The sequence below is a fragment of the Canis aureus genome, chromosome 10 (assembly GCF_053574225.1).
Source record: "Canis aureus isolate CA01 chromosome 10, VMU_Caureus_v.1.0, whole genome shotgun sequence".
NCBI classification, from domain to species: Eukaryota; Metazoa; Chordata; class Mammalia; order Carnivora; family Canidae; genus Canis; species Canis aureus.
Window position 1 is genome coordinate 55964165 of NC_135620.1, and position 576523 is coordinate 56540687.

The 576523-nt window shown below is 45.7% G+C and overlaps 6 protein-coding genes, 6 long non-coding RNA genes, 1 other non-coding gene and 3 pseudogenes across 33 annotated transcripts; 10 read left to right on the forward strand and 6 right to left on the reverse strand.

Annotated features, from left to right (window-relative positions):
- Positions 1–1932: 1932 nt before the first annotated feature.
- LOC144322484 (uncharacterized) lies at positions 1933–6182 on the reverse strand. 2 transcript variants are annotated; one of them, XR_013388116.1, is made up of 4 exons: positions 6085–6182; positions 5006–5929; positions 3891–4053; positions 1933–2629 (listed from the first exon to the last, which is right to left on the reverse strand). It is a non-coding gene; the product is annotated as an uncharacterized LOC144322484 (long non-coding RNA). The 2 variants fall into 2 exon arrangements; XR_013388117.1 differs by lacking the exon at positions 6085–6182 and having other exon boundaries at positions 5644–5793.
- On the forward strand, positions 5111–47455 carry DCAF10 (DDB1 and CUL4 associated factor 10). Of its 2 annotated transcripts, XR_013388112.1 has the most exons (8): positions 5111–5732; positions 14793–14906; positions 25897–26094; positions 35667–35869; positions 37953–38066; positions 40941–41086; positions 41195–41342; positions 42251–42388. XR_013388112.1 is itself a non-coding variant. In XM_077912597.1 (7 exons), the coding sequence occupies exons 1-7, from the start codon at positions 5182–5184 to the stop codon at positions 42617–42619; spliced, it is 1695 nt and encodes a 564-aa protein (XP_077768723.1). In that variant the 5' UTR covers positions 5116–5181; the 3' UTR covers positions 42620–47455. The 2 variants fall into 2 exon arrangements, 1 of the variants encoding a protein (XP_077768723.1); XM_077912597.1 differs by lacking the exon at positions 41195–41342 and having other exon boundaries at positions 5116–5732; positions 42251–47455.
- On the forward strand, positions 29454–29938 carry LOC144322483 (ATP synthase F(0) complex subunit j, mitochondrial pseudogene; annotated as a pseudogene).
- Positions 47456–55778: 8323 nt separating the features above from the next.
- Positions 55779–73396, reverse strand: SLC25A51 (solute carrier family 25 member 51). 9 transcript variants are annotated; one of them, XM_077912600.1, is made up of 4 exons: positions 73259–73372; positions 69847–69930; positions 61902–62070; positions 55779–59362 (listed from the first exon to the last, which is right to left on the reverse strand). In XM_077912600.1, the coding sequence occupies exon 4, from the start codon at positions 59319–59321 to the stop codon at positions 58428–58430; it is 894 nt and encodes a 297-aa protein (XP_077768726.1). In that variant the 5' UTR covers positions 59322–59362; positions 61902–62070; positions 69847–69930; positions 73259–73372; the 3' UTR covers positions 55779–58427. The 9 variants fall into 9 exon arrangements, with proteins under 9 accessions (XP_077768726.1, XP_077768727.1, XP_077768729.1 ...); XM_077912601.1 differs by lacking the exon at positions 73259–73372 and adding an exon at positions 72731–72919; XM_077912603.1 differs by lacking the exon at positions 73259–73372 and adding an exon at positions 70399–70415.
- On the forward strand, positions 71547–71593 carry LOC144322842 (small nucleolar RNA SNORD42). The gene has a single exon (XR_013388457.1). It is a non-coding gene; the product is annotated as a small nucleolar RNA SNORD42 (small nucleolar RNA).
- LOC144322485 (uncharacterized) lies at positions 73360–85021 on the forward strand. Of its 8 annotated transcripts, none has more exons than XR_013388120.1 (4): positions 73360–73439; positions 77336–77484; positions 82136–82211; positions 83296–85021. It is a non-coding gene; the product is annotated as an uncharacterized LOC144322485 (long non-coding RNA). The 8 variants fall into 8 exon arrangements; XR_013388123.1 differs by having other exon boundaries at positions 73376–73439; positions 77333–77484; XR_013388125.1 differs by lacking the exon at positions 73360–73439 and adding an exon at positions 73475–73628 and having other exon boundaries at positions 77333–77484.
- Positions 85022–87206: 2185 nt separating this feature from the next.
- On the reverse strand, positions 87207–227248 carry SHB (SH2 domain containing adaptor protein B). 2 transcript variants are annotated; one of them, XM_077912598.1, is made up of 6 exons: positions 225911–227245; positions 175774–175894; positions 136986–137201; positions 119344–119515; positions 113353–113472; positions 87207–88051 (listed from the first exon to the last, which is right to left on the reverse strand). In XM_077912598.1, exons 1-6 carry the CDS (start codon positions 226622–226624, stop codon positions 87868–87870), a joined length of 1527 nt encoding a protein of 508 aa, XP_077768724.1. In that variant the 5' UTR covers positions 226625–227245; the 3' UTR covers positions 87207–87867. The 2 variants fall into 2 exon arrangements, with proteins under 2 accessions (XP_077768724.1, XP_077768725.1); XM_077912599.1 differs by lacking the exon at positions 87207–88051 and adding an exon at positions 104522–104712 and having other exon boundaries at positions 225911–227248.
- On the forward strand, positions 181867–197686 carry LOC144322486 (uncharacterized). The gene is made up of 4 exons (XR_013388127.1): positions 181867–182674; positions 185253–185371; positions 188055–188137; positions 195968–197686. It is a non-coding gene; the product is annotated as an uncharacterized LOC144322486 (long non-coding RNA).
- Positions 227249–227588: 340 nt separating the features above from the next.
- LOC144321753 (uncharacterized) lies at positions 227589–302571 on the forward strand. The gene is made up of 3 exons (XR_013387281.1): positions 227589–228239; positions 300045–300139; positions 302096–302571. It is a non-coding gene; the product is annotated as an uncharacterized LOC144321753 (long non-coding RNA).
- Positions 302572–323626: 21055 nt separating this feature from the next.
- Positions 323627–324117, reverse strand: LOC144321754 (large ribosomal subunit protein uL11 pseudogene; annotated as a pseudogene).
- Positions 324118–330385: 6268 nt separating this feature from the next.
- Positions 330386–334248, forward strand: LOC144321755 (uncharacterized). The gene is made up of 4 exons (XR_013387282.1): positions 330386–330524; positions 330968–331074; positions 333869–334124; positions 334229–334248. It is a non-coding gene; the product is annotated as an uncharacterized LOC144321755 (long non-coding RNA).
- Positions 334249–381086: 46838 nt separating this feature from the next.
- On the reverse strand, positions 381087–390904 carry LOC144321539 (small ribosomal subunit protein uS11 pseudogene; annotated as a pseudogene).
- An 84388-nt stretch (positions 390905–475292) lies between these two features.
- ALDH1B1 (aldehyde dehydrogenase 1 family member B1) lies at positions 475293–480236 on the forward strand. Of its 3 annotated transcripts, XM_077912610.1 has the most exons (3): positions 475331–475388; positions 475955–476052; positions 477580–480236. In XM_077912610.1, exon 3 carries the CDS (start codon positions 477590–477592, stop codon positions 479150–479152), a length of 1563 nt encoding a protein of 520 aa, XP_077768736.1. In that variant the 5' UTR covers positions 475331–475388; positions 475955–476052; positions 477580–477589; the 3' UTR covers positions 479153–480236. The 3 variants fall into 3 exon arrangements, with proteins under 3 accessions (XP_077768737.1, XP_077768736.1, XP_077768735.1); XM_077912611.1 differs by lacking the exon at positions 475955–476052 and having other exon boundaries at positions 475293–475388; XM_077912609.1 differs by lacking the exons at positions 475331–475388; positions 475955–476052 and adding an exon at positions 475485–475912.
- A 1871-nt stretch (positions 480237–482107) lies between these two features.
- LOC144322489 (uncharacterized) lies at positions 482108–489527 on the forward strand. The gene is made up of 3 exons (XR_013388129.1): positions 482108–482479; positions 483300–483522; positions 488587–489527. It is a non-coding gene; the product is annotated as an uncharacterized LOC144322489 (long non-coding RNA).
- IGFBPL1 (insulin like growth factor binding protein like 1) lies at positions 486811–504300 on the reverse strand. Its single transcript, XM_077912612.1, has 5 exons — positions 503856–504300; positions 495052–495161; positions 494270–494386; positions 491579–491737; positions 486811–489105 (listed from the first exon to the last, which is right to left on the reverse strand). The coding sequence occupies exons 1-4, from the start codon at positions 504298–504300 to the stop codon at positions 491588–491590; spliced, it is 822 nt and encodes a 273-aa protein (XP_077768738.1). The 3' UTR covers positions 486811–489105; positions 491579–491587.
- An 11171-nt stretch (positions 504301–515471) lies between these two features.
- LOC144322490 (stimulated by retinoic acid gene 6 protein-like) lies at positions 515472–564581 on the forward strand. The gene is made up of 18 exons (XM_077912613.1): positions 515472–515784; positions 528743–528818; positions 530660–530760; positions 533041–533171; positions 538404–538524; positions 540349–540394; positions 543384–543512; positions 543849–543919; positions 545279–545390; positions 548861–549014; positions 554903–554978; positions 558570–558651; positions 558970–559018; positions 559478–559595; positions 561148–561267; positions 562487–562650; positions 563431–563577; positions 564220–564581. The coding sequence occupies exons 1-18, from the start codon at positions 515603–515605 to the stop codon at positions 564357–564359; spliced, it is 2019 nt and encodes a 672-aa protein (XP_077768739.1). The 5' UTR covers positions 515472–515602; the 3' UTR covers positions 564360–564581.
- The last annotated feature ends 11942 nt before the right edge of the window (positions 564582–576523 follow it).

The following is a 576523-nucleotide window of genomic DNA, read 5'->3' on the forward strand; positions in this document are numbered from 1 at the left end:
TAAGTGAAGGGGTAGGTGAGAAGGTGGGCAAATCTGTTGCTAAAATATGGCTGATCCAGGCAGCCCTGGTGGCTCGGCAGTGTGGTGCTGCCTTCGGCCCAGGGCATGAGCCTGGAGACCTGGGATTGGGTCCCACATCGGGCTCCCTGCATGGAGCCTGCTTCTCCCTCTGCCTGTGTCTGTCTGTCTGTCTGTCTCTCTTTGTCTCTCATGAATAAATAAATAAAACCTTTAAAAAATATGGCTGAACCTGTCTAGGTTCTTCTGACCTGATATCCAAGGCTTATGGACAGGTCCTCTCCCCTCCCTTCCTAAGCCACCTTATCTGAGTTGACAAGGAACTCATCATTGTAGTTGACCAGCCTGGCCAACAGGTGCCCATACAGCATGGTTGTCCACAGTACCTGGTACAGGGTCTACTCGAAGAACCCAGTGTTCTCTGACCAGGCTGGTGTCCATGTCCCTTCCCTGTGCCAGTTTCAGGGCATCTTCATATCTAAGGAAAAGGAAAGGTCCATGCCACTATGTGGTGCAGGGAACACCTGCTTCTCCCCAAGCCCCCCACCCCTGAGCTCTTCCCATTGCTTGAGTTCCCTTCCAGTCTCATCACTGTGTCCAACTGCTTCTTTCTTTGTGTACATGATGTTTGGGACTAGGGGTTAGCTGAGCCCCAGGTTTGTGGCAGACCTGATCCTGGATACCTGACAGACCTCTCAAATGCATACAGCTTCCTTTCCAAGTTGAGCCTTATTATAACCATTTTATCCTTGACGTTCAGTGCTGTCACTTAACATGGAGCATGCAACTAGAATATGACAGTCCAGGATCCCTGGGTGGCGCAGCGGTTTGGCGCCTGCCTTTGGCCCAGGGCGCGATCCTGGAGACCCGGAATCGAATCCCACATCGGGCTACCGGTGCATGGAGCCTGCTTCTCCCTCTGCCTGTGTCTCTGCCTCTCTCTCTCTGTGACTATCATAAATAAATAAAAATTTTAAAAAATTGTAGAATATGACAGTCCATTTTCAAAGCTTGCACTGTTTCTGTTACATTATATTGTTTGCATTTGCCAGTGTGAATTTAGCCACTAATTATTCCTCATGGGCCCAAACCAGTTTCTTAGGTTTTCTTTTATTTCTTGCTGCTGGCCCCAAGGTGTACCTGTCTGCCTCTCATTTCTAGAACTGCCTCCATCTTATCTTTCCCACCAAGAGGGGTTGTGAAATGGGTCTCACTCCCCCAGCCAACAACTTACTATCTCCTTCATCCAAAGCCAGGCCCTTGGGTGTCAGAGGTCATGCTAATTCTTCACAGAGAAATGAACTAAGGGTAAAGACACAGCAAACATGGGTTTGTCACCACCAAACTTAAAAAGTCCTGATCCCTATGCTGAAATTCCTGATCCTCTGGGCCAGGGAACAGAAACATCAGTTCTCTGCATTTATTCCTGAGGTCGAGGGTCATCAGTCTTCCCACCCCCCAGCTTACCATCCTGAGCCCACCTGAGTGGAGACCTTGTAAACTGTTCCTAAAGGGCTTCAGGTGCCAGCCTGAAGATAATTTTGGGATGGGTACATCCTCTCCCCCTTTGCTGTGCTGAGAACCTCCTGTCTACTTGCCAGACCTTTGTTCATCCAAGATCATTGCTTCTCTGGTGGCCATAGTGTGGGCTGTCATACCATGGTTTGCTGAACTATTCTATTTTTAGGTGTTTGGTGGTTTTCAGCATTTTTCTTGAGCAAGGGTAATGATTATAAATAAAATCTTTGGAATCAAATACAGTTAGAGTCAGTTCCCAGCTCTGCCTCTTTCCAACTCTATGACCTTGGGGAAGTCACTTGACCTCTCTGAGCTTTAGTTTCTTTGCCAATAAAATGGGGACAATAATAAAAATACTACTTCCTAGGATTTTTGTAAGCAATAACAAAATGAATATGAAGCATTGAGCACATTCTTATTAGCACATAGTAATTGCTAAGTGTTAGCTATTAATTTTACATATATTATGTCTTGTGTGGGATTAATTGGGGACAAAGGGATCTGAGCTTCACTTTACTCATAAGAAAAAGTTTGGATTCGGAGTCTTTATGTACTTAGAGTCTCTGAGTCTTGGTTCTGAGAGTTTTGGTGCCATGAGTATTTAGAGGAGCTTGTAGCTGAGTGAGCAAAGAAGACTTCTTTGCAGAGGTGGGGTTGAGCCAGAGTTTCAGGTTTGCATCACACTGGAAAGTTTATTTTGTCCTGACTTTGCCCCTTTATTCTAACCTTGGGTCTTTTCATTTTGTTAGGCCTTTTGTTTTCTCGGCTGTATTGTGATGAACAGAGATTCTGCTTTTGACCGTGTGTTTTCTTGCAGGTCTGCGTGAAGTGGAGAAAGTCTAACCTCTCTGCTCGGGCAAAGGCAATGCTGGAGTTTGTACTTCTTATTTCCCAAGCTGATGATGTAATAGATGACCATTTCAAAAAGCTCGAGATGCATGGCTTCAATCGGGAAAATGCCTGGGATATCGCTGCCATTTCAGCCTTTTTTTTGCCTTGTCCATCTGCCTTGCTCATTTTGTCAATCTTGTTCCCAATAAAGAATGATGTCAAAGACATCAGGAGTGAATCTGCTGCTCCCAAAGTATAAAGCCTAAACAGAAAGACCAGCGTTATTTCAGGCACATGATATTATAAGGCATCACTTAGGAAGTAATTTTTTAAAAACATCTAGTCAGTAGATAGGGAAGAGAGTAAATGAATTGGCTTTCTGTCTGCTCAATGAGATAGATCCTAAGTGTTGGGAGTATCCAGGGACATGTGATACTGGGCTTAGGGGAAACATTTGCCAATTGCTTCCTTGTGTTGTGATCTGAAAGGAACATCAAGGGAAAGAAATTCAGAGGATGCTTAGGCATTTCTGATGAACTGATATCTGTGAAGCTGAGCTGTTGAAGTTGAAAGTTTTTTAGTACTCAGAAATAGTGTTACATAGAAATTGGTCTGTATAAACTGTGATTTGCAGTCATTCCTGTTGACATGGTTGTGTTTGAAGGCTCTCAAAGGCAGTGGGTAAATAGCAGTCACAGAAAGTTTACTTTAGTGCCTTCTCAATTAACTTCTAGTAAATTTTTTTTAACTGATGGGTTGTAAAATCATGGTCATCTCAATAGAATTTTAGTCCTTAAATAATTTATTATTTTAGGTTTTAGCAAAAAATATTTGATAAGTGAGGACTCACATTTTAAATAGAAGCATAAGAAAGAAAGAAAACAAAACCTTTAGCATTACTGAATGACTTGTTTTGTGTTACAGCTGCTACTGCCCCCCCCCTTTTTTTTTTTGGTTAGCATCTCAAGAATCATTCTTATTTTCTAGCTGATAGCGGTACATGCAAACCTACAAAATTTTTTCTTCCCATTTGGCTTCTCTAGATTCTCTAAATTGTTAGTGAATATTTCTTAACCACTTTTACTACTATTACCACTATACTGTGTTAATTTTGAATTGCCTGAACTGTGAAATCTGTTACCTTGAGGCAGCACAAACTTTCATTGCAGAGCTTGTATTTTTCTGTTGGAACTATATTATAAATACTTCGGAATATGTATGTAACTTTTAAAATTGTTTTACTTAACCTATTAAAAAATAGTATTGGTAAATGGTCACCATAAAATTTTAGCCATTGGCCATAATTTAGAGGCCAAACAGGGGGCCTCTATTAAGCAGCCAGAAGTTGGGGGTCATTAAGGGACATTATTTAATTACAAAATAGACTTCTACACCGTCTACATTGTGGAGCAACATGGAGAGCATCTCCAGAGGAATGGATGCCTGATCTCTGAATTCAAGATGCTTGGTTTTTGCCTTTTTTTTCAATCAGCTCATGGACAATAGCTGAAGAACTAACTTACCTGATGGGAGGACCTGCTGAATGTTCAGCCCTTTCTGAATCTCATTCTTACTGTAGAGATCCTTCAGATCTGTCCTCACAGGATAGCTCTTCTACAAAGATCCTCCAGGTTCCTCCTCAGTCATCACATGTGAGCCTTCTACAACATAGCTCTTGATCAAGGCCTAGAAGAGTTGTCAGTTCTTATATCCACCTTTCCCTTGTACCTCAAGCCTTGCTTTATTGTAGACTCTCCTTCCCTTCCCAAGACACACATCAGTTCCCATTAACTCTTTTACAAATGAGTTCTGTATATTGATCTCTAACAGCCCTGGTGAAGGGCCTTGCACCCGTCATGCCGTCCGTGCCCTGCCTGAAACATGTAAGCAGGATTTGACCTGGGGCTCTGTTGCTTGTAAGGTTGATTTGATTTAGGTCTCCAGCTCCACTCAGTGACTCCTGCTGGATATATGCTCCTTCCTGAGGAGAGGAAGACTTCGGCCTTGATAAAATCTTGACCTTACTGGGCAGTAGCTGGGAGTTGGGCAAATATTCAGAGCACTGATAGACACCATTTTCCAGGCTCTGTATAGACCTGGACTTCTTTTTTTTTTTTTTTTTTTTTAATTTACTTGAGAAAGAGAGCAGGGGAAAGGGGCAGAGAGAGGAGGAGCGAGAGAATCTCAAGCAGACTCCCACTGAGCTGGGGTACCCTAGAAGGGCTCCATCTCACAACCCTGAGATAATGACCTCAGCTGAAATCAAGAGCTCCACACTTGACTCATTGATTGAACCACCGAGACGCCACAGATCTGGGCTTTTAGGGCAACGGTGAACTTGAGTCCTAGACTCCCAGTCTGAGTAGGCAATATACCGTGCCACTTACTATGTGGGACCTGCACATAATATGGAAGTTTTTTCCCCTTGTGACCTTAGAGTAAATTGGGGATAAGGATATAATCTTGGTCCACCACTTTGACTATTCAGGCCCACGCATCCCCAGACACACAGTCACGATGACTGACAACTACAGACTGTCGCAGGGGTGCCCTGATGCTAACACTGCCCTGTGCAGCCCGAGCCCTGAGTTCTCCCAGTTACGCTCAGACACAGCTGGTCGCCCCCGGTATAAAGCACCTGCCATGGGCGGTGTCCCCGCTTTCGCGGTCCCCAACGGATGGCGGTCGCGGCGGCGCGCGTTTCCCAGCCGGCGGGGTTAGGCGGTCGCACGCCGGAAGTGGCGGCTGGAGCGGGAGCGCTGAGGTGTCTGCCGGCGGGGCAGCGGCCGGGAGCGGGGGGCGGGTGCGTCGGTCATGTTTCCCTTCGGGCCCGGTAGTCCCGGAGAGGATGGGACGGCCGGAGCCGGGGCCGAGGAGCCGGCACCCCGCGCGGGGCAGGCGGCAGCCGGCGGGCCGCTCCCTTCCCCGCCCGCTCCGCCGCAGCCCGGGGCTGACGCAGCCCCTCCCCCGTCGCCCTCCCGGAGCCCTCGCCGCCCCGGCGCCCCCTCGCTGCCCCTGGCCGCGCGCGTCGGGGAGCTTGGGCCGCCCGGAGCCCTGGACTCCTCAGCCGCTTCCGCCCAGGGAGAGCCGTCACCGCCCTCCCCGCCGCGTCGGCGACCCGGGCCAGACTGCAGGGCCGGGAGCCGGGGCCGCCACGGCCTCGGCGTCGGCCTGGGCGGCCCCGGCGCCCGGCTGTTCGGGTGGCTGAGAGAGCGCAGCCTGGGCCGCGGGCTGTTCGTGGACCCGGCGCGGGACAATTTCCGCACCATGACTAACCTCTATGGTTCCATCCATCCCGCGGACTCGGTGTACCTCAGCACCCGCACCCACGGCGCCGTCTTCAACCTCGAGTACTCGCCCGACGGGTAAGCGCGGCCCCTCGGAGGGCGGGTGCCCGCCTCCGCCTGCCTCTGCTGCCCGTGGGCGGCGGCCCGCTCGGGGGCCGCCGGCCTGCAGGCCCCCCGACACTCTCTGAAGCGCTCTGTGGCTGTTGGAGGTCCCGGCCCGGCCCTTGGAGGTAGGCAGGCCCGGGACTCGTTTGTGCGCCTCGGGACGCGGAGCTCTGTGAAGCAGAAATGCGTGGGGCCCGTCACCCCGCGGGTCTGCCAGAGCCAGGCCCGAGCTAGGGTTCTCTGGTACACAGTACAGGCCTAGCAAACTACGCGCTGAGGAGATGCTCATTCTTTCCCTGTCATCCCAGGCTTGCGCTTTTCTCACCGAAGCTTCTGGCAAGGGTAGGGAGCCTGCAGATTCCATGTACTCTGTGCCTGACCTGCCGTGAGGGGACAAGTGTGCGTGTTCCTTTGCTCCTGGAGGATACTAAGACGCGGCAGCGGGGTGTCCTGGGATGCGGGGCATTTGTGAACTTCCCCAGCCAGGACGACGTGCTTCTGCCTCCTGGCAGATTAAATATTTCCTATTCGGTCTCGGTTTACTCTGCGTTAATGAGGAATTTTCAAAATAATATGTATTTTTTTAAAACTTTGGTGAATACACGAACAAGTTCAACAACAAAGGAAGAAAACTACACACAGCCCCACCCTGAGAGGAGATAGTTAATATAATAACTCCGACCTAATCAAGGCCTCTGGATTCTAGTCATTTGCGTAGCTGTCCACTTATTCATTCCCTCATTCAATAAATACTTGTTGAGCACTTGCTATGTTCTAGATGCAGAAGTTGCAGTGGTGAGCCAAACCAGCTAATGGCACCACCAGTCTTACTAAACTTGGGACTTACTGGTTCAACTACATGCCAAATAACCGTACTAAAAATTTCATAATGTGTATTTGTAAATCGAGATAAAGGCTTGAAGGAACCGACTGTACACACCAGGGTGTTTGAGGTTTTGCTGTAAAAGTGACATTTAACCAAAAAAACAGAAAAAAATGAGTAGAAGATGAATTCACCAAGATAGGGTGGGGGAGGAGATAGAAGTAGTCCAGATGGAGGAATTGGTATGTCAAAGGACTTATGGTTGGAGGGCCAGTATGTCATGTTAGAGAAGCTGAAAGATGATGGCTTAACAAGGCAAAATGTTTTGCTTAAGAAAAAACTAAAATGTGCTAGGAAGGAGAAAAGTAGCAGAATTTGGAATCACAGTGAGGAGGTACACCATATTCCACTTCATTGATGCATTTGCTTCTTCCTAATTATACTTGGTACTAGGATCTCTGGGGTTTCTACTTATAGCAGTTGGGTGGAACCTGTAGCAATGAATGTGCTGAATACAGGTAAGGAGGAGGAACTACTAAAGTTTATTCATGTAACCTTCCTTCCCTAGTGCTCTCTCCAACAAAGCCCTATTCCTAAAGCTCCTCCCAAAATAGGAAGAATCTCTCCCTCATAAACATTCAGTTCTTTTCTTCTCCATACCCCAACTCCTCTCACCCTCCTATCTGTTCTGTCAGGCTTTCAGAAATAGCTGTTTTTACTCTTTGGAAGTGAGATTTTAGGTACATGATGAGAGGGGTAGAATGAGTTATGAAGAGGAAATTCCCATTGCCAGTGCTATTAGAATGAGGAATATATTACTGATAGTTTTGTTTGAACCAGGACAACATAGTCCCGTACAAACATTTTTGTAAAAAGTATTTAGGCACTCTGGTACTTAAATAATTTAATAATGTTTAATTTGCAATTGATATATACTCATTCTAGAAAATCTAGGCAATAAATGAACAGAAAGAAGTTAAACATCACTTATAATCCCAGAGCTTAAAAGGCTGTCCAAGGAATTTTGTGTGTGTGTGTGTTGTTTATATTTTAAAGGTATTTATTTAAGTAATCTCTACACCCAATGTAGAACTCGAACTCATGACCCGGAGATGGAGTCACATGCTCTTCAACTGAGCCAGCCAGGTGCCCCTGCGTATGTTTATTTTAATATAAACATGGAATCATGTTATTTTGTTGCCTGTTCTTTTTTATGCAATATATGGTGAATTACCTATGTTAATATATTTTTACATTATTTAACATTTTTCATTAGTTTAAGTAAAACCTCTAGAAACATTTTTAGGTTTATATCCTCATGATAATTCTCTAGAATGGGTGTAAGTTATGAAGATTTTGGAGACCTATTATTAAATTCCCCTATGTGAAGATTTTGCTAATTCTCATTCTATCACACACACATGAAAGTGCCCGTCTCCCCATACTTTTGCCAATATTACACATTGCCATTCTTTTTCATCTGTGTCAAGGTGATAGATGAAAATAGTTAAATGTTATAATTTTTTAGTATTCTTACTACGTCTAATATGCTTCAGATTTTTATAGGACTTAATTTTATAGAAAAATGACACCTGTGTTATATGAGATAATTTCTTATATCCTTCAGTTATATGGGTTAAATCAGCTTACTGGGTACCATTATCACTGTTATTTATAAGGACTTCTCAGTACAGAGAAGAAGTGACACAGAAGGTTAGAATTAAAATTAGGAATTTAATAGAGACCAGACTGGAAAAATTTGACACTAAAAAAGAAATGAAAGGATACCTGGAGTAGAGGTAATTTCTAAAGAATTCTAAAAATGTTTTTACAGTAACAATATAATCAAAAGAAGTATCACTTCCTAAGAGGACATTTTATAAAATGAAATTTGATGTTAATAGATTAGAGAATAATATGTGGAAATTTGTCAGGCTTTCTTTTATGAAAACACATCAGGCACTGCTATAGAGAGTAGTATTGGAAAATAGAAATGAAGAAATTATCTAGACTGGAGGCCAGAATGATGCAGAGATTGGAAATATGAAGGAGGTTTAGTGACATGGCGCATAGACAAAAAAGGCATACTATATATTTGGTCAGCTCCTGAAGAAAATGAGATAATGGGAAAAATAACAACAACAACAAAAAAAAAACAATTTGAAGAGATAATAGCTGGGAACTTGAAGAACTTAAGAAAGTCACAACATCATGATTTAAGATGCCCAATAGACCCCAAGCAGGAATCCTTTCTAGGCATACAGTGACTCTAAAACAAATATTAAAATCTTAAAAGCTAGAGAAAAAAGACCTTCAAAGGAGTACTTAATGAGAGTGATAATTTAAAAAGATGGAACTAAAATTGAAGAAAATAATAAATTTTGAAGGGGTGTTCTAAATTTCTTATTTTCTTCAGGAAGAATTTGACATATTAACTGTAGTTTTTAATGTTTGCATATTAAAGTTTGCAAGATTGCAAGACCAAAAGATAAGAAAAGATATATTATTTCCAGACTACTCGAGGAAAAAATAGTGCAATGAGAAAAAAATATTCCAAGAGAAGACAAGAAAGGGAAAGAAAAAAAGTAGAAAAGGTATAATAAATAAAAAACCAAAGAATGGCCAAAAATAAGTCTAAATATTGCTAATTACAGTAAATATAATAGTACTAGATGTTCAGTAGGATAGACGAGAATATATCAAACGCACTCTAAAGCTGGTGAGCTATATTACTATACAAACTAGGATTTAAGGCCAAATTACTAGAGATAGGAGATCACATCATGTTCACGAAAGTTCAATTCACGAGAAAGATAAACAGTTTTGAAATGAATGAGTCTTTTAAATTGAAAATCTATGAATCAAAAATTGGTAACTTAAGGAGAAAATGGACAAATTTATCATAGAGGAAGATTTTAATGTACATTATAGTATACCTCAGTCAGGTAGACACAAAACATATGATAAACACCACCGCTTAATAAAATCTTGCTCTGACCAGCAGTATACTGCATTCAGACCTGATACTCAGCTAGTACACATTGTTTCAGCTGTACCAGTTGTTAAAGTATTGATATATGTCCGTAGTGGTTAAATAGTTAACTGCCCCAAGATCACTGAATGTCTTCCATGGAACCTCCCAGAGCAACCCATTATATACCAACTACAGAATTAAGAGCTGGCACTGCAAGCTGCCAACAAACATCTCACTTGAGAGCTATAACATCAGTTCTAATTGCTCTTTATCCATGCTAGATACACTCCCCACCACAAAAAATCTTTAAGATAATACCCAGTGACCATTTGGCTTCCCTAAGTGTGGGGCTGCCTGCCTTTCACAGGCAATCTCAGAGTCATTCTCACATAGTCATTTGTGAGAACTGCAGCCTCTGGGGAGTTCCAGAGAGATGAACAGGGCAATCAGATGAAAGTAACACTATTGTAGGCAGTATCCAAACATACTCTTGGTATAATGTGTACTCCCATGACAGATTTCAATCCACAGCAGTTGAGTGGGGCCTATGGGGATGATTTATGTCAGTACTCCTGGGATACAGATCCCTAATTTTATCATTCCTATTGAATTTCACCATTATTTAGTGGGATCGTTTTGCTAAAACCCACTGAATACCTGCCCATCATGGGTGTCAGTAATACTCATTTTATTAATGAAAATGACCACCAACATAAATCTCAGTACCAGGAATATTTAATTGAGGAAACAAAAGCAGGAAGGTCATTCTGGCTTATGCTTTTAACCGCTGTATTATATTACTTCTCATCTGGGCTGAAGGATTAGGTCTGGTACAATTAAACATGACAATCAACAGATTGTTTTGTGGCATAGTTATTAATATAATTGAATACATATTTAATGTACAAAATAGCAAGTGTTAAAAAATTGTTAATATACTTCAGAAAAGCTAAAAAGAATATTTAGCCCCATGAATAGTTCTGTTAATGTTAAATAATTTTTTTACTTACAAAGATGACAGCTAAATTTTTTTTTTTAAGATTTTATTTATTTATGTGACAGAGAGTGTGAGCACAAGTAGGGGGAGCAGCCAGCAGAGGGAAAGGGAGAGGGGAAAAACAGGCTCCCCTCAGAGCAGGGAATCTGATGTGGGGCTTGATCCCAGGACCCCAAGATCATGACCTGAGCCCAAGGCAGACACTCAACTGACTGAGCCACCCAAGTGCCCCCACTACAAATTAATTAATGTGGACATTCTTGGAGGGGCTTTATGCAATTTCCTACATCCATTCATGGTGCAGACAAGAGTCATCTGGGTCAAAGAAAAGATTATGGCAACAATTTCCAAAAATTGATAAATAATGGAAATTACTAGAATACTTTGATGAGCAACTTAATTAGAACTTCACTTGGCACACATTTTTATAATCTATAGGTTAGTTTATTTTGAAGATGTTTTAAATTTTTTATTCATAGGTTAACTTATATTGCTATTGAATGTCAAACATCTATTTTTTTCAAACATTTTTTTAAAAAGATTTATTTATTCATGAGAGACAGAGAGAGAGAGGCAAAGACACAGGAAGAGAGAGAAGCAGGGCTCCATGCAGGGAGCCTGATGTGGGACTCGATTCCGGGACCCCAGGATCACGTACCAGGCCAAAGGCAGGCGCTGAACCGCTGAGCCACCCAGGGATCCCCTTTTTCAAACATTTTAAAATCTCATACTTGACTATATGTAACAGCTATCTCCTGCTTGCTTTTTTTTTTTCAAACACATGTTAGATTTATAAAATTTTCACTGATAAGGCCACATTTCAAAAGATTATCATAGAAGGGACGCCTGGGTGGCTCAGCGGTTGAGCTTCTGCCTTCAGCCCAGGGCGTGACCTTGGAGACCCAGGATCAAGTCCCACGTTGGGCTCCCTGCATGGAGCCTGCTTCTCCCTCTGCCTGTGTCTCTGCTTCTCTCTCTCTCTCTCTCTCTCTCTGTCTCTCATTAATAAATAAATAAAATCTTAAAAAAAAAAAAAGATTATCATAGAATTAGAGTTTCTCAACACAATGTAATCATTAGAAATGAATAACAAAAAAGATAACCAGAAAAACCTCATGTGTTTTCAAGTTAAGAAAACATTTATAAATAACATATGGGCCAAATAAATGATAATGGAAATTAGAAATATTTAGCACTAAGTGATCATGAAAGTACCATATGTCTAAAAACTTGTAAGTAGGGATCCCTGGGTGGCGCCTCGGTTTGGCGCCTGCCTTTGGCCCAGGGCGCGATCCTGGAGACCCGGGATCGAATCCCACATCGGGCTTTCGGTGCATGGAGCCTGCTTCTCCCTCTGCCTATGTCTCTGCCTCTCTCTCTCTGTGACTATCATAAATAAATAAAAATTAAAAAAAAAACTTGTAAGTAAAACTGTACTTAGTAGGAAAATTACAATCATTAATAAACTGGAAAGGAAGACAAGGAAAATTAATGAGCTAAGTATCCATCTGAAATAGGGAATAGTGAAGTTATCTGCAAATAATAGCAAAGTAAGTTTGAAGAAAGCAGAGGAAGGAAATATAGTAACAGTAGAATTTCAATACAAATACTCAACAGAGAAAATCTTGTCTTTGAAAAGACAAATAAAAATGAAAAACACTCATATTGATGAAGTGAATCCCCTGGGCATCAGAGTGACTCTTGATTTCGGCTCAGGTCACAAACTCGGGTGTGTGAATGGAGCCACACCTCAGGCTCTTGGTGCTGAATCTGCTTGTCCCTCTTCCTGCTCTCACAGGCACTCTCTCAAAATCTTAAAAAAAAAAAAAAAAAAAAATCCCCAGGGACACCTGGGTGGCTCAGCAGTTGAGTGGCTGCCTTTGGCTCAGGGCATCGTGATCCTGGAGTTCTGGGATTGAGTCCTACATCAGGTTCCTTGCATGGAGTCTGCTTCTCCCTCTGCCTGTGTCTGCCTCTCTCATTGTCTCTCATGAATAAATAAATGAAATCCTTAAAAAAAAATCCCCAAGTAAATCATATTCAGAGTAAAAGGGGACATAATTTCAGATGCAAGAGATAGAGATTGTAGCTTTCCAGAAATAGAGTAGGTGGTTTGGACCAACCTTTCAACAGAGAATAATTAGAAAAGCTAGAAGAAATATAAAATATTTAATGTAAGGTATAAAAAGATTATGTTTGAAGAGATTGGAAAATTAAGGCAATAGGTAAATTTCAGGACCAAGATCTACAAAAGGAGGGAAGCCAGAAATTGAGCCCACCATTTTAGCCAACTGAATTAAGCAGTATGGTAGAAATGAAAAGTATAGAAAATAAAATAATGTAAATCACTACACTAACATATTGAAGGAAAAATCTAGGGTAATTTCAATAAATGTTGGAAACCATTTTATACAACTGAAAATATATTAATGGAAAAACAGCAAATTTGAGTAGAACTTCCTTAATCCAATAATAGGAATCTACTCCCAAAAAAGAAAAGAAACTCTACAGCAAACATTGTACTTTAATGATGAAACGGTGAATGTATTCTTAAAAAAACAGGAATGAGAGGAGTGCCTATTACATTCACATTTGCATTTAACATTGTACTGAAAGTCTTAGCCAGTGCAGCAATGAAATAAGTATTAAACAAGAACAGAGCATTTGTTTATAGATGTATGATTATCAACAAAACCTAAAGTATAAAACTTACAGATAAAGTATTAAAATAGCAAGATTGATGGATAAATAATTTTAAAAATCCATTGCATTTCCGTACACCAATAACAAAATTTTAAAAGAACATTTACTAGGGACGCCTGGGTGTCCCAGTCGGTTGAGCGTCTGCCTTCGGCTCAGGGTGTGATCCTGGGATCCAGGATCAAGTCCCACATCGGGCTCCTTGCAGGGAGCCTGCTTCTCCCTCTGCCTATGTCTCTGCCTGTCTCATTAATATATAAATAAAATCTTAAAAAAAAAAGGAAAGGTCTGAAATGAGACAGTACTAAATATCATAAAGGAAAAATTAAGTTTGACTATATCTAACTGGTTTGGTAGGATATATGCCAAACCTTTTGCAGTACATTTTAATAGATATTGATACAGAAATATATAATTTTGCTATATATGACTTTTTTTTTCTAAGTTGCCTCATCTATGCATGTTTTTTCTACAACCAACTCTTTTATTTAAAAATGTTTTGGGGGCAGCCTGGGTGGCTCAGCGGTTTAGCGCCGCCTTCGGCCCCAGGCCTGATCCTGGAGACCTGGGATCAAGTCCTGCATGGGGCTCCCTGCATGAAGCCTCCTTCTCCCTCTGCCTGTTTCTCTGCCTCTCTCTCTCTCTCTCTCTCATGAATAAATAAATAAATATTTTTAAAAAATGATTTGGAAGCACCAGGGTAGGTCGGTGGATTAGGTGTCTAATTCTTGATTTCTGCTCAGGGGCATGAGATTGAGCCCTGCATTGGGATTCTCTCTCTCCGTCTTCCTCCGCTTCTCCCCAACTTCACTCCTTAGCTCTCTCTCAGGAGCATGCTCTCTCTCTCTCAAAAAATATATATGTTTTGGAGTTCTTTCATATCCATATGAAACTATCCCTTTCCTTTTAAATGTTGCACCATAGGGGCACTTCAGTGGCTCAGTAATTGAGCAGTCTGCCTCCGGGTCAGGTCATGTCCCCAGTGTCCTGGGATCGAGTCCCATATCGCCGGGACCCTGCTTCTCCCTCTATGTGTCTGTCATTCTCTCTGTGTCTCTCATGAATAAATAGATCTTTTAAAAAATAAAATAAAAATAAATGTTGCATCATATTGCAAAGTATTACATATCATGGCTATATAATCAATCATTCCTCCTTTCATGTACATTTAGGTTACTTTCAGTTCCTCATTATGGTGAAATATATCTTTATATATGCTTCTTTGTATTTATAAATGATTATTTCTTTAGATTAAGTTCCCATAAAAAATTGCTCAGTCAAAAAGTACACACATTAAAAAAAGTTTGATACATCAGGTACTCTCCAAACCTAAGCTGTACCAGTTTATGCTCCACTATAATGTTTGAGAGTACCATTTCCTACTATTGCCAAGAGCAGATAGTTTCAGTTTTTGAGATATTTGCTTCTAACATGAGCAAAAAGAAGTTATTTATTATAGTTTGTGTAATTATAAATAAGTGAATATCAGTAATAAGAGAGTGCTAGAAAACTAAAGAAAAATGTGTCCTTTGCTTTCAGGTCAGTGCTGACTGTTGCTTGTGAACAGACTGAAGTTCTGCTTTTTGACCCTATATCTTCAAAGCACATAAAAACACTTTCTGAAGCTCATGAAGACTGTGTAAATAATATCAGGTTAGTGTTATAGTGAAATTTACAGTGTGACACAAAATATTCTATTTTGAAAGTTAATGAAACTTTGTAATGTTTTGCCCAGCAGTGCTAGATATACATTTGTGAATTGTGAATTTTATCCCTTGTGAAATATATCCCTTTAATTACAAAACTTACTGTTAACCATTTTGGATTAGAATCTTTCTGACATGCATTTTTACTCCCATATGATTTTACCTTTTCTCTTCATATGTCAGGGTCATCATTATGAACCTCAACCATGTACTATGACAATTCTGCAATGTCTTTGGGCTAGTGATCTGTATAGAATTATGACAGTCCCATCACTAGGCTTCTCTCACCCCTAACCCCAAATCCAAACTTTTGAGAGGAAAAAACACATATGCACAGAGAACTTCTTTCTAAAAGCATGTTGGAAACTCCTTAAATTCTCAATAATCTGGGAAGTAAATAACAATTGAACAGCTTGGTGGATTAATATGCAGTCATTAAAATGATGGTCACAGGAACTACATAACAACATGGACAAATGCTTGGGACAATATAGGTTAAAATCATGATAAAAATCGTTAAAAATATGACATGAAGCAGAAGATAAGGAAGTATTTTTCAGTGCTAACATGGGATGGTTTAGAATGAATGGATAATGAATAATTTTCTGTTTTCTAAAGTATGTAATAAGATTATATTCCTTTTATAATGATTACTTATAATGTTCAAAAAAAAGAAATGTGGAAATTACTTCTAGTCACGGTGACACCCTGAATTTTGATGTACCTCTATGCTCCAAACACATAGAACAATAGATTAAATAGCACAAAAGATATAGCCAGGCTCTGAAACAACATAAACATTTTTGTGGGCCAGAAGTGGAACACAGACACAAGCTGTTACAGGGCTGAAACCACAAGGCCACTGGGTTTTGAGTCTGGTACTGAAGTGTAGTAGTTTTAGTTCCTGTCAAGAATCAAAAGTACTAAAGTGCTTCATGTGAGGCAGGAACCAGAGCCCTAATTACTACCAAAGCCATGCATTTGGCTAGAATACCTGTCCCATTTGTGAAAGGCCAAAAAAAAGGAAAACAACTATTCACTACCTGAGGCCATGGGTTTTGGCTGATAAGATACAACCTCATGGCCAGGAAATGAATAAAGTTATTACTGAGTCAGTGATTGAATGTATATGTATGATAGCTCCAATATCAGTATAAAACTGGAGGCCTTAATGTCATTATAAGGTCCAATTGTGGATTAGGGGTTTAGAAATTCAAGTGGGGGCAGTTATAAAATCATTAAATAGGAAAGAGAGGAAAAAATAATTAAAAACCTTTCTTACTTTAAAATAAGCCTATAACCAAAATTCTAAAACTCATGAAGACATTTAATATTAATATAAAAATCAACTAAAACAAGCATTTTTTCTGGATGAAATTAATTTTATGGAGTAGTCCAACAAAAACTTTATTTTTAAAAATAAATTATTTATTTTTTTTTGACTAGGTAATACATGCACGTGGTACAAAATTCAAAGGTACAAAAGGGTAAACAGTGAAAAGTAAGTCTGTCTCCCACCTCTGTCCCCTAGCCACCCAGTTCCCCTCCCCAGAGGCAACCACTATTACCAATTTCTTGCTATCCTTTTTGAGATAGTCTCTGCATGTACAAGCATATACACCCACACATACATACACTTTTATATAAATGGTAGCATTCTACATACACAATTATATACCTTGGCTTTTCCCTTTATAACATATTTAGAAATCATTCCATGTTAGTGCCAATGGGATGATCTTATTCTTTTTAACGGCTGCATAGTATTCCATTGATTGGAAGAAACCTTAAAGCATTTTTAGGATGCTCAAAGAAATAAGTTAACTGATACTTTCCATTTAAAGATAACTCAAAATTATGAAACAAAAGAATTGAAACAAGAAACAGGTTAATGTGGAAAAGAAGCAACTACAATTCCTAGAAATTAAAAATGTACTTAGTATAAAAAAATTAAAAGATAGGATAAATTTTATCCTTTATGCCATTGATGAAGGAATTAATGGGTTCAAAAATACTAAGAGTACTTAACTTAAAAGACATTGAGAATTAATTGAGAGATTCCAATGTATATATTTAAGAATTACAGAAAAAGAAGATGCAGAGATTGGTGGAGAGGCAGAGAATTTTAAACATTGAAGAAGTTCCTGAATCTTTGCATCAAAAGTAAACTCTAGAGTGTCAAGTAGGTTAAATAAAGATAAATTTATCTACATTTAGACAGGTTGTAGTAAAACTCTAGAATATCCAAGATAAGTAGAAAATCTTAAAAGCCACTTAAGTTAGAAGCCAGATTACCTACAGAGGTATAACTTAGCATTATAACAGAAGGCTTCTCATCAGCAACAGTTGATGCTAGGAGATTATGTAGTACCATCTTAAATACTAAGGGAAAATAATGCCCAATGCCTATCATATCCAGGTAAACTATTATCCCATAATGAAGAATTTAATTAGGTGAAATGACAAATGTTATTAATTATTAATAGCAGAAAGATAATAATTTAGGTTTTTGGGGGAAGCATATTTAAAACAAAGTTTAAACTAGAAGTCTAGGTTTATTTTCTACTAGTCAATTAAAAAGAAAAAAACATGAAATTAATTTTTAGTAATGTTTACCCTCGTAGGACTAAAATATTATCATTTCAACATGTGATCATTATAAAATTTTTTGAGATATTTTAGTTTCATTTTTTAATGTAAAATTTTCAAAATCTAGTGTTTTATACTTAGAGTACAACCCAGTTCAGACTGGCCACATATCAAGGACTGAAAAGCCACATGTGGCTGATGGCTACTGAACTGGACAGTATAGCTTTAGATGGTAACAACAAATAGGTTGTGTGTAATATTGTAAGGTTCATGTCATGTTTAGGAAGAAGATAGAAATATTAAGTAATTTTAGACTCTTTCAGAACAATATATAATTAAATATATACAATGAAAAAAACTAAATTAAAGGTAAGTAAAATAGCAGACATACAGTATGTAGCTAGCTTCCAAAGCAGTAGAAGTGGGGGGACAGGGAATACTGAAAGCTTGATTAGTTTTCAGTGGAAGATAGGAAAGCTTAAAAAAGTAAGTAAGTAAGTAAGTAAATAAATAAATAAATAAATAAATAAATAAATAAATAAAACAAAGGAAAGGAAAGGAATGATAAGTAGAAAACAAGAAATAGAAATAGACCCAGTATATGAGTAGTTCATAGTAAGTATAAATGGATTGACTTCTTTATTAAAAGACACAGAAACAGCAATTTGAACAAAAACAGGAATCATCTGTATATTCCTTAGAGAGATACCACACTAAAAAAACTAATGTAGATTATCCTTATTGGACAGATGGAAGACCAAAGATTTTAATAAGGATAAAGTGTAACAGTACACATTAATAAACGGAAAAATCAACTAAGAACATATAATAATTATGAACTTCTGTATACAACTTGAAATTTGTATATTTCAAAAAACAACAAACCCAAAACAAAGCAGATAAGGAATTACAAGTTTAAATCATAATAAGAGAGAAATTTTAATACATTTCCATCCCAAACTAGTAAATCAAATAGATAAAAATTAAGCTATAAAAGTTTTTTAAATATCTTAGACAACCTTTCTACTAAAAATATAAATGAGGGATAAGATTTTTTTTAATATATTTTTTAATGTAAAGTTGAGCTGATAAGAAAGGAATCCTAGAGACAAAAATGAAGTAGAAGCCAGAATGCAAAGAAATAAACAGGTTCAGCTGGCTTTTACCCTGGCTTTTATCTGCCAAATGCAGGTGACCTTGAGCTTCTCCTTCTGATATGTATAAGGAGTTATAGTGGACAGGAGAGTTAATTCTATGGCCAGTTGAAGATGAGGAGTCTAATAGAAAATTGTACTCCTAAGGGCTATTCTTAACAGCGTAACAGTGATCTAGAAACATACCACTTTGTTCATGTAGATCATGACATTGGTAGAGAAGTGTCAGAAAATTTCCTCAGTAAATGTCTAACCACAAGTCAGCATTCATGCATGTGTGGGGCCCAAATTCATACTACCATATGTTCCAAAACCATCTAGCCAGCAATTTAAAATTGGATCTAGGCTGGTAGTACTGCCAGGTACCTGCAAAAACAAATGCAAGTCTTCTCTGAGGAAGAAAACGCAGTAACATAAAGAAGTCAATTCTTTCCAAATTAGTCTATACATTTAGTGCAGTTCTAATCAAAATACCCACCTTTTTTTTTTTTTAACTTGACTTAAAAATTCATATTGAACAGGGAAGTGCCAAGAATATCTTAGACAGTTTTGAAGGAGACTAAATTGGCAGTCTTCCAGATACCAAACAGTCTTAGGACAGGGAGAGATTAAGTGCCTAAAGAAATGGGGTAGAACTTCCAGAAACAGACCCATGCATATAGGGAAATTTAATATATGACTGCAGGGGGATTACAAATTGGGGGAGGGGAGGAAAAAAGAGAATTAGTTCTATATATATGAAATAACTACGAGTTAAAGACCTATTTATAAAAGCAAACCTTTAAAGCTTTAGAAGAGATATAGAATATATTTACATTCTAAGTATGAGAAAGGATTTTTTAAGAAAAAAAAAAAAACATAGATTAAAGGATTGCTAAATTCACCTGCATTAAAATTTAAAACTTCATTCTAACCAAAGACATAAATAACAGTGTGAAAAGATAAGCTATAAGCTGGTGGGAGAAGATATTTTCAATGCACATAGCCACAGAAGGATTAGTATGCAGAATATATATGACAATTACCCTGGAGCAAAACAGGCAGAGAATCATAGAAGCTAAAATGAGCAATAAATTTGGAAACATTTTCAAACTTCCTAGTTATGAAAATGCAAATAAGAATAAACAATGAAGAAATACTAAGTATTGGCAAAAATGTTGAGAAGTAGAAACTCTAAGACATTGTTGATGGAGTATAATTGGTAAAATTCTTTTGAAGAGCAATTCAGCAATATCTGGCAAAATTGAGGATCAAACAGATTTTTAAGAGATTAAAGCATGCGTAAACAAGGAGCTGTGTAAAGAAGGTTTGTTATAGCATCATTAGTAATACAAGTTGGAAACAAATCTCCATCAAAAGGAAGATAAATTCCAGTATACTCCTACAATGGAATACTATACATCAGTTAAAATAAATGAACTGGAAGCATCAGCATTTGAGATACCTCTCAGAAATTCAAAGTTGAGTCAGAAAAGCAAATTGTAAAGTGAGCTGAACAGTGCGATACCATTTATATAAAGTTTGAAAATATACAAACATAAGTTTGATGAGGGCATGTATTTGTCTGTTCTCTGCTCCCAAGCACCTAGAACTGTGCCTAGCACATAGTGGGTGCTAATTAAATATTTACAGAATAAATTGAATGCAAAACAAAACTATACATTGTTTATGGATACATACTTAGGAACTCATGGTATTAAAAACTTGCATGGGGAGTGACAAATTTTGGATAGTGGTTCCCTCTGGAGAGGGAGGGAGGGGAATGGGATTGGGGAGGGATATTCAGGGTGCTTCAGTTGTGTTTGTAATGTTCAAAAAAATCTGAAAGATAACAATGTTAAATTGAGAAAGCTGGGTGGTGGGTATCACAGGTTTTGTTATATTCTTCATAATTTTCTATATGTTTTTAATATTTTATAACTTAAAATTTTCTATCTCAAAAAAGAAAAGATGTGCTGTTGCCCCTACTCAGAATGATCTCTGACTAATCTGCTATTAGAATTTGTTCTTTATCAATGTCAGCTCTCATTTGCTGCTATCAGTGTATCTGCTTTAGTACTCCACACCTGCAAATTTGAATTCACTTATCTGTTGGTTAGAAAAACGATTTTAAAGCTTTTTTAGAAGGACATATAACTTAAGAGTTTTGCATGAGGATCTGAGGGGTCCTCTGGCAGGAACTTAAGTGTGCATTACTTACTAATAATACTAATTTTAATTTTTTTGAGTGCCTACCATGTGCCAAACCTTTTGTGAAGCACTTTTCATGCAATATTAATTCTCACAGTATCCTGATATTGTACCCATTTTAAGGAATAAAAAATTGAAGCTTAGAGATTTGTCCAACATGGTTAATATGTAGCAAGTGGTGGAGCTGGAATTCATGTTCAGTTCAGTTAGACCACCTCACTGAACTGTTCAGAAATATGGGGATACATTTCCTCCACAGTGATTTTACACATACTTAGTAATGTCTTCTAGTTCATTTCTTAGTTTTTAAGATTTGCTTATCTTGTAAACTAAAAAAAATTCATAGTTGTGAAGAATATTTTCTTTGCTTCATACGGGGAAAATGTGTAATTTAAATTCTTAAGCCCATTACATAGGTTTACTTCTCATTCATGAAGGCTCTGTATGTGGATTTGAGAGTCCATTTAATGATCAAGCCTCCGTCCATTTAATGATCAAGCCTCCAACCTTCAGTTATACATTACAAGGGTAGTTGAGGTTATCATAATATTCACTTTGTGGTATGGCAGTTAAAAAATAGTGCCTATTTAAATATTCCAAGATCTGCTTTTCCCTCCCACTGTCTTTGTTGGTCTTTTCCTGATTGGTATATTTCAAACACTATAATATAAATGCAGTGCTCAACACTGGGAACATGAAATTTCTTATCTTGCAAAGGATTTCACAAAACTCTGAGAGTGACATTAGAAAACTAATCAATGACATGTAAAATCATTGGCAAATGATAGACTAGTTACCAATTAAAGAAAAGGAAAGGACAGAAATGAGGACATGATAGATAGTTCAGAGAATTATATGAATATTTCATGGGACTAAGGAAACGCCCTTGAAATGGATAAAGCCCTTGAAGGTTATATAGAAATGATTCTTTTTAAATTATAGTATAAAACTCAAAGGTGTTATATTTTGCTATCATAATTTCATTGGAAAGATTATGGAGAAAAACTCAAACATTTAATTTTTCTTATTCTAAGAATTTGCATTTAGTTAAATAAATGTAAGGTAAATGTTAAAATTTTTTTATGACTTTTAGTTTTTAAATAAAAACAACACTTTCTTTCCCTTGTATAATGACATGTTGGTACCTGTTTTAAGGAAATTCTATTTCAATTGCTGTTCACCAAGTCTCCTCTGATAATGAAGACCTCAGTTTATTCAGATGTCCAGTTTATCCAGAACTGTTAATAGTTATATGTTGGGGTTTGATGGGAACATATGAAGCAGTTTTATATTTCATAAACTCATAGGCTTCAGTGTTTAGAGTGTCTCCTATTTATAAGAGACTATGGAGTTAAAAACACTTTACAGTTATTAACTTACTAGGCTAGACTGAGTTTTAATTTGAGAAGATTAAGCCACATCTCCAAGAATTTGTCTAACACTTTACATTCTCTACATCTGCTTGCTTTAAGATAAGAATTGTTAGTATGTTAACTGGTGTCCTAATCTACATTCTTAATTTTCTATAATTTATCTATTCTCTTCACCAATGATTCTTTAACACCAAGATTTTTAACAGGTAAAAATTTGAGGCAAAATGAGAAAACTAAAGTCAAAGTGTTGAATTTTTCATTAAGGTAAATTTATTCAATTTGAATTATTAGCTTTTGTTCCGAGATTATATTCTTTATACATCATTGGTATTAAAATATTTTTCGTTCAACAATGGTAATTTTTCAGTGGCCCAATGATAACAATTTTAAAACTGATCCTCTACTTCATTTTATTTTATTTTTTAAAAGATTTTATTTATTTATTTGTTTGACAGAGTTAGAGAGCACAAGCAGGGGGAGCGGCAGGCAGAGGGAGAGGGAGAAGCAGGCCCCTTCCCGCTGCACAAGGAGCCTGACATTGGGCTCAATCTCAGGACCCCAGGATCATGACCTGAGCCAAAGGTAGATGCTTAACCAACTGAGGCATCCAGGCACCCATTTTATTTTTTATGAAAATCCAAGAGTTTTGGAAACTGCCTACCTCAGAGATCTTTCTGAAACTCTAATCAAGTCATTCTCTTGCCTAAAGCCTTCAAGGCAGACCACTGTGGCCTAAGGCAGTATAATGCCACCAGGGTTTTGAATCCATATGTGCATTTTAAGTATTTTCTGTAGACTAAATAAAATATCTTATTTTTTTCCCTAAATTTTTAATATGTATGAAGATGCTCTATGATGACTATCAGTTTATTTTAAAAGTTTGACTTTCCAGTAGTAGTCTTTTGTCATTGCATATATTTTTTAATCATATAATTCCTGTCAGGAAGTCATTAAAATATATTTATTTTAAAAAGCCTAAAAGTCGGGCAGCCTGGGTGGCTCAGCAGTTTAGTACCGCCTTCAGCCCAGGGTGTGATCCTGGGGACCTGGGGTCGAGTCCCACGTCGGGCTCCCTGCATGGAGCCTGCTTCTCCCTCTCCGTGTCTCTGCCTCTCTCTCTCTCTCTCTCTCTCTATCTCATGAATAAATAAATAAAATCTTAAAAAAAAAATCTGTGTGACAGGGCTTAGAGAAATGGGACACTCCTAACTATTGGTGGAACTACATATTGGTGTGTTCTTTTGAGGACAGTTTGGCTGTATGTATCAAAAGCCTTATATTTTTTTAAATCCCTTTTTAGCAAAACATTTTTATGGGAATATACTTAGAAAAATAACTAGGGATGTGATGAATATTTAGCTGTTTTTTTTAGTGTAAACTTTTTTACACTAAATAAAGCTATTTTCTAGTTTTTAGTATAAACCGTAGTAAAAAATTGGAAGCAGTATAAACACCCAACACTTGCTTGTTATTTTAAAAAAAGAGAAAAGATTACGGTTCATTCAGTAAATCTGTTCAGCCATTAAGAATCATTTTGTCAATAAATCGTTAACATGGCAAAATATTTATGACATGATATTAGGCTTGAAATAGAAGAATGAGGCTATCAATAACAGTGGTTATTTTTATGGTAGATTTTTTTTCCATTAAAAAATATTTTCCGGGCAGCCCTGGTGGCGCAGCAGTTTAGCGCCGCCTACAGCCCAGGGTGTGATCCTGGATACCCTGGATTGAGTCCCACGTTGGGCTTTCTGCATGGAGCCTGCTTCTCCCTCTGCCTGTGTCTCTGCCTCTCATTCTCTCTCTGTGTCTCTATTAATTAATAAATAAAATATTTAAAAAAATATTTTCAATGGGCATGTATTTATAATTAAGAAATAGTTACTGGGTGGGAGGGTACCTGAATGGCTCAGTTGGTTAAGAGTCTGCCTTCAGCTCAGGTCATGATCCCAGGGTCCTGGGATCGAGCCCGGAGTTGGGCTCCCTGCTCAGTGGGGAGTCTCCTTTTCCCTCCCCCTACTTTGTTCTCTCTCTTGCTCACTCTCTAAAATAAAACCTTAAAAAGAAAAAGCAAAGATCTTTAAAAAAAGTAGTGATTCAGAATCACTAGAGAATAAATCCATGATGTATTTTCCTCTTATCTCTACTTTTCCACACATAGTACTCTTAACTACTGTTGCCTCTCAGAGTATACCATCCCTCTACATGCCTCTGTACCTTTGCTTATCCCTTGGCCACTTAGTGAGTGCTTGCTTCATCTTTTAAAGTCAGTTCAAATGACACCATTATGAAGTCTTTCCTGACCACCTTTTTCTTTGCTTATTCCACACATTTATTTTGCACAATTATGTATTTACAATTTCTTCTCCACTAGGCAGTAAACTGTCTCACTCTTGCATAATATTTTTAAGTGCTTATTATGTGCCTACCACTGTGTGTGTTGGGTACTACAGATCTAACAATGAACTATGTAGACAGTTCCCGTCTTCAAGGAGTTTATAGCCTTATAAAGTTATTCCTTACACTGTTTATTAATTGTTGTGACAGAAGTGTAGTGTACTTTGGGAGATTAGAAGATTCATAAATCTACCCCAGGGTGGTTAGAGAGGGAAGGCTTCCTGAAGGGGATGATAGCTGAATAATAAAAAGAAAACAAGTGTTAGTTAGGTCAAAGGGTAGGAGAAAGGTGGTTTCAAGTAGCAGAAACAGTTTGTATAAAAGCCTGGAATTTTAAAACTGTGTTAAGTTTTAGGAAGATTGTTGGTATTTGTGGATACTGAGGGTGGTTTCTGATAAATAATTCTATTTAATTTTATCTTGGAGGAAGTTCTAGAATTCATTTCTCTCTGCAAGAGATTAGGAAGTAATGTATAACAGTGTATGTTAGAGAAAGCATCCTAATGTTGAATTAGGCAGAAATTCAAGTGTGGAAAAAAATTTTTTTAATTCAAGTGTGATTAGTCTATTATAAAAAATAATAGTATTTGTATAAAATATATTCTAAGGATTGAGAAATAAGTTTAAAATTAAAAGTTTGAATGATAAGAGTATTTTATTGGTGTATCTTGTAATCTTAACTGGTCTTAATAAAATACTGCTAAGTATGATTATTTGGGGGAATGCCTTTGAATTAATAGATTAAAAATATGGCATTTTATTAGCAAATTTTATATGTAAATGCCTTCTAAATAGAAAGACATTACTTGTAGCAAAGTAAATATTTCTCATAATTATGAACCCTTTCTGCTTAACATATCTTCCTCTACAATCAAGTCTTCAAAATCTCCTGTCTCCTATTAAATTCTCTTACCATTTGTGTTTCCTATATAGATTTTTCTTCTTTCTTTCTAGCACTGTTCTCCAAACATCTACCCCTATTTTTAGTTCCAAATAAAAATCAATAATATAAAGCAGTTGGATAAAATTACATTGTGGTCCTCATTAAAACATAGTATCCTTCCCTGTGATTATGTGAATTATGCTTACTGTTTATTGATATCCATATCATTGGGTTTATATAGTTAGTTTGTGGTGCTTTTTGTTCGTTTTCTTGATTAGGTAATACAGAGACTTTCTCAAGTTTTCTTTAACAAGAGATTAAATAAACCAGTTTTTCTTTTCTACTTTGTAGATTTCTTGATAACCGGCTGTTTGCTACCTGCTCTGATGACACTACAATAGCACTATGGGATCTGAGAAAACTCAACACCAAAGTATGCACTTTACACGGTCACACTAGCTGGGTGAAGAACATCGAATATGATACTAATACAAGACTCTTAGTAACATCAGGATTTGATGGAAATGTCATTATTTGGGACACCAACAGGTTTGTGAATAGGAGACCATGTTAGGATTGTCAACAACAACAAAATTTTTTTAAAGATTTATTTATTTGACAGAGAGACTGAGTGAGCATGTGGAGAGGTGAAGCAGAGGGAGAGGAGAGAGAGAATCTCAAGCAGACTCTCCATTTAGCACAGAATCCAGTGTGGGACTCAGTCTTATAACCCCCAGAGATCATGACCTGAGCTGAAATTGAAATCAAGAGTTGGACATTTAACTGACTGAGCCACCCAGGTGCCCCCCAAAAATGTTTAAGATGGGGTAAACAAAGTCAGTGTTTTGTCCTAGCTTTCATATCTCTTTAGGAGAAAGAACCTAACTTTGAGGAAAACAATCAAAAAATGATTCCATTTTTTATTACTTGCACTTAGTCATATAATAAAACTAAAAAATTTGGAGAAAATTATATGGTAAAGAGACCAAGTAGTATTGTTAATGATGAAAACTGGTTTATACATGAGTTTCCTGAATTTAAGGGAAAATATTTTTATTTCTTCTGTGGAACTGAAATATTTTTTATTCCTCAACCTTTCATTTCTAAACCTATTTATTTTGTAATTTTTGTACTCTTATTCATGCATTAAAATAATAGTTTCTCAGGTGGAATGGTACTGATCTATAGGGAAACGTTTGGAAATAATGTGTGGTGCAGTTTTGACACTATTGGGAGAAGAAAGGATTTCTAGCATTTTACAACAGGGATCAGAGTTTGTAAACATCCTGTATGGGACAGTTTGCACAGTAGACTAGTCCCATCTAAAATGTCAGTAATGCCTCTGTTGTGAAACACTTCAATGAAATGTCTCCTGTAGAGAAATTGATTATTTAAAGAGTTAAAGTTTGGGACACCTGGATGGCTCACTTGGTTAAGTGTCTCTTGATCTCAGCTCAGGTCTTTTTTTTTTTTTTTTTTTTTTTCCAGCTCAGGTCTTGATCTCAGGGTGGTTAGTTCAAGCCCTACATTGGGCTCTATGCTGGGTGTGGTGACTACATTAAAAAAAAAAAAAAAAAAAAAATCAAGAAAAAGAGTTGAAGTTTGAGAAATATTGAAAATATACCTGTTGCTAGCTATGGTGAAATGGCAATACAATAATACACCAGGCCTACTTCTGAAATACTCTTTTCAGAGGTCATATATTAAAAGAAAGGGATATTCTTAAAGATTTCTAACTAACTATACATACTGTTTGAGCAGAGGATATGTGGATCTCTTTAGACTAAGACAAGTATATCTGTTAAAATTTAGAAGTTTATTTTTTAAATTTAGAAATGAAATTTGAATAGGAATATGAATGGTAACTTCCAAATTAGTCCACAAAAACTAGTAAAACATGATCAATCCAATAGAGGCAGAGAAGGGGGAAAATCATTTTTAAAAAAGAGATAAATCAGGAAGCACAAAAATATGGAGGCATAAAATCCAAATATCAATAATTACAGTAAATACATATTTACTAAAGATAGACAGGATTAGATTGGATTAAAAAAGGAATCCAAACTATGTTCTTTGTAAGGAACACACATCTAAAACATGCAAATGAGAAAGTCTGAAAGTAAAAAGATGGAGAAAAAATAACAGGCAAATGCAAATCAAAGAAAAACAGTTATATATACGTTAATAGCAGACAAAATAGAGTTTAGGGCATAAAGCATTATTAGTGATAAAAAGGTATTTTATATTAAAAGGTTTATTTCACTAGAACATAAAAGAATTCTTATATGCACTTAATAACATAGCTTCAAACCATAAAAAGCAAAATGGACAGAATTAGAAGAAAAAAGTGAGACTCCCCATCTTAGTGGAAAATGTTAACACCATTCTCTAATTTACTAATAGATAAAATAGACCAAAAAATTATTAAGACCATAGATTTTACTGTAATAAACTTTTTATTAGGCATATTTACAATTCTCGCAGCAAATGGTAAATACATCTTCTGAAGCTAGCTTAGAATATGTACAAAAATAGAGCATATACTAGACTACAAAGTGAGTTGCAACCAATATCAAAGATTTGTTATCACAAAAATGGTTTTTCCTCACCTCAGTATAGTTTAACATAGCTAACTAAAAATTCCCATGTTTGGAGACTTATAAACTAAATAATTCGTGGATTGAAGAAATCATAGGGAAATCAGTAGGCTAAAAATTAGTGAACTAATAAGCATTTTGCTAAAAAAAAAACAACTGGAAAAAGATAAAAAAGAGTAAACCCAATGAAAGATATGGAACAATAAACATAAAAGCAGAAGTTAATGAAATTGAAAATGAAAATACAATAAAGTTTTTTTAAAAGCCTGCTTTTTGAAAAAGCTAATTGAATATGCAATTATCTAGGAAGATTCATCCAGAGAAATAAGACAAAGGATAATCTTAATAAAAAAAGGAAACAACAACAAAAAAATATACAGTAAAGTAATAAGATCACCTTTATGCCAGTATACTTGAAAACTTTGGTGAAATAGTTTATTCAAAAAACACACCTTAGCAAAACTTGATCGAGAGAAATAGAAAATTTGAAATGCACCTATTACCTGGACTGATATTTAACCAGTATGCACTGATTTAGCTGAAGTCATGGTTAAAATATTAAACTAATACTTTTGTAGTTAATGTGGTAACTGTAGTTAAATGATAAATAGCCAGTATCCTAAATCATCCCCAGGTAGTTGTATCCTGGCACCCTGTGGTTACCTGGGCCCCTCTTTTAGGGATACCTCCCTCAAGATCTCCCTATGATCTAGTAGCTAAAGTCCCCCTTAAACTACCCTCACCTAAAAAAAACAAACAAAAAACTACCTTCACCTTCCCCCTCTTTTTTTTTTTTTGGTTGTTCAGCATCTCATTTAATTCTGAGAACAGCCTCAGGAGTTAGTTAACTATTTTCCCATTTTAGAGCTAAAGAGATCAAGGTCAGAGAGGTTGGGTAACATGCCCACATGACTGTCAATAAGACAGTAAAATATGAGCCAAGAGTCAAACCCTGGTTTATAGACAGCCAAGATGTACCCTTTGCTTATGGGAGTTTTAAAATTTTAGAGTGATTCTAGGACCCAGTTCCAACACTGTCAATTGCATCAATTCTGACTGCTAGTTTTCATGCATTGCTTTCTGGTTACTTAAATATTCTAAATATTGCCTCTGCCATAGCCATTAAAGAAATGGAAAATATCAATTAAAATTTATTTACTAAGAAAACAGTAGGCTTGTTAGTTTTACAGGTGACTTCTACAAGATAGTACAAGAAGCAGAACATTTCAATTTTATTAAGTGTTCAGATTCCAGAAGTAAGGAGAATTCTCCTTCATGTATGAAGCTAGTATAACCTATACATAAAATCAAGCTTTTCTGAGTCCATAGCGGTAGTGTCGCGGCCGCCTGAGCCAGGGGTGTCGTGTCAAGATGCTTCAAAACCTTGTTAAAAATGTTTGGGTCCCCATGAAGCCCTACTATACCCAAGCTTACCAGGAGATTTGGTTAGGAATGGGGTTGATGAGTGCCATCATTTATAAAATCAGGAGTGCTGATAAAAGAAGTAAAGCTTTGAAAGCCTCGAGTCCTGCCCCTGCTCATGGCCATCATTAACCAGCGCGGGGAACACATGAGATGGAACATCAGTCTGGCTGTAAATCTCTGCATGCTCTGCTAGTTGGGAACATGGAGCCCCGACGTACACGTGTACACATGTCGTGTCTGCTGCGGCGTGAATAAATGTAACTGTGAGGTGAAAAAAAAATCAAGAAAGATAACTAAGAAAAAAATTGAAATGTCTTTCTGTAATATGAATATAGATGCAAATATTGTAAATAAAAGGAAACTGAATCCTGTATGGCCAAGTTAGGTTTATGCAAGGAATGAAAGAATGATATATCTGTGGCCCTGGCTAGCTCAGTAGGAAAAGCATGTGAATCTTGATCTTGGGGTCCTGAGTTCGATCCCCACGTTGGGTGTAGAGATTATTTAAAATCTTAAAAAAGATATATCAATAAAAGTTCTATTAATATAATTTATCACATGAACAAGTCCATATGATTGTTTAAATCAAGGAGTAAAATTCAGTATTTGATCATAATTAAAAACAAAAGAAGGGACATTGTTACCAGTATTATAGAGATTAGAAAGATTATAAAGGGATACGTGAAACAACTTTATAGCAACAAATTAGACAACTTAGATAAATACCTAGAAAGTGACAAATTACTTAAACTGATTGAAGAACATATAGAAAATCTATAGACCTACATACCTAAAACAAGTAAAAAACTGAACTGGTAATTTAAAAATCTTTCCACCGTGAAAAGCCCAGATCCAAAAGTCTTCACTGATGAATTTTACAAAACATTTATAAAATAAGTAATACTAATCTTTCACAAACTCTTCCAGAAAATAGAGGAGGAAAGAACACTTCCCAACTCATTTTATGAGTCTGGTATTATTACTCTGATAACAAACCAGACAAGCATAAGAACAGAAAACTACAGACTAATATTCCTCAAAAACAAAAAGAAGAATAGATACAAAAAATCTTCAACAAAATATTAGCAAACCAAACCTGGCATCATGTAAAAAAAAGTCTATATCATAATAGAATTTATCCCAGGAATATAGGGTTGGTTTAATATCCCAAAATCAATTACTATAATAACAGTATATTAATAAAAGTCAAAACCCATATATAGGATAATCTCAAGAAAGGCAGAAAAGCCCTTGACAAAATCCAACATGCATTTGTAATGAAACTGGGAATAATAGGGAACTTTTATTCCCAGACATCTGATAAAGGACATCTATGAGGAAATTTGTGGCTAAAATTTTTTTAAAGATTTTATTTATTTATTAGAGATCATACAAGCTGAAAGTAGGGACAGTGGGAGAGGAACAAGCAGACTCCCCACTGAACAGAGAGCCTGATGATGTGGGGCTCTATCCCAGGACCCTGAGATCATGACCTGAACCAAAGAAGGTGTGTAACTAACTGAGCCATTCAGGCGCGCGCCCCTGGCTAAAATCATCTTAATGTTGAAAGACTGAATACATTCCCCCTAAGACTGGGAACAAGTCAAGGATGTCTGCTCCACCACTTTTATTCAATATTGAAGGTACGATTGCACTGGAAGTGCATCCAGGCAAGAAAAAGAAATAACAGGCATCCAGATTGGAAAAGTAGTAGTAAAACTGTCTTAATATGGAGATATGATCTTATATAGAGAAAATCTTAAGGATTCCACATAAATACTAGAATTAGTAAACAAGTTATACAAGATTAATATACACAAATCAATTGTACTTCTAAGTAATGAACAATCTAAAAATGAAGAAAATTCCATTCATAATAGACTCTAAAGAAATAAAGTACTTAGGAATGGATTTAACAAAAGTAGTACAAGATTTGTACTCTGAAAACTATAAAAACATTGCTGAAATAAATGTAAGAAGATGTAAATGAATGGAGAGACATTTCATCCTCATGGATTGTAAGATTTAGGATCAGTAAGATGGTAATTCTTGGGGTGCCTGGCTGACTCAGGACTCTGATCTCAGGATTGTGAGTTCAAGCTCACATTGGGTGTAGAGCTTACTTAAAAAATAAATAAGGTTACAGAGGACAAACCACTTAAATTTTTTTTAAAGATGGCAGTTCTCTCCAAATTAATCTATAGATTCAATGCAATCCCTACCAAGATTCCAGCTGCCTTTTTTGGACCAATTATCAAGCTGATTCTAAGATTTATATGGAAATACAAATAACCCAGAATAGTCCAAACAATCTTGAAGAAAAAGTTGAAAGACGCACATTTTGAATTCCAGAACTTACTACAAAACCACTGTAATTAAGACTGTGTTTGCTGGCATGGGATAGGCGTATAAATCAAAGGAACAGAATTTTGAGAGTCAAGAAATAAAACCTTGCATTTATGATCAGTTGATTTTCAACAAAGGTGCCAAGCTAATTCAGTGCTTCAGGAAAAGATAGTCTTTCTGATAAATGATACCTGAGCAACTGGATAGTCACAGGCAAAAAGATGAATTTATAGACCCTTATATCAAAAAAAAGGAACTCAAAATGGATTTGTACCTGAATGTAAAAGCTAAAATTACGTATAATTCATAGAAGAAAACATGGGAGTAAATCTTCATGCAAACCAAAGCACAAGTGATTTTTTAAAAACTGATAAAATGGACTTGATTAAAATTAAAAACTTTTGTGTATCAGATGATACCATTAAGAAAGTGAAAAGAAAAACTACAAAATGAGAGAGAATATTTGTAAATTATATCTGATAAAGGATTTGTGCCCAAAATATATAAAGAACTCACTTTTTATAAACATAATTATATATACACAACCCAATTTAAAAATGGGCAAAATATCTGCATAGACATTCCACCAAGGAAGAGAATAGAAATGATTAATAGGCATGTGAACAGGTTCAACATAATTAGTCATAAGGAAAATATAAGTCAAAACCAAAATGAGAAACCACTTCACATCCACTAAGATGGCTGTAATTTAAAAAGACAGTAACAAGTATTGGCAAAAATGTGGAGAAACTGGACCCTTACACATTGCTTATAGGGATGTAAAATGGTTCTGCCACTTTAGAAAAGTTTGGTAGTTTCTTAAAATGTTAAACATAAAAAATTTTTAAAAAGTTAAACATAGAGCTATCATCTGACCAGCCATTCCACTCCTAGGTATCTGTCCAAGAGAAATGAACAACTATCACCACACAAAGATTTGTACATGAATGCTTATAACAGAATAATGCTTATATTATTCATAATATACCCCAAATGGAACCAGTACGAATATCCATTGGTAAATGAATAAACAAAATGTGGTTGTATCTATACAATAGAATACTATTTGGTAATGAAAGGAACAGAGTACTAATATGTGCTACACATAGATGAACCTTTAAAAAAAAGTACACTAAGTGAAAAAAGCCAAACCAAAAGACCACTTGTATGATTCTATTTATATTAAATGTCCACAATAAGCAGGTCTATAGAGACAAGTAGATTAGTGGCTCTGTGTGACTGGCAGTAGGAACAGAGAGAGACTGCTAGTGGGCAGGAAGGATTTTTTTAAGATTGTGATTGTATTTATCTGAGAGACGGCACAAGCAGTGGGGAGGAGGCAGAGAGGGAGAAGCAAACGCTGAGCAGGGAGCCTGATGTGGGGCTTGAGCCCAGGACATTGAGATCATGACCTGAGCCCAAGGTAGACACTTAACTGACAGTCACCAAAGCACCCCAGCAGGAAGCATTTTTTTAGGATGATGAAAATGTTCTAAAGTTGGGTTGACTGGTGGCTTAGCGGTTTAGTACCGCTTGCAGCCTGGGGTGATCCTGGAGACCCGGGATCGAGTCCCACATCGGGCTCCCTGCATGGAGCCTGCTTCTCCCTCTGCCTGTGTCTCTGCCTCTCTCTCTCTCTGTGCCTCTATAAAATAAATAAATAAAATCTTTAAAAATAAAAAAATAAAGTTGGGTTGATGATTGCACAACTCCATAAATTTACTAAATATCACTTAATTGTAAACTTTAAGTGAATTTTATGATATGTAAATTATATCTCAAAGCTGTTAAACTTAAAAATAGAAGAAAACTCATCAAAGGATACACTAAAACCTTTTTAAATGGTGAAACTTTTAGAAGTTTTCTCTATAGGAGTGCCTGGCTGGCACAGTTGGCTGATCTTGAGGTTGTGAGTTCAAGTCCCATGATCGTAGAGCTTACTTTAAAAAAGAAAAAAGTTTTCTCTATAAAATTAGGAAGGGAGGGACGCCTGGGTGGCTCAGCAGTTGAGTGTCTGCCTTCAGCCCAGGGCGTGATCCTGGATCCTGGAATCAAGTCCCATCAGACTCCCTGCATGGAGCCTGCTTCTCCCTCTGCTTGTGTCTCTGCTTCTTTCTCTCTGTGTCTCTCATGAATAAATAAATATTTTTTAAAAAAACAAAAATAGGAAGTGAAAACATGGCTGCTATTACTACTACTGTTTACCATTGTTTTGGAGTGGGAGAAGGCAGGGTCCTAGTTGGTGCAGTAAAATAAATATATAAGGATTGGAAAGGAAAAAATGAGAAAATCGCATTCACAGATGATATATGATTGTATGAAGGGTTGAAAATTTTTCTGTAAAGAACTGTGTAATACTTTAGTGTGCTGTATAGTCTCTGAGCAGCCATAGACACTTCACAAATGCTGTGTTCCAACTAACTTTCTATATAAAAACAGGGAATAGTCCAGACTTGGCCCATAGAGCAGTTTTCTGAATGGTCTACATAGAAAACCATAGAAATTTTGCTGACAAATTATCAAAATTCTTAAGAGTTCATCAAGATTGCTTGACAGATCAAAATGTAAAAATCAGTAGTGTTCCTGTTTATCACAACAAATAATTTAAAAATTTTAAAGTATATAGTTTTTAGTAATTAAAAATAATTTTTAAAAACCAGAATAGGTCAAGTAGCAGATTAGACACAACTTTAAAAAATAGATTATCTATATTGTAACAGAAATGAAGAGATAGGGGGGATCCCCGGGTGGCGCAGCGGTTTAGCGCCTGCCTCTGGCCCAGGGCGCAATCCTGGAGACCGGGATCGAATCCCACGTCGGGCTCCCGGTGCATGGAGCCTGCTTCTCCCTCTGCCTATGTCTCTGCCTCTCTCTCTCTCTCTCTCTGTGTGTGTGTGACTATCATAAATAAATAAAAATAAAAGAAATGAAGAGATAGGATACATGAAATAGCAGCTATGAGACAGGGAGAGTCAAATATGAAGGTTTCAAACATCTATTTGGAGCTCCAAGAGAATAAAGAAAATAGGTGAGAGACAATATTGGAAAAATGATGGAGATTTCCCCAGAATATGTGAATAATATGAATCTTAAGATTTTTTAAAAGATTTTATTTATTTATTCATGAGAGACACAGAGGCAGAGACATAGGCAGAGGGAGAAGCAGGCTCCATGCAGGGAACCCAATTCGGGACTCAATCCAACAACCCTGGGATCACACCCTGAGCTAAAGGCAGATGCTCAACCACTGAGCCACTCAGGGGTCTTGGATCTTAAGATTTAGAAAGTTAAATTAATCCCAATAAAGTAAAAAATCCAAATTTAAACATATCAGAGTGAAACTGCAAGTACTCCAAAGAAAGATCAGCCAAAGGAAAAAAAAATAAAAAATTGTCCAAAGTAACAATTGTACTATTAGCAGACTTAAAAATAGCCAGGGTTCAATAGAATATGTATCCCCAATATTTGGAAAGATATAACAATTAACCTGAAGTTACATGCTCAGCTAAAAATCTTTAATCAAAGAAAGATTTTCAGAACATAAGGGGACAGTTTACCTCATTGAAATCTTATTTAAAAATATTTAATTGCAGAAAGAAAGAATAAAACAAAGTTGGAGATGAATTAAGGATGATGAGGAAAAAAATTATCATGTATATAAGGTTAAGCATACTTTGTAAATTCTAGTTTGAAAATATAACTATCACCAAATCGTGTATTTATGATAATTCTAGGTTTTGATTTCTTCTGTAGGTGTACAGAAGATGGGTGTCCACATAAGAAGTTCTTTCACACACGTTTTCTTATGCGAATGAGATTAACACCAGATTGTTCCAAAATGTTAATCTCAACGTCCTCTGGATATCTCTTGATTTTGCATGATCTTGACTTAACCAAGTCCTTAGAAGTAGGCAGCTATCCTATTTTGAGAGCAAGAAGAACTACATCAAATTCAGGTAAGCTTTTCTTTTTTAATTAAACAGAGTTTTCCAGAGAGTCTCACACAAAAGGATGGTATATGCTTCCATTCTGAGAAAGACAGCAGGAAGAAGGGAAGGAAATCAGAAGATATTTTTGGAAAGCTCAGTCGGACCTTTTTTCCTAAGGAAGTATGAACTGTTTGAATCTCTGACATAGCATTAATTTGTGCTTCTGTATCACCAATGATTTAGGAGAAACTGCTCACTATAAAAATATTTTCTTTTAGTTCTTTCTGCTATCCAAAAATCATCAGTATTTCTAAATCATTGCTATCTCAAAAATTAGTGGTGGCTCAAGGTAGGATCAATCTTTAAGTGCTTCTGAAACCCAGCAGAGCTTTTATTTTATCTTAATCTTATTTTGTCTTATTTTATCTTATCTTACTTTATTTCACGGCCCTGAGAGCAAGACCTGAGCTGAGGTCGAGTCACAGATGCTTTACTGACTGAGCCACCTAGGCACCCCACCTAGCATGGCTTTTAAGATATATTCAGTATAGAGCTTTAAGTCTATATTACATCCTAGACTTCCAGATGTCTATACTCAGGTATAGACATTGGGGCGGGGAATCCAATGCAGGGCTTGATCTCTCTCAGGACCCTGAGATTATGACCCCAGCTGAAACCAAGAATTGGCCACGTAGCCAACGGAGCCACCCAGGCGCCCCTAAAGTGGTAGTAATCTTTTTCCTGTTGCTGATTCCATTAGACTTCAGTGAAATTGGAGCTCAGGAAAACTTAGGCACTATAATTTATATTATGTGATAGAGATTATATTTCATCACCTTGGGAAAAGGAGGGCTGTTCCAGGAATATACCTATTGTTTATAATTTTGCATTTTATGAACAGGAACCCAGAAAAAAAAAAGACTTAAGCATGCAAAATATATAATATGTATAAATTGCTATTTAAAATCAGCTTCAGATGGTTAGACACTCTCCTGTAAGCATAGGGCAGGGCCACTTCTGAAGACTCTTTTGGGAAAGTGCAGGCTCCATTGTACTGCATTTGCCCAATTTCACTGCTAAAAGTAGAAATTTAAGTTTTACCAACTTACTTGCAAAGCAAGAGATTTCATAAATATGTGAGTATAATCCTTTTACATTCAGAAATTTATTTTTAGGTTCAACATTAATAACTTTAGCTTAGTAAGAAGTAGTGATTTAGAAGATCTGGTTGGCATTTTTTTTATTCAGAAACGAAGAACATTTCTTCTAAGGGTAATTCTGATAATAAATCAAAGGGAATTAGATGAAGACATCATAAAAGTTTGGGGCCACTAGAAGAGTAGGATAAAATAGAGATTGCTATTTGGAATAATACATCAAACCCAACTATCTGATACTCATTTTGTTTTAATGATATTCATTTTAGATCAGTATAAAATTGGTATTGCATTTCAAAGATAGTATTCACATAATTTCATGAATGATAACAATTGTTTGGCATGCTCAAGAAGGATCATTTAATGCTCTCAGTAATGGAGCTGGTATTTGGACCCTATTCTAGGATTAAAAGGGCTGATGAACAACAAGCTCAGTTTTCATATTTACTGAATTTTCTTGTTCCATTTTACTACGTAAGTGATGGGGAAACCCAAAGATGTTCCTGTTTTAGTTTGTCATATTTCACTTAAGTCATTGGGAGAAGAGATTTTAGAAAGGGCCCAGGCCATAGATAGAACACTTCAAAGAGCTGCCCTGCTTACCTTGGTCTTAGTTATCAGCAAGCTTTTTTTTTTTTTAAAGATTATATTTATTTATTCATGAGAGACATGGGGAGAGAGAGAGAGGCAGAGACATAGGCAGAGAGAGAAGCAGGCTCCATGTAGGGGGCCCAGTGTGGGACTGGATCCTGGATTCCAGGATTACACCCTGGGCCAAAGGCAGATGCTCAACCACTGAACCACCCAGGCGTCCTATAAGGAAGCTTTAAGGGGGCATGTACTTGCCATGTTTCAGATGGATTTTAACAATATGCTTCAACTAGATGATTAAAAAGTTAAGAGACACTACTAGAGTTTTGCTGAGTTTGTCAGAATTTTTTTGTATTTTCAAGATCTGACCACTTCATCAAGTTCATCTGGTCCTCGAGTTTCTGGTTCACCTTGTCATCATAGTGATTCTAATTCATCTTCTGAGAAACACATGTCACGAGCTACACAAAGAGAAGGTAGGTTAAAAGTGGGATTTTATAATCTTGCAACAACAGGGTCTACCAAAGAGCTTTCTCTGATTTAGTTTTAATCCATACAAATAAAAGCCAATAAAGAAGAGGTTATTCTTTGCCCCTCAGTCATTCATTTTCAGAAGATAACCAGAGTCTCTAGGGTTGAATATCTTGGGCTTAAATCTTTGTTGGAATTTGAGCTTTGGTTTTATTTATTGAACTTAGTTTGGTCTAGATCGGAGAAAAAGTAGTTAGGACATGTAGATCCCAATCAAGATTGTTAAGGAAATTAAATAAGATATGCATGTGATGGTGTTGTATACGTGATGAGTTTGTTAGGTACTTGTGAAAGTCACCTGGTTCCAGCCCAGTAGCTTTTTGCTCTGCCGTTTCTTTATCTGAGCAACACCTGACAGCCTTGGAGGGGTTGTGGGATAAAGTAGACTATAACCTGGCCTTATTTTGCTTTTGCCCATTTTTCCCCACCACTCTGGCAGAACTAGCTGTTTAGCTTATTCTTTCCACTCCCTAAATGAAATGCTTTCTACGTATGCAAATCCATACCAGTTTCACATCTAAGCATTTTTGGTTTGTCTTCCCCTTTGTGGACTGATGGCCAGATGTGGGTTTTTTTGTTTTTGTTTTTTTTATTTGTAATTTTGGGTCACCTTTGGAGATGCACATGGCTCCTACCTAGATCTTTAGGGGAGGGACTATCCATTAGACTTCTAATTGTGTTTTTCCTGGGTGTCCTCACCTGGTAAGTGTTTGATAATTGCATACTTGATGAATGGTTTGAGAGCCCTTCCTAAACCTACAACCTATCTACTTTCCTCTGGATGTTCAAGACTATGAGACTATGACATGTAAGGTTAAAAATTCCTCCTGATAAATTTAGAGATTTATGCCCAGATATGTAACATTTTTCCTTTGATTTGTAGCATAAACTTCTTTTATAGATTCTGTTTTTCTACTTTGGCTACAGAAAACAAGCCAAGGCTCTTAATAATCATTGAGAAAAACCTTTATTGAACTAAACCATTCATGAGGGAAAAAAAAAAAAAGAGTAGTTGACTGCTTGTTGCAGTGGTAAACCCAAAAATCAAACTACACAGCAGTTTCATGATATAGAGTTGGGAATGGGAGAAGAAATGATGTATGGAGAACCTAGGCAGAATATGGAGAAGAAAGTGGGGCTCATACATAAAGTTGTTCTGAATGTTGGCAATCTTGGGTCTTCAGGGTGTCAGAATATGTTAGCACCATAGTTTGACAGATACAGTATTGTATAGAGCTGAGGCTCTCAAACTCCTTTAGGATTAGAACTTTAAGTGATCTCTACACCCAAAGTGGGGCTTGAACTCCAGAGCTTGAGATCAAGAGTCAGATGCTCTACCAACTGAGCCAGCCAGGTGCCCCTAGAACTCCATTTTTGACATGAAATCTGTGGATTATATTATAGCACAGATAAAGTACAAAAACTGATTCAAGTGAAATTAAAGCATTCCTTGACCAGTCTTTCCTAGCCCATCCCTATGTGGTTCCCTCCTTTTGCCAGCACTAAAGGAACTTTCAAGGAGCACAGCTCAAAAACCACTACTTACTTAATGGGTTTCTTTTCTGCTTCTGTTCCAAGTTTCAGAATTAATTCTGGAAATAGCTGTTTGTTTTTCTCTAAAATTATTATTAAACTTCAGTCACATGTGAAATCATTATTTAGGTATAGTTTGGTTATAACAATGTAATTTAGAGCTTCACAGGTTTCCATCAATGCTATAGTAATCTAAAGGGAAACTTTAAAAGAAGATAACATCTATTTGAGAAACAGTTCACAAAGGGTCTGACAGAAGGAGCTCAATCTTCACAGCATTTCCTTCCACAGGTAGAGAAGTGTTGAAATATTTCTCTTGATACTAAATTTCTAAACTGCTTCTTTATAATGTCTGTGAAAGTGGTTCTCCGCATACCTGAGGGATAGGATGTAACTCCCAGTAGTAACAGCTTGCTGTAGCAGTCACTTTCATGGGGGGCTAGGAAGAAGGACATGATGAGCCCTAACAGAGTACCAGTCATATGTATGATTGGTAATGTCTCCCTTGTTTTAACATACTGGTATGTGAAATATTCTCCTTTGCCTCCAAAATCATAGATCTGTTTGGTTATTTATAGTACTGCCCTTGGGGTCCGTAAGTCCTGCTCCTTGCACACATGATATCCTTTTATTTTTTTTTATAAGATTTTATTTATTAATGAGACACACAGAGAGAGAGGGGGAGAGAGAGACAGAGACAAAGAGGCAGAGACACAGGCAGAGGGATAAGCAGGCTCCATGCAGGGAGCCCAACATGGGACATGGGACTCAATCCTGGGTCTCCAGGATCACTTCCTGAGCTGAAGGTGGCGCTAAACCGCTGAGCCACCCAGGCTGCCTGATAGCCTTTTATTTATACAAAGGCAGTCTGCATGGCTTCCACATATTTCCTTCTCTAGAGAATACAGGTCCTCTGAGATGAGAATTATCTTTTACTTTTCTACATTCATGTCACATAACTTTGATTCTTAAAAGTTTTCTGAGTTGTAAATCTTAATCAAAAGGATCCCTAGTCCACTTTAATGCCTTAGTCTTAGGTTACTGGGATTCCCGCTACAAGAACTTGGATTCTTTAGTCCTAGTCATAACCTTTCCCCATACCCCCACCCCCAAAGACCACCCAAGCACCCCCATAGTTTTCTGTTTTTTGTTTTTTACATGTGGTAGCACAAGAGGCTGACAGTGGAATGAAGGCTGGGGGCAGTGTGGCTGTCAGAAATGAAAGCTTTGATGAGCTGCCTTAGTCCTTTGATAATACAAATCTCATACCCTAATTTTCTTATCAGGAGTATCACCACGAAATAGTCTTGAAGTCTTAACCCCTGAAGTTCCTGGTGAGAGAGACCGTGGAAACTGCATCACGTCCTTACAGCTGCACCCAAAAGGCTGGGCCACTCTGCTTCGGTGCTCAAGCAACACTGATGATCAGGAGGTAGGAGTAGCAGCACTCCACCTTTAAAGCAGTTAACTTAAAAAATAGCCATTGCTGTATGTGCTCACCGAATCTTTATCCCTTGAACCTCTCCTTCTTCCTTTGCAGCCTCCTCTCCAGTGTGGCACACTGGGAAATACTTTAAACCAGTATCAGCTCAGATTGTGCCCAGCTTAATTCTTGCCTCCTTCATCTCACCACACACCTGTTATATAATAAACTTTAGATGGAGATGCTTCAGCCAAACTGGCTAAATGTAAGGTTTTGCTAAGCCAATTGAGTACTGGAATTTGCTCTTTTTAAAATCTGGGGAAGGGGGCAGCCCTGGTGGCTCAGTGGTTTAGCGCCACCTTCAGCCCAGGGCATGATCTTGGAGACCCAGGATTGAGTCCCACGTCGGGCTCCCTGTATGGAGCCTGCTTCTCCCTCTGCCTGTGTCTCTCATGAATAAATAAAATCCTTATCAATCAATCAATCCAGGGAAGGGGCTCCCAGGTGGCTCAGATGGTTAAGCATCTGCCTTCAGCTCAGGTCAGGATCTCTGTGTTCTGAGATCAAGCCTGGCATCGGGCTCCCTGCTCAGTGGGGAGCCGGCTTCTCCCTCTCCCTCTCCCCACTGTTCATGCTCTTTCTCAATAAATAAATATAAAATCTTTAAAATAAATAAATAAAACCAGGGGGAAACTGGAAAAGGCTAAACTGATGACTAGGGAAAAGGGCCTTATATGACCTCATGAATCTTGTCACTCTGGTAAGCAGGAGTCTTGAGGATCTCACTAGCTCTAGAAGTCACAACTGAAAAGAGAGAAGAGCCTTTGAAATATGTAGGAAGAGAGATATTTTAGGGCTTAGATGTCTGAACTCTAGAATTTTGTAAATATCAAGGCTGTTACTTTCACAAAAGGGAATTATTACCATAGAAGTCACAGCAGCCTGAGGGAATAAAGGCTTGAACACATCATAGTACACAGAATAACCTTGGCTTTTTGAAGATAAGGTTTGGGGCCTGCAGATTTTAGTAGTTGGGAGAAGGGCAGTGGTAGTCATTTGATTTCTTGCAACAATTCTGTGGCTTTGGCAGTCTGTTGAGCTTTTTACAAAAAGAAGTATCTAGCATTACTTGGGGCTCTTTAACTTTGGTTTGTCTCTCTTCTCTCCCCTTAGTGGACTTGTGTCTATGAATTCCAAGAAGGAGCTCCCGTGCGACCTGTCTCACCTCGTTGTTCTCTACGATTAACTCATTACATTGAAGAAGCCAATGTAGGCAGGGGTTATATCAAAGAACTCTGCTTCAGCCCTGATGGGCGAATGATCTCTTCCCCACACGGCTACGGGATTCGCTTGTTGGGATTTGACAAACAGTGCAGTGAACTAATAGACTGTTTGCCCAAAGAAGCCAGTCCCCTGCGGGTGATCCGTTCTCTGTACTCTCACAATGATGTGGTACTGACAACAAAATTCTCTCCAACACATTGTCAGATTGCCTCAGGGTGCCTTAGTGGACGGGTTTCTTTGTATCAGCCAAAGTTTTAGGCACAACTTACATCAAATAAGGAACTTTTCTGGTGTTTGACTTATAAATTACTTCAATTTAGGTGAAGTATTTTCTTTTTAGAAGATCTTAAAAGTTTGGGTCAAGATCCCAGTTCTTATGGGTCCATGAACACACCTGTGACCTGAGGACTTGGCCGTCCGGCATCGTAGGGGCCTCACCAAGTTAGACTCTACGCAGCAGCAGCTTTTGCCGCATTCCTCTGCTCCTGCTCATCTGTGCCACCTGAACTTCGGTTCTTCTGGTTATTTTGCATGGTAGCTCTTGTCAAGTTTCTTTATATCTTGTTTTTTGATTACGGTGTGAATTTTGTGAACATCTGGCAGGAGTTGTGGCTGGGTTAGGAGAAACCCATGACACTAGTATTGAATAAAACCCGGAAGTTTGATGTCAGCATACTGGTCATTGAAAAAGAAATTTCATCTTCACTTATCAGCATACTTGGCCTTTTAAAGTTGCTGTTATGTTTCTCTATAATGAGCACAGATAATGGCATTATTCTCATAACTGTTAGATCTTACAACAAAAATGTCTTCTAAGTTTCCTGTTAAAATTATACATATTTTTTTTTTCACCGTGAGGGGAATTCTGTTGTAAAACTCTAGAAAAACTACCGCCTCTCTTTGTAATTTACTTGTATGAATTTAAAAATCTCTAGCATGTGTCCTTATGTGGTATTTTGTTCCTTTTAACAGCATTTAGAAAGGAAAAGAGGAGAAGGAATGGGCTTTGGTCATTTCTCTTATATAGAAGAGAAGTCATTAAGTTAGTGTACTGTCTGGTCACAGAGTGATAAGAACAATGTGGCTTAGAGTTTGTTTTCTCTGCCAGACTGACTCACACAGGGTCACATGTTATGATACTAGGGTGGAGAGGGCAGTGAGAGTAAAGAGGTTGTGTTTTCCTCATCTTTACTCCTTGAGCCAGGTGGCACAGGCTCAACCCCCTTAGCATTAGGAAGGGGAGAACTGCAGCCCTCTTCAAGCCGTGACCTAACTACAGTAGTCAGCCACTTGGTTGTCAAGACAAAGAGCTGACGTGAAGACCTGTTGTATTTTGTTATGGAACACAGCAAGTAAAAAACATGAAGCGAGGGTCAATCACAGGGCTGTCTGCTCTGTTGAAGCAAGCAGCTTTCTTCTAGTCTCCACTTGGAATGGTATTATATTTAGGAGGGATCCACCAGAGGCTGGAGTAATTTTAAGCCGCAAGCTAGCTCTTTCCTTCTCAGATCATGTTCACTTAGGCCAGTGGTTCTCAAACATGAGGGTGCATTACAATCATTGACAAACTTGTGAAAAACACAGAAACCTGGCTCTCACCTTAGGAGGTTCTGATTCAGCCAGGGAGAGGACAGGATCTGTATTTTTAATAGGAACCTCAAGTAATCTTTATTCAGGTGGTCCCTGGATCAGAGTTCGAAAAACACTACCTTAAACATCAGTAAGTACTTCTGTACCTATCAGGTGCTTAACTCCCAGAAGGCATTTTGATTATTTAAAAAAGTAGTAAATGAAATCCACTTTAGAGGTAGAAAATGTAATCAATCTCATTATTTAATGAATGAGAAAAGTTAAGTGACTTGCCTAAAGTTATCTTACAAAATTAATGGCAGAGCCAGAACTTGTCTCCTAATTCCTTGCTCAGGGCAATTTCTACTGTATTATGCTGGCTGTTAAAACAATGATTTATGAACACTTTATCTTGTTTTTAAGTTGTATTATTGGGACTATCCTTAAACTGGCCAATAGATTGAAAAAGGCATGGGAGTAGATGCTGAGAATTCCAGCCCTAAGAAAAGAATCTTAAATCTTATAGAAATGTTGAGCATTTAAGTGAGCTAAGCAACCCAAACACATAAATAAAAATGACATTTTGTTGTAGACCCTACCAGACAGCCATTCATTCACACACATGTGTAGAGGCTATGTCTTGCTTGGAACAATCCTTGGCGCTAGGACAAATTTTAAAAATTAGATCATTTTTACCAATGTTGTTAAAAAATTGGATTTTTTTTTAGCCATTAAGAAAATCACCACAAAGTATAATGAAAACACAAGTTTGCCATAAACTTTTCAAAAAACCCCACATATTTAAAGGAAAGTAATGTTTTGGAGGCTAACACACCCAATGTTAACATTAAAAATAAGCTACTAAGTACAATAATTATATTGGTAAAAAAAGTTCCACATATTGCATCCCTTTTGGAGAGTTGCATGTCCACATGTCACCCAACTCTGAATTTCAGTCCATGATTCTTCGACCATTATAGAGTTTCTATGGTGTCATATAATCTACACACTTGATTGCTAACCTTCACTCAAAATACCTTGCAAGGTAGGTGACATGAGCACCAACTTTGGAGGAAATGGAGGATGCAAAAGGTTAAGTGATTTGCTGAAAGTCTCAGAGCTGGCACTGGAGGAGCAATATGGATTCAAACCCAGCTGTTTTAGTCTAAAGCCTGTGCTTAGAACTCAACCACTTTGCCCTTTTTTTTTTTTTTTTTTACAAAGGATGGGAAGCTGGCATGTACTGGCTTACCTTCCACACCATCCAATGGAACCGGTGAGAAGACTGAAAATGTCCATGAAAATGAGCACCATAAACCACAGGGCACACAGACTATTCATTCCTAACTGAAAGACTTCAAGCAGGAGAAGTAGCTGTAAAATAAAGAAAAATGTGGGATAAATAGTCTTGTATAAAAATAGAGCCAAACAGATGAGAATTAAAAATAAGCCAGCAAACTCAACAAAACCAATTTTGTCCTCTTTGAGGTACAGTCATGATCAAAAAATTCATGAGGGGGATATTAATCCAGGAATTACAGGGCATCAAGAATGCTAGACTCTTGAAGGAAACTGCATCTCAATTTCAAGGTCTCATTTCACTTAACAGCATAAAATCTGTTTTTTTTTACTATAAATTTTGTTAATCATTTTTATTCATGATAATTGGTGAATGTATTATAAATGATAATGTGGTATAATTGTTGGTAAATGTAGTATAAATTATACTTGTTTGAAAAAGCTTTCTACAGGGGTGTCTGGCTGGCTCAGTCAGTAGAGGATACAACTCTTGATCTTGGGGTCATGAGTTCATGCCTCACCTTGAGGGGTAGGTTGTACTTAAAAAGAATCTTGAAAAAACTTTCTAAAGAAATGTTATATTAAGTTTAGGAACATAAAATATATTTAGTAGTTCCTTATCTTTAATTGTGAAAATGAAGTGGCTAAAGTAGACAAGACCTCTATCTTTTGAAAATGTATGTGATCCTTTTTTCTCAGAAGCCCAGAGAACATGTATATTTTGTTATTTCTCCTTGTTATATCTAAGATGAGGCTATACCAAAAATTTTAGGGAAACAAGCAAGGATAAGGTTCCCCTCTCCTTTCTAGAACCACAAGCACATATCATGGTTAAAGTTTTGTTTTCCAGAAAGTGCAATATAGGAAAACCACTCTGAGAATCTTTTAGAAGCCTAATGTTTCCCATATAAGTCAATATATGGTACTGGCATCCATAAGTATCTGTTAAAGCTTGTGTTTAGCAGGAAAAATAGAAAATAGTCTGATAACACTGATGACAATCATCCCCATTTAATGACCAGTGGCCACGAAGAGCTATGAAAATTCATGCAGTAATACCCTGTGTTGGTCATGAAAGAAAGCATATATGTGAATTTTTAGATAACTAATACATATCTCTTAAGTGCCAAAATTTTAAACCTGTAATTTTTGATGCAAGTGTTTCAGATATGTTAGTATACCTCCCTGCCTTCTTAAACAGCATGCTCGGTATAATTCACTTTTTCATGATGAAAAGTAAGTTATATTCATGTGTTATTACAAATACCCAATGAGCTCTGATGTATGTAAAATACTTCATAAAATGTAAAGGGCTATATAACAAACATGAGTTAATATCAATTATTGTAAAATAATTCCCCCAGCCCTGAGGTCTATATGATCATTTGCCTCAGGTTGCTGGGATTTGGGAGTTTTTTATTTAAAAATTTTTCTATCTGCTAGGTAGTTTGTTCTGTCTCCTACCACAGTATCCACCTGCCTGCCTCTAACAGGCTCTTTGTCATATGTGCTGTGTTCATCTGTTACAAGCTGGGACAAGCAATAACCAAGCCCGCTCGGTGTCTAAAGAGCTACACGAGCCCCATGTGCACAGTCTTTGAGACCGCTCTTTTGGTTGCTCACCAGCTTTCTGACCAGTTCACAATAACCTTCTGGATAATAGAAGTACCCAGGTAAGGCCTAGGCTAGTGATTTTTTCAGTTGCCACCAAGTAAAATACTACAGACTAAGGATGCTGCTACATTAAGGAATAAACAGCAACGCACCAAAGTATAGCCAAGTAACAACAAAGGCTCTGTATTTGCACGTGGATCGTTCATGCTTTAAAAAAATAAGGAGAATCAGTGGAGGGAAGGGGAACAATGAAAATTAAATCCAGATAGACTTGAGTATTTTTGATGCCATTAAACTTGGTCAATAGCCATTAAAATACATGTTTAAATTATCACACATTGTTACAGAGAGTTTTAGTTTGTACCAAAATTTATACCCTAAAGATTCCTCAGAATTTCTCCCATTCAAATGACAATAGAAATTATCAAAAGGAAAGTCTCAAATTTACCTGTATGCTGCTGCTTTAGTTGTAAATGAATGGAAATATAGGTTTTATCAAAAGCTCCAAGGAACACATCTCACATATGCACACCTCGTGTATGTATGTGTATATGAATGTCACTATAAATGAAAATGTCACCCAGAGACAATAAAATCATTTTAAAATTTAAATCTTGTTTATAGTATTTAAAATAGAATCTTCAGCTTTCCTAAGTTTCTTATTTCAGTTTCATGGTGTCTACGTTACAGTTTGGAAATTTGATTTTCTTTTAAATTTCACTGCATCTTCCATTTCGAAAATGTGCTTTCTGGTAAATTTTAGACTCCTATTTTTAGGAAAGTTGAGAATATTCTGGATAATATCCTAGATACTGGAAAGTCTTCTCACTCGGCTCTGAGGTATTGTTAAGTTCTTATGCTAGACTGTAAGCTCCTTGCGGGCAGGGACTCTCACTTTTCTGCTATCCCCAGTGCCCAGTCCAGAATCTGACAGAGTAATTGTTCAATAAATTATTTGTTGTATGAATCAAATGAACTTTTTAGACATACGTGGCCTTGAATTTCCATGAGGCCAGAATGTGATGTGCAAATAGAGAAATCATCATAGTAAGATTTTTTTTCTGGTCATAGATCAGAAAAACTTTCTCATTGCTTTGGAAAACTAAAAAACTCCATTTTTCATTCAAGAAACATTTGAGGGCAGCCCGGGTGGCTTAGCGGTTTAGCAACGCCTTCAGCCCAGGGCATGATCCTGGAGACCTGGGATCGAGTCCCACCGTTGGGCTCCCTGCGAGGAGCCTGCTTCTCCCTTCTGCCTGTGTCTGCCTCTCTCTCTCTCTCTCTCGGTCTCTCATGAACAAATAAAATCTTAAAAAAAAAAAAAAAAAGAAAGAAAAAAAGCAACATCTGAATCCCTACTATATGGCTTGTCCAGTACTATGGACTCAAGGACAAAGGTAACTAGGGTTGTAGCGTTGCCTTCATGAGTGTGTGGCCAGTGCAGTCATATAAGGCCCTGCAGTGAGAAAATCCCCACATTTGGTGTAAGGTTCTGCTGAAGCCATCGTAAAATTCTTAATTTTTTGAATAAGGGGCCCATATTTCTTTTGCACTGGGCTTCCAAATTATATAGCTGGTCCTGCTTCAATATTACCATGTTGACATGGTGGGAACAGTAAATATCTACTGTCCAGTAAAGATACTCACATTCATTGAAAACTAGCCATAAAGTGACTTAGTAAAATAACTTCTAAAACCTAAAATCAAGACTCTTTCCCTCCCACAAACTTTTTCACATATCTTCATTTCAGAATTAGGAAAGCTTTCTAAATCTATATTTGGCTTTTACTGCTTCAATTGAATGGTCTTGAATTCATGATGAATGTGGAGTTGTAGGTGATTTTATCTACGTACATACATACCTACATGCAATTTGAAGGTTTCAGTAAAACTTTAATATATGCACTGAGTGTTTTGGTGGAAGTCTACCTCAAGGTGCTTCTAAAAAATAAATGCTACTTTAAAACATTTGACACACTTTTTGTGTGGTTAACCTATTTGAAAGGTTGATAGGAAGCTTGCATTTAGCAGTACTTTCAAATTTTTACTTAAATTGCTTAGGTGTTATGCTCGCTTCAGCAGCACATATACTAAAATTAAATTGCTTAGGTGTTTATTTTCAGATCAGAATTAAGCATAATGCTGTGATACGGGCAGTGGCTTGGTGACTCATAGTGGTTTTCTAAACTTTTTCAATCCTATAACCCCCATCCGAAAAAAAAATGAAGAACATACACTCCAAATTTTGATTGTTATATATAATACTGTAGTGGTCTATTACGTAAACTATAAAACATGTACGGAAAAAAGAGGAAAATTTAAAAGGACAGCATTTTTAAGAATCAAAGTTCTACATTACCTCCTGCAGGATCACCTGATGCTTCTAGGATCAGGATGCTTCCACTGGCATCTCCACTTTGTGAAGGCCACCATTCTAAGACATAGAATTGGCATTTTACACTGAAAACACATTTACTAAGATCTGATTCATTCACATCTGCTCACCAACGTTTTGGATAGTTACACGTTTACTCAATATGAATCATGTTTTGTAGAGTTTTATAAATTAGTTCTTTATTCAGTGAAAATTATATTCGCATCAATAAGCAGAGTGGATAAATTTTTGTAAAGCTATACACAGTGATTTGTTTTCATATAGGTGCCCTTAGAACAGTGTATATGTATGTCATCCCTTAAATGACATTATCTTATAAATAGTTAACAGTGTGATGTTCATTTTACCACACTATTTTAATTCACTAGGAAAATGACAATCACATTTGGGACACTCGTTTTTTAAAGTTAAGTCACTGAAGAGAAAACAGTGAACACCGTTGTATTCAGATTATCTTGTGAAATTTAGATAAACTGATTTAGCTAAAAACCCAAAGCACTAATTACCACGATTTGTTATTCCTCTGACAGATGTTTTGGGGTATTTAAAAAGTTTTGTTTTTTTTTAAGGAAACAATTATTTGGCGTGCTTTAATGCCAGTGGATTAATGATTTATATTAGTTTCCTATTACTGATGTAATAACAGAACTACCTACCACAAATTTAGTGGTTAAAAACAAATTTGGGGTGCCTGTCTGGCTCAGTTGATACAGCATGTGACTCTCAATTTCCAGATTGTAGTTCAAGCCTCATGTTGGACACAGAGCTTACTTAAAAAATAAAACACAAATTCATGTCCACTGAGTTTTCCTCCAGGCCCTACCTCCCTTGTGGCAGAAGACATGAAAAATGGTCTCCTAACTCCATAATGCTCTGGAATCACCTGGAAGGCCTGTTCAAACACAGATTGCTGGTTCTACACCCAGAGTTTCTGATTTCAGAGGTCTGGGGTGGGAGCCCTTATTTTGCACTTCTAACCAGTTCCCAGTTGATGCTGTACATCTGGACACAACTGGAGACCTATGAACACAGAGAACTGCAGCCAGGGGGCGCCCGGGGGCTCAGCTGAGTGGCTGCCTCTTGGTTCCATGGTTCCAGGTTACTCAGGGAAGCACTGTGGAGCCTGCTTGGGACTCTCTCTCCCCCTCCCCCCAACCATGCACACGTGCACACATACTCTGGCTTTACCAAAAAAAAAAAAAAAAAATGCAGTTAGAGTTTAATTTTTCATGGATGACACATCCCAGGGATCTCTCTGTAGATGGAGGAAGCCAGTTTAGTGACACTTTTTTAAGAGAACATCTTAACTTTGGAGGTTACTACAGATGGACAACAGTTCGTCCCGTCAGTCCGCCATTCTCCGTAGTCCTGGTCAGGGTGGCACTCCATCACTGAGAGCTGAGGCTGCCCCGATTTAGCACAACATGTAAGTCAGTGGGCAGTAGGTTAAATAAGACCATCTTACCTTCTCAGGGACAGACCTGGTGCTGTGTGGCTTATCTTCTAGCTCAAAAAGAGGCGCACTGCCACACGAACATGCTGGTGTGAGCTGTACAGAGCTCCAACTCTTGCTAACAATAAATTCAGAAAAGGAACACCTGAAACCTTAACCAGGACACACACTCAGAACATTTTTTTAAACCTTTCCTGGGGACATAGTGCTCTCCACTGAAAACCATTTATTTATTTATTTATATATATATTTTTAAACCATTTAAATTATGGGTAGGCGGGACTGCTGCATTGACATTGATTCGCAGAAACCCTTAACTATTAATAAAAGATTACTTTTTGGGTAAAATGAAGGATCCAAATTTCATTGTGAAAGGATTACTTCTTAAAAGTTAAATAAATAAAGTATCTATTGGATCTGTTCTGAAAACACTGTATGTTCTTTAGGCAGTTATGACCTAGTCTTTTATGTGTGTGTACAGACGTGCCAGCACTTAATGACTGTATGTAATTAAAAGAAGGATTTCCTGACATTTACCAAAAGTTGCAGTGTACTGGCAGGAAAATCACGATCCATTCCCCCCCCCCCTTTCAAGGGGCAAGTGGACCCCTTGCCACTGGGCAATCTTAGGAAGCAGCAAGTGGATGTGCCCTGTCACAGTCTGGGGCGGTGGAGGAGGTGGAGGCCATACTTTCTGATGGGTGGGAGGGCCGCAGGCTGGTGTTCCCGCCTAGCAAGGATGGCTGTGGCATCCGGGCACTTCATGGAAGTTTAAGAGGAATACACACACTGAAAGAATTAAACTAAAAAATCAATACAGTGCAGACAGCAGATACCATGATAAACTCCCTAATGATTTCTCTCAGCATTTTATTATGAAAATGTTCAACATAGAGCAAAGTTCAAAGAATTTTACAGTGAACATCTGTTGACCATGATTGGACCATTAAGTTTTTCCTAATTATCACAAATCTAATACTCTATCCATCCATCAATCCATTTTAATCTTTTATGTATTTTGAATAAACTGCAGATACCTGTACCCATCCTCCTAAAAATCCTCAGCAATACATGATCATTAAAATTCAGTATCTTTGCTTTAAATTTTCCACACAATGAGGTGTGTATTAATGGTATGTCTGCGAAGTTCAGACAAATATACACACCTGTGTTGCCCAAACCTGTATCAAGACAGAGAGTACTACCATCATCCCCAGAATGTTCCTTCATACCCCTTCCACTCTCCTTGCCCTCCCTCCCGGAGGCAACCACTGTCTACCCCCACCTCTAGCACAGGTTTGCCTTTTCTAGAAATTCAATATAAATAGAATCATATAGAAGATTTTAAAAAGACATTCCTAAGAAATTCAAAGTTATCTCTGAAACAGAATAATTAATAATAGTTCCCAGAGAACATCTGGGATCAGAGTAGGATTTATTCGTTGAATAGATATTTACTATGAGAACCTCTCTCGTCTAAGGATACGGAGATCAGAGTCCCTGCCCTCAGAGAGATCACACTGTCTTGAAGGATACAGCACAAACCGCGGAGAGCGCACCAGGGTTGAAAGTCACCATACGCCACAGGAGCAGACCTCATCCAGCCCGGGAGCCAGTAGGGAATCAAGGGAACTTTACATTTTTACTTTGGCATTTGTCTCAGGCAGCCAACGCTCTCCATGTTTTCCACAAGTCTGGAATTTTCTAATTTAAAATTATTGTCCTTAATAGGGCAGCTTTCTAGTACTAAGCAGATGGATATATGGGAAATTTGCTGAACAAAGGAAACCAGAAAAAAAAAACTGTAAAAGGCACAAACTGAAATTATTAGCTATTCTGTTTTTCTGTAGCTTGAGTTAACATAAACTCAGATACATGTAGTACTGCCCTCAAACACAAAAACAATATGCTTTTCTGTTTCTGGCCTACAAGTAGCAGCAGCTTTGAAGGGCTCCAAACATCAAAGGCAAACCTCTGATCTTGGATGTCACCTCTGCTTTCTCAAGGCCTATCAATCCTAGGACACCTGCCAGCTTTTTACTCTCCACCTTCATCATTTACATACAGATTACAAATGAAAAGTACTTGGATCCCATACATACCCACTTTTTCCTACTATCTGACCTCAAAACTCTGGCCATTTTTTACTGGGGAGTGAGGAGCCCAGGAGAACCTGGCAATTTCTTGTTCAATTACTCCTTTCCCAGATAAGTATGAGAGAAGGTCCAAAGCTGCTCTTTCCCCATGGGAAGGGAGAAGGCTCTATATCAGGAGCCACTTAGCAAGTGTAGGTATAGCGACCCCTGAAAGAGACATGGGTTTCATTGTCCTAGTGTCGCAGGAAACACAAAGGTAGCCTTCTCCACGGAACTCAACGCATTCCCCATTTTTTGGTGTGCTTCAGATCAGGAGGTCACTACTTTACCCACAACGAACTGCTGACTAGTCATGACCAGTTCCCCAGAATGCCTGAACCGAAACTTCTATTCCTGTTGGCAGTGAAGGGATCAGTGATGACAGAAGTGGTCTGCTCTTAAGTCACTGCCTTCATGGCACTTCTACAGTAACAAAGCAGCAGTCAACACTATTTAAGATGATCGTTAGGCTCTTCAGTCATTTAGGCTCATACACGTTATGGACTGAATGTTTGTATCGCCTCCAAATGTTGAAGGCCTAACCCCAGTATGATGGGATGTGGAGGTGGGGCCTTTGGAAGGTGAGGAGGTTTAGATGAGGTCACGAGGTTTTTTCTGCCATGTGGGGACACGGTGAGAAGTCTGTCCACCAAGGAGAGGCCTCTCACCAGGAACCAAGTCTGCTGGCACCCTCATCTTGGTCTCCCTAGCTTCCAGAACTGTGTGAGAAATCAGTGTTTGTCGGTTAAGCCACTTAGTCTACGGTATTTCACCATGGCAGCCCAAGCCAGGTAAAAGTTGTTTCCTTACGGAACCCCCAGGACCCATCAAGGAATGAAGGTCAGACAGGATATTCCAGAATGCCATGATCCTGAATATTCACCTGTCCTTTCATTCTCTTGACTGATTCTTTTTTACCAGATCTCTACCGGTGTCAGACACAGGGCCAGGCACTTGAGCAGAGATGTGACAGCAGAGCCCCAGCCTTATGGAGCTGGCACTCAAAGGGGCAGGAAACATCGAATAATCAGTCCAATTAAAACAGGCGGGTGGTGGCATAAGAACATACAAGAAGGGAACTGGAGTCCTGAAAGTGTGAGCTGGCTTCCCTGAGATAGTGACATTTGAGCAGAGATCGGAAGGCCTCAACAGGACTTAAATGAATGGGGAGGAGTGCTGAGCTGGGGGGTGGGGGGTACGGGACACAGGGCGGGGACAAGAGTATCCTGTGGCTGAGGGCGGGGACTGAGCAGGGCCTGGATCAGCCCTTGGAAAGGTTCCTCTTACTGCTATGTGCAGAATGGCTCGAAGGCACAGAGTATAGCGAAGTCCTATTTTATCCTCAATTTCTACTTCAAAATCAGATATGCTCACTGGAAAAAAGATCCCCCTTGGAAACCCCTGAAGCTCAATGGATTAAGCTGTGCACCCGCCTCTTGGCGATCCGGAGCAGCCCGCAGCTTGCCGGGGTCTCCCCGGCCCACTCCCAGTCATACCCGGGGGAGCACACCACTCGCTCCCCTCACCCTGCACCCCCGGCGGCTGTGGCAGGCTAAAATGATGCATCAGACGATGTGGACAACACCCCTATCATCAATTCTAAAGTTCAGGATATTCACTTTTATGATGAATTCCAACCCTGAACTGGAGTTTTAGAAGCCCTATGGTGGCAACTGCTCCCTTCCCTAGTGGTCCTCATCAGACCACCTCTACCGTCCTGGAGACAGGGAGCACCTCAAAATCCGAAGTGTACACAACAGTATATAGCTAGTATAATTTCACCATCTCCTAACAGGAGTAGCTGTGAAGTCAAAAGGAGATATTAGAAAACTCAAAAAGCACAAACATCCAGATCATTTAGCTTGGGGTAACTGTGACCCTGAAAGTATACTACACCACAGAAATTACTGATAAGCTGAATATGCTAAGTTTATACTCAGTAGGTAAAAGTTTATTTTATTTAGGAAAAACCATATGCTTTGCAGTTAAGCTATCTGGAAAATTAACTTTTTAAAAGATTTTGAGACAGAGAGTACAAGGAGGGGGAGTGGGAGAGGGTGAAGCAGAAGCAGACTCCCCATCAAGCAAGGAGAGCCCAATCCCCAAACTATCTGAGCCGAGGGCAGATGTCCAATTGACTGAACCCAGGCGCCCCTGGAAAATTAACTTATCTGGCACTCCTCTTGACCAAGTAAGATGGATAAATGAAGGACTGTCTTACCTACAAATTATCAGGTGGAGTTGCTGAAGAGTCAAAGTAGTAGGCTAAATGTTTTCTCTCAACAAAAAGACTTCACCACAAAAAAGTGCTAGTAACTCTAATTCAACCACAAGAGAAGATCAAATAGAACAGACTTTAAAAAACCCCACTTTATTCCAAACGTAATTACCAAAAGAAAGTTAACTGACACACTTAATAAATTTCATTTAAACTCAGTCTCAAAACTAAAAAATATTAAAGAAAAACAGCTTTGTGTGCTTAACCACTTTTAATAATGAAACTTAAAAAAACCCCAAACATGTAGAGACTCCTCCACGATTTGGGAGCCATTTAGGCAAGCAAATACCATTAAGCAAAAAGACAACATTAAAAATGAAAAAAAAAATCCTCAAATTGAAGAGGAATGCCTGTTAAGTCTTTGATACGCATTTATACGCATATGAGAAACCAGAGGGTATTTTAATTTAAAGGAGGTCAAGTCCGAACGCTCACCCTTCCCTCACATGTGCTCTCTGGTCTTGCCTTCACTTTGACCGCTCTTGTCTCCCTACAGAACTTCATCCACAATGACCTGCCATTTCCCACAGTGCAGTAAGCTGACCCAGAAGCATTCCCAGTCCCATTCCAAACACATCCTCTCTGCCGCCGATTCCCTTATATGTTTGCACAGCATGAGAACGGAGTATTACCACTGTAATCGAGCTAGGAAATTTCAGGTCTCCAAAGAGGACTCTAGGTACACAATTCTGTTTTATTGCACAGTTTACAATATATAGCAAGTGATTACATAACCAACCATAAGGTAAGGTGAGTATTGAGACAAAAACATCAACTGTCTCCAACCACAAATGAAACAAAGACACAAATCTGCCACCATAGAGAGGTTGTGTTTGCTCTGTGATGCAGTCCGGAGGGCTCATACTACCCCAAGCGTTCTAAATATAGAATCCATAACATCTCTGGTGGCATCAGAGATGAAGTATGGGAGGCAGGACCAGGGTGCCTGTGCTCATAAACTGTCTGTGCCACATATGTAACAGAAAGGCCACTTTTAAAGCTCTTCAGATAAAGTTATTCGATCAGGTTTGCCTTTTCAAAATTACTAGTTCACACTGAAAGTAAAAACAAGTAGTTAGAATCTCTTATTAATAACACATTTTGACTTCTTTTAAGGTTCAGACAAAGCTGTTGGCTACCACAAGCAAGTTTATTTTTTATCAAATTTAAGAAGTCTATAGGACAAGACAAACCCATCCCTGGTAATGTATTTACAGTTTGGTCTTCAAAAGCTGTAAAAAGTGACAAAGAAATCCAAATCTATTAGGAGTTAAAATCGATCTTCAAAATGTTTTTAAACGCCACAAGTTTGAGATTGCAGAAACCAAAGTATCCCCTTTCAAATTCTCACTTCATCTGTATTTCACAAAGTGCTCTAGAACTTCAGTATCCGTCACCTCACAGGAGTGTATAGACAAAAGGAAGCCCATCCCCTAACTCACCCGCCACCCACTGAGCATCACCAAGACACACCACTGATGCTCAGACCAGGTGCCTTCATCTCCCGATTCAAAGCCAGACTCAATTCAGTAAGCCAAAGGATGCTACTCACGTTTATTTGGTGTCAAATCCTTTTCTGAAATCCTCACCTCTGTATCTTGGTTTCCAAAGAAAACTGCCATTTCCAACACATTTTGAGGGACTGTTGTAAAGCTACTGAGGCTCATTACTGCCTGGCAAGTGCTTGATAATGCTTCTCAATCCTTTATGTTGGAAGGATGCTTATTCGACCAGCCATATTGCATTTAGAGGTAAACATCTCTTTTGGGACTATCTGCCCAGAAATGGAGTAAACTACCAACTGAGACCCTGATTTTATTTTGGTCAGTGTATGCACATATTCATATGCAATTACCCAGAATGATGAAAAACTAATAGTAAGAAATCTAACAGCCATATCAGATGCTGGCAAGCAATCTTAACTACTTATTTACAGATGTGGATTTTTAAAAGGTTGATAAATTACTTTTCTAGGATGTTCCATATTTTATTAGTTAATCAATTGGTAGAGGCATTTTGCTTCATCTGGAAAAAATATTTTAAAATCTAATTCCTTTGACAAGTAAGTTTTTCTCTGTCATGTAAGGGATGAGTATGCTACCCAGCTATTATGAACTAGCAGCATTTAAAATTAATCCTTTAAATATCTTTATTTAGATCTTATCATCTCAAACTGTCTTACGGTTTTAATGATAAAATGGTAAAACTGGGTTCCCAAAATGTAAAAATCCTAATGGAAGTCTCTATTTCCAAGAGTCAAATAAAAAAGCTAACACCCTGGGATGAAAGCTATCTTGAGGTTTTTCCCTTCTGTAATGCTTACAAACCAGGGGAGAGAAATCTAGAATCCCATTAATAGACTTCCAAAATACAATTTTATGGAAGTGTTAATTTTTTTTTTTTAAAGGAGAGCTTTAAGAGAACAAGATACTTCAATATGACAAACTATGACTCAAAAAACACTCCCCAAACTCCCAAAGCTCTTAAGTTGGCAACAATTAATCAAAGAAACGGATTTAACCAGAGTTTGCAATTAATATAAAATTTCTTCACAGGAGGAAACACCAGTAACGAAATCTAGGCCTCCTCATGTTTTGGCAATGAAATAAGTGAAATTAACATTAGGACATCTGGGAGGGGTTAAGGTCATATTCAGAACTAAACACAAAACTCTCCAACCTAGCAAAATGGGAGCTTTGACTAGCTGCTTGGGTCGGCCACACCACGTCTGAATAGTCTGTAAGGACTATCCCAATAGGTACTTAGTTTCAAAACTAATATAAGCAATTTATCATAAAAAGCCTACATCTAATAAGCTGTTTTCCTCTGTCCTTTGTCCTACAAGTATATGCTTATGTTTAATGAAGACTACCCTTTGCAACTCCTCCTAAGAGCAGAGAAGCAAGAAATGGAGTAAGAGAAGGAAGCCTGAGAATTCACAGGGCTCTCTCTAGGAGCCTTTTCTCTGGCTGGTCATGGCCACTGACATTTCAATACAGAAGATTTAAAGACTTGGAAAAAAGAATCATACCTTGGCTACTAGTTTTCCTTGTCAAAAGCAGTCAGATAGACAGCTATTAACCAGGCAATTAGCCCAAAGTTCTCAGATAATGATAAAAAACAAAACCAAAAACCCCTTATATTTTCCTATTAGAACCTTTTATTCTGAATTTGTTGGTGCTTCAAGAAAACAGCTTTGCCCATAATTCACTGTGCCCTGAACTAATGACACCAACGTATATTTGGCCAATTAGGAGCAATGCCAAACCACATTCTTCTTAGATCTATTCAGTTAATAAATGGCACTTAACTGATAGTTTCTTTCATATAATCTTTAACAAGAACTCATAAGTTGCATTGATTATGCCCCAAGAGATGAGGGATCGATGGTAATTCAGATGAGCACCTCTGAAAAGATTTGTCAGCTTCCTGTCCCGCTCTAGCCAGATTTTCTGGAAAACCTTGGGAAAAGACTGAAATTCCCCACCAATCTGAGACTGCATGCGAGTTTTCACAACATTAACTGGGAAAAACAAGATTCCCAACATGGCACCCAACAGACCTCCACAGATAAAATCATTGACCAAATGGGCGCTGTGAGTTTTGGCGGTAGGCAGATGCTCCTTAATGGGACCTCGAAGGCCAAAGAAAAGGACATTGCTGAATCCATTGCGGAAAAGAACAGGTACCAAGCCTCGATAATACTCTCTAATTCCATGGCATTTGAGTGCCTTGAAAGCCTGGTAAGTGTTTGTAAATTTGTCATGATGCTTATGGTCTTGAAGCAATGTCTGAACTCTTTCCAATGGAGTGAAAATCGCTTCTGTTGTGCCTGCAAGTACTGCTGCCACACTACGGGTTGCAAACTCAGGGGTACTGATATGCTTCCGGAGAAGGCAAGATAAGTCCTCGTACAGACCAAACATAAGTGCCAGTGTAGTTGTCTTCTGCATCAGTGGGGGAAGGATTCCGCGGTACAAGTTTCGAAAGCCATCCCTCCTCAACTGAAGCACTGCATCCCGGGTTTTGATTCCATACAGCTGCTGCCTAAAGAGCACCTTCTGAATGGGAAATGTGATTGCTACATTGTTGAAAGCTGCACAGCAGCCACACAAGTAATGCTTCATTTCACCAACATTTGCAATGTGAGGTGACAGATCTTGTTTTGAAGATGTTAGGATGGGCGGTCTCTTTTCATGAGCTTCTGAATCCACCATGTTGCTTAAGATCTTTCTTCTTCATGAAGGATATTTTTAACCTACGAATAACAAAATGACAACAGTTAAGCCATTATATACAGGGCTAAACAAGTGGAATTTTTCCTTCCTTAACCCTTTAATTTTTGGACACTATCACATTTTCCCTTTTAAGATTACAGCAGTAGTTTTTTCAGTATTTTCAGAGGGCCCCTGGGGGTCCCTGACACCCTTGTAGGGGTCCAGGAAGTCCTTCCTTTTCCAGCCACATATTTGTGTGAAGCTGGATTTTCTCTATGTACTTTAACCATAACAACTTCTCCTCACAGACACAATGCAGAAGCAGATAGGAAGCTCCACCTACCTTTTATGCCAGACATTACACAGACCTGCAAAACTGGAAAACATACTTTTCTCATTAATTTTTTGGAAAATAGTTATTTTTCATGAAAATGTGTTGTCTATGCTAATGTGTGATTTTAAAGTGAATCAGAGGCGCCTGGTGTCTCAGTCAGTTGAGTGGGTTGAGCGACCAACTCTTGATTTTTGGATTGGGTCATGATCTCAGAGTTGTAGAATCAGACCCTGAATCCAGCTCTGCATTCAGGGTGGAACCTGCTTGTCCCTCTCCCTCCCCTTGCTGCCTCTCATCCTTCCTCCTACTCTTGCAATTTATCTTTAAAATAAATAAAGTGAATTAATTTTAAAACTTTGATTTCTAAGACCATAAACACTAATCCACCTAAATAAAGGCTCTTTAGGGTCACAATAATTTTTAAGTGTAAAGGGGTCCTGAGGGACGCGTGGGTGGCTCAGCGGTTGAGCGTCTGCCTTTGGCTCAGGGTGTAATCCCGGAGTCCCAGGATCGAGTCCCACATCAGGCTCCCCGCACGAAGCCTGCTTCTCTCTCTGCCTGTGTCTTGGTCTCTCTGTCTCTCATGAATAAATGAAATCTTTAAAAAGGGGGGGAGGGAATCCTGAGACCAAAAAATTTGAGACTACAGGACTACTTCATACGTACTATACAAGACAGTATATATGATTATCCTTCCACAAAAAGACTTAAAGTCCTCTGCTGAGAACTTAAAACAGCAAAACATACATTCATTCATTGTTCACTAACACTTAGTGTCTACTCTGGACTAGGCCCTCTGCCAAATGCTAGAGATTCAAAAGCAAGGAACTCACAATTTATAGGAGACTGCCAAGGTAAACAAACACACCACAATGTAAATACTTTGTATGATAAATATGAGCTGTGGATAAGGGACTCTAAGCATGCATTTTGGGAGGCAGAAGTTGGAATAAGGTCATGGAAGGCCTGCAAGTATGTACTATACTGTATTTTCACATATTTAATTCTCAAAACAACTGCATCAAATAAACATTATTTTCCCAGTTTTACCAATGAAAAAAACAATACTCTCCTTTGTTCGAGGTACAGAAAGTAACTGGTGGAACTGGCATGGTGTGTCTGACTGCAGGGTGCATGTTCCTGCTATCATACCAAAGGATGGGGAGGCTGCCCTGAACAAAGTGGCTGTATATCAGACTGCTGAAGATTTGAAGCCCAGCAGCCTGGGTAGCTCAGTGGTTTAACGCCACCTTCAGCCCAGGGTGTGATCCTGGAGACCTGGGATGGAGTCCCAAGTCGGGCTCCCTGCGTGGAGCCTGCTTCTCCCTCTGCCTGTGTGTCTCTGCCTCTCTCTCCCTGTCTCTCAGGAATAAATAAAATCTTTAAAAAAATAAAAATAAAAAACCAAAAAACAAGAGTTGGTAGAGATGTGGAGAAGTAGAGTCCCTGGTGAGAATGCAAAATGACGCAGCCACTAAAACAGAACTACAAACAACTACCATAGGATTCAGCAGTCCCATTTCTAGGTATGTATCTGTTAAGGACTGAAAGCAGAGTCTCAAGAGGTATGTGACACCCCATCCACAGCAGTAGTACTCACAACAGCCAATAGGTGGAAGCAACAGAAATGTCCACTGATGGATGAGTGGATAAACAAGACTTGGTGTATACACATACAGTGAAATGCCATGTGGCCTTAAAAAGGGAGGAAACCCCATCACATGCTATCAGACATGGATGAACACTGAGAACATGAAGTGAAACAAGTCATAAAAGGACAAGTACTGTATGACTTCGCTTATATAAAGTACATAAAACAGTCAAATTAATAGAGACAGAAAGGGGAATGGGAGTTACAGGGGCTTGGAGAAAGGGCAACAGGGAGTTACTGCTTAATGGGTATAGTTTCACACATGCTGCTATCAACTGTGGAGCATTCATGACAGATTTTAAAATGCAATTACTGTGAAGTGCAGTGCAGAGTTGAAACATAGAAAAGAATCAGAACCAGTTCCTGGGGAGCTTATAGCTACAGGAGCCACAGAAATTTAACATCAAACATAGAACACACATCCACAACCATCACCTCCCCTCTAGGAGTACAGCCTAGGGAAATAGTTATTCATACAAGAGGTACACAAAGCTTCAACTACAAGACGGTCACAACAATGCTCTTTAGAGAAATACTGAATAAAAATTAAACGCTCAACAATTCATGCCCAATTAATAAATGAAAATGTAGCCACCTGACAGGATGTCATATGGATGTTAAAAATAAGAGTAGGGGATCCCTGGGTGGCTCAGCGGTTTGGCGCCTGCCTTTGGCCCAGGGCGCGATCCTGGAGTCCCGGGATCGAGTCCCGCGTCGGGCTCCCAGCATGGAGCCTGCTTCTCCCTCCTCCTGTGTCTCTGCCTCTATCATAAATAAATAAATAAATAAATCTTTAAAAAAATAAAAATAAGAGTATTTTAGGTTCAGTAGTTTGAATTTTTAAAAATGTTAATGAAATTTTAGGTAGCAGTTGAATCTTTTGATCAGTAAATGGTATAAAAAGATTACTTTTTACTGACATGTGACAATGCTATTTTTTTATCTATGTAAAAAAAACCAGCAGGTCATATTTTCTCAATTTCATAATAATGCTGTTTTCCTTTTCTGTATTTTTTTAAGTTAACAGGAGATAAAGATAATGAAGGTCTAATGAGGATGACAAAAAGGCGACACTGACAGACCAATTAAGACAGTTTGCTGGGGATCCCTGGGTGGCGCAGCGGTTTGGCGCCTGCCTTTGGCCCAGGGCGTGATCCTGGAGACCCCGGATCGAGTCCCACGTCGGGCTCCCGGTACGGAGCCTGCTTCTCCCTCCTCCTGTGTCTCTGCCTCTCTCTCTCTCTCTATGTCTATCATAAATAAATAAATAAGTAAATCTTTAAAAAAAAAAAAAAAAAAAAGACAGTTTGCTGTACCTCTCTGAGGCTCAGCTTCCACACTTAGTACCAAGGCAGATGCCATCTACTCTGCACAACCAAAGTGAAAGTCAGCTAAAGAGTCTTAACACCAATGAGGGGAGGGGAGGGGTGGTACAGGGAGCAAGGCATCAGCCTTCCCAGTGGTGTCCTTCCTCCTTAAGTTTTTAATAAAAAATGCTTTTTCTGGAGTGCCTGGGTGGCTCAGTCGGTTAAGCATCTGTCTTTGGCTCTGGTCCTGATGTCTGGGTCCTAGGATCAAGCCCCATGTCAAGCTCCCTGCTCAGCCGGGAGTCTGGCTTCTCCCTCTACCCCTACCCCCTACTCATGCTCTCTTCCTTCTGTCTCAAGAAACTAAATAAAATCTTAAGAAAAAAAAGTTTTTTCAGTTTCATTCAGACTTACAGGATAACACTGTCAAGATTTTCATTTATTTTTGTTGGGGATTTCTTCTGCTGCTCTTACACTGGTCTCTTAGCATACTAAGAAAATTAAATTCACCCAACTATTCAAAGGCACTGCCCTGTGTATCCGAGATTAGAGATAAACAAGAACCCTGGCCTTGGGAGAGATAAGACATGCAAATAACTAGACTACAGTGTGATAAATGAAAGTAGAGAAATATACGCACAAAGTGTATAAAGGCCCCACATTAACAAGCTATCTAGAGACAGTGACAGGACAGGACAGTGGGAAACCAGGGTAAAGCACACTCAGCTAAAGGTGGCGGCACAGATGAAGGTGTAGGTCTTGTGTCAAAGGAGCTGCAGTGTCGTGTTCTTGAAGAACTTTTCAAATACGTTCTGCTGGAGCATAATGTGGGTGGAAAAATGGTGAGTGGGCAGAGGAGGATGGGGAAGCAGCCTTGGACCAGCTTTAGGAGACCCTCAGGAAGATCCCAAGACCTGCTGACACTACTGGGCACTATATTTTTCCTTTCTCATGTGAAGCAAATGAAACAAGCTATTTTCATTAAGTGTGTCACACCAGGGTCTGTGCGTCCTCTTCCTACAAGATAGACTAAGAAGAAAATGAAACACTGAACACTTTGGCCTAAAGTCTCTTTGTTTTGGAGTTCCAGTTGGCTTGCTCCATGTCTCTATTAGAAAACCTAAACTCCTCAGCTGAGAAAAACTGTTACTGGAAACCACTGCAGGCCCAAACTCTGCCCGAAGGAAGGTCCTGAAAGGGGTCAGGAAACTTTCCTGGGCACCAAGCCCCCTACTTACAGCATCCATCCCCAAAAGCAGGAGAGCCACACCACCTCTGCGCACCAGAACACTTTGTTCATGAAGAACATGCTCTCCCCTTTGGCAGAGTGCTGAAAGCAGCGACTTACATCTGAATGCTCCTCAGCGCTAGTGTGAATCGATTTAAAGGGGCAGTAGGATCCCTGGGTGGCGCAGCGGTTTGGCGCCTGCCTTTGGCCCAGGGCGCGATCCTGGAGACCCGGGATCGAATCCCACATCGGGCTCTCGGTGCATGGAGCCTGCTTCTCCCTCTGCCTGTGTCTCTGCCTCTCTCTCTCTCTCTCTGTGTGACTATCATAAATAAATAAAAATTAAAAAAAAAAATTTTAAAAAAATAAAAAATAAAGGGGCAGTAAAAATTGTTCCTCTGCAGTGTAAATAATCAAAGGCCTGGCTCAGGGACAGGAATTATTTCTAATTTTAGCAGGTATTAAAACTGTTAAATAATGACTTATGCTTGACTCAGAGATGCCAGATTCCTTGGAGTTGGGCTGCTTACAGATCCAAAAAAACAAATGAGTCATTTAAATGAAAATGCACAAAAGAAATATATTACTGTTTTAGGAAAAAAATTTACACGTTAAACATTATGAAAAGATTTTTTTTTTAAGAGAAAATAAAGTTGTTATAAATCAGTTACATATACAGATATCTCCCCCCTTTAAGCTCATTGCCCTGGCTCAGGGCTGCGTCCAGCCTGACTAGTGGAAAAGCCTCTTTACCAATCAGCTCACTGCTAGTGACACCCACATTTCACAATAAGATTTTCTAGTAAGAGCATGGAGATATCCCCGTATTTTGAATGATTGTATATATAAAATTCTAATAATTAGATGTATTATATATAATTTATTCTGTCTCCTATTTTGGTCCGTTTTTAAGTTTGTTTTTTTCCCTTATTTCTTTTAAAGAATGCTGCATTGGGATCCCTGGGTGGTGCAGCGGTTTGGCGCCTGCCTTTGGCCCAGGGCGCGATCCTGGAGACCCGGGATCGAATCCCACATCGGGCTCCCTGCATGGAGCCTGCTTCTCCCTCTGCCTGTGTCTCTGCCTCTCTCTCTCTCTCTGTGTGACTATCATGAATAAATAAATAAAATCTTTAAAAAAAAAAAAAAAAAAAAGAATGCTGCATTGGACAACCTTGTACCTACACCTTACCTGGGTGAACTCTTGCAAGTTTACTTGTAGGATAAATCTTTAGAATGGCATTACTGGCTCAGAGTGATACGTTTTGATAGCTACTCCAAATTGCCCCCAGAAAATAGGATGATTTATACTTCCATTACATGTATGCCAGTCAATACCAGTTCCCCATCATTTCCAGCACCAGGTATTAAACTGTAATTTCTAACCCTCTGATGTGTAAAAAATCTTTGTCATTTAAAATTTTCGATTAGGGGATCCCTGGGTGGCGCAGTGGTTTGGCACCTGCCTTTGGCCCAGGGCATGATCCTGGAGACCCGGGATCGAATCCCATGTCGGGCTCCCAGTGCATGGAGCCTACTTCTCCCTCTGCCTGCCTCTCTCTCTGTGACTATCATAAATAAAAAAATAAAAATATAATAAAAAATAAAATAAAATAAAATAAAATTTTCGATTAAACTACAGCACTTTTCATTTTGACCATATGAGTTTTTTACTAAATTTCACATTTCTAATGTGAAAACTTCATACCCACATTTCTAATACGTAGAAAAAAACTTTTCTGGTTTGTAAAATCTTCATATATGAAGAAAATTATTCCTAGTTCTATTAATCAAATCGTGGCAAATATTTTCCCTACTTTATTATTTTTGTGATACTGAAGTTCTTAATTTTGATATTAAATCTATGATCTTGGGGCAGCCCCGGTGGCTCAGCAGTTTAGCGCCACCTTCAGCCCAGGGCCTGATCCTGGAGACCCGGGATCGAGTCCCACATCAGGCTCCCTGCATGGAGCCTGCTTCTCCCTCTGCCTGTGTCTCTGCCTCTCTCTTTCTCTGTGTGTCTCTCATGAATAAATAAAATCTTTAAAAATAAATAAATAAATCTATGCTCTTTGTCTCTAGGCTTTACAACATCCTCAGAAGACCTTCATCACTCTAATATTATGAACAAGTAATCAATCCATGCTTCACTCTATAACTTTCATAGTTTCACTTATGAACCATACTGTAATCTCTGGAATTTCAGCGTAAGGAGGCAAAGAGAAGAGATTGCCTATGGAAGTGATCAGTGCCCATGAACATGTGTGCATATGTCTGCACTTGCTCTGCGAGTAGCCCAGCACTTCTCTAGCACCAACCTGTTCTGACCCACTAAGATAGTAGGATGCTTGTCACCATCTGGTAGTGCTTCCCCATACTCTTTTCAGAATTAGCGGTTTTCCTGGCTTTCACACTTTTCCTGGTAAACTTTAGTGTATCTTTGTTATATTCCTCCCAAAAATCTTGTTGACATCTTACAGAGAAAGCAACTTCATAGATAAATTTAAAGACCTGTCACTCTTCCAAAATTAAACTGTCCTTTACAGGAATATGAGGTCTTCTTTTTTGTGTCTTTTTACAAACTTTAGTAGCATTTATAAAAATTTTCATAGAGATCTTGAATATTTCTTTTATTCTTTAAAGATTTGAGAGAGAGAGCATGTGCACTCACACAGCACGAATAAGAGGAACAGGGGGAGAGGGAGAAGAGAAGCAGACTCCCTTCTGAGCAAGGAGCTCAATGCGGGGCTGGATCCTAGGACCCTAAAATCATGACCTGAGCCAAAATCAAGTTGGAGGCTTAGCCAACTTAGCCACTCAGGTGCCCCTAGATTGTGAATTTTTTTTTTATGATTATTTATTTTATTGTATTTATTTGAGAGAGATAGTGACAGAGATGGTGAGTGGGGAGGAGAGGGAGAAGCAGGCTCCTCGCTGAGCAGGGAGCTCAACACAGGACTCAACCCCAGCACCCCGGGATCATGACTGGAGCCAAAGGCAGATGCTTAACTGACTAAGCCACCCAAGTGCCCTCTTGAGTATTTCTTATGTCTAGTATTTTACCTTTTTAGTTGCTCTCACAAATGGGCTGTTTCCTTCCAATTAATTTTTGAACTGGTTTTCATCTGCCTATGGAAAACAACTACCAATTCCTGCGTATTAAGGTTAGAACCAGCCAACTTACCATATCCTCTTGCTATTTTCCCAATTTTTTGGACTGGATTTGCTTCAGCTTCCACTATAAAGTACCACAAAAAATTTTGACTTCTCTATAATATGTATCTTTCTTCTGGCTTATTAGATTGGCAAATACTTCCTGAACAAAATTAAATTATACTAATACTGGATACCCTTATATTTTTCTTGATATCTATGGTAACTTTGCTAGGAATTACTGTTAAGCATGACACTGGCTTTTGGTGTGAGAAACAGGAAGTTGTCATAAAGTATTTATAATCCAAGTCCTAGTAGTTTCAAGTTTATACAGGGAAACAGATTACCATGACACAAAAATGTTTACTGATCAACTGGCCCCAATAAAATCTGTACCCACTCAAATAACCTTCCTGGTTCAGCATCTATTCCTACGCACCTTTAGGACTATGCTGCAAATACAAAGCAAAACATATTTTTCTAGAGCTATCACATAATTTCATCAGATAAATTACATTAAAAACCCCAAAACTGGGGACGCCTGGGTGGCTCAGCAGTTTGACATCTGCCTTTGGCTCAGGTCATGATCCCAGGGTCCTTGGACCAAGTCCCATATCAGGTCCCTTCAGGGAGCCTGCTTCTCCCTCTGTCTCTCATGAATGCGTAAATAAAATCTTTAAAAAATAAATAAAAATAAAAACCCCAAAACTTCATTCTGCACTCATCCTTAGTGTATATTTGTATTTTTATTTAAAGATTTTATTAAAAAAAAATAAATAAAGATTTTATTTATTTATTCATGAGACACACAGACAGAGAAAGAGAGAGGCAGAAACATAGGCAGAGGGAGAAGCAGGCTCCATGCAGGGAACCTGATGTGGGACTCGATCTCGGGACTCCAGGATCACGCCCTGGGCCAAAGGCAGGCGCTAAACCGTTGAGCCACCCAAGGATTCCTAGTGGATCTTTTTAATGTAAGCCTCTTTCTTCCACTATTTACTACAAAATTGTTTCCCATTAAAACTGGATTCCATTTTTCTAGTACTAATAATCAACCAATAAGGGCTTAGTTTTCAAATGTGGAAGGGAATACACATTTATTCCCATTTATTCCTGTTTTACTGAAATTTAACCACTTTCAAGCCTTCCCACCACTACCAAATCAGAAATTTTGGTCAAATGCTTTTAGGGAGCTACTGAGATGATCGTATGAATACTGGAGACAGAACTAGTGCAACATTTGTGAGTTGTAGCTAACAGCCTTGGTTCAAATCCTGGCTCTGCCACATATCAATGTGTGAGCTTCATTAAGTTCCTCAATGGCTCCATAGCTTAATTTCCTCGTTTATAAAATAAGGATGTTACCTACCTCATAGGTTGGCTCACTTACTTGAGTTACTACACATAAAGCATCCAAGAGCATAGTCGAGCACTAGAAGTAGTCAACAAGGATGACTTATTCTTCTCCTCTAATGTATTTGTCTATACATTACCATTATTTCTTATTAATTCCTTGCCCTTATAAAATGGTATGAATCCTCCTTGGCCATGGTGAAATATTTTTTTAATGTATCACTGGATACCATTTGCTAGTATTTTATTTTAAAATTTCACATCACTAGAACATATCAAATTTCCAATTTTAGTACCATCTTCATGCCAAGATCAAGTGTCAATGTTCCATTGGCTTTATAAAAACAATCTGTCACTTTTTCCTCCTTATGCTGGTCAACAATTTAAACCTTATCAAAATTACCTATTTTAGTATTTTTTAGTTTTTATTTTTTTATTTTTATTTTTTATTTATGATAGTCACAGAGAGAGAGAGAGAGAGAGAGAGGCAGAGACATAGGCAGAGGGAGAAGCAGGCTCCATGCACCGGGAGCCCAACATGGGATTCGATCCCGGGTCTCCAGGATCGCGCCCTGGGCCAAAGGCAGGCGCTAAACCGCTGCGCCACCCAGGGATCCCCTATTTTTTAGTTTTTAAAGCTGTTTTTCCTCTTTATCTCTTTTGTTTTGTCTAGGTTTACTGTATTCTAATTTCTTCAGCCAGATGCTTATTTTTATTTATTCTTCATTTCATAATTTGAGTGTTCCAGGAGATGCATTTTCCTTTGAACAAAACTTTTTTTTATTTTTAAAGATTTGAGGGGGGTGGAGAGCAGAGAGGGAAAGAGAGAAGCAGACTCCCCACTGAAAAGAGAGCCTAACATGGGGCTTGACCTCAGGACCCTGAGATCATGATCTGAGCCAAAGGCAGATATTTAACTGACTGAGCCACCCAGGAGCCCTTGAGCAAAACTTTTTTTTTTTTTTTTTATGATAGTCACAGAGGGAGAAGCAGGCTCCATGCAGGGGGCCCGATGTGGGATTCGATCCGGGGTCTCCCAGATCGCGCCCTGGGCCAAAGGCAGGCGCCAAACCACTGCGCCACCCAGGGATCCCAAAACTTTTTAATATTACTCTTTAAGATACTCTGTGGAGAATTTTGGTCTAATTGATGGTTGCCTCATCATTTGCATCATTTCCTGTTTCTTCAACATAGTGGCATTGATTTCGAATTTGATTGTGCCCAACTCCAGAATCCAACCCTGCTTTGGCTTTGTGTGTCTTATCATATCCTTTGTTTATGCTTGGAGAAGAGCATCTTCCTAGTGGCCCACAGAAGGATCATACAAGGGTGGATCCTAATATTTGGCAACCATCGTCCAATCTCAAAAGATTTGATGATTAATTCACCCTGAAGCTGACCTTTATTAGTGGGAGAATAAAGCAGCAGCAGTAAGCTGAGTACACCAAGTCCATTACTAAGTTTTTGACCACAACAGAACAATGTAAGAGATACATACAAACCTGAAATATCCAGGCTCCATGACAGTCTTGCCACAGAAAGAAAAATAAAGTAACCAATGGTAGCCATCTTTCTGCTAGATCATGCTGAAATGCAGGTGCAGGGGTGGGGGAGAAAGAAACAAAAAACTTAAAATGGACAAAGAAATGTTCTCTAAAATTCCCTGTTTTGTCCTGAAATTTTAGTTCATTCTGGATAAACAGGATCTTGTAGCACAGATATGAGAAGCCTTAGTTGTGATATCTAGCTATAGCCTCCTTAATTTGCTGACTGCATTGTTTTGATTTGCTTTTCTGGAAAAGCATTCTTGCTAAAAGCCATACAGACTTCCTCCTTCCTAGGTAACAGTACTTCAGTAATTTATATAGTATAGATTGTGCCATGCAGCATTTGATGACTCCATTTTTTTTTTAAGATTTTTTTTTTCCAGCAATCTCTACACCCAACATGAGGTCAAACCCACAACCCCAAGATGAAGAGTAGCATGCACCACTTACTGAGTCAGCCAGGCACCCTGAAAACTCAATTTTTAAAACTGTTAACCTGTTGCTTACTTTATTATGCTAATTCCTGTTTCAACAGCTGTTGCCTTTAATTCAGGATACATTTCTTGTGTAGGACAGCACTTCTTCCTCCATCATTTTTATGCATATCTTATTTATCTGACTTGGGGAGAACCGAAAAAAAAAAAAAAAAAAAACCCACACCCACAGCTTTTTAAGTTTGCTTAAAACATACCTTCCTCCTGTTACATTTTGTGCTCCTAACCAGTTAAGGAAACCAATGGCACCCCCCCCCCCCAATGGGATTTCTAGTTTAAAAAAAAAAAGTCTAAAGATGCTTAAAAAGTAGTTAGGGTAGAATCTGATAATTATTAATCACTTAGTCTTCTACATCCTCACTTTTTACTGTTTTAGCTGACACACACTTGCCAATCTAAGATTAACCAACATTTTAAAAACAACTGAGCATTTTAAAAACAAATGCTTTATATCGATGTAATGCTGTGTTCTTCAGCATCTCAGGACTAAAGAATAATAAGGTCTGCAAGAATACTCAGATTATATACCATATTGTGACAATTTACAAATGTAAGAAATTTCGTTTACATACTGAATACATAACGATGCATTTTAAATTCTAAAGCCACCACCTGCAAACTGTTTAACAATCTATTGCTCCTTGATAATACAAACTAAGTTATTTGTACACACGACCAACCAAATTTTGTCCATGTTCACTTTTAATTTTTACTGGAATGATTTAGTTTTCAAAATTTTGCAAATTAAATTCATCTAGTTTGTCATGGTTCTTTGTAACAATGGAGACTTATTAAACAGAAAACTGTGGCTAGCAGAAGTTAGCCGTTTACTGACCCTTGTATATAATTGCTTTAAGATATTTTAAAAACATCACCGTAGGGCAGCCCCAGTGGCGCAGCGGTTTAGCGTCGCCTGCCGCCCAGGGCCTGATCCTGGAGACCTGGGATCAAGCCCTACGTCGGGCTCCCTGCATGGAGCCTGCTTCTCCCTCTGCCTGTGTCTCTGCGCCTCTCTCTCTGTGTCTCTATGAATAAATAAATAAAATATTTTTTAAAAAATCACTACATTTAGAGCCTCAAATTTAAAAAAATAGGCCTGGGCATAGAAAAAGCAAGGTAACGAAACCCTCCTAGAGTTCACAGATTTAAAACTTTCCCTCTAAATTTTAATCTCCTGAGACTTGTGATGTCTTCAAAGAAACCACCAATGCCTGTGTGAAAAGAAGTTTTCCTTCTAGTTTCATGCTATGCACCAGGAGGGTATAAGCAGATTTTTAATTTGGTAACAGAAGCAAGGACAGTGTGCACAGTATTCTGTGGCAATGGAGTTTAGAGTTTATACTGTTTATACTGTGAACACAGCTAAATTTCTTTACTAAACTGATCTCCATATTTAAATTCCTTAACATGGGTCATTCTTCGCAATTTCCTGTAAAACTAATTTACCATAATCTCATACTGTTTGCTCCCTAAAACACTTGAGCTATCTGAATAGAAGTACAGTTAATACGGACTTTCAAGCAACTACAAGTGTCAAAATTTTGTGGCATAATTACAGTGTAAAGTCTAACCGCTCGCTGAAATTTACAGCCCACACGTATAAGCAAGGCCCAGATGTGATCCTAGCACAAAGGTCTTTGTGCAAAAACGGGGGGGGGGGGGGGGGGGGGACAAGTGTAATTCTCAAAGGATGCGAACTCCCACCAGTCAGCAAGTCTGAGTCAGCAACCAGAACAAGATCAGTCTGGGTTCCAATCCGAGTTGTCACACTACCTTGCTACAATATTCAAAGCAATGTCCCTACTTTAAAAATCCAATTCTCCAACCCAACTCTTTAATCTATCAAAGGAGAAACCAGAGATCTCCACTCAGGGGGGTAGCCGCTTATGATTTTTTTTTTTCTTTAGATGCAATAAGGGTGACTCCAGATCCGAAGTGCCTAACCTGTGGTCTGGAACCACGAGCGGACCGGACCGGTTCTGGTTCCTTTTGATTTCACTGAATCCTTTCCGAGGAAGGGTGGAAGGAGGCTCAAACTGGCAAGTTCACTACCCTAACCCTGCCACTACAGGGCTTTCTGTTACAGGTAGAGCGAGTAGAGGCTCTACTCTACTTAAGACCAGCTGTGCAGAGCTGACCCGGCAAAGTAAAGGTTATGCCCAAAGGGTAAATAGAACTGAGGCATCGACACGCTCGATCTAACTGCGCTCGGCGCTAACCAGTACAGAGGTTTAACATGAGCAAACCGCCCGCCCCCCGACAGCCCCGTTCAACGGAGTTTTTCCCACAACGCGATGCAACATGGTGTCGCCGCAGATGCCCTGACCGGCTGCGGCTGGACTTACCGCCCTCCGGGCGTCCATTTCCCCCAAGTGCGATGAGAGAGGAGCGGGGGCTGGGCACACCCCGAGGCCCCCGCCGTCTCCGACAGTGAGCCGGCTCGGGGGGCCCAGAACCCCGCACCCGGGCGGGCAGGGAGGGGGCAGGGACCCTTCCGCCGCCCAACGCCGCCCGCCCCGGGGCGAAAGCAAAGCCCGGCCCTCCCCGCCCTGCGGCTCGTGGGCCGCGGGAGGCACCTCCCCGCAGGGGCGCGTCCGCCGGAGCGCACAGCCTCCTCGCCGGAAGGGCTCGTTCCCGCAGCCGCCCCGCGAAACCCCGCGAAACCCCGCGAAACCCCGCAAAGCCCGGCGGGAGCCGCGAGGGCGCGGGGCCGAGCCTGGGCGGGCGCTCGCCTCCTCCAGCGCCGGCGGCGAGGGCCCGGCCCGGGAGGGCGCGCGGGGGCGGCGGGCGGCCTCTCCACACGCTCCTCCGCGCCCCACTGCCCCCGCGCCCCGCCCGGCGCACACCCCGTGCCGCCAGCCCGCCGCACTCACCCATCGCCGCGGGCGCCCCGTACCGCCAGCCCGCAGGTCCGCGAGCCGGCGAGCAGCGGCCGCGCAGGCGCAGACCTTGACCGACCCGGGCGCGGGGCGTAGCGTGACGCGCTCGACGCCGCCCGGGCCCGGTCACGTGAGGCGACGCCGGCGCGCCGGCCCTCGGGACCCGCAGAGTCAGGTGACCCCGCCCGAGTGCGCCGGCCGCGGCGGGGCAGGTGTGGGGCCCTGGCGACACCTGCCGGGAGGCACCGGGGCGCCTCGGCCGGAGCAGCGGTCCCTCGGCGCCGTACGGGGCCCTCGCCGTGCAGCCGGCGGCCGACGGTCCTCCAGCGGGCCCCTGCGGGAGTGGCAGTGGGCGTCGGCCGTTGTGCGTGGCCCGCGCTGAAAACCTGGGAGTGCCCCGCCTCGCCGCCCTTTGTAGCCGCGGGTTAGGTTTCGTCAAACGCTCAGAGTGGCCTTTTGTCAGCTACCGATAGGCCACGGAGGAACACCTGTGTGTGCGTCAGGACGGACGCGTCGCCTTAAAGGGTCTTTCCTTGGGGCCCCTGGGTGGCCCAGTGGTTGAGCATCTGCCTCTGGCTCAGGCCCGATCCCCGGCGTCCTGGGATCGGGATCGAGTCCCCCAGGGGGCGCCCCGGGGGGGGGGGGGGACCCTGCGTCTCCCTCTGCCCATGTCTCTGCCTCTCATCAATAAATAAAACCTTTATATGTTTTTTTTTAAGGTTTTATTTTTAAGTCCTCTCTGTGCCCACCATGGGGCAAATAAAACCTTTAAAAATAAAGTCGCCTTCCTTTCAACCTCAGGCAACTTACAGGTCTTGGGCTCAACTGCACTGGGAAATGGAAGGCTTAGGTGAAGTAATAGCTCTGACACTTCTGACAGGTCCCTGGCTCCTAAGCCCCAAATCCCTGTCCAAACCCCTATCTGGCACCAACCCTTTGGCCGTTGTAAGCATCACTAGGAATAATGGCTCTAACTTGTAAACTGAGGCACACAAGAGGTGTGAGGGGTTGAAGGAAACGGAAAGGTCAGTCTGGAGAGGAGAAAGTCTTCAGGAGACTCCTGAAATGTGTGTGAAGAATAAGCACTTTACATGGGGTTAGTCCCAAGAGGCAACTTCCACTGGAGCCAAATATTAGTCATGGGTTAGCCCTGGGTGGGTGGCTTTCCCTGGACAGCACTTTATAGATATCATCTCTGAGATTTTGTCTGGTCTGCTTGAACCAGCCTGCTGCTCGGCTGCTTGGGGTGCAGGAGACCAATGCTACCTAATTTCAGCAGACTCTCCCGAGGTACCTGCTGTGTGTCCTTGTTCATGCCCCAGCTCCCCTGGGGGATCTCAAAGTCTAATGTTTATATATAAAAACAAAGGACTGAAAATTCAGAAGCATGAGGGGCCTTTCCCCTTGAGATGGAATCACCACGGATAGCTTCATAGGGCAGGAGGTGTTTGAACTGGGCCTCAGTTGAATGACTTGGAATTTGGACTAGTGGAGAAAGTCATAGTAGCAGGAGATAAGATTGTAAAAGGTCAGGTGGTGGGGTCTGATAGTCCAAATATTGCCTGTCAGAGGCACTTGGCATCTAATTAGTGTTCAGGGATAGATTCGGGGCCCCAAGGATAATGACAAGGCCACACTGGTTTGCAATGATAAACCAGGCAATAGTTGGGGAAGGGCATTCACTTCAAAATTATGTTTTCCCTGTCTTGTGTGAATTCCTATTCAGTTGTATTATTCGAAATATAAATAAATCAGACTGGCATCCAGAGTGTTTAAACACATAAATAATTCATTCCAGATTAGAATGGACTTAGTCTCCTGTGGTAAAACCGGAAGAAAGGGGAAAGATTCAAGTTAAATATGCAGTTAGGGCACAACAGACTCAAAGGAACTCCCAGGCCAACAGGAACCCCGTGCTGCAGGCCGCAGTGCAGACCTCTGCCCCTCCCGCTCTTACTTCCTGGTCAGAGACACCCCAGGCCCTTAACTGGCTCTTCTTGGACCTATGAAGGTTGGAACTCAAAACCCTTCTATTTTCTGATTCAGGATTCATCAGAGTTAGCCTTTCATTTTTCTGGCCTCATCTTCCAATTCTTCCATTCTCTAGCCTACACATCAGCTGTCAGATTAGATCCTAGAGGATATTAGAACTACCTGTGATCATCTCACTCCTCAGGTTAAAAACCTCCAATGGGTCCCTCTCGCCTCCCCCAATCAATTCAGACCTCTTAACTTGGCGTGAGGGCAGATCTGGACTCCTGGTCCCTCTGCCTGTTTGTCCACCTCATGCACCATGACATTCTGTGCTTCAGCCATGTGCAGTCTCTCAGTGTTTTGCAAATCCTTGGTTCCTTAAGCCTCTTCCCCCCTTTTACCATCGACTCTTCACCCATTTATTTTTTTTTTAAGATTTTATTTATTTATTCATGAGATACACAGAGACAAAAGTAGAGGGAGTAGCAGGCTCCATGCAGGGATCTTGGTGTGGGACTTGATCCTGGGTCTCCCTCAGCTAAAGGTGGTGCTAAACCACTGAGCCACCTGGGCTACCTGACTCTTCACCCATTTTTTAAAAGAATTATTTATTTTAGAGAGAGAGAGAGGGCAGGGAGGGGCAGAGGAAGATGGAAAGAGAGAATCTTTTTTTTTTTTGGAAATCGAGAATCTTAAGCAGGCTCCTTGCTCAGTGCAGAGCTCAAAACAGGGCTTGATCTCATGGCCCTGAGACCAGGACCTGAGCTGATGCTTAACCAACTGAGCCATACCGGGGCCCAACTCTTTACCAGTTAAAAAGGTTAACCCTTTAAGTCTCTTTGCCTTCTTGGAAAAGCCTCTGACCAACCCAGGCAAAATTGGCTCTTTCCTTTGCCTTCCCATAGCACCAAGTTTGGGGCAGCTCCAAGCTCCTGCCTTATGTTATAGTCATTTGCGAGGGTGAATCTCATTCCCACTACCAGCTCCCTAGGGTAAAGCTGTTTGCCTTGTTTCTGGAAATTCCAACTCAGTGCTTGGCAGAAAAAGGGTGTTTGCCCAAGAGGGCCTGGGATCTTAGGAGAAGGGACTTAGGAGTGTTGCTGATGGATCTTTGCTGAAGCACCCTTTATTCCCCTACTCCTGCCAAATGCTTTCTAGAAAGTTGTCTAGTGCCCTCAGGCTACTACATGGGCCCTTATGTCTACAAAAAAAAAAGCTTTACACAATCTATCAGTGGCGTCTGGGCTACTGTGAGCCAAGATAAAGTCACCTGTGTGGTTATTCCCTAGCAAGGGGTCAGTGACCTTCCTTTCTCTTCAGCTCACATTCCCCAGGTCCCTGCAATCATCTGGGCCTATCTCTGCCACTCCCCTTCACACCCCCAGGCTCCAGATACAAGGCCAACCGCCGTTGGTTCCCTTCCCTGAACCTGTGGTGATCTTTTACACACCTCCAAACTGCATACATTGAGTCCTCTGTGCTTGGAAGGCCCTGCCTGCTTCATGACATAGTCCTGTTAACTCTTCATTGCTCAGCTTATACAGAGGCTTCTTGCTATTTCCCCCACTGTGCTGTCAGACCCAGGCTGGTGGTGGTGGGTGGGGGGAGCCAAGGTGTCCTTGAATTCTTTGTCTGTCTGTCCCCATGGCTTGTCTGTGAACTCCGGGACATGCTCACGTCCCCACTCATTTTCAAACCCACGTTGCTCTAGCAACTCACATGATCTGTATATACAGTGCACGTAATCGAGTCAAAAGTCCTAGCCCACAAGCCCATGGGATGGTCTATTCTATTACATTTGTTCGTTAATGTATTTCCATACTAGTGGGGGACCCATGAAATCCGTGAGTCTCAACATCTGATTATTCAAAATTTTAAAAACTAAACCAAAAAATCTCAGTGATTTTTTTTTTTTTTAAACCTCAGTGATTCTGATTTAAATTGGTCTGTAGTAGGATCTGGGCCTTAGTATAGTTTGGGGTTTTTAAAGTTTTTTGTGTTTTGCTTTGTTTGGTTTTTTTGGACCTTAGTATGTTTTAAAAGCTACCCAAGTGTGCTGAGGTTGAGAATAGCACCAAATCCTGGCTTCTCCAGCAGGCCTAAAGATAAGAGTCACCTGAACTTGGCGAAGCCACCTGTGATCTTGGATCTGCAGCAATCGACATCACCTCCGGGGTCTTGCTGGAAATTACTCTTCCTGCCCTGCCCCAGACCTAGGACACAAGGATCTGCGTTACTGAGACCAGGTGATTTGTATGCACTTTACAGATCGAAAAGCTAGATTCTAGGTCCTGGACGGTTGGTAAATAGATCCCCAGTCCCATGTCAGACCTACTACAAAATGAGAATTTTGAGGGGAGAGAACAGTTTGGCCTGCGTACATTTAACACAAGTCCCAGGTGATTCTTCTCAGGCAATTTGGGGAGCAACAGTTTTGCATTGATAGCCTGACCCATAATAGTCACCTAAAGTTCAAAACACAGGAGTCTGCAGGGCTCAAGAAGGTATGAGTGAAAGAGCATAGAGCTCAGAGGGGTAACTGGGGTCCAGCCCTAAGGAGAGACCCTTAGTACTTGAGACAGGCACATACCAAGATCTATGAATATCCATAGGAGAACAAAAATGCAATAGATGCAATCAGGGAAGGCTACCTGGGAGAGGTGACTTACAATTCAAGACTAGAATTTAAACAAAGTAGCCTCCAGAATAAACAGAGGATGGGAAAGAGTGTGTAAGGAAGGAGACACCAGGCCTCTCATTCTCCCTGACCTTGTTCCTATCCTCCAACGTTGCCTTTGTCCCAGGCACACCTGCGGGCAGGGCTTAGGCCCCCTGGTAGCTTTCAGGGCTCAGAACAGTTGCTGACCTCTGGGTGGGATCATGGGACACCTTACTTGGCATTTAAGTGACACATACTTGTGAAATACAAACACATTTTTATCTAGCAAGGGCTGAATCAATAAAATAACATCAAACATTTGCACAATACTCCGTGGGCTTTCCAAGCAGTTACATGATAGTTATTTCCTCTAATTTTTACATAATTTGTGTGCTCACAGAAGCCCTGTGACTTGCTTGAGTTCAGAACCTAGTGAAAGGTGAGCTGGGACCCTACCGTGTCCACCATTTTTTTTTTAAAGATTTTATTTATTTATTAGTTCATGAGAGACAGGCAGAGAGAGAGAGGCAGAGACATAGGCAGAGGGAGAAGCAGGCTCCACACAGGGAGCCAGATGCAGGATTTGATCCTAGGACATTGGGATCACTACTTGAGCCAAAGGCAGATGCTCAACCACTGAGCCACCGAGGCATCCCTACCATTTTCAAGAACAGACACAGTTGAGCAGTTGGTGCTTAGCACTTGGGAAAAAGATTTATGGATGAAGACAGGCAGACTGGCCCTTTACCCAAGACTCTCTGATCATATGATTTCCCTGAGGAACTTGTTACCAATATAGGTTTCTGGAGCCCACCCAAGACCTACTAAATCAAAACTTCCAAGAGGAAGGTCTTAGGAATTGTATTTTACAAGAGATGCTGCATGTTGCAAGGTCTGCATACTAGACCCAACACTTTCTGGTTGTGTACCTGGGGCAAAACTCTCCCCCTATCTGAGCCTTCAGATCCCCATCTTCAAATGAAGCCATATCCCTGGCTTGTGCCCACCTTCTGAGTCCCTGAGAAGGGACTCCCCAGGATGGCAGATCCAGAATGATAGAGGCTCATTCTCCTTCACGGAGTGGGTATGGAGTGGACAATGGAGCTCAGGAACTAGATCACCCAAAGCTCTAAATGTCACCCTCCTCCCTCCTCTCTTGCTCCTGAGAAGGGACTATGTACTTCCGTCTACATCCTGCTCACTGGGGGTTGTGACCCTCAGTGGGGTGTGAGGTACAAAGTATGAGAGCCCTGGGAAGCCATTGCTAAATCGAATTTCTACTTTTCCTCGTGGTCCCTCCACTTTCTGAGCTTCTGTGTGTCACCTGTACAGCAGGGCTTTCCCAATGTGTGCACAATGTGAAGGGCACACAGAGTGAGCCCATCATCAATGAGGACTTTTGTCATCATTATATCACTTAACGAATACTTATTAAGGGGTGCCTGGATGGTTCAGGGGTTGAGCATCTGCTTTTGGCTAAGGTCATGATCCTGGGGTCCGTAGTCCTGAGAGTCCTACGTCGGGCTGCCCTTCAGGCAGCCTGCTTCTCCCTCTGATTATGTCTGTCTTTCTTTGTGTATCTCATGAATAAATAAATAAAATCTGAAAAAAACACACACAAAAAAAAAAACCCAAAAAACCCCAAATACTTATTAAGCACCTACTGTTTTCCAGGAACTCTCTCAGACACCTGCTTGTGTCAAGTCTACATTCTAGGTACGATCTAGTGGGTGCAGAGAACAGATAATGAACACCATACAAGTTTAATATTTAAACAGTAAAGACATTGCATAGATTTGATTTTGATTTTTTTATTTTTTAAAAATTTTATTTATTTATTCATGAGAGACACCGAGGGAGAGGTAGAGACATAGACAGAGGCAGGCTTTCTGAGGGGAGCCTGATGCAGGACTCACCCCAGGACCCCAGGATCACACCCTGAGCTGAAGGCAGATGCTCAACCACTGAGCCACCCAGGTGCTCCTAGATTTGATATTTAAATAAGAAAGACAATAAATAGGTTTAATATTGAAGCAAACAACAAATGTGTTTTTATATAGTCAACACAACAGATGCTTGCTATTTAAATTATAACTAGAGAGTGTTAGCATTAATTTAAATAATAAAGAATGTATGGTGGAAGATGCCCAGGTAGGGGAATGGCCAGAGCCACCCAGGGCTTCAAGCTGGAGAGGAAAAGGATCTTAAACTCTGTCCCTTACTTCTCAAGATGTTTAGTAGAGCCATGGCATTTTTAATTTGTAAAATGGAATCCCTTCTCATCTCATAAAGAAGGTCCTCCTAGAACTCCAGATCCTCTTTCCTGTGAAAAACCGTGGCTGTAATGGCCCCTGCCTTTCCTATTTAAAATTCACCCGGTCTAGCTGACATTACCTGAAGGTTGATGGAGCTAAGGCATGCTTAGGGCATTCATCCAACACCATAATCTCTGCAATAACCCCAGGAGGTCACTTCTCAAGCTGTTTTACAGTGGAGGAAATGGAAGCTTTTGGGCCTTGCTGGTCACACAGCTGGAAAAAGATGGAGTTAGGATGTGAGCCTGCCCCCTCCCCCACCTCCTCAACCCCTGCCCTAGTGCTGCTCCCCTAGGAGTGGCAGCTTTTCCTCTCGTCATCTGCCTCTCAAACCCCAGGAGGGCAGGGCTCCTTCTCAGCCTCTCCGGACCCCTATCTACCGCTCCCAACCCAGGATGTCACCCTCATAGGGTAGAGGGCAAGGGGCTTGCTGAGAGTCATGCCAGGAGGTGCTAGAGATGGTGATCAACTATTTCCGTTGGCCTGGGACCATCCCAGTTTGGGCACTGAGAGTCCAGCATCCTGGAGAGTTTCAGAGTCCTGGGCAGATGCGGATGATTGGTCACCTATAAGCAGATCCCAGGCAGCCTCCTGTCCTGCCCTGATGGCCCCCATGCCCAGACTCAGACTGCCTTTGATGAAAGGAAACTGCTTAGCTCATGCCTCACATTTTTTTAAAAAAATATTTTATTTATTTATTCATGAGAGACACAGAAGCAGAGAGGCAGAGACACAGGCAGAGGGAGAAGCAGGCTCCATGCAGGGAACCTGATGTGGGACTCGATCCCAGGTCTCCAGGATCACACCCTGGGCTGAAGGCGGCGCTAAACTGCTGAGCCACCTGGGCTGCCCTCATGCCTCACATTGGAGGCCAAGTCTAAGCTGCTGAAAGTTCTCTGATGTAACCAAACCACTCTACTCTGGGGGGACTTCCAGACATAGCAGTGGAATATAAACTTGTCTTTCTGGGAGACTAGAAGCCTTAACGATGTTCCTAGCCTCTGACCAGGAATGCCACTTCTACGAATTTCTCCTGAGGAAAAAAAAAAAACAAAAAACAAAAAACAAAAAACAAAAAACAAAAAACAAAAAAACAGAAATATGGACAGTGATTTCTTTTTCTTTCTTTCCTTTTTTTCCCCTTTGGCAGTGATTTCCAAACAAAGATATTCCCTGCAGAGCTGCTTATACAAAAACTTGAATGAGTTAAAGTAGAATATTATGCAGCTAAGAAAAAAAGCATATCACAGATTTAATAACATGAAGGCACTATTTGAAGTAGAAAATGAAATATAAAACTATAGAAATACAGCACGAGCCCAAGTTTATTTACGGGACACCTGGCTGGCTCAGTCGAAATAGCATGCAAATTTTTATCTTGGGGTCATGAGTTCCAGCCCCATGTTGAGTGTAAAGGGTACTTAAATGAACAACAACAAAAACTTAAAAAAAAAAATGTACACAACCTAACTTTAGATTTAGTGCTTTCCTTTGAGTTTAAGGTAGTTTTCAATTTTTTCCTTACATTTTCCTGAAATAGTAATCTTGTTCAGTGAGTAAATATTAATTTTATCATCAGAAAGTAATTTTAAAAAATACCACATAAAATTGTTCTGTGCTGAGCTGTTCTAATGCTGCCTACCTTTCTCAGGTGGCATGAATGAGGGGGGCTTTAGAGTAGAAGGCAGTTGAGGACAGCAGTGGATTGAAGTCGGAGGAAGCCTCCCTTCCTGCCCCTGCCTCCTCCCCACTCCTCTCCTTGGGATGTCCCTGCTCCCTGCATGCAAAGCCTGATTCAGTTGTCGCTTCCTCTGCGGGCCATACCTCTGCTGTAGCTCCCATCACCGCCACTCTGCCGGCCTCCTGTTTACCTACATGCCTGCCTATTCCTTTTCTGGGCCTGTTTTTCTCTTTCCTTAACAGGCCAAGGACTCGGAGCTGCCCCAGGGCCTGGCTGCAACGCCGAAGGCAACCACACGAGGGCGCCAGAACCACACTGGTGAGCCTGCTTCCCGCTCAGACCAAGGTCCCTTCAAAATCGTCCCCCAGAGCCAGAGAGAGGACACCAACCACTGCAGGCCTGGGATGCTCCCACTCAGGAGGAAGCCAGGGAGACAAAATTGGATTCTAAACTCTGTCCGAGAAGAATCCCCACCCTTACCCCAGTCTTCCCAGAGCTACACTGGCCAAGGTGACCCTCTGAATGGGTGGCTCCCCCTCAAGCACCTGTGGCATGTTGAGATGGAATTGCTGTGTGGCCTTGAGCAAGCCTCCGTCCCTCTCTGGGCCTCAGTCCCGGTCTCTGTGCAGAGATGCCGTGGGGCAGGCATCTGGCTGCTCACTGACCACTTCCTGTGGCTATGGTTGAAGATGTTTCCTGTGCTCAGCTTCCTGCTCCAGGTCACCAGTTTGTCACAGGCCTTTGCTCTTTGTTAAATTGAACTGAAACAGAAAACTCTCCCTAGAACGTAAAACAGGAGTTTAGAGGTGACCACCAGAAATATTTCCTCCTTACCCTTCAGGAAATTCCTGGTGGCAGAGTACTGGCTTTGACCTTGGCCCACTCCTGGGTGTGTGTGTGTGCACATGCTTGCGTGCACGCTGTGGTGTGGTTGTGGCATGGGGCATTGGGAATTGGAAGAGTGGATTGGGGGTCAATGGAATATGGGGGAGTGAGGGAGGAAGGGGCCTGCTGAGGAGGCAGAAGGTCATGTCCTTGGGAGAGAGGGGTCAGGAGAAGCAGGAGTTCCTTCCTACATGATGAGGTGAGGGTCAGGGGCCTCTCCACAGCAGGCTTCCTGGAGTGCTGGGGGACCCTGTGTGAACTCAGGTGCCCATCTGTATTGGGTGGGCTTGGGCTGCAGAACCTCCCTTGCCCTTCCTACTTCAGACTGCATGATGATGTCATCATGATGCTAGTGTAAGGGCAAGCCATGGGAGACCCTGTGCCTGCCTCTCCTTTGGCAATCACCCTCTCCAGAAAAGAGGAGGCCATTCCCTCCTAAGTCTTCAGGGAATTGCTTCCTGCTTGGAGAAGATGAACGGCCCTGCCCTTGCCCTGCTCCATTCTTTTGCCTCCACAGGATGAAGCCCTCAGAGACCCAGTAGCCCGGTCATTTCCTGCTGCTGCAGGTTGTACCACGCCAGGTCCGGTTTACTCTCCCTGAGATGAGTAAATGCTCCCAGCACCTGTTACTCTGCCTGGAACACCCAGCCCTCAGCCTTCAAAGCCCTTTTCCTGAACGTCGCAGGCAGATTCAATTCCCCCACCTGGTTCCTCTCAGCTCCGGGCCCCACCCAATAACACCCTGCATTGGAAACTTCCTGAGGGTTCTCTCCTGTGTATCCACCAGGTCCGAGGACCAGTAGGCACATAACAAATGTTTGCTGAACAAATTAATTTGTTTTCATCTAACGAGCTCATTAGGGCTCTATCTTCCTCTTAATTAGGAAGCAGGAGGTTCTGCTTTTCCTGTAACAATTCACCTTTGGGGGATGATAGCAGACCTTAGCCTCTGCAGGCAGAAGGCAATCAAACTAGATTTCTGGGGCACACAGTTGCATTATAAAGAAATAACACACGTATGCTCAATGAGGTCCATTTAAACAAGACGACTGTATGTTAAAAGCTTCACATTAAATATACACTATTATACAGCTTATCACACAGAACTCGAGCTTTACAGGACACTTTTTTAGCGGTAGGTGGCTGGCACAGGCTCTTGGCAGCAACACACAGCCCTGAAGAGAGGGGAAGGATAGGCTGCAGGCTGTCACCCGTGCTCGGGGGGCACCTGAGTGGGTCTCCGTGGGGTTCTGGAAGGTGCTCCTACAGTGAAGGCTCTGGGCTGTGCTGGCTCCTTCTGGATAACTTGGTCCATTTGGTCTTTGCCGGTAACTGAGTCTGGAAGGGCAGAGAGACAGACGTGTCAGCTTGCTGGACGGCCGCCTGATCCAGCCAGGATGCTTCATGGGCATCGACGGGCCAACTCCGAGTGCCAGCCTTCCCCGTCTGCCGGGTTTTTGCACGCACCATCCCTGGGGCCTGTGAGAGCAAATGGTAAGCCTGGCCGTCTGTCTCTGCTAGGCCCTTGGACAAGTGACATCAACTACTTCTGAGAGTGTCCTGGGGAGCTGGCCAGAGCTTGCGGTTAAAATCTTAGGAAAGGGAATCTCCAGGTCCCGTGACCCTAGCATAAGCAGAATGCCTGGCAAGGGCTCTACCTGTTGAATATGAGGCCCTTGCTGGAAGCCAGACAAGGATTTCCCTTTGCTCACTCACTGGCCACAGAGGGCCACCAGCCCTGAGATGCCCTAGGAGGACACATGTAGCTCAGCTCCAATTGGCCCAGCCTTCCTGAAACCCAGAGCCTTTTCACCATTTCCCTTAGAAAGGCTGCTCCATGAACCTCTCTCCTGACAGGCAGGTGGGCCCTCTCTCCCCACAAAGCCTCCTTTCTTTCTGTGGCCACCATCTTGCTGGGCAGGGGAGGGGTGGTGGTGCCAAAAAGGCCCTTGACTCTTCAGTGCTCAAGGATAGAGCTGCTGAAGTGGTCGGGGCATTATGGTCAATAATGAGGCCGGCAAAGAAGGGAAAGAAAGGAAAAAAACAAAACAAAACAAAAAACCCAGTCCTGTGGCTCTGAGAAGCCCGTTAGTGGCTGGAGGTTGTGTTCTGAGACAAAATGCTGAGGGCGAGATATTGTGTGGCAGGGAGCTTTTTTTTTCCCCCTCAAAGAAATCCAGCTCATTTTTTCCATTAATTGGCAGCAGATGAAAAAAAAAAAAAAAGCCAAAACAAAAACCAAACCAATGCCAGTAACCTGAATGTGAGTGTTTCTGAAAGGGAAAAGCCGTTTCAATTGTTAGATATCCAAGAAAACATGAATACACAGCGACAGAGGAAATGGTCACAATTAGAGGAAGAAGAGGGAGAGGTTCGTAAAATTAAGGCAAAAATTCCTTTTAGCAGCTCCCATCCTGTAAGCTGGCTCCTCTGCCGGCCTCTGTCCCTAAGGACAGCTGGAGGTTGGGCCTCCCAGGGAAATTTCAGGAAGATGCAGGCGCGAGTTGGGGGTGGGGGTCTGGGGAAGAAGTGAGGGCCCAGGAATCCCTTGAAAGAGCAAAGTCAACAGCAAAGCACCCCAGCTCCTTCTCAGACAACAGGCACAGAGCCTTTCCTGATGAGGAATCTGTTGTGGAACATCTACTGAGAAGGTTCACACAGCTCCTGTAGTGCCCCAGCCTGCAGCCTTAGAAGTGACCCGTGGGCATCTGGGCCTGTTGGGTGGGGGAGAAAGCTATTTCAGGCCCACCCCCCCACCCCCAGCTTGAGGGGCTGCTCCCACCAACCCAACCTCTAAGTGGATCCTTGGAATCCAGTCTCCTTTGGCACTTCTGTTTGGACAAGTGCCAATTCCTCACTCATTTTCTCAAACACGTAAAAAGAGAGAGAGAGAGAGAGAAATGTGTATCACTCCAGGTACTTTCTGGCTTCAAAGGACATTTTGGAAAATGCAAAACAGACAAAAGGTCAGAATGGAGTTTTTGGAGACCAGACTCAGGCTCTGGCCTATGTGGTCATTATGAGGCAGCTTGGCATGTGAGGATCTGCAGGTGGGAGGGGTACCAGGATCCAGAGACAGCCAGGGAGGACCAGGGAGGATGGCCCAAGGTGTGGACTGGGCAGAAAGACCGGTTGCCAAGGAAACAGCTTTGGCCACAAACCTTGGAAGTTCACGGCAACCCCCTAAGGGGGCACGGCATTTAGTCCTGCTCTGCCTGGCTTCCCAGGCAGCTGCATCAAGTCGTTTCTCTTCCCTGGGCCTCTGAGACCGCATTGGAACAGCGTGCCTGAAGCACCTCTGAAGCCTGGGCAGCGCTGCATATCCAGAACTGCTGGTGATGTTCCAACTCAGCCCCTCCATTCCCTGCAGACCAGCTGGGCGGGTAGGAAGACGTGTGTGCTTGATCAAGAACCCTGAAACTCCTGCCGTATCTGCATCCCTTGTGCCTCTGTCAGTAGATGGAAGCCTATGTCATGCTGCTGGGTGGGGTTCTTCTATTTCTCGCTCTTTTTAAAAAGATTTTATTTACTTGAGAGACAGCACGCAGCTGCGAGGGGAGGAGCAGAGGGGCTGAGCGCGGAGCCTCATGCATGGCTTGATCCCGTGACCCTGAGCTGAAATCAAGTCAGACGCTTAACTGACTGAGCCACACAGGCACCTGGATTCTTCTATTTCTTCCACCAGCATTTAACCACAGCGCAGTGGTGGAGTGGGAGGGGAAAGAGGGGAACGTAAGAGCAACCTCACAGCCTTAGGAGGGTCTGCAGGTGTGGGAAGGTGTGTGGGAAGAATCTCTGCTCCAGTCTAGGACAGAGGAAAGGTAGAGGTGGAATGCGGGAATGTGTATTTTTATTTGTGGGCAAGCAGTGCGGATGACCAAGAGAACCCCATGTCCCCCGAGAGGTTGGGACTTGTCTTCCCCCAGGAGCAGAGTGACATCAAGGCTCTGTAGAGCCAAGGCACTGGCCATGGAGCCTGCCAACCTGGGATTGAGAGCCTCTTCTGCTTATGAGCTACGTGACCTAGTATAGGTTCCTCTTCTCTGTGCCACTCTTTCCCCCTGTTAAATGCCTCACAGGGTGGCACTGACCAGATGATGGGAGAGCCCTCTGCGGATTGCTGGGTGCTGTGCAGACTTGCCATCACTAGGCTGCTGTAGGCAGAGGGGAGGGCTTGGTTGTTGGGGCAGCACCTAAAGCTACCATTGCTGGGCCTGGCGGTGCCTTCCTGAAGGTTGGCTCCCAGGAGGCGAGGATGACCCCTCCGCTCCACTGATTGCTCAGCTTTGAGCTGGGGGCCCTGCCTCCCCAAGTCCTGTCATGCCGCACGTGCCCAGACACCTTGCTCTGGGAACGAACCCAGCGCTGCCCCCCTCAGAAGACCTTCTGTGGTGTATAAAAAGAAAAATAATAAAAAGGATAAGAATATATATTAAATGACTATTTTATTTACACACCCTATTCATAAATAATTGAATCCTCTTTGTGACTGCACAATGATTCCTTGAAGATCTCCTAATGATTACACGGAGGGGCTAAAAGTGGATTGGTGGACTTACATTTGTGTGTGACCATGTTCTCTCACGTATGTGCTTACACTCACACATACACACACACCAGAGGGGAGGCAGGACTACTGGGGTCTTCTGGGGTCTTGGAGAACCCGCATTTGTCTCCCAGCACTGGAAGAGGACCCGTGGGAAACTGTGCCCCCTCCCACAGGTGTGAATTTGTGACCGCTGGAGAACAAAGAGCGCAGCCCAGGGAGCTCCCGCCCCGCCCCTCGCCCCTCTGGAGCTGCTCTCCTTTGTTCATCCTGGAAGGCATCTCTTTGGATTTGCAAATATTTTAATTCACAGAAACTCAAGGAGGGGGTGGGGGTGGGGGCTGGGGTGGTGCGTTGGCTGTCCTTCTGTCTTTCTCCAGGCTTTCTCCAGCCCCCATGAGTGGCAACAGCATTCTAGAGACATGCAGTGGTGTGCTAGTACCATACACACGACAAATTGGCCGCGGCACGCAACAGTGGCCGGCGCTGGTGGGCGCCCTCCAAGTCTGGGCCCTGTCACAGAGCAGCGTGGGGCTGGTTCATTCAGAGGGTCCGCACAGCCACCGGGTAGAGGAGGGACAAGTGCTCAGCTCCTTTGATGGGCAGCTTTCTGGTGGTATAGTAGTGGATGACTTCTGGGACACTGTCGAACGGGGGGCTGTTCTGACCCAGAACATACTTCTCTTTGGTTTTGGCCAGTTTCATGTGCATAAAGCCCTGGTTGCTCCTGCAAACAAAATACAGAGGTTATTAGGATCTGCAGACTGACAAAGGCTGAAACAGGCAGGCCGCTCAGGACCAAATGAAATGCAGCTGCACCTCAGAGCTCCCCCAAGCCCAGCATGGACTAGGAACCAGCAACAAACACTGCTGTCGGAGAGTCTTCTGGACCTTGAGAGCTTCTGGAGGCTTCTTCAGGAAAACAAACCCTTAGACTTGGCTCCTTTTCTTATTGCTGATGCAGACAAGTATTTAAGCCTTACATGGCAGGTACAAAGTATGTTTAAGTCCCCAATTGCCTGACAAGTGTGCAGGACAGGTCATCACCCCCACTTTACAGATGACCAAATAGTGTGGCAGGGATGATAGGAGGGCTATTTTCCAAAATCTGTTGCTCCCCCTCATAGTATTCTAGGAAGGGGTATCACTGTCACTAGGAAGGGGTTGCCCAGCCAGGGACTACATTTCCCAGTCTCCCCTGCAGCCACTGTAGACATGTGACTAGATTTAGCCAATGGAATGTGTCGAGAACATGTGCTCTTCCTCAGCTCTGCCCCTCCACAGGCACTCTTGGTGCTTCCTCCCTCTGTTCACTGAACTCCTCCAAGGTCCAACCTGAATGTTTCGTCTGCCAGGTCTTCCAGGCTTCCACAAACAGGGCTCCTTCCTTCCTCTGACCACACTGAGCATACTCATTCCTCCCCCAGTACTTGCTTTGTTGAACTGCAATTACTTGTCTTCCCAATTCCCCCGAGAGCTTCACAGAGCAGGGCCCAGTCCCTGTGCCCACTATGCAATGGCATTTCCTGAATAGGGCAGTTCCTCGGGAGATCAGAGCAGAGCCCTATGCCCTGTGCCCCATGCAGCCTGCCAGCTACTTCTCGGATAGCAATGGTCACGCTGCCACCCGGCCCTAGCAGACCCCTCCCTCCTCCCACCCAGGTCTCTGGCCACATCGGATCACTCACTCCTGTCACAATCTGCCTTTGTCAGAGTCGCCTTTTTCTTGCCCACTCAGCTCCAAGCCTTTTGCTGCCTGCCACACCTGTAGAAGCTTGGTTTCCAAAACATAGTCTAATTTACCTTATGTTTGTCACTTAGTGAGAAAGCTGGTTCTCTGACCTCCTGCTGCCTTCTCTTGGCACTGAGAACTTGTGACCAGCCCTAGGGGCCTCGATTTCGGGACAAGGCCCAGCCCCCAGCAAGGCTGAACTCCAGCTCTCTTGCTCCAGCAGCTCCCAGAGGGGCACTGGAGGGCTTACACACATCTCTTCCAGTCAGGAGCGGGCTCCCCACGTTCGCCAGCGCCTACTCTATTAATGCATCAATTTGGACTCCAGGACCATTTTCAAATGGCAGAGCAAATGCTTAATGAAGTGCGGGCACTGAGCAATACATCTGCTCATAATAATGTATTTAGAGATGTCACCCTCAGTTTAAAGGAAATCGTTTGGAGAGCAATTATGTTTCAAGAGAGAATAATTCCTGTAAAGAACTAAAATTTAAATCAAGATTTTTTAAGGCTGACAATGTTCTAATTACAGAGCCTGTGGCAAGTTCTGCTCCTCAGTGAAGGGTCATTTCATTAGAGAATTGCCTCGACACATCTGAGAAGCAGGAGGCGCACGTGCTTCAGCTGTTAGAAAGGAAACGGTGTGCATTAAATGAAAAATGTATAGCCCCACTTAAGCGCAGACTAGCTACCCACCACACTGGAGAGATCACGGATATGTGCCTGTCTGGAAAGGATGTAATTGCTTGAACGAAGTGCTGAAAGTGTGTGGCGAAGGGAACTGGGACTAGTTACAAAGCTCTATACTCTTGTTGGAGACCACCTGCTCAGCTCCTCACCCAGAGGAGGGGGGCAAGGGGGCAGAGTGCAGGCTGGAGCTGCAGGTGAGTGACGGAGTGGGGTTGGGGGAGGGTGGGTTTGGCCTTGCACATCCATGTCTCTCTTTGTGAGCGGGTTGAGCAGGGTGGCGTTTTGGGTGCCAGACCACTGGGCTTTAATGTCTGTCACAGATCTATGGCTGGGTGCAAAGCATAGGATGTGTACGACGGGCTCACAGCAGCCAGCTGTGGGCCGAGTCAGAACGTGGCAGCTGTGCCGACAACGCAGGTATGCAGGAGGACCTGCAGGAGGAAGCTGCAGGAGGACCTCATTTCATTTTTAAGGTTAGGGAAAGAAACTTAATATGGTTTAATGGGACGTTTTTACAGTGGTTGTTCTTTTATTTTTAAGATTTTATTTATTAAAAAAAAAAAAAGATTTTATTCATGAGAGACACAGAGAGGCAAAGACACAGGCAGAGAGAGAAGCAGGCTCCTCACCGGGCGCCTGATGCGGAATTTGATCCCAGGACCCTGGGATCACGCCGTGAGCCAAAGGCAGATGCTCAACTGCTGAGCCACCCAGGCATCTCTACAGTGGTTGTTCTTAAAACATCCAGCAAGGGAAGTGGGCAGGGATGGTGAGAGGAGCTGATGGAGCCAGAGGCAGAAGCCAAAGCTGCTCTATTCCCAGGCCATGGGCTCAGAATGGCCACCAGGTTATTAGAAACTCCACGTTGAGGTCTCCCCATCAACAGACCTGGGCAGGGTAGAGCAGCCATTAGCACTTCCCTGAAGTGACTCTAGCTCTTGTATTTCTATACACACAGGTTTGTAACTCTGAGCTAGGCTGTGCTGAGGGGGCAGCCAGTCACAAAGTCCAGGGACTGTGGCAGAGGACTCCTCCCAGTCCATGGCATGACCATTCCCCAGCAGAGTTTGGATAAAGGCCCACGAGCTGGCTCTCACATGAGGAGCTCCCTGAAGGACTGGCCCTGCCTCCTGGGCTCAGGCACTCTACCCCATGGTTTGCTGGACCCGAGGCAGTCGGGTGGTGCTAGGCTCTGTCTCTGCCTCCACTGGATCTGTGGGGGAGGATAACTGGATGACTTCTGAGGGTGCTTGCTTCTGGACCTAAGGTCCTGGATTCCGTGTATAAAGTGTAAGCTGTTGCCCACTCCATGCTGGCTCCTTGTGGGAAGTGGCCTAGAGGAGGGGTCACGCCCCATTTGTACTGCTGCCCATGGTCCCCAGTCTTATTTTCACAGGGCACTGGCCCTAATGGTCTTCACAGCCAATGTTTCTTGAGCACTTCCTGAGATCCAGGCTGTGGGCTGGGCTCTGACGCTCAGGCAGGTGGTGGCCAACCCAGGCTCACACAGCCATCAGCAGCAGTCCTGCTTCCCTCCTTGGTGGGCCTTTCCCAGGGTCCATGCTCCTGAACTCAGTACCATTCAGCTCCAAGAGAGAATCCTACTTAGTCCTCAATACTCCACAGGAGGCCAGGCCAGGTGATCGGGGAGAGATATTAGACCCTGCACAAGTGACTTCTCGACTCTGGCCTCAGTCCTCAGGTGCTGACTGCACAGGGTTGATGGAGGGCCACAGAAAGCACAGGGCGGCACGGAATGGTCATCCAGGCATTGGGGATGGCCTGTCTTGACGGGTGAAGCCCCCAGCTATGGAGACAGGGTGGTGACCCATCACATGGGGTTGGCAGACTCTGAGAAGTGAGCAGGCTTGCTTTTTGAGACAATCTGTCAAACTCCGACTCATAAAAAGATCAGCTAAAACCTTGTCAACACACAGTCAAGAGATGTGTTGTAATAATACACCCTGATCAGTAGGTCACAAGGTCCCCGTGAGTGGGATGTTACCTAATGACAGCTAAAGATTTAAAAACAGCTGCAGGATGGCTTTAATGACTCCCAACTCAATACAGAAGACATCTAGCATAAGAAGAGAAAAAATTGGAATTTCTAGGGAGAACATACGGTGCTCCAGATAACCAGCATGCCCAGGGGCGCTATGGCTGCTCTGGATAGACCTTCTGGAGCTAAAAGCCGCCCGGGGACCATCTCCTCTCAACCTCTTGGGGAACTTTAGAGGATATTGAGCTTGGGAAGGGCAACATCCTGCCCAAGGCACACAGCAAGGTGGGGTGTAGTTGCCGCCAGAACCTGGAGCCCTTGCATCCAGGCCCAGGTGGGCCAGGTCCCAGGCCACGCTACCTCCCTGTCATCACTTCGGGAGGGCAGTGATCCCCGGGGAGCTTGGACAGGCCTCTGCCGCCTACCAGGCTCCTGCGTCAGTCCTGCCTCCTTTGATAGGACATCTTCCGAGAGCGAAGTCACAATTAAGGGTGTCTCCGGTGGCTGACCTGTCTAATGAGTCATGTAAGGCTGGGGGAGGCTGGGGGTGCTGGGGCTGTCACCGCTTTTAGATCACACATTAACATCACAAAAAGCACCTCCTCATCACCAGGATTATCAAACGTGCCTGGTGTGCCGGGGCCTAATAACAGGCCCCACCTCGTCTCATAATCACGGGCTTTAATAAAACATCACTCAGCCCGCAGCTGCCGGCCCGAGCAGGGTACAAGGCCTCACCTCTCGCTTTTAGACCTAATTGCTTGATGCATATTTCATGAAGAATCCTGAGTAATAGTTATGTTAAATCGTTTCTTTTCATGATGAAATGACTTAAAAATACTTGCATATAATATTTATGCAGAAGGCAAGGAAATTGCCTTTTGGGACCAGCATGTAGGACCTGGTTACAGGAATCCACACACAGTGAGGATCTTTGGTTCCCCTCTTCTGAAAGGTGGTTGGGAACTGCTCCCTTGACAGAGATGCCCCATAACAGCGGTCCTCAGCTCAGAGCCACCCTGGCTCCCCAAGGCACAATGAACAACACCCGTACTGCTGAAACCCCCAATGTGCGGTAGGCATGGAGCTGAGCTGTTGCTATATGTTATCTCATGTAGGCCCACAGTGATGCTGTTAACTTGGTATAACTACCACTGTATACATATGGGAAAACTGATGCTGGGGGAGGTTGTGTGCCAAGTCCCACAGGACCTGGTAGGGCTAGCTCTAAAGTCTATGTTCTCTCCTTAGCCTGAGGGAAGCATTCAGGAATCTGAAGCTACCACTGCAGGCAATCTCATTTTTCCCTGCACAGCCACCAATCCAGATGGATCCAGGTGTTAGGTGGGCCTTCGGACTTTTTCTGCTTGGAGACGTGGCTTCCCTGTAGCTCTGAGAGCTCCTAAGATCAAGAATCCTGTCTGCTCATTGTGACATTTCTCAGCAGGCCATGTCTCACTTACTTCTGGGCCCTCAGCACCTGCCTGGCTCATAGCTGGGCACGTGGTCCATCTGTATATTGTCTATCTATCTGTCCATCCATCCATCCATCCATCCATCCATCCATCCATCCATCCATCAGTTATTTAGTTGAGGGTCTGCCCTGAGCCACCAACAAGGCCCCATATATCCTCCCCTCTGGACTGTAAGCTCTTGAGGGCAGGCTGGTGGCAGTTCCACCTCATCTGTCAGTGTGGCCCAGCTAAAGTAGGAACTACTTCCCTCAAGGCCAGATAAAGTAGCTGTTTTGTCTGGGTAGCACTGGTCTTAGGACATCCAGTGAGGACCAGCTGAGCAAGTTTAGTGAGAGGGGCAGAGCCATGAGGAGCACCCAGAGGTTTACCCCTTTAGGGGGTCTAAAGTCATGCACCTCTCATGTCAGAAACAGAAGTCTCGCCTGAGGGAGGTCACAAGGAAGAATGGGTCAGGCCCCTCTTTCCTCCAATCCTTCCTGGGGTGACTAAGCCAGCCAGGGCTCCCTGCCCAGGCCTAAAACCAAACACAAATATGAGACAAGTTCTCTCCTAAAGCCATAGTCTACCTGGGCATTTGAAACACCCTCCACACATGTCGTAGTTCCCCTGCCCTCTGTGAGCACAATGCCACCTAGTGCTCACCCTCAGAGCCCAAGCCTCTGTTGAGGTGGAGATAGACACAGATGTTCATGCTGAATCTGGGGGGGGGGGGGGGGGGGGGTGCGGTTCTAAGCCCCACCCTTACACTGGTCCATTGTGACCCGTTGTGACCCTCGTTGTGACCCTCCGTGAGGGAGCTGGCCTGGAGGGTGATCATGAGTGAGATACCTCCTACAATTGTGGGTACCTAGCTAGGGTCCTGCAAAATGCTTGTTCCTGACATAACTCCCCCCCACAGTTGGCAATGCTGCCTCTGCAAGCAGATGGCTCTGTGATTCAGAAGGTCTGCTCCCCTCCTAACTTCTCTCTGACCTCCAGCAAGATGGGATCTTTTCCTGAGTATGCCTATAGAGACATTCTTATCACTATATCTGTGAGCAGTATGTAGCCACTCCAGAAACAATCCTGAGTGCCTGAAGAGAAGCATGCTGTAGGAGACCTGGGCCTGCTCTGGGACAGAAATATTCAAAACTCAAGTGCTGGGGGCCCTCAGGGGACAGGTACCTAGTTGCCATCTCCTGAGGGCCTACTGTGTGCAGGCGCTATAGCACCCGCAGATGCTGTGAACCTCGAGCAAAGGGCTCAGAGCCTGGCACACAAAGATGTACGACAATGTTAGTAGTCACCCTTGGTCCACAATTGGATCAACCTGTGGCCTCATGAAGACACTGGGAGGGTTGGGATTATCTGCAAGACATCCACGGCACAGCTGAAAAGACCAAGGGCCAGCGGGAGAAGCAACTTGCCCGGGTCACAGTGAGAGGACATCAGGGTGTTCCAAGCTAGAGGGCCAGGAAGTCAGTCGTTCTAGCTGTATGATGGGGTTTTCCAACTGCAATGCAGGAGTCAGAGGAGTCAGAGGAACGGAGGCTCCCTCCAGCTGAGATGGCTTAGGAGTCAAGGGAGCTCGGGGAAGGGGCTTCAAAGGTCACACGGCAAATACCTGCATGCCACCCACTGCCTTCCAAAATAGCCTTCACAGTGACAAGCCTAAGATGCACATGCCAAGTTATTGCGAATAAACGTTTAAATGTAAATGCTGCTGAGCCAAACGACTTGATTTATAACCAAATAATTAGACTTTCAATAAACGCATCAGCAGCAATTAGCCTTCCCGAGCAGCCCGGGCATTTCTCAAGCTCTAAGTTGGCGGCCCAGGGTGAGGGCCTTCAGTAAATCATGACAAAAAGCCAGCTCCAGGCAGAAGGAAAGCTGGCAGATGCCTCTCCCAGCAAACATGGAGAGGCATAAGGTTTGTTTTGTGCCACACAAAGCAGCAGGTAGGCAAAATGAATCCATTTTGGGCAATTTTCTCAGGAGAAGACTAACAAAGTTTTAGACAGGAGGATTTTAAGGATCAGGGCTGACAACAGAGAGGGCCTCCCATTTCTGGAGGTGTGAAAGCAGGAGGGTAATGAGGTGAAAGGCTGGGTAACTTTCACAGTCCCCTCATTTGGTACTCCTATAGGTCCTCAGGCTCAGCCAAGTATACATGAAAACTGCAAGAGGAGGGGTGGAGGTTGGGGTGAGGGTGACATGTGAAATGTCAGTGCTTTGGGAAGGGGCGAGAGGGTTTGCGTGTTTTGTTTCCCTCTTTACTTCTAATTGAGGACTTTACTTTCTTTTTTCTTTTCTTTTTTTTTAAAGATTTTATTTATTTATTCATGAGAGACAGAGAGAGGTAGAGACATAGGCAGAGGGAGAAAGAGGCCTCCTGCATGGAGCCCGATGTGGGACCCGCTCCTAGGACCCTGGGATCACGACCTGAGCCAAAGGCAGATGCTTTACCACTGAGCCACCCATGTGCCCTAGTTGAGGACTTTTCTAGGAACGTGAACATGTTTTTGTGTTTGGAACAGGTGGAGGTTGGCAGTGGTGGCTGGACGGGGTCAGATGCCTGAGTTCAAACTCTGATCCCACTGATGTCATTGGCTAGGCAAGTCCCTTCTCCCTGGGTTTCAGTGTCCCCATTTGGAAATGGTGGAGGAGGTCCCTTCAGCAATAAAGTTTTCAATGAGGGACATCTTGAGGTGGGTAAGGGCCACCCCAGCAGCAGCCAGGACTAGGATAAGACAGGATGGCTACACTCAATGCAGGAAGACAGACAAGTAGAGCACTGGGCACAGCAGATCCCCAGGCTTAGGGATGGGGATGACAAATGAAAAAAGCAATCCTAACACCTATGCCAACAGATGGACAGAACGTATTCACACCCAGAGCGGTGTCCATCTACTAGGACAGGTCCTTCCCAGCCCACAGTCTCCTTGGAGCAGTGGTTCTCCACTGAGGTGAGTTTATCCCTTCTGGAGAGTATTTGTCAACACCTAGAAACTCAGGTGCTGCTAGCATCTAAGTGGAAGCTCAGGGTGCTGCTAAAAAGCCTACAATGCATAGGACAGCCCCACAACAAAGAACAATCCAGCCCCAAATTCCAACAGCACTGAGGTTAAAGCCACATGCTATTTTCCAGTGCCGAAAAATCTGCATCTATGAAATAGGGATAGTGAATAGTGAGTGTTCACCCTCACAGTAGTTGTGAGAACGTCCTTGTGAATGAGTGCAAATGCTTGATATGTGTTAGCTCACCCAGTTCCATATTTAAGGGCTTGAGACACAGCACGGAATCTACCCAACAGCTTGGCTGCAAAGGGCTCCAGGCTGTTTCCAAGGACCAATCTCCCATCCTCCCCACAACCAGCAGATTGGCGGACATGCCACACTGAAGGAAGCTCCAGCACAGGGACCAGGCAGATGGTGGGCAAAGGCAGCTGTGGCAATGAGCACCAGTGGCTGAGGAGAGGACTCTGAGGGGCACAATAGTACCTAGAGGAGCTGAGCTGGAAACCTGGGGTGATCCAGGCGAGGCTAAGACACAAGGGGACACGGCACACCTGGGCGAGGAACGCAGGACAGCTCCCAAAGGAAGCACCACCTGTGGACTCCGGGTCCCCTAGACCTGGGTCTGAGACCCTGCCCTGCCCCTTTGGGCTGTGGTGCCCTTGGCCTCAGCTTCCTCATCTGCAAAATGGAGCTTGTACTCACCTCACCTGCAAGGGCCATCTGAAGTCTGAGCTGGGCAGTGCATGAGCAAGTCTGGCAGGTGCCGCAGCTCAGAGTTCTGACATGGCTTTGTTTCCACCCGCTCTGCAGGAGCCTGCATACAAGTTGCTGCCCATCTGGTTTGTCTTGCTGGCTCCATGCAGTCTGGGCTGAGCAGTGAACGTGTCTTCCCGTCTGTCTGGTCTATCATTCACACCCATGTTGGCAGCCTAGAAGCCATGGATGGCTAGGCAGACTCTGGCTGTGGGACCACCTCCTCCACCTGGGTACCCACCTGGCTGGGGTGGGAGGCCTAAGCTCTGGCCCAGCTCTGTCACCAGGTGACACTGGGAAGGGTGTTTACTTCCCTGACATCAATTTCCCTGAACATCAAGGGGTATTTCACAGCACTCTCAAAAGCACATTGTTACACACAGGGGTCCACATGAAAATGCAATAGGAAGGATGAGGAAAGAAGCTTCTGTGCTTAAAAAGTACCAGTCAGGGGCACCTGGGTGGCTCAGTGGGTTAAGTGTCTGCCTTCAGCTCAGGTCATGATCCTGGGGTTCTGGGATTGAGCCCCACATCGGGCTCCCTGCTGAGCAAGGAGTCTGCTTCTCTCTCTCTCTCTCTCAAAATCGTTTTTTTTTTTTAAATATTTTATTTATTTGTTCATGAGACACACACACACACACACAGAGGCAGAGACACAGGCAGAGGGAGAAACAGGCCTCATGCAGGGAGCCCGACATGGGACTCGATCCCAGGTCTCCAGGATCACGCCCTGGACTGAAGGTGGCACTAAACCGCTGAGCCACCCAGGCTGCCCTCTCTCTCAAAATCTTAAAAAAATACTGGTCATGTATGATCTATGGTATTTATTAAATACCTATGATGTGTATTGCTCTGTATTCACCATTTATTTCTGAGGCAGACGAGACAGCTAGCAGAGGCTTTTGAGACTACTTGGTTCCCTGCCCTCGTTTTACAGGTGCCTTCGAGGCCCAGAGAGGGGTGAAGGTTTGCTTCCCTTCACCCAGTGAATCAGGGGCTGGAATACCTCTATACCCATCCCTCTGCCAGATGTAGGGGATGCTTGGCCACTACCAGTAGCCTTTATATGCTCTTGTCAGCAAGGATGGGGTATGACAAGGTGGAGGCTGGGGACGGGGGAAGGGTGCAGACAGGAGCAGGATGCATCATCTCCCACACCCCGAATCTCATCCTCTTCCTTAAATTGTGGGGCTTGGCCCACTCTTCTCCCAGCCCACCTCCTGTCCTGGTGGGGGCCTCCTGTGCTAACTGACTGAGGGCATCCATTAGCATAGCAAGGAGGAGACTTGCCCACAAAGCACCTGATCCAACTTACAGTTTTGCTTCAAAAAAGAGAAAAAAAAAAGTAAAGAAAGAAAATCCAGGAGGGTCTTTAAAGACTAAAAGTTAAAACAGATCTATCTGCTCAGTGACCCTGTACCTAACTCGAGGGTATTTCATCCTCTTTGGCATCTCAGAGGGACACAGTTAACTAAGCCACCCAAACACCGTGGCCAAGGGCCTCTGCAAATCATATGAATGACAGTGGTTCTCAGTGGAGAAATTCTCAACAGTCCTTGGGATCTGGGCCTCAGTTTCTTCATCTATGAAATGGGGAATAGTTTCCAATGTTCCCTGAGGTCCACTGAAGGCAAGTGAAAAGAGCTCTGCACTGCATATTAGCTACCTGGTCCTGGCCCCAGCTCCTGCCCTCTCAGGCCTCAGTTTCCCCATCTATCCAATGAAGGGACAGGACTGGAGGACCCCCAAGGTCCCATAAACCTGTAAACCTTTGAAGCTTGGCACATGGGAGATGCTCACACCACATGAGGAGGAAAGAATGACTACTTGGATATCAAACAAGAGGATTTACCTTCCTTACAGAAGGCCCAGAGTCCCAGGGTTGGAAGAAGAGTGCAAGTTTCTCAAAAATAGTTTCTTTAGGTATGCCTAAGAATGCCCACCTCACAGTCCCTCGACATTTGTTAAACCTGGAGCTCCCTGGGCCTCTTGGAATCAGAACTGCCTTTTGTTGTTTTTAAAGATTTATTTAATTATTTGGGGGGGGGGGGGGGCAAAGGGAGAGAGAATTTTTTTTGTTTGTTTTTTTGATGTTCAATTTGCCAACATATAGTATAACATCCAGTGCTCATCCCATCAAGTGCCCCCCTCAGTGCCCATCAACCAGTCACCCCATCCCCCCCGCCCACCTCCCCTTCTACTACCCCTTGTTCGTTTCCCAGAGTTAGGAGTAGAGAGGGAATCTTTGCTAAACTCTTTTCTAGTGTCTGCTGACCTCCTGAGGCCACCTCCTCCCACGTTCCAAAGGATAGGATCTCATGGATGTGCAAGTGTCATCGGGTGCAGATAACATTCACTTCCGGACCAAAACCAAAAGGGGTACCAGGTCCAAGAACATTAAGAAACAAAGGCCACTGGTTCTGGCTATACTTGGAAAGTTTGCAAATGCAATTTTGAAAGGTCAGTCAACCCTTAGTAATCTGGGCTCTGGAGGGCGAGTCCTCTCGTGTTGGGCACTCGTTCTGGCAGCTTCTTGACAACGTCTGTCCACAGGGTGGAGAATTTTCTCGAAATTAAATCTCCAGCTCTTTGCTCCCTAATGAAATTGATTTCTGCCTTGATACACAACAAAGCTTTCATTTTATTATTTGGCCAGGATTTGACCACATTAATTATAGTTTTTTTTTTAGCATGGCTGCAAGTAATTGGGTTCCAAAAAGTTACTTACTATGGAACTGATTGCTTTTTAAAATCACAACTCCTACAAAAGTAAAATAGTCAACCCTCGTTTCTTCATAGAATGCTTTAGTTCAGATTAGAACAATTCAAGATAGATAAAGTATTTTTCTGGCCTGAAAAATATGAACTCCAAGTGGGATTAAGCTAACATTTGAAGACTGTGGCTCTGAAATCTGGGTGTGCCCAGATCACTCAATCTCATGCATATGCCGCCTCAATGGTTTTATCCTTGCTTGTGTCAGAATTCCTACGCTTCCCCACATTTTCAATCAACATTACTGGTATAATTCTGCTTGCCTTGGAGGACACTCTGCAGAGGCCTGTTTCAACCAATTTCTCCTAGGTACCTGCGACTGCAAAGAGCCTATTGGGCACTGTGTAAACACATTTCTTACTGGGATGCTATGTCCCGTGTGGGTGGGGTATACACCTTTAGTGTCAAGTGGAGATGGCGGGTACACGGCCTGCCCTTTGGCAAAGCAGGAGATCAAAAGAATGAAGAACTGGGAAGGTGGAGCACTGGCATGGCCACAGGTAAGTCCCATGTCTTGTGAGTTCTTTTCCTTGAGGGCAAAGTGTGGATGCTGTAAAGAGCCAGAGAGAGCTGACTGGGACTTCACAGTTTTTTATAAGGCATATGTCTATCCATCTGGTCACCTGGGCCAGGGTTGGGGGGTGGGCAGGATGATGTGATCGGGACAACTGAAAACTACTTGGGACCATAGGACGAAGGGATGCTGCAGAGACTTCTCTTCTAATCCCAAATCTAAGTAACCATCCTTCTACTTTGCTGATAACTTCTCAATAAGTTTTCATCTTCCACAGTCCTGATCAAATGCCACCTCCTCCAGGAAGCCTTCCAAGATGCCCTGGCCAAACTTAACTTTCTTCCTCCTTCACTTATTCTCTGCCACATCTCCCTATAATATCATAGTACTCCCCTCCTGCTTGTCTCCTTGCCCAGACTACCAGTTTAGAGTCTAACATGTCTTTGTCTTCCTGTCCAGTTAAAGGCCTAGTGCAGAGTAGGAACACAGCAGTGATAATCACACTGCTGACTTGTTTGTTGGCCCTGCCCTGGAAATCTGTGGAGAATGTGGCTGGCTGGTTCCCACGCTGGTTGAGACCATGAACAGCGTGTGGATGTTCAAAAGGAAAATAGGGGAAAAAAAAAAAAAGTTCTAATTAAAGCATTTCTAATAAGCTGGCTTTGCCAAACCAATTGTTTCTGATATTCCTCTTGGGTGAAGTAATCTTAAAGAGAGAGAGAGAGAGAGCATTAAAAGTGGCAGAAATCACCCCTGGCTGGAAAGGAGATGGTGACTGCTCACTAGGGAAGCTGCCCAGGAAAAAGCAGGTTTGAGGCACTAAGGACCAGAATGGGGAGGCCTCCGTCCCAGCAAATTGAAGGGTGTGCATGTGTATGAATGTGACACAACACACGCTCAAGCATAGCAAAACATCCATTTTTATAGTTTTAGCATTTGAACTGTGGGAGCAAAGATAAGAGCTATAAAATCTGACATCTGATTTTATAAATCTGCCTCAAATACCAAGAATGTTTATGCAGAAAATGGGAGAAGAAAATACAGTGCTGTGGGGCTTAGAGGGTGACAGCACCCGGCCTCTGTCAGTGATTTGCCATAGGACTCCGGGGAGGTCTTTTTCCCCCATCCCAAAGCCAGGGACTTGACCCGGATGATTCAAGACCTTTCTGATTCTAAGGCCCTGACGGTATCAGGAACAACAACCCTCCATTTTGGGATTTTACTGTATGAAGCTATTTGCTTCAAGCCCTGCCAAATGCCTCTAGGTAGGAGCTAATCGTATTTCCTCTGGGGGCCTTGGAGTTATTTACCTAGTTAGAAGCAAAGTAAGACCACAATACTTTCCTGGGGCAAGCACTGAGGCTCTGCAAATAACCCCACCTGCATTAGCACAGCCTCTAAGTTTACAGTCCGTTTTCCTTCCTTCTACTGTGTTCCTGAGCCTCAGGGCTCAGGAGGCTCAGAGCTGTGAAGCCACCTGCTGGGTGACCCTCATGCAGCTCATGCAGGTGGAAACAGTAAGATTCAGGCCCTGGTCCTCTGGCCCCCTGGCTGCATCCTTCTCCATGTTGCTGCCCCTTCGCTGATGGCAGATATGGGATCTGTATCTGTTACCATGGCTGGTCCCTGCAGCACCCATATGCCCTCCCCAAGTCCCCAACCAACCCATTCCCAGATGGCTTTTGCAAAAATATTATTAAATAAGTCATATTAACAAGATGTTAGAAATGTAATTGGAAAGAAATGTTTTTCTCATTTGGAGAGACCACCTAGTGGCTCAGAAGAGAAGCTGTCCTGGGGCACGAGAGGGTTCCTGGCGACAGACGGGCAGTTGGAATGCCTCCCCTGGCGGGTGAGCCACACAGGCAGATTTACGCGGGCTGATATGAGATAATTAAAAACCAGCTGGAAATGTAATCGGGGTGGCTCAGATGCTGGAGGGGACCTGGGAGCTCTCAGGGGAGCAAAAACTGCATGCTTGGCTGGGAGGGGAGATGTGGCAGGTCAGAAAGGGAAACCCTAGCCTGTCTGTGGGCAGGCTTGGCACTGGTAAGCCAGCAGGGGCTCTGGAGAATGGGCTGGCAGTGTGAATGCAGGTGCCTCTTGCCTCTGGGTTCTGAACAGCAGTGGAAAGAGGGCAGCTGGGCTAGGGAGAGCATGTTTTCCTGCTTTTTAAAACTGACCGTTTCAGATCCATGTTGCAGCTGGCGATACCACCACGCACCAGTCATTCAGAAATCTGGATGAGGTCCTGACTCCTCCCTGCCTTTTTAAAAAATATTTTATTTGACAAAGAGAGAGAAAGAGAGAGAGAACACAAGCAGGGGGAGCAGCAGAGGGAAAGGGAGAAACAGGCTACCCTCTGAGCAGGGAGCCCAGATGAGGGGCTGGATCCCAGGACCCCAGGATCATGACCTGAGCTAAAGGCACTTAACCGACTGACTCCTCCCTCTTTCTCACGGTCATCAGTTACACCACAACAGGTCTTCCTTTCTACTCCCTCAGCCCTAGTCCCCCTCAGCAGCCAGCCTGCACTCCTGATCCGCCTTCCAGACACATCCATGGTCAGATGGGGCTTCTGTAAATCTGTCTTGCCAGCTACGGAGACCACCGTTGTCTCTTGTGAGCTTGCCTCAACCTCCTTCTCTGCCACCAGATCCCCAGATGCTCCCAGCTTCTGCTGCTTGAGAGTTGGACCCAAAGAAGAAACTGAACTCCACAGCTAAGTCATGTATCCTAACACTGTCACTTCAGAGCCAGAAAACCCCCAATGTATTCAGGCTCCCACCAGCTGAGGGAAGTAGCCTTAGGATCTCTGGCCTTCTACATGTCACCTTGGGGAAGATGCCTGGCAATGGGCTTGTGACCCAGGTCTTGCTCAGTAACTCCGGCTATGGTCCTAGGGCTACAGACACCTGCCTGGGCCCTGGCTGGGCTTCTTGGGCCCAGCTGGAGGGGAAGGCTTGGGGGTGTTTCTGCTCAGAGAGGGTCCACAGGGCAGAAAGCGGGCACTGGGCTGCACTAAAGTCCAACTCTTCACTCACTTGCAGTGACAGAGTGAGCCTGCTGCTGCATGTGTAAGACAAAGTTAATCCTTCCTGCCCTTCTAACCACATGCTAACTACCACGGTGGGATGGCTTGATATTTTTAAGTATCAGGTGCCCTGGCATGTATCACCTCACTTTAGCATTTCCACAACCCAAACCTAGGCCCCACAGTGCTGAAAACGTCAACTGCAACAGGGCATCCACTCAAGAAAGAAAGGAGTTTATGACTCATCTGGTGTCCCACAGCTAGACAGCACCTGGGCCAAGATTTGAACTTGGGTTTCCTGGGCCTGAGCCAGAATCACCAAAGCATCATGTGTAGAATGAAGGAGAGGTGCCCATTTTAAGGGCAGCATCCTTGAAACTGTGTTATCACTGGCAGGGCATATTTTCCCAATAATGTTGAATACACGGAAACCTCTACTATCCCTCCCCCAGTGCCTTTCGATGTATGTCCTTTCATCCTGCGAGGTATCTGCACTCTGAGGTTCACTGTTGTCAGTTCATCTCCTGCAAAAAGCGTTTGAGGTACCTCTGTTTTGCCTACAGCAGCAGCTCCTAACTGGCATTTCCTTTAAACTTTCTGGAAGGAGAAAGTACACTGCACACTAATTGAGCAGAAAGTTCTTTTTTCCTCCATCAGCCTGGAAAGGATGTGAAATCCTCCATATAGTGAGAGCAAGGCACAGACCTCCCCCAACTCTAGCCCTGTCCCTGCTGCCCTCTGTCTCAGCCTGACTCAAATGCTGCCAGAAAACAGGGCCTGGCCAGGAAGCCAAGAGATGGGCAAGTTCCTTTATCTCTCTGGGCCCCAGTTTTTTCTGTATAGGGCACCAAGCCAGGCGATCTAAAAGAGCTCCTTTTGGGGCCACCCGGATAGCTCAGTTGGTTGGGTGTCTGACTTTTGGTTTTGGCTCATGGTCTCAGGTCGTGAAATCATGCCTGTGTGGGCCTGCATGCTCAGTGTGTGTGTGTGTGTGTGGGGGGTCTGCTTAAGATTTCCTTCCTCTGCCCCCCACTCTTCATTCGTGCATGCTCTCTCTAAAATAAATAAATACATCTAAGAGGGGAAAAAAGATCTCTGTTCTGTAAATCCCAATATTTCTGCTTAGTGTACTCAGTGCAGAGCTGCTGCCCTGGCTTGCCACAAAAATGCTTCTCCATGAGAAAATGAGGAAATGCTTGTTTTTTTTTTTTTTTTTGAAGATTTTATTTATTTATTCATAGACACACAGAGAGAGGCAGAGACACAGGCAGAGGGAGAAGCAGGCTCCATGCAGGGAGCCAGATGTGGGACTCGATCCCAGGTCTCCAGGATCACACCCCAGGCTGCAGGCGGTGCCAAACCGCTGCGCCACCAGGGCTGCCCCAGGAAATGCTTGTTGAGGTGTCCATCATCTTCAGCTGGGAGATCAAAGAGGTTGAGTGACTTACACAAGGTCACACAGCCAGGAAGAGGGCACCATGAATTTGACTCTAGCTCTGTGTGATTTGAAGTCTCAGTCATAATAATGCAGGGTTTTGAGTTACAGCCTGCATAAACTCTAAAATCCCACCCTAACAAAGAGGAGGGGGTGTGGGGGTGGACAGAGACTTCTAGGCCAGACCCAGATAATCCATAAGGCTTTGGACAACCTGAGCTCTTTCCTCAACTTGTAGTCTCTCTAACAAAGACTGCAAGTTACCACTTACTAACTGAGCACTTACTGCATGCTGGGCACATAGAAGTGCCTCACACATATTATTTTTTCACTAATGTATCTATAAAACCCATTTTACAGATGAGAAAATGGAGGCTCAGAGATGTTAAGATTCTCATGCCCGAGACCACCTTGCTATTAAGAAGGCAGAGCTGGTGGGGCGCCTGGGTGGCTCAGTTGCTTAAGCATCTGATATGATCTCAGCTCAGGTCTTGATCTCAGGGTCGTGAGTTCAAGCCCTGTGGTGGGCTCTACGCTGAGTGTGCAACCTGGGGTGGGGGGGGAGGTTCAAGAGGCGTGTCTTCTGCTGCACAGAGAGCTGCCTCTCTTGGGGGCAAGAGAGGATGCTGGTGATGCGATATATTTAGTAACTGTGGATTGGAAAGTAGGAAGCTTTTCCTCCTGTGCTGTTTCCCCAGCATGGGTAGCACCTAACCCTGCCCACTCACAGCTACCTGAATCCTCCTTGGACCATGTCAAAGCCTCTCTTCCCTTCAACCCTCAAACACCACCGTCACGTTCTGGCTGACCCTCAGCTCTTTCTTCTGCACGCCCCTCCTCCTCCAGCCTCAGAGGGCCCCTCTCATTAGAGCCAGGCAGGCCTGTATGACCCTGCCCTCCTTTAGGCCTTGCTGTCAGGAACAGGGCTGGGGAAAGGACCACTGATGAAGGAAGTCCAGGCATTCTGGAGCTGGGGTCATGCAGTGCAGAGAGCTCCACAAGCATGGGGAGGCCCTGGTGTGGCCGGGGGGACTGTTCTGGGGCTCACCCCTGGGAGCAGACAGCTACCCTGAAGTACTGGGAGCCTCAGATGTTGACCCAAGGAGGGGTGCTTCCACGGTAGAGGGAAATGAAGTCTGTGCTCCTCGCTGAAGGCCAAAGAGTGAGCAGCCTTTCCTCACCCTCCACCCCCTCCTCACCCTGCAAACCTTTATTATTTCTTGCTCCTGGCTGTCAGCAGCAACAAACTAAGATTAATCACTCGCCTGCCTGCCCAGACCCAGACATGCCTACCGTTTGAAAACTCTCTCTCCTTTACTATATAAATCAATGGAGAGAAAAAAGAAAAACAACTCTAACAGCAATGTGCCCCCAACACCCCTGGAATGCAACCTATCTGCTCCTCCTGGCCAGGCTACACCTACTGCCCTCCGCTGGAGCCCCAGGAAGCATTTGTTGATGGAGACTGGCTGCCCAGCAGGCAGCACAAACCTGCAGCTCAGAGCAGGAACCAGCCTGGTATCCTTAAGCAATTTAAGCAATCAGAGCAGGAGGCATGTTCTTGATAGATTGTCCCACCTCCTTCTCCTCTATTTGGGGGAGGTGATGTGGCCCAAGTCTTCCCACCATCTTTGGAACCTAGGGGAAAGACACCTCACCCTAACTGTGTGAAGCCCTTAACCTGGAAGTGAATTTACTAATCAAATCCCAGACCTTTATTCTGTGGATGCAGGGGACAGACATTCACCCAAGCATCCAGGAGCAGATACGCCAGGACATGTCCCCAGGGCTTCTGACCTAGCACAGCACTCTGTCCTCCAATGTCTAAAAGCTCTGGGAAAATGGAGGAACAGAGACGGGCATTATACTGAGCATCTGCTGTGGGCTGTGCATTGGGGGAACCTGCAGAGCCACGTTACTTCTTGCAACAGCTCTATGAGAGTGGTCTATGTGGTTTTCCAGGCAATGATCAGGGAATTAAAGACACTTGCCTAGCATCACACAGCAGGTAAAAGATGGAGCCAGGATTCAAACCCAGGAATCTCTGACTGCAGAGTCCATGATCCTCCTTTTACATCTTGAACAGGGCTGCCCTGGATCCCCCGCCCCTGGGATGCCTGCCTCCCAGCCTCTTGGGACTACACTAGCCTGAGTGGAGTGTTTGTGGGCACGTGGAGGCAAAGAGGGGTTCGGGAGGGCAGAGGGAGACACAAGTGGTGGTCTTTCCTTGATAATACTCACCTGGTTCACTAATGGCTCTAGAACACACCTCAGAAGACATGGCTGTATCTTGCTCAAATCCTCAAGAACATCCCCTACCTTAGAGCTAGAACCCCAATTCCTCAGCCTGGAGACCAGCATCCTATGAAGTGTTATTTGTTGTTCTTACACAAATCTGCACTTCCCTGCCCATCTATAGAATGTCCTGTTCACCCTCCAAATGCCCCCCCCCCCCCCTCGGGTGCCTTCCTCTTTCATAGTCCCGAGCCTTTTCTTTCTTTCTTTCTTTCTTTCTTTCTTTCTTTTTTTTTTTTTTTTTTAAGATTTATTTATTTATTCAGAAAGAGAGAGAGGCAGAGACATAGGCAGAGGGAGAAGCAGGCTCCATGCAGGGAGCCCGACATGGGACTCGATCCTAGATCTACGGGATCACACCCCAGGCTGCAGGCGGCGCCAAACCGCTGCGCCACCAGGGCTGCCCAGTCCCGAGCCTCTTCTATCTTGGGTAGGCCTAAGCAGTCCTGTTAGTATGAGTTCCAGATATTCCTCTCCTCTCAGGCTATGAATTCCTAGAGGGCTAGAGTCCAGTCTAGAACTGATACTGAATGGGGCAGAGCTTATGGGGTGGAGGGGTGGGGTGGGGTGAGGAAGACCCCTGAATGATCAAGTTTGAGTTGCAACCTGATGGAAACAGGCCAGACCCCAGAAGCATCTCTTAAGGTCAGAAACTGGGCTGCATTTGCAAAGGTGCTGTGAAGTTTGCCTCCAGGGATCTGAAAGCTGAAGGCCCCTTTGTGGGGGTTCCTTGGGGCCATGTCTCCCACTGGGGTTGGGATTCTCACTGCCTAAAGAAAGCTGGGGCTGGGCTCTTGTCAAAGGAATAGTGGTGTCCCCATGAGGACTTTTTTTTTTTAAGATTTTATTTATTTATTCATGAGAGACCCAGAGAGAGAGAGAGAGACAGACAGGGCAGAGACATAGGCAGAAGGAGAAGTAGGCTCCTCGCAGAGAGCCTGATGCAGGACTCGATCCTGGACCCAGATGTTCCACTACTGAGCCACCCAGGCGTCCCAAGGACTTTTTTTTTTTTTAAGAGAGAGAGGGTGGAGAGGGGCAGAAGGATAGAGAGAATCTTTTTTTTTTCTTTCTTTTTTTTAAAAGATTTTGTTTATTTATTCATGACAGACATAAAGGGAGAAAGAGGCAGAGACACAGGCAGAGGGAGAAGCAGGCTCCATGCAGGGAGCCTGATGTGGGACTTGATCCCGGGACTCCAGGATCGCGACCTGGGCCAAAGGCAGGCGCTAAACCGCTGAGCCACCCAGGGATCCCCAAAATCTTAAGAAGCCTCCACGCCTAGCATGGAGCCCAACACGAGGCTCAATCTCACGATCCTGAGATCACGATCTGAGCCGAAATCAAGAGTCAGACGCTTAACCAACTGAGCCACCTCGTGCCCCTGAGAGGCCTTAAGTGCCTCTGTCTGTCCGTTCCCAGGGATAGGCATCTGAAAAGGGGAGCCCTGGCACTACCCTGCCTCCCTGCCCCCAACAGCTGCAAACCCTGGTCTTTGAAGTCCTATTTCCCTCATCTTGTCCAGAGTCCTTTGCAAAAACTCATGAAAGCGGAACTTGCAAAAAGTCATTCGTAGTCCAAAGTGCCTGAAGAACCCTTTTAATTTGATTTTTCAAGACTTTTTATCCCTTTCCCCGCCTGCCTTTCCAGACAGGAAGCTGTTAGAGTGTGGTGTTTTCTTGCCAATATGTAAAGGCTCAACCCCTTGCTTCCCAGAGGCTGGCGTGAGTGTTCTGAAGGCCAATGTGTCTGTTAGCAGCTGAGAGGGAGCCTAGGGGCATGCTATCCCCCCAGTCAGGCTGGAGAACAGGGGAAGAGATAGAGAGTTCTGTAAGGAGGAGGGGATAAGGGCAGCATTCCAAATCAGCTAGACAGACACATCCACAGGCGGAGGTGTCTGCCAAGGAGGGGATCTAGGGCAGTGGGGTGGGCAGCACAGGTGCCATCTTGGATTGCAATGAGTGCAGGAAGCTTGTGGTGACAGATGACTGGCAGCCTAGGCCCTTCCCCCCATAGTGGGAAGCAGTCACCATCTCTTGTCAGTGTGATCAATGGTCAGCTAGGTAGCCTGAGGTCAATCATGAATCCCCTCTAGGTTGCAGTCTCCCCATCCATGAAGCAAACAATGGACTAGATGGGCCCCTACGGTTGCCTGATCGGATTGGGAGTCTGTGGCCTCTACTGTAGTCTTGGAAGTTCATTCAGCTGCCTTTTCCCTAAAATGAAGAGGATGGGGCCCTCTGTCCTAGCCACCCGGTGGGGTTGTCGTAGGGCAAACACACAGGCCTTCTAAAACGTAAGGTGCTGTGGATATGCAGGGAGATGGGGTCAGGAAGGTGGATCCCTGAGAGCGGATCCTGCACTTTAGTGGCTCCATCACTAAAAATTGACTCCCCACTCCTTTGTGAGGCACAAGACCCACCAATGGCTTTTCTGTATCTCCAGGGTTTTGCCTGGGCTGTCCCCTCCACTTGAGGTCCCCCCAGGCATCCCCGTCTGGAAACCACTTATCCTCTCTTTAAGGCTCAAGTGCATCAGCAGCTTCTCCTAACCTAACCCTCTGTGGCAGGGACTGCCCACTCCTGTGCCAACTCTGTGCAGACCTGCATGTGACAAGACCAGGCTGAAGGGGCCAGGCTGTGAGCTCCTGAGACCTCCTCCTGTGACCCGAGCTGAGCTGTTCTCGTTTCAGCTCTGTGCTGCCCTGCCCAGTGCCTGGTACAGGGGGCTCTGAGAAAAGGAGAGAAAGGGTGGAGGGCCTGTTTTCTAGGCCAGATTCCCCCAAATCCTTCCTCTACTCTAGAACATCCTCATGGCAAGACCCAACGTTCACATGAAAACATAGCTGGAATTCCAGTGTCAATTCGCACCATGCTCCTGACAACACCATGCAAAGAGAATGTCAATCCTACCCTGCCCCCACTACACAGACCTTGAGGATCTGAGAGACTTTGCACCTCACACTGTGGCTGGCAAAGCTGCCGTTGGCCCCAAGGAGCCGTGACGTTCAGTACCAGGGTCATTCCATTTGTGGTCAAGGTGATTAATGTCAGGTATCACAGGTGCCCTAGCTGGCACCTGGACTGGTCATCATGAACTACAGCCACTCTGAGAAGCAAGCTCACCTCCCCCTAACAGGCTGCCTTGCCCAGCCACAGGATGGCCTAGCCCATCTCCTCAATTCTGGGCTTCTTCAAGGGAAATCTGACCACGTGAGACCACTTACCTGGCTTTTGGGATCTCATGGCTCTAGAGAAGCATGTAAAACTAAACCATAGCATATGTGGACAGAACCTAGTCATCTACACTCAGGCCTAATGGCAGTATTCTTATCTGGGGTCCTGGCACAGGGCACTGGTCCTCAATCTTCTCCACCTGCTCCCTGGCCTGTGAGGTGTAGGGGATCTGGCCAGAGTGCTCCGCAGACAAAGGGAGGCTGAATCCATGGACACAGGAAATCCAGGGAGTTAGAGACACCTTGATGTCAGAGGTAGAGGATCTTTAGCAGCCATCAAAGTCCCACTGAACAGATGTGGATGCTGAGACCCAGAAGGACGGAACTTGGCCCAAGGTCACACAGTAAGCAGTGATTGATAGTCAGGACTCCTGTCGAGAACTCCGGAAATAGGTCCTCCTCTCTGCTGCCCTTAAAAATAGCCTTTAATGAAACCACAGGGGCAATCTGGGGCAGGGTGGGAATAACAGAAGATAATGTTTACACTGCACTGGCTGAGCTAGAGAGGCTTTCTCTCTGTAAGAAGAGCATCCTGTGCACAGAAAGAGCTCAGAAAAGTGCTGTGCCTGCAGGGTTGTAAGGCCATGGAGTGGGGAGGCCTGTCCCTTGCTTTCTCCATTGCATGCATCCCTGAACCCTGGACTCCAAGCCTGTTACCATGAAAACAGAATCATGCTGCTGTCCATCCTTCAAGTCCTACTACCCAGGGAATGGTGTACACTGGGGATGAAAAGGAATTGTGCTCTTGAGGCTGTGATGGAAATATTCTTCTACAAATCCATCTGAGAAGTGAATTTTAGGCTTGTTTGCATCACAGAGGGCATGTTTTACAGGAGACTGGGAAATGGATGCTGTAGTATCATGGTCTGGCTACTTCGGCAACTGGCTTGAGAATTCCTTATAGGGTCCCATGTTGCTGCCTCAACTGTGACATATCCTGGGTACTCAGGAGGTCACAGTTCCCTTGCAGGCAGAGCTGTGTCGGGGTCACCACTGGGCCCCAGGGTCCAGTGGGGCCTGCCTGGTGCAAAGGCTCAGCCGTTGCCCAGTGAATAAACAGGAAGCTTGATGGGGCCTGGGCCCTCATGGAGAATTACTGGGCCTGGTTTGGAGTGCTCCATTCCCCCCTTCCTGGGGGAACCAATTAGTCATTTTGGGAACATTCCTCTGGCCAGGCCCCAAACAATGGGATTCCAGGAGAAAAGAGAGTCACAGAGGAACTCAGAGTGTGAGCATGAGGAGTACTGCACTGAGGAAGCCCAGGGAGTGATGAGCAAGCTGCCTTGGTCAGCATGGAAGGGCAGCACGGAATCCCATCTCTGATGTTATCTGCTGCCTTTACCTCTTCCAACCCTGAACAGCACCATTCACTTTAAGGTGGGAAGGTGAAACTCTGAAACAATCACTGAAGAACACCTAGTTTGCTAGGTTACCTTGGACAGTGAGCTAGGAGTAGTAGCTGAGGACCTGCTGGTCCCTGTCAATGTGGCCAGTGGTGTGCACCTGTCCCCCACGGCCACCCTCTCCTCCGTCCATGATGGGCCTCTAACTTTGGTCACTCCCAGCCCAGCCTCTCAGCCCAGTTCAGTATTGAATTTTTCTCAGCTGAGATAACCAGACTGACTCTAATAAAGCCAACGGGTCTGACAGTGGACAAAGAAGTACAGGTGCTATTTGTCCTGAGTGCCCTCCCAGCTGCTTAGAAATCCCCTCCATGTTCTCCCTAATGGCGGTCATCCAGCCCTAGTTGCACACCTCCAGTGGTGAGACACTACCTCTTGAGACAGCTTCGGATGGATCTAATTCTTGATCAGTTCTGCCAGAATTCTAACTTTCGCTCTCACTGAGCTGGAATCTGCCCGCCCTTAACTCCCATCTGGGGGTTCCCAACCACATCTGTTCCTTCTGCCCTGACAGTCCTTGAGAGATTCGCGGTTCCCACCATATTTCCACACATCCTCTCTTCTCCAGGCAGACCTCTAGTACCTCTCCTTGCTGCCCATGCACTGTAGCTTGTCATGGTCCCTCTCGGAGCAGAGCCCAGAGGACAGGGTGGGGTCAGTCCTGAGCAGAGAGTGCAGGCCAGACCCTCCCTCCTTGGCTGCACTGCTGCTACCATCTACATGGCTGACAGTCACCCCACAGCAGGCTTTTCTCTATCACATGGCCTCTAAGAACAGCAGGTAGAGCAGAGAGAAGCCAGGCAGAGGGCCTCACTGTTCCTGGTGGTCTGTGCTGGTAAAGAGTCTGGGTTTCTTAAACTCCAATTCTGACACTAACTCTGGGTCCTTGGGAAATCTCTCCTCTCTCAAGGCCTCAGTCTTCCCATCTGTAAAATGGGTTTTAGACCATTTGTTGGGTCCCATTTGGTAACAGCAATGAATGATGAAGCTCTCAAGCAAAAAAACCCTTTTCTTATTTCAGGGCTATCTATCTCAACAGTGATGTTTCATGGGTCAGAAACCCAACTGTTTACAAAGCAGCCACAGATGATAACACCAGCAGGATTCTTCCTGGCTCTCCCAGCACTCCTCAGACCCTCTGCAATACACACAGAAATCAAATCTGCCCAAACAACAGCCTGAACACAGAGAAAGGCTGCCATTCCCACAGTGGCAGAGGGGCCCCGTGGAGAGTCCAACAGCTGGTCCTGAATCCTGGTCCTGCCCCTTGAGCCTGCCAAATCCCCCCTCTGAGCCTCAGTTTCCTCATTTGCAAAACGGGGACATTATGTTTCTCATCAAAGGACTGTTGTAGGGTTTACAAGAGGGATGAGGTACACTCAGAGCTTCATTCGTTTCCTGCCTCACGGCAGATATGAAAGCTATTCTTGGGTATTTAATATTAAATCCTAGGAAAAAGTCCCTTCTCTTCTGGGGCAGAGAACATTAAAAACTCGTCTGTCTCCCAGGAGAATAAGATCAAATCGAAGAATCGAGGCTTGAAATAACTCATGCTGGCATGTTTCTGGTGGCAGTGGTGGGGGGGAAAGCACAACACTGGCGAGTCTTTTTGCCACAGACACAAGGGCCGGGCAGTGCTTTACTTGAGGCTGCCAAGGAGGGTTAAGAGGGTGAACGAGGCTGTACTTACTTCAAAGAGAGGGAATAGTCGTGCTTGCTGGTCTGGCTGTTCCGGACAAGGTAGCTGCACTCCTTGCAGAGCCGCAGAAGGTTCTCAGCATCTCCTCTGCTGATGGCTCCGTGATACCAGCTGGGGAGAAAGGAGAGGGTCAGAACCCAGCAAGGACATGACTCCCACAGCTGACATCCTTGCAAACTCTCAGCCCCCTGAGGGCAGCTGGCACATCCCAGCCTCCTCATCAAGAGGCAGGGGCACGTGTGTGCATGTATTCAGTTATTCAGTACAGAACTACCGAGTGTCTATTGCATGCTCAATCTTAGGGAGAGAATGGTGAACAAACCCGCAGCCTCCTCCCTCACAGGGCTTATGTTCCAGGGTAGGTGCTATGGAGGAGACGAAGTGAGGTTGTGTAGTTTGGAGCTATTTGAAGCACTAGCCAGGGAAGCCTTCTGGAGATTGACATTTTAGTGTGGACCTGAAGGAAGTGAAGGAGAAGCCACAAAGGACAGTGGCTGGGAAAGCGTTTCTGGCACAGGGAGGGGCAGCGAAGGCAAAGGCCCAAGGCAGGAGTGCCTGATGTGCTTGGGAAACAGCAAGGAGGCCAGCATGGCTGCAGTGAGCCCAAGGGGAGGAGTGGGCAGGGCCAGGGCAGCGTGCCTTGTGCTCAAGGAGAAGACCCTTTCTCCATCTGAGTGACACAGAGGCCATCAGAGGGTGCGGACAGGAGGGACACTGCTGCTTCTCTGTGGCATCTGTGGGACAAGTGAGAGGTGCTCATCACTCAGGAAAGCAGACAGTTGTGTGGGGTGGCCACACCAATGCTCCCATCAAGCACACATGGCACTGGCTGGGCACGTGGGAAGCCCGGCATCACTGCTTCCAGATACCGCGTGATGAGTGACAGAATCAGGAAGGCGGGTGCAGTGGCAGATGACCTGATGGAGGCCCCTGGCTGCAGGACAAAAGAAGAACACTTGATTTTCGAAACTGGGAGAGTTGGGGTAGAATTTCAGAGGAGGAGTAATGATCACAAGACACTAGTCAGTGGGTCTACTCAAAATGCATTCCTGTTTACATTACAGTCACTAAGGAGCAGAGGCAGTGGGAAGGTGGCAAGATGGGGCCAGGAAGAGAACCATAGGTGCTGGATGGCCACAGAGGCACAGACCCTCCTGCCACTCGCCACCTGGACAGTCAGGGGCAAGCAGCAGAACCTGGCTGCACCTTGGTTCTCTATCAAGTTAGGGTCACTCCACCCCCATTTTAGGGTGGGAAGATTAAATAGGATGATGCAGAGCAGGGCTTATACAGAGCCGGATGGGAGAGTTTTAACAAAAGGCAGCTCCAAGCATCAATAAAAAATGAGTGAATTTGCAGATGGCCATGGGCAACTCCCCCAACTATCATTACTCAGGCTGCTGTTCACCCGTAGGCTGCATTTCAAAAATTCCCAGGTGTAAGCAGAGATGTTGCTGCTGCCTCCTGGTCCTGGCCCAGGAGTGCCCTGCAGATAGTACCTCTGAGAGTTCTGTTACAGACATTCTACATGGGGAGAAACATGGCACTGCCTTACACTGTACACTTTCTACCATTTATAAGACAGTGTTCTGAACAGTTAGCAGGAGTGGTGATGACATAATTATAACCTCAGAAACCAACCTGCTTCAGGAAAGCAAACACTGGAGAGTAGAGGTGAGTGTCCATGTCCACTGAGCATGTGAGTAAGTCGCTGACCGCCCAGGAGGTGACCACTCACAGCGTATCAGCCCTGGGGCTGGGCATTTCGCCAAGGGAAAGGGTAGGAGGAAGGTAGACCTGCTTTCCTTTCTAAACATACATAGAAATGAAGAGGAATATGAAGTTAGGGAATGTATGGGCTCCCATAGTGAAAGCACTTCCAGAAATGTGAGGGCTGAAGTCATATGTTAGAATGTATACACGACTGGAGTTTGGAGAAACAGCTAGACAAGGATGGAATGGACTTTAGAATAAAGTTAACAGATTTGGCAAGGTTGTTTTCCGGGAAATTTCACCTGTGTTAACACACCCCAGTGAGCAGATAAACATGCTGTTTTATTAGGAAAACAAGTTCCAGCCATTTGAAGCAAAGTCATCCTTAGGGAAAGGCCTAGAAGAGGTCTCCAGAGAAGTGCTGCTCACCCTCTGCCTCTCCCTGAGCACAGGAGCTGAGCTGGTGGCAGATGGGCCTCTGGAGGCTTAGGATCCTGGCTGAAGTGAACAGGATAAACTGCTGGCTCCTTCCCTCCTGCCCCAGCTAGTGCACACAGAGAAAAAATCAGGGACTTAAGTAGAGATTCTAAGGAGACTCAGGCTAGCTGGGGAGAAAAGAGCCAAAGGACATGATTGCAGGGGCTGGGGCCAGCCACTGGCTAGCCTGTTAGCATGGGGTTGGCCATCAGGAGACAGGGTAGGCCTGGGTGGTCCTGGACGGGGCTGAGGGCCAATTGCTGTGCCCAAGCAGACTCTGCCTAGACTGAAAACAGAATCTAAGCAGGAGGCTGTTTGGGGATGTGCTGGACTGTGGAACTGGCCAGTCAGGCCAGAATTATGGGGATTAAGAAGACCCAACCTATGCAGTACCCATTAGCTCATCCAGTATTTACTCACCTCTTACTATATCCTTGATCCTGTGGGGCTGATGCAGGGAAGAGGGAGAGTCAAACAGATTCAGGACACAATTTCGGAAAGTGACAACTGCTATGTAGGAATCCTGAGTTTGTGATAGGCAGTGACTAGGGCAGGGAAAGTGCCTATGTTAAAATGAACACACAGGGGAGGCCCCCAAGGAGATGCCATTTGACCTGAGAATCTGTACCATGAGAAGAAGCCAATCATATAAAGAGCCAAAGAAAACATGTTCTCTGCAGAGGAACCAGCAAGTGCAAAGGTCCTGAAGTAGGATGCACTTGGGGTGTTCACAGAGCAGAAAGGCAGCAAGAATGGTCCAGCTCTGTGAACATGGGGAGTGGTACAGGGTGAGGGAACGGGAGGCAGAGCCTGATCCCCAAGGCCTTGTGAGCAAGGGAAGAAGTCCAATTTCATTCTAAGCATAGCAGAGGGCAAAGAGTTTTAAAAAGAGGATGTTACTTGCTCTGGATGGTCTTACAAAAGGCCAACCAGGTTATCCCGAAGAGGGGCCAGAGAGGAATGAAGTGGGAGATAAGGCAGGGGCTTCTGTAGTGGTCTAGATGGGAGGTGGCTCTGAGACAAGAGGAACAGATGGATTCAGCCCATATTCTGGGTGGAAAACTAGCAGAAGTCACTAGTTTAGATGCATTAAATGCTAGTGTAAGGAAAAAAAAAAAAAAAAAAGGGTATCACAAGGACTCCAGATTGGCGGCTTGACCAAGTAGGCAGATGTGATGCCGTTTACAGAGATGGGGAAGCTGGGGGAGGAGCGAGTGTCCGGAGAAGATCAGGAGCCCAGTTTTAAACACACTAAATTTGAGATGCCCATTTGTCAGCCAAGTGCAGATGCCAAGACAGCAGCTGGATGTAGGAGTTGGGGGATTCTAGGAGAGGTATGGGCAGGGGATGCACACTGGTGACTCACTGCCAGGATCCTGAGACTACCCAGGGATAGCATGCAGCTGGAACCCGAGCCCCAGACAGTCCAAGCTTTGGGTAAAGCTGGGGTGAGGAGACAGTAGGGGAGACAGAAGAGGCAGCCAGGGAGGCAGGAGAAAAACCACGAGCAGAGTATATCTCCAAAGGAGGGAGCTGTCTACTGTGCTGAGTGAGAAAGAATGGGAGGTGATGGAGGGAGAGAGACAATGTTGACAGCTCTCTGGGGACTTCATCCATTCCCTGGACAGCCGTTTTCTTGAACACCTATTATGTGCCAGGCACTGTACTAAAGCACTGAGGCTGAAGCGATGACCCAGAGGGGGATATCGGGTGGATATGGTCAGTATGCACGCTGTGTCCAGCCATCTCTGTATCGTGTTTTGTTTGTTGATTAAAAAGGACACAGTGATCAGAAATAAGCAAAACCTACCACCCAATCTAGGTGGCTGTGACAGACAGTTAGCAAAGAAGCCTGCTGGGAGTGCTTTCTCCATGCACTCAGTACAGCAGGCATGGGGTGTCACAAAGGAGACTGCGGCCCCCCCAGATGATAGCACATGCTGAACAGGGGGCACCCAGTACATGACATCATTCGGAAAACCCTGCATCCTGCTCACCGAGTGAGCATTTCCTGTGAGGGATGCACTGCCGGCTATGCTGAAGCCAGAACTCCCCACTAGAGATTAATACAGTACACGACACACACGGGACAGTCGCATGAGGGATCGGCTTGCTGTCAGCTCATTTCCTGTGTGAAGGGGGGTGATAAGAGTGTGTATGAGGAGAGGGGAGAAAGAGGAGGTGTGGGATCAAGTCATAGGACTGGAGTTCTAATCCTGCCTCTGCACTGTGACATCCTAGCCAAGGCTTTGTGTCTCTTGGAGTCTTGACTTCTCATCTATGTGACAGGGTTGATAACCCCATTTATCACACATTTGCTTGTTAAGAGGATGGTATACCTGAAAGCACAGCACAAGATCTAGGACCTGCTTCATCCAGTATCTGGATTAGCTTGCTGCAGTCCAGGTATACAGAATGGTGAGAAACTGAAAAAGCAGTCTGGGGGCAACTCATAGAGTGAGCGGCAGGCTAAGGAAATGAGACTTTACCCTGGAGGTGATGGGGGTGCGGGGGGGGTGGGGTGGTCACTGAAGGTTTCAGAGCTGAGTGGGGACCTGCACACACTTAGAAGGGAGGTGATCATCATGGTCAAGGGGAAGGGTAGCTAAGGGCCTAACAGTGCTAGGGAGGAGCAGAGAGGGAAAGGGAAGCAGGGATGGAACTGGGCCACCGACTGGAGGTGGGAAATCTCAGGGGAAAGGGACTGAGAAAACTCAAGTCAAGGGTGTCAAAGCCAGGGGCGCCTAGGTGGCTTAGTCGGTTAAGTGGCTGCCTTCAGCTCAGGTCATGACTCAGGGTCCTGGGATTGAGTCCCCAGTCGGGCTTCCTGCTCAACAGGGAGTCTGCTTCTTCCTCTACCCCTCTCTCCTGCTTGTGTGTGCGCACGCGCGCGGTCTCTCTCTCTCTCTCAAATAAATAAAATCTTTTTTAAAAAATATTTTATTTATTTATTCATGAGAGACACAGAGACACAGGCAGAGGGAGAAGCAGGCTCCATGCAGGGAGCCCGATGTGGGACTCTTTCCTAAGACCCCGGGATCATGTCCTGGGCCGAAGGCAGATACTCAACCACTGAACCACCCAGGCGCCCCTCAAATAAATAAAATCTTAAAAAAAAAAAGTGTCTAAGCCTTGGGGCACCTGGGTGACATAGATGGTTAAGTGCCCAACTCTTGGTTTTGGCTCAGCGCATGATTTCAGGGTCATGAGACAGAGCTCCATACTGGGCTCCATGCTTAGTGTAGTCTGCTTAAGACTCTCTCTCTCTCTCTCCCTTTGCCCCTCTACTTCTCTCAAATAAATAAATCTTAAAAAAAAAAAAAAAAAAAGTCAAAGCCTTGCTCAGCAAATACCAAGCAGATATAAGGCAAAACTCTCACTATAGCTAACAAATAATTTAATTTATAAACAAAAGTAAGGGCAACAATACAGCATAGAATGAGAAAGCCTAGGGTTACAAATCAGGAGACTGTTCTAATCCTGTTAGCCACTGACTGAATTAATGGTGGCCTTGACCTTCTCTCAGCCTTAACAGAGACTGTATAGTTGAGTGGAGGCTGGGCCTTGCTCCCTTAGAATTTACATTTGGTAGGGACGCCTGGGTGGCTCAGTGGTTGTGCATCTGCCTTTGGGTCAGGGTGTGATCCCAGGATCCTGGGATCAAGTCCCACATCAGGCTTCCCATGGGGAGTCTGCTTCTCCCTCTGTCTGTGTCTCTGCCTATCTCTGTGTGTCTCTTATGAACAAATAAATAAAATCTTAAACAAACAAACAAACAAACAAAAAACTTACATTTGCTTTTCCAGCGGGACAGCAGGATCCACTCTTTCTCCCAAGATCCCACAGAACTCAGGGCTCCCATGCTTAATGGGCTTGAAGCCCCCTCCAGGAGCTCGAAGCTGGCGCCGCCGGTCCCGGGAAGGAGAGGGGGATGATTGCCGTTTCTCGTTGCCATTAAACTGGGCTGTGGTGGAGAGAGAAAGTGCACGGTCACCAAGGGATTACTGGGTGGGGCATGGTGGGGTAACAGTCAATTGCTCCCCTTGGGGCTTTACAATTCTCAGGGGAAGAGTTCCAGGCAATTAATGAACATGGCTCAAAAGGCTCGAGTTTCCTACAGCAGGTGCTGTCAGAGCCAGATGGTGCATTCAAGGGGCTGGTTGAGTCTCCCTCCAGAGACCACTGAACTAGCCTTATCCCCAAAGGATGCCCTCTGCAATCACCACCAAGAGGGGCTCAGCATTCCCATAGGGGTTCAGCCCCCTGGACTGTTCTCAGGGAGGCAGCTGTTCCCTATTCTCTGCCTCCAACTGGCTCCCCTCCTCCCATTCTCTCATCCCCCACAGGGTATACTGGCCACATCTGCTCCCTTTCTCCTGGGACAACCCCACAGAGTTCCAATCAAGAGTCATGCCGTGTCCCCCATGTCTGCTCCTCTTCATTCAGTGCCCTCTGTATTGGCCCCACATTCAGCGAGCCCTGTCTGGGACCCAGCACCCAGGTGAGGTTGAAGCAGTGCACAGCACAGCGTGCAGGCCCTGCTACATACCTCCTCCTGGCCCCGGGCCTGTGACAGCATCATTCACCACCACGGGCTTGGGGAGGGTGCCTCTCGAGGGCAGGAGCCCAAGATAACCCATAAAGAGCAGAAAATACGGGGATCCTTGGGTGGCTCAGCATTTTAGCGCCTGCCTTCGGCCCAGGGTGTGATCCTGGAGTCCTGGGATTGAGTCCCATGTTGGGCTCCCTGCATGGAGTCTGCTTCTCCCTCTGCCTGTGTCTCTGCCTCTCTCTCTGTGTCTTTCATGAATAAATAAAATCATTTAAAAAAAAAAAAAAGCAGAAAATACTGAGCTGAACCTAGAGTTTCCAGAAGCATTCCTACAGACCAATTAGTCCACCTTGCAAGTTATCTCTCTGGTCTTTGGTTTCCTCCTCTGCAAGGGATGATGACCGTACCCACCTCATGGGGCTGTTACAAGGATTCGATTAGGTGATGTCACCGAGATCTTACCAGAGTGCCTAGCATGTAGTCACTACTCAATCAATGTTATTATAAACATTTATTTTCATTATTCTTGTGTCTGTTCAATGCGGATGCGGTACTAGTTACTTCACATAAGCTTCTGAACCAACCCAAGTTCCTCTTCCAAGCTTGCCAGTCATTAGCTGGTTGCCTTGGCTAAGTTCCTCAATGTCTCAGAGGCTCCATTTCCTCCCTCATCCTGTTACCTCGAAGATCAGATGAGAGAACACATGCGAAGGGCCCAGCACACAGACTGCTGAGTGAATGGGCCAGGCCCTGCAGAACAAGGCTTCCAAAGCCAGGTCTGGGTGCAGGCTGACAGACACACAATGGCAGAAATCTCCTCTCCAAAGAGCAAACACGGATGTGGCGAGCTGTCCTCTACCCTGGCCAGACACACGGAAATCAACCCCACACTGACGGAAGCTGGGAAGCTGGCAGAAGGTGGTGGTGGTGGTTGGAGGGAGTGGGGAACCTCACCGGCTGTGCTATATGCTGTCTGCAGGGGTTAAGGAATGTGGATGAATTTGTTCTGGGTCCCAGCCGCTGAGCGAGATCATCCATCAGGACTACAAAGCATTTCCATCCCTCTGATACACTCTTCTCCATTAACCACTATTGGAAGGCAATGGGAAGGGAGGTTCCTGCCAGTGGAAGGCTCTAGACACTCTGGACCCACATGTGTGCACTCACTCTCATAACTGCAGCAGAGGCCGGCAGCCTGTCCATCCACCTGCCCCACTCCCCAACACTCACTCACATGTGCCAGGCAAGTTCAGGGCTGGAGAAACAGCAGTGAGCAACACAGAAATCCCTGCTTATGAAGCCCAGAGTCTGAGTGGGGAGAAACACAATAAATGAGGTACGTCAGAGCTACAGCACACCATCTGCAGTAACTGCCGTGGAGAATGGGAAGCACATTCCAGGCAGAGGGAAGAGGGCCCTAAGGTGGGAAAGTGCCTCAAGTGACAGAAACAACACAGCCTGGGGTAATGGAGGGTAGTGGGAGGAAACGGTGCCAGATCATCGGGTGTTGCATTTTAAAAGGACTTTGACTTTGTTCTGAGCCATTCTGATGTCCTGATGGGGAGGGTTTTGACTTGGCACTTCTGAACAGGATTGCTGTGCTGAAAAGAGATGGGAGGACAGGGGCACATGGGAACTCCCTATACTTCCCACTCAATTTCGTTGTGAACCTAAAACTGTTCTTAAAAGTTTAATTGAGAGAGAGAGAGAGAGAGAGAGAGAGAGAGAGAGAGAGATGCACATGGAGAGCAGTGAGGTCTGCAGACCCTATCTGTGCATTCACAGTGGAATGTGTGGGAAAGAGGATCCAGAGGCTATAGGCCTTTGGCCTGAGCACTGGAGGGATGGAACTGGCATTCCCTAGGAGGTGAAGATTCACAGAAAACTATAATTAAAATTCATGAGGAAGCAGGATGAAGGCCAAACTCCAACCTAGAGACACCCCCAGCCTGTGAGGCCAGGACTGGCAGTGTGGAGCAGGGACAGAGTGAGGACTCGGTGGGGGCTCTGTCTCCTTTCAGGCTACAGCTCTGTCCTGTGTCCCAACCACAGGGACAGACTGCAATGACAAGGCCCTTCTAAGGTACAGATCCTGGGTTTGTGTGTCTGAGAGAACCCTCTTCCATCTGGTCAATAACCTGGGCTTGCACAGTGGTAGTGAGAGGGTGAAGCACACAACTGGGGCCCAGGCACCCCCGTCACCATGCTCCCTGCCTGGCTTCCTAGCAATGGGCTTTCCCACCAGGGCTCTGGCTGAACCACATCAGCCCTCATGCCAACTAGTCAAATGGCGCATATGTTCTTGGGCCGAGGGATTAGGAAGGGGTGAGCCATTTGCCTTGCAGAGTCCTAGATGGGTGACCTTGGGCAGGGGTGAGCACTGGCATCAGATAGATAGGTAAGGTCACATAGCCCTTTCCTAAAGATCTGGGTCTTGACCCTAAGGTTGGGGCAATCAGGGAATGCCATTCTCAGATTGGGTTTTAGAGATGTCTCTATTGATGGAGATGAGATGTGGGGGGCTACCAAGCAGGCAGGGAGACCAGTCAGGGAAGGTAATGGAGGCTGAATCTCTCAATGATGGGAGCGATGGAAGAGGTGACTCCAACAGGACTTGACTAGCCACGGGCTGAGCCAGGTGACCCCTGTATGATGCTCCATTGAGAAGAGATGCAAGGTGGAGCAGGAGAGGGGGGCCAGGGACATGGGACCAGGGTGTACTTTTCCACAGTCCCTCCCTCTAATTTCCTGTTAGGAAGGGACAGGAGGCCATAGAGCAGGCCTCTGGTCCTGAGGGCTAAGGGTACGGAGGTGGGCAGTGAAATAGTGACATGGGAAGAAGGGGCTGGGGGGGAGATGAGGTTCTAGGCTTAGTTTTGCCACCAGCTAGGGAAAAGGAGAGACCAAATGAATTGTTAAGGCATGTTCACCTCTGACTAAAATTAGAATTTGGGGATTTCTACCAATGGAAAATCCTACCACACACCTCTTGCCACAGAGGCAGGAGCATGGAACACTGACTGCAGAAGAAACTCTTTAGCATAACCAATGACCTGGCTGCCTGGACAGCCTGAGGCCTCACCATGAGCACTTATGGGACAGGTCTTCAGCCTGAAATACCACCACCCCATCCACAGTCTCTCTACCTAACTAACTCCATTTGCCCTTCAAGGGTCAGCCATCTCTTTTAGGAAGGCTGCTCTAACCTCACCTCCTCCCCAGACTCACCTTGATCTCAGTCTATGGCATCCTAATGGCCAGTTTCCTGGTTGGGTGCCCCACGAGTCCCTCAAAAGCAGGGGCTATACCACATGTGCCTTTGTGTCCCATGCCTAGCACATGCCTGCAACCTAACAGGCACCTAATGAATGACTGAAGAAAATTAATGAGCTGTTGTTTCACTTTATTGGGAAAAAATATCGGTTTTCATACCAGATAAACTCGATAAAACCTAGTAACATCCCAGTCAACACTGTAATTCCCCACTGAACTAATTTATACATTCGCTTGCAAGCTTAATAATATAGCCATATATTTCAGAGGGGACAGGTGGTGATGAATGACAGACTTAATTAGGCAAATCATCTCACCTAAAATAAAATATACAAACTCCAAGTGCAGTGATTCAGCAGCAAAAGAAAAAAAAAAACAAAAAAAAACAACACTGTTAGGAACAAAAGCTCCAAACACAACTGCTTTCATTCCTTCTAATTAAGTTTCTCTTTAATCTGCAATTTAAAATGGCAATTCTTTTAATTTAGTGATTTTCTGCAAAAGATAAAGACACAAACCCTCAAAAGAATATCTGCATTTAGAGAAAAAAATATGCCACCCCTGTGAGTCATTAGAATGACAGAACCTAATTAATTGCACCTATAGGCAATTACAAATGGAATCAGAGTTGTGCAGGAGGGAGGGGAGGCTCAGGTGGGAAGGACCAGGCCCTGGGAGGCAGTGGGAGACATGGCCCCACTGATGCTCCGCCAGCCTCTGTCCAGGGCAGGTGAGGAGGCCAGGCCCCTTCTCGATGCCCCAGATGTCTTTCCAAAAATTCTGGTCTAACGACAAGCCTCAGCCTTTAAGGGCCCAGCTTGGGTGCCCCCACGACTGCCCTTCCGAGCGAGGCCTTTTCTCCATCCATGTTATTAGTCTCCAACTCGGGCAGTCCCCTTCCTACTCTTATTATAGGTTTTATACCAATCGGTTCTGAAGTTTAGTCACTGCCAGTAACAGATGACAGTATCCCAGGTGCCCACGTTGGCTCTGACTCTCACAATAGCTCTGGCCCCTGTGGATGATGAGTGACGGATGGGGACTCAGAGGTGAGAAAGAACTCACCTCAAAGGGTCTCAAAGCTAAGGGGTGGGATAGGGGCAGGGGAGGCAAGGCCTGAGCTCAGGCCTGTGGGTCACTGGGGTCACCTTCCCCTCTGCCCCCCTCAGGTCCTTCCTTCCCTATGGTCAGGCAGGGGCTGTGCCTTCCTCACTCAACTCAGTCTGTGGTGCGCTTCCCACCTCTAGGCCTGGAATGACCACCCTCCTGCTCCATCCACATGATGTCTAGAATCTTCCAAGACCTGGCAAAAAGCCACCCCTTCACAAAGCCTCCCCGTTTACCGCCTGCTGAGAGCCCCTTCCTCCTCAGAAGCACTTGGCACTTCTCTTGAGGCTCCATGGGCACCCCTTCTCTCTCTTCCCCAGTCAGCCTGGGTGTTCTGTGGGGGCAGTGCCCGGGATTTATTTTCTTTCTTTTCCCTCTCCAATCTCTTGTTTGCCCCTAAGCCTAATGCAGTGCTTGTTATGGAGACGGGTGTTTAGTAAATGTTTGCTTAGATGAAATAAATGTGCTCCTTCAGGGTCCAGTTCCTTCTTGTTTATTAATCAGGGCTGGCCAGAGAAAACAAGTTCCAAAAAGCCAACGGGCCTCTAAAGCACAGCTCAGCTGGGCTCAAAACCCTTGCTGACTCCCAACTTCCCCTGGGTGGAGGGCAAACTCCTTGCTCTAGTGTTCAGGATCTTCAGTGACCTGGCACCAACCCAACCTACTGGATCCATCTTCCCCTAGAAAACCCCTCTGGGGTCCCTACCCAGCCCTTGGCTCCAGGCACAAAGAATGGCCAGGCCCTAAATCCACCATCTGCCCCTAGGGCTTTGCTTTGCCTGCCCTCTCGAATCCCCTTCTTCACTATCTTTGGATGCACAAATCCTTGCTATTCTTTAAAGTTCGGCTCCAATGCTACCACCCAGGGAAGGTTTTACCCTACACCCCAGGCAGAATTCCTTTCTCTTCTGTGCCCTGCATCCCGGGGTCTATGCCACTGTCTGATCCCACCCCAGTCTCTGGTAGTGTGGTAGGTAGGTGTCCTTCCAGAACCGGATGGAGATGGGCCTCGTACCTCAGCCTCCACTGAACCTCTGCATGGCCATGCAGCTGACTTGAAAGAATGGCCTAGGGGCACATGGGTGGCTCAGTCGTGATCCTGGGGTCCTGGGGTCAAGTCCCACATCAGGATCCCGGCAGGGAGCCTGCTTCTCCCTCTGCCTGTGTCTCTACCTCTCTGTGTCTGATGAATAAATAAAATCTTTAAAAAAAAAAAAAAAGGAAAAAAGGAACGGCCTATGAGCTGCAATAGGCCAGAAAACGGAGGAACCACAGCAGCTTGGCATCATGGAAAGGATATGGACTCTGGACTTAGAAGGACACATTTTGCGTCCTGCCTCTGCCATTACTGTGTGACTTTGGGCAAGTTTCTAAATCTCTCTGAACCCTAGCTACCTCTTTTGTAGAACAGGGTCGACTATACCTACAAAGGATTGTAGAGGTAGTTAGTAATAGATTGCGTACCAAAGTCCTGTTAGGCAGGCCCCTGTAAGTGGTGACCCCCTCCCCACAGTCACACCCACACTCTGAACACTCCTCTCTCATACACTGAAGACAATAAAGTGCCTTGCATAAGAAAGGTACCTTCTTTTTCCCTAGCCTCTACTGGAGTTCCTAAGCTGGAAGGTCCAAAAGGCACAACATATTCTGCTTTGTTCAGAGCTAAATCCCCAATGCCGAGAACAGTGCCTGATGTATAGTAGATAATATCTACTGAGTGAATAAATCTCCACCTGGGTCAGCAGGACCATAAAACCTCCATGCATCAATCAAGATAGGAAAAGGGAGCTGGATTACCTCCTCAAATTATTTTAAAACATTTTGAAGATGGCCTAACCTTTACTGCTTGCTTCCTCTGCATGGGGAGGCATACATGAGACCTGATGGGACCTTCTGCTCTGACCCCCCCACATAAGCCTAGGAGAGATCAGGGCACTTTGTCCAGGTTTTTTACAAACAAGGCCTGGTATAGGTAAGCAACCTGGCCATGGTGATAGGAGCAGGCTGCCACATCAGGCAGCCAGCCTCAGCCCCTACTCCCCCAACTTCTGCTCTGGGATTTAAACCCTGGAATGCCTCCTCTCACCTGGGGGTGGGTAGGAGTACCTTTCCCTGGGGAATGGTGGGGAGAGAAATCAGTGGCCTGGCAAACATTTTCCAGTCTTCCCTACTGACCAAGGGTGTGGACAGCGGCTGCATAGGACAGGGACCATTTAAAGCCAGCTGGGAGTTAAGGAGGCCCAGGGACCTTGACGTGTTCCAAGCTCAGTGGCTATAGCTTTCTGGCTGGCTTGGAGTCTCTGACCCACCAGTTATCCACACAGGACAGGGTCCTTTAAGCAGAGGCAATGAGGATTAGACAATTGAAAACAGGACACTTGTAAGGAGCTCTCAGCCCACTGAAGAGGCTTCTTTAGGCCTTCTGTGGGTGAGGCCAAAATGAATATGGGTTGTCTCTGCAAACCACATGGAGCTCATGGGAGGGGCCTGCCCTATAGTCCAAGAACACGAGGGCACAGAGAACAGAACGAAGGTGTCAGAGGCACCCCTTCCACAGAGGTGCTGATCCCTCCATTCTGCCTACAGCCAGGCCTCGACTCTGGCGTGTGTTTGTGTGTGTGTGTGTGTGTGTGTGTGTGTAAGGCAGTGGGGAGGGCTCGGGTGGACAGGCACACAAGGGGCTGCTGCCCAGGCAGTTCTCAGCCCCCAAGAGAGGGGCAAGGAGGGAGATAGCATAGTGGTCTGGGGAGCTGGGTGGACCACATGATCCCTGGAGTCTCTGCAAACACCACAGACTTTCACGACAATGTGTAAACACTTGCCACTGCCTGAAACTGTTTCCATGACAACAGCTTTGCTGCTTCGACTTTCTAGATACACATTCTGAGTTACCTCATCTGCTCCTCAGAACAAGATCAGTATTAGAATTCCCATTTTACAGATGGAGAAACTGAAGCCCAGGGAGGTGAGGCCCCTTTCCCTTCCGGTCCAAGAGCAGGCCTCACCCTCCACCTCCCCCGCCTGTCCTGTGCATGAGAGCTGCACCTCCAGGGATTTTAAAACAACAGGCAGCTCAGCAAATGTTTGGTCTGTGTTTCAGGACTGCCAACAAGAGGCCTCTGTGTTCACCTCCCAGACACATGCAAGCCCCAGGGCACCACGCTGCCACATCTCGTGGGCAGTGCCTGAAAACAGAGATCTCCATTGTGAAGGGAGGCAGTGGTGACTCCCCGAGAAGGAGGGCATTGGACAGGTTGTGAGGCAGGCGCCGGGATGCTGCTTGGGTTGCAGGAATGCCATCCGGATTCCAGGAACGCTGTCCGTGCATGTACACCCAAGCCAGGGCTAGGGAAGGAGGGCCTGGAACAGGGTGGAGTATGTCTTCATCCCCTTATCCTGCAACCCTCACAGGAAAAAGACACCTCTGTCTGGTGCAAAGACCCCACCCCAAGGGCTGCTGCTTGGCTATGGGAAATATAAGGATAAATCCTGATGAAAATGATGAAATGATCCAAATGCAGAGATCTTTACAGCTGCTGAAGCAAGCCATCTTTACTGTCATAACTCATCTTATAGATGAGAATTGGACGGCTGGAAATGGGACTGATTTGTCCCAAGTCAACAGCTGGATTTGAACTTGGACTGCAACCCAAGTCTCCAGAGGCCTTTAACAAGTACAGCACGAATCCTGTCTATAATGTAATACATTCTCAAAAAGCAGTAGTTAACAACGACAGAGATACCAAAAGTCGGTGTCCACTGAGCACTCACTGTGTCCTGACTCTCAGCACCAATTACTACTTCCTTTTAAGATGTGGAAACAGAGGCAATTGGCCCCAAGTCACCCTGTTAGCAAGTGGCAGCACGGGGCTTTAAATCCAGACCCTGTGGCTTTGGCATCTGAGTTCATGTGCACTCTGCGAATTCTGGGCCAGGCTCACCTGTCAGATGGAAAATGCCTGCTTGTGTCTGATGCAGACTGTTTCCTGATGCTTATACCTGCAGATATCCACAGACAATCACTTAGAATCCTAGGGCCAGGCAAACAGACTCTTCCCCATCCACAAGCCTCAGAGAACCTGCACAGTGGGCATCTTTGGAAATGGGTCTCCACATCTAGGAGCCCCAAAGCCCCAGCCAAGTTGTTTATAGGTTTCTGATGGCATCCCCCTGCAGATGGCAGTGAGGGAAAGGAAGAGCGAGAGGATGGGACAAGCCAGGTGCATGGCTCTCAGGGGGCTGGCATGCCACCCACTAGCACACCACTCTCTCCACCTACAATGTGGCATCTGGAAGCCTGGGCCACTCCTCAGACAGGTGGGGACACACTCTCGACTTCTTCCCAAGAATTCAGACCAGAGGTGGCAATCACGGCAGTTAACAGCTGTGCAAAAATGGCCCTCCAGGTGTAGGCCCCTTGCCTCGTTTGGAGAGAAGACAGGCATATGGCATGAAAGAGTGATATGAAAATAAACTATTTCTGGGTGAGCAGTCTGCATCATTACCTCAGAATTCTAGTGTCCTGAAGAAATCAAGGGGTTGGTTTTCCAGAGACATGATTTATTCAATAATTTAACACCTATCTGCATGTTCATCATGTGCCAGGCATGGATCTATGTAAGGGCCCAGGTGTGAACAAGGCAGGCAGAGGCTCTGACCTCACAGAGCTTAAACAGTCTCGAGCCACATGAGGATTTCTGCCCTGCCAAACAGAAGAGCAAGATTCCAGCAAATCTTTGTGTTTTTTTTTTTTCACTGAGGAGACAAAAGACACAAGGAACATTTCTATCAATCAATATAATTAGTAGATCAGCCAAAGCTATTAAACACTAGTGTTTTCCTTTCTCTTTTCTTCTTCTTCTTTTTTTTTTTTTTTGGCTACTAAATGAATACATTCATATGTCAAGTAGAAAAGCTAACTGGAAAAACCTGTCCCTCGGTAACATATTAGCCCACAGGAAGTGAGCGATCCTGGTTCTCTTCATAGTCATTTAAACCCCCCTTTTCTCTGCAGACCTGCTGTTCGTATGTGTTAAACATTAATTACAACTGTTACTCATTACATAGCGAAAAGCTCCCCATACAAACAAAATTGTTAATTTCCTTGCAGACCCAAGGCATTCTGGGAAGCTCTCTAAGGGGCAGAGAGCATCACAGGAGCCCCGTGGGGGTCAATAGTGAGGAGGAGGTGGCATGGGTCTGGGTGTGCCAGGTGATGGTGGCAGGTCTAAGACTCCCTGAGGAACCTTCTGCAGAGGCTGAACCTATTTGTTCTGAGTGTCTGAGGATGTCAATCACAGGGCTTGGTGGGAACAGCAAGCCCAGGGGAAGTGTCTTATGCACAGAACATCAGCGTCCCCAACTCCAGAGCATTTGTGTTTGACAGTGAAAAGTCACAAGGTCAGCACAGAGTGGGCGCAACTGCTTCTGCCTCAATAGTGACCAAAGGCACATGGCACCAACACAAAGTAAAGGCAATGTTATGACATGTACCTTCCACACTTGAGATGTCAACGCAGCAGTGGAAAGAGTAAAGACTGCAGTCAGACTGACCTGGGTTCATTAGCTGTGTGACTATGGACAAGCTGCTCATCCTCTGAGAGCCTGAGTACTGTCATCTGTACAATGACAATGAAATCACACCCACCTTGCAGGGCTTCATAAGTGGTGCTCACTAAATGTTGATTTCCTGTCCTTCCTCCATTTCCCCCCTTACCTTAATAGGATTATTTTAAATTAGCCAATTGAGCTGGTTTGGAGATGACTCACAATTGTTTATGAAATAGACATACCTAGGACCTTACTTGCCCTCTCTCTGCCCTTTCGGCCTACTTGATGAGGCCAGGAAGGTGTCAAGACTTAAGAAGGTCCCTGGGTAAGGGGTGATCGACATAGCATTAGCACCTGCCCTGTAAGTGTATATCTGGCTGTTCAGAATAAACTGACATACCTCCTATACAGGGTGAGGTAGGAGCACAGAGAGGTCCCAGCCCAACCTGGGATGAGGGTGAGGAAGGGACTGCACATGTCCAGGAAGGCCTTTCTGGAGGAGGTGTTGTTGCTACTACTGAACTGAGTTGTGACATCCCCTAATACCCCCTGACCCCAACACCTAACACATAATATGTACAAGGTACATTGGAGATTCTCAAAGTGAAGTGCTCAGATCAGCAGCATCAGCAGTTCTTGGGACCCTGTTAAAAATGCAAATTCTCATGCCTCATCCCTGAAACCTACCATATGAGGAACTCTGAGGACCCAACAATCTGTTTAATGCTTCCTCTTGGTGATTCCCCTACTTGCTCTGGCCAAGCCAACCAATTCACAAGTGTGTCATGGCTAGAATGAGGAGGGGACAGAGGGGAGAAAAAGCAGTGGGGACCTTCTCACACCCAGGAATCAATGGCCCAATCCTTGGGAAGAACTGAATAAAGAATGGAAGGACTGGGTAGCTCACTGTTAAAACTACTGCTGGAATGCAGACAAGGATTTCCTATGTAAGTACTGCTTTCCACACCATCCATGCTTCTCAGGGCCAGGCCTAATTAGGAATGAGCTCTGTAAGTGAGGCCTCTGTGCCTTCCAAGTACCTCTTCATGGAGTACATTTTAATATTAAATTAAATTTTATTTAATACAATTAAACCTCCCCTGAATACCAACAACCATTCTTTCAAGTGTGACCCTTTACAGCATGCAAAAATCTTTTCATCCAGATCTTTCAGATCTTTTCTCTTGAGCATTAGAGATCCTGTTTGACAAGGGTTTTGAGTATTCCCACTTTATGGATGGGAAAACTAAGGTTCAGGGAAACTGAACAGTAAGTCTGAGGTCTCACAGCTGGTGAGTGGTGGAGTTGGCATGTGAACTTAGGATTGCCTGACTCCTTCTACTGCCCCATTGACTCCCGACATGCAAAACACTGCCCTGAGCTTTTGAGGGCAGAGCAACTCATGGAGGAGCTAATGGGGGAAGGCCGACAAAGTACCTGAAGTAACTATGTTCAGCACTGAGTCGTATGTCAGTTTTCTATCTTTGCTGGGAGGCAGACCTGTCACTAGCTAAACCCAGGGCATCACCTGATAAGTGGATTCAATGGAGACATATCTTCAGTGAGTGGAAAATGAAAAAAGTGAAATGATTTTGTTCCTTTAAAAGATTTCAAGGGTGCCCTTCACACACTCCCTGCCACCCAGCTCCCTGAGCAAGCACTCGGATCATTTGCTTCTCAGAGGCAATTATAAATCATTAAAGATATGGCTGGTAACTCTACTCATTGGATTAGAAGGCAATGTTGATCTATCCTGTGTGTGGCCTGATCAGCTCTGCTACGAGGTCTCTGGCAGTTCTCTCCTCTCAGGGCCTTGTTTCCCCAGCTAGACAAGGGGGAGTGGGATGGCTCTGGTCAACCTCCACCCCCATGTAGGTATGAACTTCAGGAACTTGGGGCTCCTACTGGATCCTCTGCTGGAACCATTCTAGGTGGAGAAACCAAGTCAAGTATCCTATGAGCTGCACACATGGCAGAAATCTGTATCAGGGCAATGAAAGGCACATGACATTTCCTGTGGGCTCTAACCATATTTTATGCAGCATCTCTGACGGCAGCAGGGAGCCCAGGCAGCCCCTTGGGTTAGGGCTTGGATCTGGAACTGGACTCCACAAGTTCAAATCCTGGCTCTGTGGCTGACTAGCTATGGGCCTCTTCTCTTTGGACCTCAGTCCTTTTTAGCAGTAAAATGAGGAAACTCATCTCCCAGAGGAGAGCTGTGAGGATTCAGTGAGAGTGCAGGCAAAAAGTGCTCAGGAAATGGCCAGCACTTTCATGATGTGGTGTCCCTTAAACCTCACAGGGATCCTCTGCAGCGGACACATCTCCCAGGTGAGAAAATGGAGGCTTCTACGACAGGTTGGATTTCTGTCCTCCCCGTGGCTCCTTGCAGATTAGTGAAGACACTAATCCTGAGCCCATGTCTGATTCTCTAGTCGTGCTCCCAGCTCCTCTGCTCTTGCTCTTCCCTATGTGGCTATGTCCTATGCAGGTTCCATTTGTCAATGTAACAGTCCCTGCCACAAGGCCCAGGGCTGATGAGACCCTCTATACCAACCCATGCTTCCCCAAGACAGTGTGGAATTACCCCAGGCTGCTCTTCCTGCCCCACACCAGGCAGGGAGTTCCTCTAAGTCTCTGTATGGGCCCAGAGCTGCATCTGGGGGTTTAGGGCCACTTCTAGACCCATTTGCCACCTTGCAATTTGTGGCTGTCAAGGCCCCCAGGGGGTGAGTCAAAGCAGGCCAGGAACTAAAACCATCAGCCCTGAAGGCAGGTGTCTCTGCCAGGAGTGAAGGGAGTTGACAGCTTGATGGAAGCCATATCACTTCTCCGTGCATGGTGGGCTGCAGCCTGTCTGTTCCTTATAGTTGGCAGTGCAAGAAACCTGACCAGGCACCTGTCCTGGGGCTGTGTGGGAAGGGACTCCAGTGCCAGGCAGGTGGAGGTTCTGGCTGAGACCAGGCAGCTTCCTGGAGGAAGAGTAGGCCATGAAGGCCCAAGGCTTTTTGGATACCTTGTGGTATTTCTCACTTACCTGGCCACAGAATTCCAGGAGGTGGGAGGATTTTCATTCCCAAGAAGACAAGACTACCTCACACCTTGCAATAGTTGTTCTCAGGACAACTTGGTAGTGATAATCGAGGCTTCCTGAGGCAGCAGCCCTCAGAGCCTCAGTCAATGGCTGAGCTGGGAAGGGCTCTTTCTATCGAGAATGCCAGAAGCATGCCTTTGAGAAATGCCTCATGCCATGAATGCGATATAAGACAACGCTTTGAAAGGCAGAAAGCACTTTTGCTTCATAGACTGAATCATGGAGATAATTCAGAGGCCTTCCCTTCTCCTGGTCTCTGATCAGCATGGTGGGGTGCTGAAACATGAAGCAGTGCTAGAGGTGACAGGCCAACCCTCCACTGCCAGGCAAAGCCTCTATCAGCAATCCTGTCTCAACTGAGCTTCTGCTTCCAAATTCCCAGTGAGGGGAAGCTCATTATATATTTCCAAGTATATATCAGATTCTTACCACTCACCTGGACCCTAAATCCCTCTATTCCTTTGGGTAGGCCCAGCTTTGGGCTTTAGGGGTCCCTCAAAATTCACACCCTTTGGAAATTTGAAGATGCTACCCAGCTTCCAGGCTAAAAATGCAGAACCAGAGAACACAAGTGGTGGGAAGAGATGGTAATGATTTTGCCCAGCCAACTTTATCCCATACAGTCACTCCCCAGCTGCAGATCCTGCACCCTGGGCTCCCACGGCCCATCAGAGAGTTCCTGAAAGTCTAGAAAAACCATGTGGGACATTTTATACAGGTATCATAAGGAGGACAGGGCCTAGCCAAGCACTGCCTTGCTTCCTGACAGCACTCATGACTTGCTAAAGCATGTGCATATGGACATACCCATGCATGTGCACAAATACTGTTGACTCATGTGGGAAAACTGTCCTTCATTCCTGGGCAGCCACATGTCTAGGTTTACAAATGGGACCATGGCAGTGCTTGAGCTATCTAATCGAGCCATTTCAACTCATCCTCCTTACCTGGAAGGTGGCCCATCCACCCCTCACTCCATCTTCACTCTAGGCTAGGATATTGAAGGGTGCTCCTCATCTACCAACACTACACCAACAGGCTCCACAGACCTGGGGAGACATCTGGTTATGACTAAAGACTCATGCTTACAGCATCCCTCCAGCCTGAGGGAAAGAGCTTCCTTCTCTGCCCCAGAAATCAGAACTAAGCCAAAAGCTTCTTGGGAAGAGGATAGCCAGTATACACTTGGAGCAGGCCATACAGAGACAAGTGACTTGATGAGACATAGACGGAGATCTGATCCTGAGTCTGTCTTCTATTGGTAGCCAAAGAAGTAGACCTGTAATGACATTTGTGATGGCAACTCACTGACATATGGCCAAGTCCAGAATGGATACTTGTGGCCCAGAAACTTATAAGGAGAGACAGTTCTTTTTTTTTTTTTTCTAGATATTTATTGGTTTATTCATGAGAGACACAGAGAGAGAGGCAGACACACAGGCAAAGGGAGAAGCAGGCAGCTTGATGCGGGACTCGATCCCAGAACCCCAGGATCACAACCTGAGCTGAAGGCAGATGTTCAACCACTGAGCCACTCAGGTGCCCCAAGGAGACGATTCTAACTGAGACATTGTGATCCTTTGCAAAGAATGTACAGGAGTTCCAAAACCCTCTCTGGGCAGAAGTGAGCCTTTTGGTCCAAGAGACTTTTGAACAGTTAAAGTTTTATAGGTTAAGTGCTTTTGACTCTAACATGCATTTGAATCACCTGGGGGTCTTGTTATTTTTTTTTTTTTAAGATTTTATTTATTTATTCATGAGACACAGAGAGAGACAGACAGACACAGGTAGAGAGAGAAGCAGGCTCCATGCAGGGAGCCTGACGCGGGACTTAATCCGGGGTCTCCAGGATCAGGCCCTGGGTTGAAGGTGGTGCTAAACCGCTGAGCCACCCGGGCTGCCCTATTTTTTTTTAAAGATTTATTTATTTATTTATTTATTTATTTATTTATTTATTTATTTATTCATTCAGAGAGAGAGAGAGAGAGAGAGAGAGACAGAGAGGCAGAGACACAGGCAGAGGGAGAAGCAGGCTCCATGCAGGGAGCCCGATGTGGGACTTGATCCCGGGTCTCCAGGATCATACCCCAGGCTGCAGGTGGCGCTAAACCGCTGCGCCACCAGGGCTGCACTGGGGGTCTTGTTTTTTTTTTTTTTTTTTTAAAGGTAGTCACTAATTTAGTCAAAGTGCCTAATTTTTTTTATTTTAATTTTTATTTATTTATGATAGTCACAGAGAGAGAGAGACAGAGACACAGGCAGAGGGAGAAGCAGGCTCCATGCACTGGGAGCCTGATGTGGGATTCGATCCCGGGTCTCCAGGATCACGCCATGGGCCAAAGGCAGGCGCCAAACCGCTGCGCCACCCAGGGATCCCTGGGGGTCTTGTTAAAACAGATTCTGACTCCATAGGTCTGGGGTGGGGCCTGAGACCCTGCAATTCTCACCAGCTCCTAGGTGATGCAATGCTGCTGGTCTAGGGATCACATTCTGAGCAGCACAGCACCAGACCAGACTAAGCATCAAAGGTGACACCACAGTTAAGTGACCTGCAGGTGATCAGTCCAGAAGAGTGTGAGACCCCATACTTGTCTGCAGTGTTATCTCATGCCACGGGCCCTAGATGTCTGGGAGAGTGGCCACACTAGCCCTTTAATCAAACTAGTGTTTGCAGAGTAAGTTCTCAGATGGCACTGGCCCCATTCCAGCTCCTCTCATGCCCAGGAGGAGCACAGCCTCTTACCAACCATGCCAGGAAACAGGAACAGTCCCTCTCCTTCTGCAGTTCTCCCTGTGTGCATGCTCTCTCTCAATAAGTAAATAAAATCTTAATAAAATAAAAACTCCCCCTTATGGACCTTCAATGAGGCAAAAACTAAATGAGTCATTCAATGTCTCTTTGCATATGCCTAAACTCTTAGATACAGAAGAAATTTTTTTGCATCTGGTTTTTCACCTCTTAACATTAAACATAAGTATTTCCCTCAGTTGTTATAAACTCTTTGTCAATATCACCTGTTAAGTGGCTGTACACAGTATTCCCTTTAACCAATCCCTATCTGCTCAACATGCAGGTTGTTCCCCACCTTTCATGATCATAAACAATGCCTTTTCTGAATTTTAGATCGTAACCCTGGCACGGATCCTAAAGGCTGGGCTTAGAATCAAAGAGTGTGCGCATAAGCTTAAGACCTGTGACACATGTGGCAGGCAACTTTCCAAAAGGTTGGGAGAGGGGTTTTAGTGCTGTGACAGATATCCAGATTCAGGAGAACCAGTCTCAGAGTGAGGTGGAGGGAGGCGCCTGAGTCATTCTCAGCCAGGGCAAGAGCCAGCTTGAGGTCAGGATGCACCCATGCCTATGCTCCATGAATGGCTTTGTGCTGGAGCTGGGACAGGAAACACAGTGGCCCTGGGTATATGCAGGCTTCTGGCAGCCATACAGCTAGGAGGAAGCACTGGGCTCCCTCAGGCCCAGTAGGAGCCACTTCGCAGGTTGGTCTTCTTGTAGGTATGTAAGAAAATTCCTTCTGAAATCTTGGCTTCGGTGAATTAGAACATTACCAACAGGACCAAGAGAAAGTCAGGTCTTCTGGGAAGACTAGAGGGATCAGAACCAAGGCCCTAACGGCTCGGCCTAGGATTTCTACCTGGCTTGACCAGGCCTACCTTCCCTCCAGGACCCTCATCATCTTTGAGTGGCTCAGCTAGATTAAAAGAGAAGACCGCCCAACAGGATCATCAAATGAAGCCCTGTGGTTTGCCTGAGCATGAGGGATTGGTACACTTACACCCTTTACCAAAGGTGAGTGTCGAGGGTGGGTGGGCCCCCTCCGAATGGGGCTCCTGGCTCCTTACCTGCCAGAGCTGGGATGGTGACCCGGTTCCACTCCCATGGCTGGTCGTACTCGTCGGCGGGCCTGTCATCGTCCTGGGGCAGCTTGCTCTCCCGCAGTCGGGGGCTGACCGTGCTCTCTGAGTCTGAGTCGACACTTTGGCCCTCAGGTTCGTAAGGGGTGTCATATAATTGGATGCCTTTGTGCTGGGACCGGACACTTTCTTGCCTCTGAAATTCTGTAGGCAAAAAGGAAGGAAGCAGAGATGTAACGGATGCACAGTATGTACTTCCTCACCTGGGATCTGTCAGGTGACATTCACAGGAATTTAGTCACCAGCCAAAGAGCTGAGAACTGCACAGGAATGGGCCCCTGCGTCTGTGCTTAACTGTCCCTCCCCACCCTGAAGGCAGCGTCTCTGCTCTCACAGGGCGAGGTTTCCTCACAAAGATCTCAGGCTCTTGGACCCAATGACAGAACCAGAGGCTTACCGCTGCCATCAGAGGCTTACCACTGCCATCTGCTCAGTCACTATCGTCTGCAAGGGCTGGGCCCAGATATGTACATGATGTTTCAGGTGTGCTTTGACAGCAGCCTGAAACAGAAAGAGCCCCACCCCTTTGCTCTACACATGAGTAGGATCTTGCCCACTAGGACTGTTCCCCATCCTCTGGACTTTCATTCCCTACCTGAAAAATGAAATTAGGCTAAATGATCCTCGTGTTTGCCCTCAGCTAACAAGTCAAGAGCCTCCCTGGGTCACTCTTTCCTCTCCTACAAATCTGCATGAGCAACCCCTTCCCTGCATTTCTGCCTGTCCCACAGCCTGCCTGTCTTCTGACACACTGAGCACATCCAAGGGACATGGGAACAGATGTCCAGTTTCACCTCTGAATAATGGGGGGGGAAACTCTTAATCCTCTGGAGAGGATGCCATGGCGGGGCCCTATGTGGGCTGAGGGGTGACTGCCTGTCTAGACCAGACCCCAGACAGGGGGCCTCCATGTCAGCTGCTGCTCATTTCTGAGAGGCCAGGCCAGTGGTGGCTTGAGGATGGATCCCAGGATGCTAGAATCAGGTGTTTCTGAGTCAAACAGTGACAGTTTACCTGCTTTGATCCTTCCTAAACACCCTCTGTGTGAAGGGGCCCTCATGAGACATGTGGAAGGGTGGGTTTGCTGTAGAGGCTGCTCTCAGGAAGCCCAGTGCTTCCAGAAGAGGTAGAGCATACACCTAAATCACCATAATTCCTGAGGCAGAGGGGCTCGGGTGCAGGGGCTGTAAGGGACCAGGGAGGGGGAGAGACATGACACGTGAATTGATGCTCTGACAAGTGAAAACAGGAGGGGTCAGCATTCCTTGTGGCAGGATGGAGGTGGGCGCCAAGGCAGTGTGGCTGGAGGGGATAGATGGGTTCACTGCCTTTCTGTTTCACTGTGGTAAGACTTACACATCATATAACTTTGTCATTTTAACCATTTTTAATTATACAGTTCAATGGCATTAAGTACATTCGCATTGTTATGCAGCCATCGTGATGACCTATCCTCAGACCTTTTTCATCGTCCCAAACTTAAACCTTGTAACTGTTAAATGCTGACCACCCCCCACCTCTCCCTCTCCAGCCCCTGGCAGCACCTTTCTGCTTCTGTCTCTAATAATATGACTCTCCTGGAGACCTCATCTAAAGGGATCATACAGTTCTTGTCCTTCCAAGACGGGCTTATTTCACTTAGCATAATGTTTATAAGCTTTTTGTAGCATGTGTCAGAATTTCGTTTCTTTTTGAGGTGGAATAAAATTGTTTGCCTATTCACTGTCCACTTTTGCTGGAGCACTGGGTTCAAGGAGGTGAGCAGTAAGGTTTGACACCGAAGGGGTGAGGGTCATTGAGAGGGAGCTGTTGAAAAGGACTCTTGAGGCATTCTCCAAATCAGGGTAGAAGCCCACAGGGACTTCTATGCCTTGAAGAGCAGCTGACAGTACACATGATGACGTCAGCCCTTCTGAGCAAGAGCATTGTTTTTAGGCTGGGCTTCACGGTCCAGGGCCAGCTCGTGGGGATGACAAAAATCCCCATGCACACGCCCCGATACAACAGAAGCCAACTGATTCTGTGCCAGTGCTGCTAGTGTTGATGTTAAATAACATTATGGTAGTGTTTCCCAGACCTCGTTAAGTCACACACCAACTTCACGATTTCGCTGTTTTCAAGTACTGCCTGGGGTTATTATTTTCTATTTTTACTCATGTTGCCTCACTTTTTAGAGTTAATAAATTTACAACCAAAATTTTGTATTACCATCCATAAGACATTATCCTTTACTAAAAACAGCTGATAAACATAAAAAGAATGATGAGAACAAAACCAAGCAGGTAGGTACTATTGCCTGCTGGGCAGCCAGCATCTGGCTTGCTTTCCAAACTGCTGAAAAGGGACACAAGGGCAAGTGCGAGCGAGCCCATGGGGTGCAAGCAGCACGCAGATACTGTCTTTGGCAAACAGTCACTTTTTCTTTTTAGAAAGAGAGCGGAACAAAATGGAAAAAACCTCACTATGTGGTTCTCAGGCCCCCTAAAATCCTGTCTCCTCTGAGAAGATGTCCCATACTTTGGCAGAACACGGCTTTACTGGGTCCCATGAGTAACCTGGGATCATTTATTAGTTTTAAGGATGATGTTTCCCTTCTTAGGGAAAGAGGAAAAGAGAAGAGCTATAAAAGATAGGAGTTGGCCACTTCAAAGTGAACACTGACTGTAAGACACGATAGACAACTCTGGAAGTCACTAAACCTACCAAACCATCTAATCTATTCTGTGGGCTTGTTGTCATCCACATCAGCCTCATGGGTTCTAAGGAGTGCAGTCTAGCCTCCTGACCCAGGACGATCACCTTCCTCTTCACCCTACTTTACAACAGGACCAGCAATCATTAATGCACTCTACGGTTTAGAAAGCACTTTGCCTGAGAATCGCCACTGAATCTTGGGTACCACAAAGCAACACACAGATACATATCTGGGCACCAATAATCAAGTGTGCCCTTGCTCTCTCACAGAACCAGGCTGTAAGCAGACAGTCAGTGAGTGGGGGTGGGGTAAATGAACGACAATTGACAACCAGAAACCACTCCTTACCCCAAATTCCCGTTAATTTATGGAAGTCCCTGACAGCAGTGATAAAGTAGCTGGAGCAATATGCCAAATGCATCTAGTTTAGTATTACACAATATGTAGAAGAGATGGATATTCGGCATAAAAGGAAAACATGTGCAGTGAACAGATTAGCTATTAAATCAGAGGGACTTGTGCATACACCTCTCATATAGAATTTATTGTTCCAAAAGCATCTGTGCCTTCCTAAAGCTGGGTTAGTAATGGCATGCAGTTAGGGCAGAGGATGTTATAATGGTAATCATTAAAACGAGCTTCCCCCTGTAGTACATGGTGAATTCAAATTTTCATTAAGGCTGCAACAATAGGGAACAGTTAAGTAAATTATGGCACACTAACTGGATGGAATATTAAGCAGCCATTAAAATGATAAATTTGAAGATTATGTAGGTACATGGGAAAGCGTGCATAAAATTATGGTAAGTTAAAAAGTAAAATACAAGATTGTTTATGTGTTGAGTAAACTGCATAATGTGGGCTTTCTAAACAAGTCCTGGCCGATGTGAATGAGGCCCCAAAGGGAATTCTACTCCTTGCTAAGAATTGCTGAACACTGTCATCACACACTTTTGCCCACAATACCCAGACTCTGATGACAGCAATGTTGTCAGTACAGCTACATGTAAATAAAGGATCGAAAACCTGATAGAGGAAGGTAACCAGCTACTGTGCAGAGAGGAAGGAATTATTGCATAATTATTTCTGAAAGTTGTTTTAAATAATGAGTTAGGATGTCGGTAAAGAAAAAGTGTAATTAAGACAGGAGAACATGAAAGTAGATATGGTTTGAAGCAAGACTGGGCTTACAGGAGCTATGTGCATTTTGGAAGCAGCTGCCCTTTCCTGAGAAAATGTTCATTTAGAGAGCATCTTCTCTCCCAGGAGAGGATTGCCAGGGGCCCCAGGAAGTCAAGGGCCACTGCACTGGGCCAGTCACCAGACGACACTGTCTTCTGCCTAATGACTGGGCCCACCCTCCTTATTACCCAGACTGCGATCTGTGAGGGTCGAGAGACTAATCTAATAGGGGGGCTGATGACCATATGTTTTAAGTCACACATTATCTGGACATCACCATCTACAAATTCATGGAAAATGACCTTTAATATTGGTGGCAGGCTATGATTTCATGCCTCTCAGTGAGCAGAAACATGAAATTGACAAGGTGGAGATTTCTGTTGACCTCTGGAATAGAAAGGTTTTCAAGTGGAACTACATAAAGAGAAAGAGAAAAAAAAAAAAATCAATCAGCACTTCTCTAGAATCAGAGAATGTTAGACCTGAGCACTCACCAAAGGCACAGAGCCAGGAGGGCGAGGCAGGTGTGCTGACCAAGGGCTGAGGCTGTGGAGAGACGAGGGCCAGGGGATTATCTGAGCTAGCGGCCCAGGACAGAGCTTGGTGCAAACCAGAAGTCTCCTGAGTGGATCTGATGAGTGTTTACAGTTCCCCAAGTCCACAAGCAATAAAGGTACACTTTGCTCCGGGGCTCGCCAGCTCTGTGCCACTTCCCTCCCATCCTCCTTTTCTTTGCTTTGGCTGCCAGGAAGCTCAGAGTTAATTTTGATGCTTAACTTCACTGAGTGTTGTCTTAGATATTGTATAGATTCTACTTTGATTTCTACTATGATGGCCTCCTTATAGACATTATTTAAAATGATGGACAACCTCAAATCTGTATTTTGAAAGCAGGTGGGTATACATCTAAATGAAAAATTGTGTAACACACTTCATGGTAAATATTTTTCACTAGTAAAAAGACTAAAAGAAAAGAAATCTTTCCTTTACCTCTTTATCTTCCCTTCAGGAGGAGGAAATCTCTGAGGGACCGAGGCCAAGGAAATCATGAGCATCGCCATGTGCACTTAGCTTCCTCTAGTAGCACTGGCAACCCCCCCTCGCCCCCCGCAATCACACCCAGCCAGGCATCTACCAAATGCCTGACACAAGAGCCAGATGGAGACACAATCCTGGTCTTCAAGAAACCCTTGGTGAGGGATGGCCAGAGCCTCCAGTACAGAAATGGCTCAGGATCCTCAATAGGGAAGAGATGTGACTCAGTTGGGGGGAGCCTGGGAGGGCTTTAAGGAATCTGGACATGAGGTCAGAGCACAGTGGTTCAGCAGGGCAAGTGGATGTGTGATGGGGGGAGGACCAAAGCAAAGGCAGAGGGGCCAGAAGCACAAGGTGTATGTGGAGCAGGAGGGCTGTACAGGGGGCCTGGTGGGAGAGGAAGCCAGAGGCAGGTGGGAGTGGGTTCTGAATGCTATGGGATGGCACCCCTAAGAGTATCTAAGGAGAGGTGCCTTAGACCCTAGGGCAGGGTGGAGCTGGGCGGGGAGAGGCTGGTACAGACGTGTAGAAGCCTTGCTGGAAATGATAGACGCTGACCTGCAGGCCCCTCACCTCTAATTTTCCCAGCTGGGCTTGTCTGGGAATCCACACTAGATCCCAAATCATAGGGCAGTAGAGCTCAGAAGGGATGGATGTGTGGCCCACGAGGCCTCCATTCCTGTGCTAAGAAACCTCTACTCAGCCCACAGTAGGGTGCCTAGCTGTGCCAGCAGACCTCTCCCACATCTCGGATTGGAAGTCATGAGCACCCATGCCTGAGATGCCAGGGATGGGGGCAGACTAGACTCACAAGTTCAGGGCTGCACTACTCAAATGATGAACCCTCCATGGCCATCCACCTGGAGGGAGACAAAGCCCCAGGTCCAGGGGAGTGACACATTCAGCAGCACCATGCTATGGCTGAAAACACAAAGTCTGCCAGGCTACTGGGGCCTGAAGCCTGGCTCAAGCAGAGGCTCAAGCAGAGGGGAAGTCGCTCCTGTTTCTGCATCTCTGGACATCATTTCCCAATGATGGTAATCACCTTGGATTCATGTTACGAGAGTTAAATGAATTCACATGCATTCAAGGTCTGGAACAGTGCCTGGTGCACAAAAAAAAAAAAAAAAGCACACTGGGACGTCACTGTCATTCTAGTTATCACAACTGGGCTTCCTTGGAACACAAGCCCAACACCCCTCCTCCTTGGCTATTGCCCTTCATGTCCCAGAGCCACAGAAGGTGGGCTTCCTGAAATCTGACAGGCCAATCCTGCCCTCAAAATGGAAGGGTTTTAACACCAACCTTTAAGCCTACTTCCATTTCTGGATCCCAAACTTCTGATTTTCGCTGCTGCTTTGGCAATCCCATGCCTCCATGTGGGAGCCCTACTCCGGATCAGCTGTTGTGCATCACGTGAAACACAGAGGGGAGGACTCAACGATCAGCAGTGTAACTACTACATTTTGTAGATTGGGAAACTGAGAGCTGGCGACAGGAAAAAAGTAGCAGGGATGAGGCCAGAGGTCCTCTAACTCCTGGACCAGGACTTCTCCTGCTGCCTTTCCCAGACACTTCCTGACATCTCTTTTATCAGACTGTCTAGTTCTTAAATCTTCTGGAGGCAGGGGCATCTATTTTAGTCGGGTCTGAGGTGTTAAAATCATACCCAGCACCACAGACTGAGTGAGGAGCTGCACAGGAGTGGCGGGTGGCTGTTCCTAATTAGGCATGCAGTTGAAAATCAGCCAAGTTCCAGGGCACCACATCAAAGGGAAGACGGGGGATGTTCATCCCCATCTGAACTGTTAAAACAGTTTCTGGAGAAAGGCCCGACTCCTGGCCGAGGTAATCCAACAGATGTCTGAATTCAGGTATCCCTTAGAGGCCGAGGTGGCGGTCTGGGGCAGCAGGAGTCTTCCTGGGTGGATGCTGCAGGCCAGCAAGGGCAGGGCAGGGAGGTTTGGTGATGAATCCTGGAGATAAACCCGACACAACACAAGCAGGAGGCCCCACCTCCTTCCTCCTCTTCTATCTAGTCTGGTTTCCGGAGCTGTCTAGAAGCCAGGAGACTGACTAATTGGAGTTCTCTTACCATCTTTTCCAGGCGTGCACAGAAACACCCAAGAAACGGAGGGTGAGCTTTGCGGAAGCAGGGGGTGTGGTACAAGAACAATGGTCAGGGAGCAGAGAGGGCCTGTCACTGCCCGGTAGAACCTGTACCACTTGCTCTTTTATGCTAGGCCCAAGGGTGAGGGAAAGGCCCAGGTGTGAGTCAGGGAGCCCAGTGTGCTCCCATCCCTGGTCATCTGCAGTGCTGGGGTCTTCCCTTGAGGACCCCTGTTCTGGGGCACCAGAGCGAGGATAAGCTCACGCACCTGGTGACACCACATTTGCTTCCCTCGTGATTTAAAAAGCCATGTGGGACCTCTTTGCAGAGCTCACAGGCCCTCTCTGCAATTACAGCTGGGTCCTTCAGCCCTGCCTGTCACTGTACTCTTCAAGGGACTACTGTAGCGGGCTGAGACCTCTGAGAGGCTACAGGCCAGAGTTCTGTCGCCATCCCCCGTGGAGACTCACTGAGGCGAACTTGCTGCTCCAGGATCTTGGCTGCTCTCAGGCTCAAAGCAGTGCATAAATGAATCTCCATTTAGAGTTGCAACTTTCTCAAGAGACAGCTTTCTGACTCCATGTCAACTGCAAGACCCCAATTCAAAGGCAATCAAGGAAGCTGCCTGCTTTTCTTTCTCTAGCATCCACTGGGCCCTTACTGTGTATTAAGGGGGCCCCCAGGCCAAACGTTGAGCTCTCATGTGGTGTTAGACAAGGCTCCTGCCCCCACTCCCCACCCCAGGACCTCTTGGTTTCCCAGGACAGTTCAGATGCCAACATCCATAAGCACGGAGTTATTTTTTTTTTAATTTTTATTTATTTATGATAGTCACACACACACACAGAGAGAGAGAGAGGCATAGACATAGGCAGAGGGAGAAGCAGGCTCCATGCACCGGGAGCCCGACGTGGGATTCGATCCCAGGTCTCCAGGATTGCGCCCTGGGCCAAAGGCAGGCGCCAAACCGCTGCGCCACCCAGGGATCCCAAGCATGGAGTTATTAACAGTTAGAGGAGTTACTGGCTGTGCCACCAAACCTCTCCCACATCGCAGTTTAGAAGGTTTAGAGGCCCAGCTGGGACAAATCCAGTCCTGACTGGCCTCAAGTACCCTAAGCTAGTTCAGATGGCGGCAGCTCCTGGAGACAGAAAGCAAATGCTGTCCCAAGGACTTCGAAAATCTTCAGGGAGATGGCATTTCACAGAATCTCCAGTCCTTGTGCAAGGAAGGACCTCAAGGGTCAGGGACCTGTGTGATATCACATACAGTGAATGGCAAGCCATTGCCAGTCACAGAACGGACAGAAAGGTAAAGATGAGGGGCACCAAAAGGGCAACCCAGGCAGGTCAAGCACCAGCAAAGTTGTGGCTAGAGGAAAGCATGAGGGGTTCTGAGGTAGAACCTCATACTGTGAGCTGCTTTGGGGTGCTTATGAGGAACAGGGGGTGGGGAGGTGCTAAATGAGGAGCCCTGGAGCTGGGCTCCAGAGGGCCCCAAATGCCAGGGGGAGTGCAGACGTGAAAGGGCAGGAAAGTGGGAAAAGTGGATCAGGAGCCCTGCTCAGGTTTGCGCTTTTACCCAAAAAGTCTTTTTCCGAACTGGCGGAAACACCAGGATGTGGCAATCAGCTGCCGATGATCTGAGGGTCTGACCCTGCAACAGTTTGGGCTCCACCCTTTCAAGAAGTGGACAGAGGATGCCCAGTACTCCGGAAAGACAGACACACTTCTACAAACAACCCAAGTGCAAGCATTTCCACTGGGCTGAGGGGCAGAGGTCAGGGTGGCAGCAGCCATTCTCAAGTTGATCCTGAGAGGGGCAGGTTTCCCTTGACCTCTGTGCTGCAGACAGAGGCCAGGGGCTTGAATGCACCATCTGGGGCCTCAGCAAATGGAGGCAGATGCAAGCCCCATCTTGGGTCCTCTGAGTATTGATGGACAGTACTTATAAAGAGGGCCAGTTGCCACCTCACCACCACCACCCCCAATGGTGCAATCTTCCAGTCTGCTGGGCACGGTGAGGTCCCAGCTTCCACAGAGGCCTCTGGCCACACACTAATGTGCTAAAGCCACAGGGGACACACTTTCATGCCAGACAGCCCTCACCGAGCAGTGTCACCAGCCCATTTCCATGGAACCCCAAAGAGCAAGCCCTTGTAAGGGCTGTGAACAAACCCAAGCCCCCTCCCCACCTGACTGATAAGAACTCTGCAGGTCAGGCAAGCTGCCTGGTTCAGCCACGGTCTCAAAGGCTCCACTCTTTATAAGTTGGGGGGAGAGGGAGTGTGCATACTGTGTGTGTGTGGAAGGGAGGTGCTTGCTGTGCTAGGTGTACTGCATCTGGCTCCTCGTTTAATTCCCACAATGGCTGTACTAGGGGTGCTGCCGACATCACCACCTAAGGCAATCACACATCAAGCCAGCGACAGAGGCAGTCTGGCTCCAAAACCCACGTTCGTTCGTTCGTTCGTTCATTCATTCTTTCATTCATTCATTCATTCATTGCCCACGTTTTTGTTTTTTGTTTTTTTAATTTTTTTATTTATTTATGATAGTCACAGAGAGAGAGAGAGAGGCGCAGAGACACAGGCAGAGGGAGAAGCGGGCTCCATGCACCGGGAGCCCGATGTGGGATTCGATCCCGGGTCTCCAGGATCGTGCCCTGGGCCAAAGGCAGGCGCCAAACCGCTGTGCCACCCAGGGATCCCTATTGCCCACGTTCTTAACTGTGCAGCCGACTACACTGCTTTTTCACCCCAGGCTGGTGCTCCCTGCGATCCTCTGGGTCTACAGCTGGATAGATGAGTTCAGGTCAGCAAGGGAAGCAAGTAGCATTAAGAGCAGAGTCCTGGCTCCTTTGTGCCAAGTGCTTCCAGAAGGTCACTTCCTCCCTCTGGTCATCGGTTTGCTCATTAGGAAGGGTAACTCAGGTCAGCTTAGGGTTTATCGGACTAGCACCACACACAGGTCCCTAAAGTCATCATTGTGGTCAGGCACTTTGGGCAGAAAGCATAAGGAGGGGGTGCCTGGGTGGCTCAGACAGTTAAGTGCCTACCTTCTGCTCAGGTCATGATCCTGGGGTCCTGGGATCGAGCCCCACATTGGGCTCCCTGCTTAGTGGGAAGCCTTCTTCTCCCTCTTCCATTGTAAACCACCCCCTCCATTCTCTACTCCTGCTTGCTCTCTCTCTCAAATAAATAAAATCTTGAAAGAAAGAAAGAAAGAAAGAAAGAAAGAAAGAAAGAAAGAAAGAAAGAGAAAGAAAGCAAGCACAAGGCGGTTTCATGAGGAAGAGGAATGCCCATTAAAGAGGCATTCAAGCACATCTTCATCTTCAGAGGGATGGCCAACACATGCTGCCAGCCTCCCAGGGCAGAGCCAGGGACTTCTTCCTGGCACAACCCTTCCCTCCACCTTTACCTGACAGTCCCCCCTTGCCACATGTCAGGTTTGCAGGCAAATTGGTCAAACCTTACCCATACCCATATGGTGGTAGTGGCAGCCCTGAAGCCAGTCATGGGGTCACTGCCTCATGCTGAGGGGTGTTGCTGGCATTGTGCCCTGTGCCCAGTGCAGCTGCCTGGCCGGAAGCAACTTGCTGAGATCTGGCAAGCTCTCTGCCCTAGCCTTCCTCAATCTGGAACTGCTTGAAGAGGAACTAATCCCCCTGGGGACTTGTAGACAACCTCAGCCTTCTGGATGGTGATGATGAGGCAGGCAGCCAAGGACCAGCCTGGCCTCCACTCACCAGCTGTGTGACCCCGGCCAGCTGCCTGAGCCATGGGGGCTTAGATTCCTACAGGTGAGGCGGAAGCGGGTGAAGCAGAGATCCCGGAGGCCTCTCTGGCTCCAGAGTCCCTCAATCTTTTTCTGTAAGAGTGAATGTTCACACATGCTTCTTATTCCAGTGCTATGGCTTCGACATGCAAACAAGGGGACATAAACGAGAGTGCCCATTCTACCCAGCGTGTGAGGTCCCTGACCTTGGCATCCTAACTAACTTCCAGCAAACTCCTCCAAAATTCAACCACAATATGCAGGGAGAATCCTGCCACCACGAGACCAGGAATTTTGGCAGGGATCCCTATCTGGCCCAGGAGTCAAACCAAATTCAATTTAAAAAACTCCAATAGCAACACTCCCTCCTTTCATATAGCACTTTCTGGTCATCAAAGCCCTTTATTATTTGGTTCTTATAACCACAGGACTGCCAACAGATCCTGGTAGGCAGAGCTGACACCTCCATTTAACAGGGCAAATGGCAGACCCAGGATGGAAAGGACTTGCCAAAGTCAGAGAGAGAAATCAGGACAATTCCCACCTGACTGGTCTTTCCAACTTTCCCGTCATGTCTTGTATTTTTTGGTGTCAAAGTGCTAAAAACCCAAAGAAGTGTTTTTTTGTTTTGCCTGAATGAAAAGTGAGGCAGGAGAAGGTGTATAGGTGCTTCTACACACAAAAATTGGAACCTGAAAACCACCACTGTTCAGAATTATTTTCGAGCAGTGATTTCCCATGAGCAGCTACTACAAATTACACCATCTATACAACCATCCCAAGGAGCATTTGGAAAGAAACATCTGCAGGATGAATGTTTTTGTGCTGGGAAACACAAGAACAGCCTCTCTTCAGGACCCTAAAAAGGTGTCTAAAGAGACTCCATGCTGTGTTCACACCAGCTCCATCAAGGCTGAGAACACAAGAGCAAAGGCACCTTGAGATTCTTGGTGGAGACAGCTGCTTCACCACTGATGCTTCTTCCTCCTGGCTCCTTCCAGGGTGCCCACGCCTGCAACTGCTGCCTCAGAGTCCCAGGTATCTGCTCAGTTTGGGGAGTTAGGTACTGAACCCCCTCACCATGTGAGTGGCAATGCAGCAGCTAAAACATGAACCCAACACTCTCACTAACACTTCCCTTCAAGCAGCCAGAGGGTGTCCCTGACATTTCTTACCACTCCCTAGCCCATGCCTCCCCCCATCCTCAATGTTAGCAGTCAGCTTCGGGACCCTGGGACTCCCTACTGCGGTTTCTAGCTATGTGCATGCTCAGCTTCCATGCCCACCCCAGCTTGAGGGCCAAGTTCAACTCCAATCCATCTAGACACATCCCCTGCAATTCCTAGCACAGAATATGGCTCCACAGATGCTCTGTAAATACTGGTTGAAGGAACAGAAACAAAGAGCCTTTTGCAAATTCAGAATTCAGCACAGAAAAAAAATTTTTTTAAATATTTGTCTACCTGAGGCAGGGAACATTATTCATAGACTGGCAGAGGGAGAAGAAACTGGAAATGGCCTTCTCAGAGAGAAAACTGGTGGACCTAACAAAAATTATTCTATGGCTTGAAGTTCCACTTCTGGAAATCAATCCTGCGGAAATATCCAGACCCTCATGCAGAAGTATATATAAATGGGTGTTTACTTCAGAATGAAAGGAAAAAAAAAAAACTGCAGGTAAAAGTCTGCAAATAGGGGAATGACGGAAATACACCGTACCACAGTCATAGTAGAGAAGCACTCAAAAGAACAGAGGACCTCGTGGGGCGCCTGGGTGGCACAGTCAGTTGGGCATCTCTTGGTTTCAGCTCAGGTTGTGATCTCAGGGTAGTGAGATCGAGCCCTGAGTCTGGGTCCACACTTAGCATGGCATCTGCTTGAGATTCTCTCCCCCTCTCCTGTGCCCCTTCTGCTCATGTTTTCTCTCCCCACCTCTTTCTCTTTCTAAAATAAGCAAATAAATATTTTAAAAAGGCCAGATGACCTTGGACAAGGTCTGTGATATAGAACAACGCTTAACAGGAGAGCGATTATATAGACAACATGCTTGTAACGAGTGGAGATGTGTAGTTCTGCAAGCGAATAGGCAAAGGCTGAATGAGCACATGAGTTGTTAACAATAATCCTTGTCTCTAGAGAGAGACTTCACCTTTTACTTCCTCTATGCCTAGTATGTTGAATCTTCTCACACAGAGCACATATTTTTTAATGTAATAAAATTTTAAAAAGAAGTTTCATATGCAGATGGCACACAGACCATCCTCTTTATTATTATTGTTAGTGGTGGTGGTGACGGCACTTGCTGAGGGTCTGCTTTGCACTAGGCACTGTGCTAGGAATTTACATGAGCCCAGGACAGAGGAGGAAAGAGGCGGCATTAGGATGAGGAGGTAATTTAGGCTGCTGGGGGAGCTGGGATTTGCCACATCTGCTTTCGTCAGAGCCCATGCGGCGCTGTGCTGTCCTTATCACTTGTTCCCTGCTGCTTTCGGGAAGCACCGGCTGTGGAATCCCCTCATCTTCTACTTAACATTCCGGTGGAACAGGCTTTAGATCAACAGCTTCTGCTTTTGTGACTGTTTCTAAACAATTTCCATTTCATGTCATGTTTACACACTTGAGGTTTAGGAAACTCTGTCCTGGCTTTTCACTCTAAGACATGCATTTTAATTATAACATGACCCCCAAACACAGTCCTGGTCATCCTCGGAGGCACTTGAGTTTTAAAGACACAGGAAAATCTGTGGTTAGAGTCTGTGCATCACAAATGATGAAAGCTTTCCCAAGACACGCAGCTGTGAGTAGGACTGATCACTTTTTGGGGCCTGTGGTTTCTCTGCAAAGGGTCCCCACTCTCCCAAGGAGCTTGCTATCTGTTCTTCTAGGTCATAAATCAAGGTAATTTCTATCAACCAATGTTGATGAGCAAGCTGTGAACCAGAATCTACCTGATGGGTGATAAGCAAAGAGGTTGCCCTTTGGGGAGGGGTTGAGCTCAGGGAAGAATGGGGTTTACACCTTGCCACCCAGTTACAGGAGTGGCTGCCTCCTGAAAGGTGGCTCCTTGCCGAGGGGATCAGAAGGGATTACAAGCAGTACAAAAGTTCTTATCCACAGGATTCCAGGTTCCAACACAAGAAATGTACTTTGGGAAATGGACTGAGAGCCCAGACTCTGGAAATCCCCGAGGCTAAAGGGAAGGAGGGAGGAGGGCCAGATATAGGAACTCGTTTAACTAGTTCATTCTTTTACTCACTCACCCTACTGAGTACTTGTGTTGCTGGTTGATGGGGAAATGTTGATCAGTCAACCCTGGTCCCTGTCCTAAAGCTCACAGCCTGAGACACAATCTTTTCTGGGGCTATTTAGTTAAGTGTGTCACCTGCTCAAGTACTGCTAGCCTAAGAGGCTTGCATTTTGGTGGTGAGGCAATGGGGAGCATTCAAAGGCTTGTGAGGCACCCAGTGGTGTGCAGGGGCTGGGCTAGTCAGGTCTCCCTGGGCCTGTTTCCTCATGTTTTGGTTTTTGCTTTAAAAAAAAATATATATATATATATATATATATATATATATATATTTTTTTTTTATTTATGAGAGACACAGAGAGAGGCAGAGACACAAGCAGAGACACAGGCAGAGGGAGAAGCAGGCTCCCTGTGGGGACCCCAATGCGGGACTTGATCCCAGGACCCTGGATCATGACCTGAACCGAAGGCAGATGCTCAACCACTGAACCACCCAAGTTGCCCTGTTTCCTCAAGTTTTAAACTGGACTCTCACTGCTGCCTTGCCACTGCACACAGGGCAGAGTAAATGAAGCAAACAAAGACAATGGGCTATAATAACTGTGGGTCCTATGGCAAGCGTTATCAAATATTACTGGTGCCAGAATGGAAACTGGACCTAGGGAGCCCCAGAGCATATGTATGCATATAGGTGTGTGTATATTTATGTATGTACATGCATGCACAGTTACAGGCTCACAAGTGAGGCACTCCAGCAGCCTAATGCCGAACCCCTCGGGCCCAGCTCCTTCACTCCTTTTCTGTGGTGGTGGGGTGAGGGTGGGTGGAGCGCAGGGGCAGGAAGGAAGCATTCTTTCTCAGGTGTATACTCATGCAAGGAGTCAGGGGCACACCGGGTGGGTGACAGGTGAAGAAGCTTTCAAAAAATGACAAGCAGCAGCCCAGTCACAAGGAGCTACTCAAGGCTTACTGAAGACTCTGCCTCTTGCTTTCGCCTAGAGCAAGATGAGGCTGAGTACTTGCCTTTTATATTAAGTTTTGTGACCCAGTGGATGAGAACTGGGGAAGGTGGGGTGGGAAAGGAAGCCTATTTGAGTGTGGATTAAATTGGAAGAATAAGGAAATCAGAGGAAGAAAAATGAAGTTAAAAATAAGGCAGTTCCGAATTACTGCTAGACAGAAAATATAACCTCAGCTAGGTGGGAAAACAAAGTGGGACGGAACAAAAAAAATCAAGTTCCTGTCTAAAAATAACTGGGAGTCCTAATGTGGACACACCATTGAGAAATACGGATTTTTTGACATAAGCTTGAGATCACAGTCTCACTTGGTAGGGAGGGTTACTGCAGTATGGAAAGGAAGGTTCTCCAACTGTGAAACTGGCGCTAGAGAACTGAATCAACCCCAAGAGCATTCCTACCTACCAGCTCAAACACCTCCAGAAAACTCAGCACCCTAGATGCTTGTTTGAAGCTAGACCCAGGGGCAATGGGCCCAACTCAGGCTGGGTGTCAGGAGCCTATCTCCAGCTCACTGCCAGCAGACCTGGAACACACCTCTCCTTGCTGCTTTGTCATCTGGAAAATGACTAAAGGTTAGGTGGCCCAATGGTCTTCAGTTATTTACAATGGTGTTCATTTATTTACTGAATCCCTTCATTTTATTTTTTTATATATATTTCCATTTTGTACTTCTATCTCATTGTGGCAATCCAGTACCACAGCAGAGTAGAAAGTGTCCACAGGATCAGATGGCTACTTCTTTTTTTTTTTTTTTTTTAATTATTCATGAGAGACACAGAGAGAGAGGCAGAGACACAGGCTCCCTTCAGGGAGCCTGATGCAGGACTTTCATCCCAGGACCCTGGGATCACAACCTGAACCGAAGGCAGACGCTCAACCACTGAGCCACCCAGGTGCCCCCAGATGGCTACTTCTGACCTAGGTAACCTCAATGAGTCCTCCAACCTCTCTGGGCCTCCAGTACATCAATCGCCAAATGATGTATGTAGACTCAACGAGTGGGAGTAACAAACGAAGAGCATTGGGCATGTGAATGCTGTCTTCTGCACCACCCTCACTCCAGCATGTTTCAGACCTTGACCATCTTGGAATAAATGCAAATGCAATGTAACCAATTAACTTCTTACTTTCCCTGAGAATACAGTGTGCTTTAATCCCAGGGACCGAATATGCTGGCAACTCTGTCTACTGGTGTGCACATTCTGAACACCAGTGAAACCAGAGGTTTCACTTCAAGCCTGAGCCCTGCCATTTACCAGCTCATACCCTGTGGGGAGCCACTTGTCCCAGCAGAGACTCGGCAGCCTCTGCTGTGTGGTGGGGAGAATACTAATATCAACTCCATGGGGCTGTTATAAAATAAAACCAGACAAAAGATATAAAAGAGCTTTGTAAACCATAAAACCCTATGCAGATGTTACAGATTAGAGCAGCATACACATACATGTGCAGAGATAGATACACAACCTGATTTTGAGCTGACATCTTGTATAAATGACTCTCTGTTCAATTGGTTTATGTCTACAAGGACATGTCTCATTTCATTTTTCTTTTGTAGTATCAGTCATGTACAGTGCCTTTCATTGATGCTGAACAAATAGAATCAACTTCTGTCTCGCTATTCAATATTTTCCATGTTTGCTCCTAAAAGGAAGGACCCTGTAACGTATGACAAAGTTGTGAGAAGGCCTGATCGGATTCCAAGGTTCAGAAACAGGACACGGTTTTTGTGTGGCACCTACCGCGAACAATTCGGAAAAGCTCTGGGAAAAGGAGTTTCTTTATATCGTATGTAAACCCCCTAATAACTGGAACTGAAGCTTTCTTCCTGCGCGTTTCATTAAGTAGATCATCTGCTCGCATTTGGCACTTTTCCACTAGCTGGGAACCTACAAGAACTGATGTGGTATGACAGCTGAGTCGGTGCTGCCAGACAGGCTTCCTCGCTCGGAAACGGGGTGGGGGCGGCAGGAGCCGGGAAGAGGTGGGGGGAGGCAGCAGCTGTCACGTTACAACCGTGCCACACAGACACGCACTTCAGATTTCACTCACGTCCTCCTGACGAGGCACCAGCCACAGGTCACATGACTGGGGACTCCACGCTCTCGTCCTAGTCAGACAAAGAGGCTGCACCTCCCTAGAGAGGTCCTACCCTCCCAAGGAATCTCTCAACTCCCCTTTGGTGCGAGCTCTCCTCTGGTGTTTAGACTGTTGGCCTCTGGGCCTGATGTGTCAGCCATCTGCCCACCGCTGCCTGGGAGAAAGCTCTGCTGTGCTGAGTCTCACCACCAACTCAGAAGGGCTGGCCACTAGCTGCGGTCTGAAAAACTGCTCCTCCAAAGGCAGTGGTCATAGTGTGCTCCAAGCCTGAGCCAGGACAGGATTCAGGGAGCCTGCTGAGGAGCTTCCTGTCACCAAAGTCCATTAAAATCTCATTCATCTCCACTTGAAAAAAGGCTGCCTCGGCATATCTTGCTTTCCTCAGGGAAGATGTCGAGTACAATTAATAGCAGGAGTAATGTTGTGGAGGACAGAGCAGGAGTAGCAAAGAGAAGAGGGGTGACCAAACCTAGGAGGAGAATACATGTATTGAGAAAACCCCATAAGTGCTGGCAGGGGCCCTAGTTATACACTGAAAGGGAGCAGGCTAATTTCCTGTCATTCTTATCTACTCTGGAGAGGGTGGCTGTTAGGACCCTCGATTGCACTCCCTTACATCTACCAGAAGGAATGGCTTAAGATCAATTACTCTAAGAGCCAAATCATCATCTTAGGCAGATGTCTTTCAACATCTAATTGGCTCACATCCAACAGTTCTATACAATAGGTCAAATCATTGTTTCCTGGGGGTCTAATTTGCAACTAAGTCTTCTTACAGGGTTCACTCGGAAGCTCCTGCTGTTTTAAATACATACTGGGGTGCTTTATGAAGATTTTTCTTTGTGGTGGACAACCTGAAATGGCTGTTTTGAAAAGTGTCCAAGCTAGAATGACTGCTGCCAATCCGTGTGCCCACGGCCAGCCATGGTTTCCAGGTGGGAGCAGACACAAGGTGGCCTCTGACCCACTGGCTTGGTTAAGCATCTCAATTTTCAGGAGGACCTAAAGCCTACCTCTGTCCCAGGTTCTCACCTCTGGTTCTCATCACAACCTTTGAGCACAGCTGAGACTCCCAGGGGAAGCCTGGGAGGTAGAAGGAGCACATTGTGCTGGAGGTAGAAGCAGCACATTGGGATGATGGCCTTACAGCCTGGCCAGCCGTGGATGGAGAGTCCCTAAACCAGATCCCAAGGCCTGGTTTGTATGCAGAATCTGATTAAGGCATATGGTATTCTGACTGCATAGACTTGCTTTAAGTATTTAAATAGTTCTTAATTCAGTAACACTTAGGTGAGAGTCTAAAACTCTCATCTCAGGGCACCTAGGTGGCTCAGGCTAAGTGTATGCCTTTGCCTTAGGTCATGATCTCGGGGTCTTGGGATCGAGCCCTGCGTTGGGCTCCCTGCTCAGTGGGGGTCTGCTTCTCCCTCTCTCTTTCCCCAGCTTGTGTTCTCTCCCTCTTTCTCTCAAATAAATCATATACTAAAAACAAATAAATAAAACTGTCATCTCTTCAACACTGGCCAGCTCCCCAACCCTTGAATGTTATAGAGATTTGGAATCACAAACGTGATAGCACGTCATTCTATGCCAGGCCCTGGGCCAAGGTCAGAGCCTGTTCCCTATACCCCTGACCAGCAATGACCTTTTCTTCAGCTTCTCCTTTCAATACCAAGGGCCTTCAGGGCTAGGCTTAGATCTTACCTCCTTCAAGTAATGACCCTAGCCACCATAGGAAGGCATTTTGCCCCTTTGCTGCTCACTCTAGCACTGGTTATTTGTTCAATTCATATGTCAATTAATCATGCAAGGCCTTAAGACATTTCTTTCAGTGCCAGCTTTAACTGCTATGTGACTCTATGCCTTCAACTTCATATCCTGGACTAACTTTCTAACTTGACCTCAGTTTTAGAACAGAGGCTCTATGGAATCAGTCTGTGTGCCCCAAGTGGCCCAGTGTTTACACAGTACCAGCAGGATCTCAATGAGTTCGATGATTTGATTCAGGGAAAAGATAAGCTGATGGATGGGGAGTGGGTGAGGGTCAGTTTACAGCTAAAGTACTCCCAACAGTCCTCAGGGTAAAGCCCAAACTCCTTCCAGAGGCTCAGACAGCCCTCCATGAACAGACTGTCCAACAACCTGTGGCTGTTTGGGATGCTCTCTTCACTTCTGGGTGGGGCACAAGCTGTCTTTCTCTCTCCCTGCAAGGTTGTCCCACCTCCTCCCCCCAACCCTAGCACCTATCTCTGAGCTTCCTCAGGACCCACAGCACCTGTGAAACCTGCTGGTGGATCCCCAGCACCACCATGCTGGTCCCCTCCACCCGGCCTGCTTGTCTTTCAAGACTTGGGTCAGTTTAAACTCCTGGGAAGCCTTTCCTGTCTTTTCCCTTGGAACCTGTATGATTGTGCCATCTCTATGGGGACCTTCACCCCATGAAATGAAGTCTGAAGACACTTTGGTGCCTGACCTGGTCCATGGCTGCCTCCCAGGGACTCACTTATGTTAGTGTCCTTGGTGCCTGGCACATGGGGGCTGCAAAATGACCCCTGAATGGACAAAGCTCTCCTAGAGTACTGCCATGACCCCCAAAACATCTATCTTTGTGCCTGACCTGAGAAGCCCCAGCAATGATGTCCAGCTCCATCTTCCTCCTGTCTAGTGCCTGTCACATCACAAACAGTAACAGACGCATCTCTGCTCCTTTGCCCCATGAATGATAGTCAGTTTGTCCACAGTGGACAGTGGCTTCTCGCTGTGACAAGGGCAAGTGGGAGAACAGAGGGCCCTGAAATAAGGGTGGGGAAGAATATGAGCTATGTTTTTTCCTGGCTCATGATGCCCATTGAATTCAACAAAGCAAAGAGAAACAGGGAGGCAGGAAAGCGATGTGACAGGCACTTTGCAGTTTGCTGTGGCAGGGCTTCTTTCCCTTATAGAGCAACACCCTGCTCACCTGCCTTCTTGTAAAAGGAAAGGCGATGGGGATTTACAGCATTCTTACCACTCTAAAATCTCAGATTTATAATTCCAAGGCACCAGTGACCAGCTAAGAGGGAGGAGGAAAGAAGGGAGGAGAGAGGAGAGAGGAGGGGAGGGAAGGATGGAGGGGAGGCACTAGGGACAGGGCCAGACCAGACCATTACTCTGTTGGCCTGAGCTTCCCGACCATGAATAGCTCCATAAACTGTAAACTTCCCAGAACCACAGGCGCCCTAGAGACTCACAACATCTCCCCCCCAAGTGAGACAAACCATCTCTGCATTGCCTGTTTTCAAATTCAGGAAAGTATGTGCTCCAACAGCCTTAAAATCATCCCTTTTTGTGTGTGTGTGGCTTGGTTTTCAGAGACAAACAGGAGATCCAACAGCCCAACTGATTATTAGGTTTGCAGTCATTAAATCAACCTCAAAGGCAAGCCTAAGATGGATGCAGAGGAAAGGCTCATTTTCATCCCATTTCAATGAACTCTGCCCAAGTGCCAGGCCCTGTGCTGGGCTCTGAGGAACCAAATGACTCACTCAGGCCCTGCCCATGCTGCTGGGACTGAGACTGGCTCAGGACTCAGAAGCAAGAACAAGAATGAGAGAGAGGGAAGGTGAGTGCTTGGTGAGCCTGGGGAGTGAGGAGGCTAAGGAAGGCTCCTGGACGGAGGTGACACTGAGAACTGACACAGGAAGAGCAGGAAGTTGTTGGAGGTGCTGTCTGGTATCCTGGAGCCTGCCCCCACACCACCACAGACCCAGGCGGATACAAAGGGAAGTGTGGTTTGAGCAAGACCTAGAAAGTCTGCACTTGGATCTGTGGGACCCCCTGAAGGTCTCTGAACAGAAGAATAACGAAAGCCATGTCTGAGAAGATCATGTGTTGGCAGTGAGGGGGAAGCAATGGCACATGGCCCCTTACTTGGTTCTTGAACTCCCCGCCCCATCCCCCACCCACCCGCCATCTGGCTTTACTCCCCTTTCTGAGAGTTGGCCCCCGTGAGGATGAGAGACAGTGCTGTACATAAGGAGTTCTCAGGAGCTCAAGGGTTGCTCCTGGTTACTAGGATGATGCATGTAAAGAATGACAGCTCTTTAAAATACATAAGAAAAAAATTTTTTTTTTTTAGGTAGGCACAGTGAAATTTTGCTCCACTTGGAAGCAGGCTTCTGTGGAAAGACTCCCCTCAGGGAGTCTAGTGTGACTTTAGCTCAGAAACAGGTTTCCAGGGTGCTGGGTATAAGCTGCCAACACCCAATGTTACATGCTGTGTAGATTTCTGATCAGAAAGGCACCCAAAGATTTAGCCAGACCCAATGGTCAGCACACTAAAGGCCTTTTGGTTGTGGGAGTTCCTGTCTCTGAGCCTAGTAGGATCTATGTGCTTCAGTACGTCTTACTGCTACTACTGCCACCATTGGAACAGGTTAGCACTAAAGTCACCTTAGGATCAGGTCAGAGCCTTGACTTTAGAGATGGGGATACTGAGGCCCAAGAGGGGCAATGCCTTACTCATGCTCAAATCAGGAATCAGTGGATGAGCTGGGATGAGCTACTGAGATCGGGAGATTCTTTCCCCTAACCACACCACACCCTGCACCAGCTCTGCTCTACTTGGCCATTCAAAGATTTACAAGGTTCTAAGCTATAGGATCACAGCTCTGCAAAGCTAACAAGATGATCTTGCAAAGGTGGGCCCTCACTCCCATACTCCTAGCCCACACTCCCAGGATGGGGGTTTCTGTTACTCTCTATAGCCCCAGGTGCTCAGGATGTGATGGGGAATGTCAAGAAGGAACGAGAATGGATGTCCATGTCCCTGCAATGGAGGAGGAAGAGAATGAGCAAAGAGGTCAGGAGAGTGATGCAGCTGGCACAACAGATCAGAGCATCAGGAATTTAAGGAGACCCTAGGCTAAAGAAGGGCCCCTTTAACCATGGGCCCCTTTAACCATGGGACTATCTGGCTCATAATCATGGAGCCCTGTGTTAAAATGCAGATCCCTAAGCTCCACTGAGAGCCTGCAAGGGGCAGATGGTCACATGATTAAAGGGGCCAAGATTGGGACTTGTGTTCTCAACACTGCCCACCTACTTCACCCTTGCTTCCCCATGTGACTATGGTACAAATGGATACTGAATGGCTCTGGCCTCATAAGTCTTCAGAGCAGCTTGCCCTTCACCCTGATTCAGGGTGGGGGACAGGGTGCAGACTGACACTCCCAAGTTTTAGAGACTGGCTGAGGTGAGGGGCCTCTGGGAGAGCAGATGGGGGCAGACGGCAAAGGCAGGTGTCCCACTGGGTCTCCACATCTCCTGCACTGCGTAATCCTTCTCTGGTGGGTCTGCTCTGAGGCCAGGCAGACCAATTCTGCCTGTAATTCACAGCTAACCCATCTGGGGACTCAAGCACCATTTGCCTTTCAAACTTTACTCACCATATTTGAGCCCGAGAGTAAGTTGGAGGTAGGGGGAGCTCATAAAATGAACCACAAAAACTGCCCCATAGGCATGGAAACCTGACTTATGGGGACTAAAGGGATGTCCCTTGCCCTCTCTGAGCCTTCCTCTCCTCGCTACCACATGCTCGGTCTAACTCCCCTTGGGGGTGTGAAAATCAAAGGGCCACAGATTTACTCAGTGTGTCAACATGAATACAGCATTACTATTACATAGATTTTTTTTTACCTTTTTTTTTTAAGGCTTAAGGAAAAGGTTTGTTCTTTTCTTCCAGCTTTAGAGATCAAATCAACTCAGAGGTAAACAGGCATTATTTTTCAATGGCAGGCAAGAAAGCACTTGCATGACTCATACGTGGCTTGCCCATTTCTCCTGGAAAAGAGGCCAGGGGTCCTCAGTAGGCAACTCTGAATGGCCCTTTATAATTTTGAAATCTCAAGTGAGCATGTATGTTTATGTCAGTACTTACAAAGGCAGAAGGAACCACCCTTGTCAGGAGAGGAGATAATCGTCAAGCATGTTTCCCTGGCAGAGGCACTGTCATGTAATTAAAGATGATAATTATAGCTCTGTGTCTAGTGTCAAACCCAGGGCTCTTTCCAGACACGACTGCGGCTTTCTTGCCCTGTGTTCAAAAACACACAAGGCTCTTCGTGGATGGGGAGAGCCTATGCAAATCCAGCCCCTAATCAGGGGTGGCTTGTATGGGCCAGGCCCTTTGGAAGCTTTCACCTGGATGCCTCATCCAGGAGTTGCACCAGATACTCTCTGAGCTGGGTCCTCTGCAGTCCTCCCTTGCTGGGGACATAGAGGCAACAGGTAAGCCCTGACCTGAGAACAGGAGGAAGGACTGTTAGTCCTCCCCAGTCCAGAGGGCTGTTAGTTCCACTGAAGGCCACGTGCTCACCAGCACCCACAGCTCTAGCTCTCTCTCAGTGCCCACCAAGGACTCAAGCACTCAGCAGTGGCCCATGCATAGCCACAGAGGCCTCTGGAGAGGTCCCCTTCCCATCCATTCTGTGAGTTCTGGAGGGCAGGAGCTTCCATGACTGTCTTTAATCACTCCTGACACCTCCCTGAAAGATTTGGCTCAGAGATTGATGTAGTACATCAAAACAAGCATTGAACTTGGGAGTCCCAAGACTGGAGCTCACACCCCAGCTTGGCTGCTAGGTGACCTTGGGCAGGCTGCCTCCAGGGTTCTGAGGAAGAAATGAGTTAATGTCTAAGAAAGTACTCTGTGGTCAGTAAAGGGAAAAGTAAATATAAACTGTTATGATAATAATCCTACACAAATAACTGGATAGCCGAGGTCCTGGAAAAATTAGAGAAAGGCCAACTAATCTGACAGCATTAATTAGAAGTCTACACAGATCGACAGATTTCCTGAAACAAAGATGCTTCCCCCGGACTCTTAAGCCCTGGAGAGGAAAAAGACATTACTCCCTGCAGACCAGAAGGGGCCCTGGCAGCAGAGCAATGGACCCACCTAGATGGAGCTCCCTGGAGGTGTGTTGTGGGGGAGGGCCTGCTCCATTCTCTCCCACGACTGGACAGAGGTGACAACTCCCAGGGTCTGAACCACTGCAAAGTTCCAGGTGTGCATGGAGGAGAGAAGACCGGTTGTTTATAGGTAATGAACTCCCCAGAAGCAAGGAAACACTGGCTGCAGGAGGCCTTGAACAGTTACCAAACCACATGATGGGGAACCAGAGGGAGGCCTTCCCCTCTTTACCACTCCCCATGCAGTCCTGGGCGGCCTCCACTATGCCTCCAAGCCTTTTGTTTCTTTATGATAAAACAAAGGGGTGACCACAGAGCCCTGGCCCCACAATCCTCCCTTCTGCAGGAAGATTTCCAGAGAGCGGAAAGGTTTTACCACCTGAGTACAAGCTTTCCAAACAGCACCACATGCAGTTCAGGCCAAAGTCAGTGGCACCAGCTCCTGGGTCATGACATGGCGTCAAGTTCCCTACAGAGACCGTGAGGCCTGAGAGTTTGATGGAACTAAAGGTACTCCCACCTCAGCCTTAGTCCCAGAGACTTCCCACCTCTGCCAGTGTTTGGGATTGAGCGTGGGGCATGGGGCTGGCATTCTAAAGGCAGCCTAGGGGTTTTCATTTAAAGATTTTATTTATTTATGAGAGAGAGAGAGAGAGAGAGAGAGAGAGAGGGAGGGAGAGAGGCAGAGACCCAAGCAGAGGGAGAAGCAGGTTCCATGCAGGGAGCCGGACGCGGGACTCGATCCTGGGTCTCCAGGATCAGGCCCTGGGCCGAAGGCAGCACTAACCGCTGAGCCACCCAGGCTGCCCCCAGGCTGAGTATATTAATGACAAACAAACCTTTCCTCCTTTCCTCTGAGTATAAATTATGAAAATAATGGAAATATGGCCTAGTTTCCTCTGAAGCTCCATTTAACAAGGCTCTTTCCACAGCAGCCTGGGCTGAGCTGAGGCTGGGCTGGAGATGGGGCAGAGATGGGTGAGCCAACAGTCTAAGCAGCTGTCTCAAGGAGGGGGAGAATTCTCTCAATGCTAAGGACCCCTCAACACAACACAGGGGCCTCCCCAGGTCCTATTAAGGCCAAGCCATCAGTTCTTCCTTTCAGGTCTACCCTTAGATCATGGGGCTGGGCCATGCCCCCTCTCTGCCTGTGCACCTATCACCCTTGCCACCCCAGGCTTCAGGTGAAGTCTGTTTTAACCCATATTCCCCAACCCAAGTGGATCAGACCATCCCCTTCCCTGTGGCCCCCAGGTACGGGCTTCTATGCCCGCATCCAATATACCTCACACATCACATGGCCACCTCCCACTAGAATGACCCTCTTGGGGGCAAGACCCAGGTGGGCTCCAGCAACCAGCACCACAGGGCCCCAACAGATGCTAGGCCAAGCTACCTCCTTGGCTTTGCCATGAAGGGCAGGGAGAGGATCTTGGTGTGGGCTGCCCCTTCTCTATTTCACTAGGCTCTGACGCCATCTCCAACCAGTCCAGTCCCATCCCCTTCCCCCAGTGGCAGCTAGGCTCAGCATTAACTCCTCCTTAGCAAAAACTCTGCAGGAGCAGCTGAGCAAGGAAGCTGGAATAAAGCTGTAGAAGAGGCCAAGGAAGGTTGGGGGAGGGAGATGGGGTGGAATAGTTGGGATGCTGTCACCCACTTGGGTGTTTTTCAGTTTGGCTGGGTTTTGACGCTGCTGCTAGCATGGCCCTGGTCCCACTTCAGGCTTCTGCTTTTTGTTATGGGGGTGGGGGTGGGGTGGGGGTAGGATCTGGCTCCCATGGGTCTAGCCCGTTTGACCCCACGGCTGCCTTCCCTATCTCCACCATGTTCAGACCCACAGAGTTCCTTTAGCCTGGCATCTTCCTCCTAGCCTACTGACCATCTGACCTGCTCCTGCTTGGCTTTGGAATATAGCTCCCAGGATGCCACAAACCCTCCCTTGTGGCCGGAGCACCTGCTTAAGCCCCTGCTCTTGCTTCCTCATCAGTGGAATGGAAATAGTCCCACAGACGGCAGGATTCCTGAATGAATGCTAACTGGTCTGGTTCTGGTTGGGGAAACAAGGCAGGGAGGATGGAAGCATGCAGAAGAACATCAAGGGAAGGTGACTGAGAGCTGGCAGGCAAGGTGGTTTTAGAAGGGAAGGACAGAACATGAGCCAAAATACTGAGATGGAGCCAAGTGAGCAAGAAATTAACAGGAGAAACTCTCCCCATGACCCCACTATGTGCCATGACTGTTGGCTGGGAAGGTGAGGTGGGGTCAGAGGAGAGGCTGTTCCAGCTTTGGTATGCGAGAGGCCAGTCTAAAGAAAGGCCTGGTGAAAGCTGAGGACAAGTAGGGCTCAGGCACGCAGCTAGAGGGGGACAGGGAGGGAAAGGTGGTGACACCAGGGGCCACAGGAGGGCAATGAGGATAGTGCCAAGACTTGAAAGAACCTCCAATCTGGTAATGAGATGCCCATAGGGTAGCTTCACGGAGGGCTCAGTGGTTAGGGCTCAGGGGCTTGAACGAATGTGCCAGTCCCTTATTGGGACTCGAGGCCTGGTGACAGGCATGAACCTACAGAGGCACAGGACAGTGCGAGTGAGCCCAGGACCCAAAGGAGAAATATGTGGACCTGCTGGCAAAGACCAAGAGGTAAGCAGGCCAGGGAGATGATGAGACCCAGTTCAAGTCCCTGAGAGCCTTTAATCTTCAGGGAAGAGTTTACGATCATTTGCACAACACTCCACCAGAACCAGCAAGTTCTGACCTGGGGACATTCTTTGCTGGAAGGTCCAGGCCAATATCTCAAACACCTGGGCGCCGACAGTCTGGGGACAAGAGTTCTAAATGCTGTGGTCCTTGCCCTCCAGGGGCCCCCAGTCTGGCAGATGAATGATGCCGCCGAGTAGTAAGTGCTGTATCAGCGTGATTGTACGAAGAGCAATCGTGGTAGCTAGAATGGGGAGGACCCACAACGAAGCTCGGGCCCCGGGAAATGACCTTCTTCCAGTGCATCATTTTTTAGGTTGCCAAGTATAATTACAAACCTGAGTTCTGGAAGGCAGAGAAGTGGCATTTTCTTTATGCTCATGCTACCTGTTTGGGGGAAGAACCCGAGGCAGTAAACCACATTAAAACACCTGGACCAAGCCAGGTGAAAGACAGCTGAAAGGCTGTACTACCCAGGAGGAGGAGGAGGTGGAGGACATTGGGGTGGGGGTAGGGACTAAACCTCAGGCACCTGCCAAGTTATCCCAGAGGTGGGAGGGCAGTATAACATCCTCGCTGCCCCTCCTCCCCCTGCAAACCTATTGTTACTCCGAATCCCTCCCTCACACAGCCTGACAGAGGCCCTGCAGGGAGAGGGGAGCTCAGAAGGGGGCACAGTTCCAGTCTGTCTCCATGACTCAGCTTTCTCATCTGCAAAATGGAAATAATCACAGTTTCCTCCCAGAGCCTTAGGGAGATTCCTGGCATCATCTACAAAAGGTGCCCTTAAATACAGCCCTCTGTCATCTCTATAAGCTTCCAGAAAGCCAGCCTGAGCCCGAGTTAGAGGAGGGTACTAATTAATTAGTCAAATAATAGGGTGTGGGGCAAATCACTGAATCTCCTTCTTCAGATTTCTGGAGGGACAGGAAGCATGGCCTTTGGTCTCCTTGGACAGCCCTTGCAAACCAGCTCCTCTCCCCAGGCCACTGGAGCACTTCAAGGCCTCCCTCTGACCTGACTCCAGCACCTCCTGAACACCTGAACACAGAAGTACCCACATCTGAACCCACTGACTTCTCCCCAAGAACTATCTTCCCCCTTCTGGGGTAACTGACTCTGTCATCACTCACTGGGATTCCAGCTCCTCCCTGTCTCTTACCCACTGCACCCCAATGGCTGGCAAGCTCTTTCACCCCACCCCTTGGCCTAGATGACTATTGTAGCTACACAACCACAGAACCAGTCCCTCTGCCTCTTGCTTCTCTCGGCTCTAATCCATCCTACACACCCAGGGAGGCATGATTTCCTAAACAACTTCCTAATGCTTTTACACCCCTGGCTCAGGAACGAGCAGTGCTTCGCCACAGCCTCCACAGTCTGTCCCACACACAGGGTGCCGTTGGCTGGCTGAAGGACACTTGGAGCTTGGCTGCCCATCCACATGAGTCTCTCTGAATCTATCTCTGGACAGGCATTATCAACAGTTTCTGTGCCATCAGATCTTTTTTTTTTTTTTTTAAGGGTTTTTAAAATTTTTTTTTAAATTTTATTTATTTATGATAGTCACAGAGAGAGGCAGAGACATAGGCAGAGGGAGAAGCAGGCTCACGCAGGGAGCCCGACGTGGGATTCGATCCCGGGTCTCCAGGATCGCGCCCTGGGCCAAAGGCAGGCGCTAAACCGCTGCGCCACCCAGGGATCCCCGCCATCAGATCTTTTAATGTCTCTCTGGGATTCATTCTGAAAGACAAAGGTCAGGGTGGGCAGGTAAGCTCCTCGATTTCAGGTTCCTTCCTTTTTTTCTTCCTGTGGCAGAATGGAGTTTTCTTTCAGAACTTTCAGGAAAGAAAAGGGATTATGAGGTACTTTCCTGAGGGTCTGGGCCCTTGTTGCCAAACGTCCAGAATATTATAGGCCCTTACACCCATGAGGGTGGGTGCCAGCAGCATAGAACAATTCTCACTGCTCTGAAAAAGTCCATGGCAACCCCCAGAGTCCTGGCCTGCACGAAAGCTAGTAAGAGAGAGGAACAGAGCTGCCAGCGATTGGGCCAAAGAAGAACCTCTCAATCCCGCAGATAGCATGGAGACCATTCTGCCTCCTGAAAGTGGCCAGGGTCCTGGGGACAATCTCCATTCTGCTCTTGACTTTGAGTAAGCCTCTAACTTCTAGGCCTCAGTAACCTAGAGCTGCTGTGACCAGAGGTGGCAGTGTCTTAGATACAGACCTTCCTGTGCCAGCACTCCCAGAAATGAGTTTGTGGGAATTACAGTTTGATAACACTGTTCCCTTGATCCTCAAGTGTAAGCTTCATGAGAACAGGGACTTTGTTTTGTTTACGACCCCTAGAATTCAGAACATGTACCCAGCAGCACATAGCAGATGCCCACAAACACTCATCCAATGGTTAAATGCATCACACCTTGTTCACTAAGGGCCTATGACTTCAGGCAAGTGGTTCTTGGCTGGGAAGAACCAAGGGAAAGGCTGTTTACAGTGGGTACTTGTTTACTGTCTGCTTCCTTTTTTTTCATTTATTCTCCATATAGACTTTTATTCCTATACTCAGGCATTCTGTTGGTGGATATTCACTGGGCCCAGAAGAGATACAAAGATGGGTGAGATGCAGTTCCTTCTTTCAAGGAACTCTCAGCCCAGGGAGGATGGCAGGGAGAAGAGGCACCACCAGACACCCCGACGCAGTCCTCCAACATGGAGACAGAATTGGTCTTGAAGAAAGAGCAAGACACAAGGGTCTCCTGCCTGACTCTCACCCAAAGGCCAAGTCAGCTCCTCTCTCAACTCCCCACCCATTCAGCAATTGGTTAAATTCAGACTTTCCAGATCTGGCCACCTTCAAGGATGGGAGGTCTCTGATAATCCTAAGGGGGTCCCAGCAGGTCTGTACCCTAGCCCTTTGGTCCCTGGAATTAATTAGCACACTCATGCATTCAATAGCTATTTACTAAGCACCAACTCTATGCCAGGTACTACTTTAGGTACTGAGGTGCCAGCAGGGAACAAAGTTTTGCCTTTGTCAAGCCCACATGTTAGTGGTAGACAGACTATAAACAAGATAAAGGATAAGTAAAATATACAGTATGCTAAGTAGCGACCAAGGTTAAGGAACAAAATTAAACAGAGAAAGGGGGTCGGAAGTGTTTAGGATGGGTTGAAATTTAAGATAAGTGGGATCCCTGGGTGGCGCAGCGGTTTGGCGCCTGCCTTTGGCCCAGGGCGCGATCCTGGGGACCCGGGATTGAATCCCACATCGGGCTCCCGGTGCATGGAGCCTGCTTCTCCCTCTGCCTGTGTCTCTGTGCCTCTCTCTCTCTCTGTGACTATCATAAATAAATAAAAATTAAAAAAAAAAAAAAAAAAAGAAATTTAAGATAAGTGGCCAGGGAAGGAAAGGCCCTTTTGAAAGTTAAGACTGCAAGTGCTCAATGCCACCTTCTCTGTGCAGTCTACACCAGTCTTCAGGAGACAGTACTACCCCTTCCTCTGCCTCTCACCAGTGTCACTCCTCTATGATGTTTTTTTTTTAAATTTATTTATTTAATTTTTTATTGGAGTTAAATTTTCTAATTTTTTAAAAAGATTTATTTATTTATTCATGAGAGACAGAGAGAGAGAGGGGCAGAGACACAGGCAGAGGGAGAAGCAGGCTCCATGCAGGGAGCCCGACATGGGACTCGATCCCGGGTCTCCAGGATCACACCCTGGGCTGAAGGTGGCGCTAAACCGCTGAGCCACCCAGGTTGCCCTGGAGTTCAATTTTCAACATATAGTATATCACCCAGTGCTCATCCCGTCAGGTGCCCCACTCAGTGCCTGTCACCCAGTCACCCCATCCCCCGCCCATCTCCCCTTCCACCACCCCTTGTTCGTTTCCGAGTTAGAAGTCTCTCATGATCTGTCATCCTCACTGATATTTCCCACTCATTTTTTCTCCTGTCCCCTATAATCCCTTTCACTATTTTTTATATTCCCCAAATGAATGAGACCATATAAAGTTTGTCCTTCTCTGATTGACTTACTTCACTCAGCGTAATACCCTCCAGTTCCATCCACGTTGAAGCGAATGGTGGGTATTTGTCATTTCTAATGGCTGAGTAATATTCCATTGTATACATAGACCACATCTTCTGTATCCATTCGTCTTTCAATGGACACTGAGGATCCTTCCACAGTTTGGCTATTGTGGACATTGCTGCTATAAACATTGGGGTGCAGGTGTCTCGGCTTTTCACTGCATCTGTATCTTGGGGTAAATCCCCAGCAGTGTAATTGCTGGGTTGTATAGTAGCTCTATTTTTAACTCTTTGAGGAACCTCCACACAGTTTTCCAGAGTGGCTGTACCAGTTCACATTCCCACCAACAGTGCAGGAGGGTTCCCCTCCACATCCTCTCCAACATTTGTTGTTTCTTGTCTTGTTAATGTTCCCCATTCTCACGGGTGAGGTGGTACCTCATTGTGGTTTTGATTTGTATTTCCCTGATGGCCAGTGATGCAGAGCATTTTCTCATGTGCTTGTTGGCCATGTGTATTTGTCTTCTTTGTGAAATTTCTGTTCATGTCTTTTGCCCATTTCATGATTGGATTGTTTGTTTCTTTGCTGTTGAGTTTAATAAGTTCTTTACAGATCTTGGATACTAGCCCCTTATCTGATATGTCATTTGCAAATATCTTCTCCCATTCTACAGATTGTCTTTTAGTTTTGTTGACTGTTTCTCTTTAACTGTTTTATACTATAAACATCAGTCCTTTACAATCTCTTCCATGTGATGGGGGGAGGGGGCACCACCAGGGATCAATATCTGGGCACAGCAGGTGTGCTGTTGATGACTGTCAAACCTTCTGAGGCCTGCCAATCCTGTTACCAACTTTCCTAAAAAAAGTGGGCTGGCTGAGTGTGTGTTTGGAGGTGGGGGGTGGCGGTCAAAAGGGAGAGGTGTGTGTGGAGCGAGAGAACAGGAGAATAGCTGCCAGAGTGGGCCATGGTCACCATGGAAACCCAGGCTTCAGGGTCCTCACCCCCTGCTCTCATTCCTGCCCCTCGCTGGGGAGCTCAGCAGGTGAGCGCCACTGGGCTGGGTGTGTGAGTCCTGCTGTTTCTCAAGAACAGGAAAGTCATCGGGTGACTAACACAAAATCTATTTACACTTGATTATCTCCTTCCGGTCCAGTAGGTAAGTCATTCTGGTAAATGATAGACCAGCTAGGGAACTCTGCACAACCCATGACAAGCCAGGCAAAAGGGTGGAAGGGCAGGTTTCAAAACATTTCAAAACAAGGCCCAGGAGCCCTAGATTAGAGGTCGGGAGACCCATTCTGCAGCTTGCTGATGTGTGACCTTGACCAGCTTGAGCTCCAATATGGGCCCCAAGTAGGAAAAGGATTCTGGGTGGAAAGGGTGGCTCTTCAGAGACAGTTTTACCCTGACACCTCCCAGCTAGGGGAGAACTGTAACCACCAGGGCAGGCTGAAGCTTGTGGTAGTGTGGGGAGAAGGCGGTTGTGCTGGGTTGGGGGGAGGCTGGGGGAGCGAGGGTAGGGGGAAGGACCTGCAGAGGGTGAGAGTGGAGTGATGGCTCTGGGGAGCAGAGCTGTGCAGAGCAGGCTAGGTGAGCAAGAGACAAATGCTTAGACAACCTGGGAGCAGAGTCCACAGGCACTGCAGAGCTGGGAAGGGCTTAGACTTAGGGGCCCAGACGGAATAGCCCTTTACTTTCACAGCTACCAGAAGGACAGGGAGACAGGGAGGACAGTGCTGCCCAGAACCAGGGGGGCAGAGATGATGTCTGACACACGAGGGAGGTGGAAATCTCAGACAGGGTAGCCAGAATCGGCCTCTCTGTCACCTACTTGAGACTCAGAGGCTCCCTTCTCTGAAGAGCGTTTGCTGGTCTTTCATGTGCAGACCTGTAGCTCCCAGCCCTGTCTGTCCTAAGAGCAGAGAGGACAGTATGCATTCTCCTGGGAGGGTGCTAAGGCCAGCTCTTCCCCACATCTGGCAAGACCTGAGCTGGTGCCACATGGAAGTAATGGAGTGGGGTGGAGGATGCACAGATCTGACCAGGATGAAGAAGCCCACTATGACCACAGAAGCAGGGAAACTGTCTATAAAGGCCTTCGTGACTCCCAGGGAGGAAGGCAAAATCTGCTTTTCCAAATGAGGGAATGGAGGCCCAGAGAGGGGGGAGCAACCAGCCTCAGGTCACACAGCAGACCAGGGCAGAGCCACACCCCACACCCTCCTGAAACAGGCCACAGCTGGAACACAGAGACTTGAACATGGTACACAACACCATTCTCAGAAAGCACGCTGCCCCTAAAAGAGCCTGTACCAGAGCGTGAAAAGATACAAAAGGCTATCCTCACCTTGCCTTTAAAATTTGTGACTGGCTTTACCTGGAGGTACCTACCAGCAAGGGGGAGAAAAAAGGGCAGCAGGCAAGTTGTGAGCCAGGAAATCAGCCATGTCAGGGCGGTGGGGTTCTGTGTGAAATGGCTTTCTCTTAAATTCCTCTTCCTATGCTATAAAGTTGACTTAATAATAAAAACATGCTTAAGACTTTTTAATGTGTAATTGCTTATAATAATAAAAATTATGGGAAAATGCTTTCAATTAATGTTTATGTGATTCATCCCATGAAATGATACTTTGCACAATTTTATAAAGGATGTTGGGGTGGGGGAATCATTCCTAAAAGGGGGCCAAAGTAAGCATACAATTCCCCGTTATTTCTGCAGACCCTCTAGGAGCACAGGACAGATGTGTGTGTGTTTTAGCTGCAGCTAAGAGCACTATTTTTGCCACTTACTTAACCTTTCTGAGACTCAGACTTGTCTGTAAAATGGGGATGACAGAAGTACCTTTACCTTATAGGCTCCTTATTGAGGATTAAATGAGCTAATCACGGTTAAGTCGTTGGAGCAGTGCCCAGCACACAGAGAAGCCTTCCGTAAAAATGAATGACCACCATTCCAGTCACCACCACTACCTTGGGTCCCAGTTGAGAAATATTCTGTGCCTTTAGGCCAATTAGGACTTCACGATCCAATCAGTCTTTACAAGCCATTGCCCCATGTGCTTCTCCTATCATTATCCTATCAAAAGCCTCATTTCCTGCCACTCCTCTAGCAGAAAGAACCCATGCCTCCATGTCTTTGCTCCAGCCCTTCCCTCTGCCTGGGCTGCCAGGCCTAGCTCCCAACACTACCCCTCCCACCTCCCACCTCACTTGGACTGCCCAAACTAGAAGTCCTTGTTCCTCCTTCAAGCTCCTAGAGATGCACTCGCTCATCTCTGTGCACCCACTACCGACCACCCAGGTCCGTGCATGTCTCTTTGCTTCATGGATACCCCTGGAGGCAGTGGCAACATCTGCCTAGGTTACATGGTTCAGTCTCCAGCACAACTGGGTGGGGGCAAAGGCTCCAGGCCAGGCTGACTAAATGTACTGTAGCGGGCCCAAGGACCACCTGCTCCACTGTCTTGCTGGTCTAGGTGGGTGGGAGCCCTTACAGAAAAGGGTCAGAGAACTCAACAGCACAGAATACCAAGTGAAGGCCCAAGTTAGGCCCTCTACTCCTCAGTAACATCTCACACCTACATGCAAAGCTGCCTTCCACCTGAGACTCACATCAGTGTTGTGTGCCCTATTTTATAATAAGGACACTGTGGCCCTCAAGAGACTAAGCATAAGTGAGAAGGGAAGCTGCTAGCCCCAACCAGATCCTCTCCTACTCAGAATTGGTCTCAGGCTAGTCTTGGGTGTCTAATGATGAGGCAATGCACAGTGACTCAAGACCTCTAGGAGCTTAGGGCTGACACAGACCTCAGAGGTGGCTTGAGCCAACCACCCATGTACAACTTAACTACCTTTGTGATCTCCTAATGCGAGCTGTCTTGCCTCTGCTTGATCCCTCTAGGGATGGGCAACAGATGGCCTTGCAGGATAACTTCATATTTAGTCATATCTCAAAAGGATTAAGACTTTTTCGGACCCCAGTTTCTCAACCCATGAAAGGGAAACCTTGAACTGGGTCAGTAGCTTCCCCACTGGGTTTCACAGAGACCTGGAGTTTTCAGGAGCAACTCCAAAGCTGCTTTTGGGATGAGAGAGGTGATGAGGGCAGAGAGCAAGGTCCAGGCAATCCATGGGCATCTGGGAGCCAGAACCTAACTCCTGCGGATGAACACACACAGGAGTCTGTGGAGAAGGAAACTAAGGCAGACAGAGGGAAGAGGTGAGAGGAGGCCCTGAGGAAATGGGCATGCTTCTCCCCACCCTCCTTTGCAGCCACAGCCAATGCGACCCTGCTGAGTTCTCTGTTCATAAAAGCACACCTCCTCAAAGCACTCCCTTGTCCCCCAACTGCTATATACATCAGTTAATCACAGGCCAGGTCAGTTGCCCTGGGGTAGGGTCTGAAAATCAAGCCGGGGTACCCCAGGGCTGCACAGGCCCTGGACAGAATACCTGAGCCTCAGCAAGCAGCCCCACAATTCACTACCCAGCTGGTTGTCTGGGGCCACTTACTTAACTTCTCTGTGCCTTAGTTTCTGTATCAGCAAAATGGGCACTACACTTTAAAGAGTGATGGTGCGGATCCAACAAGAATTCACATCAAGTGCTGCCAATGGATGTGAGAGCCTAGCAGTGGCCCCCACTGCTGTGGCTGTCATTACTGACCCATCATGCCACATATAGTGAAAAACAGAGGCACAAAATATGCTACCCAAGGTCACACAGCCAGTTTGCAGCCCAAAGTAGCTAGAACTGTGACCAACTACCTGCCATACGGCTACTGCTTTGCAAGGGGAACTGAGGCCCAGGATCATTCAGGTGGCAATTGACCATCTCAGATCTGCTTGACTCCAGCCTGGGTTCCTTCCGCACCAGGACAGAGAGGCATGCCATCTTGGGCAGAGAGGGTATGTTCTTCCTACTAGCAGGGTTATTCTTATCTACGAAAGGTGCCTGCCCTGTTCCTAGAAGTTGTGTGCACACATAAATGTTACAGCATCAAATAAAGGTCACCCGCAAGATTGAACATAACTTGCTCTGTGCCACCCTGTGCTCCACTGCCCCCCTTCTCCCCGGGGGCCCTCATGTCAGCTTGGTGAGCTGCTTCCTGGAACATTTACACAGCACTGGCTCACCCCAGCCCCCTAGCCCTGCCATCAGTCACAGAGGTGACGTTCCACACAAAGAATTTTGAGTCAAAGGGAGCTATAGTGAGGTCGTGACAGCCAGAAAACGTCCTGTTTAACCACCTATTTCCTTAGAAACAGAAAATGTGAGTAAATTTGGGCATAGCCTCTAAGCTAGGAAAAAAGTCCAGAGCAGCAAACATAAGGATGCCTCTTTGGAGACAGAATGTATGAGATCTTAACAGATCTCTAATTAAACCAATCTGCCCTGCCTTGGACCTGCCTGCTGTGGGTGTGTCTCATCAAAAAGCCAAAGTCCCACAGGACAGTTCTATCCAGCCGAGTGGCTAATCAGCTACTCGACACTGAGGTCTGTAACCGCCCCCAGGAGGAACCGGCTCCATTCCAAAGACACCAGGCAGTATCCACAAAGTCTGAGCTCCCAGATGTCTCCTTCCACTTTAGTCCCATGTTCTGCAGTGACACAAGTCAATTCTACTTGTGTGACCCCAGAAAAGCGACTTATCCTGTTTCCCTCATATGTAAAATGAGACATCACCTCCTCTGCAGGGACATGGTGAGGCTTAAAGTATGTATGTCAAAGGGCCCGGTACAGAGCCTGGAACCTGGCAAAGGCTCCAGCCTCAGATGGTTCCTGCCATTTCCTTGTGTCCCGGATAGCCCAGCGTCTAGCATAAACATACACTTCCTCTGTACTCCACCCCACAGACTGCCCTGCCAAGCACAGGCCACACTTGCCATTCTGCTACCAACTTGCTACGTATCTTTTGGCAAGTATCTCTCCCTCTGTGGACTCAGTTTCCCCATTTATCATGTGAGGCTGTTGGGTTTGAATGACCTTGAAGATCCTTTACTGCCTGGCGTCTAAATGTGCCTGAGTACCCCAAAGACACTCCTGTAACCACCACTCCTTTAACCCCAGGCCAATGCCTGTCAAATGCAAGACTGGCTGCAATGGGGCCCCGGGCTGGCACGCCCCTAGTGCTCCCACAGAGCTTGATGTTTCACCAAGCCCAGTGGAGGTGATGGGATGTGGCAGTGGGGGCAGGCACCACCACAATCATGAGGTGAAGAACACTCCAACAGCAGACTTGCTTCCGAAAGTCACTAGAGGAGAGCAGGATCCCCTCCATCAGACCCCAGCCCCAGCCCTCTGCCTCATGCTGCCCACAGGGGCCTCTATGCCAGGAGAGATCAGGAGACAGCATGAGGCCCTGCAGAAGTCTGCCCCAACTGCTCCCTGCCTCAGCCCCTTACAAAGTGTCCAAACATACTGATGGCCAGACCGTCAGGATCTAGGAACAGGAGAACACAAGGCAGAGTTCTAGAGGCAGGATCTGATTTTGTACCTAAATCCGCAGCAACTATCCTATGTGGTCTCTGCAGCCCAATGAGCTAGCACTCAGCACGGGTCCAGCATACACTAAGTGCTCAGTCAATGTTGCTTTCTTTCTTCATTGTTCTAATGCAAGAGGAATCAAGAAAATGTGCTCAAAGACATAACACCAAGCAAACAATAAGAGGGCCATAGAAAGTAGCATCTGTACCCCAAATCCCAAGACACACAAGGCACCAATTCACTAGGCCTCAAAATTCAGAGTGGCTCCCAACCTGCTCCTGGACACCGTCTTGTACTCTAGACCCATGTGGTAGTGCCCTTTTTCATGTTCCTGCCTTGTATGGGGTCAGAGGGGGCCAACTCACACGACTGTTCTTCTGTCTCCTGGCTCAGGAGGACCCACATAGGTGGTTTCCCCTCACTGCCCTGCTCATGCCCAGGGTCTGTCCAAGATGACAACCTAATAAACATCCTCTCCTTAAAGATGCTCCAAGAATTATCCTGATGACAATAGACCCTCAGGATACCACACACATGGCTACTTTCTTCTGGGTCCCATACAACTGTTTGGACAAGTTTTGTTGTCAGGGACCAACAGGAAAACAGCCTCAGGCAGAAAGTCTCTGTATTTTCTATAAACTTGCCAGAGACCAGGGGGCTTTATTCTGCTTCCAGCCACATGCCAAAGATTCCCTGGTATGGGGCAACAGATAATTTTGTCCCCAATAATCTAACCCACCTCCCTCTAGTAGGTACTGAAAGCAAGGTGACAGAGTATGCTTCTTTTATTGCCCTGGCTGCTAGGAAGCTCCAGGTAAGTTTTCTATCTCAAATGCTGTATTTTACTTTTTTCTTTTTCTTTTCTTTTCTTTTCTTTTCTTTTTTCTTTTCTTTTCATTTCTTTTCTTTTCTTTTTTCTTTTCTTTTCTCTCTCTCTCTTTCTTTCTTTTTAAGATTTTACTTATTTATTCACGAGAGACAGAGGCACAGGCACAGGCAGAGGGAGAAGCAGGCTCCATGCAGGGTCTCCAGGGTCACACCCTGGGCTGAAGGCGGCGCTAAACCGCTGAGCCACGCAGGCTGCCCTGTATTTTTCTTCAGTAGAAATTCCCCATGTATTTCAGGGGGTTAACTTGATTAATGGTACTTGGTACCCTGTATGTGGCCTCTCACTGCGCCCTGCCAGGTACTTCCTAATGTAAAGGAAACGTGAGCTGGTGAAGTGCAGTGAAGATTCAACACAGCACTGCCCTCCAACCACCACACATTGAAAGCGCAAACCTTCTTCTGTCGTGGATGGCTGGGGACCACCCAGGGGGTGTCCCCTCTACCTCCCTGCTGAGTGGCAAGTCCTATGCCAGCAGCTCTGCTTACCTGTCATGATCCTCTGGGCCTCGTAGGGCTCCATGTAGCCAGCACTCTCTCCCTTTCCTGCTTTGCTCTTGAGATCATTCTTTGCATCAAAGGGATCAGAATAGTCATCAGCAATGGTCACCTGTAAGGAGCAAGATGGCAGGAGTGTGAGTCCACCTCTGGCTTTCTGTTTCACTTATTCACAGCCAGACTTTGCTCTAACAAACATAAATGGTACCCACATCATACCGGCAAGGAGGTGGGGAGTTGGAGACAGGAAACTGAGCTGGTGCCTGTCCTCTGGGAGTTCCAATTCTTGTAGGTAACAAAAAGACCCATACTGGCAGTGCTCCTTGCCTCTGAGCCTGTGCATGCAGCCTGGCTGCTCCAGACACAGCCCCGTGGGAATAGAAGGGTATCTGGGTAGAGTAGCACAAAGGCAAGAACCAGGAGGATGCCCTTGGGGAATGTGAGTTGCTCAATGGAATGGAATGGAAATGGAGGAAAATTGGAAATGAGATAGCAGAGAGCTTAGAGATGCTGACAGGCTCCTGGTGCTGGCTGAGGCCTAGAAGTGCTTGTCTAGAGATAATTACGTTCAGCGTTCCATCTGCCCTGAATCTGGAACATGAGCATGCCTTGGGTAATCAGACAACAATTTGGTGAGATCAACGCACTGCAAACATGACCATGGCCCCAGGCAGAACCCAACGAAAACACAAAAGCAGCTCAGGGAAGGATGGGCTAAGATCCAGAGAGAAAAAGGGCTTGACCAAGACTGTCAGCCAGAGCCCCTGCCTCCTAGGGGCACTCTCCTGGCCTCCTCATTTGTCCCTTTATTTAAGAAGACAGCAAATTTCTACCACAAACCAACAGGGTCACCTCAGGGTAGGCTGTCGGGGCAGGAAGGGGAGTCCTAGGAGTGGGCCAGAATCTGAGATTTGAACATTTCAGAGACCAAGTTCCCTGGAGGAGGGTAAACATTCTTGGACTAAGAGTAAACATGGAAGTTTTTTCCTCCCATTTCTTACTTCTTAAGCTTCGTGAGGGGCACACTACCTAGTGGGGAAAGAACAGGAACCTATCAAACCCGTTCCCTGTCACAGCACCTTAGCTCTACCGCAAATTCACTGTGACCTCTGTTGAGTTCTTTGCCCCTTTGGTCACATCTGGCAAAGGACAAGTCCTCAGCCTCCTGGCCAGGGCCACCCAGCTACCCCTCTGGGGAGGGGATAGGTTAGCATTTCTCTCAACCCTTAGGGTTACATGAATTGTTATTTAAATTGTGGGTTTAATTAGAAACCACAGGAGCCGTCTCTCTCTCCCAACTCCTGGAATGTAAGGCATTTAAGGGGCCTTTAAACCCAGGGGAAGAGAAAATCCCCCTTTGTCTTCCTGGTAAATGGCAGCTTATGGCAGTGGCCCTGGCAGGGTGAGCGAGTGACCTTCAGCTGCCAGGAATGTGATGCCCGCAGAGGGACTGCAGCAGCAGCCCTGTCACTGGAGTGTGGCTGGGGGTGGGGGTAGGGGGGCTGATGGGAGGCATGGCACACAGCAGCCACTGCTCCCTGAACAAGAGCAAGCTTATCAGTGAATGATCCAGGGCTGGAGTGCCTGCCATCTGAGCATGTGTGACCCTCCGCTGCCACTGTCCTACCACTGCTTCATCATGGCTGTGGGTCAGGCTGAGAGTCCCAGTGGGGACACTTCCAGATGCTGACATCGTGATCACGGCCTTTTTGAGACTCACTGAGCTCAAATGACACCAGGCAGGGGAAAAATGGGGGTGGGGGAGCACTGGGTCTGGCAATGTCTTTCATTTGATATTTCTACTCTACCATTTGCAGAATACATTAGGGAGAAAATTATACACGTGAACCACTGTCAAACAGAACAGCTCAGAGGCTGATCTGATCTAGGTTTTGTGTCTCAGAGTTCAAGGGACTAGAAGTCCAAATGGAGAAAATGACAAGCCCACTGGAGATGCCATCTATTCTCATTTCTCATCCTGGCCTTCCTTACTGTCTCTTTCCAACATGAACATCCTCCATCTGCACTAGGAAGGGAGCAAATATTTCCCCAAGAAAAGCAAATTATTTGGGGGGGGGGAGGATTAGCTGAGGAAGAGGACAGAGGAGGGAGTAGGCTGCAGTATCCATAATCTAGAAATCAACATTCCAGCTCCTCTCGGAAGTGCTCTGTAATTTGCAAAGAGGGAAGGCTTGCAGGATATAAACCAAATCTTTGTTCGCCCTGGGACAGGAGCTCTGGGAGGCCTTCGGTTCAGCAGACACTATCTGTATTTTCTAATTAAAACGAGATCTGAGCTCAGGTTGTCAAGGGGGCCCCCAGCTGCCTGCCTTGCTTACTTCCGTTTCAATAAGAATTTACAAATCCTAAAACCAGGAAAAGCCCCTGGTCCCTGCTGACATATGGTTCCAGTTATACCTGCTGACAGTTGAAAATCCTTCCATTAAAAAAAAAAGTTTACAATTCTGTTAGTTTAAGAAGCAAATCGGAAGGTTCCTAAAATGTATATTTAATCAATTTGCTTTTCAACTTCAAAGTGAGGTTGGTAAAGGGGAGGGAATTTGAGGTTTGAGCAACCTGAAACTTGGCAAACACTCATTGAGCTGTTTGACCTTTCGCAAAATCATGTCCTGGTTTTTAGAGTAAAAGTTTAACCAGGTGCTAGAGACTTGAGCAGGCAGTTAACCAGAGCGCTGACTGACTTGCCACAGGCCCCATCCACAAGCAATGTGACTGCTGTCCAAGCTGCCCAGGACTCACTGCAAGTCAGGGGGGCTGGCGGGGGGCTGGAATGAAGGCTGCTGATTTTCTGAGTTAAAAGAAAGGGAATGAGTTTCCCCAGATAAGGGCTTAGATTCCTGCTGGGGCTCACTCTGCTTTGCTTTAAAATGCCCTAAAATCTAATTGAACAATTCAACCAAAAGGAAGCCAGTCAGGACTTCTCTGAGGGTCAGGCCACGTGGGCATGGGCGCAAGAGAAGCTTTCCTTGATTTCGAACTTGGATTGGCAAAGACCCATAGGCATCAGACCCTTTCATGTGGCCTGCTCATGGTCCCACAGGACAGGCACAGGGCTGAGATGGGTCCCAGGCCACTGATCTCACCACCTCCACTATGGAACTGGGCAGCAGTAAAAGCAGGCTGTTAAAGCCCATCAAACTAGTGGGTCATGTTTGCTTTTTTGGCTTCCTGGGATAGGTGTGCTGGTCCATTTCTGAAAAAGGAAGAGTTATGGCTAAACCCTAGGCAAGGCTTTTCTTGCTTTCAAACAAAACTGGACACCTTGGGTCAGCCTGGTCAGCTTATAAAGCCGTGAAACTGGGGGTCCTTGAGATACCTGCTCCAAACTCTTGTTTTGTAATGGCCCATGGCAGCCCAGAGGGTTCTAGAATGCCACCATGTTTGCTGCCTTTCTGACAGGCTCTGTGAGCTAGCTGCAGACTGGGGAGTTGGCTCCACATGCCTCCTTTCTGGTTTGCACATACTGCTCTATGAAACTGGTCCCTGCCAGTAATATGGGGCCTGGGTGTTTTTATCTCGGGAATTTAGCTTTGTGATAGGAAGTCGTCTTCCTGTTCACGCCCAAAGGGAAGCACTTGAGGAAGATGGGTGTTGCCACTTGACCACACATGGCCATACACTTTTGTGAGACAGCTGCACGTGTGGGGAGAACCAGGTCCTCACCACATGCTCTCAATAGAAAGGTAAATTGGCAGAGTCACTCTAAAGGACAGCTTTTGGCAAAACCCATGAAAATCAAAAAATGCACATAACTTGACCCAGCAATTTCACTGCTCAGTATTTATTCCCAAATGTGCACAAGGTGACAGGCAAGAATGCTCACTGGAGCACATAATAATAAGAAACTGTAAGCACCTGCTATATCCATCAATAGGGGAATTGCTAAATAAACCATGCTAGCTCTACACTATGAAATATGCAGCAGATTAAAAAAAAAAAAAGCAGTTGCTCTATAGGCACTCACATAGATCTCCATGACACAGCTTTAAATGGAAAGAAAGCAGGCTGTGTAATGATAAACACAACATGATACATATTTATGAAAAATAAAACAGAAACCTTTATTTAATGCAAAGAAAAGGTCTAGGGACACATAAACTTTATTTTTAAAAAAATTTTTTAAAGGTTTTCTTTCTTAAAGTCATCTTTACATTCAACATGGGGCTTGAGCTCAAAACCCCAAGGGATCAAGAGTTGCATGCTCTACCAATTCAGTGAGCCAGGCAGACGTCCCTAGGAAGATATAAACTTTAAGCAGATATCTCCTCTGGAATGAGGAGGGAAGGACTGAGACCGGGTGGTTAGAGGAAATCAAAGGAGACTTGTATGTAATGTTAACACATTTTTCAAATAAGGAAAATTTATTAATGTATTACATGCAAAACATAACTTCTAAAAAAGTTAAGCCTCTTCATTGGCTATTTTTGGTGCAGTAGATAAACTGTTTCCCAAACTTGCCTGAAGATAGGAATGGCCTGGAATGCTTGTTAAAAAAACAGATTCTGAGCCCCAATAATCTGTATTATTTAATAAGTAACCCAGATCATTCTTACCAGGAAAGTTTGAGAAGCTTTAAGTGAGAGCCAGCACCCTCCCCCACCAATCTACAGCTAAACCTCCAGATACCACTCTGGAATTTCACTTTCCCCAGGTATTTCTCTGCTGTGTTCACTAAACTGAAGCAAGAAGTTGATGTTAAATGCAGCTTTTGCTTGCTTTCTTCCCTGGGGATTAAGTGGAGTGAGAGATGACCCAACATGCCTTGGTCCATCTCCAGAATCTAAGACGTGGAGGTAATGGCATTCCCTGTGCAATTCTGAGGGCTGGCCCCACATTAAGCAACACAGCCTGGGCAGGGGGGAGAGGGTTACCAGGAAAAACCCTGCCCTGCCCTACCCTGCCCCACCTCAGGAGGGGAGCCCAGGCCTGATGATAGTCTTGGCCACGAGGATGTGTGAGGCTCTCTGTTCTGAAGCACAGACCCCTTTGGGCCAGGTCTCCCTGGCTCTCAGCAAACTCTCCAGAAAGATCACACAGGCCCAGGAAGGGCTGATAGGATGGTGGAGAGCAGTCACTGCTGAAATGCAAGGAGCATCCCTTATAAAATCACTCCAACCTTGCTAAAAAGAAAAAAAAGATGACAAGAGCAGAGGAATAGTCGCCAGTTTCCAGGAATGGGTGACCTGCACTGTTCCCACTACCCACGGGTATATCCTCTGGGCCACAGGGTCACTTCCAAGTGCTCTGCTGCTTGTGGGAACTGGCAGCATCGAGCTGCCCCAACCACCTGTTGGATGAGGCAAGGTAAGTCTCCCCCATGATGTGCTGTTTTCCTCTCCCAGGGAAGTGAGGGGCAGCACCCTATGAGGTCCTAGGTCCTTTGCAGGCCCATGACTTCTGCTCTACCCCAAAGCAAACTGCATACGAACACACCTGGGAATGCTCTACATGGTTCCAGATAGACCATTTCCTCATCAATTTGCCATTAAGACCTTATATTATTTTTCTTAACAGTTTGGGGCACCCAGATCTCTTCAGAAATCTGACGAAGTTGTGGCTCTCTCCACCACGTTTATGTATGCCTGCAAAGTGAGGGCACATTTCAGAAAGGTCAGGAACACTATGTTAAGACCAAGCCCCCCAAGAACAGCTAAGACAAGATGTGCTCTCTATGCCTTATAGGGGCTGTGGGTGCTGACTCTATCATGATTCAATACACATCATTTGCCCCACTGAAAATACACTGTGGTGTGTGACTGGCCTGCCATTTGTGTGGGGAGTGTGGGGGCACGGGAAAGAGCTGCCTGAGGTGATCTGCTAGGGCTTACAGTCACACAGCACTCAAGGCAACCTGGCCCTTTCTCTCACTCTGGAGGCCGAGAGGGCTCCTTGAAGGTGATCAGACAGCATGCAGGGCATGAGGTGGCAGCAGCCAGAAGGCCCCGTTCCTCTGTCCCCCATTAGGGGACTAGATTGGAGTCCTGGTCCTCCTTTGAGATCCACCATGACACAGGCCCTGGGGGCATATTGTCCCCATGATGGAGGCTCTGTTGCCATGCCAACAGAGAGATAACTAAAGAAACAGGGTTCTGGGGGTTTGGAGAGTACTTTAAAAGACCAGTAGGCTGTCCAGTGGACAAATGTTCTGTAGAGACCCAGAAACTATATAGAAGCAAGCTCAGTGAGAAAAGACATCTAAACTCAGGTAACTCTGGGCAACCTGCTTTATGTCTCAGTTTCAGCAATTTACCCAATTAACCTGTGCAATGGAACAGACTGTCTGCCATCTCAGTTTCACATGAATGCTGTGAGGAGCAAATGCTCAGATGATTTGCAAATGTGTTAACAGTTTATAAAGAAAAGGCTACGGTGGCACCTGCTGGGTGCCCAGAATGGAGCTAAGGACTGAGGAGAGGCTCTGCCCACAAGACGCGGAAATTTAGTAAAGAAGACAAAACAAAAGACCCGAGAAGAATCCCTCGAAGTCCCAGTGGTGACAGAGGAAACTGGCTGCATTTAAATCATGTCAATAGTTGTCACTGCGCTCAACCACAAAAAGAAAAATGCTTGTGAGCAAACCTTTACTCCCCTTTTACGCTTTGGGAAAAGTGTACCTTCTGGTCAGGTGCACCTAAGAAGAAGAGAACTTCTTGGGATCCTCAGGGCTACCCTACCTGTGTGCTGGGAGACAACAGTGTGCTCCAGGGCTCCGAGTAGTCCAGAGAACCAGGCTGTAACACACACGTGCTTGCGGGAGTGCCCTAAGTGGAAATACGAGCAAGCACCACCTGCTTGCCTCTCCCTGTTCCTGGTTTTGACCATCATAGACCAATTCTCCTTACAAGCATACCAATAAATCATTTCTGACGTGGTAAGGAAATTAATCTGGGGAAGATTTAATTAGCTACATTCATGTATTCAGCACAACTCCTGGAAATCAGATGGTGGGGTTGAGGGGGAGGGCGCTTTTCCACACTGACCTAGGACTGATTTCCTCTCCTTCTTCTGAGGTCTGATTCAGCCATGCAAAGTTACCTCAAAGTTCTAAACTCTGTCTTTCATGCATGGAGGTCAAGTGCTTCCTGTGGTGGGGAGTTCATGACTTCATAATTCAGCTATTTGGGATAGTCTTCCCCTGGCAGGTACCATTCATTTCTTTGCTAAGACCTTGGGTGCTCTATTGTGTATGCTTCTTTAAAGATCAGCCAGTTACCTGCCCACCCCCCCCCCCTCTATGTCAGGAGGCAAGGGGTGTTTCAAGTGGTCTCCACTGGTCTTTCCAGTCCTGCCCCTCCCACGGCCACAGCCGCTTGCCTAGACACCTACAGGCTTCAACTTGTTAGGAAAAACGCATTTCAAATTACAGCCTCTGTCAGCTCCTCTTAGGCCCTGCTTGCTCAGCCCCTCTCCTTCCCTCCCTCACACAGTCTCTCTCTCTCTCTCTCTCTCTCTCTCTCTCTCTCTCTCTCTCTCGCACACACACACACACACACACACACACACACACACACCTTACCCTCTCTCCATTTAACTCTGTGGAGAAGGCTCTGGGTCCTGGGTGGGAGGCTGCTGGAGTGGAACCCAGCCCAGCCCTGTTTACTTCAGAAGCTTGCTGTTAAGTGGTAGGGACTAGCTTCTAAACATCTCTCAAGCAGTAGAAGGTTTTATTTTGAACTCAAAAATAGCTCAGTCCTAGAATTTCTTAATTGATCTCAGCTAAGCTAGAGCCAGAATTCAGTGCATCCCTCCTGAGGACAGAAGCACATGGGTCTACAGTCATGATGTCAGAGCAAAAGAGCCCTGGGAGATAATGTAGTCCAGGAGGTTTCAAACTTTTATGTGTGTAATTGTGTAAAGGAAATCTCACATGGAGTCCCAACATGTGTCACACTGCCTACAGTCTGAAAAGCATGAATTCACTGGAGAGAAAGAGGCCCTGGGTGGGCGGGTGGCAAAGGTCAATGCCAGAAACAGGTAATTCAATGTTTTCTAACACCCAGGTCCACGCTGTTTCTCAAGTACCTATATGGCTATCTAATTTTTCTCTTAAAATCATTCCTAACATGGGGCACCTGGCTGGCTCAGCCAGAAGAACATAGGACTCTTGATCTTGGAGTCCTGCCCCATGTTAGGTATAGAAATTATTTAAAAAAATAAATCAGGGCAGCCTGGGTGGCTCAGTGGTTTAGAGCCTGCCCTCAGCCCAGTGTGTGCTCCCGGGGCACCGGGATCGAGTCCCACATCAGGCTTCCTGCATGGAGCCTGCTTCTCCCTCTGCCTGTGTCTCTGCCTCTCTCTGTCTCTCATGAATAAATATATAAAATCTTTAAAAAATAAGAAATAAATCAGGAATGCCTGGGTGGCTCAGTGGTTGAGCATCTGCTTTCAGCTAGGGCCGTGATCCTGGAGTCCTGGGATTGATCGGGCTCCCTGCATGAAGCCTGCTTCTCCTCTCTCTTCCTAGGTCTCTATCTCTCTCTGTCTCTTGTGAATAAATTAATAAAATCTTTTTAAAAATAAATTAATTTAAAAAATCATTCCTAAGATTGTAAATTTGCACAATCGCTCCCCTTGCCCTCAGGAAAAGCCCCTTACTGTGTCTTAATGAGGACCGCCACCCATATCATTCACTCCCAGGGTTTTGGCTCAGCACTCCTCAGCCCTCCAACAAACCCATCAACTTCCATTCAACTTCCCAGACAGTCCTTTCTTGAAAACTTCTTGCTCAAGTGGGCTAAGTGTTCCTCCCGTGGGTTTGGGGTCACTGCATAGAAAATGCTCTCAGACCAGCCCTGAATCAAGAAGGGTAAGATCAGGGAGGCTGGCTGGCTCAGCTGGTTAAGCATGTGCCTTTGGCTTGTACTCTAAGATTTTAAAATAAAATCTTAAATTAAAAAAAAAAAAAAAGAAGAAGGGTAAGATCAAGATCAGGCTTTTCTTCTTTGTAGGACACTCAGGGCTGGAAGGGTAGGAGAATTATCACTTGGAGCAGAGACACAGGATGGCCCCAAAAGGCCTTTAAACCACTCTGTGCCTCCGCTGTCTTGTCAAAATGAACCAATACTAAGTGATGTACTTAGAAAGGGCCCAGCACACAGCAAGCACTCAAGACATGTCAGGTGTGACCATCATCACCTCAACCCATCATCTGGCCTGATGGATTCCTTCGTCTTACAGGGGGAAGCAACTGAGGCCTAGAGTGGGGATGGGGCTTGTGGAGGTTGTCTGGATATCCAGAAAGATAATGAGTCATTGGGGTGACAAAACTGAACTCCCAGCAAATCCCAATCACAGGAGAACCTGTCATTTGGTTATATATATATTATATTATATATTATATATATATATATTATAATACACACACACACACACACATACATATACAGCCTGCCTGCTTCCAAAATGGGTTTTGAACAACTGAACTCAAGTCATTTTTCTTCTCCTGGCAGGCCCGGCCCTTCTGCCGCTCCCTTCCCAAGAAAGGATTGGGAATGCCCGTGAGGCTTTCTCACGGTAATAGAAGACTCTGTACAATAAGAACAACTTCTCCAGTGTTCTCACAGGAAAAGTATGTAAAACAAAACAGCGGAGCCTAGAAGCCAAAGGCCTTGTTGAGGGCTATGGTACCTTTAAAAGCCAGGCCTCTCCATGCAGGCCATGGAGATGAGCAAGAGTACCTGGGTGATGGGGTCTCTCCAACCCATGTGATTTCTGTGCCCAGAGATGACCTTAAGGGGAGAAGGGGCTCCAACCAGATACAGCCCATGTGATTGGTGACAGTAGCCCAGGATCCAAACCAAGTGAAGGAGCACTGTTCTTTGAATGAGTCCCACTAGGATGATGCATTCACGTTTCTAACAGCAAAGCAGGTTGGAGCATCTTTGAAACATAAGCAGCACTAAACAGCTGCCCTCCCCCAAGAGTTACTGCCTTTTTATTGAGGACACGCAGCATCGGCCATAATTACCACCACCGCATTTGAGGGTTCCCAATTATATTCCGCTTAATGGTGGGTACTCAATAAACAGTGATTCACTTTTTTTAAATGGTGCCATCTTCTCAAGTCCTCAAGCAACCAAGCTTCAATTAACTCTTTCTCACGTGCAGACCTCTAGGCTAAGAAACTGTCCCTGAACTCCAAAGCACTTCTCATATGTACTCAGCACTTTCCAATGTACAAGGGGAATTACCGGGGACAGAGCTTTGTAACAACACACCTGTCTGTAACAGTGTCAGTGGCTTATTCAGCCATGTGCATCCCATCCTCACAACATGCCAGGTAATGGGCTCTGAGCTGGGATGCGGCAAGGAGCAAAGGCAGGCCTGTTCCCCTGCCTCACAGAGCTTCCAGTCTTCTGAGGGAGTGGAATGTTAATCAGTTCCCTTCCCTGGAAAGGGCAGGAGCAACTCAGCCAGCATGTGGCAGGCAGAGGAATAAGTGCACGGGTGAGGTCCCTTCGCACCCTGTCCTGAATTGCAGCTATGTGGACACCTGTCTGCTTCACCAAACCTAGAGGCAGGTTCTGGAGCTGGTTCCCTCTATACTATAGTCAGCTCCAGCATGCAGTGGGGCTCTACAAGGTGTGCTGGGTAGGAGCCAGGGTAGGCAGGGATGTTAGGAGTGGTACTGGTTTCAGAGGTCAGAGCTTCAGGGCTTCCTGGCTTCTCACCAGCTGTAGGGCTCTGAGCATGTTTCCCACCTTTTCTGAGACGGAGTTCACCCATCTTCACTGGGAGAACATCTTCCTCCTGAGGTAGGAGGAAACTGAGTCAATGGACCAAAGGATAACACAATGGCTGGCACACTGTTGGCAAGGGTTAGAGGCACTGGAAAATATGGAAAGGATGCTATTCTCATCTTTGAGATGCCACCAACCACATATACTTTAGTTTGAGTTCCCCCAGACACAGGCATGGAAGCCAGGATTCAGGTGTAAGCCCTTTATTTGGGGCTTAAAACTTATGAGTGGTGTGGAAACGAGCCAGGGAAGGGAAGGCAGTAGAAAAGTTGGGTAATCAAACCAGGTACCAAGGAGAGCAACCTTCATCCAACAGGGAAACTGGGAAATCATGCACAACGCACCCATGAGAAATTACTTTACCAAGGGCAAAGGAGCTGGGGGGGGGGGGGGGGGGCAGACAGCAGCTAACTCCTGGAATCACCACTGAAGTTTGGTTGTGGGTCCCTGCCCTTGGCCTCTCTCATGTGTTCATTCAGGAAGGGTGGCTATTGCCATCCCAGGTACTTACTGCATGAAGCCCTGGGGCAGATCTGGGTTCAAGCCAGCTGTAGAAGGTCAGACTGGTGGGGCAGGAGGGACTCTATGGGGCCTGACAGCATCAGCTGCCTAGGGCTGGGAAGGGCCTCAGAGAGATAGAGAGAGAGAGAGAGAGAGAGAGAGGTGAACTCACAAGTCCCACCTGGCAAGTTTACCTAAGTGAAGTAATAGGAGAGCCAGTCAGATCAACCTGGGCTCCTGTGCCCTGGACTTGCCCAGCTCACTGGTCTCCTCTGAAATTCAGTTTCCCATCTGTGAAATGGGAAGAAGGATCTCCCTGTCTCATCTCCCTCCTGGGATTTCCAGCAGATAATGGCTTTGCAAATGCAATGGGGACTGTACAGAATCTAGGAATCAGGCCATCCCCAGAAGCCACCTTCCCCAGTGCAGGGAGCCTCCCTAGATGAAGTACTATCGGTCATTTTCTCCCGAGCCAGAGGATCAAGCAGGAAGCTCCCTGAAGAAGCATCTGGACAAAAGCAATTTTGAGGGACCAAATAGTGGCATGGCAGGTTCAGGGAGAGCCCAGAGCTATGGTCCCAATGAGCAGGCTGATGTACCATATGAGTATCTGAGAGGGCATTGCGGGGCAGACGGCACCACAGTGAGCCTGTGTGTGGACAGGCCACAGCTCAAGACTGGCTAGTGTTGCATCAAAGCATTACAGCATCCCCCTTCTCACCCCACAGCCGGGGATGTTGGCAACCCATGCCGGCTTACAACCCTTTGGACAGAGAAGCAAGTGGCCTCCGTGGACACCTTTCCTAACAATCTAAAAAAGGAATCTCCCAGGGATGCCTGGGTGGCTCAGTGGCTGAGCACCTCCCTTGGGCCCAGGGTGTGATCCTGGAGTTCCGGGTTCGAGTCCCACATTGGGCTCCCTGCATGGAGCCTCCTTCTCCCTCTGCCTCTATGTCTCTCATGAATAAATAAAATCTTTTTTTTTTTTAAATGAATTTCCTCCTTTTTCAGACATCTCTGGCTCAAGGCACAACCAGAAGTGCAGAAGAGAGAAAACTCCGACCTAGTAATACCCATGAGTAATACTCATCCAGGTGAGTTACCTGAGGATATCCACTGTGCAGCAAGAAAAGAGGTTATGGAATCTTTATGGATTAAAAAAATGCTTTTTGGCATCTCAGCAATTGACAAAAATCAGGTTTCAAAAGAGTACCTTTTTTAAAAAAAGATTTTACTTACTTTATTTACTGAGAGTACACCTGGAGTGGGGGGAGGGGCAGAGGGAGAGAGAATCCCAAACTGACTCTGTGCTAAGTGCGGAGCTAAGAGCTCCCCATGGGAGCTCAATCTCATGACCCTGAGATAATGACCTGACTCAAAATCAAGAGTCAGAGCCACCCAGGTGCCCTTCAAAAGAGTACTTTTAGGAGGATTCCATTTTTTTTAAATGTAACACTAAAAAAGGGGGAGGGGTAAGAATGAGAAATGTGTTTCTGTGCCTAGAAAAAGGACTGGAAGGAAATTAAGTAAAGCACAGCGCCCATGGCTGTGCACACTGGCTCCCTCCCTCCCTGTCACCTGCTGGTCCACAAGGCTTCTCTGATCAAGCCCTCTAACCCAGGGAATGGACTAGTAGACACACAGGACCACTGAGCTTTCAGGCTCAGGGAACACTGTTCCACAGTCACACTATGGCCTCAAAAGCCTTGCCTCCATGGTACCAACCCCCTTGCTGTATCCTACACAGAGATGCCTAATTTGTAAACATGTGATGATTTCAGACCACTGTGGCCTTTGCCCTGAAAACCCCACAATGCTGCCACAGCGCCTGAAGCTTTCAACACCAGGGCGGTCTGATTGGTTCTGTTCATCTCCACCACCGCCCCCCCCGCCATGTCTATTCACAGCATAAAGGGGTACAAGCAAATGCTGGATGAGTCAGTGAGTTAATGAATCCAGGGACGGTCTGTTGGGCCATTTCTCTCTGCTGGGAAGCCCAGTGTCCATGCACGTAAGGAGTCTCTCACGGTAGGGCACTATAAACAAGCACATTTTTACCTAAGCACTTGTATACTTCTTGGCTTAGCCACTTCCTGGCTTGTATGACCTGAGGCAAGCCATGTGACTTACTTGACCTCTCTGTCCTTAGTTTCCCTCATTGATAAAGTTTGAATAATACTAAGATTTCCCTTATGAGGTCACTATGAGAATTGTTCCAGTATTTGTCAAACGCTTAGAACCACGCATATAGTAAAAGTAATAAGCATCACTGAAGTATTCGGAAGTGAACGTATACATACATGCCTAGCATGTGCACTTGCACCTAGGCCTGCATGCACATGAATGCCCACATTCCCACGTGCTCCAGCACAGAATGGACCTTGATTTTGCTTTTCCCAGATGTGTTGTGAGGTCACGGCCAGTGGGCATAGAAAGAGAGGGGCCACAGTCTGCCTTAAGCAAAAATAACCCACTGAGCAAAGTCCAGCCAGTACCCTCACTGACAGCCAGGGCGCTGTGGACCCTGGTCACTCACACCAATCCAGTCATCTGCCTGGCCCAGGCTCTTCTTCCCCAGCTTGCTGCTCTGGGAGAGAACACCCGCCCCACCTAACCCTGTGACAGGTAGCCCCAGACCTGCCAGGCCTCAGTGAGCCACAACACCTCTCTCTGGGGATACGGAGTTACCAGAGCAAACACTGGCAGGCGCAACCACAGAGAAAGCCCAGATAAACACTGCCTGCCTTGCCTCCTTCCTGTAGGTTTATGCGAGGCCTCACCTCTATAATCCCCTCTACAGGGCTTTTTGCTTTGACCTCAAGCTTCCACGGGAAGGGTGGGGGAGAGCAGAGGACAGATGCTCCAAGAGGGGATTTCAGGGAGTTTCAAAGACCCAGTCCAAAACTCTCTATTTGTGGGGCTTAGTACAACAGGTTCTTATCTGGACATGCCAGTACTTCAGGAGTTTGACATTTATGGTGGTGCCCAGGGCCAGCAACAGAGGCACATGGCCTCTGCAGTCCTATGGGGGCTCTGCTCTTGGTTCCATGATCTGTTGCCACCTTGAAATTATTATTAATAATTATTATTATGCCCTGGTGGGCCCCACAAGTTATGCTGTTCATCCTAATGGTCTTTCAATATCCAGAAGTTTCCATGGGGAACTTGAGGCCCAAACTCTAATCCCTTCTTCTCTCCACCTGGGCATCACTGGCTAAGTCACACTCCCTGTCAGGACCGTAGTTTCCCCATCTGTAAGATGGGAAGGGTTAAAAAAAAAAAAAAAAAAAAAAAAAAAGATGGGAAGGGTAGAGTGACCCCTGGGGCCAGAATTTTGGATTTCACAGGCCACTATAATTACCAAAAAAGCAGGGGGAAAGACACAGGATCACAACACTAAAAGAAACCCAACTACGGTCTGTCCTCAATGACATTTTTGAAAGGAAAGAAAAATAACAATAAATAGTAAAAAGGAAATGGAGAATAAAGCACAATCCTTTAAGGAATGAATGTAACTACAAAAAACTCCCTAACTCCCTAAAAGTAACTTTCCATTTTTCTAATTGCAGTAGAGGTTACTACGCTTTGAGGGAAAGCCCTGGATACATGGGCATTTCAGTCCTTCCAACATTATTTTGAAAAGCCAAGGCCTCCTTTAGGTTGATGTGCATCTATGGCTTAAGGATGCTGGCTTTTCCTGCTCCCCCTCCTCTCTCCTCATTCACTCCAAAGGTACATTCTAGACCACCACTGAGGACTGGTCTCTATGAAACACCAACACAGTGCTTGACAGCAGCCTCATGAATCAGGCACAAACTGGCCCTAATTTATTAGTTCACATGGTAAAATTACCTTCCGAATGGAATGTCATAAATCACCCACTACCGGAAACGTTCTATCCTTAAAGGGAGGCAAAGGTATCTTGAACTGAATCCCAGACTTATCAATTTCAAGAGCAAACTTTGATCCACTGCTGCTGTGTTAATCAAGTGATCTGGGAGGCCTAGCCCCTTGCTGATAGCACAGCTGCCACAAGACATCCCAACCCTCCACCAGTTTTCTTTCTTCACATATCTCTCTGTGGAGCCATGCTGAAGCCAACATGACTCACAGGGATGACTCCTGGAGACAAGGGTCCTAAGAACCTCAGACTAGCCCCTCCAAGAGCCTGTGCATTTTAGAGGATTAGAACTGGCAAGAGGCTTACAGAGGTGATGCTGACAATGAATAAAGAACCTATTATGTGCCAGGCACTTGACTGTGTGCTTTCACATACATGGTCTTATTTCATCTTGCTAGTTAGTTACATCATGTCCAGGTGACAAAATCAAAGCTCAGAGAGGTTTAGTAGTTTTCTAAGGCCACAGAGCACATAAGGAAGTGCAGGCCTCATTCCAAAACTTTGGCTCTTCTATGCCACCCACGGCCTGTTGCGTGAGTTTCTAATATCCTGGATTCCTTTCTCGACAGCAGGAGGAAATCTCTGAAGAGAGGTTTGAAAGGAAGAGGAGAAAGCTCTGCCAATTTGGCTCGGATGTGCCAACCTCGGGCAAGGGCCACCCCTGACACTCCCTCAGTCAGCTGGGTGCTGGAAGTCTCCCTTCCTCTTCCTCAGCCACCCTATGACTGTAGCACACCTGTAACCTGCCTGGGCCACACCTGGGGAAGCAGCGGCTTCCGCCTGCAGCCTGTAACTCTGTGTTCCACTTCCAGCAATTTCCTCCCTCCATCCCCTACTGCCTCATCCTTCCTGCCGGAAAGATCCCACCTCCTCCTCCTCCTCCTCCTCCCCACAACCACCACCAAAAATAGCACAGCAGCACACAGGCAGAGTCCTTACATTAGAGGGAATGAGGCAGTGGAGAGGCCCCAGGGCCTCTCTCCCCACATCCCCAAACCTTTGCACATGGAAGCATCACTCAGCATAGGAGGGGAAGGAGAGCTAGAAGGTGAACGTGACCTCACCTCTTGCTTCATTAATAAGAATTAATACTTGGATAGTGCTCAGCATGCACTAAGTTATTGTTATTTTCAAGGAGGCCTGTAAAGTAAGTCTCATTTTTCTCATTGTAAAGTGGGAGGGAATTTTATGGTAGAGTTGGTTCATTTTTCATCTCATTAATGTTAAACCCAGTTGGATTTGAAAAAAACTAAGTGTCCACACAGACAGTGAAGACCAGAGAAACTGGAGGTGTCCTGCTGGTAGGAGAGGAGGCTTGGGGTCAGGGCAGCCAGCATGAAATCAACTATGTGCCCTTGCGGCCCAGAGGTGGTGGTGGTGATGGTGTCTGAGAGGGGGTTCAGGAATACTCCTGGGATAAAAGTGAACACCCCATCATCTTTGTGGGGGTCCTATCGTGTCCACTTCTAGGGGATAACACAGATGATGTGGGCCACCTGATGGGGGACCGGCGGGGGAGGGTCCTTTCAATACCCCCACCTACTGCAAAAAAGAATGAACTCCTTGGAAACATTTAAACCAATGCCCCAGTTGACCAGAACTGGGTCTACCTAAGTGGTGTGGCTATATTCCCATCTCCCCACATTTCTGTCATGTCCATCCTCCAACCAATCTGTGGGCAACAGGTCTAAACAGATGGTGGTCCTGAGCTCCCTATCCATCCTGGACCCCATACATGGAGCTGTCACAGCTCAGGCATCTTGGGCTCATGGACCAGCTTGGGCAGGCTGTACAGCTCCCACCATCTTCCCTGCAGCCTTGGCTGGGAGAACTGGCATGGTGAGTAAGGCAGGGAGGCTCCTCAAAGGCTACCTTTTCCACCCAAGAAAAATTTTCTGTAAAATACCAACCCTCCCCAGAACTACCTCCCAGATTTAAGAAGGGGAGAGGGAGCTTGGGTTTTAAAAGAGAAATTGGATTCCCATTCATGAACTCCCTATACCAAGGGCACCTAACAAGTAAAACGGGTTCTGCCATTGATTAAATGAGCTGGGGTAATAATGGGGTTCACACTTCACCATTAAAAATATTAACCTCATTCCTGGCCCAGTGATAAACCCATAAAGTCAGGGCCCACAAAGCTCTCTCAAGACCACACTTCCCATCTGCCATGTGAGAGGAGTGGGTACACCCTGGGGGTAAGCCAGGAAAGGACAAAGCCCTTTGAAAAGGACATGGACACTCCACAGAGCCAACTGCAGGTGGGCAGGAGGGAGAAATAATGCCATGACTTGCCATGGGTATGCAAGAGCCCAGGGGGTCTCATCTGTCTGGGGTCTTAATTAAAGTGATACTGTCACATGGTCCAACCTAGCTTCCCAAAAGCCAAACCTATCCACGGGCTGTGTCAACTTCTGCTACTAGAGAGGGACATTGTCTCCCTCTATTTATTTAGATTTATTTTTTTATTCATTCATGAGAGACACAGAGAGAGAGGCAGAGATACAGGTAGAGGGACAAGCAAGTTCCCTGCAGGAGCCTGATGTGGGATTCAATCCCAGGACACCAGGATCACGCCCTGAGTCGAAGGCAGACACTCATCTGTTGACCTACCCAGGCGTCCCCTCCCTCAATTTTAGATTAAGAACTGCCACCAGGATGACAAAGAACCCAGCCTCCATGTCTCATGAACATAGTTGAATAGACCACGGAGCACTTATATTTTAGAGAATATGAAGAGGCATGTGTGCACAGTGCAGGATGGGTGGCTAAGCCCTAGAATAGGACAGAGATGTGTTCTCTGGGGTCGGAGAGGATAGAATGAGGACCACACAGTAGAGGTGATGGAAAAGATTTCAACTCAACTTGAGGAAGAATGTTTGATCAGACAGAGCTGGTCCAAACAGAGCAGGATGTCCTGGGGCGCCTGGGAGGCAACTCTCGATTTTGGCTCGGGCCACGATCCCAGGGTCGTGAGATCAAGCCTGTGTCAGTCTCCACATTTAGCTGGGAATCTGCTTGAGATGGTCTCTTCCCCTCCCTCTGCTCCTGCCCTGGCAGGTGCTCTCAGTATCTCTCTCTCTCTTTCTCTAAAATAAAGAAATCTAAAAAAATAGAACAGGATATTTTGAGACCTAGTGAGCTTCCAGGCACAGAAATCTCCAGGTAGAACTCGGTTGAGCACTCAGCCAGCAAAAGGACCTAGATTAAGATTCTCTGCCATTGGAAATTCCATGTTCCTCCCAGGATTTCTGTGTAACCCCAAAGCATGAGACCCAGGATCTGAGAGCTAGTGTTGAAAGAGCTGGTCCAACCTTATAAAAGTGTATTTCTCTTACTTCCACAGGAAGCCCCCAAAACTTCCCGGTTTTAGGGCCCAAAGGTGCTGCTCTACAGTAAAACTGGCTTATTTCCCAAAAGCGCATGAGGGTGGGAGGTTAGCTAAACCTGCCTTGGGAGAAACGGCCATCTTAGATGAAGATGAGACACAGCTAAGCTAAGATGAGCTTAGCATCCCCAGATAGCTCCACTCCAAGGTGGGGACCCTGGCTACTCAGGGGAGGGAAGGGTTCAGCCTAAGCCTAGACAGGACCTCCCAACAGCAGGTGTTAGGTTGGGTACTGTGGGAGAAGCACAGAATCACATTCAGCAATGCCCATGCTAGGCTAGGTTCCAGGGACACAAGAACAAATAGAGCTCAGTGTCTGTCCTCAAGGAGGGGGATGTCTTATATGAGAGATCCCCAAATTTCTCCTATACATAGCCAAATAGTAAATATTTTGGTTTGCAGTCTCTATGGCAACCACTCAACTCACTTGCCACTGTAATGCAAAAGCAGCCATAGGTACAACTAAATAAATGGGTGTGGCTGTGTGGCAATAAAACTTTATTTACAAAAACAGCAGCAGGACTTGGCCTAAGGGCCACAGTTTGCCCACCTTTGGTCTAGTCCAACAGTTCTCAACAGGCTGCACATTAGAATTACCTGGGGAGCTTTCACAAATAGCAATGCTTGAGCTCCACCCCGAATTCCACTTTAAGTGGTCAGAGGTAAAGGGCCTGGAATCTACGTTTTCTAAAACCTCCCCCAGGTGATTGTACCATGGAGCCAAGACTTAGAATCATCTCTCTAGCAGAAGAGAGGCACTTGTAATCCCACTATTATCTCACAATAATCCATTGGATTTCACAAACCCAGCCCAGGGGAAGTGACTCGCTCAAGGTCATACAGTGAGTCAAGAGACAAGGATTCCTAGCCCATGAGCGTTGCCCTGCACCACAGTAGATGCATAGATGGGCTCACACTCCCATCTCAGAGTCTGAGATGCAGGTGCCTTCTAGCTCATACTCCCTCATTCCAGGACAATGAAGACCCTAGAAAAATATACCAACCACATTCACCCAACCCACTCTAATGCATGGGACCTAGCCTCCCCCTAGACTGAATGTCAGTGACCTCATACTAATTACCAAAACACCTCCCTTTCTTTTGAGAAACAGCATTTTAACCAAAGTTTAAAACCAGTTTATTGGCATCTGGGAGGAACAAAAGAGGACTGTAAAAACTGTATTTCCTCAGTCCTAAGAAGTGCAGCCACAGGAAACTCTTTACCAATGACACCACTAAAGACCTGCCAAAACGTGCCGCCTGCCCAGAGTTCTGCCCACACAGGACTTGGGCACAAGGAACCCCCCAGAGCCGTGGGGAATGTTGCAAGAGCTTGGCTGACGCTGGGCAGCCACTGGCAGTGATGATCTCAACGTCTACAGAGCAAATGCACTCAGGCAGACAGGGCAAACTTAGGCATCCCTGACCTTGCAGGAGCTATACGGGTGGCCAGAGCGCCTCTAAGCCCCAGACCCTCCTTCCTCTCCATGGAGCCATAGAACAGTGAGGGGATCAAGACAGCAGGGATTACTACTGTAATATACTGCAGTAATAGCTACCGGGGGCTTTGTTCGGTTCCCTTAATACTCCTAACAACCCCATGGAGTGGGTTCTTGTATCGTTCCTGTTTTACAGATGAACAAACTGAGGCGCAAGGTGGCTGAGTAACTTGCCCAAGATGGACAGTCCGAGTGAAGACTCAAGGTCAGCAGCTCTGTCCCAGATGACAGCTCAAAGGATTTCACAGTGAATCTACCAATACGCCTAGCAATGGTTGGGGCTCAGCTGTATTATCCTAGCTCTGTCTGTACCTCCACTCAGCCTCCTAGGCCACACTTGGGGGCAGTCCCATGCTGGGCTCTGGGATACGAAGCAGAATCAGACACTACTGCGATCCTGCAGGAGATCCAGGCTAGTCAGGGGGAGGCACAGGTTCACAAATAGCTGTGAGGGGACAAAAAGTGACATTTCACATCCTGTCACACTCTAACAAGATTTTTTTTTTTTAATCTGGCTCTTGTCCCACTGCCTAAAGTTAGTTTCACTTAGTCCTGACAAGTTGTATAAGAGTTTTTAAAAATCAGGTCAAACCACATTTGGAGAGCTCCAAACAGCTCCCAGAATTTTATCCTTCGCTTACTCTGCAGTCTGGGCTTGGCTGTCCGGCTCCCACTCTCTCCCGCCCTGTGCCCCCATAGATGTGTGCTCCCGCCCATGCATTCCAAGCACGCCAGCGTTCAGCAGCCACAGAACAGGGTGGGTACACAGGCAGGCTGGAAGGGATCACCAGACTTTTAAGAGTGCCATGAGGCAGGCCTTTTCTTGTAAAAGCAATGGACCCAGGAGCCCCAGTCACCAACTCTTTCCATGTCAGAGGTCTCTGACTCTTCCCAAATATCCATGAAGTCATCACACCATGATTATAAACTTCCTAAACTGGAGCTCCAAGGTGGGGCCCATGTCCATGCAGCTTTCCAGTACCTGTGTCTCATGCAGGGCCCAGCACACAAAAAGGTGCTCAGTAAATGAAAAAATAAATTTTACCAGTGAGGAAACTGGCTCAGAGAGATTAAGAAACTTGCCCAAGGTCACACAGTGAAGGGAGACAGCAGGCCTGCCTGGGGACAAGGAGAAACTGGGTGTAGAGAGTGATAGTGGGCAGGGTCCATGGGTGGTGGTGACTGGAAGATGACAAGAAGAGGGGAGAAAGGCAGATAAAGCCCCAGGGAGGAAGGGCCTGACCAAGAGAGAACAAAGACAGGCACCAGTAGCAGGCTAGAGAAGAGCCAGAGGGAGTGAGAAGATAGAAGTTTTTGAGACAGATTGTCAGCTGTGAAGAACAGGTTTCTAAACTCTTGAAGCTTATCAGGCAGGGCTGGCAGGAGGGCGTGACAACCCAGGACAATACTGTGCAGGAAAGGGTTTGCCACAGATGGTTTTCTTCCCTCGAAAAATGTAGATAACTTGTTAGAATGATGAGAAGCATCCTTAAGATAATGTGCTCTGTCAAATGCTGCTGTAAGGCCTTTATGCCTGTGATACGGTCCCCAAACCAGGTGACTGGAGTCTTAAAAAAAATTCAAAACTCTGTTCTGTCATTTGCATCTAAATCAGAAGATAACTGATAAAACGGGCTCTTTTACAAAAAAGTGCACTTTGAATGAGAAGCCCAAGAGAAAGCTGAGAGTAGGACTTTCTTACAGTAAAGGGACACCTGGGTGGCTCAGCAGTTGAATGCCTTCCTTTAGCCCAGGGCATGATCCCGGAGTCCCAGGATCGAGTCCCACATCAGGCTCCCTGCATGGAGCCGGCTTCTCTCTCTCTGCCTATGTCTCTGCCTCTCTCTCTCTCTGTGTCTCTCATGAATACATAAATAAAACCTTAAAAAAAAAAAAGACTTCCTTTCGGTATGGCAATGACTCTGTCATTAGCCTGTTTGTGCTGCAGCAGATTTCAAGGTTGCTAGATCCAAAGAAAAGGGGTCACAGCCAGGGCCAAAGACTGTATCCTATTTTGTGGCAAAGCAGTATGTGAATGAATGGATTCCATGCTTCTTGGCTCAGGCACTCTGATTTTACAACCCTCTGCCCCTCCCTCCCTGGGCCCTCCCCCATCTACAGAGCAGAGGTCACAGAGCCACATGGTCCCCTTGTAATCCCTACTTCCTGTAGATGCCAGTCTGGCTTTCTGAACAACCTCTTTAATTTGACCACACAACCCGCAGTTGCCCGGAAACGACTCTGGGGTAAGAAGCAGTTCAGGGAAGCTCAACTACCTTTAAGGCCGAGACGACCCCTCACTGGGGCCTGCCATCAACAGCCAGCCCTGGCAGGGGCCGTGCACAGGGAGACCCGGTTCTGATAGGCCAAACCCTCTCCAAGGTGGCTTACAAGTGAAAGGAAAGGGGAGAGCCCGAGGAATTCCGCCAGGGGGCTCCTGACAAGTCTGGCAGCTGGTGCTCTGCCCTCCACAAATCCCTGGGCCATAGTTTTATTTTAAGCCAGAATCGCTGGTTCGGGTTCTGAGGCCACACTTTAGAGCTGAGCCACGGATAGCAGCGTTGAGAGCAGCCCAATTCTCGCAATAAAACTGTTCCCAAAAGACAAGACTTGTTATTTGTCCTCAGAAATTCGCAAATTACCCCCACAGTTCCTCCCCTGAACCTCAGTTCCCTCAGAGAAATGCACACAGTGGCTGAATTTCAGACAGGCAGAGAGAGCCGGGCAATGCTAGCTCGTAGTCCTGCCTGGGCTGCTGGCTGGCAGCGTGTCTGACTCCGGGGGAAATCTCAGCAGCCCTCATGGGGAGAACAGAGCGCTGGTCACCTGAGGGCTGTCGGGAGGAAATAAGACTGTGTGTGTGAAGCCACACAAAGGTCAATGAGGCCATTATCACTGAAGCCAGGCTGCAGAAGGATGCCTCCTCAGACGTGAATTAGCATATGTGAGGTGGAGGAGGGGATGCAGAGAAGGGACAAGTGCCTGGGCTCAGACCACTCTACTGAAGGACATGAGGCAATCTCCTGCAAAGCTGTCCTGGCCACTGAGCTCCACACTGGTGAGGGTGGGCAGCTCTCTCTCCCGGGTTCTGGTGGAAGTGAGGGACAGAGCAGTAAAGAAACCAGGTGATAATGTCAGGTGGGTGTACAGCCAAGACTTGTCGAAATGGAGTCTGGGGTAGATTCTGAGGGCTCTGCTTTGGGGCTTTACTGGAAATGAAGAACATGTCAATGTTTTGAAGTGCAGGGGTAACATGCTCAGCAGGATGAGGGGTGATGCACTGGATGCGGGGCACTTGTGGGGTGTGGCATGGGAATGCGGCCATACTGGGGAAAGGCAACAGGGCTGAACTAGAAGACACCTGCCCCAGAGATGTTTACAGGAAAGTTAACTTCGAAGACTCGGTGGTGGGACCAGAACAGGTGAAGTCTTAGGACATTTATCCTAGTTTAAGTCCTCTCTTCTCCAGGCTAAAGTGCCACAGCTTCACTTCTTCCAGCCAAGGATGGAGGGCCTTAGTGCAGTCACCACCAGGTGCTCTGTTTTTTCTCTACATACTAAGAAATGGACCCTTCTCACCAGATACCCAGAAAGCCCTTTTCACTGATCACTTTACCTTTGCCTGTAAGGGCTCTAGAGGCCTGAGCTGCCTTTCACACCATCACGCACATGTACGGATGAATCTACCACCCAGCAAGGAGCTCTGTGCAGCAGTGGGACTAAGTCATGACACTGCACAACTACACATGAGGTGGGGCAGGCAGACACAAGTAAGGCCCAAAGGCAATACCCCCAGGTGGGGAGCAGAAGAGAAAGACTGTGCCCGAGTTTTGCTGAGTGACAGGATCTGAGCTGAACCTGAGTTTGCTAGGCAGGATGAGGTGGTGGGAGGGACAGGCCATGCCAGCCTCAGGAATGGGCATGGGCAAAGCTGCAGAGAAGTAAAAATTCAGTGAGTTTAGGGAAGGATGCTCTCCAGCCTAGCAGGAAAAGGAAACAGGGACCACCTTCTATGGGCCCTTGAATGCCAGGTTATAGCAACTCAACTTTATTCCAGAAGGCAGGAGGAAGTCACCAAAGATTCTGAGAAGCCAAGTAACCAGATCACAGTTGCACTTCTACTGGAGGCGTGTAATGTCAGCTGTCCTTCGTAACAGGGTTGTAGGTGGGGCCGGCTCTGAATGCACAAAGCACTGCAGAGGAGATGGTTACGGTAGGAACCTGTGGATTGCCAAACTGTAGCCAGCCACAGTAAGCTTTTAAACACAGGTTTTATGAATAGTGCTTTGGGCCTCAGTGGAAACAACCTCATTCTCTACCTATTTCCTTTCTCATTCTTCAATTTTCTCCCGAGTTTCTGAGTATGGATCTCATGAGGAAGTCATTAGCAGGAGCTGCAGTCTGTTCTAATTATAAAGCATGCTATCAGTGCCAAGGCAGACGAGGGGATCATGCCCACATCTGGCCTCACAAAGACACCAGGGTGCGGGGTTAAAGCAGGCCAACGGTGGGACAAATGCCATGTCTGTCCTGCGCTGGGGTGTTGCACCAGTTACTTACACTCCTGTGCCTGGATCATGAAAGCACCTACAACGAGGGTTGTTGCCAGAATGAAGCAAAGAAGAGCTTAGCACAGCACCTGGCACAAAGTAGGAGCTTAGTACGCATTAGGGAAATCACCCATTATCTTTGGTTGTCATTTAACTGCAAACCTCAACTCCAAACTGTGCACATGCCCTTTAATTACTTAGGGACTGTTGTGTGATGACTAATATACTGGGTTGGGAGTAGGGAGGCCCAGCCCTGCTCAGGGGGCTCCCTGATTTTGGGTGATTTCCAGCAATTCTCTTCTCTACCCACAAGGCCCGCTCTCTCTGCCTCCTGGAGCAGCTGAGACAATACCAATGTGAGGACCCAGGGCAAACTATAAAGCACCCACGTGAGGGGTCAGTGCTCCCCTGGCTTCAACTCCAGCTAGGAGTGTAAGAAGGGATCTGCCTCAGTGGGAGAGGCATTTCCAACTTGCCCATCTGTTGGCTTCCCTCAGAAATCACTGTGACAGGCTCTTCGAAGGCCAGCCCAAGGAAGCAGATGCCACAGCCAGAACAGCAGGGGCTCATTTCCAGCCTGGCCAAGCATGGGCTTTCCTGGGGTGACACAGCCCAGCCTAGAAATCAAATTCCTGTTAATTCCCAGTATGGGCAGGGCCCTAAGTTTTCCCTGCATCCCTATGGTAACAAAGGCCCAACCAGGAGCCTCTTAGATCCATTACCACTGTTATAGAACCACACCACTTTGGCCAGGCCCCTGGAGCCCCTCAAATGCCTCTCACTGCCAGATCACCCATAGCCCCACCTGTTCTCTCTTTTTTTTTTTAATATTTTATTTATTTATTCATGAGAAGACACAGAGAGAGAGAAAGGCGGAGACACAGGCAGAGGGAGAAGCAGGCTCCATGCAGGGAGCCCGATGTGGGACTCGATCCTGGGTCTCCAGGATCACACCCTAGGCCGAAGGCAGGCACTAAACCGCTGAGCCACCTAGGGATCCTTCCCACCTGTTCTCGTTATGAGCTCCAAGCCTGTACCTTTCCCACCTGTAGTTCTATGATTTGGGTCAAGCTATGCTCTCCGCCTGGAGTACTCATTCTTTCCCCAGCCACTTTTCAGAGCCAGACTGAAACCTACTCCCATCTCCTCAAAGGAGCCTGCCCAGATCCCCCTCCAAGAATCAATCTGATGCCCCTGAAAAAAACAAAAATCCAATGCCCCTGGAACCCTGACCATCTTGCCATGCAGTGGAAAGCCTTGTGTCTGCTGCCCTGCCCCTAGTTTCTTTCCACCTGCTCCACAATGCCCTGTTCTATATTCCCCACTGTGCCTGTGCCAAGGGGCTCACCCAGCACCCATGTAGGGAACTGAACCTCTAATCTCCCCACCAACCCTCACGGACAAGTTAACTGCTCTCCATACTCAGACTCCAGGGACTGACATCTTAACCATGCATTTCTCAGTCTGGAAACCGTGAGTTGCATCCTCCCTGGAAAAGCGGTCTCTGGGGGCAGAGGGGCCAAATCACTTAGCTGAGTGGTCAGCTGCCTTGAGGCAGGAGAAGCCCAAGGTGACTGAGTCTGGGACTGCGTAGTGGGAAGGAGAGAATCTGAAGGTCAGTGGTATTCCCGCCACCCACCCCCACCCCCACCCCCCAACACAGGAACCATCAACTGAGTCAGCAGGTCCCGGGAAGAGCTGGGGCAGGCGCCTTTAATCCTCCCAGAACACGCTGGCAACAGGGAAAGCTCAGAGGGCCTCACGTCGAGGCCACAGCCCCTATGCTGAAGCCAGCAAGCTGAGGCGGTGACCTGGAGAGGCAGGCAAGCCCTGGCTCTGCCTGGCAGCCCACTCCAGCCTGCCACTGCACATAAATTATAGGGAGGAGGCCGATGGCCAACTGGCTTCAAGGCCAGCCCTGCCTTCTCTCCAGCACAAGGAAGCTTTGTGCAGCTCAACACCTCATTATCTGGCATCTCAGCCACACCGGAAAGGGCAAATAATGGGGTAAGCGCGACACATGTTGTACAGACGTCCCTCCCTGCGCAAACCTGTCCTAGAGTCCCCACTCCCGATGGGGTAAGGCTCAACTAACTCCTTTGTATGGTATGTGCAGTCCTCCAACCTGGCCACAGATCTTTCCAGGAAAACCTCCTCCTGGTCTAATTTATTTATTCATTCAAGAAATCTTTGTTGAGCACCTACTATATGCTGGGCATGATGCTGAAGGAGCTGAAGGATCCTTAGGTCCCACCACCCCAAAGCCTGTGTAGATCCCATACAAGCTCCTACCTTGGAACTGTGCCTACAGGAGGTGCTCAATACTTGGTAGCTGTTATCGATCCCACTTGCCCCTAAAGAGGGAGGAAGTTGCTCTTCTCAGATGCCACTTGCCCACTTCCTTGTAAATCTTACCAGCACACACTAGAAAGGTAGGCACCAAAGTCACTCTGCTTGTTGGCGGCCCACCAAATACCTATCATTTAGAGTGTGCTGGCTGTTCTGGAGGGCACTGAGGCTTGGGGTGTTACCCTATTCTGGAGTTACTGAAGTCTGGGGACCTGGGGTTTCATGATACACGGGATCCTAAATCAACTTCCGTGAGGCCACTCGTATGACAAGCATCCCCACGCCCACTCCAAGCTGTGTAAAGTATTCTCACTGCTACTCTCCTAGAGCTGTGACATATTTGACTGACTGCTCCTAGCAGGAGCATGGACATGGGTATAGAAAGAAAGGAAGGGTGGGAGATCAGGACGCCTCCTCAACAACTGAGTTGAACTGGTAAGGATGAAGAGGATAAAGGTACAATGCATGTAAAGATAGAGGGGCACATGGATAAAATCCTCGTAGAAGGCAAGAGGTTTCCAGCTGGTGGGCCAGGAAACATGAAGCAATGGGAAGCCTTTCAGAGAGGTAAGGGTCAGCTTGAAATTCATGCTATGAGTCTAAACATCATAGAAGCCAATGAAGACTGTTTAAGTAAAGACATGTCCAGAGTCACTTTTGAAAGACAGAAGATGAAGGATCAACCAGAAGAGTCAAGACTTAAGCACGGTGGGATGTCAGGTATGGGGTTTTTCTCTTGACAGCATTTGAAAAAGCTGTTAACAGTAAGCAATCTGACAATATATCAATTTCCTATAACTTTATAATGAGCCAGGCTGTACAAAAAGAGAGATTGCACACAAAACAACATAGTTGCAGGAAAATATGGTGCATCTTTAAAAGACTTATACTTTTTGATGTGAGAAGGAGGACAACTTCTGTGCAACTAAGTAATGATCAAAGATCTCATGGCATGTTGAGGTCAGAGACAGCCTGCAGGAACAAGGTGGTAGGAGGGGACTTCCATACAATTAGGAGATTTGTATAAAACACAGAACAAAGAGAACACAGGCCATGATTATAAAGAGATTTTATTTTTTTTTAAGATTTTATTTTTAAGTAATCTCTACAGCCAACATGGGGCTGGAACTTACAAGATCAAGAGTCGCACACTCCACTCACTGGGCCAGCCAGGCACCCTGTGCCTAAGGTTTTTGACCAGAGGTCTGCAAAATTTAATTTTTGTAGTCCAGTTTTATTGGAACACAGCCACACCTGGTCATTTATCTATTGTCTCTGGACATTTGTGCACTACAAGGTCAGAACTGAGCAGATGCAACAGAAACTGTGTTGTCCAAAGCCTAAAACACTTACTGGCTGGTCCTCTATAGAAAGTTCACTGGCTCCTGTGTGAGACACCTGGAGGCTCACACATCCAACAAGAACAAGTGACCACCATGGGAAGCAACATACTTATTCCCCAAGCCCCCCTGGGTTCCTCTCTGAGTCTGGCCCCCACAGGAGGCCACACATTTCTTTGAACGTCCTGGGGTGGCAAACCTTCCATACACTAGATTTCATTTCTGGAAATTGCCCAAGGCTTTTCCAAACCGATTCAGGTGAAAAGGTGGGTGATCATGCCAAGGAATGAAACATGTGTGCTTGCCAGGGGCAGGACGTGTGCCTTAAATGCTGGATGAATGGAAACTGCAGCGAGAAATGTGGTTTCATTATAAAGTTGTGTAACTTTATTTCTTGTGTCTTATTAATTGGGGACAACAGTCATCTGATGGTTGGGCCTCAGCCTAATAGTAAAAAAGCCTCGGTTGCTTGTGACTACCTCTTACAAGACTAACCACATTCCACAGGAACCTGCATGGGGGGAAAGAGGGCGGGGAGGGGGGGGGGGCGCGAGATGGCTGTCCTGGCAAGTTTTTGAAAAAGACAGGGCCGTGTGACAGAGATGAGCACCTGGTTACTCTATATGTGGAGACACTAGGGCTCAGGGAGGGGCTAGGGCTTATCCAAAGTCACTCAGCCATGGAACCCCGAGGTTCAATTTGTCCAGAATGGCTAGTGTTCCAGTTCTAAGCCGGAGGCTTAAGGAGTACGTCAAAAATGAGTACATGTTCTCAAGGAGCCTGGTATCCAGTAAGATGGGAATGTCAATAAAAAAACAAGGCTGGGGATGTCTGGGTGGCTCAGTGGTTGAGCTCAGGTTATGATCTGGGAGTCCTGGGATTGAGTCCCACATCAAGCACCCTCCCCTCAGAGAGGGCAGCTCATAATCTCAGGCATGAGAGTGAGATATTTTCTTTTTGTGATAGTCCACGATCCTTGCCCACAAGTACATACACCCACCCTTCCATACAGGAAACTCTTCAAGACTGCAAGGCTTCACTGGGCACCTGTCATGTGCAAGGCCCAGTTCTGCCTGCCTCCTACCGGGAGGTTAACAGAGGGGAAAAACTGCAATCTGCCTTTGGAGCAGCAATATTCCCAGTCCCCTCTCCTGGCTAACTCCTTCAACTGACCACAGTCGTAAAGACAGCACAAATAGGAACGGAGAAGCAGAAGTAAATGAAAAGCAGGTTGTTCTTTTAGAGACAGCCAGAATAGATTTCTTCCAAAGGGGCAAGGGAAAATCCCCACACCTTCCCAGGTCAGGAATAATGCCAGTAAACCCCTCCACAATGGCCTTTCTCCTTTCAGGGAATAACCCAATGCACCAGCGGGAGTTAAGTGAGAGACGGGGTGCAGTTGTGGCTTCCTGTGCCTAGCAACACAGTCCAATAACAGGTCCCTGCCAGGCTAAGGCTGTGACCACAGACACAGAGAGATGATGTCCTGTTGGAGCACCGAGGGCCAGTGTTGGCACCGAGCAAGCCTGGTGAGCTTATAGAACAAAGGGCTTGTCACTACTTCCTGTGATCCTCATCGCCCACATTCCAACACAATGAGACACTCTCAGCCCTGGCTTTGACGTTCAGCAACTCATTCAGACAGCGGGGCTGAGAGGCAGAGAGCCTGCGCTGGCTTACCTTCCCATTCTCCTTTGCACTCGACACAGCATTAGCTTGTAAAAAAAATCAAATAAATTATAAGTACCTCTGCTATTAAATAATGTTTGTTTTTAAAAATTGAATAATACCCAATCTTCCAATGACGACCATTGTTCACATTTGGATCTATTTACTTACAGCCTTTTTTCCACAGGAGTATGTGGGAATGGGGTAGGGGGAGAATATGAATTTTGGTTTTTTATATCTTAGCCTTTTCCTGCTTGACTATTCTGCAGTGGAGTTACTCAAATCAGCTTTGGTTGGCTGCCTCCCTTTCCACTAGGTGCACAGGCCCCATACTGGCCATTTCTCGTGGTTGGATATTTAGGGGATTTCCAGTTTTTCACTTTCCCAGCTGCAATAGGTTACTGGTAACTAAATCACTGTGACTCCCTTTACTTTATCCTTAGGATCAATTCCTCTGAGGGGAAATTCTGGTCATAAGAGCAGCAACTTTTCAGCTTCTCTGCATTGTACCCTCACTGTTCGCTGCCACTCTTTCTGACTTGGAACCAAGTTGACAACATTTTTAGGGCAACCCTGATTTATTAAGTCCTTTCACAGCAGCCTTAACAGCTGACTTCAGGATAGGGATAAGCGCTCTTAAAGATGGGAAGATAGGCTCAGAAAGTTCAAGCAACTTGTCCAAGGTCACAGACCCTCAACTTTGAATCCAGACTAAGACTAGTAGTGCTCATTCACTGCCCTATACTCCTTCTCTCATAGGCCCCTAGGCCAGCATTTGAGCAGTACTTTGTGGATATTTAAAAATCGACACATGATGGGCATTTGAATGGCACATTTGGTTGAGTATCCGACTCCTGATTTCAGCTCAGGTCATGATCTCAGGGTCCTGGAACTGAGGCCCCATACATCAGGTTCCCTGCTCAGGGCAGGTGTCTGCCTCTTTACCTCTGCCCCTCCCTTTGCTCATGCTTTCTCTCTCTCTCTCTCTCTCTCTCTCTCCAAAATAAATAAATCTTTTAAAAAAATAGAAATAAAATTGATGACAATCGGTAATATACACAGCTTGCTACAAATCCCCGACACACCCTATGGGGGTATCTGGGTGGCTCAGTAGGTCATGATCTCAGAGTCCTGGGATTGAGTCCCAAGTTGGGAATCCCCACTCAGCAGGAAGCCTGCTTCTCCCTCTCCCTCTGTCCCCCACTTCCCCATAGTGCACTCTCTCTAATAAATAAAATCTTAAAAAAAAAAAAAAGACACACCTATGATTTTAGATCCATCTGTCAATGCCAGTCAATGTTTTGACTATCTAGCTGCAGACCAATGCAGGGAAATGCCACAGTCCTTCAGCAAAAGAATTCTTTCTTTCTTTCTTTCTTCCTTTCTTTCTTTCTTTCTTTCTTTCTTTCTTTCTTTCTTTCTTTCTTTCTTTCTTTCAGTTTATTTATTTATTTATTTATTTGGGAGAGACACACAGAGAGGCAGAGACACAGGCAGAGGCAGAGGGAGGAGCAGGCTCCATGCAGAGAGCCCGAGCAGGACTCAGATCCTGGGTCTCCAGGATTACGCCTTGGGCTGAAGGCAGACACCCAACCACTAAGCCACCCAAGTGTCCCAAGAGCTCTTTCTTTTATCCAGCAATGGGGATGATTCTCTTTTTTTTTTTTTTTTTTTAAATTTATTTTTTAATTTTTATTTATTTATGATAGTCACACAGAGAGAAAGAGAGAGAGGCAGAGACACAGGCAGAGGGAGAAGCAGGCTCCATGCACCGGGAGCCCGATATGGGATTCGATCCCGGGTCTCCAGGATCGCGCCCTGGGCAAAGGCAGGCGCCAAACCGCTGCGCCACCCAGGGATCCCATGATTCTCTTTTACCACTAAAGAACTCAGCATTAGAACATGCCATGCCTCTAACGGCTATCAGAATAAACTTTATAATGACAATCTCACTTGTCTCTGATGTTTAGATTGTGAAGGCAAGATGTCCTTAGACTTTACATTCAAACAAGTCTTTGAAATTCAAATACACAGATCTTCTAAGGAAGCTTGACTTTTTCCTACAAGAGAAGTCCTAATTTCCCTTTTAGAATTTTTAAAGAAAAGGTTGGGGGAGACAAGAACATATAAAGTTTTTGTTTTGTTTCAGTACCCTTTACATATCTAGAGTCCCTTCCCCATCCATAACTATAAGGTGATCATCAGGAATGTCCAGAATAAAATGATTCTGAATGAAAGTGTGCAACTGAAATTTACTCTCAGAGTAAGAAATGTTTGAGTGCAAACAGAACCTCAAGCTGTTGAACTTGAAGGAATACAACATTCTGACGTGCTTACAAAGTTGTGGAGAAATAGGTAAAACTAGAAGAAACCATCAAGAGCAAAGGGTTATGGGGTGGCTGGGTGGCTCAGCTGGCTGAGCATCAGACTCTTGATTTCCACTCAGGTCACAATCTCAGGGTTGTGAGATGGAGACCCACATTGGGCTCCACACTCAGCATGCAGTCTGCTTGTCCCTCTCCCTGCTTGCTCCTCCCCCATGCTCGTACTCTCTAAAAAATAAATAAAATATTTTTAAAAGATAAAAATTCAAAAAAAGAGCAAAGGGTTACGAGATTTTCTGGGATAACCATTCCCCAAAGGTTCAAACAGGAAAAAAATGGCATTCTAATTTAAAAAGAGAGGAATGGAATAGTACAAAAAAAAAAAAAAAAAAAAATCAAGAATGAGCCCTCACCCTTATCCACTGACTACCCACTTCTTACTTCCAAACTGGCTATTCAGCAGTCCTATGCGAGCTGTTACATTCAGCAATTTCTGCTTCCTCTAGAGGCTTCATGTCTAATAATCTTTAAGGCCTCCTCAAAACAAAGGATAGAAGTTCCTCAGCTTTTTCAAAACCAGGCCCACTTCTATCCTAGTGTGTGGGCGACAGAGAATCAGAATCAAGGGTGCAGGCAAAAATGAGAATGGGATGGGACAAGGGGAAGGAAGACCCCAGAAGCAGACCTGGGTTTGGTGTCTGCACTCTGACAATATTCAGGCCCAAGGCCTGTGTATGTGATCTGAGCCTTGACAATGTTCTCAGCCATCATGTGGGTGACTAGGAAGTGATGACACCAATTCCCACCATCTTGTCACTTTGCAGTCACACCACAGATGGCTTTCAGATGAATCCCGAGCCCCACAGAAGCTCAGCAAGCAGGAGTTGACTGACAGTCCAATTCCCCAAGCGCGTGCCCTGTGTGTGCAGCACGAGCCCCCTGAGCTGGACCCAGGGCACATTACTCCTGGGGCTTTACATTTACAAAGTGTTTCTTCTGGACTTGGAAAGCATGCTTTGCCCACCAGAGGGGCCTCTCTGATTCAATACTGAATATGGAAGGAGTTGGTCAGGGATCCTCAGGGGGCCCTTCGGCTGAGCCCAGCAAACATCATCAAGGCTAATGTTTCTTCCCCCTGGGGACCTGAGGGCTCCTGAGCAATTACTGCTTCTCGCAGAACTTCTCCCATGGAGGATGTCTGTCAAAGGTCAGCATCCCAGCAGTGTCCAGAGCCCCAGCATTTCCTTCTCCCTTTTGCATTCCCTTCTTAAGGCTCCAGCTACACCACTAGCAGCTTTACCATAGCTTCCTTCTACCTTCTTACCAACTGTCCCAACGTCCCAGAATGCCTCCAACCCTGGAGATGCTGTCATCCAATGGCAGAATTAAGCTTCAGTCTGAGGTTGGGGGGCCAGCTCTGTGGACCCCCAGAACAAACATTGCCATCTCCCTGACCTGCCCAGCTTCCCTCACAGCACAGACTGCCCATGTGGTGGCTCTGCCCTTGCCTGCTCTGCGTTTCTGCAGAAACAATGAGCTGAGGTGCTGTTGGACTCACAAAAGGCCTTCCCGCCCAACTCTCACACAAGCGCCACCGTGGAGATGTACCTCCATTTGCAGCTTGGGGCCCAGGGACTCCTGGCACAAGATATGTCTGACTGACAGAATGTGGACAAATGCTCTGGTGGACCAGGTAATTCATAAACTCCCACACAAGGCATCTCATCTGTTGACAAGGTGATCCGGGAAAACCTGTCCCCTTGGCAAGTACTCAATTTTCCTCCATTGACCAGTGTCATCACAAGCTGCCTGAGCAGTCAGTCACAGTATTTCACAGCTTAAGGATGCAGACTGGGGTTAGGCCTTTACTGTCACTACCTCAGGCATCCCAGTCTCCTAACTGGGGTCCCCACCTCCAAGCTCTGCTTAGGCCTCACCCTCTGCACCCTCTAACCAATCCTCTTAAGCTACAGATAGACAGGTTTTCTTCAAGCACAGATCTGTCCCTGTTACTCCCCTGCTCTACCACTTCTCGTTACCCACAGAATAAAGGCCACATTCTGTGGTCCGGCCCTCAGGACCCCTGCCACTTGGCCTCGGCTCCCATTGCCGCATCTTGGCCCTTGTACCTTCTCACAGCCTCTCCCTCAGTCACCTGAGACCCTTCACAGTGCCCCCTCCTGAGACACTCTCCTCACATCCACTGATGTCTATGTAACCAAGTGCTCCCTTTCCACCAAGGCCCTGCTCCCTGCTGCCTCCTTCATGAAGCCTTCTCAGTGCTCCTTTGGCAGCATTATCCTGAGAACATATATAGAGTGCCTGGCCCAAACTGGACACTATCAACTCTACAGGTTTTATTTTTTTATTTATTTTATTTTTTATTTTTAAAGATTTTATTTATTTATGAGAGACAGAGAGAGAGAGAGAGAGAGAGAGGCAGAGACACAGACAGAGGGAGAAGCAGGCTCCATGCTGGGAGCCTGATGTGGGACTCGATCCTGGGTCCCCAGGATCAGGCTCTAGGCTGAAGGCGGCGCTAAACCACCAAGCCACCCAGGCCACTAACTTTACGGGTTTTAAATGGCTCTGGCATCCCAGTTTTGAGACCACCAGGTGATACAGAAGTGACCTATGTCACTGGCTGTGTAGTACAGAGGATATATAAGCTAGACTAACTATGTAGGGGCCCCACACCTGTAGCTAGTACTAGCTATGTCACCTATGATCTATGACAAGGTACCAAAAACAAAACAACCAACCCCCCACACACACACATACACACACAAAACAAAAAACGTTTGCTTCAATTTCCTCATTTGTAAAACTGGAACTCTTAATAGAACTTACCTCCTAGGGAGTGCTGTGGGGTTCAGTGAATTAATATACATAAAGCACTAAGAACCAACCACGTGATGCTCCAGGGATTTTTACTTTTACTCTCCCACTGCAGGGAATCATGGGTCAACACAAACTGACCATGAAGATAAGGGCAGGGCCCCTTTTTAGAAGATGCCCTCCAGGCTAGAAAGTGTAGCCCCACTGGCTTGAATGTGACTATAGGAAGCCCAGAGTTCTAGGCTGGGCTGAGAAACAAGACAGACTGTAGCCAAAAGAATATAAAAACATTCATAAAAGCCCTTCCTACATGCCAGGCATTATGCTCAACCATTTAAACAAATGATTTTATTAAAGCCTCACAATGACCCTATATACTACCCCTGGACCTCATCCCCAGAATATTTTACATTTATAAAGGGGATTCCAATAGGACCACATCAAAGACCTGCCGTGAGGATCATACATGGAAACTGTTATATAGCTGCAAGGCACAGAGTGAGCAGTCAGGATGCCATCTATTACTGCTAAATTCATATTATGACAGATGCAGCATTCCAGGCCTGGAAGTTAATCATTTGTCCCAAGTTACTAAGCTTCCAAGCACCAGGGCTGGGATATGAATCCAGACTTCTGACCCCAAAGCCGGTGCTCATTCACACAACCATGGTTGGACACCACAGTGTTGAAATCATTAGGGTTCTATAGTGTTGAAATCAACAGCTGTGGGCACCTGTGTTCGTGGCCTTGCTGGCCTATCCCCGACAAAGATCCAGGGCATGCTACTCTCAGCTGGGTAGTTTCTGTTCCACTTCCTCCTTGTTCAGGACTGCGGTCTTGGCAATATCCCACCTCCTTCCATGGAATCTACTTCTGACTGCTCCTCCACTCTCTCTGCTTTTCAGACCCCCCACCCATCCACCTGGGAACCCAATCTTGTTTCCTGCTGGGTCATGTAACTCCTTAGTGCTAACTTCAGCCCACTTGCTTGGAACGTGGTCTAGACTGCCAACTTCTGTCCAGGAATCTCCCAGACTTGGGATCCATCAGTGCCCTCCACACTTGTGATACTGGAGGGTCCTTGCCCTTAGCGGTTGGTGTCCTGGCCGAGACTCTGGCTCTATGCGGAACAGTTAAAACCTGCAGCTTTCCCCTGCCTTTGAAGATCGGATCCCATATAAGAGTGTCTCACACATCTGAGGGGCATCATGTGGAAGAACTAAGATTAGACTGGTTCTACTTGACCTCAAAGAGCCCAATTAAACCAGCAGTGTCTCCAGAGAGAAAGAAGTCAGCCAGCAGAGTCCTGTAACACCAAGTACTCAACTAAAAATTGGAGTGAAACAGCAAAAAAAAAAAAAAAACCTTGCAAGCCCAGCTGTGCAAAAGAGTGGGTGGCTATGTGGCCCAGGAGGTAACAAATCCCATCATCACTGGAAGTTTTCAGGTGTGGATGCCAGAGGGTTGGATTAAGTGACTCTAGGCTCCCCTGGATCTCTACACTAAGGTCCAGGACAGCAGCTTTCAACCTTGGCTATATATCAGAATATCTGGGGACCTTCCCAAAATACTGATGCCCAGGGAGCCATGGTATTAATTAATCTGGGGAACTGAAAATTTTCAAAACACCTCCCTAGGTGTTTCTAACACATTACGAGGGCTGGTCTAGGGTTCAATTATGTGGTGAGACACACAGTATAGTGAATTAGATAGACACCCTCAGCCTCTTAGAACCATAAAAATGTTCAGTGTTCAAAAATCTGCATTTTTCTTGATTTATTCCCTGTGAATACTCCTGGACTTAATTTGAACTGTTAACACCAATTCATTAATGTCACAAACCTCACAGCAGACACTGCAAGATGGATTATCCTGACACGGCCTGAGCCAGAAAAAGGAGAACATATAGCAAGGGCTCTAAAAGGGTCTCTTGCTGATCGAAGACACAGGACACCTGAGCTGAGGGGGACAGGAAAGGCTGAGGGTGTGGGGCGAACTCTGAATTCACATCGCTTGAATTGGATTTTGGTGGGTGTGAAAAAGATGCAAGTGACCAAAATAATGCCACACCTTCAAATCTTAGCCTTTTGCCAAGTCTGAGCTCTTATCCACAGTGAGCTCCACTACTGTCTGTGCCCAACGTGGGGTTTGATGCCTCTCTATCATCACACCTGCCTCTCTACCCTTATACTGAATTCTGTCTGTCTGGCATTGGAGAGAGCCCTGAGCCTTTCCAATATCCCTCCTGGGGTCTGAGGGAGAACACGAGTTTACTCATCTCTCGATGTGGGCGGGGCTCAGCTTTGCACTGGAACATGGTAGGTATCTAAAAAATGTTTGCTGCACGGACGACTTAATGTTGCATCCCTTTCTCCCCCAAGTCACAATGTGAAAACTGAGGTAGACACACCCAGATAAGGTCACACAGGCAGGGCAGACACAGAAAGTGGTCGCCCCAAATATATACAAACATCCAGCTCCCTGATCCTGGATGGGGATGCTGACTCCACCAGGAGCAGACCAGGACTTTCCTGGCCTCATCCCACCCACGGTATCATGCTTGGCATCCAAAGATGAAGTGCTAATACTCAGTTACTTCCCTCAGGTGTCAGGAGTTGAATGTGTAATAAGCGCATGGGTATCTGCTGAGGGAAGGTGTCATTTTTATAAAGACAAGGTGAAATCATCATTATCATAATAGCTGATAAGACCTAAATGCAGTCATGGCGAGACAGTCAAAATATTGAAACCTAAACAGGCACCTGAAGAAACACAGATCATAGAGCCAGAAACGAGGAGAGGATATCCAGACACAGACCGGTCATTCAGAAAAGCAAAATTATAACTCTACCTCGTACCCTGAAATCAAACTCCAGACAGATTAAGATTTCAACATTCAAAAAAAAAATCAAAGTATTAGAAGAAAATAGCGTATAGATCGGAATAAGGCTTTTTTGTTTTTTTTTTTAAATATTTCATGTATTTATTCATGAGAGACACACACACACAGAGAGAGAGAGAGAGAGAGGCAGAGACACAGGCAGAGGGAGAAGCAGGCTCCATGCTTCTGATGTGGGACTCGATCCCAGGTCTCCGGGATCAGGCCCTGGGCTGAAGGCAGCACTAAACCGCTGAGCCACCCGGGCTGCCCGGAATAAGGCTTTTTTAAGCAGCATACTCAAGAAATCATGAAGAACATTGAGAATTATTTAACAACAGAAAACAATTCAGTGTTAAGCAACAACAATCACCAAACACAAAACTGAAATTAAAATTATACATCTGTAAGAAATATTCTGCAACCCACAACAGCAGGTAAAGGGGCTGCCATCCTTATTCTACAAAAAGCTCTTACAAATTAATAAAAAGATAAACCCTGCAGTTGAAAGGATAGACAGAAGATATAAGTATATAATTTCAAAAAAGAAACACAACTGGTCAAAGCATTTAGGCACCAGTAACCCAAGAAATTGCAAATGAAACTAAATTGGACTAGAGTAAAACAGGCGTAAATGTGTGAAGTCTTTCTAGGATACAATTTGAAAGCACGCATCAAAATTTTTCTCTTCTTATCCAACAATCCTCCTTCTGGGACTCAGTCCCAGGAAAGCCATCACAGACTTCCACTAAGAATTCAGTTACGAGGATATTCATTAGAGCAATGTTAAATTAGGGAAGACTACGGAAAGCCTAAATGTACAAACAGAATACTATATGGATATTAAATTACTGTTGTTGAACGTTTAAGATAATGGAGACATCTCTCCATGTCTTTAAACAAAAAGATACGTACAATATTACTTAATTTTTGTGGTGGGAAAAATGTATACATATGCACCGAAAAAAGGCTAATGGAAAAACAGTGAAACATTAAAGATGGTTTTTTCGAATTATAGAATTAGAGTTGGTTTCTATTTTAGTTTTGCTTATCTGCATTTTCTACACCAAACTTGTCTTAGTTTTATTAAAAGGGTGGGGCGGGTAGTTCACAGATAACAAACATTGAAACATATAAAAAAATCCAAGCTTGTGGTTCTGAGGAACTACCTGAGAACACAGCCAACTCACAACTGCCCCCCACAGAAGGGCAGGTAGAGGCTGCACCATTCCACAAATGCCACGCAGGCTCCAAATCACATGTGTGGCTTTGGAATGCACCAGAAGGATTATGGGGATGTCTGGCTTGCTGGGAGTTCACATCCAAAAAACAGTGAAGCTTCACTGTAAAGAACTTTCTGGTCATTTTCATTTTCAGAATTTAGTCATGGCCTAAAGAAACCAGGAAAGTCCCATTCATCCTACTTCTGTTTGCTTCCTCCCTGTAGCGCACATATTGCTGGGCCCCACATAAGGGAGAACTTTCCCAACAATCACAAGTGCTCAGCAATGAAATGCTCTGCATAGTAAAGCAGGCAGGCTCCAGCCCTGTCCCTGGAGACTTAACCATGGCACTCATCTTTACCCTCCCATGGTGCCCAGCTCAGACACGCGACACAGCAGGTGGCCTCTTCTGAATTTGGAGAACTAGGGCTATTTGAGACCAGTAGTCCGCAAGGCCCTTCACACACAAACCGCCCCCCACATACACACCTTCCTCCATCACCTGCAGTCCCACCCAGGCGAGCCTCGGGCTCTGGCCACACCTGCATGCACCCAGCAGCGCTCCACTTCTGATCTCACCACCGTGGACAGGATGCCTTCTGTCTGGGATACCCCATTTGCACCTTCCTCTGAATCTACCTCCCATAGGGTCAGTTTCCCCAGCTGGGACAGAGGTCACCCATGCCTCCTTCAGGTTCTCAGGAACCTCATGGCCCTAGAGGACAGTGTGTGGCCTGCTCTTAGCCCCAGGGCTACTGAGCTGTTGGGTCAACTCCACTGGCTGAACTATATGACCACTCCTCTGGTGTCCTCATCTCTGTTCATGACAAGTTATCCTCTCTATGGCTCAGGCCAAAACCTTGGCTCTCCTCCCTCTCACATCTCACACTGCATCCACTTCTCAGAAAATCCTGCAGTTCCATCCAGGACACAGCCTAAACACGGCGGCTTCTCCTCACCCACCACTAGAGTTCCTGTTCCGGCAACCACAGGTGCTTTAGAGGGCCTTCTCGCTTACCCCTATCCCCCTAAGCTGTTCTCCACTAGGCAGCCAGAGTGATCCTCTCAAAACCAAAGTCAGAGCTGGTCATTCCTCTACTCCTAGCCCTCCACTGACTTCTCATCTCACTTCTCACCCAAAGTGAGAAATCTTTCCAGTGCCCCCAAGGCCCACCACACTCAGCCTCCCCAGCCTGCTTCTCCCCACCTGCCCTGCCCAGTCATGTTTATTTCCCTGAAGCACCTGAGCCTGCTCCTGCCTTGGGCTTTTGCCCTGACTGCTTCTTCTGAGTGGAATGCCCTGCCCTTGGAGCTATGAGAATCCTGCCATCACATCCTCAGCAAAGCCCTCTGAGAACCCATCTAAAGCAGCACCACACCCCAAACTCTGGCCCTGTTTTATCCTGCTTTACTGTTTAGCCTCTTTATCCTGCTTTACTGTTCTTCACACTCTCTACCTAACACACTACATTTGATTGATTCCTCTCATAAGGGGGCAAACTCAGGAAAGCACAAACTTATGACCCCAAGATCAAGAGTCACATGCTCTACCGACTGAGCCAGTTAGGTGCCCCAGGGGAGCACAAATTTTTATGTTTTGTTCACTGCTGTATCACCAGTACCTCAGGAGAACAATACTCAGCACCATAGCAATGCTTGATAATGTCTGTTGAATGAATGAATAAATGGGGAGAAAGGTATAAGCTCCCACAGCCCAGCTGAGGACTCAGGGTTCAGCAGTGGACCAGTGATATCCACTTCCACCAATTCCACCCACCTGTCAAGTCGCTTCTCCCCTCATTCACCTTGAGAAGCCTCTTTCTGACCATTACTCTTAAACCCTGCTTGGAAAACACAGGGCGTGAGTCACTGCCCACAGCCCTGACTAATTCTCTCTCCATCCCTTGGACCCACCTCCAAGATCCTTCCTCTATAGCATAATGGGAAATCCAGAGAGGGCTCCCCTTGGAGAAAATGGAAAGGAACTGAATGATTTAGAGGAAAATTCAATTCTTCCTGGCTCAGCAGTTGAGAAAGCAAAAAACTCTCAGGAAGCTAGTGCCTCTGAAAGTGAAACATTAATAGAAATATTACTGGAAAATACCAAACAGGAAAAGAAGGAAAATTCCATTGTGGAAGTGAGGTCCTCTGTCAATGCTCCTTAATGGTCTCAGTAAAGTATTTCAGAATCAAAACATGGAAAGAACCGGAAATCAATCAGGCTGTCACCCTTCCTGTGGACTGGAGCTTTGGCCAAGCCACCTCCACACCCGCAGCACAAAGGGCATTGGGCTCAGAACAGAAGGTCCACAGCCTGGCCACTGGCTCGGCTAGTACCTGCTGGGAAGCAGGGCAGGCTCCATTCCTCCTGAATGCCTGTTTCTCCATCTGTAAGATGGGGGTTTAGCACCTTCCTTAGGACTGACTCTAAGAAGCAAACTAACTACAGTATAAAAGTGCCCTTAAGTTATGAAATACAGATGGGCACCTGGGTGGCTCAGTGGTTGAGCGCCTGCCTGCCTTTGGTGCAGGGCATGATCCCAGAGTCCTGGGATTGAGTCCTGCATCTGGCTTCCTGCAGGGAGCCTGCTTCTCCCTTTGCCTTTGTCTCTGCTCGCTCTCTCTCTCTGTGTCTCTCGTGAATAAATAAATAAAATCTTAAAAAAAAAATACGGAAATCTAGGAATCAGTTGCTCCTACAAGGCTAATGGAGGGCATTTCTTATAAAGAGCAAATCCAGCCACAAATAAGGCAGAGAAAATTCAGGCATGAGATTGTGCAGCCTGAGGGAGTGGATAGCACAGTAGCTCAAATCAAAGACTCTGGATCCAGTTTCGAATCTCACCTCTGCCACTTGCTGGTGGTATGACCTTAAGACAAGTTACTTAACAGCTCTGTGCCTCAGTTTTCTCATATGTAAAATGGGAATGACAGTAGCACCTACCTCAAAGGATTTGGTTGTGGACTAAGAGTTAATGCATAAATAAAGCACAATGAATTGTACCTGACTGAGCATGTATAATGGAAGAATTGCCTAATACTACTGTGGAAAGCTCCCTCAACTGAAGTGACCACTCTTTCTTTACTCAAATGCCTCTTCCTCCAAGAAGACTTCTCTGCTTCTTTCAGTTAAAAAATACAAAACCGAAACCAAAACAACCTCCTCCTCACCCTACTGTTCCTTTGGCTCCACGGAATCAAGGTTCTGCCCAGAACAGCATCTGTGCCAGGATGGCTCTCCGCTCACATACACCACTTTATTGATAAAATCTGCCATACAGATCTGTGTTCCCACCTAGTTCCCGTGTCCTCAGCAAGAAGCTCCCTTTCGGCAGGCACTACATACCCCCTGGCTCATCCCTGTACCCACACGCTCAGAAGTTATGAAGTCAGGGCAGCAGAGACCACGGCACCCTCTGTCTCCATCCTATAGGAAACCCACCATCAGAATGCCAACAGGTGATGCCATCAGCCAGCCAGCATCCCAGCTCTCTGCTTCAAAGTGATAAATCCCAATTTATTTTCTAAGGCCAAGCCTGATCTCCTCCTCCTTCCATAGGCCACTACCTCTTGGCTTTCCCAGGATGAGATGTAAAAGTCAGCTCCAAGATAAACCACCCAGGGGAGCACTTGACATAGTCAAGTTGAGCTTTGCTAAATGACCAGAGGAAGCCACACCTGTTTCAGATTTGCCCCTTAACGCCTATTTTATGGGTCAGAAATGCTTTGGGGGTGGGGAGAGGATGAGGCCAAGTCTTGGAGGTTAAGACAGGGGAAATCAGTTCTGTTCTGAGATTGTCAGATTAGAGGATGGTCACCTGATCTCCTTTAAGGAAACTTAGGTTCCTTGTTGATAAGCCCAAAGTGCCATTAGTTTTTTTTCCTCCTCTTAAAACATCATGCACAGCCTCACCAATCCTTGGAGAGAGGGAATGCTCGGTGTTAGAATGAAAAGACGTGACAGTTACAAGACACACATTTTCTGCAGCTGTCCCTTGAGAAGCGCCAACTCTGTATGCAGAATTTCTCTATAAAATAATTCAAGGGCTATATTAACATCTCATTTATGGAACTCAGAGGCAGATGGGGGAGGGAGAGAGAAAAGCCAGCTCTGGGGCCTCTTCTGGGGACCACCAAAGCCCAGACTAAAAGAGGTGGGAATTAGGGCAGAGGGGTGCAAGAAGAGAAACATTAAGTGAAAGGAGGAGACACTTAAATCACATTACGGTAAATAATCAGAGCCTTACCGTCTCCATTTAAATTAAGGAAAATAGAACTGATTATAAAAAAAAAAAGCATAGAAACTTGGAATTCAGATTGTACAGATGTGACCCTGGTTCTATCATGGTATCTGTGGGACATTAAGCAAATTATTATCTTCCGAAGCCTCAAACCTATAAAGTAAGGGCAATACTACCTGTGCTGGATGGATCACATTAATGGCCTTGATAATGGCCTGTCTGTATCCCTGCCCTTTGCCCTGTAACTTTGCAGCTCCTCCTCTCTCCCTGAATCCTGGCTGGCCTTGTGACTTGCTTTGATCAACACAACGTAGAGGGACAGTGTCCATTTCCAACCTCAAGAAACCTTACTGGCTTTTCTAGAACCCTGCCACGCTCATATGAACAAAGCTACCCTGATGGAGGATGAGATACCATATGGAACAGAGCCCAATTTTCTTAGTCCAGACCATCCTAAACAGCTACCCCTAAACATGTGAAAGAGCCCAGCAAGGATCAGCAGGGCTGCACATCTACCCTGAATACAGATGCATGTGTAAGCCCAGCAGAGACCAGAAAAACTATTCGGTTGATGTGTGGGCTTGTGAACAAATAATAAAGGCTTATCATTTAAAGCAGGAATTGGAAACTACAGACCACAGGTCGGCTGCCTGTTTTTGTAAATTAAGTTTTATTGAACAGCTATGCCCTTTAATTTATATATTGTCTATGGCTGCTTTCTAGCTATAAAGGCAAAGTCAAACAGTTGTGATGGAGACTGTCTGGCTTTTGAGCCTAAAATTATTCACCATCTGACCCTTTAAGAAAAGTTTGCTGGGATCCCTGGGTGGCGCAGCGGTTTGGCGCCTGCCTTTGGCCCAGGGCGCGATCCTGGAGACCTGGGATCGAGTCCCACGTCGGGCTCCTGGTGCATGGAGCCTGCTTCTCCCTCTGCCTGTGTCTCTGCCTCTGTCTCTCTCTCTGTGATTATCATGAATAAATAAAAAATTAAAAAAAAAAAAAAGTTTGCTAACCTCTAGTTTAAAATCACTGAGTTTGGGGTTATTTGTTATGCAGCAATAGCTAACTGATGTAGTATCTAAACCTCTTCTAGGAAAAAAAAAAAACCTCTTCTAGGGTAATTATGAGGATTAAATGACCAATTAAGTGGTTAGCATGAAGCCTAGAGAATATTTCTCTTTTGGGAAATCAATGGAGAAAACTGGGTTTGATAGGCAGCATTTCTCTCACACAACTTTCAAGGGACAGGACTTTAAAGGATAAAGTATCCCAAGCCAAATTACAGATACCAACTTTGGCTCTTACCTTTTCCATACATTACTTTCTATGAACTGGAAAATATGTCCATTAACCAAACAGAAATTGATAACTCCTGTTTGACTCTGGCTTCGATCAAACCACACATCAATGACTGCATGTGAAAAGGCCCAAAAGACCATTTTCAACTCCCCAACAAAGCACATGAGACACTCTCTTCCCTTTCTGGGTCCAACCTCCCTCATCAGCACCCACCACGCCTACCCCGCTGAGCCTCCAACCATTCTTTCCCAAACATCGAAGCTCTGTCCCAAGCTGTCCTATCCCTTAATGTATGGGCAGCCCTTCTCCCTAGTTCCCTTGCATAGGAAATTCCCACTCATCCTTTTTTTTTTTTTTTTTTAAAGATTTTATTTATTTATTCATGAGAGATACAGAGAGAGAGGGAGAGACCTAGGCAGAGAAGCAGGCTCCCTGCGGGGAGCCCGATGTGGAACTCGATCCTAGGACTCTGGGATCATGCCCTGAGCCAAAGGCAAATGCTCAACCCCTGAGCCACCCAAGTGTCCCATCCCACTCATCCTTTGAGAGTCAGCTCAAATGTTACCTCCTCCTGAAAGCTCTCTTTGACTTCCTAGAGTCGAGGCCCTACCAGCCCCTTGCACATGCTTTTCTGTTTGGGCATTCCTCAGGTCTCCTTAGCTGTTATGTCTCCCAGATTAGACCCTGAGAAGCTGGTGTTCAATGCAAACTGAGAAGCTTCCTTTCTGGAAAGCTGGCCACCCTTATTCTCTGAATATCCCCTGTCTAGCAGACGAGCAGAAACTGTTTGCTGAATGTTTAAAAAAAAAAAAAAAGTTAGACATGCTATTATTCGTTAGGAAACATGTTATTTAACTCAACCCTGTGGATGCTGACAAAATATAAAGTGTTGGTACACATTAGCATGTATTTAAAACCCGGGAAACTGATGTCATCATGCATCTTGACCTTCTCAGTTGTGGTGGAAACGTTTACTTAATTATGATAAAAGAAACAAGACTTCAGCAGAAAACGTAACGGGAGGAGACCTGTTCAGCTGCACAAAGGGAGACCTACCAAGTTACTGGCTTTTTTTGTCATCATCACTTCTTTATAAAGACAGCCTGAAGGAATGATATTTCTACTAAAGTTTCGTTTTCTCTTCCCGGGAGCTCAGGTCCTCACTGTCTCTCCCCTGGATTCTGTCTCCTAACTCTGACCCCATCTCCCCCCACCCATTGTGGCAGCTCAGTCATGGCTTGGAATCTGTCCCTTTCTTGGCTCACCAGTTTCAAGGACTCCCTGTGGTGTCCAAACTTAGCCCCCCACTGATTTGATGTCATTTCTCATTTCTCAAGAGAGGCCCAATGCAAAAAGCTCTGGTTTTCAAGAACACACTCCATACTGAAGTTCTGTGTGTACATATACACACATATATACCCCACACATACATACATGTGAAATTGCATACACACATGTACACAGAGCACTGGTTCAGAAGTGCTGCTGCAGGCTATAGTCAGCACTTCCCCTGTGCTGAAACTCCATTTCCATCTCTAGATCCAGCTCAAAGCTGCCTCCTCAGTAAAGACCTCTCCCAGACAAAACCCCTGGGGAAACCAATGATGAAGACAGCGTGTGACAATCTCCTCCAGAGACTTAGGCCAGAGATTACTGACAAGTCTTCTGCAGCCTTCATTCCTTCCTTTCACATGATTCTAAAAGGAATAATGTCCACGACTGGATGCTTGGGTGAGTGTGGGTGTGTGTGTCACACAACTCACTGGGAGAATAATATGATGCCTAAGTGTGTGACATAGGGAGGCACGAGGAAGGGCCCCCAAAGATAAACCATAGTGGGAGGTGGCACTGGATGCATTAAAACGACGATCTGTAGGCTAACAACTCTCCTTCACACCACAGTAACTCCCAACTCTAGCCTGACATTAAAAACACAGGGCTGGGCACACACAGAGTGGGAGTGTGGGGAGGCATTCAAAAGCCTTATAGGTTCTTGTCTTATCCCCAACAGATGACAAAAGGAAGCTGGGCCTGAGATTAAGTGGGGCACTAGAAGTGGGTTTTCCTGGATCCATGGGGAGGGGTAGAAGAAAGGCTCCAAGGTGTTCAGGGCTGGATCTACGATATGCCTGGCCTTCCAAAAGCTGTCCTGATGAAAATAATGAGAAAACCAGCCTGGGTTCAGATTGCCTGACCAGGAATGGGGGTGAGTGTTGTCCCCAGATGAGGAGACAGCCCCACACAGAGGACAGAGATGAGGGGATCTAGATCTCTGCATCCCAAAGCAATTTTAACCAGAAGACCCAGGAGGAAGGTTAAGGAGAAGTCACTATTACATCAGTGGTCCTCAAAGTGTGATACTGGGATCAGCAGCAAAAGATCACCTGGGAACTTGTTAGAAATCCACATTCTCAGGACCCACAGCAGTCTGGATGAATCTGTTTTAAAGAACCCTCTAAATTCTGGTTTGAGAACCACTGCACAGTGTGACCCTCTGTGACTGCCTCCCTTCTTTTTTTTTTGCCTCCCTTCTTCCTTGTTAGAATATCTGGTAGCTGGGATCCCTGGGTGGCGCAGCGGTTTGGCGCCTGCCTTTGGCCCGGGGCGCGATCCTGGGGACCCGGGATCGAATCCCACATCGGGCTCCCTGCATGGAGCCCGCTTCTCCCTCTGCCTGTGTCTCTGCCTCTCTCTCTCTCTCTGTGACTATCATGAATAAATAAATAAAATCTTTAAAAAAAAATTAAAAAAAAAAAAAAAAAAAAGAATATCTGGTAGCTGAAACTCCTGTCTCTGGATCGGAACAATTTCTCAAAAGATCAAAGGGCTCAAAGTCACAACCCAGTAGGTGAAATGCAGGCAGGAGTGATCAAAACACTCTATCTGCTCACATCACTTAGCAGCTAAATCCCTTCACTGGCCTTCACTGTGCTTAGCATATATGGTCCTCCGTAACTTGGGCCCTGCTGTCCCTCTGGGGTCCTGTGCAACACTAACCTCTCAATGACAGCCACAGGCACTTTGCCTGCATCCCCTAAAGTGCCAGCCTTTCTTTCTGTTCGCCCATCATAGTTACTGACCCTCCTCTCCCACAGTCATGGTTGTCCATGACCACCCCCACTTCAGCCCTCCTGTAACAGCACCCCCATCACAGCACTCCTCATCCACACTGCAACCTGGACCATAAATTTCACAGGGGACTGCTCTAGCACCTAGCAGAGGAGGGCACAGAAAAGACCCATAAAAAATACTTGATGGTGAGGGGTGCCTGGCTGGCTAAGTCAGTGGAGCATGCAACTCTTGATCTTGGGGTTATAGATGTGAGCCCGACACTGGGTGTAGAGATTACTTAAAAATAAAATCTTAAAAAAAAAAAAAAAAAAAATGATGGTGAACAGAGCCAACTCTTAAACACACTTGACATTCCAACTATAAGACCTTATTATCCCTCAGTATTTGAAATAGTCTTAATTGAAAAAAAAAGTCTTAATTGTAATTAGGGGGGAAAAAAGTCTACTGAAGTTTTGAAAGCCATAAAAGAAGGGGGCGCCTGAGTGGAGGAGCGTCTGCCTTCGGCTCAGGTCACGGTCTCAAGGTCCAGGGATGGAACTCCATGTCGGGCTCCCTGCTCAAGGAGTCTGCTTTCTTTTTGCCTCTGCCCCTCCCCACTCATTCTCTCTAATAAATGAATGAAATCGTTTAAAAAAAAAAAAAAAGGTAAGAAAAGAAAGCCATAAAAGGTTTTACTAGCAGTGGGAGAGAAAGATTTGCCCACTGGGGTGCCCACTGGGGAGGTGGTTGTGGACTAACAGGGGGAGCACAGGAGTCTAGCACTGGTAATCTAGGAATCTCTCCATCTTCAAAGGCGGGGCCTTACTCAAACCAAGCATACCCAGGAACTTCAGATTCTCCTAAGCCAGCACCTCGCCAAACCTGAGCTATATCTAAGGCAGTAGGGAGCCTCTTTGGTGTTTCCCTCACAGATCAACAAGTCCTTGATCCTGGAGGCTCCCAGAGAAACCTCTCCTCCTCCAAGGCAGCACCTGGGTGGCCACCTGGCTCCTAGCTTCTTGTAGGAAGCCCAGAGTCTATGCTTCCAAGTCATGCTCCTAAACCGGCCCCATCACTGCCCACCCTGCAGACCCAGAGGGGAGGGAATACTCTTGGGACCTGGGACCTCAGAGAGGAGCAGCCAGGCAGAAAAATTAAAAGGAGGGGCATCACCTTACTTCTGCCTGGAAAACAAAAACATCCCTTTCCAAGCACCAGCTGGCAGGTAAGAGCCTGTCTCCCTCCTGTCTGGACATCCAGACTTGCTATCAGTCTTCCCCAGCCCACGCCTGGGCAAAAGTTTACCTTTGGGAAAAGGTGGGGGTGACGGAGAGAACAAGAGGGACATCGGCCTGACAGACATCGCTGGGAGCTGGGCCTCAGATGTAATCAAAACACTGCCTTCCACCATAAGTAGACAGAACGAGTATTATTTTATGCGGGAAGGGAAGGTGTCACAGGAGTGTGAAGGGGGAAGTGAGAGGCCCAGTCTGGCTGTATTGGTATGCTTCAAAGACGGGGATCAAAATGGTCTAATGTTAGGGAGGGGGGTTGTCACAGAGTCGCCCCCCCCCCCATTCCTGGGACAGTATGGGGTGGGGGTGGGATCAGGAAGAAAGAGGTGAGGAGTCTCCTTCCAGCCAGACGGACTGGCCGACCCCTTTCTGTGCACGGCCGGGAGGAACTGACTGGTCGAAGTGGAAAGCTCCTGGAGGCAGCGTATTTCAACCGGAAAAGCACGCGTGGGGGTTCCCGGTGCAGCTCCAGTACAAAAGGCCGCTCCGATTAGGAAACCTGGAGCGAGGGGTGGGGCAGGGCAGGGCTCCTAGAGGGATTTACATATATACGTTTAAAGACAGCCGGTCCGGATCTGCCACCAAGAATGCTGTGTAATATCGGGCGAGTCCCTTCCCAGCACTGGACCTCAGTTTCCCATCTATAGAATGGGAGGAGGGAGTAGCGAAGGAAAAAACGCTCCTCAGGATCCGTGCCAGCTCTGACTTTCAGACTTTAGGTCCTGGGGGACGGAAGGGCCGTCTGGGTGTTTCTTGGACAAGGATGGCGGGGCACCCTCGTCAGGTTACTTCCGAAGAAGGCACCTGGCTGAGGGGCCATTTTAGGGGCAGCGGACAGAGAAACCGTGCCAGAGGCCGAGGATCCGGGGGAAAGAGCGCGCGAGAGGGCAGAACTGGGCCAGGCGTGGGAGCCCTTACCCCAGGGTCCCGGCCTGAAGCTGACGAAGGAACCAGAGCGTTGCCTCAGTTTCCCCGTGCGCACAGTGGCTCCGGAACCTGGGGTGAGAACAAGGGGCGCCTTACCTTGTCCTTCTTGCCGGCCCCGCTCTCCTCCGCGGCCGAGGCGGCACACTTGTTGAGCAGTTTCTTGCCACCGCAGGCCGTCGGGCTCCAGGTGCGGCCGCCCGAGCAGGCCCCCCCCGGGAGGTCTCCGGCACCGCCCGCGGCGCTCTCCACCTTGATGAGGCGGTGCTTCGGGGAGATGTAGCGCACCTCGGCCGGGGTGGCGGGCCGCCGCTCGCTGCTGCTGCGGTACAGGTGCGGGGAGCCGGAGGACGAGGACGAGGACGCGGCGGCGCCCGCGCCCGAGGAGGCGCAGCAGCAGCCGGCGGCGCCCGACGCGGACGAGGCGGAGAAGGCGCGCTGGCCCCCGCCCGGCTCCCCGCCGCCGCCGCAGTAGTCCAGGCGGCACATGGCGCGCAGTTTGCGCAGCGACGAGCCGGGCCCGTTGTAGGGGTCCTCAAAGTCGCGCTCCTTCTGTGCGCGGTAGGCGCGGATGAGGTCGCTCGTGCTGCCGCTGTCGTCGGGCAGCGATCCCGAAGAGGTCGAGAAGCAGGAGGCGGCAGTCGGGCCGCAGGACGCGGAGGCGCCCGCCGGGGCCTGCGGCACCGCCTGGGGGGCCTGCGAGGGCCGCTCGCCCCGGCGCCGCTGCTCGCGGTAGTCTGGCCGCGGCGGCTGCGGGGGGCTCTTGGTCTTGCTGTTGCCCAAGCTGAAGTACTTGTTCAGCCACTTGGCCATGGCGAGAGGCCGCCTAGGGCCGCGGCGCGGGAGCCCGGTCCGCCGCCGCGGCCATTCGGGGAGCAGCGCTGCGGCCCAGGTCCCTCGGCGCCCCGGCCCCGGCCCCGGCCCCGGCCCCGGCCCCGGCGGGGGGCGTCCGGGGCGCCCGCTCCCGACGCCAAGTTCAAGTTCTCTCCGCCGCCTCCTGCCGGCCGATCCCGGCCTCCAGCAGCTGCAGCACCGCCCTCCGCCTCTGCCTCGCGCCGCCCGGGCTTCGGATCGCTCGCCCCTCACGGGCGCGTCTCATGGGATCCCGGCCCGCGGCCCCGCGGAGAGCGAAAGGCCCGGGCGACCCCGCCCCCCGCCCGGGACGCTCTGGCCGTGCGCTCCGCGGCGAGCGCGCCCCTGCCCCGTCGGAGCCGCAGCCTCCGCCTGGGCCGGGATCTGCGGCTGCTGCGGGAACTTGTCGGCGTCTTCAGCCCCCCCTTCTTCCTTCCCGAGAGCGCCGGGGGGAGCCCGGCCCCGCAGCCGGCGAGCCAGCGGGAGGGAGAGCGAGCGAGCGAGCGACGGAGGAAGGCAGCCGGCGCCCGCCCGAGCCGCGCTCCCGTGCCCGTCCCGGCGGCGCCTGCCGCTGCCGCTGCCGCCGCCGCTGCCGCCGCCGCCTCCCGAACCGCCGCGTGTGTGACACCCCGGCGGCCAGAGCCCGCCCCGCGCCGCGGCCCCGCCCTCCCGGGGCCCGCGCGCGCCCCGCCCCCGGCCCGCCCCCGCCGGCCCCGCCCCGCCCACCCCCACGAGCCGGGCCGCCAGACCGCGGCCTAAGCCCCGCCCCCCTCGTGCCCGGGTCTTCAGGAGGCGCAGCTCTCCACCTCAGCACGCGCCACCCCCCGCGGCCGCCTCGGCGCCAGCCCCGGGGCGGCGCCTGAGGGCACCGGGGGCCGGCGGCGCTCCAGGCCCCGCCTCGCTCGCGGCCCGCCGCCGCCTGGGGCGTGAGGTCGCCAGCGCGAGCCCGCCGCGCGCGGAGGCCGGAGCCGGGCGCGTCTCCTGGAGCCCGCGCTGTGAACCTCAGGGACCCACTGTTGGGGGCGGGGCGCGGGGGCGAGTTTTCCCGGGACATTTCTGGTGTGACAGTGTGACACCGTGGGGGACGCGGTGCCTTATCCCTTTCTTGAAGGGACGGAGACCCCGTTTCGGCCCCCGCGTCCCTGACCTTCGGAGGAGTCTCTCTGCTAATGAGCGTGTTAGCCCTCGAGACCACGGAGGCGGCCTGGAGGGGCGGCCTGGAGGGGCTGCTGGCGGGCTGGGCCCCAACCGCAGCGCCCGGCTGAGGGGAAGGCCTCGGCCGGACTTGGCTTCCCCTCTCTGAGGAAGTCGGGGCGTTCACCCCTCGTAGGGCCGACCTGTGGCCCAAAGGACCTCTGGTCACCCACGTGGGCCGGGCTGCCACTTCCCGGTCTGGTGGGGCTGAAAGGATGTCATTTCCACCAGTCTCTACTTTGCAACCCAGGGTCGTCCTTTGATTAGTGACCAGAGCTGAGGAAACTGAGGCCGAAGGAGGGGCCCAGCTAGGCCCAGTGAAGCTTTTTTCCGGGAGGCGCCAGGTTCCCCCGTGGAGCCCGAAGAGCTGCGTGGAAATGAGGTAACCGCCACTGGAGCCGGTGCTCCTCTGAGTGTGGAGCGCCGGAGGTGCGAGAACTGAGGCCCGAAGTCTGAGGAATTCTCTAGGAAGGTTGACTTATTAGCCCCGTGGCCCACATCGTTAATAATCTCCACTTGCTCCCTGTGTATTTTAATAGATGGGCTTTGGCGGGATTCCATTTTTTTCTGTCTTCTGTAGGAAAAGTGGGACCTGTTAGGGCAGGCTGAAGGCCAGAGGCTCTCTAGGCCAGGACACAGCCCTGGCCACACTGGAGGTGGAGGTCACATTCCCAGTCTGAGAGCTCTCCCGTCTTCACCGCCTGAGGCCACAGTGGGGCAGTGGCCGAACCGGGGCTCCAACTTGGGTCTTCCTCTGAAGCTCCGTCCTCAGCCGCACACAGTGATGTAATGGAATTGACTGCAAGTTGTCCCTGCAGGATCAAGCCATTTGCTCCTTCCCTCTTCGGTCAGACAGGACTGTTACCCTCCATAAGCCAGTTAATTTTTTTTTAAAGATTTTATTTATTTATTCATGACAGAGAGAAAGGCAGAGGGAGAAGCAGGCTCCATGCAAAGAGCCTGATATGGGACTCGATCCTAGAACAATGGGATCACACCCTGAGCCAAAGACGGACACTCAACCGCTGAGCCACCCAGGTGTCCCCCCAGTTAAGGTTTTTTAAGCCCACTGTTCATACCCCCACAGCCACAGACACCATCTACACAACCCCTTCATTGCCTGGGATCTACCTACTTGGCATTACTCAGGAAATAATCTAGTGTCTGTGTGTGATGTGTCTGGGGGATGGTGGAAGAACCAGAAATTGACTTGGACTAAGATGTTTATTTTGGGTAACCCTAACTTAAATATCTCAAATTACCCTTTAAATCACTCCTCTGCTGTATAAACACTTAATTATTCTGCAAGTAAGGGAGGCCCAAATAGAAGAAAACCCAAAAGGCGAAGACATCCTCGTTGTAAGCCCCATCTCTCAAGCAACCACAAATCCTCTCTGGCTCCCTCCCTTCCCATTTTTGCTTGTAGGCTCAGTAAGGAGGAGCAGCCAGACCCTGGCAGCTGGCCAGGCTACTCAGGATAAGAAAGTCCTCTCCAGGATCTGGAAACTCGTTCCCTGCATGTGTGTTGCACATGGAAGAATTATCTTCGCTTTTTCCAAAGGTTTAGGAAGAGAAGTTATATTTCACAACTTATTTTTTCGATTTCACTTTCAGCAGACCATGGGGTTAGACCCACTTTTCCATGTGATGCCTCTGCTGGGGTATAATTTGCAAGCCAAAATTATTGTAATGCTATAGTATTATGCCAAGAACTTCCAGAGCACTTGTGTATCTGCTCAACCCCAACACGTTCTGTATATAATTAACCCTACTCATCAGCCCAGCAAGTTGGTGTTATTCCCAGCTTACAGATGGGGTAACTGGACTAAGGTAGTATTTACTTCAAGCAGGCAGAAACATATGGATGTTTTCCTTCGGGAACTAGTATAGACATACCTTACAAAACAGAGTCAGAAATAATCATTCTGAAAGGAAACAGAAAAGTTTCCTAAAGATGATGTTGGAGAAGTAGTATATCAAATGGCTCAAAAAGACAGGAACTTGGGCAGCCTCAGTGGCTCAGCGGTTTAGCGCCACCTTTGGTCCAGGGTGTGATCCTGGGGACCCAGGATCGAGTCCCATGTCGGACTCCCTGCATGGAGCTGCTCCTCCCTCTGCTTGCGTCTCTGCCTCTCTCTGTGTGTGTCTCTCATGAATAAATAAATAAAATCTTTAAAAGAAAAAAAACGGACAGGGACTTATACGGAAAGGATCAGAGCACTATATGGCGTTAGAGCTAAAAGTCTCTCCTTTCAGAGTGCCAGCCACCCCATTTCACACTTCATTTGACTAAAAGGAAGAGATTGAATCAAGGGACACACCTGGGATTGGTACCAGGTCTCTTAGTATCACAAACCCAATTCGATGCCCATCACTGGTATTTTTTACTTTTAGCTCCTGCCTACCACAACCCCCCCGCCCCCGGCCCTGCACTGGTCTCTGTTGTTCTTATTGGAAGGGTTGGGTATGGCCCTGTTTCTGTTTCTGCCCTGTCTCAACTTCTCATTTTAGACTAAGGTGGGGACGTGGCAGCTCTTTTCCCTACATCCTTATTTCCAGTATCTGGAGGTAGGCCATGTCATTGATAGAGACCTGGAGAAATGATGCCACCAACCCAACAGACTCCTCGACTTTCAGTTCAGATCATCAAATGTTAATGTCTCCTGCTGTGTGCTGGGCCCCAGGGCAGGAACTGGGCTGAAATCATAGTTTGGGGAGTCTGTAGTGCTCTAAGAAGATCTGAAGCAAAACCCTCAGTCATCCTTGACACCTTCTTTTATTCCTGTTTCCCCCAGCTCTTCAGCAAGGGCTTTGCAGAATCCTACCACTTCTTACCACCTCCACTGCTTCCACCCCAGCCCAACATTCCTTTATCTCTCTTGCCTGCCTGGATCATCGCAGGCATGTTACCCACTTCGCTGCTTCTGTCTCAACACAGCAGCCAGTGATCCTATTAAAACTGAATCTGATTATGTCCCTCCTTTGCTCAAATCTCCCATTAAATCTCCATGTCCCTAATTAAGAAACGCCAAAATTCTTAGAGTGGCCCACAAGGCCTTATATGACTTAGTCTCCTCAAATAACTGACTTCATTTTGTACTGTCCTCTCTCCTGCTTTAGCCAGGCTACCTCTTTCTGGTATTTCTTGAATACTCTCACCTTGGAGCCTTTGCACTATATCTCCTCTGCCTAGAATGCTTTCCCTCAGCTGTTCCTGTGACTCATCCTTCACTCCCTCCAGGTCTATATTCATTCATTTATTTTATTTTTAAAGATTTTCGTTATTTATTTGTGTGTGGGGCAAAACACACACACACACACACACACACACACACATATGAGCAGGGGGAGGGCAGGGGGGAAGGACAAGGACAAGCAGACTCTCCCCTGAGTGCAGAGCCCTACTCAGAGTTCGATCCCAGGGCCCTGAGATCATGACCTGAAGTCAGATGTTTAAGTGGTGGAGCCACCCAGGTGGCCCAGGTCTGTATTTAAATGTCATGTGCTCTGTAAAGCCTCCCCTGGGCACCATATCTAGGATTGTTGTTCCCATTCAGCACTTCCTATGCTTTATTTTTCTGAGTATTGCTTAGACCCATTTCATGCACAGCATATTTTACTTATTTTTCTTGTTTATTATCTTGACCCACAATGGGAAAGGGATCTTTGCTTTTTCTCACTGCATATCTCCAATGTCCAGGGCATTGCCTGATATCAAGTAGGCACACAATAAGTATTTGTCAAATGAATGAGTGAATGTGAGTGGTTGACCACAGAGGGCAGAATGGCAGAGGACTAAAACTTGACATCTCTACCTTGGACCTGATACTAGTGGTTATTAACTTTGGTCTGGAGGTGGGAACATAACAGACTTGCTGCGTTTTTGAAGCAGATGTGTTCTAGTGTTCTGTTCCCAGGCTGTGTCTCTTAAGTAGAGGAAGCAGAATGAGGTTTATGCCTATCTTCCAAGCATCCGGAGGGAGTTCCAGGAAGGTTGAGGCATCCAGGTAGCCCTTTTCACAAGAGTCCCAGTCGTGCTGACATGCAAGGCTGTCTGCGCCTCTCTGAGCCAGCTCTGTTCTCTCCACCTCAGGTACAACTAATCTTAGGAATCTCATTATGGGTCCAAAGATAATCCTCTATATCTAGATTAAAGGCTATGTTTTGACCATTACCGCACATTGAGCATTGAGCCGACAGTTTAATTGAACTGTTTATGCCGCTGCCTTGATCTCTTCCCAGAGAATTTACAACTAATTCCGAGTGTCTCTGCGAATTAAGTGGGCCTCTCCCAACATGCTTTGCTTGTAGTTTGCCTGTGCCAAATCCCACTTGTCCTTGTGTTACCCAATTATGGGTTCTCACTCACAGCTGTCTTTGACCAGTACTACTTCCAGTCCACTTCCTCCCTTAGGTGGCCATTAAGATATGGCTATGAGAATAGCCATATCCTAGGACAGCCTCTGTGATACCTGCAACAGTAGAATCGGGGGGTGGAGGTGAGGATTGGCACAGGAGCAGAGAGGACAGGATGTAAATCATACTGAGTCCTTTGAAGTCTCCTCCAGGCAACTGACAATAACCCTTTAACAAGAAAAGGGTACAAGTGTCTTTAGCACAGTTAAGTGTGATGGAAGGAAAAGAACTCTGGACTGAGGTCAAGACTCCTGAGTTCTTATCCTGACTCTCCTCTGACTTCCTATGTGACTTGGTGTTACTATTTATAAAATAGGATAATTTTTGGCAGATAATTGTTTCTCATTCTGTGTTGTGGAAGTGTCTAAGGGTAGGGTTGCCAGATCTAGAAAAACAAAATAACAATAACAAAAAAGGACATCCATGCAAAATTTCACTTATAGGGAATATTATTCATTATTTATCTGAAATTCAAATTTAGCTGGGTGTCCTATATTTATTTGTCCGTGTAGGAGATAAAAAAGGCTCCCAACCCCTAGCTCAGCCTCTGCTAATGAAACAGACAACAGCAGATGTTCTTAACCCTGGGTGAACATTCTAATCACCTACAGAGCTTATACTGTACCCAGTGACCAGTCGTATTCCAGACCAGTTACATGAGAATTTCTGGTGATGGATTCAGGCATTGTATTTTTTTTTTTTTTTTTAATAAAAAGACTCCCAGGGATGCCTGGGTGGCTCAGTCAGTTGGACTTTCGACTCAGGTGGTGATCTCAGGGTGGTGAGATGGAGCCCTGCAGCAGGGTCTACAACTCAGTGGGGAGTCTGCTTGAGATTCTCTCCTTCTCTCTTTCCCTCTGCCCCTCCCCTGCTCATGTACACACACATACATACACACAATCAATCAATCAAAATCTTTTTAAAAAAATCCCTAGGTGAGTTCAATGTGCAGCGAAGTTTGAAAACCACAGCTTTCAAAGTGCGGTCCTGGGCCAGAGCTTCAGCCTCACCTGAGAACCAGTTAGAAATACAAATTGTCATTCTGATTTACTGACCTTCAGAATTAGAAGAAGGATTGTGGCCCAGCAAGCCCTCTGGGTAATCTGCTGTAGCTAAAGTTTGAGAGTGACTTTGTAACTTCCTTAGATGACAATAGGGCCCTGTTTTTTGGGGCCTGATCTACAAAAGGGTCCTAGGAAAGCAAATTAGTTAAATTGCTTTGCGGTGGTACATCCTAATGGTCAAACCACCTGTCCTCTGGCAATTGCAGCATAAATTATGGAGGTTGAACCCACTGGGTGCAGTAGCTTTTTCAGTCCCAGCCATCTGTTTAATTGCAGTCTTGAAGGCTACCATTGGCACCTGCAGCTTATGGCCAGTAGGACAAGTTAGGCCAGGAAGAGCCAGAAGGGAGCCAGAAGTATCTGAGGGTGTAAAGTTCTGGGTCAGGCAATCTGAAGACCCAGCAGAATAGGCTGTGGAGCCCATGGGCAAGGAGGAGGCGGAAAGCATGGCAAAAAGAAACCACAGGTTGGGGATACATTAGGTCATCCCAGCTTCCAATGAGGCTGGGGGCAGTGAGAATCAGGGATGCTTAGGCGGAGTCACACTGCTTTGTGAAGAGCCAAGGCCAGGACAGTCCAAAGCTGATATAGACTGGAGGAGATGGGTGTCTGAGGTGGAGAAGGGAGGCTATCCTTGCTTTGTTTTGCTTTTTGTGTTAAAAGGCAAGTAGTGTTCAAGAACAAAGCATTTTTCTGCAATCCCGGAGGACTTAAATGCAAGCCTACTACCACCACCAGGTTTTCTCTGGGGGGTCTCACAAGTCAGATTTGTTTCTGGGATGCCAGATGCCCAGGATATGTGACTGTCCTGTCCTTGAGAGACATCTGGAGGGGGGTAGCAGGGGCTGTGCATTATTCATTTCTGTCCATCCCCATGCTTTGCTTAGTGCCTGCCAAATGCTAGGCCCTGAGTAACTGTGTGTGGGATCGAATCCAATAGAGATCCAACAAATCACCTTTCTTAACTATGAGTTATCACCTCAGACCCTAATAAACCACACCACTGAGAAAGCCCAGACATTCCACATGCAAAAGGGTACCTGTCACCCTTGGAGAATCATTGCAGACTCTCCTTCTTGTTGTCTTTCTTTCTTCTTTCCTTCCACTGAACACCTCTTGTGTGCAAGGCTGGATGTTAGACTGACCAGCTCTGCCTCAAGGACTTTTGCTCTGTGGGTAACTACTGAAAAAGGAGGTATAGAAGTCAGGACGCCTGGGTGGCTCAGCAGTTTAGCACCTGCCTTTGGCCCAGGGCATGATCCTGGAGTCCTGGGATTGAGTCCCACATTGGGCTCCCTGCATGGAGCCTGCTTCTCCCTCTGCCTGTGTCTCTGCGCCTCTCTCTCTCTCTGTCTCTCATGAATAAATAAATAAAATTAAAAAAGAAGGTATAGAAGTGGCAAACCTTGGGGATCCCTGGGTGGCGCAGCGGTTTGGCGCCTGCCTTTGGCCCAGGGCGCGATCCTGGAGACCCGGGATTGAATCCCACGTCGGGCTCCCGGTGCATGGAGCCTGCTTCTCCCTCTGCCTGTGTCTCTGCCTCTCTCTCTCTCTGTGTGTGACTATCATAAAAAAAAAAAAAAAAAAAAAAAAGTGGCAAACCTTGAAACCTCCAAGGTCACATTTACCTGGGTTCTAATGCGAATGACTTTGTGCTAGTGTGTAAATCTCAAGAGTTTGATCTGATTCTCCTCATCTCCAAAATAAACTTCAGAGTTCCCGAAGAGGTGAAATATTACTTTAAACCCCACGGTTGGAAAAGTGATTTATAACCTGAAAAATGAACAAGAACAAAAAAATGTTCTTTTGATGCAATTTCCATCCTTTCACTTTGGCTGTAACATTTAAAGACAATTTTTATTTTTTTAAATTTTTAAAAAAGATTTTATTTATTTATTCATGAGACACAGAGAGAGAGGCGAGACATAGGCAGAGGGAGGAGAAGCAGGCTCCATGCAGGGAGCTAGATGTGGGACTCAATCCTGGGTCTCCAGGATCACTCCCGGAGCCAAAGGCAGATGCTTAACCTCTGAGCCACCCAGGCATCCCTAAAGACAATTTTTAAAAGTCACTTTCCATACATAATTTTCTTCCGCTACACTTTCTTTCTTGAATTAAAATGGTCATCATGTTGCCATCTGAGGCTTTCCTAAGTGGGATGCATTGGTCATAGCCAAAGCCAGGAAAGAGTTAAAGTGCAAATGGCTATCTTCCGTCTCAGTTTGGGGGTGGGGTGGGGGTGGAGACTGCCCAATTGTCTGTCCTTCTCTTCCCCTCCCTAGGGCTGAGTGCAGGATGTTGAGTCTCCCAAAATAACTCAGACCCTGAGGGTAAATGCTTGCTGGGAGCTGGTTTGGAATAGAGAATTTTCTAGATCAGAGGGGAATTTTTGAGGCCAAAAGATCTGATCTCTTGGGCTAAAAGAGAGGAAGGAGCCCAGCTACCTCGTATGTATATCAAACATCCACTGACCAGTCCTCACCAGGTCACAGGGAAACCAGGTGCCAGCTTCTTTCATCCAGGTGGCATCCAACAGAACTATCATACCCAGAGTGAGTCCCATAAGGCCAGTGGGCACAGCTTGGAGAGACAGCCACTGACAGATGAGGGCAGAATCTAAGTGAGCCTTAGGTCACTAGAATTTCTGGAGCTCTTGGAATTTATAAGATGATATAGAATCACTACTTAATTGCACTTGTTCAGAGGCAGGAACTCTTGGTTTTTCAGTTTCCCTGAGTCATGGTGAAGAAAAGGCATCCTTCTGGAAAGAAGTCCTCAGAGCCCACTCTAGTCCCTTTGGTCCTAAAGTTCAGATAGTGATGAATTTGGAGGCTATGGACTGTGGGCTCACTTTATCCCTAGGCTGGAGCAGCATTTCATTCATATACTTTGGGTCTGGACCTAGCAAAGCCCAGAGAGAATCATTGCTTTCTTTGTGAGTTTCCCACTTTTATCCCTATGTATAGTTCTCTCCATATTTCATTTGCTCCCATTTGAGGACACCTTTTGATAGGTATAGCCTTTTTATGTTATTGTTGGGCTCTAACCACAAGAATTCACTTCTCCAGTAGACCACTTTTGCTATAAAGTAGCACATCCACCATGGCCATGGTGTGGGTTGTGGTGCTCAGACTTAAGAATCAACTAGAAAACAGTGTTTAGAGTGTACACTCCCAAAATCACTGTAGAGGAGCTGATTTAAATCCTAATGGTTGGGGCCCAGGAATTTGCATTTTTACATGAACCACAGCTAAGTCTGCTCAGATGGGCCAAAGACTCCACTTTGAGAAGCTCCGGCTCATCTCTGAGCTCCAATCTGTGGCATGAGCCAACAAGTTTTAGGTGGAGGTATTTCTGACTTTTGTTCCTGTGGTCTAATGTTCAGAGGGTCAGCCAGCCTGTTTCTTAGTCAGGCAGGCAAGCTGGCTTTGCTAAGTGTCCCTGCAGGGCATCATGTAGCCTCAATTGTGTACTCAACAGCATACATGGATGTTCTTATTTATCCTGAGCAAATCTCCCTCAGTTGCCAGTTTATTGGATTCTGAGAAATGGAGATAAGGCAAGATTCAGGATGGGGGAGTAGGTGGGGGCGGGGGGGAGAAATGTGAACACTAACAGTGCACTGGCCATGGTGCTCTGGGCTTCACACCAATGGTATCTACCAGTGTCCTGCAGAAACACTCATAATGGGTGGTGACACTGCCATTTTCCAGCTGAGGAGATGAGGGCTCAGAGGTCACACAGCTAGTTGTGGTAGACTCAAGTATGTTCAACTTAATGGCCTTCCTCTTGTCTTTTTCTTGAGAGTTGGAAGGAATGGATGCATTTATACTTTTTCCCTTTTTATTTTGAAAAATTTCAAACTACAGAAAAATTGCAAGAATAATACAATTAACCCCATAAACTCTTGGTTAGCATTTTGCCACATCTGCACTCTGATCTAATTTCCCTAATCTATTTCAGAATTTTGAAGTATTGTATTGAATTACTCCTAAATATTTCAGCCCATCTCCAAAGAAAAAGGGCATTTTCACAAAACCACAATAAAATTATCATACTTGGGATGTTTAACATTAATACATTGTAGAGGCTGCTTTTAGACAACAGGCTTGAGCAGTGGAAACTCGATCAAGGCAGAAGGGCCCACAGCAACCCCCTGGCTGAATACAGACAGGCCTATCAAGCAACCCACCTCAAAATATCCATAGGCCCTAACTAATGAATGGGCTACTTACAACCAGGCACAGTTACCAAAAAGGGGGGAATTCCATCTGTTCCCATACCACCTTACCTTCCCCCTTCATATACAACACCCACCCATGCATCCTTTTAGACAGTGTCTCCTTTACTATCCTGCCCACTGCTCCCTTGTGGTACATTCAATACCCACTGCCTCCTGGCAGTCTCTCCTATGTTGTCCTGCCCCCACTCCCTAGTGGCACATTCAGTAAACTTCTGTCTCCTTTGTTCTACCTTGGGTGAATCTTTTACCACACTCACCACTGGCTTTCCCTGATCATCATCCCACATTTTAGGGGCCTCCATCTAATTAGGAGAGACCCCACATACATTTCTATTTAATATCTGTTTTATGGTACCAATTGTTTATATAATGTTTGTTATAGCTTTTTTGATTCAGCATCGAATCCAAGCTCACTGCATTTACTTACCACATCTCTTTAGTATCTTTTCATCTAGAGTGGTATTCCAGTTTTTTTGTTTTTCTTTTCTTTCATAAGATTGACATTTTTTTTTAAATTTTTATTTATTTATGATAGTCACAGAGAGAGAGAGAGAGAGAGAGGCAGAGACATAGGCAGAGGGAGAAGCAGGCTCCATGCACCGGGAGCCCGACGTGGGATTCGATCCCGGGCCTCCAGGATCGCGCCCTGGGCCAAAGGCAGGTGCCAAACTGCTGTGCCACCCAGGGATCCCTAACAGTGACATTCTTAAAGAGACCTGGCTTGTTGTTTTATAGAGTATCCCTCAATTTGATTTGTCAGATTTTTTTTCACTTTCCAGTGAATATTATTATTTGGATTGTTTCCTCATGACTATATTTTTCTCAGGGCTTCATGTCAGAGGGACAAAAGATATGCTCTTTTGGTTGTTCTCCATTGTTTCTTGCCAGATGAGGATATAGTTCGACCTTTTAAATTGTTAAAAGGACTCTAGTGGCAGGAAGAAAAGCAGCATAACTTTGAGGGATGATTGCAGGTTTTGAAGAGCAACAGCAGCAAATTCAAGTCCTGGCTCTGATCTCTAGCTGATTGACCTTAAATATAATCTACCAAAATACCTTAAATACAACTCAAAATATCCTGTTTCTTTTTCTAACACACCCCTCAAATGCACCTTTTACTATGCTTCCACATTTCTTCCATTCTAGGGCACTTCTATGGTTACTGCCTCCTTTCCATTGCCCACACCCTAATCTGTTCCATACATACTACCACTGGTTGCCCTAAAATATGTCCCTTGCTATTATATTCACCTGGCCTCCTTCCTCACTACATCAAGTCTGAATGCCTGGTATTCAATACCTTCCATAGTCTGATCTCATCCCACCTACCTGAATTTACCTCCCACTGTTTCCCATGGGGGAAGTGTGATTGCTTTTGATTTGGTTGTTAACACATCTTTTGTCTTCCCTCGGTAGAGTGGTGACCCTTCTCTCTCCTCCACTGCTGGGTATATATACATGTAGCCATTAGGGTATTAAACCAATGGAATTAAAGGTAGGGAGGTATTTAAATTTTTAAAAAAGATTTTATTTATTTATTAATGAGAGACACAGAGACATAGACAGAGGGAGAAGCAGGCTCCCCACAGGGACCCCGATACAGGACTTGATCCCAGTACCGGATCAAGCCCTGAGCCGAAGGCAGATACTCAACAGCTGAGCCACCCAGGCATCCTGGAAGGTATTTAATAAAGGGAATTAAGGGGCATCTAGCTGGTTTGGAAGAGCATGCAACTCCAGGTCTCAGGGTTGTAAGTTCAAGCCCCATGTTGTATGTAGAGATTACTTAAAACCTTAACAACAACAAAAAAAGGGGAATTGAGTGCTTATAAAATCATTGGAAAGTCTGAACAAATATCAAGAAGGTCACTGGTTTTGTCACTAGTTTTCATAGATACAAATTTGAAGGAACTTGGGAAACCAGTAGAGATGATCACAGCTGCCTTCAATCCTGAGGCCCAGGATTTTCAGGAAAATACTTCGAGGCTACTACAAAATGTCATCTGCCTAAACCTAAAGTTTGATATTGCCAGAGGGGCAAAAATCTGACTTCTGCCTTATTCTGCCTTCCATATTTTGGCAAGTATTTCTCATTCATGTGTTCTACTCTAGGATCTGTAGATAGAAATTCTGGGACGCGTGTTTCCAGGCTTCTAGACCCTGTGATATAGGAAAAAGCATAGAAAGAATGCTGTGTCTGAATATCTTGCCCTGGAACTCTTCTGATGGAGGAGTGAGGAAGACTCTGGTTTCTGCGTCACAGCTGAAAGTATATGAAACTACTTACTGTAGACGACATCTTTCCTGACTTGGAGGAAACTCAGATGTGGTAGGAAAGAATGAGGCCCACAAAAGATGAGAAGAGTGAAAAACAGACTGGAGACAGAGAGAGAGATAACAAGCTGATGATAAGATTGTGTCAGCCCTGGATTTAGTCATATGACCTTTTGCCAGTACTATCCATGTCTTTCTCAGTTACTTCAATCCATAAATTTCTTTTTTTACCTAAGCTAATTTAAGTTGGATTTCTGTTACAATTAAAAGGGTCCTAATGTATAGCAGGAGAGAGACATGTAAACATTATATACTCAGAGTGTGGTATGTGCTATGCAAAGAGGACTAATAAAGTGGTATGCATACCCAGAGACTCTGTAAGAAGGGAGTGCATCTTCATTTTGTCTTGGAAATGTTATTTTGGCCATAAGTGTTGTTTTTTTTTTTTTAAAGATTTTATTTACACATGAGAGACACACAGAGAGAGAGAGGCAGAGACACGGGCAGAGGGAGAAGCAGGCTCCATGCGGGGAGCCCGATGCGGGACTCGATCCCAGGTCCCCAGGATCACGCCCTGGACTGAAAGCGGTGCCAAACCACTGAGCCACCTGGGTTGTTGCCCTTTTGTAAGGTTTTTTATTTATTTGTTAGAGAGAGAGCACCAGTGTGTGTGTTGGGGAGATGTGGAGCGGCAGAGGGAGAAGCAGACTCCCTGCTAAGCAGAGAGCCCCGATGCTGGGCTCAATCTCTGAGCTCAATCCCAGGACCCTGACATCATGACCTGAGCCAAAGGCAGACGCTTAACTGACTGAGCCACCCAGACACCCCGATTTTAGCCATAACTTTTATCTTAGTTGTGATTTCTCATGGCCTTTGTTTCCTTCCAGAATACTCCTCTTCCTTTTTTTCTTGTGGTATTATGATTTAGAATAAGAAATACATATTTGGTCTTCATCCCGTTCCTAGCACAGAGCTTCCAAGACCCTTGGAATTTCTCAAGTGTTAAGAGCATAGAAGTGCAGTGTTGTCTTTTGTTATTCATAGCAAGCTCTTTTCAACCACACCTGTTTATGTTAATGAGGTGCTTTGGAAAGCCCTAAAAATGGGGGCTGGTTGCCAGGGGAACCAACCTAGTGATTAGAGCCTTGAATCTGTCAGGATCCACCCTCCCCTCCTGGAAAGGGAGAGGGGCTGAAGTTAAATTAATCACCAATGGCCAATGATTTAATCAATCATGTTTAAGTAATGAAGCCTCCATAAAAGCCCAAAAAAGATGGAGTTCAGGGAGCTTCCAGGAAGTGTGAGAAGAGTAGCATGAAAGCCCCTCACCCCTTTCCACTTACTTTGCCTTAAGCATATCTTCTATCTGGCTGTTCCTGAATTATATCCTTCTGTAATAAACCTGTAGTCTAATAAATTAACTTTTCCTGAGTTCTGTGAGCTTCTCTGGGAAATTAAGCAAACCTGAGGAGGAGGCTGTGGGAACCTCTAAGTTAAAACGGGTGAGTTAGAAGCACAGGTAACTTGTAGTTGGCATCCAAAGTGGGGCAGGGGAGGCAGTCTTGTGGAGGCAGATAGTGTGAGATCTGACACTATCTCCAGGTAGTGTCAGAACTGAGTTAAATTTTGGGATATCCAGCTGGTGTCACAGAATTGCTTGATATGTGGAAAACCCACACGTCTGTGTGAGAAGTCGTGTAGTAGTATGATGAAAGTAAAGGAGACAGATAGAAATGTTTTTTTTTCTATACTTTTCTGTTTACAAGATACTTTCTGTCTTCCAAATACCAGTTCAAATCTGCTGTTTCCGGGGGCTTCCATAACTACTTCACCCCATTTCTGAATTCTTGAAGTTCTTTGCGCAGAACAGTTGAACATAAAATTATTTTACAAATTTTTTATGTGTTTTGACTTCTTTTATTAACTGTAAACTAATTCCTCAAGGCCATGGACTATATCTTACATCTTCTCTGCATCCCCCACCCCCAAGTTTATCACCTCATGGTGCTCAATTGATGCTTGGGAAGTTGATGGATTGATTTGCTTGAAGGAGAGGCTGAAGTTGTCATGGGCAGTTAATTGGAGAAGTAGGAGGGGAAGGGAGAAATTCTGTCCAGGTACTAGCCATCCAGGAATAAGGAAGCCTTTCCAGAAAGAGTAATTAAGCTGGCTCAAATGTGCTTGGCACTAAGGGGTGGACCTGGAGTCCCAAGCTGTGCACCTTTCTAGTGGCCACAGGAGGGCGGCAGAGGGTATGGCCCAAGGTGTCCAGCTATAGATAGGTTGGCTAGATTAAGCCAACCAGTCAGCTAGCTGAGTCCTGTTGGCAAGGAGCTCTTGGTCTAAGTAACTTGCACAGCATGAGGTTGGCCTCCTAGCAGAGGTCTTGGAAAAGAGAGTGCCTGGACTAGGGATGGGAAAGTCAAAATACGAACAGGTGGGTGGTGGAAGTCAACAGGCATCTAAGAATGATCAGAACCTCCAAAATCAAAGCAGTGAGTGAACTTTGAGATCTGGATATTCTCTTAAGGACAAGGGAGTGCCTCAGTGCCTTGGCAAAGGAAGCAGGAAATCCAAACATGGTATAGTGGTAAGGGCAAAGTCTGGAAAGCAAGAATTCTGGAGTCCCATCTCCAAGTTTGTAGGTCCTCAGCCCTGATAAATGCTTTTGCTCAGATGACTTTTTCCTCTCTGAGCCTTGGATGTCTCATCTTATACAAAGAGGATTGGTGTCTGGAGACTCAGAGACCAGCCCTATCTTTGCACTGGGCGCCATGGTGGCCAGGGATCCTTCCAGCTTGAATGGTCTCATGGGTTATGTGAACAAAGCAGCTCAGTTGGCCATAAAGACATTTCTTCATTACGCCTGTTTGTGTACACCTGCTGTCTTTAAAACTTTTCATGGGCCCTGACCCATGGATCAGGGCTGCTCAAAGACCTTTATAAGAGCTAAACAGGCTAACTTTGAGATGTACCACTCCATGTCATAGCACACATCCCACTGTAAATGCAATTATTTTTGCTTTAAAATAAATTAAAAGATTAAAATAAATAATAAATTGATTAATTAAATTTAATTGATTAAAATAAAATTAATAGATTAAAATAATCTTAAAGGGTTTTCATAATTTTGCTTTTAAAATTATTTTATTAACTTAATTTTCAGTGGCTATTATTTCTCAGAAATCATAGTACATAGTTATACATAGGAATACATAGGAATACCTTGAAATGAGAGGACCCACTAATTGTTTTCAAATATAATAAACTTTTTATAGCTACCAAATCGAACAACTTAGGGAATTGACATAATAGTGTATTTTGTGAACATTTAATTAAATTTTGAGTTTGGAATTTTCATTTTGTGTCTTGGAGTCAACAAGAACATATGCCGGTGTGAGCATTTTTCTAGGCTCTTGAAAAGCTTGTGTACCCTCCGTCCTGTGTGTGTGGTACCTGATGAATAAAACCCTCCTGCCTGAGGCAGCTGAGACAGAGTTGAGAAACAAAAATACTATATTTTGTTTTGTGTCCCTGGTCTGGGAGCCTGAGCAAGCTCTGAGTGCATCCACAGGAGAAAGATTTCCCGCCTACTTCCCTTTAATCTCTGAAACTCCATTGTTGCCATATCTGGCAGCCCAGTCATCCAGGCAGGCATTGAGGGGGCCTGAACCTCCCTGCTCTGGAAATTTTTTGAGGACAGGCTCCTCCCAGCCCTTTCAGGCAGACCACATTCAAGCCAAACACCGTCCCCATTGTCAGTGTTTCTGCAGAAATAGGTATCTCACAAAGGGCAATATCTCACCAGAGAATTTGTTTTCTCTTGCTGATAATTTCTCTCCATAAACATTTTTGAGAGAGATGAATAGGTGTACCTTTCTGGAACAGCAGGCAGATGCTGGGGCGTGAAATGACTTTGTGCAACATGTTTTATGGATGAGGGGAGGGGCCAGAAGGCCACCTTTTATTTCCCCAGCCTCTGACCTGGGTGCAGATTGTCAGGTTCCTCTTCTGCAGGGGACCATCCGCTTTACCCACTGCTGCTCACCTGAAGCTTTAAAGGCCTTGCTTGGGTAGAAGCTACAGAAAGAGACTCCCAAAGGGTTGGCACAAATTGCCACCCATCTGTAACATTCTGGGTCCACTACGAAGACCTAGGTCCCCCAGGTACATTTCACAGCTAGTGCCACAGTCTTCAGATGCTTCATTATGCAGATTTTTTAAAGTTTTTCTCTCTCTATATATATATAACAACTATGAAGAGAATGAATTCCTTTTCACCGTGGTGTTAATGAATCTCAAAAGAAAAAAAAAGACATGTGATCTCAGAAAAATTTAGAGAATATAAAAATGGCAGTGACTTTCAACAAAACAAGCAAATGTGGGATTTTTCTATTCATCTCTGTCTGGGGGATGGGGGAGGTGATTGTTAATAACAAAGTGGCACCAAATAACTTGCTGACGGTTCATCAGGGTCCTTCTAAAGCATGGAGTCAACAATGCCAAATAAGTTATGAAGGTGACAGGCCATACATGAGTGATGGGAGGGGTGGGAGGTAACACAGAGCTCAGGCCCAGGGCATAGGCTTCAGAAAGGTTTATCCCCATCCTAGAGTAGGGATGCCAGATTCAGCAAATAAAAAGGTAGGACCCCCAGTTATATTTGAATTTCAGGTAGCAAATTTTTAGTATATTTGAGACATACTTATGCTAAAAATTTCAAATTTCAAATTTCAAAATTTATTTGAAATTCAAACTTAACTGGGTACCCTGTATTTTCTCTGGCAACCCCACCCCAGAGACATCAGTGCTTCTCTCATTTCCCAAGTACTTACACATTTCTAGGTTCAAGCTCCACCAGAAAGAGACTCCCACCAGTTTCACCTTTTGAATTCTACACTGTCTTATACAGGTCCAGTACAAATGCCACCTTTTTGGAAGACATTCCCCCTAAATCAGTTCTTCCTTCCTTTCTGTCCCCTTGCCCCATTGCATTTTATTTAACATTTTGGTTTATATTTAGTTGCTTATAAGCCTGTTTTCCCCTCCAGACTGGCAGGCAGTATCCAGATTCTTTTTCCCATGGCCCACAGTATAGCTTCACATGCACCTCATGTGTAATATGTACTTTGAATGTTTCCTGAATGAATGAGTGAATGAATGATCATAGGTAACATACTTTGAGTGTTATGTGCCAGGTGTGGTTCTCAACACTTTTCATGGATTTAATCTTTGACTAACAGTCTCAGGAAGGCACCATTTTTATTTCCATTTCAGAGATGGAGAAATGGAGTCACAGAGAAACTAAGTAACTTGCTATGGTCATATAATGAGTAAGGAGCCTAGCTGGGATTGGAACCCAAGCAGTATGGCTCTTCACCTCTGTAATACATTGAACAAATAGATGAACAGAAGAATGAGTAGAAGAACAAATGGAAGAATGCATGAGCAGAGACAGCAAACAGGTATTATGATAGGAGGGCATAAGAAGGGGAACCCGGGATCCCTGGGTTGCTCAGTGGTTTGGTGCCTGCCTTTGGCCCAGGGTGTGATCCTGGAATCCCAGAATTGAATCCTACATCGGGCTCCTTGCATGGAGCCTGCTTTTCCCTCTGCCTGTGTCTCTGCTTCTGTCTCTTTCTGTGTCTCTCATGGATAAATAAATTTTAAAAATCTTAAAAAAGGCGGGGGGGACCCAAGGTAGATGTTAGGAGAGCAGAGGCTGGAGGAGTCAGGGAGATATTAAGGAGGAAAGTTGAGGGATGCACCCAGGCACATCAGTGACTTAAAAGGCAACTCAGCAGTGGAAGAAGCTGATCTCTTCTGGTTTCTGCTTTGGAAATCAAACCTCTACATCTCTGCAGGGGCTTCACTGTAACTTTCTTCCTAGCTTCCTGCTCCCACAACCCTTCTCTTCCAGGGGCAGAACCCATCCTCTGCTCTTTTAAAAGGTTCAGACCAGTGGGACTCTAAGGCCAATCCTATCTTTTCCCCAGGGCTCTCAGCTAGGGGTCAGTGGGCTTGGTGCCAGCACCTTCTTTGTCCCTGGGCTCCCATTCTTCTATGGTACACTTCTGCCTGGCTCTTGCCATGGGTGTGACACGTGTGTTGCACAAAGGAACCAATGTGCTCTGTGGGAGGGTGATTATGGACCCCAGTCGGAGCACTGCCAAGATTATTATAGTAACATAATACTTCCTCTTCAAGTCTGTGGAAACAGCAGACAGTGGCCTGTTCATACTGTCAACCTAGTCTTTTTTTTTTTTAATTGTGGAAAACACAAAACATAAAATTTACCATCATAGTCACTTTTAAGTGTACAGTTCATTGGTGTTGAGTATATTCACATTGTTGTGGAACACATCTCCAGAACTTTTTCATCTTGTAAAACTGAAACTCTGTGCCTATTAATCAACTCTCCCCTTCTCTCTCCCTCAGTTTGTGGTTGCCACTCTTCTATTTATCTATGAATTTTACTTCTCTGGGTACCTCATATAAGTGGAGTCATACAGTATTTGTCTGTGACTGGCTTATTTCACTTAGTGTAATGTCCTCAAGGTTCATCTGTCTTTTTTTAAAAAAATATTTTATTTATTTATCCATGAGAGACACAGAGAGAGAGAGAAGCAGAGACACAGGCAGAGGGAGAAGCAGGCTCCATGCAGGGAGCCCGACAACGCGGGAATCAATCCCGGGTTTCCAGGATCACGCCCTGGGCTGAAGGGGGCGCTAAATCGCTGAGCCACCCAGGGATCCCTCATCTGTCTTGCAACATGTGGCAGAATTTCTTTCCTTTTTCAGACTGAAGAATATTCCATTGTATGTATATACTACGTTTTGTTTATCCATTGTTGTCAATGGACTTTTAGGTTGCTTCATGTCATGGCTTTCGTGAATACTAATGAATAAAGAGTGTTCACATATTCCTTCAAATCTCTGCTTTCAATTCTTTGGTATATATACCTAGAAGTTGGATTGCTGGATCATATAGTACTTCTGTCTTTAACTTTTTGAAAAGACTCTCTGTTGTTCTCCATAACCATGTCACCATTTTGCAATCCCACCAAGTTTCTCCATATTGTCATCATCAGTACACATTATGTTCTGTACTTAATTTTTTTTAAGATTTTATTTATTTATTCATGAGAGACACAGAGAGAGAGAGAGAGAGGCAGAGACACAGGCAGAGGGAGAAGCAGGCTCCTCGCAGGGAGCCCGATGTGGGACTCGATCCTGAGTCTCCAGGATCATGCCCTGGGCTGAAGGCGGTGCTAAACCGCTGAGCCACCCAGGCGTCCCTAATTTATTTTTTATAACAGCCATTTTAATGGATGTGAGGTTGCCTGGAACCTGTTGTTTATGAGGAAGCTGTGGTTCTGGAATAGCTTAATGTAATCTCCAATCATTCACTGGAATGGAGCAATGGGGAAAGTACACCACCATGCTATGGGCAGATAAGCTGATAACCTAAGGACAGAGAGCTCTTCTAATTTTGCCAATGACTTTGTGACTCTGACCAAGTTGTGCAACCTCCGAGTTTCCATCTGTTCACTGGGAACAAGGCCTTCTTGATGACATACCCTTCTCCCTGCTCCACCCTAATGTTTTCTCCAGGAAAAGAAAGCAAGTGAGAGCTGGGGGAAAGACTTGTTCAGTATGACTGCACCTCAACAGCCAGCACCCTGAATATGTTTTTCCACACACTTTCTTTTTGTTATTAAAATGAATTAGGCTTAAAAAAATTTAGAAAGCTCAGGAAAGCATTAGAAGTAAGGAAGTATTTATCCCTCATTCCATCACCCAGAGGCAACCACTGATAACATTTTGGTCTGTTTTTTTCTAGTTTTCCTCTTATGGGAAGTAAACTCTAATCCTTAAGAGTCCCTCTTTTTCTGAAGAAGAGCTACTCATTTCCACAGTAATCAGTAGCAAAGTTAACTCAATTTCTCAAATAGATCTTCTTTGTGCTAGTTCATTTCTTAGATGTGTCACTTTGAGTGAAAAGCAGTTAATTACAATGGAAACGCTGCTTAGAGACGTCTTATGAAATTATGTTAATATGTATAGAGAGACAAAAAGGAAAGGGAAGGGAGCTGATGGGCGAAACAACTGGTCTATTTAAATGGATAATTTCCTTTCCTTTCAAGTTTCCTAGTTGAGGGTCTCTATATTTATAAAAGAACTAGAAAGCTATTATTGTAGTTCCAATTTGTCAAAATCAGTAAAACTCAACTGAAAAGCAAAGTTGATAAACCAGCAAAAAGGCAACAAAAGAATGACTTTAGTAAACGTTGTATAATTAAAAAAAAAAACACCGTTACATCAGTTCAGGAGAAAAAAATCTAAATGATAATCTGAAGATTAAAGAAGGTGGAGTGGGAGAGCAGGGATTGTAAAGGTACCCCCTCAGGAATTTCCAGCCTCAGCAAGAGATGCCTGGGGATCTTTGGGGCTGGTCTTGTATAAAGGAATTGGGCTTTGGGGCTGTGGAGACCCAGTTTAGTCTTTATAGCTCCACCTGGCTTGGACCCCTACGGGATGGCCTGACCTGACTTCTGTGCTGGTGGAATAATGCGTGAAAGGTGTTTAGCACAACACCTGGAACAGAGGAAATGATCAATAATTGTTCAGGATAATTGCTATTATCTGGAAGGGAGGAGGGAGTTGGCTCTTGAATCTTCTTAGTAGTGTGGTGGGGGTTGGGAGTCCCACTTGGAATAGGGGCAGTGGTGGGGAGCGGTCCCTTTATATACTTACTAATTCCTTCTTAATCTAGGCTTCCAGGGCCCCTGATTGGGAAAGGCACAAGCATACATGTGTGCACACTTGTCAGTGTGTGTGTGTGTGTGTGTGTGTGTGTGTGTGTATTGGGGCATATAGGGTGGGGAAGGCTCAGGGAGGAGGAATATATTTATTATGCACCTGCTATACACCAGATATTGCATTGAGCATTTAAAAAACAAAACAAAACAAATCCTGTGAAAGAGGTTAGGTAACTTGACCAAACATCTGGACCACGTTTATCTGCCTGACCCTAAAATCTAAGGACATCCCCTTCATTTTCTATGGACATATAGAGAGATGTCATCCATGAAGTTTTAAGACTTCAAGTCTAACCTTGCCTCTGATAAGGTTTCAAGAGGCAGAGTTTTCCCAATTTGAGAAAAATCAGAGATTCTCCATTTTGGGTGTTAAAGGGTTTTCTGCCAGTGATAGGAAACACACTATCACTGGCTCCCCATCATCAGTCAAGGCCTCTCCTCAAAGGGGCTGAGGGTGCTGGCATGCACTTGCCAGAAACTTTCTCCAAGGCCAAAAGGGAAGCCAGGAGGCCTCCTGGTCCCTGCCTGGTGTGACACAACCACTAGGTAGAAGGGAAGCAAGCCCCAACCTGCAGGCCAAGCTGTCATACAGTGGGGCAGTGGGCAGGCTGCCATCCTTGGCATGACTGGAGCCAAATTTCTTGCCAAATGGGCTTGGGTTTCAACATGTTGGGAGAGCCCAGGAGCCTGGGAGCATAACTTTGCTGTCAACCCTGGAGCTGGGCCAAAGAAGACCCTAGAGAGTCTGGCAATGCCGCAGCTGGAAAGGGACAGGGATAGGCACTGGGATCCTGGGACGTGGCCCCCCATGGGGGAATGCAGAGTACATCTAACCCTAGGGTGCTGGGGGGCGGGGGGACAGGGCATGTCAGAAGCTACCCTAGGATGGAGGTGAGCTTTCCTCAGGTATTTTACATGTGAGATCTTAGAATTTAGATTAGAAAGGTCTTTAGAAATGATCTCGTCTATAAATAATCTATTCTTGCTGAGCCTGAGTCAAGAGAGGAGATGAAACATATTGTTTAAGAAAATGAGCTATTTTGAAGTGTATTTTAGAAAGATTTACATTTAAAATTATTGTAGTTCTTAATTTATATCCCAAATAATTATAGTTTTTAACATTTGGCCCAGGGAAAGCTTCAGTTATCAGTAAATTTTACTTAAGTGGAATGGAGGGTACCAGATCTTGCTGTGTAATGATAAGAATCACACTTAATGAATGTTTTCTGTATTTCAAGCCCTAGTCTAAGTGCTTTACTTGTATTAACTCCTTTTGATCTACATAACAACTCTATGCAATGGTACAAATACTACTTTTTCTTTGAATATGGAAACATTGAAACACAGAGGGGCTTAGTAACTTATCCAAGGTCACAGATTTGGTGGAACTCAGATTTGAACCCAGGGAGTCTATTTGGCTTCCGAACCTATGTTCTTAAGCACTGTGTTCTAAGATGTCCCAGACAGTAAGAATTTACTTTCTTTAGATATTTTACTAAGTGATCATTCATTCATGAAAGGTATTTGTGGAAACTATCACAGTAAAATTTTGGGGGTCAGTCAGAACAAATTGGGAGGACTGGAAGCTTGGCATCTTGACCCTCCCCTCCCCCGTGCAATATTACAAATGAGAAAATTAAAGCCCAGAGAGGTGTAGTGAACCCTCTAAGGTTACAGCATGAAAACCTAACTGGAAGTCAGAACTTAACGTCCACACTGGGTTTTTCCCAATATATCATTCTTTGTTCTTTTTTAAAAACATTAAAAAAAATTTATTTGAGAGAGGGACGAAGAACATGCGAATGGGATAAAGGGCAGAGGGAAAAAAGGAGAAGGAGAGAATCTCAAGCAGACTTTGCCCTAAGTGCAGAGTCTGTTGCAGGGCTTGATTTCAAAACCCTAAGATCATGACCTGAGCCAAAATCAAGTCAGCCACTTGACCCACTGAGCTACCCAGGCTCCCTGAGATGCCGTTGATTTAAAAAGTGCTATATGAAGGAAACAAAGATTTGAGTATCATGGATGGATGTTGGAAATACTGCAAGAACTCTGGACTAGGAATCAGGATGCCTGGCTTTGAGGTTTGGCTCTTCTACTGGCCAGCTGTGTGGCCTTAGACAAATTGACACACCTCTCTGGGCCTCTTGTTTCTCATGCATTAAATGGATTGATCAGCTGCTTTCCTGTCTTCACAGGATTTATGTGAGGCTAAAAAAGAACAAGAGTGAATATGCTTGGAAATGACAATGCAGTATAAAGATGCAAGGGATTACTGTTGTTGCACTGAGTTAGATCCAAACCCATGCAGTTCTGGATTCCCTGCCTTGGTGATAAATGGTGGCATGAATGACTTTATTTGTTCCCTTCTACCATATCAAGACTTGTTCCTGAAAGGGATTTGTATGGTAGGAAAATAGATCTTAGCCCTGGGGTAGCTTCCAGCCCCACATGTTAGCTCTTTGGAGCACTCTGTCAGGGATCAGGAGCCTGGGCTCTGGAGCCCATGCTACCACCAACAAACTATATACCCTTGTGTGCCTCTTACCTTCTCTGCACTGTAGCTGGCTTTAATGCTGATGCCACAGCAGCAGCTTAAATGCAAGGAGCTGGATCAGCTCTGGGATCTGGGAAAAGAGGGTAATGGGAAATATGCCTACTAAGTGCCAGGCCGATTCCATGCCATTTATTTCCTTTCATTCATTCAGTCTGTGATTGTACCAAACTCTGTGCCAGGTGCTAGAACCAGCCATAATCAAGACAGACCTGGTTTTCTGGAGATTCTAGTGAAGCAGGAAAGACAAACATAAAGCAAATGTTCATACAAATACAGAAAGACAGTTGTGGAAAAGGACAAGAAGGAAAAGAAGAAAGTGCTATTGGGAGGGACCAGACCAGCTTATTATAGTTGAAGCTTGCCAGATAACAAGGAGATAGCCAGCTGGAAGGCGACAAATTTTTCATGAAAAGGGAATAGGTGTGAAGGCCCAGTGACTAAGAAAGACAGCAAGTATGTACAAGGAGTGGTGAGCAAGGCTGGCCTGTTGCTGGTGTGGATGTCCAGAGGCTGGCTGAGCCCTCTTATAGGCCATGGTGAGAAGCAGAGGTCTTAACCTTAATCTTGGCATCTTTTTATCTTGGAGTATCAGCTCCAGAGGCCTCAATCTTCTGAATCCAATCAGAATTTCTTATTTTATGGATAATCTGATGTGAACATATTCAACAAATACAATAAACATTCACTGTGGCTGGCCCTAGAAAAACAAGACCTAAAAAGAGACTTTGTCCCTGTCCTTCTGCTCCCCATCTGGAAGACAAGCTGGGGAGAGGGCACCAGGTAAGTATTGTACTAAGTAACTCTAAACCAAGACAGACTGATATGAGTTTGCAAAAGAAATGCAAGGGCTAAGGTTCAGTGACCAGACCTGACAGTTATAGGAACTTGTCATGTTAATAGCCACATCTTTGAAACATTTGTCACATCCACTGGGAGTGTTTCCAGAAAAAAGTATACTTTAAGCTTAGCCTTGGACAATGATAGGACTTTTTATTTTTAATATGTTTTTTCTAATTTAAAAATAATATATGGTCCTAAAAGAAAATTTGATAAATACCTAAAAAGGTAAGGAAGATAATAACAGCCACACGTAATCCAGAGAAACCACTGTGAACATTGTAGTGAGTAACATTCCCGGCTTCTTACCTAAGTTTAACGACACTGAAATCATTGTACAGATGCAATTTGGCAGCACACTCTTCTTTTCCTATCATATGTGAAGAGTTCTTTCCCGTATCATTAAACATTCTTCAAAAACATAATATTGAATGACTGTTCACTTTTCTGTTCTTCAGATTTGTGAAACCACTTCACTATCATCAGACATCTTAGTAGTTTGCAAATTTATTGCTACTATGAATAATGCTAGGGTGAGCATCTTTGTATGTAAAACCTGATGACATCTGTGGCTTCCCTGAGGGCAGATTCTGAGGAGTGTAATTCCTGGGGAAAGAGTGTGAGCATTGCCATGGCTTTGGATACACATTGACCATCACACTCCCACCAGCACCAGAGCAGCTCTCCTATCTCACTGCACACTTGCCAACACTATTTTCTTTTTTTAAATCTTGACCATTTTGATGCAGGAGAGCAATACTCTCTTGTTGCTTGAGTCTACCTTTCTTTGATTAAGGATGAGCCCAATTATAACCAGCAGAGCTGGAAGTTTGAAAAGAACACAGAGAGAACAATTGGAAGAAAGACTTGGCATGACTCCTCCCCAGGCAGCTCCATGGGAATCTGGAGTGTTTAAGGGGATTGCACAAAGGCTGCCTCAATGTTAGTGGTAACTCCATCCTGTTCTTGTGGGCACTTGGAGCAGCAGTGGCTCAGGATACCTTCACCCCCAGGAGAGGGACCCTGAGATATGATTTTGTATACCCCAGGATGTGCCTGGGAGGTGAGAACCCTAGCCTCACCCACTTTTCTAATCTCCAGGACAGATCTTTCTCCACTAAATTTCCCTACTGAGAGACAGAGCCTACGTTCAATCTCCATGAAAAGTGAGATATGGGGATATAGGAATTGGAAATAAAAAATTGTTGAGAGGGCAGCCCAGGTGGCTCAGCAGTTTAGCACCGCCTTCAGCCCAGGGTGTGATCCTGGAGATCCAGGATCGAGTCCCACGTCGGGCTTCCTGCATGGAGTCTGCTTCTCCCTCTGCCTGTGTCTCTGCCTCTCTCTCTCTCTCTCTTTCTCTCTGTGTGTGTGTGTGTCTCTCATGAATAAATAAATAAAATCTTTAAAAAAATTGTTGAGAAATGCCTTCAGAAATAAGACTTTATATACTACTAGAAGCATAAATTGGTTCAACCTTTTTGGAGGGCAGTTGGGTAATAGGTCTTAAATCGTGAAGTATGAATACTCTTTAGTTTTTTATTTTTAAAAATATATTAGAGGAAATTAAGAATGCAAAAACATGTGCCTCAGGATGTATACAGAAAGAAATATTTTTGGTATTTGTGAAAAAATTGTGGAAACAATCTAAGTGGGTATCTTCTACATGCTTAAGAAATAGAGATGTTTGTATGAGAAATTTAATGGAATTCTGGATTGAGGAAGGCCAATACCAGCTAAGAAAAAACTCGGGAGAATATCTGGGAGGATTTCCCTGATCAACATGAGGATGGAACCCTTTCTCCCAGCCCACATCTGACATGGGCAGTTTGCAAGGCGAAGTATGACTTGTGCCTAATCTGGGCATCCAGCAATGTGGGAAGGGTACCAGGCCCACTCACTTCAATCTGTGCCTCTCACATGAAAAATAAGTCATTCTTCCAGGAAGATGAGGGACCTGTCAAGCAGTAGTCCCTCCTGGTTCCTCTCAAGCTATTAATGTGGCCAATAGGATGACAGTTACTTCATATTGGCCTGAGACATTCCAATAGAGAATTGGAACATCCCATTATTAGACAGGTACTATCCCCCCAGCCCCCAACATCATCATATATCTTTCATGTGATTAAAAAAATAAAGGGGATTAAGAGTACACTTATCTGGATGAATGCTGATAATATGTAGAATTGTTGAATCATTATATTGTACACCTGAAACTAGTACAGCATTGCATGTTAATTTTAGTTTAATAAAAAAAAATTCTAATCAGGGGACAAGTCACACTAAATTTCTCTCTCAGAAAGACATATTGCAAAGAAAAAAGAAATATTAGAAAATACTTAATTCCAAATAACAATGAGCTTTGAGAGGACATGTCATTTATTGTAAAAAGCATGTAGTGAGTGCCCATCATGTGGTATGGTGAATGAGATAGGCAAAGTCCTTGTCCTTATGGCATTTGTCTTTTAGGCAGGGTAGAAAGCACAAACAAGGAAGCAAGTCATAAGTGGTGGGTATGGATCAAGCCAAGTGCTGTGGAGTAGGCAAATAGGCTGGTGAGGCAGTGACAGGGAAGGGAAGGTTTCTCCATGGAGGGGATTGAGAGCTGAGGCCTGATGACTGAGACTGAGTAGCCCTGCAGGGAAAGGTGCTCTGGGTAAAGGGCATAAGTACCAGAACAGAACAGGGGTGTGTCAGTTCATAGCAGGGAGACTGATATGGGCCAGGGTCATCGGGGTCTGATTCAATCTAAGTGCAACTGGGAATTATTGAAGAGTTTTGAGTAATCTCTACACCCAATGTAGGGCTTGAACTCATGCCCCGAAGATCAAGAGTTGCATGCTCTGCCAACTGAGCCAGCTAAGTACTCCTATTAAAGAATTTTAAACAGGAGAGGAACTCATATACTTCATGTTTTCTACTGTTGATTTTTGTTGATTATATTTCTTTTTTTTAAAGATTTATTTATTTATTTATTTATTTATTTATTTATTTATATTATTCATGAGAGGCACACAGAGAGAGAGGCAGAGACATAGGCAGAGGAAGAAGCAGGCTCCTCACAGGGAGCCCGATGCAGGACTCCATCCCAGGACCCTGGGATCACAACCTGAGCCATGGGGCAGACACTCAACCACTGAGCCACCCTGGCGTCCGATTGTTTGTATTTCTAGTTTACTGGGTATTTTTAAAGATGAAGGTATTATTGATATATCATAAAATTCACCCTTTAGAAGTGTACAAGTCACTGGTTTTTATTAAATTCAAAACATTGTACAGCCATCGCCATGACCTATTTCTGACACATCTTTATCATCCTAAAAAGAAACTCCACATGCATTTGCATCACTCCCCATTTCCCACACTCCATGAATCCACTTGTTGTTCCTATGAATTTGCCTATTCTGCATACTTTATAGAAATGGAATCATATAACATGTGACCTTTGTGACTGGGTTCTTTCACTTAAGACATTTTCAGCTCCATTTATGGCATGTATCATTCCTCTTTAAGGCCAAATAATATTACATTGTATGGATTTACCACATTTTATTCATCTTTTCCTCAGTTGATGGACATTTGGATTGTTTCCACATTTGGGTTATTATGAAGAATCCTGCCATGAGCACTCATGTACAAGTCTTTGAATGGACATATGCTTTATTGAATACATACTCCCTGGATTCCTGCAAGTCTTTGGCTAATTTCCAGAGTACAGAAAAAGTTGATTCTGACAAATTTTGCCAGTATTCTCACTGCTTATATGGAGAGGATTTTTGGAGATTCTTACTATGTCATTTTGCTGATGTCATTCTGGATTACTTTATTTTATTTTATTTTTTAAGATTTTATTTATTTATTCATGAGAGATATACAGAGAGAGGCAGAGACACAGGTAGAGGGAGAAGCAGGCTCATCGCAGGGAGCTTGATGTGGGACTCAATCCCAAGACCCCGGGATCACGACCTGAGCCAAAGGCTGACGCTCAACCACTGAGCCATCCAGGCACCCCTGGATCACTTTATTTTAAACCTGTATTGGGTATTTGATGAGTCAAAATGAATTGAATTTTAAAGGTAAGTAATCCTGAGATTTGTCTTTTAGATCACTGCTATGGTCAGCAACATCACCTGCTTCAGTTTTTTGTTTTTCCAGTAGGCCAAAGGTTGAATAAAGTAAGGGGCCAACTAAGCAAGTTAGACCTTTAGTCAGCCTCTGGATAGGGTGTTTGAGCTGGGAACGGTGCATTTGTACTTCTTGGAGAGATGGCATGGTTCCCACAGAGCAAGCTACTGATTTGGGGAATGACTGAGTTGTAAAGAGCCCTTGGCTGGTGAGAAGTGGTCAATTTGTGTCTATGACTGGTTCTGGGACCTTCTTCCAGGCCTTGAATCCCCAGGTTTGTAATTTAGCATGGCCAGCATTCCCCAGCAGCTACTGGGGTGCTCTGCCCTGAGAAGGCCATGGAGCCATGTGATGCAGACACTTGATTGCACATCATAGCTTCTGCAGGATTTTCTGTTCAGATAGATTGGGGACAGTGCTGTCCAACAGCAGAGGGATGTATGAGTTGATGTCTCAGAATCTGTCACTCCTGAAGCATGAGGTATGATACCTTCTTCAGGGTTGGTAGGAAGCAGATGTTATTCATGCCCTTATGAAAGATAGAGGAGCCAAAGCCAAAACAGGGCCAGAACCATCTCAGCTCCCTTTTACCTGACTCTAAATTCTCAAAAGCACTTGGCTAGAGCTCTTTGCATTCCAGTTTCCAACTGATTTGTCTTCTACATGGCCCTATAGCATGGTAGGGTTTATCCAGGTTCAATTTCAAGTCCTGCTCTTGGAGCTAAAAATCCAGGTGCAGAGCCCTGGCTCAACAGAGGTAAATGAAGGGAGAGCTCAGGAGACTGAGTTGATGCTCATGGATGAGAAGCATGAGGAGCCACCCTCGCACATGTTAGAGCTGGCCAGGTCATCGTGTCTTCAGATCTGCCCCTCCTTCATTCTAACCTCTGCAAGGAAGGCCCTGCCCCAATCTAGCATAAATTGGAACCCAAGTTTTCTCCTAGATTCTTCCCCTTCCTTCAGCCATGTCAGTCAATCAATTAGTCAATCATCAGGTCCTCTTCAAGAAAACCTCAGGATAGCTCTCACATGTGGCCCTTTTTGTCTGCCCACTGATGCTGGCTTAACTCCAACCTTCATCATTTCTTGTCCTGGTCTTTGTTACAGCTTCATGTCTGTCCAGTGACAATCTTAATTGATAGTCCTTAAGTTCAGACTGATCATGTTAGCGCTCATGTTGCCGTATCTCCATAGCCTCAGGATAAAGCATAGACACCTTCACATAATGTTCAACCCACCACTTAGAGCTTACTCTTCTCCCAGGTACTCCTCCATGTTCCAGCCATATGTCACTGCCCCTGGCTTTGTTTGTGTTGATCCTTTGTCTAATGTTGCCATTCCTGGCTTGTCTTTTGTTTTTGTTTTTTTAGAGTAGTTTTAGATTTACAGAAAAATATATCAGAAAATAGAGTTCCAAAAAAAAAAAAAAAAAAGAAAGAAAAAGAAAACAGAGTTCCCACATACATCCCCTCTCTCCACAGTATCCTTATTATTTATATCTTGTATTAGTGTAGTATGTTTGTTACAACTGATGAACCAATATTGATATGTTATTATAAAGTACATACTTTACATTAGGTTCATTCTTTATGTTGTGCATTTTGTGGGTTTTGACAAATACATAATGACATGTATCTACTATTAGTGTATCATACAGAGGAATTTCACTGCTCTAAAAAATTTCTGTACTGCATTTATCTCTTCTTTTAATTCCTCAAAATCACCTTTTCTGGCATTTTATATGTCAAAATCTACCCATTCTTTAGGGTCTTATGTAGATACTACCTCCTCCATGAAGCCTTCACTGATTTCTTTCAGTTGAAAATATTTACTCTCTTCTCTTAATAATCAGTAGCATTTATGGCACATCTTTTTTGCCCTGGGTGCTACGTCAATCCTCTCTTCCATATACCGACTCTGTTGAATAGATTTTGACTTACAGATGAAGAAACAGAGGCCCATTTATTCAAATGACTTGCCAAAGACCACACAAGTAGCAAGCTTGAAAATTGAGATATGAACCCAGGTCTGTCTGCCTCCAAATCTTCCCAGAGCCCTGTTGTTAAGACCTTGACTTATTTCACTGTCTGCTTTCCTCTCTAGACTGAGAACCTGAGATAGGCACCATTTTCAATTCATCTCTGGGTCTTTAGAACCCAGCATAGGACCTAAAACAGATCTGGAGTTCAAGATAAATGTGAATGGATTGGAAAATATTTTGTTCACTGAAATTCTAATAAACTACTAGCTGGAAGTGCTGAAGAAAAAAAGCAGGAATCTTTGGATTGTCTGCATGAAAAGATATTTGCCCATATGCTCCAGCAGACCCTCTGAGCCAGGGCTTTTGAACAAACTTGTTAATTCTAGTGACAATGACCTGGTGTGTGTTTGTGTGTGCCTGCTAGTATGAGAGATCCCTCTCCCCCACATCTAGGACACTCGAGAGGGAAATGGGCTCTTTTTTTATCTCAGCCTGGAGAGGGCTGGAGAGGCCCAGCCTTCCCGTTGGGCTTTGCTGGAGATGGGCCAGGCCCCTAGTGTGCTCACGTGTGTGCACTTGAGCTCCAGAGCCTTCTCTTCTTTGTCGATCACACCACCAGATGCATAGTTCTCCTCTCCACTAATGCAATTTATATGTCTGAGCATGAACAGAGGATTTGTGAGCCTTCAAGGCTGGGGCTTTGGAAATTACCTTGGCAGGCTGGGGCTGCTAGGTAGAGACTTGGGGTTTTAGGAGACTTTGGGGGAATTATTTTCAAAAATGGTGAGTCTCCTCCTGGCAGAAGGAAGAGCCATCCCCACCCTGCAAGCTCCACCTCTCCCCAGCCCTTTTTAGAGTCCCTTTTAAAACACAACCGATAAGACTTTCTAGTTTAACACTGAGCAGGATGAGAACTACACAAAATGGTTGAACAAAGGCTCATTTAACAGGTCACTGGGTAGGGAGGTAAAGGAGAATGAGAGCAGGTCAGGCTTGGGTTCATTGCCAGAATTGGGCACTCACCAGCTGGAGGTGTTAGTCAATTTTTAAATCTCAAACTCAGCTCCTACCTGATGAAGTTGAGAGAAAGAAATATTGTACCCTAGTAAGTGGATCTCAAATTGAAAACAACACATACTTTTGTGTCCAAAGGACCTGTGTGATTTCAGACAAGCTACTTGACCTCTCTGAGTCTCTTTCTGTCATTTGTAAATTTGGAAATAATAACAGCTACCCTGCAAGTGTTTGAGGAACTAAATGAGATAATGTACAGAAAGTGTCCAGTGTAGTGCCTGGCACCCAGTAAAGAACTCAGTGATCACTATCTCCTTCCTATCTCCTTCTTAGCACATGCCAGTCTCTCCCATCAGCCCCATTGGAAGGTCTTAGTTACCACCTCTGTCTTGATGGCTCCTCACTCACATCCCACTCCAACCCCCATCATTTCTCTTGATGACAAGTTTGCAGACTTTTCCTCCTGCTTGCAGGGACTTTACTGCCTTCCATGCCTATCTAGAAAAAAACTCTTTCTTTTTTAAGTTTAATTTATTTTAGTAATCTCTACCCCCAATGTGGGGCTCAAACTTTTGACCCCACAATTAAAAATCACATGGTCTTCTGCCTGAGCCAGCCAGGCACCCCTAGAAAAGGCTGTTTCTGAACCATATTGACCATGTCATTTTCCTGCTTAAGAAACCTGTTATGACTGCCCTTTGCTTACAAGATCAAACCTAAACTGCTTATCGCCTTCCACCTTTCCCACCTTACTTTCTCATTCTTTAAGAAGGCTGGAGTATCAGATTTGATGACCATGGCTCCTGGTTTTAAGCATATGTTGTCCATATTTCTTCTATATCATTATTGATCTTTCTCCCTCCCAAGATGAGGATGATTTTCATAGTGAATTTTGAAAATGATGGTTTCTTGATCTAGTTTAAGAAATATTCTACGAGCAAACAAAATAGCAGTTTTTTCTTTATGCCTTGAAACCACCTGAGTATTGCCATGGATTTATTCACTGTTTTCCTATGAGCCAGCTGTAGCCATAGAATGATCAGAACATTCTATTTCTCTGTAATTTCTCTGTGCTGGGTTACAGGCCTGGAAAATGATAGATGCCTAAAATTGATCAGGGTAATCGATGCCACGTGAAGTATTTACACATGATGGATGTATCATCTACCAGATGTGAGTGTTCGCAATGGCTTGCTTGTTTATAAAACCCCTGAGATCCCATTTGTATTAGTGACTAATGTTTGCACACGGGGCTATTTGCAGTGTTTCAGAAATGACTATTTATTCGACATGACCACCTTTCTCCTTTACTTCTCCATTTATCACAAGCCTTGCTACCCTTCCCTACATAACAAAACCAGGGTTTTCTTCAGTCTTCTCTCTCCTTGACCTCTGTGATATATGGGGGTGGTTTTGTTTTGCATTTCCAACTGGTCTTCTGTCTCATCTCTCCCTCTAATTCAAAACTTACGTGTTGCTGATGTTTTCTCATGAGTCTTTGACTACCCATTATTGTACCTACAGTATAAACTCTAAACACCCTGGTTTAATACTTAAATCCTCCTTAATCTGGTCTCAGCTGATCTTTCCAGCTGTATGTATTACTGAGAACCCGAGCATTAGGCAGAGATACTCTTGTAAGTGACAGAAACCCAACCTAATTAGCTTATACCCACAAAGATACTTATTGAAAAGTCTCAGGACAGGACACATAATGAAGAAAGACCTTCCTGGGCCAGCCCAGCTCTGGGGATCTCAGAGGACTGGAACCAGGATCTCCAAAACCATCAGTAACTCCCATCACACCATTTCTGCTTTCTACCCATTCCTGCTTGTCTGGTGTGATGGCTTCATTCTCTCCTGCAGACAGGTTTTCTCTCTGTAATAAGGAATATGAGCACTGTTACCTTAACTCCTCAATGGGGAAAGCATGCCTCCTCCTGACTACACTGGGGGAAGGGCCCTGACTGGCTGGCTTAGGCCACCACATCCTTGGTATCTGGGTCATGGTGAGTGATAAATGGCCCAACTGGCATGGCTGCCCCAACCCTGTGGCCAGGAGGGTAGGGTGGGATCCTAGAAGGGTGTAGGGGTGTGTGCTGGGCACACAGAGCTATGGCTATCATCTCTGTTCCCCTGACTAGCTACAGCATGTGTTCCATTCATTTAAGCACTTACTGAGTGCTAGTGCTGTGTGCCAGGCTCCCAAGCCCCTCCTTCACCTGAATTCGCAGTCTGGTGAAGGAAATAAATATCCAACAGATCATTACAATGCAGGATACAGAGTATGACAATAGAGACAGGCTCAGAATGCTGTTAGAGCACAGGCAGGAGGCCTTGAACTCAGCCTGCACAGTCTAGGAGAATTCTTGGAAGAGTGACGGGAACAGGAGGCTCAGAATAGCAGGAGTGAGGGAGAGAGGGGCATTCTAGGTGAATGACAGTGTGAAGGTGTGAAACTGCGGGCCTGTGCCCAGAAGCGGCAGCCCAGGAAGGCTAGGGCACGGAAGGTGAGGCGGAGGGGGGTGGAAAAGGTAGGCAGGGCTCACAAGTGCTCCTTTTTTGCCTTTGCACATGCCCCTCCTTCTTGTCTTCCACACTGTGAAATCCAACTCAGCTTCAAGACCAAACTCCAAAGCTGTCCTATCTTTTTGAATCCCTCGGTGGCGAATCACAGCTTACTCAGGGATTGTGCAGCATCTTGCAGGTGCCTCTATACTAGACTTCTGTTCTGCCTTGCTTTCAGCTATTTATTTACACATCTGAGATCCCTTGCTACATCAAAAGAACCTTGAATGTAGAAACTGTACCCTAAACGTCCTTCTCTCTCACACAGCACGACTTAGCGTAGGGCCCTGTTCAGTGTTCAGAAAATAATTGTTGAATTGTGATCACTCGGCTAATTGCACTTTTTTCCCCCTTGGGAGCAACTATCAAAATGATATTGGTTTCATGTAAGCAGAAGGGATTTAAGAAATTATTTATCAACATTTTCTCAACATAGCCAGTTTTTTTTGTTTTATTTTTTGCCAAAACAAAAAGCTTTATGGATTTTACTGATTATAAAGTTGATAAATATGCATATAGAAAAGGTAAGTGATACATGAAAGCCTATAAATAAATTTAAAACAACACGGAGCACCACCCCCAAGAGGCCAACCACTGTTAACATTTCAGACAACAACCTTCCAGACATTTCTCTTATAAAACCAGCTATAATTAATATATAACTTTATAAGAAAGTAGTACTAAATGCATCATAAGCTAGCTTCAGAATAATAAGTGCAAAAGAATTTAACAGCTGGGTAAAATCTGCTTTTTTCTAGATAATCTAAATGAGTTCTTGATGTTCTCTGAGGGATTAAACAAATCCTCAATATTTACTTTTAAAAGTTCTATCTGCTCCTTCCCTTATTGAGATATATTCTATGCACATAAAATTTACCCTTGTAAAGTGTACAACTCAGTAGTTTTTAGAATACTCACAGGTTGCGCAACTATCACCAGTATTTAATTCCAGAACATTTTTATCACCCCAAACAAATTCCATAGCCATTAGGCAGACAGTCAGTCTCCATTCTTCTCTCTCCTTAGCCCCTGATAACCACTAATCTATTATCTGTCTCTATGGAGTTGCCTGTTTTGGACATTTCATATAAATGGAATCATATAACGTGACTTTTGTGTCTGTCTTCTTTTGCTTAGCATAATATTTTCAAGGTTCAACATGTTGTATGCAGCAGCACTTCTTTCCCTTTTATTGCTGAATAATATTCTACTGCATGGATATACCACATTTTGTTTATCCATTAAAAATTTTTTTTTAATTTTTATTTATTTATTTATGATAGTCACAGAGAACGAGAGAGGCAGAGACACAGGCAGAGGGAGAAGCAGACTCCATGCATTGGGAGCCCGACGTGGGACTCGATCCCGGGTCTCCAGGATCGCACCCTTGGCCAAAGGCAGGCGCCAAACCACTGCACCACCCAGGGATCCCCCCCCCCTTTTTTTAAAATAATTTTTATAAAAAATTTTTTTAAAGATTTTATTTTATTAACATTTTTAAAAAAGATTTTTTATTTATTCATAGAGACACACACAGAGAGAGAGAGAGAGAACCAGGCAGAGGGAGAAGCAGCCTCCATACAGGGAGCCTGATGTGGGACTCCATCCTGGGTCTCCAGGATCACGCCCTGGACTGAAGGTGGTGCTAAACCGCTGAGCCACCCGGGCTGCCCTAAATTTTTTTTTTTTTAATTAGAGTTCAATTTGCCAACATTTAGCATAACACCCAGTGCTCATCCCATCAAATGCCCCCCTCAGTGCCCATCACCCAGTTACCCCAACCCCCACCCACCTCCCTTTCCACTACCCCTTGTTCGTTTCCCAGAGTTCGGTGTCCTCATGTTTTGTCACCCTCACTGATGGATTGGAAGAATTAATATTGTGAAAATGTCAATGTTACCCAGGGCAATTTACACATTTAATGCAATACCTATCAAAATACCATGGACTTTCTTCAGAGAGTTGGAACAAATCATTTTAAGATTTGTGTGGAATCAGAAAAGACCCTGAATAGCCAGGGGAATATTAAAAAAGAAAACCATAGCTGGGGGCATTACAATGCCAGATTTCAGGTTGTACTACAAAGCTTTGGTCATCAAGACAGTGTGGTACTGGCACCAAAACAGACACATAGATCAATGGAACAGAATAGAGAATCCAAAAGTGAACCCTCAACTTTATGGTCAACTAATATTTGACAAAGCAGGAAAGACTATCCACTGGAAAAAAGGCAGTCTCTTCAATAAATGGTGCTGGGAAAATTGGACATCCACATGCAGAAGAATAAAACTAGACCATTCTCTTACACCATACACAAAGATAAACTCAAGATGGATGAAAGATTTAAATGTGAGACAAGATTCCATCAAAATCCTAGAGGAGAACACAGGCAACCCCCTTTTGGAACTTGGCCACAGCAACTTCTTGGAAGATACATCCATGAAGGCAAGGGAGACAGAAGCAAAAATGAACTATTGGGACTTAAGATAAAAAGCTTCTGCACAGCAAAAGAAACAGTCAAGGGATCCCTGGGTGGCGCAGCAGTTTGGCGCCTGCCTTTGGCCCACGGCGCGATCCTGGACACCCAGGATCGAATCCCACGTCAGGCTCCCGGTGCATGGAGCCTGCTTCTCCCTCTGCCTATGTCTCTGCCTCTCTCTCTCTCTCTCTCTGTATGACTATCATAAATAAATTAAAAAAAAAAAAAAGAAACAGTCAACAAAACTAAAAGACAAGCTACAGAATGGGAGAAGATATTTGCAAATGGCGTATCAGATAAAGGGCTAGTATCCAAGATCTATAAAGAACTTCTTAAACTCAACAGCAAAGAAACAAACAGTCCAATCATGAAATGGGCAAAAGACATGAACAGAAATTTCACTAAAGAAGACGTACACGTGGCCAACAAACGCATGAGAAAATGCTCCACATCACTTGTCATCAGGGAAATACAGATGAAAACCACAATGAGATATCACCTCACACCAGTGAGAATGGTGAAAATTAACAAAGCATTAAGTGAGAAACGTTGGAAAGGGATGTGGAGAAAGGGGAACCCTCTTGCACTATTGGTGGGAATGTGAACTGGTGCAGCCACTCTGGAAAACTGTGTGGAGGTTCCTCAAAGAATTAAAAATAGAACTACCCTACAACCCAGCAATTGCACTGCTGGGGATTTATCCCAAAGATACAGATGCAGTGAAAGACCAAGACACCTGCACCCCAATGTTTATAGCAGCAACATTCACAATAGCCAAACTGTGGAAGGAGCCTCAGTGCCCATCAAAAAATGAATGGATAAAGAAGATATGGTCTATATATACAATCGAATATTAGGCATTAGAAACGATGATTACCCACCATTTGCTTCGATGTGGATGGAACTGGAGGGTATTATGCTGAGTGAAGTAAGTCAATCAGAGAAGGACAAACATTATATGGTCTCATTCATATAGGGAATATAAAAAATAGTGAAAAGGGGATCCCTGGGTGGCGCAGTGGTTTGGCGCCTGCCTTTGGCCCAGGGCGCGATCCTGGAGACCCGGGATCGAATCCCACGTCGGGCTTCCAGTGCATGGAGCCTGCTTCTCCCTCTGCCTGTGTCTCTGCCTCTCTCTCTCTCTGTGTGACTATTATAAATAAATAAAAATTAAAAAAAATAGTAAAAGGGATTATAGGGGAAAGGAGAGAAAATGAGTGGGAAATATCAGAGAAGGTGACAGAACATGAGAGACTCCTAACTCTGGGAAACAAACAAGGGGTAGTGGAAGGGGAGGTGGGAGGGGGAACGAGATGACTGGGTGATGGGCACTGAGGGGGGCACTTGACGGGATGAGCACTGGGTGTTTTACTATATGTTGGCGAATCGAACACCAATAAAAAAATATACAAAAAAATAAAAAAGAAATGATGTTAGAATCCCAATAGCTAATATTTTTTAGTATTTCCCCTACCACAGGCATAGGGTATTGATGTGATCTCCTTTAAGCCTCATAAGAACTCTTTGAAACAGCACTATTATCTTGGATAGATGAGAAAATGAAGAATGGAGCTGTAAATAAATTTGTTCAAGGCTCCCCAACTTGTAATGAACAAGCCAGATATCAAACAAGGTCCACTGAACTCTGAAGTCCACTCCTATTATTACTGTGCTCCAGATCCATCGCCAAGGAGCTACAGAGAAGAGAAAGTTGAAGGAGTAAGAGTAGATAAACACACCTGAATGTAGAGGAAGAGAAAAGTGAGAGTGTGGCAAACTCTGAGCAGTATAAGTTCAGTAGGGAGTTAGAAAGGAGCAGATGGAGGCAGAGTGAGAATAGAGTCTTTGTCACAGAAGTCAAAGTTGGAGAAGGTTTCAAATCAAACGTCAAGATGAGCCTTGAAGTCAATCCAGTTTGTTGTGTGGTGAAGATGTGCTTATCTCAGTAAATACAGGAAAAAACTTGGGTAACAGTAACCCCAGTGTTTGCAGTGCCCAGGCTGAGTGAGAATGCAGATGAGAGCTCTAGGTGGGGAAGGGCCAGAATGGCCAAACCTGGAATGGTGTTTCAGGAAACACACACTGACACTCCAGGAAACAACAACAAACTCTGAGGATGGAGAGAAAAATCTGATTTCCAAGTTGCATATTATACTACTAAATATGTCCAGTTTTCAAAAACAACAACAAAATAGAAGACATGCAAAGAAAAAGGAAAGAATGTATCATACACAGGGAGAAAAAAAAGCAATCAATAGAAACCGAAAAGAAACCCAGGCACTTGATATCAGCTGTAAATCAGCTATCTTAAATATATTCAAAGAATTTAAGGAGGGGATCCCTGGGTGGCTCAGCGGTTTGGCGCCTGCCTTTGGCCCAGGGCGTGATCCTGGAGTCCCGGGATCGAGTCCCGCGTCGGGCTCCCAGCATGGAGCCTACTTCTCCCTCCTCCTGTGTCTCTGCCTCTCTCTCTCTCTCTGTCTATCATGAATAAATAAATAAATATTTTTAAAAAAGCAAAAGCTATTAAAAAAAAAACAAAGAATTTAAGGAAACCATGTTGAAAAACCCAAAGAGGAGCATGAAAGGGGCACCTGGCAGGCTCAGTCAGTAGAGCATGCAACTATTGATCTTGGGGATGTGAGTTTGGGCACCACATGTGTGTAGAGAGTGCTTAAAAATAAAATCTTAAGGGGCATCTGGTGGCTCAGTCAGTTAAGTGTCCAGCTTTAGCTCAGGTCATGATCTTAGAATCCTGGGATGGAGCTCCGCATTAGGCTCTGCACTCAGCAGGAAGTCTGCTTGTCCCTTTGCCTCTCCCCTTTGACTTGTGCATGTGTGATCTCTCTCTTAAATAAATAAATAAAATCTTAAAAAAAAAAGTGTGAGGATTATATCTCAGCAAATAGAGAATAACAATAAAGAGATAGAAATTATAAAGACAAACCAAATAGAAATTATGGAGTTGAAAACTACTATAACTGAAATGGGAAATTCGGGACACCTGGTGGTTTGGTGGTTGGGCGTCTGCCTTTGGCCCAGGGTGTGATCCAGTAGTCTCAGGATTGAGTCCCGCATTGGGCTCCCTGTAGGGAGCCTGCTTCTCCCTCTGCCTGTGCCTCAGTCATTAGGGAAATGCAAGCCAAAACCACAATGAAATACTACCATACACCCATTAGGATGGCTATAATAAAAAAGACAGACAATAACAAGTGTTGCTGACGATGTAGAGAAAGTGGAACCCTAATATACCGCTGGTGAGAATGTAAAATGGTGCAACTACTTTGGGAAACAGTTTGACAACTCCTAAAAAGTAAAGCATAGAGAGTTACCATATGACCCATATATTCTATTCCTGGGTATATACCCAAGAGAAGTAAAAACATGTTCAAATAAAAACTTGTACATAAATGTTCATGACAACATTATTCATAGTAGCCAAAAAGTAAAAATAACTCAAATGCCCATCAATTGATAAATGGATAAACATGTCTGTGTCTTCCTCTGTGAAATTTCTGTTCATGTCTTTTGCCCATTTCATGATTGGACTGTTTGTTTCTTTGCTGTTGAGTTTAAGAAGTTCTTTATAGATCTTGGATACTAGCCCTTTATCTGATATGCCATTTGCAAATATCTTCTCCCATTCTGTAGCTTGTCTTTTAGTTTTGTTGACTGTTTCTTTTGCTGTGCAGAAGCTTTTCATCTTGATTAAGTCCCAATAGTTCATTTTTGCTTCTGTCTCCCTTGCCTTCATGGATGTATCTTGCAAGAAGTTGCTGTGGCCAAGTTCCAGAAGGGGGTTGCCTGTGTTCTCCTCTAGGATTTTGATGGAATCTTGTCTCACATTTAAATTTTTTTTTTTCATTTAAATCTTTCATACATTTTGAGTTTATCTTTGTGTATGGTGTAAGAGAATGGTCTAGTTTTATTTTTCTGCATGTGGATGTCCAATTTTCCCAGCACCATTTATTGAAGAGACTGTCCTTTTTCCAGTGGATAGTCTTTTCTGCTTTGTCGAATATTAGTTGACCATAGAGTTGAGGGCCCATTTCTGGGTTCTCTTTTCTGTGCCATTGATCTATGTGGTCTATTTTTGTGCCAGTACCACACTGTCTTACATCATTTCAAACTCAACCTATCATAAACAAGTTCATAGTTTCGATTCTAAACAAAGCCTTTCTATCTTCTGCCTTCTCCAGCCCTCCAGCCTCCTCATTTTGGCCTCCTCATTTTGGGGGTCACCTCTGACCTGGTCTTGTTCACTAATAATGATAACATCCAACATGAGCAATGTCACCAGAGCTTTTTCATGCCCAGGTTCCTATTGTCCTGCATCGTGGGGCATCCTTCGCTTGATCCTAGTAACTTTTCTTTCACTGTATCCCTTTCCCCATCTTTTTTTTTTTTAAAGGTTTTATTTATTTATTCATAGAGATGCAGAGAGAGAGGCAGAGACACAGGCAGAGGGAGAAGCAGGCTCCATGCAGAGAGCCCTACGCGGGACTTGATCCAGGGTCTCCAGATCACGCCCTGGGTTGCAGGCGGCGCTAAACCGCTGCGCCACCGGGGCTGCCCCCTTTCCCCATCTTTTCTTCGACCCTCACTGACTCTGTCCTAGCTCTGCCCTCAATAATCTCTGAGTGCAGTGACAGCTCCTGATACCACAACTGCCTGCCTACTTCACAGGAGCTAGGGTTCCAGACACCTTTCTGTGCTGTCTGTGTCTCTTGTTCTTTCTTCTAGCAAAGTGGAGCCACACACTAGTCAGGCAAATGTCTGGGGAGGGGTAAACACTAATTTGGAGACAGAAGTTCTTGACTCTAGAACTAGACTCTGTCATGGCTTGCCAGAGAACCCAGGCAAGCCCTTTATGTTTTTTGGTCCTTGGTTTCCCCAACCATGCAATGGAAATGAAGAATTTAAGAAAATTCCTAGCCAATGTCCACAAAAGCAAAAGTGATCAATGATACCCACAGCTAAGATTCACTGGCTGAATTGGGGAATCTGAGCATCTATATCCTTCCAAATCCTGGGTTGTCAGAGCTGGAGCTGGTGCTCAAGATCAGTGTCTCCCAAACCCTTCATTTTATAGATGCAGAAGCTTAAGCCCTAAGAAGGCTTGAAGCTCTTCCCTCTCTACTAGGCTGTGGAGTTTTTGTAAGAATGCTTATAATTCTTGGATGTCTTAGCTCATAAACAGGGGTTTTCCTGGAGCTGGATTTAACATTTTTTAAAGAAGATTTTATTTATTCGGGATGCCTGGGTGGCTCAGTGATTGAGCGTCTGCCTTTGGCTCAGGGCATGATCCCACAGTCCTGGGATCGAGTCCCACATCGGGCTCCTTGAATGGAGCCTGCTTCTCCCTCTGCCTATGTCTCTACCTCTCTCTGTGTGTTTCTCATGAATTAATAAATAAAATCTTTAAAAAAGTCTTCTTAAAAAAGATTTTATTTATTCATTTGAGAGAGAGAGAGAGAGAACACAAGTGGTGGGGAGGGGCAGAGGAAGAAGCAGACTTCTCACTGAACAGGGAACTGGGCATGGGGCTCGATCCCAGAACTCAATTCCAGTACCCCACAATCACACCCTAAGCCAAAGGCAGACGCTTAACCGATTTAGCCACCCTTCCCTCTGTGCCCCCCAGTGCTGGATTAATAAGACCTTGAAATTGGCATCTACCTTTTAAATTCCAAGGAAAATTCACTGATGGATAGAGTAAGAGAGAGAGAGAGAGAGAGAGAGATGAGAGAAGATAGAGAAAAAGAGAATGAGATAGGGACAAAGGTGATAGAGGGACAGAAAGAGTGTAAAATGATCCAAGTCCGGGCAGCCCTGGTGGCTTAGCGGTTTAGCGCCGCCTTCAGCTCAGGGTGTGATCCTGGAGACCTGGGATGGAGTTCCATGTCGGGTTCCCTGCGTGGAGCCTGCTTCTCCCTCTGCCTGTGTCTCTGCCTCTATCTCTCTCTCTCTGTGTCTCTCATGAATAAATAAATAAAATCTTAAAAAAAAATAAAATGATCCAAGTCCAAAGAAACCAAGAAACAGAAAGAGATAAACTGTGTGAGAGATGCAGGAACCAGAGGTAAAGAAGACTACAGTAACAGAACCCTCTCTGTATATTACCCATCTCCTTCCTCAACCCCAGCCTGGGAAATGTTTCAAAGGTAAAGACAGCTATTGCTCTCTTTGGGTTCTTTGAGGCCTATAGGATGACTTGGCCCCAGAGGCCTTTATCCTAAGACTTCTTTCTGAGAGCTGGCACTTGAGCTTTTCAGTTGCTATAGCTTGGGCTAGCAGCTATGTGTATATGAGGAGGGATTTTGAGAGAAGTGTTGAGGTTGATCTGATAGTTCGTCTGGGTTTTCAGGGGCTGTAGAAAATGCTCAGGAGGTCAGGGGCATCAGGAACTCTGGGCCTGGTTTGGGGGATTAGGTCTGGCATTGCCTGGCTGGGGGTCTTAAGAAAGTTTTCACGTCATGATTTGGATTATATGATTCCTGAGTCCCTTCTAGTTTTGAACTTCATGACTGATGGAGCAACTGGACTTAAAGATAAAGGGTTCCATCCCTTCTTCTTGAGTGTTTACTCCCAGTTGTTACTTTGAGATCATGTCTGCTGTCAAGTATGTGAGCAGAAAGGGATTTTTCCATCAAGGAGAATAATTCCACCTATGGATTTTTCCAGCAAAGAAATCTTGGTAGAAATGCTTAATCATAGACCATCAGAACTGGAGGGACACCAGACACAGTTTTCCCAAGTTCCCCATTGCTCAGATGGGGAGAAAAGATATCCAGAAAGTCATTGTTAGAACAGAAGCTAGAACTTGGATCTGCTGGGTCCTGGCAATGTCCCTAGGCATCAGTCTGCATGCCAAGTGATAGGGAGGGAAGTTGGGAAGACAGGACTGGGGTTTCTTAGCCAGCAAGAATAACTAATGTACTGGAAATATCCCCAGAATTTGATGTTGGGTGGTACCATTTCTCTCTTCTTCTCCCCTATTTTTAAATTTATTTCTTTATTTTTAAAAAATACTTTATTTATTTGAGAGAGTGTATGCACACACACATTTGTGAATTGGGGGAAGGGGCAGAAGGAGAGAATCTCAAGCAATCTCTGCACTGTGTGTAGAGCCCAATGCAGGGCTTGATCCCATAACCCCAGGATCATGACCTGAGCCAAATTAAGAGTCAGACACTCAACCAATTGAGCCACCCAAGCGCCCCTCACCTGCCTTAAATTAGGCTGTTATCCAGAGCTTCTGGGACTGCCCCACCTCATCACCCTAGGAACTAGATGCAGCTGGTGACACATTTTATCACCATCTTTCCATGGTGGTGATAGTGGTGCATACTTTAACTTCATTCACCAGGAGCTCAGGCATTAAGCTCCTTTGTCTCAAAGCCATGACAGCCACCTGAGAACTATCTTAGAGGACATTGCTCCATAACTAGGCTTTGGAAGATACTGGACAATGGCTGAAGAAGGCAGCAGTCAGCGACAGTCAGGGAAATGAAAGGGTTGTTAAAGAGACAAATCCGAGACATAAAAATCTGCCTACATTACACACCACAAATCACTAAATGTTGGATCTGACTTCCTTTCATGAACATTCTGAGGTTGTCTTTTCCTTATCTCTTTACTTATTCATTCATACACATACTTGTTAACTCATGTAACCAACCAGTCATTCATGGTGCATGTACTTAGGAGTGGTCATGGTTGTAGATGTAGGTGGCCTTGGTGATGGTAGTGGTAGTAATTGGGGGTACTTTTGTTTGTGGTGGGTGGTATTGATGAGTGCTGGTGATTATGGTGGTGCTGATGCTGTAATGGTCATGAGGTGGTGATAGATTGGTAGTATTGGTGGTGATGGGTTGTAGTGGTGGTAGATGGGTGTTTTTTTTTTTTTTTTTCCCTTGGGTGATATTGGTGGACAGTGGCGATTGTGATGTTGGTAGAGTAATAGTGGTAGTGATGGTGATGGTGTAGTTGTGATGGTGGTATTGATGGTGATGACTGGCGATGGGTGGTGGTGGTTGTGTTAGTAATGATAATAAGTGTAGTGATGTTGGTGGAGGTCGTGGTGGTAATGTTGATGGGTAGTGGTAGGTGTTGTTGTTGAAAGGGGGAATAGTGGGGACATCTGGGTGGCTCAGTGGCTGAGCAACTGCCTTTGGCTCAGGGCATGATCCTGGGATCGAGTCCTGAATCAGACTCCCTGCTAGGAGCCTGCTTTTCCCTCTGCCTGTGTCTCTGCCTCTCTCTTTGCGTCTCTCATGAATAAATAAATAAAATCTTAAAAAAAAAAAAAAAAAAAGGAAAGGGGAATGGTGAGTTGTTGATGGAGGGACTGGAAGTGGGGAATTGGGCAGTGGAGATAAATCACCCAGTTTGGGCCTTCGTGCACTCACAGTTTTTGGGGAAAGGAGGTATGACCTGGACTCAACACTAAAGCTACAGATAGACAATGCTCAAGGATGTGGAAGAAGGAAAGTGAAGAGCTCCGGGGACTCGGAAGAGATAGAAATTCTTGGCTGGGGATTAGTAAGCTCTTCCTGGACATTTGAAGAGTGGGTAATGATAAGAAACAAAAATCTACATAAAATTAATAGTTTTATTGTTTTTATATTTGTACTACCTGTTAATTAAATAGAACCAAGAAGTACAGAAAAGTACAAAGAAGAAAAAATTTAGGCCAGCCCGGGTGGCTCAGAGGTTTAGCGCCACCTTCAGTCCAAGGCGTGATCCCGGATCCTGGAGACCTGGAATCGAGTCCCATGTCGGGCTCCCTGCACGGAGCCTGCTTCTCCCTCTGCCTGTGTTTCTGCCTCTCTTTCTCTCTCTCAATCTGTATCTCTCATGAATAAATAAGTAAAATCTTAAAAAAAAAAAGAAAAATTTAAATTAACTCAAATCTTACTTTCTAGACATAAACACAGGAGAGGAAGTTCATCTTTCTACTCAGAGATAGAGGTTGAGAGGATCCCAGCTCAGAATGACTTTCCCTTCCAGATGGAGGAAACAGTGAGGATGGAATGAAGGTGCCTTAGGGTGGAGATTGATTCTTCAGCAGAAATGAGAGCCCTGCCCTCTCTGGGAGGAAGGGAAGTGGCACCTGGGGCAGTGAAAGCAGAAACACTGTTCCTAGAGTTGTCCAGGGGTGAAGTGGGATGGGGTGGAGCAGAATGGGCTCTCCCTCTGCCTGCCCTTTGTTCTGTGACCTGCCTGGGTGAGCAGATAAGCTTTGCTGGATCTTTGTGTTCTGTATGTCACTCCTGCACAGAGCTATTGAAGTGTATCATGCAGCCTGCTATGGAATCTCAATAAGCTAGAGAGATCTGGAAGGGAACGAGATCAGATTCCTTTTCTCTTCTCACTCTGGCCCCACCCCTCCCAGAAACCCAGCATTTCTGATTATTTGTGGATCTATGTGAGGCAAAAGGAGCACAGTTAACAGTGACCTTGAGGGAAAAGACCTCTTGGGATCTGACTGAAACTAAGGGTTACCTGGAAAGGTTGGGGTGCCAAAAAATGCCAGAATTTTAAGAGCCCCTTTAAGATAATCAAGCCCAGTTCTTCTCAGTTCTTCCTTCCTTGGGTACTTTTTAAACTGGGCATCCTTTTGTCAAGAACAACATCTTCAATGAAACTCCAATATCGACACCAACAAAAAGGAGGCTGCTCTCACTGAAGCAAAGGAAAAAGATTCTACCAGTTGAGACTTTGGTCAACTCCCCCCTGAGCCTTGGACTGAGGTGAAAAGGGGATGATAGTACTTGTCTGTCAGGACTGTTGGGAGCAAATGTGATGATAATGTGTAAAGCTCTTGGGACTCCCTCATCCTGGGAGGCCCTGAGGGCTTCTGAGAGGTTTGGGGTTCACTCTGGACTCTGCTGGGGAGGAGAGGAACAGGAGTCGGAGCTTGGAAGATGACCCTGCAGAGCACCCAGGCAGGCAGGTTGTCATTCTGACACTAGGTCCTGTAACCAAACTAATGTGAGTCACTGACAGAAACTACACCGGGTAGAATTGTCACACAAAGTAAACTTTATTTGTAGCAAACAAGGAGATCATGGAGAATAACTTCCAAAGCTGTGACCCCTAATAGGTTGAATAGATTCCTTTTATTTAGGGTCAGGATGAATATTTAGGGAGGGAAGCCTTGTCATTGTATGAAGAGATGGGCATGAAGGCCACTCCCGCACCTTAAGGAAGCATGCCTATATATACAATGTATGCTATGTATGAAGCTTGGGTTCCTCCCTGGGTAGAAAATTTCAATATTTTAATGAGGTAAAGGCAATTTCTGGTCATTCCAGAGGTCACTCCATAGTCCATCTACCCAGGTGTGAGTCGAGGATTTAGCTCAAACTGGACTAGGTGGTCTGGGCCATCAGAGCTCTCTTCCTTCAGGTAGTAATTGCTTGAGGGGTGGTTTCAATTTTCATCACAGGATGTCATGCCCATAGAGTCTTTTGCCTGAGTTAAGAGATGAGATGGAAAAAAGTGCTTTAAGGAAAAATGTGGGACAAATGAAAATGGGTACATGCAGGTGTTCAGTAAAGGTCAGGTCTTGGGGTCTAGCTAGTGACAATCCTAGCCAACTCCTGCCTCTGGCAGACAGCACTCAATTCAACATACTCTTCCTTTCCACCTAAGTCTTATCACCACCATGGAGTGACCTCAGTGTCCCCAGGATTTACTCCACTGGCCCCATAGCCTAGGATCATCTTTTTTTATTTTACATCTGTGTGTATGTAAGTAAGAAATCTCTACCCCCAACTTGGGCTCAAATTCCCACTCCTGGGATCAAGAATCGTTCTTCTGACTGAGCCAGCCAGGCACCCCTGGGATCATCTTTTATAATAATAGGAGCAGCTAGTGTTTAGGGCATACTTGCCTTGTGCCAGGCACTGTTCTAAGGCCTCCACATATGTTAGTTATCTCCTTTGATACTCCAGCCACCCTCCCGAGGGAACACTCTTCTACCATTCTGCACTCAAGGAAACTAGCATAGAGAGGGTAGATTATTTTTTACCTAAAGTCATGCAGATCCTAAGTAGCAGAGCTAGGATTTGATGTAGGCACCTATGTGCTGGAACCTACACTCACCAGTGCTTTCCCCAGTCCTGAAATCTCAGCTGTGACATCTCATTCGCTAGCCACAGCTTTCTCTGCCCCTGCTCTCCGACCTTACAGGGACTCTGGGCCCTTTTTGTAATCTCCCATTTGTACTCAGTTCTTTTGTCCCTCCTGTCTTTACTTTACTTCCTTATCATCTCAAATCCTTGGACTTGTACTAATAAACTTACCAGCTCTCTGAAGCCCTAGACCTGTGTCCATGTCTGGTGAAAAACACAGCTTCTCCTATCTGGAATGAAGAGAAAAATTGCTCTTTGGAAAGCTGGCTGCTAAAAAAAAAAAAAAAAAAAAAAAAAAGAAAGCTGGCTGCTATGGAACCTCCTGGAGGTCTCTCAAATTCTTCTAGAGAGATTGTTTCCTTTGCTTCAGAGAAGCTCCTTCTAGAGCCTTTAGGTGAGACACAGAGGTGGGAGGGGCTAAAGCAGAACAGTGGGAGTGGTCAGGGGAGATTACTCACAGCCTCACACACCTCTAGGGGTCCACCACATTGTTACTAGTGAGCCTTCTGTGGCCTAGCATATTGAAAAGGGTTTCTACCCCCTCCCACCTAGGAAGGGTCTCAGCAGGGCAGATCATGAAGGACATTGTTCAACATTCCCCCTGGAGTATGAGAGGGGATAGTTATAGTCCTGCCTTAAAATCTTTATCTACCTGAACAATGCAATCCAGAGTCCTTACCTTGGACTCTCCCATCCATCCGAATCACACTGTTTCAAACACACTAGCTTCCAACTTGCCTCAGACACCAAGTATAGTGGGGCTTCAACACCTGCCTTTGTACCTATGTTCCTCCTGCTGCAATATGCACCCCTAGATCCCTAAGCACCCTGCTCCTTCATTTCATTCAACCTTTGTTCAAATGTCTTTTCTTAGAAGGCCTTCCATGACCCATGTAGCTAAAATCGCACACTGTTGTTCTCTCTCTCCTCATTCTGTTTAACTTTTCTTTAAGCCCTGATCACTACCTGGTATCAAACAAAGTATAATTTACGAAGAGTCAAAAGTCTGGCTCTCATACAAGCAAGCATCCAATGGGATGTGTCCATGATTTATTTAACTTATTAGTGAGGGCATCAGCAAGATGACAAAGCTGGTTCAAAGGGGGTATGAGATACATATAATCAATGGAAAAAGAGTGCCAGAATAAGATTGTGGAGTTCGATACCAAATTGGTTAATGTCCTGTAGCAAAATAAAACTGCAGCCTTTGGGGTTATCTTTTCTTCCAGGCAGAAATCATTTGCATCTCTGCTGGACAAAAATCATTTGCAGCTTATCCATCTTCTTTAAGTTAACATTTCACTTCTTAGAATCTGGGCCCTAATCAATAGCAAATGGTCAAACAAAAGTTACTCTACTAAAACAGCACTATCCAAAAGAACTTTCTACAGTGAAGGAAATGTACTATATTTGGGCCATCCAGGATGATAACTCCTAGCCTCAAGTGGCTAGGCAGTTCTTGAAATGTGTTCAGTGTGACTGGGAAATAGAATTTTAATTTTTGTTGTTGTTGTTTAAGATTTATTTTAGAAAGAGAAAAGGAGAGTGTGCATGCAGGGGGGCAGATGGAGAGGGAGAAAGAATCCTCAAGCAGACTTCCTGCTGAGTGCAGAGTCCAGGTGTGGGCTTGATTCCACAACCCTGAGATCATGACTTGAGCCAATATCAAGAGTCAAACACTCAACTGATTGAGCTACCCAGGGGCCCTCAGAATTTTAATATTTGTTTAAGTTTCAATAAATATAATTGAAATACTAGATATATATTATATCTGTGTATATACTAATATACTATGTAATGTAACATAATAGAAATATAATGTGATATAATTTAATATGATACCAATATAAATTATTTGTAAATATATAGTTTCTTATATTAAATATATTTCATTATTTCATATAAATTCAATAAGTGAACTTTTCAATTTAAATGGTCACCATCAATTTTAGCAGCTGCCTTATTAGACAACACAGCCCTTGGAAGTCAGAGGACATTAGGCAGCTTGTTAGACAATACTATAGTGCAAAAGGACTTATTTTCATGTTTTGAATAATTTTTCTTAATTCTGACATCATATTATATGTTTACTTGTTTGTTTGTTGTCTTTTATCCCTACTAGAAAGCAGCTTTGTAATGGCAGGGACTTTGCATTGTTTTCCACATCTCCCCAGCACTTCGAAGGGGTGCCTGGGGCATGGCAGGTGCAAAATCAATAACTGTTGAATGAATAAATAAATGAGGCTAGAGTCTTACCAAAAAGCAAAGCGATAAGGCTCTCCCCATGGTTAAGTCTGGCTGATGAGCTTTAGCTAGAGTGAAACCTGATATTTCATTTTAAATGGTTCTCTTATCCTGTAAGGTAATTCCCTGCTGTGACCCTCAGACTTGCAGTGAATATATGTGGCTCTGGTTAATGGTCCTGGGGGAGGGGGAGGGTGAAGAGTTGCAGAGGGGAGGGCTGGATCTGGAGGATGGTGGTGAAATGCTGCGGGTGAGGGAGGACTGTGCTGGGTACAGACACTTATGGCCAGAATAGGCAGAGGACTTCCTAGGGGATTGGGACCTCAAAATACCAAGGAGAACCTCAGGTATCCCAAAGTTAAGGAAAGATGGATCTATTTGTTTGCTTTGATAGTGTATTAGTCAGGGTAGACAAGTTGCAATAACAGTCCTATAATCTTGGTGGTTGTGGGACGCCTGGGTTGCTCACGGTTAAGCATCTTGCCTTTGGTTCAGGGCATCATCAGTCCCACATTGGGTTCCTTGCAGGGGGCCTGCTTCTCCCTCTGCCTTTGTCTGCTTCTCTCTGTGTGTCTCTATGAATAAATAAATAAAAATCTAAAAATTAAAAAAAAAAAATCTTGGTGGTTGAACATAGAAAGTTCCCAGGCAGGGCCCCAACTTTAGAGGACAGGGCCTAGTCAAGGTAAAACCAACTCTTCACCTATTTATATAGACTGAAGGTGCAGTGGAGGCAGCCCACAAACCACTTTCATCTGCATTTGAGCTGCCTTGGGGCCTATATTTAAATGTGGAGGTGTCTACTCAGAGAATTTACATGGGATCACCAGGAATCTCTCATGCTCTCAGTATAGAGAAGCCAGGAGACCACAAGGCCAGACTCCCCTTCCTTATGCCTCCTCCTTCCTGCCCCTGAGTATCCCTTTATCCTTGGATGCCACACAGCTGACTCTTAGTTCCTAACATCTTTCCACAGCACAGATGCCTGTTGGGCCACACCTACCCTGGGTCAGAGAGATGGTTATTTCTGCCCAAAGTCCTCTGACCCCACTTTTCCAGGCCCCATAAAAGATGAGGCCTGTTTCCTAAGGATGGGAATGGTTGCAGGGTTGGCACTGGGAAGAGGCCAGGGTTTCATCTGTAAGGCTCCTTGGCTACCCATGGATGGCTGACGATTTTAAGTTAAGTGAAAAGGACTGTTTCTGTCTCTCCTCAGGCTGGTCGTCAAATGCCCCTGGCAAATGAGATTATGAGGTTATTGAGCTGCACTATCCCTGGGAGGATGAGGACCCAGAATTGTTACTAGACTACCTCCCAAAAAGACAAAATTTTGGATATTAAGGGTCCTCAGCAATCACCTGGTCTCACCACTTGTGCAGAGGACAGACCTGGACTTGGAAATGAAGGGACTACCTGGGACACACAGAACAGCTGCAGAGCTGGACCTTGAACCAGGGTCTCCTGACTCAAAGACAAGGATTCTGCCCCTTTCCTCATTCCCAAACCTCCCTCAAAGGCACTTGTTCTTTGGACTTGTCCCCTGTCCTCCTGCCCTTTTCTCTACCATCAAAGGGGCCAAGATGAAGTGGGAGGAGGAGAGGTGGTGGGATGTGAAGAGATGCCTTTTTAGGCTGCAGGGAACTGCATTCTATGGCTGGAGCTAGAGAACTTGTCCATGAGGTTCTCATCTCTGGGTGTCATCTCATCCCATGTCACTCTGCTGTCTGAGCTGAGGGCCTTGGGGAGGGTGGGCAGGTGCTGGTCTCAGGCTGTGTCTAGGACGAGGGTCCCAGGCTGCCATTTGTCTATATACCCCTGATGTTCGTACTACACTCCCTTCTTCCACCCCTGGGGATTCTCCTCCTTTCCATGTAATAGAGGGTCTACCAACATCACAGTTGGAAGCTTCCTTAGAAATTGCCTAACCCCCTTATTTTACAGCCTGGAGAGAGAGGCCAGGGATGGGGAGGAGGTTGGCCACACAGCCAGTCAGCCAGTCTAGTCCCTCTAGCCACAGGGACCAGAGGCTAAAGCTTCTGAACCAGCCAGGGGTTTTCCAGGGCTTCAGGGTATATCTTGGCCATTATCTTATCTTGTCAAATCTCATTAAGGTTAAGGGGCTGGAGAGGTAGCACTGAGATGGGATCCTCAAATCAACTTTAGAGCAGTTCTTGACTTGTACAGTGTATCTTCTGAGACAGACTCTTCTCCATTCCTATAACCCTCACCAAAGCCCAGGCATGGAAACCACCCTGGTTGCCCCTCTGCTGGTCACGCTATTTGTGCAAGGTCCCAATACAAAATCTGGGCAAGGAAAGAGTGAGTAATAGTGAGTACACTACTCCTTTGGGCTTGTGCTCCTGGAACCAAGGAGGATGAACAGGCCAGAGAGCTAGAGAACTTTACCCTGTCAGCTCTGGGTCCTTTGGGATTTAGCTCTGACCCTGTCAGCATGGGTCCTTTGGGATTTCACGGAATTCTCAAGAAGGGAAGGTGGAGGGAGATTGGAACAGGGGCAATGGCTGGGATGTCTTGTTACCCCAGGAAGATGAGGGCATATAATGGGGCCTCATCCTACAGGGAGTCTTCCAAGCTTGACTTCAGGATTCCTTAAGGCAGAGGTGATATCAGACTGCATTTGGTTTATTCATTTAGGATACTTTTGGTTATCACGGAAACTCAGCTCAAACAAGGTAAGGCCAAAGGGGAAAGGAGGTTATTGAGAAGACACTGGACTTTCCATTGTCACTAAATTGTGGAAAGGCCTTTCTCATGGCAACAAATTGTGTCCCTGTTGACTTTAGGAACGTGGAAACTTGAATAAAGCCAAGAAGCTCCTCCCATCTTTCATCTCTGCTTATCTGTGTGTCAGCCCCACTGTTTAATGGCTTCTTTCTTTCTTTCTTTCTTTCTTTCTTTCTTTCTTTCTTTCTTTCTTTCTTTCTTTCTTTCTTTCTTTTCTTTTTCTTTCTAGATTTATTTATTTATTCATGAGAGACATAGAGAGAAGCAGAGACAGAGGCAGAGAGGGAAGCAGGCTCCACACAGGGAGCCCAATGCAGGAATCAATTCCGGATTCTGGGATCATACCCTGAGCTGAAGGCAAATGCTCAACAGCTGAGCCACTCAGGTGTCCCTAATGGCTTCTTTCATACTAGCAGACACAGTGCTGACTACTACTGAGTGTCCCACAGCTCAAGGCTTTGCTCCAAAAGATGGATAGTTCCCCTTTCTCTAGGTTCAATTGGGAAATCCCTAGAAGGATTCCAGCTGGCCTGAGTTGGGTCAGTTGCCCACCCATAGCCCAGATTACAGGGTGTTGGGAACTGTCTCCAGAAAACAGTGAACCAGAGACTTCTTTAGTAAAAGGTGAAAGATTTATACAATCTGAAGAGAAACCAGAGTATCAGGGACTTCTTTAGAATGCTCATTGATGTTTCCTGCATGCCATGGTATGTGAGGACTGAGCTGTGAGCAGCCTGGGATTTTGGGCAAAGCACAAGGCAGGAGTGTTCTACGCCTGAAAGAGAGAGACTGGGATGAGAGTCGTTTTAGGATCAGCTAGAGAGAGCAGATTGCGCAAAAGCTTGGAGGGAACTGTGAACCTCTGGTGCACAAGGCAGGTAGCAGGTGGTGAGACTTATGAACAAGGCCCTGGAGTCTTAGAATGCACATTCTATCTTGGTTTTTTGTTTTGGTCACTTCATGTTATATACATTTCTCATAAAATTAGTTTTTAAATTACAAAAGTGACACATGTATATAGTAAAACAAAATGCAGACTACTCAAAAAGGAATAAAAGATGAAAAGTAAGTCTCCATCTTCCCCCAGGCTGTCTTCCTTGAGGTAACTGCTTTTTACAATTTTCTTGGGAATTCTTCCAAAAACTTTAATACATATATAATTGTGTATATGCATATATTTTCTTTTTTAATATTTATTTATTTATTTATTTATTTATGATAGTCACACACACAGAGAGAGAGAGAGAGAGAGAGAGAGAGGCAGAGGGAGAAGCAGGCTCCATGCACCGGGAGCCTGACGTGGGATTCGATCCCGGGTCTCCAGGATCGCGCCCTGGGCCAAAGGCAGGCGCCAAACCGCTGCGCCACCCAGGGATCCCTATAATTGTGTATATGCATATATTTTCAAATAGACAAGTGGGATGGTACAGTGCCTCTTGTTCTATGCCTTACTTTTTTCACTTGATGCTGTATTTTGGAGATACTTTTCTTATTAGCATATATAGAGATTGTTCATTCTGTTTCAAGAGCAGGATGGAGTTCCTTCCGTAGGGGAGATGGGATGGGATTTGTTCAACCACTTCTTTACTGCATGGACTTACTGATGTTTCCAATATATTGTCATTAGAAATAATACTTTAGTGTACCTTTTAATACATTCATCTTTGTGCATAGGTGGAACTATCTTTGTACATTAAATTCCTAGCAATTGGAATTCTTGGACTATCACAGTATATATACATTTAAAGAGAGTACATAGTATTAAATCAAATTATTGCAGTATATTAGGGTATATACATTTTCAAATGAGGTAAAGACAAGTTGCTCATCAAAGAAGTCCCATAAATGTTAATATTTCAGAACTTGGGTAGGAGATACACAGATATTTATTTTATTATTGCCCATATTTTTCTGTATGGTTAGATAGCTAACACACATGCACAAGAGGTTACAATATTCCCATAACAGTAAATAGCATGCCCTATGCCAACAGGACATTGATGCAATTTTAAATCTTTGCAATCTGGATGGTAAGAAATGGTGTACCTCTGGGATCCCTGGGTGGCACAGTGGTTTGGCGCCTGCCTTTGGCCCAGGGCGCGATCCTGGAAACCCGGGATCGAATCCCACATCGGGCTCCCGGTGCATGGAGCCTGCTTCTCCCTCTGCCTATGTCTCTGCCTCTCTCTCTCTCTCTCTCTCTCTGTGACTATCATAAATAAATAAAAATTGAAAAAAATTAAAAAAAAAGAAATGGTGTACCTCTGTTGCTCTAATTGCATTTACTTAATCACGAGGATGGCTAATCATTTTTTTGGTGAATTGCTTTTTCCATTTTGATTGAGTCACACTTCTTTAAAGCCTATGGGGTATTTCATCTTATGTGTGTGCCCTAATTTACTTAACAATATTCTTATGGATTATTTATGTTGTTTCCAAATGACTGTGAACTTCTTTGTACATAAAGCCTTTTTCTCTTCTTCTTTTAGTCTTTTTTTTTTTTTTTTAATGTATCCTTTCAGAAGATGAATTGCTAGGTCAGTAGTGTGGATGTTTTTATGACTTGATAATACTGTCAAATTTCTTTCTCAAAGGACAGTATAATATATAATACCCCCAATTTCATTATACTCTTATCAGCATTAGGTATTGTTAATAAGAATTAAGTTTTTCGGGGATCCCTGGGTGGCTCAGCGGTTTAGCGCTTGCCTTTGGCCCAGGGTGCGATCCTGGAGTCCCGGGATCGAGTCCCACATCGGGCTCTTGGCATGGAGCCTGCTTCTCCCTCCTCGTGTGTCTCTGCCTCTCTCTCTCTCATGAATAAATAAATAAATAAATAAATAAATCTTAAAAAAAAAAGAATTAAGTTTTTCTAATTTTATAGGTTAAAAATAGGGCCTTAATTTGTTTGTATTTTTTATTAGCAGTGACATTGAATGTTTTAACACATGTTCATTAATTAACTGCATTCCTACATTTCCCAGCTGCCTGTTCCTCTTCTCTGCTCATTTGACAGATAGCACATTCTTATACAAAGAAAATAAGACTATGTTTTATCAGGAAGACCCCTATTTTCTAAGGTACCAGGAACTCCTGGGAGGTTACTGACTGATACCAGGTTATCAAGTCAATCTCTCACATGAGAACATGGGGTGACAGTGAAAGAGCAGTGTAGGTGGGAGAATTGGGAGTACTACTGTAGGTAATGATAGTGGGTTGCAGAGGTGAGAGAGGTGGGAAGGAAACTGTGGTCAGGATAAAAATTCATCGTAGTACAGAGGACGTGCAGGGCCCAGAGTTCTCCATCTCTGAACTTCCAAATAGAACTCTGGGTGACCCGTGCAACCATGACTATATTTCAGAATTCCAACCCTGGTGTTGTCCTTTGTCCTGGAGGAGGTCTTATTCCAAGGCCAGGGCTGCAGAGTAGAATATGGGTTGGGATGAGGGAGGATTACTGTTACTGTTACCAGCTATTGGGCATCCTCCCCCTTCTTTATCCAGATAGCCACTTAAGCTTGGCATTATAATGAATAATTTTTATAAATGAAGTTGATATCTAGAGTTATTGTTTTAATTTATATTTCTTTTATTACCACTTTTCATATATAGAGAGACTTCTTTTATCATATTTTATATTTAGGTATGTATATATGCACATATATGTATGGTATATATCCATATCATTTTATTACTGCTTTTCATGTGTATGTGTTTCCTCTTTCAGAGGGATTTGACTGTTCATATTCATGCTTTTTTTTCCCCTTTGGCATGTTTTACTGATTTCCAAATAATCTTTATATATTAAAGTTACAAGACTTTGTCATATTTTTCATAAATATTATTTCTAATTTGTCATTTATCTTCTTTTTTTAAAAGATTTTATTTATTTATTCATGAGAGATACAGAGAGAGAGAGAGAGAGAGAGAGAGGCAGAGACACAGGCAGAGGGAGAAGCAGGTTCCATGCAGGGAGCCCGATGTGAGACTTGATCCTGGGACTCCAGGATCACACCCCGGGTCAAAGGCAGGCACTAAACCACTGAGCCACCCAAGGATCATTTGGATAATTTGATAATTTATCAAGATAATTTGTCATTTATCTTCTAATTTTATCTTTTCACCTTCTGTTACTGAGATGCACAGACTGTGTGAAGTTTGATGAGTTTTGACAAATGCATATACCTGTGTGACCCACATTTCTATCAAAATGTAGAATATTTCTATCACCCCAGATAGAAATATCTCTTTTTTTTTTGGTTTATTTTTTTATTTTTTAGTAATCTCTATATCCAACATGGGGCTCAAACTCATGACACCAAGATCAGAAGTCATATATTCTTCTGACTGAGACAGCCAGGTGCATTGACTCCTCTCACCCCTACCCCTGGAAAGTTTTATGTCCCTTCTTAATCTTCAGCCCCCACCTGCTCTGCCAGAGGCAACCACTGCTCTAATTTCTATCACCAGTCTTGCTTGTTCTAGCTTTTCATGCAAACGGAATTATGATGTATATACTTTTCTGTATCTAGCTTCTTTTACTCAATGTATTGTGTTTGGGATTTAGCCATGTTTTTATTATTGATATACTTTGTTCCTTTTTATTGCTTAGTGGTATTCCTTTTTTTAAAAGATTTATTTATTTATTTATTTATTTTTAATTTTATTTATGATAGTCACACACACAGAGAGAGAAAGAGAGAGAGAGAGAGGCAGAGACACAGGCAGAGGGAGAAGCAGGCTCCATGCACCGGGAGCCCGACGTGGGATTTGATCCTGGGTTTCCAGGATCGCACCCTGAGCCAAAGGCAGGCGCCAAACCGCTGCGCCACCCAGGGATCCCGATTTATTTATTTTTTAAAGATTTTATTTATTCATGAGAGACACAGAGAGAGATAGAGAGACAAGAGACACGGGCAGAGGGAGAAGCAGGCCCCCTGCAGGAGCCCGATGTGGGACTCAATCCCCGGACTCCAGGATCATGCCCTGGGCCGAAGGCAGGCGCTAAACCACTGAGCTACCCTAAGATTTATTTGAGAGAGAGAGCATGAGTCTGTGTGGGGAGAGCAGATGGAGAGGAGCAAGCAGATTCCCCATTGAACAGGAAGTCTGACTTGGGGTTTGATCCCAGGACCCCGAGACTATGACCCAAACCAAAGGTAGACATTGAGCCACCTAGGCACCTTGCTTAGTGATATTCCTTTGTGTGAATATAGCAGTTTGTTTCTTCATTCTCTATTGACATTTGGGTTGTAACTAGTATTTAGCTATTATGAATAGTGCTCCAATGAACATTCTTGTATGAGTCTTTTTAAAAAACTTTTCTTGGATTAATATCAGGATGGCATTGCTGGATTATAAAGTAAATGTACATTTACATATTTTAGAAACTGCTAAACTATTTTTTAAATTTTTATTTGTTTATTCGACAGAGAGAGAGAGAGAGCGCGCGAGAGCACATGCACAAGCAGGGGGAGGGGCAGAGGGAGAAGCAGGCTCCCTGGGCTCGATCCCAGGACCTTGGGATCATGACCTGAATCGAAGGCAGACACTTAACTGATTGAGCCAGGTACCCTCAAACTATTTTCCAAAGTGATTATACCATTTTACATTGCCACCAGCAATTTCTCCATATCCTTGCCAACATTTGGTGTTGTAAATTTTATAAATTTTAGTCATTTTAGTGGTTTGTAGTGGTATCTCATTATAATAAAACATTTTCCTGATGACTTAGTATTTGAAAAACTTTTTCATGGTTTTATTGGCTATTATATTTATAATATAATAGTATATTTGATTTAGAGACTTTAAATTTTATGTAGTCAAATTCATTACTCTTTTAGGAAATTTATTGCTTTTATACTGAAAAATCCTTTTTAATACAGAAAGCTAGTAAATATCTTTTATTTATATTTCCTTCTACTACTTTATTGGTTGAACTCTTAAATATTACATTATTTATTTATTTATTTATTTATTTATTTATTTTTAAGATTTATCTATCGGGGCACCTGAGTGGCTCAACCGGTTAAACATCTGCCTTCGGCTCAGGTCATGATCCTGGGGTCCTGGGATCAAGACCCATGGCGGGCTCTGAGTTCAGCAGGGAGTCTGCTTCTCTCTCTCCTTCTGCCCCTCCCCCATGCTCTCTTTCTCTTTCTCTCTCTCAAATAAATAAATAAATAAAATCTTTTTAAAAAGAAAGCAAGAGAAAGAATGTGCAAATGTGCTGAGGGAGGAACAAAAAGAGGAGGTGAGAGAGAATCTCCAGCAGACTCCCCACTGAGCATGGAACCCACACAGGGTTCAATTCCAGAACCCTGAGGTCATGACCTGAGCTGAAATCAAGCGTTGGACACTCAACTAAGCCACCCAGGTGCCCCTACACTCTTCAGTCTACCTACAGTTTAAGTTGTAAGGAAACTATTTGTCCTCACCTAATTAGCCAACTGAACTATATAGTTAATAATCATTTCATTCTTTTTCCATTTATTTGATTAACCATATTTATCTTAAGCCAACCTTTAACATATTTAGATTTGTTTCTCTATCACTGTATTACTATTTGTTTTTCTTTATTTCTCTAAAGATTTTATTTTATTATTTATGAGAGAGAGAGAGAGAGAGAGGCAGAGACAAGGCAGAGGGAGAAGAAGGCTCCATGCAGGGAGCCTGACATGGGACTTGATCCCGGGTCTCCAGGATCAGGCCCTAGGCTGAATGTGGCGCTAAACCGCTGAGCCACCTGGGCTGCCCCAGTATTGGTTTTTCTACTAATGGTGTTCTAATTATTGGAGTTTTATGGTTTATCAAGTAAGCAAATTTACCTTAATTACTTGTTTTTTCTTCAAAAATTTCTTAGCAATTCTGATTCATCTGTTTGTTTAATCTAACAGTAATAAGCTGAATAATATACTCCCCTTCCCCGCAATCTGTGTCCTAATCCTTGGAACCTGTGAATGTTAACTTATCTGGCAAAAGAATTTTGCAGATGAGATTAAGTTAAGAATTTTGAGATGGAGAGAGTATCCTGGATTATCCAGATGGGCCTAATGTAATCACGAGTCACCCTATAAGAGGGAGGTAGGAGTAGTAGAGAAGATGGTGGGAGCAGAGATTGGGGTCATGGGGCCATAAATCAAGGAATATCAGTAGCCTCTAGAAGCTGGAAGGCTGGAAGAGACAAAGAGCAAATTATCTCCTGGAGACTTCAGAAGGAAGAAGCCCTGCCCTGTCAATACCTTGATTTTAGCTCCTTAAGACTCATCTCAGACTTCTGACCCTCCAGAACCATAGGGGAAGAAATTCATGCTGTTTAAAGCCATTAAGTTTGTGGTTAATTTGTTACAGAAGCAATGGGAAACTGATACACTGGTTTAAAAATTAGTTTTTAAAACTAAGTTCTAAATGTCCCACATGTTTTTTATTAGATTGTATTAAGCAGAGCATTTAACTTGGGAAGAACTGACATTTTTATACTATTCAGGCTTGCTAACTAGACTTCCCAGGAAAAAGTGACTCCCTCTCACCTCTTTGACCATTTCTATCCATTGCCTGCTTTCTTAGTTTGGGGTCTCCAGAGGTAGACCTGGGGTAAGGGTTTGAGTGCAAGTAGTTTATTCAGAAGATGATCCCAGGAAACACATATAGCAGAGTGACAAAGTGAGGCAGGAAAGAGAAAGCAGCCAATAAAGGGGCATCATGAAGCATGCATCTCTGGGTTCCCCCAAATCTTCTTGAGGGAACAAACGTATCACCTCAGTATTGGAAATGAAGGGGCATCAAGGTGGGGAAAGACCATCAAACCTGGTGTCATCAGCAGACGAGTCCTGTCTCTGTAGCCACTGGCTGTGAGGGCACTCAACTTCCTTCCCTTCACACATGTGCCCAGTGTCCACATGTTCCCTGCCTCTTCACAGGGAGGCAAGGCTACAAAAGGGGATAGAGCTAGCTTAACTCTGCACAGGATGTGGTGGCCAGAACAGCTTCCTAGAGGAGGTGAGCTGCCTGCTAAGTATCTGAGTAGCTATAGCTGATGATTCTGTCATTCTTCCCATTGCGATGAACACCTGGTTTCCAAGTATCAGTATATGCTTGCTTCTCTTTGCCCAAAGGCTTATCCTGCTGACCAGAGCCCATGGCAGGCCAGAAGTTCCAGAGAGCTAAATGTATCCTCCCCAGCAGCCTCCAACTAGTGACCAATAGTGTGTGCATACCCCAGCAACCTTGCCCAGGGAGGAGGAGGATGAAGAACTTTGACCCCCAGAGCTCCCCAATGGGTTGAAGCTTGACCATGCACCCTTATTGGCTCCTTTCCCTTCCCTGCCTCACCTCATGCTCTTCAACAGGTGTTTCCTGGGGTCATCTCCCAAATATATTATTTAAAACTGAATCCTTAAAAAATAAATAAATAAATAAATAAATAAATAAATAAATAAATAAATAAAATAAAACTGAATCCTTGTCTCATGGTCAACATCTAAAAAAACCCAAATAAGACAGTAGGCAGTGGACCTAAATGGCCAGAGGAGTGAGATGGAGGCATTCCAGGCATGTGGATCAAGAGCAGGCCTCACTGAGCTGAGAGATTTTGGAGCCTAGGTGGGGGTGAGCTGAAAAGATTTTGGCCTTCTTTATACTTTATGTTTCTATGGCTCTACCATTATGGTGCTTGGTTGTTTGGGGTCTGGCTCTGAAACTGGGATCCTAATAGGGATTCTGGCCACTGAGCAAGCCCCTCTGTGATCCTGAGAGGATTAGAAGTGAGGCTTTTCACATGTCTGGAAAGTGGCTTGTTCAATTTCATTGAGACAATAGGATCCACGAGCCACCGAGACTTCATTGTGACAGGAAAGCTGACAACAAAGGCTTCTGGTAGAAAGAACTCTCCATTCAGGAGAATTTAATGTGTTCCTGGGAGGGGAGAAATATCAGTGGAGATTGAGCTAGTGCTCCAAGGAAGGCGTTCTGTTGAGCCCTCCCTGGTAACCATGGGGATGGAGGAGAGCCTGAGCCTGGTAGGATCCATATCCCATAAAAATGTTGGCGGCTGGATTGGAAGATGAAGGGCCTGCAGATACCTTCCGACACCATGTAATTTATGGGGTAATCAGAACTCCTCCCGAAGGGCTGTGAGGGAGGAGGAGCTGTGGTTCAGAGCCTCCAGGGCTTGGTCGTTTAATGAGGCACTGGGAGCCCATAAAGATTTAGATCAGAATGATTTCCCCATTTAGGGTGTCTAATCTATCTTAGTACCACCCCTAAAGGATGCTCTTCTCTGAAATGCTTGGAAATCTGGATGCAGAAATCAATGACCCAGCATTTGAGGGATACTGCATAAGGACCCTGCCAAGGAGTCTGTCCCGAGGCTGAAAATCTCTGTCTTGACACTTTCCCCTGGTTACTGCCAAGGAACTGAGAGAAGCTAAGACTCTCAAGCTGGAAAAGCTCTTACAGAGGGAGAAGCTAAAGCCCAGAGAACTCAAGTGACTTGTTCAAAGTCGCACAGTGTGCCGGGGACCATTAGCACCAGAGAAAAGGTCAGCTGTAATTAAAAAGAACCATTAGGTTCAGAGGACAGAACTGGCATGATTCCTTCTTAGAAGGCAATGGACAATCTATAGGGTGCAGAAGACACAAATAGTACCTGTTGGGGTTTTAAACTTGAACATTTAAATTTCTTTTCTGTTTTTAAAAGATTTTATTTATTTATTTATTCATCGAGAGACACACACAGAGAGGCAGAGATAGACAGAGGGAGAAGCAGGCTCCCCACAGGGAACCTAATGTGGAACTCGATCCCAGGACCCCAGGATCAGGACCTGAACCAAAGGCAGACGCTCAACCACTGAGCCACCCAGATGCCCCTTTAAGTTGCTTTTCCAAATGCACTATATATTACAGAGCAACATTTTCAGAATCTCTAGTGATTGGTTCATCAATTAAGAAGGATCCTATTAATACATGGTGATTGTCTCATGAAATATATTAAAAATGGCATCTGTGTGCCTTAAAGCTGAGACGTTTCTGGTGTCTGGAAACACAATAGTCTGAAACAAAATGGTGAGTGAATATTTGCTGAATCACCCATTAACCATCCTTCGAAATAACCATTCTTAGTATTAGGATATAATCTGACAAGCTTTTGTCCCCCCCCCCCCGAAAAAAAAATATATATATATTTTTTAAACTGGTGTCAGCTGTATTTAGAGGATTGTATTTTGCCTGGATTCTAACTTACCATTTAACAGTCTCCACAGAGATAAATTTAGCTGCATTATATTCCATTAAAAGGTTGTGGCATAATTTATTAACCCATTTCTAGGTCATTTCCAATTTTTCAATATTATAAGTAACACAGTGATAAACACCCTGGTGCATAAATCTTGGGCGCCACATCTGACTGCATTTGAGGTCTGTTCCCAGCAGCAGAAGCAATCAGAAGAGCCTCACCCTCCCTGCATTTCTGGCACCAGGCACCCAGATGTTGCAGCTCCAGCAGCACTCAGCCCAGCCCCTCTCTTGGCTCCATGGTCTTAGCATCCTGGAGGATGATCTAACAGGGTGGAAGAGAAAGCCCAAGTCTGTGGGAATTCGCTGATTGTACTGCTGAGCTCTGTGTCATTGGGCAAGTCCCTCTGCCTTTCTGTGCCTTGGTTTCCTCTTTTATAAAAGGAGGAGCATGAGCTAGGTCATTGGGTTTCAATTTTATTTTTACAAACCCTTTTTATTCAAAGGAAAACCTACATAGAAGCCAAAGTTATAGACCAGAGAAGAGAGGAGTTTCCTTGGCTGGGGTCAGAACCCTGCCTGATTGTACTTTTTCACCTGGCAAAATTATCGAGTGCCTACTATGTGGCTAGCTCTGTGCTAGGTGCTGGTTGCAGAGAATGAACAAAAGTATTTGACATTTCCCTACACTCAGATCCCTTAGGCCCCTTGCATGGGGTGGGTATTTAGGATACCATGGGGGACTGCTGACTGAATTGATATTGACACAAGCAAGGACCCACCTTTTTATGACATTCACTAAGTATATACTTAATAGGGTGGTCCCTGCATTAGTTGAATTGCTCCAGACTCTGCTATGTTCCAGGGACAGCCTGCCTGATTCCACCATGTCTAGTGGCTCGTTAGCCCTGAGGTGGCTCCCCAGAGCCCCAGGGTCTGCAGATTCAGCCTGAAACCTGAAGCCTCTGTCCATTCCAGCAATACCACTGTTAATACTGCTCATTCCATTGCTACTACCAGCAACCGTCATTCACTTGTAGAAAGAAGCCTGGCTGTGATTTATGGAATGAAGCTACAGGAAATGGTATTCACAAATGGACTGTGAGTCTTTCAGGCCCTACTGGGGATGTCAAACACACCCTTCTGGCTTCCATTGCTTGGTGATTGGCCAGGAGTGACTCTTGTAGCCCCTCTTTGGCCTCAGTTTCCTTGTCTGAAAGATAGGTCATCCTACCTTTCCAGACAGGAGTTATAAGGATGAATTGAGACAACACGTGGGAAGGTGTTAGTGTTACACCCCTGGTACCCAGTAGGTGCTCAGCAATTAGGAGTCCTCTTCTCCTGTTCCTCCTCCTCTTTCCTTCCCCTTCCCCCCACCCCTGCCCTGGACAAAAGTGCCTCACAGTCCCAGCTTCTTTGAGCCTACTCCAGAGGTTTGAACTGCAGCCCAGGGGCTTAGGCAAGCAGTATGGGTTGGGGGGCAGTCAGCACCCAAGCAGATGGCAAGCCCCTGGGGCTCTGGGAGCAGGATCTGACCCCCAGGCAGGCCCCGGTCTAGGCTGAGTATGGGAGCAGCAATACACCATCCCTGTGGGCTAAGGGAGTGGGCATGGGGAATGGGAGCATTGGATTCTTTTGTCTGTTGTTCCAAAATCTCAGCAACTTCTGGGGAGAGCAGGTATTATGTCATTAAGAATTTTACCTTCCAGGGGATCCCTGGGTGGCTCAGCAGTTCAGGGCCTGCCTTTGATCCAGGGCGTGATCCTGGAGTCCCAGGATCGAGTCCCATGTCGGGCTCCCTGCATGGAGCCTGCTTCTCCCTCTGCCTGTGTTTCTGCCTTTCTCTCTCTCTCTGTGTCTATCATGAATAAATAAATAAAATCTTAAAAAAAAAAAAAAAGAATTTTACCTTCCAAACTGGGGAAAGGGAGGCGTGTGAAGAGAGAATACATGGGCTCCTGTCCTGCTTCTGTCACTGACCACTGTGTGACTGTGGGCAAGCCCCTTTCCCAGTTTGACCTTCAGTTTCTGTCTCTGTAAAATCAGGATTTGGTTCAGAGCATGCTTAGCAGTTATGATCTGCCAATCTATGACCCCCACCTGGCCCCTGGAGGTGCTTTGCCTGTGTCTGAGTTCTGTGTGTTAGTGGGATGGTTATGTGTCTGCAGCTCACCAGGCCCACTGGCCCATGAAATCCTCAAGGGCAGGGACTGTGTCTGACCTATCTTCTCTGTGCCCTCTAGGGCCAGATCTGACACTGCTCAGCTTGTGTCTGGCTGAATGAGGGAATGAAAGGCCTTTTGGGTGGAGGCTGACTGGCCAGTGTAGCCATCTGCCTACCCTCCTCCTCCCTTCCCTAGCAAGGGAGAAGTCTGGGGAGAAGGCTGGCTGTCAGGGGCACAGGCAGGTTTCCTGCAATCTTGTTATTATTTTCGCCAGTGTAATGCAGGGTTTGTCTGGGTGACAGTAGACAATAGTATACAGGGCTTCTTATCAGCTTCTGGATCTGTCTGCTTGGCCAGGCTGGGTTTCCGGAAGTCAGGGGCCCAGTCAGATTCCTCTTTATGTCTACAGGGTCTGGCACAGAGTTGATGCCTAGTGAGTGGGTGGAGGAACCATCTCATTGTTGGACTCCCTCCTCCCCCATTTAAATTTTCATTTGGACAGCCCCTTAGTAGTGGTAACCAAGAGCCAAGCCTATGAGGCCAGGCTGTGTTCTACGGGCGGACAGAGGTAAACCTGACTTGGTCCTGAACCGCGACTTGCTTCCAGCATACCCTGGGAGAGTCTGACAGTGTATTGCAGGGGTGATGGAGCATAGAGGAGGGAGAGAGTAAGTGGGGACATGAAGCAAGCTTCTTAAACCACAGGCCTTAGAGCCAGACTCTGTGTGTGTGTGTGTGTGTGTGTGTGTGTGTGTGTGTGTGAATCCCAGCTCTGTCCTCTGAGCTCTGCAACATCAAACAAGTCATTTCATCACTTTGTGACTCAGTTTCCTCATCTGTAAAATAAATAATACAGGTAGGAACTCAGAACAGTGTTTGGCAGAGAGTGAGGAGTCAGTATGTATCAGCTGAAGGAAGGAAAATATTGTCACATTTGACCAGCCTCTCCAGGAGTCAGGAGAGGGACCCCCTACCCACTCCCAGGCCTCTATGGTCCCTGGGCACCTTTTCAGAATTCTAGAGCTCTGCCACCCAGTTTGAATACTGTTGATCTAGGAGAAGACATGCCCAGAGAGGGCCAAGTACTTGTCTGAGGCCACACAGCTAATGGAAGAGCCAGGGCTGAACCTAAGAGCTCCTGCCTTCCAGCCTAAAGCATCTTTCTCCTTACCAGGCCACCTCTTTTATAAAAGCCCCACATCTGTGTCCCACTTGCATTGATCACACGAAGGCCCATGTGAAATGTTATTCAAAATTTGTCTCAAAGGGAGTGTGCAAGCTTGCTTTCACTGACCATGGCACCAACAGGAGTTGCACTGGTCTTTTTGGAATTTAAAAGACTTTCTCTTTGTAAGTGAATAATTTAGTTGGTTTTGCTATTATGCAGGGGGATGCCTGGGTGGCTCAGCTGTTGAGCGTCTCCCTTTGGCTCAGGGCATGATCCTGGGGTCCAGGATCAAGTCCCACAACAGGTTTCTTGCAGGAAGCCTGCTTCTCGCTCTGCCTATGTCTCTGCCTCTCTCATTTTGTGTCTGTCATGAATAAATAAATAAAATCTTAAAAAAATAAAAATAAATGCAGGGAGGTGTGATCAAATGCCTTCCTTTTCTTGCATATGTCATCCAAACCAGATGGAACCTGGATTGTCCTTTTTGAAAATTACCTGCCCTCCTCTACTTCCCTTATAAAAGCCACTATTCCCTTCTCGGCTAGGACCTAAGGCCTTCATGAGTGTCCTTTCACCTGTCCTGTCATCTTTGTCTCTTTCCTGCATGATAGAAATAGCTGCTTCTCTGTGTCTTGGCTTATTATTTTGCTGCCTCCCATTTCTTTCTTTACAGAGCTAAGGTGCATTAAAAAAAATCTCCTCACATCTTTTCCCTAATCCAGACTTTTTCTGGCTTCCCAAAATTTGGGGGTAAAGAGCCAAGATCCTTAGCTCATCATTTAAGGTCTTTTGTGATCTGACCTCAGTTTACCTATTCAGTTTCACGTTCCTCCTTCTTCCAAGACACAAATTATTTATACCTTACAGATAAATCAAGGGGCCACCCAATTATTCAAGTCTCTTAGGTAAAGAAGGTTGCTGCCAATGAAGTCACAGGGTCCTGGCAGTCGGCTTATGTTAGTTTCCTATGGCTGCTCTAACAAATTTATTTATTTGTTTGTTTATTTTTAAATATTTTATTTGTTCAGGAGAGACACAGAGAGAGGCAGAGACATAGGCAGAGGGAGAAGCAGGTTCCCTGCTTGGAGCCTGATGCACGACCCAAGCCGAAGGCAAATGCTCAACCACTGAGCCACCCAGGCGCCCCTACTCTAACAAATTTAGCGTCTTTAGACAACAGAAATTTATTCTCTTAGGGTTCTGGAGGTCAGAAATTCAAACTGAATCTTAGAGGGCTAAGTCACATTCGAGGAGAGGCTCCAGCCCCCTGCCTCTTTCAACTTCTGGTGGCTGTGGGCATCTCTGGGCCTGTGGCTACATCACTTCAACCTCCTCCTCCACAATCACATCGTCTTCCTCTCTTCTGTGTGACGTCTCCCTCTACTTCCCTCTTATAAGGACACTTGTGATCATGTTGAGGCCCCACCCAGGTAATCCAGGATAGCTTCCCTGGCATACCTGCAAAGCCCCATTTGCCCTATAAAGTGACATTCCTTGGTTCAGGGATTAGGACCTGGATATTTTGGGGGTCATTCCTGAGCCAAACACAGGACTCAAAACAAAACTCCATGATGCATTTCCATAGCCCTCTCACTCATGAGACACACTTCTTCCTGGCACCCTGAAATCATTACTTACCTGCTGTGTGCAGATTTCTATCCTTTTAGTTTGTATTTAAGCAATGGGGAGATACGTCTTATTCTTTTAAAGCAGGTTACATTGGATTTTGGCTAACACTGGATATCTCTGGATATCTAACAGATTATGTTATTGAAAAATTAATTGGTGTCTTGTTTTGTTGACTCCTGTGGGCTTTCCAGAAGGAACAAAAGCATTTTCTTCCCAGGCTTCAGCATAGCCTACAAAGCTCCCTACCCAGGGAGGAAACTGCCTGTGTTTCTAAAGTTTTGAGACTTTCGTTTTGTTTAATTTTTCGTTAGAGAAAGGAAGCAGATTTTCTGTCATCCTCTGGCCAGTAAACTGAGGCCCTCCTTGAGCAGTGATGGTTATCTTGAGTTGCTGGAGGGAGGGCATGAGGCTTTGTGCTCTGGGGTCTGGTAGTTGAAGAAGAGAGTGTCCAAACCCAGGGCACACTGTCTATCCTGTTCCCCTTTCCCCATTCCCTACTATGGGAGGGAAATTTTGCTATCATGAATTATGCCATTATGAACATTCTCAGGCATGTCTCCCGATGCACATGGGTTTCTCAAAGATGTACCTTAGAGTGGGAATGCTGGATCACATGGTGTGTGAACAGTCTTATAAATTAAAGCTAAATCAGTGACTGCTCCCACCTGGGATGTGTGTATCCCTTACTTCTCCACCATGTGGTTTCCCTCTACACCCTCTATCTGCAGAGGCTAAGAACGTACCAACTGGCCAAGCAGAATAAGAGTCCTAGGCCCGGCATCACAAAGCAGAACTTAGAGGAGTTGAGTTAGAGATGAGAGGCATAGCAATTAATTTAGAAATAAGTGATCACTGTGTTGACCAAATAAAAAGCAACGGGGCTGTTGTGGGCTGAAGGTCAGCCCTTTAAAACTTCTGCACTGCAGCTTGATTTCCTACTGATCTTGGCATTGGCTTGCTCTTGCCTGAGGAATGGTACATCTTTCCCCAAACGAGGTGCTCTCTGCCTCCAAGCTTTCATTTCTGCTTTCTCTCCATCTCAATTCCCCTTCTTACCTAAAAACCCATTTCAGATACAGCCTCCTTCATGGCATTTTCTCTGATCTCTAGGTGGAGGTAATAAAAATATCCTTCCCTTGGGTTCCATGGCCCTGTATCTGCCCTCTGTCCAGCAACAAGCTGGACATCACAGTTGTGTTGGTCTATGACTCATCTCCTCACTCAGAATTTTTTTTTTTTGAAGTTTAGGAAAAGCAACACAGCAGTATGAGAATAGAGAAAATAATCACTTCTATTCCACTGCTGGCAAACTTTTATCATGTTAATGTATTCCTTTCTACCTTTTCTGTCCACAAATTTTGAATTTGTAACACATTTGTAATGCAGTAAATGTTTTATTTTTTAACCCTTATTAGGTCAAAAGGCTTTTCTCCAATGTTGTGTCTATAGACTTCATCACAATTTTTAATAGTTACATGTAGAAACTTAACCTAAATTAGCTTAAGCATAAAAAGGATCTTTGTGGAGAGGATATTGAGGCATCTCACAGAAACCAACAATAGGTATGTGGCTAGGCTTTGGGGACCTCTGGAACAGGGATGCAAATGCTATGAGGTGTACCTTGTGTCTGTGTTAACTTCATTCTTTCCTTCTTCCCTCAGCTGACCAATCTCCTGTGTTTTTCCTGTCCATGTGGCAGAAAACACCTACTTACTGAGCCCAACCTTCACCTGTGTCAGTCCGGGCACCCACCAGAGACTGGTCCCCCTTTTTCAGGGAGAAGACTCCTCTTATGTTTGTAGGGACAAGGTCCTATTCTACTAACGTGAGTTATCATTAAATAGTCAGGTGGCTGGTATAGAAAAGGGGTCCAGGGAAGAGAATCCCATGGTGAGATTTTATATTGCTTCCAAATAACTGCTACTGTAGTAATGTCATATATTTGTATATAAACTTTTCCTTATTTTGAATTATTTTCTTTGGTCCAATTGTTAGAAATGGGATGTCTGGATCTTAAAGTTCATATATTTTTATATTCAATATTATTATCAAATTTATTTCAAAGAGTTATTCAATTTTACCCCCATCTAATAGCAGTGTGCAAGAGTCATTTCATTGTACCATTGAGAGCACTGGGCATTATGATTTGAAATAGAAATTTTACTATTTTAATAATCATAAAAAGATATCTCATTGTACTTTTTGTTAGTATTTTTCTGGTTACTACCCTTACGGCTGACAGTTTTCCCATATATTTGTTTTATTAGAAGGTATGACCGGGATCCCTGGGTGGCACAGCGGTTTGGCGCCTGCCTTTGACCCGGGGCGCGATCCTGGAGAACCGGGATCGAATCCCACGTCGGGCTCCCGGTGCATGGAGCCTGCTTCTCCCTCTGCCTGTGTCTCTGCCTCTCTCTCTCTCTCTCTCTCTCTCTCTGTGTGTGTGACTATCATAAATAAGTAAATAATAAAAAATGTTTAAAAAAAAAAAAAGGAAGGTATTCCCTTTTGGGAGTCGTCTTTTCCTGGTTTTGCCCATTTATCTAGTGGAGTGTTAATTCCTGTTCAGATATAATTACCTCTCCCTTTCATGTGTGCATTTCACTTTCTCTAACTTTCTTTTGGGGCATGAATCGTGGTCTAGCTTGTATTATAGTTATTTGTGTCCCTGTCTGATGTTTTTTATTAGATTGTAAGTTCCTGATGGAAAGAGCCAGGCCTGGACACCAGCCTAGCATGAAACCTTGTCCTAGTAAAACCCTCAGTAATGGTTATTGGATAAAATAAGCATATGGTTCCATTCTACATTATGCAGAAGTAATTGTGTAGCCCAAGTAGTGCCGTGTACAGGCTACAAGGATGTGAGAAGCGCAGACTTCATTCAGACTGAAGATCCATTATATGCTCTGGTCTAGAAGTGCCCTGGTGCAATCCTTCCCAGAGCTACAGGACAGTAGAGGAGAGAGAATTACACAATGATTGCATAGCCTATGATAAATCCTGCCTATCCCAAAGAGTTCCATGAACTCTAATGGGGCAGGAGCATAAATCCAAAATTATCCACATCAGGTATCAGCATACTTTCTGTAAAAGGCTAGATAATAACTATTATAAGCCTTATCTGCCACATACAGTCCGTGTCATATAGCTTTCTTTGTAATTTTCTATTCTTCTTATACCCCTTTAATAATGTAAAAACAATTCTTAGCTCATTGGCTATGCAGAAATGGCTGTGAGGTGTGCAAGCTGTAGTTTGTCAATCCTAGACTAGATTCTAGAGTCACAGAACATGTTAGCTGGAAGGGTCAATAGCCTCATTATTATACAGATGGGGGAACTGAGTCCCGGATGGCAGAGTTATGTGTTGGGTCCACTTGCTGATACCTGTGCTGAGCTGGGCAGCTGAGGGCTTTGCCTGGGCTTTGGCATGGTCCCTTCTGCCTGTCTTCTGGGATAATCTTCTCTGTTCCTCTTGTTTGTGCTACTGCTAGTGCTAGTTTTCCTCATCTTGGGAATTCTTTGACCCTATGTCCTCTTGAATAGGCGTTAGTGGTGATGGAAAAGATGGAGCAGCAGCATTATTAATTAATGCTTGTGTATCCCAAGAATTTTGTTGAGTGTAAAAGTGTTTTACTTATTACAATTGATTTTTACAGCAAAGGTGACATTCTTTATTCAACTGAATCATGTATGGGGCAGAAAATACTAAATATAATTGATTCCTCTCTCTTGAGATAACCCCCCTGACAAGTACACACTCAGCAGGACCTGAAGCTGCTTGTTCTGTCTCTAGAGGCTTCCTCTAGCTCAGTGCCTCACGCAGTCTCAGAGCTGGAGGGGCTGTGGAGTCTCCCTTGCCCTCCCTTCACTATGCAAAGAGGTAGGCCAGAGAAGGTGTCCTACTGAAGCTGTCCCTGATGGCGTGTTACCCCAGGGTCACAGGGCTCCTTGCAGATGCCTGGGCATTCAAGGCATCCAGCTCCAACCTGGTCAGGCAACATCTGTTCAGCTGTGGGTCTCCCTGGGCCACCATCTCTGCTTTTGTCAGGCTGTTTCCAGCAAGAAAAGCTCCCCCTACAACCCGTGTCTTTATTACTCTCTCTAGAAATGTTTTGATACCCAAACTTGGAATGGGCAAAATTTACAAGCAACAAGGAATGATGTGACCTTGTAATCAGATTGTTAGTTAGGGGGCTGAGTTTCTGGCTTTCATACTGCTTCTGCCCACGATGTGATTTGGGGTGTCTCAACCTCTCTCTAGGCCTCAGTTTCCCCTTTAGTACTAATTGAGGACTGATATGCATGTTCCTTGGTGTGTTTTGTTTCTGACAGCCTGAGTACCTCCAGGGAGCTCCTGGGACATAGATTGCCCCTACCCAATGCTGCCATCTTCCTGCTTAGATGGTCCTTTTAGTCTTCTGACCTCTTTTTTTTTGCATTTCTGCCCCACTCATGCTAAATGAATGATCAAAGCACTTTTCCTTACAGGCCTTTGTGCTTACTCTCCCTCTTTCTAGAATGCCGCCTCCTCCCCTCTTCATGGGGCTAACTCTGCCAGACTTGCTTGGATATCCACTGCTCTGGTAAGTGCTCCTCCAATGAGTTCTCTCTGCTCTTCCACACTGGGTTGCAGTGGTGGGTCCAAGGGGGATGTGGTAGCCTCAGCTCTGATTCTTCTCCGTACCACCATGCCTGTCATGGGTCTGAATACCAGTCAGAGAGATTGAGACCTGGCAGGAGACAGAGTAGGCATGGAGAGAAAAGAAGATATTTATGGAATGACTGAGCCATCTTTGCTTTCTAGATAAAGGAGGTTCTGGGGCTCTGACTGCTTCTGCTGTCTGCCCGTCTCATCTCCTGGCTCCATTTCCCTGAGCTCCCGGGGACCTAGGAATGTTGATTCATTTGAAGGGCCTGCATGGGGGAATTAGGGTAGTGGGGCAAGCTCACAGGCTGGACAGCAGTACCCCTTGGTCCCTGTGTGGGACCAGTGTGTCACTAGATACTCATGGTCACTTGTAGCCACTATGTTGTACTGTTCCAGGAAGGACCAGCAGTGGGATCAGGATTTGGGGAGGGAGGTCTTCTTTGGGTGGGGCAAAGGGTCAAAGGAGCCCTGGCCCTAGATTAGGGTTCAAGTTCAGCTCTGCCTCTGATTTTCTGGGTAGCCTGGAGCAAATCCCTATTTTCCTCTGGGCCTCAGTCTTCTGTACATTAAGGAGGTCAGAAGGGATGATCTTTAAAGCACCTTTCATATCAAAAAGGACATGAGGTCCTATGACTCACATACTGGGAGATGGGATAGAGACAGAAGCCATCCCATGGCAAGATGATAAACATTGCAGTGATTCATTCATCCTGAGGCTGTTCTGGAAATGGGTTGCTATAGATAGGGGCAGAGCTCAGCACAATTCCAGCAATCTGGACAGAAGGATCTGGAGATAGCCACATACCAGCCAGGGTAGCAACACATGGCACACTATTCACACTTTGGAAATGGGCCTGTGAATAGCAGCACCATCACTGTCTCCCCAGGCCTGGGTGTGTGTGTGAATGCATGTGCATATGTACAGGCAAGCGAGTGGACAGGTGTGCCTGGGAACATGTGCCTGCATATGAATGTATGCCACTGATGCATGTGAAAATATGTGTAGTATGTAAATGAATGAATGAGAAAGTATATTCATGTGTATTAAGGACAAAGCATTTTATATAGCTTCACTGTTCCGGGCAAACCAAGATCGGTGTTTCTTTGTTTATTTCCACATACCTGTGGGCAGACACATTCCTTGGTACGTGTGTGCACACACACATACACACACAGAGCTTCCAGGAATCAGCTTCAAGAAACATTCCTGCCTAGGGATGCCTGGTTAGCTCAGTGGTTGAGCATCCACCTTTGGCTCAGGGCGTGATTCCGGGTCTAGAGATAGCGTCCTGCATTGGGCTTCCTGTGGGGAGCCTGCTTCTCCCTCTGCCTATGTCTCTGCCTCTCTCTCTATGTCTCTCACGAATAAATAAATAAAATCTTAAAAAAAAAAAAAAGAAACATTCCTGCCTAACGTACTCCCACCCCATGCTTGTGATCAACCCCATTCTTTTATTTTTTTAAAAGATTTTTATTTTTTAGAAAGAGAGAGGGAGAGAGAGAGAGAAGGAGAGAGAGAATGAGTAGGGGAAAGGGCAGAGGGAGAAGCAGATCCCTGCAGAGCAGGGAGCCCCGACGTGGGACTCTATCCTAGGACCCTGGGATCATGACCTGAGCCAAGGGCAGACAGTTAACTGACTGAGCCACCCAAGTGCCCTAATCAATCCCATCCTTAAACCCCTTTCTTTGAACAGTGCTTCTCAGATTTTAACGTGCACATGAGCCATGTTAGAGATCTTGCTAAAATTCAGGTTCTGATTTAGCAGGTCTGGGGGAGGAATTGAGGGCAACTCTGACAGGAATTCAGGTGTCTGAACTGGGCCACAGAGGGCAGTGGGGTCATCTGATTTGGACTCTCTGGTTTCATGGCTTATTTTTTGCCTTTTTCTAGAGTCGTGGACCTCAACTTCATTCAGAAATGGAGTGTCTGGACATCATTGTTCCTTTTGTAGTTCACTGGGAAATCTCAACATGCAAATGGGAGGGATCCCTGGGTGGCGCAGCGGTTTGGCGCCTGCCTTTGGCCCAGAGCGCGATCCTGGAGACCCGGGATCGAATCCCACATCGGGCTCCCGGTGCATGGAGCCTGCTTCTCCCTCTGCCTATGTCTCTGCCTCTCTCTCTCTCTGTGACTATCATAAATAAATAAAAATTAAAAAAAAAACAAACATGCAAATGGGAACCAGAAAAACAGTTTACTTGAGGGAAACATGGCTCTTTTCTGTATGCAAAATATAGTAAAAACCATATGCTCATGGAAAAGTTGTTGAACTTGCAATTTTATTCTTTTTCTTATTAATATTTATTTCACCATTTGCCATTTGTTCACTTATTTTGTGAAAATCTCCACTCAAAAGTAGATAAGCAATTGCAAGCACTAGAGTTTTAAGGAAAATATCAAATAAAAAATTTAAATTCAGAAAATTCTCTCCGTGAATTTAATGTTATTATCATTATTTGGAAATTGAGAAATGACTGGCACCATTGAGTGGGATGACCCTATCCAATTCCTGAAACACCGGAACTGGAGAACTTTTCAATTTCCTCATTCTCTCTGATTCTAGAAACATGTATAACCTGAATTTCCTGGTCCTCACTCACTGTGGGCACAACAGAGTTTATATTAGCAATAACTTAAATTCTGCTGGGTCTTCAGCTACCTTTCACATTCTCTCCAGGTTCTTCCCTGAGAGTCTCCCACATTCATGCAATGGAATGTAAATAGAGATGGTGTATAAGTGCTTTTACTTTAAAAAAAAATATTTATTTATTTATTTATTTATTTATTTATTTATTTATTTAAGAAAGAGCACGCACACAGAGGGAGAGGGAGAAGCAGATTCCCTGCTGAGCAGGGAGCCCAGCCATGTGGCTCAGTCCTGGGGCCCTGAGATTATGACCTGAGCTGAAGGTCAGGCATCCCATGAAGTGCTTTTACTTTTATTATTATTTTAATATTTTATTTTTAAGTCATCTCTACATACAACATGGGGCTTGAAATCATAACCCTGAGATAGTCACATGTTCTACCCACTGAGCCAGCCAGATGCCCAGGAAGTGTCTTTAAAAGTAGGAAGATATGCTCCTCTTTCTTACATCCTGCTCACTGGAATGCAGCTGTGGTGGCTGGAAGCCCTGAAGCCATGTTGGACTATAAGCTGACTTTTGGAATGCATGGTAGAGTAACAAGATAAAAAGAATATGGGTCTTTGATCTTGTGGTATGCCATAGCAGTCCAGTATTTCCTATTGCTGGACTTACCAAAAGTAAGAGAAGAATAAATTTTTATCTTGTATAAGTGCCTATTACTTAGGGCTTTTCTTTTCTTCAAAGTGAACCCTACCTCAGCCAATACTGATGCCAAAATAGAGTTGTGTCTTCTTCAGTCTTCCTGTCCAGAGCCTTGCTGTGTCTATTCTGAAGTGAGGACAATGTGCCCCTCCTTAATTCTGCTACCACTATTTTACTTGGACTCCACAGTAAAAGGCCTCCAGCTTTCTTTCTCCTGTATTCTTTTTCTCTGCTAACAATGCATGATTCCAGGGCTTCTCATACTTTAACTTACATACACATCACTGAGGAGCTTGTTAAAATGCAGGTTCTGATTTTGTAGTTCGGGTGGTGGGGCTGGAGAGTCTCAATTTCTAACAAGTTTTCAGTTGGCATTGCAGCTACTGGCCCAGACCACAGTTTGAGTGGTAAGGTGTTGGAATGCTCAGCTGTGAGCTTTTTGCAGGCATGGACCATGTGGAAATCTCACCTGTTTCCACAACACTTTGTACACAATAGATGCTCAGTGTATGCAAGATGAATGACTGAGTAATAAGCAATTAGTATGCAAGATGCCAAGAAGTCCTGCAGAAAAGAAACTGCTACTGTTTACTATGCATATCTCAAATTTATTTTTACTGAAACCCTATTTTCAGAAATACCTATTAACATTCTGTGGAAATAGTGCTCTGAAAAACCCACTACGGCAGACCCTGATTTACAATGGGGTTTTCGTCAACCCTGTAACCAGAGTGAGCCAATCTCCATATGGGAGTCTCAAATCCAGGATTCTATTTGGGTGTCTGCTTCAGCAATTAAGAAAAATTGTTTCAGCTCAGACTCCCTGTATCCCGGAGGGTCTGCAAACTCCTTGAGGGGACATATTTGAATGCATTAAAATACAGGAGCCAGTGCTATTGCTCAGTTGTTCATTTCTCCTCTTCCCCTGGCAGTGCTCAACAAGCCTATGACCCCCCCAGGGCAACAGGAACCTGGCCCGTCTGTCAATTAGCAAGTTTCTGCGGATTTGTCCAAATGTCTTTGTTCCTAGGCTGAGGCAAGGAGGACGTCTGGGGAGGAAGAGGAAATGGGAGGATTTTGAAGCTAGGGAAAAAGCTGAGTTCGCCTCCAGGGATGATGTTGACTAGGTGAAGCCCTAGAGCTTTTTCCTGTAAAAGAAGCCTCCTGGGCTCTGGATAGGTCTGCCTTCACCAGCTTCAAGGGGAGGGGGAAAGCTGGGAATTGGGGCTTCGTCATTCCTCTGTGGGAGCATTCTCAGAAACGTAGGCCTGGCTGTCTGCTCAGGAAACCAAAGGGTGGCCTGTAGCCCTCAAATTGTCAAATTCACAGGATTAAGTCATGGGGTCTGTGCAGACTGCATCCCTTGAACTAGAACATAGGCAACTAGCCCTTTGTCCTAATATGGATCTTCATATCAGCTCTGGATCAATAGGGAAAATCCTATTCGACATTCTGTTACATATGTCAGAATATATGGCCCCTATGAAATAAAGGCAGAAAGCCACAGGAGTAGAGGGACAGACATTGTTTAAAATGCCACAGAATGAGATTTTTTTTAAATTTTTATAAATTTATTTTTTATTGGTGTTCAATTTGCCAACATATAGAATAACACCCAGGGCTCATCCTGTCAAGTGCCCACCTCAGTGCCCGTCACCCAGTCACCCCCACCCCCGCCCACCTCCCCTTCCCCCACCCCTAGTTCGTTTCCCAGAGTTAGGAGTCTTTCATGTTCTGTCTCCCTTTCTGATATTTCCCACTCATTTTTTCTCCTTTTTCTCCTTTCCCCTTTATTCCCTTTCACTATTTTTTATATTCCCCAAATGAATGAGACCATATAATGTTTGTCCTTTTCGACTGACTTATTTCACTCAGCATAATACCCTCCAGTTCCATCCACGTCGAAGCAAATGGCGGGTATTTGTTGTTTCTAATGGCTGAGTAATATTCCATTGTATACATAAACCGCATCTTCTTTATCCATTCATCTTTCGATGGACGCGGAGACTCCTTCCACAGTTTGGCTATTGTGGACATTGCTGCTATAAACATCGGGGTGCAGGTGTCCCGGCGTTTCATTGCATCTGTATCTTTGGGGTAAATCCCCAGCAGGTCGTAGGGCAGATCTATTTTTAACTCTTTGAGAAGTCTCCACACAGTTTTCCAGAGTGGATGCACCAGTTCACATTCCCACCAACAGTGCAAGAGGGTTCCCCTTTCTCCACATCCTCTCCAACATTTGTGGTTTCCTGCTTTGTTAATTTTCCCCATTCTCACTGGTGTGAGGTGGTATCTCATTGTGGTTTTGATTTGTATTTTTTCCCTGATGGCAAGTGATGTGGAGCATTTTCTCATGTGCTTGTTGGCCATGTCTATGTCTTCCTCTGTGAGATTTCTGTTCATGTCTTTTGCCCATTTCATGATTGGATTGTTTGTTTCTTTGCTGTTGAGTTTAATAAGTTCTTTATAGATCTTGGATACTAGCCCTTTATCTGATATGTCATTTGCAAATATCTTCTCCCATTCTGTAGGTTGTCTTTGAGTTTTGTTGACGGTATCTTTTGCTGTGCAAAAGCTTCTTATCTTGATGAAGTCCCAATAGTTCATTTTTGCTTTTGTTTCTCTTGCCTTCATGGATGAATCTTGCAAGAAGTTACTGTGGCCAAGTTCAAAAAGGGTGTTGCCTGTGTTCTCCTCTAGGATTTTGATGGAATCTTGTCTCACATTAAGATCTTTCATCCGTTTTGAGTTTATCTTTGTGTGTATGGTGCAAGAGAGTGGTCTAGTTTTATTCTTCTGCATGTGCATGTCCAATTTTCCCAGCACCATTTATTGAAGAGACTGCCTTTTTTCCAGTGGATAGTCTTTCCTCCTTTGTCGAATATTAGTTGGCCATAAAGTTGAGGGTCCACTTCTGGATTCTCTATTCTGTTCCATTGATCTATGTGTCTGTTTTTGAACCAGTACCACATTGTCTTGATGACCACAGCTTTGTAGTACAACCTGAAATCTGGCATTGTGATGCCCCCAGCTATGGTTTTATTTTTTAATATTCCTCTGGCTATTTGGGGTCTTTTCTGATTCCACCAAGAATGAGATTTAAAAAAAAAAAAGATTAAGTGAAAAGAGAATTAATGAGAAAAGGAAACACTGTAAGAGAAGCTAAAAATGTAATTACAGAATTAAAAATCACCATTAATCCCTTGGTGAGATTAAAGAATAGAATTGGTGCTGTAAAATATTAAATCAGTGCTAAAGAGGTCAAGGTCGAAACATCTCATTAAAAATGCAGGGAAGAGGAGAAATTAAAATGACAAGAGGAAAGTATATAGGTATGAAGACCAGAGAATAAAGCAGCACCACGCAGACACTCCATGCTTCTCTGAGAGTGGTACCAGCGAGAGCCATCATTCAGTAGATAAGAGAACACTACACAATCCAGAGAATGCCACTTGGAAGAGATCAGTATGTGCCAGGCAAAAATCGCTGAAAATGCACCTACATTGACACCTTACAAAAATATTTGAAGAATTGGGCTTTTAATAATCCTGCAAGTATACACACATCCTAAAGAGGAAACCTACATAGGAAGAGAAATCAGACTGGCTTTAAACTCTTGTCCTTGATTTCAATAGAGAATGTTTACAGAGTTTCCAGAAGAATAAAGAAAAAGATTGTGATCCAATAATTCGATGTCCCACAAAGCTACAGTTAACATTTAAAACCTTAAGAAAGATACCTTCAAATATGCAAGGGTTTAAAAACATACCCTTTTGAATAAAGAACTTGGAGAAGTATTCATGATTGTCACAAGATGAACCAAACTTAGGAACTCAGTGGGAAAGCCCTGGTACCAAAGGACAGGGGGCAAGTGCCTGTTAAACAGAGAAAAATCTTAGAAGTTGTAGAAGTGGTCCAAAACAGTGAAAAGTTAAAAATAGTCTCAAAGAAGAAGCAAAAAGGACTCAGGAAGTACTGATTTACTCTTGACTGATACTAAAAAAAAAAAAAAAATGTGAGTTAAAAAATACTTTTATTTTTATTTAATATAAAATTTTTAAAAAAATATATCTTATTTATTTATTCATGAGAGACACACAGAGAGAGGCAGAGACACAGGCAGAGGGAGAAGCAGGTTCCATGCAGGGAGCCTGATGTAGGACTCGATCCTGGGACTCCAGGATCACGCCCTGGGCCAAAGGCAGGTGCTCAACTGCTAAGCCACCCAGGTGTCCCAAAGAATACTTTTAAAAAATATAACTATTTGTTGAATTATAGGCAGAACATATATATCATATATTAATATACATAATAAAAATGCATTATAATATATAATACATAGCTATGTATAATGTAATATGTATGTATATATACACATACACATATTCTCTCTCTAGAGAAGATAAAAAAGAGGGAATACATGGTCAACACACCAACAGTAAACTCTAGAAAGAGCAAGAATGAATTAAAATTATCTGTAGGTGATAGAATACTAAATATGTATTATAATAATAAATGCAAACAGTTACATTTCTTTAAGACAAAAATTCTTAGCTTGCTGTCTAAAAGAGAAATTTTTAAAACAAAGTGAAAAGGGAAAGTAAAAAACAAAAGTGGAGTGCCTGGGTGGCTCAGTCAGTTGAGCGTCTGACTCTTGGTTTTGGCCCAGGTCATGGTCTCAGAGTTGTGAGTTTGAGCCCCATGCTGGGCTCCACTCTGGGTGTGGAGCCTACTTAGGATTCTCTCTCTGTCCCTCTCCTCCCCCCAAGTAAATAAAATAAAATAAAAATAAAAATAAATATCCAGCAATTCCACTCCTAGGTATATACCTAAAGGAATTGAAAGCAGGGACTCAAGCAGATATTTGTACATCAATGTTCATAGCTGCATTATTCATAATAGTCAGAAGGTGGAAAAAACACCAGTGTTCATAAACAGATGAATGAATAAGCAAAATATGAGATATACATATGATGAATATTATTTAGTCATAAAAAGGAATGAAGTTCTTGTATATGCTACAGCAATGATGAACCTTGAAGACATTAAGCTAGTCGAAAGAAGCCTGACACAAAACCATAAATATTATATGGTTCCACTTATATGAAGTACTTTGAATAAGCAAATTCATAGAAACACAAAATAGATTAGAGATTATCAGAGGCTGGAGACTATAGAGTTTCTTTTTGGGATAATAAAAAGTTTTGGAAATAGTGGTGATGGTTGTAGAACCCTATGAATGTAATTAATTCCACTGATTGTATACTTAAAACTGGTGAAATGGCATAATTTAGGATTGAAAAAATATAAGAAAGTAAATGAGTGGGCAAGATTACATCAAGCACATACAAACAAAGAAAGCAGGATCTCAAATCCAGGCTAAACAGGATTCAAGGCCAAACAGGTTAAATGAGACAAAAAGTTTTACCTTTGATAAAGAGTGAAGTTTCCTTGAATATATAACTATCATAAATCTTTGTGTAATAAAAAACAGCATCAAAATATGTAAAGCAAACACCCACATGCACACACACATGCATTATTATTAACCAGAGAAAAGATAACAGGCTCATCTAATTGAGTAAGAGACATTTGCCTTTTTCCATCTTTACTCTCTTTGCCCCAATCCAAGAGAGGAAACACAGGGTGGGAGAGTGGGATATGTGAGGAACAGAACCTTACCACTAGCTTTCCACACTTATAAAAATCAGGAAATTAGCATTAGTACAGTAGTACTGTCTAATCATCAGATCCTATTCACATTTCACAGAATGTCTCTTACAGCAAAAGGAAGCAGTTCAGCATCACGTATTAAACATCATGTTACTTTTAGTGATGTTTCTTGTATCTTTGGTCTCCTTCATTTTGGAAGTTTCTTAGTCTTTCCTTGACTCTCATAACTAATATTTTTGATGGTTATGGGCCGGTTACTTTGTAGAGTATCTTGCGACTGTTGGATGTTTCCTCATAATTAGATTCAGCTTATGCCTCTTAGGTAGAGAGTCACAGAAATATTGTTGTGATTCTCTCATTGCTTCCTTACTGTCTTTCAGATGGCTTATGATTTTGATTTGTCCAATTATTCACAGTGTTCATGTTGGTCACCTAGTTAAGGTGGTGTTTGCCAGACTTCTCCATTGTAGATTTCTTCTTCTTCTCTTTGTAATTAATAAGTATTTTGTGGGGAAATACTTGGAGAGTGTGTAAATATCTCATTCTCATTAAACTTTCAATGTATTCATTTATTAATTTATATCAGGTAGACTCATGGTTTCCTGTTTTATTTGATAAGTTATATATAGTCTATTACTGTTTATTTTGAAAATCCTCCCAGAAAAGCAGGACTTCAGAGTAAGGGCCCTAAGAAAGGGCCCTTTTGCTACCATGGGGAGTTACCTGCAGACAAGGTTATTGGTCTTTATAGAAACAGTCTCAGTCCTTCTGTCTTCCTTCCTTGTCCCCAGACCAGAACAAAGTAAGTTCTTCCCAGGGAGAAGAGGACAGAAAGAGGAAGGCTGTGACTTGGGTTGAGGGGATACCTTCATGCATAAGTACCTCAGGAGTTAGCTCCTCCTCCCATACTTCTGAGGACTTGGATGTGCTTCTTGTCTCAATGGCATTGATTCAGACCTTCCCATCTTGCCTGCTGCATGGATCCGATGACCATCTTGAATTCAGACATCTGATCTAAGGAACTACAGATAGGGGCCTATTGCACCTAATGCATTGCCTTTCTTGCACAACTTATAGTTGGCGATACCCCACTCTCTTTCTCTTCCTCCCTCTCTAACTTTTTCTTTCAATAGGTTTAATGACATATAATTCACATATCATCCCTTCACCCACTCAAAGCGTGTACAATCCAATGGTTTTTAGTAAATTCACAGGTGTGTGTGACCATCACCATAGGCAATAGAACATTTTTATCACCTCAAAAAAAAAAAAAAAAGAAAGAAAGAAACCCTGTGCTCTTTAGCTCTCATTCCTCTTTTCCCCTCATTCCCCTGTCCCCCATGTAAAGCAATCACTAACCTACTCTTTGTTGCTATAGATATCTCTATTCTGGACTCCATATGAATGGAATCACATAGTATGTAGTCTTTTGTTACTAGTTTCTTTCACTAAGTATAATGTTTTCAAGGATCATCCTTGCTGTAAGCATGTAGGAGTACTTCCTTTCTTCATCACCTCTCTGGAGGGCAGTAAGCAGGCCAGATGTGGCTCCACAGAGTGGAAACCTCCAAGTCCAGGCTCATGGTGAAGGTTGTCACTTTGTTTCCAGCCAGGGCATGACTTATGTCAGACCATTTCACTGCTTCCTCCTTAGGTGGTTGGTAGACTATAGATCTGTAACTTCAGATGACTTCTTGCTGGCCTGATGTGGACTGTCTTTGTACTCTATAGATAGGCACCTATCCAAGGCCATATCACCATCTTGTTCTTAACAGAAGTCATCTGCTGTTTCTAGGCATTCTGGATGGGCTCAGCCTACTGTTAATTCATGCTGGCCATGGAGAGAATCAAAAAGTATTTGTAGGTATCTACACATTTCTGAAACTTTTCTGTGGGGTTCTATGAGTTCTGCATTTTTCTTAGCAGTCTTGGTTAAGGAAATGTTCTAGACAGGCTTTGACCTGCATGTGCAGGTGCCCATGCTGCAACTGGAGTTTAAAACTGGTAATAGGGTTAGCCTGGACTTTTTAGTAATTGAAAGTGACCAGAAAGCCATGTGGTCTGTTCAAATGTCATTATGGGACAGAAAGGAGTGATTTAACAGAATTTGTTTGAAGGTAAACAACTGGACCAAAGTTGAAAACATTTGTCAAAACCCATTAAAGTCTGCTGACTTTAGACCGTTTATAGTCTGCTGACTTTAGACCGTTCAATAAACTGGTTACACACTTAAGAATATAGAGGCAGAAGTCCCAAATGAAATAATGTTCAATCCAGTAGTATGTTAAAAGAATAATACATTACGACCAAGTTGGTTTTTTATTTCAGGAATGTAAAGATGGCTCAGATTAGTATGTACATTAATATAATTTATCATGGTAACAGGTCCAAAGAAAAATTTTGGCAGGAGTTCAGGAACCTGTTCACACAAAACCTTTTTACTCCCTTAACTGTGGTGCCGAACAGAAGCTCATTGGACAAAGGCAATGTCTGTTTGGGATGGCTGTTGATGCTTCCTTGATAGACTTAGCTCAAAGAAGCCATTTTGACAAGTATGCTTCATGTGACTAAAAAGCCACATTGCCTCATTCGGTAGCAGCAGAGGAATTTAAGCCCTTGAGGAACAATTTCTTTTTTTTTTTTTTTTAATTTTTATTTATTTATGATAGTCACAGAGAGAGAAAGAGAGGCAGAGACACAGGCAGAGAGAAGCAGGCTCCATGTACCGGGAGCCCGACATGGGAATCGATCCTGGGTCTCCAGGATCGTGCCCTAGGCCAAAGGCAGGCGCCAAACCGCTGCGCCACCCAGGGATCCCTGAGGAACAATTTCTTGAGTGTGTAAGAGAGTCCTGAAGTTCAAGGTGACAAAACTTGCATTTGAGAAACTCTTCAGGCTCCATTTATAATTCTCTATGGGGCCTATCAAGGTTCTCCAAAGACTTAGAAAAGGAAATTGTTAAAAACTGGAGCAGCCGGGACACCTGCACCCCGATGTTTCTAGCAGCAATGGCCACTATAGCCAAACTGTGGAAGGAGCCTCGGTGTCCAACGAAAGATGAATGGATAAAGAAGATGTGGTTTATGTATACAATGGAATATTACTCAGCTATTAGAAATGACAAATACCCACCATTTGCTTCAACGTGGATGGAACTGGAGGGTATTATGCTGAGTGAAGTAAGTCAGTCAGAGAAGGACAAACATTATATGTTCTCATTCATTTGGGGAATATAAATAATAGTGAAAGGGAAAATAAGGGAAGGGAGAAGAAATGTGTGGGAAATATCAGAAAGGGAGACAGAACGTAAAGACTGCTAACTCTGGGAAACGAACTAGGGGTGGTAGAAGGGGAGGAGGGCGGGGGGTGGGAGTGAATGGGTGACGGGCACTGGGTGTTATTCTGTATGTTAGTAAATTGAACACCAATAAAAAAAAAAAAAAACTGGAGCAGCAAGGGGCGCCTGGGTGGCACAGTTAGTTGAACATCCAACTCTTGATTTCAGGTTGTGTCATGATCTCAGGGTCCTGGGATTGAGCCCCATATCAGGATCTGTGTTCAATGGGGAATCTGCTAGGAATTCTCTCCTTCTCCCTCTCCCTCTGCCCCTTCCTCTGCTCACACACTCTCTCTCTCAAATAAATAAATAAATCTTTAAAAAAAAAACCTGGTGCAGCAAAATATGTAGTCCAATGAAGGTGAGTTCAGAGATTTGCAGGGCATCAGGGCAAACATTGGACTCAGCTTTGAAACCTCTCAAGACCACAGCGATTTTGCTGTTTGATTCAAGATGGCTCTCAGTTGTATAGTTTTTGAGATGTACATATTGAGATGTAATTTACATTCAATATCACCAATTTTCTAATTTAATGGTTTTTTAAAAAAGATTTTATTTATTTATTCATGAAAGACACACAGAGAGAGGCAGAGACATAGGCAGAGGGAGAAGCAGGCTTCCCACAAGGAGCCCGATGTGGGACTTGATCTGGGGACTCTGGGATCACTCCCTGAGCCAAAGGCAGATGCTCAACCACCCAGGTGTCTCTTTAATGGGTTTTGACAAATGTTTTCAGTTGTGCAACCACCACCACAATCAAGATAGAACTTTTCCATTGTCCAGAAGTTTCCTTGTATTTCTTTATAGCCAGCTCCCTTTGCACATCCACAGGCAGCCCCTGATCTGTCTTCTAGATGTATTTACTGGGGGTCTTTGGAGCTCCCTGTGCATGGCTTCTCATCTTTGTCTTTCTATACTGCAGATTCTAGTTGTATCTGCCTCCTTGAACTCTGATCTGTTCCTCAACTCAGTAGGTCTATTGGGCTCGGTGTGTATCCTCCTCCCTGTGCTAGGAACTTCTCCTAGGCAGTCAGGTAGGATAGCCATAGGCCTCATCTCTTGTTTTTCCTGTAATCACAGTCTTGTTTTTCCCTGAGTCCAGTATCTGTAAACAACACTTTACTCATTTTGGTGGCTTTTAGTTGTTTAGGCTAGGAAGGCAGTTTCTGTGGCAGTTAATCCTTACAGAATAGAAGTGGAAGTGTTCTCACTCATATTTTGCAATTTGTCTGACGATCTCATGTTACCTGGAATTGGAAGCTGGTGGCCACTCCCTTGAGGGAGGTGTTCATTGGCCCGTTGCCTCCTCAAGGCATGAAGAAATATAGAGATACCTTTCAATGATAATGATTCATTTTGAAATAATTTTAGATTCAGTGAAAAGTTGCAAGACCAGTTGTACAAAGAACTCCCATTGTTGTCAACTGTCCCAACAAAATCTCTGTTCCCTCTCTGGTGTAGGAGCAATCTAGGCTGACACGTTACATTTAGTAATCATGGCTCTCTAGTCTCCTTCAGTCTATAGCAGCTCCCCCAGTCCTTACTATTCATGCATGTCTCTGACAGCTTTAGAGGGGACAGGCCTTTCTTTCTGGGGTAGATTCCTTAGTCTGGGTCAGTCCAATGTTTCCTTGTGTTCAGACTTAGGCCCTTTGCTCTAAAGAATAGCACCTATATAACAATAGCTATCATCTAATGAGCATTTATGTGCTAGGCACCATGCTAAGTACTTTACATATCCTAACATAATTCTCAAACACTGTGTATTAGGTACCATTATTATTCTCTTTTACAGTTGAAGAAACAGTATCTGTGGTGATAGTTTTGGAGCAGGACACATTAGATCCACCTGTTCAGTCTTCTTAACTACTAAAAATATTTTACAGTTAGTGCAAAAAACCCCACAAAAAAACATGAGAGACATTAGCCAAGGAAAAGTTAAAAGCAGTGAACAGAGTGGTTTGGATTTTTCTTTTGCAGCTCAAATGATTCTGTTTGTGGCAACTAATGACCCAGAGATTCCATTTGATACTTTAGTAGATAATGCACCTTAAAATCTGCAACCATTTTAAATTGGGTCAAAGACACTTATTTAAAGCCACCAAAGTTGTCAAAAATAAACTCCATGAAACCTCATTATTTCTACCCGTGTTAGGTCAGGTCATGAAAGGAAAAAGAAAAATAATGACTAAAAATGTCAACCCAATCAAAGCTATCTGAAAATTTGCCAGTGTGAGGACCAACCCCAAAGAGACCTAGAATATGATCTCTGTGTATAAAGAAAAACCTACCAGAGGCATTATTAAAATATGAGAACTAATGGAACAATTTTGATACTGGCCAAAAATTATGGGACTAAAATATTTTCAAATACCCTTGAGAAAGACCATAATTTTCTCATGTATTAATTATAAATTAAGCACTGTCTATCAGTCTGTTTCAATTCTTAATGAGTATTTTTATCTGAGTTCCTTTTTATTAAATCTCCCTTGGGAGAGGAGTGGTGGATTTACAGATATTTTACTAGGGCTCGTTTATTATGGGCCATTTGCTATGGTCGTAAATTTTGTGGTTGAATGAGAATGAGGAAGGAGTGAAGCAAGAAATGGATTGAGGCTGAGAAATAGGTTGGGATTAAAGGTGGCCTTACACCAAAAACAAACAGCTTTTACATTTTGATACAGCTCAGAATGAGCTGGCAAAAGTACCACATTAAAACGTCCTTTGAATGAAAAGAGCAATATTAAAATGGACTATTTCACTTGTTCACTTATCGTAACACACACCTCAATTCACAGGATTTGTGGCACTCACAGGCATAACACTTGGTGTGCTGGCTTTTTCTGAAGACCCTAAAAGCCATGGATTGGAATCCTGAGTTGTGAGGCCAGCATGCTGAACCAAGATACTGATCCAGTGAGTGAACCTAGCAGACTGCCTGCTGTCTAATTCTCGCTGAGGTGGTTTGGTGTTCTCAACTCATCATTTAGGGAAATGCCTCTGCTTCATTGATAAAAACTGTTTTATTTTGGGGCATCTGGGTGGTTCAGTGGGTTAAACATCTGACTCTTAATTTCTGCTCAGGTCATGATCTCAGGGTTGTGAATCAAGCCCTGTATGTATCCCTCTGCCACTCCCCCCGTATGTACACACACACATATTCTCCCTCGAAAACAAAAACCAAAATTGTCTTATTTTTTTCTGTTGTGTATGTGTGTGCACTCTTGGTGCAATAAATGGAGATACACAAAACTTTAATGAAATCTTCAAAAGACAGTTAAATAGTAGTGGTGAGGAATGAATAGAGGAAATACCAGTGTCTTGTTAGGAACGTGATTCCAGAAGTCACAAATCTACCTGTTTGAGTTCATTATTTTTGTGGTTCAGCACTGTTTTGGAAAGTATGGCAGAAAGGATGATTTCCCTTTCTTCTATATAATAGAAATCCGTTTTTTTTTTTTTTCTGAGCATGTGGTGGCCCAGAAGAAAGACTATATTTCTCAGACCTCCCTGAAACTAGTTATGGCTGTGTACTAAATTCTGCCCAATGGGGTAAAGTAGGTTATACCCTTAAAGGGAAGGGGCATGTTCACCCCTGCTCCTTCCACCTGGGTAGCGTATGAACAGGTGGTTAGGCATCTTGAACCAGGTGCACAAGGAAACCCCATGGCGGCTGAGCAATAAGAAAGAGGAAGTCTGGGCTTCTGACAAATTCATAGCCATACCAGCCTAGACTTTTATACATAAGAGAAATAAACTTCTCTTTTGTTTAACCCATCGTTAGTCTGGGCTTCTGATGCATGTATGTTGATCCATGTCTTAACTAATACTGTGGGTAAGTCAAGGATCTATTGTAAGGATCCATCACCAAGCTGTGAATTCCTTATTATGATCTCTCCTATATTACCCTCCAGTTCCTCATGGTGCCCTGGGCCCTGGCACAGAGTGGGTGCTTGAAAAAGTTTATTGAATGAATGAGTGAGTGAGTGACTGAATGTGCTGTGCTGTGAACCAGCCTGTGGTGGGAGCTGTGATAGATGCATCATAAGAGCTGTGGAGGGATAGCTGCCTCCCAGTTGGGATTTACATCTTTGCAATTTGTGTTTGGATGTTTATAACAGACAAGTAACAGTGACTTATCCACATAGTGATTGGTTTTTTTTTTTTTTCACATGGTAAGGGTCTGGGGGTGGGTAGTTTCTGAACTGAGTTTGGTGGTTCAGTTTCTACCGTTACTTAGCCTCTTCCTCATGGTCACAAGATGGTAGCCAAACTCCCAATATCATGTCTATTTTTCAGGGAAGCAGGAAGTCAAAATGGTGAAAAGGAAAGCCAGGGGCACCTACATGACTCAGTTGGTTAAGCATCTGCCTTCAGCTTAGATCATGATCCCAGAGTCCTGGGATTGAGTTCTGAATCAGGTTCCCTGCTCAGTGGGGAGTCTGCTTCTCTGCCTCACCCCTGGCTTGTGCTTTCTCTCTCTCTCTCACTCTCTCTCTTAAATAAATAAATAAATAAATAAATAAATAAATAAATAAATAAAGAAGTCTAAAAAAAAAAAAAAAAAAAAAAAAAAAAAGAAAGGGAAAGCCAGCCAAGCTTGTACCTTACTAAAGAGCTCAGGCTACTCTGCAGAGCCCAGGACATGAGTACAAAAGGAGATCCAGCTGCCATATGTTTATCTATTTAAAAGTTGTAATTCAAGCCAGTGTACTATTAAATAACATATATTCATCTTCCTGCCTTGACAAATATACCTTCAAAATGACAAAATCAAGAATATATGTCAAGCCATAATTTTTATATGACTGAAAATCAGTAAATCACCAAAGACAATTGAATTTAATTATGACTGAATATATCTGGGTATACTGCTGATGAGCTGGCGAAGTCTGAATGAATAATAAAATCATGGTATACATCATTTATAAGTTACATATTCATAAAATTTATTTTTCTTGCTTTCGTCTCAGCAAAATTCAATGATTATATTACCAAGATTTTTACAAATTTTGGATTCTATTGACAGTAATGATCTGAAACAGAGTTTGGCAAACTGTGACCTGCAGGCCCACTGTCTGTTTTTGTAAATAAAGTTTTATTTGCACATAACCATGCACATTTTTTTTTAACACATTGTCCTTGGCTGTTTTCGTGTCAGAGCATCAAGGTTGAGTACTTGTGACAGAAACTGTATGGCCTACAAGCCTAAAATATTTACTCTCTGGCCCTTTAAAGATTTATTTATTCATTTGAGAGAAGGAAAGAGCACATGAGTGCCTGTGTGGAGGAAGGGCAGAGGGAGAAGGGGAGAGAGAGAGAGAGAGAATCCTCAAGCAGACTCCCCCCTAAGCTGAGCTCAGAGCCCAAGATGGAGCTTGATCCCAGGACCCTGAAATCATGACCTGAACCAAAATCACAAGTGGGCTGCTCAATTGACTGGGCTACTCAGGCGCTTCCTCTCTGGCCCTTTAAAGATTTTATCTATTTATTTATTTGAGCAGGGGTGAGAAACAGAGGGAGCGGGACGAGCCTCTTGGATCTTGAGATCATGACCTTAGCCAAAATCAAGAGTCAACCTACTAAGCCACCCAGGTGCCCCTCTGGCCCTTTAAGTAAAAGTTTGTCAAACCCACCCTAAAGGATTAAAACATGAAATGTAATTGTAGTGAAAGTATACAAGATTTCCATCCACAAATATAAGTCAAAAATAAGCATAAATTAAAGTGAACATAAAAATGAAAGAATTAAAACTGCTTTCACGTACATTTTCTAGAAAAGTTATTTTTTTCTAAAGAAGTCATAATTACCTAACAAACTGAAAGATAAAATACAAATTATAATCCATGTATAGTAACACCATTTAAATAAGTTCATTTTATTTTATTTTTTAAAATGTAATTTAAAAATGTAATTAAATCTTGTTAAATATTTCTGTGAAAATAAAACTTGGCATGCTATCATTCAACATCCACATGATGGCCAAGGTAAATACTTCATACTGTGCTTCATGCAGATTTTGTCTAGACCCACATACATGTTTATTTGAGAGTAATATGAAGTGTTGAGTATCGCAGCATGTTCTTTAGCCACCATGTACAGTGGTTGTGAATGCTCTGCTTACCTTCAGGAAGGTACTGGAGCCAGAAAAGAAGTCAGAAGATGGATACTTGGCTCAATAGGAAAATGTAGTTTGTTGAGTAAGAATATAACATTCATGCTTTATGCTGGAAAGGAATTAACAAGGTCACTTGCTTTTTCCATCACTTAAGCTCTTCTGCAGTTGGGTCTTTCCTGATTTCTGAAATAATATCCATTTCCAGTGTCATGAGGTGCCGAAAGACAGAATTTCCAGACTGAGTATGTTTCAAGGAAATAGGTCAATGTGATAGTGTGTTTCCCTGGGGCCTGAATGGTGTTTGTAATAATAATGGATGTTTAGGGTTTAGATTGCAGTGCATCAGTGTATCAGTGTTACGCACTTAATCCCAAAAGATAGGGACAATCTTTGTGTTTATTAAGTGTGTGTGTGGGGGGGCAGCCCTGGTGGCAGGGCGGTTTAGCTCTGCCTGCAGCCCAGGGCGTGATCCTGGAGACCCTGGATGAGTCCCATGACGGGCTCTCTGTATGATGCCTGCTTCTCCTCCCTCTGCCTGTGTCTCTGCCTCTCTCTCTCTCTCTCTGAATAAATAAATAAATAAAATCTTTAAAAAAAAAAGTGTGTGTCTGTGAGAGAGAGAGAGAGAGAGAGAGAGAAAGATACAAGGCCTGGAGCCAGCAGGGTCTGAGAACAGACATTGCGCACAAGGGTTTCTCAGAAACCCCACCCAGATGACTTCTTTTTACATCTCGTTAGCCATGACTGTATGCTGTGGACACCTGTGGCTGCGATGGAGCCTGGGCACATTGTTAACTCCGGAAAACCAGGAAGAAGGGGAAAGACTATGGGTTTGGCTATGAGTAGACTCTCACAGTGCCCTTTTCTCTCTACTCTTTCTCTGTGGCCTTGACCTTCTCTCCAACCTCTTTTCACTTCCTCCAAATAGAGGTCCTCTTTTCAGTGCTTCCCTCTTGAGCTAAGAGTCTTCATCTCTCTCCAAGCCACTCCCAGTCAGCGCTGACCTGCCCTAAACAAAGAAGCCCAAAGTGGGAAACCCCAAGTGGCTCCTCATTGCTCCCCAAAGCATGTCATCATCTGTGGGTCCAGTGGTTGTCACAGAGCTTACTGGCATGAGCAGTGCTGGGGGTGGGCAGTTGCCACCTGTCTCCCTGCCCCCCCTTCACCCAGGCCTTGTTGCCAATTGGTTATTGATCATTGTCCTCTGAAGAGCTGCTGGAAGAGTTTGCTGCACCTGGATAGGTCAACAAGCAATGTCTTCTCTGGGAAGGTGAGGGCCCCCATCTGGACAAACCACAAAGATCCAGCTGAGGGGGGGAGGTGCTCAGTTGGGTCCTTCTCCACTCTAGAATCTTGTGCCTTCAACATTAATGTAATACAGAGAAGGGGATTTGGGAGAGCATGACTCAAGACTAGGAAGGAGAGATACTTTTTTTTACATAATCAGTTACTGGAGATACACTAGGAAGAAATCACCTTTTGTGGGCTCAGAAGTATGACAGCGTTTTAGCTATTTCACCTGACCTTAGACCACAGTGACCTTACTCCACTTCCTTTTACCCTTGGAACTTGGAGCATCCGCTACCCCAACAAGCAGAACTCAAGCAGAGTAAATGGTGACTGACAGCTGAACCTGAGCGCTGGAATTTAGGATGAGGTGAGAACACTGGGGGAAGAGATTGGGCTCAAAGGAGCCTGGAACTGTGGGGTGAAAGATTGGGAATGAATGGGAGATTGTCTAGGGAATAGCTATGCATATTTGTCATACCAAGGAAGACGCCAGGCCATCCTTTCCCCTTATGGCTTTCTCTTTTTGGGGACTTGCCATTCTGGAGACACACATGTGTTCAGGGGGTGGATTTCCTGGATGTCTAGACAGACAGCCTTATTGGAAATAGATTGTGTGTGTGTGCATGCGTGCATACACATGCGTGTGTGTAAACATCTATTGATAGTCATGCCCAAGAGTGAGTGTGCATGTACATGTGGGCGTCTAGGTACAGTCAATCCTCCTGTCTTCCTTGTGATTAGCCTCTATCAACTTTATCTCAAGATCTGAATGCACAGGTATAAGAATCAGGGACCCTGAAAGGACAACAGTCAAAAAATTAATATTACTCCAAGGAGAAGCCTCAGGGAAGCAGCTTTGCAAGCTGAACGTGCTGCCAAAACATAAGCCACAGGGCTCATGCCAGCCAGGGTTTGGTACTCATTCTCCTGGGCCAGATCTACCAGAGGTCATTGATGAAGGTCAGTGATAAGCACAGAGTGGCCAGACACCAGGGACCTGGATTGGAGGTGAAATGAGCTTGTTGGAGAGGCAATGCAGGGGCAGACTGCTCTTCTCTGCCTTCTAGGCTGCATCTCACACAAAGGGAAGCCAAAGTCTTGCTAATTCCATAGGAATATGGTGTGGTATGTATATATGTATATGTGTGCATCCATGTAAGTTTGTGTGCATGTGCACACACAGCACACACATGTAGATATAGGCACATATGTGTACGAGTACATACATGTGCACATGTATGCACTTGTGCCTGTGGGTGCACACACTAATATACCTGTGATAAATGTCATAGGTGGGGACCCACGTTATCCCTTTGAGCCAAGAGTCATAACCAGGGTTCATGCTTGGGTGCCCATAAATTCCCTGAGATTACATGCCAAATTTTTTTAGCCTGCGTATTTTGATTCAGGTGAAGCCCTAGTTTTTCTCAGATTCTCCAAGTTGCCACATGGTCAAGGGCTGTGATAGGCAGAATGATGACCTCCCTAATTCCCAGAACCTGTGAATATGTTATGCTACAAGGCAGAGGAGAATTAAGGTTGCAGATCAATTGCTAGTCAGCTGACCTAAATCATCTAGTTGGGCCAGGCCAGTGTAATCACAAGAGTCCATGGGGCAGGGGGCAGAATTGCACTGGGAGTGGGGAGACCTGTATTTAGCCATGGCTCCATACCAATTTGCTGTAGGACTTCAGGCTAATTGCCACACCTCTCCACCTCTCTGGACCTCAATTTCGTCATTGTTAAGTGAGACAGTTGTACGAGATACTTCAGGTCCCAATGCTCAGTGACTCCTGGCAAGAACAGACATATATAAGCTCAAGTGGCTTATAAGACTCCAGGAACAACCGAGAAGGCAGGAGGTGCCACCCTTCCTTACCCCTCCCCCCTACTTACCAGCCTTCATGCTACATTTTGAATGGGGCCGAAAAGGCTAGAGGGGGGCCCAACTTTGTCAGCAATGCTGAGAGGAGAAGAGAGTCAAGTAATTAGCAAGAATGTGAAATTAGAGCATGAAAGAGTGCAGGGGAAGGGAAGACCCTGGGGGGAGCCCAGTGTCTTCCCACCTCCAATATCCCTGAGATGCTACCTGGGGTCCTTCTTAGCTGTGCAATTTTGATGGCAAGGCTGGTGTTCACTGGCAGTCATATGTATCCAGGAAATGACTTTATTTCCTTCCAGTACCTGCTCTGAGGGGTCTGGTGGGTTCCTCACAGCAGTAGGCAAAGGCCTGAATCTTCCAACCTGCCTAGTCACTGCCTCTCTGGGCTGTTAGGAGAACCCTGGAGCTAGTGAGGTGAGACCGAGCTGTCCTTTCTGCAAAAGTATTTCCCTCAGTCGGAGAACTGAAGCTCCTGTTGTACTTCACTCAGTGGCAAAGAAGACTCCATACAGCTAATGTAGCTTCTATCTACACTTGGACCTGAACCTCATGCTGTAGCCCCTTGTGACTCCTACTGCAGTCTATGGCCCAGGAGCTTCTATTTCCCCTAGGAGCTCATATAAATGCAGAATCTCCTGATTCATGTGCACACTCAAGTGTGAGAAACTTTACTGCAGAGGCCATAGCTTCAGCCTCCTTCAGCTGCATCCTCCCCACAGGGCTGAGGACCCGCCAGAACCAGGCCCCTTCTAGACCTCCCTCTGGTGTTCTCCACCTTGGGATCTCCCGCCCAAATGGACTAAGCCTGCTTCTAGAACCTCACTCGCCTCTTCTGCAAGACTGTTGAACTTCTGGCCTCAAGAGATGGTCAAAAGGTAACTGGGGGTGGCACAGGAGCTGTTGGGGTGATGCAGACCTTGGGCAGGAGGGCTTAAAGTCCACACTTGTGTACATACTCGTACAGTACATGATGGAGTCAGGGATATGGGAGGGTGAAAAGAAAAGGAGCAGGTGCTGTGGGCTACAGGACTCCTCTTTTATTTGTCCTGGGTTCTTCTATTGTCAGGGTTGGCCTGTGTGATTTTGTAAGATAATTTTTCTAAATATAGGCTGGGTACATATCTGTCTATGGCAGTTTATTTTGGGGGGCGTGTTGTAAAATGATCCTTTTTTAAAAATTTTTTATTTATTTGTGATAGTCATAGAGAGAGAGAGAGAATGAGGCAGAGACACAGGCAGAGGGAGAAGCAGGCTCCATGCACCGGAAGCCCGATCCCGGGCCTCCAGGATCGATCCCGGGTCTCCAGGATCGCGCCCTGGGCCAAAGGCAGGCGCCAAACCACTGCGCCACCCAGGGATCCCCAAAATGATCCTTTATTGAAATATTTTTCTTGGGAAGCCCCAGTGGCGCAGTGGTATGGCGCCGTCTGCAGCCAGGGGTGTGATCCTGGAGATCCAGGATCGAGTCCCATGTCGGGCTCCCTGAGTGGAGCCTGCTTCTCCCTCTGCCTGTCTCTCTCTCTCTCCTTCTCTCTCTGCGTGTCTCTGCAAATAAATAAATAAAATATTAAAAAAAAAAAAAAAGAAATATTTTTCTTTGTAGTTTTTATTTTTAAAAGATTTTATTTATTTATTCATGAGACACACACACACACACAAAGAGAGAGAGAGAGAGAGAGAGAGAGAGAGAGGCAGAGACACACAGGCAGAGGGAGAAGCTCCATGTAGGGAGCCTGACGTGGGACTCGATTCCGGGTCTCCAGGATCACACACCCTGGGCTGAAGGCGGCGCTAAACCACTGAGCCACCCGGGCTGCCCTCTTTGTAGTTTTTAATTAGTGGGGCATTCTACTGTACCACTACTGATGTCATCTATGATGTCGTGAGGGTGGTGGGCATCAACATTGCAGCCCACAGACTGGGCAGTCCCCAGGATCTCTTTAATGGTTCCAGTAAGTTGTCTGGCTAAAGATTAGTGCTGCATCTGTCAGGTAGTGTTGACAGTCTCATCAAAGGTGACTTTTCCACTGTGCCTAATCTAATGTTTTTCTGCTTCTTTCTGTCTCCTCGTGGTTCCTTGAGGGTTGTGATGATTAGGGCAGAGGCAGAAGATACCACTGCAACCTGGGCCTGTCTGTTCTGAACATTCAGTTTCACTGTAACCCTCAGACTGTTCCAATCACCGGTTGCTTTGGTGATGTCATTACCAACTTTTTTTGGAGACAGGCCCAGGGGGCTGATCTTCAGGGCCAAGGCAGACATGGTACAAGTGCACCTCAGGTATATGACTTTGATCTCATTGGGGTTGAACTCAGGCTGCATGGTGGAGGTGGCTGGTGTCAGATGAACCCAAATTTGAGACAAGCGAAGACAGTAGGAACTTCCCCTACTCTGAGTCAAGAGCCAAAAGTATGATTTCACTCTTTTTTTTAAATTATTTTTTTATTGGAGTTCGATTTGCTAACACATAGCATAACATCCAGTGCTCATCCCATCAAGTGCCCCCCTCAGTGCCCATCACCCAGTCACCCCAGTCCCCCACCCACCTCCCTTTCTGCCACCTCTTGTTCGTTTCCCAGAGTTAGGAGTCTCTTATGTTCTGTCTCCCTCTCTGATATTTCCCACTCATTTTCTCTCCTTTCCCCTTTATTCCCTTTCACTATTTTTTATATTCCCCAAATGAATGAGACTGTATAATGTTTGTCCTTCTCCGATTGACTTAATTTCACTCAGCATAATACCCTCCAGTTCCATCCACGTTGAAGCAAATGATGGGTATTCGTCGTGTCTAATGGCTGAGTAATATTCCATTGTATGTATAGACCACATCTTCTTTATCCATTCATCTTTCGATGGGCACTGAGGCTCCTTCCACAGTTTGGCTATTGTGGACATTGCTGCTATAAACATTGGGGTGCAAGTGTTCTGCCGTTTCATTGCATCTGTATCATTGGGGTAAACCCCCAGCAGTGCAATTGCTGGGTCGTAGGGCAGCTCTATTTTTAACTCTGAGGAACCTCCACACAGTTTTCCAGAGTGGCTGCACCAGTTCACATTCCCACCAACAGTGCAGGAGTGTTCCCCTTTCTCCACATCCTCTCCAACATTTGTTGTTCCCTGTCTTATTAATTTTCACCATTCTCACTGGTGTGAGGTGGTATCTCATTGTGGTTTTGATCTGTATTTCCCTGATGGCAAGTGATGTGGAGCATTTTCTCATGTGCTTGTTGGCCATGTGTATTTGTCTTCTTTGTGAAATTTCTGTTCATGTCTTTTGCCCATTTCATGATTGGATTGTTTGTTTCTTTGCTGTTGAGTTTAAGAAGTTCTTTATAGGGACGCCTGGGTGGCTCAGTGGTTGAGCATCTGCCTTCGGCCTAGGGTGTGATCCTGGAGACCTGGGATGGAGTCCCACATCAGGCTCCCTGCGTGGAGCCTGCTTCTCCCTCTGCCGGTGTCTCTGCCTCTCTCTCTCTCTGTGTCTCTCATGAATAAATAAATAAAAATCTTTTTTAAAAAAGTTCTTTATAGATCTTGGATACTAGCCCTTTATCTGATATGCCATTTGCAAATATCTTCTCCCATTCTGTAGGTTGTCTTTTAGTTTTGTTGACTGTTTCTTTTGCTGTGCAGAAGCTTTTTATCTTGATTAAGTCCCAATAGTTCATTTTTGCTTCTGTTTCCCTTGCCTTCATGGATGTATCTTGCAAGAAGTTGCTGTGGCCAAGTTCAAAAAGGGTGTTGCCTGTGTTCTCCTCTAGGATTTTGATGGAATCTTGTCTCACATTTAGATCTTTCATCCATTTTGAGTGTATCTTTGTGTATGGTGTAAGAGAATGGTCTAGTTTCATTCTTCTGCACATGGCTGTCCAATTTTCCCAGCATCATTCATTGAAGAGACTGTCCTTTTTCCAGTGGATAGTCTTTCCTGCTTTGTCAAATATTAGTTGACCATAGAGTTGAGGGCCCATTTCTGGACCCTTCTGTTCCATTGATCTATGTGTCTGTTTTTGTGCCAGTACCACACTGTCTTGATGATCACAGCTTTGTAGTAGGAAAACCTGAAATCTGGCATTGTGATGCCCCCGGCTCTGGTTTTCTTTTTTAATATTCCCCTGGCTATTCAGGGTCTTTTCTGATTCCACACAAATCTTAAGATGATTTGTTCCAACTCGCTGAAGAAAGTCCATGGTATTTTGATAGGGATTGCATTGAATGTGTAAATTGCCCTGGGTAGCATTGACATTTTCACAGTGTTAATTCTTCCAATCCATAGCATGGAATATTTTCCCATCTCTTTGTGTCTTCCTCAATTTCTTTCAGAAGTGTTCTGTAGTTTTTAGGGTATAGATCCTTTACCTCTTTGGTTAAGTTTATTCCTAGGTATCTTATGCTTTTGGGTGCAATTGTAAATGGATTGACTCCTTAATTTCTCTTTCTTCAGTCTCATTGTTAGTGTATAGAAATGCCACTGACTTCTGGGCATTGATTTTGTATCCTGCCACACTGCCAAATTGCTGTATGAGTTCTAGCAATCTTGGGGTGGAGTCTTTTGGGTTTTCTATGTACAGTATCATTGATTTCACTCTTAAGGTGGCAGTAGGTATAAGTTTTCTTAGCGGAAGGGAGAATGGGATCTGGGCTTTGACAGATGAGTTAGGAGTTCAATTGGTAGAGACTGAGGGGGATAGAACATGTGAGCAAAGATGTGGTGGAAGAGAAGTGTGAGGCATTTGTGCAGAAAGATGTACTCTTTGCTGGAGTATCTTCAGTGTGGGGCCAGATTGTGCAGATGAGGATTTGGTGATGGAGAGTCCTTGAATTTTGAGAAAGGAAGCTGCAAATGAGGGCAGTATCTTAGAAGGAGTTTCAGATGGAAGTATGGGGAGTAAGTTGGAGGAGGGGAGATTAGTAGTGTGAAGACCTGTGTTTGACCTGAATTGAAGAAGAAACAGTAGGAACTGGAGGTAGAAGTGGATACCCTGGACATCAGGCAAATGTCTGTCTGGACTTGGTGACCAATTGAATGGAGGCACAGGGTAAGTGAGCAAGAGATACTCTAAATCTTTAAGCTACAAGGACTCAGGGAGGTGCCCTCCCTCACAGAGGTAGGAAATGTGGAGGCTAAGGTGCCTGGTGCAGGGGCTTGGAGGCACCCAGCTGGGGAGCTCCAGAGCAGCCTGGCTGGAAATAGACTTGGAAGCCATCACCAGACAGATGGCCAAAGGAGGGATGATAATATGAGAAGAGAGGGGATAAGGGAAACCCTAAGAGTGCAGAGAACAGGACTGTCCTTCGGTCTGTACTGACAGGTGCTTAGAAATGAGAGCTTGGGAGGTCGTCAACAAAACCTGATTTCTCATGTATTAGGGTACTAAAGAGGTCTCTAGTGCCACTATGACAACCCCTGGGGAGGATACCAGACTGGTCAGAGGAAGCATCTGTGGTCTCTCAAGAGGGGGGCTGGAGGGAGGGTGACTTGGAGGCATAGGTGCGATGAACAGAAACCGTCCCAGAAACTGTCAGGATTCTTTTGGCTACAAGCCACTGGAAACCCACCCAAAGTGAATGCATTGGCTCCTGTAGCTGGATATAGGGCTCAAATAATGTTGTCAGGATGCATGTCTGTCTGTCTTTCTTTCTTTCTTTTTTTCTTTCTTTCTTTCTTTCTTTCTTTCTTTCTTTCTTTCTTTCTTCTTTCTTTCTCTCTCTCTTTCTTTCTTTCTTTCTTTCTTTCTTTCTTTCTTTCTTTCTTTCTTTCTTTTTTAAAGATTTTATTTATTTATTCATGAGAAACACAGAAAAGAGAGAGAGGCAGAGACACAGGAAGAGGGAGAAGCAGGCTCCATGCACGGAGCCTGATGTGGGACTCGATTCCGGGTCTCCAGGGTCACGCTCTGGGCTGAAGGCGACCCTAAACCACTGAGCCACCAGGGCTGCCCGCATGTCTTTCTTTCTTTGCCTCTCATTTCTTCCTCCTCAAGGTTGACTCATTTTCAGACCAGCTTTCCCCCTACAGAGGTTCACAAGATGATTTTTTGCAGTACTTGGGCCTACATCCTTACACATTCAAATTCAGCAGAAAGGGAAAAGAATCTTTGTTCAGCATTCCCAACAGAAGGTCTGATATTCACTCTGCAGGGCACTCCAACCCAATCACTGTGGCCCAAGGAGTGCAACGCACATCTCCGGGCCAGGTAGTAAAAGTCTATCCAGACAATCTAGACTGAGAGCGGAGGCCCATGGGTTGTGCCTGTTGAAGAATGAATACTGTGGAGGCAAAAATAAATATCTACTACATCTTCCTTTCCCAAGAGCATTCTCCGATAAGAAAGAAAGAAGGAAAATTTCCAACAATGTAAGCAAGTTTGCAGGGTAAAATGAGTAATTCATAGTTATTTTTTAAGAAAAGGAACACACATGATATAATAGTTAAAAATGAAGTAAGAAACCACTCTGAGCGTGCAGGAAAATGCCTGCATCTAGAACCATGGAACTGTATTTAGCTTTGAGCTTCTTGGTGGCAAGGCAAAGGAAACCCTGCTAACTTACAGAACTCTTGTCTGCTGAGAGAAATAGATGCACTGAACCCTCATTCTGCACTCAAATAACGGATGTTGCATAACAAAATGACAACATACCTCATTGTTAATTTTTTTTTTAAATTTTATTTATTTATTCATGAGAGACACAGAGAGAAAGTGAGAGGCAGAGACACAGGCAGAGGGAGAAGCAGGCTCCATGCACCAGGAGCCCGACGTGGGATTCGATCCCGGGTCTCCAGGATCGGGCCCTGGGCCAAAGGCAGGCGCTAAACCGCTGCACCACCCAGGGATCCCCCTCATGTTAATTTTTATGTGAGCTGCTGAATGTTCTTCAGTGGCTCCTACTTATAGATTTCCTCTTGCTAAGTGGACAGCATAGCATAGATCGGAGTTCAGGGAGATTTTGCAGACCCCACTCCTTTCTCCTCATTTATTTAGATCTGGGAATTAGGCTGAGAGAATCAGGTGACTGGCTGGGTCATCACCAGATTCTCAGAGCTGCTGGAGCCACTGAGGGTTGCTCTGTCCGTACTGGAACATTAATGTAAAGAGAAAGGTCTCATTTGTAATTAATCAAGCGGTAGCGAGAGCGAGTGTGGGGAGCTTGCATTGATTCCTAGCACATCAAACAAAATGGCGCCCAGCAGCCAGCTATCACAGCCTTGGAGAGGCTTGCCAAATTGGATTAGCAAACCAAATGTCGGTTTTAATGCCTGAGAGATGGACGAGGCACTTATTAAATGGTCCACAGGCAGGGATGTTTCGAGCACTTAATCAACCCTTCATTTCCCTCCTCCAGGGAACAGGGAAGCCTCAATGCCACCCATCGTGAAAAATTACCAATCCCTGCAGGATCTCTCTCTGCCACTTTCACTACAGAACGTGCATTCATTACAGCAAGAGCCCAAGGAAGACAATGTAAGGATACTGGGAAAGGGCAGCAGAAACTGCATGGTCTGAGCACAGGAGACCTGTCTGTAAGTCGACCTGTCTGTAAGTCCTGCTTCTCCAGCCTCCTGCTGGGAGGTCTTGGCTTTGTCATTCCCCTCTCTGGGTCTTAGTGATCCCTTCAAGGTCTCCCCACTATGACAAGCCCAAAACAGTGTTTTGAGGATGCTTACAGGAGGCAGTGGGCAAAATGGCTTTGCGTAGCCAATGCTTTTCTGGGGTAAAGACTTGCTACATGGCGGAGAGAGATGGGGTGTTGTTCAATTTTCTCGTTGAGGGATCCCTGGGTGGTGCAGTGGTTTAGCGCCTGCCTTTGGCCCAGGGTGCAATCCTGGAGACCTGGGATCGAGTCCCACATCGGGCTCCCAGTGCATGGAGCCTGCTTCTCCCTCTACCTGTGTCTCTGCCTCTCTCTCTCTCTCTCTCTCTGTGACTATCATAAATAAATAAAAATTAAAAAAATTTTCTCTTTGAGGTTTTAATTCAATCTCTGCCTTAGGGGTGGAAAACCCCCTTCCATCCTCTCATCCCTTTCCCTTCCTCTTTTCTTGCTTGAGAGTCTTAATTGTAAAGTGAGAGAGCACCAAAGAGGCACCAGAGGCCCCGCTGTTGGAGTCTTGGAGACATCCCTCTGTTTTCTCTGGTGAGATCTCTTCCAGGGTGGCTTTTGAGGTGGGAGTCCTCTTCCTTGCCTCTGATTCTCTTTCCCAAGAATGACATCCTTGATGAAGTCCACTTTTCCCCTTAAGGAGAAGCAAGCAGTAGGGGAGAAAGAGTCCTGTTACTGCTAGTTACATGGTGACTTTGACCTTAGCTGGCCCAAACTTTTCCTTATAGAGTTTGGAGAACTGAAGTCCAGACACACGAAGAGCTTTGCTCAAGATCTCAGGGTGAGTTTGCAGCAAAGCCAAGGCTGGTCTTCCTTAGTCGCTCTCCCTTGCTAACGTGCCTTAGCCCTGCCAGCCTCAGCCAAAGCTGGGACCACCACTGGGCCTGGTCAGCAGGGGACACAGTGCAGTCCGAAGTGGAGTCTATCAATCCCAGGTCTGAGGCCTGAGAAACCTTTTTGGTCATACAGACATTCCCTTTGCAGGATTCTGTGTGCACCAAGAAAGCATTCTCTGTTTCTTCCCTTCCCAGAAATTAACTTTCTTCCCTTGTTTCCTATAGTCAGAGCAAGCACCCACCTCCATCCCCAGCATCCAGGGCTTTGAAGTGGGACCTACCAGTTCACAGGTGGGTCTACTTCACTTCAAGGAAGCTTAGTAAGCCTTCCCATGCCAATCCTTATTAAGACAGCCAAATATAAACATTAAAGAAAGAGAAAGTCCTTGAAAAAAAACCGAACCAAATCCTATAAACTGCTCATTAAAATGTGGCCCTCGGGATCCCTGGGTGGCGCAGCGGTTTAGCGCCTGCCTTTGGCCCAGGGCGCGATCCTGGAGACCCGGGATCGAATCCCACGTCGGGCCCCAGTGCATGGAGCCTGCTTCTCCCTCTGCCTATGCCTCTGCCTCTCTCTCTCTCTATCATAAATAAATTAAAAAATTAAAAAAAAATGTGGCCCTTATCACTCTAATCCCAATCTTATCACCACACTTCAGTAGAACACTTCTTTCAAGCCGGTCAGAACACTGTTTTCAGGGTCCAACATTGTACCTTTGATGTTTCTGTTTCAGGGCCCTTCTCCTCACTCTCCATGGACAAGATACTTGCACTGGATTCCATTGTCAAGCCTCTCTGACTTTGCAAGGATGAGGGACAAATAGTTGGAAGGAGGAGTGAGGTAGTGCTTCCTCCGCCCCCTGCTTGGGCTCCAGCTACCCCCTCCTTCCCCATCAAAGGATCAAAGGGAGGGATGAGTTATCACCTCAGCAGGGTGTGGTGGCCCTGGCTTCCTGGTAGGAGCCGATTTCTTAACTGATTTATTTACTTCCCTGGCCCTTTTCTCATCTTTCTGATTAATAGTTTAGTTGGGGGTTCTGGGAAATTTATATCCAATTGTTACCATAGCAACCAGCTCTCTTACACAGGATACCATAGAAAATGCATTTGGGGTCTTCTGAAGGAGTTAGGTTTACAAGGATCTCAGCATATACCAGGGCACAATGGGTAAGACAATGTTCCACCAATATGAGTAAGAATTATGAGCAAGGATATGAAATGGTCTTGCCACACTGTAAATTGGGAAGGACAGTTTTAGTGTCTTCCTTCTCCCCTTTCCTTGTCTATCTTTTCCGGGACATCTCTCCTCCTCAGTGTTTTCCATAGGTCCCCAGAAAGTTAGTTCCCCACAGTCCAAGGGGAGGGAGTCTCAGAGAGTCTCATTTCCTTTTGGCAAAAGGAGGAATTTGTAGCAGGGAGAACCATCTGAAGATGGAATTATGGAGCCGTGAGAGGTAATGATCTCTCCATCACTGGAAGTATGTGAATGGGAGCCCATCAGAGGGCTCTAGAGAGGACTGCATGAAAGATGGCGTGAGGGGTGGTATGTATGGGATCTCTGGATCCCTCCCAGCCCTGGGATGCAGGAGGTGAACTGAGCCTCCTTGTGAACCAGTTGCACCTTCCCCCAACTAAGCAGAATGTCAGAGTTGAGGATTTTAGCTCCCTGGGTGTCTGGGGTGTCCATTGTGTCCTCATAAACTAAATGCCCAGCATAATGCCTGGCCCATGGGTGAATGAATGAATTTCTTAGGGTTTTATTAAGTGCAGTAGGCACAATCTACTGTTTGTGTTCTTTTATTATGATAATAAAAACTTGCTGTTTAAAACCTGCCCAAGGGATCCCTGGGTGGCACAGTGGTTTAGTGCCTGCCTTTGGCCCAGGGCGCTATCCTGGAGACCCGGGATAGAGTCCCAAGGCGGGCTCCCGGGGCATGGAGCCTGCTTCTCCCTCTGCCTATGTCTCTGCCTCTCTCTCTCTCTCTCTCTCTCTCTGTGACTATCATACATTAAAAATAATAATAATAAAAAAAAAACCTGCCCAAATAACACCTTGAGCTGGAAGCAGAAAAAAATGACATTGTTTATAGAAGCCCCTCCCACATATTGGAGTGATTCCCTGAATTATAGTTGAGACTTACAAGTGTTTGTTTTTTACAACCATGTGGAGGCCATGCAGCATAGGGAAAGGCTCTCCGTGGATAAGTCCCTGATTCACCCTGTGCCTCCATTTTCTCCTTTGTGAAATGAGAGTAATAGAAATCATCAGGAATGAGCAGCTGATGGGTAGAGATTGCCTACAGTGTTGCGTCCAGAAGGATTCAGAAGTTGTTTCTGGGCTCAAAGAGTATATGGTAATAGGTTAGCAATGTCTGCCCTGGGCACCAGTCGGGACGTGGGGGCCTATGTGTTTTATATTAGTCAACCCTGGCCTAGGTGATCTTGAAGGGCCCAGATAGTTCTAGATGCCGAGACTGAAGGTCACTCCAGCCATTCTAGGTATCCTCAATCATTCTTTGCTGATTTTGGCTGAACTGTCTCACATGCTTGGGGCCTTTGCTGGGACAACTGGACTGACTCACTGCCTCATCCTCCAGTACAGCCTTGCCTGGGCTTGTTCACATGGTGGGGCCAAGGTTTCCAAGAGAGCAGTGATGGTACAAGGCCTCTTGAGGCTTAGACCTGGAAGTAGGATAATGTCACTTCTGCTACAGTCTATTGGTCAGAGCTAGTCACAGTGTCTGGAGGTGGGGAAATAGACCCCATGTTTTGGGAAGAGATGCAAAATCAACAACCACAAAACAGCATAGATACCAGAAGAGAAATAATGGGGCCATGTTTGCAAACAATCTTGCAAACATAATTCCACCTTTTTAAACAAAAACCAGAGCCTTGAGTTTATTACCCATGTGCCCCAATGAGCAAGTGGGGATGAATTCTGTTCTTTTCCACTGTCTGATTCAAGCCTATTTTTAGATGTAGTCTAATAAAATGAATTTCACACCTGGGTTACTCACCCACTAACAAACACTCTATTCTTATCAATGCCTGGGACAAACTCCTAGGCAGCCTAGATTTGTAGTTCCATTACCGCCCACCACAATAATTGTTAATTACTTGCTTTATTTGGTTCTGTTGCGTTTGCCAATAGTCAATTACCTATGTTAGGTTTTCTTGTGATCAGTGGGGCTTATCCAATATTGCAGCTCAGCTCTGTTTTTGTCTCAGAGATGTCTTTTCCAAGAGAGTTAAAGAAAACCCTTGTTCACTAGTTTATTGAATATTAGCCTTTATCTGCTTATTTCAAAGGATCCTTATTCACTGCTGCAAGCACCAAAGTGCTCAGGCTGAGCTCTTAGAATCGAACAAAAGACTAGAGATAAGCCCCCCTTTGCCTGATCTGGCTAAATCCCAGTACGTGGAATAGAGGAAAGAACAAATTGTGGGGTCCTGGGGCATTTGTTTAGTTCATGCCTGAATCTCTGAAACTGCCTATCCCCTTTAATCCAGCCTCCACATTGCGGCCAAGAGACCTAACACAGAGATCTGATCACATTACCCATGTTAGAGTACATTGATGGGCCCAGTTCTCCAGTCCTCCTTCTACTTATGTCCTGTGTTGTATGACTTTGCAGGTGCATGCCTTTGAGCGTGGACCAGGCCATGTAACTTCTTTTGGCGAGCAGAATGAGGTAGAAACACGCCATTTCTGAGGCCTGGCCTCCAGACATGTTGCATGCCTCCCTTTGTACCCTGTGCCTCTGCCATTGCCATGATCAAGGCACACCCACGTTGGCCCCGTGGTCTCAGGAGGAAAAGAGATTTGTGGAGAGCCAAACCACTGCAGCAAAGCCCAGCCAGAACCAGCCAAACCCAGTTGACCCCAGATGGGTAAGTCATAAACACGATTTTAAACTATTGAGATTTGGGGTGGTTTGTTATGTAGCAAAAGCGGATTCATCATTCTTTTTTTTTATTTTATTTATTTATGATAGGCACACAGTGAGAGAGAGAGAGGCAGAGACATAGGCAGAGGGAGAAGCAGGCTTCATGCACCGGGAGCCTGACGTGGGATTCGATCCTGGGTCTCCAGGATCGCGCCCTGGGCCAAAGGCAGGCGCTAAACTGCTGCACCACCCAGGGATCCCCGGATTCATCATTCTTGTGTGTAATCCCAGCACTGCTGGCCTATAGCTTCAGGCATAAGGTCCGGGGAAAGCCTTCCAGCATCTGGGCCCAGCTACTCCTTCTATCTTGGTGCCTCCAGCTCTCCCTTTTCACATTACATTTCAGCAATGACCCGCAATTCTTCAGATGCATCATGCTGGCTCACATTTCTCTGCCTCTGCACCAGATGTGCCCTCTGCCTGGAATGACATTCTCCTCTCCTTTGCCCAGAAAACTCCTATTCATCTGTCAAAACCCAGCTCAGGCATTATCTTTTCCAAGAAAATTCACTGTGGTCTCCTCTCCCCTGTGGTAAATCATTCTCATGTCTGTAAAAGGTCTGGACTCATTTATATGTCCACTGTTACCATGTGACATGGTATTATGATGTGGGTTCTTTTTATTTTGTTTTTGCCCATCTTTGCTTGAGGACAAGGACAGCCTTAATTAATCAATGTATTCTATTTTTTTAAAAAGATTTTATTTATTTATTAGAGAGAGAGAGAGAGGAAGAGAGAGAGAGGTAGAGACACAGGCAGAGAGAGAAGCAGGCTCCATGCAGGGAGCCCAATGCAGGACTCAATCCCAGATCTCCAGGATCACGCCCAGGGACTGAAGGCAGCACCAAACCGCTGGGCCACTGGGGCTGCCCCATCAGTGTATTCTTAGTATCAAGAATAGCGCCTGGTTCCAGCAATGTTTGATAACTAAATGAGGTGTTGGGTTCCTTTCTTGCTGGAGGATTTGCCCGCAATGGGAAGACGTCATTTCTTCCTTTTCCCCCCTAAATTCAAATGGTGGATTTGTTTATGTTGTATCATTTCACTTAGGGTCTGATTCCGCTGTAGCCGGTGCTCAAGCACTGAGTGAACAAATGAATCCTGGGTCCTATGGGTGCCCCTGCTGGGCTATGAACCCCTCCATGGCTGAAGCTGGGTTTTCTTACCTCTATACCCATGGTGCTGGCACCAGGTCTGTACATGGGCAGTATCAGAAAGTCCATTTTTTCAAAATATTTGTATTTCTGGAACATCTATCAAGTGCCAGGCACTGTTCTAGGTGCTGTGGATAGGCGGTGACCAGATAGACATGGGTCCCTGAGCAGGCATTTTAACTGGGGAGACAGGAGAGACAGTAAATATAGCTCGGTTAAGTAAAGTGTTCCTGCTTGTTCCTGTGGCCGGAGGAATTCACTTTGCATTTAGATGTTATGTTTGTGGGTGTCCAACTTAAAAATTAACCATTTGTCAATAGTGCTCAGGAAGCTGAGGCATCTCAAAGAGAGAATAGCTGTTCTCCAGAAGAGTGAACCCAGAGATACAACTAGAGGTCGGTGCTACACCTGACATTAGCTGGGGTACACTGTGGGTGGGCAGGGAAGTTTGGAATATGAGCCCTATTCCCACTGGCTCTAAGGCACATTGCAAGTTGCAAGTGCTGATTTGCAATCGAGCTGTTTTTCAAAGGTTGGACAACTTTATATATTGCGCTCCAGGGTGAGTGGTAACAGAAATGTATTTAATTAATGATGTGGGGGAGGCCAACCAGTAAATAAATAATTACAAAGTGTGACAAGCCCTTTATGAAGGGACCTGAGATGAAGTTGGGAGGAAGGCAGGGGCCTTGAGACTGGTAAGGGCGTTGGATTTTATTGTGGGTGCATCAGAAACCAGAGGAGAGACGACATCTGATTTGTGTTTAAAGAATATCACTTCTGCTGCCATGTGGAGTACATTTTTATTTAATTGAATCAAATATTTCTGGAGAGCGTCCCAACAAATTGGCTTCTAGTTCTTGGAACCATCACCTCCCCGTGCTGAATTTTGCGACCACCTTATACAACTTAGGGCCCTAATTTTCCAAGGAGACAAACATTCAATTTCTGGTTTAGATTTGCATGAGAAAGAGACCTTAATTACTCTGATCTCTAACACCTCTGAGGAGCTGATTTGAGCTTTTCAGATGCAAAGAGTGTTAATTGGCTAAGGGGCCCAGCTGAGCTTACCCCTCCACCTCCAAGTGGGTAGGGGGTGGGGATGGGGGTGAGGATGGGGCTGGGAGATGGGGAAGAGAGTTGGAGAAGAGGGGGCACTTCACATTGTCAGTTTCTTGGAGGTCTGCAAAAGGCAATGGAGAGATCAACACACAGCAGTTTTGCCTACTTTCTTCCCTTCAAGATCCAGCTCACCCCCACTTATTCTAGAAGCTTCCTCCAGCTCCATTTCCGCCCCAGGATCTCCCCAACTGGTTCATGGATGCCAGTGCCTCCTTGGGATCCTGGTTTCTAATTACAGACTTCCCACACTGCACTGGATAGTCTGTTAACTGGGCCACCCTTCCACCTGAAAGACAAAGACCTATCTCATGCAGCTTTGCCTCCTTGCACAGCCCAAAGTGGGCACCCAGGAAATGTGGAACAAATGAGTAATAGAACAAATAGTAATAATGATAATGTTAATTATAGAAGCTGTCACTTATATAGGGCTTCCTGTGATCCTAGGCTGTTTAGTCTCAGTTAGAAAACATTTAAATCTGTTTTCCAATTCTTGCCAGAGCAGATGCACTGCATGACTCATTACTGATAGTCATAGATTTATTTGTGGGATTATTTAATTTTTACCACCTTGTGAGGACAAGAAATCTATTTTAATCACTGCACTATCCACAGTGCCTAGCTCAGTGTCTGACATATAAAGTCTCAATAAATAATTGTTGAATGAGTGAATGCATGCATGCGTGTCCGTGATGGGGAGTTCACTGTCTCCTGAGGAAGTGCTGCTCATTTTTTAGCAGCTTTTCCTGTTGTTCCTTTTAGTGAAGCTATATTTGTTTCCATGCAGTGTCTGTCTAGTCCTGACTCCTGGCCTCCCTCAAAGACAACTTCCCTTACTCCCCTGAGGCTGGAAGGCTATAATCTATAAATGTCTCTTTTTAATTCTCTGTGTTCTTTCCTGGGTACAGCACAGCCAGTTCCTTCCTCATAATGACCTAGCATCCACTTACTGCCTTATACTGGTCACCCTCTGTGGAACAGTCCAGATTATCTACTTCCTTCTCACAGTAAAGGCCTGATATATACGTGAAGATGGGACTCTCCTCACATTTTGGGAACTGTATTGCTATCCATGCAATCCTTTCAATGCATTTACCTCTACTCTATTTAAATCCAAGAGACAAAGCACCCAATATGGAAGGTCCTTCTAAGGACCAAATGAGGTCTTTCCTTTTCTATGTTTTAATTTGCTTCAACGTGGATGGAACTGGAGGGTATTATGCTGAGTGAAGTAAGTCAGTCGGAGAAGGACAAACATTATATGTTCTCATTCATTTGGGGAATATAAATAATAGTGAAAGGTAATATAAGGGAAGGGAGAAGAAATGTGTGGGAAATATCAGAAAGGGAGACAGAACGTGAAGACTGCTAACTCTGGGAAACGAACTAGGGGTGATAGAAGGGGAGGAGGGTGGGGGGTGGGAGTGAATGGGTGACGGGCACTGGGGGTTATTCTGTATGTTAGTAAATTGAACACCAATAAAAAATTAAAAAAAATAAAATAAAATGTTGGAAAGGGGGGGGAACCCCAACAGAGTAATTAAAATGGAATACTAAAAACGTTTTTATTGACTCCAAAGAAGACAAAAGAAGAATGAGAAAAAGAAAACAAGATAAATAGAAAACAAATAACAAAATGGCCATCCTAAAGGAAGCCATATTAAGAATAAAGGAACTAAACATTTCAATTAAAGGCAGAAGTTTTCAGACTGGTTAGAGTAAGAGCTAATTACCTGCTGTCTACCACTGTCTATTTTCTTTAGACACTGCTGGACTCACTACGCAGAAGCACTAATCATAAGAAAACTAGAGTGGCTATATTAGTATCAGATAGTTTAAACGTCAAGACAAGAGGTATTATGAGAGACAAAGACGTAAACTTCATAATGAAAAGTGAGTCCATTCATTAGGAAGACAAAGCAGTTATAAATGTGAATGTGTGCAATAGCAGAGCTCAAAATACATGAGGTAAAAACTGACAGAACTAAATGGGGAAATAGATAAATCTATAACCATAGTTTTACTCTCTTCATTGTTGGTAGAATTATTAGAACAAAAATAGTTAAGACATTAAAGAGTTCAACAACATTATCACACACTTTGACACCTAGCAACTACAGGGTACCTATATTTTTCAAGTATCCGTGGAATGTACACCAGGATAGACCATATACTGGGCAGAAAAACAAATGTTAATAAAGTTTAAATGTTGAAAACATTCAGTGTGTGTTCCCTAATGAGAAATAATGATGAATATAAAGCTACAGATTTAAGTTCAATGAGCCTCAAGAACAAGAAACATGAAGAAAGGGATATCAAGGCATATGATAATGTAATTGCCCAAAAGCATTATTAAAGAGGAACTTCAAAAAAGCTGCAGGAGGAAAAAAAAAAAAAAAAAAGACATGTACAGAGGAGCAAGGATGAAGATAACAGTGCATTTCTCATCAGAAACAGTGCAAGTAAGAAGACCATGAAGCCATGCCTTTGATGTACTGAAAGATAAAAAACCCTGTCAACCTAGAATTTTATATTCAGTAAAAATATTGTTTGAAACAAAGACAAAAGAAAGACTTTTTCAGACATAAAAACGAAGGGGATTCATCTTTAATACACCCACACAAAAAAGAAATGCTAAAGGAAGTTGATCAGACAGAGGGGAAAAAGGACACCAGATGGAATTCTGAATGCACAGGAAGTAATAAAAAGTGTTAGAAATGGTAAATTTATATATATATAGTATACTTATTTAAAATTCTATAAATTATATTTAACTGTTAAAAAATTAAATGTGATGTGGGATATATAAAATATGTAAACATAAAATATATAACAATAGCACAAATGTTGGTAGTGGAAAAATGGGTATTGTAAGGTTCTTATACTATACATGAAGTGGCACAATGTCACTTGAAGGTAGACTGATAAATATGTATTCTATAAACTCTAGCTACTGAAATAAAGCAAAGAGAAAGCAGTGATAAAAGGTGATATTTATATTCATCATTATAAAGTAATCAAAAGAACTGAGGAGGAGTGCCTGGCTGGCTCAATTGGTAGAGCGTGTGACTCTTGATCTCTGGATCATAAGTTCGAGTCCCACATTGGGCACAGAGTTTACTTAAAAAAAAATAAAAATAAAATCTTAAAAAAAAGAAGCAAAGGAAAAAGGAAAAGGGGAACAAAGAATGGCAGGGTTAATTAGAAAGCAAATATCTAGATGATAGATTTACACCTAACTATATCTAGCTCATTAAATGAACAGGGTCTTGAGGTGCCTGGGTGGCACACTTGGTTAAGCACCTGACTCTTGTTTTTTGGCTCACATCTGATCTCAGGGTTGTGAGATAGAGCCCCACATTGGGGCTCCACACTGTGTGTTGAGTCTGCTTGAGATTCTTCCTTTTTCTTTGTCTTTCCCATTCATGCTCTCTCTAAAAAATAAATCTTTAAAAATATGTACAGGGTCTAAATGCCCAAATTACATGGCAGATTGCCAGATTGCATAAAAAAGCAAATCCCAACTATATGCTGCCCATAAAAAAACCCACGTTTTAAATATAAAGACACAGATTACAGTAGATAGAAAAAAATATATGATACTAACACTAGTCAAAGAAAAGCTGGAATGCTATATTAATATCAGAGTATATATTTCAGAGTAAAGAATATTACCAGAGATAAAGGTCATTTTAGGATGTGATAAGGGGACAGGAGCCAAGTAATCAAGATGATAGTATCCTAAATGTTATGTGCCTGATAATAAAGCTTGAAAATACATGAAGCAAAACTCATACAACTAAAAGAACTAGAAAAATCCACAATTAGCATTAGGGATTTCAGTAACCATCTCTCAAAAATTGATAGAACACGTTGACCGAAACCAATGAGAATATGGAAGACTTGGACAATACTATCAAGCAACTTCTCCCAACTGGCATTTATTGAATACTCCTAATGCCAGCAAAATATGCAGTCTTATATGCACATGGCACATTTACCAAGATAGATTATATTGGGGGCCAAAAAATGAGTTTCAAAAATTTCGAACAATGTACTTCATAGAAAGTATTTTTCCAGATCACACTGGAATTAAATTTTAAATCAGTAACAGAAGGATCTCTGTAAAATCCTTAAATATATGGGAACACACTTCATTTCTAAGGAACTCATGGATCAAAGAAAGAATGAAAAATGATTAGAAGATGTTTAGAACAGAATGAAATGAAAATACAACATCAGATTTGTGGGATCCTGCTAAAGCAGTACATATGGGGAAATTGATAGCACTACATGGCTACTAAAAGAAAAGTCTCAAATCAGTGACCTCAACACTCACCTGAAAAAACTAGATTTCAACAAATGAAATCCCAGTAGGGATCCCTGGGTGGCGCAGCGGTTTGGCGCCTGCCTTTGGCCCAGGGCGCGATCTGGAGACCCGGGATCGAATCCCACGGTGCATGGAGCCTGCTTCTCCCTCTGCCTGTGTCTCTGCCTCTCTCTCTCTCTGTGTGACTGTCATAAATAAATAAAAAATTAAAAAAAAAAAGAAATCCAAGTAAACTGAAGAAAAGAGATAGTAAAGATCAAGGTGAAAAATCAATGAAATATATGGAAAACAGTAGGGGAAAAAAAAAAAAATCAATGAAACCAAAAGCTATTTTTTTTTTTTTAAGAAGATCAGTAAGAATGGTAAGTCTTTAGTTAGACTGACCAGGGATAAAAGAAAGAAGACACAGTTTCAATATTAGGAATAATAGAAGTGGCATCATTGGATGCCCGGGTGGTTCAGTTGGTTAAGCATCTGACTTAAGCTCAGGTCATGATCCCTGCCAGAGTTCTGGGCTGGAGACCTGCATGGGCATGGGGCTCCCTGCTCAGCAGGGAGTCTGCTTCTTTCTCTCCCTCTGCCTCTCCTCCCTGCCTGTATTGTCTGTCTCTGTCTCATAAATCAACCAACCAATCTTAAAAAAAGAAAAAAGAAGTGGGATCATTATAGAACTCCCAGATAATAGGATAGTAAGGGAACATTATGAACAGCTTTATGCCAATAAATCCAACAACTTAAATGAATCGAACAAGTCTTTTGAAGGACACAAATTACCAAAGCTTACTCAAGGAGAAGGAGTTAACCTGAATAACCTTTTGTCTATTAGAGAAATTGAATTCGTAAGTTATAAAACAACAACAACTTTCCCACACTGATGAATTCTACAAAACATTTAAGAAAGACATAATGCCAATTCAAGACAAATGTCTCCAAAAAGTTTTAAGGAGTAGAGGACAGGGGAAGGGAATATTTCCTAATTCATTCTAGGAGGTCAGCATTGCCCTGAATTGCAAAGCAGACAAAAGCATTACATGAAAAAAAGAACTATAGTCCAACAAATCCTTATGAGCACAGATTGAGTTCAACGATAGATTAATAGGAAAATGCATCATGACCAAGAGCGGCTTTCCCCAGAAATGCAAAATTGGTTTAATATTCAAAAATCAATTAATGTGATTTACCATATTAACAAACTAAAAGAGAAAAAAAACCCATGAGCATTTCAATTAAATAGAAAACATATTTGACAAAAGAGGGGGAAGCAGGTTCTCCACTGGGAGCCGGATGTGGGACTTGATCCCAGAACTCTGGGATCACGACCTGAGCCAAAGGCAGATGCTCAACCACTGAGCCACCCAAGTGCCCCAACATCTACAAAATCTTAATAGCTAACATCATAATTATGAAAGACTGAATGCTTTCCCACGGAGATCAAGAATGAGATAGGCAAATCCATCCTTGCCACTTCTATTCAACACTGTAACAGAGGTCTTAGCCAATGCAATCAGGCAAAAAAAGACACGAGATGCCCAGATTGGAGAGTAAAAAGTAAAACGGTTTTCGTTCACACACAACATGACCATCTGCATAGAAAATCTAATAGCATCTACAAGAAAACTACTAGAATAAATAAGTTTTACAAAGTTGTAGGACACAAGATCATTTTATAAAAATCCAATATATTTTACATACTAGCAACAAACAAAAATCTAAAAATTACCACTTACTATAGTATCAAAAGATATAAAATACTTGGAGATAAATCTGAGGAAAGTTGTGAGAGATCAGTACCTTAAAACTATAAGATATTGCTAAGGGAAATTAATGAAAATCTTAAAAAATGAAGTTGTAAGGATCAACACTGTTAAAATGTCAGTTCACCCCAGATTGATCTTTAGATGCAACAAGATCCCAATCAAATTCCCAATAGGCATTTTTGGTAGAAATTGATATTTTGATTCTAATATTCATGCAAAAATGTACAGAGTCTAGAGTAGCTAAAACAATTTTAAGACAGAAGAACAAAATTAGAGGACTTACACTACTTGATTGGAAGACATAAAATAATAAAATATAGTGACAAAAGATATAGTAATAAAAAACAGAATATTGGCATGGAGACTAATAGATGAACAGAATAAAGAGTCCAGAAATATACCCATGTATATATGAACAACTGATGTTTTACAAAAATGGAAAGGCAATGCAGTGGAGAAAAGATAACATTTTGGGAAGGGCTGGAACAATTGGATACCCAGATGTAAAAAAAAAAAAAAAAAAAGAAAGAAAGAAAGAACCAAAGTGCCAAAATTTGGATCCATATCTTTTACTATGTGCAAAAATTAACTCTAATGTATGTAAAACCTAAAACTATAATTTTTTTACAAGGAGAAAAATCTTCATGATCTTGGATTGGGCAAAGATTTCTTAGATAATGTCATCAAAAGCACAATTCACAAGAGCAAATTTGATAAATTGGACTTAAGTTAAAAACTTTTCATCAAAAGACTTTATTAGGAGAACAGAAAGATAAGCAACAGACTGGGGAATAATATTTGCAATTCATATGTATGACAGAGACTTCTATCAGAATATATAAAGAACTCTCAAAACTCAGTAATAGGGAAAGAAAGAACCCAATTCAAAAATGGACAAGAGCGGGATCCCTGGGTGGCTCTGGTTGAACATCTGCCTTCAGCTCAGGGTGTGATCCTGGAGTCCCGGGATCGAATCCCACATCAGGCTCCCTGCATGGAGCCTGCTTCTTCTTTGCCTGTGTCTCTGCCTCTCTCCCTGTGTCTCTCATGAATAAATAAATAAAATCTTAAAATAAAAAAAATGGGCAAGAACTGAACAGATGCTTCATCCAAGGAGTAAGAACGGCAACTATGAACATAAAAAGATGTTAAAAAAATGTTCATCATCATTAGTTATCAGAGAAATGCAAATTAAAAACCACAGGGAGATATATCACTGGTTGCTATTGAAGAGAATACCTGCGGTTTAAATATAAAATGGTACTATTGTCTTGGAAAATAATTTGACATCTCTTTAAAAGTTTACAGCTATCATATGATTCAGCCATCCTACTCCTAGGTACTTACCCAAAACAAATGAAAGCATATGCCCATTATAAGACATGTACACAAATGTTCACAGCAGCACTATTTGTCCATCAACAGTTAAGTGGATAAAATACAGTATATCCATACAATAGAATACTATTCTGCAATAAAAAGGAACAGACTGGTGATACAAACTACATGTCTATCTCAAAAATGAATTTTAAATTAAGTGAAAGAAGCCAGACCAAAAAAAAAAAAATCCCTATATATAGTATGATTCCGTTTATAAAATTCTAAAAAATGCAAGCTGATCTATAACAACAGCAGATCAATGAGGATGGGAGTGGGAGAGAGAGATTATGAAGAACAGAGGAAACCTTTAAGAGTACTGGATATGCTCTCCTTCCTGATTGTGGTAATGATACAAATCTTACCAGATTGTATACGTTAAATATATATAGTTTATTGTATGTCAGTTATATCTTGTAAAGCTGTTTATTTGAGCTTTAACAAGATACATACACATATACACACACTTCTGAGTTCTGTTGTTAATCTGCTGATTCAGATTATGTGGGGAGATCTAGGATCAATTTTGCAATTCTGATGCTGGTGCTTCAAAACCCTGTTCAGGTGGCACCTCCTCTGGGAAGCCTTCCAGGACACCCTGCTGAGACTCCCTACATATATTTTCATTCCCTGGGGACCTCTTTGAACTTTGGTTTCTTGATCTGTATAAAATGAGGTTTAAGAATACCTCAGTGGATTGTTATGAAGACTCAGTAAGACAACAGATAAACTAGTACAGTTCCTGGTGCATATTAGAATTCAACAAAGGGTGGCTACTGTTGTTGTGGCTGTCCTATTATTTCTCATTCCTGTTCTAAGAGCCCTGTGAGCATCTGGCATACCATCCCACACACTGGTAGCTGCTGTTTGAACTTCTTCCCCTAAATGATGACTTCCCTAATTGTGCTACAGGCATCTAGTTAGCTTAGCCACAAACATTTGTTGAGTACGGTTTGGGTATCAGATTCCATCGTAGGTGCTAGGGATGCAAAAATTAGGAGGAAGGGAATGGATATCAGAGATGAGAGTAAGAGAGGTACCAGAGGGGAGTGTGAGGAACACAGACTTCTGAGCCATCTGCTCTATCTATACAGCTGTGTGACCTTGGGCAAGTTACTTAACCTCTCTGTTCTTCAGTTTCCTCAAACTTAAAATGGGGATAATAGAATACCTATCTTAGTAGGCTGATGTATCATTTTATTTTACTTTAACAACACCTACATAGTTTTTGCTCAAATAACCTGATATCTGTAAAACAGTCAAAACAAAGGACCCTGAGTATCCACTGGATTTGGCAATCAGTGGGCTATCAGAGATATGGGGAGAGCTTACTTTGGAGGAGTGAGTGGCTGGGAAAGCTGAGAAAGGGAAGTAGAGACAACTCTTGAGAACTATTTGGATGGGAACAGGGCCACCGGGGCAGGTGGTAGCACCAAGCAGAGGTGTGCAAGGTTTCTGAGACACCAGTGTTACTAAGCTGCCAGGAAGGTGCCAGGAGGGTGGGAGTGACTGCAGATAAGGGAGGGAGCAAGGAGGACAAAAAGCCAGAGAGAAGGGGAGGGACTGCATGCCAGCATGTACAGTGAAAAGTGAGAAGTGGTCAGGCAGGTGGGAGTGGCTTCATGATCATTGCTTGCTGTCCTCCAGGCTCTCTGGGTGGCAAACTCTTCTTGGGGATAGAAGGTGGTGATGGGAAGAGGGCTGTTGGGGAGAACAGAGGAAGTGTGAAATAGCTCTTATGGGAGTGGGAGAAGGCTATAAACGACTGCAGGTGGTGCTAACTGAAATTAGAATTTGGAAGGGTGCCAATCTGTGGGGGTGGGGGAAAGGGGGTGACTCACCTGGTCCAGCAGCTACTGAGGTAGTGTGAAGTAAAAGTGGAGGGTAGCATTGCTTCAAGATTGGGCTAGGCCTCCCCTCACCCGCCATTAGAACCAATTTGTTTCTGTTTGCCTGACACTGTCCTGGTTTTTAAACTGAAAGTCCCATGCCCTGGGAACTCCCTCAGGATGGTTGGTCAGCCAACTGAGGAGAGTAGTGACAATATGGGGATCCAAGGGCTAGTTCCCATGATCGGCAACAAGATGAGGGTGGCATGCAAAGGGCATAAGGGTGGCCTGGACACTCACTCGGGATATGGGAGTGGGGGAGATGAGGGGGGTAAGGACCTAACGTGTTCCACACCTGTCTCCCCAGTACCTGAATAGCACATGGCCCTCTACTGAGGCACTACACATTTCTCCAGAGACTGCAAAACTGGACCTTTACGTACCACTTTTAATTTTTACCATAGCCACACAGTTTCTGCATTAACTTAATATTCTTTAAAATCAGCTCCTTAATAAATATGTCTTTTTTTTTTTCCTTAATAAATATGTCTTAAAAGAAAGCAGTCTCTACCCTATATGGAGAAAAAGAAACCACACACGCCACCACCAGATACTGGATTTTAACTGGGTCTGCTCCCTGACAAAGGAGCTGAGCCTGGGGCTACTCCTTCTCTGTTAGAGCTGGGAGGGGGGCCAGAGTTAGGCACTTCAGATGTACGACACCAAACAGTCCTTGTGCAACTGCTCAGGGGGACGGAGACTGGAACCTGGGTCACTGATTCTGTGTTCTTTTACAACCTAAAATCGCCTTGTTTTCCTCATTTTGGAAAATGCTACATACAGCCAAGTATTGAGACTATAGGTTCTCTTAGTGTTCTCAAGAGTCAGTAATAGAAAGAAAAAAAAAAAGTCAGTAATAGCCGTGCTTTTAAATACCAACATGTCATTTTGGTGGCATTTTTCTGAGAGGTCATTTATAGGCTCAGGAAATGTTATGGCTGAAATGGTCCCTGAGGACAACTGATCTAATCCCCCACTCTTCCTGCTTCCTTCCTTTCTTTATTTTTTAAAAAAGATTTTATTTATTTATGAGAGACACAGAGAGACACAGGCAGAGGGAGAAGCAGGTTCCCTGCAAGGAGCCTGATGTGGGACTTGATCCCAGGACCCTGGGATCACGGCCTGATCCGAAGGCAGACGCTCAACCACCCTGCCACCCAGGCCTCCCCCTTCCTTTCTCTAAACACACACGCAGGTAGAAACAAGCCCAGAAAGAGCAAAGACTTACCCAGGGCCACACAGCCAGAGCTTGGATTCACCTTGCCCTCCCAGCTTTGCCACCACCCCTAGGTGGCTGCTTTTTTTTTCACTTTCCCCACTTTGCCTTCAGAGACAATTTTGCTTCTTGATTTCTGACTTCTTGTCAGCTGTGATTAATGAGGAAGGCTCTTGCATACACGATTTTCAGCTGTACCCAGTTTACGACAAACAGATTAGACCATTTAAGTCAGAATAATGCTATTTAGCAAAGCCGGATTTAGAGCTGGCAGAAATTAAGAAGATTAATTTAAAGCTAAAAAAAGAGTGACAATCATAGATCAACACCTGAAAAATCTCGCTGCCTGTACACAGCCCTAATTGAGAAGTATGTGGAAGATTCCATCCGTGAAATTCAATTATCATGCAAGCCAGAGGAAGCAGTTTCCCTGAGGAAGAAACTAGGCAGCCCAAATCAAAATGACTCCACCTGTCTGTTTTCATGTCAAAAGAGTGAGAAAACCTGTCTTGGTGACGATGAAATATGGACAGTATGCTTCAGTGTAATGAAACTTTGCAGGGGTGCCTTTCCATAATGGGATTACCTCCCGAGCTCCTGTCAGAGGTCAGCCCTGAAAAGCCTCTGGATATGGAAGTCAGAAGTCACTGGTACCCCACTCCGGACACCATTTCCCCAGCTTCCAGTGGGACTGGCTGGGGTTCAGAGACAAAAGGTGCTCTTGAGCTCCTATGCCCCTTCCACTGATTAGGGGCTTCTTAACCCAGGCAATCAGCACAGAAAACTCAAGACAGCTGTAATGATTACAAATGAGCCTATGATAATTGACCCGCCTTTTAACCACAGGGACGGATGTGGGGGTGGTGGCAGATTCATCAGCACTTGCTTTGTCTCTCCCATTGGGCTGAGGTTCCCTCAGGAGCACACAGCAACCTCTAATCTGCAGAACTGCTGGACAGAGTTCCATTTTGGTAAACTGCTTTGGATGGTCATGGTGATAAATTAAGGGCATATTCCCTACAGATGCTTAGAGGTTTACAGTGTTTTTTTTTAACAGTTTATTTTTTATTTATTTATGATAGTCACAGAGAGAGAGAGAGAGAGAGAGAGAGAGGCAGAGACATAGGCAGAGGGAGAAGCAGGCTCCATGCACCGGGAGCCCGACGTGGGATTCGATCCCGGGTCTCCAGGATCGTGCCCTGGGCCAAAGGCAGGCGCCAAACCGCTGCGCCACCCAGGGATCCCGAGGTTTACAGTGTTAACAGGTTTATAGTTGGAGTGTGTTCACAAGCATCAATTCAGAAAATTCGACTCTGGAAACTCTGAGATAATGTCTCCCATTACACAGATGAAGAGGCTGAGTTTAAGTGATTGGCCTCATCTGTCTGAAAGATTATTGTAGGATTCTGATTTCATGTGTTTGGCACTACCCTGGTTGATGTAGAGGAAGGCACATTCTTTCAGGAGCTCATGTTCTGGTGTGGAGGACCAGACCCAGAAGAGATTGCCACTGAAGGTCAAATATGATAGGCTCATCAGAGCAGGTGCTCAGGGCAAGGTTGAAGAGGAAAGAGACTGCATAATGAAGAGAAGCTCCAGGGGCAGGGGTCAGGTCTGTCTTCATCACTGCTGTAACTTCCATGCCCAGCAATATGCTCTGTGTAAAGCACATTTCAAAAATATCTGTTGAATAAATGGATGAATGATGAGATAGACCTTGAAGGATGTAAAGTATTTTGGGGATTTGGGGGAAAGCAAGAGTGTCAGGAATATATTGACCAGGAGAACAGAACATGCAAATCATAATGTATCAAAATTGCAGCTCTGGCTGATGTTAACAATGTGGTTTTGCTAATGTATTAAAATCCAACAATTCTTTGTGGCATTATCTCATGGAGGGTGACAGGTCTCTCCTTCACAAACACCCCCTCTCTCAGTCACTGGGAGCATTGCTTCAAGAACCATCCATGCCTCTCCCAGTGACTTAGAGGCTCTGAGTTAGTTTCTCGCTCCAAGAATGATTTTGAATTCTAGTAGCTAGTCTCAGATTGAAGCACGACTCAGGGGAGAGGAGAAAACTCAATGCGGAGGGTAAAGGTCTGTGTTTAATTGGAGACTCGTGTAATTTTCAGTGTGCAGTGATAATCTATGAAGATGGCTCTTCATGCTGACTGTGGACTTTGAGTCCTCAGGAACACTGTTCAGAAGGTCCCAGTCTGAAGGGAAGGTCTATTGTCAGCAGACTGTGGCGCTACCTGGGAGGAGTCCTCTTAGCTACCCTCCCTGAGTTGGAAGGGATAGAGAACATGGCCTCTCCTCCAGCCTGAAGTACAATCTTCACATTGTGGTCTGAGGGAGTGGTCTAGATCTGATCGGGGTCAACACGAAAGTCAGTAATTTCATAGAAGAGTAGAAGCAGTGGGGACACCTGGGTGGCTCAGTGGTTGAACATCTGCCTTCAGCTCAGATCCTGATCCCCGGGTCCTGGGATCAAGTCCTGCATCCGGCTCCCTGCTGGGAACCTGCTTCTCCCTCTGCCTGTGTCTGCTTCTCTCTTGTGTCTCTCACAAATAAATAAATAAAATCTAAAAAAAAAAAAAAAAAAAAAGGAGTGGAAGCAGTCGAGAAAATCTGCCTTTCCCTAACTGCAGACTTCACATTTCCAGCATGCGACCCAAAAATAACTGAGTTTATTAAGCACTGGTCAGCAGGGGTTTGTTGGAAAAAATGGAAGGTCACATTCCAGGGCTGGCTGGTTCTTCTCCATTGTAATTCACTTCCATTCCTGTCTTTGACTTTCTCTGTCCTGCCCTGTGCCTCAGGGATTGCATCATCTCCTTTATTCTCGGGCATCTGGTTAGGTTCAGTCCAGGGGAGGTGCCACTAGAGATTGGAGGGCGGTAGGGGGGAGAGGTCAGGGTACTCCTTCCAGGCTCCCCTTCTGCTCTGGCACCCTATTTCTGGCAGGGCCTGCATCCCTCTGTGATCATAGTGAGTGAGGGACCTCACTCTATGGCTTTAGCCTTCATAAGACTTTTAGAACACAGTGCCTTCCCCTAGCCCCCACAGGCTCACAGGTGAAGTGGCTCCCACTATGGCTAGTATCTGGATGCCTTGTCATCCTGTTCACATCTCTACAAATGGTTCCTTCACTGAGTGGGTCTGTATTTCCTGCCAAGATGCTAACTTGGCAGAGATTTCAGGCTATAATCAGGTTCCTGCCTTGTTTACCTCTGGACACCCCTGGTCTGATTGCAGATCCTGGCTTTAGAACCCTTCTGGTAGAGAAGTCCTTGTCCTCCAGGAACCCACACAGTTTGAGAGAATCCTTGTCCCCCAGCTTCTCCCTCATCTCTCACCCTGCTAGGATGGCTCTCCTCCTGGGCTTCCCTGTGTCAGGAGCCAGGGCTCATCAGGATATGAAATGCTCACACGTTTGGGGTCCTGTGGTCTTGGTTGCTGGTATGGGTATGCTGTGCCTCTGTGTTTTCCTGCCAGGAGCCTAGCCCCAGAGTCCCTAGAAATGACAAGTATACCATATGGCTCACAGGGGGAAGGTGAGGAAAGCTATGGTCAGGGAGAAGAATAACCCTACCTTCAGGCTTTGAGTATCCAAGTGGAACTGACTTTTAGAGGTGGGTAGATCTGTGGAAGAACCCTGGATCCTCTACTCACTCACTGGATGACCATGGGCGAGTCATTTCCCTTACAGTTAAAACAGGAGTGATGATGGTTTCTGAGGAGTGCTCGTGGTGTGGTGGGAAGAGCCAGACACAGCCATTCCTGTGCTCATCCTCAGATGTTCCCCGCTCTTGAAGAGTGTGCTCATGGAAAAAAAGTGGCTTCCCCGTCTCCACCTTCTCTCTCTCCTACAAAATCACCTTCATCATGCGGTATCCCAAATGTAGCCTTTTATGTTACAATAGATTTAAACCCCCAATCCCTGTCTGAGAAAAACCCAATGCTCCCCCAAATTTCTGTAATTTTCAAGAGGAGTTCTTTACTCATGGTCACCTTTGCCTCTGAGTTCATTCCATTTTTGGATCATCTTTTTATCTCACTAATGTTTCTTTCCTAAACTTGAATAACATATAAAATGCAGCCCATTTTGCAATTTTTGTGAAAACAAACCAACCTCCCCCAGAACAGAACAAAGCTTGCACTTTGCCGGGGCACCTGGGTGGATCCTTGGTTGAGCATCTGCCTTTGGCTCAGGTGGTGATCCTGGGGTCCTGGGATGGAGTTCTGCGTCAGGCTCCCTGCAGAGAGCCAGGTTCTCCCTTTGCCTATATCTCTGTCTCTCTCTCTCGGTCTCTCTCATGAATCAATAAATAAAATGTTAAAAACAAAACAAAACAAAACCTTGCACTTTGCCATGGCAGGCTGTAGACTTCCTCTCTGTATCCCATCCTCTCCCTTGCTCCCTCCTGCCTCTTGCCCTGGGAACTCCAGAGTCTCCCTCTGGTGTGCTGAGCTCTGCTGCTTGATCCCTTCCTGCTCTCCAGTTCTGCTCTGGGCCACCTGTGCCTGCTTGAATCTCTCAAGTGTGCCAGGAGACAAAAGGGCCTTTCCTCTCCCATTTCTCTCCTCTTTGAATGCAGCCACCTGTGTAGACAGTACTGTTTCCCTGCATGACATAACTAGGGTGGAGCACCATGTGAAATCCTAAAGCTCTACAACCAGTGACACTCTGTGTCCTATCTCTTTCCTCCACCTGTGCTCCTTCTCAGAAGTAGGGACAGAGGTGGAATGGGAGCTGCCCTCTCCAAGTCCCCAGAGCTAAGTCAGAGCCCTGATGCTGCCACTTATGTGCTAGAGACTTTGGATATTCTAGGCATGAAACACTGCATTGAAAGTTTGCCTTGAGTCTTTAGCATAGGCCAGCTGAGGCTGAAGGTAAAATTCTATAAAAATATTTGGTGGGGATGGTAAGGTGGGACAGTCTCCGGGGAGCTAGTTCACAGGCATCACACCCCACACTGACAACACAGTGCAGCTGGGGCCATGTGGAGCCAATTGTCTTTGAGTGGCTGACCAGGTGACTCTGGGAAGGCTGCAGTCCCTCTCTGGGCCTTGGAGTCCTCACTGTCAAGTGAACATGTAGGGCTGGGCAAACTAGAGCCCCACCCTGAGAGTTTCCAGCCCAGAGCCCAGACGCCCTAGCACAGGGGACTGTGTGCACACGCTGTCACGCGGAGTCTGCATTTTCTCCTGATCACGCTTTCTCTCACCTTGTCCTTGTGTCACTGGATAGGAGCCCATCTGTCACGCTGAGCCATCTGCTTCCTCTCCTGCCATCTCTGCTGCCCCACTCTAAGTAAATTAAAAAACAAAGAGGCAGGAAGCCGCTGACAGCCGCATTTATCCTCATTTCTGAGGCTGGCAACGGAAGCTGAAGGGCTGGCTTCATGGATCTGAATTAAAGATTAGTTAGTGCTGGTGAGAAGGTGAACAGTCTCATAGCTGTGGCATCCTGATGCTGGACATCACCACAGGTGGCAGTGAATGTGGGTTGGGGCTGAGGAGGAGAGGATTTGAACCAGCATGAGTGGCAGTGGCAGTTTGAGAATTGGACAAACAAGATTTGCTGCCTTCTCTGTGTATGACCTTGGGCAAGTCACTCACCCTGTAAACTTAAGTTTCTTCATCTGTGAAAGGGCATGCATAATCAGTGTTATTGACCTCACAGAGTGGTTGGGAGACTCTGTGGGGAACATAAAACTGGTAGAAGGTGTACGGCAGGTGCTCCATTGAGAGCAGTTATTTCTGAGAGACTTACAGTAAGCAAGGAGGAGGATGAAGTGGAGAGTGGGCAGGAAGTCTCTTGTTGAGGGAAGGTCATCAGGAAGGAGTTTGTGGTCTGGGTCTCCTTGGTGGGCCTCAGTCTCTGCATCTTCAAAATGGAACTAGATCTGTGGCACCAAACTCTAGGGACAGTGTAGAAGGAGCAGAAGGAATGGGATGGACCAGTTGAGGTGGGGGGTGGTGAGCCTGGAGGACTACAGTTCAGAGGGGCAGGAGGACCAGAAGGGGGCTGCCACAGTGGCTTCCCCAGGAGATGGCTCCATGCTGGATTGTGTTACTGTTCCCCTTGTTTTCTGCCCTTCTGGTGAGAAGACTATAATTGCCCCACCTCACTGATGTCAGATGAAGCCACATGACCTGCTTTGGTCCATGAAAGTGAAAGAAAGTACCATAAGCCAGTTCTGAGTAGAGGCATTAAGAGCTGGTACGTATTTCCATGATTGCTCTTTCCATTCTTCCACAGGACCGAAATACGGTGTTCTCATCTAGTCTGGGTCTTGAAATGAAGCTGGAGTGGAATAGAGCCAGAGCTGACCCACAGTGGATATGGATGTGAGCCAGAAATAAGTGTTCATTTTGAGTCACTGACATCTTAGGGCTGTTAGCAAATGCTGACTGATTCAGGCCCCTTTGACTCCAAGTGGATTCTGACCTAAATCTTGGAAAAGGGACATAGCTGCTTCTGCCTGGATCCCTGCAGTTTCTGGGGTCTGGGCTTTAGTAATTTTGTCTGTAAATGATTGGGTTGTGAGCAAGTGAAAATCAACAAGGAAGAGGAGAGTGGGGGACAGTCTCCGGGGAGCTAGTTAGTAATCATGTTATCCCCAGCCCCGGGACCCTAAAGCACAGTGGCCACATCCTCTTCCTGCTGTTAGCCACACAGCTGTCCTATCTTCTTAGGAATCGCGTTGCCATGATTGTCAGTTGTCGGGTATGGTCTCCCCTCCTTCCATGCTGGGGCCATAAAATTTGAAAGAGGCCCCTATAACTCATTCCAGGGATTTGAGCTTAGACCTCCCTGCATATGAAAGTGTAAGTTGCTCCTTCCTGCCTAATTCTGTTGCTTACCAGCAGGAGCCCTGAAACTAATACCACCTTCCCTCCTGAGAAGGCAGGTTGGCATCTTGGTCCCAGACCAAGCAGGAAGTTAAGGGATGTTTTCCAGGCATGCATGGTTCCATCTTTGAAGTGTGTTCTGGGAAATATATTTTGTTTTGTCTCCTGGAATATTTTAGTTCTCCTTATAAATAACCACTCCTGAGAGAGGTCCTGCTGTCCATTTTAAGCACAGCTGACCCCTTTCTCAGGAGGAAGGCATGCATGTTGGGCATCACATAGTTGTGGTTTGTAGTGGTCCCAGTCACACATAAGAGCCAGCTCCTATTCTGAGCATTGGAGAGGAGTGGGTGTCCGTCAGTCCCAGAAGGACACTTTGAAATGTTCTAGAACAGTACTTTTCAAAACGGTGCTGGCAAACCAACTGCATGAGGATCACTTGGGAAGCCTGTTGAAAATGCGTGTTCCAGGGACCCACTACTAAATCAGTGAGGTCCAGGATCTGCATTCTGCAGCTCTGTCCAACTCCCTGACCCCTTTACACAGAAGGAGAAGAACCCAGGTTGCCTGATCCCCAGGTACTTTGTAGCCCCTTGGCAGCACTTCCAGTAGATTCTACTCCTTCTAGGCAAGAAAGCATGATCCAGGTTGGCTGCCAACAAGGCCAACCTGATGAGGAGGGGCTGTTGACTCTGGAAAAAAACTGTGATGAATCTGGAATTTATAATCTGGCTATTTCAGCAAATATTTGCGTGCTTTGCTGAAAGGTGCACTTTCCGATCAATTCTGCACTGCGTATTTTTCAAATTATTATTCTAAGCTTGCAAAATTGAGTTATTACTGATGTAAAAATAATAAACTCAGGAATCATTCATTATTCTCCACCCTCAGGAGTCAGCTGAGTTTTTTTTTTTTTAAATCAGGGAAGTCCAGGATCACCCTAAACTTCTTGACTGAAGGACTGCAGGGATGAGATGGGAACTCAGTGGAAGGCAGGCTTGGGAAAAGTAGGACCTATTGATTTTGTGGTGCATGTGGAATCATCATTGAAACATTGGTGAGCAAAGGCCAGATAGATCTGGAGCTTAGAGGAAAGATCTAGTTTGAAAACCAAAATTAGAATCTTTTAGCACAAGTAAGATGGTTCAGAGAGAGAGTTTTCTGTGAGGAGTAAGAACAGACTACATCAACCCCTTTGTCCTTCAGTATGAAATGGAGGTTCGGTACAGAAGGAAGGGTGAGTGGTGAGAGCCTGGGGCCAAATACCATTTATAAATTTTATCTAGCACCAACATTCTGCTGCTCTTTGTCATAAACATTTGTGAATTTGATTCAATTCAATCCATTCCAATTCAATTAATCTCAAATCAGTTCCATTCAATAGTCGCAGTCGCTGCACTGAGCACAATTAAATCCATCAACTATTTTCTGAACACCTACTATGCTTTAGGCCCTGGGGCTCACCAGTAAACCTGAGATGGTCCTCATCCTGGGTGGACTTCCCACTTACCATGTTTGGCAATGGGTCAGAGTGTGATGTTTCAGGTCAGAAGTAAAGTCCAGAGAGAGGAGACAATAATCCCAAGGCCATAGAGCAAGACAGTTAGAGAGGCCCAAACTGTGATTTCTGACTTCCAGCAGAGTGAGGGATTTCTCTGAAGCATGGTACAGTCAGAACAAGGTGGTAGGATATGAAGGGGCAATGTGAAAATATGATTAGCATTTTATTATTTGCACGGTAGATTGACATCTCAGTTGACTCTAGAATCCTCTTGAGGGTTTCTGGGCTCACTGCAATGATTACCGTCTCTTGAGCTGGTTAAGTGAATGAAAAAATCTCAGGACTTAGGGATCATCATATTCATTCAATCTCCTACTATTTAAAACATTGTATGTGGTGCCTGGGTGGCTCTGTTAGTTAAATGTCTGTCTTTGGCTCTGATCATGATTTCAGGGTCCTGGGATCAAGCCCCACATCTGGCTCCCTGCTCAGTAGGGAATCCATTTCTTCCACTCCCAGTGCCCCTCCCTCCTTCCCTCACTTGTGCTCTCTGTCTCTCTCTCTCAAATAAATAATAAATAAAATCATTTTTAAAAAGTCTTAAAAAAATCTTGTATACCTTCAGTGATGAGGAGCTCACTACCATCCGAGGTAGCTCATCCCTTATTCAGGCAGCTCTGATTATGGGAAATTTGTGTTTTTTGTTATATATATATATAATGAAAGGAGATCTCTCCTGCTGTGGTTCCAATCCATTGACTACTTTTAGGTCAGCTCCTGGGTCAGACCACAGATCATGTCTTCTTGCTTTGTCCTGTGACACCTCCTTTGAGGCTTGGAAGTGACCATGTCCCATTGAGCCTATCTTCTCCAGGTTGAATGCCCCAGGTCCCTCAGCCATTGGGTCATCTCCCCATCCTGTCCTCTCATGCTTGACATACTATGGTTGACCATTGTCCCTTTCACAGAGCCGAGCACAGCACTCCAGAAGTGGGGGCTGGACATATCCTGTGATGGATGTGTCCTTTAAAGCTTATTGCAGGCCAGGAACTGCCTGTTTATCAACCTTAGACACATGGCCTTGTGACCCACTGCCATCTACCAATCACCCCTTGCTTCCACTTAAAGATATAGGCACTTTTTGATTCATCCATGTATGTGAGGGAATGGTGTGACCAGTGGGGCCCAGGGAAAATGGTTTCAATCCTTTGCAAGTGAAAACCTGGGAATATAGAAGGTGTTCTATGGATTCATAGCACTCACTAGTGACTGGGCTAGTTGAATAGGTTTCATTCCCTTGCTACTCAAGGTGTGGTCCATGGACCTGCAGTATCAGCATTACATGGGAGATTTTTGGGGTGTGCACAATCACAGGCCCCATTACAGACCTCCTGAATCAGCAGTTGTGTTTTAAAAAGATCCTCAGGGACCCATATGTCCTTTATTTGCTTTTTATGAGCCCTCATTCAGGTTGGTTGGCTCAGCTTCCAGGGCACATGGATCATGCCAGGATTACCTTCCTAAAACTCAAATCTGGCCATATCACTGTGCTGCTTACATCCTTTCAAAGGATCCCTATCGCTTTTAGGGTAGTCTAACTTCTTAAAAATCATAATCTGGCTTGTACCAGTCTCTAGGGTGGCTTGTACCAGCCTACTGGCCTACTCACTAAATGCCCCAGTCACACAACATGACCCATATCTCCCCAGAAAGGCCAGGCTGTTTCACACCTCTATGCCTTTTCCATACTGTTTCCTCCCATATAATTCCATCTCTATACTCCCCCTGCTCCCCTGAGAAGCTTGTCCTCAGCCTTCATCTCAGCTTCAGTATTACTTGTTCTAGATGCTGTCTGATTTGTGCCTGCATCAAATGTAGACCTTCCCTCTAGTAAGCACTTAATACAAATACACTGGGCTGTTATTACTGATTCACATGTGTCTTCCTCACCAGATTGGGGATTCCTTGGGATAGAGTCTATGTCTGGTTTATTTCAGGGCCTAGCACACAGTAGGTGCTTAATAAAGGGTAAGTTGCTGAGGCAGTTAACAAAAGTTCCAATGTCTACAGGAGAGCTCAGATGGAGGGGAAGGCTTCTTTAGAAAGTTTATGCTTCATGGTTACTTATCTCCCTGCTTCTCAACACAGGGGCCCTCTCTGCCCATGAAGGGTCCTCAGAGGATGAGCCTCTTATCATTCCAACACTACTAAGTTAAACAGCAGCCAGTGCTACCCCCAAGAAATACCATGGTCCTCAGTGAGTTTCTTGGATCTTAGGCCTTTCTTAATTCATCCCACTTTTCTAAGCCCATGTAGGCTAGGCTTGACTCTCAGGAAGCTGAGATGGAATAGATCTACTCCATGTCCCAGAGAGTTCACAGCCTGGTCGGGAGGAGTCAGGCCCAAAGGACTTCCAAATGTGCTCTGAAGGTTTGGGGGTGAGAGTGCTCCACTGGACAGGATGTCACTAGGCAGGAGCAGGGCAGGGTTGGCATCCAAAGCAGAGGGAACAGCAAAAACAAAGTATAGGGAATGATTATTGGCTGGAGCAGAGGCATGTAAAGTGAGAGGCTGCTGAGGTAGGTTGGGGACAGATTATGGGAGGAGGGGTCTAAAATGCTAAGAAGATACATTGCCGACAGGGCTTCCATGTGTGGCTGTTCATGTTGTTCACTGTCCAAAGCTTGTCTTGTCTAAAGATACCATTTGTTTTGCAAGCAACCTCATTTTTCAAAAATTATGAAATATCTCTACTATAGTTTTTTTACTCTAAAGATGAGTAATATATACATTTATCATGACAATTTTCTAGCAGAAAGAAGTAAAATGTCTTGTTCTAACTAAGTTGATACATATTGTTCTATTTCTATTTTGGAAGAAGGAATACATTTTATAATCAAAAGACCTAGTTTGCTGAGTGAAGTAAGTCAGTCGGAGAAGGACAAACATTATATGTTCTCATTCATGTGGGGAATATAAATAATAGTGAAAGGGAATATAAGGGAAGGGAGAAGAAATGTGTGGGAAATATCAGAAAGGGAGACAGAACGTAAAGACTGCTAACTCTGGGAAACGAACTAGGGGTGGTGGAAGGGGAGGAGGACGGGGGGGTGGGAGTGAATGGGTGACGGGCACTGGGGGTTATTCTGTATGTTGGTAAATTGAACACCAATAAAAAATAAATAAAAAAAAGACCTAGTTTATGAAAATATAAACTGCAGGATGCAAGCTGAGACATACTCTAAAAAATATTAACTTTTAGGGGTGCCTGGGTGGCTCAGTTGATTAAGTGTCTGCCTTCGGCTCAAGTCATGATTCCAGGGTCCTGGGATCAAGCCTTATGTCAGCCAGGCTCCCAACTCAGTGGTGAGACTGCTTCTCTCTCTACCTCTCCCTCTGCTGCTCTCTCTTTCAAATAAATAAATAAATATTTAAAAAAATTTAATTAATTTTAAATTAATTTTCTTAGTACCAATTTGACATGATGTTTTATGTAAAATTAGTAGTATAGGTATAAGCAGGAACCAGAGCTAGTATACCAAATGCTTTGAAAGCATCAAAGGAATGAAAAATTCTCTAAAGAGAAATTAAATGATAGTGTTTAAGAATAATTATTCTTTTTTTTAAGAATAATTATTCTTAATGCTAAACAAATTGGAGATCATTGATGTCAGCTTCTCTTTTTAAAAAAATTTATTTATTTTAGAGAAGAGAGAAAGAAAGAGAGCAAGATGGGGGGAGGGCAGAGGGAGAGACAATCTCAAGCAGACTGTATACCAAGTACAGAGCCTGACAGGGGGCTTGATCTCATGACCCTGAGATCATGACCTGAACCAAGAGTCAGATGCTTAACCGACTGAACCACCCAAGCACCCCATGTCAGCTCCTCTTAAGAAGTAAATATAAGGCAAAAAGAAGAAAACTCCTTTTACTGTGAATTCTATGATCAATCCATTTGTGACCCACATAAAATTTCAAAATCAATTTCTGTTTAAAAATATTGGATACAACAACATTATTTTTATAAGAATGCTTTGTAATGCTGAAAAATATCATGGTCTTTCATTCTTCTAAATGACATATAATTTGATGGGATGAACTTGAACAACTGTAACTATGTGAAAATTTACAACTGAAATTGACCGCTGTGCTATTGACGAGGCATCGATCTCTGAGCAACAAAAACCTTAAACTGTTTTCTAAACTCTCCTTTTGACATTTAGCAATACACTCGCATCAATAATTTATTCAACGCCTTTCTGAATACTTTTGTAGCTCTCAGAATGTATTTAACTTTGACAGCATTGGATGGAGAACATAGCGTCTTGAAATTAAAATGTATTTAAAATTGCTTAAGATTTATAATCAGTCAAATCTAGTAATCTTTTCTAGAGAAAACAAGATATCGGAGCAAGTAAGCATTAGAATGATCGTAAACATTTTGTTTCCATGAAAGTGAGAGGTGTGTCTCAGTCTAAGTTCCCCTAAAATGTGAAGGCTGAAGGGCGTCTGAGTGCCACAGTCGGTTAAGCATCTGTCTTCAGCTCAGGCCATGTTCCCAGGGTCCTGGGATTGAGCCCTATGTCGTCAGGCTCCCTGCTTAGTGGGAAGTCCGCTTCTCCCTCTTCCTCTGCCTGCCTCTCCCCCTACTCTCTGGCTTTCTCTGTGTCAAATAAATAAATAAAACATTTTTTTAAAAAAAGGGAAAGGTTGAGACAAGGGTTTTTGTGAAAGTGGTTCATTTTGAGAAACTGGCACCACGGAACTGGGAAAAGTGAAACAGGGAGGAAAGTCAATCCCTGTCCCCATTATGCAGCTGGCCATGCTGTGAACACCTGGGCTCCATCTGGCTGGGACCCTGAGGAGCCATGTGGAATGCACCCCATGGGGCAGAAGAATGGAGGTTCTCCACTGGAGCCCATCCCCCATGGGTCAGGGGTTGTTGTTTTCTGAATTAACCTCCTTGTACTTCAAAGTTTGCACATTTGTCAGAATGTGGTATGTGACCACAGCAGAAAAGCCCCAGAGCAGAAAGCAGGAGATATGGGGGGCAGCTGAGGTGAGGTGCTCTCAGGTTACCCTTGTAACACAGCTGATTGCTTTAGAAACAGCTGGAGTGAAAAAGTGGCTGAGAGGATATGGGGATGGGGAGGGGGCACAAGAAGTGTATCAGACAATTTAAAAACCAATAATTGTATTCCAATACTAATTCTAGTGAGTAGAAGCTCAAATTTTCTATTTTATTTAAAACATTTTATTTTAGTTTAATGTACATGGGGTACACACATCTTGTGGGAACAGCTCAATGAAATTTCAAGTGTTCTTTTATATTCTATAGTTCATTTATTTTATACAAAATGACTTTGTTGTAATTATTGTTATTAAGACATAAATAGTAAGCCCACTTAAAACTTTACTTGGGAGAGGGGTGGCTTGTTCTAATTTGCATTAAGATGCCATATGGGCAGTACTTGACCTCTGAACAACAGTGCGGTGTTTCTGAGCAGGGTAGAATTGGACACTCTTTCACCCAGTTGGGTAAGGCTTGGAAAAATTGTAGCCAAACTGATTTTTTGTAATCTGAATTTTTTTTTGAAACCCCAACTAGGAGAATTTGCCATTTTAAAGGTCCTTACAAGGGGCACCTGGGTGGTCAGTTGTTGAGTGTCTGCTTTTGGCTCAGGTCATGATCCCAGAGTCCTGGGATTGAGTTCCACATCAGGCTCCCCATAGGGAGTCTGCTTCTTCCTCTGCCTATGGCTCTACCTGTCTCTCTGTGTCTCTCATGAATAAATAGATAAAATCTTAAAAAATGTCCTTACAATAATAAGGGGACCTCCTTAGGGCAGGGGAGCCTGTTTGCTTAGCTTTGGGAACATTCAAATTCCTTCCTCTCTCCTTGACTAAAGAAGGTGTTCCTACTAGAGAACACTTGGAATTACAGGATCTAGACTAACACCAAAGCATAGACCAGAGAGCAGGGCTTCTTAATCTAGGTATAATTGAAATTTGGGACCAGATAATCCTTTGTTGAGGGGTGGTTGGGAGGGCTCTCCTGTGTTTTGCAAGAAATTCAGCAGCTTTCCTAGCCTCTACCCACTACCTCCCAGGAGTACTCAGCTCACCGCCCCCTCTCCCCCTTATGACAACCAAAAATGTCTTCAGACATTGCCAAATGTTCCTGAGGGACAAAATCGTCCCCATTTGAAAACCACTACTTTAGAGGGTAAAGGGTCCATTTGCACAGCTAATTACTTCTCTCCAATGTTTCTTTCCATAAGTTCTGCAAGTTTTTAATACTTTCCTTTTTAAAAAAAAAATCAAATGGTACAATCAGATGGCACAATATTTCCCCAATAGAGAGGACTCAGTGAAAATGATAACTCAGAGGCCTGCATGACAAGGTGGCCATGCCAGTGTCTGAGACCTGGGAGTGGTGGTCTGGAAGGGGAGTCAGGAGATTCAGTGACTAACCACTTCACACTGAAGATAGGGATGGTGGAGAGGTGGGGGGTATGTGGAGCCCAGTGTGTCTGGCCACCCAAGAGGAGCCATGATGTGAGCATTCATGGGACCCCTCGGTGAAGCCACCACATCTGACTGCTATCACAGCCATTGCCGTGATGTCCTAAGAAAAATGGGTTCTACTTCACTTCTGTCTTCCAAATCTTATATGAGTTGCCCTCTGACAAACTGTAATTCTACAAACTGCACAGGGAAGGGAATTCTGGGAAATGTAGTTCCCAGCCTTATGCAGGAGCAGTGGTTCCATGAAGATCCAGAAGAGTCCACCCCTTTGTCAACTTGGCATTCATGCAAATCCCTTCCACTTAAAACTGACTTCTGAATAAAGATAGTAACAATAACACACTCCCACCTAAAATGATGCCACTCTTCTTTATATATCTAAAGACATGCTGACTGTCCTCCCCATCCATCCCCTCCAAAGAGGAAACACAAAATCACATAGGTCATTTTATCTGTCTCTGGATATTTATGCATCTGGCTTTTTTTTAAAAAAGACTTTTATTTATTTATTTATTTGAGAGAGAAAGAGAGGGAGAGAGGAGAGGGAGAGAGCAGGTAGGGGAGGGGGAGGGCAGAGGGAGAGGGAGAGAGATTCTCAAGCAGACTCTCTACTGAACATGGAGCCCAATGTGGAGCTCAATCTCATGATCCTGAGATCATGACCTGAGCTGAAACCAAGAGTTAAAAGCTTATTCAAATGAACTACCCAGGTGCCCTTCACCCTCTCTTTTTTTGTACCCTGTACCTTAAATACAGATATATAAGGATTAACCACTATTAATATACTTCATATTAGCCAGCAAAAGAATGGGAGGGGGGAAGCAGAAAGAGAAGTTAATACTCGTAATACTTGTAAATGTATCAAAGTAAGCAAGAAACAAGAAAGCAAATGGTTCTCGTTTTGGCAACTGGTTGTGTGGCTGTAGCTGATTTGACTTCTCTCTTCTACTACACATTCCTTAATCTTTTTTTTTTTGCTTTTTAGCAAGCACTTTGGCTAGTTATGTTTCCCTGTCTGGTAAGATAATTCAAACCTTCATTCCTGAAGAGTCTATGTCATTAAATTGTGCTGATGTTTTCCATGCACTTTGACCACAGGACATGGAAGCATTAGGAAATATCCAGAAAATCTCCTGGGTCCCAGAAAGACTCCTCTTTGCCCTTGTCTTAGTGTGTTCAGGCTGTTATAACAAAATACCAGAGACTGGGTGGGTGGGTTATAAACAGCATTTATTTCTCACAGTTCTGAAGGCTGGGAGGTTCAAGATCACAGTGCCAGCAGATTTGGTGTCTGGTGAGAGCTCACTTACTCTTTGATGGTAGAAGGGTCCAGGGAGTTCTGTGGAGTCTCTTTTATAATCCCTTTCATGAGGGCTCTGCCCTTAGAACCTAATCACCTTCCAACAGTCCCATCTCCTAATATCACTTTGGGTGATTAATTTCAACCTATGAATTTGGAGAGGGGGAGAGACAAACATTTAATCTACAGCAGCCCCCATTGTATAGTAATCACTCCAGTGAGTGCAGAATGGAGCATTATGTGTCCATTGATGGAAGTAATTTTCCCTTGGGAACAAAGACTTTTATGCCAGAGAGCCCAAAGCCACAGGATGGAAACAAATATGTTGCTAGTGCATCATTAAGGGTAATAGTGATATGAGCCACTCTTGGCTGTGGGAGAAACAGTACCATACATTGGTTACTGAGTTAGAGCATATATCTCAATACCTCATTCTGTAGGACATTACCCTAGTCTTACAAAGGCTTGTTATCCAGCTGGTGCCATAAAATTCAAAAGGCCATTCCACTGTTATCAGGCCTTCTATTTCACAGTGATGGGAACATGGTCAGATCAGCAAATTTGGTGAGCTTGAAGAATTTTTCAGGGCAGTCACCTAAGCTTTATCTTTTCTTACTCAGGCTGTGAGGGGAACGTAAAGCCTGAGCTCACCGTTTTCTTTTTTTCCGATTCTTCAGCACAATTAGAAGTAGTCCACTGTCCTTATGATCGTTACTTCCAACATAATGTTCTATTGCAGCAGCTGTTTGGCTACCTGACCTTCTTTTTACAGATACTTTAGATGACTACCAGTAATAATAATTTAATATAATTTAGATGTTTTGGCCACTTTGTGCCATGGATTACCATGATGTAGCAATGGAGTCATTAACATCTTTAATTCCAATTTTAGTGAAAGAATTTCATATTCCTGTTTTAAGGATATGTTCCCCCGAACTACTAGTGATTTCAGTCAGGAACACAGAGCCTTTACAAGTATTATAGGAATAGAGGGTTTAACACAGGAGTTAGGGCTTACACAAATCTGGGAGTAGCCACGGGAGCCAGGTTCTAGAGGGAGAAGTTGAAGGGCTCAAGAAGCAGTTGCTAACCACTTCCAACTGAAGCACAGGTGGTGCAGGTGGGAAAGATGAGCTTGTGGGAAAGTCTGAGAAGCTGCATGCATCTGGCTGCCAAAGTGAGGCCGTGGAGTGGGAGCTCATGGGGAGATCTGCAAAGCCACTATATCTGTTCAAACTGCCTGGTGACACTGTCATCATGGCTGACAACCATGCCTTCCCAATAAAATGGCTTCCCTAAAGGGAAGCTAAAGCTTCTCCCTTTCAAAATTTGCATGGGTTCCTCTAATTAACAGTCTCTACTATTCTGGAACCATTCTGGAAACAGTGAACTGGGAAGTGCATTTCCAGCCTGAAACAGTAGTGATAGTGCCAAATTGACATCAAGGCCATCCAGCACAATGTCCAACAGTGGGGGATTGGTTAAATAAATTATGATATAGCCATATGGTAAAACCCCATGCAGCCTGTATCAGGATTCCAACAGAGAAGCAGCATTAGTAAGAGATACATGTATTAGGAGATTAATTGCAAGGCATTGGCTTACATAATTGTGAGGGCTGGTAGATAAGTGAAATCCATAGGACAGACCATCAGGAAAGGCAGGCTGGAACTCGGGCATGGATGGAGGCTGTGGTCCACAGGCAAAATATCTTCTCCAGAGAAGCTTCAACTCTGCTCTTCAGGTTTCCAATCGACTGAATCAGGGATGCATAGATTATCTAGGATAATCTCCCTTACAGCCAACTGATTATGGACTTTAATTACATCTGTAGCATATCTTCATGGCAATATCTACATCAGAGTTTGATTGAATAACTAGGGACTATAGCCTAACCACGTTGATGCATCAAGCTGACCATTCCATGGCCATTTTAAAGAATGAAGTCTACTGGTATGTATAATGATACTCCATCACTCTAGTGATGGCTAATGATACTCTAGAACATTTCTTGATACGGAAAAGTGTTCACAAAATATGAAGTTAAAAGGAAAGGTTTTAAAAGGATATAGAAAGTATGATTCTCTTTGTGTAAAAGGATGTCTATTTAAGCATAGAGAAAATAGACTAAAATAGCACAGAAGAATGTTCAGAGTGGTAATTACCGAGTGCAGAGAGAACGAGCTCTGAAAATGTTCTCCTTTTTGCTTATGTATATTTCCTAAATTATTTACAATGAATAAATGATACTTTATTATAAGAAAAAAATGAATATTCTATTTTAGATGCATTAAGAAACCTTGCTAATCAAAGAACAGTAGATTCCTGCCAGGGGGTGGCGGGTGGAGAGGGAGGGCCTTCCTCTCTCCTCCTCACTCTCTCTGCTTTTCCTTCCCTATCTACTTACAGACACCAAAGTTATTTGCCAAATAGGAAGCTCTCAGGTCTTGGAATGAAATGCTTCCCTCTTATTCCTCTCTTTAACAAGTAGGAGGTGGATGCTGTGGGTAAGATTCGAAAGCAAGCGTTTAATTTAAAATACACAGTGGAGAGAACCTTTAATATAATATTAATTCCTCCTGCAAATTAGTGAGGTTTAATAACCATGTGAGCCATCGGGAATCCTGGTGTGACTCAAAATGACATCTGCATTAATGGTCTAATTAATAATGTATATGTTAATAAGAATCTCATTAAAGCCAGGGTACAATTATCAATGTACGATGCAATTCCTTAGCATCTGTGGACCGATGTAGTGCTCTGGTGATTCCGGTTGCAATTTCCAATGATAAATGGCCTTTTAAGTCTCATTAATTGATTAAGAAGGCAGCGATTGGTATAAAAACTCAACTCCTTTGGAAGTACAAAAACCACTGGTAGGACAGTGATGATTACAAATCAGGAAGAACCAGGCCAGCTCATGGCAAGCAGTTGGGAGCGCAGAGTAAGTAGGAAGAGATAGCAGACAAGTAAGCCAAACCCACCCATCCATGTCCCTACTGCACCCCAGGCCTGAGCAGTTGACTCTGCTGTTATCAATATTTTCATAAGAATTATATCAACACTGATTAATTTTTATGGGAAAAGTATTTTTCAAGGCAAGCAACATAAGTTCATTGATTTCTTTGGTCATTTTTCTCTTCAATTTAGTTGATCTCTTCTCAGCCTTACTGACATTGTTTCAATCAAGGCTGTTCAAGACTTGCTTTCAATCAAGGCTGTTGTTCAAGAAGACTTGCTTAGTCTTTTTCCCAAGTGACTCATGATAACATCTGCCGTTGTGGTTTTTCTTATGTTGGCCACGATTTAGATCAAGCCTGAGTTTCCTGGGCCATATTTAGCAAATCAATGTCAAGAAGATTTGATGTTTTTGTCAATTTTTAGTCAATGAGAATTTCCACTATGTGGGGTTTACCCTTGTCAACTGTATTTCATGCTGATTATTATCACAAATCATTTTAGTGGTACATTAGATAAACGACTGAGGGCTTATCTTCATTTCTAAGCTAACCCATGAGAACAAGTGTAAGCATATTTATGAACTAGAGGAAGACATTGGGGGAGAGAAAAGGTTGTGGGGGAAAAAAAGTGATAGATCCAGAGATGGAGACACAGAGAGATGGAGACAGACACCAAGAGGTTGTAGCAGTTTTAGCTATTGGCTGCTCTGGTTTTCATCAAGGTTTTTGCATTGGGGTCAAAGCATCTGCTTCTCTGCTCATCTAATCCCATGTTTTCTGAGCTCCTGCTCTGAGCTGGACCCTGTGCCATGGAGACTGGAATAATATATGGGGTCTGCCCTCAAGGATTCCCAATCAAGGGAGCCAGGCATGGAGTCCAAAGTTGCTAAGCACTGGTGGTGGTGATCCAGGGTGAGGGAGATGTGTCTCTGCACCCCCAGCACCTGGCACAGGGCCTGGCTAGAGAACGTGCTCATAAACAAAAGGAACTGGCCTTCTATTAACATGCATTTCTTGAAATTTTACTATGACCCAGGCATTACATTATAATCTGAAGGTACCGCTGCTGAGCAAGTAGTGCAGTGTGACAAAGGAGAGGCTAAAAGGAAACAAGCATGTTGAACATATACAAACTCATATTAAAAAATGAAAAGTATTCTCAAAAAACAAAACAAAACAAAACCCAAAACAAAAGAGTAGGCAGGAGTCTAGTAATTAATTTTTAAGACTGAAGCCAGTGCTGCTACACTCAGGGCTTATTTAGAAGGCAAGGAGCACCATGGCACAGGTGAGCAGAGTGCCTGGTGGGGTGACGTTTGATCTCATACTTGGGGTGGTTTCTCCTTTCTCAGCTCTTGGGTCTATGTGCAGGAGCTGTTACTCCAATCTGCCTCCTGGTTTTCACCTGGGAGGCAGTGGGTGCCCAGGAAGGGCTCAGGAAACTTGGGTTCTACCCCTGCCCCTGAGTGCTTTCCCCCAGTGGCTGTGGGCCTCAGTTCCCCATTTGTAGCTTCACTTTACCCAGTGCCCCTCCTCATGGGGTCACTAGTCCTTGCCATTGTGAGGTGCCAGCTGGAAGTCCCTGCTCAGAGTCTGGGGCTCTGCCCGTTAGCCTTTGATCCCTGGAACCCAGGTCCTGCTCACTTAGGGGTGGTTCCAGATAATTGAGACAACTCCTTGGACAGAGCCCACTGGGACTCATAATCTCACATCCAGTGAGGCACTTCAGGTCCTTCACCACCTGATCCAGATTCTCTTAAAATCTCCCTCCTGTATTCACCATCCTATGTCCACTTGCCCTGCTGGGATAATTTCCCCTAAAGCTTTATCAGAGTGGGGCTGTGGTCTTTCAGTTGAAAATAAAATCAGGTTTTGGGTGTCCTGGGTAGCTCAAGTCCATTGTGCATCTGACTCTTGATTTTGGCTTAGTCATGATCTTGGGGTCTTGGACTCTAGCCATGAGTCAGGCTCCCTGCTCAGTGGGGAATCTGCTTGAGGATTCTCTCTCTCTCTCTCTCTGCCCCTCCTTCCTTGCATTCTCTCCCCTCACCCCAGTAAATAAATAAGTCTTTAGGGAAAAAAAAGCCCCAAACAGCAACAGGCTCTTGGAGTCTGCAGAATTGCCTGGGTCTGTGTCCAAAGGCTGACCTGTTTGTATCGAAGTGTGGCTCGTGAGACAAAGACCTAACATTTATTAGACACCTGCCATGTGTCAGGGTCTGTGCTGGATTTTTAAATGTCTTAATCTCAACTACCTAGAATTGGATTTATTGTTCATATCTTGCTAATAAAGAAACCGAGACTCAAGGAGTTTTAGTGGCCTGTTCAAGGTCCTGTAAATACTGTCTTGGCCTTGCTTCTCACTGCCCCAGGAAGAATCTTAGGGTCTGCCCAGTGGCCAGATCTCCATTGGCCTAGAGGCATTTTGAGACTCACAGGACTTCATCAAATGATCACCTCCAAGGCAAGTGGGGGCAGCTGTTCTAGTGGGTTCTGGGCAGTAATTCCTGGCCTTACCCTTTCCCTGCAGGAGCCCCATCAGAGACCAACAGAAAAGTCAGCCCCTATAACACCCAGATTTTATTAACACTATAAATCCCCTTGATTGCCACACAGATCTTATTCTGAGATCATACAAAAGGAAGGGCCCTAGAAAGTGATCTGGTTTTGCTCCTTACTATTTAGAAGGGAAAAGGCACCTACCCCACATCACACCAGGGCATTCCGTGGCCAATCTGGCTCTGCCTCCTTTTTTGACTCAAAGGTCAACACAGGCCTGGCTCTAGAGCTGTAAGGGCTTTTTTCCTTTCTCATCTTTCCTTTAACTTTCCCTTTAAGAATCATTCTCCGCTCTCCCCTTGATAAGAATTTCACAGCAATTCACACACCCTGAGGGGTGAATGCATAGCAGATTGCTAAAGCCAGGCTGTAATTATCCATCCTTCTGCTCCAAGTGAGGAATTCACTTGCATGGGGATGAATGCTGCCCGTTGTGTCACCCATGCTAGTGTTTATTGGGCATATGCTCTGGCCTGGCTCTTTGGGGGCCTGTGGTGGGGGGCATTGAGATGATTCAAACAGTTCCATCCCTGGGGTTTCCCAGTGCAGCAGAGGACTGGAACAGAGGGAGCATGGCAAGTGTTGAGGCGTAGACCCATAAAGCCTTACATAGATTCCAGTGGGATTTGGACAATGCTGGTGGCAGGGGTGGGGCTTGGGGCAGATGTTCCATGTATGAAGTGGTACGGGCTAAGGTGTGGAAGTGGGAATTAAGGAGAGGGGTTTGGCTGTGTAAGAAGGTGGGCCAAGACTGAAAACATGAGTTGGGTCTGATCATAAGCCCTAAATAGCTGTGGCTTTGGTCTTGCCCAGTAGAGGTTATAAACAGGCTGCCCCAGAACAGACTGAGGCTTCTCATGAGTTTGCTTGTATTCTTGTTTTGTTTTTATTTTTTATTTATTTTTGTTTTGTTCTTATTTTTAATAATTTTATTCTGGCCAACTTTGGAAACCAGATTTCACATGAGAAATGGATTTCCAACTTGTTAGAAACATCCAAAGAACTGGTAAACTTGGGCCTGTCCTTCTGCCTGGCAACATGACTGGTGTGTATTTGGGGATGTACATTTTGGGGGGACAGGGTATGTGTTTCCATTGGATCTTTGAGAGATCCATGACCTCCCCCCCAAATTAAAGTCACAGTTGAGGAAGAATACTGAATGACATGGAAACTGTGCACAAAATAATAAGCAGGGGAAAGATACAAGGAATAACTACGTGAAGATATTTTAGAAAAACATATATTCATAGGAAACATTAATTATTTCTGGGCAATGTGATTAAAAGTGATTTTTAGTTTCCTCAGCTTGCTTCCATTTTTTATAAGGAATATACATAGCAAGAAAATTATTTTTTCTAAGATTTTAATTTATTTTTTGAGAGAGAGACAGAGAGAGAGAGGGAGAGAGAGAGAAAGAGAGGGAGAAAGAGAGAGAGAGAGAACAAGCAAGGGGAGCAGCAGACAGAGGGAGAGGGAGAAATAGGCTCTCCAAGGAGCAGGGAGCCCAATGTGGGGCTCAATCCCAGGATCCTAGGATCATGACTTGAGCTGAAGGCAGATACTTAACCAACTGAGCTACCAAGGTGCACCAAGAAAATTGCATGCCCAGGGGATTCAGTTCTGAAGCTCCAGCTTTGTAAACATGGGAGAAACTACCTGGCCTTTCTCAGCCTCCCTTTCCTTTATCTGTGAGACAAGAGATTCCTTCATAGAACAAATACTTATTGAGCAACTACCATGTGCCAAGGAAATTTCAGTGGACAAAATAGACAGGATGCCTGCCCTTTTGTTAGTTCAGGTTCAAGTGTGGTAGCCATAATTCCTGCCTCACCATCCTCCCAGTGGGGAGACCACAGATGGCAAAGTTTTGTAAACCCTGACACACTGTGGTCAAGCTCTGCCTGGGTCTCTAACTCAGTTGATCTTTAGCCATCCAGAAAACTATGTTCCTCCAGCAGTTAGGTAATTGAGGATAATGTCAGGAGGGAAGAGACCTAAATTAAAGAGGTCTTCCACATGCTTCAGTTCCCTTCTAAACTTTGAGTTGAATTAAATTGGTAAAGGCCATAAGTTTGGAGCAAGAATTAGCTATAGATCTGTTGATCACACAGCCTCCTGCTGTCACTTATTCAAGGTTCTGCACATATTTGGTGAACACCTACTGGGGATACAAGGTACCCACAGGACTATTAAAGTCTAGTTGAGAATCAGACAACTATTTAGACAGAAAATCCTGTGCCATGGGTGCCTGGGTGGCTCAGTCAGTTAAGTGTCTGACTCTAGATCTCAGCTCAGGTCTTGATCTCATGGTTGTCAGTTGGAGCCCTGCATTGAGCTCCATGCTGGGCATGGAGCCTACTCTCTCTCTCTCTGTCTCTCTCTCTATTGGGCAGGCCAGTGAAGGCTCTGTGTAAGAAGTAAACTCTGAGCTGAAGCCTAAAGTTTCAGAAGGGTGAGAGTGGAGAGTCAACCCTGAGCCATGCCTGGGGAAGGAGGTAGAAGTGTTGAACTGTGAAAGGAAGAGCAGATATTGCAGCCAGAAGGAACTATTATGCAAAGGCAGAAACATGCACATGTTTTGGAGAAGGGCCCTTAGTGGCCAATGTCCAATTTAATAAATGGAGAAACCAAGGCTCAGGGAGGTCTTAAGCTTTCTCAAAGGTAAAATTGAGGTTACGTGACCTAAATGTTAGCCGAGACCCTTTTAACTCTAATAATCACAAATATGTTGGTCCAGAGAGGTTGTTATGGGAGTATTCCCATTTACTTTGAGGGAATTGAGAGAGAAAGTGACCTAACCAAGGCTATATAGCTAGTTAGTGACAGAGTCAGGATTAGAACTCATGCCCCAGACACTAAAATGCCATATGAGTTCTACTAAGTATCTTGCCTTCAATAGTAATTCTAAAGACCTGTGATGCTATCTACACCAGTAGCCCTCAGACACCTGGCAGGTTTCTAAAACCTAGTGTCCATGCAGAACCTGGGAGAATTATATCAAAGTCTCTGGTAGTAGGACCCAGCCATCAGTATTTTAAAAAAACTCCCAGGTGAGCCCCAGTGTTCCTGGGCTATGTCATTTGGGGATCTTGTTTAAATGCAGTTTCTGGAGTGTGGTCTGAGCTTCAGAATGTTTTAAAGCTTCCCAGCAGATAATGCTGCTAGTCCAGGAGGCACCTTTGAATTAAAATGGAGTCTGTGCTGCACAGTATGCTCCTCCTTTCTCTGCCACCTTTCCTGGTCTTATCTCTGTTCACACACATATACCCCCTCCTGACCTAAGGCCTTTAAATGCCCTGCTTCTGAAAACACGAGTGACACTGCTGCTGGCTTTTGTCAGGACAACAGGGGCAGAGCTGGGGCTGGGGAGAAGCAAGTCGGGCCCTAGGGCACATTTAAAGAGACCCTCCCCTTCAAACTGCTGATCCTGCACTTGGACAGACCTGAGAGGAAGTGTCTCCTTAAATTTTGCTCCCAAGTCACCTTGCCTTGCTCTAGCCTGAAGCTCCCAGGACCCTGTCCTCCTTCCCCACCCCATGCTGCTCTCTCCTGAGGCCTGCCCATCATAGAAACTTTGAGTTTTTTAGATTCTGTCCTATTTTGTACCAGAAGGCAGTTACTATCTCTACCTCTTCAGCACCATATTCTTAGGCTCCACTCCCCCTTCCTAGGCATAAGGCAGTTTCCTAAAACAATGTGTTTGTTTTGTTTTTAAAGATTTTTTTATTCATTTGAGAGAGCGAGCTAGAGAGAACATGAGCAGGGTGGAGAGGGAGAGGGAGGCAGAGGAAGAAGCAGATTCCCTACTGAGCAGGAAGCCTGATGAAAGACTCAATCCCAGGAGCCTGGGAGCATGACTTAAGCTGAAGGCAGACGCTTAAATGGCTAAGCCACCCAGTCACCCCCCCGCCTCCAAAAAAAACCAATGAGTTTCTCAGTGTGGTCCCCAACCAGCAGCATTGGCATCATCTGGGAACTTGTTAAAATGCCAATGCTCAAGCCTTACTCCAGACTTGGGAGTAGGGCCTGTCAATTGTTGATTAAACAAGCCTCCAGGTGACTATAATGCCCACTCAAGTGTGAGACTTGCTGTGTTATGTTGGGAGAGAGGGATGTTAACAGTGCTAGATTCTGGGCCTGCCTGGGCCTGACTCCCCGTGACAGGGTCTCTGGCCAGTCTCCCCTCTCTCCTTCATACAAGGAGGCAGCTGTGGGAGATTGCAAAGGCTCCTCCAGCCCTGACACAAGACTTGGGATGTGCTTGCTAACCTTGTTCCACTCCACTGTGCAGTACCCCCTGGCCAACTGCTCTCCCTGGACTGACTTCTGGGGCAAGCCTGTGCATTGCAGGTTTGTCACCGTCTCCGTGGACATCATTAACTGAAGAGTGTCCTGACTGAGAAGGTCTGACTTCAGAAACAGTCTTAACAAAGAGGGATTTCTGTGGCTGGCAGTGAGAGAGGCACCATGATCTGTGGAGAAATGGCTCCACACAGGCCTGCAGCTCACCCTGCCAGGGTCAGGGCAAGCGGGAAGGGGTTTGGGAAATGCACGTTTATGTGGCTGCAGACAGGGGTAGCTCTAGAATACCTGACCTAGACCAGCCAGGCTTGCCTCTTCTCAAGTCTTGCATCCACACAAGGCGAGGCTTCCAGTGACCTAAGTGCATTCATGCATTCACTCATTCAGCAAACAGTTCCTGAGCACCTTGCATCCTTGGACCAGCTGTGTGAGTGAGGGATGAAGAGGGGGAAGGGAGACGTAGAGAGAGGAACTGTACACAGGCGCATAGGCCCAGCCCCCTGGACTAAGAGGGAAACCTCCTGGTAGCTAATGTTGATGTAATATCTGCTATCAGGTATTCTGTTTTACCTTGTTTACCAGTGTTTTACCTGAGTACCTTTAATTCTCATGGTGCCTTATAATAATAATACTTCATTATTAACAATATAATGCCTCTCAGAATACTCATTTACAGATGAAGAAACCAAGTTTCTTGGTTTCAACAGCTGGACAAGCACATAGAGAGTCCCTGCCCAGGGATGTGACAGGTAGATCAGATCCCCTGCTTTCAGCCTCAATTTCCTTCCCTGTAAAGGAGGTTCATAATTCCTGAGTGGCCACTCTCCTCCCAAAGCCCAAGTGTGGATTATAAATGATAACTGTGAATCTGGTGCAAATTCAAGGTTGAGCAGATGGCCCTCAGTGACAGGAGGTGTTTCTTTTCACCTGGGCTTCCCTGCCCCCCAATGCCTAGCCTGTGGCTCCTTACAGATGAGAAACCTAAGGCTCAGATGGGGTTATCTCATCCAGGGCATGAAATTCAGGTTGTATAGAAGAGAAGGAGCTCAGCAGAGATTCCTCTCTCTGTTTTACAGTATATTGGAAAATTTTCAGTGATAGAATAATAATAGATACAATAAGAAATGCCTGAGAAGTAGAGTCAGGACTAGAATCTGGGTGTCCATGCTTGATGTCTGTACTCTTAATACCTGTTCTATAATATGCATAGGGGAAGGCTGACCTAACCAAGCTGGAGAGCACTAGTAATCTCTTGGTGACCCCTCATAGTCCTCATTGGGAGATGAGGCCAGGATGCTGGTTCTGGTCTTGCAGCCTTGGACTAGAGCCCAAGGATTCCAGTTTTCTACCCCTGCCCCAGCCACTCTGAATGGGTCTGAGAAGAATGTAGTCTGGTATCCATGGGTGGTTAGCCCTACTCATGGAACATTTGGGCTCATTTGGGCCCTAGAATCAGTTGGAGCCTAGAGGTTCCTAGGAGAGAGATAGGGACATGTATAAGGAAGGAGGGGTTTCTGGAACAAAAGGGACAGAGACCTAGCCCTTCCCCTTGAGTGTTACAATCACTGAAGCATACTTGGAGGGGTCCAGACCAAGGCCAGATGACAAGGATGAATGGGGAGGAGGTCCCCCAAGAGAAAATTCACCATGAAGGTAGGGTGATGGCATCAGCAGGCCAGCATCTGCACTAGCACAAAGGATGGGAGGGTACACAGGCTTGATCACGGTGGGGTTTGGTCTCAAGCAGTGCCCTGGGTCTTTCTAATAAATCTGAACATTAACCTACCCTATAAACTAGCAAGTCTAGTCTTAGGTAATCACCCAAGACAAATGAAAACTTATGACCTCAAAAACACTTGTTTAAAAACAATTCATAGCAAGGGCACCTGGATGATGCATTTGGTTGAGCATCTGACTGTTGGTTTTGGTTCAGGTGGTGATCTCAGGATCGTGAGATCAAGCTCAACTTTCAGCTTTGCACTCAGTGTGGAGTCTGTTTAAGATTCTCTCTCCTCCCTCTGCCCCTCCTGTTCATTCTCTCTCTCTCTCTCAGCTAAATAAATAAGTCTTTAAAAATTCATAGCAGCTTTATTCACAAATAGACAAAAACTAGAAATATCCCAAATGTCCACCAACAGGATAATGGACAAGCAAACAGTGGATTACCCATATCATAGATAGAATACTACTTACCAAAAAGAAGAAACAAACCACAATGCATAAGATGGGTGAAATTAGACTTTAGACTGAAAGAGATCTTGCCCAGCAGGGCTCAATTTATAGAATGTTCTAGAACAGACAAACTAAGACCTACTGAAAAAAATCAGAACAGTGTTTGCAGTGGAGGTGGAGGCAGTGGAGATTGGGGAAAAAAGTAATTTTGGTCCTATTGGTTAGCATGGGGGGCCTGGAAGTTTTGGGAGTGAAGGTATTTTTTATGATAATATATGTCTTGATGGGGATTTGGATTACACAGGTGGACGAATTTGGCAAAATCCATTGAATAGTAGACTTAAGATTTGTGTATCTGATTACATGAAAATTTACCTTAAATCTGTAAACAAATATGGAACTTTAGTTAATTATATACATGTTGAAGTATTTCTGGGTAAAGCATATTGCTGTTTGCACCTTATTTTGAAATACATCAAAAAATAAGATGGATAGACAGATGGATAGAGGGATAGATATATGATAAAGCAACTAAGGCCAAATGTTCACTTTAGTAGGTATATGGGTATTTGCTTTACAATTTTTTAAAGATGTTTAAAATTTTTAAATTTATTTTAGTGAGAGAACACACACATGAGCAGGGTGAGGAGCAACAGAGAGGGAGAAAATCTCAAGCAGACTCTGCACTGAGCATAGAGTCCAACTTGGAGCTCAGTCTTTTTTTTTTTTTTTTTTTTTAAGATTTTATTTATTTACTCATGAGAGACAGAGAGAGGCAGAGCCACAGGCAGAGGGAGAAGCAGGCTCCATTCAGGAAGCCCGACATGGGACTTGATCCCGAGTCTCCAGGATCATGCCCTGGACCAAAGGCTGCTCTAAACCGCTGAGCCACCGGGGCTGCCTAGAGCTCAGTCTTACAACCCTGTGTCATGACCTGAGCCAAAATCAAGAGTCAAACACTTAACTGATTGGCCACCCAGGCACGTTTCACTTTACAATTTAAAAATTTTTTTTGTATATTTGAAAATTTTCATAAGAGAATATTGTAGAGGGAAAATAACTAGAGCAAATTCTACTTTTTGACTACCCTGACAGACACGGTCTCCGTGTATACTGTGATTTATTCAAGGATGCTTCTGTTGATTGACATTGACATAGACATTGTTCACTGTTACTAGCAAGGCTGCCATTATTTGGGTCTCATTGTGCACATGTGAGAGTATATTCTTCAGACAAACACCTAGAAGTGGCTTTGCTGGGTGAAGGGGTCTCCAACACTTTGTAGGGGACAGGGAAACCAGGTCCAGAGAGGGAGATAGTTTATTCAGGCTCACAAAGAAAGCCCACCGTGGAGCTAGACTTGGGCTCCTGCCCTGCTCCCATGTTCTTGCTACAAAGGTAGAGTCCTTTCCTTGCTTCTTGGCCTTTAGTCAATGCCCATCTCTGCCTTTAGGGAGACAGGGATAGGGCTTTGCCTTCTAAGAGTTTAGAGTTAGGTCAGGTGACAGGATCCTTAGAAGAAAGCGATCAGCAAGGGGAAGGCCCAGAGAAGGTGGCTGTTGTCACCCTCAACCTCTCCAGGGCTTCTACCCCAACTCAGAGGTGCAGCAGAAGCAGATGGGTAGAAAGGAGGTTGCACCTCTCCTAACACACACATCCTACCCAGTGACCACCAACAGTAGTCTTCAGTAACTGGGCTCATGGAGGCATACTGCCATTTTAAACAGGAATCTGTGACTCAGATCTGGAAGGACCATCTGCTACTCAGGAACAAGGCACTCAGAGAATGTCTCTCTGCAGACTTCTGGGCTACCAGAGGGGCAGCAGATGTAAAGGTAGCCAGAGTCAGGCAGGCTGAGTCTCCCTACTCCTCTTAGCAGTGTCTTTGCAATTCTCAAAGGAAAAGAAAGGAGAGGAGACCAGAGGCAAAGAGGCCCCCTAAGGTGTATGAGTACCCTGGGGGAGTGAGACCTAAGGGGTAGGGGAAGACAGGAGGGCAGATCCCTTGCCATGAAGAAGGTAAAAGTAACAGGGAGCTATTTAGACATGCAGAGGAAGGAAGGGAGGGCAAAGTGCCCCCAGGATCCTCATCTGGACACCTGAGTACATGGCAGTGCTGTTTACTACTCAGGAACCAATGTTTGGGGTGGAGAGCAATGATGGACTCCTTTTTTAGATATAGTGTTAAAAGGAGTTCTTGTTGACCAGGATAATTTTTTTTGATGCAGAAAAATAACAGATTTTAAAACTTAAGCCTCTAAGTTTAATTTCAAACTGTATTGTCCTCATTATAAATCCATATTCCCTTAAAAAGTCTCATTTACAATTTATTTTATTGGATTCCTTTAAACTTTTAAAGTATGTTTATAAATTTGATGCATCCTTTTTCTCAGAGCACTTTGTATGCCTGATCTAACGAGAAAAACCTTTCCAAACACCTAAATTACTCTTGTAAATTTAATAAATCAAAATCCTCACTATGGTGAATCTCAGCTTCTCATAAACATTCCAAAACTGTTTACAAAACTAATCAAATTCTCTTACAACTTTTAATTTAAAATCACAAGTCTAAAATCAATTACTCAATTACATATTTAGAGTGTAATCTTAGATATGCCAAATTCCCTTAACAAATCACAAACTCGACAAATACCAAATATGTACAGATCATTCCTAAATTTAAATAAAAATGTATTAATATTATGAGTTTAATGGACTTCATTATTTCTATATTTAATTTATACCTTCCAGAGTCTAAAAAGACTCCTTTCACAAAGGGGACTGCTTTCTTATCCCCCCCAAAATCGAGGTCTCCACTCCAAGAATATTTATTTCAGTTGAGCTGAGGTTTCTGGCCCCTTGTTCAAGGCCATGCTCTAGTTGCCACCTTGGAGGGAAGTCACTGCTTGTTGTCCAGAGGTTGTGGCTGGCGCTAGAGACTTAGAAACATAATCATCCTGGGTGATACCTCTCATGTACTTTTTAATGTGACACCAGGGGACTTCAAGTCCATAGTGTTCAAATGGGAATTGTACTCATAACCCAGTCCCTTAGGTGCATGTTTTACCATTACCTAAATTATTTATCTGATTTGAGTCTGCAATGCACACACACACACACCAACCGTGTTGCATCTACTTTCTTCACTTTATTCAACACCTAATTGAATTCTCTATTTTTTCCCTATTTTTCCTTTCTGACAGGGATAGCACTTGCAATAAAATTTGAAATAATGCTCAATTAGATTCTGTGTGACTCCATGCCATTGCCTGGCTCTATGTATGGTCAGTAAACTAATTTTTATGGCATTGAAAAGAAGGTGGGACAAGCTAATGGAGATATAGCAGTGGCCATGGAGGTTTCTTTAAGAGAACTTTTGGGGAGGGCACAAGGAAGTGTGGCTGACAGTCTCCATTGCCCTACCTTTGAATCCATCATGGCAATCATTGCTGAGGCCACACTTCCCTTCCCTAGGGCTGTTTTTAGCATAGATCGAACACAGCTGGGATACTGGTGTTGGCCCCTTTCTTCCCATCATGGGACACCTCTTGTCTTTGCTTGGGAACTCCCCAAGGTGCTGGCCAAGACCTTCTCAGAACTTCACTGGAGTCTGACACTCTTCCTGGCAATCTTCCTTCCCTCTCTCCTATAGGTGGCAGACCTGGGTCATTGTCTGAAGTCTCTGCTTATTTTCTACTCCATCCCCCTTTGTCCTTCTCAGGTGTTTCTTCTAATAATTCCCTTGTACATGGAACCCTTCATTGGTATCTACTTCTTAGAGGACTTGAACTAACAGAGGTAGGATATGAGAAAGCAGATAGTAAGATGATGGGATTTGGAGCCTAGCTCACTCACTGGCTGACTGTGTCAAGGAGGACCCATCTCAAGTGGCATTTGGGGCTCTGATAGTCCTTGGCACAAGGTGATTACCCAGCTGCTGAAGATTTCACAAGGGTGACTTAGGGATCTGCATAGAGATAATAAGAACCTGAGGACAGTTAACAAACAGTTAAAGGTTAAGTGCGAGAGCCAGTAATTTGTAAATTACAAAGAAATTCTTATCTTTGCAATGAAAGCAGTTAGGACTTGATAGAGTTGTGGAGGGCCATAGATGTTTAAATCCTCAGCCAAGGTTGGTCTGTTGTGCTAAAGCTTCCTGGCTAGGAAAACCTCAAACTTTGAAACAAGAGTGGAAACTTCTGGGTAGTATCCTCAAGAATTTTTACTGTTGACATACCTGAACTGCTAGAGCTTACAGAGGTGGCCAACTACTCTATAGTAGGAGCTAGCTCTTCTTCCTTTCAGGAAACCTATTACTCTATGCCTTCTGGCCTCAAGGGAATAAGAACCCTGTCCACAGGAGCTATCCCCTCTTCTTCAGTTGACTGTCATGTTGATAACTAGGGTTAAATCCCGGCATAACTTGTTTTGGGACATGGTGAGTCCCAAGGACAAGGTAGAAAAATTAGCTAGCACAATGCAGAGGAAGCCAGGGGAGTAGCCCTGGGATTGGATTTTGAAGGTACTTGACAAGTACCTCAAAATCTCAGCTGGAACATGAGACCAAACAGGGGAATTTATTGACTTGGGGGCATTTTTTCAGGACACTAAGATTTCACATGCTGGCAAGGACTCCAAGGTTTGAGACAAAATCACTGTTGGGACAGGTCTTAAAAGCTTGGTGATAGGGGCACCTGGGTGACACAGCCAGTTGTGCTAAACTCTTGGTTTTAGCTCATGTCATGATCTCAGGGTCATGATTTCAAGGTCATGAGCTCAAACCCCACATCTGACTCTGTGCTCAGCATGAAATCTGCTTAAGACACTGTCTCCTCTCCCTCTGCCCCTCCTCCCTCACTCTCTCATTCTCTCTCTCTTTCTCTCAAATAAATAAAATCTTTTTTTAAAAAAATGCCTGGCAATAGGGATGGCCACTCTGAGCAAGGTGGAAATCCTGAGCTGTCCTGGGAGATGATAGAGGAGGGATAGAAGGGCTCAGGGAGGTGGACATACTAGAATGGGTATCTCATGTTAGGCCAGAAGACCCACCAGGGGATTACATTCCATGGGAGCCCCAAGGATTGCCATTCACCAAACCATTACCTTTGTGCTGATAAGCAGATTGGTGGCTCTTGTGTGCCAGCCAGAGTTGATAGTAGGAAAGGTGGTCACAGGCTAGGTTTGTAGACAGCCATGGGGAGTATGGACCCTGAAGTAACAGAGGCCAGGTGGCAGTGCTATCCCCCCAACACCCCACCACAGGAAGAGGAGCCCCAATATGAAAACAATCAGCCAAGTTGAAGAAATAGTTAAATGGGATTTAACCTCTGTAAGTTGTGGAGATATTAATAGAGCAGTGCATCTCTTATGGACTTTTTGTTTGTTTTCTCCCCAAATTCATATGTTGAAACCTGAACTCCCAATGCGATGATATTAGGATGTAGGGCCTGTGGGAGTAATGAGATTTAGATAAGGTCAAGAGGGTGAGGCCTCCATGTTAGGCTCTGTGTCTTCATAAGAAGAGGAAGGGAGTAGAGCAGCCTCCCATTCCCATCTCCTGCCGCCAACTGTATGACAATACAATAAGAACACAGCTATCTGTAAGATAGGAAGAGGGCTCTCATCAGGAACCAAACCAGCTGGCATTTTGATCTTGGACTTTCCACCCCAGAACTGTGAGAAACAAATGTCTATTGTTTAAGCCACCTCGTCTACAACATCTTCTTATAGCAGCCTGAGCTAAGTCGACATTCCTAGGGGCCAACCAGGGCACTGCTTGAAATCTACAATCAGAAGACAAGAATAGAGGAGCAGAAGGCTGAGAATGGATGACTGCTCCATAAAAAGGCATGTATATTCTCTCTCTCTTTTTTTAGCTTACACAAAGGCAATTTATTAACAGAAAATAGTTTGAAGAATCCTGTTCACAGACGGCAACCACGGTGACCCCCCTTTCTGCGGGTGCTATTGGAGGGGATGGGTGTGACATCCTCAATCCACCCAATCTTCATTCCTGAGCAGGCAAGGGATCTGAAGGCTGATGAGCCCCAGGTTCAGGGGTCTTGGTTCTATTTCCTCCTGTGGCCCAGAGTTTGATGTGGAGAGCAGTGATGCTCAGCTCCTTGTACCTCTGGGCTACATCTTGGGCAGCCAACATGGCAGCGTAGGGAGAGGACTCATCTTGGTCAGCCTTTATGTTCATCCCACCAGTCACACAGCAGATGGTTTCCTTGCCAGAAAGATCAGTGACATGGACAAAAGTGTCATTGAAGGATGCAAATATGTGGCAGACACCAAACACATTTTCTCCTTTAGCTACTTGAGGTCCAAGACTGATGACTTGTTCTTCTTTCTTTTCCTTCCCCGTATGAGGTGCTATTTCTGTGCAAATTCTTCCTATATTCTCAGTTCATAGATCTGAACCAATTTTCATACCTGGAACCCATTGACAGAAGAAGAGGAATGATCCCAAAACACCAACAAGTTTATAGGGTGATGAGTTCCCCATTCCTCTTCCAAGAGCTCTAAGCACATTTACTGAGGTGATTGTTTACTGGTCAGCAGGACACAGTCTCTGTCATGGTTACTCGAGTCTGTGATTATAGTGCAGAATCAGCTGTAAAGAATATGTAAACACGAGTGTGGCTGTGTTCCAAGAATACTTTATGGACACTGAAAATCAAATTTTATATCATTTTCATGTCACAAAATATTCTGATTTTTTCCCTAACCATTTAAAAATATAAAAACCATTTTTACCTTGCAGGCAATACAAAAATGAGCAATGAGCTGGATTTGAATCACAACCCTTAATTTGGTGATTCTTAATCTAGTGTGTTGACATTTGTTAACTTAACATTTTTGAGAATCACTGACTAACTATACTTCCCTTGTCTATGCTGCTCAGGTTCATTCTTGTTTGAGGACAAAAGCCTTTTCTTATGTGTTTTTCCCACCCACCCCCAATCTTGTTTTTGAGCTTTCAAGAAATCTGGAACCAGTTAACTTTATAAACTCTCTACCAAAGTATGACCTAATTTTACTTTATTACGTGGAGCAGTTTTCTTTCCATTCATCCATCACAACCTTTACCACCGTCCCCCACTCCCCAAAAACAAGCTCTGGGTTTTGCCTTTAGATAACAAGGATCTGATAGTGTGTTTTCCCAAACAAAGCAATCATCCACTAAGGTGAATTTAGCTTTCATCTCTAAATTGCAATCATGCTGGCAAGCATTTAATCCCTACCACACATGGCCAACTTGAGCCTCACCACAATTCTATGTGGATGGAGAATAACAAACTGGAGATTTTGTGAAATTGCCTGGAGACTCTAGCATCACGCCAAACATTTCAATAGATGGAAAAAGCGGAAGCATAAAACAAGAGTGGCTATTATTGTCTTCCCTGTTATTATCCTGTCCATAGAAAATGATTCAACCAGCCCCGAGGGCTGCACACTCAATTGTCTTCAGAGGCCAGATTGGTCCCAAAAGAGACTAGGTATAGGAAAATAGGGAATGTTGGGGATGAGGCCAAACTAAACATGTACTTCTCATTTCAACACCTTCAAAGTAAAAACATAACCTTGAATAGTAGTATGATCATGAAATAAAACACATTCATGGAAAAGATGTAACTCTTAGGCCATCAGCTTGCAACCTCTGCATCCATGTTTATCATTTATCTAGCTCATTCTTGCACAAGGCTACAAAGAGCAATATCCTGAAAAGCACCCCCTTGTACTCCCTGAATCCAATCCTTTCACTGTAAAGAGCAGCAAACTGAAGCTCATGTCAGGGAAAGGACTTGTCCAAAGCCATACAACCAAGCTGCTATAGCAGAACTGGGATTCAAATACAGTTCATCCTAAGTCCCAAGCCATTGCTCCCTCCTTCCTTGTATCCATCTAAAGAGTCCAAAACAAGACGATGCTAAGGCTGGCAGAGTGAAGCCTGTAGCTGTTCATTCTGGCTGTATCACTTAATTAATTCACCCACCAATTGGCTGAGCAAATGAAAAAAATGAGTCAGCTGGCATTATGAGTAAGCGGCTCCAGCTGTCTCCCGCCGGCCAGCGCTGCCCTATATTTGAAGGTCAGACATCAGAGGCCCAGCTCTCTATGTGGAATTTAACCACCGGGGCCCACGTGATTCAGGAAGGGGAATTGATACTCACAGAATCTGGGTCCCAGGTGATCAGAGCCATGTAGCCACCTCCCTACCCTCCTACATAGAGCTCAGATGATTTAAATATCACAGCCACAGGAGCCAGACACACTTTTCAATGTCACCCCAATTAGGGGGCTTGCAAGGTTGGATGGGCCCTTAAGGGAAGCACCAGGGACACCTGCTAGATGAGAGAATGAGAGCTCCACAGTCACTAAGACTCAGCACCCAAATATTCTCCTAAGGAAAATGGGAAACTTTGGAGTCCAGCTGTGCTATGGGATCCTAAGCAAATTCTGGCACTTCTGTTGGCTGCTGCTGTTAAATGGACTGTTAGGATCCTTGCTGTGCATATTGGACCATGTTCTCATGTGGAACAGGAGCCATAGTGAAGGTGAAAATATCAGATGAATAAGAAAGCAGTGAAGAATTTTGACTGTTACTATGAACGGCCCATAAGGTGGCAGTTGAGTGGAAAGGACTAGTAGAAATCTTTTCTGAGGAGTAAACTGGTGGTTGCTATTATTGCCATCTAAAGGGCTCTATTCCAGGAGAGGGGAACAGTTGTGCCTTGTGGGGCCCCAGAGGCAGACTGAGGAAGCTGAGCAGCAAGCAGTTTGGGGAAAAATAGGAGGAAGACTTTCGTAACAGAGCTATGCGAAGACAGGAGTGGCCAGCACAAGATGCAATGAACTCTCCATGGCTGCGTGGATCCAATTAAGGCTGGCTGAGCATTTGCTGTGAGAGCACCAAGGCATCTGATAGGAGGAGGTGTACAGTGAATCACCTATTGGGTCTCTTCCAGGCCTCATGCTCTGAATTTCAGATTTGGTGAGAGGTACTTGGGGATGGGGAGTAGTGGGAGGCAGTAAAGGAAAGGAAGTTAAACTAGGAATCAGGAGCTCTGTGTCCAGGCCAGGCTCTTGTCCAACTTGTTGGACTCCCCCTTGCCCTCTGTCCAGGGGGTTCTGTAGCCTAAGAGGAATGGCTTTGCCAAGTCAGTGCATCTGGGACTCTTTACCAGTTGCAGATACCTTTTCAGGTGGCCTCTGATATGGAAGGCCACACTTAAGACTGGGACAGGTTGTTTGCTTCTTCTCTCCTGGGGACCTTGGTAGTCCCTTCTTGCTGTGTTGGTTGGAAGAGCACCATTTGGAAGCCATGACTTAGAGACCAAAAGCTCTTCAGCTCTGGCAGTCCATGAGTTTTCCATAGGATTAGGATTGGGTTTCAGGATCACCTGGGAAGACAGAGCCCCATCTTCACAGACTGTCAGTTTTGTCACCTAGCTGCAGCCCTCTCACAGCCCTATCCCCAGTTCCTCCCCAGTGTCCATCTCCACTGCCCTGAAAACCAAAGGTGGGAGTGTGGATTTGCACAGGAAGTGACTTGATTAGCACCCTGGCTCTGTCAGAGTTGTAGGATAAAAGGAGAGTGTCAGAATTATGATAACATGTCCATGTCCCTGGGGAAATCAGTCTGTTTTGATATCCTGGGCTTGCAATTAGTCTGTGGGGAACCAAAACCCTGTGATTCCTGCCTTGTTTTAACAGTCCTGGAGTGCAACAGCATAGACAGCAGCCCTAACTTGGAGGTGGGGAGTGAGAGATGCAAATGAAGCTTGATAATGTAAGGTCAGTCCCTTCCAGTGCAAAGCACACTTCAATTCCCAATTTATAACTCCCCGCTTCATAGGTGATCTTTGGGGAATTGAAGACAATTAATCACCCCAGATCATCTATGAATCTCAACTTACCTGTTAGCATATGCATTTTCCCCTCTGTGAGCTCCTTGAATACAGGGATGGTGTAGTCTCTGAGGTAGAGGCTGGAGGGGCTCCACCCAGTGCCCCTCAGAGGCCCTTTACCAGTCTGTACATTGCCCTCCTCCCCTGAATCCTGTGTTCTTTTGTTTCTAGTGGCCTACACCTGTGACTCCCGTTCTATGGCCCCAGGCTACCAGGAAACTCTTCCCCAAAGAGCAGACAGACTGAAGTGTCTGGGAATTTAGCTTTCCTGTAGCTAATGACTGGCAGGTGCCCAGCTCCCTGGTCTTGGGACAGGACAACCCAGAGGCGTGACTTACACTCCAGAGCACCCAGTTGGATCAGGTCAAAGCTACTCTGTGTGGCACAGAAATCAGCCTCCATGCCCCAGTACGCTGCTGACATTAACCCTTCCTGTAGAAATTCTGGAGTTGCCACTATCAAGGTCCACTACCATGGATGGTTTCCGGGAAGTGGTGGCTTAATGGGTAGGCCTAGTGAGATGAGGTGATGAGGCATGTGTGAAGGGAGTGGGACTCACAAAGGCACAGGGTGGGGAAGAGGGGGCTGAGTGGTGGGGCTTACCTTGGGGGCAGTGAGAAGACAGAGAAAGGCAGGAGAAGAGGGGTGGAGAAGGCTAAAGACTTCAATTGTCAGGGTAAAATGTTTTAGATTTATATTCTAAGGCAGTTTTTTGCCCTACATTCCTTAGTGTCCAAATCCTTTAGAAAAAAGAACATCTTACATCAATCCCTTGTTATAAAACAGATAATAATGGCTAAGAGTGGCTAGTTTCCAAGTGCCTTACATGGATTGATTCCCTAAGTTCTCACAATATCCCTACTGGGCAGGCAGTATTGTCATACCTGGTTTACTTTGGTTAGAGGGTCAGGTGGGCTTTGAAACAGGCATCCCAGTGTCAGAGCCTTCTGTGCTCAAGCACTGTGCTATGTTCCATTCACCATCTTTGTTTGGAGTGGGGTTGGGGGCTGGTGCTCTGCTTTCTCAGTCTCCCCATTCCCTGACGGTAGACCACCAGGCTCCCCCATGTGACATGGTGGCTCCAGGGAGAAGGATTTTAAACTGCAACTATTATTTATAATAGTTTATAATTTATAGTCCTAGGTGTTCTAATCCACCCCAGGATTTGAAGGAGGGAACTTAGTTACAGATTAGCACTGCATGGAGAAGGATGGATGGTAGAGGGAGGAAGGGGGTCCCACTAAGAGAGAAGAGGGTGGACCAGGTGAAGGCAGGAGGCAGAGCTGGGCCTCTTTATAGCTGGAGGTCAGGGGATCCCCCTTCTATGCCCAGCCCTGCTGCTGACTCTGCTGTCCTGAGTGAACAAACCTCTGTTCCTCTCTGGGGTCTGTTTCTCAATTGTATCACCATAGGGTTGGACTAGGTTAGTGGTTTCCAACTGTTTCAGCAGTAATATTCAAACACATTTGTCAGTGGAAGTCCATTACCTAAAACCGACAAGAGTGACATTATTATAAATTTATGTTTCATTTCTAATGTATAAGCACTACTTATTATAAAGTCAACCAATGAGAATAATGAGGCTATTTTAGTAACCCAAATAATTTGAAATCAGGCATTATAAATAATAGTTGCAATCCAGTATCCGTATCAATATCCAATTTATTTCAGTATTTAGATTTGGTTTCACTGTATTATTAAAATCCTGTTCCACCCTGAATAGTAGTTGCAAATGGTAACAGATTTTCAAAACACTTTACCTTCCAATCTCAGAACATTCTCCAATTAAATTGATCCAGAAACTTCAAGAGGACTAATAGGCAATTATTTTGTTTCAGGGTTGAATTATTAATAATACCTAAGTCCTGCTCTCATTCCTTAAACAGTATTAAATTTGGAGACAGATGATGAATAGTTTTCTTCGTTTAAATATTCATTGTAAAAAAAAAAATAAATAAATATTCATTGTTTGGTAGAAAAATACTTTTCAAATGCAGTTTGAAGGGTGTCCAGGGTTGTCGTTTAAGGAAAACCTCACGTGTCAATGCCCGTCTCTGACAGCTCTTCACTCACAATTTCCAAGCAGTCAAATTTATCTTGTTTTGCATGTCAAATCCAAGCTTCTCCAAAACATATTATCTAGAATGGTAAGCAGAGTAACCATGGGACCATACTGAGCTCGTTATCAGATCAAACAAGAAGTGCCTAAACTTCCACTCAGCAATAGTCCCCACAGGATAGTTTCCGACTTCCGGCACTTTTGCCCACTCCCCTGTTACTCTGCAGCCCATCTTCGATGCCCAGAACAGCCTCTAACAGTGCTAGACATTTAATTGGGCGCTATACGTGAATCACCTAGGACGACAGGACACAGGGACTCACCCAATGAGGGCAGTACAGCGAGGCAGGTAAGCGACCTTCCCAAGCAATGGGGCATCTGCTTTGAATCCACATGGGAGCCCAGGCTCACCATGGAAGCTTCATCCTGGGGGTAATATAGAATCTCACTGTGCAGCATGTTGGCTAGCCCCCATGAACTAAAATTTGAAAGCATGCACTACATTTTTGTTTCAAGATTTAAAATAATTTAGGATGTATATTTAGACAGTGCTTCGTGAAGTTAGTAAAGGTCTTCTTTGGATCCTTGTGGGCACTAAAAATCCCAGTTGAAAACCATAAGCCTTGGCAATCTCTCAAAGGCCCTTTCTGGGTCAACATCTGAGGGCTAGCCAGCCCTTACTGGGCACCAGCATTGTCAATAACTGATTCTGTTTTATCCTCCCATCCCCCAACCCCGGATGTTTCCAGGAGTAGAAAACCAAGCCCTCCTGGTCCTCCCCGCCCGCCCCCCCCCCCCCCCCCCCCCCCCCCCCCCCGCCGCCTGTGGGATTCCCTTCTAGGAAAGTCATTACTGCCTCTCTTGGTTGGCTGCCAGCTCTAAAGTGTCTTTTTAATTGCATCTAATTTGGCCTCATCTCATTAAATCCTTAATTTAAACCGGAGCGATCCCTCCAGCTCTGGCTGCCTAATGACAAAGGGGCCCGCACTCCCTTCCCCCTTCAGCACGGCTCCCCCGGTCAGGGCTGCTCTCATTTCCAGGTGGTCTCTCTGGGAGGCTTCTGACAAGTGGCTGTCGTCCTCACCACGCTGAGTGTGGAGCAGAGCCAAGAGGGCTTCCCAGGAGCAGTAATTACTGGTAAAGGCTCAACCCTCCACCCCGCCGGTGCCCCAGCTCACAGGCTCAAAGTCACTGCAGCAACAGCATCCAACTCTAGTGGTGCAAGAATAGGAGCATGACAAGGAGAAGACACTGAAATTAAACAATAATAAATCCATGATAATTGCAGAAGCCAGGACATCATGTTTTAGATATATTATCTCATCAGGGAAGATGTCACTGGCTTTATGCAGTAGGTAAAGAAATTCAAGCTCAAAAATGGAAAACAACAGGCCTCAGGATATAAACACCATTTTGCCTGGCCTCAACGGGAGGCCATCTTCATTTCCCCAAGTCCCACCTCATCTCTACCTGGTCTCACCCTTGGTCACTTCTCTTCAGCCACCTAGCCAGCTCCATGCTCCTCAGTTATGCTAGCACACTCCTGCCTCAGGACTTTTGCACTTGCTGTACCCGCTGTCTGGAGTGCTCTTCCTCTATGTGGTTATCTGGCTCACTGCCTCTTTTCCTCAGATATCAGCTCAAACCTCTTCTCTTCAGAGAAACTTTTCTTGACCTCCACCATCACCCCTTCTTCATTCTCTATGTTCTTATCCTCTTTTGTTTTTGTTCTTTGTTTTGTTATTGCTTGTGACACTTATGCCTAGTCTCTACTAAATTATATATTTATGTTTTGAAAATGAAGCACTGTGAAAGCAGAGAGGTTTTATGTTCTCTTTACTGCTGTATGCCTACTACCTAGAACAATGTCTGGCACATGCTAGGTCTTCAATTTGTATTTACTGCTTGAATCCATCATGGCAATGTTAACCATTTTAGGAGGATGTATACATTCTAGCACTTCTCAACTCCAATGGTTACCAGGTTGAGGTCTCCTCTTTCTCTGAATTGATTCCACCAAGGAGAGGCCAGAAGGATATTTTCCTGGGAATAATCCCCAAAACTGTAGCCTAGGGACTTTAGGGTCAGGTTTTAGGGTTGAGGTTTGCTGCATTGATATGGACCTTGGGAAGCTGGTTGCTATAGAAACACCTATTGCTTCCTAGAGGCTTGCCACAGAGTAAGCTTCAAGGCTGCTCTGAGCTCTCTGCACTGCTGGGATCTGAGATAGAGGCACCAGGGCTGAATTAGAATAGATGAGCCTCTAATTTAGTTCATCCTGGGCAAATGCCCTCACCCCTCTGAGCCTTGGTTTCATCATCTGTAAGATGGGGCTCATCACACACACTTCACAGGACTATAGGGAGGAATAAGTGAGACGATGGGTGTAAAGGGTGGCACCCATTTCAACAAATTCCAGCCTCATTCCTGGTTTTATAAAACTTCAAGAAAGGGGTGGCCCTGGTGGCGCAGCGGTTTAGCGTTGCCTGTAGCCCAGGGCGTGATCCTGGAGACCCTGGATCGAGTCCCACGTCAGGCTCTCTGTATGGTGCCTGCTTCTCTCTCTGCCTGTGTCTCTGCCTCTCTCTCTCTGTCTCTATGAATAAATAAATAAAATCTTTAAAAAAAAACTTCAAGAAAACTGGAAACTGATTTTATAAAATTCAATATTTCCTTTGAATGTAAACCTGCCAAGGACTGTGAAGGTCTGAGATTTCCCCTACTTGAAAGCTAGCAAACCAGCCTGCTACAGTTACATGGAGGGTGACAAAAGATATGGGACTCCTGGGTCAGAGACAAAAAACTTTATTGTCCATGGTGTAGCAAGCATCATGAGCTTCATGGTCACGTCAGTTCCCTTACTCCCTAAATCCCACAGGGGAAGCAGAGCAGCCTCTAAAGGGGCCACTAAAGGTGTGGTACATCAATTCTGTTTTTTTTTTTCTTATTATTAGTGAAGTAAAACATCCTATTAGAAAACATTCATTAGAAATCTGTTACCAAAGATTTAGTGAATTTCCTTCTAGTCATTTTCATAGAGACACCCAATCACCTAAGCCAGAGCCTGGGGTGGCTTATCCTTTTGTTATCCCTCATAGCCTGTATTTCTTTCAAAAACCTGAATAAAGGGCTCCTGGGTGGTGCAGTCAGTTAAGTGTCTGATTGTTGGTTTCAGCTCAGGTCATGATATCAGGGTCGTGAGATCAAACCCTGGGTCAGGCTCTGCACTGAGTCAGCTTAGGTTTCTCTCTCCATCTCCCTCTCCCTCTGCCTCCCCACCTCACAGCCCATGCATGCTCTCTCTCTCTCAAGTAAATAAATGAATCTAAAAAACCCCACAAAACCTAAATCAGTAAGACAAATCATGTTATTTCACTTTTTCTAACTCACACTCACAGCTTCCACCTCTTCCCTACCTCTGCCAAGATGCCGGGACATTCAGACTCAGGCACTTCAGAAAATGCGGAGCACCTCACCTTCCCTAGGCCCCCAAATTGCAGGGAGAAGGGGATAATGGCCCCTAACCCAGCCTGTCTGTCGCTGCTGCCCTGCTGGCCTGGATGTGTTCACCGCCAGCTGCCCTGTGGTCTCTGAACCTGGGTATTGTGCGGACAGAGTCCAGCCTCCTTGTGGGCACTTAGCCATCGCCTCCAAGGACTGCCATCTCCCTTGGCATTTTGGAAAAGTGGGTCTGTGCCCCAACTTCTCACGGCTCTGCTGGGGCATCTCCGCTCTCACAGCTGGCTCCTCTCTCCCTGCCTCCCTGTGTGAATCCCTCTAGCAACTCAGAGTTTTGGAAAACAAAGGCCAGGTGGGAACTGATGCCTGCAAGCAGCTCTTCCAGAGTCAATGGAGAGTAAAGGCCAGGTTTCTTCTTGGAAACAGGAGGGAAAAGACAGAAGAAACACAGGCAAATATCTAAATGCATTATCTGCTAGAAATGTGCACATACAATTAAAAAAAAAACCCAAAACCACAAGCTTCTGCCTCATTCCTTTGACAATGCGGAGTGAATGCCCTTCCTTCCTGCAGGTGGATGAACACTCAGAAAATCCTCATCTTTCCTTGATCCTCCAGCGTAGCAGAGCAGGGATGGGGCTCTCCCTCCTCTACAGGCTGATGAAGAGGCAGGTAATGAGGCTCTGGGCTTCGCCTTCACACTTATTCCTGATAATTGAGCACCACTTTCAAGAGCAGGTGGGTCCTGAAGCAGTAATTGGCAGGAGGCAGGGCCAGTCCCCCAGGGGTTGGAAAGGTGTTAATTGCTCTTCCCCTTCCCCAGGTGGATCCCTACTAAGGGGAGAACTTTAAGCCCAAGTGATGTCCAAGAGACGCCCCAGGGATGCGGAGGGCAAAGGTTTAATGCTTCCCTTGGTACTGTAAGAGGAGTAAGATTGACAGGAATTCTGAAGAACTTGCCGAGGTCCCTAGCTGAAGAGTGAGAGAGCTGAGACATAGAAGCCAGGACTGTGAGACTCCCTAGCTTGTGGCTTGACCACCCTACTGTCCTGTTTCTTGCAGAATGGATTGAAGGGAGGGAATGCGCTCAGGTGACTCCCAAGTCCTTTCCAGGTGAGCTCTGCAAGTCTGCCAGCCTGAGGAACCAGAGCAGGATTCCGGGCTGAGTCCCTTTCACTGAAGGCTTCCTTAGAGGAAGTGTTTGTTCAGGGCATTGTTCTCTCTTAATAACACTCCACACCCAACACATTTTATTCATTGGAAATTACCTTCGGTCCAACATTTTATCAGCCTGACCCACAGAGTAATTGGAAACAGGAGGATTTCCCTCTAACAATCAGTGCTAGAGAGAATAAATTATGCCCCCCATCAGAGGGCGCGGCGGCCTGGGTCTGCAGCATGTGGAAATGCCCAGGCAACGTTCCAGTGGCAGCTGAGCATCTATCGGTGTTCCGTTCTGTGGGGGGAGCAGCTGCCAGGTCCGGAGAGGGATAGCGGACCCCGCCTCAGTCACCACAGGCATATGTGTGTGCAGCTCGCAGCACCCCAAGACTGAAGAAAGCACTTAGAGACAAGAGGCCTCTCTTAGGGGCTTGGGTCTGCTCTCTACCCTCACCCCAGCCAGAGCCCTGGGGGTGGTGTATGCCTCACATTCCCTTCCCAGTCAGTGCTAGGTGCCAGCATCACACCTGTGGCCTCTGAGAATTCTGACCCCACCAATATCTTACTTAGGTCATTACCTCAGAATCTCCATAGCAGCCTCCACCCTGAAGTCCCTGACCTTAGTTTACCTCCTCCTATCATACTCCCTTTGTAGCCAGAATAATCTTCATGAAATTCAAGTCTGACCTGACTGCCCCTTGTCTAAAGCTCTTTTGTGGGTCCCCATACAGAAGTGTGCATACAAGGCCTTCCCGTGCTGGCCTCTGCCTCTCTCTCCTGCCTCACTGCTCATTTCTACCCACTGTGTTCTCCAAACATACCACACCATCTCCCGCCCAAGCCTTTGCTGCTCTTGTTCCTATTGCCTAGAACATTCCTCCTACTCCAGAAGCCCAAATCCTACTTACGTGTCAAGGACCTCTACTAATAGTACTTTCAAACTTTCTTGGGAAGGCTGACTCCTTGTCTTTTTATTCCAGCTTTGGGACTTTTTATTCCAGCTTTGGGACTTCTATGTCTGTAGTAAGTAGAATAAACCTGAAACCTTTGAATATATTACCTTATGGCAAAAGGAACTTTACAGGTGTGATTAAGGATTTTGAGATGGAGAGAATGGCCTGGATTATTTCAGGTGGGTCCAGTTACTCATACAGGTCCTTACAAGAAGGAGACAGGAGTGTGAGAGGCAGAAAAGGTATGTGACAATGGATGCAGAGGTCAAGTAATGGTAGGGCAAGGAAGGCAGGCAGCCCCTAGGAGCTGGAAAAAGGCAAATAATTGAATTCTCTGTCACAGTCTCCAAAATGGACCACAGTCCTCCTGAGTTCCTTGATTTTAGCCTAATGAGACTCAAATTAGACTTTTGACCTCCAGCACCAAGGTAATATATGTGTGTTGCTTTAAGTCACTAAGTTTGTGGTATCTTGTTACAGCAGCCATTGAAAACTAATACAACATCATATTGGAGGTGGTTGTTCATGTGGCTCAGTCCCTGAAGACAAAGGACACAGGCTGGGGTTGGTCCTCCCCTGTATCTCTAGCTCCCAATACAAGGTCTGCCACAGAGATGATGCTTCACAAACACTGGATGAGTGAATGAGACATTTCCTTTCCCTGGCACCAGCGGACCCACTGTGGATATCAGGCCTTTGAGGATTCTTGGGCTGAAACGAAATGGAATCAATTTCATTTCACACCTAGAAAGCATGGTTCCCTGTGCTATTAACCCCATCCTCTACCCTGCCACATACGAAAACATTATTATGTTGCTCCAAAGGCATCCTCCCTTGGCTATGAGATCACTTAGCCTTCCTACCCCTGGCTTACTTCTAGCAACCGCCATGTATATCAACAAGAACATTAGGCTCCCAGGTTCATGGAACATTAGGGCTTCAGGAGCCTGTGGAATCTCACTTTCCACTGTTTACAGATGGGGAGACTGGAGCTGAGAGAGGGAAGGAGCCAAGGTGGTCAAACTGTGGCACTGCGGAGTTAGGGGGAAAACCCAGGCCAGGCCTCTTCACCAGCCCCTCTCTAGAACCCATATGCTAGTATCAACATCCCTATTTTAGAGTTGAAGAAACTGAGGCACAGAAGTTAAATCACTTGTCCATGGTCAGCTGATTAGCAGTGCTGATTTGAATAGATCATTACTCCAGAGTCTCCTCTCCATCTCTGCACTATACTGACAGATGAGAAAACTGAGGCCCAGAATGGGTTCAGACAGTGGTGGCTGCAGAGAAGTCAGATTATGGCTAAAGTTCAAACCAGAGCTCTCCAAACCCACAAGGTAGGACGTGCTTGGGCTGAAAGGAGGCCTTGGTGTTTGCCTTCTTCAATTAGGCTGTTTGCTTCTCTGAGTCCAGGGGATAATTTAACTAATGGTGCTGGTTTTCTGACACTATCGATCGGTGAAGATTAAATATGTTTGTCACAGTCAAGTGAACTAATCACTTTATTGTATTTCAAATACTAATTTCATCAGATAGATGTTGGGGGGGTGACCCGAGGGAGGTGCAGGGAGACCAGCACATGCACAAATCTGGGCAGGCAACAGTGCAATCGATGCCGCCAATCTGCCTAGAGGTATCTGGGATATCAGGTTTTCTGGAGGCCTGCAGCTGTACTGCTCACACAAGAGGAATCTGCATTTTCCCCGGCCTCCTTCGTCGCTATTCCAGGCCCTTGTGAAATTTCTCAGGAGAGGCAATTTCTCAAGCATTATTGGAAAATGGTAGATGTTTCCAAATAGCTATCCTAAATCACCCCCTAGCCACTAATCCCACAGCCTCTCTGACACTGCTGGATGCAAATGCTCCCTCTCTGAGCCATTAGCCATCCCAGGAACCACCAATTCATGGCAAAACCTGAAAATGAACTAATCCGTCTTTCAGGTTTGGAAAGGCTTTGCCATTTCCATAGCTCAGCATGTTGGACAAGGAGACCCAGGGCTTATTAAATCATCCCCTGGCCATGGCGCAATTGAATAAACCTCCCTCCTTGTGAGGGAGAGTAAGTATGTACACTTGGACACACACACACACGTGCATGCATCATGCACGTGCATAGCACACAGATACAAACATGTACACACACACGTAAGCACACACACATGCCTTCATGAACATACATATAGACCCGAATTCACAGCCCTACAAGATGCATACTCATGTACATGCACATGCACATTCACGTGCACACACTCACAAACAAGATTCAGAAGTTCCCAAGGGGCAAGATGTTTTCTAAACACAAGAGACTGGTTTGTCCTCCTGCTCATAGAAGCACCTGCAATAACCTAAGTGACAGTGAAGATGAGGTCAATTTCCCTGGACACGAGCCCACCACCAAATCCATTTTCTTATTTTGGGAGATTTAATCACATCAAGCAGAGGCCATCAGTTGTAGCCACTGCAGCTAAAGTATTTGTCTTGCACACTTTTTCTGAAGCTTGATCTTGTGTGTTGATGAGTCAAGGGAAGGGGCTGATTCCCAATTTAATGTCAGGTGCTGAGGAGTGGCCCACACAGTCCTTGTGAGCACCTTCATGAATGGCCTCAATAAGAAGAGTCCTTTCCAAAGGAAAACACATGCTTCTGCCTAGAAGAGCCTTCCATAGCTGCTCACAGACCACCACAGACTGTCTGAATATTCTTCACCAGAGCACCATCACCAGAGGATGGTCCTTTTATATGGGCTGATGCTTTACATCTGTACAGCTTTTTTTTCCCCAAGATTTTATTTATTCATTTGACAGAGAGAATGGGCGTGCACAAGCAGGGGGAGCAGCAGAGGGAGAGGGAAAAGCAGGCTCCCCGCTAAGCAGAGAGCCCAATGTGGGGCTCTATCCCAGGACCCTGGTATCATGACCTGACCAACTGGTATCATGACACTTAACCAACTGAGCCACCTAGGCACCCCCTGTACAGCTTTCAACAGCAACTCTGAAGTAGGTAGACTTTGGAATTTACCACCCTTATTTTATAGATGTAAAAACTAAAGCTCAGAGAGTGGAAGAGGCTCCCTAAAGGCATCTAGACAATCATTGGTGAATCAGAACTAGAGTTTGGGTGTTTGATTCCAAGACTAGCACTTTGTAAATCTCTGGACACTCTGCCCAAGCTTTCAGAGCCTTGCAAAGCTCCGCCTTTCATCATGTCTCTGTTCTGTGACCAGTCTTCTACTCATTGCTAGATTTGCTGACTACAGTTATCTCCTTGAGCAGAAGCCCCCAAATATTAATATTGTCAGGGCTGGTATCAAAATAAAGGCTGCCTGTGGGGTTGGGTTGAGTAGGACAAGACCCATGTTCTTGCCAGGCAATCTCTATTTTTAGAAGCTTGTTTTGTGACATATAATCTGTGAGATCTGGAGCTTTCATGAAGCTCTTGTTCGAGCTCTTGGAGACACATCCTTCTTTATGAATCCTACTGGGTTAAACAAGACAGAAAAAACTAGTGGCACCTCCCCAAGGAAACATTGAAAGAACAACAACCAACAGATTTGCTGAACGTTCCGAATCTTTAAGCATTATTAAGATGGGGAGAACTGTGTGCTAACTGTGTAACCTGGTCTTCAGTTTCTTTTCATGCAATGTAACTCCAGATGTTTTACCCCCTAAAAGGATGTTTTTCTACATGACGGAGTACCCAATTTGCAAAAAATATCCTGGTACCTACCCTGAGCCAGCAAAACATCGGCAGCATGCCAACCTCCAATGCATTTGTTAAAAGCCAGACCTAGGAAATGTTCCACGTGGGTTTTGAGGCCTGACAGATTTGTAATCAGAAGACCTGAGTTCTAGCTTCTGCTCTGCCTTCGACTTGTTGAGTGAGTGGTCTGAGGCCCACAGAGCATAAGGCTGCAGGCTCTTTGAGCCAAGAAGAATCAAATCTAATAAGATCAAGTGCATCTGAACTCAGACTAGGCAGGGAGAAAACACTGCAGTAATCATGTCCAAAATCTCCTGGTCACAGTGTCAGGGAAGGAAGTATTCTCTTTCCATTGTCTTGTCTGTGCAGACTCCTGGGAGCTGCTAGCCTGTGAGGTGCCCATAGTTTTACAGGCAGGGCCTGGAGGGCACAATGAGGTCCTTGGGCAGACTGGCATTGACGTGTGAGAATGGCCACCAAGTCCCCTTCTCTGATCTCAGCCACTGGCCGTCTCTGTCACGTGTACTGCTGACCACTCAGATTTCCCAAGCCTCTGTCCTCCCTTGGCTCCCAAGACGCCATAGGATCCAGGTACCCTCTCTCTCTGGCTGTTCCTTCTGTGCAGCCTCTTTCCTCTAGCCTCTTCCTTGAAGGTTGGTGTTCTCCAGGAGCATCTCTTTTTATCAGCTAATCAATCAATGAAGTTTATCTACTCTCTGAATCATCTCACCCACTCCCATGTAATATGCCCTTGACACTCCAGCTCCAGACTTACCCACCTATCTCTCTATTTAGCATCTCCATTTGATACTCTGCAGAGATTTTTTCCCACATACTGATTCCAAGAGCAGACAGTGTCTGGCATTGGTTCAGCAGCTCCAGCATGTCAGTCATCCCATCTGCATTCTAGATAGGAAGAAAGAAGATGTGAAGAAGGGCAAAAGGGCTTTCCAAAAAGTGTTCCAATAGGCTCCACCCAACAGCTTCCACTCACATCTCTTGGACACTCTCTCGTTCAGAGTAGTAGAGTATCCTATCTACATACAGTTTCAATAGACATCCTCATTGTGGGAATAAGAGAAAGCAAAGGTATAAGAGGAGACCTCTCACCTGACTGCACCATGCTTCTCCCCACCACACCTCATCTATATCCTCATCTCTCCCAGTCCCCCCAGTGCATCCCCATGCACAGCCAAAATGATCTTTCCAACCCAAAAGAACTGGTGCCATCAGTCTTACCAGCACCTTTACCAGGTGTCTTCCCCATCCTGGATGCCCCTAGGTAAGACTCTTTGGCCTGTGGGGTAAAATTGTTGGCCTGGCCTTAGAGATCCTGGAGAATTGGTATTATCTTCAGAAACTGAAAGTTGTTTCTTTGCTGCAGTGTCCTGGTGGATTTCAGACAAGGATAGTGCTGCTATTCTTGAGGGGGAAGGGCTGATGACAGGGGATTTAAAAAACAAACACATTAGCTCTGGCCAGCCCAGATAATGAATAGAGGAGAAGGTTATCTATCTCACTGATTTATATTGTTACGGTTTCTTCCATAGACCAAAGTGGGAGCGTCTTTACGTCTCCCACCCTCCACATTTGCTGCAGCAAGGGAATCACATTTTTCATGAACCATGGGAATTACTGAACAGCAGTGGTTTTATTTGTTAAGGATTGAACTTGGCCATTTCTTCTACCAGGGGCTGAGTCCTGCTGTTATGCACAACTTCTCATCCAGAGAGACACCATGGAGAATAAATCAGGACCAGAACTTAGTGTGACATCTGCAGTCTGGCAGGGCCCTGGGGCTTGGGGGCTAATGGGGTCTCACAGCAGGGAGGAGCTGCTGCCAGCTGGCAGGGAGGAGAGGTGGGGTTGAGACTTTGAAAAAACGAATGGAAGAATTTTGCCACTTCATAAAACCAACGTCAGTGGGTGAATCATAGACTGTGGAGGACTGAGAGGGCTGGCAAGGTCTTTATGATCCGTGAGCTTGGGGTTCTTAATCTGAGGACTGAAGATAGGTTTTTATGGGGGTCTGTGAACCCATGAAATCGAGTGTGATTTTTTCAGGGCATAGGTGCATTTCCCTGGGGCTATAGTTCATTGCTTTCATCAATTCTCAAAGGTTAAGAACTGGTCTAGTTCAACTCACTCATCATATAGAGGAGAAGGGGTCCTTGGAAGAGAAGGAACCAGTCGAGTTCCCCTAGCAGAACTGGAATTATTAATCAGGAGATCCAGATTCTAAATTGGCCTAGCCAGAGTCTGGCTACATGACCTTGGGCTGGTCACCTTACCTCTCTGAGTGTTTTATTATGCATACAATTAAACAGTTGTAGAGAAGATTAAGTAAAGGACTTAACAGATTTCAACACCTACACACAATGTTAATATGTAATTAACTGCCAATAAATATTCTTTGAGTCACTGTGTACCTTTGAAAATCATTCTTTTTAGCTTTCACTCATTCAGCAAATATTTATTATTTCTTACATACCAGGACACTGGGTGAATAAACAGGCATTGTCCCTGCCTTCACAGAGTTGGAAGTTAAGTAGGAGATATAGTTAAGAAACAGACCATTAAAAAAAAAGAAAAAAGAAAAAGAAAACAGACCATTGCTATTGCTGTAACAGTGAACTACAACATAGTCAATATAACTGTTGCAATACAGTGTGGTGAATGTCCTAATAGGGTCAACACAGAACCTGGGGGGAGCATGGGCTGGGGGCCACCAAGGGTGGGGGAATCAGGAAAGAGAGGGTTGAGAGAGTCGGGGGTGGGAAGAATCAGGAAAGGCTTCCCAGAGGAGGTAGCAATTAAGCTGAGACCTGAGGGAGAAGCAGGAATGGCCACACAGAGAGAGGGCTGGAACATTATTCAGAAAACGGCATATGCAAAGGACCAGAGACAAAAGAAAGCTTTTCTCTCTCTCTCTGTCTCTCTCTCTCTCTCTCTCTCATTTCTTTAGGGAAGTAAAAATAGATCAAACTTGCTGTTTTCAGCTGCTACAGGCAACCAGGAGAAGCCACGCCAAAATCAACAAGCATACCCGGCACATCTGCATCCCCTTCACCTTTCATCGTCTATTTATCTTTCCATTCATTTGTTTAATGTTGGCGCGTTTGTACATGATCATCTTCTCCTCCCTGTTGATCCAAATGACACAGCCTCTCTCTGGCTAGCCTCAAGAACTGTTTCATCGTCCCCTCTGTGGAGATGAGGATGCTGGATGGGTAATTGACTTACATCAGGTAATGCTAGAATTAGAACTGAGGCAGAGAAGTCTGGTGAGCTCATGTTATCAGAGGCAGACAATCACTGTGTGGCTTGCTGGGCTGTCCTAGGCTGGCCAAGCTCCCTGGGTCGCTGTCCTGCCAGGGACAGCCTGAGTGATCACCCCGGAGATGATTAATTCCTGTCTCTCTCAGCTGGCCCCGGATCTGCAGCCAAGTGCTGCTGTCATCTCTTTATTCTTCTGCTCCACCGTTATTGAAAATCAATAAGCCGTCTAAGCCAAATGAAGTTCAGTGACTGGGACCAAGTCCATAAATCAAATAAAAACTAAATTATATTTAAAAAGGGAAATAGAAATAAGAAGGTTGCTTCGAGGGGGAGCTGAGGCCCTGAGCGTCGGTTATTATGGAGGCAGAGAGATGAGCAAGAAGCTGGTACTATCTGGCCAGGGCTCATGGTATTGGGGCTGAAAGTGCCTCAGGGAGCACCCCACCCTTTTCCAGATCAGAAGACTGAGGCCCAGAAAGGAGAATTTCTTCTGTGGTTGCACGGTGAGTGGCAGAGCTGGCTCCAGACCCAGGGCCCATTGATTCTCCCTCTACCAACTGGCATTCAAATTAATGAGAAACAACAGCTGACTTGAAGTGAATTTAAGAGGAAACCAAGAGAGAGGCTTTAAATTTTTATGTTGTCAAATCTATAACTCTTTTCCTTAACAGTTTCTGCCTTTAATGTTATGCTTTAAAGTCCTAAGTGAAGATGTCTGTTTTCAGGCAAGAGTAGGCAGGATAGTTTCCTGGAGTTCACATGGGGCTAGGAATTCTTCATATTCCCATCAGCTTGAGTAGATAGACTGAGGCATTGAATAGAATCTTCAAAAGGGTATTGCCTTAATAGAGGCAAAATTAACCCTAGACTAAAGGCTTCTCTGTAAGTCTCAAAAGGATCCAACTGATATGTACTCCAGAACAAAATCCAGTGGTATTTAAAGGAATATAACAAAATCCAGCAATCAACAACGTAAAATATGTAATGTCCAGCATCTAATAAAAAATTGTCAAGCAGGCAAACAAGTAGGAAAATGTGGCGCAGCACCAGATGGAAAACTAATCAGTAGAAACAAACCAAGAAATGATAGAGAATGGTGGGTTTAGCAAAGAACATTAAAATAGCTATCATGATCCATATGTTTGAGAAGGTAGAGGAAAATGTGGCCACGAAGAGGAAAGAAATGGAAGTTAAAAAAATTTTAGATCCAAATGGAATTTCTAGAAATGGGAAATATAGTATCTGAAATAAAAAAAACACATGGGATGCTATTAATACCAGATTGGACTTTGAAGAAGGAAAACTACAGTTTGAGAAACTATCTAAAACAAAACATATGCTTCCCATACGATCCAGCAATCACACTCTTAGGTATCCACCCAAGAGAAATGAAAACACTCAGATGAAGAATTGAATATTCACGGCTTTGTTCATAATAATAAAGAACTGGAAACAACCCAAATGTCTGTATATGGATGAAGGGATAAACAAAACGTGACATAGCCATACAATGGTATACGTAGCAATACTACGTAGCAATAAAAAGAATGAACTACTCATACTTTCAACAACACAGATAACTCTCAAAAACATGCTGATTACATTTCTATGAAATTCTAGAAAAGGTAAAACTACAGGAATAGAGCAGACCAATGGTTGGCTAGGGTGAGGAATGAGAGGAAGGAATTGACTGCAGAAAGGCAAGAGAGAACTTTTTGGGATAATAGGAATGTTTTCTAGTCTAATTGTGGAGATGATTACATGACTGTATTTATTTGTCAACACTTATTAAACTCTGTGTGTGTGTGTGTGTATGTGTGTGTAGGGGATGATATAGGTGTAGTTATAAAAAGTCAATGGGAGGATCTTCATGGTGATGGAACTGCTCAGTATCTTGATTGTGCTGGTGAATACACCAACCTACACATATGGGATAATTCTGTGTGGAACTAAGTATACACACACATGAGTACAAGTAAAATCTGAATAAGATCAGTGGATGCTATCAATGTCAATATGTAGGCTGTGATATTGTACTGTGGTGTTATAAGTTATCACCATTGGGAGAAACTCGGTAACATTTACGTGGGATCTCTGTAATATTTGTTACAACTACACATTAATCTACAATTATCTCAATAAAATTTTTAATTAAAAACTCATACAAATAGGGACACCTGGGTGACCCAGTGGTTGAGTGTCTGTCTTCAGCTCAGGGCATGATCCTGGGATCCGAGATGCAGTCCTGCATCAGGCTCTCTGCAAGGAGCCTGCTTCTTCCTCTGCCTATGTCTCTGTGTCTGTCTCTGTCTCTCTCTCATGAATAAATAAATAAATCTTTAAAAAAAAACTCATACAACTAAAATTGCTAACTTATTGTATGTAAGTTATTCCTCAATGAAGCTGATTTTTAAAAAGTTCTATATGGTCCTCTAAAATAAAGTTCACATTTCTCTTTATAACCTGCTCTTTCATGAGAGCTTCAACAAGACTTTTTCTTCATTTGCATAGAAAATTGTAAATTAGGAATATTTAGGAGTTTTGTATGTTTTTTTCTAACAGCAAAAATGATTGATGATTGTTCATCCCTAAGCTATTAATAAAGATATTGTCTTGAATAAGAGTCCTAAATGACACTTAGAAAAATATCAATGTCCACTAATATTTTGTCATTTTGTGTTTTCCATTTAGAGCTAGTCTACAAATGCAATTTATTTTGGTCTATGCTATATAAAATGTTTCTGTTTTTCTAAATGATTAGCTGGTAGTCCTGACACCAATTTAGTGTGATCAATTTCCCCCAAATCCCAGCATACATGCTGAAATAGTTACCTTTATCATCTACTAAATTGGCACCTAAATTTGCATCTGTTTGTGGACTCTACTCTCTTTCATTGATTGAGCTGGATGTACCAAATTTCTTTATTAATACCTCCCTGTTTTCTTTATTGTGACTTTGGGATATGGTTTTATTTTTTCTTTTTTTAAGTAGGCTCCATACCCAGTGTGAAAGCCCAATGCAGGGCTTGAACTTATGAACCTGAGATCAAGGCCTGAGCTGAGATCAAGAATGGGACTCTTAACTGACTGAGCCATGGGAGCTGACTTTGGAATATGTTTTAATGCCCAGTAGTGTAAGTCTCCTCATTTACTATTTCTTTTCAAAATGTTCTTGACTATCCTTGCACATTTATGAACTTCAAAATCATTTCCTAAGCTCTCAAGTGTTCTGCTGGATTTTAAGTGGTATCTTATTAAATTTACAAATTCAGGGATACCTGAGTGGCTCAGTGGTTGAGCTTCTGCCTTTGGCTCTGGGTGTGATCCTGGTCCCGGGATGGAGCCCCACATTGGGATCCATGTGGGGAGCCTGCTTCTCCCTCTTCCTGTGTCTCTGCCTCTCTCTGTATTTCATGAATAAATAAAATATTTTTAAAAATTTACAAATTCACTTGGGGAAAGCTGATAATTTACATTACTGAATCTTTCCACCCAGGATCATGATATGTCCAAGGCCACCATATTGCACAACTCCAGAGAGTGCCATTCACACTGGAGTTGTAAAATGTTCAGCCTGAAGCCATAGACAGAGGCTGTAGATATACCTTTCCATTTATTCATTTATTCATTATTTGTCTTTACATGTCTCAGTGAAGCATTAGTCTTTGTCACATAAATTTCTTGTTACATTAATTTCTGGATCATTTATATTTTGCTATTATTGTGAGTGGGCTGTTTTATCCTCTAGATTTTCTCCCATTTTTATTGCTAATGTATTAAAAGTGATTGATTCTTTTTTTTTTGATCACCTTACTGCATATTCTCATTCATTTTACCATAGTAGAATGAATAGTAGAATTTTTAAGTTGATAACTTTAGATTTTCAAGCTAGAAAATTATATAATCTGCAGATATTATCTTTGATTCCTTCTTTGTGCTATTCATACCCTTTGTTTAAGAATCAATCATCTGTCCTCTTTTAAATGAGAGTGGTAATCACAGGCATTCATGTCTTGTTCCTGCCCACAACAGGGATGTGTCTGACATTTCATTCTGGGTGTGATAGCAGCTTTTGGTAGGAAATACTCCTTTCAGTTAAGAAAATATTTTTCTATTCCCAGTTTACTGAGAGTATTCGGAATTTGGAATAGGGGTTGAATTGTGTTCTTTTGTTGCATTTTAAAGATAATCATATGGTATTTCTCATTTGACCTATTACTATAAGGAACCATATCAATAGATTTATATCAAACCATTCTTACCTTCTTGAAATAAACCTAATTTGGCATGGTGTATTATCATTTTAATATGCTTCTGAATCTTATTTGCTATTGCTTTATTTGGGGTTTTAAAAAATCTGTGGGCAAGCATTCTGTATTGTGGCACTCCCAATAGGCTTGGGAATCAGGAATATGCTGGGTTTGTAGAAGGAGTTGGGAAGATTTCCATATTTTTCTTTGGTCTGGAACTGTTTAAACAGCACGGGAATTACTTGTTTCTCAAAGGTTTAGAGAAATTTGTTCATAAAATAGCGTGAGCTCTTAGCCTTATTTGGTAATGGTCCTTAATAATTGTGTTGTTTCCTTCCATAGTTTTTTATTTTCTTTCTTCAGTTGACTTTGCCAACTAATATTTTCTTATAAAATTATCAATTTATCCCAGTTTTAAAGATATTTAGCATAGAGACATACATAATGTCCTCTTATAACTCACTGTAAAATCTCATCAGTATCTGGTTTTGTCACCCTTCTTAATTTTAATGCCACATTTTCTGTTTTCCTTTTTTCATCTTGATTACTTTTTCCTGAAGTATGTATAATTTATTGGGCTTTTGGAAGAAACGCTCTTGGTTTTATTAATCCCTCTATTGGGTTCTTGTTACTGAATGTGTTCAGTTTTATTGTAATCTTTATTGCTTTCTTCTTACTATTTTTCACACGTTTATTTTGCTGCTTTTTTCTAAGTTCTTGAGTTAAATGCTTAGATGACTAATTTTTACTGTTTCTTTTTAAAAATATACAATGAAATTTTCTCTAGACACTGTAATCAACTGTAATTTTTAATATATAATTTAATTTTTCTTACTTTTTATGTGGAATATATTTTTATTTCCAATTTTTTCCTATTTAAAAACTTATTATTAAAGTAAATTCTTTGTAATAGGGACTCCTTCTCACTTTGGCTGAAGCCTCAAAATCTGAGAATAAAACCCCCACGTCCTCAAGTGAGAAGCCAGACCATCTCTACAGGTCTTGATAAGGAAGCATCTGGAAACTAACTAAGTTTTACCACCTTAGCCCAGTATCCACCTCAAGGTTGAGAGTGAAGAGTCTGGGGGAAGACATTTCTCTGAGAAAGTTGGTGGAGGCATTTACCCTTCCCTCACCTGAGGGAGGCTGGGAAGGCTTCCCTCTCCTCTCCATATGTGTGTCCCTTAGAGTCTGGGAGCAGTGGACTTGGAATGACTGACTCCTGGAAAATTCAAAGACCTGAGGCCAAGGCCATCCACCTGAGGGGCAAGAACAAAGAAGACTGCATAAAGAATGAGTCATACTTCTGTCACAGAAAGGATCAAAGATGCATGCATTTTCTCAGGGACCTACTGTGGGTCACATGGGGAGACTGGGCCTGGGGCCATCTTAATAAGGACTTTGCCCCAAAAGTCTCTTTGGAGGGTTGATGGACCAACAAAGATAATGTGGGGGAGATGGACCATAGATAGTCCAGGGTTCAGATTTGGAGTCAGTTGGAATCAGTTGGAGATGTAAGCTAGCAAATAGAGACAAGCTTTATCCTATCCTGGAGATTATAATTGCAGGGTCCCAGGTGGGGAGGTTTCTGTGGCACAAAAGCAGCAAAAGTGCCAGAGAATACCAACATTGACCCTAGAAGCCATAGCCACTTCAGATTGTGTATTTACCCCTGACATTCGCTACCTCTGGGCCCTATCTGAAGGGATCAGGAGCCTTGGGTTAAGAGGCTGAGGGTGGAGGAGGCTGGAGAAGGGGAAATGTGACAGAGATGCTCCGTGCCACCTCCCCTTTCACAGGCTTCCCAGCCCTGTCTGGCCAGAGCAAGGAAAGGGAGAAGCTTTAACTGAAGAGAGAGCACATTTACCTTACTGAGAAAGATGAGACAGTGTTTGTTACTGAAGGTAGAGGTTTTCTTGGCTTGTCTGTTTTATCCAAGGATGACTGGAAGTATTGTGGGACACACCAGAGATTTCATCCAAGGGTTGGAGAAGAAATAACCTAAACAGAACCAATTTGAAGGGATAGCAGGTAGGAGGAATCAACTTCTTTTCTGTTTGTATCCTATTGAATTTGTTCTGTTCAACCAAACAGCTGTGATTTACTAGATTATTACTAATTCCAACTTTCTGGAACTTTTTGGGCTTCTTTCATATCCTTGGTATCCCCCAGTGTGGTAAACATTTCTCTTGGCTGTTCAGTGCCTGAACCCCATTTCTATGTTTGGCACTGAGGATGCCTAACACCTGCTTTCTCAGCCTCTCTTGCTGCTAGGGCCCAGGCTCAGCCAAGTCAGTGCAGCTGGCTTAGATAGGGTCTATTGAGATAAAGAAGTAGGGGCCTTTAAAAATCTACTTCCAGCCATGAAAGGTGGCCACACTGAATTTCCAGGTCTAGTAGGGCCAGCAGCAGTGGCCAAGTCCTATTGTCAACTGTACAAATGGCACATCTGGGATTCATTGGTGGTAGCTGTGGGGACTTCACCAGCCTGGTCTTGTTACTAAAAACCTGGCTTCTGCTTGGCCTTCCCTTTCCTTATCTGTGTTCCAATCTTGATTGAAATTCTTCCTGACAATGTCAGTGGGGGAGAGAGACAACAAATGTGATAAATAAATAAATTACATACTACATTTGAAAGTGGGACATGCTGTAAAGGAAGAAACAAGACAGAGTAAGGAGAGCGAGGAGGTGAAGTGGGTGGTCAGGGACCCACTGAGAAGATATGCTGAGCAAAGACTTGAGGAGGTGAGGGAGTATGCCACATGGGTATTTGGGGACCTGCTGGAGTAAAGGTCCTGGGATGGGAGTGACTGGAGGCTTTGGAGTACAGCAGAGGTGCCAACATGTTGAGAAGTAGGAGGTAAGGTTAGAGAGATAACAGCCAGTTACAGTGACCTTGTGGGTGATTATTAAGACCCCAATTTTGGCTTTGAGTGAAGAATGACAAGCATGGCTGGCTTCGAGGGAAAATGTGCCATGATCTGACTTACATTTTAGGAGGACCACTCAGGGAGTGTGTGGCTGACTGTAGAGAGACCAGGATAGAAGGAAGGAGACTACATTGCAGGTTGTGGTGATGCAAGAGAAGATGGCAACAAGAGAAGATGGCAGCTTGGACCTGGTGGTCTCAATGAAGGTAGAGAGAAAAAAATCAGATCTGGGAAGTAGAGCCAACTGCATCTGCTATGAGGAGTCCAAATGGAATCTGAGGTCTCTGGCCTGAGCCACTAGAAGATGGAGTTGCCATTTACTGAGAGAGGGATATTTGGTAGCACAGTCTGGGGGATGACTGGCACATCCATTTTGGACAACAGAAGTGCAAGACAACTCTTAGATATCCAGGTGGAGATGTTGAGTTGGCCATTGGAAATCCAAGGGAGGGCACTAGAGGGAAATTTTGGGTGTGGATATAAACTTGGGAATTATTAGCAACTAATTATTAGCAATTATTTAGATGGTGTTAAATCTAAAAAGAGACCAAGGAGATCAACTCAGTGTGGATAGTGAAGAAAGGTCTTCACTAAAAGGTACGGATGGGCCCCAGAGCATGGCAGTGGTAATAAATTGGGGGAGAAGAGCCAGAAAAGAAGACAGGGAAGCAGCATCCAGCAGAGGATGAGTGATTTCCCCAAAGCCAAATAAAGAAAGTCTTTCCAAAACGAGAAAACATTCAAGTGCCATTGGTAAGTCATGGGCGATGACAGAGAATTTACCATTAGCTTTCAAGATGTGAAGGTTATTGTTGAGGTCATATTCTCCCCCCAGTACCTAGTATTGTCAGGCTTTTCCCCCTAATCTGGTGGGTGTGAATAATATCTCACTTCGCTTTAATCTCCCCTGAGACTTACAGGGCTGTTTTCTTTGAGATTCTGGGCATGATTTAAGTAGGAAGAGGTATTTGAGTGTGGTTGCTGAAATTGCAACCACCCCCCAAAGCAGCCCTCACTGTTCTTGTGTGACTGTAGGTTTTTCAAGGGTTGGATGTTGGAGGAGGTTTGGAGGGACTTCTTGTTTGTTTTAAGTAACTCTGTTTCCTGAGATGAACCTGTGAAGGTTTTTCTCTTCTTTACTTGTTTTATCATTCATCAAGTGTTCTCTCAGATTTAGGGAGTAAGTTTCTGTCCACGTTAGTCTTTGTGCATTTGTCTTCATTATTGTATAACCAACAATATGGGGGGTGTGGGAAGGGGAAGTACTAACCAAGTGCCATTTTAAATGGAAAATCTCACTTAGAAATATTTCAATTAAAAAAAAAAAAGTCCAGGGACGCCTGGGTAGCTCAGCAGTTGGGCAGCTGCCTTCGGCTCAGGTCGTGATCCCAGGATTTGGGATTAAGTCCCACATCGGGCTCCTGTAAAGAGCCCGCTTCTCCCTCTGCCTATGTCACTGCCTCTCTCTGTGTGTGTCTCTTATGAATAGATGAATAATTTTTTTTTAAAAGTCCAAATCTCCTCTCTTTCCTTGTGTTACACTCCTTGTGTTCCTTGTGTTACACTGCTACTTATTTAACTAGGTAGGAGTTCCTTGTGTTACACTCCTACCTATTTAAATTCCTTGTGTTATACTCCTACCTATTTAAACCTTGAAAGATTTTCAACTTTCATGAATATGATGGTTAGTTTTATGCATCAACATGGCTGGGCCGTGGGCTGCCCAGATATTTGGTCAAACATTATTCTGGGTGTTTCTGAGACAGTGTTTTTGGGTGAGATTAACATTTAAATCACTAGACTGGTCTTTCTCTTTCCACCACCTTGGAGCCTGTAGAGTCCTGTTAGAACATGACTCTTAAAACAACAAACATATCTAGAAGGCTGTGGTCCAAGTCCATTTTTGCTGGCTACAAGTCTCCAGAACCAGACGAAATACATAACTCTTCTTAATATTGAAGGTGTTTATGCTTGAGTTGAAGCTGAATTCTATCTAGATGAGAGATGTGCTTATACACACAAAGCAAAGAACAACACAGTCCTGGTGGCCAACCAAACAAAACTAGAGTAATTTGGGGAAAGGTAACACATGCTCATGGAAACAATGGCACAATTTATGCCAAACTCTAAAACAACCTTCCTGCTGAAGCCATTGACTGTAGAATCCATGTGATGCTTTACCCCTCAAGGATTTGAACTTACTGAAGAATAAATATAAAAGTGTAGGAAAATAAATAAGTAAATCACTAGATTGAGTAAAAGAGATTGCTCTTTCTATGGTAGTGGGCCTCATCCAATCAGTTGAAGTCCTAGATAGAATAAAGGCTGACCCTTCCCTGGGCAAGAGAGAATTCTCTCTACCTGAGGGCTTTTGAGCTGGAATATCAGCTCATCCTGATTCTACAACAGTGAACTGGCTTTGGAATTCAAAATGGGACATTAGCTCTGCAGATTTTAGACTTGCCAGTCTCCATATCCATCCTATTGGTTCTGTTTCTCTGGAGAACCCTGACTTCTACAAAGAAGAAAACAGAAGAGGCCCAAGAAGTTACCAATGCAGGTACCTCCAAGTGGCCTACGTGTCACAGGGCTCCTTGAGGTGCCTGGTGCAGGTGGAGCATCCACCTCAGCCTCTCAGGGCCTCTGTTTTCCTATGTCATCAGTGAGGAGTTGGACTGGATGATCCCTGAGGCCCTTCGGTTCTAATGTTCTGGGGACCCAGGGATGCCAAGTTAGCAAGAAGTGAAGAGAATCAAACCTCACACTATTTTCCATCTCCCAGATGAGCAATGGGCAGCACACCCCAAAAGGGGATATTGGCAAGGATGTAGAGAAATCGGCAGGAGAAAGCTTTCTAAGCAGAAGGAAGAGCACGAACAAGGACAGAGCAGAGGAAGCTACTCCTTGAATCAGGGAAGGCAACATGGTTTGGGGTAATAGGATCACTAGGTGTGTAGACGGAGGGATCTTAATGTGTGAGCTGCCCTTTGTGGTTTCTGAAGCCCTTTCACACCCTCCTCTTAACCATACTGTGAGATCAACATTTTAATGCTTAGTTTACAGGAAAGGAAACTGAGGCTCAGAGGGCAGAATATACTTCTGTAGGATCAGACAGCTGGAAATCAGCAGGGCTGAGATGGAAGCCCAAATCTCTCTGTGCTGGTCCGACACCACGGAGCCTTGGAGGCTGTCTGAGTGTATTTCATCACCTATTTTGCATTATCCTGATGACAAATGAGTGTGTAATTCATTAGATCAGCCATACAGTCATTCTGATTCTACTGTCAAAGTGGGGGAAAAACAAATCCATCATTTCTTGATCTGAGGTGTTTTTATTTTGATTCATCCTCCCGCTCACCCCCTGCGGAGCCTGGGGAGGAAACAGAATCCAAGGGCCTGTGTACATTTGTGCCCACTCCCGCCTGCCTATGCACAAGGTGAAGGAGAGATTATAACTTTATTCTCGCTTGGGGGCAACTGGTTATGTCTGGAAACATTTGAACACCCCATAAAGCTCATTTCTTTTGCAAATGAGTCAGATAACACAGAACACTTCAAAGTGAAATTCCGTCGGGCTTTCCATCTGGCTGGCCTCTGGGGGCGTGCGTTGCACGCCGCCTTTGTTAACCAGGTCCTGGGTGTTAGAATTTTATGCTGGAATACAAATAACTGTGTGGATTCAGGGAACAAAGCCAAGATATGATCTCAACTGCATTTGGAGTGAAATGCCCCATCTCCGGCTAATGCTCTCCATCTTCCACACGAGAGCAAAGAACGTTTTCTTGCTTCCAGCAGTTGTATTCTTTCATGCCCCGCACCTAGGAAGGCAGGGACGGTTGAGTCACGGCGTATCGCCCCGTCTCGGATGGCCCTGTGCTCGGAGATGGGACTCCTGTTGCTGTGGGCCTCACCCCTCTGTGTGTATGCTCCGCAGCCTCCCACGTGCCTCAGGGCATTTCCCCGGGGCATCCCTTGGAGGGACTCGCTCAACCTCCATTCTGCCCCCCTAGTCAGAGAGGTTGGACAGCTCAAGACCACATTTCCCAGACCCTGTTGTGGTGAGAGCTGTGGGTGTGAGGCAGGCGCCATCCTTTCAGTGCACTTGTGTGGGTTTTGGAAGCGGAGTGAGGAAGATCCATTTTCCTACCTGCCGCTTGCTGTTCCCCTCTGGCCAGCAAGCAGGAAACACAGAGTTTCCCTATAGCCATGTGCCCTGCCTATCCTCCTGTTGTCTGGTTTCTAGAATCTTTGCAGCAGCAGCACTAGCAACCGTGGTAGTTTTGGCTTTTTTCTGCAAGCAGAGCCCCAATGGTGTTCCCAGAGACATTTGTAACCCTGGGGGTTCAGTTCTGTGTTGTGTTCTGTGCTGTCCTGAGGGTTCTTCCTGCAGGCCAGCCTGGAGCCTATTCCTGCAACCCTGCCAATGACTGGGGAAGCACCCCTTGTCCCGGGGCAAATCCCTTCCTGCCAACCATGCCTGGAGTGGGCATGTTTCCTACATGGAAGCTGTTTCACATGCCTCTAGCTTGATTTTGATGGGAAACTTGGTTCCCTCCTGAATATTTCTTAAGATTTTTATATGAGGGGTGGGGAATTTACATTTCCTTACTTTAGCCTGCCATTTCTGGTTCCAAACTTCCATAATAGCTTCCACTTGCCCATCTCTGGTTACCTCTTTACTATGTCAGAACCAACAGGTTGTGTGTGTGTGTGTGTGTGTGTGTGTGTTCTGTGTCTGTGTCTATGGGGAGGGAGAGAGAGAGAGAGAGATTGATTTCAAAATCTACAAGGTAAGCTGTCAGGTTGAAGATCCAGGGATGTGTTGTAATTTGAATCTGGAAGTAGTCTGCAGGCAAAGCTCTCCCTTCTCTCAGGGAGGTCAGTCTTTTTCTTAAGATCTTTAACTGACTGGATGAGGCCCACCTATATTATGGAGGGTAATCTGTTCCACTCAAAATCAACTAATTAAATGTTAACCTCATTTACAAAACCCCTTCACAGAAGTATGTTTGATCTAAGTATTGAGGCCCACCCAAGTTGACATGCAAAGTCAACCATCACACCATGTCTTCATCATATTCCAGCACCCTTTGGACAACTCCAGTCCCTGTACCTCATCTCTATCATTCCCCTAAGCACCACTAACACAAAGCCTGAAATGATATCACAGAACAAGAAACAACTTTAAATCACCTGCCAGATGTTACTGGTGCTCCAGTTCATTGACTATCCTGCCACAGAGAGGCTCTTTCAAGCCACCTCTCTCTTTGGCTTCTACACACACTGCCCTGCTGATGGGATCCACTTCTCCCTACTGAGACCTTCCCTCCTCTCCACACTCTTAATAAATTGGAAATTCCTATAGCTGTCTAATATGGAGAAATTTTGTTTCCTTTTGGTCTCAAATTTTTCACTCCAAAAAATGCTCTTGGCTTTACCTTTCACAAGTCAAAAACTTAGTAACATATCCCCTGAGCCAGAGGAATCTACTTAGTAGGACATTTGGTAACAACTTAGTAATACAAAAAAAATGACACCATCTCTGTAATTACCGGTTTCTTTCATAATTCCACCATATTAGGCATGTCTAAGGTCAGAATACCTATGCTTCTCTCTACTACCTACAGCCTTGAGAAGTGGAAAGCAATGGTTTAGATGGTCTGTGCTCACTTTGGCCAAAGCCAACACAGAGATTTATTCTCTTACATTTGTCTTCCCCCACCCCTTCCCCCTTCTGTTTTCTTTCCAAAATCTCTAGAAACCTTTTGTCTAAAATCTTGTTAGGATTTGTTAGGATAAAGCAAAAACACAATATATAGTTCTGATGTCAGATCCTGCTCCAGTTGGTTAGAAATATTCACACTAAGCAATACCTAGCTACCTAGGGCAGATTCCCTGACACACTAGGGGACTTATAAGGTAGCAGCAACATGGAGGCACATGTTCAGGTCCCCTCCACCTTGTCTGACTCATCAGGAGAGGGCCCCTGTGTCAGGCTGAGCTCAGCTCAGATCACTGGGCATCTATCTCTGTCAGGCCCTCTGTTGCTGAAGAGCAGCCCTTTGCTGGGGCTTTTGTGGCCAAATAAGAGGAATGGCATTCTTGCCTCGCTCCCCAGTGCTTCCGGTTCATCTGTAATCTAAGTCCATCCTGAGTCTAAACAAGACAGGATGGCCTCTGCTGCTCCTATTGACCCACTCTTCCTCCTATCCCGCCCCTGGTGCTCTCTGGGATCCAGGGCATGGATAGGCACAGAGAGGTCCTTCCAAGACCCCTCCACAGCACACTGGGTAGGTATTAAGCATGAACAGTGCTAATCCATCTTCTGGAGTCTTCCTGGCCTTTCTCCTCTCTCCCTCTATGTCCCTGGGCTTAGGGAAGTGAGAGTGCTAGAGCCAGCAGAGCTTCACTGCTCATGGTCTGTTCATTTCTACCTGTTCCTCATCTTTTTTTTTTTTTAAACACTTTTAAACTTTTTAAAAACTTTAAACCTTTTTTCAGCAGAGAGGGAGAGAGCTGGCTTTTTTGGAGGGAGAGGGAGGCATTATAAGCTAAACTGACCATCTATGCAGCTCTGCGTCTCCTCATGGAGCTCCACAGATCCATTTCTAGGGAAGGGGTTTTGTGCTCAAAACTGTCTGACCAACTCTTTGCCCTTTCTACCAAGATAAGTGACACCTAGGACCCAGGAAATAAATTCTGATGATTTGTGTGACTGGCTTACAATTTCTCCTTTAAACAGCAAAAGTAGGGGTGGGCCTGGTTTTCCCATTTTAAAGTCCACAGTTAGCTGGGATCCGTCACTGCCCTGGGCTTCAGTGTAAGGAAGTACCTGAGAAGAGGCCAGTCTTCCAGAGGCTGGCACTCTCCTTGGCCTGGTGCTTGATGAGTCTTCTTCCAGCTGTCCCTCTCGCTCACCCCAGTCCACAACTCAACTTGCCCACATGGACAGGCCCAGCCCTTAAAACCTACAGTGGGAGGGGGCTAAGAGGGAGCATTTAAGCAGATCCACTCTTCAAGAGAAGCTTTGTTTCTTCTGGAGGGAGGGCAGACTATGGTCCCGTCTCTGCCCCCAGCCTCCCTACACCTTCCCCATCCCCAAGGTCTGCCAAGAAATGACTGTCCTACCCATAACCACAGCCCCTCCGGTCCCCTACCCTCCCTGCCCACTCCCTTGCTCTTCCTTTCCCTCTCCTCCTACTCCACAGCTTCTCTGTGAGCGCTGTTGCCCAGCTTGGCTGCTGCCTTCCCTAGCTGACAGCATCCACACCATGGCTCACTATGTCCAGAAGCACAAGTCCTAGTCACCTGTGGTTTCTTTGATCTGCTCCACCAATCTGAGGGTTCCTGATGAATCATAGCTGTCCTCTGTGGTTCTACCTCTCCCCAAGTCCTACAGCAGAAAAGTGGATACAGTTAATGGACCATGGGGCTTTTCAGGGGAAACTGACCTGGGACCTCGTTGATCTCCAGGCTTCAGAACCTCAAATGCCAGAGACCAATGTCGAGATGGGGAATCGTACCCCGGAAAGCCATCCTCTGTGTACCACTTAGGCTTCCACGGCTTGTTCTGGAGTCCTCTAACACCTCGTCTCCCTCCTCCCATCAGTGTCTTATGATGGCACCCTGGCCGTGCCCTTCCAGCTCCCGTTCACTGAAGTTGCTTCCTCCTTTGCCATCCTGGGCAGGAGCTTGGATGGCTCACTGCCCCGGCTGGGAGGGAGGGAGTAGTCAAGTGGTCAAGTTGTCGGCAGGATTCGGCTCCAGGAGATGTCCTACTAAGGCTGAGGGCCAGAGTGACAGTGGGTTGTGCCATCAGAGGGGTGAGCATGTAGAGGGCTGCTCCATCCACTTGGCTTGATGCCCTGATGTCCTACACTCACTCTATTTCTTCTTGCAGCTCAGCGCTGTAGTCTTGACAGCTGTCATGGCAGCACATAGACTTATAATTGGGGTTGACTAGCTGACACACCTGGTGGATGTGCACAGGGGAGTCTGACCTCACCCACTTCGTTCAGCACCCTCAACACCGGCACCCTTGGAGTAAGAAGGGACTTGCTCCTGCCCCCAGCACCCTGGGGGTTTCTCTAGGTGTCCTCTCCCTACTGACCCCTTTCCCCCCCAACCATCTGTCTTGCAGTCCACAGGGACTGGCCCATCTCTGGTGTCTGACCTTGCTCAGCCTCTGGCTGTCAAAGCCATAAACGCTGTTAAATGCTCTCAGAGACAGAATATACAATAAGAAGAGGCCTAACCTTCTGGTGCTTTCTCCTTGAGAGGCAGAGTGCTGGGGTGAAAGGGCACAGGTCAAGAGTCCAACAGACCTGGGTTTGAATCCTGGCCACAGCCCTCAGGATGTATGTGGTTACACTCTACTGTCTGGGCCTCAGCCAGCTGATCTCAAAGTAGGTAGCCAACCCCTACATGACAGTTTTGTGGGTATAATGAGAGGGGCTTTAAGGAGGACTCCATTGTACCCGTCCACATCCTGGACCCACAGAAGCACACAGTACTAAGATATAACGAGACAACATACCCGAAAGCCACTTGGCATGCAGCAGGCACTCAGCACTAAATAGGCAGAGAGAGAACCACACTAAGCACCCTGGTCCACCAACCCAGGCCAGAGCTCATTCCTCCGCCTGGCCCTATGTTCCTTGCCAATGTCAGCATTTGCCAAGTAGTAGATGGCAGAAATCACATCAAATGTGTATCAATCCAAGATATGTGGCATGCCTGCCCACTCATGGACAGGCATCAGCTTGGTCTGTTTCTTGGCCCAAGGAGTCTCATTATTCCTTATCTCCTCCTAAATGGCCCAAGATTCTAGGGCTCTGCAGATAACAGTACATTCCCTCTGCTCCATGAACTCTGTGCACCTGTTGGCCCTGCTCTGCCTTGAGGCTTGAAAAGGAAGCCCCAGGGGGGCACATGGCAGGGCCAGGAGAGGAGCAGGTCAGGCCAGACCCAGGGCTGCCACCCTCACTTTGCCTCTGACCAGCTGTGGGACCTGAAGCAAGTCACGGCTCACACCTCAGTTTCCTTTCTGCCGTCAAAAGATTATGGATCTCAAATACCAGTCTATGGGGTATTTGGTCCCCTTACCTCCTGGACACAAATAGGGAAAACTCACCTGGGTCCTCAGAAGTCCTGCTTATATTTATACACCAAACTTATCAAAATATCTTGTGATAGCTCCTCTTGGCATCACCTTTGCTTCACTGTACCTCCATTTGTCACAGTCTCACTTAGCATGCTTGGTCTGGGTTGCCTCACAAACACCTAACGCCCAGGATAGGGAGGTACAGTTGAGCAGAAACCCGTGTGAAAAGACCGAGGAATATGACTCAGCCATAGGTTGTAGGTGCAGTGAGAGTGGTACCGCCCACAGCATTCTCAGAGCTCGGATTTGTAAATCTTGTCTCCTGAGGCCGTCAGTTTGGACATTTATGTGCCCGTGCAGAAGCATCCTTTCCTTTTCCAGCCATACTACAACATGAATTCAGGACTTCCAGCCATCCTACCCTTTGCACAAGAGACAATGTTAAGCTAGGAATACTTTCTAATCAGAAATAACGAAGGCCTGCAGATGCACTGTAATATAATCCACAAAAGGAGCCGTGTGCATTTCTTGGGGCTCCAGCCTTAAAACAACTCTTCTCCAGTTGCTTAGATCCAATCATTTCACTTTCCAACAGCTGTTTTGACATATAAGGAGCGTGCTAGCAGGTCAAAGATAAACTGAATGATTTTTCAGGCACAAAGGACAAAAAAGATCCAAAATGTGGAGGGGGTGATCAGAGGTCACCGGCAGCTGGCCGAATGATCTGGTTCTGGGGCTTGGGGAGGATTGTGGGAAAGAGGGAGACGTCTCTTATAAAGCCTGGCCACTGGAACTTTCTCCAGCCCTGACATTATTATTTTGCTTTTTTATAATCAGCCTGCCAGATGCGGGTTCACAGACTGTGGAAGTGGGAAATGGGCTTAGACTCATTGGGTCCAACTTTCTCATTTTGGAAACTGAAGTTCAGAGAAGAGAGAGACTTGACTTCAAATGTCCAAAGGCTTCTCAACTTCAGAAGGGCTTGACATCAAAAGCCCTTCTAGAACAAACTCCTTGCCCTACATTTCTCACATTGCTAGTAACTTTGTGCTCCCTGCTAAAAGACCATGCTTTCTCTCCACTGCTGGGTCCAGGGTAATTGAAAGACAATGCAGTGACCCTCCACCAACACCCAGCGCCTCTCTCACTACAGCATCCAGCTCTGGCTTTTGATGAGGAAGCTAAGACCCAGAGAGGTGGCGTCATTTGTCCCAATGGCGTAATGAGTATGATAAGTCTCATGAAGGATATCAAAGGGTTGTTTAAAAAAAAAAAAGATTTTATTTATTTGTTCATGAAGGAGGAGTAGGACTTGATCCCAGGACCTTGGGATCATGACCTGAGCCGAAGGCAGACGTTCAACCATTGAGCCACCCAGATGCCCCAAAGGGCTGTTTTTTGGCAACTTTTTCCTTTCTTTCTTCCCTCCTTTTTTCTCTTTCTTTCCTTCTTTCGCTCTCTTTAAAAAAAAAAAAAGTTTAACACATTTCAAAAATATTCATGCTCAAGAATTGCGCAAGACATCTGGACCTTTTAAAAAGTTATTACCATTCCAATAAATAGGATGTATTTAAAATATTTAAAATGAGATTCCATTTTAAGATCAATAATTCATTCAGTTGTCCTTAAGATCATTTCTGTATTGTGATATTTTTAACCAAGGTAAATTTCTAAACTTAGTTGTATTATTTCCATATGGTTCTCCATAATTAAATACACTTGATGCTTTTTAAATCCTTAGTAAATATCACTGAAGATATTTGTCCCTTTTTGTTTTCTAAATGTAGTCCATATCCCGCAAACATCTGGCAGAGACTGTATCTCTGCAGACAAACAAACATCTCTGCAGTTACAGAGGCAAGTAAGGTTTGACTGCCATCTCCAAGAAGCTCACAAGCTAAAGAAGGTATAAACAGGTGCAAAATAGGAGAAACCAGGTATTGCAGGTGCTGAAAAGAGGTCAAGGGATTGCAAACAGAGGCAGGTGAATTCTTCTGGCAGGGAGCAGGAGTGCAGCAGGGAAAGAAGGGGCAGAGATGCCCATGGAGCTTGGCCTGAATCTTAAAACAGGCAGGAGTCAGAAAAGGGCAGCTCAGGCAGCAGGAGCATGTTGGGAGGCCGAGTGGTTTTGAAGAACATGTTGTGTCTGGGAAATAGCATGTGGTTCCTTCATGGGGCTGGAGCATGAGGCATCGAGAGAAACAGGGAAGGGAATGAGGAACAATAAAACCAAGACACTGATGTCACACAACTGAGCCGATGCTTGGTTCCAAAACTCAGACTCCCCAGCCCCAGCTGTTCTGCTTCTTTAGCAAATCCAAAAGTCCCGATCAAGATGCAAGCTGCTCCCCTGTGGTCTGTACCCACAAGGGCCCCCAAGGAGCAGACAGCTAGAGCATTCAGTACTAAGCCTCTCCCTCCACCCCCACCCCCGACCTGGCAGATCCGGCTCCCAGATGATGAGAACAGCCCTCTCAGCGCCCATCTCCTCTCTGGGCTGCAGTGACCGTGTCTGAATGGAATAGGGCCGGACTAGCTTCCCTTCCAACCCTCTGAGCTCTGAGTCTCAGCTCTAGGGTTTGAAAAGCAAGCAAAACAAAAACTTTATGCTCTGTAGACTGAGCAGGTGGCCAGTTTGCCAGCCAGCTGCCCGACCTGGCATCAGTGAGTGGCTTGTCCTGCACTAGTGCTTGGCACCAGTCAAAGGGAGGGTTTGGGAAGAGGCTCTGGCAGACTGGCATGCCTGGCCTCCCAGATGACTTCCCAGCCCAAGTGCCAGTGGGAAGCCAACAGAGGCGGGTGGCTGGGGTGGGCAGCCCAAGAGGCAGAGCAGGTGGCCCTGGCACAGCAGGTTTCAGCAAGTCATGTCTGAGCACTATTCTGGGGGCTGTCGGTCTGCTAGAGCAAAAGAAAGGAACATAGACGTAAATGTGTTCAGTGCACAAAGGGTGGTTGAAGTCTGGGGGCTGCTGCATCAGGCAGGCTCTACAGAAGCCTGGGATGGCTAGATATGGGGCATATGGGTTCTTGACTAATCCCCAAGTCAGGTGGGAGGCCCTGAAGTGTGGACAGGAAAGAGTGGAGGGGAGGGGAGTGGAGGGGAAGGGAGGCAGAAAGTTTACCCACCTGAGGATAAGGAGGATGGTGCATGAAGAAGACAAGCCCTGACACACTGACTCCCTGTGTGACCCCTCCTCCCTGGGCCCCAGTTTCCTTAGCAACATGATGGGGGTAACTGTTACCAGTTCTACCTTAGCCACTGGAGTCTTGGGAGAAGACGGAATCATGAACCAGATAACAGATATGACCAACTCATCCAGCCCTTGACCTCACTGGATCCCAGCCCATGGCCACTCCACAATCTCTATGCAGTAGAATTACAGTGGTGGCAGCATTTGGGAAGAGATGTGTGTGTGGCAGCAGTGACCTATCTTGAAGCCGCATTTCCATACCACTTAGGAAAAATTGTGAAAGTCTTTTAAATTGGGCAGTAAAGATTACTGGTTGTCCTTCTAGTAACCTCTAGATAATTCTTATCTAGTCCTCCTAGGTGATCTTTTCTTTCAGTTTATTTGTTCCTGTCATTGTTTTGAGCTATTTTACAACTTTATAAATTGCAGAAAGCTGATAGCCGTGTGGTGATTCCTACCCATAGAAATGCAAATAAATTTTGTCCATTAGAGTTGCAAATGATTATTGCTTTGTGGATATTGACTACTTTTGTATCTATTTCAACATTCCTGATAGCCTGCTTGGTGGTATTGTGATTCCTCCTTTGAACTGGTTGTAACAGCTTACAGAGTACCTCATTAACTAGTGAGTTAAAGAAAGTATTTGACATATGCTCCTTTTATATCTGTATATGGGAAGCATTGTAGTAGTTTTCTGTTACTATGTAACAAATTGCCCACATCTGTCAGATTCACAGTGTTGGAGGTCAGAAGTCCGCAAGGAGAGTGGCTGAATTCTCTGCCCTGGATCTGCTGGAATCAAGGCATCAGCTAGGCTGCCAACCTTTTTGGAGATTCTGGGGGAAGAATCACTTCAGAGCTCATTCAGATTGTTGGCCAAATTCAACTCTTGGAGGTGGTAAGACTGAGATCCCTGTGTTCTTTCCAGCCATCATTTGGGGACTGCTGTCAGCAACTAGAGACCACTTCCCTAACTGGCAGTTCACAATACAGCGGTTTGCTTTCTTCCAGGCCAGCAGGAACATGTCTCATTGGTTTCTCCCTCTATGCTGGAGAAAATGCTCTGCTTTGCTTTTAGAGGGATGTCCTGATGAAGTCAGGACCACCCAGAATAATCTCCCTTTTGCCATAAAACATAACATAATCACAGGAGTGATATCATATTTGTAGGTGCCACCCACACACTCCAAGGGGAGGGGATTAAATGAGATGAAGGTCATCAAGGGTCATCTTGGAATTCTGGCTATCCCAGATGATTTTACCTAACCAAAAATACTTTAACACACTTTATAAAAACTGAAAGAGCATCAAAGAATGGAAAGGGCTGTTAGAGATTAAGAGGATGCTAAAACTCTCCTCTACAGACCAGCCCTTAGTATTGTCACTGACCTGAGTAAGTAAGTCCTGACCCGCTTTCAGGCCAGCTTGTCAGTAATGTTGAGGTCGGCTCTATGTCTCCCCAACCAGACTAGGAACGCCTCCAAAACCAGAACCCAGTCCTACTCAGGTCTTCCCTAATCAGCAGTCCATAAAGCAAATCCTGGTGAGTGGTTTGGTGTCTGAGTGTGAGAGATTTTCCTCCCTATCTCGATTCCCCCTTTTGCTGGTTTAAAAGCAAGAATACGCACCGACACACAATTGCCTCTTGGGCCTGGGAGTAGGATACAGTGGAGAAAGGGATGCAGAGAGGCTCCAGCAACGATCATAGTGTTGGTCAGTGGGAACCAGGGACCCACCAGGCCCATGAGACCACGTACCCTGAAGGTCAGAAGTGGTTCTGATTCCCACCTGCTGTGAGGGTTCAACTTCAGGGAGGGCAGAGAACAAGGCAGAGTCACTGAGTGTCCTATCTGGTCTATTTTCATGTCCTCCATCCCATCCTTCACTGAAGGAAGCATCAGAAACCCAGAGCTTCACCAGCTTCTCCCCACCACCCCAACCTCAGATAGCTCATTCCATCTTTGCTCTGTGCTCTAGTGGCACATGCTGTTTACTTTGCCTGATGCTTTGTCCTTCTTCCTAACCTCCACAAAGGAACATCTTTTCATTCTTTAACACTCAATTCAAATGTCAGATCTTCTGGGAAACCTTGAAGCATCACAGCAGTAGAAAGAGAATGGTCTTTGAAGTTACTTAGAATTTTGCTTCCAAGCTGTGTGGCCTTGGGAAAGTTACATAAGTGTTCTGAACCTCATTTTATCTGTAAAATGAATACAATGCAATATTTGATGATAAAGCCCATCTTAGTGACTGATCACAGAATAATAACAGGAATAGCAATGGTGTGTTACATGCTTGCCATGTGCTAGACATAATGCTAAGTGCTTTATATGCATTTTTCATTTAATCTCACAACAGCTCAGGAAAGGAAGTTCTACGATTCTATTTTGCAGATAAGGAAACTAAGGTTCAGAGAGGCTGACCCTGGCCCCAGAGCTCAGGCTCTTAATCATTATGCCATATTGCCTCCTAGAAGGTACTCATTCCCTTTCCACTCTCTGATCCTCACCATATCCATAACTGGGCTATCAAAATTGCTTACTCCTTCCTCTGTCCTCATAGCTTTTGTATATACAGGGCCTCCTTAGTCCTATGGAAGAGACAGTATTAGTTTTTTCCATGTTTTTCTGTCTCCTTCAGCCCCTAGCTTTGAGTCTGGCACAGAGCAGACACAGACTACTACCTGCTATTCAAGTGAATTAATGAATCATTTTGAGTCTTTTTAGGAAGTGACCAGGGTCTAATTTATATAATAAAATGTTGTGAATCACACATAAATAAAAAAGAGAGAAGACTGCCCCTTCCACTCCATTCCCCTTCTCTCATGCTATCTCAGCTGCAGCAATAGGCCCTGCAGGGACCTAGCAGCAGACAGATAAAAACATCAAGGCCCATTCCAGCTTCACACCAGACCCTGGAATTTAATTTAACTCATACAGACATCGGTGTTGACACTGTTGGGGGCTCCCAGAGCAGCCTCACAGAACAGCTGGTAACAGCTGCGATGGGTTTGCCTTCACACCTCTGATTAAATCGCAAGGGAATCCCATGAAGGCAGGGCCCTGGAAACCATTTTACAGAAAGATGTTCATAGACTCCCAGGACCTCCGTTTTGGAAGGAGCTGCCAAGATTACTTAGTGACCTCTTTGTTTTTAAAATCGCCAAACTGAGGCCAGGGGATTTCCCCCAGAGTTGCATGGCTTTCCCAAGTTTTGATGAAGCAGAATTAAGAATATAAGCCATAGTCTTTTATACCTTGAGGTCTTCAGTCCTTCACTTAAGGTTCTTCTTTCTGCTCTCTTCCTTATGTGTCCAGCAATTAGTGTATGCTGCCACCAGCTAGGGGTAGACACAAGGTCATTAATGTGGTCAAAGTGGTTCATCAGGCACATGGCTCGCATGGAATCCAGATTATCATTTGCACTCCCTATTTTATTATTTTTATATTAAATTCTAGCCTTTTGTATTAAACTGTGACTATTTTAATATTAAACTATGACTCTCATATTAAACTCTGATTCTGAAAGCAGATAATTCAGTGACAAAAACAAGCTTTTAAAATGAAACAGATAGAACACATTTCTTGTGATCTATTTAATAATTTTCTATTACCAGCTGAATTGAACCCTGACCTTATTCCACATATTGACTGAGATTACACTTTTCTAATACACCATGCATTTTGGTTTGCAGGCCAACTTACCTTGGAGCTTTTCCCTCAACCTCAATCTTGGAATTAAATTTTCCATGCCTGCTTATTTTATAGCAAAAGGAACTCTGTCAATTCAATAAAAATTTAAAATGTGTTTATTTATTGAGTACTTATCATAGCCAAGGCTGAGGGGTGAGTGATTTCTTTCTTTTTTTTTTACAGATTTTATTTATTTATGCATGAGAGACACAGAGAGAGAGGCAGAGACACAAGCAGAGGGAGAGGCAGGCTCCCTGCAGGGAATCCGACATGGGACTTGATTCCGGGACTCCAGGACCATGCCCTGGCCTGAAGGCAGGCACTAAACCACTGAGCCATCCAGAGATCCCCGGGTGAGTGATTTCTAAAGTAGGGATCTACCAATATGAGTAAGAGGTAGCCTCTGTCTTTGAAGAACTCATGATTAACTAGAGAGTAAAATCATTAACAGATCATTAAAAACAAAGTGGTAAAATGAAAATAAGGCCAGAAATCATGACAGAAAACATTTAGCTACATAAATATTTAAAATTTCTGTAAGGCAAATGACACTATAAATAAAACAAAAGTACAAATGACAAATTGAGGAAAAACATGTTCAACATTTATGGCATACTAAAGGTTAATAGTGTTAATATATAAAGAACTTTCTACTACTCAATAAAAAAAAAAAGAAAATCAACAGAATAGTAAATGTGCAGAAGACTTGAATTAGAAAGTCACTTAAAAAGAAATAGGAAAACACAGTACATAAACTAACGAAATAATATAGATTAAAACAGCAAAAATATTTTTTCAACTCTCAGATTGGCAGAGCACTTTTAAAAATGGGTAATGCTTGATGTTAGTGCAATGGTAGGGAAATGCATTCCCAGTTGGGAAGGGGGTGAATTGAGAGAACATTTTAAAGGCAATTTGGCAGAATCCATCAAAGATTAAAATGTGATTATCTATTGACCCAGACATTCCATTTCTAGAAATTTATTCTGCAGATTTCCTCACTCAAATGCACAAAGATACACACCCAAGGTGATCCGCTTCGGCTGCTTGTACAAGTGATAAATTTGAAACATTTTCTATGTCCATTAGGATATTTGTTAAATGAAATAATACATAGTCACATAATGCAATATTATGCACATGTTAAAAAAAGAATTAATATGAAAAGACATCAAGATATATTAAATTAAAGAAGCAAGAAACTAGACAATTAATAGATTCATAATTGACAAAAATCTAAAATATATATATACCTGTAGATATATATGCATTTAAAAGGTCTGACAGGATGTGTAGTATATTATTAGAATGACTGCCTTTAAGGAACTGGATTCTTTTTTTTTTTTAAGATTTAATTTATTGATTTAAGAAAGAGCATGAGAGAGAGAGAGAGAGAGAGAAAGTGAGAGAACACATCAGCAGTGGGGAGGGCCTGACGAAGAGGGAAAACCATACTCCCCGCCGAGCAGGGAGCCCATTCTCAGGACCCTGAGATCATGACCTGAGCTGAAGGCAGATGCTTAACCAACTGAGCTACCAGGTGCCCCTAGGAACTGGATTCTTGAATGACTTTTAAGATCTACTTCTTTTTGTTGGGATTATTTGTTATCAGAAAAACTAACAAAAATGAAAGGAATATGGTTCCTCCTCTCCTGTAAGCTTCTTCCCGATGCCACTTGGCTTGCCATGTTGATTTGCCACGCAAAGGCCTGTGGACATTCGACTGTGGGCCACTTGAAGACTCGTGGTTTTCTAGCTTGTGTAATGAGTTGGTTATGATAGCCTCAGAAAGAAGAGGAGTACAGGAAGAAGAGTATATCTGTGGAGGAGATGGGGATGAGGAATGTGGCTTTGGTATGCTGGGTGTGAGCTGCAAGGAATCCTGATGGGAATGGTCAGCAGTCAGTCAAAGTCTGGTGAAGAGCTCTTGGAAGTCCTTGCTTGTAGGTGATTACAATGGCCAAACTAGGTGGATGACATTGAGAGAGGTTATAGAGTGAGAGAAGATGGGGACAGTTCAGAGCCATACTGGCCATCTTTCTATCCCTTCAATTCACCAGACTTGTCTCTGTAATTTGAGAATTTCCATATTTCTTATTAATTGTCCCTCTTATTATTATTATTATTTAAAGATTTTATTTATTTATTCATGAGAGACACACACACACACACAGAGGCAGAGACACAAGCAGAGGGAGAAGCAGGCTCCATGCAGGGAGCCCGATGTGGGACTCGATCCTGGATCTCCAGGATCACGACCTGGGCTGAAGGCTGTGCTAAACGGCTGAGCCACCCGGGCTGCCCTGTCCCTTTTATTATTATGTAATGACCATCTTTATCCCTAAAACTACTTTTGACACTATTGTGTATTTTATCCAAATATCTATACCACTTTGATTTTGGTCCATATTTGCCCAGAATACATAGTATATGGCTTTTTATAAGAATTTTGATCTGAGGGCAGCCCCAGTGGCGCAGCGGTTTAACGCCGCCTGCAGCCCAGGGCGTGATCCTGGAGACCCGGGATCGAGTCCCGCATCGGGCTCCCTGCATGGTGCCTGCTTCTCCCTCTGCCTGTGTCTCTGCCTCTCTCTCTCTAGCTGTGTCTCTATGAATAAATAAATAAAATCTTTAAAAAAAAAAAGAATTTTGATCTGAGAAATATTATTCTTTCATCAGAAGCTTTGGTCTATTTACAGATATGGTTACTATTAATTTTCTTAAATTCATTTCTACTATCTTATTTAATGCTTTAGATTTACCATGCTTCTCCCCCCTCTTTGGCCTTCTGTCAGTGTGCTTGAATCTTTTATTACGCATTTCCTCTCCAGTCTTCAAAAGATGATACATACTATTTCTTCTTTTATTGGTTGCTCTTGACTTTTTAATATGCATACTGGACAATATCAAGTTAATCACTATCTGTACCTTTTTTTTTTTTTAAAGATTTTATTTATTTATTTGACAGAGAGAGGCACAAGCAGGGGGAGCAGCAGGCAGAAGGAGAGGAAGAAGTAGGCTCCCCACTGGGCAAGTAGCCTGATGCAGGGCTTGATGTGGAATCATGAACTGAGCTGAAGGCAGACACCTAACCACGTAACTGGCTGAGCCTCCCAAGTGCTCCTGTACCTTCTTCCCAAATAATGCAAAGACCTTGGATTTCATCATAGCACTCATGTCTTATTGTTGCACAGCATTTTAGTCCTACATTATTTTCATATCTTCCAGATTATTAGTAGTATTTTATACAGTCACTGAACATTTACATTTAACCCCTGAAAGGGTCTGTTGGTGGTAAACCTTTTCAGTATTGGTCTGAAAATGATTTTATTTCAACCAGTATTTGAAACAATCCTATGGTCATGCCCATTCTCCAATCTTTCGCTCTAAAGTCTAGCACTGAGTTAGGTATGTGGGCCAGGCTTTCTTAGCTCATCCGCCCCATGTTCTCTGTTTCCCTCCATACTGTGACCATTCTCATGGTCACATGAGAATGGTCACATTACAGAGGGTTGCACATGAAACACTGCTTGAGTGGTGAGTGGTACCACTGCTGCCCAACCAAGTAGATGAACCAGATTATCTTGCCAAGCATCAGGGTCCTCATCTTTAGAACAGGGGAAAGTAAAGCCTATGGCTCAGAGAGACTGAAACTCAGGTGAACTAATGGATGTAAAGGAGATTTGTAAACTGTAAAGAGCCATGCAGACGTGCAGGCATGTAAGTATGTTACTTGATGTCCTTCAGTATGAAATCAGGCAATAAAGTCCTTCTGTGATTTAGTTCCAGGAAAAAGCTTTCCCTGCCAGAAGAGTGATCCATGTGGTCCCTGCTCTCAGCAATGAAAGGTGATAACTTTAGTAGCTAGTGTTCTTTTATTGCAAGTGATGGAAACCCAAGTGGAAACACTTTAAGTCAAAAGGGGGATTTATTGGATCATGTAACCAGGAGAGACAGGGGGAGGCTTGTCTCAGGGATGGCTGGACCTGGGGATCCATCAATCAATTGACACCTCTTCCAGTCTCCTCCCCAGTCTCTCTGCACGTTGGCTTTGTCCTCCCCATCTGCACCTGCTTTCTCCACGTGCTGGGGAGTAGCACTTCAAACCTTCAGACTCCCTTCAGCTCAGTAACCATAGAAGAAATAGAATATTCCCCTCCAGCTTCAAACTAAATCATCCTGGGGCAAAGCTCAGACTGGTCAGCTTGACCTAAATTTTCTAGCCAGGAGAATAATATTTGATGTGTGACAGAGCTCAATCCATTTCTTTCTCCCAATATCTATTCTCCCCTTGTGCTGGAACCTCCATTTTTGAGCTGGGCATATTGCTGCCCCAGTTAATATATTTCCCTGTCTCCTTTGCAATTAGATATGCCATGTGTCCAACTTCTGATCAATGAGATATAAGAAGAAGTGTCCTGAGGTATTTCTGGAAGCTTTTAAAAGGGAGAGGTGTCATTTTCTCCTCTCTTTCTCTTTTTTAGAAGATTTTATTTATTTGAGAAAGAGACATGGAGAGCACAAGGAGAGAGAGGAGCAGAGGGAGAGGGACAAGCAGACTTCCTACTGAGTAGGGAACCCAGCTTGGGGCTTGATCCCAACCCTGAGAACATGACCCGAGCTGCAATCAGACGCTTAACTGACTGAGCCACCAGGTGCCCCTCTTTTCTCCTTTCTATTGCTTGGAATGTGGATGTGATGGCTAGAGCTCCAGCAACCATTCTACATCATGAAGAATGGAATAGAAAATACATGTGACAGAGGAGCAAGAAAGAAAGAGCCTGGGTCCTTGATCCCATGTCTCTGCCCTACCAGTCTTCAGCTGTCTTCTCTTTACATTTTTTTGTGAGAGAAAATTATCCTTCTGCCTTTTTAAGCCACCAGTTTGGTGCCTTTGTTCTTTGCAACCAAATTTAATCCTAAATATACATAACTCAGGTTGGAGGGAGAGCATTGATTAACAGAAGGGGCTGGGAAGAAAACATCTCAGGAAACAGGAAACAATAGCTGTTAGAGTAGCCCAGTGTTTCCCTTTCTGCCTTTACCTTTAGAAGCCTCTCAGCAGCCTGGAGGTGTCCACACTCCATGCTCCCTTTTATCTCCTTCTGTGACGTCCTCTTTTTCCATGGCTTGGTTAATGTCAGTTCTTACAAAAGTAGGCAGAGTGTAACATGAAAACCACCTTTCCAGTACTGTGCTCCATAGAACACTCATCCTCTGAGGTGCTCTGGAAGGGAAAATGAATCTATGGTCAGGAAATTTGGGGAATGCTACCAACTACTTGCCTCTCGGAGATTCATAAAGCACATTAGTTTAAGGCTCTGAGAAGTCTTCTAGTTAAAGAATCTAATCAATTTTCTTTGACTCAGCTTTCCCCCCCAAACTTATTTTTACCAGAGACACCTCCTTTTCCGTAATATAGCACCTATTAACATGGCAGAAGGAAAGATGCTTCGGGAAATGTTTGATTAGCTAAGCAATAACAAAAATAGCAGCTGTGACCTTGGAAACTGCCTAGTTGAACAGGTGTTTTGGCAGCATCATTCCTGTTGACCCAAAAAGTCACCTGCCAGCCATGAGGACTTACTCTGGTGCTGGTTGTACTTGGATCCTGATGTCCTAGCAGTGGCCAAGGTGGGGCCGTGGCCTCCCTCATTCTAAACCCAACGTTCTGGTGCCTACAAAAATACTCCCATTTCCTTCATCTGCTTGTCGGATGCTCCCACAAGTTCAGACCTGCTTTCAACACAGACCAACAGCAGGACAAGAATTAAAGCAAGAGACATCCACGTAAAACAGATGCTCTCTATAGTCTTGGCCAGATTGAAGCCAGAGCTCTCTGTGGTCTCTTACCTCCTCCAACTGTCTGAGAAATGTGAGCCCCGCTCTTGGATCATGTCTGTCCCTGTTGACGAGGCTCTGCAGAAGCAGATCCCCATGACGTTTGGTGTATATATCCTGCACACTGTTGGGAAGTAGGGTCTAGTTTGGTTTTCTCTGGTCTGGGAGCACGACTTTAGATTGCTGGCTGGCAGACAGGGGCTGCCAAGGAGAGAGACTGAGGACAAAGCAAAGGAAAGAAATCCCCAGGCCCGTCTGTGGGGAGAATCCCTCTTCCTTCTGTCACAAAGACAGGCAGCAGCAGGCACTACCTGCTGTTCCTTCAAGTGGAAACCTCTCTCTCTTTCCATCCTCCAAATACCTAGATCTTTTGAGGTCCATCCCAGATACAGAACAGACTAGCTTTAGAACCAATAGGTGGGAACTCTGAGAGCTGCCCTTTGTTTCCCATTTGGCCTTGAGAAAGTCCCTTTGACTCTCTAGAGCACAGAGAATATGGGTCATTGGGGAGATACTATGAGTGAGAGAACCATATGGAAATGCCCAGCAGAATGTTGAGCACACTCTGGGTGAAATAAAGTAAATGTGTGTGTGTGTGTGTGTGTGTGTATTTATATGTCTCCTCTTCCTGGCTTCCAGCTTTTTCAGATTCTGCCAGAGTAAACTTTCCTACCCCAAGTCCTTAAATAGGACTTGACTTATCAAGAAGTGGGATTTTCCCACCCATTCTACTTTGGGTACAAGTACTTTGGATATCTGAAGCTGAACATATAAAGGGAGTCATAACAGACACTTTTAGACTTAATCTTTATTGGTTTGAGAAGTTAATTCTTGGAGGTGATCTTCATGAATGATGCTTTCAGGAGAGTTCAGATTTTTTGTTGTTCTGTTTGGTGTTTTTCCACGAATGTGCTTCCACCCTGATTCTGTGAAAGATTATTCCTGACCAAGTGCAATTCATTCTACCTTCAGTATGGGGATTTCCAGAACAAAACTGGTATTGAGTCCCAAACTGTGATGACTTCATATATCAGGGAGAGAGAGAGAGAGAGAGAGAGAGAAAGAAACCCAGACAATGAGTAGGGAGGGTTGAGAAGAGAAAGGGGCAGATTGGTTTTCAGATCTGTCCTGAACCTCTCAATTTTATTCATAGAAATCAGAGCCAGCCTTGGTTGAAAAGCAGCAGTTAATGTAACTGTAGGCTCTGTCTGAGGATTCTTTACTTTCCTGGGCAGAGCAGCAGCTCACACTGGAGGAGGGAGATAAAGCCCTGTTTGTACACACGGAATTGCTTTCTCTCCCTTCTTGGTAATAAAAACCAGAAACTACCATAGGAGTAGGCTTCAGCAGTCCCATTGCATGAGATGCTCACTGTTCTCCCTTTTCTCCTGTGGATTCCTCCTCCCCAGCATAGCACAGCCCTATTTCTCAAATGCACTGGGACCAGGGGCCCCTGGATTCAACCCTTTGAGATTTTCTTCCTTCCAGAAAGTGAAGTCCACCTCGAGGACTGTCCACCCCCTCCCCCACTGAAGGGAGGGCCTCAGCCCATTCCTCATCAGGAGGCCCATGGAATGAGGCTTCCCAGGCTTAAGTATAACTGGGCCCCTGACTCATCCACATCTGCTCATTCACCAGCCCCAGTACAGGTCAGGACATCTAGGTCCTGGTCACAGACCCCAGACAGGCCCAGATATTCAGAGGTCATTTAATGGGCCAAGTAAACGCTCTGAGAAGTCCTGTAGTGAAGTAATAGGTTCAACTTTAACTTAGTGCTTTCCATGCTTAACTAACCCTGCACCACTTTTGTCATGGAACACTCATTATCTCATTGAGTAGCATTCCACAGAATGCTGGAAAACGGTGCCATGGAGCCATTCACAGCTACGTCCGGCTTCCCTGGAGGATAGAGATAGTGTCCGATTCAGCTTTGGGTAGACAAACCTCGGCACAGGACATAGAAGATAGTGTTTTCAGAATGAATACCTGACTGATACAGTGAAATCATACCATGTTTAGCCCAGGCTGAACCTAAGAATCATAACTGTGTGCCAAACACTTTTCCAGGGTAGTTAAGCCTGTGGCCAATGCATAAGACCAGATCTTTTTTTTTTTTTTTTTTTTTCAATATTTACACCAGTTACAAACTGGCAGGCATTGAACCAGATCTGTCTAACATAAGTGTTTTGTTTGGCCCAGTTCAGGGGTTTATTTTCTTCAATGGCTTTAGGTAGGGTCTGAGCTCTGCAGCATGGCTAGGTTCTGCTTCTTCTGATCCCACCCAGCCTCTTCCTCATTCACATCCCTGCTTAGCTCCTGGAGGCTTTGAGTTTACCACCCAGGGTTTCAATCTCGCTGGGAAGTTGCTTTTTCAATCTGACCATGAGCATCATGAATTTATTTTGAAATGGATTTGCCCACATGAGAGATCATGCAGATCTTGAAACCATAAACCGTTTGTGATGAAATATCTATGCAGCTCAACATAGCACACGGGCCCTCGGATGCTTGAGGGGACTGCCTGACCTACACTGCTGATGATGTGAGGACAGTCTTGTCCCTGTGCCCAGCTTCCCACAGGGGTGATCCCCACCCTCGTCACTGGGAGAGCTTGTGGAAGCCCGTAGTGCTGGGTCCACCTCCAGGGCTTTCTGGGTCAGTGGGTCAGCCACAGGGCCAAGCATCTGCATTCCTAATGACTTCCCAAGCGATGCTGCACCTCCTGGCCCGGGACCACACTTTGAGATCTGCTGCTCCACAGTTTACAAAACTCTTTCCCAATTGTTATCTTATTAGACCCCAACAACCAACTTATGACATGAACAAGGCAGGAATCACTACTCACAGGTCACAAATGAGGAAAGGGGGACCAATGACCAACGTCGCACAGCTTGACGTGCATTGGGGTCTTCCGATGACACATCAAGCTGCCCACAGGCAAGAATGTGGTTGGAAGAGGCCGCGACTCACCATTCTGCTTTGGGACAAGGGGATTGGACTGGTGAACGTTTTAGAAACTTAACTCTGCCTCTGAAGCAGGAGCTCACAGCTTCTCTCGGTCCCTCTCAGCTCTAGGACTCTACACTTGGCCCTACGTGGGCAAGAAGTGAGGGAGCCAAAGGGAGCCCAGCAATACCCTCCCCACCACCAACTGGTCTGGTCCCTTAACAGCCCCAGGCAAAGCAAGAGAGGAGCAGAGATGCCCCACCCACTGGAGTCAAGACGCCCCTTGCTGAATTTTCTGCGTAGCAACCAAGTGGAGTGAGAGACAGGCACAGACCGCAGCTTTGGGGCGGAAAGATGGGAGGGGGGGTGCACGGACCATATGGAGCAAGAGTGACAGAATTTGGCAGTGTAGGCTCTGCAGATGGGCCTGCTTATGTCCACACACAATCTGAGGCCAAAGACTGAATCATCTCTCTAGCAATTTCTTGTTTCCAAACACGTCTTTTGAAGAACGTGGGGGTGCTCCGTGCAGATATCAGAAACGCTAGCTGGGACAGGATATACAGGTTAACGGAAAAGAAAAGTTGCTTTCACTGGGGGAAGGACAGGGTGTAAAACGTCCGCTTGAATGGAGTGGAAGTCGCTGGTTAGTGAGAAGGGAACCTGGTGGTTTGGGTAGCACTCGAGGAGTTCATAGCAAGTGTTTTACATGTTTTCTTGTGTGATCCTCACAACGCCCATTTTATGAGAGGAAAGACTGAGAAGAGAGAGGGCAAGGATTTGTCCAGGTCTCCCGGCTGGTGAGGAGAGAGTCGCTGGGGGAGGCAGGAAAGCAAAATAGGGCATCCACGCATCCACAGACACCTGCCCAAGGCTGGGATTCTGCTCTCAATCTCCTACGTGGTCCTGTGCCGCCCCCCCCCCACCGTGTGGTCTTCCAGTAAGTTCCTGGGGCCCCACGAGGGCTCCCCAGGGTCCATACTCAGAATTAAGTCTGGGTTGCCCTGCCTGGCATTAGAGGTCCTGCAAGGCCAGGCTCCAGCCTCATGGCCAGCCCTCCCTCACGTGCCCCAGGCTTGGGTGCAGTCAGGCAACTCAGCATCTGCCCTGAACATGCTCAGGGCTGCCCAGCCTCCAGTGTTGGCTTTGGAGTCTTCCAGTCACAGCTCCCAGTGGCTTTTCTACTTTATTCTAATTTGTACCCATGTCTTTTTCTCTCCTCATTGGAATGTCTACTCTTCTGGGATTATGATCTCCCTCTCCTCGGCTCTCATTCCTGCACCCTGTCGAACATCCTTTACACAAGTGCACCACCTTATGGTTTGCAGAGTGCTGTCCCCCCTGCAAGGTGACAAAGGGGGCAGTTATTAGCCCCAGTCCTGTCTGAGGCCAGAGAAAGGAAGGGACCAGCTCACAGTCTCACATCTAGATGGCGAAGCCACAGCGACAGCTCAAGTTCCCAGACTCCAGATCCCACTGCACCCCAGTTTGGGGAAGATATTTTTGTTCATCAGCACAGAGGTTGTCCCCACATGCCTCAGGTTGCCCTTGGGGGAAAAGGGGACTGCATTAGTTTCCTTTTGCTGCCATAACAAATTACCACCCACTTAGTGGCTTGAATAGTGCAAATGTATGGTTATCATACGGTTCTGTGGGATAGAAGTTTGACACAGGTCTCTCTGGGCTAAAGTCAAGGTATGATCAGGGCTGTGCTCCTTTACTGGAGGCTCTAGGGCACAATCCATTTCTTGCCCTTTCCAGCTTCAAGAGGCCACCTGTGTTCCTTGGTTTATGACCGCTTACTACATTTTCGACACCTGCAAAGAAGGGCGGTCAAGTTCTTCCCATATCGTGTCTTTCTGTTTCTCTGACCTCTCTCCTATCCTCCCACTTTCACTCTTTTTTTCCCCAAAGATTTTACTTATTTATTCATGAGAAAGAGGCAGAGACCTAGAGAGAGGGAGAAGCAGTCTCCCTGTGGAGAGCCCAATGCAGGGCTCAATCCCAGGACCCCGGGACCACGACTTGAGCTGAAGGCAGACACTCAACCACTGAGCCACCCAGGTGCCCTCCCACTTCCACTGTTAAGGACCCTTGTGATTACGTTAGGCCTACTTAGGTAATCCAGGATCCTCACCCTCCTTAGATCAGTAGTTTTTCAACCTGAGTTGCCATGTAACCTAACATATTCACAGGCTCCAGAGATTAGGACACAGACATGGGGTGTGTGTGTGTGTTATTTTGCCTATTCCAGGGATAAAAAGAAGAATCCTGCCCCTGGAGCCCCTCAGCCAGTCACAATAGGTGTGTTAGCCTGGACCAGATGTGCCAGGGTTCAGCAGCCTCTGTCTGGGGACACAGTCACACAGGACCTTGGAGAGCTCATGGATGGGTGCCATGCCTTCTGACAGTGGAGCTTTTGCAACCTGAAGCAAGCTCCCTAGTGCAAAGCTGCCCAGGAAAACCAAAGCTGCCCTGTTCAAAGGCATTTGGTGCTTTCTTACCTTATTCATTTCTTCCCCTACCTCTCATCCAATCTTAGGACATAGCACCATCTCCAGCCAAACCCCTACTATCACTTCCCACCACCCCACCACCTCATATCCAGCAGTCTTGCCTGTTTATCATGACAGTTGAATTACACAGAATAAACTCCAAACTGCTTATTAAGGCTTCTAAGATACTATTCACATAAAAAAAAAAGATACTATTCACTCTGGCCTTAAGTTACCATTCCATTGTTCACTGAGCTCCAAGAAGCCTGGCCTCCTTTCCATCACCTGAACATACTATGCCTTCCTGCCTCAGGGCCTTGGCACATGCTATTTCTTCTTCCTGTGACTCTATTTTTCTACTCTTCCTGGCTGATTCCTAGCTATCCTTTAGATCGCAGCTGTTTTCAGAAAAGTCTTCTCTTGGGCAGCCCTGGTGGCTCAGTGGTTTAGTGCCTGCTTTCGGCCCAGGGTGTGATCCTGGAGACCCGGGATCGAGTCCTACATCGGGCTCCCTGCATGGAGCCTGCTTCTCCCTCTGCCTGTGTCTTTGCCCCCCGCCCCCGCCCCCCGTGTCTGTCATGAATAAGTAAATAAAATCTTAAAAAAAAAGAAAAGTCTTCTCTTATACCTCTCACCTAGTTCAATTAGGCCTCTCCTATCATTGCTCTCAGAACTGGACTCTTCTTTTGCATCTATGTCATTATCTCTGTCATTGTACAGAACAGAATGCATTCAAGCTCTGACAAGGCAAGAAGGTCATCCTTTGGACTAAAATCTCCAGGATTAAAGTGTGCTAAACTCTGCAATTTCATCCTCTCTTTTCAAGGAACAGTAATGAGTTCAGCCTTAGAACCTCAGCTCTGGCAGGCTAATTTTTTTCATGGGCTTTGAGGTCGGTCAGACCCACTTTCTGCTCCCACTCCTTCATCAACTGGCGGTGTGATCCTGAGCAAGTAAGTCACTGTCTCCCTGGACCAATGGCTCTGGTTTGCCCAGCAGGCTATGGCGCAGGAGGGTATAGAGAGCCCCTCACCTGTAAGCCGTGAGAAGGCCAAAGGCTACCCAGTCAGAATCCAATACCCAGTAGAGATATGAGAAAAGGTGTCAGTGAGGCAATGTGTACATTGTCCCCAGGACTCCCTCCTCTCCTTTATCTCCCATTAGCACCCTGCATCCTCAGGATGCTAATCCTCCCAGCAACCCCATTTTACAGATAAGGAAACTGAGGACAACGTGGTTAACTGACTTACACAGGGTCACCTGGCATGTCAGTTAAGAAGCTGAGACAAGAAGCATGTTCTCTTTAACCCTTCACTGAGATAATCATTATTCACAAAAATGCATTCCGTGCACACAGCGTTTTACAGTCTGCAGAGCTCTTTCCCATCTGCCATTGTCTCTGATCTCTGCAACAGTCCCTTGGCTTGAGTATCAATTCAGCCCATTTATTCAGATGAGAATATTGAGATTGAGGGCAAGGAACTGACCAACTTAAATCAGTGCATGCATGAGTTCTCTGCTGCTGCGAACACATTTGTCAGCTTAAAGCAGTACACAGTATTATCTCACAGTTTCCTGGGGCAGGGATCCAGGTACGACTTAGCTCTATCTTCTGCTTCGTCGTCTCTCATGAGGCTATAATCAAGGTGTCAGCCCAGAATCTGTGGTCTCATCTGAGGCCCACCTGGGGAAGAAAGGTCTTCTTCCAAACTCATTTATGTGGTTGTTGGCAAGATACAATTCTGTGCTGTTGTACTGAGGACTTAATTTCTTCACTGACTGTGGACAGAAGACCACCTTCAGTTCCTTGTCATGGGGGCCTCTTCATTATGGCAGCTTGCTTTTTCAAAGCATGCAGAAAGGCAATAGGGTCTGCTAGCAAGAAGGAAGTCATGATCTTGTACCCTAAACATGGAAGTGACAATCCGCATATTTGCTGCATTCTATCCATCAGAAAAAGTCACTCGGTCACTCCAGACTCCCACCCTAGGGGAGGGAATTACACAAAGACATGACTATTAGCAGGTGGAGAGTATTGGAGGCTGTCTTAGAAGTCTGCTTACCACAGCAGGGAGCTGGGCTGTTCTGAGTTGGCCTTTCTTCCTGGATCTGGAAGTGTGCTGGCACAGTGGACGGAGGTGGCACGTGGTGATCTTCCCTTGTCAGCACTCTAGGGAGATTCTCAGAGCCACACAGAGCCAGGGCCAGACTTCCCCATCCCAGGAAGAGAGCCGGCCCCATTTTAATTACATTGTTGCCCCCAGGGGAAGCCTGTGCTCTTCTCTGGATAGTTTTGCTTCTCCTTTACTGCCATTTCTGTCTTTAAATCAAAGCTGCTCTCTGTTCAAGGGCTCCCAGCCCCAGGCACATTGAGGATTTATGAGTGGGTGATCCAAAAATGTAACATAAAGGAGTCAGGACCCAGACAGTAATGTAAACTGAGAGGTCCTGGGGAGGCGGGTGGGTGGCTGGGACCCAGTGACCTCTCGGGCCCGGCAACCATCACAGCCTCTGCTTTATGAAACTCTTCCATCATCCTTCTCCCTGCCTCCCCCCACTGCCCCTTGCCACTGCCTGCACTACAGTCTCTCACCCCCAGCTGGCACCCAGGTCCCCTGTATCTGCCTCAATCTGCCTTTCTAGAACCGCTTCCACTGCCCTCCCATCTCCCACCTCAAATCCTCTGGGTACCAGTCCATGCAGATAGACTCCAATCTATCTTCATGCCTTTGTTTAAAGCTCCGTCCTCTCCTGCAATTGTTCTTTACCCCACGCCCCTGGGATGAAGCCACCTTGAGGACTCCTTCCCTCACCTGTCACTCTCTGTCCCTTGCTCACGGCACTGAGCACTGTGGGCCTTAGCATTGGAGTCCATTATGTCCACACCAGCCTCCCTGCTTAGACTGAGACTTCCTTAAGGGCAGGGGCTGGGGCTAGGGCTGGGACCCACCCTGGTCCTACCACTATCTGGCACATGAGAGGGGCTCTGTCAACATTCGAATGCTGGAAAAGTCAATGTCAGCATCATCTTTCAGTGGAAAGACAAGTAGTGTTCTCCTTTCACGTATCCCATGGGGGGTCTGTGGCTGACCTCCCACCTGCTCCTTCTCTCTTCCTCAAGTCTTCCACCTGTCTGGCTATAGCACACCAGCCCTGCTTCACACTGCAGACTCCACGTGCCTGTCCTAGCTTCCACATGCATTTGAGAGATCACGGGGGGGAGCTGAAGGCAATAAAGTCTTTCCCAGGGCAGAGCCACCTTCCCAGACCCATATGTGGGGCCCCAGACATCCCTAGGGACACAGACATTTGTGCTCAGAAGATGCCACCCCACGCCCTCCTGTTCTCCATTTAACTCAATTAACCTCTGCAAGGGAGTCATCCCTGACTGCTGTTTCTTCCTTGACCTTCCTCCAGTCAGTCCCACGTTCTGTAAGGTCTGCCTTCTGTTGAAAGTGATCTTCACGTGCACACCTTTCTCTCCACCCCAACTGCCGCCCTCCTCTGTCCAGGCCACCCAGGATCCCCTCATTGCTCTCCCTGCCTCCACCTCACCCAACTTATCTATCCTTCACTCAGGTGACCAGAGCCATCATTCTTGTCAAGTCACTCCCTTGCTCACAAGCTTTCAGTGGCTCCCCATTGCCTGAGCAATGGCCCTCACCTCTCCAGCATTCAGGTACTTCACAATCCAATTGCCCAGGTGGCTTCTCTGGCCCCATTTCCCGGCACACTCCCCCTCAAGGGCCTGCATCCTAGACCACCTCCTGCTGGTGCTTCCCATATCCATTTTTTTTAAAATTTTTATTTATTTATGACAGTTACACACAGAGAGAGAGAGGCAAAGACACAGGCAGAGGGAGAAGCAGGCTCCATGCACCGGGAGCCCGACGTGGGATTCGATCCTGGGTCTCCAGGATTGTGCCCTGGGCCAAAGGCAGGCGCCAAACCGCTGCGCCACCCAGGGATCCCCCCATATCCATTTGGAATGCTCTTCCCCTTCATCTCTGCCCATCTAAACCCACTGTCCTTCCAGGACAGCCTAAAGGCTGCTTCTTCCATGAAGCCTTCTCTGACCACCTTTCAGAAGGCAGTGAACTCTCAGGTCTCTGAGCTCCCAAAGCTCCCCTTTGCAGTAAAGGTATAAAAGCATCCCTGTCTTGCCCCCTCCCCAGTCATGAGCTCCTTGGGGGTAAGGACCGGCCTCATTCCCCTCTCTTCCAAACCCTTGCTACTACCTCCTCTGTAAAGACAAAGACAAAGGCATCCCTTGGAGGAGGGGAGCTGTCTTGAAATCTCTTGGAGGCTCCTGACAGCTCAGTCCCGGAGAAGAAAGCTGCCCAGAAGGCAGCACTCCCAGGGAGGGGTTCTCACCAGAAGGCCCAGTGCTGGGTCCGAGCCAGGAAGTGTTTGCCGGAGCCCAGGGGTGTGTGGATGGGAAGGGGGGGCTTGGCAGCACAAAGGGTGGTTTATGATCTGCTCTTGTTCTAGCTCCCTGATGCTTTTGTTCAGAATCCCCAGGGTGCTTCTCACCAGGCAACGGAGTGGGGGTGGGGACAGTTCAGAGTGAGGCCTAGGCCTGTGAGGAGTCAGCTTCCCCCCTTCAAAGGGAGGAAAAAAGGGAAGAGCCTAGAGGAAGCCCTTTTGTTAAAGTGTATCGCCTGGGTGGGTGGCAGGTTCTGATTCCTGTTCCTTCCATTCTGCTCCATCTCTCTGTCCTGAGTCTTTGGCCTCTCCTTCTTGGGCTGGCTCCTTCTCCTCAAACAGCTGGCAGGATGGTGTTTCCTTCCCTGGGGAAGAAGACAGAGGAGGATGGAGCAAAATGGGGAGGAGGATTTCATGGAGTAGGGACTCCTGGCTGTGGGCCAGGAGGCATGAAGCTCCTAGGAAGAAGAGCTGGAATGGGGCAGGGAGATGTCCAGGTTAGTGGATATGTGAATGGAGCCCAGGTTAGTGCCCAGCTGACTCCCTTTCAGGTCTCTTTCCAGCTGAAATTGCTCTCATTTGAGGGGGTTCTCTGGGTCTGACACCATCCCCCTCTCAGCACATTCCCCTTAAGAGAGACACTTTGCTGAGCTCAAGACCAGAGCTTCTGGTACAGCTGCACAGTTATTGTAATAGGTGTTGTCAGGAGGTAGTGAGCGGCTGGTCAGAGAAGGTATGCAAGCCGAAGCTGGTGGGTACATGGTGGGCAAGGCCTAGAAGGGACTCAGGTATCTGATACAGTAGTAGGGAAAATGGAATGACTTTTAAGTTTCCTTCCTACATCCTGCCTCTAAAGACTGTTATCAAAATATCCCTAATTAGAGCTAGTAATAAAGATAAAACGCACAGGCATTGGAGAGTGCTAGACTTACATCCATACCACGGAATACTGCTCAGCAATAAAGAAGAATGAGCGTATCCCAAGCAATAAAAAAGAATGAGCATGTCCAAGGAATTACACTGAGTGGAGGGCAATGGGATGGGGAGTCAATTCCAAAAGATTACATATTATATGATTCCATCTATATAATATATTGAAATACATATTGAAATAACAAAATTTTAGAAATGGAGGACAGATGAGTTGTTGCTGATGGGGCCAAGGGTGCTGGAACAGAGGTGAGTGTAGTTGTAAAAGGATATATATTAGTTTCCTATTGCTGCTGTTCATAAATTGCCAGAAATGTAGTGGCCTAAAACAATGCAGGTTTATTCTCCTGTGGTTCTGGAGACCAGAAATCCAAAATCAGCTTCAGTGGGCTAACATCACTGCTGTGACAGAGCTATATTCCTTCTGGAGGCTCTAGAGGACACTGTGTTCCTCACCTTCTCTCAGGCTTCAGGAGGCTGCCTGTGTGCTTTGACACATGAGCCCTTCCTAGCATCACTCTAAACTCTCATGTCTATCAGTGTATTTTCTGCTTCTTCCTTTGACCTTCTTCCCTCTGTCTTACAAGAACTCTTGTGACCACATTTAGGGCCCACCTGGATAATCCAAGATCATCGCCCCATCTTGAGATCCTTCATCATGCCTGCAAAGTCCCTTTTGCCATAGAAGGTAACATTCACAGTTTCCAGGGATAAGGTGCAGGTATCTCTGCGGCAGAGGGGTGGAGATGGAATTATTTAGCCAACCTCAGAGGGCAACACAAGGGATCCTTGTGGTGTTGGACCTAACGTAACACACGCAACACAATTGAGTACAAGTGAAAGCCAGTGAAGTCTGAGTAAGATTGGCAGGTTGCATCAATGTCAATATGCTGGTTGCACTGTAGTTTTGCAAACAGGGTAAAGTGCACAAGACCTCCTTTTGCATTGTTTCTTACAACTTCATGTTAATCTACAATTACTTCTATACACATTTCAATTAATTAAAAAGTGCTTGGGGCACCTAGGTGGCTCAGTCAGTTGAGCGTCCGACTCTTGGTTTGGGCTCAGGTCATGATCTCAGGGTCCTTAGATTGAGCCCCACATTGGGCTCTGCCCTCAGTGGGGAGTTTGCTTGAGATTCTCCCCCTCCTTCTGCCTCTCTCCCCACAACATAAATAAATCTTCTTTTTTAAGTGCTAGACTGACGGTAGGGCACACCGTGGATGCTTGACAGCCCTGTGTTATGAAGTGAGCCCACCCTCTTGGCTGTAGGTAACTGAGCTAGGAGGAGCATCGGACCCATGCTGAGATCATTACAGGCACCCCTCAATTCTTTGGGACAATTTAGAACACCAGAGAGACCTGGGACCTTCCTCTGGATGGCCGCCCTTGTAACATTTGAACAGTGTACTTTGGGTGTCATGTTGTACCACGTACACAGAGGAGCAGGGGATGTGCATCTGCAGGCTGAGAAGATCAGATCCTCTGCAGAGAGAAGCAGACAAGAGGTGGAGAAACAGGGCACCCTGGGTTCCTATTAGCTCTCCACTTCTTGTTTCTAGTCCTTTTGGAGCATCACTTGATCTAGCCCTCGGATTTTATGTGATTCCTGTGTCTTTACTCAGAATCCTCTCCCTGCCCCCATGCCCCCATCCTTCAGTTAGCCAAAGAGGATTTCTATTATTTACAATTAGGAAGGCCTAACTATAAAAAATGGAACATGCCAGCACTCAGCTCCATGGCCTGCCCTGCCCGTCCCCATCCAGGTGCTACAGGGAGGTCCGGGTGCCCTTGCTTCAGGGTCTAGGGCAGGGGACACAGAGCATCCTTTTTTATCTTGGATTTAAACCACGCTCCTGTCTCTCACGCTCTCTGGGCAGATCTAGTGCAGAAGTACAACGAAGGACCGGGCCTGCCCACAGAACCCTGTCATCTTCCTCAACACACACACACACACACACACACACACACACACACACACACACCATGCACGCAGCAGGCACTTGATGAACGTTCATAAGGTTAGGCAGAGACCATCCTGAGAATCCTCAGTCTTGTGGCAGAGGACAGTTTGAGGAGAGTGGGCGAGCCCAAGCACTGTCGCATCTTTGAGAAAAGGAGAAGAGCCCAAGTCAGCTCCCCCAGGCAACCAGGAAACAATTTGCAAGATGGAATTCAACAAGCAATGCCAACAAGATCATAATGACCATATTTATGGGAGAATGTGGAGGCCCAAGCGTGGGTTTTCATTATCGTGTGTACAAATGTGATCGTATCCGTGCAGCCAGCCTCCTGCTCCAGGCGGCAGCTGTTGGCTGGTGCATGGTAATTTGATGTAAATTGCCCCCAAATATGGTAATTCTCTCCTCTGCCAGGGGAGTTTGAAGTCACAAACCTGGAGATGTTGGCAGCAGATGTTTTCTTACTTCTCTGCAGGCTGCTGGTATTGTGGAAGAGGGCGGGCAGACTTGGAGACAATGCTGACCTTCACTAGCCCCTGTGAGCATCCATGCTGTGTGACCTGGAACGGGGTACTTCACCTCTCTGAGCTCCACTGCCTCACCAGTAAAATAGGCATAGGTCTGCCAGGGTTGCTTTGAGGATTAGAGAAGATATCCTCAGAACCCTTAGTACAGTGCTTTTGTTAATATTTTTTTTGCATCTCAAAGGTGCCATTTGTGGGGGCTGGGCAGTCAGTGCCCAGAGTTATTTCCCAGTCCCCAGTAGTGAGCTCCTCCAGGCGGGAAACAAGAACAACGTTATTAAAATAAACGTGAAAGTGCTGCGGGGAAATCTGACGGGGACAGACTAGGGGTTAATGTCTTTACAACCTAAGAGCTCATGAGAAATTCTAAGAAAAATATCAATACCCCAATATGTAAATGAGTAAAGGGTACACACACAGACCCTTCCCTCCAGAGACAGACAAAAAGCAACTGAAACCAAGGAAAGATGTCTTTTCCTCATTTTTCTTTTTTTAAAAATATCAGTTGTAAAAGGCATCAAGTTAAAACAAGATGGCTTAATTTCATAAAATAGGAAAAATATTAAAAAAAAAGGATACCTAATCCAGGTGAGGTTTCTAGCAAAAACGCAACACTAGCTGTTGAGGTGGCAACCTGCACTGGCATGGACGTTTTATAAAGTAATCTAACCACGTGTGCCAAAAATCAAATCAAGACAAATGATTCAGGAATCTCGCTAATGTGTATTTCTCCTGAGGAAATCATTCAATAGAAGGGAAAAGCCAAATGAACAAAGATGCTGTGAAAAAATGTTAACAAGCAGGATACATCCCTTAATGGTAGATGGTGAATCAAGCCATAATGCTTCCACATGAAATACTCTGAAATGCCTAAAAGGGTAGTTATGTTTTGAAGAGTGGGCATACCATATGGAATAATGTTTATGGTATATTTTTAATTTTAAAAAAGAGAACAAAAGGCTATTTACAGTATGATTGAAACTATATGCACATGTGCCTGTGTGAGGCGGGGCCTGCGTTCATGCAAAGGAGGAGCCGTTGAGAGAAGTGAGGTGTTCATACAGAGGGAGACTACCCTGTAGCATGAGATTTCTGAATCTCTGTCACAAAGGTCATCCCAGACTAGTGGCAGCTGCTGCTGGGCTTTTGTGGACTTGAAAAGCAGGCATGGGGTGTGAGGGGAAACTCTTTCCTGGGGCTGCTGACAGCTCAGATCTGGGAAGATTTTTCTGTGGTCAAAACCTTCTAACAGTGACATGGGCTGGCTCCTGAGGTAGTGAGCTCCCAGGGGTGGGAGGTGTGTAAACAAAGGCAGGAGTAGAACCAATTGTGGGAGGGCAGCTGGATGAGATGTCACCTAGGATGGTTAAATGATCCTAATCATACTTCGCCCACTCTTACCAGCATATCTGGCTAAATATCCCCAAAAGAAAAACAGAGCAAACCCATTTGTTCATGGAACACAGGGAAAGAAATGGGGAGAGAAAGCAGGAGGAGGAGGGAGGGAGGGAATGAGCAAGGGAGAAAAGGAAGGAAGGAAGGAAGGAAGGAAGGAAGGAAGGAAGGAAGGAAGGAAGGAAGGAAGGAAGGAAGAAGAAGGAAAGAGAAGCAAGGATTGCCACATGCTAAGCAGGGATCTAATCCCTTTGTAAACACTGTCAGAAACTTGTCTTCCTAATTGAAAAGCCCATGCGGCTGCTTAATCCAGTCCATGTTAATGAGACCAAAACACATTACAGCAGATATCGACTCCAGTCATTGTAGCGCCAAGGCTGAGGATGCCAGGGGGAATATATTGACAGAGTGAGGCTGGGGTCAATCTTGGCCTCCATGGACGTCATCCTGCTGCTCCCTTACCCAAAGCATCCCAGGCTGAGACTCTGAGACTCGACGGACAACAGGGGCTGCAGGATTTTCATGCGGGCAAGTACCACTCCATTACCTGGATAATTGTCCCTCTTAAATGGAAGAAAGTGGCCTTAAAAAGAAAGGCCTCTGTAAAAACATGCACTCAAGTATAGCAAAGTACAAATCTGTTCATAGGACTCATTTTTTCCCTCTCACCTGTTTAATGATTTCAGAGAAATCGTTACCAAGCCGAAGATTGGCCATTTGAGAGGCTCAGGGGTAAAGCTGTGTTCAACCACTTCTTGCCTCCTGCTTATGATGTTTAACCCCTCCTCTAAAAGGTTAATGCTCTTACCTTCAGCCTTGCTCTTAGCAAGAGGTCTTTCCTCATATTTCTAATTAATGAGTGAGGCATCAAAGTGCTGTGGCCATGGACCTAGACCTTGGAGTCAAACAGTCCTTGTGCTGGCCTGGCCATCCCTCACTTGGGTCTCGGGACCAATGTGCATTGCTAGCTGAGGCCTAGCAAGTTTCCCTGCTCCAAGTTCACTCTCCCCAAACCACACAGGCCATCAGAATGTTCTTTCTAATTTATAGATCTGATCCTGCCTTATTCCTGCTTAAAGACCTTATGTGCTTCCCATCACCTCCTGGATAAAGCCTGAAATCAGTCATTCGTTCATCATTTTCCTGGCAGCAGCTCCTGTACCACACCCCTGATCATCACCACCCCAGATTTCCATTACTGTCACACACCCTAAGCTCTAGCCATTGACCTGCTCAGAGAGGTGATGTGACCCATAGGCTGAGCTCGAACCGTAGTCCTGAGGCTGATGTGCTTCACATTTGGCAGAGCATCTGGTTTGAGCAATTTGAAAAAATAGAATACTAGTCCTGTTGCAGTACCTACCCATTCTCAGTTTAGAAGCCTGTAAAGTATTTCATTTAACCCTCACCAGACTCCTCTTCTACAGGTGATGAGTGGGAGACCCAGCTGAAGTGGCTCAGAAGCTGGAGGCAAAGCTGGAACCCAGGAGAGGAACCAACTACCCTGAGCATGTCTTGCCAACTGCACCAACAATAGTCCCCAAGATCCCAGGTATTATTTCTCCCCTCTTACATAAAAGGAAGCTGAGGCACAGGGGTGTCAAGGAACCTGTCTATATCACAGAGCTACCGAGTGGTGGGGCTGGAGAGACTCAAGTCCATCTGGCACAATATCTAATTCTCTCTCTCCCACACCCCCACTGCCTTTCCGAGGCGGCCATGAAGAAGCCAAGTGGAAGTTACCCTCTGACCTTGGCAGTCATTCATCGTCAGTCCCAGGAACTGGGTCTTCTGGATCATTATCTGGAATGTGATAGGAGGTGGGCATTTAACCAGACAACAGCTGTCATGTGAATCAAGTGACTCAATTGTCCTTGAGAAATGTGTGTCCTCTGGGAGTGACTCTCAGCCCTTTCTGTCTTCTGATCTGAAGTGATGAATGGGAAATCCCTGTCCACCCCTGAGCCTGGTGGCAAAGAGATGAGCTGTAAACCCTGGAGCCACCAGCAAATTCTTGCTCTAGTGGAGTCAAGGGTTTGCCGAAAGCAGAAGACTACAGCCTCCGGGTTGTGTTTCTCAGACCACTTGGAAATCCCAGGAAGACAGGTCAAGGGGGCCCCCTCACTTATTTACTCATTCATTCATTCATTCATTCATTCCACAAACATTCCTTGAGCCGCCACACCCACTGGTAGGTTGGTGCAGGGCACTCCCCTGTGGGTGAACTGGTGAGCCGTGGTGGTCCTCACCTTTGGGGGGGTCAAGCTAGTGGGGAGATGGACCAGAAAACAAAAGGAGGAGGCTTTCCACTCCAGCTCCCAGATGGGCCTTTACCACAGGAAGGAGGGGAGGCCCCGAGGGGGCCCCTCCACTGCTTTCAAAGGAGAGATTTGCACAATTTTGCATGTGAGCCAGAGACCTCACAATGGCACTTTTTCAGGAGGCTGAAGGGGTTGAAATTTCTGTTTTCCCCAAGGCAAGCTGTAAGAGCGGTCCTTTGACAAGGTAGTAAAACATCTGTGTTTACAAGACAGATAAGGAGAAATCTGGCAGCTGTGGGCCTCTGAGGCTGCCTTATGAAGGTGTTGCCTCAGAAGATACAGTCTGAGGTAGAGACATCCAAAGGCAGGCAGCCTGAGCCTGGCCCAGAGCTGTGGGTGTGGGTGTCTTCCTTAAGGCATCCCATCTCTGCAGGGCAGGCAGACCCTGGCACCAGACCTGGTCCGGACTTGCCCACTGAGTGGTTGTTTGGTGGATGGATTTCATCTCATCTCTGCCCTTGTCCATCCAACCATCAGCTCACCTACAGATCAGAACATTTCTTAATCCTTCTGCTCCCCATCTCTTAGATATTATTACATCCCTCATCCTCATGGTCAAGACCACTCACTACAATCCCCTGTGCCAACCTCATCTCTCCCCCTCGGGCACTCGCACTTTCCATGCTGAACCCAGATCAAAGCTCTTATTCCTGAACACATGCCTTCTTTCCTCCAGGCCTTTTCCAAGGTGCCCCCTCTGGCTGGCATGCCCTTGCTGCCTGTCCTTTGTTTCCTCTTCCTTCCTGCTGGAGGAGAAGCTGGGCATCCCCTCTTAGAGCATTCTCCACTTCCCTGGGTATTGAGGAAGTCCTGGAGGCAGCGTGTTTGAGTGTTTCTTCTGCATATCCCTGGTCAAAGTAAAATGAACAAGAGGTGTTGGGGAAAAGTACCAGGCAACATGCTACCAGTTAAGTAACTACCGAGAATGCAGGTAGGTGTCTTGCTCTTCCCCAGGCACAGCCCCTGCATCAACCCTCTGACCAGGGTGAATGCGAAAATAAATGCAAATGACCCCTTTGTTAATGTCAAGCTCCTCTCTTCCCTGGAAGGCTTACTTGGTCAAATTTCAACTCCATGGTTCTGACATTGGGGCCCTTAGGTGACACTCTCACACTCTCAGAGCCTCGTCTATAAAATGGGATGGATGAGCCCATCCATTCATGGATGTGGACGTGTTTTGTAGACTGTGAAGTAAATTAAGCCCGGTAGAAGTTCCCAGATACCTGGTGGCAAATGAGTTCTCTTCCCCTGGACAAAAGCTGTCACCTGTATAGCCTTCCCCAGTGTGTCTTCTCACCCCACCAGGCCTTACTCATATTCGTTGGGTGTCATCTTACTGCGGGAATGGTGGCTGAACTCTTCCCACAGTCGGGAGGTCCACAGAGCTGCTGGAGGCAGGATCTAACACCCTCAGGAGACATGGATGACCCCAGCTGAGAACAGGAAGGGCCTGTAGGGTCAAGACAGGGCAGAGCCAGGGGGGTCCCGGGCCAGGGGCTCTAGAAGCAGGGAAGGGAAGCTAGAGAGAGATGCCCATCTCCAGTCCCCTGGGTGGTGGTCTGTGACACAAATGAAAGGGGGAATAGAGGGGAAGGGCTCAGGGCCTCTGGGATCCAGGCCTAATTTTGCTGCAGGTTCACTGTGTGCTTTTGGGAAAGTGCCTTCCCATCTCTAGGCCTCAGTTTCCTCACTTATAAAATAAGAAGTAGGTCATCTTGAGTCCCCTCTAGTCCTGAAATTTTGAGGGTCAAAAAAAAAATCTCTCCTCATTAGCAGTCTGCTCCTGCACAAACCTGTGATATGAAGAAACCAAAGCAGGTTGTTCTATATTCATTTGGAAGTGAATTCCCTGAAGCAATCTCTTCTCCTCCAAATGCTGTTTTTGCCTTTCCAGAGCTCCACATCAGAGCCATAAGTTCCAGGTATTGCTGCATTTGATGCAATTTCTCATTAGGCTAGAGCAATCTCTTCTCCCAGACCACAGCCAAATGGAGCCATCTGCAACATGAAATGGAAAATAAAGCAGCAGGAATACTGCTGTGTGTGAATGGAGAGGGGGTCAGGGGACCCCTCGACCCTGGGAGGTAGAGATGACATTGGAACACCGGGTCTTGACCATAGTTAGGTCAGAGGGAGGGACAGTCTATGTCCCATGACATGGAGCAACAGCCTAACAGGAGTTAGGTATCATTTCTCCCATTTTTCGAGGTAAGGAAAGCAAAGCTCAGAGAGATAAGGTCACCTGCCCAAGGTCACACAGCCAGTAGCCGAATCAAGCCTCAAAGTGTAGTCTGTCTGGCTTTCCACTGTGCCACACGACCTCCCCCTGACATGTGTCTGTTTATAAGCACATCTCTGTTCGTGGAGTGTCCCTGCAAGGACAAGAGCTGGATGGAACTCAGCTCTTACCACGGGGCTCACAGACACAGAAAAAAAAAAAATGCTCTGTAAATGTTGGTGGAATTGAATGTAACTGAATTTCTACCAGAGAGCCCATCTGACACTTGAAATTGATGGACAGGTGATCCCCTGTTAGGGCTGTGGTGTGTATCATCTCTGCCGTGGCTCTAGGGAAGTCAGGCAGACAAAGTGTTCCAGTCCCAGCAGGGGGCACAAGGTCATACTCTTAGAGGGAATTAATAATATCCAAGGAATTCCTCTGGAACAGTAGGGGGGAATAAAGACTCTTCAAAGAAGGTCTAATAGCGAATTTTCTGGATTTTCCAGCTAATTTGAAGGTATCTACTTGGAACATTTTCTTGTCAGAAAAGATTTTAAAATACATTCATTCAGTGTGACATGATAATTGGGCCTGGCTGCCTGATGAATGCCTTTTATCTATTCCTGAGCTATTGTTCACTGGGATCGCACTGATGGGCTGGAACGGGCACTTTGTTAAATGCACAAATCAAGCTACTTGCAAAGATTCTGGCCGAGGGAATCAGAAAGATTAGGGGTCTCAGAAAGATAGCACTGGGGACTTGCAATGGTAAGGTGTCCGAAGAGGAAGGACCTGCAGAGATCAGAGAAGCCAGTTTCTTCACTGTGCACCTAGGGAGGCTGAGGCTAAGGGATGGGCTGGACCTGCCAGTATCATACAACAAGGGGACAGCAGAAGAGGACTTGGCCTGGGTGTCCTGACCTGGAAGCTGAGTCTGTCTCCCCCACCTACAAGGCTTCTGTGGAAAGAGACACAGAGATGGACAGTGTATGTCTGTGCAAAGCCATTCACGCCTCCGCTTGATCCTCTGCCCATTGCCCAGAGAGCATTCACCTGTTTTGTGCCAGGGCTTGGCTGCCAGAGTGGTGTGCATTTCTGACAGCTGACTTCTCTGAGCTATACAACGTTGTTAGCAAATCAGCTCCTTTTATAGGCTTTCCCCCCCTTTCTCCTTCTTTTATCTTTTCCTTTATTTTAATGCCTTTGTTTTATGGAAGGCAAATTTCCAGGCCTGGCCATCTGATAATCATTTGCAAAGGCTCCATGCTTCTTTATTGCTCTGAGAAGGAAGGACTTGTTTGGACTTATTTACCTTAACATGATATTTTGGTTTATCCTGATTTTTCTATTGAAATTTCTCTAGTATTTTTTTAACCAGTGTCTGTTTTAGGGTGTCTCGGTGTAAAAACTGATTGTTATCTGAACTGCCTTTCATTAACATTTAACGAATAAAACAGTTCCATTGGGATCGTGAAGTTGGCATTTTCACTGTTTTCCTTAGAAAACATCACAACGGTAATCATCCCTCTGGGGACTTAATTTTCCACAAAAGTAAGATAACAAAGGCCCAGACTAGGTGTGCATGTATGTGCATATGTGTTGGTATTTAAATGTGTGTGCCTGTCTGTGATCATGCTTACGTCTGTGTGTCTGAATATGTATTTATGATGCTGTATACATGACTGTGTGTCGTCTGCCAATATAAAATTGGCTACATGGATGTCCAGATTGATCCTGTGTGTGTGTGTGTGTGTGTGTGTGTGTATGCATAGAAGAATCCGTATGATTCTGAATATATGTGGTCACGTACATTGTGTGTCTCTGTGTTTTATGGCCATGTAACTGTGTTCATGAGTATATATTTTCATGCACATGTGCTGGTGTATATATACACATCTATCCCTCTGTGTGAGTGAGTGCTATGTGTGTGATGATTTGTGGGTTTATATGTGTCCATTGGTGTGACTGTAGGGACATGTGTGGGGATGTCTTTGTCCATGTTTCTCTACTAGAGTGTTTGCAGGAGAGGATGCCCAAATTTGTGTTCAGAGTCTTCTATATACATGTACACAGTACCCTCTAGTGGACATCAAAAGAAAGCACCCCAAAGCTCCCTCAAAGAAAGCAGAATCTGGATCATCTCCAATTCCAGATTGGTCCTATGACGACAGACAGGGCAAAGTTTCCAGGATGGACTTTGAGAGAGCAGGAGAGGTCAGGCATCTACCCAGCCAGGAACTCTGTTCAGGGGCCACCCCCTAGGCAGTAAGTAGTTTCATAGTGCGGGGTGAGAGACTCATCCTCTAGTACGGAGGCAAGGTCACTGAGCTTCCACTCGGTGGCTCCATGGGCCAGGAGGGAGGCAGCCTGCCCATGATCGATCAGATCATGATGGGGAGAAACCTTACTCTAAGCTTCCTCATTTGCTGGGGCTTTGCATTCTCTATGGCCCTAGCCAGGCCTAATTGTAAGAACTTGTTCAGTGTATCACCCTCAGTCCCAGTGATCTGGGAAACAGGATCCTTTTACCTGAGATGCTGTTTCCTCTCGCTATTATAACAAATTACTTCAAACTTAGTGGCTTAAAAAGCCAAAAATGTATTCTTAGAGTTTTGGAAGTCAGACATCTAAATAGTAGGCGGGACTACATTTCTTCTGGAGGCTCTAGGGGAGAATCTGTTGGCTTACATTTTCCAGAGACTAGAGGCTGTCTGCTTTTCTTGGCTCATGGCCCCACATCAGTCCAACGTCTGCATCTGTTGTCACATCTCTGTCTCTTACTTTGACTCTCCTGCCTCCTTCTTTTCTAGACTCTTGTGATTACATTGGGCCCACCCAGATATTCCAGGATAATATTCCCATGTCAAGATCTTTGTCACATTTGCAAGGTCTCTGGCCATAGACATGGACATCTTTGGGGATCCATTATTTGTCCTGTCACAGATGCCCGCCCCAAAACCCTTCATCTCCCTGTACAGTTCTGCATAGGTCAGGACAGATAGGACTTGAGTGTACAGGTGCCATTTGTGGAATGTTTGCTGTGTGTCTGACATTGTGCTACACTCTTTATGGACCATCTCATTTGATTCTTCAACATTCCTATGAAGTAAGTGCTATTATTATAACTATTATTGAGGCCTAGCAAGGCAGAGGGAGAGGCAGGCTCCCTGCAGACAGCCTGATGCAGAACTCAATCCTAGGATCTGAGGATCATGACCTGAACAAAAGCCACCCAAGTGCCTCTGTCCCTATGGTTGTTGTTGTTGTTTTTTGTTTTTTTGCTTTTTCCAGAATGTCATAAATGGAAGCAGATATTAGCCTTCTTATTTTTTTTATTCGGGATATTATTTACATGGAGTAAAATGTATGCTTTTTCGTGGAGAATTCCAAGTTTTGACAAAAAACACATGGTGCTATAATCACCACCATAATCAAGACACAGAGCTATTCTCTCACCCCAGATATTCCCCTGTGCTGACCTTCTTTGGTCACCCTTTGTCCTCATACTGGCAGTCAGTGATCTGTTTTTTGTTCCTATAATTTTGTCTTTTCCAGAAAGCCATATTAATAGAAACGTAATGTATCTAGCTTCTGCGTGCACCTTCTCTAACTGTAATGCATTTGACATTTATCCATGTTGCGTGTATCCGTAGTTCATTTCTTTGCTTGCTGAGCAGTATTCCATCGTACGAATGCACCTAAGCGTGTTTATCCACTCATCAGTTGAAAGACATGCAGGTTATTTCCCCATGTGGCATTATGAATTATTCTTCGTATGTTCTGCTGGATTTGCTTTGATAACATTTTGTTGAAGCTGTTTGCATTTATATTCATAAGGAATATTGGGCTATAGTTTTTCTTTTCTTTTTTTTTCATGGGCGCAGGGGAGGGAAATGTCTTTGTCTGCTTTGGGTGTTGGGGAAATGTTGGCCTTATAAAATTACTGGGAAGTGTTTCCTCCTCTTCTAGTTTCTGTAAGAATTTGTGCAGAGTTGGTATTCTTCATTGCTCGAATAAGGTGGTATTCGAATTCACGAGTGAAGCCATCTGGGTCTGGAGTTTCCTTTGTTGGAAGATTTTCAATTATGAATTCAATTTGTTTAACAGACACAGGGCCATTCTTGTTATCTATTCCTTCCTGAGTGAAGCTTTGGTAGTCATGTCTTCCAAGGGATTTGTCCATCTCATCAGAATTATTAAATGTATTGTTATAAAGCTAGGGACAAGTCAGTGCTGAAATAACCAAACATATGAGTGAATGACTCACCTAAAGCAACCACAGCCAACAAAGAACAGAAATTCTGGGTTAGGAAATAATCTGATATTCATGAAGAACTTCATGCTCTTTTGAAATGAGTGAGTTTATTAAAAAGTACAATTATACACAAAGATGTAAAGCAAAGTCTTATCAAAAATTGGAAACCACATAAATGTCAAAGAAAGTTAATGTGGTATATTCACTTGCTAAAATATATATTATATATTGTTTAAACACTGTAAAAATGTGCATAGCTAAGTCTAGAAAAAAGCACACCGAAATGGTAGTAGTTATTGTTGAGGTTTTGAGTCTATGGAGTCTTTTTTTTCCCCTTTTTTATTTCTTCCAAATTTGCTATATAATATTTTTTATTGAGACAAAAAAACTAAAGGAAAAAAACCCGTTATTCCTTCTACCTCTTGTGGGGCATAACTAGAGTTCCTATCAAACACGGAAACTAACACTCAGTAGCCTCTCAATAAATGCAAGGACCAATCAAGTAAAGGTTGATATCTCAGATTTGAAGGCTCCTTTCTGCTGAGGCTCAGCTGTTGCCAGCACTGCTGCTTCTGCTGTTGCTACTACCCTCACTGTCAGCAATCTGAACTCATGTCCCAGCCCTGGCTGCCCCCTCGGGGTCCTACTGTTACCCGAGACCACCCCAGGTGTACTGCGTATGCACACACAGTGGCCAGGCCATCTGCTTGCTGTGTGCACTGCTCGCCGTCCCCGTGGGGCCAAGCCCACACGTGCAAGCCTTGCTACCTGGTATATCTCTTCCCACTCACATGCATGCTCCATTGTCTCATTAGACTTCACTTACAAAACGCAAGTTCAAAGGTAAAATTACTCAGCATTTCCAGATGATGACAGCAGAAAAAACCCCAAGTGTCCTGTGTAATTGCACAGATCACATACCTGGCAAACCAGTGTGGTAAAAACATGGTGCTGTGCACAGCAGAAGCCTAACATGGAGTGGTGTCCCTTAGAAACCAGGATGGTGACAGGGCAGGCCCCAGTAGCTGATATTTCTAGAACACACATACCTAACTATCCACATCCACTCCGTAATTACCGCCATGTAATTACCTAGGTTGCAGAGGGTAACAGGAAACAAAACACCATGAGGACAGAGAACATTTCTTGGTTTTGTTTAAGCTATACCCCCAGAGCTTAGCCTAGTGGCTGGCACTTAGTAGGTAACCAATAAATATTTATTAAATATAGTTATAGAGATTCTTATCCTTACTCCTTCTCATTAGCTTGATAGCCCCTATACATCCTTTAAGATTCTAATCAAAATGCCCCTTCCTCCAGGAAGTCTTCTGCGACCCTTCCAGAGTTAGTGATTCCTCCTATGCTTTTAGTTCATCTTGTGCAACCCTCTATATCAGCACCAAGATGAAGCATGAGGTTATAAGGCAGCACCTTACATAAATCCTTGTAGTTTGGTTTCATTCCCTTAGGAATTTTGTTAACTATCAAAAACCCTAACCCCATCAACTAGGACAAAACAAATTATTCTATGACATTTTCTTTTTTAAAAGATTTTTTATTTATTTGAGAGAGAAAGAGAGAGCACAAGGAAGGGGAGGGATGGGCAGGTGGAGAGAGAAAGCAGACTCCCCACTGAGTGGAGAACCCGAGAAGGGACTCCATCCCAGGACCCTGAGATCATGACCTGAGCCAAAGGCAGACACTTAATTGATGGAGGCACCCAGGCACCCCAGTATGGTATTTTCTAAGAAGGAAAGTATTTTGTCTATTAATCATCCTTCCCTCCATTTTACCAAATGCTTTTATTTTAGTCTTAAAATGTTTCTATTTCCTTTTTTAAAAATAAAGTTTTAATTTTGGAATAAATTTAGTTTTACAGAAAAAAATAAATTGTGTAGATAGTACAAAGAGCTCACAAATAGCCCTTGTCCGGTTTTCCCCTTTGTGACCCTCTCATGTTGCCATGGTACATATGTCAAAACAAGGACATTTGGCATTGGTACAGACTTACAGTAAGTAAGTCCCAGACTTTACTTGGATTTCACCGGTTTTTCCACTAATGTCCTCTTACTGCGACATGACCCAATGCGGGGCACTGTGTTACACTTAGCTGTCCTGTCTCCTCGTGGTCGCCTCTAGGCTATGATAGTTTCTCAATCTTTCTTTATTTTTTCATGAGCCTGACAGTTTCAAGAAGTTCTGGCTCAGTAGAGAATGTTCTCTAATCTGGGCTTAGCTAATGTTATTCTCTTTTTTTTAAAGATTTATTTATTTATTCATAAGAGACAGAGAGAGAGAGAGAGAGAGAGAGAGAGAGAAGCAGAGACATAGGCAGAAGGAGAAGCAGGCTCCATGCAGGGAGCCCGATGAGGGACTCGATCCCAGATCCTGGGATCATGACCTGAGATGAAGGCAGCTGCCCAACTGCTGAGCCACCCAGGTGTCCCTGGCTAATGTTATTCTCATGCTTAGACTGAGGTTATAGATTTATGGGAAGAATATAACAGAGGTGAAGTGCTCTTCTTATCACGACATACCAGGTGACATCTGCCATCACTGGTGTGGTTCTCCTTGATCACTCATTCGAGGTGGTATTTGCCAGGTGTCTCTGATAGAAAGTTAACTACTTTTTCCTTTCTACATTCTAGTCTTTGGAAGCAAGGATAGAGTCTAGAATCTTATTTGATAGGTCCCATAGTACCGATCACCCTACTGTAATTGTTCTTTAAAACAAACCAATGAACTATGATCACTTGAAAATATTCTTTACCTCAAGCTTTAAGGGGAAATTTGCCTGTCAGACTCAATGATCCAAGAATCACTATAAACTGAACTATGCTGTGTTCCTCTGATTACAAAATCACCCTGATTATGAACAGGTAGGATGAGAGTGTCACAGCACTGCTTAGTACTGTTTGTCATGAGCAGTACTCACGTCTCCAACTCTGGTTGCATCTGGCCCCTCTGACAAATGACATAATCGTTCTTGCTCTGTCCCAGATATTGTCCTGGGCTCTGTGGCTTTGACCCAGATGTTGACCTGTTCCAACCCCTTTCTTGTACAGTAGGGGAAACTGAAGACCAGCAAGAGAGAGGGCTTGGCTGAAGTCACACAGCTCTTGAGTAAGACAACCAGAGCTGAACCTGAATCTCTCAGGTCCTCAAGTTCACAGTAATACTAGTGATAATCTGGGCCCTCCCCCTTCCTCAAATCTCTGTTCAGCCAGGAAGGATTCTCTGCTTTTCTGCATAGCTTTCCATTCCAGGCTCAGTATCTGAGTCCCTATTGCATCACCAAGCCTGAGTCTAGCATGGAGGGTACAGAGGAGAATGATCACACCTCTGCATATCCCTCAAGGAGCTCCTGGTAGGCAAGGCGACCATTCCCTTGAGGGCTTTGACACATGCCTAGGGCAGAGTAGATGTAAATAATTGTTGGATGAATGGATTAACAGAAACACTTAACTTCACCAGCCCATTCTACCTGGTTAAAGGCCATTACCCACCTTGATGGTAGCATATTCCAGTCCTTGAGAACATCCATCAGCCCCAACCATACACCAACCTGTGTGCTTTGTTTGGGTAATGAGCTACTGGCGGCCCCTCCCCTCCATGAACCTACAGTCTGAGGGCAGGGACCATGTCTGTCTTGTTCATCAACTGGATCCCAGCATTTAGCACAGATAGTAAGCACCTACTGGATATTTGATGAATGAGTGATTGAATGTGATCCCAGGCACAGAGAAGACTAGGCTGTCACGTACGCACAGATGCAGCTCCCCACATTTCTCGCCAGCTGCCAGGACGTCACATCAGATGCAGATTTTCAAATAGAAGTGAGAAGTTGAATGTTTGAAGCTAAACAAAGCAGTGGGCTGAGCCAACTTGCCTTAAAGGAAAGCTGTTTCCCCCTCCACCCTGCGTGGTACTTGGGAGCCGCCAGCCCTGTCCTGCAGCCAACCCTCAGCTTCCACCATCTGTATCCATTCAGGGCATGTGGGGCCAGACCTTCTTCTGGGAAGAAGGTCATCTGCTACCCTCCCCATCCTGGGGGCCAGCACAGATCTGGCTTTCCTCCTGCAGTCCACTTCACTCGTGGCCCACACACCAGATCCTAGGGCTGGGGCCGGCGGTGGAAGAAGTCCACATTCGGTGGTGGAAAGAGGAAAAGAAGTAAGGAAATCTAGCACCTGGTCACCCACTTGGCTGGGCACATCACCTGTGCTGGCTTGCTTGTAGCTTATTACAAATGAGATACAGAGGTCATCACAGCCTTTTACAGGTGTAGAAACTGAAGCTCAGAGTGATTGCTAAGTTGCTAAGGCCACAAAGCCTGTCAGTGGCAGAGCTGATTCGGCCTCAGCTCTGGTCCCAGAGCTTTAAGTCTATCTCAGGCTATGGGGAAGGTTTTTGGTCCCTTTATCTTTCTCAGTACCAGAGTAATTCCTTTTTTTTCTTCTTCAGTTCATGTAAAATGCCACCAGCATGATTCACTCTTATTTGTTTTTGTTTTTAAGGCTAAGTCCTGGGGGTGGGCTACAGTTACAGTTATGGAGCTATCAGTCCCGCATTGGGCTTTCTGCCCTGGTGTGAATTACTCCAATCCCTTTGCTTTCCTTCTGATTCTGACCTCCAGCTGAGGCTCCCTTGACTTGGAAGAGGTGGAAATGTTCTTAAGGAAAGAGAGTCAGGGTCACTTGACTGCAGTCAGTGTGCAGTTGAGAAAAGGAGGTCAGGAGCAAGGAAGAGAGGTACCCAGAAGCCAAGTTAGGAGAGCAGATAGAGCGAGACCCCAGTTCAGGAATAGAAAAGATGATTCCCAACACTACAGTAAGTTCTTCAAACTGAAGGCTCCTGGTGAAGGTCAAGGCAAAGGTGAGGTGGGGGGTGAGGAGTGGAGGGGAAGATGCAGGTTTTCAGAAAGAGAGGGTCACCTGGGATATAATGGTCTGTCCTGATAAAGGAGGTCCCAGCCACTTTCCACTGCCCCTGTGTCAGGGAAGCACCAGTGATGATAAGCTGTGTGCCTTGACCAGCCAATCCCCATTTTTTGGTATTAGATCATTCCAAGTCATCTTCTCTTTGCCTTTTTATCATATTAAAATATGGGAACACAGAGGTCAATGGCTGAACATTTATAAAAGAGAAAAATCAGTCACTGCACACTTCTGAAAGATAGACAAAATGCTTCAAGTTTCCTGGAAGTTTGCAAAATGTCCCATTGGAGGAACTAAAAATTGCCAGTTCTAGAACAGAGACAGAACAGTCAGCTGTATTCATTCTCTATTGTTGCATAACAGATTGCCCCTAAACTTAGCACTTGAGAATCCCTGGGTGACTCAGCGGTTAAGCGCCTGCCTTCAGCCCAGGGTGTGATCCTGGAGTCTTGGGATCGAGTCCCACATCAGGGTCCCTGCATGGAGCCTGCTTCTCCCCCTGCCTGTGTCTCTGCCTTGCTCTCTCTGTGTCTCTCATGGATAAATAAAATCTTTAAAAAAATAAAATAAACTCAGCACTTAAAAAGATTTATTTATTCATAAGAGACACACAGAGAGAGGCAGAGACATAGGCAGAGGGAGAAGCAGGCACCAGCAGAAAGCCCAATGAGGGACTCGATCCTGCGTGGGATCGTGACCTGAGCCAAAAGCAGACGTTCAACTGCTGAGCCACCCAGGCGTACCCAGACTTAGCACTTTTAAACAAGTTACTGAGGGGCAGGAATCCAGGAATGATTTAGCTGGCTGGTTCTGGCTCCAAGTCTCTCATGGGGTTGTGACCAAGCCATTGGCAGCCCCCTGACGACTTGCCTGCGCTGGTGGATCCACTTCCAAGTGCGCTTATGGGATGTTGACAGCCTGAAAGGACGCCACAGCTTGTCAGAGGTGCATGTCCCCAAAGCTCACATGGCAGCGTGCTTCCCTGGAGGAAGAGATCAGAGAGAAAAAGCCCAAGACGGACGCCTCAGTCTTCCATGATCTAATCTCGGGTGTGACACAGCACCATCACTCACCATCCCTCATGTGTGCGGGAGGGGGCTACGCAAGGTGGGCAGGGTGTGTGTGCCATGAGCCAGGGCTCTTCGGGGGCTCTCTTGGGTACTTGCTACAGCATTTTTTTTCTTAACCAAATTTTCATTCAGACCAAACTAATATCAACCAACATGATTTCACTCCTGTTGCTGTCAGCTGAATCACAGATGGCTTTGAACCCGAATAGAAGTATGAATGAGGGTATCTCCCCGTGAGGGTCTTTGCCTGAAATTTACCACCAATTTATTATTTGTTTTTTATTTCTCCACCAGATTTCAAGAGGTTTCCATAGATAAGTGTGCATGCAGCTCCAGAAGCTGTTAGAGCTAGACAGCGTATTTGTTAGTGTAGGACCAATGATCGGTTAGTTCAACATGGGACCTCTGGTCGCCCCCTATTGTAGACACTAGAGGGCAACATTAGCCTAACCCCTAATCTCTGGAGGTGAGGGGATCCACCCCTCAAATTCCTCTGTTAGCAGAAGGGCACTTGACAACACACCTGGCTTTTTTTTTTTTTTAAGATTTTATTATTATTTATTCATGAGAGAGAGAGAGAGATAGAGAGAGAGAGAGGCAGAGACACAGGCAGATGGAGAAGCAGGCTCCATGCAGGAAGCCCGACCTGGGACTCAATCCCGGGTCTCCAGGATCATGCCCTGGGCCAAAGGCGGCGCTAAACCACTGAGCCACCCAGGCTGCCCCCACACCTGGCTTTTCTGAGCCTTCCTTCAAAGGAATAACAGCTTTCCCTGAGGCAACACCTTCACTAGGCTAAGAAGACCAAACTGGGGAGCTTGACAGGAGAAAATGCTCCACATCACTTGCCATCAGGGAACTACAAATCAAAACCACAATGAGATACCACCTCACACCAGTGAGAATGGGGAAAATTAACAAGACCGGAAACCACAAATGTTGGAGAGGATGCGGAGAAAGGGGAACCCTCCTGCACTGTTGGTGGGAATGTGAACTGGTGCAGCCACTCTGGAAAACTGTGTGGAGGTTCCTCAAAGAGTTAAAAACAGAGCTGCCCTACGACCCAGCAATTACACTGTTGGGGATTTACCCCAAAGATACAGAGGCAGTGAAACCCCGGGACACCTGCACCCCGATGTTTATAGCAGCAATGTCCACAATAGCCAAACTGTGGAAGGAGCCTCAGCGTCCATCGAAAGATGAATGGAAAAGAAGATGTGGTCTATGTATACGATGGAATATTACTCAGCCATTAGACACGACAAATACCCACCATTTGCTTCAATGTGGAGGGACCTGGAGGGTATTGTGCTGAGTGAAGTAAGTCAATCAGAAAAGGACAAACATTATATGGTCTCATTCATACGGGGAATATGAGAAATAGTGAAAGAGGTTATAAGGGAAAGGAGGGGAACTGAATGGGAAAAATGAGGGAGATAAACCATGAGAGACTCCTAACTCTGGGAAACGAACAAAGGGTTGCGGAAGGGGAGGTGGGTGGGGGGATGGGGTGACTGGGTGACGGGCACTGAAGGGGGCACTTGACGGGATGAGCACTGGGTGTTATACTGTATGTTGGCAAATTAAACTGCAATAAAAACAAATTAAAAAAACAAATTGAGGAGCTTGTCTCTATTTTCTCTAGAGGTCCCAGATAATATTAGATCCTTTAAAAAAAAAAAAAAGATTTTATTTGTTTATTTGAGAGAGACAGAGACAGAGCATAAGTGGCGGGGGGGGGGGGTCGGGGGGGAAGGGTAGAGGGGGAAACAGACTCCCCACCGAGCAGGGAGGCCCACATGGGGCTCAATCCCAGGACCAGGACTTGAGCCAAAGGCAGACACTTAGCCGACTGAGCCACCCAGGTGCCCCGATAATATTAGATCTTACCACAGTTGTTTGTGAGAGACCTTGATGGGCCCCCTTTCCATCATTTTATTGTCAGCGGAATGCTTTGTTTTTCCCTGATTTTTGACCCGTCTCGTCTCTTTCCTTTATGATGGATTTTTTCTGGTTTCACTTAAGTCAGCTGCCTAGTAGCCGTGGGCTGATTAATGCAGGGGCAAGGACATATTATAAAGTCGCATACCATGCCCCTGGGGCTGACTGTAAAATGGAAGAGGGTCTTTGCAGATGTGAGTAAGCCAAAGATCTTAAAATGGGGAGACTTTTTGGATTATCTAAGTGGACCCTAAAAGCAGTCACAAGGTCCTTATAAAAGGCAGATCCTTATAAAAGGGGGCACCTGAGTGGCTCAGTCGGTCAAGCTTTCAGCTTAGGTCATGATCCCGGGGTCCTGGGATCGAGCTCCCTGTCAGGCTCCCTGCTCTGCAGGAAGTCTGCTTCTCCCTCCCCCTTTCCCCCTCTCCTCTGCTCCTGCTCTCTGTCTCTCTCTCTCCCTCTCTCAAATAAGTAAATAAAATATTTTAAAAAGAGAGAGAGAAAGAGGCAGATACTGTGCTGCTCACTTTGAAGATCAAGGAAGAGGCCATGAGCCAAGGAGCTTAAAAAAAAAAAAAAGTTTTGAAACTGAAAATGGGGCGCCTGGGTGGCTCAGTGGTTGAGCATCTGCCTTTGGCTTAGGTCATGATTCTGGGGTCCTGGGATCGAGTCCCGCATCGGGCTGCTTGCATGGAGCCTGCTTCTCTTTCTGCCTGTGCCTCTGCCTCTCTCTCTCTCTGTCTCTCATGAATAAATAAATAAAATCTTTAAAACAAAACAAAACAAAACAACCCTGAAAATAGCAAGGAGATGGATTCTCCCTTAGAGGGAGAACAGAGGGAGTTTGGCCCTGACACCTTGACTTGGTCAGTGAAACTGATTTCAGACTTCTGACTTCCAGAACTGTAAGGGAATAAATGTGCATTGTTTCAAACCATAAGTTTGTGGCCATTTGTATCGGGGGACAATAGCAAACTAATACACTGTGTCATGTTCATTTGGTACAATCAGGAAGATTTAGAGCAGGAAATAAACACATCTGCTTCCATTGCTGCTAGAGGTTTCAGGCTCACATATGCCTTTGTTGTTAAGGGGAAAAGAAACTGAATCCCTAGTTCCTCTGAGAAGGTAAGGATGACACTGATTAGTGGTATATTCAAATGAGGCCTGGGGAGTTAGACATGCTGGGTTAGAGTCCACCACTCGTTAGCTGGGCGACCTTGAGCAGATTATACAACACCATCTTCTCAACTCTGCCTACACATTAGAATCACCCAGAACACTTCAAATCATACCCGTGACCAGGCTCCATCCCTGAAGATTGACTCAGGTGGTCTGGGGTGGAGCTTGGGCATCGGTGTTTTTATAAACCCCCTGGTGATTCTAACGTGTAGTCAGGCAACACCCCTCTAAATCTGTTCCTCCTTGGAGATAGAAATCAGAGATCGGTTACCTACATGTGGGTGTGATGAGCCTTGAACAGGCAACACGTGTAAAGTGCCTGGCACAGGATAAGCCCTCAACAAATGTTAAGTAGTATTATACTTCAATAATCTGACAGATCATCTTTCAGCACCCTCTACCTTATCCACTTCTAAAATTTTCAGGATAAATAGAAAGGTTCATTAGATCACTAATATGGTGACATTTTCAGGTATACTTAAATCAAACATTTCATTTTTTAAAATATTGTATTTATTTATTCATGAGAGACACAGAGAGGCAGAGACATAGGCAGAGGGAGAAGCAGGCTCTCTGCAGGGAGCCTATGCAGGACTTGATCCCGGGACCCTGGGATCATACCCTGAGCCGAAGGCAGACGCTCAACCACTGAACCACCCAGGCGTCCCTAAATCAAGCATTTCAAACTCCAGGGAGACATAAGACAGGATCTAATCAGACATCTCTCTGGCTTCATGGGATTCCCATGCCACTCAAAGCACAGCCCAAGCACCTGGTTCAGTGTCACCTGGGTGAGTATCTTGCTCCCAGCATGCCTTAAGGTTGTAAGAAATTACCCATTTACACATACTCAGAAAGGGTAGAGCCTGTTTGGCAGGCAGAGGAGGATTTTAAAAATCCTTCAGGTTTTAAAACCAGGAGTTCGGTTTACTATGGACTTGAGGGCTCCCTGAGGGGGTGACCTCGAGTTTTCAAAAATAATTGCTTTTCCTCTTCTATGCTCCTCAATGCTCTTCAGCTGGAGGCAGGAACAGTTTCCCAGCTCGAGATCACTTTGGAATGGAGCCCAGGGACTGCAAGCCCCGGGAGCAGGAGTGGAGACAAGAAGCAGGGGCAGACCCCTGTTGGTGGGGCCTGAAGCCTGTACATCTGGAGCAGGAGGGCCCTCTCTGCCAGCCCCCCCTGCTCTGTGAAGCGCAGAATGGTGGCGCTGATTAGAAGAGAATGATTAAACAGGCTTGCAAATGTGGTTTGGAGAAGAAACAGCTCCGCTCAGTACAGCAGCTCCTTTGTCCCCGGCAGAGATGGCTTTGGTGGAATGCAGTCTGAGACTCTGGCCTCCTCAACTGGGGGATGATTCGGCGCCCTCATACCCCTCCTCTTTGCTTTTCTTTTTGCTTGAAAACAAGATTGAATTATCTCTTCTTTCCTTCTAGGTGTTGAGAGTCTGGAAGCCCTTTAAATAAACATGCCTATTAAAGGCACTGATCTGTCCCCAGCAGGCAGTAATTACACCTCCAAGGCCACCAGCGTAGTGTGGTGGCTTCAGGATGCAGAGACAGAGACTTGGGGTTCTCCTCCACCATGCCCTGCCCTGACTGCCAGGGTCTCTCTGCCTGGCCTGGGGCAAGTCTCTGTCCCTGCTTGGGATTCAGTCTCCTGTCCTGTACAATCAGGGTAACAACGCTCCTAGTTCATATTCTTCCCGTCACAGTGATAACCCCTTTGGCTCAAGTCATAAATGACTGTGCAGGACTCATTTTGCCAGGTGAAAAGCGCTAGTACTGCCATATGGGTGCTTTCATATGAAATGATCACCAACCGATTTGTAAGCAGCCAGTGTCTGAGCCCCCAAGAGCCTACCTATATCTACTCTGGCCTCCTAACCACTGCCCTGAGACCCCCCAAACCTCCTCATGACTCAGCATCCGAAAGAGTCCTGCCTGGCCCAGCAGGCTCTATGTTCCTAGTCCGTGTGGACTTCTGGTGTTCAGGTTTTTTTTTTTTTTTTTTAAAAGATTTATTTATTTATTTATGATAGACACAGAATGAGAGAGAGAGAGGCAGAGACACAGGCAGAGGGAGAAGCAGGCTCCATGCCGGGAGCCTGTCGTGGGACTCGATCCCGGGTCTCCAGGATCATGCCCTGGGCCAAAGGCAGGCACCAAATTGCTGAGCCACCCAGGGATCCCCTTGGTGTTCAGGTTTTGAATGGCACACCTAGCTCCTCCATAGGCTCAAGCACCACCTGGTACGGTACTGTCTGTCTGAGGAGCCTCTCCCACGCTTTACACACCAGAGTGGGGCAAGGGACAAACTCACAGCCCTGGGAAGTCACTGCCCAGAAAGGGACCCCTGATCTGTCCACCCACCCTCCTTTCTAGCAGGTCATTTGGTCCAAAAAGTTGGTCCTGGGAGGACAGACCTGGCCAGCTGTCCTCTAGACCCTGTGAAGGATTCTCACCAGGCCAGGTGGAGGCCACACGCCCTGGTTCCTGCCCCTGAGTCGCTTTATGCTGCCCCTCCTCCTGAACATTCCTAGACACCTCAGCCCAGGAGCAGAGCTGGGAGGGATGATGGAGCCACAGAGACTCCTGGAGCTGCCTCAGGGGTCCTCTGGGGGTGGGGAGGTCCAAGGAGCAGCTCCTTTTCACCTGGATTGACAATGACCTTTTTTTTTCTTTAAGATTTTATTTATCTACGAGGGAGGGAGGAAGGGAGGGAGAGAGAGAGAGAGAGAGAGAGAGAGAGAGAGAGAGAGAACACAAGTAGGGAGGAGGGTTAGAGGGAGAGGGAGGAGCAGACTCTCCACTGAGCAGGGAGCCCAACCTGGGGCTCAGTCCCAGGACCCTGGGATCATGGCCCGAGCCAAAGGCAGACTCTTTTTTTTGTATATTTTTTTTATTGGAGTTCAATTTGCCAACATATAGTATAACATCCAGTGCTCATCCTGCCAAGTGCCCCCGCTAAATGCCCCTCACCCAGTTACCCCATCCCCCCTCCCACCTCCCCTTCTACTACCCCTTGTTCATTTCCCAGAGTTAGGAGTCTCTCATAGTTTGTCACCCTCTCTGATATTTTCCACTCATTTTCTCTCCTTTCCCCTATAATCCCTTTCACTATTTTTTATATTCTCCGAATGAACGAAACCATATAATGTTTGTCCTTCTCTGATTGAAGGACACCGATTGAGTGACTTACTTCACTCAGCATAATACCCTCCAGTTCCATCCACGTTGAAGCAAATGGTGGGTATTTGTCGTGCCTAATGGCTGAGGAATATTCCATTGTATACATAAACCACAACTTCTCTATCCATTCATCTTTCGATGGACACCGAGGCTCTTTCCACAGCTTGACTATTGTGGACATTGCTGCTATAAACATCGGGGTGCAGGGATCCCTGGGTGGCGCAGTGGTTTGGCACCTGCCTTTGGCCCAGGGCGCAATCCTGGAGACCCGGGATCGAATCCCACATCGGGCTCCCGGTGCATGGAGCCTGCTTCTCCCTCTGCCTGTGTCTCTGCCTCTCTCTCTCTCTCTCTCTCTGTGTGACTATCATAAATAAATAAAAATTAAAAAAAAAAAAACATCGGGGTGCAGGTGTCCCATTGTTTCACTGCCTCTGTATCTTTGGAGTAAATCTCCAGCAGTGCAATTGCTGGGTCGTAGGGCAGGTCTATTTTTAACTCTTTGAGGAACCTCCACACAGTTTTCCAGAGTGGCTGCACCAGTTCACATTCCCACCAACAGTGCAGGAGGGTTCCCCTTTCTCCGCATCCTCTCCAACATTTGTGGTTTCCTGTCTTGTTAATTTTCCCCATTCTCACTGGTGTGAGGTGGTATCTCATTGTGGTTTTGATTTGTATTTCCCTGATGGCAAGTGATGCAGAGCATTTTCTCATGTGCTTGTTGGCCTTGTCTATGTCTTCTTTGGTGAAATTTCTGTTCACATCTTTTGCCCATTTCATGATTGGAGTGTTTGTTTCTTTGCTGTTGAGTTTCATAAGTTCTTTATACATCTTGGGTACTAGCCCTTTATCTAATGGGTCACTTGCAAATATCTTCTCCCATTCTGTAGGTTGTCTTTGAGTTTTGTTGACTGTTTCTTTTGCTGTGCAGAAGATTTTTATCTTGATTAAGTCCCAGTGGTTCATTTTTGTTTTTGTGTCCCTTGCCTTCATGGATGTATCTTGCCAGAAGTTGCTGTGGCCAAGTTCCAAAAGGGAGTTGCCTGTGTTCTCCTCTAGGATTTTGATGGATTCTTGTCTCACATTTAGATCTTTCATCCATTTTGAGTTTATCTTTGTGTGTGGTGCAAGAGAGTGGTCTAGTTTCATTCTTCTGCACATGGCTGTCCAATTTTCCCAGCACCATTTATTAAAGAAACTGTCCTTTTTCCAGTGGATAGTCTTTCCTGCTTTGTCGAATATTAGTTGACCATAGAGTTGAGGGCCCATTTCTGGGTTCTCTGTTCTGTTCCATTGATATATGTGTCTGTTTTTTGCCAGTACCACACTGTCTTGATGATCACAGCTTTTAGTAGGAAAACCTGAAATCCGGCATTGTGATGCCCCCGGTTCTGGTTTTCTTTTTCAATATTCCCTTGGCTATTCAGGGTCTTTCTGATCCACACAAATCTTAAGATGATTTGTTCCAACTCTCTGAAGAAAGTCCATGGTATTTTTTTTAAATATATATATATATAGTTATTTTTTAAATTTCTTTTAAAGATTTTATTTATTCATAGAGATGCAGAGAGAGAGAGAGACAGAGAGAGAGACAGAGAGAGAGACAGAGAGGCGCAGAGACACAGGCAGAGGGAGAAGCAGGCTCCATGCAGAGAGCCTGACGTGGGACTCCATCCCGAGACTCCAGGATCATGCCCTGGGCTGCAGGAGGCGCTAAACCGCTGCACCACCGGGGGTGCCCCAGTCCATGGTATTTTGATAGGGATTGCACTGAATGTGTAAATTGCCCTGGGTAGCATAGACATTTTCACAATGTTAATTCTTCCAATCCACGAACATGGAATATTTTTCCATCTCTTTACGTCTTCCTCAATTTCTTTCAGAAGTGTTCTGTAGTTTTTAGGGTATAGATCCAAAGGCAGACTCTTAACTGTGTGAGCCACCCATGTACCCTGACATTGACCTTCTGTTTAAGATTTCATTTGGGTCTGTGGTCTAGCCCAGTCCCCTCACTATATGGACATTTAGACCCAGAGGGCACACAGTGAGGCAGGTAGTATGGAACCCAGGCCTCTGGCCCCCAGCCCAGGTCTCTGCCCACTACATCTTGTGTCCTTTCTCATCTGTGGTTCCATCCTCCTCATTGTTGCAGACATACTGCTCTGTTCTGGGGAAGGAATATTCCATGCCCCATAATCCTTATGAACAGATGTGCAATGGGAAACACCTTTTTTATTCCACCCCTACGGCAATTTCCCCAACTTGCATCTGTGGCCTTAACCAGGATGCAGCCTATATGAAAAGGTTGTGTAAACACCACACTAGATACCAGGTGAATAATAAATAAGACTTGCTATGAATGCTAGTCCAAGCTTCCTTCCCTACCATGGACTTCCTGAAGGACCTGGAGAAGTCCTTCCCTGGGCCACAGTCTCCCCATATGTAAAATGGCAACATTGGACCAGAAACTCAAGGGCCCCCTTGCTCCCTGCTCTGTCCCTGATTCTGTAAGGTGAAGCGTGGTATCAGCCATCATGGTAGTCCTCCCAGGTAGGGGCTGCTCCTCCCGGATGACCCACTCAGGCAGGCGTGGCAGGATCTTTGAAACCAGATTCAGAGAGGGGAGGCTAAGCCCAGGTCAGTCACCTCCAGTAGCTTGCCTATTGCTTAAGAATGTGGCAATCAAAGCCAAGTTTTGCAATTCAGGTGCACCACTAAGGAGTGAATCATTTTCACTCCCTGAGCTTCAGTGTCCTTATCTGTCCACCGGAGCTGATAACGCTTGTTTTTGAAGCAGAGTGAGGAGGGTCTGTTGCAGAGCTTCCTGGTTATGCCCCAGTATCTGTCTTCCCATCGAACCACAGAAATGGGATCTCTCCAAATGACCACCCAGGATTAAGCCTGCACGTCCCAGCCTCCGTTAAAATTAGCTGTACCATGTGATGAAGTTCTGGCCAAAGGAATGCAAATGGTGGCAGCTTTGGGGACCTTTCCTCAAAAGCAGTGCCTTTTAAAATGTCCTCATCCTTCCCTCCTGCCACCTGAAATGTGGATGTAGTAGCTGCTATTTCAAACCACAAAGGCAATGCTTACTGCTAAGGATGACCAATTGGTAAGTTGGGGGGATGCATATACTTGAGGATCATTTATCGCCTCTCTGCACTGCTTACCTCTGGGCTTCTTTTTCTTTTTTTTTTTTTTTAATATTTTTATTTATTTATTTATTCAGAGAGAGAGAGAGAGAGAGAGGCAGAGACACAGGCAGAGGGAGAAGCAGGCTCCATGCAGGGAGCCCGACGTGGGACTTGATCCCCGGTCTCCAGGATCACATCCTGGGCTGCAGGCAGTGCTAAACCGCTGAGCCACCCGGGCTTCACCCTGGGCTTATTTTTCTTATTTAGAGAAATAAACTCCCATTTTTTACAAGTCACTGCTACTGGCATTTCTCTACTCCCCCTAATCCTCACTCACTATCACAGGATCCAATGAAATGAAATGGTTCTCAACTAACCAAGTCACAAGTCCTCCTGTATCTCCTCGGGATAACATTGAAACTTCTTAGCATGATATGATACTTCAGGCCCCTCCTGGTATGTCACCTTCCCCAGTCCAGCCTTGGCTCTCTTACTGCACCCCACCTTGCCCATCCCATCCTAAGTACCAGCGAGCAGGAGCTACTCACAGCTCCCCATGCCACCCAGGCCACCCCTCGTTTCTGGTCTTTTGCACCTATAACTCAGCTTTCCAGAAATGCCGTCTCTCCCCTGGCCCTCCTCAGCTTTCAATATTCAGATCAAGTATTACCTCCTCCAGGAAGTCTCCCAAGACCTTCCCAGGCTTTATCGTGTTCCATTTCTTGTTTCTTTTTGCTCTCTTGGCACCTTGGGGCTTTCTCACAGAGACACTGTGTAAGAGAAATGCACCAGTTTCCACATCTGTGTGCCTCCCAATCTGTCTCAAAGGCCTGAGGACGGGGATAGTGCCTGGTTCATCTCTGCACTGCCAGGGCCTCTGCACCAGGGTCATCCCTAATAGATGCTGAGTGAAGAGAGGAAAGATGGGAGCAGATGCTTGTTAGTGTGGAAACAGTCTTGGAAGCAGGAGGAGAAAGGCAAGGGTATCCTGAGCAGTGGCTCGTCCCCACTCCCCTGCTCTGGTCTGGTGTTCCTGGAGCTAAGAAGCCCTTCCTTGCACATTCATTGGCAAATCTGCCCCAAGTGTCACTAACGACGGGGCAGCATCTCAGGCTCGCTCAGTCAGCAAGTGTGTAAAGATACACTTGGCCTCTGCCAACACTTTGTACTTCAGTCATTGCCTTATTACAGCCTAGAACCAGTGGTGATAACAGGATGGGAAAGTCAACTGACGGTTTTACAACTAGCACATGTGTGGGGCCGAAGTTTGTGGTCCAAGGACTCTGCTAACAATTTATCAGCCAAACCATAACCTCCTGGGCCCTGATCCTCCAATGGCCCTTCTGTGCATCTCATAGCTTGTAGCCCCTCCTTTGACAGTGGGGAGGACTGGGGCCGGGAGAAGGAAGCTACCCAAGGTCACACACACCCAGCCCCTTGCCCCTGGTGCCACCCTGGCCCTGTTCTGTGATTGCTGTCCAATAATTAACTGTGCGTTTGGATAAAGACATAGACCCCTCAGGCCCACCCATGAGGGGCAGGAAGGGACAGATCCATTGCAGAGCCTTTGATCCAGGAGGACAGATTCTAATGATCTGGTGACATAATCCTATCACATTTTTTGACTTTTTATTATGAACCAGTTTAAGTATACACAGAAATAAATATAACGACCTCTCTGTGCCCATCAGCAGCCAGCTTAAGTAGTTCTTGACACCTGCTGTTTTGGGTAGTATAACTTGGAATCATCTCTACCCCCTAGGAATCTAGAAGAGACACACACTACAACCAGAATAGTCTTTAAATTGCAAACTGGATCCTTTCAACTTGCGTCCTTCTTCCTCAAAACTCTAGTGGGATTCTGTGCCGTAGGAAGGAAGGCAAAGCAGAGCTCCATTCGCCCCAGACAGCCCATCTCTGCACTTTGAAGTGAGAGGAAAAGTTTGCTTCTCTCTTGTTTAAGCCACTTTTATTTTGGGTTCTCTCTAATTTCAGGAGTCCATAAAAAGCTACATACTGGAGTCAGTAGAGGAGCTTAAAAACAAAATCAAGAGCAGCTCTGGTGGCCCAGCGGTTTAGCACCACCTTCAGCCCAGGGCATGATCCTGGAGACCTGGGATTGAGTCCCATTTCCGGCTCCCTACATGGAGCCTGCTTCTCCCTCTGCCTGTGTCTCTGCCTCTCTGTGTGTGTGTGTGTCTCTCATGAATAAATAAATAAAATCTTTAAAAAAACCCAAATGACAATGAGGAAAATTAGACAACCTTGTACAACACCAAAGGATTCTGACTGGGGATCAGAAGTGTTGCTCAGGCATTGATGCTGTAAAGAGCTGTCCAGGTGATGCTACTACCATGTAGTCACAGTTGAGAACCACTGTTTAATGATCTGTGTCTGAACTATTTCTTTCTTTTTTTTTTTTTTTAAGATTTTATTTATTTGGGATCCCTGGGTGACTCAGTGGTTCAGCACCTGCCTTTGGCCCAGGGCATGATCCTGGAGTCTCGGAATCGAGTCTCACATCGGGCTCCTGACATGGAGCCTGCTTCTCCCTCTGCCTGTGTCTTGGCCTCTCTCTCTCTCTCTATGTCTATCATGAATAAATAAATAAAATCTTTAAAAAACAGATTTTATTTATTTATTCATGAGAGACACACAGAGAGAGGCAGAGACACAGGCAGAGGGAGAAGCAGGCTCTCTGCGGGGAACCCGATGCAGGATCCCAGGATCCCGGGATCATGACCTGAGACAAAGGCAGACGCTCAACCACTGAGCCACCCAGGTGCCCCTGTGTCTGAACTAGTTCTAACTGACACAGACTTCAGCTGAAAAGTAATCTCCCGAGAGGTCCCAGGTGGGAGGAACTCAGGGTCCCTCCTCTGTTCTTCCACAGAGCTTGGAGCTACTCTCTACCAGAGGTGTATGGTAGTTTATGCCAGCAGTGTGGTCGGGTCAAGCTCAGAGGAACTCCAGGGTAGGACCACGTTAGGTTTATCCCCAGGGCCTGGCCCAGGGGTCAGAGATCTTACTTGGGCCTCCAGAACAGTCTGGCCCCTTCCCCACACCTCCAGCCTCTTCCAGAGCTATTTGCCCCTTCACCTCTCTTGTCTGTCTTCTCTCAGTTCCTTGAATGCACTTGACCTCTCTCCCATCTCAAGGCCTATGCTATGCCTATGCCTGTCCTTGTTACCTGCAACTTTCACCTGCTTCTTCATTACCCCTTGCTTGTCCTTCACACTCTACCCTTGCTGTATGAAGCCTGGTCTTGGCACTAGCAGCACTGGCATCACTGAGTAACTTGTTAGAAATGCAGAATATAAGGCATTTATAGTTAACAGGGATTAATGAGCTCCCCAGGATATGGACTATGCTATGACGGGCAGTCTCCCCAGGATATGGACTATGCTATGACGGGCAGTTCTGACTCAAAAATATGATCGGGGTGGAGGCAGAAGAAGGTCCCTTTTCAGAACAGAGGAATGCTGGGTGAGCAAAAGAAACAACGTCCGCTGTAATTGTGGCATCTGTACAGTGGAAGGCTGTTGACCACTAGGCCTGCTCCAGCTAGACCAGAGCCCATGAACTCGAATGACTACAAGGGCTATAAATGAGTGAGCCAATGTATTTGTTTTCCATTTGTTAGCTATTATAAATTATCACAAACTTAATGGCTTAAAACAATACTAGCTTATCTTACAGTTCTGTGGGCTCTGAAATGTGTGTCACTGGACTAAAATGGAGATGTTGGCAGAGCTGTGTTCCCTCTGGAGACACTGTGGGAATATTGTTCCCTTGCCTTTTCCAGCTGCTTGCATGCTTTGGCTCACGGCTGCATGACTCCACCCTCTGCCTCTATCACATCTCCTCTGATGCTAACATCCCCATCCCTCTTCGATAAGGATCCTTGTGATTCCATTGCACCCACCCCTCTCATCCGGGATAATCTCCCTACCTCATGATCCTTAACGACAGATGCCCTGCGCTGCCCCATGTTCTACTTCCACGTCCCTGTGATTTGTGTGCTTGTGCGAGAGCCGGGATTTAGCTTGAACTCTGGCCACACACCTCCTGTGGGTCCTTGGGCAAGTCCCTCTCCCTTTTTGGCTCTCAGTTTACTCAACTATAACCTGAGGTGCAGAGGGAGGGTAGGAGGAAGGAAGGCAGGCAGGTGGAAGGGAAATGGAATTAGTGGTCAGTACTCAGGGCTGGTTGTTTGGTTTGACAACATTCAGACTTTGGTCGTGTTCACACAATGTGAACTTCACAGAGTATAGAGGTTCACTCAGGAGAAAAGGACAGGGAGGCAAAGGGTTTATTCTCGTTTGCTTTTAGATGCACTTTTATTTTTAAGTTTTCATTCCCTGCAGCTCCCTCACTATCTTGACCCAGTTTCCATCTCCAGTTCAAAGGCAGAGAGCAGGGGCACCTGTCGGGCTTGTGGAGAATAAATGCCCAGTGCAGCTTGCATGTCTTTTTGTTCGGAATCTGTCTCATCTGTTCATTGTCTCAGAGCCAGGAATCTTCTCTAGTAACTTCCTAGACATATAAGGCCCCAAAATGCTGAAGGATAGAAATAGCTTCTCTTCTCCCACCAGGCCAGTGTAAACACATCCCTGGGTGACATTCCTTGCTGACAATGACCTGGCTGTGGCTTGTGTTATCTCACTATTTCCCCTCCAATCCTTTTAGTCCAAACACTCACAGTGGCTCCAGGCCCAACATCCGTTATAGAGGCCTGGATCTTTTTTTGCCAATTAGGAAGCTGAATCAAAAACATTCCTGAACAATAGTCAACTCTCCGCAAAGATAATTTATGCCTTTTACCCTGAACCATGGCACATGTGTCCTTGTCTCCAAACTATAAATGTCAAGCATTGTGGAAGGTTTTTGCTTTTTAATTTTTTGGATGCTTTTACAAATGCCTTTCAATGGGACGACTTTGGTGAGTTCTGATGACAGCCACAGCTTATGAAATGTCAAGGGTGGGCATGCTGAATGGACTCTATAGATAGAGACAAAGCATTCGCTGGATTAGTGCCTTTCTGAAAACCATCCATGGTAGTCATAGAATCCCCAAAGAGCAGATAGGTCGGTCCTCCCCAAATATAGTTGTATACCAAGAGCATGTGGAGAACTTAAAAAAAAATTCCTGGGTCTCAACCAACACCTAAAAACTTAAAATCTCTGAAGGTAAGACCTAGAGAGATTGTGAGGTTGGTTTTTTTTTTGGTTTTAGGATTTTTGGGGGGATACTTTTTAGGCAATTCTGATGCACATCTAAGTCTGGAAGCAACCTGTCTTCTTCAGTCCTTATTTAGTGCTCCCTTGTACAGGGTTTTGCCAAATAGTTGTCTATCTCCTCTTGTATTCCTCTGGTGATGGGGGGGGGGGTGCGGTTCACTGCCTTTCTTTTTTTTTTTTTCTTTTTGGTTCACTGCCTTTCAAAGCAGCCCCTCCTATCCTTCCTTAGCTGGTTCTACTTTGTCAAGAAGTTTTTTTTAAAAAAAAGATTTTATTTATTATTTATTAATGAGAGACACAGACAGAGAAGCAGAGACAGACACAGACTGAGGGAGAAGCAGGTTCCCTGCAAGGAGCCTGATGTGGGACTTGATCCCAGGACCCCGGGATCACAACCTGAGCCAAAGGCAGATGCTCAACCACAAACCACCCAGGCGCCCGTCAGGAAGTTCTTCCTCTGCTCCCTGTAACTGCCCCTCACTCCACAGATGCCTGTTTTTGTCCTTTGGAGATCTGGAGGGTGCAAACTTGTCCCGTGGGTTCTAAGGAATGGACACACCAGTTCTTTCTCGGCTGTTCTTCGCAGGACACAGCCTTCAACCTCTCCCTATGGGGCCACTTCCTGTCTGCCACTGGCCTCCTCTCACCTGCCACAGCTTTCTTAGCAGCATGAAAATTGATACTCCTCTTGTTGTGGACTCACTGCTTCTGTCAATGAGGCTGTTAATAATTGACTGAATTATTATTAAGTCAGTCCATCATGGAGTGCCAAGTGCCCAAAGGGTACGGGGTTGGCCATGTGCTGTGGGGGGAGGCGGAAGGGCTCTGCAAGGGATTACACCATTGCTGGGGGAGCCGGAGGAAGCCATGAACATAGCCGTGGCAAGACGCGAGATATGCTGCTTTGAGCGAAGAACTACATTTTGCGTCCAAGGATGTAAACATCCTAAGGGGGACATGGGAACAAAAGATTCCAAAGAGATGTAGCTTAAGGAAACAATAATGTGAATCAGTCAGGTTCAAGCAGGAAGACAGGAATACTCAATATGTGCAGAAGCAGGGATTTGAAACTACTGATTCAGATGATGACCGAATGGCTGGCTGGAAGGGCTGGAAGGAGAGCCAGACCTCCAGGACAGAGTCCCAGCACCAGATGGATGTGGCCCACCAGTGTCATTACTGTGTGAGGCCACCTCTGGAGCTGGTTAGCTGCAGACACAGCCCTGCAGCCATGATTCAAAGAGCAGGTGGTCCGAGTCTAGGGGTGGCACCCACAGCTGCCACCCCGTATCCAGGAAGCTGGAGAAGGGACCAGGAAGGCTAATGAAGAAAATCCTCAAACCTGCCATCATGTCAGCGATGCCCTCGAAGGGGCAGGACAGTACCCTCCCCCTTCCACATTTGGCAGGGGTGTCGCTAAATCAGAAGCACCTAGTTACCACAGAACTCTAGCTGCAAACAAGGGTGGGAAACAGCTCTTAGGTTCCCACCACCCTCTCCAACCAGAGGGAAGGCGCAGTGGAGGCCGAGCGAGTCAGAGATGTGCATTCAGGCTTTATGGCAACAAGATGGTCACAAGTGTCCATGGACTGTCTACCCTACCACAGAATTCTGTGCCACTTGGGAGAGGCCAGTGTTGCCTTTTAGTTAACATGACATGAGAAAAGGTTCACAATAAGTCATAATAAGTAAAAAGACAGGAAGAATGATAGAAAAGGAAAAAAAGCAGGCAGCAGAACAGAGGTCACCATATAATTTCTTTTGTATTAAATGAATTTTTGAAAAAAAAAAAAAAAGTTAAAAATACCTGCAAGATAAATGGCAACTTTTGGGTGAAAGGATTGAAACTGGTTTTTCCCCCCAGAGGTCAAAAATGTAATTTCGTAATGATATAAGGTCAATATGTAAGTCCTAATGATCATAAACATATTATGTACCTAATACATGAAGCAAGGAATGACGGAATGCAAAGAAGTAGCTCTGCACAATCCTTACGGATTTTAACAGTCTTCTCAGAAATTGACAGAAAAACTGTCAATGGAAGGTATTCCTTAAAATTCTTGCAATCAAAAAAAAAAAATCTTGCAATCTTTTCCGTGTTTTCCAAGTTTTCTAGGTCGTGCATATATTCTTTTTGTCCTAGGCCCCAGAAAATACATTTTTAAAAAGCACACAAAGAACATCTCAGAGGTACGGGGCAGGGCAGGGGGTAGAGCGGCGGGGGGCGGGGGACCGAGAGAGGGGCGGCACCGAGGGGTCCCGACGGGCTGCAGCCTACCTGTGGCGGCGAGGGCCTGCCCCGGGGTCTCTCCGCTCCCCCCGAGCGCCTGGGGGCCGCAGCCCGCGCGGGGAGTCTCCGCGGGGGGGGCCCGGGAGCGAGGAGGGGGGCCCTGTCCCCACCGCCAGCGGGAGGAGCGGCCTCGGGCGAGCAGCGAGCAGCGGCGGAGCGGAGCGCACCGGGGCCAACCAGCCAGCGGCCGCAGGTAGCCAGCGCGCTCCCCTCGGGCCCCACGCCGCGCCCCGCCCGCCGTGGAGGGGGGACCCCAAGGCGCGCACTGTGGGACCCCCTGGACGCTACCACCCCTGCGCCTGCACCCGGGTCGCCGGGGGTGTTGCTGTGGGGCTCGCAGGACGCAGATCCGGGCAAACCTTCCCCCCTTAGCTCAACCTCACTGGCTCCCGCGCATCCAGCCCGATCTGGCGAGAGCCGCCCCCCACCCCCACCCCACTGTAGCTGGAGGCCGAGGCACGCGTCCCCTCCCCGCAGAAAGGGTGTAACCTTGCTAACAGCCAGTGTTACTGCAGGTCACTTATTAATTCGCCTCATTGGAGGGGCCGCTTTTGCCGTTGGTGCCACTCGTACAGGGTGGTCCAGAGCTCTGGTGCTTGGCCGTGGTGGGCACTAGTGCTGGGAACCGGAAGAAATCGCCCACAGTCAGGAGGAAACAAAACTAGGACTGTGGGAATCCAGGCTGAGGCTCCTGTTCTTACTTGCTGTGTGTTCTCGGTGAGTCCCTGACCTCTCTCTCTGATCCCACTCTTCTTCCAGAATGGGGGTCATGATCATCTGTCCAAATCACCCCAGGGTTTACTGGGAGTCTCCTGGACTTAGGTGCTAAGAAAATGGCCTGCAAACTGTCAAGCGAGGTATGCTGCAAGCAGTGATCTTCCAAATGCAAGTGAAGGCTCCAACCATGGACCCCATTTAAGCCCCTAGAAGAGGAACAGCCTTTGCTTTTAGCATGAAAGATTTGCCAGCCTTGGTCTATGACTGTGTCTCTGTTTAGCCCCTCCACCCCCACCTCCCCATGGATTGGTTACCTCCACTTAGCCTCCCCTGGGACCCTTCCCGGCCTCAGACCCAGACTTCAGACAAAGCTGCTTCTGTCCCAGCATGGGACAGAGCACTGAGCAGAATGGAACTTGCATGCACCCCTGACAGGTCTGCTGGCTCAACTATCCTCCAAGGGAGGGCTTTCTTGGGGCAGCACTGCTCTGTATGAAGCTGAGGCACCTGGCTGGGCTTTGCTTTCCAGGATGCCCCGTGGCAGAGGGTTGGGGTGGAGAAGCCAGGTGCAATTCCTCTTGGCTGCTGGATGGGTCAAGACTCAAGTGAGACAGAGAAGGTGGAGGGCTTGATATGGCTGAAGAGTAACTGTTTCAATGAATCTAGGAATTTCATACACCTATGTATGAAATTCATACATGAATTTGTATTTATACATATGTATGAAATGCATTTCATTGAATACATTTTATATACTGTTTAAATGTTATAGCTGTTGTTTTTAATAAAGTCTGCATGTTTCAGAGTTTTAGTCAAGAATAAACAGGCCTTTCTTTCCAGCGGCTCTGAGACTTGCTACCCTCCTGAGAAGCTGAGACCTGTGCCCCGGGGGGCCAGGCTAGGCTGGTTCCTGAGGGTGCTTCTGGCTCTGATGTGCCGGGGCGGAGGGCTGCCAAGCTTTTTAAGTGCACAGCCCCATTCAATGTAGCCCCATGAGGCCTTTCACATAAGAGGAAACTGAGGCACGGGGATGAAGTGAAGCAAGCCCTTGTCTCAGAGAACAACTCTGTCTCTCAGCCCCTTTGGTTTCTTCCCCATTGTTAGGTCAAATTATGAACAGTGTTTGTGGAAATGTTGATGCGTATCACTGAGCAACTAGCTGTGGAGCAGCTGCTCTGTGGCAGGCTTACTTTGAGGCATCAGGGACACAGCAGTGAATGAACCAGGAAAAAAAAATGCCTGACCTCTCAGAGTTGATGTGTTACTGGGGTGAGGCAGACAATAAACACATAAGTACACATAAGTGTGTAAATATACTATTTGGTGTCGCAGGTGGGGAGAGATAAAGCCTGGGGGAGACAGGGCGCTGACAGTGAGAAAGGTGGCAGTTTTATAAATTTTATAAAGGGCAATCAGGGAAGGCCTTGCTGAGCAGGTGACATTTGATCCAAGACCCAGAAGAGGTGAGAGAGTGAGCTGGAGGATAGATGGGACATGAGGGCGTTGGACCAGAGGGTTCCGTAGGGCCTTTATACCCTTGACAATCCATGTTTTTAGAGGTGGCACCCTTTATGCTGGCATCTTGGAACGTCTGAGCTGGTGGGCCTTTGCGTGACCACCTGGCCATCTCTCACCTGTTCCCTCTGCTTCGTCCCGTCCCCCTGCAGAGTCGAGAGCATGCTGCGCTTCCTGGCGCCCCTGGCGCCCCGGTTGCTTTGCCTCCGCGGCAGGACCGCCCCCTACTCTTCCGCAGCAGCCCTTCCAAGCCCCATCCTGAACCCGGACATCCGCTACAACCAGCTGTTCATCAACAATGAGTGGCAAGACGCAGCCAGCAAGAAGACCTTCCCGACAGTCAACCCCACCACGGGAGAGGTCATTGGCCATGTGGCTGAAGGGGACCGGGCTGACGTGGACCGGGCAGTGAAAGCAGCCCGCGAGGCCTTCCGCCTGGGGTCTCCGTGGCGCCGGATGGATGCCTCAGAGCGGGGCCGCCTGCTGAACCGCCTGGCCGACCTCGTGGAGCGGGATCGCGTCTACCTGGCCTCACTGGAGACTTTGGACAACGGGAAGCCTTTCCAGGAGTCCTACGCCTTGGACCTGGATGAGGTCATCAAGGTGTACCGGTACTTTGCTGGCTGGGCCGACAAGTGGCACGGCAAGACCATCCCCATGGATGGCGAGCACTTCTGCTTCACCCGGCATGAGCCGGTTGGTGTCTGTGGCCAGATAATCCCCTGGAACTTCCCCTTGGTCATGCAGGGCTGGAAGCTCGCCCCGGCGCTCGCCACCGGCAACACCGTGGTCATGAAAGTGGCAGAGCAGACCCCCCTTTCCGCCCTGTACCTGGCCTCCCTCATCAAAGAGGCGGGCTTTCCCCCGGGGGTGGTCAACGTCGTCACCGGCTACGGCCCCACGGCGGGTGCAGCCATTGCCCGGCACATGGATATCGACAAAGTTGCCTTCACCGGCTCTACGGAGGTGGGCCACCTGATCCAGAAGGCGGCCGGCGACTCCAACCTGAAGAGGGTCACCCTGGAGCTGGGTGGGAAGAGCCCCAGCGTCGTGTTGGCCGACGCTGACATGGAGCACGCCGTGGCGCAGTGCCACGAAGCCCTGTTCTTCAACATGGGCCAGTGCTGCTGTGCCGGCTCCCGGACCTTCGTCCAAGAATCCATCTATGATGAATTTCTGGAGCGAACCGTGGAGAAGGCTAAGCAGAGAAGAGTCGGGAACCCCTTTGAGCTGGACACCCAGCAGGGGCCCCAGGTGGACAAGGAGCAGTTTGAACGAATCCTGAACTACATCCGGCTCGGCCAGAAGGAGGGGGCCAAACTGCTGTGCGGCGGGGAGCGTTTTGGGGATCGCGGTTTTTTCATCAAGCCCACGGTCTTTGGTGATGTGCAGGATGACATGAAGATCGCCAGAGAGGAGATCTTCGGGCCCGTGCAGCCCTTATTTAAATTCAAGAAGATAGAGGAGGTGATCGAGAGGGCCAACAACACCAGGTACGGCTTGGCTGCTGCCGTGTTCACCCAGGACCTGGACAAGGCCATGTACTTCACGCAGGCGCTCCAGGCTGGCACGGTGTGGGTAAACACCTACAACATTGTCACCTGCCACACGCCCTTCGGAGGGTTTAAGGAATCTGGCAATGGGCGGGAGCTGGGGGAGGATGGGCTTAAGGCTTACACGGAGGTGAAGACAGTTACTATCAAGATTCCGCAAAAGAACTCGTAAGAGAGGCTACCACAGGGACCACCCCCTCCAGTCCACAGGTTCCATGATCACCTAGACCATGGCTGCCAAATAGTTTTTTTTGCCTCAGGCCCCACTTTATTTGCTCCATATGAACTCTAATAGGGAAGCTCAACAAATAAAACAATTAAAATGAGAATTGCTCTTGGTAAAGCAGGGCCGGGGACCAGACCTGGAGTCCTATCCAATAGCTCCTCAGCCCCAGCCACCTTGGTGGCCCGGAGTTATTTCCATGAAATCTTGGGAGTGTCTGGAAAATAGATGTAAAACTACTGACCTGGGCAGTGGCTTTTAGTTCTTGCTTCTGATCCGAGGACTTCCCAATGGATTAACCTAATGGCTTAGTAGATGGACTCAGTTCAGATGTAGGATTTGAAAGCATTAGGAGTGTCAAACTAGGTGGGTGCCAAATCTTGGCCCCATTTTTCAATGACTTAACCTAAAAAATCAAGAATGCTTTTCCTTTTTCGTAAGTACCAGTTGCTGGCTATTTTGCTTGCTTACCCTTCATTTTGCTGCTGATTTTCTTTAATTTGAGGGAGAAGTGAGCAAAGAATGCATTTATATAAACCATTCCTTTAAAATAAATAACCCAAGTGTCCATCAGCTAGTGAGTGGATAAATAAAATGTTTCCATGGAATATTCCTTGTGCCATTCAGCCATAAAAAAAGGAATGAAGTACTGACATTCATTATAGAATGGATGAACCTTGAAACCATTAGGCGGAATGAAAGAAGCCAGACATACATACAAGGCCACATATTGTATGATTCCATTTACATGAAATGTCCAGGATAGACAAATCCAGAGACAAAAAAGTATATGAGTGATTGCCAGGTGTTGCGGGAGGAGGGAATGGGGAGTAATTGCTAATGGGTATAGGATTTCTTTTTGGGAAGTTTCGAAGGGTTCTGAAAATGGATAGTAGTGATGGTCGCACAACTTTGTGAATATACTAAAAAGTACTGAATTGCACAGTGATTCACATAAAAGGATGATTTTTATGATATGTGAATTAATTTCAATTAAAAATCAAATAAAAGATATTCATATGTTGTTTGCCAATCTAGTCCATTGGGTGCCAATATTCTCTTCTAACTGAAAATTTTAGAGTTGAGGTAATAGAAGGGACACAAGTAGTCATGTAGTCAACCCCCAGCCAGGTGCAAAAGTTCCCTCCCCAATATTTCTAGTTGCATTTTCGTTTTCCCTTGGCTGGGTGACAAAGTGCAGTCTGAAGGCCCACTGGTTCCTGGTTCCTGGTTCCTGCCTAGAACAAGTCCATTTGGGTCCCCATTTTAGGGTTGCACACTCTCCCCCAGCCCCTACCCAAGCACACTACCCCTCAAGCAGAGCCCTGCATCACAGCCATTCTGACATGCTAGGGGTTTCCAGAATTTTATTTATTTTTATTTTTTAAAGATTTGAGAGAGAGAGAGAGAGAGAGAGAGAGAGCATGCATGAGTACTTGTGCATGTGAGGGAGGGGGGGAGGTGGGCAGAGGGAGAGAGAGAAGTAGTCTCCCTCTGGAGCACAGAGCCTGACACCTGTTGATCCCAGGACCCTGAGATCACGACCTGAGCCAAAATCAAGAGTTGGATGGTCAACTGACTGAGGCACCCAGGAGCCCTGGTTTCCAGAATTTTAAACTTCAGAGTTGAGTGTATTTGTTGTTAGTCTTCCAACTTCATTCCCTATCGGAAGGGAGTGAATCCAAGCCAGCCAGACCACGGTCCACAACAATGTCGATCCTCTCTCTCCTTGTCTTCCATCTTTCTAGACCACGTTGCTCATTATACTTCTTGGTTCCCTCGAGTAGACCCAGTCATGGGAATGCGCAGCCCTGGTCATCTCTTTAATGTCCAGTTATCTCACTGAGGCATCGGGATGACTTTGTTCTGTGTCTTTAGGAGTGGGCCCGACCCTGCTTCCTGTGAACTCAGGGTCTGTTCAGGTCCCTAGTCTCCCCTTCCTAGGGCCTCCTTTCTGCACCATTTGTCTAAGCCTGGGGTGACCCTGACTGTCCCCCAAAGCGCACCTTTTATCTTTTTCTCTGGAGGCTGTTGGCACATTTGCGTAGTGAGCAACAGCCTGGGAAGATGGGAGGAAGAAGGAAACAGGGGTTTCCCACCACTAACAAGCAACATCGTCATCTGCTTCTTGGTACTTCCAAACCAAGAGGAACTGTTAGAGGGTGTCCCAGTGTGTGGGGGTTCCTTCTAGGTCCTTCACTTCATCTCTGAAATTCTGAGCTTGACCAGTCAGGTCAGATTCCTAGTCAGCTGAGCCCCAAGGCCCCTCTGTCCTTCTTCGTTGCTGTCACTGCAGGAGGTGTGAGCAGGAGGTTGAACCAGGTCTCATTAAGTACACGATTGCACCTGGTCATAAATGCGACTCTGGGCCAGCACCTATTCCACAAGCTTACACCAAGTGCTTACTCTGTCCAGCACGATCTCTGCCAGTCGTCTTTACGTGCCACCGAAGCCTCACAATCCCATAAAGGAGGCCGTGGGGTGACCCTCTTTTTAGATGAGGAAGTGGAAGCTGAGGGGTTTAGCACGAGGCTCGTTTGGACTCAGGTTCTTCTGTGCATACACTAGGGCCCAGAAAGGGGGCCAAACTGACAGAGCATCTAATCACACCTCAGGAAGCCTCAGGAGCCCAGAGCAGTTCAGCAGCTGCTGAACAAGTGCAAACACCCTACTTCTCTGCTGGATCCACCAGGGCTTCTCTAGATCAGATCCCAGATCCCAGATCCTGGGCCTTTTAAGAAATCTAGTTTGGGTTGGTTCTATTCTGGGTGTGAGGTTGACCTCTGGTGGCCACTCTGTTAGTCAATTTGCTCAGGTTAGTCATTGATTTAAAAAAAAAAAAAAAAAAAAAAAAAGGCTCAGGTGCCGGTTCTGGGCAGATTGTGGGAAAAGAGAAAAAGAGAATTGAATGAAACAGTCCCTGCCCTGCAGGAGCTCACAGCCTGGCAGGGAGGCCATTCTCAGAAGAGGAGAAAAGTCTGTGATAAGTAGAAGCACAGAGACCATGAGATCACAGAAAGAAAGGAATAATGCGAAGCCCACACTATATTTATAAGGCACCTCCAATATCTATGATCTCATGTAGTGCTTCTAACTACCTTCAAGGTACTTGTTATTGGCATTCCACTTGCTAAGTAAATGTGGAGGCCCAGAGGTGTTCAGCCAGTGAGTGGAGCCAGGGTTCCAGCTCAGGGCTCCTGACTCTCTCCTGCACCTGGCTCGGCCCAAGGGACAGGCCCAGAGGGAGGGACGTGGGATCTGCTGGAGGAGAAGGAGGTAAGCAAGCAGAGAGAGAGGAAGTGTGTGTGTGTGTGGGGGGGTGTAGGAATGGTGTGAGGAAAGCAGAAACCTGGGAGGAGGCAGATGCTGCATTGTAAAGGGGCTAGAGGCCCTGCAAGGAAGTCTCGGGCTGTCCAGTAATGGGAAGCCAGGAGGGCTTCCCAAGGAAAGTGATAGGATTGTATTTTGGTTTTTAAAGCTGGTTATGCTTCAGTGGGAGGATGGGTTGAGGGGTCGACCTGGAGCTGGTTGCTACGGCCAATGCCAAAGTGATGCTGACCTGAGCCTGGTGTGAGGATGGGCAGTAGATCCTCCACCCCAGAGGTGAGCTATTCCAGGTGCTGGGACACGGCAGGGAACAAAACATGAGTCCTGTGCACTCTCCCTGATGGGGCACGCTGACCACAAGTAAGATAAGTGAAACATTTAGTCCATCGGGTGGATAAGGTTCTTGTGGAGAAAAGTCCTACTGGGAAGGAGAATATGGAACATGGGTGGGGCAGGAGCTGTAGTTTTCAATAAAGTGCTCAGAGATGGTTTTACTGAAGAGATGACAAAGAACTGAAGAGGTATGGAAGTGGCAGGTGCAAAGGGCCTGAGACTGGAGCACCTCTGGGGATTCTGGGAACACAAAGCCAAGGAGCCAGAGTGGAGTAAGAAAGGGCTAGAGATGGAGGTAGAGAGGTAGAGGGTCTGGGGTAGGGGCACATGGAGCTTTGAAGGTCACTGTGCCAATTGGGGCCTTTACTCTGAATGATGAAGGAGCCACCGGAGGGTTGTGAACAGAGCAGTGACATGATCTGACACATTTTAAAAGGATCACTGGAGCTGCCTTGTTGACAGCAAATTGCAGGGATGACAACATAGCTCCATTCTGATGAGAGTGCATGGAGAATGAGAACTCCATAAAGGATGCCAAGGAGAAGCAGCTGAGAAGCCAAGAAGGAAGACCTGAGAGAGCGAAGTCAAGAAGCCTAGGATGGCAGGAGTTTGCAAAAGGAGGGAGCCATAGGCAGAGTCAAGTGGTTCCGAGAAGTCAGGTAAGAGGACTGGGAAGCGTCCCCTGGCTGAAGCCCTGGGTCCCTGGAGACTTGGAAAGGGCAGTTCGTGTGGAAGGGTAGGGACAGAAGCCAGACCACTGTAGGTTGAGAGCACCACTAAATGCCCCTAAGCCCCAAAGGTCTGTACATTGATCCCAGAGTTGGAAGACCTTGGAAGGAAAGCAAGAAGGCACATTATGAGGGCCTCGGAGAGCCTCTGGTCTTCCCACTCACTTAAGCAGAGGGGTGGACCGAGTAACCAGTGCTAGACCACAGGGCTCTGCGGTGCCTGAGTGTGGCCTGGATACAGGTCTCCTGGCCCCCAGCCATGTACTCTTCCCACGTGTCCCAGTGTGACACGAGTGCCACAACAAACAAGCCCCCAAGTCGAGGGGGTCAAAGCAACAACTGTTTATTTCTTGCTTAATCTTGGTTAAGCAATTAACCAATGGTCAATCAGGGTTAATGATTAATCATGGCCAATTGGTTAATTTCTTACACTAATCTAGTGCAGGTGCCTAGTTAATTGGCACTTGTCTTCCACATGGAGATTCAGAAGCACAGGTTCCTTGCAGCTGGTGGCTACCGTCAACAATGGTTCTTAACCATTTTTATGTCCTATATTCCTTTGGGAAGCTAATGAAAGCTACTAGAAAAAACTGCACCTATGCGCATCCACACAAAATTTTGCACACTTTCAAGGGGCTCATAGACCCCATGAAACCATCTATAGAATCCCTAGGGGTCCACAGACCCAAGTGAAAACCCTTGTGTGGGGCCTCAGAGACCTCCCTGTCAGGTGGTAATGGGGACGAAAGTGTGAAAGAGGTCCACCTACTTCTTTTTTTTTTTAAATTTTAGTTTTTTGAGAAAGAGAGAATGTGTGTGAGCAAAGAAGAGAGAGCAAAGAGGGAGAGAGAGACTCTCAAGTGGACTCCCCATGGAGGGCAGGGCCTGTCTTGGGGCTCGATCTCATGACCCTGAGATCATGGCCTGAGCCCAAATCAAGGGTTGGATGTTTAACTGAGCCACCGAGATGCCCCTCACTTACTGTTTAAAGCCCTGGCTTCCATTCAGTCCGCTGGCCAAAGTGACCTGACCCAACTGAGGTGCTGGGGGAGGCAGGGAGCTGTAGTTACAGGGACCCGCTGGCACCGTGGAGAGGGCCACGACGTGCAGCGGGCAGCTCGCCCTGACACATCGCGCCGTCAGGCGGGTCTGCACGAGGATTACGGTGTTCCTCACATACATAGTTTTAGACTTTAGTCCTTTCATGGACCATTCGCTCACTCCCTTCCAGCCTCGCTCCTGCTCTTCCTTCCTCCTTACTTCTTTGCCCTCTAAAGTCAGCCCAATTTCTGAGAGCCCTGCTGAAGGCCTGGCTCCCCCGGATGCTTTCTCTGGCTGTTTTAATCTGCCATCTCTGGCCCCTTGGGGCTCATAATGCCCACCTTTCATTTAGTGTTGTTCTGTGATGGCTCTTTTTTGTTAGCATATAATGAAAAAGGTCTGATTTTTTTTTAAAGATATTTATTTATTTGAGAGAGAGAGAGAGAGCACAAGCAGGGGGAGAGGCAGAGAGAGGGAGACAAACAGGCTCCCCACTCAGGAGAACTGGACACAGGGCTCGATCCCAAGACCCTGGGACCATGACCTGAGCTGAAGGCAGACGCTCAATTGACTGAGCCACTCTGGCGCCCCTGGGTCTGATGTTTTGGTCCTACTGGACTGTGTCTTCCACAGACCCCCAGCATGTCTGCTCTGTGTTCCTGTGCCCCTGCCACCAGGCACACTGTCCTCAGCCTCTGGACGCAGTCGCGCCTGAACTCAGAGGTAGCCCGGACTCATAAAGTCCACACTCCAGAGGACAGAGGCCAGTCCCACCCTGCCAAGGCTGGGTAACCACGCTCTCCGGTCCTGCCCTGGGTGACAGGTTCCACCTCTCAACGTCATTATTCAGCTCCAGACACCAGGCCACTTTAGCCTCCCTCAATTAATTAAAATATCACATAATAAAAATTCTCTGATTTAATGTTCAGGAGACCCTGGCAAAGGCTGGGAACGAGGAAATTCATTAGAGGGGACTGTTCACTGTCGATTGATTTGCTCGTTCTTATTAAATTTTCCTGTGTCATCCATCCCTGGGGGAGAAGGGAGGGCAATGTTTTTTAAAGACATAGAATTAATTTTACCATAAAATTCGAAGGAAAAAAAATCCATTTTGACTAAAAATCAGGCTTTTTGTATAAGGTGGGAAGTGGGTACATTTGGGATTGAACATTGTCTTTCGAATGATCTCCCTTAAGCCCAGTTATAACTCATTTAGCAATAGGAGACTGAGATTCAGGCTGCCCACCTCCTGCAGCTTCAGGTCCAACCTCCTTGGATGGCAGTGAGGGGTGTGGCTGAAAACCACTGTCCCCCACCTGCCACTACAGCTCCAGGCATCTACCGCAGGTCAACACTCCCCTTCACAAGCTACCCTTCACTTCTCCACCCCTGCTCCTTTCACATGCTCTTGCCCTAGCTCAGAGTTCCCCATACCTACTCCAATCCCCAGCTCAGATGCCTCCTCTTCCAGGAAGTCTTCTCTAACTTCCCTCTGAGCTGATCACAAAGCAGACACCTTGTGCTGCCTGGCAGGACTGTAACCTCATCCCACCCCTCCCCACTTGAGTCTCATCTGAGGGCCCAGGTCGCACCCACCGTTTTTTTTTTTTTTTAAACAACAACATTTTATTTATTTATTCGTGAGAAACACACACAGAGACAGAGAGAGAGGCAGAGACCTAGGCAATGGGAGAAGCAGGCTCCATGCCGGGAGCCCGATGTGGGACTCGATCCCAGGACTCCGGTATCACTCTCTGAGCCAAAGGCAGACGCTCAACCACTGAGCCACCCAGGCGTCCCGCCACCCATCTTCATATTGCCAGTATCTGCATCCTTCTGGCCTCTTGAAAACACCACCCTGTGTGCAAGTGGGAGATGAAAGAGGGCACAGGTCTCTGAGTGACTGAAATACTAGGATGAGTATCCAGTGGGAGATACAAGTTCTGAGGGAGTTAGAAGGATCAGGTCGGCAGGAGGCAATTAGCACTAGTTAAACACTGTGAGCAAGGCTTCCAGGTGGGGCTGTGACCAGAGCCCAGGTGTGAGGGGAGAGGAGGATTCGGATCAAAGCTGATGTGGGCAAGAAAAGGGCAAGGGGTGTCAGGGGCGTTGGAGACGTATCTGAGGGACCTGCTCCCACCCACAGTAGTATTCTAAGAACAGAGAGACCACCAAGACTGTCCTTAAAAACATTTATTTTCAGGTGCAGGGGTCATGTGACATCATACCATTTATAAAAACAGAGCAGAAGACACAGGCTCTGGGGGCATCATGTTTCTGAAGGGCAACAGCCATAGGACAGTCCTCTCGGCCTTGGGGACGGAGGGGGGAATGTCTCTGGACTCTCCTAGTTGAAAAGTCATTAGGTTGGAACCATCCTGTTAATCTGTCTTTTTGGTTTTGGTGAAAATTTCAGAGAGTGCTAGATGATCACTATTATTTTGCACATCATTACAACATTCACCCAGCCTCCTGCGGTTTTGATGTTTAGCTCTGCCAACCAAGCGTTCCGTCTGCCCCCCTGCTCTTGGCATCTAGACCCAGCTATCCAACTGTGACTGGGCAAATGGGAGGGGAGTCAAGCGATCTCACTGAATGCATTTATCAGCAGATGTGCGATTGTTCTAGTACCTTCTCCAGGGCCAAAGCATCCGTACTTCTCCTGACAGTTTCGCTAAGTGCCTTACCAATTCTTCTCACTATTCAAATCACAGAAGACTTAGCTGCAGACCTTGGATAAGAAACCCCCAAGGTGGGGTGGGGAGAGAGGAGGGGTTGCAGAGTAGGGGGGATGTGAGCGGGTTCCCCTGCAGCCCTGACCTCCAACAGACACGCACAGCTTCCAGTTAATCTGTTTCAGCTCTGATCTTATTCAAAGAAAGGGGTTCTGATGTTTTAAAGTTTGCAAACCACCCATCTAGTGTCATTTCCTTCTTATTGAAATGAGGAAACCCGGGTCCAGAAGGTGAAGGGGACTTGCTTGCAGTTGGGCAGCAAGCCAGGGATGAATTCCCAAATGGACCTCATGTTTCTGGATTCCCAGGCCATGCTCCTGCCATGTAGTACATCAGGGTGATGCCACCCCAGTGTTTCAGAGATGGAATGGCCAGGCTCAAAGGCAAAAAACTTAATTCCAATTCCAAAAAGGATTCCAGAATGTAATGCCCAGCGGGAGTGGCATGGGAGTGTGCTATAAAAGCTGAGCGGGACGGTGCTAAGAATCCCTGGAACCCCCAGAACCTTCCATTATGTAGCTATGAGAAGCAGCACCATGGCAGGGGAGGGGGCCCAGGAGGGCCAAGTGCCCAGAGTTCTGGTCCTTCTCTGAGGCCTTCAGTCCTTAGGTCGGTACCTCCCTCTCTGAGCCTGGTTCCTTCATCTGCAAAGAGGGGGCGGGGCCCTGCCTGCCGTCCTGGAGATGGAGGGACCACAGACAGAGAAGCGCTCAGGAGCTTGAAGGACTAGACACAAGGGAGATCCCAGTCCTGACTTAAAAAAATTTTGATCACCTAAGGGATCTATTTTTTCACCCACATATTAAATACTCTTCCCATTAAAAAAAGAAAGAAAGAAAAGAAAGGAAAAGTAAGAAAGCAAGCCAGCCCGCCTTATTCCTAGGTAAGGTGAAAACATCTCCAAGTAAAATTATTTTGTTACACTATAATCCCAGAGAAAGAAGCATCTGACCCTGTTTCCTCCATTTGATGTCCAGAAGCCATTGCCACCTGGTTAGAAAGTGCTGGGCTTGTTGACAAGGGGACATCTTGGTCCCCAAACATCCAGCCAAGGGGCTCCCGAGTTAGGGAACGTGTCCTACCCAGGGCTCCATCTCTTTAAAGCGGGAAATGGCAGGAAAGGGAGCGCCGAGGCCAGCTCCACAGCCTTGCAGCTGTTTTTTGAGGGACTGCCACATAAAAGGAATGCTAAGACTCTGCCTCTTGTATTTTTCCACAGGACCATTTCACTAGAATGACACGGCTCGAAGGGACCCAGGAACATTTAGTCCAAACACCAGGTTCCCAGGTGAAGAAGAAAAGGCCCAGAGAGGGGAAGGGCCTGTCCAGGCCACACAGCATGTCAGAGAAAGGCAGAGGACAGTACCCTACCCCCTCCTCCTACAACTCACGCTAATCAGTCACGGACAAATGAAGTAAAGACTCATGGATGACACAGGCCTGGTCCCAGCCCTTTAGAATTACGAATACACCACCAGGTGACCTTCCCTGGGAGGGATTAATTACAAAAGAATTCTCACAGAGCAATTCATTTCAAAAGTATAAAAAAGCCACATGCAGTCTGGTTTCCCAATGCCTGTCCTGCTAAAAACTACATCTGCATACGAATCTAGTTGGCATCTAGTTTGTAAAAACATATAAAAGGGGTCATCTACAAACACAGGTTTCTCCAAATCTTCACAAAGAAAACGATCCATGACGACTTTTCCAATATCCTGTCATCAATGTTTCTAAGACCCTGGAAGGAAAGAGAGAAAAGCATGAGATGAAAGAAGCTGCTTTGTCATAATCAACTACGTGGTAAATGGAAGTGGGGGAAATGATCCTGAACTCTAAATCATCCTGGCAAGGGGTAGTGCTGGTGAGGACCAGAGGGGCACTGGGGGCATGCAAAAGTGCACGTGGACCACTGGGTGGACATTGCAGGGAGGCAGGATCCAGCTGAACATAAGGAAGAACTTTCAACTACGGGAAAATCCAAAGATGGATGTCAGTGGTAGTGAGCTCCAGATTACTGGAGGTATGTAAGCAAGAGCTGGCCAGTACTGCATGTTGCAGGGGAAAATGAAGAACTGCGTGGCGATGGTCTTAAAGTTTCATGGTGCTTTGTAGCTCCCTTTTGAAAACTCATCTGTAATAGACTACATTCATAGCCTGGTACCATGGTGTGTGTGTGTTTTTGAAAAATATATACATTAAAAATTGTATATATATTTAAAACATGAAATATATAGAGAGGCACACACACAGATGTACACACATATATATGCATACGAGTCCTGACATGCGACATAATAACATATAACAACAGGCATCCATAGAAAACAAAGATCCATCTCCTGCCTGAATTCCTACTTGACGATTTCCCACCTTCTATTTCCCTCCCGTTTCCAGCAGCTCTAACTACTTCATCCACCACCACTTCCTTGATGCCACTCACCCCTGCTCTCCCGGGTTCTTTTTTTTTTTTTAAAGATTTTACTTATTTATGAGAGACAGAGAGAAAGAGAGAGAGAGAGGCAGAGACATGGGCAGAGGGAGAAGCAGGCTCCATGCAGGGAGCCCGATGCGGGACTCGATCGTGGGTCTCCAGGATTATACCCTGGGCCGAAGGCAGGCGTTAAACCACTGACCCACCCAGGGATCCCCTTGTGATTTTGTTCTACCTGGTTCTAAGCCGATTCTCTCGCCTCAAACTGGTGCACGCCCCTCGCTTCCTTAACACTGCACTTCTTGTATCTTAGTGACATTCACTGTTTTGCTTTTCTGTGCAACCCTGCAGACCCGATGTACTGCCTGTGCACAGAAGGTACACCCCGACAGTGGCTAAATATGAAAGAATATGGATGACAAGCACAGCAAAGTCCTGCGTGCCTGGCCCCGGGGCTCCTGTGACAGGAGCAGGGTCCTCTACCCCACCGATGCTGGGCGTGGCTGGACGTAAGCAGACGTGACATATGCCACATCCGAGCAGAATCTTTATTTATTTATTTTTTAATTTTTAAAAAATTATATTTATTCATGAGAGACAGAGACAGAGACAGAGAGAGAGAGAGAGGCGGAGACACAGGCAGAGGGAGAAGCAGGCTCCTTGCAGGGAGCCCGACGTGGGACTCGATCCCGGGTCTCCAGGATCGCACCCTGGGTTGGAGGCGGTGCTAAACCGCTGAGCCACCCAGGCTGCCCTGAGCAGAATCTTTAAATGAGATTGTGTACCTGGCTCAGTGTCTCGCACACTCCCTCCGCCACAAGAATGGACATAGTCCACGCTGGGGCTGCTCCTCCCGCTGGGTGCCAGGATGACAAGACACATGGCGCAGAGCCACAGCCAGCCGAGTGGCAGCCATGACAAGGAACGTGAGCAAGACATACACGTTGGTGGCTGTGCACCAGCGGGCTCTGGGGTTGTTATGCAGCAAAAGCCGGCTAATTAAGGGGCTGATTTCCTAGGTTCATGGCCCACCTGTCGGCAGGGGACAGACAGATGCAACCCCAGCTCTCACCCGGGGGGGCAATAAGGACTGAGAGCCCTGGGGCCAGGGGAGATGCAGATTCTCCCGGACGCGCTACTGAGCACGTACGGTTTTGAGGACAGCAGGTACAGCCTGGAGACAGCAGAGCTGCCCGCCAGCAAGAACCTGGGGACAGACAAATGACGCTCAGACTGTCTCTGCTGTGGGCACATCGTCACACTGCTCTCTGTGCAGGACTTGAAGGAAATATTCTCTTCTGCTTCAGAAACAGGAAAAAAAAAACCCAACCCTGGTCTTCCCCACCTATGGACACCCACAGAGTTCACAGCTCTTGAGTTTGCACACTGTGTGAGAAGCCCAGAGTGGTACATGTGTTGAACTAGAGTCTATCTGCTAATTGCAATATGTTCCTACTTCCGTTTGGTATTCCTCTGGTTTCCTTGATTTATATATTTTTTCCTCTTTGTTATTAGACATCTTATTTTATAGAAGAGTTTATTATTTTTAAAAAGCGTATTCATGAGAGACACACAGAGAGAGGCGGAGACACAGATAGAGGGAGAAGCAGGCTCCCTGCAGGAGCCCGATGCGGAACTTGATCCCAGGACTCAGGGGTCACGCTCTGAGCTGAAGGCGGATGCTCAACCCCTGAGCCACCCAGGTGCCTCGTTGCTGTATGCCACCTCGATCTCTTGTGACACAGGTGTATAAATACCAGAAATGACTTAGACCACGTACATTACTCCATCACATGCGGTCGTCTGGAGCTGGGAGGCGGGGCGCGTTGTATTTACTCAGATCTATAACTGTCACTGTGCCCTGGGACTGGGCCTCCCCAACCGCGTTGGCTGAATGGCACAGGTACACACCCTCGTCTTCCTTTCTCAGTGGGTTGATCTAGAAACAAAACAGGGAAGTTTCTGTAGTTACGTATGGCTTATTTAGTTCCTAATGATATGTCTGAACACTGATTTTTCAAAATCAGCTAGAGCTCGTTATTCCTCTTCTTGGCTTGGGTAACCCTAACCCTAACCCTAAAGAGTTAAATTTTATTCTCTGTACCTTCTCTCTTGGGGCTCTCATTTTAATGGTTCCTTTGCATTCCCACCATTAACTGTGGGCTACCCGGCCCTTTTATTGAAGGTGATAGGTATACAACACAAGGAAAATATTGCAAGTTAAAAGAAAACTCTACTGACCAAAGAATGACTCGTAAGTGCTTTCAGTGGAGACAGCCTTACAAAATAACACGAGGGATAACATTTTCCTCTACCCTTTCATGTGATAAACAGGAATGTGCTTGATTTGAAAAAGCCATGGACCCGATGGCAGTCTAAGTGTCTGGGCCGGGTGGAGGAGTCACCAAACCTTGCAGAGATGGGAGTGAAATGAGGTGGACACTGTCCGGGAGCAGCCTGTCCTCGAGCCCCGGAAGAGCAGGCCCACACCGGCTCTCTACTCTCTTGCTTTCTCTTGGTAGAAACACCTCTGTCCACCACGGGTCACTCTGCAGACTGGGCAGGTGTTACGCACAGCACTTCGTTTTGAACTCACGCCTATCGTGGGGGAAGGGGGGGCATCATCATCCTGATATTGCAGGAGACTGGCAGGTAAGTCACAGACTACTGGGTCACAGGGCCCCTGGATCGTGTGTAGTCCAAAGCCCTCCTCGTACAATTGTGAACCTGAAGCTCAAGGGTAGAGTGACTAGCCCTACACGCATCCCTGTCCCGTCACTCCCTCACTCTTTCAAATACAGTGTGTTCCTGTGACTTAGCGAAACTGCTTGCAAGTGGCACAGGAGAGCCCGGCGGGGGTGGGCGTGGGGCACCAGTGTGCTGACTTCCCTCTTTATCAGCCACATGGTCTTGGGCGAGTGTTTTTTTTTTTTTTTTTTTTTTTTAAAAGGATGGTCTTTTTTTTTTTTTTTTTTTTTTAAATTTTTATTTATTTATGATAGTCACAGAGAGAAAGGCACGCAGAGACACAGGCAGAGGGAGAAGCAGGCTCCATGCACCGGGAGCCTGATGTGGGATTCGATCCCGGGTCTCCAGGATCGCGCCCTGGGCCAAAGGCAGGCGCCAAACCGCTGCGCCACCCAGGGATCCCTTGGGCGAGTGTTATTAGCCTCCTGTGGCTGCTGTAACTAATCACCACATACTTCATGGCTTAAAACAACACAAATTTATTATATTTAGTTGTTTTTTTAAAAAAAATCTTATTACAGATTTTATTTATTTGTTTTTTTTTAAAGATTTTATTCATTTATTAGAGAGAGCACACATAAGCGGTGGGGAGGGGAGAGGGAGAGGCAGATTCCCCGCTAAGCAGGACCTTGGGATCGTGACCTGAGCCAAAGGCAGATGCTCAACCCTCTGAACAACCCAGGCGCCCCTCAAGATTTTATTTTTAAGCAATCTCTTTGCTCAATGTGAGGCTTGAGCTCGCAACCCCAAGAGATGGAGAGTCACACACTCCACCAACTGAGCCAGCCAGGCGCTCCTATATTTAGTTCTTGAGGATAGAAGGTATCACCAGAGCTGCCTTCTTCCAAGGAGTTCTAGGGGAAAATCCATGTCTTGCCTTTCCCATCCTAGAGGTTGCCGGCATTCCTTGGCTTATGGCTCTCCTCTTCCATCTCTGAAGCAGGAGATGGTGGCTCACATCTCCCCTATGCTGGCATCACTCTGGCTCCTTCCCTCCTGCCTCCCTCTTCAGCATTTATTTTTATTATTATTATTTTTTACAATTTTATTTATTTATTCATGAGAGACACGCAGAGGGAGAAGCAGCCTCCATGCTGGGAGCCTGATGTGGGACTTGATCCCAGCATTCTGGGATCACGCTCTAAGCCAAAGGCAGACGTTCAACCACTGAGCTGCCCAGGCATCCCCCTCTTCAGCATTTAAAGGGCTCTTGTGATTATACTGGGCCCACCCAGATCATCCAGGATAACTCCCTTATTAAAGTTGGGTCATGAACACCCTTAATTCCATCTGCAACCTTAAGCCCCTCTTGCATATAACAGATCCTCAGATTCTGGGGACTGGGACGTGGACAGCTTTCCGGGGCCATAATTCTGAATACCACTGAAGGTCACTTATGTTCTCAGGGGTTAAACTTCCCTCACAGTTATCGCAAGTTCCAACGAGAAAATGATAAGAACAGCTCTGAGGGGACGCCTGGGTGGCTCAGCGGTTGACGATCTGCCTTTGGCTCAGGTCATGATCCTGGGGTCCTGGGATCGGGTTCCACAACCGGCTCCCTGCTATCCCTCTGCCTATGTTTCTGTATCTCTCATGAATAAATGAATAAAAATCTTTAAAAAAAAACAGCTTTGAAATGTGTAATGTGCTATAGAAATATAAGCAGTACTTTATAAGGGCCAGTCAATAATAGCCAGTAATCCTAAACAAATGAGATACTCACCAAAATCCAGGCTGTGGCCTCGTGGTCAGAAGGGCCCCCTCGCACCTGCACAGCTATATTGACATGGTCCCCAGGCAGGTCCTCCAGCACCCGGGTACCCTCAGGAGACTGTGTGACCTGGAGAGGACAGAAAAACCACGGGTGGTTTAGAAAAAGCATCCTTACTGTCTGACTCAAAGGCCATATCCTAGCACCTCTTATTCCTAGTAAAAATACGTCAGTGGCTTTATAAACCTACGTGCCTGTGCAGACAGCGCCCCCTGCTGGACAGTAACGACGCCGACACCACCGTTATCCCACAGAAGTGGTTCCGAGTTTCGTGACCCTTCCGGGGCTGTTGAGCTGGGTGCACAAGCTATGCTATGACCCACGCCAGTCTCTCAAAAATTGATCTGCAGGAAGATCTAGTTTTGGAATAGGATTTGGAGAGTCTTTCTAAAACCCAGATCCCGTGAAGTAGGCTCTAACTTCATTCCAGTGCATCTAGGCTAGATAAAAGGCAAACTTTCTGGACAGCTGAGGGGCCGAGGGAGCAAATGGCACAAGGAAAAGCTGGCTACTCCCCCTCTCTGGGGAGAGCTCCGGGGTAAAAGTTCTGAGGCATATACACTTGGAGGTAGAAGAGTGACATGTACGGTATCTTTTTTTAAACCATCCATTCCACAGATACAGACATACAAGTACACAGATCTCTCTCTCTCTCTCTCTCTCTCATACACACACACACACACATGCACACACACACACACACACACACACACAGAATTCTTGGACATAAATACCTTCCTCCACGTGATGACAGGGGTGGGCACAGCCCTCACCTCACAGGACAGGTACACCTGTGCCCCGGTGACGTTGTGAACACTCCGGGGTGGAATGATGACCACAGGAGCTGGAGGAAGAAGACAAGGGATGACAAGGGGTCACGACCTTTACCCTGCCCGCAGCCCCACGCAAGGGGAGCGGCAGCAAGGAGCTGCCACCAAGAGCTCGCTCGCAGGCGAATCCCGGTTCCCTCAGACCTGGAGGGCCGCCTCCGTGCTTCCTCGCCCATCGCCTTTGTTCTACCAACAGCAACACAGGGATCTGGAGAGGAAAGGCGACTTCCCAAATCCGCCACCAGAGCTTGGGGCTCGCCACCCCCGTGCCCAGGGCCCCTTCCGGGACCCGGCTGCCATCTGCTCACGGAGGGGCTGCTGTCACCTCACCGACGCCAAGCCTTCTAACAGATGGGCTTCTCTCCTTGCACGTGGAGGGCGGTTCAAAGACTAGGCCGAGGGAACAGCTGCACTCCCGAGCTGAGACCCCCTGCGGGCCCTTCCAGACGCTCGTTTGCATATCACAGACTCCAGACTCCACGGGCCTCCCCTCCCCACAGCCTCCTGGCCTCCTGGGGCAGAGCTCAGGCACCGAAGCCCCTGCACAGGGTCTGAGGACACCCCGAGAGGGGCGACCTCCCGGGACCACCCTACCCAGGCAGTGCCACTCTAGGCTGCCAGAACATTACAGGAAAGGCGGGGGGAGTGCTGGCTGGCTGGGCCCGAGGCCATGGGGTATCCGAGTCGGAAGTACTTAGCTGGCACTCCACACTGCCCTCCTCTCAGTGCCCTCCACGTGCTCTGCTCGCAATGGCGCTAAAAGAATCAAGTCCGGCCACCTCAGCTTCCAGGCCCTGCACCCAGGCCCTCGACGGACCTGCCCGCACTGCCTGCCTCCCCTTTGCTTGGCATGCATGACCCGCCAAGTCCATAGGGGACAGCTCCCCATCCCGCAGGACCTGGAGGGTGTGTGTCTGAGTCCAGGACCAGGGTGTCTGCACCCCTCTGATCTGCTGGATGACAGCCGGCAGGCAGTCCAGGTGCTTCCCCTGGCCTCACCTGGCCTTGACAGCAGCGGGACTCACCCCTGCATCCGGCCCAGCAGCGTCTCGGACAAGATGCAGTGCAGAGGCCCAGTGAGGACAATGCTCCCTGCTAGGGCTGTTGAGCTGATCTTACCCTGGGATGAGTGTGAGAGTAGTGGTTTAAGTTACCAGGACATATAAGTGGGCATCAGGAGCAGGTCTGGTAAACAGAGGACTGGATGAAGAAACACATGGCAAAGAAGGAGCAAACAAACTGCAGGGTTTATGCTCCCGGGGCTTTGCCTTGTGACTCATGTGTTCTCCTGGAGAGGGACGGGGCCCTCGCCTGTCTGGGTGCAGCTGCAATAAAAAAGGAGAGCCAGGGGAGGGAAGAAGGCCGCAGGAGGAGGGGGAGGGCCAGAAGTGAAAGGGCACAGAAATAAGACTGGTCTGGCCCCTGCACACAGACTTGTCAAGCTGGTACCAAAAAAAAAAAAAAAAAAACCTCCGGAAAATTGTCTTAGAACCAGAGTTTCAAACCGGAGGGCCCCAACTCCCCCAAGATCCTGTGCCTAACCATCTATGATGTGTTCAGTTTAGCATCCACTTGCATGCCTCCAGTGACAGAGAGCTCACTACCTATAGAGCCAGGCCTTTCCATCATCCTAGGAGAGCCCTGCTGGTAAGAAAGTTTGTCTTCACCTGGAGCTAAAACTCACCTGCTTGTAAATCCCACATGTTGATCGTAGGGCTGCTTCACTGGAGCCCTATAGCTTCCTGGGTGCCCCATGGGCCTCTGTGGAATACAGACACTAACATCCCTACCCCCTCCCCCACTGCTTTCTCCTCCCTCAGCCTCATCAGCCCGCTTCCTCAGTTGTGCCCATTTGATTGCTTTCCAAGCACCATGGCTCTACCCACAACGCTGAGTGCAGCCAAAGTGCCCTTGTTGAACCAAGGTCCTAGGCTTCTAACATTGTCAGAAGCATCTCAGCCACCTGCAAACTGCCACAAAGAACCACAACACCCCTCCTCTCCAGCAGGGGCCCCATCTGCAACATGACAAAGAGAGTCTAATTTATCCGCACCCTCCCACCAACATCCCCTCCCCTGGAGCCCAACACTCCTCAAATAGCTCGCTGGGGGAACAATCAGAACCGTATCTTATTCCAAAGCCCTCAATGGATTCCAAAGGGACACTCAATCAACATGTTTTACTTTCATTCATGTAAAGTCATAAATTTTAAATGAGATTTCATCAATCTCTCTCATGCCTAAACGAATAAACCAGTAAATCACATTTCAACGTTCTCTTGCCTCAAATTTTCCCTCTCCCTCTTTTGAAGACTGTCGTGGAAACAGTGTCTTTGCTACTGATCTTGTGGCAGAAAATATCACTTCCTTGACAAAGGAGTCCCCGGCTTTTGATGATAAAGTAAGGTTCACATTTTTATTTATTTTAAAATTTACATACAGCACATTTAATCCTTGTGAAGTGCAACTCTCGAGTTTTGACAAATGCCTATGGTAGTGTAACCACCACCACAACCAAGATTTAGAAGAGTCCAGTTACTGCAAAAAATTCCCTCATGTTGCTCTTTGTCACGGAATCTGGTTTTAATATTAACCTATCTGATTTTTAATTTAAAATATTTTTATCCATCATAGCTTCTCATAATCAGCCACCACCATCATCATAGTAATAATGGTAATAATGCCACCATCTAACTCAGAGAGCTTGCTGTGTGCTAGGCACTCTAGTCTGCTCCCAGGGATTAACTCATTCCATCTTTGCAGAAATTTCATCAGCTGTGGAGCTAGCTAGGGCTACCCAGGCTTAAATGGTTGGGTGAGACTTTGAGCCCAGGGCTCTGGTTCTGAGCTTTGCCCCACAGAGTCTTGTCCTCTACTTGGATGACACTTCCCTGTACACTACTCCTTTCATCCTTAAACCTACTCTTCTAAGCAGGTGCTTCTATCCCCATTCTACAGATGAGATAAACCAAGGCTCAGCAAGGTGAAGGGCCTGGAGGAACAGGGACTCAAACCCAGGCACCCTGATCCCATCAACTGTCCACTGAGTTTTAAAGTGAAACATATGTGGTCTGTATGGACTCCATTCCAGAATATGAAAGAGCTCCTTAGGGATGCATTGAGGATCCCTAAGACAATCCCCAGGTTCAGTGATTTGCTAGGACAACTTACAGGCCTCAGCAGTTTTACACACGGCTATGATTTGTTACAGCGAAAGGAGACAAAGCAAAGAGCAAAGGGAAAAGGAGCTCATAGGGTCAAGAGGGAAAACCCGGCATGAGCTTCCCAGAGCCTCTCCTGGTGGATCATACAGGACACAACTAATCCCCCAAAAGTGAATGGTGACAGCACGTGTGAAATGCCATCTGCCAGGGAGGCTCCCTAGAGACTCCATGCCCGGGAATTTTGTTGGGGGCAGGTCACCTGGGCACCCTCTGCTTGACCAAAATTCCAGGGCCCCAGAAGAAGAGCAGGCGTGCAGCATAAAGCGGGTTGTTTGTACGGTTTAGGCATCAGTGTGAAAATGGCAGGAACCTTCCTGAAATCCAAGTTCCCGGACACCAGCCATGGTCAACCTGACCAGAGGCCTTTCTAAGGTAAGGATAAGTCCCAGGCCTGCTCTGTTTACTCTCTTCTGCATGGTGGTGGTGGTGGTGGAAGGGGGGAAATCCCTCCAAATCACCCCCAGAGAATAGCTCTTGTGAAGACACTATTAAATGGGTGATATGTCTTTTACACTAGCAGGACATTCCCAATCCTGCTGTCGCCAAGGGCTCATTCGAGTGTGGTGCTGGGGTGCTCCTAACATCATGACTCCTACAGGCAGGATAGACCCAGGTTCAAATCCTGCCTCTGCTACACCTGCAATGCTGTGATGTGGTCTCAATTTCTTCTGTGGTGTCTACTCTCCTTCCTCTCTCCTCTCCTTCCCTCCCCCTAGGCTATTGGGAGGAAGAGCTCCAAGAACCCTTGCAAACCATAAAAGGCAACTGGACGTGGCAGGCTGTGCTGCCCCATGGGGAATCTCTTCCTCAGAAGCGTCTAGCCTGCTCCAGACAGCCTCCTGGCCTCCGGGAGAGCAGGCCTCTAGGTGGGCCCTGCCCAGAGGTTCCAGACCCCACGCCCACAGCCTTCTTTCTGGCCAGCCTGGGGCACAGCCTCTCACCTCGCGATTGCCAGGGCTGCCACACTCCTGGAAGAGCCGGCGCTTTCCTTTCTACCTGCGTTTGACGAAAGTGATGTGGATTTCAGGAGGAAGGATGGTGCCCGGTGGGCCCAGTCTGTGAATGTGCCAGCTTTGTCTCTCTAGCTCTTTCTGGCTAAATACTTGCTTCCTTCTGTCCATGCCAGCAACAGCTCTAGAAAAGCTGGGATGGCACAGATCCACCCATCAGGTAATAGAATAGTCACCCACATGTGCACCCACAGAGGTAGCGCTGGGCATGCATAGAGGGAAACTCAAATGCCCCAGGGTCCCGGTGCCAACCATGGCAGCTTGGGCAAGTCATCAACCATTTCCTCCTTGTCTGCAAATGAAGACAGTCACTGCTACTCGAGTCTGCTCTGGGGTAAAGGGAGAGGATGGATGTGACTGAATTACTAACCATGTGGGTCTATACGAGTGAGAGGGGTCGACAGTATTTTTCTAGTGTGTGGTGATCTGTCCCCCGACACGGTCAACTAGATCTGTCCTTGATGGCTAGAATGAAAGATCTTCCCAAAAGCCTCTGAGGTTCCTTTCAAGTCAATGGTGCCGAGGAAAGAAAGAATATCAAAAGTCGTCCTCCAGGACCCCATCTGCTTGTACAAAGAAGTGCACAACCAAAGAGTTTAATCATCAACGCATTGAACAGCCCTGATAATTTATGCTAATAGTCATGTTAGGATGTGGAAGGAGAAACAGCTTAATCCGGCTCCCCGCAGCCCGTGCCGCACACCCCCTCCCTCGGCATGAAAGGCAGTTGAGCACGAGGCCCCCGTCTTTGTCCCTCTCACAAAGTGGCGCTTGCAGCCTCTCCCGGTTACCTGGTAACACGCGTCTCGCTCAGGCTGCGATTTCTAAGTGGAGCTGGAATGTCAACGGAGGTGGATTTTCTAAGATTCAGGATCTCAAGAGCTCAGTGAAGCTTCAGGGGCCCAGGACCCTGATCCTATCTGATTTAACATTCAGAACTGGCTAGCAACCTGCTGCCCGCAGGATCCCAGTCCCCTCCCCGTGTCAGCAAATGGCCAGGGAGCACGCAGGGAACGACACAGCCTTTTAAAGTAATGACAGCAGCAACGACACCATGTCACTTTACAGCTCGGAACAAAACCATTAACTCAGTACAGAACGAAGCTTCATCCCTCAGCCTGGTGCTCAAGGCCGGCAATGCCCCTGCCCCAAACCTCTCTGGGCCTCACCCCCAGCCCCAGGCACACCCCCTCCCCTGTACCTGCCCAGCAGCCAAGGTTTGCACCCACCTAAGGACCTCCCCAGCCCCCTCTCCCCCCAAGAATTTTCTAAAAGTCCTTCAAGGTTCCTCTCAGATATTTTCCCCTCGTGAAGCTATCCCTGAAGAGAGGAGCCAGCAACAAGCCTTGAGGGAAAAGCAGAAGGTGGATCCAGACCCAGAAACTCTCAAGATTCAAGGGTAGCCAGTTTGCAGCCCCATCCTGATCAGGAGGCCAGTAGGCTAGACGTGCCTGGCTCCGTGTGAAGAGAGCCGGGCAAAGCCGGGCTGAGGCCCCACCTCAGCTAGGAGCTAGCCAAGGAGCTCCATGGAACTCCCTTCTGTGTGCCTCCGTTCTCCTTTCTATTAAAGAGGAGTGAGGGCACCTGGGTGGCTCAGTGGTTGAGCATCCGCCTTCGGTTCAGGTCGTGATCCCGGGGTCCTGGGATCGAGTCCCGCATCGGGCTCCTTGCATGGAGCCTGCTTCTCCCTCTGCCTGTGTCTCTGCCTCTCTCTGTGTGTGTGTATCTCTCATGAATAAATAAATAAAATCCTTAAAAAAAGAAAAGAGGAGTAAGATCTGGCCCAGGGACTGGTGTTCTGAAAACTGCGTAAGAAGAGATGCAAGAGCGATTTTCAACAGTCAAGAATTCCTCATCTAAGCAACAGGGTGAGTCTTCCTTAAATGTGTTAATCAAAGGATTGCTCTTATTGTTAGGTGTTCAGGGGGAGTTTCAGAGAAACTGAAAAAGGAAAAGGTCAGAATTTAAGCCTGCAAATGGTTTCCAGATGCCCCACAGAGGCATGTGTAAGAACCCTTCCCGCACCTTTCGGAACCTGATAAATATTTACGGGGGTCTCATGGTGCTCGCTTGTAGAACGATAGGTGAGCGCCGAGGAGGGGTGATTTTTATTAACAATATTGAAGCAGAACAGCTGCCACTATGACTCAGCCTGTTTCCCTTCCACCCGGGTCCCTAGGGGCATTGTTAAAAAGTACCCCTGCTGTGTCGTCTGAATAAAGGATGGCTTTAGGGAGGCACACAAGGAGATGCCCCCTTCACTGGCTGGGAAAGAGGTCCCTATCCACACCTTCATGCTTCACCAGGACGCGAAGGCAGGGGCCACAAGCACATTTCGGGACGAAAAGAGATGGAACAAGAGTGCCTGAGTCTGTGGCAGATGACATCGTTGCTGGTGGGGAAGGAGAGCTAAATTCTGGGGAGGCCTGATGCCTGTCACTAACGAGATCATTAAAAGCAGTTTCTGACTTTCCTTCCTTTTAGTCCCTTGAACATCTTTACTCTCGGGGCCTGTGCCCGGGGTGGGCCTCAGAGCCCATAGATCAGAGTGGAGGGGCTGTCACATTTACTTGTCATTTGGTAATTTTCAGTGAATTAGGGGTATGGGGTTTCCATCTGCCATCTGGCCGCACTCTGGTAACCATGGCAACCACCACCTGCCTGACTTAACACTATCAAGTCCTGTCCCGAAAGAGCACTACACAGGGTGTCGGGGTCCCGGATGCCCGTCAGGCTTTACTGGTCATCCTGGCTGTGTCCCCTGCGCCCCCACCCCCACCCCAGGTCTTAGTCTCCTCTGCACAATAGCAGATTTGGTCTATGTGTCTTCAGGGTGGCTCTGTCTTAGGAACAGAATATCACTCCAGGGAGAAATAATCTGAGACCATCGGCACCAGCTAGATTCTGGGGACTTGGTCAGCATTTCTTGTGTCTCCAGCATGTGGAGTGAAAGTGTGGCCTGTCTGGAGACAAAGAGAACTGCCTGTGAATTAACTGCTAAGGAAAGCAGATTGTAAAAAGGAGTGATGGGAGCTAGAAGAAGGAAGGAGGCAGGACTGTTTAAATGCCACGGGGCAGAGACAAAGGTTCAAAGTGGAAGGGACCTCAACAGTGGCTCCACCGGGCTGTCGGGGCCCAGAGAGGGTCAGGGACCAGCCCAAGGTCGCTCAGGGAAACCAGCAGCAACTCGGGAAGCACCTGCCAGCTCTTTCCTCCCTTCTTTTTCCTGGAAGCCCCGGCCAGGAATAGCCAACGGTGACTCTCCTGTGCTCCGGGGCTGCTGCAGCCCCCTCAATGGGCAGCACATTGTTTTTGTGTTTCAGAGATAGGAACCTTCCCGCCCCATCCCCAACAACCCTCTGGGTCTCCTGTACTTGAGTGCACGTACCTGGAATGCTTAGGGGGTGGGAAATAATACTAAAAATTACCCAGGGCCTGGAAAAGGTGGACCCCCACCCCCAAGGCTTTCCTGTTGGAGCTAAAGTCATTACACTGATTTAGGCATTTAGGTCTAGACTTGGGTCTGGAGGCCCAGGCCAGAACCCCCAACCAAACTCCTTGGAACTTCCTGGCCACCAGCTCACTCACCAACGCTCCACTGCCCCCTCCAGGCAGTGTAGACGGGGGCAGTTCTCCAAAACCTAATGGGCCATCAGGGTGCTTCACTGGGCATCCCTATACTGATGTTTTTCGATCTATTTTTGTTTGAGTTTTAAAAATTCCATATAGAGTTGGGCAACAATGGCACCCATAGATGACTTTACTGGGATGTTAATAAACCTTAAGTTTCTAGGTACCCAGCAATGAATATACATTTCCATTCCTTTACCCTTCAAATCATATGAGCCTTGGACCTGCGAAATCCAGATCTGGCCCTGATGGCACCATCATCTTTTCAGAGCTTAGGTCCTCAAAGGTCTTAACTGTCCTGGGTGGGAGATCCCTCAGGTCCTCCTACCAGGGTCCCAACCCTGGGGTTCTGGCCCAGTGATTCCCAAGTCCCCTGTCTGGAGTGCCTCCTCCTCCAGCATCTTCACCTTCCCTCCCTCTTCATTCATCAACCCCACCCTGCGCAGATGGGCCCAGTGCCAGTTCTGGGAACTTCCACCCAGTAGGACACCTCCTCCCCCCACTCCCAGTCAGCTGGAGGCATCCAAGGCAGGCTGCGCTAACTGCAGGCCTTCCGGTAGGCAAGTACCAAAAGGGACAGCAGGCTCACCAAAATTCTGCCCAGCGCAGGGGCTTGTGTCTCCATGGGCCTGGCAAGGAAGGGGGCAGGATGTGGATTCCTGTCCCAAGTCTCCTGGAGCACCTGGCCAGGTAAGAAACACTGCTTCTGAAGGGAAAACCGAGGCTCTACCGATCACGGTGCGTGCAGGGCTCCTCTGTTCCACATTCCGGGGGGGGGGGGCGGGGGGGCTGGGGTCCCTATTTCTCCCCCTGCCCCGGCACCGCGGTACGGACGCAGGACTCACCGAATTCGCAGGGGCCGTCGCGCGCCTTGTGCAGGTGGCCGGGGTGCGGGCGGGGCGCGTGCCGGGCGCGCAGGCGCAGCGCGCAGATGCTGGGGTAGGAGCGGCCGTCGGAGCCGCAGACGGCGCCGCGCTGCGCGCACACGCAGAGCCCGGTGCCCTCGGGCGCCGCCCCCGCGGCGCGGCTGGCGCACACCAGGCCGGGGCCGCAGCGCGCGCCCGCCCGCCCTCCGCAGCGCGCGCCCTCGGCGCCCAGGCAGCGCGCGCAGCAGCCGCACTCGTCGCGCGCCGCGATCCCGGGCGCCGGGCAGCTGGCGGGCGCGGGGCAGCGCTCCGGCCGGCACGGGCCGCACGCGGGGAGCCGGCCGGCCGCGCGGAGCCCCAGGCCCCGGGCCAGCGGCGGCAGCAGCAGGAGCAGCAGCGGGCCGAGCGCGGGGCGGCGAGCCATGGTCGGCTCCGGGACGGCCGCCGCGCCTCTGCCTCGCGCTGCGCTCGGCGCGCGCCGCGCCGCCACCCCGCCCGCCTCGCGGCCGCTGATTGGCCGGGCCTGCACCGCGGGGCGCCGCCGCCGGCCTCCCGGGCCGGGACCCGCGCGGCGGGGTGGGCTCGGCCCGAGCGGCGACCCGAGGCCCGCGCCCCTGGACCCGCGGGCCCTGCGGCGGGAGCTCGCCCGAGGTGGCCCGAGGTGGCCCGAGGTCGCCGCGGGAGCGCCAGGACCGGGCGTGCGGGCTGCAGGTCCGTCGACGCTCCCAACAGGATGCGCTTCGTAATTTTAGTTTGCATTTAGGAGTTTTCAAGTTTTGTGTCTTTAAAAAGGGACTATACGGTGTAACACGTCAGAGTTTTTACGAATGGGCGTAATGGTGAAAAGAGTTTCCCTTCCACCCTGTGACCCAGTGTCCCAGCCCAGCCTCGAGAGGCCACTCGTTATCAGGTTCTTGCGTGTTTGCAGAAATTTCGTATGCCCGTTAAAGCACGTATGGTCGTAAAGCCCCTCCATCTGAACACACACGGGCGCACACACAGTGGCGGGGCCTGCATGTTACTCTGCACTTGAGTTTTCCAGCCATAGTAGTTCCCGTAGTGTCCCTGCCTCTGATTGTCTCTGAAAGGGGGCTCGTACAAACAATGGAGCGTTGTTTGGTTTTCTCCCCCTGAATGCTACTAAAACCCTGATATATTTCACAGTCAAAAGTGACTTTGGTTGTGATGAGATCTGATGATCTATTTTGGATTAGCCTCAGGCTTTTAAACTTTGCATAGTATTTAATTGCATGAAAACTGCAATTATTTAGCCAGTTTTGAGTCCTTTCGTTACTACAAATAATGCTGTGATGAATGTCCTGGCGCGCAGGTGTCAGTATATCTGTGGTTAGTGGGGAGTGCATGTTGGAAAGACAGGGTAGCATGTGGTCAGTTATTTATTCACGTGGCCCCTGCTGGCAGCCAGGCTGTGGATCCTCTCCCTGGCCCGGTCCTGGCAGGGGACCCGCACAGTAAACCCTAGGGAGTCCCGATTGCTGGAGTTGGATGTATGGTGAAGTGAAGACATGGGGTGGAGGGAGAGGCTTGTTGACTCAGCTGTGTGGGTGGCTTTTCCTGCTCACCCCTTAATCCTGATTTGCCGTGTGCAGTTTTCTTTCTTTTCTGAACTCTTAGAGATGGAGAAGCCTTTTGGATTGGTGTCCATTTCCTTTAAAACTGCCTGCAAGCCCATAGCCCAGTGAACTCTGGTTCCCAGAGTGCCAGTTAACACAGAGGGTGACATCTGTGGGCCCCATAAGATTATGGGTAAAAGAAAAGATGAGTTCTCCTGGCAGGGAAGAGGGTTGAGGTACCTCTGTTGTCTGCCAGGTAGTGAGCTCCCATGGTGTGAATTTCTACCTCCTCTGCTCACAGTTGGCACACATAGGAGACTAGCTCATACTGCGGTTAGGATGGATACATGCACACTCAGCAGCTGTTGAAGTGGGTGTGACTGTCCCAGTCTGAGGACCTAAGGTGAGGAGAAGTTTCTCCATAGTCTTTTTTTTTTTAAGATTTTATTTATTTATTCATTCATGAGAGACACACACAGAGAGAGAGAGAGGCAGAGACATGGGCAGAGAGAGAAGCAGGCTCCATGCAGGGAGCCCGACGCGGGACTCGATCCCGGGACTCCAGAATTGCGCCTTGGGCGGAAGGCAGGCACCAAACCGCTGAGCCACCCAGGGATCATAAATGGGCCATAGTCTTGAATCTCAAGCTTAACAGGCCAATCATAGAAGGCTGAGGGAAAACAAAATCTCTGTCTCCAGTTTTCTGGTGGGATGTTTCAGAGCAAAGAGAGGGGTGGGTTTTCATGCATGAAGGGTGGGAGTTGTGGAGGGACAGATTTCAATTCAATACTGTGATTCCAATTCAATACTGTGTCAGAGGGAACATAGCAAGATGTGGAGCTCTGCAAAGATGGACACTAAGATGCTAAGCAGCCAAGATATGATAGAGGGTTTGCCCTCCTGTTGTAGATAACTATAAAACCCAGACATAGTGTAGGTGCTGGACCCGGAATGGGGATATTTGGGTGGACTCAGATGAAGTTAAGAATCTTGAGCCTCTGAGTTATTCAGAGCCTTCCCTGCCTCCTCCCTCCCTAGTGGAAGCAGTTTGCAGATTATGTCTGAGAAGATTCACTTTCCCTTGTTTAAGGCTGTTACCTTGCAAGGCATACCTTTTCTTTTTTCCTTTTTTAAATTTTATGTATATGTATATATATATATATTTAAATATTTTATTTGTTCATTCATGAGACACACACACACACACACACACAGAGAGAGAGAGAGAGAGAGAGAGGCAGAGACACAGGCAGAGGGAGAAGCAGGCTCCATGCAGGGAGCCTGACGTGGGACTCGATCCAGGGTCTCCGGGATCACGCCCTGGGCTGAAGGCAGAGCTAAACCCCTGAGCCACCCGGGCTGCCCAGGCATACCTTTTCTCTTCGAGACCTACTCCACTTGCCTCCTGTGGCCCCTGACTCACAAGTGGCATTAGAGTTCCATATGCTTGAGCAGGGCAAGTACAAAATCTGAGAAGATATACAAGAATGCCAAGATTTTGCTAAATTACATTGCAGTAACTTGAGGAGTATGTGCAAGAATGGATTTTAAGGGTGAGGGACCAAAGAAAACAGAATATAGCGTTTATTTTATAGCGTTGATACTGGTGCAGTGGATTCAATGTGTCAGTTTGTGTAGCTGGTAGTGACTCTATAGTTTACTTAGCTTGTTTAAGTGAAACTGAGGCTTAATGATGATCTGCACTGAATTAAATTGAGATGCCAATACTTCCTTAGGGTGTTGCAAAGGAGAAAATTAAAAGGCTTAGGGGAGATGTTGAAATAGATTTATTATGGACAACCGCACAACCACCTACTACATTCCCCAAGGGGATCCAGAGGACCACCAATTCCCTGTGACACTGAGAAATTCATTAGCAAGGGAAGCACTGTTATCTTTGAAAAACTCTTTGGGTGCTCTCCTCTGTTGGCCATATTTGATGATGAGAGATGCCACCATTGAAAGGGGCTCCCTGAGTCCTCTGGGGATGGTGAGATTGCAGGAGAGCAGAGGCCAAGTGGTAGCACTTAACTGCCAAAGGCATGGCAGGGTGCAGTTACCATGATGGACAGTCGGATGAAGTGGACATCCTGGTTTTGACTCACAGAGATCTTTGGCATTGTCTGGTTGTCACAGTGTCCCTAGGAATGAAATAGTGAGCATCCTACTAAAATGTTACTTGCTGTGTACAATGGGAAAAAGCTCCAGGTCTGGTGTCCAGAAGCGGATTTGAATCACTAGGTTCTCTTTTCCAATTTTCAGGCCTAATTAGAAGGGGAGGCCAGATCCCTTACACAAAGATGCTATACAAATTCTATTAAGTCCTCCTTCAAGGCCTTCCCAGAAGGACCTCTGACCATTTACTAGAGTGGCTCACTGTAGCCCACAGTCAAAGGGGGCCTTGCAGGACTCAGGGTCCATGTTCAAATCACAGTGAACCATGGGGCGCCTGGGTGGCTCAGTTGGTTAAGCGTCCAACTCTTGACTTCGGCTCAGGCCCTAATCTCAGGGTCATGAGATTGAGCCCTGTGTCAGGCTACCCACTCAGCAGGGAGTCTGCTTGGGATTCTCTCTCTCCCTCTGCCCCTCCTCCCTGCTCCCTCTCTCTCTCCCTAAAATAAATAAATCTTTATTAAAAAATCCACAGTGAATAGACACATTTGGCAACTGGCCGAATCCCAACATCAGTTCTGTGACATATGGAGTGTGGACTATTAGAAGAGGCAGGGACTAGTGGAAGCCCCTGGAACTTTTTTTTTTTTTTTTTTTTTTAACCAGGAGAGTTAGCAGCTGCCACCAATTTCCTCATAAATAATTGAAAGAGAAGTCACCTTGCCATGGGGAGGATTCATTTTCTTAGAGGACAGCACAGCCTAGTCTCACTAGAGGAAAGCATTTACCTCCTTTTAACATGCCCTTGGCTCTACTCTTTTCAAAGTAATAGTGTGTCCTTATTGTGCTAAGGAGTATTTGGTCTCTTCCTGAGCCAGTGTCAACATAAAAATGTACAGTGGATCCTCCAGCAACACGGATTTAAAGTAGGCAGGTTTCTTTTATATACTACAGTACTGTAAATGTGTTTTATTTGTGATGTTTCTTAATATTTTCTTTTCTCAAGTTCACCCTATTGTAAGAATTCAGCATTCAATACATAGGACATACAAAACATGTGTTAGTCGCCTGCGTTATTGGTAAGACTTCTGATCAACAGTGAGCTAATAGTGTTCAGTTTCAGGGAATCAGAAGCTATATGCAGATTTTAAAAAAGATTTTATTTATTTTATGAGAGACACACAGAGAGAGGCAGAGACACAGGAAGAGGAAGGAGAAGCAGGCTCCGTGCAGGGAGCCCGATGCAGGACTCGATCCCAAGACTCTGGGACCACGGCCTGAGCTGAAGGCAGACCCAACCACTGAGCCACCAGGCGTCCCTATATGCAGATTTTCAGCTATGCAGATGGTCAGTGCCCCTACCTACCCGCTCCATGTTGTTCAAGGGTCACCTGTAGTTGTTTTTTCTTATTCTCAAGTGTCTCCCTGTTGGAGGAGAGATGGTTCTCTGTTTGTCTTGCTCCATCACGTCCCTAATTTGTAGATTCATTGACTCATTCTTCATGCGGCAAGCTCTCAGAGGGCCTGCTACTACTTGCCAGGCAGGTGCAGGACAGCAGGGTAAGCCGGGCGCTGTGTGCTCAAGAGGGTGGCCTCTGGAAGGCAAATTGGAAGCAATTTCAGTACAATAAACAGGACTACAGAAAAGCGCTGGGGGCAAAGAGTCCACCTTCTGGAGAAGGTACTCTTTAAACTGAGCCTCGAGGGGCCAGTAGATGCTGTCTAGGAGGGCAGAGAAAGGGAGCGGAGTGTCTGAAGGCATGAAGACCAGAGAGAGCATGGCACAGTCAGGAGCAAAGAGGAGGCTCAGCCCAGCTGCGGGGCTGTGGGAAGTGCTGAGGCTGGTGAGGTCAGCGTGCTGGTCCTGCCGGCTGAGGAGCTTGGAAACATGGGATCCAGGCCTCAGCCCTGTAGCTCAGGTCTGTGTTGCTGTCTGACAGACCGACACCTTAAAGATGGGGAGGAAAGGGATAGTAATACCCACCGGGGAGTCAGAGGATAAGTCTTTCAGGAAAATCCCTGGTTCTCTGTTTTCCCATCAGCATCTTTCCCAGGGCTTCCACCAAATGCGAGGCTTGGGTTAGGGCCACCTGTGCACAGTGCCACCTTGTGGACAAGGTCGGGATTACAGACCTAGAAATGACCTTGTAACCTCCTTCATTTAGTTCAATCTATGCTCCCTGATCATTCATTTTATTTTATTTATTCATGAGAGACACACACACACAGAGGCAGAGACACAGGCGGAGGGAGAAGCAGGCTCCATGCAGGGAGCCTGATGCCGGACTCGATCCCAGGACCCCAGGATCACGCCCTGAGCCGAAGGTAGGCGCTCAACCACTGAGCCACCCAGGTGTCCCGCTCCCTAATCATTCAGATGAACCAAGGTGCTGGCATAAAGCACTCTTGGTTAGGAGAAGAGAACAGAAATGGATACAGATAATCACAGCGTACTCCAGAGGTATGAGTCCATCTGAAGCAGTGGGGTTCTTGAGGGAGCTCAGGGAAGGCTTCATCAGAGCTGGGTCAGGTGGGGAGAAGGGGTCTTTAGAGACCACCTCTGACATCTTCACTTTAAAAAGGGGGTGACTGGAGCCAGAATGGGAAGAAACTTGCTCAAAGTTCCAGAGCCCTGCAGGGCAGAGCTGAGGGGAAGACCCGGGTCTCTGGGTGTCCCAGCGCTGAATTCCTTTTCCCATATGTGGTTGGCTTTCAGTTTAAGTGGGTCCCCCTCCTGATGCTCTAGAAATGGCCTTTGCAGGGTCTGATCTGCTGCTCTGGTCTGTCCCTGTGTAACCCCAGCCCAGCCTCCTGGTGTAGTCATCTCATTCTCTGCATCCCATCTGTGAGCAATTACAGAGTACCAGAACCCTCCCCAGGGAGCACACTGTGCCTCAGCCAGGCTCTTGGCTAATGGGAAGAGGGCCCAAGATGTGTCTCTAGAGTACCTATCCTCAGGGACTGGCATTCTTCTTGGCACACAGGTACTTTGTAAATATTTGTGACAAGAATGAATGGGTGATTGCAGGGGAAATGGATGGTACCTGAGAGGTCAGTCCTGATCTCCTGAGGACTTGTCCAAAGTTGAGTCTAGTATGGGAAGATAAACTGGGGCCAGGTCACAAAGGTCGCTGAATGCCCAGTTAAGTTTGTCTTCATTCTCCTAGCAGGTGGAGCCAGGCTGGTCTGTAATGGAGAAGGAGCAGGATTGGAACATAGATTAGTTTCCTTCTTTTTCTAAGTGAGAAAATTGTCCCTAGTCAAGGGATATCGATGCTCTAGAAAGCTGTCATAGCTACTTTTTTTTTTTAAAGATTTTATTTACTTATTCGAGAGAGAGAGAGAGAGAGAGAGAGACGGAGGGAGGGAGAGACACAGGCAGAGGGAGAAGCAGGCTCCCTGCAGGGAGCTCAATGAGGGAGTCAATCCTAGGACCCTGGGATCACAACCTGAGCCAAAGGCAGATGCTCAACCACTGAGCCACCCAGGTGCCCCACATTATAGCTACTTAATGGAGAAATTGCACTAGATCATCTGGATAGCTGGGTTCTTTTGTTTCTAAATTTAATAATTAAGCCAGCCACGTGTCTGGAATAAGTAGAGGCTGTCCTATGATAAGCTCCCCACACTCAGGAAACAAGCACAGCCTTTGAGATGCAGTGCTGAGTTCCCTTCTGTCCTGTCACCAAACTCTGAACCCTGCTAAATACACAGCTGCAAGACAGTAAGCCAGCCTAACCCGGGTTCTGGTGTAGCTGCTCATCTCTGTCCTCACTCTCTGCCAACTGCAGCACCATCGCATCGCTGCTGGAAGGAGGTCTCTGGTGGAGTGCTGTAGGGCTCTATAATCAGTGTTTTTATCAATAACCTGGATGAACTCAACATAAGTATTCAGGTGCCCCAAAACTTCAAGAAGGAATTAATGTGCTTTGGATAGAAGAAGCAATATTCTGAAAGGTTTGCATAAGTTAGACTGGTAGAGAAAAATCAAATGTTGAAACGTTCTACAGATGCCCATCAGGTTCTTTGTTTCGATTGAACACTAAAATGAGAAGGCTTGAGAGAAAGAAAATGGAATCTACCAGAGAGGGCTGCCTCCTGTTCAGAGGGGCCACGTCTGGAACATCATAGCTGCTTAGAAATGGGTGCTTATTATTGCAGATGAAATTTTGCTGAACTTGAGCATTTTAGCTCAAGCATGTTAGCGTTTCTCCCACTTTGAAGTGGCTGTTCCCATCCTTCCCAGGGCGGTCAGTGGCAACTCAATAATGACTTTTCCTGAATGGTGTGAAGAGAAGAATTGTAGAATTGAGGGAAACCACCATTATAATCCAAGAACTTAAAATAGCCGTTTGAAGCCTGGGCCATGGAGCCAGGAAGCACCTGGCTCCTGGAAGAGATGGCCTCTCCATGTGTCTGGAGGGAGAAGAGCTTTGCAGTTCTTTTCTCTGAACCATGTGGCATGGACATGGCAAGAACCTCTCCTTCCCAGGAAGGAGAGGGCCTGGTTTTAGAGGAAACACATTTACAGTGTTTCCTTGTTTCTAGACATCCGGTACCAGAGTTGTGTTGGGCTTGATCCTCCTATGTCTCTTTTTCATTTTCCTTTTGTTATTTTCAATTCCAAGAATAAGCATTTACAAAGCCTCCCCTGTATTGCAGACTTTGCATTGAGCCAGATCTAGTGCTGTCTTCCAAGTCACTGTGATCTACTGGGGGAACTGGACACAGTGACCTGGGATGTGACTATATACTCCGAGTCCCAGTCAGCACCCAGCTAATGTCCATCGAGTGCTTACTGGGTGTCAGGCACCCACCTAAACGCTTCATGGGTATTTGCTCATTTCAACCTCACGTGACCACGCAGCATTGTATACCTTATCTCAGGTGAAACCAGTGCTCAGAGAGGATAACAGTAACTTGGTCAAGATTATGCAGCTAGTTCACAATGAAGTTGGTCCCAGAGTCCACACTTGGAACCACTGCACCCATTGTTCCATAAATATGTGTCCTATAGCAAATGAAGAAGACCTAATATGTACCATAAAAGAGCTGCAGATCACACCAAGACAAATAAGGTTACACTGTAGTGACCAGTGACACTTCATGCCAGATACTATGTTTGAGGTAGGACTTACTGAACAAGAACAATGGGGATAAGCAGGAAGAGGAGGTGTTTAATGGGGATAATAAAGGGATAAAAAACAAATGGTCTGAATTTGTCAGTTATGGTGTCTGTTTACTGCTTACGTGACCCTTTCCCACTCCACCAGAGCTGATTAGACCAGTTGTGATGGACTGACTCATGTCCCCCTGCATATTCATATGTTGAAGCCCTAACCCCCAGTATTTTCTAATACAACTATATTTGGAGATGGGCCATCTAAAGAAATAGTCAAGTTAAAATGGAGCCATTAGGGTGGGCTCCAATCCAATCTGATTGGTGTTCTCCTAAGAAGGGGAGATTAGGATACAGAGAGAGACACTGGCGGTGCACATGTGCAGAGGAAAGGTGGCGCAGGGACAGTGAGGAGGCAATGCTCTGCAAGCCAGAGACCTCAGTAGAAACCAAACCTGCTGACACCTTGATCTGGTTCTTCCTGCTTCCAGAACTGTGAAAGATTACATTTCTGTTGTTTAAGCAACCCTGTGTGTGGTATTTGTTATGGCAGCCCTAGCAAAGTATATACAAAGGCTGCATGAGCCAAAGACAGAAGAACGTAGACTGGTCTATGACCTACACGGGGTAAAGATAAACCAGGACGGAGCTTTACTGTGAGCACTTCCAACTGAGGGAACTGCAGAGGAGGGGGTGACCTTTGGGGGTAGAAGTTGAAAAGATAATCCTCAGGACAGTGGTGAGTTGAAACCACGAGACAGCAGAAGCCATAAAAAAGCAAAGAGACTGAACCATAAAGAGAAGCAAAAATACCCAAAGGGAGAGAGACAAGAGAGGGCTCTCGGCCAGGGAGGTAGAAGAACAATTCTCAAGAGCTGGTTTGAGTTTCCAGAGCCTTCCGGGGTTGGGACCCTGCAGGGGAGTAGTAGGAAACCCCACTAACCCCAGGCACCTTGAGTAGATCTCTGTTCCTTGCTCCCTGAAGATCCAGAGGAGCATGGAAGGTTGTGCTTAGGGATGGACTACAACTCACAGAGAACGTAATGTGGCAGGAAACTAGTGGAGATGAGGCCAGAGAAGAAGGTGGAAGCGACTCCCTGGAAGGTTTGGAAAGGCCCCTAGGAGGGAGGGCAGGAGTGTAGGCCCTGGGAGGGCTCTGAGCAAGGGCAGGAGCGCCTGAGCTGCGCCGGGGAGATGTGCCCTGTCCTGAGCGAGGGGGAGGTGGGGCAGCGGGGGGCAGGGAGCTCCGAGGTGGTCCGGCACCGGCTGTGAGGATGCGGACCAGCAGCTGTAGCAAGCCGCCTCCACCATGCGTAATGACTCGAACGTGATGGACATTTACTCCTTAATCCTGCAGAACCTCAAACAGGTATTTCCCATCCCCCAGTGTTGATGCAGGACCCCGGCTCATTCCGGGTTGTGCCTGCACCCGTTGTGATGTGGGCCCCCTCCGGGCTTGGGGAAGGGGTGCATGAGAGGGGCCGGAGTGAGAGCTGGGAGGAGGGCGGGTGGTGCCTGGCCTGGCCTGGCCTGGAGCTGGGCGCAGGGGGCACTGACAGACGGGGACTCCTGGCCTCTCCTTCCCAATCAGACCATTTGGAAACAGCGAGGCCATTTAGAATCCGTGGCCACTGCGGTACCTGGGAAATCGTAACTGTTCTCAGCTGCAGGAGAGGCATGCTCGGCCCTGATCGGGACGCCACCCCTCCCTATGTCCTGCATCTATGTGTCACTTGGTTCTCGGTCCCACTGACCAACACTCAGCTCTTGCTCTGTCTCAAGGTCAAACTCCCGAGACAAGTGACCCGCTGGGCAGAGTGTCCATCACAGATAATAGGTTGATGCAGTTTATGACTGGCTGTCTGGGGTCGGGCATTTGGTCCAATCAGCAGTGCCCTGGGTTCTCTACCTGTGACATGAGCTGCTCATGCCCTTGGCACAGCTCTGCGGGCACAGCGGGGTTTCCGAGGCTTGGCCAGTCCTTTTAGTCCACTTCTCTTCCTTAAACCTTAGCTTTCTTACCTTTAGAATAAAGGACCTGGACCTCATGATGGTTACAAGTCCTCCACATTCTGTGCCGCATCAGCGAGGGCAACATTTGTCGTGACAAAAGCCTGTGCTTCCCTGGCTTGTTACAGTAGAACTTTATTTCTTGCCCACAGACCAGTGTGTGAGAGGTCCGCTGGTGCAGAGAACAGATTCCTTTACATAGTGATTCAGGGACCCAGGCTTGGTCCATCCCATTTCTTTAGGTCCTTTGTGTTCTAAGCCAGCAGATGGGGAAGGGGAAGGTGGAAAAGACACACTTGCTTCTTAACTGTCTTGGCCCAGAAGTAACCCCTGTCACCTCTGCTCACATTCCTTTGGTGAGCCTTAGCTCCATGTCTGTTCCTAGAAGCCAGGGCCTGGGGAGTCTGGGGAGTATGGCCCTGGCTGGGCAGGTCCTTCTGAGCAACAGTCTCACTTTATGGAAAAGGATCAAGAATCCTGGCGGCCAGCAAGCCAGTTCTGCTGCATGGGTGGGGTTCAGTTTTGAACTTGTCTCTAGCCTCTTCTCCTGGCAATGGGTGGCCTCGTTTCCAAGGAGAATCTTGAAGCCAGTGGTCCTCGTTTCCTGGTTTATTGCCTCGAGACAGAGTCCTACTTTATTGCCTATAATAATTTTTATAGCTAGCCAAAGAGGCCTTAGCTGCTGGGCAAAGTTCTGATAGTTCAGCAACCCCCCCCCCCACTCCGATGCCCACCCCAGGGGGCTAAAAGAGATAGCAAGTGTCCAGGAGAGAGCAAATGGGAGGGACGTTCCTGCTTTACCTGAGAAAGCAGGAGAAGGGGAGGAAGAGCAGAAAAATAGCCGTTTGTCTTCCAAAACAAGGAAGAAAGCCACCTGCCTGCTTTCATTTCTTTGGTAAATATTTGACTGGATGTTTGCCTTTTCTCTAGGGTTTTTGGGTGCTGTGAAGGCAACTGGGCACAACACCAGAATATCAGAAGCAGTTGATAACCAAGAGGCCAGAGAAGCTCACAGCACAATCCAGAGAACCAGATTGCTCACTGGGGTTGCAGGCAACTGCTTTCCCACCGAGATGCTTTCTACAAACTCAAGGTGAGTTATCAGAGTCGGATTCAAGACAAGTCGTGCTGGACAACCACTTGTTCTTGTCAGCTGTCTTCTTTGATGTTGGTGGTTCACGGAAACTGGGAGAAAGGCATAGATTTAGCTGATTTGTCGGTAGGCTGGCATGTAGACAGAAACCATGGATGGGTTCCTGGGTCAGTGAACAGATTTCTTTTTTTTTTTTTTTAATTTTTATTTATTTATGATAGTCACACAGAGAGAGAGAGAGGCAGAGACATAGGCAGAGGGAGAAGCAGGCTCCATGCACCGGGAGCCCGATGTGGGATTCGATCCAGGGTCTCCAGGATCGCGCCCTGGGCCAAAGGCAGGCGCCAAACCGCTGTGCCACCCAGGGATCCCAGTGAACAGATTTCTATTTACCTTCAGTTTGGAGCCGGAGTCAAATGGGAAGAGCCCAGGGATGGTGTTGGAGGACCTGAGTTGGAATCCTGGCTCTGTAGTTTCCGGAAAATCCAAATGCCTCAGTTTCCTCATTTATAAATCAGGTGTAATAACTCTGGTCCAGCTGAACCCCAACTTTGTAAAGATCGTATGATTAAAAAAAAAGATCATATGAGAAGAGGATGTGAAATGACTTTGAGATCTATAAAGTCCTGTCCAAATGCCAGTGATTAAGAACTCTCATTCAAACATTGGAACTTAAATCTTTCATCTTAAATAATCTAAGACCTGAAAAGAGTAGCCCAAACTATGACAGAAAGTAGAACTGTCACTTTCTGGTGTCATAGTGTGTCTGGTTAGGTTGTTGAGGGATGCCGTGGAGGGTGAGTGACAGAAGAGGAGTCATGGACAGACAGACATGATGGGAGTCCCTTGGGGAAGCAGGCTGTCTGTTACTAAACTTTTCATAAGCCAGAGTGCTGTAAAGCCGTTATGTAGAAAAATTTTTGAGTGTTCCCAGACCCCAGAACTAACCTCTCTTAGGCTTTTCTGTTATCTTAGGACACATCTGGCTAACAGATGCACAAAATAAATCAAGATAAAGCACCAGTGCTCACAGACACAGTTCCAAGCTCTGGCAGCTTGATGGAGATGCTGAATGTGTTTCCTGGGGAAGGAGCAGGCGGGGGGCTGGGGGCGCATCTCGATAACTGGGGTCCCTGCTGCTTCTATAACAACTTGCTATAAAACAAACGCTGAACACTGTTTTTTTGCTTTTGGCCTTTTTTCATAAAGGGGAAAACCCCCTTTGGGTTTCTTTTGGTTAGTGAAAACAAGTACTAATGTAGGGCTTTTATAAAAGCAAGATGGCCTAATGTGAGTTTTTGAAAAGAAGGGCATACCTGGAGCCCTAGGTATGGGGAAAGAGGGAGGAAGCCTCCAGTGGGTGGAGAAGGATGTGGGACAGGGAACAGACCAGAGGGTGTCCTGAAGGACAAGCGGACAGAGAGCGGAGTCAGCTGAGTGCTGGGGGATGTGAACTAGGGAGCCTGAGGGCGCTGGCTGGTCTCTCTCTCCCCTCTCTCCAGCTGGGCTCCTTGGGCTCAGAGGGAAGCATTAAGAGGAAGCAGTAAGAGGAAGCAAGGGGGTGTGGTTGGATGTGGACTTCGGGAGGTCCCTCTGGTCACAGGGTAGAGGACAGATGAGGGGGGCAGCGCAGGATGTGTAGGACATGGTGGGAATTCTATCCTGAAGTCCAGGTGAGGATGAGGGTAGCCTAGACTGTGGTGGTGACTGGGGGGATGGAGGCGTGTCTGGATTCAGCAAGGATTGGAGAGTCCTCCTGACCGGGCTTGATCTAGGGGTGGATTAGAGAGCATGCCTCTGGGCCTCTGGCTTGGCCTAATGGACGGGCGGTGATGCTACTCCTGACCTGAGGATCCCTGAGGAGGAGCAGGTTGGCAGGAGTGTTCAGTTGGGACAGGTTGGACTGGAGTGCTTGGGACATCCAAACCGAGATAACGAGAAGGCAGGCAATTGGCTATATGGTCTGGACTCAGAATAGAAGTCTGAGCTGCCCTCAGAGAATGTGATGTACCTCATGGGGCTGTTGTGCCCTCTGGGCCCCTGACATTCTTTTGAGGTCAGCCTCATGCCCTCATGGCCTCCATGTGCCCCTCCCAGGACCTCCTCTTTATCATGGTTGTCTCCCTGGACCCAGGCTGGTTGTCTGGCTCTGCTCACAGAGAATAAAGACCTGGCACATGGTGGGGAAAATAAGAGGCCCTGGGAGAAAATGGAATAAAGGCATGAAAGGCCCATTAATACCTCAACTCTGATCCTCAGAACTTAAAGTCAGTACCTGTGTTGGAGTCCCCCCTCCACTCCTGTGGACAAGTGACAGCCTCTCTCTGAAGCTCCTTCTCTAAGGGTCCAGCCAGACCTTGGGAGTGAGAATGCTTTGGGAACTGAAGAGCCCTGTTCCTTCCCAAGGTACCCCCTAGCTGACACAGGGGAAGATCCCATGGTTCCTATGTTCCAGTGAAGAGCTCTGTTCCCAACCTGGCCGAGCTGATCTGGTCTCCCCGAGACACTGGTGGAGCCGGGGCACCCAGTCAGGATTTTGGTACAGTGGCTTCTGTGTCTCTCGATGCTGCTGCTGGTGCCACCCAAGGAGAGCGCCCCGGGGTCCTCTGGGGGCCAGGCTGCTGCTTGGAATCCACCTGAGGCATTGAGGGAGGCAGCTATAGGGAAGGGGGATGTGGGCCTCAGTTAACAATGCACCATCCATATCCATTCTTTAATGATCTAGGGAAGTGCTGGCACTCTACCCATTCCGCAGCCAGGCAGCCCAGGGTGCAGGGAGGAGAAATGAGTCACCCCAGGTTGCAAGGTGCTTGATTCCAAATCCCAGACTCTTCCCTCCAGACAGATCTGAGGTCCCACAAGAACATAAAAAATAAGCCTATACATGCCCTCTTAAGGAGGTTACTGACCCAGAACCGACCATTTCCAGTTGTATAGCAAGGGCAAAATGAATGACAGTAGTCAAGGCAAAAGAGAAGGAAATGGATTTGGACACAGAGAAGACAGACGCCCCGGGAAAAAAGTGGAATAAAAACAGAGTGTGTGTATATCTTTCATTACATAGCTTTCCCCTGGTTCTCAGAGTCACAGAAAGTGACAGAGACAAACCAGCAGGCAGACAGTAAGAGAGAAACAGACAGAAGACACATATGACTTTTCTGGAAAGGCTGTCAGAGGCAGGCCTGAAGTGGGGTAGTGGGGCAGGGAAGAAAACAAGAGATCGTCCGCCAGGCGGCCACCCGTGTGGGTTTTATGATAGTCATGGACTTAATTTTATTTTATTTAAACAATTTAAAGTTTTAAAATTGGAAGTATACATATTTATAACAGAGGAGGGAATAGTGTATTTTTTTTGTAAATTTATTTTTTATTGGTGTTCAATTTGCCAACATATACCACCCAATGCTCATCCCATCAAGTGCCCCCCCCAATGCCCATCACCCAGTTGCCCCCCCCCACCTCCCCTTCCACCACCCCTAGTTCATCTCCCAGAGTTAGGAGTCTCTCATGTTCTGTCTCCCTTTCTGATATGGAAATAGTGTATTGAACGCATGTCTTCCCATCACCAATCCCACAGCCAGACTGGTTTTCTGGGGACCCCCTCCTGCTCCCCACTCCTCCAGACAGCTTATCATTTCATCGTGGATCTCAGACTTGAAAGGAAGTTTGCTTCCCCCCATGGAACTCTTAAATCTGTGCACAAATGACCTGGCACACAAAGTCAGTCCTTCACAGGCCCCCGTGCAACTCTGGTCTTTGAGAGAGTTCAGATTGCCCTGACCATGGAACTGGAATACGACATCGAAGAGTCCTAGAATGTAACAGAAGGTTCTTATGTGATGGTCCACATTGCCAGGGTTCGAGTCCTGCTGGCTCCTCCACTTACTAGCTGAGTAGGCTTGGATGAACTTCCTGACCTTTCAGTGCCTCTGCATTTCCCCATCTGTGAAGTGGGGTGATCGTAGTGCCTCTGTCACAGGGCTGTCATGAGGATGAAGTTAGCTAATATTGTACAGCCCTTAAAGCGTGGCTTGGTGCCCAGTGGGCCCTGAGAAAATGGTAGCCATCCCTCCAACCACTTAGGGAACTTTTGTGAGCACCTACTGGTGCACCCAGGAGCCAGGCACCTAGAGATAAATGTGAAGGGTCTCAGACCCCAGGGAGCTCCCCATCCAGGGGGATGCAGACCCAGGAAAAGACACTTGGCAAGCAGTGGGCTGGCTTCTGTGGTGGTGGGCTGTGCCCCAAGCAGTTCAACCTGCTTAGTTCACAAGTGACCAACAGAAGTGTGGTCTCTGGGCTAAAGGAGCTGTGGCACCTGCGGCACAGCTAGGTGACCTTGAAGCAGTCATGCCTGGCCAGGCCTCTTTATGTGAGGGTCTCAGAAGCTGGTGGCTCTAAGGGGCAGTGGGGCTTTTCTGGGTAAAGATGCTGTGCTTTGGCCACCCTGCCAGTAGCATGGAAGTGAGAGGCGGTCACAGGGCCAAGCGTAGCAGACACTGTGGCTACTGGTTAACCAGGTGAAGGACTTCAGTCCATTGCATGGTCAGGGGGCCAACAGCAGGGGAGTCCCCGATACCCTCATGCCTAGTAAGAGACCGGGGATGCCAGACTGTGCCGTGCAGTGGATTGAGAAGGGCTGACCATAGACACTCCAAGGACAGAGGAGCAGACAGGGTTGGCCAGCAGGAGTACCTTTTCAGCCCAACTGAAGGCAAATCTCTTTTCTTTGGTCAGAGCTGTGCCAAAGCAGGAAAGGGAGAACATCAGTTCTCACTGAACTTGAGATGGGCACTTGACTCTCACTGTGTCTAATTGTCAGGCAGCCCAGAGGGGAAGCATCAGATCCACTTTCAGGATGAAGAGAGTATGGCCCAGGAAGGCATGGTTGGCCACCGTCACACAGCTGCTGAGACATGGAACTGGGCTCCCTCTCAGGTCTGTCCGGCTCCAATGACTCAGTGAAATGGAAGGGTTGGCTTTGTGGGGAAGTGCCCAAATGAGACACCATGGCTGCCTGGGTGTCGGTATGGGTTCTGGGGAGGGTCCTAGAAGGCATTCATGCATCCAAAGGGGTTGGATTCCAGAAACTTCTGGTGACTGGGCGGAGGTCTGTGACTCCATGATGGGTGGATGAGAGCGTTTTCCCTCAGGTGGACAGGGCATAGCTGTGCCACACACAAGCCCACCACTTCAGTGCTGTGTTTCTCATTCTCCCTCCCTCCACCTTCCTTCCTTCCATCTTTATTCATTCATTCATTTAGCACGTACTGGGTTTGTTATGTATCTGTCCCAAGTTAAAAGCTGGGGGTAGAGCTGGGATGGGAGATGGTTGGAGTTTGAAGTTGAGTGAAACTTTTCTTGCTTTGGAAAAGCCCAGGCTGAGAGTGAGAGCTTAGGCCTGAAGAAGTCACCGGCAACAGGAAGTACAGGTGATGAGTACCAGAGAGCCACATGGCTAAGGAGCTGCGGAGAGACCTTCCCAGGGGAGGGCAGAAGGATGGACTCTGGCACCAGGGAGGTGAGCCAGGGCCAGGAGGCTGGTGCAATGCCCCCAAGGGCAGGCTGATAAGGGCCTCATCTAAAGTTTCCAGATGATCTCACCTGCTGTTACACATCAGAGCAAGGCCTGGTATTTGGGAACCCTCAGTGTAAGGACAAATGCTTGCAGCAGGTACCGTGAGTCAGAGGCCTTCAGGGATGGGGGCCCCTGCCCTGGCAATGACCTCATAGTCAGGTTTTTAACAAGCTGCTGATTGAGAACCGTTAGTGGACTGTACAATTAATTTAGTGGTTATGACCGGCATTTTACAAAATGGAATGGACCAGAGCAAAATGAATAGAATTGAATCAAATTAAAAATACTAGAGGATACTGTGCATATGAAGAGTTCTGTGTTGGGAAAATTTGTTTTACGTGTGCTCGCACACATACACAAGTGAACTGGGTCACAGCTATTGTGTACTTGACCACAACTATGACTCGTAGTCAAAAAAACTTAAAAATACTACACTGGTCCAGTTCTCTCATTTTGCAGAGCATGGGAGAAGAGAGTAGGTCAGGGCACTGGCTCCCTCCTGTGTTTTTTTCCTCTAAACTTATCTTTCTCCCAAAGCATATTTTATATCAACATCAGTTTCCAAACTCCGACATCCTCATTTTTTTCGCCCATGCCCAGGGCCAGGGCCACATCTGCCCAGTGGTGTGCCAGGGAATGTGTAAAAACTGGCTCTCTGGAAAAAAATATATATGTTTAACATACATGGTACTAATAGAACAGATGTATCACACAACTTACAAATAATGAAATATACAACACTCTTTAGTACAGGTTCCATACAACCAATTAATTCTCGTGGAATGCTTTCATTGATTTTTTGCTGAACTCTTATCTGTAGCTAACCTGCAATTGATGAATGAGCATAGTTTCGACATGAATGTTATTTGATCATTTTATTTACATTAATGAGTAAGACCCATATGAAACAATGAAGACAAGGGATGGGTCAGAAATTCACTTGTTTATCAATTAATGGAAACTATTTCTTAGATGAATAGGATAGGAGTTTTTAAATTCTGGAAGAGAAAAAAAATTCTGGAAGAGTATTTCCTCAAAATTTTTCTTTTCTTTTTTTTTTTTTTTGCGATTTACAGTGCCATGGCTACAAACATGCTTAAATGTAATCTGCATTATTAACATTTTCTCTGCCACTTCATAGTCAATCTACAAAACAATAAAGCAAGCCCTGATTTGTAGTGTTTCCCTGTTTCCACCATGTAAATATTCCCAACATGATGTAAATATTCCCAGCTTGATGTCCCTGAAAGTGAATATGGGAAGAGATGCTCAGTGGCACCCTATAACATAGTTTCCATCATATGGATACAATAGATGTAAATAACCTCAAAAGCATAGATGATGGAAAAATAATTACAAAGTGATGGGTTTTGAGTGTTTCCTACCTTTCTTTTTAATATGGCTTATTTAATTATAAATTTATATAATTTAATTTTTAACAGTGCTGGTCTTGAACAACTGGCTGGCAAGATTCCTGATGATGGGACAGTCCCAAGCTGGTACAAGCCAGCCTGAGCACACCATTACATCTGCCCTGAACCCTCAGGGAGGCTGTGCATGAGGGGGTTGATGGGATTCACAGAGGTGGGTCTGGGCTGGCACATCACACACCCCAACACACAGACTACTGCCCTCCTGGAGGTATCACATGGACAGGCAGGCACCTGCACCCATGTAGACACACACGTACACACACACACGGACAGACAGAGACCTCTTCCTCCTTCCCTAATCCTTCTCCACACTGAGCAGTCCTGCTGCTGCTGCCCATGAGGAGGCCAGTGCCTGAACTCACTGGGCTATGCCTGAAATAGTCCTGGGCATCCTGACTTCTTCTGTTCGCTGGCCCTCTCTGGGCCTCAGATTCTTGAGGGAAGTTCCCTTGGAAAAAAATTTTTTTTTGATCTAAAGTATTTACTTACTTAAAACTTGATAGTTGGGAGTTGAAGCAGAAGGCACTCTTCTGCTCAAGCAACTCAGAGGGAGCTGACCTCACCCAAATCAAAAGACTCAACATTCCCCGGTGCCAATTCCTTTTTTTTTTTCCTCCTTCATATTTATTTATTTTTAAACTTGAATTCAGTTAATTAACATATAATGTATTCTTGGCTTCAGAGGTAGAGGTCAGTGATTCATCAGGTGTATATAGCACCCAGTGCTCATTACATCACATGCCCTCCTTAATGTCCATCACCCAGTTACCCCCTCTCCCCACTCCTCCCCCCTCCAGCAACCCTCAGTTTGTTTCCTAAGATGAGTCTCTTATGGTTTATCTCCCTCTCTGATTTCTTCTTGTTTTCTTTTTCCCTCCCTTTCCCTGTGATCCTGATCCTCTGTTTTGTTTCTTAAATGTAGCAGGCATTCCTGGGCCTCTCTGTGCCAGGTGCCAGGCTGCCCTGGGAGTGGGAGATGGGTCGGCCACAGGCTGGGAGGCCAGGCCACTATAGCAGCTCCAGGGAGCCCTGTGAGTTGGCAGCTGGGACTGGGAGGGTGGTGATGGGCAGCCTCACCTTCTTCTGGGCGGGCTATGAAGCCTCTCCTGGCTTCACTTCTTAATTTTAGGAGATAACATGAGATTCCTGCAAAGATTAGGTAATCTAAAATTGCAGAATGCCTCGGCCATAGCCGACACACAGTTAAGTGACACCCATCTGTCAAGGAGGGCTGTTGTCCTATGTTTAACTTATTTCTATAGAGTGATAATGTTAGGGCCAAAGGGAGCAGTACATAGCACGCCTCAGATTGGCCCTCACAGCATTTTATTAAGAATTTTTAAAAATTAGGGACGCCTGGATGGCTCACCGGTTGAGCATCTGCCTTTGGCTCAGGTCCTGATCCCGGGGTCCAGGGATCAAATCCCGCATCGGGCTCCCTGCATGGAGCCTGCTTCTCCCTCTGTCTGTGTCTCTGCCTCTCTCTTTGTGTCTCTCATGAATAAATAAATAAAACCTTTTAAAAAAAGATTTTTTTAATTAAAGATTTGTAATTTATACCACCACAAACCTTGCATATTTTCACTTTATGCTGATTTCACACACATCTTCACTTCAGAATGGTGTTTTATGGCTTAAGGACAACCATTCATTTTTTCCCCAGATTACAGAGCACATGTTTATTGCCTCTATTATGTGCTAGACACTGTTCTTAGCACTCATCCGGCTAGAAGGACACAGCTGTCAAGCAGCATATCTCTGTGTACTGCAGTTCAGAAAAAAAATCATAAGAAGACAGTAGCATGACCTGAAATCCCACTACCTAGAGATGCCCACTCTTCACAACTTGGGATCAAGAAGGAATTTTCTTTCACTTAACAGTATATCAGAAACACATTCCCAAGGCATCATCCGTGGAAAGAGGATCTTCTACATTTGGGGGTGTTGCTTTGCTGCTGTCCTATAGGTGTTCACCCTTTAGCCACCTGCCCACCAGCCCTGGACCCACCAGGAAGCAGTATGAGTAGCAGAGACCAGGAAGGGGTCTCAGTGGTTTTCGAACTTGGGTTGCCTGTGGTAGGCTTCAAATGTTCACGGTGGTGGCTGCTGGGAGGAAATGTAGCCCCGGGGCTACATGAGCTCACCTGTTTCCAGACCAGCTCTCGGCTCAGCCCCTCCAAGCAGGACACGGGCCTGCTGGTGAATCTGTGTGGCAGTCACCCATCCAGAAGAGTCTGATGCATCTGTATATACTGACACAAGAAATTTCCTTTCTTTAGTAAATGCGTTTTCTTTCCTTGATTAAATGAAGAAATCAAGTGTAGTCAGATCCCATTTTTGCTTAGAACTATAAAGGTTATAAAGGAGAAGGACTTTTTATTTACTACTTTATACATTTGTAAATATTTTCAGTGTTTTACAATGAGCATATATTACATTTCAAGTGTTATATACTTAGAGATTGGCAGAGTGAGGGATAGAGAGAGAGAGAATCTGAGCATATCTTTAGGTGGCTTTCTGAGTACTTCCTTAGCTTCTATTTCTCAAAAGTAGAATTCTTAGAAGTGGAATTGTGTTTTGAAGATTCCTGGTGTATATATTGTAAAATTAATCCACAGAATGGTTATACCTGTTTACACTCTTACTACCAGCAAATGGATAGTAACTTGTCTTAACCTTCAGTTAATACTGGGTAGTATTTTAAATAATTCCCAATTTAGAAGGGAGAAGAAATGGGTGGGAAATATCAGAAAGGGAGACAGAACATGAGAGACTCCTAACTCTGGGAAACGAACTAGGGGTGGTGGAACGGGAGGAGGGTGGGGGATGGGGGTGACTGGGTGGCGGGCACTGCGGGGGACACTTGATGGGATGAGCACTGGGTGTTATTCTGTATGTTGGCAAATTGAACACCAATAAAAAATAAATTTATTATTAAAAAATAATTCCCAATTTAATAGATAAGATAGCATTTTATCTTCTACTTTTACTACTAGTTATAATTTTAAGAACTTATTGCATATTTGGGCCCCTCCCCCCCGCTGCGGGATATGGCCCAGTGTTTTACCTCCAAATTGGCATTTCACACGTTTTTTGTCACAGTAACTACTTACCAAGATGTTTGTTTGTTTGTTTGTTTGTTTGTTTGTTTAGAGAATGAGCAGGGGTAGGGGCAGAGCGAGAGGGAGAGAATCCCCAGCAGACTCCCTGCTAAGCACAGAGCCAGATGTGGGGCTGGATCCCACAGCCCTGAGATCATGACCTGAGCTGAAATCAAGGGTCTGAGCCACCTAGGCACCCTGATATTTAACAATATATTTTACTCATTTTTCTGTTGGCTGTTGCTTTTAAACCCTTCTCCTTCTTCCTAAATCCTCTTATTTCTTGAGAATTTCTGTCACTTTTTTCCCCAGAGGGTCTTTTGAGGCCTTGTATTTCTAAGAATGTTATCTATCTATCTATCTATCTATCTATCTATCTATCATCTATCTATCTATCTATCTGTATTTATTTAAATATATATTTACTTAAAATCCTGTGCTCAGGGTTAACAGTAAGTTTTGCTAAGTCCTTTTCCTGCTGTAACTCTTTGAACTCCTCTGCTTCCTCCAAGATTTATGCTTCTTGTAGAGGATTTTCTGTAATAATGATCTCAGAGAGGTTCTGTATTAACTCATGTCTCCTCAAGAGTAAGTTTCTCCTTCTTGAACTTTTGCCTCCCTTTTGTGGTGTAATCTTTCCTCAGATGTTTGATGACTCTTGATTGTGTGCTTATCTTTGTGACTGAGTGGCCACTAGGGGGGTGAAGGTGAGTTACCTGCTTCGTGAAAGGTGGCTAGTCCTAAGGCTGTTGTCAGGGCAGCAGGTTGGAGGGGGAGGCACCATTGGGGGAGTGCTCCAGGGACTGGCCATCTGGAAGCTGAAGCTCCTGGTCTATCACAGGACAACCCGTGATCCAGAGCACTACCTGTCTCTCTCTCTGTGACCCATCTATACTACTGGTGACAACCTCTATTGCCCCTGGGTGGTCAGCAGACAGTGGGGAGGACAGTTGTGTCTCTGTGAGACCCCAGTTCATCATTGGATGGGCTGTTGGCAACCCTGTCCTGCTTCCCCTCTGGCACTGTGGATGTAGAGCCCTTTGTGTGGAGCCCCACACTGTAGCCTTATTGGCTCATGCCTTTTCTCTTTGCTGTAATCCTAAATGCCCTCCATAATTCAGGGTCTTTTTTTTTTTTTTTTTATAGACCTTCCTTTTTTTTTTTTTAATTTTTATTTACTTATGATAGGCACACAGTGAGAGAGAGAGGCAGAGACACAGGCAGAGGGAGAAGCAGGCTCCATGCACTGGGAGCCCGACGTGGGATTCGATCCCGAATCTTCAGGATCACGCCCTGGGCCAAAGGCAGGCACTAAACCGCTGCGCCACCCAGGGATCCCAATTCAGGGTCTTCTCATAGGTTCTGTCCCTAATAGATTCCCTTCTTGCCTTCTAATATCTCTGTTTTCTTTCTTTCTTTTCAAAAAAACAAAAACAAAAACAAAAACAAAACAAAACAAAACAAAAAAACATCTTGGGATGCCTGGCTGGCTCAGTCGGTTGAGCAGCAGACTCTTGATTTCAGCTCAGCATGTGATACCGGGGTCCTGGGATCAAGCCCCATGTCAGGCTCCCTACTCAGTAGCGAGTCTGCTTCTCCCTCTCCCTCTGCCCTCCCCCTGCTTGTACTCTCTCTCTCTCAAAATAGATAAATCTTTTAAAAAATTAAAAATGAAAAACCACATCTTTATCATTTTAAGGGTTTTGTGAGGGATGGGGAGGCTAATATATGTGCTCTGTGTACCTTCCTAAAGGCAGAAGTGGGACCGTATAGTTCTATCGCATTTCTGATGACCCAGGGTTCCCACACCTTCCCCACCATTTCTAGATCTTTCAGACTCATGGTTAGATATAACTGGGGAATATCAGGATTTTTAAAAACTAGAGGGGAATGTGCCCTGCTCATGGGTTTCCCCAAGGAGCACTCTTTTCCCTCCGAGGGAAAGGCCGGAGCTGGCTGGGGAAGGAAGCCTGGAGACGGCCAGACAGATGGTTTAGGGATGGGGGTTAGAGTCAGCATGGATCTATGGGCACTGGTGAGCGTGCAGAGGGGGTGTGGTGGCATCTGAGCATCAAGAACAAAGTATGAAGGAGCCCAGAAAGGAGAGGGTCCCTGTCAAGAGAAGTTTGGAACTGCTGTCTTATGTTTTAGACACGAGGCCCCCCAGCATCCCAGTCCTGCAGAAGGAAGCCTGGAGAGGACACAGTCCGCAGCCTGTGGTCTGAATGACCGTGGCTTTCCTGTGAAGTTCGTGAAGCTCAAGCCTCACTGCTTAGGGAGGGCCCTTCCCAGGCTTGGGGGGAGAGATGGGCACCTTTGTTAAGTGTTTCATGGTGGTATGTTTTCCTGAAAATATAAAAAGGTAAGATTACTTTTAAGATTACTTTATAGTTCTATTTGAAAAAAAAAATGTCCAAATTATAGAAGCTTTGGGCCTCACAGAGCCTGAATCTATCCCCAACTATGTCATCAAGAAAGGAAGGAGTTAGGGATGCCTGATTAGCTCAGTTGATGGATCTCTTGGTCTTGGGGTCCTGAGTTTGAGCCCCATGTTAAGTGTAGAGATTACTTTAAAAATAATTTTTTTAAAAGAGAGGAGTTAGATCCAGTTAGCAGGAAAGTTGGATTGATAATCAAGTTGGAGAAAGAAATATGAATGAAGATGAATTCACCTAGGGAAGACACATCCCAGGTAGGCAGTATCAGCCCTGAGGAAGCAAAGTTAAGAAAGATTAGATGATCTTAGTAGGGTACAAGCTGCACTCCTGACAGTGATGCTCAAGGCTGATGGGTCAGTGATTGCAGCAGTGACTGATGATGAGAATGTGTTTTTGGCTGTTTTTCAGAATCAGGCAGCTAAATGGCACCTGTGTTGGCTCAGTGGACTTGGAGCTCTTCCTCCATTATTCTCTCATCCCATCAGTAAGTAAAGGCAGGGGAGAGTGTGGAGCAGAGGGTGGGGGGAATTGGGTCACCCCCATATACAGACTCCCAAAGTGGCCTGAAAGATCAGCAGAGAGACATCAGCTGAATTTTCTTGACTAGCTCTTTTGTATTATGCACCAAAAAGGCAGGTAGAAGAAGGCTTTTAAAGGCTGAAGAGTAAAGGACACTGGTTTTTAAGGGAGTCAAAAAAGACAAAAGACTCTTCTAAGGAAGCAATGACAGCTGAGATCTGAAGGGAGATGTGGTGAAGAGCCTTTCAAGCAGAGGGGGGAGCACGTGCAAAGGCCCTGTGGAGGAGGGGAATGGAGAGTGTGAGTGGTACCTGCATTTTTAGTGCAGTGGGAAGTAACTGGAGTGTTTCTAGCATGCAGCTGGTGTGATCAGATTTCCCTTTTAAAATGATCATTCTGGTTACATTGTGGGTCACATTTTAGCTCATCCTTGATGGTGGTGGTGAGCTCAAGACATCTGGGAGGTGAAACAGTAGGACTGGGTAGTGTATGGGATAAAGAAGTTAGGGAGAGGAAGGGTTGAGGATGACGTGGGTTTCTAACTTGTGCAGCCAGAAGGATGGTGGTACCTGCCGTTCACTAGTTAAGGGGAACCAGAAGAGATCAGCATTTGGGTGGTTGAAGGTACAGGGCAGGGATGCAAATTATGAGTTCCATTTAAGACATACTGAATTTAAGAAACTCTCAATATGTCAAAAAGAAATGCCAACCCTGTAGTTAGATAAACAGTTATGGAGCTCATGTACAAGGTCTAGGCTGAAGAGTCTTCTGTGCTTTGGTGGCCTTGTGAGTCTTCTGTGCTTTGGTGGCCATTGAAAGCATGGACATGTATGAGAGGACGCAATAATAGAAGGAGTGGTCTTTGGACTAAACTATGAAGAACTCCCGACTTTCGTGGTTGAATAAAGAATAATCCAGCAGAGGAGGTTGAGAGGTAATGGACAGCACCCAAAAATTCATGGCTGTTGGAAGCCTAGAGAAGAGGGTGTTTCTAAGAGGAGGAAGTGGTCAACCTGGTGAAACTCGGCTGAGTGATCAAGCCAGATTTGAGCTTCAGGTTTCCATTGGATTGATGATAATTTTTGGCTTTGACCAGAGCTGTTTCCATGGATGGGTGTGAAGCCAGGTTAGGGGCTGAAGAGCAAGTAACAAGTGAGGAAATGAAGACAGCAAGTGTAGACAATCCTCAAGAAGTTTCTGATAAAGGGGCATCAAGGATGTAAGAATATAAGAATATGATTGAATCCACAGGAGGAGAAAAAAAAAAAAAAAAGCAAAGAAGGATTTGCAACCTGACAGGCATTAACCCCTTTTTACAGATAAGGAAATGGAAGTTCAGAGAAGTTAGGTCTCTCTTCCAGTCAATATGTGGGGAAGATGAGACCTGAACCTGTTCAGGGCAACACAGAGGAAAACTCAATACAAAACATTCTGAAGGGGACCCCTAGGTGGCTCAGGGATTTAGCGCCTGCCTTTGGCCCAGGGCACGATCCTGGAGTCCCAGGATTGAGTCCCACATCAGGCTTCCGGCATGGAGCTTGCTTTGCCTTCTGCCTGTGTCTCTGCCTCTCTCTCTCTCGTTCTCTCTCTCTATGTCTATCATAAATAGATAAATAAAATCTTAAAAAAAATATTCTGAAAACTCAGGAGTATGTGCAGCCAGCTCCTTGACTTGGGGTTGGGGGGTCTGAGGAGTCAGACACTCTACGTCCTCTCCTGACCCTCACTTTCTCTTTCAGGGAAGGGCCCCAGGGCTGCACTGAGGATGAATGTTCCCACTGACACTCCCATCTTCTCTTCCCCTAGCTCTTCATCATTTTGGTCTTGTCCTTTCTCCAAAAACGAGATCACCGTAAGCAGAGAGATGAAACTTCCCGCCTCCTGGGAAAGCGCTTTGAAATCATCATGTGAGTGGAGCTCGGGCTGATCACTACAGCTTGGGGTGTCCTGTGTTTGGGGTCAACACCTGTTATAAGGCCAGGGTTACTCCCCGCTGCCTCTCCAGGCAAGGCAAGGGGCCTTGCCTCCTCCCCCTACTTCTTCCCCTCCCTGCCTCACCCCAGCCCAGCTCTGGGAGTTCGGAATCGGTGTCCAAGCTCATGCAGTCTCAGCACCCAGGGCTGCCCAGATGTGATGAAAACATCTCAAGGAGGCTCAGCTCACTATGGGAAGGGCCTTCCCACACCCAGCACTATGGCTGCCTCAGGAAGCAGGAGGAAGAGTTCTTGGTCGGCGCCTGCAGCAGCAAGCATTCATGCTGGGATGGTGCCATGAGTCACTCACAGGGAGATCTGCTTGGACCAGGCTGCTTTCCAGGCTGTGCTGGCTCAGCCATCCTGTCTCTGCACCTGTTATCAGTTTCTCCTTAAGCTCTAATTGCTTATATCTCTGCTGCATCACCCCTTAATAATTCAAAATAATAATGATAATAAAGCAGGTAACAGTTATTGCACAGGGACCGTGGCCTGTGAACCATTTGTTTTGCCTATATTCCATGGATGAACCCTTTTGCCAACCTAGCATGCTGGCGGTTCTTATCCTCATGTAGTGTATGAGCAAACTCAGGCTCAGAGAGGTTAAGTGACTTGCCCAAGTCCACACAGCTAACTAAGTGACAAGAGCTTTAACCGAGGTCTGGTTGATATTTGCTCTGATTCCCCCAGTATCATATGCTAAGCAGGCTCAAGCCTGTAAACATGCGAAGGTCTCAGCCGTGGGATCTGGAGAAGGGAGAGGAAGCCAGGGTGTCAAGACCAAGGCTAATGGTGACCTAAGGCTTCAGGGCGACAAATCCACCTGCAGTGTTCAGGGAGTCTCTGTACCAGCTCTGACTAGCAGACTCATTCTGGATACCACCCAATGGAGGGCTCAACTGCTCCCAAACTGCTGGGTCTGAGCCACACTGGGTGGGGCGCAGAGGTATACCCTCCCAGGTATTGGACACGCAGGGCCTGGTACAGGACTTTTTAAGTGGTAGGAGCTCTGTATGGGTGATGTTGAAGTACTTTGAATTCAGTTGCTAATGGCACAACTTGCTTGCTCCCTGGCCACTTTCCCATCAAAACCCCTGCTTTTCTGAGTAGTTCTCATTGAAAGCCCCTCACATGTGCATGGCACATGACAGTTTGTCAAGTATTTCTTCATTTGTCACCCACAGTGTCTCTGACATGAGTGGAGCGGGGGTCGTTATCTGTTTTAAAGATATGGCAACAGTCTCATGTATCTCTGAGGTACTGATTAAGTTTGGTTCACATCAACAAAATGCGTGTCTGTGAACATGTAGTGAGCACTTACTCTCTTCAATGGCCTGTGCTAGGTGCCACCCGTTGGAGCTTCTTGTTTCCTAGACCAACAGATAGCAAGAGAGGTGTGCTGAAATATGGCCACACTGTTCATGCTGAGGGGACACAGGCAAGGCAGCAACCCGCTGGGCCTGCTGGGAGTAGTTTGGGTGATGGTGGGGGGCTTCCCAGAGGAGGTGCTCATTGAGCTAAGCCTTGAAGGGGAAGACAGCAAGACAAGCGAGGCAGGAGGTGAGATCCAGATCCTGCCCCCAGGTCCCTGCCTCCATGCATTGCTCCTGACTCTGATTCCAACCTGGCATGACTTTCCAGAACAGAATTTTGACAGCTGACTGGTTCCTGTTCTCAGCGTCAGAAACCCAAAGTGCAAGGCCAGGCATCTGATTGGCCCATCCAAAGTCAGGTGGTCACCCCTGGTCCAATCAGCTTTGGCTGAAAAGGTAGGCTTGCATGGAACCAGCCCAGCTAATGCTACCCAGACCTTCCTAGGGGTATTGGAACCCTCACAGTGGCAGGGTGCAGGGCATGCTCCCCCAAGCCTGCCAAGCACATACTCCTTGTTTAGGTCTCTTAAGTCCTATTGCCTGTGCCTCTCATAGGTGAAACTCATCCTATTTTGTTTGTTGTCATGGCTAGTGGTGTCCTTGCTTGTGTCCCCCTCCCCCAGGACCTGAGCTTCTCAAGGGCAAAGATTTTTGTCTTCCTGCTTCAGTACCCTGAATCCACACTTACCCCAGAATTGGAGCTGAGGGTCTCAGAAAATGTCAGTTGAAATGAATAATTCACTACCCAGTAATCCCTCCTCAGGGTGAGATTGCTATCTTGGAGATGACCTGTGGGAATGAGCCACTCTCTGGCCTCACAAGCTGTTTCTCTTGTTCACAGACCTCTGGACTTCGTGGGCACCTTTAGTAACCGATGGTCCTATGGCATCGCCTTTGGGGCCACGGCCAACAAGGTCATGTTCTTGTTCTCAGAAGGCTACCAGCCCTTGCAGATCCCGCAGTGGGCCCAAGGTAAAGGCTGCCTCATACTTGCTGGGCATTTTGCCATGGCAGGTCTTGCTCTCAGAGACCGCCTGGCACAGGTTCCCTGAGATCAAAGGATAAATGTTATGAGAGTCAGTGTTCTTCCCTAGCTGTTACTTGCCCAAGGAAAATGTCTAGCTTGCCAGGTCTCAAAGCTTGTTTGTGGGGCTTTCTCCCAGTGAGATTTAGAGCTCCTTTAGACATAGAACAAAGGCTCAAAATTAAATTCATCATTACCTAGCCCAAAACTCTCTTGAGTCCTAGCCATTTCTGCCTTCTTCATATCAACAAGCCCTGGGATTCCTCCCTACAGAACAATGCTTATTTCTGGGGCCATTGGTCTGAAGCCTCTTCATTTCCCATGCCTCACATTCTCCCTGAAGGATCACTCTAGTATACAGATTCAGTCACCCTAATACAGTGACTCTGAACCTCTCTGTCCCACCTCTCTCAGGGCCTCCAGGCCTGTCTGAGCAAATGTCTACCAAGATCTCATTAGTCTTTAGGGAAATGCAAATTAAAACTGAAATGATATACTATCACATATCTCTTTGGCATATATGATTTGATAAGTTTTGACAAATGTTTATATTCATGAAATCATGACCACAATTGAGACAATGAACCCCGTAAGTTTCCTTGTCCTCTTTTGTAATCTCTCCTTCCCCCTATTCCATTACTGCCCTCATTTCTGATATTTTATTAAAAATTATTTAAATGGGGGATCCCTGGGTGGCGCAGCGGTTTAGCGCCTGCCTTTGGCCCAGGGCGCGATCCTGGAGACCCGGGATCGAATCCCACGTCGGGCTCCCGGTGCATGGAGCCTGCTTCTCCCTCTGCCTGTGTCTCTGCCTCTCTCTCTCACTGTGTGCCTATCATAAATAAATAAAAAAAAATTATTTAAATGGAATTATACAGAATGTACTTTCCTTTGGGGTATAGTTTCTTTCACATGGCATAGTTATTTTGAGATTCATACGCATTTAACCATGCCAGAAATTCATTCTTTTTTATTGCTAAGTTGTGTTCTACTATATGGAGAAAACAGAGTTCCTGTGCCCATTCACCTCTTTTTTTTTTTTTTTTTAAGATTTATTTATTGATGAGAGAGAGAGAGAAAGTGAGTGAGTGGGGGGAGGGGCAGGAGGAGAAGGAGAGAGAGAATCTCAAGCAGACTCTGCACTGAGCTGGAGCCCAAAGTGGGGCTCAATTCCATGACCCTGAGACCATGACCTGAGCTGAAACCCAAAGTTGGCCTTGTAACCAGCCAGACCACCCAGGTGCCTGCCCATTCAACTCTTGATTGACATTTAATTTATTTGCATTTTTAGCTATTGTAAGTAAAGCTGCTATGAATATTTGTGTACAAATCTTTGTGTGTACCTGTGCTTCCATTTTTCCTGGTTTCCATTTTACCTTTGAATGGAATGGCTAGATCATATACTTCATGTAGTAGATCATACTTTTTTATATTTAGATTTTTAAAAAAAGTTTTTAAAAAGTTTCTTTATTCATTCATGAGAGACACACAGAGAGAGAGGCAGAGACATAGGCAAAGGGAGAAGCAGGCTCCCTGTGGGAAGCCTGATGTGAGACTCGATCCCAGGACCCCAGGATCACCACCTGAGCCAAAGGCAGACGCTAAACCACTGAACCACTCCAATGCTCCAGATCATATTTTTAAAAAGAAATCGTCAAACTGTTTTCCAAAGTGATTGTTCCATTTTAGATAACCATCATTGATATGTGAGACTTCCAGTTTCTCTATGTCCTTGGTAACACATGGTCAGTCTTTTTATTTTTTATTTATATTGTTGTTGTCAGTTCTCTTTATTAAAAAACTTGGGGGGCACCTGTGTGGCTCAGTCAGTTAAACACCTGACTCTTGATTTCACCTCAGGTCATGATCTCAGGGTTGTGAGACTGAACACCATGTCTGGCTGTCTGGCTCTGTTTTAGTAGGGTAGAACCTACTTAAGATTCTCTCTCTCTTCTCTCTCTGCTCCTCCCTGCTGCACTCTCTCTCTCTCTCTCAAATAAATAAATAAATCTTTCTTTTTTTAAAGGGTTCTCTTTCTCCTTTCTCTGTCCCTCTCTCCCACTCCCACTTGTGCATGCACTCTCTCTCCACACAAAAAAAATTATTCTGGGTATAGTTGATGCACAATGTTACATTAGGTTCAGGTATACAGCCCTAGTGATTCAACATCTCTATATGTTATGCTCTGCTCCAGGCAAATGTAGCTACCATCTATCGCCATACAGCACTATTATAATATCGTTGACTATCTTCCCTGTGCTGTGCCTTTTAGTCCTGTGACCTGTTCATTATTCATTCCATAACTGGCAGGCTGGAAGACCCTTTCACCCACTTTGCACTCCCTTGCTGGCAACCATCAGTTTGTTCTCTAGAAATATAGATCTGATTCTACTTTTTGTTTGTTTGTTTGTTTAAGAAATAACAAATGTTGGCGAGGATGTAGAGAAGAAAGAACCTTCATGCACTGTTGGTGGGAATGTAAATTGGTACAGCCACTGTGGAAAACAGTATGGAGAGTCCTAAATAATTAAAAATAGAATTACTAGATGATCCAGTAATTCCACTGCTGGGTATGTACCCAAAGAAAATGAAAACACTAAGTTAAAAAGATACAAGCACCTGTGTTATTTACAATAGGCAAGAAATGGGAGCATCCCAAGTGCCCATCAATAAATGAATAAAGAAGATGTGCTACACACACACACGCGCACGCACGCACATAGGAATATTACTCAGCCATAAAAAGGATGAGATTTTGCCATTTGCAATAATGTGGATGGACCTAGAGTGTCTAATGCTAAGTGAAGTAAGACTGAGAAAGACAAACACCATCTGGTTTCATTCATATGTAGAACCTAAAAAACAAACGAAACAAAGTCTTTTTAATTTTAGCCATTCTAAGAGGCACATAGTCATGTCTTATTGTGGTTTTCATTTGCATTTTCATAATGACTGATGATATTGAGCATATTTTCATGTGCTCATTTGCTGTCCCTCTAACATCTTTGGTGAAGGTCCAAATCACTTTCCTTATTAATAAAAATTAGGGTTTTTGTTTTCTTCATATTGAGTTTTGATAGTTCTAGATCTAGTTCTGTATGTAAGTCTGTTATCAGATGTCTGAACTGCATTTGCTCCAACAATTTCTTTTGAAAGCTCACTTAAAGTTTTGATGAAATCTAATTTATTCATTTTCTTTTATGGATCATGCTTACAGTCTCATAGAAGAAATCTTTGCCCAATCTAAGGTCATTTAGATTTTCTCCTGTGTTTTTGCTGTAAGTTTTATAGTTATGATATTTTGCATTTAAGTTTATGATACATTTTGAATTAATTTTTTGCATATAATGTAAGGTATGGATTGAAGGGTTTTGGGGTTTTTGTTTGTTTTTTGCCTTTAGTTACCCATTTTTTCTAGCACTGCTTATTTCAAAAACCTACCCTTTGCCCACAAAATTGCCCTTGGACTTTTGTCGGCATCAGTTGGCTACATACGTATGGGTCTGTTTCTGGACTCTGCTCTGGTCCATCGATCTGCAGCATGGGAGGGCTTCAGTCTCTCCACATCCTCCCCAACAGTATTTTCTATTTTTAAAACAATTACAGCCATCTTAGTATGTGTATCTGTGTGTATCTTAGTATCTAATTGCTGTCTGGATTTACAGGTCCCTAAAGACCAATGCTGTGGAGCATCTGGCAGGGTCAGAACATCATTTCCTGCTTCATGGCTCTAGATTCCTCTCTTCTTTTTCACATAGTGATTATAGAGGCATATCCTCCTGTTATCCTCATACTTTCTGAGTCAACTTCTTTCCTCCACTTGTGTCTGGACACGCTGTTTCCCAACTCCTAGGAGTCTTACGGTCCTCCCACTTTGGAGTTTACTGTCTGTCCGCAGGCCACCTCCTTGGGGGGCCCCATCCCAGCAGGGGCCTGAGGTATTCAGCATAGGGAGGTCACAGGCCTGCCCGCTCCAGCACCAGCATACCGTGCTTCTTCTCACCTGCGAATCTCGGCCTTCAGCACCTTGCCTGCTTTCAGCTGGGATTTCAGCTTTGGTGTCTCGTGTCTGCTGGCACTTTGGGATTCTACTGTTGGGCCCTTCAGACATCCCACTGCCTTCTTCTGCTTCTTCTTACTCGGGTATTGATACCAAATGGTCTTGAGACCTAGATTTCTGATAGGTGTTGTCTCTGGGTTTGGTTTTGCCATCTTAGTTGCTCTGTCTGCTTCTGTGATGGGGATTTCAGGTAGATTGCAAAATGATGCTGTTGTGTCTTCTATCCTTACATAAATTCTTCCTTGTATATAGTCTGTCCCTGCCAGCCTCCCAATGCTCACATGCACATAAATATTGACCAACCCCAACTGGCCATCCCCCCTCCTCTGAGTGAGGAATGCCCTTTCTTCCCTTCTCCTCTCCATCTTACAAACTCCTGCTTGCATTTCCTGGCCTTGCTAAATGTCACCACCTCTGGGAAGCCTTCCCTGACACAGACCCCAGGTGAAGTCATTGGCTTCTACTTTTTGTCCCACAGCAGGTTGACTATGTCTCTGGTAATACAACACTCACCTTCCTCCCTGTCTTCTCTTTGGGGCTGTAAGCATCTCAGAGCAAGGAACTTGTTCATTCTTCCCATAGCCTGAGTGCCTGGCTCTGAACCTGGCTCAAAGCAGATACTTTGTAAAGGTCATCTTGCATGGTTAGATTTTCCTGGATCCTGTTAGATCCTCTAAGAGTGAGTCAGTGGTAGAATGAATATTATCATTGCCTTGTTTAGAAAGTAGGTAGTGGTTGCAAGAGGTATTGCACACACACACATCACCAGTCCTTGTGTTGCTATGGTGTATTTGCAGGGCTCTTCTCTTGGTGATTGCTGTTTGTTCACTTATATGGCCTGTCTCCACACATCATACTGTGAGCTGGCCAGAGGCAGGGGCCAGGTCTTCTACATCTCAATACTTAGCCAGTGCCTGGCATGGAAGAGTCCCAGGGAAGGTCTGTTGCAAGACAGAAAGACATTCCTGCATTCCTTCTTGCTAAGCTGGGGCTTGTCCTCTCATCTCCTTGGGTCCTGAGGCCTGTGACTGGAAGTCGGTGAGAAGTCCCATAGCTTCCTTGGGACACCCTGAGCCCGGGAGAAGCGGACTCACAGCGTCTCTGGCCCTGTCTCTCCCAGCCTTTGTGCTGCTGATTGGAGGCATGGAAGTCGGCCTGTCCCACTTCCCCTTCTTTGCCTGCCTCTCGTCGGAGTTCCAGCTGGTCAGCTCCATCCTCGGCTTCAGCTACTCTCTGATCTGGTAAGACGGATGCTGCCTGTCTGCCTTCCTGTGACTCCTTTGGCCATGGCTGAACTCTGGACAAAGGGCTGGAGGTGACCTGAGAGCTCCCTGAGGATCTTTGCCCAGACCTGGGGCTCATGATGGCAGGGTGACTGGTCCCAGGTCCCATTGTGCCCTCTCTGTGGGCCTGCATTGAAGGCTGCAGAAGGTCAGGGCACCATTCTTTCTGCTTCATGGGCCACTCATGATTAGACTATTCCCAGAAGTCAGGGATATAGCAAACTTCATTTCTGTAAACTGCCAAGGATCCCATAGGGGGATGCAGGAGTCCTGTGTGAATGATGTTTCTCTGTGTTGTCACATATCTCCTGGGAGCCCAGGAGAAAATCCATGCACCTCAGTTCAACATTGAGGGCCATTGCAGTCTGGCCTCCCCTCTCTCTCCATCCCCCACGATCTCTAGCACACACCTTAAGTCATACCACACTCCTGCATTCCTTCGTTCACCCACTAACTCAGCAGACATGCTATCATATCCTCGCTGTGCCCCAGGGAACATGTTAGAGAATAAGAGGGACCCTTGTGGTTCATGCATTCTGACCTCCTTGTCTATATGTGGCTGTTCCCCCTGTGGATCAGCCTCCCCTACTTGGCCTAGTGATAGATACATGTTCTTCCTTCATGGATTGTTGACCCCACAGATGGAGAACTTCTTGACCTTCTGGTTGATGTCTATGTCCTCAGCACCAGCATGGAGCTGGCCCCAGGACTACTTGCTGATTGAATAATCCCACAGGCATTCTGGCCAGAGGATTTGAGCCTCTGTCCCCTTCACTGAGCTGGTTCTCGGCCCCCCCCCTGCCCCGCCCCAAACACTGCAGCACTTTCTGTGACAGAGGAATCCTCAGGCCCATGTGCAGGCCACCTCAGGGGCTTGCAAGCAGCTGACGCACCAGCGACTACCATTCCCAAGTTTGTAAATGGCTCGTTTTATAAAATTAAAAGAAAGTATCCAGGGTCAGACTTGGAGTAATACTGTGCCGTCTGTCAGCCTCTGACAAATCTTCGCCCCGGGGAAGAGAGGGTAGTGGGACTGGCTCAGCAACCTGTGCTCCCCAGAAGATGAATCAGGCTGGAACACAAAGAGGATTGTGCGTCCAGTGGGCAAAAGCTTTAGGCTCCTTCCTCAGGGCAGTGTTTACAAATGAAGCCAGTCTGAGCAGAAGGAGCCTAGATGCCAGAGTCAGGAGACCTGGGCCTTGGTCCTGGCTCCAAGTGTGACTCTGGACAAATTCCTGTCTCTCTGTGGGCTTTGGCTTGCCCACCTGAGTGACAGAGGCAGGGAGAAGGAGATCACTCAGGGGCTCTGCTCTGTGGGTTCTGGGATTGGGTCCTATTCGAGGCATATTAAATGAATTTGGGGCATGTACTTTGGCATAAGCAGGGTGTCTGATCTGGGAAGGATGTACACAGAGACCTTCCTGAGGAGGAAGGGAAGGGGAGGTTGTAGCTCCAGGCTGATGGGATCCGGGCCTCTTTTTTTTTTTCATCTTTTAAAAATTATTTTATTTAAATTCAATTAAGTAATGTATAGTGTATTATTAGTTTTGGATATAGAGGTCAGAGATTCATCAATTGCATACAAGGCCGAGTGCTGATCACGTCCTATGCCCTCCTTAATGCCTCATCCCCCCACCCCCCTCCCCTCCAGCAACCCTCAGTTGTTTCCTAGAGTTAAGAGCCTCTTATGGCTTGTCTCCCTCTCTGATTTCGTTTGGGCTTCTTCACAGGGAATATGCTGGGAGCAGCCATAGTACCCCAAACCCTGTTTTTGTCCTGCAGGTTTGCTGTCACCATCCTTTACATCGCAGAGTGTCCTCATGGGCAGGTAAGTCCCCACTGAGCTATGTTTAGAGTATTCAGTCCTGTCACTGTGACCAGTTTGTTGTGTGGTATTGGACAAGCCTCTGCCACTCTCTGGGCCTCAGTTTGCTTGTGTGAGCAAAAGGAAAGTTGGAGCCATTCAAGATATTCCATTTGTACAGCATCTTTTATTCATCAAGGTGCTCATTCATAGACAGATGTTCTCTCAGTTGATGTTCACAGCAGCCCCTCAAGGTGGGGAACTCCTCAGCAGACCTATTTCATAGGTGAGGAAACTGAGGCCCAAGTGTATTAAGTAACTCTAAAGTAGTAGCAGATTTGAGAGTTGAGACCAGGTCTGGCTGACTCCTTCACATAGCCTTACTTTCTCTGTCTATAAAATGGGAGACTTGGACTGGATAAACCCTCCAGCTTTGCCATGCATTGTCCTCTTGGAATTGAGAAACTGGTTCATCTGTGTAGCCTTGTATGCTAGGAAAAGGAGAAAGATGAAAGAGAGTATCACACTGCATCTAGAAGTGTTGCTAGGCAGGTTGGGGGGTGGGAGCATCAGGAGGCCACCGGGAGCAGGAGCCAATGGGAGCCTTGTCAAAGTCTCTCCCAGGTTTCACTAACCATGGAGGGTGTGATGGAGCTGGATTGGAAAACAAGCTTGAGGGCTGGGCCTTCCCTCTGCATCTCTGTGCTGAAATGCATGAGAACATTCTAGCATACCTCTGCCCAAAGAGATACCCTCCACCCTGCTCACAGTGTCAGAGATTCCAGATCACAGACATTTTCTTTGGAGAGGTTCCAGACTTCCTGAGGTTCTTCTGAAATTTGAAATATTCATGGTCAATTAAGGGAAATGGCAGGCTCTTACCTCTATGCTCAGTCACTAATGTTAAGAACTGCTATTCTAGGTGCTGTCCTAGGCTCAGGCCCCCAGATTAACTATTGCATGATTCAAGGCGCTTCAAGGTACTTTGAAGGCTGTATGGTAGTGCTATACCCAGCTCACCAATAAATAAGAAAGTTAGACTCAGGGGCTAATGGGACTTATGAGTGAAAAATCATGGGACTAGAATCCAGATCAAGGTAATAATAAAGATTTCATCTTGTGTTCTCAAATGTGTTCATGGAAGCATTATGTATGAAAATGAGACATTGGAAGAGTAAAAAATGTCAAATATTAGGAGAAACTTTAAATAAAATTGGATCATCTAAGCAATGCAGTATTACAGAGCATTAAAAGTGACATTTGCAAATAATTTGTAAGCACATGGGAAGCTGATTACGATGTATACAGGCCTATGTATTTGGTATAATTTCAATTTATTTTATTTTTTTAAAGATTTATTTATTTATTCATGAGATACACAGAGAGAGGCAGAAATAGAGGCAGAGGGAGAAGCAGGCTCCCTGTGGGGAGCGCAATGGGGAACTCGATCCCAAGACGCCAGGATCATGCCTTGAGCTAGAGGCAGATGCTCAACCGCTGAGCTACCCAGGCATCCCATAATTTCAATTTATAATAGACATATATGTAAGGATAGATACAAAGAAAAGACACTGGAATATTGGTAGTGGTGATGTCTGATGTCTGAGTGGTGAGCATACAGTGGTGAGGATGAGGGGGAGACATGAGCGCCCACATCTCAGCATGCTTCTGCCTGGTACCTGAACATCACAGCATCAAAACCTAACTCCCCATGGGGGCAAGTACTCAGGAAACAAAAAACATGAAACCAGGGGCATCCGAGTGGTTCCATTGGTTAAATGTCTGACTTTTCATTTTGGCTTGGGTCTTGATCTTGGGGTCGTGGGATCAAGCCCTGCACCTGGCTCTGCAGTGGGTGCAAAATCTGCATGGGATTCTCTCTCTCTCTCTCTCTCTGCCCTTCCCCCCACTCACACTCACTCTCTCTGAAATAAATTAATTAATCTTTAAAAACAAAAATCCCCATGAAACTAACCACTAAATTGTGAAAGATAAGTCACAATATTATTTGTCTTAAAACAGTGAAAAAATACTTTGTGTGGGGTTTTTCCATTAAAATGAAACTAAAATTACAGAAAAACTATGAATAATATCTTGAGAGACCTGTACTCTTGAGAACTTCTGTTGCTGCCAACATGATGGCAGTTATGAGGCCTTCCTGCCTTTCTTTCTTTCTTTCTTTCTTTCTTTCTTTCTTTCTTTCTTTCTTTCTTTCTTTCTTTTTTCTTTTCTTTTCTTTTCTTTCTTTCTTTCTTTCTTTCTTTCTTTCTTTCTTTCTTTTTTTCTTTTCTTTTCTTTCTTTCTTTCTTTCTTTCTTTCTTTCTTTCTTTCTTTCTTTCTTTCTTTCTTTCTTTCCTCCCTCCCTCCCTCCCTCCCTCTCTTCCTTCCTTCCTTCCTTCCTTCCTTCCTTCCTTCCTTCCTTCCTTCCTTCCTTTTTTCCCCTTCTTCTCTTTCTGTTTCTCCTTCTCTCTTTTTTTCTCCTCTCTGACCCTCCTCTCCCTGTTTCTCCTCATTACCCCTCTTTCTATATCTCTCTCTGTTATGTGTACTTTCCAAAAGTAGCAGTATTTGATACCTGATCAGAAAAAGCCGTGGGGCACCTGGGTGGCTCAGTGGTTGAATGTCTGCCTTTGGCTCAGGGTGTGATCCTGGGTCCTGGGATTGAGTCCAGCATCAGGCTCCTCACAGGGAGCCTGCTTCTCCCTCTGCCTATGTCTCTGCCTCTCTCTCTGTGTCTCTCATGAATAAAAAAATAAAATATTAAAAAAAAAAAGAAAGAAAAAGCCACGAAAGCCCTTTGTATAAAATACAATGGAAGTGCTACGACTCACACCCAGGGCTGCTAGACTGTAGACCCACTGCTCATGCCATGGGACCGGGTGAGCAGAGATTGACCACTGGCCGCCCAACTCTGAGGGAGTGGGCAGACAGGCAGACCCCTGTCCGCAGCTTTACCGGTGGCCTGGCCTCGGCCCACCTACAGCCCGCACCCCACGCTCTGCTTCTGTTGCAGTTTTTGGGGAGGTACGAGACAGTCATGTTCTATTGGCCTTCACTGCTGTGCCTGGCCTTCCTGCTGGGCCGCTTCCTGCACATGTTTGTCAAGTCTCTGAGGGTCCACCTGGGCTGGGAGCTGCCGATGGTGAGTACTGAGGGGGAGCCCCGTGTGTGTCCCCGCAGGTCTAGTCGGCACAACCGCCCTGTGAGGCAGGCGCTGGTTCTACTTCTCCATTCTACGGGAGGAAACGCGGACCCAGGGAGGGGAGTTGCATCGGCCGAGGTCACGCAGCTGGTCTGGAACAGAGCCAGAACTGGACCCAGAGAGCTCAGGGCTTGAGGCTCTCTCTTAACCGCTGTTCTCAATCCAAAAGAGCAACTTTACCCAAATTCCTGGCCTCTGTGACAATAGCCAGTTAAAGAGACCAAACCCTGACAAGAATTTGTGAGCCTAAGCATGCACCCTTCTCTCGCCTCACAGGAAGAAAAGCCTTTCCTGGAAGCTCACCAGGCAGAGCACGTCAAACGGCTCCTGAGGAAGCCCCCCCTGCAGTAAGCCCCGGGGTGCCTCAGTCACCCCTCGGTGTTTGCACCAGCGCTGACGAGCCCTGACAGTGTGGCAGACCGTGAGATGACTGGAAGGGCGCATAGTAGTCAGGACGTTTGTTTGCTAAAGACAGACACTCAACTTGGACTAAATTAAAGAGAAAACAGAAATGCATGGCCTTCCATAACTAAAAGTCTAGAGGTGGTCAGCTCCGATGCAGATGGAGCCAGTGACTTCCTTGTTATCAGAATCAGGGCTAGTTGCCTCATTTTCTCTTAGCCTGTGTTAGCCTCATAGTGAGGTGGGCTTCCTCCCTGTGGTGGCCCCCAGAATCTCTAAGCTTATACCCTCCTGGTTTAAGATCCCAGAAAAAAAGAAATTTTTCTTTCTGATAATTCAAACCAAACCCCCATTGTGATTTATTGGATCAGTTGGAGCCCATGCCTTCCCCAAACCAATTACTATGGCAGGGTGATTAAGTGGATTGTTAAGCCTGTCACATATTCCACGTTGGAACATAGGAAGTGGTTCAGCCTCACTTAACCGCAAGGACTGATGGGAGGGAGCAGGTTCCTAGAGAAAGACTGCTTTGCTGTTACTAATACAAGAAGACACAGCTCACGGCCAAGCAAAAGCACCTGGTCTTCAGTGACCGAAAATAAATGGTGCCACTGCCACCATGTATAAGAGGATGTACCCCAGAGGAGGGACGTGGCTAGTCCAAGGTCATACACTGATGAAGCTTGTACATTGGTTGGAACTACATTTGCTTACATGTAGCAGAAAACACAAAATAATGGTGGGACACGCAAGAGGGAGATTTCTTTTTCATGTGAAAGAATTTTGGAGGCAGGTAGTTCATACCGACCCTGAACTGCCCACCATGGAACTTTGCTGATCATTCTTATGATTTTCATCATGAAGGCTGTCCATGTCCAAGGTAGATGCTGGGTAGGCTCCAGCTTGGACTGGCCACCATGTCTGCATTTCAGACAGCAGGCAGGAAAAACGAAGGAAGGGCAATGGGGTCCCTCTCAGCTGTGTCAATTCCACTTCAGCGCCTTCCCCAAAGCGCCACACCACACTGTGGTCACATCTGATTGGCCTGTGCTTAGTCTTGGTCACTCTTAGCTGTAAGAGAGTTCAGGAGTGATGATAGCTCTTTAGTTTGGTGAATTGCTCTACTGAGTAAAATTGAGTCTCTGTTCTTAAGAATAAGGGGAGAAAGAAAACTAGAATCTACCAGTGTTCTTTCTCCTCATTAGATTCTAAGATAAGCAGAGGCAATGAAGTTATTTTCAGAAGAATCAGGCATTTGTTTATCAACTACACCCTCTCTTTTCTTGTTATTTATTCATTCACAGGGAGTCTAAAAAGTCCTGGTTCCAAACCAGAATATATGAGTGGGACCCTTGCTTTCAGTTCCCAAGCAGAATGATTGGAACCATTGTGTTGGCTTTCATATGCCTGTACCTTGTAAGTATATCTGAACAAATTCTTTTCTTTTTTATAAGTGAGAATGGATGGTTTAGGGCAGGGGTGATTCTTTAAAAGCTGGGTCAAAGAACTTTTGATCATGTAAAGAACTCACAAGATGCCACTCCATTCTAACAGCAAGTAAAAATCTGAACAAATTGAAAAATCAACAGTTCTTCTTAGATCCATAAAAGAAGAGAAGTCATGGTACAAACTACTGCCCCTACAATTGGAGACAGGTAGGTAAAAGAACCACAATGGAATGGAGCAAATCAATCCAGCAATGTATGAAAAGAATTATAAACCACAACCAAGTGGGATTTATCTCAGATATGCAAGCCTGGTAAATGTTAAAAAGTCACTTAATGTAATCAATCACATCACTGACCGAAAGAAGAAAAATCATATGATCATACCAATAGATGTAGAAGAAACATTTAAAAAAATCCAACACCAGGTCGTGAGAAAATTTTTCAGCAACCTAGGCATAGAGGGAAACTTTCTTAATCTGATAAAGAATATCAACAACAAATCTACAGCTAACATCATACTTTATCGTGAGAAATTAGAAGCTTTCCAACTAAGATCTGGAAGAAGGCAAGACTGTTCCCCTCACCACTCAACATTTACTTAGGAAATCCTAGCTAAGTAACAAGACAAAGGAAATAAAAGGAATACCAATTGGGAAGGGAGGAGCAAAAATGTCTTTGTTCACAGATAACAGGATTGTGTATGTGGAAAACCCAAAAGAATCAACAACAGCAACAAAAAACTCCAGAAGAGGCACCTGGCTGGTTCAGTCAGTAGAGCATGTGACTCTTGATCTTGGGGTTGTAAACTTAATCTCTTGGGTATAGAGATTACTTAAAGTCTTAAAAAAACTCAACTGGAACTAATAAGCAGCTACAGCAGGGTTGCAGGGTATAAGGTTAACATACTAAAAAGTCAGTTTTCCTGCATGTGGATGTTTGTAGCAGCTTTATACATTATTGCTAAAAATGGGAGTGACCGAGAGCCCTTCAGTGGGTGGATAAATAATCTTTGGTACATCCAGACAAGGGGATACACTACAAGGAAATGAACTATCAAGCCCTGAAAAGACATGGAAGAAACTTACATGCATAATAGTAAGTGAAAGATGCCAATTTGAGAAGGTCACATATTATGTTATTCCAACTGTGTGACATTTTGAAAGGCAAAATTATGGAGACAGTAAAAGATCAATTGTTACCATGGGTGGGGGAGGGGAGGGATGAATAGGAAAAGCACAGAAGATTTTTAGGGCAGTGAAAATACTTTGTATGATATTATTATGGTAGATACATGTCATTAGATGTTTGTCCAAATCCATAGAATGTGCAACACCAAGAGTGAACCCTCGTGTGAACTATGGAGCTTGGATGATAATCATGTTTCAGCATAGGTGCGTTATTTAAGTGTGTTTTCTCAACAAAAATTTTAAATGTTGGCATAATTCTGACTTTAATATATTTTTTTAAGATTTTATTTATCTATTTGTGAGAGACAGAGAGAGAGAGAGAGGCAGAGACACAGGCAGAGGGAGAAGCAGGCTCCATGCAGGGAGCCTGATGTGGGACTTGATCCGGGACCCTGGGATCACGCGCCAGGCCGAAGGCAGGCACTAAACCACTGAGCCACCCAGGGATCCCCCTGACTTTAATATTTTATTAAACACAGGATCAAAACACTTCATGTGGTCAGTTACCTGAGGTAACTTGTCTGAGTCAAAAGTGGGGTGAACATGGAGAGATAGAACTGGCAAGACCAAGTTGTCTTTTGTTGTTGCTGTTTTTAAAGATTTTATTGGGCAGCCCCGGTGGCGCAGCGGTTTGATGCCACCTGCAGCCTGGGGTGTGATCCTGGAGACCCGGGATCGAGTCCCACATCGGGCTCCCTGTGTGGAGCCTGCTTCTCCCTCTGTCTGTGTCTCTGCTTCTCTCTCTCTCTCTCTGTATCTCTCATGAATAAATAAAATCTTTTTTTTTTTAAAGATTTTATTTATTTAGTCATAGACACAGAGAGAGAGAGAGGCAGAGACACAGGCAGAGGGAGAAGCAGGCTCCATGTAGAGAGCCCCATGTGGGACTCTATCCCCGGTCTCCAGGATCAGGCCCTGGGCTGAAAGTGGTGCTAAACCGCTGAGCCACCTGGGCTGCCCCCAAGTTATATTTTGGATGATACCTATATAAATTCATCCTGTGATTGAGTTTTAGATGAATGTATTAGGTAGGTAATGCTGAAGTACCACATAAACCCCTAAATTTCAGTGTTTTAGCACTATATGTATATTTGCCCATATAACAGTGTTGAGTGGGTATTCATATTTGAGGGGGGCAGCAGTCCTCCGTGTGTTTTTCCATAACCCAGATTCTTCCACCATATGCCTTATGATCCCCAAGAACCCTCACCCTCTGCATCTAGTCAGCAGAAGGGGAAGGTATATGGAGAAATGCATGGGGGGGGGGGGTGGCGGTTCAAAGACCTGTGTGGAATAGCACACATTCCTTCCACTCCTCTTCCACGGGCAAGAACCATGTCATGTGGCCACATCTAACTCAAGGGAGGCTGGGAAATGTAGTCCGGCTTTGTGCCCAAAGAATGAGAGAATGGGTTTTAATGGACAACTGGAATTTTCTGCAACATGACTTGGCGTTACTGTGTTCCTTAAGTCTTTCATGGTTATCTACTGTATGCCAAGCACCATGCTCAGACCCGGAAGAGAGAAGACAGCTGATTCAGAAGAGTCTTGGTCTGGGAGAGACCTGGTCTAAGAGATGGGGATACAATGTGGTATGAAGTACCTGCCATGTAAAGAGAGAAAAAAAAAAAAAAAAAAGATGAAAGTACTCTGAAAGTTTAGTGAATTATTCTAGTTTGAGAAGCTCCCTGAAGATGGTAACATTTGGCTGCACATTCAAAAACAGACAAAATTTGGTTGATGAAGTAAAATGGTAGTGGGAACTCTAGAAGTTTTGGTACGCTAGTAGGTGGCATGAAGGCATGATGCCAGGATGATGGGAGTGAGCACGTGTGACATGTTTACGGAAAACAGTACTTCCTATAATGTGGTTACTACCAAGATACTATATACAGGAAACAGTACTTCTGTAACTTGGTTACCACCAAGAAGGAGAGCAGATTCGGCTAGAGTTGTCCCCAAGATTGCTCCTTATTCACAGGCATTCATTTCACTTTGATGTAATAAATGTTGGAAGAGTTCCCTGAGCCCTTGTAGGACCTAGTCTTGTATGCTATAGGGTGAAGAAAAGAGTTTGGGGTGACTCCAAAGGAGTCATAATCCCACTCATCTTGGTACTGTTTAGAGTCTATTTCAGATGAGTTTTGTACTTCAAAGAGTTTTGACCTCAAAACCAAAGAAAGATCCATGTGTTATTCACCTAGTAGGCTGGACTCAGGTGAGACTTTGAAATGTTTGCTCTTTGTACCAGTTCATTGTCATTGAGTTCTGCATGTTCGTGTTTGTGAGAGACGAGCTGGATGTGTTTGAAGGGGAGCTGGAGTACTACATTGCCTCCATGAACCAGACGGGGACCCTGACCCCAGTCATCCTGCAGGTGAAAGAGCTGATGAGCGTCAGCAAAGGTAACACCGTCCTGCCACCTTTGCTGGGAAGGTGTGGGAAACTGAGAGATAGTGGCAGGTGCACACCTGGGATAATGATTGCTCTAGGATTGCTATTACCTGCACAAGGTGACTGGTTTTGGAGAAAAGTGGGTTACAACTGATAACATGCCTCTCTGGGTGATTAGAAGGCCAATGGGGTCAGGATCTAGGCCATTTTGTGAAAACCTGTTTGGAGCTGAGTTGAACAGGCCCTGAGAATTTTCCCATTTTACATAGCCCGTTTTGTTTTGATGCCAGTGGAAACAAACTGAAATCATCATATCTTTTTCACTTTGGAAAAAATAAAACAGCAAGTCTTGGCTTTTCTTTAGGATTACATGAAAAATTTATATATGTTGTTCAAATTTAATTTCTGCTTAGTTCACACTGCTGTAACAAATTGCCATAGACCAGGTAGTAGAAACAGCAAACACTTATTTGCCAGTTCAGGAGACTGGAGAGTTCCAGGTGCCAGCAGACCTGGTGTCTGTTCAGAGCCCGCTTCCTGATTTCTCTTTGTATCCTCAATGCTAGAGAGTCGGGAGAGGAAGTAGGCTGGCTCCTGTCTCTTCTTCTAAGGGCAGTACTCCCAAAAGCCACATCTCTAAATACCATCATACTGGGGGTTAGGGGTTGGGTTTTTTTTTTTTTAATATTTTATTTATTTATTTATTTATTTATTTATTTATTTATTTATTTATTTATTTATGAAAGAGAGAGAGAGGCAGAGACACAGGCATAGGGAAAAGCAGGCTCCTTGCAGGGAGCCCGACGTGGGACTCGATCTCTGGACCCCGGGATCATGCCCCGAACCAAAGGCAGACGCTCAACTGCTGAGCCACCCAGGCGTCCCTGAGGTTAGGGTTTTGACATATGAATCTGTCCATAGTGGTCACTTTACCTTAAAATAGCAGCTTTCTTTGAAAACAATATTGTAATTCTATGTCCATTGCCTATGGAGGGAGGAGAGTTCTTCCCTCTTTCCTGCTGAGAAAGGCCCTGGACAAGATGTCAGGTAAGCTCTGTGTCATTACAAGTCATTATTCTCTTGGCCTTGACTTCCTTATCTTTAAATGGGAGCTTGAAACAGGGTGCTAAGTGGTTCCCAAAAGCCACTGACAATTAGTTAATGGCTATAAATTTCTAAATGTTCCTTAAGCCATGAAACAGGTGTTGCAAATGATATTTTTACTTAAGATTCATAATCTGGTGGAATATTGCAACCAGAAGGAAATAGATCTGTGAATTATTTGAGGGAAGTTCTCTTTCTTGCATGTGACATGGAAAGTTACTTTTACATGAGCGCTGGGGCAGGGACCACTTTTTTCCATACCACCATACTTTATTGTTGCCCTTGAACATTTGTATTCATCTTTTATTTTTTATTTATTTATTTTTTGTATTCATCTTTTTAAAAATGATTTTATTATTTATTTGACACACACACACACACACACACACACGCATACAGAGCAGCCGCACAGGGAGTGGCAGGGAGAAGGAGGAGACTCCCCGCTGAGCAGGGAGCCTGATGTGGGGCTCCATCCCAGAATCTTGGAATCAGGACCTGAGCCAAAGGCAGATGCTTAACCAACTGAGCCATCCAGGTGCTCCATTTGTATCCATCTTTTTTTTTTTTAATTTAAAGATTTTATTTATTTATTCATGAGAGACACAGAGAGAGACAGAGACATAGGCAGAGGGAGAAGCAGGCTCCCTACAGGAAGCCCAGTGAGGGACTTGATCCTAGGACCCTGGGGATCACAATCTGAGGGGAAGACAGGCGCTCAAGCACTGAGCCACCCAGGTGCCCTGTATCGATCTTTAATGCAGGTTAATGCTCAGAGCGATGAGTCCCTGAGTACACCATGCAGCACACGTGGTCTAATCTTTAAGTTTAGTCATACAATTTTTAAGTCATAGTTTTTTTAAAATTTCATTCCCCTTCCCCCCTCTTCTGGCAAGTTTTTTTTTTTTTCTGGCAAGTTTTTAATGACAACCTCAGGTACTTGCTCTGGGTGAACTGGAGTAAATATGTCACTATATTCCCTCATGTTGTACGCCCTCTTTCATGTATTTCTCACATGTTTAGTTAATTTGAGAATCAATGCATGAAAAGAAAGAAAATTTTCATAGAATGAAATTTTTTTTTATTCTATCTTCATCTTTTTCAGCTTTAAAGCAGCTGTCCTCTGACCAAGAGAGACTTTTAAGCTGAAAATGCTTCATCTTTGGGTAGATAAAAGCATTAAATTAAAGGTGTGCATTGAGTCATGCCCTTGCTGCTGGCTGGAGCAAGTCTGCACTCATTCTGCTTGTGGCAAGACTCCTCCCATCCTTTCTTCAAGGATCCATGTGCCCCACAGGGGTGAGCTTATGGTGGTTTACCTGCACCCTTTGTGTTGGTTGAAATTTGGGATATAGCAATTGTGTAATCCTGGTGATGCTGGGGGAGAGACACATTTAAAACTTAAAAGAAATAGAGATCAGCTTTCTTTTTCTTTCTTTTTAAGACAACTTTTCAAAGATATAATTCACATACCTTGCAATTCATCCATTGAACTCCCAAGTACAATTCTGTGGTTTTAGTATATTCTCAACTATCACCATTGTGTGACCATCACCACCATCACATTTAGAACATGTCATCACCCTGTAAAGAAATCATGGCCATTTGTAATCACTCCCCATTTCCCTTCAACATTCTCAGCCCTAGATCACTACTCTTTTCTGACTCAATGATTTGGCTCTTCTGGACTTCTTACATAAATGGAATCACACGATATGTGGTCTTTTTTGATTGACTTCTCCCACATAGCAAATGTCTACAAAGTCCATCTATGTCATAGCATGTGACTGAACTCTGTTTTTTTTTTTATTGCTGGAATTGATTCTGTTGTATGAATATATCACATTGTATTTATCCGTTCATCTGTTGATGGAAATCTGAGTTGTTTCAACTTTCTGGCTATTATGAGTAATCCTGCTATGAACATTCACCTCCAAATTTTTCACATATTCTCATATATCTTGGGTGTATATCTAGGAGTGGAATTCTGAATCATATGACAACTATGTTTAACCTCTCAGGGAATTGGCAGACTGTTTCCAAAAGCAGCTGCATCACTTTGTGTTCCCACCAGCAATGTATCAGGGGTCCGGTTTCTCCATATCTTTACCAACATGACATGTCTTTTTTTTTTTTTTGATAGCCATCTAGTAAGTGTGAAATGGCATTTTATTGTGGTTTTGATTTTCATTTCTAAGTGATATCTAGATGTTGAAAATCTTTTCATGTCTTTATTGGGCAATTGTACATCATCTGTGAGTAGTATCTTTGGAGATTCTTTGCCTATTTCTAAATTGAATTCTTGGGCAGCCCGGGTGGCTCAGCGGTTTAGCGCCGCTTTCAGCCCAGGGCCTGATCCTGGAGACCCATTGATCGAGTCCCACGTCAAGCTCCCTGCGTGGAGCCTGCTTCTCCCTCTGCCTGTGTCTCTGCCTCTCTCTCTCTCTCTCTCTGTGTGTCTCTCATGAATAAATAAAATAAAATAAATTGAATTCTTTATTGATTATTGAGCTATAAGAATCCCTTAAGAGATATAATTTCCAGGTATTTTCTCCCATTCTGTAGGTTGCTTTTTTACTTTTTTGATGGTGCCCTTTGAAACGTAGATGTTTTTAACTTTGATGGAGTTCAGTATATTCATTTTTCTTTTATACGTGTGTGTATCTAAGGAAATGTTGCCTAACGTGAGGTCACAAAAATTTATTCTATTTTCTTCTGAGACTTTTATAATTTTAGCTTTTACATTTGAACCTATAATCCACTTTGAGTTAATTTTTGTATATGCTGTGAGGTAAGATTCTAACTTCATTGTTTTGCATGTGAGTATCAGTGACCCAGTGCCGTTTGTTGAAAAGCATATTTTTTCTTCATTGAATTGTCTTTTTTATCCTTGTTGAAAATATTTGATGATGCGAGCTTACTTCTGAATTCTTATTACATTGATCCTACACATCTATCTATTCTTTTTTTTCTTATTATCAATCATGATTTTTTTCGTTTTTTTAATAATAAATTTATTTTTTGTTGGTGTTCAATTTGCCAACTTACAGAATAACACCCAGTGCTCATCCCGTCAAGAGCCCCCCTCAGTGCCCGTCACGCATTCACCCCCACCCCCAGCCCTCCTCCCTTTCCACCACCCCTAGTTCGTTTCCCAGAGTTAGGAGTCTTTATGTTCTGTCTCCCTTTCTGATATTTCCCACACACTTCTTCTCCCTTCCCTTATATTCTTATGGCAGTACCACACTATCTTCATTACTGTAGCTTCGTAGTAAATTTGAAATCAAGAGGTTGAGTCCTGCAATTTTCTTCTTCCTTTTCAAGATTGGCAATACCTATTCTGGATCCCTTCATTTTTATATGAATCTTAGGATTAGCTTGTCAATCTATGCAAAAATGGCATTGGAATTTTGATAGGTATTGGGTTGAATCTTTGGATCAATTTAGAGAATATTGCCATGTTAGCGAACATCCTATACATGAATATGGCATGTCTTTCCATTAATCTCCATCTTCTTTAATTTCTTTCAACAGTCTTTCATAGTTTTCAGTGTACAAGTTGTATATTTCTTAAGTTTGTTCTTAAATATTTCTTTTTGATACTAATGCAAACGTAATTTTTTTCTTCATATTCAGATTGTTCATTGCTAGCATACAGAAATACAGTTGATTTTCATATATTTGCCTTGTAACCTGCAACATTGCTGAACTCATTTGTTAATGAGTTTATTTCTTGGGACTTTTTAAACATAAGAACCCTGGTGAACAGAGATAGTTTTATTTCCTCCTTTACAGCCTGGCCGCATTTTCTTGCCTAATTTCCCCAACTAGACCCTCCAGTACACTGTTGGATAGAATTGGTGAGAGTGGATATTGATTTTCTTGTGTCCGAACGTGGGGGGAATGCAGTCAGTCTTTTCTTGTTTAGTATGATGTTAGTTGTGGATTTTTTGCAGATACTTTTTAATCAAGTTGAGGAAGTTCTCTTCTGTTTCTACACTATGGGGTGTTTTTAATTATGAAGAGGTGTTGGATTTTTAAGAAATGTTTCTTGTGGACCTACTAATAAACAGCTTGTCCAGAAGCTTTTATACCTACATATCATCTCCCTCGCCTGTTTCTCCATCCTTTTCTCACAAGCACACAGGATCACGTGAAAGCAAACCAGATACAGCATATTAAAAACTTGCCAAAAGAGGGTTGAAAGAATAGTCAAGACCTCTTGATTCGAGTTATCCTTGTATGTGGTTGCTCTTTACTGGGGGGGGCAAATAGAAGTCAACTATTAATGGTTTTACGAGGACAGAAGGTAACTACGATGTGTATATTCCCTAATTTTCTCTTCCCATTACTCACTCTAGATGGAAAATATTAATACCAAAGGAGAGGCATGTGCAAGAAGTGAAGTATAGTGAGGGGGTGTGTGTCTGAAATGAAACAGAAATATAAACAAAACTTTATTTACACAAGAAATGTGGGTAAAAAAGAAAGAAAGTAAAATGTATTTACCCAGCCCTTTCTGATATGAGCATCTGCCTTTTTTTTTTTAAGATTTTATTTATTTATTCATGACAGATACACAGAGGGGAGAAAGAGAGGCAGAGACACAGGCAGAGGGAGAAGCAGGCTCCATGCAGGGAGCTCGACATGGGACTCGATCCTGGGTCTCCAGGATCTGGCCCTGGGCTGAAGGCGGCGCTAAACTTCTGAGCCACCCAGGCTGCCCGAGCATCTGCATTTTGAAAATAAATTTCTGACTCATCTTCTCAGGCCTGTCCTGTGACTTTTTCTATTTCAGGAGTCTGGCTGGTGACCATCTTGCCCGCCTCTTTCACATGCGTCAGCTATCTGTTCCACATATTGGCCTGTTACAGGTAGGAGGGCCCTGGGAGTCATTTGTGTGTCTTCAGCCAGAATTTTCTAAAAATTCCTGAGCAGTGACAGCAGTGCCCAAATTGGAACCAGAAATGTATATGTGGCCCAGGAACAGCCACATCTATTGGTAGTAGGACAGAAAACCCCAAACCAAAACACTGCTGATTTGAACTTCTACTATAAACTTGACATTGTGCTTAGACTCTTGATTTTAAGGGGCTTCTGGGTGGCATGGTTGGTTAAGCAGCCACCTCTTGGTTTCAGCTCAGGTCACAATCTCAGGGTCCTGGCATTGAGCCCTGCATCACATCTGGCTTCCCACTCAGGGGGGCATCTGCTTCTCTCCTTCTCCCTCTCCCTCTGCTCCTTCCCTAGTGAGCATGCTCTCTTTTTCTCTCTCAAATTAATCAATCAATCAATCAATCAATCAATCTTTAAAAAAGATAATCTTTTGATTTTCACCATAACCCTGAGAGGTAATTTTGTCTCTGTTTTTTCAGCTGAAAAGATTGAGACTCAACAAAATAACTCACCTAAGCCATTAGCAGCTGGCCATGTCTTCTGCCCTGAGAGGCCTTATTGCTTCTTGTACACTAAGCATCTCTTTTGAGTGTCAGACCTGCTCTGGTCTCCAGGACTAACCACACTGAGTTCCCAGCAGGTACATCTGGCTCAAGGGAGCATAAAAGGAGAGCAGGTCAAGGACACCAGGTGCATCAGTCTCTAGAAGAGCAGAGCAGGAGGAGGGGATGGCCTTCAATATGAAGTGAGCATTTCATGCAGATAGTTGAATTTTAGGTAACTGCCCTCCTCTCTCTCTCTATCTCCCTTTCCCTCTCCCTCCCCCCCCTCGTCTGTTCCTCCCTTGTCCCCCCTAAGTCTCTAGCTCACATGCAGTCACAGAAAGCCTAGGGCCAACTCCTACCCTTCCAAAGTATCCTGCCTCACATCCTTACTATCTGGCTGCCCAAGGATGGATCTTTTGCAGTAAGGACTCTCCTGGCACGAAGAGGCCCCAGCTCTCCATAACAGCCCTAGCTTGCTGCCTCTCTCTGCTTTCTTCTCCCCGGACCCCAGGGGTGGACCGGACACTGGCGCTCCCCCCTGCCCTGCCTCATGTGAGGATATCCCTACTCCTTCCTTCATTGGCCTGACAGTGCCTGGGAGATTATCAGTGAGACATTGGACCACAACCAGTCACAACCACCTTTTAGAGCTGGCTGCATTGACATGGATGGAGGGCACAGGGAAGAGAAGGTACCTGTAGCAGGGAAGCCTTATTCTTGCCCAGGCTGGCCCCTCCCTCCCATACCTGTCACTGAGGACTGATGATCCTTGCCCTGTTGGCTTTACAGGACCATGGGACAAAGGAAAGAGTGGATAAGAAAAACCTACAGCTGGACAGCACTAGTACTGTGCCAGTATTTTTATTTTTCTTAGAATTATTCCAACCTATATGCAGTCTCTTTTTATTTTTTTAAAGATTTTATTTATTTGTTCATGAGAGACACAGAAAGAGAGAGGTAGAGACATAGGCAGAGGGAAAAGCAGGCCCCCTGCAGGGAGCCCGAGCCGGGTCTCGATTCCAGGTCTCTAGGATCACCCCCTGAGCCAAAGGCAGATGCTCAACCACTGAGCCATCCAGGTATCCCTGCAGTCTCTTTTTAAAAAATGTTATAAAAATATTTAGTGTAAAATTTTTCTCTCAGTCAGACCCCAATTTGTTGCCTTAGAGCTAAACATTATTCATTTTCTGCGTCCTTCCAAAAATTTTCTGTACATCATGCAAATATATCTGTATGTTTGTATTCCTGGTGGCATACTCCACTCCAGTCCTGCTGAGCTGAAACATAATGAAAACCATAGATGCAATTTTGGATTTTCTAATAGACATTTGTAAAAAGTGAAAAAGGGGTGAAGATAATTTAATAATATATTTTAGTTAATCCAACATAGCCCCAAACCATCATTTCATCATGTAATAAGTATACAAACTATTTATGAGATATTCATATCCTTCATTTCATACTAAGTCTTCCCAATGTAGTGGTCATAAAATTGCAAAACATCCTGGAAAATGCTAGATATAGGATGTTAGGGAAAAAAGCAGCACACAGATGTGAACGTGGACCATGAACATAGCCATCACCAACCTAATCTTTACACAAGGGGCCAGGCCGAGACTAGCACAGGGGAAGGCATGTGGAGGCTTGCAGGGGTGCTGGGAGTATGAGGGGCTCTGGTACCTTTTTCAGTTTCCTTTATGTTGTTATAAGGTGGATTTATCATTAAAAACGGTTTTCCATTATTACCTGTTTTGAAATATTATTACATAAGTAATACATATTCATCACAGAAAAAAAAGAAAATATAGCAAATTGAAGAAAATAAAAGCCACATATAGAGTCTCAATGATCACATTCAGTCATCATGAAGACTGGGTAACTACATATTATTTTTACAAAATATGTTAAGATTTTTAAATCATCAGGGAAATGCGTGGCCATGTTAAGACCACAATGAGGCATCACCTCACATCTGTTAGAATGGCTAGTATCCGAACCACAAGAAGTAACAAGCATTGGCAAGAATGTGGAGAAAAAGGAGTAAGCCCTGCTGGTGGGGATATATATTGGTGCAGCCACTGTGGGAAATGGTCTGGAGGTTCCTCAAAAAAAATAAAAATAAAAATAGAACTACCAGATGGTCTAGCAATTTCATTTCTGGGTATTGATCAGAGGAAAACAAAAAACACTATTTCGAAAAGATATTTGCACCCATCCATGTTTACTACCATGTTATTTACAATATTCAAGATATGGAAACAACTTAAGTGTCCATTGAGGGATGAATAGGCTAAAGGATGTCACACACACACACACACACACACACACACACACACAGAGTGGAATACTATTCAGACATAAAAATGAATGAAATCTTGCCTTTTGCAGAACATGGATGGACCTTAAAAGGCATTATACTTCATGAAGAAAATTAGACAGAGAAAGACAAATACTGTATGATCTTACTTACATGTGGAATCTAAAAAAATAAAAAAAAACAAGCTCACAGGTAAAAAGAACAGATTTGAGGTTGTGAGAGGTGGAGGTGGCAGGTGGGTGTAGGTGAAGGAAGCCAAAAGGTATAAGCTTCCAGTTATAAAATAAATGTCATGGGATGTCATATTCAGCATGGTGACTATAGATAATAGTACTGTACCACATATTTGAAAGTTACTGATGTAGCTCTTAACAGCTCCCCTCACAAGAAAAACAAACTTGTAACTATGCGAGGTGATGGATGGTAAGTAGACTCATTGTGGTGACCATTTTGCAATATACACAAATATAAAATCATTATGTTGTACATCTGAAACTTTATGTATTATATCAACTATATCTCAATTTAAAAAGTACTTTAAAATATTTTTAAGACTCATGAGAACTGTCTCACGAGCTATGGTCAATACAGGGAAGCCGAGCTGGCCACCATCTCCTTCCACAGGCTTTTCTGTTTACATCTGTTGAGTCCTAAGTACATAAGGAGCCATGGTTATGAACAACACTAATTTCCTACTTTTTCTCTAGAAAGCACATGAAGAGGTTGTGGGCAGGAAATAAACACTTTCTTCCTTCGAAGTTCCATAATCCTTCCTCAGCAGAGAGTGTGGTAAGTCCTCAGAGGCCTCTCTCTGCTCTGAAACTAAGTGATCGGCCGAGTCCTGCTCTCCTGCTTCTGGGACAGGAGCAGCATCCTGGGGTAGGGAGAGCCCTGGACTGGGAGTCCAGAGGCCTCATTTCTAGTCTGTTCTGCTGATGGGTGACTCAGGATAGTCACTATCCCCATCTGGCCCTTGGTTTCCTCATCTGTAAAATGAAGACCATCATGACACCTGAACCTCAGATGAGGCAGGGATGTGGGACCCGTGTGTTACAGGTGATCAGTGTTTTCTTCCTTCTGAAACCCCTTTTTCTTTTTAAATCTCAGGTGGCCATTGCAAGATACTCTGGCTGGCAAATAGCCTATATTCTGTGGGGTAAGTGCCATCATGTGACCTATTCAACTCAGCACCCATTCCACAGGCACCTGCAGAGTCCTGGCTGCGTGTAGTAAGAAGAGAAGTGAGGAAGAAGCAGCCCTTGTTCTTCCTCCTTCTGGAATGAGAGAGAATCCCACTCTCACATAGCTATCATTACCTCCTGCCCTAAGTCCATGGGCTGGAAATGCTAAAGGCAGTGGTGATATAGAGAAGGAGGTGACTCTCCATATCCAGGACAGGACACAAATGCTTTCTAGTGGACTTGACATTTGAATGGCATCTGGCAGGAGGTGCAGAGAAGGTCAGCAGGAAGACAGCAATGCCAAGCAGAAGAAACAGCATAAATGAAAATGCCAGACCTTTGGTGGGAAGAGGTTAGAGGGGGAACTTCAGGGAGGGGCATGTATGACAGGTCAAAAAGGGCCTCGAATGACCGTGGGTTCCCTTGGCCCACAGGTTACCTCATCATCCACGTGGTACAGAGCCTATGCGGCATGCTGATCATGTACGGCCTGGTGTTGCCTATCATCCACAACCAGGGCCTGGAGATGCTCCAAGGACTGGGCATTGGGACGTAAGTGCTGGGTGGGTTCCCTGTCAACTCCCAGGGTCTAGGAGTTGGTGGACCCTTGAAGCTCCTGTTCAGATTGATCCTTCCCTGTTGGGTTCTCACCAATTCCTGGACCCTTGCTCTCAACTCTGACCCAAGGATGGGCCAGACTAGCAACTCATCACAATGGGCACCATACAGTCGACACTGTTCACTGGGGCACTCACAATTGTGTCGGGGGGCGGATAGGCATATGTCCATTTTATAGCTGGGAAGATTGAAGTTCAGGGAGGTGACCTAAGAGTCACAGCAGTGTAGTGGAAGAAGAGAGGGAATCTGAGCTTAGGTTCTAGATCAGCTGTGTGACCTTGGGTAAATTGCTTCTCTGAGCCTCAGTTTACCCAGATAGAAGATAAAAGTGAAGGCTGACTTTTCAGTAAAAGACAGAATTACTGAGAATTCACTATGCACCTTTTCTCTTAAGAACCCTTTGAAGGTTAGATCTCATGTTAACACCCATTTTTCAGACAAAGAAAGAGAGGCACAGAAGGCTAACTGATTTGTCCAAGGAGGGGAAGAGGCAGGGTTGGGAGCTAGCAATCTGAAGCCAAGGCCCCACTTAACTGCCATCCCACACTGCTGCTCAGGGAATGCAAATACAGGATGTGGCCCTCTCTGGGAACTCCCTGATCTGAGCTTCTTGGTTCCATTCTCCTCTAGAGCCACGTGGGAGGCTGGGCAGAGCCTGTCCGTCCATTCTCAGGGCCTTCATGAACTCTTTAAAAAACTCCATGCTTTTCTTTGATTTCCATGCTGTTAAACATGCATCTCAGCTGCCACTCGTGGACAAAAGGACTTAATTAAATCCTGGAGTTCTGGTCTGGAGCCAAGACCTGACTGTGTGGCTTTGAGAAAGTCATCTCCCCTTCATGAGCCTCAATTATTTTTCTTTTTCTTCTTCTCCTTCTCCTTCTTCTTCTTCTTCTTCTTCTTCTTCTTCTTCTTCTTCTTCTTCTTCTTCTTCTTCTTCTTCTTCTTCCTCTTCTTCTTTTCTTCTTCTTCTTCCTCCTCCTCTTCCTCCTCCTCTTCTTTCTTTCTTTCTTTCTTTCTTTCTTTCTTTCTTTCTTTCTTTTTCTTTCTTTCTTTCTTTCTTTCTTTCTTTCTTTCTTTCTTTCTTTCTTTCTTTCTCTTTCTTCTTCTTCTTCTTCTTCTTTTTCTTCTTCTTCTTTGATTTTATTTATTTATTAAAGAGAGAGAGAGAGTGCACAAGCAAGGGGGAAGGGCAGAGGGAGAAAGAGAAACAGACTTCCCACTGAACAGGGAGCCCAATGTGGAACTCCATCCCAGGACCTGGGATCATGACCTCAGCCAAAGGCAAATGGTTAACCAACTGAGCCACCCAGGCACCCAAGCCTCAATTTTCTCAACAATAGGTGGGAAAATACTTTGGAGGCCTACAGCACAGACCTGAGCTACTTTTGTTCCCAGTGGACTGTCCCATCTCTGTCCTATCACTGGCCATTGGAGCAGTGCTTGGACAAGGCCACCTGAGGACGGTCTTTGCCCTGTGTTGCAGCCTCACCATATCCATCGTCTTGGGTATCATGATCCTGCAGGTGTGGATCGCCTCCAGCTTCTTCCTGCAGCCAAAGATGAGTGCGGCTGACAAGCAGAAGCCCTTGGCACTCGACAACCGGTGAGGGCAAAGGAAGGAATGGGGATTGGAGGCTTTGGCTTCAGCAGTCTCTAGTTCCTTCCTCTTCACCTTTGGCAGAATCCTGGGTAGTCTGTACCCTCTCTGACAGGGTGAGGGGCCATGCTTTGAGAGTGGGCTCTGAAACCCAACTCCTGGGTCCAAATCCTGGCTGCACCCCTTATGAGCTATGAGATCCTAGGTGACCATTCCAAATACTCATCAAGTGCAATTTGCTCCTTTTACAAATAATTGTGCACCTCAAAGAGGTATCCTGAGAATGAAATGTGTTTAAGTATGAACTTAGAACAACAGTGCCTGGCCCATGGGGACCCTTTGTGATTCACTCATTCAAAGTCCAGGCACTAAGGATACAGAGATATCCCCATATGACCCTCTTGAGGAAGCTCTTGGGCCACAGGAGCCAGTAGACACAGATGTGGGGACAGTAGACTCCAGAGGGGGTGAAAGCCTCACAAGAGTGACCCGGGTACTGGAGAAAGAGAGGCAGGAATGGTTCATTCAGCTGCACATGGAATGTTGGAGCTGTAGTCCATAGGGTGGTGGGGTTCCTACAGGTGGCTCTGAGGAGAGGGTGTGGCTGGCAGCCCTCACTCTGCAGATGCAGGCAGGCAGCCTCAAAGGGCAAGGCAGATGGAGAGAACAGTGATAATCCAATATGGTGACCATGCACTGGCCTTGGATGAAGAGGGGCAGAGAGAGTGCACAAAGGGATGACCCCAAAAATGGCCCCTCTCAGAAGTGGCCCAGAAAACCAGGATGCTGAGTTCAGGCTTCATCCCCTAGGCAACAGGAAACCACATGATCCAGTGGTCATTCAGGAAATTCCATTTGGAGGACTTGGAGCAGTTCCAGCTGGGGCAGGTCATTGTTACTACAGACGGTGGGAAAGCCACAACCTCTGCTGTAACCACGATGTCAGCTACGGCCACATGAGATTTGTACAGGAAACCTCAAAACCCAAAGAGCCCATGAAATATGACAGCCACTACTGACATTGACCCTGCAATGGGCTCAGTGCCTTCTATGATGTACTGGGCCAGTGCCCATACCAGTGCTGTGTGGCAGGGACAATCAAGATCACATAGCTAGGAGATGGGAGCTGCAGGATTTGACCATAGGCCTGGAGCCCTGAGCCAGCCTGCCTAGCCACCTCCTCATACTGAAAGGGTGCAGCCCCTCTGTCTCCTTCTGTTTGCAGGAGAGTGTTCCATAACTTCAACTACTTTCTGTTCTTCTACAACGTGCTGCTGGGACTGGGCGCCTGCCTCTCCAGGCTGCTCATCAGCTGCATCCTGGGCACGTGGCTGATCGCGCGTATCGACAGGACCATCATGCAGAATGGCTATGAGGGGGCAGACATGGGTAAGTGGCTGGTCCCCCAGTGGCCGCTCATTGAGTCAGGGTGAGGTGCGGGGGGTGGGAGGTGGGGGGCTGCTGGTCTTGCAGCTTTATGGAAGCTGCCTGCAGGTTGGGTACCAGAGGCCTGGCCTTCACACTCTTCATTCTGCTCAGAGCTCTGCTTCTCATGGAAGTTGTAACACTGAGCAGAAAAAAACATTCGGCCTAATGGTCAAAAGAGAATTCAGGCTAGTAAATGGCTGCGTATTTGAAGGCCTCTGAGGTATCATGGAGAGCAGCAAGAAGTACTAGAATTCCATCTCAACAGTTAGAAAGTAATTGTTTTATGAATGCACAGCTCTGAAAATTTTGAGAAAGAACATATCTCAGAATTACTGGTGTCATTAGTTGGAAATTTAGTTAAGAAAATGGTCTGTTCAGTTGAAAGACTCCAAAATCAAGCCACTTCTACAGAGCAAAAAATCATTTTTGTTTTATATCTGACCTGTGTCCATTCATTCACTCATCCATTCATTGTGTGACTGGAAGCCTCTGCGTATTGGCCACGGCACTCCTCCTGATTTCAGCCGCAAGCTCCCCATAAAATGGATAGATTAGAATGCTATCGTAAGAACCCTTAAGAGCTTAAGAGCTCTTTATACCTAATTTTCTAGATTCTCAGTGAAAACATGGGCACCGTTTAGGAACAAGGTGACACTGCAATTCTGTTATCGAAAGCACAGGTGTCGAGCATCCTGGGACACAGGGCATACTGCACGGCCTGACTCGCCTTCTGCATTTCAGGATTCAATGCCTGGATCGGCATGCTCTATGTGGATCATTATCATACCAACCCTGTGCTTGTCAGCTTTTGTAACATCCTGATCATAGGGCACAGGGAGAGGAGGCTGCAGCGAGCCATCAAATACTGGTACCTAAATCAGTCAGCAGGTAAGGCTCCTGTTCGAACCTATGCTGGGGCTGGATGGTAGGAAACAAGTACCCTAAGGTTTCTCTGGGATCCCGGAGATGTCCCAGCTTCCCCCTTCCCTGCCTACCTTCCTCCATACTCCATGCCCTGGGGAACCTTCTACCTAGGAGAACAGGATGCACAGCTTGCAGCCACCCTGAGGCCTAGTGTTTCCGTCCTTCTAAGTGGATTCTTGTTCCCAGAAATGAGCTCTAGTTCTGCTGAGTCCTCCAGTCCATTTGTTTGAGATCCCACCTATATCCCAGACTTCAGGCCAGATGCCCTCCAAGATGGGGCTCAGTTCTGCTGGTCACCATCCCCTGCCCCTTCAAGGGTCTCTACTGTCTACTCCACCCCTCCCATCCCTATTACTCTGCTCTGCCTCCTGCTGGGAAACCCACCAATTGTCTCATGAGTATTAGTCTGGACTATGTTCCTCACTGTTCCCAACTGCAGATATCCGGTTCTGGGACAAACTCACAACCCTCCAGCCATCTTCACGTCTTGGTCCTGCTCCTTCTCTGGTACCTCACACCTAACAGTCAGCTTCCCCTAGAGCTTCTGAGAAGGACAGAGACAAGCTGACCCATCTCCCAAGTCTGTCTGCTCTGGTTCACTCCTAGGTCCCCGAATCTCAACCAGGTCCAGGACGCGGTGGCTCCTGCTGCAGACCCTGGTCAACAACCCCAGACTAGTCATGCTCAGAAAATCAAGACCAGGTCACGGCTCTCGGGAGTTTACCCAGATTCTGTTGACATGCTGACGGTAACCTCCAGCATTGCTGCAAGGCCATTCCAGGATGACTGCCCCACGACAAGGCCCAGGCTACCCAGCCTCTGTCCCCTGCAATGTTGATGGGATGCAGTCACTGTCCACTGTCCACAGCACCAGACACTCATGGGATGGCACCGGGGCTGAATTGAACCATGAAGTCTCAGGTCTAATAATCCACTCCCTTAGTAAAAAGATCGAGAACTAAAGAGAATTTCTGTTGAACAATCTTTTCTCAATAATGGTTTCCCCTATCTATGGTTAGGAGGCAGTGTTGGGGAGTTCTATGTGGGCAAACAGCTTAGACCACAGGATAGAACTTTGTATCACTGAAGAAGTTGGTAAAATGTCTACACCAGGAGAGCTTAACTGTTTGACACAGTTTTTCTCTGGAAGAAAATATGGCCTTAATCCAACAGCATTCTCACTGCTTCCCCCCTCCCAGGCCTTCTGGTGATAGGAGAGAAGGAACTCCATGTCCCCAGCCTCTGATCTGATAGGGTCAGCAGGCACACAGTAGGCTGTCCCTATCATGGCCACTGGGATGAGGAACAGATCAGAACTGATCTGGCCTTGGTCACAAAATAGATCTACAGATCTGACAAGGAGGGGCTCCCCTGGGAAAGCTGCCTATCTGCGGAGGCAGAGATGTGAGTGGGCTGGCATTTTAGTTGGGGGCAAAGGTGTGGGAGCAGGAGAGCCCCAGGCATGTTTGAGGAGGGGAGGCCTCTGGTATTCGCAGCGCAGGGCATCGGGGCCTGGTTAGACCACCTGGGGAGGCCCAGATGCCAGGCTGGGAAGCCTGGACATTTCTCTTTGTACAGCAGGCCCAGTACTGTACCCTGAGTCTTTGCACCCATGCATAATGTCTCTGATGGCTCAGGACTCATGCAGAGTGACCAAGGCCATCATGAAGCCTATGCAAATGCCAAGAGGACCTACCAATGGGCGAGGGAGGTCCCCATCCATCTCACCAGTCCCAGAGCCATTGAAATCCAGTAATCATTACTGAGCACTTACTGTAAACTTAGTCCTGTTGCTAGATGCGTTTGCCAGACTTCTTTTAATTTAACCTTCACAAGCTCTAAACTCTGTCATTCTGCTTTAGAAACTGAGACAACTGGGGTGAGATTGTTGGGATCCCTCACCACCACTTTTAGCTATGTGACGCCGACTATATGACTTTGCCTTTCTGTGCTGCTTTTTCCTTACGAATACACAGGGCAATGCTTGTAACACTCCAAATTATTTTGAGGATAAAATGAGTTAATACCCACAGACACTCCTTTTTTTTTTTTTTGTAGTGATCTTTATTTCTTTTTTTTTTGTATATTTTTTATTGGAGTTTGATTTGCCAGCATATAGCACAACACCCAGTGCTCATCCCGTCAAGTGCCCCCCTCAGTGCCCATTGCCCAGTCACCCCATCCCCCCGCTCACCTTCCTATCCACTACCCCTTGTCCGTTTCCCAGAGTTAGGAGTCTCTCATGTTCCCCACAGACACCCCTAAGCTAGTTCCTGCTACATCCTACACTCAATAAATATCGGTTATTGTTATTTGCAATCTTAATACTTCGTGGTGATGTGATTAATGTCTGTTTACCTCTTACGACGCTCTCAGCTGGGAGAAAAGAGTCTCCCCTGAGGTAGCTGCTACCCAAAGTACTGTCAGTTTTCCTCAGGACCTCTGCCCACCAGCCTTACTTGCTTCTAGACCTACTAGTAGACTTAGCCCCAGAAGTCATCTTGGCCAGCAAGGGAGAGTATGGGGGTCTGCCCATGGCCAAGCATATGGACCCTAAGCCTGGCAATTCAGAAGTCATTTGTGATCTATCAGGTGCCAACCAGGGAAGAGTGGCCTCTATATACCTGACAGGCTGGAGCCTCTAGGGAATGTCTTAAAAAGAATGATATAAGGAGGTGCAGAAATGCTGGAAATCCTAATGCATAGGTAGTGCAAATGTTTATGGAATGAGGCTCAGCTTTTGGCTTGAAAGGGACCTCACAAATCTTTGCCCTAGACATGATGCAAGCGGGGAAAGGAGCATGGAGGTCATGGGCAAAGCTCCCAGGAGGATTCTAATGTAAGTCAGGAGGAAACACGGAGTCCCTAGGTGGGGGGACTGAGACTGAAAAGTCCTGAGACTTAGTCCACTTGTGAATTATCTTCCTCTGGTCTTGTCCTTTCCACGTGCAAGGTTTGATTTCTTCACGTTTTTTCCTCTACTTCGTGCTGATGCAACTCCAGAGACCGACCTAGAAGACAAGTTCCTAAGGTTTGGCCAAGGGACGGCTCAGTAGTTAAACCTGATGGCTCAGTGGTTAAACCTAAGGTTTGGCCAAAAGAAACCTCAACAAGAGAAGCAGAAGATGTTTCCTCTTCCTTTAAAGCTGTGGAAAGCCCCCCGGGGTGGGGGGGCAGGCAGAGCGGGCCTGGAGAGTGTTATTTGTAGCCACTCAGATTTCCCTCGTTGCTATGCCTGTGAACTCTGAACCCCAGGAGCTCTGAGGGGCTGTCTCTGCTCCTGGCCCAGGTTGGTGATAGGCCATGTCCTCTGAGGAAGGAGGGCTTGGGGGGTCTCCTCCACTAGTGAGGGAGGGGCCCGGCCTGCTTCCTTTCTCCCGCATACAATAAGCTGGTGACCCTGCAGGATTTCTTGGTTCAAGAAGGATGTGAAAGTCTGTATCTCATTTAAATTAGCATTGGAAGTGAAAGAACTAAACCTTAATTCTCAGGCTGTTAAAAAAAAAAAAAAAAGGATTTTAATATATTAGTATTCAAACCCAGCGTTTACTATTTGCAACAAATAGATGTACCACACTAGGTAAACAGGCTTTGGGGAAGAGCAAGCAGGGTCACCTTCTCTTATCTTGGCCTTCAGAGGAGTCAGAAAAGGCTCAATGTTCTCCTGCACCTCAGACGGGGTAGCTGACCCGGTGCACTCTGAGGGTCCCGGCTGCTGGGGAACTCGGGAGTGTGGTCTGCCTCTGGGCTCTGCTGGGGACTTGGTGGCTGGCTAGAAGAGAGGGGTTACCTTGGGGGGCCTCCCCCAGGGTCATGGCCCACCCTGCCCACCCTGCCCTCATGGCACTGTGCTCCAAACACTGTGCTGAGTGCTTGGTCAGTCAACAGTACCCCATTTGTCCCTGCCACATGAGTGATCAATTAGCATCACCTACTTCACAGACGAGGAAGCTGAGTCCCAGAAACCTAGGATGAATCGCCCCAGGCACAGGACCGGTCAGTAGTGGAGCTGGGATCTCACTGCCCATTAACCACGTCTCATCTGAAGTTTTACCTTCAGCCCCCAGGGTCCAGCTACTGTCAAGCCTGGATGCTCCCTCAGGCCTGAGCTTATTGGTAGCCAGTTTTTTTTAGCCTTGAGTGTTCTGCTGGCCAAAGAGGACTGGAGTTGCCCTGGCAGGACAAGCTATAGCTATGGGACAGAGTGGCACCGATGAGGCTACCAGGAGCCACATGTCAGGTGTCCCTCCTGGTGCCTGCTCAGCAGCTGGAGTCCAGGTGCCCCAGCGCTCACCATGCAATAAGGTCTGGGCTCAGCAAGGGAGTCATGGCCAAAGGCTCTCTGGAACCAGCCACCAGGGACAGTCTGTACCCACTATTGCTCAACTCCCGCCTGGTCTCACCTCTAATCTCCCTGAATGGCTCCATATCCTGGAACCCAGCCTCAAACTGCTCCCTGGGCTCAAGGTCATAATGATTTGCAGCCCTATGGAGCAGCTGGATCTTCCTCATTACTTGGTATTCCTGGGGTCAGAGGGAAGGACAGATGAAGACAGGGCATGGGTAGGGGGTGCTATAGGGGCATTGTGGGGGTGAGGAGAGAGGCAGGGGGGCAGTCTTGGGTCTTCTTTGTACACTGGAAACGCTCTAATTCTATCCAGGTCCTACCTATTTTCAGAGATGAGTGTAAATAGTCCCTCCTTAGGAAGTTGGACATACCCCACCCACCAAATTGATGGGTCTCCCACTTCTCTGTTATCAAACTCCCAGGGAGTGTCCTGCTTCCTCCACCCCCTGGCATGCTCCCCCCTCAGTGAGTGCCACAGATGTTCACCTTTTTTCCTTTTCTGGAGGATGGTCGGAGTCCCCTGGGAGGCAAACAGCCAAGGCCCATTAGAAAGAGCCCCTAGGGCCACCTGGGTGGCGCAATGGTTGAGTGTCTGCCTTCAGCTTAAGTTGTGATCTCAGGGTCCTGGGATCAAGTCCCACATTGGGCTCCCGCAGGGAGCCTGCTTCTCCCTCTGCCTGTGTCTCTGCCTCTCTGTGTGTGTGTCACTTGTGAATAAATAAATAAAATCTTAAGAGATAGAAAGAAAGAAGAAAGGGAAGAGAAAAGGAGGAAAGGAAAGGAGGAGGAAAAGAAAGGAAAGGAAAGGACAGGATCAGGACAGGACCAGGACAGGAAATGACAGGACAGGACAGGAAAGGATAAGACAGGACAGGAAAGGAAAGGAAATGACAGGACAGGACAGAAAAGGACAAGAAAGGACAGGAGAGGACAGGACAAGGCAGGACAGGAAAGGAGAAGGAAAATAAATAAATAAATAAATAAATAAATAAATAAATAAATAAATAAATAAATAAATATTTAAAAAAAAAAAAAAGGAAAGGAGAAGGAGAAGGAGCCCCCATCCCAGAACTAGAGTCCCTTCCCATACCCCGTTCTCATGTTGCAGGACCGCCGAGGCCCTCCAGGGGGCGGGGCTTGCACAGAAAACAGGACTGGGACCTAGGCCAGGCTCTGGTTCCAGAGACACAAGGACAGAAGAGCAGAAACTCTGGGACAGGCTAGCACAACCCACTCTGACGACAGATGGGAGACTAAGGCCTCAGGCAGAAGTGACTGCCCAGCCGCTGTGTGTTGCCCGACTGGGAGGAACCCCACATATCTCTCCCCTCCATGTGCACCTCCTGAAGGGGAGGCCGGGTCCCCCTCCTGCAGCTCTGCAGCTTCCCCAGCCCGGGGAACCAGGACGTGCCTCCCTTCGGCCATCCCCAAGAGGAGCATGACACTCCCGCTGGGGAGAGGTGTGCCAGGGGCGGTGCCTCAGGACACAGCAGGGGCCCCCATCCTGGCCCTGCTGTCCACACCCCCTCCCCAGGTTCTCTCAGCTGCAGATAATCCTGCATTGCTGGGTACAGTGTCCCCAGGTCAGTGAGAAACGTGCCAAGGAAGAACACACCCTGTGACATCAGGTCGTGGGTGGGGATGAGCTCTGGCTCTCGGGTGCCCCCAGGGACCCTCCCCTGAAGACCCTTCCCCCTCAGCCTCCACCACAGGATTCCCACGTCCAGCACCCTCAGTCCTCCCATCACCCTCCAAGAACAGCAGACTCCTGCTAGTCACCTCCCAGGGCCTGCTTTTGGCAATCACAGGGGACGTGGTGCCAGGTCCTGGTGTCACTTCTAATGGGGAGTTTCTGGCGCTGTAGCAACAGGAGGCAGAGCTGGAAGGGGGAGGTCCTTCCTCTCTTGGTGTGGAGGCCTCTGTTTAGAAGGAAAGAACCCCCTCTCTTCTGACCCTGGGGCCCCTTCCCCACAAGCATTCTCACCTCCGCTGCTGCCTCTTCTGGGATTTCTGAGGGATCATCTCCAGGGTGTCAAACTTGGAGATCCCTTCACGCCAGGGTCAAGGGCAAGGTTGGTGAGGCCATTGTCTCCTCAGCCCATTTCTCCCAGGATATTCCCTAACCTCACCCCCTGGACAACTGACCTGAGTGCTACTCTGTCTTCCATCGTGCCCTGATTCTAGAATAATTCTAGCTCTGATACTTACCCAATATGTGGCCTTGGGCCTGTGGCCTGGCCTCCCTGAGTCTGTTTCCTTATCTGAAAAGTGTGAGGAGAACCCACTTACCTCACAGGGTCTTCGAGGACTCAGTATCATATTACTATCATCATTGTTCTCCTCTCACACCCCAACACATTCCTTCCCTCCCTTTGACCTTATCACCCCACCTTAGGAGGCCTGCACCACCTTCCATTTTCCTGATGAGGAGACAGAGCTCTGAAGAGGGGCAGTGATTTACTCAGAGGCCTACAGAGGAGATGCCACTTCCATCTCCAGCCACAGGCCATGCCCTAGCTGCCTTGACCCCAGCCCTGCCCCACCACTGACCAGAGTCTTGTCCTCTGGGTTCTCAATGTGAGTCCAGGTCCTTAGTGTGGCCGAGCCATGGATGAAGAGGGACAGGGGTCTTGGAAGCCTGACTGAGTGGTCCCTGCCTGCCCAACCCACCGGAGTTTCTGCCACCCAGGCTGGGCCCAAGGCCATGCCGAAGGCTTCACCTCTCCAAGGTACCCCACAGGACATTGTCCTGCATAGCCATCTTCCTTCATCCACTCAGAAGGGGCTGCTGAGGTGCTATCTCTGACAGGGGAACGGGCATCCAGGGCACAGGGTGGGAACATCTTACTTCCTCTTTTTGAAGCTTCTGACTTCCGTTCAGGAAGGACCCACTAAGAATCCATCAGTTCCCCAGACTCTGAGAGGGTATCTGGGACGTATGTCATGGTCAACTAGACACTCAGATGAGATTCCTGACTGTGACTCATTAGCAGTGATGTTTCAGGGCCAAAGTAGGAAGTCACAGAATGCACATCTATCTGTCCCTGGTCCAGCCATTTGCACCCAAGGTGCTACCTAAGCCATTGTCCACCTGGCCCATGGGATTCCCCTACAGCTCCCACCCTGGTGCGGGCAGGGTGACCTCCTCTTGGAGATGGAGTGAATATTGGAGAAGCAGGGGAGCCTGGCTTCCTGAAGACAGGCTGGGCTTATATAGGGAAGAAAGAAACCCACACTGACCCCCAACAGCCTGGAGGAAACTAAGTGCCAGCAGGATGGACCAACATGGAACCCAGATACCTGCTAATTCTGCTAGCTCAGCAATCCCTCCTGGAACAGCCCAGCTGCTACCGCTGTATCCCATGACCAGGGCCTTCTGCCCCACAAGTGCCCCCCACCTGCTCATAGACCAAACAGTTCCTTCGCTCTGTTAATGTAGACAAGACTAAAATTTTCCAAGAAAAATCAAGTGAGAAAACCATACTCTGCCTAGGCCCCCCTCCCCACCTTCTCTCTTTCCAGACCTCTAGCCTCCACTCTACCTTACCAGGTGGGTTGTCTTTGCTACTAAGCTTTTGAAATTTTCGGGAACTCTTCCTGAGGGGAAGAGAAAGAAAAGAAGGAAGGAAAATTTGGGCAATGATGGGAAGGGTGTGAGTGTAAATGGTTTTTTCCTTTTTGAGAACCCAAAAGATCAAAACTGTCCAGATGAGGGTTTCCACTGGTTTCCTTTGAGCTCAAAGAGCTCCATGGGCCTTGGGAGGGGAGCCTTCAAGTTGGTCTTCATGTTAAGGCTTCCATTTTCATTTCTTCCAAGCAGCATTATTTTGACTGGTTTTGGTTCTAAGTGGACATAGAATTTGTTGCTATAAAGTGAACACTTGAAAATCTCCAGTTTGACTCAGCCCAATCTCTGACATTGGAAGGGAACTGATTCCTGAAGCAGAGCTGGTTCTAGGGAGGCTTAGAGGTCCCACAGCCGGCTCAGTCCCTGTCCCCATGGTTGGCTGTCTCCCAGAAGGTCTCAGCTGAAAGAAAGGACAATGCTACCCATGTGGAAGATTCCTCAGCCACCCCGCTCCTATGGAGAGAGGCCTCCCACCTGGAAACTTCTCCCATGTCTTCTTCAGACAGTGAAGGGCATGCAGTAAGGAGAAGCTCCTGTGGATCCAGCATTCCTGGAAATGCGGGGAGAATGAGCTGTGAGGGGAAGCTCTGCTTTCTCTAGCTGAGCCCACTATGTACACCTGCTCACTGGACTAATGGCTCTGGTCAAGTGAGTTCTTTGTAATCTCCCCACCTGCCATATCTGAGCACCCCGAGTCCTTTGGAGCCCTATGGACACCCCCCCATGCGATCAGGTGGGTCTGCAGGGAACTGACCTGGTGGGCATGGAGACCCTGGGAAGAAACAATTGCTTTTCTATCTTTCCCTTTTTAGCTTTAGAATGTATTGTCAAATTTTTAACCCTCACAATTTTGTCATATTTTGACTGAGCCTGAGCCTATTTTCATATATTTAAGGCTATTTATATTTTTTTCCCTATAGACTGTGGTTTCATGTCTTTTGCCAAATTTCCCATGGTATGTGTGTTCTTTTGCTAATTGATTTCTAGGAACTCTTTAGGTATGAGGGATGTGACCCCTTTGTAATATGAATTGCAAATATTTATTCCCAGTTTATAATTTCTTTCTCTTTTATTAGGATTTTTTGGTCAGTTTGGTGGTGTTTTCATCTTTGTTTTTGGCGTGTGTGTTTGCTTGTTTTGCTATGTGTCATTAAGGTGTCATTTCTCCCCAAACTGATATTTATGTTCATATAGCTGCAGTAAAGTATGTCAGCAGTTGTCTTGTGGACATTAACTGTATGATTTCAAAATTTCCATAGAAATACAAGTGGCCAAGAATAGTCAAGACAATCTCAAAGAAGAACCAACTTGGAGGGCTTACACTACCAGATGGTAAGCTTTAGTATAAAGCAACAGTAATCAGGGCAGTGTGCTATAATAGTGCAAGGACAGACAGAAGGAGCAAAAGAAAGAGTCCAAATGAGACCCACACATATGAACATTTTGTATATATCAAAAGAGGCACACAGAATGATGGAGAGAAGATAGTCTTCTCAGTACATGGCCAGTGTCATTGATTATCCATATGGAAACAAAACTAATCTTGACTCCTACCTCTCATCATAAACCAAATCAACTAAAGGTGGGTTTTAAATCTAAATATGTAAGCTTAAAACAATAACATTTGTAGTAGATAATGTAGGAGAATATTTTCATGACCTTGGGCAGGCAAAGATTTCATAGGGTATAAATTACATTATTAAGATAAAAATTAATAAATTGGACCTTATTCAGAATTTCTCTTTACTTTCCAGAGAATTAGAAGGCAAGAACAGAATGGGAATAGTCACTTGTCATATATGTATCTGGGAAAAAAACATCAGATAGGATTTGTAACTGACTCCTATGAATTAATAAGAGAAAGAGGCAATCCACCAGAAAAAATGGGCAAAATATTTGACCAGATATTTCACAGAAAAATAACCAAATGGCCAAAAAAGTATATAAAAGGTTACACAACACCATTACTCACCAGGGAAATGCAAATTAAAACCATAATGAAACACCACTACACGTAAACAAGAATGGCGAAAATAAATACTGACAGTGCCCAATGTTGATGAGGATGTGGAGCAACTGGTGTAAATGCATACAACCACTTTCAAAAACTCCTGTAGTATCTGCTAAAGATGGATTTGCACATACTCTATGACCCCCAAATCCCACTCTTAGGTAAATACCCAGTATAAATGCCAACATATGTTCACCATGCTAAAGAATGGTCACAGCAACCTGATTTGGTAATTTTCTAAATAGGAAAGAAACCAAATGTGTATCAATAATAGAAAGGATAAATAAAATGGGGGCATTTAAAAAATAATGGGGTGCTATACAGAAATGAAAAGGAACTTAGAGCCACATTAAAAAATGTTTGAAACCTTACGAACATATGAAAAAAGTCTGATGTAAGGGAGTACATTTGTATGATTCCATTTAAATAAAGTTCAAAAACAAGCAAAACTAATTCAGAAGTTAGAATATTTGTTATCCTTGGGAAAAAGAGGGCAGTGACTTGGAATGAGTAGATGAGAGGGGTCCTGGAGAATTGGTAATGTTCTATTTCTCGGGGGTACTGGTTACCAGGTATGTTACCTTTGGGTAATTTATTAAGCTGTACACTTATGATTTCCATCCTTTTTGGTATGAATGCTATGCTTCAACATGCAAAACCAATCCAGAATTTTTTTCTGGTTAGTACCAAGGCCAGATGGCATGGTATTTGGTTCAAGACTCTGGAATTCTATGATTTTGGTTCATCCTGGATCTAACCACTTCCTATCTTGGAGATCTTGGCCAAGTAATTCACTCTCTGAGCTTTAGTTTCTTCATCTATAAAATAGACATTTATGCTACCTGTGTATACTTATTAAGGGGATTAAATCCTCTCAAGAAATATTCGTTCTTGTTGGTCCTTGTTGGTTTTTGTTCTATGGACTGTGGAGAAATGGATAATGACCAGTGGAAGAGGAAGGAACAGATGAAACTCTGGTCAAGAGATATTTTTGGAGCGCATGGCTGACTCAGTCTGTAGTGCACACAACTCCTGATCTCGGGGTTGTGATTTTGAACCCTGCATTGGGTATACCCAATTGTTTAAAAATAAAATCTTAAAAAAAAAGAAAGGAGACATTTTCAAGGTGAAGGCTGAGAGGGATGATACAATGGTGAGGTACAGAAAAAGAGTGCAAAGGCTTGGCTCCACTAAGGACTCCACTAAGGTCCACTCCCTGTCTCTCACCTCCTGCCCACCTCTAACATGGGGCAGGAACCGACCAGGTGATCTCTGGCTGGTTAGTCTTCTGGCTATCACACTGCAGAGTTGGAAGGGCAATGCAAATGGCATCCAAAAGCCAAACGCAAATTCCCACGTTTGATCCAAATTCAAACACAAAGACCCAAACTCAGGAGTTAAGGGAGGTAAATTCTCAGTGGTGAGACTATGGGTCTTATTTTTACATTCTCCATAGAATATTTTTATATTTTATACAATAAGTGTGTTTCTTACTCAGAACAAAACACTGAACATGATATATCTGTGCCTACATATTTATATCTGTATATGTAAAAAATATATAAAAACCCAGGTTATAGATGTGTCAGAAACTGGAATCCAGAAAATACCTGGACAGGGAAAACATTGCTTCTGATGTACAAGGGCCTAGCCAGCAGGATGTCCTGAGACAAGACAGAGGTATGGATGACTGCAAATAATTCCTGCACATTTCCTGTTGAGGGGGGGTGGGTAGAGTGTGTGAGAGAGAGGGAGGGAGAGAGAGAGAGAGAGAGAATCCTAAGCAGGCTCTATGCCTGGAGCAGAGCCTGACATGGGGCTCAACCCCAGGACCCTGAGATCATGACCTGCACTGAAATCAAGAGTCAGATGCTTAACCCAGGTGCTCCCACATGTCCTAGTTTTTACTGTGGTTTTCACCCCTTCCCTCGGTTATCGACACTTTCCTCTTTTTCCAGCTAAAATTAGTTCAATATTTCACCTTGTTAATAAAACCCAGGACCAAAAAAGGGGAATAAAAGGGTTTTCTACTCTCTGTTTTTTAATTTCTGAAACTAGTCTGGATGGAATGATCACTTGCTGTAGGAAGTTGTAATAGGGTGCATTTACTAGCAATTGGGACAGAGATCTCTGCTAAGGGGAGGAATTTTCTTGGGAGTTAGGTACCTCACAAAGCACAGAAAACCTTCAAGTCAGGTTCAGCGATAACCCCGTGTTGTCAGGTCTGGCCATGTAGGACTCTGGCTGGCTGTGTGGGAAAGGGACAAACTCTAGGAGTGTCAGATCAGGACATTCCAGCTATGCATGCATTTACCCAGGGAATAGTCACTGTGTCTGAACCACGTGCAAGATGCTGTGCGAAGGGCAACTGAGCTGAATCAGAATTAGTGACCATATACCTGCCCTTCAGGAAACACCTACTCTGGATGTTCTGAACTCCGGTATTTGCCAGCAACCACCATACACGCACATCCAGAGACAGGAGAGGGGCCAGGGGGTGAGGGAAGTGAGTGGCTGGGACACTTGCCACTGGTAGTGGAAGGCTGGCTGGGTCTGGGATGTGTGGATGCCAGCAGAGGAGCAGGGTGAGGGAGGCCGGGGGAGCAGGGCGAGGGGGCATATGCAGGAAGAGTGGAGAGTTGGCTGAAGCAGGAAGGGTCCGGGTGGGAACCAGACGTGGGGACCTCTGTGCTCATCTAGGACTGGGAGTTGGACTTGACAGGGGCTGCAGAGTTGGTGAGGGACTTTTGAGCCAGAGAGAGGGCAGGGCAGAGTGGTGGTAGGAGGGCTATGGGGTAGTTAGTGGTGAGGAGGATGAATGGAACTCAGAGTTTTAGAAAATAATCTTTTCATCCTAATTCCAGACAAGCCTGAGGCCTGAATTCTGAGCACTTCATCTTCAAGAAGATGGTCTTTTTTAGAG

What these genes read in the sequence shown, in the direction of transcription:
- DCAF10 (XM_077912597.1), top strand. Translation starts at nt 5,182, where the DNA reads ATGTTTCCCTTCGGGCCCGGTAGTCCCGGAGAGGATGGGACGGCCGGA. An exon ending in CTCGAGTACTCGCCCGACGG is followed by an intron (nt 5,733 to 14,792) that starts GTAAGCGCGGCC and finishes CTTTGCTTTCAG; the next exon opens with GTCAGTGCTGACTGTTGCTT. An exon ending in ATTATTTGGGACACCAACAG is followed by an intron (nt 26,095 to 35,666) that starts GTTTGTGAATAG and finishes TTTCTTCTGTAG; the next exon opens with GTGTACAGAAGATGGGTGTC.
- SLC25A51 (XM_077912605.1), bottom strand. Translation starts at nt 59,321, where the DNA reads ATGGTGGATTCAGAAGCTCATGAAAAGAGACCGCCCATCCTAACATCT.
- SHB (XM_077912598.1), bottom strand. Translation starts at nt 226,624, where the DNA reads ATGGCCAAGTGGCTGAACAAGTACTTCAGCTTGGGCAACAGCAAGACC. An exon ending in GGGCCGGCAAGAAGGACAAG is followed by an intron (nt 175,895 to 225,910) that starts GTAAGGCGCCCC and finishes TGCTCCTTACAG; the next exon opens with GTGACCATTGCTGATGACTA. An exon ending in GACTATTCCCTCTCTTTGAA is followed by an intron (nt 88,052 to 113,352) that starts GTAAGTACAGCC and finishes TTTTGTTTGCAG; the next exon opens with GAGCAACCAGGGCTTTATGC.
- ALDH1B1 (XM_077912611.1), top strand. Translation starts at nt 477,590, where the DNA reads ATGCTGCGCTTCCTGGCGCCCCTGGCGCCCCGGTTGCTTTGCCTCCGC.
- IGFBPL1 (XM_077912612.1), bottom strand. Translation starts at nt 504,300, where the DNA reads ATGGCTCGCCGCCCCGCGCTCGGCCCGCTGCTGCTCCTGCTGCTGCCG. An exon ending in CGACGGCCCCTGCGAATTCG is followed by an intron (nt 495,162 to 503,855) that starts GTGAGTCCTGCG and finishes TTCTTCCTCCAG; the next exon opens with CTCCTGTGGTCATCATTCCA. An exon ending in CTGTCATCACGTGGAGGAAG is followed by an intron (nt 494,387 to 495,051) that starts GTATTTATGTCC and finishes TGTCCTCTCCAG; the next exon opens with GTCACACAGTCTCCTGAGGG.
- LOC144322490 (XM_077912613.1), top strand. Translation starts at nt 515,603, where the DNA reads ATGTTTGCCTTTTCTCTAGGGTTTTTGGGTGCTGTGAAGGCAACTGGG. An exon ending in TTCAGCTACTCTCTGATCTG is followed by an intron (nt 538,525 to 540,348) that starts GTAAGACGGATG and finishes TTTGTCCTGCAG; the next exon opens with GTTTGCTGTCACCATCCTTT. An exon ending in CCCTTGGCACTCGACAACCG is followed by an intron (nt 561,268 to 562,486) that starts GTGAGGGCAAAG and finishes TTCTGTTTGCAG; the next exon opens with GAGAGTGTTCCATAACTTCA.